This window comes from Ischnura elegans, chromosome 4 (assembly GCF_921293095.1).
Source record: "Ischnura elegans chromosome 4, ioIscEleg1.1, whole genome shotgun sequence".
Taxonomy (NCBI): domain Eukaryota; kingdom Metazoa; phylum Arthropoda; class Insecta; order Odonata; family Coenagrionidae; genus Ischnura; species Ischnura elegans.
The window spans coordinates 50060973-50600629 of record NC_060249.1 but is presented as its reverse complement, the minus strand read 5'-3'; the positions used below and the strand labels follow the sequence as shown (position 1 = coordinate 50600629).

The 539657-nt window shown below is 38.9% G+C and overlaps 6 protein-coding genes, 1 long non-coding RNA gene and 7 other non-coding genes across 20 annotated transcripts; 8 read left to right on the top strand and 6 right to left on the bottom strand.

The window, feature by feature from the left end:
• Positions 1–5695: 5695 nt before the first annotated feature.
• On the bottom strand, positions 5696–85885 carry LOC124157427 (NFX1-type zinc finger-containing protein 1-like). The gene is made up of 11 exons (XM_046532125.1): positions 85626–85885; positions 51105–53850; positions 46780–46863; positions 46432–46703; positions 43166–43309; positions 41625–42891; positions 34817–34976; positions 32368–32476; positions 24466–24689; positions 13058–13323; positions 5696–7897 (listed from the first exon to the last, which is right to left on the bottom strand). The coding sequence occupies exons 1-11, from the start codon at positions 85707–85709 to the stop codon at positions 7191–7193; spliced, it is 6063 nt and encodes a 2020-aa protein (XP_046388081.1). The 5' UTR covers positions 85710–85885; the 3' UTR covers positions 5696–7190.
• Positions 25967–28136, top strand: LOC124157430. Its single transcript, XM_046532131.1, has 2 exons — positions 25967–26222; positions 26357–28136. Exon 2 carries the CDS (start codon positions 26370–26372, stop codon positions 27228–27230), a length of 861 nt encoding a protein of 286 aa, XP_046388087.1. The 5' UTR covers positions 25967–26222; positions 26357–26369; the 3' UTR covers positions 27231–28136.
• An 11630-nt stretch (positions 85886–97515) lies between the features above and the next one.
• On the top strand, positions 97516–176632 carry LOC124157424 (NFX1-type zinc finger-containing protein 1-like). Of its 2 annotated transcripts, none has more exons than XM_046532122.1 (11): positions 97516–97756; positions 133854–136663; positions 137214–137297; positions 137372–137643; positions 145489–145632; positions 145931–146546; positions 149931–150090; positions 158035–158143; positions 161954–162177; positions 168938–169203; positions 174262–176632. In XM_046532122.1, the coding sequence occupies exons 2-11, from the start codon at positions 133864–133866 to the stop codon at positions 174921–174923; spliced, it is 5337 nt and encodes a 1778-aa protein (XP_046388078.1). In that variant the 5' UTR covers positions 97516–97756; positions 133854–133863; the 3' UTR covers positions 174924–176632. The 2 variants fall into 2 exon arrangements, with proteins under 2 accessions (XP_046388078.1, XP_046388079.1); XM_046532123.1 differs by lacking the exon at positions 97516–97756 and adding an exon at positions 133212–133253.
• Positions 176633–182389: 5757 nt separating this feature from the next.
• Positions 182390–250307, bottom strand: LOC124157423 (NFX1-type zinc finger-containing protein 1-like). Of its 2 annotated transcripts, none has more exons than XM_046532121.1 (11): positions 250151–250305; positions 233409–236654; positions 223809–223892; positions 222876–223147; positions 216437–216580; positions 211276–212542; positions 203820–203979; positions 202649–202760; positions 198310–198533; positions 194716–194981; positions 182390–185369 (listed from the first exon to the last, which is right to left on the bottom strand). In XM_046532121.1, the coding sequence occupies exons 2-11, from the start codon at positions 236614–236616 to the stop codon at positions 184675–184677; spliced, it is 6432 nt and encodes a 2143-aa protein (XP_046388077.1). In that variant the 5' UTR covers positions 236617–236654; positions 250151–250305; the 3' UTR covers positions 182390–184674. The 2 variants fall into 2 exon arrangements, with proteins under 2 accessions (XP_046388077.1, XP_046388076.1); XM_046532120.1 differs by lacking the exon at positions 182390–185369 and adding an exon at positions 187210–189564 and having other exon boundaries at positions 250151–250307.
• Positions 250308–251369: 1062 nt separating this feature from the next.
• LOC124157422 lies at positions 251370–294887 on the top strand. Of its 2 annotated transcripts, XR_006864593.1 has the most exons (12): positions 251370–253161; positions 257312–257401; positions 258476–258657; positions 264390–264585; positions 266622–266802; positions 268863–269102; positions 272467–272565; positions 279365–279457; positions 282413–282501; positions 285221–285556; positions 286005–286200; positions 290368–290452. XR_006864593.1 is itself a non-coding variant. In XM_046532119.1 (11 exons), exons 1-11 carry the CDS (start codon positions 251764–251766, stop codon positions 290644–290646), a joined length of 3183 nt encoding a protein of 1060 aa, XP_046388075.1. In that variant the 5' UTR covers positions 251371–251763; the 3' UTR covers positions 290647–294887. The 2 variants fall into 2 exon arrangements, 1 of the variants encoding a protein (XP_046388075.1); XM_046532119.1 differs by lacking the exon at positions 286005–286200 and having other exon boundaries at positions 251371–253161; positions 290368–294887.
• Positions 294888–296759: 1872 nt separating this feature from the next.
• Positions 296760–476388, bottom strand: LOC124157419 (protein rolling stone-like). Of its 4 annotated transcripts, none has more exons than XM_046532115.1 (6): positions 476007–476388; positions 309392–309500; positions 304240–304396; positions 303476–303670; positions 301125–301241; positions 296760–297860 (listed from the first exon to the last, which is right to left on the bottom strand). In XM_046532115.1, exons 1-6 carry the CDS (start codon positions 476090–476092, stop codon positions 297382–297384), a joined length of 1143 nt encoding a protein of 380 aa, XP_046388071.1. In that variant the 5' UTR covers positions 476093–476388; the 3' UTR covers positions 296760–297381. The 4 variants fall into 4 exon arrangements, with proteins under 4 accessions (XP_046388071.1, XP_046388072.1, XP_046388073.1 ...); XM_046532116.1 differs by having other exon boundaries at positions 303476–303667; positions 476007–476387; XM_046532117.1 differs by lacking the exon at positions 476007–476388 and adding an exon at positions 438245–438573.
• LOC124157421 lies at positions 348287–349724 on the top strand. Its single transcript, XR_006864591.1, has 3 exons — positions 348287–348549; positions 348638–348719; positions 349689–349724. It is a non-coding gene; the product is annotated as an uncharacterized LOC124157421 (long non-coding RNA).
• Positions 450200–450306, top strand: LOC124158298. The gene has a single exon (XR_006864766.1). It is a non-coding gene; the product is annotated as a U6 spliceosomal RNA (small nuclear RNA).
• A 4856-nt stretch (positions 476389–481244) lies between the features above and the next one.
• Trnav-cac lies at positions 481245–481317 on the bottom strand. The gene has a single exon. It is a non-coding gene; the product is annotated as a tRNA-Val (tRNA).
• A 5076-nt stretch (positions 481318–486393) lies between these two features.
• On the top strand, positions 486394–486466 carry Trnav-cac. Its single transcript has one exon. It is a non-coding gene; the product is annotated as a tRNA-Val (tRNA).
• A 1387-nt stretch (positions 486467–487853) lies between these two features.
• Positions 487854–487926, top strand: Trnav-cac. Its single transcript has one exon. It is a non-coding gene; the product is annotated as a tRNA-Val (tRNA).
• Positions 487927–494673: 6747 nt separating this feature from the next.
• On the bottom strand, positions 494674–494780 carry LOC124158297. Its single transcript, XR_006864765.1, has one exon. It is a non-coding gene; the product is annotated as a U6 spliceosomal RNA (small nuclear RNA).
• Positions 494781–506551: 11771 nt separating this feature from the next.
• Positions 506552–506658, top strand: LOC124158296. The gene has a single exon (XR_006864764.1). It is a non-coding gene; the product is annotated as a U6 spliceosomal RNA (small nuclear RNA).
• A 1954-nt stretch (positions 506659–508612) lies between these two features.
• Positions 508613–508719, bottom strand: LOC124158295. Its single transcript, XR_006864763.1, has one exon. It is a non-coding gene; the product is annotated as a U6 spliceosomal RNA (small nuclear RNA).
• Positions 508720–539657: the final 30938 nt, after the last annotated feature.

The following is a 539657-nucleotide window of genomic DNA, read 5'->3' as shown; positions in this document are numbered from 1 at the left end:
GGTACACTTCGAATTGGGTAGTTTTGTTCCTCATGCACTGAATATTAATGTGGGCAACACTTATACCATTGGCTATTTTCACTGTTTTTTGATTGGAAATATTTTCATTCAAAACTGGAGTATTGTACCATTCGTCATTTAGGTAGATGGGGGATTGTTCCGAACTTTCCGAAAAAAAAAACCTGTTTACTAGTACGTTTTCTGGCCAAAATTCAGGATTTTCAAGTTCATTTTTGAGCCTGTAATCGGCAGACACGCGAAATGAGGCATAAGAGTCCCCTCTTACCTGCAGCTTTTCTACCTCAACCTCTTTATCTGGAAGTTTATCGATAATAAATTTCCTTACAGCTTCCGCTGTGGTACCTACTTTAAAACGCCACACATGGAGATGTTTTCCTTGGGATGCCGGATATGGTGTTGTCGGTGCTTGCAGTTCCAATGATTGGTTTCAGTCTCGGCTTTCTCTTGTATGTGATGAGCGTGAAATCTTCATTCTTGGTTCCCAACATGATTCCATTTTTATTACTAGGGCTAGCATTCGCCAACTCCACTTCATTGCCTGACGCTTGTTTTAACTCTTCACCTTGTATGTCGGGCACAAGTGATTTCTTCGTCGAGGGATTTTGACGGTAGGTGTCCTTAAGAAGTGTTGAAGAAGACCCGTAATCGAAACGAACCATCTTAGTTTCCTTTTTTATAACTTCTGAACCACCTGATTGAGGTATTACGCACACTTTAGAGTACGCTTGATTTTGTATATTATCACTCACGTGCGAATTCTTACTCGCCGACTTTAAGGCAACGATTTCTTCATTCTGCTTCAACATTATGTCTATGCAGTTTGATAATTTCGCTTGGAGATCTGTAACAATCTGCATTATTTTTTCTTGCTTTTTTTCCATGTTTTTCATCGAGTCACATGTTGCGAACAAACACTTGTTGCACTGAAAATGTAACTGCGTGTTGTTAGCAATAGCAGTTATCAAGCTTTTTGTTAAGCCAACACAGCTGGCGTGAAAAAACAACTCGCAACCGAAGTCACACTTGATTTTTGGTTGACTATCAACAATTTTTTCGGAGCAAACTTCACAATTAGCCAACTCGGGCGCCATCTTGTATCATATAGAATGTCATCATAATCATTGCAGCCACCATAACATAATCTATTTCTCCCAACAAAACCTTGAAATATCCACAGTGAAGCTCATATGTGTCAGCATTTGCAAAGATTAGCATATTGTACAATTATTGTGGATATTTGTTTGCTTAGTAGTCAACAGTTAGCATTATTAATCATGGTGCATTTGCTCAAAATGTGTGATCACTTTTCAAACTTACATAATTCAATAGTGAAGTGAACTTAAGTATGTTTAAGCCTCCGAGACCACATAATTGTTTTACTTAGAATATTTGCATATACCTACTCCTTTCAGACCACATATGCATTACTTAAAATATTCTTTCTCATTTAATGCCGAGTTTTTGTTCAGTACTGTGATATTTCCATCACCTTGTAATGATGTCTTTAATAAATGCACCTTCATAAAAGAAATATGCCAGAGCTAGAGTCCAGTTCTTCAAGATGCCTTTTCCTCAATGCAGATATCTAATAGAATAAAATTGAATTGAAATCAATTAACCATCGAGTTGATTTTAATACTTTCAACGCTGAGGCTATTTTTTGTATGGCTTTTCCCTGACTGAACGCATTTTTTTTGGGTTTTTCAGTAATAATGTACCTAAGAAACAATTGTTCTTCAGGAATTAAAAAAAAAAATTTAATGCTAAAAATTTTAATTTTTTCAACGGACGTGAATTCACGTCCTCAGCCATACGCTTGAGGCCGCTCTGAGTTATGCAGGGTAGTATCAACGCCCCTTTACGACCATATATCTCTCCTAAGTTTTTAGCTACCCCTTTTGCTGGGAAAAATGCAAAGCCTTTCAAATATAGTAATACAATATGAAGTCTTATTTTTATTTAAAATTCCATAGTCATAATTTATCAATTTTGTAATTATTTTGCAAATGCTGATATTTTTCTGCTAAAAACGCGATCTGCTAAAACTACAACGGCTAAATAGCTATTTCCCGCACTCGTTCTTCTGTTCTGTGAAATAATAGAATGAAATATGTTGAATGCAATTTTGACATTTGAATCTAATATTTTTTTTAATTTCGTTACGAAATTTTGCAGAAAGACCTAACACAGTTTTTAGCAGGATTTATAAATGAAAAAAAACTTTTAAAACAAGTATAATTTATTTTTACATAGCGCTAAACATATAAATAATATACACAAAATGCAACCGCACAAATTCCAAATAAACACAAAATCCTTTTACAATACTATTTAAAAAATTTTAAACGTAAAAATAGAACAGAAATTACAACTTCATCAGACTGCAGAGCAAGAAAACATATTAATTATACACAAATAAAAAAATACAGTTTCCATCATTGAAATTATTATGTACAAATATTTACAATCGCATATTTTCATGGAAAGCCATGAAACATGTGTCGACGCAGAGGGGAGGGTGTCCCTCGCAAGCAGGGCAAAAGAAAGTTGTGTCTTTTCTTATCCCCTTCTTCTGGCATTCCCGGCACCTTCTTTGCACCGTTCTGTTCCTCTTGCTTTTTTCGTCAATTGGAAGGGTGTGAGGGAAATGCCTTGATAAGCCTACGCCTCTGGAAGGGACTGAAGGGGAAGGGCCTGAAGGGCGAGTGAAAGCAGGTGAAAGTAAAGATTTGATTACCGAAAGCTGAAAGTCATTAAATGAATATCTGGGATGTAATTTCTTATACAAATAATAGCTATTGAGGAGGAGAAGGTGGAAGATGTGAATGCCCAACTTCTTGTACCACTTGAGAGTTTTTCACTCAATTGGATAATAGGACATCATCTGATCAGTGCGATCAATGCCCCCCATTGCCTCGTTGTATCTTGCAATTGCCTCAGGTTTGGGTATGGTTCCCCCTCCCCTTCGGCAGGGGACATCGATCATTTCGCCGCTATACTGCGAACTGATCATCAGTACTTCTCTCTTGTCTTTCCACTTCATGACGCAGACACCGTCATCAGTGTAGGCATTCACAACTTCCCCCTTCTTTAATTTTTTTGAATTAATTTGGGGAGGATTACCCTTCCGGTTAGTTCTCAAAGTTCCGGTACAATAGGTCTTCCGCTCCAGTAGTTGGTGGGCCAAATTGACACTGTTGTAATAATTATCCATAAATAATGAATGGCTAGCATCAAGGTGACCCTCCATTAGCTTATTCACAACAGTGTCAGCTGCCTCCGGAGTTCCTCCGTGGAGGTTATTACTCCCGAAGCTGCCATTCTCCTCGACTTCGGTGGAGGAATGTCCTCCGGTGGAGGAATGTCCTCCGGTGGAGGAATGTCCTCCGGTGGAGGAATGTCCTCCGTAATATCCTGAGGATCAGGAGTACGCGGGGGACTGACTTGAGAAGTCGAGGGTTGAGGACTCTCCCCAAGGGTGGATTGCTCCACATCTCTTTTTCTTCCTCCTCAAGTTTTAACCATTCTGAAACATGATAAATGAAAGCATAGTATGATGGCATAATTTTATGGACTAAAAAAACATTTTGGATAATAATATAATTTTCCACTATTTATAAGATCTCGATTAAAAAAAGAAAGACCTGATTTTAGTAACATATTGGTTCAATGATGAATGAATAAATTAGCGAAAATAGCAAAATGATCTTTGTTTATTTATAAGAAAAACTATGGCGAGTTTGGTGTCGTTTTCCATCATTTTAAAAACACTTTCTAAAAATGGTATGTATAGCATTCATTAGAAAACATTTAGCTTGTATCGCTATGCTATTAAATGCCGAAGAGTAACTCTGATCTACTCCACTCCCATTGTCATAGGCCGGGGTAGGGTGTTTGCCTGCGGAGGATTATAAGGGTCGGACCTGCAGGTACCCGGAGACGAGCGGCCGTCCCGTTTCACACAGAGCATGGGCAGAGCTATTTACCGCCGGGAGATGACATGCATTCCGAAATATTCTCAGAGGGAATCCCCGAGCCAGTCGGTAGACCATTGAACTCTGCTTCATAATAAGAAAATATCCTCTGACGCCATCCTGCTTGAGGGTTCTTCCGCCCCAACACCCTCATCCCTAATGCTTTTCACGTGGCAATGAACCCTCTTTGTGTCTGCGAAACTTCCGAAAGCAGGGCCAATAAGGTCGCCCGGCACCCCGGCAATTGATCAAACAAAAGAATATACGGAGAGAGTGAAAGGTATCTGAAAAGAGTGAAATGTCGAAGACTACTAAACATATTGCTAGCGACCACTTCAACTCCAACTTTCAAAACATCCTTTCCTGAACAGCCAAATCTCTAACGGGAATGACAACACTTCCACGGATAATTATTTTTCTTGATTTCCTGATTATGCAGATACCAAGAACACAAAGTCATTGTCATTCGCAATGAAAAAAGATATTTTGTTACGCAGCAAGCAAGGACCGCAAAATTTTAACAAGAATACCAAAATGTTCTTTGATATCGTGTCTTTTTTTTATGTTTCCAGCATTATGATAGTGGTAATTAATCACAAATAACAGCAACAGCACTTTCAACCTGCAGTAATGAAGGCATTATATGCTTATACTTACTAGTAATAGGTACGAGATTACGAAGAAAAATTAACAATTTATGCATGAATTTGTAATGCACTGGTCCGAGGATTAAATATAAAAATTTAGGAGCGCATAAGTGTCATTTGAAAAATAAAATAAATGAAAATGTTACTTGAGCAAAAATAGAAAATAGCTACGTTTCGCAAAAAAATATTTCGAAGCAAAAAAAGTATAACATAATTACTCATTGACTCACCCAAATTGAAGGGAGACGAAGGAAACAAAGAAGATCAAAACACAGGATCGGGATATTTACAGCTCCTGAATTCTGCAATCGATTATTTGCTGCTGCAGTATCTTGTGTAGGGAGTAATAAGAAGAAATAATGAATACACGGTACATGGGTGTTTAAAATAAAAATATGATCTATGCACAATAAATGATAAAAAAATGCATTCAATGCTTCATCGCCATATTTCATCGCTAGTTAGTGAAGAATATTCGAAGAATATTTTGGATAACGACAATTTATCGCCGTAAAAGTCGAAAAAAAAAAATTAACTGAAAATTTTCATTTTCTTTTTACTTGAAAAACATAAACCTAGTTATCAAAATACATATCTATAACACATATATCAACACACAATTAGGTAAATAAAAGGCAAATCACGCATATTTACAACAGAAAATGAAATAGAACAAGGAAAAAAAATGTTTACGTACCTCCAAGCGAAAGCGTCTTCGACCGTAATATTCACCCCAGCAAGAAGAACTGACCTTCCCCAAGCGATGGTAGGAGTGTAACTGACGGCTGTGAGCCCGCAAAAGCCCCTACGAACGACTTGGACGCAGTGGTGCCGCTATTAAAGCCGCCGGGTATGGGACGTGAATTCACGTCGGGCCGCCATTAGCGAGGAATCGCTGGACATGAATTCACGTCCAGCCGTGCGGAAAGGGTTAATGAAGACCACCACTCAGTATGAAATGACTGCAGGTGAATCATAATAACGCTGAGTATACCATTCATATCAACTTTAATTTTAATATGTAATATAAGTGTACATGAACTAAAAATATACATTGCATGAACATATGTCTGGAGTACATAAATATAAAAGGGCTTGTAACAAACTTTTAAAGTAAAAATGCTGTATAAATACATATGTATTCCAGATGTATACTTAGAGCCATTTATGTACAGCTTTTACATTATTGTTGATTACAACACATTTAAAATATTTTTCTTTCAAGGAAAGATTTGCTTCAAAAACTTTTGAGAGCCACAATATAAAACAAATACCATAGTAATTTCAAAACTTACCATCACATACATATTAATACTTCAGTCTTCAGCCTATCTAACTCTTTAAGTCCTCTATGATTAAAAATGTCATTTAACATGAAACCAGTAGTTATGAGTGAACCTATAAGAGATTTATTATGTAAATCACACTATGAAGAGCTTGAAAATGTAGCTCGCACAGCCTCCAATGCTAACTACATAAACAGATTCATACCAAAAAGCTGTCATGATAACTTAGAACTCCAATGCCTTAATTGAGTTACTCTAACATGGGAATAATGAGTAGCCTAAAAAGGAGGAGAATGCCATTGCCATTCATAGAATCTATTTATGCCCAAAATGGTAAAAATAAAGTATGAGAGACTACAAATGACTCCGATGGCTCTTGAGTATGGATGAGTATTCACTGATCAAAATTTGCTAAAAACTAATGATCAAGTATGGACATAGGTTATTACTTAATTTATAATAAAGAATCATTTTATTTGAATAGGCATTTTCATTGGGGAATGTCATAATTATGCAATATCCATAAATCAATAATGGATAAATAAGCAGATAATAATTCAAAACATGCACTGGCTTATGAAAGAGTATACAAGGGAGCATACTAAAATAATAAATTGGCTTTGATTCCACAGCAGATCTCCTGAAAATAATTACACCCTTTTTCCATGCAATATTTATAAAAACAACACTCATTAAGAGCACACATATCGGGGCATTATGACTCCAACATTTAGCAAAGATATCTTTCCTGATAAATACTCAAAGAATTAAAAAAAATAACTAGGACAAGGCTACACTTCATATCTAGATAGCTTTAAAAGAACAGAATGAGGATGATCACATGAAGGATTTAAAATAACCTTCCCATGATTAACTTATATAGTATATGTATCAACAATAAGTATGGCAGCTTGATAAGAAATAGATACCTACTGTTATCAAGTATACAATATCAGTCATTCTAACCACATCAGCCATTTAACCATATCAGCCAAAAATTAAAGGAAAATGAGACCAACATTTAGAATATCCAAAAATAATAGCCACCAATTAAGGATACTTCCAATCCAACTTTTTAAAAGACAATTCAAATGATCGCATTAATCATATAATATTTACCATTATCATAGGAAACGAAATTTTAAAATTATCTATCAATAATTTGATAGTAATTATGCTTCATTTTTTGACAGCCATTAATGCCAATATCAACTGCAGTCAAAATGAAAATTTGTGTATGGATGACTACAGCAATAATTATTTCAAAGGTAAAGACTTGAAAAAAATTGGTGACTGCCTCCCAATATTTCAACATGGCATTGATTACAATTAGTTGCTTGTATGCCCTGATCTAATCCACAGACAGAAAAAATGTGACCATTTGGGCATTCATACCAACTACCCTCATGTAGATCAAACACAATATTCCTTAGTCCCACTGCGAAGATTGGGTGGAATTTTTTACCCAAGTTTAAAGACTCAAAAACTTGATTGAGTTGTCTTATCATTTCTAAATACTCTCCTTTGAAAAATGCACTAGGATTATCAACCCATTTCTGGCATTTTTCATATTCCTTTTCACACTCAACCGACTTCTGATGTTTTTCACCTGTGGAATTTTTCATAGTTTGCCTTCTACTGGTGGCCATACTGCTTTTCAAGACACATAACTTCATCAAAATAATAAAGCGCATAAATTCTCCCTCATAATCACTATGCTCCTGAGGAGTTATATTGTGAACATTTCCCAAAAGTATTTTAATCAGAGAGTTAGCAGAATCCACACATTGCTGCTCCATTTTGGAAGAATCCATCTTGCCCCTAAGTTCACGGAAATGATCAATAATAGACAATACAAATTCCATACGAGCTTCCAGGGAGTATGGAATGACAGCTCCACCATGCGACTTCTTATTTCTTTTTGTGAACTCACTCAACTTATCTACAAGTCGCCAGCTCTCCATGAAACCTGTAAATTATTCAAAGAAAAAAGAGTTGTCATGCACTTTCACAAAATCAAGGCGACATTAAAATAATTCTGTTATGTTTGAGAACAACATATACAATGTCCGATGACCGGAGGTGAACAATCTCACCCAAAAGTGTGTCACTTCCCATCATACCATGTAAAACGAGGGACAGGCACAAATGTGGTTTCACTAACTACTAATGGGCACAGGTACACAACAATTTCCAGTAAATATTTTACAGTAATAACTATAGAGACATGCAAAAGTCGCAAATGCGATAATACAAATTTTAGCACGAATTCCAGGGTTTTCCCACGAATATGCGAATTTCGTGTTTATAGCGATTTTCTCCAATTCATGGGCGATTTTTCACCAACTCAGACATAATTTTCATCATTATTTCCTTATGCCCATGCTTCTCCCAAGAAATTGCTTTTCGAGGCCTATATTTGAGCCGTAATTTTTTCACTGCATTGGCTGCTTTTCGACGTAACGAATTTCCGCAAGCACACACAGCGCCGTGACATCGAGAGAGATGTCTTGTTTGAAAGCGGTGCCAAGCCGAAAAAGGCTGCAGGCAAAAAGTCATCGCGTATAAAAGTAGCCTCAAGGTAGAACTCTTGTGTATTTCACGCCATAGACAGCACACCGATATGAAACATGACAACCTCTAAAGCAGCTGCTGTAAAATCAATACCTATGCAGATGGCTTAAAAGGCATCAACCAAACTTAGTTCTCTTATGGTATAAGACCTAAGCAGAAAAAAAGGTATTTGAAAAGACCTCAGTTTTTGATCCCCAAGAAGTTTCGACTACAGACATGAACCCCGTCTTAAAGACAAAAAATGGCCTCGAATCAAATAAGAAAGAGAAGTTGATCTTGGGGTTGAGACAATTACAAAAATTACTAAAAAATCAAAATTCCTGGGGTTCAGTGGATATAATTAACCCATTAGTGCATAGCATCCGATGCATCGGACGGGTGTATTTTATTTTTTTATGGGCTCCAGTTGACTTGCGCCACATTTTAATACTGTATTAAGTTCATCCTGTCTTCACCCCCCCCACCCCCCCCGCTAATATTTTAGTTGACTCATTGAATTTAATGACTCGAGAAGCGTTTATGTGAGACATGGACACGTCCAATATATCGGACGCTATGCACTAATGGGTTAAAGCAATCCAGGAGCTCAAATTGTCTGAGACATCGTTTGCATCTAAGTGCCTTTGAGCAATTTGGATCCCCTCCGCAAATGTGGACTCAAGAAAGATTTTTTTCCTCCTCTAGCACTGTTTACATATAAGAGAGCAAATCTACAAGAAGACAACTTGATCACAATAGCAATATTTCATTTAAAATAACAGACATTCAAAAGTAATTTCTCTCTCTTTGTAAGCTGAATATATGGATATTGTAATGGTTCAACATCGGTTGCCCGGATGAAAACCGCGAAAACCACCCATAAATGATAAACCTCCTTAAGTTGCCAGTCAGGACGATTTATCGAAAGATTTAATTTAGCATTACAATAAATGCGGGGGATTCCCGTTAGCAGATTGTTTCGTGGTGAAGAGATTCAAATTGTAGTAAGGAGCGTGACGACTCAGTGGCAGGTGAAGGTAGATAAATAGGTTTCGTAGGTATACCCAAAGAAATGCAAGGACCTTTTCATTCAGCATTCGCACAAATACCGTATAAGCGCATGTAAGAGGCGCACCTTTTTTCCCAGAAATTGCAGCCGAAAATGAGGGTGCGCCTCTTACACAAACTTCTTATCTTCCCCCCTCCCCTTTACCGGTTGCAAGTCCAAGGGGAACTTAGTGGCCTTGGTTTTCAGCGTGAGTCAGTCATCTGAAACCCTGGGTCAAAAACCAGCGGCACGCAGGGGAGTTTCTCCATTAGTGACGTGTTTTTAAAATGCTCCTGTTTGCTTTTCTTGTAAGCATCGCGCCGTCACGTCGGTACCCCAGAGGTGAATAAGGAAAAGATCGCGCGAGGTTTTTCGCTCCGGAGGGCGCGCTAAATTTACTGCCACGAGTGGGCATCCCGTGGCATTTATACTGCCTATAGTAATCGCTTATCAAATGTAGAGAAACGCATAGTTTTGAAGGACATACCTGGTTAATAGTCAATATCTGTCTTGCCGAGTAATTTCCATTACGCTTAGGACCTGATTTTTCAAAAATCATCTTCAGACACTAATATGAGTATTATTGCAATTGAAAATTATATTGATGTCAAAACCTGTGGTTTAAAAAATTCAAACGAGTATGTTCACTGTTGGACTAAATTGTGGATAGAAGAAATCGGAAATGCTTATAAGTGAAGAGCGCTGAAGGAGAGGTCGAGGGGAAGGAGGCACTCCCTCCGTCTTTGAAGCAACGAGGCTACGAGCGAAGGAGCAAGGGACGAACACGTCCGATCTTGCATGTGACGTCATTGCCTTCAAAGCGAAGGGGCGAAGGCGCAGCAATGTGATATACGCAGTTTGCGTTGCCTGAAGTTTCCAGTCCGTCTCATCTTGTTTGAATGCATTTATGCTACGCTTGTTCCTTCAGAAATTGTGCTGTTTGGATTATTTTGAATATTAGTAGCCTTGTTGTAACTATTAATATTTGTGTCAAACAATTAGAGCTTAAAAAACTTAAATTCTGTCAGATATGCGTCGCGTTAGATCTCTTTCTTTTTTTGAACCTGGTGCGTGTTATACAATTATTGAAAGCTATCGAGATATCTTCGGGCTCGGTAGATGACTCACCTAGCATGTGGCCTCCAGAAACTGGGAGATCGATCAAGGTCAGTTGGTGAGACGGGGTAGGGATGAAACACGTTTCCATTGTTCCCCTGTAAATTGATATTTTCCTTTTTCGTGTGGGGTCTCGGAAACTAAAAAAAACGGCCGAGGCATTGGCTGATGGAGGGCCAAGTGTGGCTCCGTTAAATCTACGACGTGGTTATTATCCTACGGCGCTGAGATTGCCCCGATTGTTGTCCAAGCTCTTGGGAAGGTTCATGCTATAAGCCTGTCGTGTTTTGACTTAAAGTTTTCCACGGCTGCAATTCTATTGCAATACTCCTGCGAGAGCATTTAAACAAAAATTTTCGTGAATAGGGCAAGCATCGTAGAGCAACGGCGTATGCGAAGAGAAGATCGGAACTCTCATGCCGCTCCCTCTCCCCTCCTACTCCCTCTCATGCCGCTATTACCGCCGCAGTTATCAAAATTTCCTTTTTCAATTAGTACTGAAAGAAGAAATTTCGATAACTGTCGAAATTCCAGGCATACATCTGCAACACCGCGCGATAGTATAAAAAAAATGCCGTGAAAGTTTTTTCTTCATAGCTTCGATGCTCAAAATAGGGGTGGGCCTCTTACACCTGTGTGCCTCTTACACACGCTTATACGGTATATTCAAAAATAAGAAACATCTTACATGAAATTTTTCAACCTGATGAGTGAAAATGATTGGGTTAGTGATGAATGGATGATATAATAAATGATTTATGCAATGGGCATTTGAAATAACCATGAAACAATTTTTTTTTAAATATCTAACAAAAGCCAAAATGTATGCCATTAAGCGGACTTATTTCAATTATTAGACTTCGTTACACTTTTTATATCTGGGAAGTAATAAAGTCTGTCCCAATTACACATTTAAGTTCCGTTGCTGACTAAGTCTGAGCATAATGAGAAAAATCACTGAGGCGTCGATGAATTGCACAAGGTGCCTTAACAGTGGCCTACTGCTGCATACGGGGACAAGTACTTGGACACAGGGGTGGTATCACTGGGGTCAGGGCAATATAACTTTACGTGACCTGGATGACCACCAGATGACTCCATTCCTTGGTGCCGTGGTTCAGGCTGGACGCAGGCTCGTCCATCTTTGTGCGGTCTCCTATTTTCTCGGAGACGGCAATTTGTGCGGCCTGGCTGCCCCTGGAACCTACATGGCGACCACCTTTGGATTTCGGAGTTGATCGTCCGAATTGGTTTCCCGTCGTACACCGCTCGCTGCCTTATGTCTTCTGCCTCGTAATTTCACTTTTCTCTTAGTGCAACCACTTTCTGGATATCGCACAGTCAGTAACATCATTAAGAATTCTCTCTTTTTCTTGCGGTGCATTCGGCTTATATACATCTCCGAGGGAAAAGAGGGGGTTCCGACGCACACGCATACACAAAAAAAATGACAATAGGGGGATACCTTGGGCATTCGTCATAGCTGACCTTCACTCACACCGACTCACTCACATTCACTCCACCTTGCATACTTGGGTATAAAGGGGGGGGGGATAGGAAACGGGTGAGGATGGTGAACGAGGGGGTGAAGGCCAGGGTTGGGACGGCCGCGACCGTCACAATATGCAAAGGATAAAATATGCAGGTGAATTCAGTCAATACTCCATGTATATTATTAATTAATTGTCCCCGGTCAATAGTATCCTAAATTTAGAGCAATGGGTGGGCCACTGAAAGCATGGCTCTCAATCAACATCAATTATTTTTCAGGGCAAAAAAACATCTCTTTTGTAAAAATATAACACCACTTTTGGCTATAAAATAACCCCTCCTTTAGCATGTCCCTGGTAATTACTCATACCATTTTGTTCACACCTCTCCAGAAATCTCATACATATCCAGGTAAAATTAATTTAAATTTAGTTCTCGTCACTTTAAATAAAATATTACGTTCTGTTTTCAGAGTTCAGGACTACTTGTTATAAGACAACAAGATGATGTAAGTTTTCCTAACCTACTCTAATGAAAGTCTGCTGTCTGACTGTGAATTGTCATTCTATGTTCATTCCGCCTGCTAATGAAATATCATTCAACTTTAAAATTACTGCTTTGATGTAACTTTGTTCACAGTGCATTTTTATTGTTATTTTCAAAACGTACTTATGTCTACATTGTTACATTTTGAATGCATTTAATTTTAAGATTAATTTTAAGATTAACTAGACAATGTATTCCTCTACAAATATTCAATGTACGACAAAGCTTAGACGTAAGATGGGACTTCGTAGTTCCAACCTCGCCCATCAAAGACCAAAAATATTATCATTTTCCATGTTTAAACAATAACAACATTGGTAATTTTATACATTTAAAACCTAATAATGAGGAATCATGAGAAAATTAAAAACTTACCCGATTCTAAGGGATACATCCTAAACTTGTCCAATAATTTCTCCACTTTCCTGCTGACTTGATGCAGATAACCAATCACCATGAACCTCAACTGATTCACACGGTTCAAACACAACTTGGCAGCATTTTTGTAGCGATAAGCTCGCAGAATGGGAACGTGACAAACTGGACATTGTAACAGTTTCACCTCATGTGCAGACTCCGTAAGGCTCTTCTCCAAAGAAGTTGACTCAAACACATGACCACAATCAGGCAACAAAACAAACCTGCAAGGAGAAGAGGGGAAAAGCATTGCATTCGACAGCCTCAGACATAACTTAGCTATCCATATCCATAAATATATATATTTATCCATAATGGTGTTATCACAGAAATGAATAAATCTACTACAGTGGAACCTCGATCCATCGTTTATCAGGGGGATGGATGAAAAAAACGATGAATATGGGAAAACGATCAATGCGAGAATGTTTGACCAGATTGCCTATGTCCCAGGAAATTCTGGGTTTTTGCGAACTATGATATTCATTAAAGGATTCAAACAAGATTTTGGCTGATTACAGGAATATTACTGCTTTGTCAAAACATGTAGGTCATATTGTTGATTTGACTTATGTCTCTGTCAAGTATCCTTAAGGAACACGTCACCTCGCTAAAAATGTTTGCATTGCACTCTGCATTTTCACTGCTATTATGGATTTCTGTCTGATAAAAAAATTCTTATCCATCAAATGCCATTTAAAGTACACGTATTTACGAGAGCAATGTGCATGTTATACCTAAAACAACCGCTTACGTCGACACAGTGATTGGTTGCAAGATGGATCAAAAAGGCCAAAAATAGTTTATTATTTGAAATGTTCCTTTCTAACAATTAAATTTTTATTATGATTAAGGCGATGTGTTAAGCGTTAACAATGTTGCATTAATCGTCAGTGGCACGCCCACCTGATCCTCAGCTTCATCCCACTCCTTGTTTTCACCAGGTATCTCGCTCAACCCCCACCCCCGCCGTCATGTGCTAGCGGACAACTCAAGGCGCTCTGCAATATTCACGTACTTCTAGCCCGGATTCTTTTCTTCATCTTCAATTATTTTCAGTCCATCATTTAAAGTTCTCACCTGTTTCTTCCAAGGGCCATGGTCCGAAGGCGAATAAAAATAAAACTATTAGACAAGAAACCTGACTTTATTGAACCCACACGGAAAACACTTTTAGATAACTCACGCTGGAAAGTACGGAACCACTCATACAAGGTGAAGTTTGGCACTAATGGTATCGCGTACAGCGTAAGCAGAGCTTACTGCAGAGGGTGAAGCATGACCATATGACTGTGCAATGAAATTTATTGTCCGATAGAGAAGGCAACTTACCCACTCATTTCTAACAGTAAGTAGTGTAGCTCTAGATGAGCAGATGAATTCAGATTGCTAGTAGGGAGAAACAAAATATCATGAGAAAACATCACTTTGTTAGCAACTCTGGCAAGTGAGACTTGTAGCATAATTCGTAAATTGTAACCTGAAGCTCTGAAAAAAAATGCTGCATTAACTGCTGAGAAGCTCACACTCAGTGCGAGGATATCAAGATTCCCCAGAAATCACCATCGTATTTTTCCAACTAGTTCCTTGCTTAAAAATGCTTAAATAACGTTAGAAATACATCGTGTTTGGTCTCGTTCTTTTCTGAAATAGGAGTACATTGCAAATATTCCAGCCTAATTAAAGTATAATACCAATTGCCAAAATTCAATGTTAGACACCTTTTGGGCTAATAGGTGATTCATAGGCAGAAAAAATTCAGTGGGCAAGAATCAGAGAGCGTGAAACATGATTCTATTGTTCTCGTGCAACTTGATATTTTTTTCAAAGCTAAGGTTTTTGTAATATGATCTCTGCGCAAGCTGGGACTGTTTTTGTTAAGGAGAAGAGGAAAGCTTCAGAGGGGGAAGGCTAGTGCCTAACAGAGGGGGATAGCGGATCTTGGGAAATGCGCTAATGTAATTATATCACGGCACTCAGCTTCTCCATAGAGAATTTCAATCTGCTGGGGGTGTCTGTCCTTATTAGCCACAATTAACACATTGTAAACACTTTGTCTCATTTTTGTCAAACGATGGATGCGGGAAAATTATGCGACGGGACTGCGATCTTCAAATGATCAATGCGGGAAAACGATACTTTGAGGAACGGTAGGTGCGGGAAAAAATTACATTGTCTTTATGGAACTTAAATTGGGACCAGGTACGGCAATTGATGAATGCGGGAAAACGATCAACGCGGGAACGAGAGATCGGGATTCCACTGTAGTTAGTAGAGATCTGTCACGTCGCATACACACGCTCATTTCTGGTATCTAGTGCTGTCTCACAATAGTGCCTTTTACTAGGAGCCGTATTAAACCCATTTAGAAAGAAAATTGCAACAAACTCTTTCAGTTCCTCAGGTGTTATATTTGGGTCATTAAAGTTACAGAATTGTACATACTTATTCAACTCTTATACTAAGCTCATGAGGACTCCTCCGTCAAAGAAAATTCAAAAATTGTGTTTGGGAATGCTTTGTGAAACAGTCAATTGGTAATCATGATTACAAGAAATCCTTTTGTGCCCCATCAATCTCTTCATCATCCAAAATGGTTCCGTTTTTTTGAGACCTTTTGGGTGCTTTACAACTCACCCTGGCTTCTCAGCCATTTTCTCTCAGCTCAGGTTTTGCCATGGGTTTTCAAGCTTGCATTCCCTTTTCCCTAAAATTTTCTCTTATTTGCTGAAAACCTTCTCGATTTCTAAGAAAAAGTTATCACAAGGTGCCACGTCCAGAAACCTCACTACTGCTGGATACATCATCAGATGGTGACGTAGCTGCTATAATGGCCGAGCTATGCTATGATCACCCGCTGCAAACTCTAGTGAGGTCCATACCATGTTAGGTACTTGCTACAGGTATTATGGCCACCAGATTTTGTCAGCTTATTGTCTCTCATTTATAACTACCGTATTTCCCGGCCGATAAGACGCACTTTTTTTTCTCCAAAATGTGCTGTAAAATTAGCCTGCGTCTTATGCGCCGATGGTATACGGATATCACGGGTATAACTTCGTCCTTTAATAAGCAACCGTTTTGACAGGATAAATAAATACCATTAAGTATTTTTTAGTGTATCAGGCATTGAAAATAGTTCAATTCATTAAAAATTTTGATAATAGCACTCTTTTGAGCAGGTTGTTAGAAATAAAGTTTTAATACGTCGATGTCTAACTCCCTTAAAAAAATTCCCGGATAAATAAGAAATGCATACAATGTAGCATGTTTAGTTTAATCTTGCAATGGGTGCTGCTGCAAAACTTACATACATTGAGCTAATGGAGATGTCATCTATATGCTAATACATTGTATCTCTCACGATAAATTCACGAGTCTACCGGCACCACCGGCACTCAACCTTAGGTAACAAAGTATGAGCTCGGTGTTCAGTCAGTTCAGTGCGTAATACGTATCTTTCTATTTAGTCTGGACATGTGCTTCTAAGCACAGAAACTTGGTAATTTCTGTATAAAAAGTCAAAATTTGAATAACCTAATGGGATCTAAAGAGAGAAGATTGTCGTACAGTATTGCATTTAAACTTGAAGTCGTGAAATATGCTTCGGAACACGGCAACCGGGCAGCTGCAAGGCGTTTCGGCGCACCTCCAACCGAGAAGATGATACGAGAATGGCGGAAGCAGAAGGTAGATTTAATGAATGCAAATAAGAGTAAGAAAACTACGTTCATGTTCTCCGAACTGGCCAAAGCTTGAGGAGCACGTTAAGACCTGGATAATAAATCACAGGAAGAACGGGATCACTGTTTCAACAAAAATGATTTTAATGGAAGCGAGAAAGTTGGCGATAGATATGTCTATTGCCGATTTTTCTGGGACAACGTCGTGGTGTGAAAGATTTATGAAGAGAAATGGTCTGTGTATGCGTACTAAAACCACAATTGCACAAAAACTGCCACCCAAATACGAAAGAAAAATTATCGAATTCCACAAATACGTACTTAACCTGAGAAAAATGAAGTGTTTTGAAATAGGACAGATAGGAAATATGGATGAGGTTCCCTTGACATTTGATGTGCCATCAAATAGAACTGTGGACGTTAAAGGTGCAAAGACGGTTACGATAAAGACTTCCGGCAACGAAAAAACACGCTATACTGTTGTCCTTGTGTGTTGTGCTGATGGTTCAAAACTCCCTCCTTTGTTGATCTTTAAACGAAAAACGCTGCCTAAGTGTACAATTCCACATGGAATTTATATTCATGTTCATCCTAAGGGATGGATGGATGGAGAGGGTATGAAACTGTGGTTGCAGAGGGTGTGGTCCCGGCGTCCAGGTGGACTTCTGAAGAAATCGTCTTTGTTAGTGTGCGATCAGTTTAAGGCCCATATAACGGAGTCCGCAAAAATTCTTGCTACAGAACTGAAGACGCATCTTGCTGTGATTCCTGGTGGATTGACTTCTCAACTGCAGCCTTTGGATGTTTCAATCAATAAACCATTCAAGTGATTTATGCGTGAAGAATGGATAAAGTGGATTGAGGCACCAACTCACGATTTCACACCGACCGGAAGAATGAAACGGCCGTCAATTTCTACCGTTTGTGAGTGGGTGAAAAAGTCCTGGCAGAAAGTAAAAACTAAGACTGTCGTAAAGTCTTTCAAAAAGTGTGGAATCAGCAATGCGCTGGATGGAAGTGAAGATGATATTTTGTATGAGGAAAGTGACGACTCACGAGAAAATATCTACGCAAATGATTTTAGCAGCAGTGATGAGGAATTTCTGGGGTTCTATGATGAACAAACTCTGATATTATTTAATAATTATATATTATTCATTAATAATATATAATTATTCATTAATAATTTTTAAATTTTTTAATATTAAAGTTCCGTTTTTATGTAAAATGTTATCATTAAAATTCTTTTTTTATTATCCAAGTATTTTAGTTTTTTTCGTAAATTCTAACCTGAAAAATCCAGGTGCGTCTTATGCGCCGGTGCGTCTTATAGGCCGGGAAATACGGTAATGATTATTGATGTTTAAAGGGCTATAAGCTCATGATAACCAATTCTTATTAGGTATATAAAAATATAGTACTGTAAGCAGTGCCGCTTGGGTTTGTCGCTGAACGGGGGACATGAGACCAGATGGTCATTAAGACGTCTCACTTTGCAGTCGTAAGCCACTTGAGATTGTTGCCTAGGAACATAGGACCGGATGGTCATCGCTTATCAGAGGTGCCTTCATGGGAGCCATGCTGCTGTCAGTGATTCGCAGGTGGTCACGTGGAGGATGGGACGGTGGACACCAGGGGCAGCAGGCAGTCAGCGCGGGATAGACTCGGTGCAAATAAGTCAGAAGGCAGGCGTTAGTGCGATGGATGAATTCAGGCCCGGCCTGAGACCCAGCTTACCGAGTCCTTAGAGCCACTCCTCGGCAATTAAACCTCACCCTCCCACTCATTTATGACCATCCTCACCGCAGGAATCTGTTGTGAAGTGGTTCTATTGGCAAAAGAGTTTTCAATGATATATATCATTGCATACTACAATTTTTTTATACTTTGAAATGAATCCTTCGTTTTGTTAAGTGGGAAAGCAATTTTTAAACAAAATTTTAGCATAAAAAATAACAGACTTCTGGACTTATAGCATTATTACGTTTTATTTACTAACTTTATAGTTATTAACACTATAAATCCAATTAAAATTCCAAAGTGCTTTAAAAAAAATGTAAGTAATTCTTTTAGAAGAGTAAATTATTGAAAATCAAATACAAGTCTTGGATAAAAAAAACACCGGTATGGCAATAAGTTGACCGTGGATTCGTGCTATGATGGTGTTAGAGGGTGTAGTCCAGTGCCCAGAATAAGGAATGAAATTTTAGCGTTAAAAATAATGCACTTCTGGCCTTATAGCGTTATTACGTTTTATTTACTAACTGGGTCCCTAACTGTGTTGAGCAGGGTCCTCTGATCCGAGGGGCAAAAATACCAGAGTAACTCCACCCCAAAAAAAGAGCTTCGTACAGAGAGGTTTAAAATTTTTTTAAACGAAAGAGTTGAGGAAAGACCCACAGCATTGGCTTCCTTGCAATCCAATACCGCTTTCCTATCCATAACTAATTTCTAAGGATGAGTTGGTTCTTAAATTTTTTTGGTTCTCCCCAATCAGTTCTCGGTTCTATATGCCCAGTTCCAAGGATGAATTGTTACTATCTGAATTAATGGAAAATTTAAATGAACAACCACAAGATGTGAATGAAAATAATTTCACTAAAGATGTAAATAAGCAAAAAAGCTCTGTAAAAAAAAAACATAAGATCCTCTCCATAATTTTATTTGTCAAGTAAAAAAGTTTAAACAACATGTTGTTAAAGAATGCATGATCGACCAGTATGTCACATTTCATCAGCCAGCCACTGGTCCTTTCTCCAGGTTTTGATTTAAAAAATTCAACATTATTACCCTGTCTGATTCCATTTATTCTTTTTTTTTGGCAAAAATATTGCCTGCAGTACTGAACAGGCATTCACTGAAAACAGTGGTGGCTGTTGTAGATTTTGAAGGGCCGCACAAAATATCCTAAGGGCACAGTTTACATAATATATAGCATCAGGATCGATAGTGAAACTCCCCCAACTTCTGACGATTTCATCTGTTAATTTGTTGTAACTTGTGAGCCAGTTGAAAATATATTCTGTACTCTGCAATGTAACTTAAATTGCTACTCAAATTGACAACTAATTCTACCTTTGCCTGCGCGGTGGAAACATCCACTGCGCAGGCCACGCTGTGCACACACCTATTCCAACCTTTCAGCCGAAACGATTTTCTGCCGCGTGCCTTGCCATTCAGAGAGAGTTGTCTTATCTGAAAGGCACCTGACTTTCACACGAACGGCAGCCGGTGGATTCGTCTGAAAGCGGTGTCAATTTGGCTTTGCGTGTATTTTATGCCTTAGATGGCGCATCGCTGGTCAGATTGAAATGGGTGCTATGCTGTCAATGGCACAATTCGACTCATTAGAAGACATCCATAGCTTCATAGACCTATGGTAAGTTGAAAGAACAGCGCCGTGCTTTGGACAGCAGCAGGCAAAAAGTCAGCTAGTTTGAAAGGAAACTATGCCTACGGAAAAGTTACAACATTGGCGAGAGCAACAAACTGACGAACCCTTAAATGCACATGTTAGCAAACAACTCTCAAAAGAAAAAAATGTGGATGCCATGCAATTGGAGAGTAATAATGCTTTTTTAACTTATTTTTCGTAACCTTTTTTTCACTTTTTGGCCTTGAATACACTGCAGACAATTTCAGCTTTGGACGCCAAATTCAAATCCTTGCCACCGTTCCGAGCCGGTTCCGACTTTACGCGACCGGTTCTTGATACCAGTTCCACAGGCCAAGAACCGGCACTACCGAGAACTAGGGACGGGAACCGACCCATCTATACTAACTTTAAAATCAAATTCTTTTCCTGCACCAAAATTTCTTCCATTTTGCTTACAAACAAAGTCACATTGACACATTCATTATTCAATTATCGCCCTCAGTTGCTGCCGATGGCCCAAAATAAATTTGGCAACGGTGCCCCCCACGAATTTGGAGTAGCAGGATTTCTGGATTTAGCATGTGGCAGAATCGGCCCAATGCGACACATTTCTGATGATATCTTATTTTTTCAGCTCAAATTGATTGCCACTAAGTTTTCTAGTTACAGCAAGACCATACTAGCATTCAACATTGTCCAAACAGCAAAATTTTCCAAGAAACAAGCATAGCATTAGACCCCTCAAACAAGTAGAAATATGAAATGGCTACTGCATATATTACGTTGCTATAATAGTAAAGAGCGTTCCACATTTAGTTGACAGCATGGGCTCTTATGGAGAATCGTTTCCCATGTCAATCTCCATAAGGCCGGGAGCGCGTTGTTGAAATTAACAGCACAAAAATTAATCATGTGCTATGCACTGATTAAAAATTGCATTCTAATGTAGAAAGAAATGCTGCATTCATTGGTGCAAATAGTTTTTCGATAAAAATTATAACAAAAGCTATATAAAATATTTCCTTAAATTTCCATTTGAAACGTGTATTTTTTTACTTTATCTTCTTCTTAAAATTTTTGCCTGGACCGTTGTTTGTATTGAATTGAATCTTCTGCACAAAATTCTTCATACTCTTTTCTCTTTGATGGTCTTCACCTATTTAACAATGGTTGAGTTAAAATATTGTTATGCTGACGTAACACCCTTTTGGACAAGAAAATTTTGATTTTTGCAAGGTAAAAAGTAGTCGCCTACTAACTTACGTTTCATATGCCATAGGTCCCCATATGCTGCATATCAAATTGGAAGAAAACTACAAAGTCATTTTTAGTGAAAAAATCATTAACTTACATCAATTCTGAAGGGAGCTACAAGGTTTTATCTTAAGAAAAAATATTACGGCGCCACTGGGCCGGGCTTATTGCTTTTTCTTGCGCGCAGGGGGAAAATTCTCGGGTGGAGAAGGAGCTTTTTGTCAATGCATACTATGAAATATATATCTACTCGTCTGATATCCTGAACAGATAATGCTCATATGTCGTAACAGCAGTGTTTTTATTTCAATACATTGATACACGAAAGCAAGCAAATTTTAACGGCTTGGAAATAAGACGCAAATTTTGTCTTGGGTGTTTCGGCCCCGCCGCAGAAGCCAAGAAAGAGAATATCTCATAATCTGTGCGAAACACTACCCCTTTCAGTGCATGCTTTTTACAAAATGGGGCTTGGGTTTTTCCTCAAGTTCCGTTCATAGGGTTCCATGAAACATCTGCACTAGAAGTGACCCTAGCGGAAGGGGCCGGGGGAAGAATTTAAGGAGGCGTTCAGTTTGTCATTGCATTTTTTTGAAGTGAACACGTGTTGTGTGGTATGCTGAATTTGGGAGCTGTGAAGTGTTTTTTACACTTATCTCTGCTGTGACGCGCCCAATCACCATGTCCGATACAAGGAAGAGGAGAAAAGGTGAGAAGTTCAGAAGCCGCGAAAGACAGTTGGTGCTCAAAATCTTCTTGTACTTCAGGAAATCTCACAGCATTAGTGAGGCCTGCCGAGAAACTTCGAAGGCTACTGGGTGCTCGGAGTCCACTGTTTACAGAGTGAAAAAGGAAAGCTCCCGTGGTCCATTGGTAATTCCTTCAAAAACTAAAGAAAGCCTTACAAAAATTCGAGAGCAGTGATTTTCGACGATTTTGTGAGATAGGGAATTAGAAGGAAGGTAAGTGAATTCTTCGTGAAACATATTCCTCTGACTTTAAAATCCATCTTAAACTTGGTATATATGGATAGTGATCTCCCAGATTACAAAAGGACTACACTATATCGTCTTTTTTTGGACATAGGCTTCGTATACAAATGAAGGGGGAAAAGAAGCATCCTTATTGATAGGGATGATATTATTTGTTGGCAGCACAATTATTTAAGGCAGCTAAAAAAATATCGTTGCTAACACAGTTGTGATAGTATTCACAGACAATTAATGTTCGACAAACAGTAAACATGACTTGGCGAAACAACCAAATACAAACTTCGCGTCAAGCTTTCCTGGCTGGACTAAGTACTGGGCTTAAGGCCTCCACTTCCCGAGGAGGACGATTTGCAATTATACATGCAGGGACGGGAGAAGGATTCATAAAAGGAGCATCTCATGTGTTTCTGTGCAAAAAGAACTCAATGGATGAGCATGACAAAGTGGATGGCGAGTGTTATGAGAGATGGTTTGAGCATTCACTTCTTGCAAACCTATCCGAAGGATCAATTATAGTGGTAGATAGAAATTAGAATCCTTGCCGATTACAAGCTGGAGGAAAGAGCTGAACATTAAGGAATGGTTGACTGGTAAAGAAATTAGCTTTGATGATGACAGCTTGAAAAGGGGTCTTTTATTTACAGTAAACCAAATACGGAAAAAATTTAAAAAATGTTTGAGAAATTTGAAAAATTTGAAACATAGTACTTATTGAGATTTGAAAGATTATTGCTATTCATAATTTATCTGCATCACAAATTGCATCATAACGCTGGCCAAACGATAGCCAATAAAATGAAGAAGAGAACTAAGCTTAAAAAACATGAGCACTAGCCCTAAAAGGTGCGTGTGTGGGAAATGCATTAAAGTACTTGTATTTACTCTTGCCAGTAAAATTCTTTACTTACCTCATCCTAAAATTTTGCTGAGTGAAAATAATTCCGGTGGTAGTGGATTTTACTGACATAATTACACATACATTTATTATTGTTTCGTTTTCATCGAGGTTATTGCGTTTTATCTCCTTGCATGAGTCGATAATGTTTGGATCCACATTGATATGAGAGAAAATTTCAAATAGATTATGGATGGTTTTTCAAGTTGGACGTTCCATGGTTAATCTTTGGAGTAAAGGAGAAGTAGTAATAAGAATCAGCTACTATTTATTCCTGACAGTCTATTCGATTTATCGATTTTATGATATAAAAACAGAACTTTAATATTGAAAAATTAATTAGCAAATATATCAGAGTTTATTCATCATAGAATCCCAGAAATTCCTCATCACTGCTGCTAAAATCATACGCGTAGATATTTTCTTGGGAGTCGTCACTTTCCTCATACAAAATGTCATCTTCACTTCCATCCAGCGCATTGCTGATTCCACACTTTTTGAAAGACTTTATGATAGTCTCACTTTTTACTTCCTGCCAGGACTTTTTCACCCACTCATAAAACTGTAGAAATTAACGGCAGTTTCATTCTTCCGGTCGATGTGAAATCGTGAGTTGGTGCCTCAATCCACTTTATCCATTCTTCACGCAAAAATCCCTTGAATGGTTTATTGATTGAAACATCCAAAGGCTGCAGTTGAGAAGTCAATCCACCAGGAATCACAGCAAGATGCGTCTTCAGTCCTGTAGCAAGGATTATTGCTGACTCCGTTATATGGGCCTTAAACTGATCGCACACTAACAATTAGGCGATTTCTTCAGAAGTCCACCTGGATGCCGGGACCACACCCTCTGCAACCACAGTTTCATACCCTCTCCATCCATCTATCTCTTAGGATGAACATGAATATAAATTCCATGTGGAATTGTACACTTAGGCAGCGTTTTTCGTTTAAAGATCAACAAAAGAGGGAGTTTTGAACCATCAGCACAACACGCAAGGACAACAGTATAGCATGTTTTTTCGTTACCTGAAGTCTTTATCGTAACTAAAAAATTTCTTAATTAACGCAGTCTTTCGTGCGATCCCAAACTCCTTTTTAAACTACACCATTTTGGCGATCTATTATGCATATAAATCATAAAAAAACACATGTACAGCCATTACCTAGAATTTTTATCTCCTGTTGCATTTAGAGAGGCCAAAGCATCTTCAACTTCTTTGGGATGGCAAACTCTGCATAGATTTGGACATCTTTCCCCACAAAATCCAATGCACTCATGTCCACAGCCTAATTTTCTAGTACATGGCTCGTTGCATGGAGGACGGTCACAGAAGTCTGAGCAGTTTTTCCTGCAAGTCTGATGCTCACAACGCCAGCCACATTTTTTCTAAAATATAAGAAAGTAATGGCCATATGTAAAACAAAGTAGGCACAGGCTTTCACCATAAACAACTTCACAAAATGGTACTTTTTACAGCAGCAGGGTGATTATTTTCGTAAGGAAAAAAATGAAATGGAATAAAGTGGAACTTGGTTAGTACGTTCCTCCTTAGTACGTTTCCCTCCTTAGTACGATGATTTCTCTCGGTCCCGGTACCATCAGAACAAAATACAGGCAAAAGTATTTGGTTAGTACGTTTGAAAAAATTGCTATTTCCTGGTTAGTACGCTTAATTGCTAGCCGTGACGCAACCCGCAATTCGTTCTCCAGTATCTTCTTAAGGGTCGTAAAGCTCCGAATTCATGATTTAATTTATTATTACTAGCCATTAACATTCTTGCATTCATTCCACACATCTTTCTTCGCCCGTGATTTATTCAAATGCATTTCTCAATTCTTATGACGTGATAAATAATCAAACATGGCCATTTATCAGGAATCAGTCTGACTATGCAAAACTGCAGCCAATGAGAAGCCCCAATTTTCCCCACCCCGAGCTCCTCACCTTCTGTTGCCTCTAGAGTGCCCACTGCGCACAAATTTCACGAGTGGGCAATTGTTGCTATTGCGCGAGTTATCATGATGAAGAAATGAGTCTTATCCAATTCCCACTTTATCTAAAGCAGTACTGCACGACGTCAATGCTACGGAGTACGTGCATATTTGACTACTGCTGCGGGAGCAGACGATGCTCTGGATCTCCACACGAAGCTTAGCTTAAAAATACTTGGTCTCGGCACGAAAGCAGACGACATTAAACAAATTTTTAAAGTAAATTTCAACTGTATAATATAAAATCTTCTTGTAATTACGTCGTATTCTAATAATCTTGCGTGTTATTATTCGATATATCGATCGATATGGCTTTATTCCAGAAGCGAATGTGTACGGCTGTTGCCTTAATTTAAGGTTAATATAATTTTGTCCAATTTTTATGATGTTTAAAAACAACCCGTTGACATACTCAGGGTTGTTGTTATATTCTCTGAGTATGCTGTGACAAAAAAGAAATGACTTAGCTTTACTTGTCCTCTTTCTATAAATACATATAGGATAAATCACGGGAGAAAGACGCCGTATTTCGTCTTCTGTCTTCGGGAAATCTATTAAACATTGTGATTTTTATTCACATGGTATTGTTTTTCAATGTAGCGCCCATTTTCTTTATTTTAAAGGTTAAAAGAGTTCAGGAAGGCGATCCTACGAGAACTACCGATAGTACCGTAAGTTGGGGCGAGTTCGGACACGCGGGGCGAGTCCGGACGATCGCGCCGGCTGATGCTTACATTGTATTTCCTTCCGACTTTCGCTTTGTAATACACTGTAATCATGGCTTTAAGACAAAGAAAGGTACAATGTATCATATTACGTATAAAAGCGATGGATCTGTCGCTTTTGGTCGCAGTTCATCCGATTAGTTTGCAGCGCAACATTAGAGTGAAAAATCTTACCGGCGAAAAGAAACATCTCTCCTCTTTGGTAAGTACTTCTGAATGTAATAATACTCAATTCCTCCAAAAGCTGTGCTATTTCTCATTAAGTGTGAAAAATTTCGTGTAAATATTTCGAATACTCTATTTATTAGAGCGCGTTATTTGATTTCATGCACCTAGCTCCGAGGGCAGAATGGTGAGAAATTACGCAAGGGTCGTTGGAGGCCGGCGCTCACACGGACACGACAACCAACAAATTGAGAAGGCTGTTGAGGCTGTGAAATCTGGAAGAATGAGTCTTCGGGGGGCCTGCAAGGAGTTTGGAGTGCCAAAATCCACAGTTCACGACATATTGAAGGATAAACACCCAAAGAAATCTGGAGGACAAACGGTTTTATCCGCCAAGGAAGAGGACCAGCTAGCGCAAGGGATTCTCAAATGTGCCGAGTGGGGCATTCCCTTGCGAGCAATAGACTTAAGGTTAGTCGTTCGGGAATACCTGAACAGGATGGGACGAAAAGAAAAAGTTTTTAAAGACAACTTTCCGGGAATGGAATGGGTTCGTGGTTTCTTGTCAAGACGGCGGGAACTCACCGTGCGTTTGGGAGAGAACATTAAGAGAGTCCGCGCAGCAGTGACAAGGGAAGTTCTGGAAAAATACTTTAATAATTTAGAGGTGGTTTTAAATGGTGTTCCTCCGGAAAATATTGTCAACTACGATGAGACTAATTTCAGTGACGATCCTGGAAAGTCCCGGGTGATTGTTAAGAGGGGGGAGAAACATCCGTCAGTGATTAAGGACACCAGCAAAACGAGTGTTTCTGTAATGATCGCCGCATCAGCGAGCGGGGAACTTTTACCCCCATACACGGTATATAAAGCCGTTCACTTGTATCCTACCTGGGTAGAAGGCGGCATTGAGGGATCGAGGTTCAATAGGAATATTAGTGGATGGTTTGACATCACAACCTTCGAAGACTGGTTCACCACGACGTGCGTGCCATTCTTCAAAAACAGGCAGGGGCCGAAAGTTATGATTGGTGGAAGTAATTAGGAAGTGTGAAGAAATGGGAATAGACTTTGTCATGCTTCCACCTAATTCGACCCATTTATGCCAGCCCCTCGATGTAGCTTTTTTTAGACCTCTCAAAATTGCATGGCGAAAATGTTTAGACCAGTGGAAGCGCAAAAATCGTGGCGTTCTCCCGAAAAGTGAGTTCCCCAGGTTATTAAAGTCTGCCTTTGAGTCCATGGGATCTTCATTGTCTCCCAATATTTGTGCAGGGTTTAGAGCCACGGGAATTTTTCCATTCGACAAAAGTCGAGTCATTAGTAAAGTCCCCTCTTTAAATCCAAAGGAAAATTCTGACGCAGCCTCCGATGCTTGGTCCAACGCATTTCTGGAGATGTTAGCATCATCCCGCGCAGAAACACCAGAGGGTAGAAAATCGCGGGGGAAGAAACTAAATGTTGAAGCAGGAAAAAGTGTGAGTGCTGAAATTAAAAATGAATCTGTTTGTGATGATGTGGTTGACATTTCCTCAGAGAAAAATCTGTCTGTTGATGAGGTTTTGGCATCGCATGTCAACAATGAAGTCGATTTTGAAATTCCCGGCTCTCTCACAGAAAATTCGTTCGTGTTATTAAAATTTGGGACCAATAAACGAGATAGGCTGTTTGTAGGGAAAGTGATTGAAGTCTGCTCCAACAAAAAAATCCGTGTGCAGTGCCTTCGAAAAAAAAATACAGCGAAGGAAACTTATTTCAGGTTTCCAGATGTTGCTGACGAGTGCATAGTGGGAAAATCGCAAATTGTTCGTCAGCTTGCTCCGCCAAGGGACTTGCGAAGGGGCCGCTTCGTTTTTAGTTCTTTAAGTGATGTTAATGATGTCGATTAATATGTCAAATTTTGTATCTGATTGTCATTAAAAATTCATTATTAAAACTGGTGAAAAATTGATATTATTGTAAATTTTTTCATTTCCGTTTTCATCGACAACCATTTCGAGGCCTCGGAATTTAACCTGAGCTATTCGGTCCGATTGAGAGTTTAACCTAAAGAAATTTCTTGTTTCAATGATACTTATTTCATACCAAAGAGTTAAATTAAAACTCCGTCTGTATTTTATGTATAAAATTGACGCGAAATGCCACCATATGTTAGTCCACATCTATCAATGCAACGCTCGCGAGATATGCGATTCGCTTTTCAATTTCAACAAATTTGCTGATAGTAAAATAAAAATAAAAGCTCATAGTTGACGTTTAACATCACCAAGATAAGTAGAAAGTAATATTTTTAATAAATTAACATGTTTTAAGAAAAATATTTCGTTCACAACAACATTAACGCTAACAACTCGCATGCGTCCGAACTCGCCCCAAAACGTGAGGCTTGTTCGAATGGTGTTATTGATCATTTTTCGAAGTTAAATCTAATACAATATCTTCTGATTCATTTGCTTAGTATTTTCAAAGGATTAAGGGTTTTAAATTTCGATTTTCACGCATTTTGACAAGTTTTTCGATGCGTAAATCGCATTTATATGTAAAAAAGTGTCCGAACTCGCCCCAACTTACGGTAATTGTTATTATAACGACTTTTCCACAGATTGCAATTACCCCGTCTACTATTTTTTACTTTCCTCGTTAGCACGTTTTCCTGGTTAGTACGTTCATTTTTTGTGGTCCCTTCAGAAACGTACTAAACAAGTTCCACTGTAATAAGATAATTTTGGTGTGAAAGAAATTACCCATTGGCTGATAATAATCTGATATACCACATGGCATACACCCGAATGTCACTTTTTAACCATAATGGGCCACAAGAGCTTTAAACAAGAAGAAACTTTCAAGATACCATTCTCAGACACACATCCTTGTATCCTCCTTTATTATACAATTGACTCTGAAGCTATTTTGCAGAGTGACGAAAGTACCAGATATTGAAGAGACAAGAAATTTCGACAATGTTTTTCTTTTGATTATTCCATGGATATGATGGAACCATGGGGTACAAGGTACATATATAGAAAGCTGACAATGACACATCGATATTTCCTTCAGTGGCACAGCGAGGGGGAGGTTTTGGGGGATAAACCCCCCCACCAAAGCTCAAGAGAATTTTTAAAGTTTAATCCATTTTACATAATTGGACTAATATTACTTATAGAATAATGTAAGGATTATAAAAATATCCCTCAGAAGGCCGTAAAACTTACCATTTTGAACCATTCATCTTAAATTTTTCCGGGGGAGGGCCTCTGCACCTCCCGCTTCCCCTGGTGGGTATTCCATACCCCCAACTCCCCCGTATTAGTTGTGCTTAAAACCCCCCATTGCCTCAATTCCTAGCTGAGCCCCTGATTTCCATGCCATGTCACACCACCATCAGACCAAAACAAATTGTGTCATGATCAGTACAATGCAATGGTCAAAACAGATTATTGACAAGGCGAGCTAACCCGACAAAAAACAAAAATTAGAAATTAACGCCAGAATGGCTACAACTACAGATCTATCTTCCAAGCTTTTAGAATTGTTAATGATAAGATCTATCGAACCCGAAAAAAATTTGGTCTCGCTACCTGATGATTTCACTACCACAAATACAGCCTATCTCTCTCACAAAAAAGGCAGTAGTGACAAGATAGGAAATATTCTAAAAAATTCAAAAGCATGGCCATCTTCAAACCTAAATCAAAATTAAAGCCTTGCTGAGAAACAAGAAAGATAAATCAAGCCCTGACAAATTGAAGGAGTTGACGAAAGCCTGTGCACAGCGTGTAGGAAAAATAATATAGGTGAAATGGGACGGAGTGTCTAAACAAGGTTAGAAGAGCACCAGTAGCCCCCTCAACTCTAACAACCTCCAAAATCGATGGTGCAAAAGCACACTCCTCTAGGACACCTTCTTGATTTTAAGAAAACCAGAATTCTTGCTGGGGTTAACAGATTTAAGCCTTGGCTGTTTGGATAATGACAGAAATCTGAAAACAAAAACAAATTTCAACTGGGATGGTGGCCTCCAACTGAGCAATAGGGTGGTTTCCCCTGTCTAAGTCTATGTCCCTAAGCAGTCCAGGAGGCAGGAACGTCCTCACCGCCGTGAGGAGGGAATCGCAAGTGAAAAAGTGAATTGCTTTTGTGCTGGTAGAAGTGATAAATGCTTGTAAGTTCAGAAGTTACTGTTGTAATTACTGTAGTAAGAAAGGCCATCTGGAGAAGGGTTGTATTTGTAAGGAGCAATCTATTAATTTGCCATCAAACGCTTTATGTTATGATAAAGCTAAGGCTGAATGACCAAAGCATGTGCAAAATAAGGGCACCAAATTTGCCAAAGATCGCCAGCACTATGTTGAGGAGGACAAAACTGATATGAAAGACGATGATGATTTTAACTTTAGTGGCACGTTTAGTTTGCAAAATATTAACATGTTCATCAATCAAGTACGATTCAAACCTATTAACGTTAATTTAAAGGTAGAAGGTCAAACCTTGATGTTTGAAGTGGACAGTGGAGCTTGTGTCTCAGTAATATCTCAGAAATGTTATCAGTCATATTTCAATCATATTACCTTGCAGCCTACTGATTTGCTTTTGAGTTCACATACTAATGAGAAAATCAAACCACTTGGTAAACTATATGTTAATGTGGAACATAATAATGAGCAAAAAACTCTTAATCTTTTGGTGATCAAAACAGGTTTTATAAGGGCTTAACAACTGATAAAAGATTTTCCTGTAAATAGAAAATAATGAATAACTGCAAGCGACCAGCTAGTGATGATACTAAGCATAACACAATTACTTTATCCTTGCAGCGGAAAGAAAAAAAATTACGCTGGGAAGAACCATACGTACGACCTCCATATCTATTGTTCTGCACTCTAATCACTACACCACGGCAGCTTATGCAGAAAGATGGTGTAGTTACTAATTTAAAGTTTAATTATGTAGAAAAACTTGTCTGGTATGTGAATAAAAAACTGAAGTTAATCAACTAGGTCTACACAATTTAACATTTATGAATTTTAATTTTTGGCTTGATCACCTGATGACTACAATATGTATGTTAGATATTCCTTCCGGCATTTTTATATTATTCCACGTCACTATTATTGTGAAATTGTGTGTTTTTCTTACGACCGTCGTTTCGCCATCAGTTCATAAATGTGACTGATTTTAAAATTATGGAGGTATGATGTTTTTCTCCTTATAATATAGAAGCGCCAAGAATAAAAGCATTTTTCTTATACATAAAGGTCTTAATAAACACTCTGAAATGATGGGATGATAACGGCATCTATGGAAGTGCTGAAAGTTTGACATCCATTATGTCATTACTCTGGATGTTTGTCGGCCTGGCCGTAAGAAACCCATAACAAGCTTACTTGAGAAGCGCCTTCCTTATTCCTTCCTCACCTTATCTCAATGACTTATAATGTGCCATCTGGGATACTGTATATGTATACTATGCCGTAAGACCCAAAAAAGTTTTATATTATTTCATCGACCATGAACCGCAAAAGCCTCGATGAAGAATTGAAAAAAATCCCTTTTACAGAGGTGAAGATATGTATTCTCAAAATATTTCCTGTTTTTTATTGATTTTGAGGCAATTGTATTTATGAGGGAATTGAGATACTATTAAATATAGAAATGATATTCTTTCCAGATTAACAAATAAAATAGATGCAAAACATTAACCTTACATCTCAATAAATAAGAATGGGAGAAAAACTAGGGCAAATGTTTCAACCATTGGTAGAATTCTACAATTCCAATAAGTCATTCACTTTTCATTAGGGGAACAATTGTGACTTTTTAATTTATGCTTTATAAGATAAATGCTTGAGGTTCACCATATGCAATTTTCTTAGGCATCCAAGCATCATTTTTTCAGGCTCAGTTCACTTCACCACCATTACCATCAGACTTACATTATGTGGAAATGACAACTTATGTTATTTCAGGACATCTTTCTGATTTTTAGAAATAAATAACAAAAAAAAACTAGCCCTTTCCACCTTCTCCCACCATAAATTTGCCCCTATGGTATGGGAATGACAGCGCTCAAGGCTAATCATTGATCTAACGACAATTATGCCACCAAATTTCACCCTCGTCTCATTAAGTGCAACATTATGCTCCTTTTGGCTTAAGCCACTAGCCCTTGATTCATAGCTTACCTTACAGGGTAAGCAATACCCACACTTCTCCTTACACTGAAAGTGTTCGCAGCGAAATTTGCATTTCTCTCTGCATGGAGGGCAAGGATTGGAGCAAGGAGCTGAGCACCTGGAAAATAAGATGCAAATACATTTCAATTTATTAACAAAGAACAGTGCACGGCCCACTTGTGAAGTATGACTGGCATTAGGCATGCGAAGTTTGAGTAGGTACATTTTAGTATAAGGGAGTAAATGCATTTTCTGATGCCAATCACTGTAATGTAAATAACTGCCTGAATAGAGGACATCATATCAATTGACATCGCCAAAGTTAACTTAATTCCACTTTTTCGGTTGGTTGCAAACAGAGGCAGTCTGAAATGATTGGGGTCCCTCAGCTTAACCCTTTCAAGACGGTAGAGTTCTCTCTTTAGCATGACTGCTGGACTGAGCCCCAAGAGACTCTTCGGTCCCCCCTGTATGGAGCATTTTTGTAGGACATTCATTAAGAAAGGTCTCGCAGATAATCACAACTCTCAGCTCCAACCTTTTTCAACCCTTTCTAGAGAGGACTCCACATAATCTTGGAACCTGAGGGTAGTTGGGCTCCCTCCTTTCCGGATTTAAGACCCTAACAGCGGCATTGGTTTGCGGTCAACTTATGATTTAATTGTACATATGAGCTACTTGGATAATTATTGCTTACACATTAATTGCATGCTTTGAATTGAATTTCTTGCTTTTTTTTAGCATTGTCAAATTTTGAACAAATCTCTACCGTCAATACAGGTATTAATGGATTTAATGCATCAATCATTTCAATTCCAATGATGTGGTCCTGAAAATTTTCTCATTGATTCCAAACCTTACGACAGACCTCCCACTATTTCTTCAAGATTCATTAGCAGAGGCAGACTTCCTGGCTAGAAAAGCTCTTTGTCTGTCACAGTTAGGGCAAACGTAGCACCGCTAGGAAAAAGCGCTTCTCTGGAATTGCATCCATCGTGACACCGTATTTCTCCAAATACAGTCCCCCGCTGAATATACAGTTTTGAGGCTTCATTTTTGGGATAAAATTTGCATTGAATATAAGCATTGCAGAAAAAAAATGCGTTTGATTACAATAATTATAATAATACCGAAAAACTTGTCCCTTATTATACACAAAGCAGCAATTTTAAATACTGCAAAATAGAACATTTTTAAAGTCAGAATAAAAAGATGACAGTGCTTTGTGTAACCTGTACCTCGCCTAAAACCAGCAAAAATGGTTTGGGAAAAATAATACTAATAATAAAGAGTAGAAGAGAAGCCTCATGAAAACCTTGACAAGAAGACCAAATCACCTTAAAAGCCATTTCTTAAGAAATTATGGGATGATGACAGCAAACCCAGTGAGAAATGGATCATCGAATCTACGTCGAATCTTCGTCGATTCGACGACTATAGATCGATATGTGGTCGATGTCAATTTTATTTGTTCAATTCACAATTTTTCCACATGTTATTCTCATTGGTCAGCGGCGTTAGCATGTTGATTAGCTGAGGGAGGGACACAGTGATGTTGTGACGAAGTCTTAAAATTAACAGTGAGACTATTAAACCATGTGTGATACAAATAATACAGCTAAAGTTTAATAATTAATATAATTAATTCCTACACATTAGTCTTAATCTCAGAGAACAATCTTTGATTCCTTTTCATTCTGTAACTTTACCGGAAGCGCATGGCGTTGAAGCTTGAAGGCAGTATCCAACAGACTCTACCGGTCTCTAGTAATCTTTGGATTCTGTCGCTCTGATAAGCTGGTTGAACCGTGGGAAACCTGTGTCGGTTGCTGTTGGTGTTTCATTTTGTGTCACTTCGATACCTTTAGCCTCGCGTCATAGATATCAACATCTCACATTTTTTCTGAGGGGTTTCTGATTATTATTGAAGATAAATATGAAGGACTTGAGATTACAATTCACCATAATAAATATGAAAGTCGATAGAAAACACGTCGATGGCGTCGAAGTCGAAAATACGTCGATTTTCGGACCATAAAGACATCGATCGATGTGTTGCCATCGACGTTTTATCGATGACTACTTCGACGTTGAATTGACGGCGATTTGATGACTCATTTCTCACTGGGAAACGTCGATTTACTATCTTAAGTTCTTAAACTACTTCCTTGGTATTAGAAATAATGAAAAAATACAGCAAAAGCTACTGGTAGCTCAGCAAATATTCCACACAGATATGAGTAGACAAAAAGAATGGTCATCCTCTGGATAAGTGAAACCAATACGTATTTCTCTTCTGCATCCCTGCTCTTTCTTTAATAAATATGGAAGAGACTTCTGTCTTTCTACCTGATATCTGTATATTTTACGGAAAATAATTGGGCATGCATCACAATGTACTACCACAGAAGGAGAATAGGAATTCTTTAGTCAACACACACACATAGCACTAACTCACTTGTGCCCACAAATAAGCTTTCTTTCACATTTCTCTTGGCAGGTGATGTGGATTCTTCCTTGCATGCACTGTGCACAGGTACCCTTGCATTTATGTCCACACATTAAGATTTTTACACAAGGCTCTTGGCACCTTAGCATAAGAGTATCTGGATCGGAACCTGTCAAGAGAAATACATTTGGGTATGAAGTATACAGAGTTATTCAACACTGGGAATAGGCTTTGAAATGCCCATTGCTTAGTTCCATGAGGACCAATTTTACCCATGTCAAGAAATTATACCTCTTACGATAAAGTATTCATATTTTTTCAAGCCATCTTGGACTTTTGGTAAATGTAGCATTCAAATCATTGCGCGCTACCACCGAAAGGCAGCACTGCCTGGAGGGAGACAGGTGGAGGACCCTTGGCCCCAGCAGGGTAACGGTACCCTGGGGATTTGGCAACCTTCTCCAAGAGTAGCGTCCCTGAACCGACGCGAGTGAGACCCGACAGCTGTAGCGCGGAATCGTGACTGAATCCGCGGCCATCACGATTCTCCGATTCTCTCAGTGCGTCTCAATTGTATTCATGACGCAATAAATGGAAACATTGTTCATTGCTACATCGGGCGTAGTTATTTTGCACGAAATAACCCTTAGAGACCCTAAAGTATGCAGCCTGACTGGGACTCGACCCAGAACCTCCTGGTTGCCGGCCAGGTGCTCTACCAGTTGAGCTACCGTGAGGCTTAGATTTACCATGATTTCGGCGGGGGTTTATGCACAGGAAACTCCCTTTGCTTTAGCCCCCAAGAGTAACCAATAGATGGCACTAGGGCAGCTCACCACTCACCAACAGAAGGAATGGACGAGGACACAAGGATGAAAGGAAAGATACACACTCACACGATAGCAGGAACGAGACAGGAACATACGTTTTGGGGCACGCTGAGCCTAAGTGAAATAAGCCAATATGACCGATACACTACTTCATTCATTCACACGGTACCTGAAGCGCTAACATACAAATAAATTCAGAGGTAAGGAAAGAAAGGGATAGGAACATAGGGAGTCCCCCCCCCCCCCCAGATCCGCCTAAACCTGTTAACCGTGTTAACCTATTCATTTCTTATAAATCATAGGTGGATTATAATTTGGTTTCTGGTAATTAGTAAGGCATTGTGTAAGTGTTTCATTAGAGCTTATGCAATAAGTTTTTTGCTAGTAAGTACGTATTTGGATTGCATAACGCAAGGACTTCAATGACATTAACTGTTTTAGATTGCTGTACATAGCATTAGTGAGACCTATTCTGGAGTATTGCTCCATTATCTGGAGTCCCTTTTATGTTAAATATGTACAAGTCATTGAGAAAATGCAACATAAGTTCCTAAGAATTATTGCCTATAAATTTCACCTAAATGGGATTAATGGTGACTGCAATGACCTAATGGAATTTATTAATTTAGCCTCCCTTCATCTGCGGAGAAAACAATTTGCCATTATTTTTCTATATTGTATATTAAATAATCATGTTAAATGTTCAACATTGCTTTCTCTTGTATCCCTCAGAGTTCCAATAGTTTCATCTCGAAGCACTTCACTGTTCACAATTCATTTTTTAAGACATAACTATTCTTTTTTCTTACCTCTTTTCCATGCAATGAGAGATTGCAATGCTAACAGTAACCTGGACTTTTTTGCTACTCCATTAAACACTTTTAAAAACATTGTTAAGTCTACAGTTAGGTAAATGTGTGATACTTTTATAATTATTGCTTTCTCCCCAAATTGAGTTTTGATTGCATCCTTTTATAAAGTAATGTACATCTTTTCTTTTTTATATCATTGTATTGGTTTATATTTTTTTTTATATTGTAACTTTGTACAAGGTTTCTATGCCCGTTAATAAAGCATATTATTATTATTATTATTATTCATGTTTACATTCTTAAAAAAATATTTTCTACATTCTTTTTATCTCGCATCGAGTCGTCCCTAAGACATATTTCTTTTGTATAATTATTATTATTTCCTTTCCACATATACTAGGGTTCCATTCAAAGATAATGTGGTGATATGTCATCATAACTTCAGTGTTGGCACCAAAGATCTGCTCTCGCCTCCCGAACGGGTGGCCCAGCGCCGGTAAATATTTTTACGGTTCTAACATGAAACTTCAAGATTGTTCTCTGGAATGTTAGTGTGTCGTCCTAGAGGATTCTGGAACTATATGAGTTGCCTATCTTGCCACTCACGTCTTGTACTAAGTATAGCCTTCTCTAAAGAGAGAAAGCAGAGGAAGAATGTGGACACGGAGCGGTGCAAAAGGATATTTGGGGAAATAAATACTCAACTACTGCATGAAACTAAGTGGGCAAGAGATACTCGTCGGAAAAGAAAGTGGATATGTGTGCTACGCCACTCACTTGGTCACCCATCAATACCTTTTGCTGGGGACATTATTTGCTCCGATATTTCAAAACATAACTCTGTGACCTTTCACCCCCATTATGACCTTCGGAGGTCAAAAAATAACAATACGGATAAATGAACTGCAAAAATGACTTGGGCACCCTTTAAAACCTATGGTTTGACACATTGGTTGTCATGATGGCCTGGCGGTTAACTCTATGACCTTTGACACCCATTATGACCTTCAGATGTCAAAAAATAACAATACGGATCCATGAACTGCAAAACTGACTAAGCACCCTTTAAAACCTATGGTTCAACATGTTGGTTGTCATGATGGCCCGACGTTTACCTCTATGACCTTTGACCTCCGTATTTATCTTGGAGGTCAATTAGTGGATAATACGGGTATTAGGAGAATACCATTGACTTCGGCACCCTTTAAAACCCAAGAATCGACACCTTTTATGGTATGTTATTCTTTTTGCCACCCTTATGACCTCGACTGTGACCTTACGGGGTCAATTTATTTACCACTAACGGGATAACGGTGAACGCAAACTGGACATTCAATTTTTAAGCAGAATGTTTTACCTCTCTACAGGTACATAAAATGTGAGGGATCGAAACTATTCTCTCTTATCCCCCTCCAATCAACTTTTGGGATGGAAACTTAACTATGAGTAGCGGAGTTTCGATTAATTTAGTTTCATTCCTGCGAATAAAATTTCGTCTCTGGTCGAAACTAAACTCCTTTGTGATTTTAATTTCGTGCAGGAACGAAAATAAACCCTGGCCTCGTATTTTCGTTTCCTTCCGGGTCGAAACGAAACCTTTTCGTTTCGTTTCACTTGCCATTCCTGGTTTTGACATATAGAATAGAATAGAGTAATTTATTAGTCCAAAAGACACTGTACAAAATAAAAGTATAGAGTAAGTGTATAGGACACGTCAAAAGAAAGAGTGAGGAAATCACAAAATCACATAAGATATTCTTTCACACTGTAAAAACACCTCGTGACAAGGAAGTTAAATAACTTTCTCGTTAACACATTGTATCTGTCCTCTTGACATCACATGCATATCATATTTTAGCCTAGTGTCGTAGGAATGGATTTCATTATTCTTTACAAAATCTGATATGTGCATTTTAACATAAATTACAGAGTGATAAACATAAATATAAGGTACTGTTAATAGATTTAATCTCGGAAACAGTGGTCTGCAGTGAGCTCTATAGTGTACTTTACAGATTGTTCTCACAAACTTTTTTTGGATGACAAAAACACTATTTAAATACGTTGTTGATCCCCACAAGACTATTCCATAAGATATACGTGGGTAAAATAGTCCGTAGTAAAGGGTTTTTAAAATTTCTAAGCTAACAGTGTGTTTCAAAATAGATACCAAATAAATTACAGAATTCAGTTTTTTACATAGATTAGTGGTATGCACATCCCACTTTAACACAGAATCAACATGCATCCCAAGGAATTTAACACTGTTTACGACATTGAGGTCAGCAAAGTTGGAGGCTAAGTCATTGACATCCAGTTCATTATTTAAAAATTGAAATTTAGTGATTTGTGACTTTCGATTGTTCGACATTAAATCATTGCAGTCACACCAGCTTGACATTTGATGTTTTACCAATTTACCCTAATCAAATAAATTAGCCAGATTTTTCTCAGACATTAAAATACTGATATCATCAGCGTACATTATGCACTTAGAGTCAACATTCATCATTATCTTTTTGGGTAATTCATTGACATACAGTAGAAATAATATAGGGCCCAGGACAGAGCCTTGAGGTACCCCTATGGTCACATCAAGTGAGGAAGAAAGGAATATTTGGCCATCTTTTCGATATACCACCCTCTGTTGTCGTTCGGCAAGATACGACTTAAGCCACTGTAGTGATAAGCCTCTGACCCCAAGATTATTGCACTTAAGAAGTAATTTAGTGTGATTTACAGTGTCAAAGGCTTAAGTTACTTAAGTCTAAAAATATTCCCATCACCTTACATTTTTTGTTAATTTCATCCATAATGTACTCAATGGCATTAAACAATGCTTGTTCAGTAGCCTTCCCTTTTCGAAAGCCATACTGATGAGTTGGCAACAAACTGACTCTCTCCAGGTAATCATAGTAAATCTCTCCAGGTAATAGTAAATTTTATCATAACATTTTAATGAAACCCAAATTTTAAGTGCCAAAATTAAGTAAAATGTATTTGTAGGCATGTCATTTTTCCAAAATTTTCCCAAATGGGAAGGGTGGGGGTGGAAGGTCGCCCTTCCCCATCCCCTCTCATTCCCCCCCAAAGCATATTCCTAGATACGTCAGTGAACGCACAGGTATACATACATCCTGAGGGACTTTTGACGCACTTTTACGTGAAATATACAGATATAATACAATCGTATTCCATCTTATACATATGAATTTAGTCATGTATTTTTTGTGTGTTATTGAAGTAATACAGATGTAATACAAATGCTGTGTTGTCTGGGACCAAGAGAACACTCTCCATCCCCACCACGGCCCCTACTTTTGCTTTCGCAGGCCCCCCCTTCCTCTCGCTGAGCGGATGAGACGTTCTAGTTCCCCTAACTCACCACTGGGGGTGCCCTCTGATGGGTCCTGTTTTTGTCATTATTATTTGATTCATTACTTTACAATGCATATTGCTAGCTTTTAAAAGTTGCAATGGACTTTTAACTTGGCTATAATTCTTTGTTGTGACTGTTTTTTGCCAAAAATAATATATTCAATTAATTAAAACATGTAAAACTTTATGTCAATTTAGATAAACTAGAAAGAAAAAAATGCAGTGACTGTTATATACAGTGGAACTTGGTTAGTACGTTCCTCCTTAGTACGTTTTCCCCCTTAGTACGGCGATTTCTCCCGGTCCCGGTACCATCCGAACAAAATACAGGTAAAAGTATTTGGTTAGTACGTTTGAAAAAAATGCGCTTTCCTGGTTAGTACGCGCAATTGCTTGCCGTGACGCAACCCGCAATTCGTTCTCTAGTATCTTCTTAAGGGTCGTAAACCTCCGAATTTATGTTTTTATATATTATTATTAGCCAATGAAATTCTTGCATTCATTCCACATCTTCCTTCGACCGTGATTTATCCTAACACATTTCTCAATTCTTGTGACGTGATGAATAATAAAATGTGGCCTTTTATCAGGAATGTCTGACTAACTAAACTGCAGCCAATGAGAAGCCCCGATTATCCCCACCCCGAGCTCCTCACCTTCTATTGCCTCTGGAGTGCCCACTGCATACAAATTTCGCGAGTGGGCAATTGTTGCTATTGCAAGAGTTATTATGATGAAGAAATGAGTCTTATCCAATTACCACTTTATCTAAAGCAGAACTGCACGTATTCCATAAACTCGACGTCAAGGCTATGGTGTACGTGCGTATTTACTTGACTACTGCTGCGGGAGCAGACGATGTTCTGGATCTCCACGTGAAGCTTAGCTTAAAAATACTTTATCTCGGCACAAAAGCAGACGACATTAGCAAAATTTTTAAAAGTAAATTTCAACTGTATAATATAAAATCTTCTTGTAATTACGTCGTAATCTAATAACCTTGCGTGTTATTAATCGATATATCGATCGATATGGTTTCATTCCAGAAGCGAATGTGTACGGCTGTAGCCGTAATTTAAGGTTAATATAATTTTGTCCAATTTTTATGATATTTGAAAACAACCAGTTGTCATACTCAGGGTTGATATTATATTCTCCGAGTACGCTTTGAGAAAGAAGAAATGACTTAGCTTTACTTGTCCTCTTCCTATAAATATATATAGGATAAATCACGGGAGATAGATGCCGTTTTCATGTAACTGTCTTCGGGAAATCTATGAAACATTGTGATTTTTAATCACATGGTATTGTTTTTCATTGTAGCGCACATTTTCTTGATTATAAAGGTAAAAAAAGTTCAGGAAGGCGATCCTACGAGAACTACCGATAGTAATTGTAATTATGATGACTTTTCCACAGATTGCAATTACCCCGAATGCTATTATTTACTTTCCTCGTTAGCACGTTTTCCTGGTTAGTACGTTCATTTTTTGTGGTCCCTTCGGAAACGTACTAAACAAGTTCTACTGTATTAGCGAAGGTTTCACATTGATAGTATTGTACTCATCACTCCAAATAGAAAAATTGTTTAACAGGGCAATCACCTTGGGCCTTAAGCCCTGAGCCATTTATGCCCTCTTTTTTAGAAGTGGACAACTTCTTGCTGCATACCAAAAATGAATGTGGTGGAACAGATTAGAATATTCACAGTTGTTCGCCTTCCAAGAGAGCCGAAAATCATTCTTACAAATAACTTCTAAGAACTATAATGTGCCCTTGGTATTCATTTTTCCTTACCTTTATCACTTTCTTGGCAGTAAAGCTGTACTTCATGTCCACAGCGTGCTTGGGCTTTTCTCGTGGACAAGTATACACAGCTCTTTACATCACATGGGATCCCACAACTACTAGAACAGTTATGGCCACAGCTCAGAACTTTCATGCATTTCTCTCTGCAGAGACTTCTCACAGGAACATCACAGCATTTAACCGTGATTTTGTGCTGACAGTCAGGTATTTCTTTCTCCACCTTCACAAGACAGCCACCACAAGGTTCCATACACTTTCTTCGGCATGCATGCCCACAATCCAGTTGCTTCTTGCATGGTTTGAGACATTCCACAGTTGATGGATCAGTCGAGCAATCCATGTCAAAGCGATGCTCACAATTAGGAAGTTTCTTCTTGACCTTCACTTTGCATGAGTCACACTTCTCAAAGCACTTCTTCTCACACATGTGCTCCCCCTGGCAGTTGACATTCTTCCGAGTACACGGCCTCAGGCATTTGTACTCCAAGTGTTGAGGATCACGCTTCAGATGGCATGTAAATGCACACGCGTGCCCACATGGTAGTCTAGTATCGCAAGGAAATGAGCACGGTGCTTCATTAATGTCCATTGAGCACAACTTCTCATTAGTGTGCTCACAGTCAGGTAGTTGGACAGAAACTCTCACAAGGCATTTATACTCCCTGGAATCCACGTGACAGGGCAGTTTTGTCACATGGCCACAAGGAAGTGTGCTTTCAACCGGGACCATACACTCTCCACACTTTTTCCAGCACTGCTTCTCACATCGGTGATCACGAAAGCACATGACTTGGTTACAGATTTCATAGCACTTGTATTTCCCATGGCTTTGTGGGTGGCAAACTTTTTTACAAGTATGACCACAATTCAATTTTTCATTACATTTCAATCTGCAGCCACCCGAAGGAATATCATCAAAATCTTCAGCTTTGCTGACCTCAGTCAATTGATCTGGATGCTTGAGACACTGCAATGTCAAATGGGTCCCAACAGCCTCTTTCTCTAACAGTACTTTCCTGATCTTTGACCACAGCCTGCTTTTATCTGCCAGCATATCCAAGTTTCCAATTATGTACAAACCTTTCTTCGCCCTGGATAGAGCAACACATGTTCTGTTTTCACTTGCTAAAAATCCTATTTTCCCTTCTTCATTATTTCTGACTAAGGACAATAGTATGATATCATTTTCTTCCCCTTGGAAGTTATCAACCACTGTTATTCTGACATCCTGAATGGCAACATATTTATCCCTCTCCTGCAAAGAGTGGCATCATTAAATTCAACATACTCGATAGAATAAAAATAGATATTACATACTTTTACATCCACCAATCACATTGATGGATGTCAATTGAGAGTACCGAAATAATAATAAATAGACTGAATGCTCATGCATAATGCTCAGAGCAGGGAAATACTCCCAGTGACGTATTACAGTAACAGAAAATACTTTACATAGTTATTTTCTCAGCAAGAATGCCAAAGCATAGCTCTGCAGTGCATGCTTGTAATGGAAAACTAAATATTACCTCAATTAGAAGAAACATTTGTCCAAGATAACCAGCAAGGATTGTTATCTGGCTAGCATCATAGCCTTGCAAAATGATGTGCTTGCAGAGAGCCACCAGGAACTTAGCTTCATGGACATTCCTTTTGCTAGAATCATCCATTGCCTAATGTAGAGAGAGGATAATATAACTTTAATGAGAGTACTATACATGAAGACTGCACTTTTAAGTGATACGAGCATGCACAAATACAAACGAGGCCACAGCCACCAACTGTTGCATATGACCAGTTTGAACATTACATACACCGATTCACACAAGGCAAAATGTGATTCATTGGTCAGACCAGTTTTACAAGAAAAATTTTTTATTTTCGTCGACTTTAGTTCACCAGTTAGGCTGCCAGATATGTGCAAACAGATGCAGTGTCATCCCTGATATTTCATTTCAGTTTCGATTCTGATGTCACAGGCTCCAATAAAAATATCATTTAATTCCAGGCAACAACATAACCACGTAAAAAATTATTACTCTGGGAAAGTATCGGTTAGCAAAAGCATGACTCATATCATCACTATGTAATTAAAATATAATAGCTTAATTTCTGAATCAAACTAATGTATATCTTTAACACTAGAATGACCAGGGTAAGCCGGATATCTATAAGACCGCCAGCGGTCAACTGACTGTTCGCCCTTTTCCTGCACTCTTTCATTCTTAAATTCAAATAAAAATGTGTCTCAATTGCATAGTTAAAAAATAATACGTCGTGTGTTTTGAAACATAAATAGCAAATTAAAACATGTTACTTGCAGCAGTTTTCTTGGTTAAAAACATATATCAGAGAAAAAAGAATAACGAAGACAAAACTAAAATGACACACTACAAATTCGTTCAAATTTTATAATTACGTTCACGGCATTCACACATGTATTTGGGACGCACACATCACTGTTAAAATGAAATAATTTTCCCAGAACATCGAAAACTTTAATTTTTGCACATGTAAATTTTTTTTAATGTGCGATTTTTCTGTGTCAGAAACCGTGGTGCAAAGAAGATGCAAAATGCTGGTATTGGCGCTTCTGAAGTCGCCTAGTGGAATCCAGGTGAAACTGTCGTCACCGAATGACAAACAAAGTGGTGAAAAACCCAAATGATCAACGAATTACGAACGTCACGGTAAACTACAAGACATTATAAGAGACAGCACTTAGATAAAGTGACAGAATTTGTGGAATGAGATGCATATTTGAATCTCAAGGAGATAGAAAAGAACGCTTTCGGAATGTGTCATTATATATTTCATTTTATCGATCCTCTGATACTAACATAGGAAGTGCAGATCGACCCAGAAATATATTCAAACACGATCGATGAGTGCATTGTAGAAAACATCTGTGGAACGAGCAGAACAGAGGAATATTGAAGGAAACCATCAGAAGAAGCGACGATCGCGGGAAAGCGAGACTGCTTGAAAGGGAACGAGTTAACAGGGAGGTTTGTTTGGTCTTATTCTTTTTTAAATTATACGCACATTACTAATATTTCAATCCCATTAAAGGTGTAATTACAATTGCCGAAAGTCATTGTTAGACACCTTTTTTGCTAATAGATGACTCATGCAGCGGTTGACCTCCAGAAATGTGGAACTTCCAAGCAGGTAGGCAGAAAAAGGTCAGTGGGGGAGAAAGAGGGAAGGGTGAAACAAGATTCTATTATTCTCCTGTAACTTGATATTTTCTTTTGAAGCTTTTGATTTCTATGGTCTTCATAATGCGAGCTGGGGCATTTTGTTTGATTTCAGAGGAGGAAAGCGTCGGAGGAGGTGTCGAGGGCTGATGGATGGAGGGGGTAGAGGATTTTGGGAATTGTGCTACCTAGTTACAATCCCACGGCACTGAGGTTCTCCTGGGGGAAGGAATCGGGGATTTTTGGATTTTTTCACACGATCATTTTCTGTTCCCCACATCGAACTCTTTTTCACTGCAGTTTAGCAAGATAAAAATACTATGAAAAGTGACAAAATTATTAATGTATTAGGGAACATGCTCTAGTCCACAAATTTGATGTAATTCATCAACTTGCCTAAAACAGTGCTGCATGCACTAAACGACTAGAGTCATCTACATTTTTCCGAGTCAACTACCAACGACATGCGTGCATCAGTGTATGACACGAAATTGAAAGCGTTCGAGGTATTCGAGACGGTACCTTTAGCATAACTATTCGAGATCTCGAACATTGAATACTTTCTAGAATTCCAGGTATTCGAGTAATTGCTGATACCATTCGCACATCTCTAAATAAAACAAAAAATTGAAAAATCATAAATTTACATAATACTTCTTTAACTAATGAAGTTTTTTCAATACGGTGGTTTCCTATCATTTTTTTATTGCCTAAATCGAAAGATTATTACTCCTGGAGTACGTATTTCACGCTTTTAAATTTTTAAATGATGATATCTATTTTTCGCGATTAAATAAAAAGTGAAAATTTTCAAGCGCGCAAAAACGCGACGCGTAAGTATGAATGCCGGGAAATCTCTCCACGAGACGTATTTCTGGTTCCCGCTGCCGCCCTGCGAGGTGACCTTGAGGCGAGGCTTAGCGCTGATACGAAGCAGGCTGCTAGCAGGTAGCCTAGTACCCTGCTGGCTGGTAGCGCTTGGCTTAAATAAGGATTATTAATAACTTATCAAACGAGGAAAACTTTCCGACCTTAGCCAGTTTTAATAAGTGATTGTTAAGACATGTTTCCCTGAGCTCTGCGCCTCATGCATGCATTGGTAACCTCAGACGATGTATAACTACTATCTTCTCCTATAGAAACTAGGTCCCTGTGACGTCACGTGGAGTGGCATCGCATAGGCGCCAATCTGGCCCTTTTCAAATGAGGATAAAAATGGACCATTGCCATTCGTCTAACCCGGTATTTCTAAAACAAAATAATTTGTATATTATGAATACACTAATGGTGGGTAACGAATCGCAATCAATGCCTTTCGTTTTCTTTGATGAAGGAAACCACCCTATAATGAAAAGTGTTAATATTAGTTTAAAACCCATTACCTGATACCCTGTTTTTTTTTTTTTTTTTTCCCCTTGGTTTTAACCCCCCATCTTCCCCCGAACGAAATACCTGGCTAAGCCACTGGCATGTAGCTTCTGGACTGGTCGCTTGGAGTTTCTAAGAGCCCCATATGATCCAATTTTAATAATTGCAGTGGTCCTTCAATTATTTCATCATTTGCTTCGAAAATAGTGAGGATAAGATTTTCTTACCTTTTCCTCCTGATGCGTATGAGTGATGAAAAATAAGTTCTTTTTGAGTCCAGCAATGTTGTCATACGCCAATACGGAGGGGTGATTTTCCAGAACTGGATACACGGCTGGAAATACCAAATCAGCGATGTCTGGTCTCATTCGATGCTGAATTCTCAGGGTGTCAAACCTGATTCCATTCATTAGAAGGCGCTCAAACAAAGATATTTCCAAATGATAATCCTTAGCAAGCCTATAGACAGCAGGTGATGGACGCAACTGCTTGTGATCACCTGAGGGAAACAGATTTTTCATTATCACCATTAAATCATCAGGCTTAAATAAATCTCAAGACTTAGGAGGTCTCACCAATTAATATAAGGTGTTCACACTGAGCAGACAGGCACACAACAACATGAGATTCCATGGCTTCTGCTGCTTCCTCCACAATCACTGCAAGTAAAACAACAAGATATACTCTTAAACTTAAGATACAAAGTAAGTTTCTGTAATAAGTACAAACTAATCAGCTAGTTCAATTTCTTTATTGTTGACTGTGATAGTTTAAAAATTTGAGGGACCCATATTTTTTCATTTTTCAATCCATGGTTTACTTGATGAGCTATTGACAGGAAAAAACTGATGGTCTTAATCATTTTGTAGGTGAATTGAAGATGTCACAGAATAAAAGATTATAGCAAGAAAATAAGGGAAGTGTTGTAATGCCTTCAGACGAGGAATTAATAACCCAAACTGCAAAATATTATGAAAAAAATATTTTAACATAAATTTAAAAAAACACTTTGAAATCGCCAAATTATTTTGAAAACATAATAGCTCTCGGCTTCAAAATTTTTTTTTCATTATTTGAAAATGATTTTAACATAAATCTCAAATACGTCAAAATCTTGAAGCACCTACATATTATCATTTAAAAATTGTTTTAAAATATGCTGCAACTATTTCAGCCTACTTATAAAATGAAAAATCATTATGCTAACATGTTTCATACACATTTCAACTTACGTACTGTAATGGTTCAAGCCCCATTACAGTGCATTTTTACTCGGCGCATTTCTTCCCTACCATTTTACCCGCTCTTTCCACAGAACTTTCCCAAACCCCCCCCCCAGACCACGGCCCGTGGAGGAAAGCGTGGAGGAAAGCGTGGATGAGTGAGTGGGGATGAATGTGTTTACGCCGATTTTTGTATGGTTGTGTGTGAGTGTGTGTGTGTGGGAGGAGGGGAACTCGGGTTTTTCCCGAGTGAATGGCGTGTTCCTCCTCCCTCTTTCATTGTGCGTTACCCCCACCCCCAAGTTGAGGGATAATAAAAGGTGGTGTGCGTAAGAGAAGCGAGGGAATTCTGAAGTGACTGTCGGGCGGAGCCCATGCCCGAATTTTGAGTGCGAGACACGGCAGAGGAGACGAGGGGCCCAAACAGATCATTTCAGACTGATTGATCTGAAAGAAGAATCCCCCCCTGTCCGAAGGAGCAAGGACCAGCTGAAGAGGATGCATTACCTCCGTTCCGGATGCAGCTTCCTCCAACAAGGGAGAAAGGAGTGCAGTAAATGGAACGAGAGTTTGTTGGATCCATCCTGGTCCAGACTCGGACAACGATAAAGTGAGATTGTAACTATTCCCCCCCCCAAAGCCCCCTCTTGTCTCCTGCCAAGTGTTAAGTCAAACAGTCACGGAACACACCCGTTACTCAGTGAAAGTGAAATTAATCACCAAGTAAAATTAACGTTCGCACCAAAATTTACATTCGTTGGGATGGACTTTCATTTACCTCCCCGGTAAAGAAATCATTGAAAGTGTATCATTATTTACGTGTTCACAACCGAACTATATTTTGTTGTTATCATTTGCTATTCTGATTTTCATCGCGAAACCAAGTTATATTGTTGTTTTTTTTATTTATCATTGATGTTTCATAAATTGCTCTCACCAATTCATACTTCATTAGTGTATAAGAGGGTTTTTTTTTTGTTTTTGTCATATGCAACCTTATTTGTTTGAATTATATTTTGTTTCGCTGAAAGTGTTGAGTAAGTGTTTTGTTTTAAATTCCTTCACGGGTCACCTCAAAGAAAAAGATCCCTCGCCCTTCCTTTCGCCCCGTCCGTTTTTCTTTCTGTAAATGCGTGTTGGACGAGTGCATCAGCGCCCGAATGTCACCCATCAGGTTGAATCGGGAACCCCCCACCCGCAATTATTTCCAAAGAAGGGGAATATTTTTAATTTATGTGAATTACACGAAGAGAGTGGCATAGTTTTGTCCCGTAGGTGCCATGCGGGAGGGATCCACGCAGATTTGTATATTTTTTTAAATTTTTGTGCGACGTCTCCCCCCGGTTCTATTTTGGTATCCAGGCGAGCCGGGGGTGGGATGCCACAGTACCGAAACAGTAAACACTAGGAAATGGGTGTCACCCTTGTAAATCAACACAAATACCTTAAAAGAAGTTGTAAAAACATGTGAATCAACAGCAATGAGTGCCACCGAAGGGTACTCTGCACAATACATAGCCACCCATGCTAATCTGATGGGATTTTAATTCCAGCATCTCAACCTCACCATGGACTTTTTTTGTTGCAATATACATAAGATAGTTGTTGTCTCGTGGTTAGGCGTTTTAAATTAAATTTTTTTAAATTTTACCTGGTGAAAATGTAATTTTTTTCATTGATCCTTAAATTGGGACAAAATACAGTTCGTGAAAGGTTCCCTAATAGTTTAGGAACACTTATGCAACTGGTTCTGAACACCAAGTTAAATGCTTCCTGTACAGCTAAGTGAACGCTTCATGAAAAACTGAACACCTCCTGAACAGATAGGAAACTCCTAATGAACAGGTTATTTGAACGGTTCGTAACACTTCAATGGGCCAAAATACAGTCCGAGAATGGTTCCCCAATAGCTCATGAACACTTCAGCAACAAGTTCAGAACACTTGGTGTCCACTTCTGGAACGGTTTGTGGTCAACGTATTTTCACCAGGACATCTACGAAGCCAAGCCTTTACTTTTATGGAATATTTCCCTGAACCTGACGATAGACGGCTCTCTGCAATGCTGTGTGCTGTGCCGTGAACAGCGGCCAGGAGAAAATCGTTTTGTCTGACAGCGGACTAATGCGTGCACACAGCAGTGCCCGCACAGTGGATGTATCTAAGGCACAGGCTTAGCCATAGCAACTCAGTTCATCCATGGTTTTACTGCACCAGCATGTTGACCAGTGTAGTGATGAGCTTATAACAACTGTGACAGTTAGCTACTAGGAATGTGAATAAATTGTCAATTCAAGTAATAATTCAAGCTACATTTTAGAATTTATCTTGAGCTGACTCACAAGTTACAACAGACTAACAGATGATGTCGTCTGAAGTTGGGGAAGGTCACTATTGATCCTGGTACTATGCTTATTATATATGCAGTATGTAAACTATGCTCCAAGCTGTACTGTACAAACAGCACAATTTTCAAAGAAACGAGCATAGCATTAACCCCTCAAACAAGTAGAGACGGACTGGAAATGCCAACTGCATATATCACGTAGCTTACCCAACTCCACTTTGAGCGGAACGATGTCACAAAATAGCAAGATCTGACATGTTCGTCCTTGAGTGCCTCATTTGTGGTCTCGTTGGTTGAAAGACGGAGAGATCGCACTCCTTCCCCTCCACCTCTCCTTTATGCGCTTCTGGAACCCACCCCTTCCTCTCGAGATCGCTTAGTGGTTTTCTCGTTCTGTTCCCGCACCTCGTCCCACATAAAGTCAATGTTGTTCTAAACAATGTCAAATATGTCACAGACTGTGCAGTTGTAATTTAATTCAATTATTTATTGATAAAAATCTATTTCATTGTGTGGAAACATTTTTATTGAGATAGGGAGAGCTCAACCTATGCCATATGCATGCACTGTGACGTGTAACTATCACAAGGAAGTGCAAAATCCACCTCACCACAACTGAAGCATTTGCGGGGGACACACAAGTTAGCATGAAATGAGAAAGTGACAAAATTCAGGGGAATTGTGTGTGAGGAAAATCTGAATACCCTCAAATAACTTGAAAGCTTATAAAAATGATTTTTAATCAATTAAAATATTAAAATGTGTATGAAAATCATAATCACATTTCTTTGATCACCTGTACCCCAAAGAAACTTGAATAATTATGTACTTTGTTTTATGGCAGGCAATTAAAAAATCATTTTGATCTGAAAATATCCAAAGATTCGACACCTGAAACCAAATATCCGATCCAAATCCGGATCCAAAATAATCCTGAATCCGCCCATCCCTACATATTATACATCCCTATATATTTCTGCCCAAAGCTCCCATGTGCTAGCTGGGAAGGGCAGTAGAAATTGTATGTGATTGTAAACAGTTAAATATAACTGTAATCAAAATGTAAACAATGAATACATCCTGAACAAAAATTTTACAAAAAAATTTCATTGGGATTGATAGGATGCATACCACTAAGCTCTTTAAGTGGACTATATGTTTTGGACAAAAGACAAATTATTCTTTTTCACAACCATTAACTGATTTAAATAAACCAGAAGTATATAGGTAGTCATAAAAGCTACATATTAATTTAATATAGCAAACAGATGGGATGTGATGCCAATAAATTATGGGTCAATTTACACCATATGCAGGATAAACTGTCTCACCTATCTTAGGACCAACTCTCTGCAACAGATTCTGATGTCTTGCAGCTGCAGTGGTAGTCATTCCAATAACATCACTCTTTGATATGACATACTCATTTTTTTTTTCCATTAATTCGAATTTCTGTTCATTCAGTCTATTAAAGTATCCACGAGATCTCACTAAATCGCTCTCATAATTCTGAACTAATTTCAATACCCAGTATCTATACAACATCCACCTATGGTCAGAGTGCAGGAAATTCAAATTCTGCAATTTGGTCAGTCTTTGAATTAAATCCATGTTTGGTTCAAAAGGCTCTGACAGCTTCCTTTTCATGTACCCTAATCTAGACACCCACGTAATAATTTCATTTCTAATGTCTTCCAGTTCATAGCCTTCAGCTCTGGATTCTTCAAATTTTAACTCATTTATAATATTCTTAATATCATACAGAGAGCATGAGTAAAACCCATTATGATTGATAGGCTTTATATCATTCAAGTCTATGCCAGACCTCATTGAATTTTGAAAATACAATCCAGCAAATAGCCACTCCTGAAATTGTAGGTCACCACGGCTACTAAAAGCAAAATTTGTAACCATGTAACTATCTGCAACATGATGTAAATGCGCAAGAGATATGATTCCTTCAATTTTCATACACATTTTTAGGCGTTTATTACATCCATTAATAGTCTTAGTGCATTCATTCATTTCTTTAATTACATCCCCAAGGCCAAATTCACGTAATCCTTTATTTTTCCTAACAACTCTCAAGTTATAATCATCCAGTTTCTCATTTTTGGATTGACTACCAATTCTAACTATATTTTTGGTGAATGATAAAATTCCTTCAAGAAACTGATCAAGAGCATGGTTTGTGTAACATACAACCAAAATTGGACCTCTCAGCCACTCACGAGAATTTTCTAGCAATACTTCAGCAATTTTGAGGCCAAGATAGGTCTTTCCTGTGCCTGGGGGACCCTGAATTACAGCACATTTCTTTGTCAAGGCTGACTGTAGCGCCTTATACTGTGACTCATTCAATTCCATCTTCTCCTTTGATGGCCATGAATCTTTATTTAAAACGTGAAATTCTATTCTTTTAGACCTGTAAATTGTGCCAGGGAGTCGCTCCAGGTAAGTCGGATAGTGTGCATCAGGAGACACATCAATCAAGTATTCCTTCAAGGGAAAGTTCTCTTCAGTAAAGTTCTGCAATGCTTTCAAAACATGTTGATATGCTTCAAAATACACTTCACTCTCTGCCATGATGAATTCTTTTTTGAATAATTCTCCTTCATTCACCTCTCCCACTAGCTCACACCGTAAAATTCCTTTCTCAAGGAGTTCTACCCGTCTGTCCACCACCAGCCCCAAAATTATCGAACCAAACAGGTCACTGCTGAAACATAGTAAGGCCCCAAATAGGAACCTTTTAGACCTAGACCAGTTGTGTCTACTTGACTTGGCTCGAGGATTGAAAAGTACTTCAGTGACCAAAGAGCCACCTTCAACAAATTGCTTCAAAAACCTCACACCCTGGTAGAATCTTACGTTCTCAATGCGCTTATACTTGCTAGATTCTGAAGACTGATGATCTATAAAGTTCATTATTCCTTCTCTCAATGGAATGAGGAAATCCTCCCTCATGAGATTGAATTGCACATCCAAGTAGTGCTCAACACTCTTGTATGGCCCATCAATCACCGCTGGACACAAATTAACTTTCATCTTCGATGAAAGATCTTGTGGCAGAGGGATGACACTCAACTCTCGAAAATCAATACCGGGCTGCCACTCCCTTTTCACCTTCTCCCTGCGTCTTTTTTGAGAGACTGACTCATGTAATTGATTAAGAGACTCCACATGATCCATGAGGCTTCTGTAATCCTCCTCTAGCTTGGGTGGCACGGGCAATTTCCTCATGAGCTTTAAATTTTGCAAGGCCATCACTGCCCTAGTGCAATGATCACTCAGAATTTCACTCGCTTTTGTTGGCATCATTTGAACAAAAGTGTTGTACAAAACGTAGAGGTTTTCAAAATAATTTGTTAACTCCTCAGCACTGAATGCCATGTTCTGGGCTATAATGTTGAATGAAAACGTTGAAAACTGTTCCAAAACACTGGAATGAATCGAATGAGCAAGAAGAGATGCCTGTAACTCCTTGTCATTTGATGTTGTGATTTTGGCAAGAATTTCTACCACCAGCATAATCATATTTGGTCCAAGTTCCCGCTTCAAAAGGGTAGTGAAATTCTTCGACCTGGCTTGCAAATGTGTCAATAATTTTGATGAATTCATGTTTAACTTTTCCTTCATGTCTGCTACCTGGAATCCTGGGATACCCTCATCATCAGGATGTAATTCCATCCCAGTTTTTCTTTCCGCTGGGGAATTATTATAGCATCCAGCTTGTTCACCTCGATTCTGTGTCCTTGGAGTGCCTGACCGGGCAATCCGGTATGAGTGAGAATCATTTCTTCTTACGATGGCAGAAACAGCTGCAGGCCTGAAATTGCCCCTACGTCTTTGATTAATTTCACTTGAAGAACTTGGCAAACGAAAACTTTGTTTTAACCCCTGTCGAAATTTTCTCATCTTGGCATTCTGCCCATCGCTCAATGTTGCACCACTTCTTTTTCTGCAGGCACCACAGTCTACTCTTTTCTCCGTTATCTTGGCTGCCCAATTCTTTTCTTGGCCAAACTCAATCTTTTTAAACAGCAGACCACTGTTGCTTGATGCCATTTTTTTAACCTGTGAAGAGAAAGTTCCACAATGGAATTAATTTTTAGCTACCAAATTGTGAACATATTTACATTGAGTATCACAAAATTAAACTAATATAAATATATAAGTATTGCTGTGTATCAAGAGTTTTCCATGTGCACACCTCATACAACTTCGGTTGTTGCTCAATATTTCCTGGCTGTTGCCTACTTGGTCACTTTATCAGAGGGAATCAAAGGAAATAAGAGGAAAGTGATCAGCAAGAGCCAAGGAAAAACTGATGTAGTAAGGGGTAGTAACCTGCAAAACAGTTATAATAATAATAATAATAATATAATAATATTTTTATTGGTTCCCAGAGACGTGTCTAAGCCACGTATGGAACAAGTCAAGTTAAAAATTAAAATCCTGGACTCAAGTAATTTTTACCATGAGCTCTAAGGATAGAATGGGTAACAGCAATACCTTCTGTATTAGGAGAAGCATTATTATGCATGGGATAAGATAGGAAATGAACAGCATCGCTATAGACACGTTGGTTAAAGTCAGCTTAAATGTTTCCAGATGAATCATTAATGTGGATTTAAAAAAGACTGCTTTCTCAGTTTGCTTCTAGGTGAATTTATAATTTTCCAAATTTCTCTAGATTTATTATCAGCAGAAATAGTCCTTCTGTTATTATAACGTTCTGCTGACTGTAACATTGGACATGATTGCTAAATATTCAGCCTTAGCCTTACAACTTCACAGGATATCACAAGATATTTAAGATTATGAGACGCAAGCCATATTTCAATAGTAAGCCAAGGTTTACACTCTCTCAACTTGGTCCTTTTTCTAATACTGTATGAGAAAAGAAACTTTGAAGTACGACAGAAAGAAACCATTAAAAATATTGAAACTTTAATTAAAAGAGGTCATATTAAACACATTGTACTATTCCTTCCATGATGATAACTATTTTACATTAGTTGATTATAGGGAGGTGCGAGCAAAAAATTTTCTACGTTCTTCCCTAAGTCTTATCAATCAATGTTTCAATCGATCAATCAGAATAAAGTAAAGGAGATATAGTTGTGCCATCCTCACAAAAAGTGAAATCACCTTTAATGTGTTAAAGTGATTTTTGGAAGGGTATTCCAATTTGTATTATTCTTTATTTTTTTTGTGTATGTGGCAACGCTGTCAAATAGGTTGCCGTTGTTATGGAAGGTGTCGCCATCTTATCGAGAATTTTCCTTAAAATAAATCCGCTTTAAAATAAATGTTCGGCAGTTAATCTGTGTGGTCGTCATTTTTCTCCAATGAGTTGAGTGAGTTGAGCAACATCTCAAATCTGTTAACAGGTCATGAGCCCAGCCATGACAAGTTCCAGTGCAAAACGGTGTTTTTAAAGGAAAGATTTGTGATGTTGGAAACGGTAACGAGGTAGAAGACGGTTGTTAGTGCCGGTGGCAGATGCTGCATTTTGAATGATATTGGTTCCCACGAACAAGGACTTTGTGTGCCGTATACAAAGTTAGAACTCAAATACATAATCACTTAGCTTGGCCGTTGCAAGTGAAAGCAGATTTTTCACTCAGGATGTATGGGAGGCTGCTGAAAGTTAAACCAGTGCGAAAGATGCTGTAGTATCTGATACGGTTAAGTTCAGCGTCATGCAAGATGTAACACAATTGCATTGTCCATATATTACAGAACTGTTGAGGATGAATTTCTCAGGGATATCACGGAATGCGCATTTGTGGAATAGGCATGGCATATTTTACATCAGCTGAGCAACTGTGAAGACTTTTGAAGAGTTTAGAAAGGAATAGTTTTATAGTTTTGAAAGAACTTACACACTGTGTCAAGAAAGAAGATGTGTATGTCCATTACAGAATATTTTTCCCAGGTACACACTCTTCAGAAGAGGGCAGCCATGGGACTGTTCGAGATGACAGACTATCAGGTAGCTAGTATAATTCTCGGTAATCCTACCAAAGTTACAAGAAGTCTTGGGAGATAGAGAGTTTAAACCTCACAGCAACCCTTTTGAAGTAAATGTTGCTGACTGTGGAAAAGAAATTCCGACTCCTAGTGGGACAGTGAACACCATGTAGCCCAGACTACCAACGAGAAAGGAAAGGCTCATCATGAAGGTAGGAAAAAAAGGAGTAATCTAACTGAAGATAAATTGGAAAATTCAGTTAAATCATCTACCAACCAACACCATTTTTGGTGTTTTGCCAGTGGAGAAGAAACCCAAATTTCAAGTAATTACCAAAAGAAGAAGGAAGCTGAGAAAGCATAAAACGCAGCAGGAAAAGAAAAATGCTACAGTATCAATTGTGACTAGCAGAGATGGGTAAAAAAAACCGAACTGCCAAAACGAACTGTTCACTGAAATGAACTGATTTGAAAATGAACATTCTCTAAAGGCCTGGTTATACTGTACATTAGAATGTACAAGATTCCGTACATTTTTCTGAATGGTTTCCTGAACAGATTCTTGTACATTCACATGGACAAGACCCACAAATAGGAGGTTACAGGGTACATTTTTTCGGACATTTTTAAATGGGCAAGAAATTATTTCAACTTCAAATATAAACCAATGGTGAACATGCACACTTTTTTAATAGCACTAGAATAAGAAGATTCCTATCTCAAATGTGCTCACCGAAATTTTCACGGATGAATAATGTTTTTAGCTGAGTTATAAGTCTTTAAAAAATAATCTTCATCAACTGCTTGAATACACGTGACGGAGCGTGCGCATGTTACATCACGGCACGGTATCCACTGATGACAGACTGAGGAAGTAGATAGAAAAACTGTCAATGCAGGGGCTCATACGCAAATTTGGCGAATATAATATCTGGCTCTGTTTTAACATCAAACTTCGGATTGTGAATATAGTAATTCTTGCTTAGCTACCTTGGTGGAGAAACTGAAGAACAAGGACGAGTATATGAGCTGGAAATTTAGCATGCAGCTCATTTTAACCAGAGAGAAGCTCTGGACCCACGCCACGACACTGCTGGCTGTGGATGCTGATGCCTCATCGAAGGAGAAGGACACTGATGTGTGGTCCTTAATATGCCTTCACATTGACAAATCCCTGTACCCACATATGCAGAACACGGTAACTGCCCACACAGCATATCATTGCCAAAGGGCATCTGCTGCACGTCCGGCGCATCCTCTCACTGTCCGAGGATTTTCAGGACAGCCAGAGGATTGCCGGCTGCCGTCCTTGCCACCCGTCTGCACACTGTCCTATCTCGGATGTCCAGTGGACGTCCAACTAGTGTCCCGTTGGTATTAAGGTTTTGAACAGTACACTGGCAAATTCATATGCAGCGATGAAATTGTATCATATACACCCAAATTTCCTAAAAACTCATGAATTAACATATGACACGTAGTAGTAGTCAGTTCGTATCTGGATACGCTGGATACTAAGATTCGTATCCGGTGTGGGACTATTTTCTTTCTCGGATGGTTCTATAGCCACTTAGAAAGTAGGCCCACGGAAGGATCGCCATTAGAGATTACGTTGTTAATGTTACGTCCATGAATATACATATGTTCATGGTTACGTCTCACCAAATTCCAGGGATTTTTGTGGCTAAGTTGGTGAAAATTAGAGTTTTTGTGAATAGTGAAGTTTTCGTTATTCTTCAATTTCATTCGGTGGGCTTCAGAAACTTTTTAGTGAGGCATTTTTGTTAAAAATGCCTCTCACGTGTGTGGTGCCGGGATGCGAAGGAAACTCCAGCAGGACTGGACATAAAGTTCGAGGTTTTAGCTTCCCTATAGATCGTGAGTTGAAGAAGAATGTATTTAGGCGATAAGATGACACAAATTCACCCCTACGAAAAACATTAAGGTCTGTACCCTTTCCCCCTGAAATTATTTGGATGTAATTTCTAGTTAGAAGTGGCTTCGGGATGTTGATGAACGACTCAGGACTGAAAGTGGTGATTTAAAATATTGTAGCACCAATTCATTTGAAAATTCTTGCATTTTAGTTGTCTTTTTCGTATTCTGTCGTTCAGTTAACGTGTGGTTGAAGGAGTTACTAGAAATAAGCAGCCAAGTTTATAGAATCGAATATTCTTTCATAGCTTGCCCTTTGATGTGTTATGCCGGGTCGGCTTTCATCATTTCAAATTATCTTATGCTGTAGTTTTAAATATAAAATTGTTAAGGTATAAAATTTTCTCCTATATTTACTAGCTGTGGCATTTTTTTAGTGTCCCCTCCCCCCAAATTTCTGGTACCCCCCCCCCCCCCCCCCCCAGAAATTCCTCCGAATTCCTCCGAACTTCCTCCAAACTTATCCGCAGAACTTCTCCCACTAAGGTTTTTCGCGCAAAGGATTTTTGCACAAAGGCCCTTCGGCTCAAAGACCTGGAGACTCGAAGTCTCGGAAACTCTTGTCTCCAAAACTCTGCCTCCGGAACTCTGCCTCCGGAACTCTGCCTCCGGAAACAGCCTCCAAAACAGACCCGAACCAGCCATACCTGCAGAGCAAGACTTACAAAGAGGAATACCTACTCCTTGGCTATCAAAGGGAAATGGGTGCCGAGGCTCCAGTTTGCAGCTTGGAGTGAGAAGTACTACCTTAGTCCTATCACAACTCTCTCTCCCTCCAACACCTCACCCCACTATGTCTCTCCCCTCCATGATCTCCAATCAAAATCCCACTGATGTCTCCAACCCAGAAGATTGAGGGGACGAGCCGGCCTGCATGCTGTTCCCTTCTACCCCGGGTGGGATGATTGATGCTTGGCGGGGTGGCCGGTCAACAGGGGCACCTACACGGCGATTTGCAGCTGATTTGAACATCGCCCCATTACCCCTCCACTCCTTGGCAAAATCCCTCCCCTCCACTCTGACATGTCGTGGAGTATGCAGGTCTCTTTTGCTCGGGCACCCGTGGTGGACGGATAGCTTGACTGACTAGGTGATTTTAGAAAAATTATACAGCTGGTACTTAGTTTTGGTAATGTTTCCTATGGGATCATTAGTTATCATCATTGTTTTCTGCAATAATTCTGATTTTGAATACTTCTACTTCAAATACATATTGATTGAAAGTAACTCGTAAATATTTTGACAATTGTTTCTTGAGTGCTGATTTCTTGTTTGTGGAGTCTTTCCCTGAAGCAGCTTGTGACCGATGATTGGAGTTCCCTATGTCTGGGCTTACGTGGACAATCTCCAAGATTCAACGACGTAACGCCACATTTTTGGTAGCAGAGCATGCGGTTCGATTTCCTGTCCTCTCGTCGATGTCTCCGAGTGCTGGAAAATGGTGACAATTCTCCACTTTGTCTCCACTTTTTGCAGTTTCTGGTTGTTTTTCCTCTTAAAAGTGAGTTCTTTTATGTTCTATTCGGTGCTTTTTGGTTCGTGTGGGATTACGTGACAGGTGGTTGCGATACTTCCTCGTGGTCATATGCCATTTGACATTTCTCCGGTTCCTATCACCTTTTCCTTGTACCAAGTTTCCAATGACATTTTCTTGTATTTTTCGTAATGTTCTTTATACATAGGTTGTTATTCTCGCAATATTTCTGGTCTAGTTCTATTGGAGTCTTCTAGTAATGAGAGATAGTTTTATTTCTCGTTCTCTCTCTTTCTTTTTCTCGTTCTCTTCCCTTCACTTTTCAAAATGTCTGGAGGTACTGACAACCCATACGATAAAACTTATTTAACCATGGGCGTGGATCGTAAGGCTAGGACTAAGGCTAATTTGTCCTAAGGAAGTGAAGTTACTAATAATGAACGGGAATCTACTTCAGAAGTGGTTCCACCTCGTCCAACACACGAGGAAAGAAGTGAGACACACGGCTCTCACGAAGTGTCTGCTTCTCAGACATTGCCAGTTTCTGAAGCGTTAATAATTGTCAGACAATTATTCAGTGATTTTCCGTCATTGGACTTTTCAACCCGACCATCTCAGATTTTCTTGAAATTTGCTAGGAAGTTTAAGCACATGAAATTGTACTCATACACAAAATTTTAGCCCTCAGCTATACACGAAATTCATATAGCAGGGTTGCAAACATGACAAAAAATATAAAAAATTTCCTTCGCATTCTCTAAAAAAATTAATCATTACTTAGCTGATAATTGAGTAAAATCTGCCTGTTGGTCAAGTTTTAAAGCTAAAGGAATGTAGTTTTGATAAAAAATGTTAGATTTCAAAATACAGATTTTTTTATTCCCAGCAGTTTTTCCCTGATAAAAATGAACTACACCATGGTGGTAAAGGAAGGGTAGTAGCCTTCATGGAGGGTAGTTACCCTTGCACAACCCATGCCCGACCCACCATTAAGGGTAAGGAAGGGTAGAAAATCCTTCGTCTACACTTCCTTGGAACTCCTTCCTTTGTTATCCGTCTACCCTTCCTCTACCCACCATTAAGGGTAAGGGAAGGGTAGGAATATCCTTCGTCTACCCTTCCTTGGGACTTAGCATTTATTGCTGAGGAAAGCATATCCTGAAAGTGTCTCCTCAGCTACTTTCACCTGCTAAAGAGTATTAGGTTCTGTACAAGAACGTAAGCAGTCTTTGAAAGCAAAGATAGACGGGCTGCACAACTAATCTTTAAAATCCGCCTAAGGAAAGCAATAATACACATATTCACAGACGTAGCCTAGGGTGGGGTCCGGACCCCCCGCCCCCCAAAAAATAAAAAACACAATCATTTTCCTCCATAAAAGAAAACAAAATATTGAAAAATAATGAATTTAAAAAATATTTCTTTAGCTATTGAAGTTTTTACGATTATGAAAAGTTTAAATTAGTTTAAAACCCATTACTTAGTATCCTGTTTTACAAAAATTTTCCCCCCTGGTTTTGGACCCCCTCCCGAAAAAAATTCCTGGCTATGCCACAGTACACAATAGTTTCTATAATTGTGTGAAAAAAGCTCAGTTAGAAGTTCTTTCATTCACATCTTTAGGATGTAACCTATTTGTGTGGCTGACAATGAGACATCGCGAGAGCGATGTTCGATATTTGAATGCCGATCTTATTTTCTGAAACGAAATAGGTATTGTAGGAAAAAGTCACAGCTTTCTTCCACATAGGCCCGGGTGCAAATCTCATCTGAAGATTTTGCAGTATAAGTTCCGTTGAGAAGCACCACCTCGCAAGTACCTCAATAGCCGTGGTTGTTAAGGGTGTTCTATCCTAATTCAAAAATCCAAATTTAACCGTCGCAGGATTTTAGTTGCGAAGTCGGCCGCTACGGCCAGTGGAATGGGAAGCCTCCTTGGGTGGAGGGGAGGAGTCGCTGATCGAAGGAAAAAAAAGGAAAGGAGGAGGGGTCGAGCTTCGCTCCGACCGAAAAAAACACCCGACGCTGTATCAAGTTTCACTGCGGAGGGGCGATATTGAGAGTGGTCAGGATTCGGAGGTTGATTTTTGCTCTCTGGCGGCATTAGTCCCACCTCAGCCACTCGGTTGCCGTTTCTTGGAAGAATCCAAATACGCACGCTCTCGACGAGGCTGGGAAGTGCGGCCGGCTTCTATGAAGAAAGGCGATTACTTGCATTGTTCTCTCCTTATTCGACTCTCCTCGAAGGGGAGAGCTGGTCAACGTTCATATCACAAAATTGTTAAGTGCTATTCAAAAAATCGTAAAAGACAATTACGCTAACCGAAATGCGCGTACTTCGTGAAACTTTTTTTTTAAGTACAACTTTACATTTTTACGTTATTCCTCAGTATGAATGAAATAGTAATCACCCACGTTCATTTGAAAACGTGTATTCAATACAGTTACTTTCCGAAACATGTTTATTCAGGGAGAACACTAATGAGACAAATGACAATTAATGAATGAACGAAAATTGATTTTCTATCATCTTTAATATTTATTGATTTATATGGTAGGAACATCATAAATTGCATATTGCATCAGACATCACATACAGCTTTAATAAGGCCAATAACCCTGAATAGATCGCATCGGGTCATATTGACTTTTTCTTCGATGTTTTTTTGATAAAATGATGCCGTTCGAACTAGAGTTTTTCTGGTCTCTAATTTCTTGTAATTCTAACTCTAAGTAACGTTTAATATTCAAAGTGTTCCCTAGTTTTGCTGCAACCGAAGTTTTGACCCGATGCGACCGAAAGTGTTACAATTTATTCTCGCTTCCGATCCATCGTGAAGACGATTAAAATTCATTCGCTCGCATTTGGCTTGATGAAATCGCCGATGACTCATCTTCCTGGAATACACCCATGTGCAAAAAGTGTGTGTGATGAATCATCAGCATTTCGCCTCTTTTTGCGCAGAATTATTAGTTATAATTGTGAAAATCACAAATCTCTACTTTAATTCTGTTTCTGGAAATTATGCAAGAGATCGTGATACTAGGCAGTTGAGTGAAGATGATTAACTAGCTCTTATTAGTCCCCTTTTTCTCTCAGGTGCGTATAAAATTTCCCGTGTTGATATTAGGGAGATTTGGAGCAAAGAAGTCTATCAAATTTTTTCCCGTACACTGGGCTATCGGATTTTTTTTCTACGGTGCATTAGTTTTTATGACCTTAGCACTAGACTAAAAAGTAAGAAAATTGACTAGTAAGCCGCAGTTACTGAGTTCATTAATAAAATATCCAAAAAAATTTGAATTTACAAATACACCATCAGAGTGCATCACGATCCTTGACCAACTTATACCATTTCGAGGCCGATGTCCTGTAACGCAGTATCTATCCAAAAGCAAAAGAAATATGGTATTGAAGTCATTGCTGTGGTGGATACTAGGAAAATTTACCTAAAAATTGAAATTTATATGGGCACGTAGCCAGATGCCCTTTCAAAGAATCCAATTCACCTCATGAAATTGCCAAACGCTTAGCAGAGCACATTAAATGCAGAGGAAGAAATATTACCAGTAACAATTGGTGTACCAGCATGCCTTCAACAGTAGAACATTATCAAAAAAAGATTGGCTACAGTAAGGACGATGAGTAAGAACAAAGCAGACGTTCCTCCTGAATTTCCCCCAAGAAAAAATAGAACCTTATATCATAGGCGAGGGGCAGGGGGGGCAGCTGCCCCCCCTCCAGAGGCAAAAATCGCATAAGTCTTTCACCAAAATCAGTACTGAATTAAAACGAAAGTATTCAACAAATTTTCTTTAAAACCACGAAAAATGATATGCATTAGTAGGTATAAGATATGTAAGTAAAATAAAAATATTTTTTCTAGGAAATGATATCATAATCTAATAATGTGCTGTTATAATTTTCTTAAAATATTTGTTTCATTCACCTTTTCCATGCTAAAATGTCACAACTTGGCTTGCGCCCCCTTCTAGACTATGGCTTGCCCCCCCCCCTAGTTATGACCCTGGGTATGCCCTTGTCTTACATCCTTCCCTTTTTGGCTTTACTCCCGACATTTCCGCATTGTAATACCTACGTTTCAATAAAATCCGTATAGTACTTACTTCTGCCATTATCCATGACGCAAGTATTACTGCCTCAAGTGGTAACAAAATGCTTCCTGACATTATATCATTTTACAAAACTATGAAGGGGGTGTGGATTCAAATGATCAGCTTTGCTCAAATTATAATTCCATCGAATTCACATGTAAAATGACCTCCTAAATCCGAATATGAACTCTGTTTTTCTCCATCACCCACCATTTTTGGGGGAACTCCCCCCCCTCCAATTTTTACCACTTTTCGGTCATTTGGAGAAATTAAAAGGATTATTTTAGCATTTAAATTTTTCCTAGGGGTTTTGAGGGGTACAAAATTCTGAAAAAATAATATTAATGGTAAAGATGTAGATTTGAGGGAAATTAGTCTCCGTAAATTTTGTAATAACGCATTAAAATGACCAATTTTGCCATTTTTCGCAAATTTTCACGTATTTTAAAACATTTCCAGCTTCTATTTCACATCATCCTCCCCGAAAGATAATAATACAAAGCAGCAAGAAACAGCAGTATTAATAAAAATATTTTGCTGTATAGCATAGCAACAATAATTAAAATATGTAGCAATAGCTCGGAAGATTCACTTTACTACTCTGGCCCTCGCAGTGCCTCTCCCGCTAAGGATTGGACGGCAATTCTCTTGATTTCGCAGCTAAAAAAAAAGAAATGTAATACTTTCTAGTTCCATGCAGAATATAAAACTGAGATTTTATATTTTCATTGGGTTAAAAAAGATGATTTTTAAAGTGTTTTTTTTAGTCATTAACGGAAACTAATCCCCCTAAATGTACATCCTTACCATTAATTATCATGTTTTAGAACTTTTATATTCTCAAAAGCCAAATAAGAAATATAAATTCTAAAATAATCCTTTTCATTCCTCCAAATTATTGCAAAATTGATGAAAATTATAGGGGGCCTTCCCCCAAAAAATGGTGGGTAATGGAGGAAAACGGATGTCATATTCGGATTCAGGGGTCATTTCATATAAGAATCAGCAGGAATGGTACCAGGGCTCGAGAAAAATTATTTTTTCCGTCCAGTGTTACAGTATCGGCCGAAGAACGAAAATGTGTCCCTTTCCATGGGATATTGTCTCCCTTTTCCGACGCAAAGCGACTGATACCCTTCCCGTATTAGGTTTAATTTCTTTGCGATTTCCCTCCACCTGTTGCAGTAGTTGCACAATAAATGATTTATGCACTCTATTACGGTATCAACTGCCCAGTACTGGGCAGTTGATACCGTAGGGTGGTACTTCAATCAATTTCTTCGTAACGCTGCTGTCGCCATCACCTACGAATGAAATGACAGTATTATAGTATCTTCCAGAACAATAACAATGAATTATTCCGTGCCTTATATTATCGTACCAATTATCCAATGATATTTTAATTCGCGCATCTTTATACCTGTTTCGAACCCTTCGACTAATATGTCAGCTTCCATTGCTGTCGAGGATTTGCTCCAATTTTTGTAGCATTGCTCTTTCACCTCCGATTTTGTATCGCTACTTCTCGCACAAATACAGCAGTATCTATTCCTCACTTCGATAAACAAGACCTTCTGAGTTCGAAAGCCGATAATACGGGCCTGTGAAATTAGAGAGAATTTTAATCGTAATGCTATCAAAATGTAGTTTAAAATAAAAAAATTACATCCAATATTGTCCTACAGAAGAATCTCTCTCTTATTCCAACAGTAGATATTAATGCCAATGTGTTGACAAAATTCATACTGCTACATTTGGGCAATAGTAAAAATTGTTGGACTAGTGTGCTTCTCAATATTTCTGCTCTTCTAGGTACCAAGGGATTATAGGTATGAGATCATAATTATTAGTCAACAATCCTAAGATTGATTTGACGCAGCTCTCCATTCGTCTCTCCTACCCGCTAGCCTCTTTATAGCGACATATGTCTTCCCTTTTGCATCCTTTATAACCTGTCCAATGTAACTCATTCGGGAGCGTCCCTTGCCATTCTTCCCTTCCACTTGTCCTTCTATGAATGTTTTCATCAGGCTATCAGGTCTCATAATGTGGACAAGTAAGTTGTCCCGTCTTCTGCTTAAGGTTTTTAGAAGTCTTATTTTTTATCCCACTTTTTTTGCACTCATTCATTATTTACACGTTCGATCAATTTTATATTCATCATTCTTCGGTAGCAACACATTTCGAATGCTTCCACTCTTTGACTTCTCTGCTGCTATCAACGTCTAAGCCTCACTTCCTTAGAGAATCATACTCCATATGCAGCATATGATGAATTGTTTCCTTACTTCTATGCTTGTATTCTCAGATGTAAGAAGATTCATCTTTTTGTAGTAAGCCCTCTTCGCCAGCGCTATTCTAGTATTTCTTTCTTGCTTCGTCCATCGTTGGTAATTCGGCTTCCCTGGTAAGAAAACGCTTTCACCTCTTCTAACTTTTGATTTCTTAGCTTAATGTTTGTCCTAGCCTCCTCTCTTTTGCTCCATACTAATATCTTAGTCTTCCTTTTGTTGATTTTCAACTGATATCTGGCCATATTCCTTTATATATTTGTCAAAGTCTTTAAAAATTCTTCTCTGTCTCGGCTATGACTGCTATGTCGTCAGCGAATCGTAGCATACTATTTTCTCTCCGTTAATATTGACACCCAAAGCCTTCTCCTTACAATCACCTAAAATTATAAGGTTTTCTTCACCTCTTACCTGTTTGATTACTGCTGTGATATCTTCATAGACGTCTTTAACTTCTTCACCCAAGTAGTCCGTCGTAGGTATGTTAACATGTACCACTACGGTATCTACCGGCTTAGTCTCAAGCTTTACCATAATTATCCTTTTATTTAGCGCGGAACCTTTTTCCATGAATATCGATCGTATGATCCTTATCTTTTACATAATTAACGGAAGGAGGAATATTTCTCGCAGTTTTTCAAAGTAAATTAGTAAAGGCATTAGAAATAATTTATCTCCTACGAAATTAAAGCGGGCCAAATGTTGGCAAAGTCGAATCCATTAGTTCGTAATCAGACATAGCTTAGTCCCAAGAAGATACATTGAATGAATTACACACAATTTGTACGTTGAAGATGTTGTTATAACATTGAAATCTAGGTCACATTAACTTTTCTTATAATCGTGGAAAATTGCAAGTGTTTCTTTCAATATGGAAAAATTCCGCTCCATCACGTTTGAATCTTCGGATTTTATTTGTAAGTTGAATTAAGTATATGTTTTGATGTAGAGCGTTTTGGAAATCATCAATCATTCTACCAAATAAAGTTGTTAAGCATGGAACGGCAACTAAATATTATCTACCGTGTAGTGGTTAGAGTTATTCGTAAAAGAGGATATTCCAGCGTCAAATGCAAAAGGTTTTGTGCTCTCACTCATACAAAGTACTACATTGAACAAGCAAATTTGTACGCAGTCACGCGCACGAGTGCATAGTTAAATACACTAGTGCATATTTAAATAAGTATGATAATCGACATGAAAAAATCATTTGACTAATCTGGGATTCGAACCCGGATATCCCCGATGGCCGGTTAAATATGCTACCACTTATACCACGAAGCAACCTTTTTCCTTGAATATGAAATTCACTGACTCTTCAATGACTCTTTTTACTTGTGTCTAAGATTCGCCTAGAAAAATTTACTTGGTAATGTAACGGACCGGCAATCGGGAGGATCTGGGTTTGAATCGCGGCTAACATAAGCGAAATGTTGCTGAAGTTTATTCGGGATTGCCACCGGTTAAGGTTCTCCATCTCTGCCGACGTTTCGATGGCCGAGTCGTCCATCGTCATCAGGGCATCGTCATCAAGCCCTGATGACGATGGACGACTCGGCCATCGAAACGTCGGCAGAGATGGAGAACCTTATCCGGTGGCAATCCCGAATAAACTTCAACAACAGCATACGCCGGGAAAACCTCAGATCTTTCTTCATAAGCGAAATGTTTTTTTCGTGGCAAATAACAGTCTTGGTATATATGTATTCTCATTCATAGTGGAGTAGAAGATCTAAAATTCCCTTCGAAATTAAAAAAATGGGAGACATATTAAGTACAAGACCTAACTTCAATGCAGGGTTCCATCCCGGAAGGGTCATACAGTGTACTCGAGGGGTAGAGAAAAATTGATCGGGTAATGCTCCTGAGAAATTTTAGTTTCTTCCCAAAGACTACAACCGCTATGCGGTGATGTTAGAATCATTCTAAACTGAAGAACTTTTAATGATATTACATTTAGTTGTCATAAATTTCTAGACGTCTTATTATGCCGAATAATTTCAACAGTTAAATATAATGAGTCTACCTGATCCTGCGCACTAGTATTTTACATGAAGTCTCGCATATTTATATCGCAATGTGGTCGTTTACTCTGGCACGAAATCTTAATTTTAGTTAATAACTCGGTCAATGGATGGGTAAAAATAACTAACTACCTCGTTCAGTCATTCTCACAAAAATTAGCATTGAAAAATCGCGGAAGTTGCCGCCCACTTCTGAGAAAAGTTGCATTCATCATCAGAGTTTCGGTTCATTACGACCTGTAGTGAGAACAATTCATTGAGAGAATCAATCGCTCAGAAGAGTGTAAGCAGCACGTGAAACAGGTTGTTGGTGAGAGATATAACGCGAAGTTAGTTTGCATAACTTCACTCGAGCGAAATAAATATCCCACATTCGAGTTTTATCCGTGTGTATTGTTTGTTTTCTCGTCACTCCTGCTACACAAGTAAAATTCTTGTCTTATACTTGTAAAACTGGTTTGCAGGTTCATTGGATCTCGTGCATCTAATTTTTGCATACAACAAGCATATTTACGCAAATAGTTAGATAGATAGTTAAAGATTAAATTCGGTCATCTAGACGTCGTCGCTGTATTACATCGACCAAACATCAACCCCTGCTTAGTGATACGGTGGTTCAAGTTCAAATTCTTTCTTTTGGGTGACTCATGTAATGATTAATAATAGTAATTTTAATAAATAAGAATATTTTTATAAGAAAATAACTTTTCGAAGTTTTCTCCCTCGGTTGCAAGTTATCGAGAAACATATATGTCGGAAATACGAGACAAATAAACCAACGTGATACTTTTCATATCGTGTTTTGATGACATAACGGTTACTTTTGAAAAAATTTAGACACGAAATGAAGATATGCACGTTATATTACCTACTCGGTGAAATATTTATTCTTGGTTAGCGTCAGCAAGAACTTAAAAGGCAATGGTGCAACCTAGAATCTAATTGATAATGTGCAGTATATTCTCTGTATTCATCTTATTTTCAATGCTTGGTTACAAAAAATTAATATACTATAGTCACAGCCAATAAATTATCGAGAGGTAGGTACTTACTTTAAAGCAGTTTCTCCTTCTGTAGGGTAAATAACATCTATTATTGCAGGTTTGTAATGACTAAAATGGTTAAAATAATTTGATAGTCTATTTCTTAGCTGCATCACGTTTTTACAGATTTTACGTGGATGAAAATGCGTGTCTAAAGATATACTAACTGTTAATAAAATAGCACACTTAAAAAGGATTTATACATTCACCATTATTCCTAGTACTTCTTTTCCACCTTCCCACAAAAGATATGCTTCCTCTTTGATTTCCTTTCACTTTCCATGCATGAGAACAGAAAACTTGAAAACTCGCGCTAGCCCCGTTTCAAACATGCCGCTCGCAACACAAGAACACAGGGCTTCGGATAATAACGAAAAAAACTGTTGGCCTGCTGGGGCCCGACCACGGGTCAGACGGGCAAGCTTAGGTCGAGGAAAGCATAGAGGAAAAAAAACAGATGTAGGGGACACAAGAGACGATGGAGGGGAGGTAGTGAGAGAGACTGCTGTGGGGTGAGAAGCTCTTTCACCGAGAGTGGGGGATCATACAGCAGCGCCATGGAAGAAAAGATCGTAAGCGCTTGACGTTGAGAAAACACGCTCGGGAAATTGAGCTATAGTGTGGTTATTACAAATATTACATTGATGAAACGTATCTTATTTCCAAGAAGAAGGATGAATGTTCTCATTTCCCGAAAAAAAAATTCAAATCGCGTTTTCTACGTGGTAGAATTACATCGAGAAAACAGGCGTTTTATTGTGTTTTTCAGCGCAAATAACTAATTAACAAATGCTTTTCAAATAATTTTTTTTCACTTGCCAATAACAATAATCTTAGCTTAAACCATATCCAAAACAAGTTCTCTCCAGAGTGTATAATAAGCGAGCAAATGGCGAGCAACCTGAAGTCTGCAGAGCCGTTTTTCGCGGAGGTATAGAACACCCTTAAGGAGCTACTTCTTCATCCTCCAATATGTAAGTTCTGGGTAAGGGTTCCCACTCTACCTGAATAATGAAATTCATGGTTTTTTCCAGGTTTTCACGGCCTTTTTTAATTCCAAGTACTTTTTTAATTCCTCGCCAAGAGATTGTTTTTTGTACACGTTGTTATTACGGCACAGTAACTAAATTTACCTTACCCAATCTTTCTTATTTTACGGAAAATATTTTATTAAAATTGCTTATAGAACATAATAAATCGAAAAACAATTACATACACCATATTTTCACGAATCTAAGACGAACACGATTCTAAGACTACCCTCCTTTTTTGGAACTCCAGCAGGGGAAAAAAATTTTTCCTGATAACGATAAGATTATAAAGTGAATGCGTTAAAACGATCAATGCTTTATTTTTTTGCTAGGTTGCCTATGTCCCAGGAGACGCAGGATTTTTGCGAGTAATTACGATATGCCTTGAAGGTTTCAAACAATATTTTAGATAATAACAGGAATAATAGTTCTTTATCGAGACACTTAGGTCATATCGTTGATTCGACTCATATCTCTTTCAAAATCCTGAAGGAAAACGCCACCTCGATAAAACAATGTTTGCTCTCCACTCGGCATTTACACTGCTATTAAAGATTTCTGTCTGATGTAATGAATATGGCTGCGCCATGAAATACCTAAAGATACCCATTCTTTTCTAATTAGCATAGCGCCAGATGAACAGATGAATTCGGATTGTTAGTAGGGAGAAACAAAAATTCTGAGAAGATATCCCTTCGTCAGTAACTCTAACAAGTGAGACTTATGGGCCATTTCATCTCAAATCAGGCAGATAGTGCAAAATCATGTCAGGTGACCATCACAGATTTCTCTGAAACTTATAGATGTGAAAGCAGTATCCTTATATAATGAATAATGATGCCTTTATCTCAGATCAGAACTGAACCGTCATAAAGTTACCGTCCTTTGAACATTGCGGTGTCAGGCTTCAAGAGTAAAAAATGAAAAATCACATAAATGCTGATTACTAAGGAACCATGGCCTGCAAAGCAGTTATTATAGTTTCATTTTGAAGAGAATTCATTTATGCACATTACGGCATAAATTTCAAGTCATTTAAAAGAATAATAAACAAATAGGACTTATTTAAACTAGGGATGGGTCGAATAGTAGATTTCTCGAATTCGAATATCGAATTCGAATATTAAATCATTGCTCGAATATTCGAATACCTCGAATTTCGAATACCTCGAATACTAAACGATGAATGTGAAAATGTTTGACTAGGTCGCCTATGCAGCAGGAAACCCAAGATTTTGGCGAGTAATTGTGATTGCCTTTAAAGGATTCAAACAGGAATTTAGCTGATTAATGGAATATTTTAATTTTATGTAAACAATAGGGTAGTTTCCTTCATTAAAGAAAACGAAAGGTATTGATTGTGATTCGTTACCCACCATTAGTGTATTCATAATATACAAATTATTTCGTTCTAGAAATACCGGTTTAGACTAATGGCAATGTTCAATTTTACCTCATTTGAAAAAGGCCAGATTGGCGCCTATGCGATGCCACTCCACGTGACATCACAGGGACCTAGTTTCTACACGAAAGGATCGGAGTTTTACATCGTCTGAGGTTACCAATGCATGCATGAGGCACAGAGCTCAGGGAAACATGTCTTAATAATCACACAGTCTGTTTGATAAGGTATTAATAATCCTTATTTAAGCCAAGCGCTACCAGCTAGCATGGTACTCGGCTACCTGCTAGCATCCTTCGTCGTAATAGCGCTCAGAGCTTCGCCCCAAGGTCACCTCACTTGCGGCAGCGGGAACCAGAACGACGTCACGCGGAGTTTTTCCCGGCATTCATACTTACCCGTCGCGTATTCGCGCGCTTGAAAATTTTCACTTTTAATTTAATCGCGAAAAATAGATATCGTCTTATAAAACTCTAAAAGCGTTAAATACGTACTTCAGGAGTATTAATATTTCGATTTAGGCAATAAAAAATAATAGGAAACCACCCTATTTGAGCATTACGCCTCCGTCGTATTTCTTCTTCTTCCCGGTATTTATTTTCTTGCGCAAAATGCTTAAATAAAGTCAGAAATATGTCGTGTTTGGTCTTATTCTTTTTTAAATTACGCGCACATTACTAATATTTCAATCCAATAAAGGTGTAATAACAATTGCCGAAAGTCATTGTTAGACACCTTTCGGGCTAGTAGATGACTCATGCAGCAGTTGACCTCGAGAAAGGGGGAAATTCGAAGCAGGTAGGTAGAAAAAGGTCAGTGGGTGAGAAAAGGGGGTGGGTGCGAGACACGTTTCTATTTTTCTCGCGTAACTTGATATTTTTTGAAGCTAAGGTTTTTGTAATACAATCCCTGCGCGAGCTGGGATCTTTTGTTTGATTTCGGAGAAGAGGAAATCGTCAAGAGTGGGTGAGGCGAATGCTGAATGGAGGGGGATAGCAGATCGTGGGAAATGCGCCAATGTCACTATCCCACGGCACTGAGTTCCTCCCTATGGTAGTTTCATCTCCTGGGGAAGATTCAAAATAAGTGCTTGTCATTATTAGCCACAAAGGACACACGGCAAACACCTCCTCTCATTTTATCATAAGATGGATGCGGGAAAATGGTCAGTGGGGAGAAAGAGGGAAGGGTGAAACACGATTCTATTATTTTCCGGTAACTTGATATTTTTTTCAAAGCTGAGGTCTTCGTAATATGATCCCTGCACGAGCCGGGACCTTTTTTTTGTTTTCGGGGAAGAGGAAATCGTCTGAGAAGGGGGGGGGGCGAACGCTGAATGGATGGGGATAGCGGATCGTGGGAAATGCGCCAATGTCGCTATCCCACGGAACTGAGGTTCTCCTGATAGGGGACACCTGGGATTTTCGGATTTTTTTCATCCGATCAATTTCGGTTCCCCACGTCGAACTCTTTTCACCGCTCAAACCCGTGAATTTGATGTATTTCGTCAGCTTGCCTAAAACGGCGCTGCACGCACTAGACGAGTTCTCATTTTTCCGAGTCAACTACCAACGACGTGCGAGCGACAGTGTATGACGCGAAATTCAAAGTATTCGAGGTATTCGAGACGGTACCTTTGGCATAACTATTCGAGATTTCGAATATCGAATACTTTCTATTATTCGAGGTATTCGAGTATTCGCGGATACTATTCGCACATCTCTAATTTAAACAATAAAAATTAGTCATCATTTAACAATTTATAACTAAAAAGGCCACCTTTTATTTTGGTGACTGGAAACGGTGAATGAGTCGCAATTTGCACAGAGTATTTTTCAATGGCACATCACATAAGTCTTCTACTTTGGACCATGTGGAACATTTTGATGAACCATGTGGATGCATAAACGAGACGCTAATGTCATTCTCTTCTAAACACATTGCAGTGATTTTAGAAATTCACCAGGTTTTTCGGAATGATCATTATTGGCTTAGCAACCGTCAACAATGAAAGTGGTGATCCCCGTCCCCGCCAACTGTGAGGATCGAGCAGTAATCCGATTTTTCCTTGCAAGGAAGTTACCGCCATTGGAGATTCATCAGCACATGACTGAACTTTATGGTGAACAGTGCATGTCCTTTCAGCTCGTCCGCGAATGTTGCAGGGCTTTTGCCGAGGGTTGCACGGAAGTTCACGATGAAGAACGGAGTGGAAGACCGCCGGTTTTGGATTGTCCAGATGATCAATAGTGAGCTGCTCAAAGATAGGAGGGTCACTGTCCGTGAACTTGTTGAACGCATTCCTGAAGCTTCCCACGGCACAAATGAATGAATTTTTGCTATAAGGAGTTATGGCAGTGGTAATAAGATTCACACAGCGTTAGTTCAACAAAATATATTCGGATATAAACGGATACAACTCAATGGTACATTAGGCACGAACACACAGAGAGAGACCACTAGCGTGCACCGGAAGTGCGCGCACACACAATCGACAATCATCCAATACAATCGATAGTATCGAACAATCGATAGTATCGAACAATCGATACAGGATCACAGCAGACAGACATAAAGAAACTATTGAGCATACCCTTCAACAATTTTAACGGAAACGTTGGGTTATTGCAAGATGTGTGCTTGCTGGGTCCCCCGTATGCTGACTGACGGACACATGCAGCAACACCTTGACTGTGCTCGCAAATTTCTTCAACAATTTTGGGGGGGGGGGGGTGTAGGAGTTGTTGGTCTCTATCGTCATCGGAGATGAAGCGTGGGTATTTCATTATATCCTCAAAACAAAACTCTTAGGTGGCAAACGCTTCAAGAGCGACGATGAAGTCCGAGCAGAGGTCGCACACTTCCTCAACGGGTTGGCGGGGGACTTCTTCAACTTAGTGATAAAAAAGCTGGACCATTGTCTTTAAAAGTGTGTCGAAAAAAATAGAGACTACGTTGAAAAATAATCAAAAGTGTAAGCTTTTCAACGATGTGAAAATTAATATAAATAAACAAATTTTTGTATTTGTAAAAAATATGGGAACCTTACTTTTGGTACAACTCTCGTAGAAATGCAAATTATTTCATTCGTCCTTTTTCAAATACAAGTCCATCCCAAGCTATCACTGAAATTAAAACGCTTGGACAAAATAACAGACTTCCGCCATTAAAATGGAAAATATCGGTCAATATGCCGTCATATAGTACGGACCAATTACTACACTTCGAATATTCGTGTGTAGAGAAATGCGTAGACTAAGAGTCTGCGCGTGCCTGACCATGAAACATGATTAACATATCGAATATGATCAGTCAATCGTAGTATTATTATCAAGATCGAGATATATTTAAGGTTTCATGGCGAAATTCACGGCTTTTTCCAGGTTTTTTCACGGTAGACGAATGGCTTATCACTTATGGCTTATTCATGGCTTATTCACGGTTTTAAGGTTTTCACGGTTGAGTGGAAACCCTGTGGGTTCAACACCATGTGAAGGTTAATTTTTTTCTGTCTTCTAATGTTAGAAATCACTGTTACAACTCATCCCCATTCGTTTAATTTAGTTGCCTAGCGATATTTTTAATTTTCATGATAATTTATGGATTTTTAGTTTTTATATTAGTCCTACCCTTCCTCTACCCTTCATTGAGGCTGGCCCAACCCTTCCCATACACTCCAGGAAGGATAGGGCCTATCCACCAATGTTCTAAAATACCCTTCGTCTACCCTTGCTGAAGGGAATAGGAAGGGTAGACCTATCCTTCCTCTACCCTTCATTGAGGCTGGCCCAACCCTTCCCCCACCTTTCCCCTAAACTCCAGGAAGGATAGGGCCTACCCACCAATGTTCTAAAATACCCTTCCTCTACACTTGCTTAAAGAGTACAGGAAGGGTAGATCTATCCTTCCCTTACCCTCATTGGAAGATAGACCTCCCCACAGTGGAGTGAGTTCATTTTTATCCGGGTTGCATTTTTTGTCATATTTACAACCCAGCTGTATGAATTTCGCGAACAATAGGGAAGTGCACTAGTGTTTCAAATGCACCAAACGCATTTCTTAAATTAGAGTTCAGAATAACATAATGCCGTAAAACCACAGTTTAAATCCTAATAGTGAATACTTTATTCGAGATGACCGTCTGAAATATGGAAAATTCAAAGGCCGCGAAAACGGGTGTCCATGTTGAATATTGGCCGTGACGTCACAACGCAGTAGCAGAAGGCAGCTTCTACGCCGTTTAGTTCTACCACTATTATTGCATAGAAAAATTACAGAATTTGAGGGTATCCGTTTTTTGCTGTCATAAAATATCTTCAGAATATATATGTGGCTGCTTCTCTTTTGAGTAAACGACTTCATCATTGCGTAATATATTAATATTCATTTACGTGTCAACTTCAAGTTTGGAAAGAGTAGTACGAATAGCACATTGAATCTTTAATAAATGCATGATGGCATTTATTTTTCGCTGGGTATATTTTGACACAATGCCGTTTATCATGCCAAAACTTTTTTTGTAAGAACCGAGTCAAACTAATAAACCTATTTCAGACGTTTGCTGCAAGACTTATTCGTTGCGTATGTATTCACGCCGGCCGGAACGTTCGCCCTTCGCAACTAGAATCATGGGATGTTAGCCTTATGTCCGAGCTGGCTGGTTGTTGCAATGGTTCGCTGTCCAGGATGGGTTCAAGAAAAGATAATCTTGGTTGGGAGAAGGAAAATTCCAACGATTTATAAATGGTATACCAAACTTTGATGTATTTATGGTTACTGAATTTTTGAATAAGGAGGACAGGTTCAACGCTCCATAGAAATGCGAGACGTTAAGGCTAACAAGGGGAGACCGCGTACCTTGCTGCATCTTTTTCAATTAGGGCGTTAGTTAGGCTGTAATTAATTAATTTTCATGCGTTACTTTTTACAAGTTACATATATAAATTTAAAATATCCTTAACTTCTCAATGGGTCGGTTGGGGTAGTGGTAGCGTGCACGATACATAGGATAGACCTCACCCGAAGGACCGTGGTCCAAGACTGCGTCATGGCATTATTTTTTGTTGTCTTCATTGTGATCATACGGCATCAAGTTTATCATTAATTATAATGACAGCAATCATTGACATAAGACAATTTTTTTATCATCATTATGGCGTTTAGGTATTTTAGCAGTGTCATTACAAACGCAGAGATACGATGACTACAAGGGTTGGTGTGCGCTAAAATGTTAATTTTTTCTTTGCTTATACTGACCAACTTCCACATTAAAATGAAAACCACTCTTGCAAGAGCACATACCATTAAAGGCTCGCGGCAAGCAACAATATGCGTACAGGCATAATTAATAAGAACACAAAGCGAATATAAAATGCCATATATCTCGAACACGTAATTCACATTACTCCAAAGGGAGTTTACTTACTCAGTACATACCTCAGTACCTTGTACTCAGTACCTACCAGTTTACCTCAGTAGCAGTGCTAAAAGAACCATTCTGAAATATAATTTCAACTAACAAATAGGATGAAATGAAAGTTGATAACCCTGGACCGGGCGCGCTGGCGTATAAAATACGTCAATCTTTGAAAACCAAAGATTTCGACATTGTACGTACATTCTGGGCTAGAATGGTCTCGTGTATTCTTACAATGTACTTTGACTGCCTATATTGCGAGTTTTCAAAGTTCGAGGTATTGTAGCTAATTTTTTGGATCAGCAAGATGAACCCGTCACCAGTGGAGTACAAATTACGCCGCGCGACCTGCCGTGTACCTTAATATCTGTATCACCTATAAATGTACTAATTTCAACAAATAAAGATTAACTTTAACAAAAATCGTTTGTTATCATATATGCACATATCATGGGCAAAGTACGCATTTTGCCCGGTCGTGTAAAAAAACAGTCGCGCCATAATTCTTTAACCAAACTACTTTCAGTTTATAAATTACGTAGGTCTACGCGGAAGATGCTATATTTTGACTCAACACACTTTCTGATGTGACTGAGGTACCTATTAAGTAAATTATTATAATATAAATATCAATTTGATCTTACAATACCTTCAAATGATCTTCAAAACAGAATATCATCGATAGGTAAGAGTCAGGAGCAGCCTTGAACCATTTATTCCGTATGGCTTGTGCTTAAGGCACGGGAATGAATATCTTCTCCAAGCTTTTGTTTCGACGTCGAGATGAAATTTGGAACAAAAAATCATTTATAATTCCATTTTGAATTCATGTTTTCGGTACTAGACGACATTTTCAGGAAGCAAACTCCACCGATTCCCGGAAACTCTCGCCGCGCTAAAGAAGGCGACGGAATTCAGCGATACTCCACTGGTGACTACTGCCTTGTGACGTCACATCTCAATCAAGATGGAGGCACTGTGTTTCAGCGCAACATGAAATTTTCCGACTTTCAAAACGTTTTAAAGTGCATACCCCAGATGCAGGAAATAAAAGTGACTATACTAATGTTTCTTTTTTAGGCTAAACTTTCAAATTCAGCAATAAAAAAAAATTAGTGCACTTCCCTATTGAGGGCTAAAATTTTGTGTGTGAGTACAATTTCATGTGATTTAACTTCCTACCAAACAAGAAAATCTGAGACAGTCGGGTTGGAAGCTGTGTTGATTTGACATGGAATATCCCGTACGTCAGATTGCGCGCAATGACGTGCTCCGAGTAAAACGACCTCTACATACGTATTAACCCATTTATGCCGAAGGCTTGAAAAATGCAAATTTTACCCTGATTATTACATATTGTCGATAAAAATACGTATGAAAACTATACCCGAACGAAAAAACAATGTATCTCTTGCCAATTATTAATTATGACATACTCATTGATAGCATGCAAAAAATTTGATTCCGACTTTTATTAACTCACTATTAAGAATGATACCCAGGTCAACACTTAACAAGCAAGGATACATTGTAGTTTTTACATTGAAAAGTCGGAAGATCCATTGGCTTCACATCGTTTATTTTAGGCAATTGCCAAGAATTTTGTAAAGCCAGCTCAAAGCAGAATAACCGGAGGGCTCGGGTACCACTTATTTCCACGGATTGATGCTTGATACTAGTTAATATTTTCATTAGCTCGGTCCACTCCTCCCATATACTGATTATAGACCTTGATTGAATTTGGCAGAGTAACGAGTATCTTTTTTTCTACTTTTGAGAATAACGAGTGACTGTTGCAAAGGATTGACACCGGCACCAGAAGATGCAACAGTTATAGCACTTTTATCATTTCATCTACAAACAATATCGCTTTTTCCATCAATTTGGTAATCGAATGTGCCCCAATCTTTTTTATTTAGGGTTGCATCACATAGTAAAAGAGGTTTGTCTACGCGATCTTTTCTTGCTAAGCTAGTTGCTTGGTGGCCCATTGAATGATTGAATTGGTTATCAAGGAGTGCAATGCTTGTAAATAAGTTGTCTAACACAAAATGGTATTTAACGGGATGCTGCGTTGTGAGTGCCTCAGTGAATTTCAAAACAATTGAAGCACCTACACCATATTATTGGTATTGAGCATTCGGGTTTTTTCCTTGATAAGGCTGAATCAGAAAATGTAGCCTAGACGCACCAGAATTTATACCCAAACCGAATAGGCTTACCCCGAATGAACTGTTTGCACCCGTCATGACCGAAATAGTGAATCATGGCCTCATCAAAGCTGAAGTATATTTCATTTGGCACAAATTTCATACATTTGTCATCCAGACGCTCAGTTAGAGGTCGCAGCTTGGAAAACTTGTCTGTGTGGATCAAGTTAGAATTGTCAGCAAAATGCAAATTTGAAAATATTGTTCCAAATCAATCACGTCTCATTGCACCACTAACTAGAGAATTATGCGAATCTGGTCTTTGCTCACAAAGCATAAGTCGTCTCGGAACAGAGACGTAACCACTCAGGAAAATTATTCCTAAAAAACATCGACAGTCAGTTCAAGGTTCACTTCAATATCCATAAAGAGCTCTAAATATTCTGTAGGGGTTTTCATTTTCGTGATTTGTTCTTCTGATACTCTAACTCCTACTGTCTAGGCAGTCAGATTGGCTTTCTTCCATTTGCGCACAACTTTGGTTACCTTTTTTCTTTGAGCAAGAAGAGGTTGAGGCAAAGTAGAAGCCGATGCACCGCCATTTTCAGTTGTATCACCATCCGGCATAAGAATAAGGTAAAAGTTTTCGTCAGAAGAACCATGAGTGAGATGAGCAGAAGCGTGCAGCAATGAACCGGGAAGATTATTAATTGTTCCACATCTAATTGCTGACTTTATTTAAAATTAAAGTGAATATTTCAGTGCGCCTGAATGCACGCATAATTGTAGTGGATTTGCCTAGTGTTCCAAAAATGGAACACTGTTAAGTAAAAGCTTATATAAATAAAACAAAATACGTTGTTTCAAAAATTTCTTCACTAAGCGCTGTAGGTTAACCATTACTGAACATGAAGGGAAAATTTACAACATTTGGGCGTAATGGCAAATAGTTATTAATATAACATTAGAGATGGTCACAGAAAAACTGCCTTGAAAAAAAAAGACCGATATTTCTCAACACACTGACTGCAATGGGTTGGTAAAATTGACTATATCTTTGCGCCTTATAATACAATATATCTTTATAAAGAGGTACAGAAAGAAAACCCGTGGCATATTTGTATATAATGAGTCGTAGTCATTAAATTAGAAAGTCACATCAGGTGTTCCAAAAATGGAACACTAGGCATAAATGGGTTAAGGCCGTTATACACGCGTCACGGAATTGCGCGGATAGGCACTGCGTAAATTTCTCTTCGTAGCGCGCAATTGCGCTAATGCATAAGCGAAATTAGACCACTGGCTATTTTCCCATCTCACTTCCTCGTATTCTCGTATGTTTTCTAGTAATTCACCGCTTTATTCGTCGCAATTTTGACTGCGCCTTCGTACACACGTCAGATTGAGCATGAGCAGACGCGCTCCGTGTGAAGGCCGTATTACACGGCACACGGAGTAGGGTAGTTTCCTTCATCAAAGAAAACGAAATGCATTGATTGCGATTCGTTACCCACCATTAGTGTATTCATTATATACAAATTATTTCGTTTTAGAAATACCGGTTTAGACGAATGGCAACGGTCCATTTTTATCCTCATTTGAAAAAGGCCAGATTGGTGCCCGAGCGATGCCACTCCACGTGACGTCACAGGGACCTAGTTTCTATACGAGTAGATAGGAGTTATACATTGAGATTACCAATGCATGCATGAGGCGCAGAGCTCAGGGAAACATGTCTTAATAGTCACTTATTAAAACTTGCTAAGGTCGGAAAGTTTTCTTCATTTGATAAGGTATTAATAATTCTTATTTAAGCCAAGCGCTACCAGAAAGCAGGGTACTCAGCTACCCGCTAGCATCCTGCGTCGTATCAGCGCTCAACTCGCCTCAAGGTCACCTCACAGGGCGGCAGCGGGAACCAGAAATACGTCACACGGAGAGATTTCCCGGCATTCATACTTACGCGTCGCGTTTTCGCGCGCTTGAAATTTTTCACTTTTCATTAAATCGCGAAAAATAGATATCGTAATTTAAAAATCTAAAAGCGTGAAATACGTACTCTAGAAGTAATAATCTTTCGATTTAGGCAATAAAAAAATAATAGGAAACCACCCTATTGCGTAATCTGACGTACGCGCGAAGGCGCAATCAAAATTGCGTCCTGTAAAGCGGTGAATTGCTAAAACACATGCGAGAATGCGTGGATGCGAGACGGCAAAATAGCCCATGTTCTAATTTCGTTCATGCATTCGCGCAATTCCACGCCATTTTAGAAATTAATGCAGCTCTAACCTGCGCAATTCCGTGCCCCGTGTGAAACGGCCTTAAAATAGCCTCCACACGAATTAGGCTGAGAGCCCATAAACGGCTTGAGTCCTTACACCCCCCACCTCAGGCTTACTGAGGCGGCTTGGCCATGGCAGCATGTGGACCTCGGGAACAACAGCGGGCCATGGAGTCGTCATTGATGTCACGAATACGAGTCAATGGATGCGCAATATAAAATGAAAGTTTAAACGAAAAGATTTGCAAATTGTGGAGCCTACTGTAGGTTTATATTCATGGGCGTACCGAGCGGGGATTATGGGCGGGCAACTGCCCTCAACCCCCTAGAAGCGAAAATAAATTTAGTGCAAAACAAAAGTTATGAACAAATTTTCCTTTTGAAGAAAAATGATATTAGTATTAGACATGGAACCAAAATAAAAATCATTATTTTTTCATGCAAATAATTGTAAAAACTAATAAATTGTTGTCGTAATTTCCTTAAAATTTTGGTTTCATTAACCTTTTCTGTGCAAAAAAAGTTACAACTTGAACGACCACAGCTAGTTTCCCTCCCTCCCCTAATTTTGATTCTGAGTACGCTCATGTTTATAATGCCGAAATTTATTTTTTTTTCTTTTTTTTATTCCGAAAATAACATATATGACACCCAACTTTGAAAGAAAAAATATTGCCGATTTTTTATCACTTCTAGGGCTGGTGTGAAACTTAAGGTTTACATGAACACTTGCCGAGTGCGAAAAGAATAGACCGAGCCAGAAGACGGCTTGTAAAACCCTTTCCCCTTTATCCACAGTCGAGATTGAAGGGATGAGTTGTGATAAGGTCGCTCCGTGCCCTGATTGGGCTGTTGGCTCCCGATGAACGCACTGGCTGTGACCTGGGGACGCTTCCATCCCAGCATCTCTGACAAGGAGCACGTCCCCAGATTGCGTATCACCCAGACGCCAAGAGCTTATCAGTTTTAATTAGGGAGGAGACAAGAACCGAGCGAGAAGAAAAGGAATAAGAATCAAACGCGGAATTAGTCGGCTGTCCGGTTCAAAGAAAAAAAATTAGCAATAAAGATACGTTCAAACTTGTATACTTCGGATACCTATATGACGAACAATTACCATTTTTCGTAATGTCAGCTATCGTGGACCGTCTGATAAACACAGGGTGTTTCAGAAGGAATCTGCGATAATCAGGAGGAAGTATGGGAAAAATTTCAATCATTTTTTTTGTCAATAAACATATCGATGGCTAAGTTCTAACAACACGTATCTCAAAAATAGCAACTATTCAGGAGAGCAAAAAAAAACAATTTTTTTCTTGTGCACTGAAATTAAAAACCAAAATTTCATAAGACTGAAAAAGAAGCATTCATTTGAAAACAAAGAGAAGTTTTTTGCTTGTATTGTATTTTTTTAATGTTAATACACTATGTTTAACATACCTGTTTTTAAACCGGCGGAATTCTAGATACGTGTTACTGAACTTAGCCATCGATATGTGGAGGCAACTCCTTAGTTACTAAGACAGTGGTTCCCAAAGTGGGAGTCGCGACCCCCAAGGGGGTCGTAGGCCGTTCGGAAAGGGGTCGCGAGATACTAATAATATGGTGAACAACGTACTTAAACTTGGACGACCATTTTTAGGGGCTAAAAAGAATGAGCTAAAATGGGTCGCGGAAAGAAAAAGTTTGGGAACCGCTGTACTAAGCTATAGCAACAGTAAATTTTTTTTGGATCCACTTTGCAGTTACCATGAAAACGGTTTTTTTTTTGCATCCACCCTTTTCGACAGTTCACAAATACACTAAACTTTTTAGCATTGACTAATTAAGGATCGGCGAAAATGTGCGATTACAATTATGTATCTGAAACCATTTATGTCAAATTAGGTGGTATTGTGCAATCCAACAGTCGATACTCGCTATGATCTCATTTAATTAAGCTCTCAGATTACTTGATTCAGAAAATTATAATCGCACATTTTCACCCAACCTAAGTAATTGCATGCCCTTGACAATACTGAGTAATGAATAAAATGTCGGAAAGGTTGGAAATTCAAGAAAAATTGTGTTTATGGTAACTGCAAAGTGCACTAAAAAAATGTTGCGTTGCCACACATGGGCGTGCCCCATACTCACGGTCCTATAAGGTATAGGACCATGTTATGTGTAAGTATTATGGTGTATGAGCAAGGGGGCGACAGAACTGCGATATATCGTATAGAAAACCTCTTTCGATTAGATTTTTCCGGAGCCCCAGTGGTCCAACGGCCTACCCAACATAGAGGCGCTGGTGTAGCCTGTTTTTCTGAGCAGTAATGAACTGGGGGCTGCCATATTGAATCTCGATGTAAACAAACGTGATATTGAGGCTTATTGATAGTCATTAGTGTTAACTGCAGACTTTATTTTATTGCTTACAGTGTCCCTTACGATTTTGGAATGTGCTCGATGAAGGATACAAGTCTCAATGATCTTGGTTATTGCTAAATTGCGTGGGTATGAAATGTATTTGGTGATGAAAATGTGAGTAATTCTGTTTCCTTCATTATTCCATTTTGATTTCAACCTGTGATTAGCTAACCTTTTCTCATGTTTTCAAAATTTTATGGTGTCTTGTATTCCTTATATTTCAGTATGTTTTTCATTGTACTTGCAGTTTTTCTAGTGTTCAAACTACTCATTTATCGCTAGTGCTATGCTTTCGTTTGTTTAATGCTAATCATTTTGTTGGTTATGTATGTAATTTGCTATTTCAACTCTGTCCTTTCAACTGTTTAATTGTCATTAATTGAGCATTATTCATTAAGTGTTCTACGATGTTTACATTTCTTAAAACTTTAATCTCTTTCATTTTGAAGTAAGAACTTAATTTCTACTACATTGGTATAAAATATTCTTCACTTTTCTCGTTTTCTACTTTTGGAATACTTTCTTTCGTATAAGTGATGGATATCAACTTATAAGAACCTTTCATTTTAAGACTCCTCTGCCAAGATATGTTGTATATCTTAATGGGTACTCATCATGAACAACTTCCTACGAAATAATGTCCTCATTTCATATTTAAATAATTATCTTCCATGAAATTATATCCAAACTTGCATGCTTATTTCTAGTGAAGTATTGTTATGGTCTAAGGTTTCAAGATTAGCATTATTTTCCCTGTACCAGAGCTATTGCAAGATACATCTACCTCAAGGAAAATTGGGTCACCCTCTTTGTCTGTGGAGTGTTTACTTAAGTAATGGAATCTTTCTCCTATTACGCAAAGGCTGCTCATCTCATGTTGTCATTGATATTTGATGCTTGTGCATCTCATGTGCTTGTAGAATGGTTAACTTCCTCAGATTTCATCTCTAGTATGTCATATTGAAATTGTTATTGTTGTATTTCTTTTGCCAGTTATTGTATCAATAAATACTAATGTCCACTGAAGTAAGTTTCCGAGATCATTATTCTTACCAACCACCAGATCGCCAGTTGACTTTGTACATTAATCTTGTATTATGGTTACTGCTTTAGTAACCTGGGGAAGTTCTTCAGGAAGATTTTCCTACATTCACTGCTTTTAAGTTTCTCGCAATTGCAGTATCATTATTAGGCCTGAATAGCACGCTCTATCGTGACGCGTAAAAAAAATTGAAACACGCGCCGAGATGTGCATTCAAACTTCGCGGCAGCATTGGACCACTGGCATAGATGGCACTGATGTATCAAAACCTATACGCATTATCCTTATGGGTATGTCGCCCCCTTGGTATGAGGACCATGCCCATGGGTGTAAAGCGTGTAAAGGGGCAGTACGTATGGGGGGCGTACGTACGCCATAAGTATGGGCGTTAAGGGGCAGCTGCCCCCCGCAGAAGCAAATGTAGTTCAAAACGAAATTTTCAACTATTTTTTCTATAAATCCTAAAATAAAGTGATGTTAACAAAAAACATGCATTAAAAAATAAAAATATTTTTCAGAGCAAATAATTTGAAAACTAATAAAGCACTGTTATAATTTCCTTAAAAGTTTGGTTTCGTTAACTTTTACGTGTTACAACTTGAACGACCACGGCTTGCCCCCCACCATTCTTGATCTACGTTACGCTCTTGTTGCCATAGCGCAGTAACTAAGGAGTAGCTACCTCATGTTTATAGACAAAATATGTCTCCCCTACCACCTCCTGAAAAATTTCATATTCCTCCTGAAACAAAATAAAATTCCGGAAACCATCGTTTATGATCAAGCCCAGTTCAGCCGTCACCATAAAACATTAAGGCATTGACCATTACCATAACGACCATTCACCATGCTTATCATAACAACCATTCGCTATGTTAACCAAGAAGAACCATGGAGACATGGTTTCATGGCGAAGAGAAGAAATTTTTCAGCCGCACGATGACATCAATCAAGTATGGCGTCATTTGAAAAATTATTTCAAACGGCGGTTATTATGCTAAATGTTGAAATTGAGGTTCTGACACACAAATATGGCTCACATAGTTTTAAAGATGTGTTCAAAAAACTTGGTCATTGATGCTGACTCTGCTGTCATTGAGGAGGAACGCGCAAAACCAGCGTGAAACCCTCTACAACTGACTAACCGCCATTTCGTCGATCACACGCTCCGCTAACAATTTAAGTCCCTATTTAACTCTAGCCGATGTAAAAATTCACTGATTTTATTGTCACGAAACGAAACTGCTGTTACTCACGATTGCGGCGGCGTTTCCTTCTTCGGCAGCGCTTTCGTCCGCTGTCGCCGCGGCTCCGCCAGAAGAATCATGGTCCTTCTCCATCGCACCGTCGATTGAATAGCAAGAATCACACCGACTTACACGGCAAAATACTTATCACTGGCAAATGGTCCCATCACTCACAACAGATAAACAAAATCCGATTACTCAGAGAGGTATTAGACGGTAAAAGACCTCCTGCGTTCCAGACGAACAGACGACCAACGATGTCTCCTGCGGTTGACTCACTCGAGCTGCGCTGAATGCAGGATGATGCAGGAAGACAACTGAAGAAAAAAACACTATCGTTCTGAATGAATCTTTAATTTTGAGCGACTCATTAGGATGAATCGTTCAAAATGACATACGAGAGTGATGAATCATGATTCTCTGGTGGTATCGTTCATTCGAACTACGAATCCGTGTCACAATTCCCATTAATCACGCAAAAAAAGAAATTAGTAAATCGGTGAAATGAGCGATTACTTGCAAAGACAGATCATGGAATGCGTGCTATTTTGCATGCATACAAAGAGATAATATTACATGAGGCCGACCAATAAGTAGCGTTTATCACTCATCATTCACCATAGAGACGGATCCAGAAAGGGGCTACGTCTACATAAAACCCTGTAAGCCACCTCTAGGGTGTTTGGCAGGGGGTGATCAATCACCAGCATGCTATAGGCTAGTGCGTGGTGGGGGTTATAGCATCCAGTGACGATGCCAGGGGGGGGGTTTCGGGGGGTCCGGACCCCCCCTCCCTCCAAAAAAATGATTAAAAAAATTCTTTCCTTCATAAAAAAATCAAAATATTGAGAAATCATGAATTAACACAAGATTTTTTTGCAAATTAAGCTTTATCGTTAATGGAAACTGTTGAAATTAGTTTAAAACCCTCTACTGAAGTAATGCTCTCTCTACTTAGTATCCTGTTTTTCAAAAAATTTCCACCCTGGTTAATTTGGACCCCTTCGATCGAAAGTCCTGACTAAGCCACTGATAGCATTCCCCTTGGATATCCAATTTACGCTAGATGAAATGGTAATTTTATTCGGACCCCTACAACTGCTGGGAGGTTACCCCCCAACCCCCAGGCCACCCTCCGAGCCGCCTCCCCCCCCATGTCCCTATTCTGAATCCGGCTCCACAACTCTCTGTAACTGTCAATACATATTACTCACAGACTGAAATATTTCGCATCAATTCAGATGAAAGTGTGATGAGCATGGGCGTACCCAGCGAGGGGCAAGGGGGGATTCACGTATTGTTGGCGGAGTTAAGGCGCAGATAGGAGACCTACGAAATCAGATTGGTCCCATTGTGACAAATAGCACGCAAAAGCTGCTAAGGTCAAGGTTCCATCTAGTGAGTAGAGGGGGAACTATGACAAGGGCCGCATCGGCCGAATTTCCTTATAAGCTGATTAGGTTTCAGCCTCAAGATGAAGAAGGGCCAACATTTAAATGGTTGGCAAAATTAAAATTACATCATTATCACTAGTATACAACAATCCTAGACAAATTATAAGTCGTAATATACGTACTGCGATTGGTTTGACGCAGCTCTCCGCTCTATTCTTCCATCAGCTAATCTTTTCACACCTGCTTATTCCTTCTCTATCATATCCTTCTTTGCCTGTTCCATACATTTTGTTCGAGGTCTCCCTTTTCCGTTCTTGCCACCCTTAAACCACTCCAAAAATATGAAAGTCAGTACCAGTGGCGCCGACTGCATGGGGCCTGAGGGGGCCCGAGCCCCCTCAAAATTCGTTATGGGTGTGAGGAAAAAATGTGTCAGGCTTGTCGATTTTCCCCGGAGTCTCCAGATATCGAGATTCGAGTTATCAGGGTTCTAATGTTGATCATATGACTCTTCTTAAATGCTTTAAAAAAACTTAAATCTCACTAATTATAAATATTTTTAATATATTATTTAATATAAATATTTCCAATATTTTTTGTGAGTCGGCATCCCTGGTCATTACCAATCATACATGTTCCATTTGACGTATTGATATCTATCACAGTGAGCATGTATGTTATTACCTCTTATGTGACAAGGATCAAAACTAGGGGTGGAGCAAGCCATGGTTGTTCAAGTTGTAGCACTTGTAGGTAAGATTTAAGTATGGAAAAGGTAAATGAAATAAACATTTTAAGGAAACTGTAAAAGTTAGTCTTTATTAGTTTATTAAAATTATTTGCTTTAAAAAATATTATTTTCTCAAAGAAATTTGCTATTTTTGCTTCTAAGGGGGGGGGGGGCAGTTGCCCCCTCCTGCCCCTCGCTGGGTACGCCCTTGCTATGTGATTTACGCATTTAAAAATGGGAAGTGAATTGGCCTAATTGTAAGTGGAATCAGGGGTGTAGCTGGGAATTAATGCTGGGGGGAACTATAAAAATACCCACCAGGATAAGCTGTATGCGTGAGATTAGTAAATTGCGGAATTTTAAGATAAATGGTTCAAAATGGTGAGTTTCACGGCTTTCTGAAGGATATTTTATCAATCCTAACACTATTCTATTAGTAATATCTATCCAATTAAGTAAAATGGATTAAACTTAAAAATTTCTCAGACCTCGGGAGGTGGGGGGGGGGGGGAGTTTATACCCCCAAATCCCCCCTCGCTGCGCCACTGAGTGGAATAGCCTAGGACTTCTTGTCATCTAAATGCGGCCCTGACTGTGACCCACTGTGACCGCCGTATTACTGGGGAGTAAAGCACACGACTGATAGCCCAAGGAAGGAAAAATGTTTAGGATAATGACCATCCCGCCATGCGCGCGCCCACATAAACGGCTTCCGATGCGCAGTTGGCCAACGGAGAGAAGATGATATGGCACGTAACAGTAATCTCCCCTCAACTCTGGGGCTTGGGTGGGCAGGGAGGCCAAGAATACTGAAACAAAGCATTTGCTTTCTCGACTTCGAGAGTATGGAGCGGCGTGGAGAGAGTATAGAAGACCCGTGAATGCTCATGAACAGTGGCGGATCCAGGAATAGGGAGGGCGGCCTGGGGGATGACCTCTCGGCAGTAGTGGGGGTCCGAACGAAATAGGATGGTTTCCTATTATTTTTTTATTGCCTAAATCGAAAGATTATTACTCCTGGAGTACGCATATAGATTTTTAAAGGACGATATCTATTTTTCGTGATGAAATGAAAAGTGAAAATTTTCAAGCGCGCGAAAACGCGACGGCTGAGTATGAATGCTGGGAAAAGCCCGTGTGACGTCATTTTGGTTCCGGCTTCCGCCGATTGAGGAGACCTTGGGGCGAGGATATGTGCTCCGCTGCGATGCAGGCTGCTAGCAGTTAGCTCTTGGCTTAAATAAGGATATTTAATACCTTATCAAAAGAAGGAAAGTTTCCGACCATAGGCAGTTTTAATAGGTGATTATTAAGAGATGTTTCCCTGATCTCTGTGCCTCATGCATGCATTGGTAATCTAAGATGATGTAGAACTCCTGACTACTCGTGTAGCATCTATGTCCCTGTGACGTCACGTGGAGTGATATGGCAAGGGCGCCAATCTGGCCTTTTTCAAATGAGGTTAAATAGAGTATGTGCACATTTTTGGGAAGTGGTCTTAAAAAAGAATTTACACCTCAATTAGGCTAAATTCCGAGTCTGAGAATAGAGAGGTACTTTTTAAGCGAGATATTAATTATTAAAATTTGCAAAATTAATGATGCGCTGAAACACCAGTCGGCCATATTCTCAAGGCTGTGACGTAATTTTGTTCGACGTGTTCTCAGGCATTCCTTGTTCTTTAGGGTGAGCCCCTCTACAGCGTATACTGAGTTTGGAAAGAAGCCATGGAATGGCTTATGAACTTGATTTAAAGTGTGTACATGCCATCATCTACATCTTTTAATTCATTTGTTTCTCGGTTACGCTGACGACAAGACTCTATCAACTTTTCTACCTCGAACTACCTAATCGTATTTCTTACTCCTCGGTTCTCGCATTTGCGTTCGTTTGCAGATTTATAGTGACATTAAAATTAAGAGACACTTAAACAGTGATGATCCTTGAAAATATTACGAGTTAATTCGTGAAAACTAAGTCACTAATAAGTAACCAACTTAGTAACTGTACCCGTACTGCTAACTAAAAAACGGAAAATTAATTTTCGATAAAAAGTGATAGTTTGGGTATTCAAAATGTTTGTAATTTAATTCCAGACACAGTGATGCTAATATTTTCCAAATCGGATGTGAAATAAGCTCATTATTACGTATCACAAGTCGGGACTACTTTTTGGAAATGCACCGCGCGCAGGGATTCCTCGCTTAATGGATAGTCATAACAAGACACTTGTACCTTGAAAACAAATAAACTTATGCTGTGAAGAAATATAAAATGAACCAATTATTAAATTGTGCTAACAAATGCTTTGAGAAGCATATTGAAACCGAATGAATGAAAAGTAATCGTCTGATCTAACTATCAAACATTTGATTTCCAGCCCGAGATATTTCCGTCATTCATCCGGACCAAGTTTTCAATAACCAATTTTTAGACATACCTCACAAATGCTATTCATACACCTCAGCCAAGCAAATGTACATCTGACTGACATATCTATGTTAGCGAACTGAAAATAACTTGTAGAAACATTGAGATAATCAGAACTCTGCTTTTGAATACATTAATTCTACGAAAGAACAAATACGTCGACTAAAAGTGCTTTTTTTTTTAAGAAATTAAGATCAGATTACTGCCTAAACTGGACCAAAATGTAACTTCAGTTATTTGTGCTTATGTTTAAAACCTTAAATAGCCCAGAAGAAGAAGAACCCAGCTCAGTAACGGCACTTTAATAATTAACTATGGATATTCATGCAGTCACCACGGGCCATAACTGAGCATGAAAAATTATTTTTCGCGAGTCAGTATGTTAAATAATAATAGAATAGAAAAAAGTTAAATAGATAAATTAAATTATGATCGGTATTTGAAATGACAATAATACAAATATCGATAGTTATCTACCTACCGGCACTTTTACTTCCGTAAACCTTCGAATCGTGCTAACAAACTTTTGGCCAATTACCTACTGTAAACAATCTTACTTAATTCACTTATGTTAGACCTAATTTCCGATGCGGTTTCCCGTCGATTGCTCTTTATTATGAATGAGACAAGACAACAAAAAAGCTCCAGTTCAACATTAAAACTTCGTGCTGAGGCATGTAGGTATAGTCCAACATAATCAGCACGGTCAATCATTGAAGCATCCACCTTCGGGATATTATTTGAAGAAACCCTCACGAAACCTGATTCCACGATAAGCACTTAAAAGTATTTCCCATTACACAGATCAGATCCACCAACTTTTTCCAATGCACACGTAGTTTATTGAATCATAAACACGATCATAACACGATAAACACCTTGCACGCTGATGAGATAGACCAGAATGACGTCACATACCGAGGAGCCAATAGATGAGCGTTTTCGTCTGCCTAATATCGTTGCGAAAACAATGCATATTAAATAGTAATTATTAAACAAACTAAGCAACAATTAATGCTGTTAATCGAAAGTAATGATATTTACGATACACTTTATCGAATAAACTGCATTTCAGTCGTATTCCTCCCGAGTGCACATACTCTATTGACCATTAACATTCGTGTAAACTGGGATTCGTAAAACCAAATAATTTTTACATGTGGATCGGATTTGTGGCTTTCTCTTAAAACATATTATATGTAATTTGTTTATGTAACATGTAAAACTGTGTAAACGCACCTTATCTTTGCATAAGTAATTACAATAGGGAACTTGCATATATTTCAGATATAATTAATTGCCCCAAAATTATATAAAAATATATGTTTGCATACCTCGGTGAAAGTTTTTTTTATTATTTTATGACGTGGTTTGCGATATTTAATGCATCAAAGTTCACGAGAATTTTCAAATGCAAGTGAGAAGCGAAAACGCCCGATGATTGGCTGGTAGAAAAGTGACGTCATAGTTCAGTACGAGGCACGGCGGCACGGCCATAGTATAGGTTGCATACTTGAATACATGCGACGGCGTGGTTATGATTCATTTATTGAAGTGCAGACGTATCGGAGTTGTTCATTGTGACTTCAGGGCTATTATTTGATCTATTTCTCCTCCATTGAAAGCGATAGATTGCGTAAAGATGAAGGCATATGGTTATTCTTAGGCTGATCCTAGCAAGCTTCCTGTTACTGATTCCATCATGATAACAGGGTATTTTAGTGAAACTGTAGACTTCGTCGATGCCAAGAAATGGAAAGGTAGCTGATGTGCATCTGAAATGTTTTTTTAGTTCATAGCAAAGTGAGACTTGCAAGTAATATTGGCGAAAGCGTATACTCATGTGAAATGTGTATTCTTTTGGCAGTCCGGTAGAGTCTTATGGTGAACTTATTTCCACCTCGAAGCTGTCGATGATACTTTCAACTTAAAAATACCTTGCCTGGAGGGCGACAGGAAGCTCTGAGGAAGCCAGACTATTAATGTTTCAATTTAGTAGCGATAATATAGACGAACTTCCAACACAATCTACCATCTTGTGACTAAAAACCCCGAAGCCACTTCCTATTCTGCAGAAAGAATCGGTCAATCGCACTTCGATCGATATAATAAACACAACGTCTTCAGGTGTTAATAAGTTACTTTTGAAATGAAATACTTCCTAAATTAGCATAAAAATGTGCATGTTTTCCAAACAGAGTCTTTAATACATTTTGGGAGCTTTTCTCACGATATATCCGAAACCTTCTCTAAAGGCGAGCTCATCGTCATTGCGATCGGTTGTCACTTAAAAATTCCGTATCGGAAATCCTATAGGGATGACTTTCGACGATGACCGTGATCACCTGCACTATCACTGGAACCCGTGGTGGAAATATCATCCCAATCCAATTTCTATTTGGTTTTAACTGAGGAAAGAGCAACATAGAACTGCACATTCTTTGGGCAACTTAGGGTTTGACTTTCCCTCAAACACCCCATTTCCCCTGTGGTGCACATCAGTCCTATCTCTATACGATGGCCTGACAACCTTTAAATGGATCCTTGATTTATCCTGACAACCAACTACATGGAAATTGCTGATCCACACATGTCTTCTTGTTATCTCCATAGTTTCCAAATCAAAGGCCGCGGAACATTCCTCTTGTGACTCAACTTTTTTTTTGAAAAGCAAGCAACGGCGTAGAATAAAATCAAAGAATGCTGCGATTCATTTTTTGTGACCACCTCTGGATTCCATTCTTTTTCAATCTACAACTTCCTTTATCTTTCGGGGTAAACTATGAGACAAGATAATGTTTAAATATTTTCATTAATTTATAACAAAATATAAGTTCGAAAAATACCCAAAAGCCATTTTATTAATCCGCACTGATGAGTGTAAATTAATGTGGAAGATGAATGCTGTAGACGTAGTAGTTTTCCTTAGGTTGAGTTGCAAAGTTCATGAAGTTGACAAAACGGCTAATTTTTCGGTGCGCGGAGTCATTTATTGCACTGACCGTGTCTACATTTTTCATTTTTTAGGTAACAAAATAAATCAGAATTTAGGATAAAATTTCCTTTAAAATGACGTATAGTTCATCATTATAGCATGTAGTGAAGCCAGGATATAAATTTGCAAAGTACAGCGGCACATCATTTTGACGCCGACAGTAGAAGAAAACGCAGTCTTCTTGGCTGGCACTCGAATGCATGAGGATCAACGTTGCTCTATATTTTCATATTTCCTCCCTTGATTTTAAACATCATGGAATTTCCATGTCCTTCCGTAACTGAAATTGAACAAGTGCCTTAATAATTTGAGTCCATCGTAACGATCGTAACCATCGAGAAACACCTATCTCGATTTTTGTTCGGAAGTTGAGTTTTTATTCTACGGCGGCCGAATTATCGAAAAATCTCAGTTTCAAGTTATTCAGTCAATGAAATATGGATATATTATTAATATTAAAGTTATCTTCGCTCACATAGCACACGGGTTTATCATTCCGTTTATTATACTCTTATTTTTCCGTAACGCTCATCCCGACAGACGGCATGCATCGAGGCTTTTCTTCTAATTTCCTCCGTGGGAATGCAGACGAAAATTTTTTCTGGGGTGTTATTGCACAGAGGAACAATGCACCACTTGTAATTTTTCCTTATTTCAGCCATGTTCTCCTTTAAACGCAACGTGGCTCTTCCAAACCTGCAGTTACTGGGCTTGGATCTTGGACTCGTACTGAACTATGACGTCACAGCCAAAGATTAGTGGGGGCGGTATTTTTTAGCCCGCGAAACTCGGGCGACTTTTGGGAGTCATTTTCTAGGGTATAAACTGAATTTTAAGCGGAAAAAAGTATATTGCTGTACTAAGTGTTTACTGTAGTATATCAGCAAACTGTTTATAAAAAGTATGCAATTTCCCTAATGTAACTTTTATTTTTTCATAAGATGGCATTATCTGATGTATGTTTATAGTCAGTTCAAATAATACTTTCTAAAATTTGCATGCGAAGTATTTTTCATTACGATAAAAGTAAAGGTAGCTCAAGATAAATTTGGTGCCCCCACCCCCTTGAGTTTTTTCTGAATCATCTAATGCGTCCAGCACGTAAACCCTTAAAATCGCTGACAATAAGCATGGAGCCAATAGAGTAGTTTCCTTTATCAAAGAAAATGGAATGCATCGATTGCGATTCGTTTCCCACCATTATTGTATTTATAAAATGCAAATTATTTGGTATTAGAAATTCCGGCTTAGACGAATGTTAATGATCAATTTTCACCGCATTCAAAAAGACCAGATTGGCGCCCATGCGATGCAATTCCACGTGATGTCACAGGGACCTAGTTTCTATACGAGTAGATAGGAGTTATACATCGTCTGAGGTTACCAATGCATGCATGAGGCACAGAGCTCAGGAAAACATGTCTTAATTATCACCTATTAAAACTGGCTGAGGTCGGAAAGTTTTCTTCGTTTGATAAGGTATTAACACAGAAGTGGTGGAGATGCCTAAATTATCCGGAACAGCTTCAGGACATTGATTCTCTATAATTAATCAAAAGAAATTTTATTATTAATTTGGTTAGGGAAACTGTCTCGAATAACTAGAAATCGGAAATTATGCGATTTTCATATTAACAGCGCCACTAATCACGAATATATTTTGGATACACGTAGCAATTAACCAATTTAAATTCTTGAATCATCTCCATTACTATCCAATGACAATGATTTTCATTTTACAATATAAGTAAATTTTACTTATTACTCTCCGACTAACGAAGTTATGTTTACTGATTCAAGGCGCACATGCGGTATGAAAACATAAATTTCAATTCAATATCGCTCATAATGAAGCATAAGGAAGTAATGAAATAAAAAGTGTCCTAAATAAGAGAAAATTAACAGGCACAAACACGTTCCACTACCTTTTCCAGTAAAAATAAGGGAAAGAATGGAAAAATAAATTATCCAACGACTTGAGTCACTATTAACATTAAGGTAGTAGAATATCAGTAAGAATAATTCTCTTACCTTCCTTTGTTGTTCCCAATGAAGGCACAACATCCGTAATATTTCTCGGTTTCGGAGGTTTCCTCTGAGATCCAACAAGAGGCATGGATCAAACAAGAGGCAGGTTGGGGACATTAAATTTCGTCGGCACCGCATGATTATGTAGTCTGTTCTTTAAAAAATTCAAGAACATGCAATCTTCAAAATGCACACTACATAATTTGCAATTCTTATATAAATAAGATGGACTTCTATCCTCCAAATCTTTCCGCCGTGACCGGATAACCCACTCCTTACTCCTGTGAAAAAACGTGGTCATAGTATGAAGTAGAACACTTCTCTCAATCAATATCACACCTATATGATGCATATAAAAACAATTATGGGAACATAAATAATATTAATATAATAAATAATTTCAAACTTACCGTGCAGGATCTTTCGGGAAACGGAAAAAAACTTAGGTCGCTTTTGGGCATTCCTGAGTTATTCTTGCAATTAATTGCAGAACACCAAGTGTATCCTCCTCGCCTTTCATTATCCGCCATCGCATTTAGTGCTCACCAAATAATGATATTTGCATGCGATTCGCCCTTTAAAACACGAATACGATCCGGGATTCCACGCCTTTACCCTTCAATCCATGCTAAAAGACCCGATGCTTGAGATCATTAACGCGCTTAGAACATGGCCGGAAGCGCATTTCGCGATTACAGCTTAGGGCGCCCTCTTTCCTCTCTGTATACTCTGTGGTATTAATAATCCTTATTTAAGCTAAGCTTTACCAGCTAGCATGGTACTCTGCTACCTGCTAGCATCCTGCGTCGTATCAGCGCTCAAAGCCTCGCCCCAAGGTCACCTCAGTTGCGGCAGCGGGAACCAGAACGACGTCACACGGACTTTTTCCCGGCATTCTTACTTACCCGTCGCGTTTTCGCGCGCTTGAAATTTTTCACTTTTCATTTAACAGCGAAAAATATATATCGTCATTTAAAAATCTAAAAGCGTGAAATACGTATTCCAGGAGTAATAATCTTTCGATTTAGGCAATGAAATACAAAAAGAAAACTACCCTATAGGCTATAGGCTCTGCAAGGGTGAAGGCCGGTCGAAAAGGAGTTTTTAATGTTTCGGGGTCTTGTCGGGTGCAGTCTCTCCACAAAGCAGTCGGACAATGGTCATTCCTGAGCAAGAGAAGAACCGAGAGGTACCGAGAACAGATAAAAGGGAAGGGGCCTCTTCTATTTCCGAAGGAGTGAGGGTTTTCTAATGCTCAAAGACGTCATGGCAAAATTAGCAGTGCCTGAACGCACTTTCCTCAACTCTGTCTCTTTTTTATACAAATTATCGTTTAGATTTTATTACTTTTTTCTTTCGGTTATGAATGTTTAAATTAGTAATTTTGAGGCACCAAAATTGATAAAAGTGTTATTTGACCATGTCGACTTTTAGTTAACCAGAGACGGAATGGCATTCCGGAACCAAAACGCCACTGACTTTCAGAGGAAACAATTTTCCGCCGGCCACCGTTCACGCACGGCATTGCGAGAGAGTCGTTTCGTCTGAAAGGGGCTACAATATTGTCTATATTTCACGCCGAAAATTACCATAGCCGGAACGCCGGCGTTCCGGCACCATGACACCACTGCATTGCTCCGATTGAAATGATTCATAATTGGCGTAATGATGGGTCATCTCTGGGATTGATCAATGAATGGGATCATTCAGATGACCGAGAGGATCATTTCCTCTCGGTCATCTGAATGTCGTCGTCGCGTCGGTCGTTCATGACCGTGGACGTTCTCCATGTTTTCCATCCATCGCGATAGTCAGTCGTTCATGATTCTTTCGTTTTTTAACGCGCGACGTGGGAATTGCCATTAAGACGAGAGCGATCGCCGGCTCATGATTGACAACAGGTTAGTGATTGCCCCCTCGGTTGTGTTTGTCTACGCCGTCGTGATTGCCTACGCGGCTGTGATTGCCTACTCGGTCGTGATTACCGTCCAGTTTCCACAATCATGACCCATTCCGTAGCCTACGCCCATTCATTCATGACCTGGCGATCATGACAGAGTCACTCAAAGGATTGGTGACCGTGATTGGGATCACGAGAATGACCGACTAAGCCCATCACCAAACTGGAGGCAGTTTCTTTTTCTTCCAAGGTCCACAAGGTCTATATTGTCTATTTCGTCTTTATACTGCTTGCCCTAACTACCGGCCAGAACCCATACCTCCTCGAGAAACAAAGCCTTCTTATCTGGCGATTTTCGCGCGCTCCCTTGAGTCATTGCGTCTTGTCGCAGAGAGGTGGCTCTGGTGGCCGGTTGTGGGATAAGCCGTGTGAAGTGGTCAAGGCAGGTCAGGTCTTCTGAGTATTTAAGTTCACCAATTAATAAGTTAACTTCCCCCCTCCATGCATCGTTGATATTGTGAAGAAACATTTGAAGTGGAGTGCGTCTCGAGTAATTGAAACATTGTCGTTCTGTTTCAATCACTTTGCGACTTGCCATCGGAGGAATCGGGGAATTAACCGGTGCGATGCAGCGACTGTGAAATTGATAACTCCACTGAGCAAGTAAGTGGCAGATATATATGAGCATTTATAAGTGAATGAAAGAAATTTTATTTCCGTAATACTTACAGAAGTTGAAGAGGTATGCTAAAATATTGATGAATGTTTCACTGATAATACAATGACTGTTATATGTACCGCAGACGACGTGGGCGGAGTTTAGATTTTCATTTTAGGGGAGCAATTCTGTCGGGGCTTTAGGGGCTAAGTAATACTCCCCGATAATTTTAACAAACCCAATTTAAACAAGTTCCCAGCGTGGGAACTGCGCATCACAAAGATTCCCATGTCTATGCGTCAGCTCTTTCCCCCTTCCCTCCCGAATTCTTCCACCGTTGTGGTCCCTGGAATGGAAAGAACACGCATCCCGGAAAATGTCAGCGTATGACCTGAAACATTTAGCGAACGAAATAAAGAATAGCGATAAAGAATGTCTACCGTTAGCATTTGCATTTACGTTACGCGTTCTTTTCACTGAAATTGTCCCCAACAGTTGCGTTTCGTATGGATGGCAGCTAGTATTAATAAAAAAAAGGAAAAGAACGTCAATAATTACTCATGCACAATTCCAGCAAGCATATAAAATAGTTGTCAGCATCGCCGCACTCCATTACCCGCTGCTACGTACACCATATATACATGAGTGAGGGGTAGTCGTAGGTTTGTGATTCCGAAAGGAATTATTTGTAATTTTTCTATGATTCGATAATACGTGATTTTTTAGCATGCACTCCGGAGTGAACTAATGCCGCGTTGTCACGTCTAGCGCTTCCCGGGAGCTGGCAGTGGACCGACGCGACCTCGTTTGGCAACATGGGATTAATAGAATTGATTAACATTCACAAATATCAATATTTTTTAGAGATGTGCGAATAGTATCCGCGAATACTCGAATACCTCGATTACTAGAAAGTATTCGATATTCGAGGTTTCGAATAGTTATGCGAAAATTACCGCCTCGAATACCTCGAATACTTTGAATTTCGCGTCATACACTGTCGCACGCACGTCGTTGGTAGTTGACTCGGAAAAATGTAGAGAACTGTAGTCGTTTAGTGCTCGCAGCGCCGTTTTACGCAAGTTGACGAATTACATCAAATTCGTGGATTTTAGCAGTGAAAAGAGTTCGACGAGGGGAGTCGAAAATGGTCGGGTGATAAAATCCGAAAATCCCCGATTCCCCCCACCAGGAGAACCTCAGTACCGTGGGATAGCATCCTTAGGGCATTTCCCACGATCCGTTATCCCCCTCCATTCAGCACTCGCCTCACCCACTCTGAGGCTTTCCTCTTCTCCGAAATCAAACAAAAGGTCCCAGCTCGCGCAGGGATCGCATTACGAAGACCACTGCTTCGAAAAAAATATCGAGTTACGAGAACAATAAAAACGTGTTTCACGCCCTCCCCCCTTTTCTCGCCCACTGACCTTTTTCTGGCTACCTGCTTCGAAGTTCCCCATTTCTGGAGGTCAACTGCAGTGTGAGTACCGTGGGATACTTATATTAGCGCATTTCCCAAGATCCGGTATCCCTCTCCACTCAGCACTAGCCCCCCCTCCGAGGCTTTCCTCTTCTTCGAAATAAAAAAAAGGTCACAGCTCGCGCAGGGATCATATTACGAAGACCTTAGCTTCGAAAAAATACCAAGTTACACGAGAACAATAGAAACGTGTTTCGGGCCCTCCCTTTTCTCCCCCACTGACCTTTTTTTTCCTACCAGCTTCGAAGTTCCCCATTTCTGTGGAGGTCAACCGCTGCATGAGTCATCTATTAGCACAAAAGGTGTCTAAGAATGACTTTCGTCAATTGATGTTACACCTTTATTGAATTGAAATATTAGTAATGTGCGCGTAATTTCAAAAAGAATAAGACCAAACACGACGTATTTCTGAGTTTATTTAAGCATTTTACGCAAAGAAATAAATGTCAAAATACGACGGAGACTTAGCATTCTGGCGAAACTCGATATGAGCAGCAGAGCTTCTCGGAAGTTGATGCGGTATTTTTTTCGAAAACATATATCAAGTTACAATTTATGAGTTATGCTATTAATCTCTATTGTCACTGTCGAAGGGATATTTTCTCAGGATATTGGGTTTTTCCCCGCTAGCAATTCAAATTCATCTGCTTATCTCGTGAGAACTTCCAACGATGGACTGAAAATAATTGATGAAAATCCGGTGGAGTAGCACCTGTATTTTGCAAAAAGGCCTCAGATTGTCAGCTAGCACTTGGCAGCAGGAGTGGGGGTAAAGCGATGTTAGTTGAATTAATTATATGCCCAATTGTTTCCATAAAATTAAAATATTCATTAATCAGCTAAATTCCTGTTCGAATCCTTTGAAGGAAATCAAAATTACTCCCCAAAATCTTGTGTTGCCTGCTGCATAGGCAACCGAGTCAAACATTCCAGCATTCATCATTTAGTATTCGAGGTATTCGAAATTCGAGGTATTCGAATATTCGAGCAATGATTTAATATTCGAATTCGAGAAATCTGCTATTCGATAAAAATATTAGAGATGGGTCGAATAGCAGATTTCACAAACTCGAATATCGAATTCGAATATTAAATCATTGCTCGAATATTGGAATACCTCGAATACTAGAATTGCACAAAGCATATTAAACGTACGATTTTTTCTTCTATTTCCCTTGATGGATGTATTAATAAAAAGTTGGAACCTCGATCTATTGTTCTCATGGGGGACGAAAAAAACGATGAATGCGGAAATGTTCGACTAGATTGCCTAATCAACAGGAAACCCAGGATTTTGACGCGTAATTGAGATTTCCTTTAAAGGATTCAAACAGGAATTTAGCTGATTAATGGAATATTTTAATTTCATGGAAACAATTTGGGCATATAGTTGATTCAACTAACATCTCTTTCAAATATTCTAAGGGGACACACCACCTCGCAAAAAAATGATTGCATGCCGTCTCGGCATTTACACTGCTACGATTGATTTCTGTATGATGTATACATTCTTATTTACGAAACGCCATTTCTGCGGCACGCCCATCTGATACTCGGCTTCATCCAACTCCCTATTTCCAGCAGGTATCTCGCTTTACCCCCACTCCTACTGTCAAGTGCTAGAGGACAATCCGAGGCGTCCATTATTTTCAGTCCATCTTAGAAAGTTCTCACGAGATAAGCAGATGAATTCGAATTGCTAGCACGGAGAAACCAAATATCCTGAGAAATTATCTCTTTGTCTATGACTCATCTATACCGCATCAACTTCCGAGAAGCTCAGCTGCCAGGATATCGATTTTCGCCAAAATATTAAGTCTCCGTCGTATTTCTTCGTCTTTCCGACATTTATTTTCTTGAATAAAATGCTTAAATAAAGTCAGAAATACGTCGTGTTTGGTCTTATTCTTTTTTAAATTACGCGCACATTACTAATATTTCAATCCAATGAAGGTGTAATAATAATTGCCGAAAGTCATTGTTAGACACCTTTCGGGCTAGTAGATGACTCATGCAGCAGTTGACCTCCAGCAAGGGGGAAATTCGAAGCAGGTAGGTAGAAAAAGGTCAGTGGGTGAGAAAAGGGGGTGGGCGCGAGACCAATTTTATTTTTCTCGCGTAACTTGATATTTTTTTCGAAGCTAATGCTTCGTAATACTATCCCTGCACGAGCTGTAACCTTATGTTTGCTTTCGAAGAAGGGTAAATACTCAGAGTGAGTGAGGCCAATGCTGAATGGAGGGGGATAGCGGATCGTGGGAAATGCGCCAATGTTACTGTCCCACGGCACTGAGTTTCTCCCTATGGTAGTTTCATATCCAGGGGAAGATTCAAACTAAGTGCCTGTCGTTATTAGCCATAAATGACGCATGGTAAACACCTCGTCTCATTTTTATCAAGCGATGGATGCGGGAAAATGGTCATTGGGGGAGAAAGAGGGAAGGGTGAAACGCGATTCTATTATTTTCCGATAACTTCATATTTTTTCGAAGCTAAGGTCTTCGTAATACGATACCTGCGCGAGCTGGGACCTTTTGGTTGATTTCGGAGAAGAGGCAATCGTCAGAGTGGCAGAGGCGAATGCTGAATGGAGGGGGATAGCGGATCGTGGGAAATACGCCAATGTTGCTATCCCACGGCCCACGGCACTGAGGTTCTCCTGATGGAGGACACCTGGGATTTTCGGATTTTTTCACCCGATCGATTTCGGTTCCCCACGTCGAAATCTTTTCACTGCTCTAAGCCGCGAATTTGATGTAGTTCGTCAACTTGCCTAAAACAGCGCTGCATGCACTAAAAGAACAGAGTTCTCTCCATTTTTCCGAGCCAACTACCAACGACGTGCGAGCGACAGTGTATGACGCGAAATTCAAAGTATTCGAGGTATTCGAGACGGTACCTTTGGCATAACTATTCGAGATCTCGAATATCGAATACTTTCTAGTATTCGAGGTATTCGAGTTTTCGCGGATACTATTCGCACATCTCTAATTTTTATAGATTACGTATCATAGAAAAATTACAAATAAATTATGCAGTGTTAATACTAGTCTTTTTTTCGAGTTAAACTGGAGGACTAGATAATGTTTTAAACTTTTTATTTATTTATAATTTCCCCGTAATCAGCACTTCAGGGCCTTTACAACGGAGTATAAACAATATACAACACAAACATCCATTCCCTGAATAGGACCACCTACCCAGGTGGGATTCGAACCCACGTCCTACGGTTTGGCGGGCGAGGATTTTACCCAACCGCCACCGAGGCCGGCAATTTTCGTTAATTATCAAATAAATATTCGTTCGAAAAATTTGCAAAAGCCATTTTAGTACTCTAAATCGATGTCTGCAACTTATTGTGGATGACGAATGCTGTAGACGTAGTAAATTTCCCTGGGTTGAGTTACAAAGTTCATGAACTTGATAAAACGGCTAATTTTACGGTGCGCGGAGTCATTTACGAAGTCACCGGCGTGTCTACAATTTTGAATTTTTCATAAAACAAAAAATCAATCAGAATTGAATAAAAATGTCGTACAAGTCTTCGCTGGTCTATCTGTGTTTCGCGAACAATATTCTCCTCAACAATATAATGAGCAGCCGTTTCATTGCCGAAAGAAATTAAATATTTTCCTCTGTAGGCTGAAACGTTTTCTTCTACGGTAACATGCCAAGCATTCACGAGCCATGGTTTGACGCATTTCCTGGACTAATGAGACTTCTAACTTTCCTTATTATAGAAAGTCCTGGCGGTGTTGTTACAAAGTTACAATTTTTGCACATTCCTAAGCATTTTATTATTTTTGGCACACATTTTGTGAATGCTCATACCTATGTTCAGCATTTTACTAGTGGCGTAATTATGGGGGACGTTGAGGGGATAGATCCTTCCCGAAAGCCTCAGAGAAATAAAAATACTATTTAAAACTATTGCCTAGTTTTGACGTAAAAAACTAAACTGCATCTGTTTAAAGCTAACTTTTTAGTGACAAAATGATATAAAATGTATTTCTTGTCATGACAATTTTCAAAAATTTTCCCTGACTGCAGAAAAGTTTCTCGGGTTTTCCACCGGTTGATGTCGTCCATGTCTCCCGACGTTTCGATCCGCGACTTGCTGATCATCCTCAGGGGATCTTCCGAATGCCGTTCTTCAAAAAATTTTCAGTATATATACACTCCATCCGAGTTCAGGTGTAACCTGATTGGTTCACGCTTGTTGAGGTTTTCCCGCCATTTTTGTCGTATATAATAGACTTCATTATTGGTCTCCAAGCAAGCAAGCAAGGCTGAAACGCTGAAATACGCAGAAACTGTGAATAAAAGTTAAAAAAAACAACTCCGTTGGTTATCGAGTGAAACTTCCTATTGCCGTTTAAGGAGACATTCGACCTATTACGTCCATTATAAGTAAAAAGACATATCCAGAAGCATAACAAAATGTAATTGCATGTAACATGTTGAACCCGCACTCTGGATACCATTTATTTTTCACACCAAAATTCGACATTCGGCAGGTGACATTCATGATCGCGTATATTTCGCATGTTATTCAAAAAAGACAAAAGACAAACGGAATTAGGGTGATATTTCGTGCAATATCGTTGCTGAAGGTGTACTTAACTCAAACGAAAAAACACAATTCCAAAGAAGATCTTACCAGTTTTATTGAAAGCTATTTGACGATGTCTAGTAAACTTTTTTGAAAAATCTCTCCAATGAAGGCTTTTTTTTTCTCTTGATGAAGGAGCCTATAGCAGGCAGTCTCTCTCCCAAATATATCACCTAGATTAGAGTCAACTACCAACAATTCCCTTCATTGTAAACGTTCGTATTGTTCGCATATACTGCCATTTGAAACAATTAAATGTTGGGATGCGCACTAAACATCGCGGGAATTTAAAAAAAAATACAGACCAACGTCCGTAGGTCCGAATTCAGCGTACGGAAGTCAAGTAAAAGGTGTCAATTTTGAACGTACGAAAATACGAATTGCACGAAAGTCGAGTGTACGAAAGTCGAGGACCGCCTGCATGTATGCATGCTTTCGCGGCACCAACTGTTGAACGTGGAGAAGAGAAATACGCTAAATTCCATTTGTAGTGGGCTCGATCGTTCACCATAACTTAATTTTTCCATTGCCGTAGATGTGGATAAATGGAAGAGATGGAATATTTTTAAATACAGATTTTATTCCTTTTTGACTGTATTTGTATTGTAGAAGTGGTGGAAGCTTCCGACTCTAATTGTGAGTCGACTATTTAGAGTACGTTTCGTGTTCCGACACGGAAATAACATAATTGAAAGTAGGCTTAGTAGGTACGTGTGAAAAAATGGGAAAACATGACGCCGCATTGCAGTAAAATAAAATTAAATCCGCGCACAAAAATGAAAATTTCAGTGAAATTCATGGAAATATCGAACAACATAACAGGCTTCTGTACAATAAATTGTACAAGTTATGAAAATATCCTGACACATGCGAGAATCGCTTGATCCTGTGAAAACAAATGACTATGTCAGTGCGCGTTCCCTAAAATTTCACGCTAATGTTCCGATTGACTCAAAAGTGACCAAACCCAATGCTTATTTTCGCTAGGAACCACGCTAGTTTTTATGTATGATCGCTGCCGATGGTGTATGGGTTCGCCGTGGCGAATCCAAGTTTGGACCAAGGGGGGGAAGGTCTACGGATAATTTATTGCCAATTTCTTTTTGTAATTTAAACCTGCTTGCAGAAAATAGGGGTATCGTATGAGGAAGGATCATTTTTATCTTCATCGCGGTGCGAGACGATAAGAATGAAAATATCAGCGACGCTAAGTAGGTAAATACCAGGCTATATGAATTCTCATGAAACCGCCGATAAACTATCGTGAATAAGATAGAAAGCCGCGGTTATCAGCGTTTCATACGAGTATTCCATGCAGCTGTGGTCTGAAGGTGGCGAAATCAAATTTTTAGATACTCTCCGTGGTAATCTTAATCTTTATTTATTCACTTGCAATTGTGATAAATCATTGATAAGGGAACATGTGGTTTAAGAAATTAGTTGCGAGGCTTGAGTCATTTTTATTTCATGAAAATGTTTTACATATACTCCTGAAAATGGGCTGTGGTCCATAAATAATGGGCTCTCTGCTCCATATAACGAAGACGTAGGGGTTAAAAATCGCCATATTTATACAGGTACCTATTTTAGTTGCCGTCAAAGCAAGCGAAAATTTTGGTTATTGCTGACCAATTGTTAAAAACGTTAAATCATGCCATCACATCTGCTTTTTGTGATTGTAAAAAACGAATGTTATATAATTCAAATGAATTAGTTGCGATACGGTGGGATAAATAGATGAAAGAATCATTATCGCAATAATATGATGACCGAATAGGGTGGTTTCCTATTATATTTTTATTGCCTAAATCGAAAGATTATTACTCCTGGAGTACGTATTCACGCTTTTAGATTTTTAAATGACGATATCTATTTTTGACGATTAAATGAAAAGTGAAAATTTTCAAGCGCGCGAAAACGCGACGCGTAAGTATGAATGCCGGGAAATCTCTCCGTACGACGTATTTCTGGTTCCCGCTGCCGCCCTGTGAGGTGACCTTGAGGCGAGGCTTAGCGCTGATACGACGCAGGCTGCTAGCGGGTAGCTGAGTACCATGCTGGCTGGTAGCGCTTGGCTTAAATAAGGATTATTAATACCTTATCAAACGAGGAAAACTTTCCGACCTCAGCCAGTTTTAATAAGTGATTATTAAGACATGTTTCCCTGAGCTCTGCGCCTCGCGCATGCATTGGTAACCTCAGACGATGTATAACTCATATCTTCTCCTATAGAAACTAGGTCCCTGTGACGTTACGTGGAGTGGCATCGCATTGGCGCCAATTCCCCCTCCCCCCTTTTCAAATGAGGATAAAAATGGACCATTGCCATTCGTCTAAACCGGTATTTCTAAAACGAAATTATTTGTATGTTATGAATACACTAATGGTGGGCAACGAATCGCAATCAATGCCTTTCGTTTTCTTGGATGAAGGAAACTACCCTATTATCCGCATCCTTTTTGCCATCATTTTGGTTTTAAACCTCTTTCGTCTATGGTGGCAAAAAAATTTCAATGACATAAAAGAAAAGTTTTATTTTTTGGATCACGCTGTGATGAACTGTGTTCGAATTACCATTCACGTCCATAGCAGACATGCACGCTCCGTTCAAGCGCCAATAAGGTGTAAATACATTTATTACACTTGCTGCTTTTCACGCCAGCTCCGATTATGAACACGGAAAAAAAAGTTTAGTCAGAACTATCGAATTCTGATGAAATTTATCAAACTTTTGGGTTCATATGGCACATTGAAAAATTCAGTAATTATTACCAAACCAGTTTGATAAATTCTATCAAACTTATTTGGCAATTGTTACCGAAATGGCTACAGCAGTTCGATAAAAACTATCAAAATCGAAAGGGTAATAAAACCGACGTAGCGTGCACGTGTGAAAGATTTTCAAACCAGAAAACACTATTATGATTGAAAATCATAAAATTAGGAGTTTGGCGTAAGTTTCTGCAAAAGAAATACAAAAAAAAGAGGAAAAATAACAAGCCTGCATGAAGCATTGAACGTGGGCCCCCCGCGTGGTAGCAACGGACTCTAACAACTAGTCTAAATCGGTTGCCATAATAAATGCTTATTTAAACGATCTAATATATTATTATTGCAAGTATTTAACCTTTGTTTTGATATGTGAATAAGGTGTGACTACAGTTTCCCTTTGTATGCTTAAGAGGAAAACTTGATGCATAAAATTGCATTAGGTAGCTACTCCATATGGATATCTAGTGCAGATGCGCAAGAAAACTTTATTTGCAGGCTTATTACATCGATATAGAAATGGCTTTAACGTGCTGGGTGATATCCTTAGCATGGATTGGGTCTAGTATCACGGCTTTTATCACATGTTATTAAACATGATCGCGAATGATTATACCTCAGGAATACCTCTAATTAAAGTTTTAATGTGTCGAAATACACAAACATCTCCTTACAGCTTTAATATCTATGATAATATGTTATTCAATCAATGTCTTTGATGCACCAGCTAACGGGTAGTATTGTAATTTAAAGCAGGAAAAAACAGAAAAATGAACGTAAACAAAATTAAAACGTTATCGCCATCACAAACAATGAAAACAAAATCATTTTACCCACCTATCTTTTATGCAAGGCCTGTTTAAGAATCTTTCAACTGCAAATGTGTTTTGGTATAAACATAAGAGGAACGATAGACCGTTCGATAGATTACGAAACACTTGGTAATTTCTATCAAACCAAATTTGCATAGCGATGTAGAGTTTGATAATTTTTACCAAACTAGCAATCACCTTCGTAAAATTAATCATAACTTCGATAAAAGTTATCAAACTCAGAATCGTATTGAATTAATTCGGTTATTTTTACGAAACTCTTCCGTACAATTGACCAAATTATGCAATACCAAAATGTTTGATGAAATATATCAAGAGCTCACGCTAGCGTTTGGTAAAATAAATCAAGTGCTTAATAATTTGCATCAAAGTTTAAGTATATTTAACAAAAATACTTCCTATCACACCAGTTCGATAGTTTTAATCAAATCTTTTTTTTCAGTGAAGGATCCTCAAGGAAAATTTTTTTAAAGATAAGAGGTTAATCGATGGGAGGATACTAGGTAAATCGAAAGGTTATTGTTATGGATCATGTACCTACTATGAAGTGAACATATGTTATAATTATGTTCCCTGTTGAATCTATGCCACACCATGTCAAACCAACGTCAAGGTTGATCGCTTGTTTCAAATTAACAATCTATTGCTTTTATTTAGTGGATGTATGAAAGTGCGTATGCAGGATTTATTTCTGGGGGGCACGGGTCTGACAGGCAAACGGTCTTCTCATATTTTAGATTGAAAACAACATTCAAAGTTACTGTACGAAATATTCTCATAATTTCAATATAAATAAAATTATTGAGGCTCCGTAGTACACAAATCAATACGATCGTTATAATAACAGTATCTTGTCGATTTTTGAAGCATCTAGGTGAGGGGACACGTGCCCCCGCGCCCCCCTCTAAATGCATTATTAACAACGCACATTTGTGGTGAACATATATACTGGGAATTCAATGTATTGTCACTCCATAAATATTCAGGTATACACCCTCATGTTAGAAATGTTTGCCCCATTCAATCAGCGACTGAATGAATGGGGCAGAAACCTCAAGAATCGTTTGATTAATGAGCTACAGCCAGTGGAGTAACCAGGAATTTCGTTCGGGGGGGGGGGGGGGGGGGTAAAAAAAATTTGGAAAAACAGGGTACTAAGTATCTATTTATAGGGTTTTAAACTAATTTTAACACTTTTCATAATCGAAAAAAACTCGTGCTATCTAATTTGGCTACATGATTAGGGTCAATTGCGGGATTAGCGAGGCAGGTAGCCTAGCCGTATCTTAGGGTGAACCGAGTGGGAGGGTATGCTTATCCCCCAAGTATCACGGGATCTAGGGCAGACAAAAAATATGTGGATAAATGACCGAACGCGTGTCGTAGCCAATTAATTATAGTGGATTACAACCTTTTCCCATTCATTTCCCATAGGACGGAAAATACATCTCCTGCCTCTTTCCAGTTGGAAACTTGTCCCTGTTGTGGGAGAGATAAACCGTTGAACCACGTCCTTCACCACACCAGCAAAACTTTCAAAGGGGTTGGGGTAAGTAAGAGTGGGATGGGTATTGCCTGGTCGAGGAGTGGGGGCAGGGTAAAGAGGTGTTGACGGCGGGAGGAAGAGGGGTGTGTAAGGGGCCTTCAGCCTTGCATGAGGCCGTGTTTTTACGACGCACCCAAGCTCAGCCAACAGGGAGGGTGGGAAATGCTAGGGGCGGGGGGTTTGGGATGCGTAAGTTTGATGTCAGGAGTATCAGCAAAAGGCGGTAGGGGAGAGTAAACAACGGTTTCGGAAAGAAAGATCTCTCGGAATGGGAAACGGGGAGGAGGGCTAAAAGAAAGTTCATGGTTAGGGTTGGAAGTGCCTCTACGTTACGAGTAGCCTGAAAAATAATTTGGTGGTAAATAGATACCAATACTTATTATATTTAACTTGTTTATTCTGGAAAATCTACGACGTATATGAAAAGATATTAGCTTTATTATTTAATAAAAAAATGTGATTTTTTCTTTTTGATTTTCTCAATCGTGGCGTCCAACTTGCATCAATGGGAACTAAATTGGGAGTTCCGATCGTTCTCAAGATCAAAATTTCTTAATGTATGGAGGGCTGCGTAAACTTCATTTTTATGTGGTGGAATTATTATGTCGTCACTTTCATCTTCGTAGTCACTGCTGTCATGACTGGTCACAGCCGTTGCCTCTTCTCAACTGTTTTTTGCTTGGACACTCGATAGGTACCGACTGAAGCCCTTCGCTCACTCTCCTAAGAATTTTGTTGAAGCCCATACCGTACGATTCAGCGTTTCCAGGAGGGAAGACAGCCAGACGCCGCTTCCCTCATGGATAGATAGCGAGGTGCTTGCGCGAAAACTTCATGCATAGAATCAACAAATCCCCGTTCAAATTGGCAATGGAGAAGCCATTTCGGCCTCAATATGGGCTCGTGTATAAACTATGATATCCTTACTACCTCTCCCCCCTTCTAGTCGTTGACAATCGCAGTATTTCACCCAACATTCCCTCCCTCCGAAATGTAACGTTGCATATAAAATAAAACTTTAGAATGAAAAATATGTCCTCGCTATCATATTTACAACTGTTGATTTGAAAAGTGTTGTCACGAGGTCGCCTAAAAACCCGCAAGAGCGTTGAAATTTGAGAAATTTTATGGACTTGCAACATTTTCTTGATATGATTCAATCACGTAGGGTTTAAGTAGGAGTGTAAGAAAAACCTTGCCTAACCTTCTTCACATATGAAACTACGAAGTATTGTCAACGCGATGTTTTCGATTAGGCACGTAAATTGGGGAATTGTGTCAGCCACGATATTTTAACTGAATTCCTACTTCCCCTCGATTCCTACCTTAAGTTTTTAGGTGAACTCTTTCCCTATACGGTTGTACTATCTATCATTTACGATTTCACACTTTGATGCACCACAATCGCGCCGGAAGCACTGATTTTTTGCTACTTTCGCCGGAATAACTATGTTTTGTTGACAATTTTTCGCCGTTGCTCGCATAAACGAATCCTATTTACTGCTGGGCACTGAGCCCGATGGTTGTAATTTCACATTTTATATTTTTGAAACTTCCTCTTTTCGAATAGCGCCGTGTATTTACAATAGGCTTTTCGCCGGGACCACAAATTCACTACGTATAATCGAAAATTTCGTAATATCATGCGTCGAATAATCGAGAGTTTACAAAAATGTACCCAAGGTCTACGGGTTAAACATGGTAAATGAAAAAATTTGTACTTATATGCAGCTTTACGAGCACCCCAATCAATTTCAATGACCAAGCTTCAGTTGAAAGGGGGTGCCAACCTTTACTTGACTTAAAAAGGACGATTACTATTCGAATTGATCGGTGTAGTTACAAAGCTATGTGAAAAGTGCAATGTTGTTTCATTTACCATGGTTAATTCAATACCTTGGTGGCATTTTTAAGGTTGCCTTAGATACTTTGTTTAAATTATTGTGTTAATTATCTCCTGGTATTTTCCCAGTTTCTATTTACTTAATGAATTTTATTACACCTTGGTATTACCGTGTATCTCCGAATATAGTCCCCCTCTGAATATAGTCCCCCCCCCTAATTTTGAGACCTCAGTTTTGGGAAAAAATTTAAAATGCAAAGGAAGGCAATTTTTCTGTGGTTAGCAAGTTAAGATACTAGAGTCGATAAAAACTATTTTTTTCTATGAAGATTAAGAAAAATTTGTTCACATATTTTCCATCATAACAAAATACCTATACCTAAAACATGTTGCGATTCATTGCATGTGTCAGTAATTTATAGTTCCTTAACCAGATGTAATGAAGAAATGAGAATATTTTTTATGTATCCAAGGCTATTGTATTTTTTTTAAACATTCACAAATTGTTAATATTTTTGATTTACAAATGACTACAAACAGTGTCAATATATAGGTAATCTTTCACTCAAAGCTATTAAACAGTATTGCATTTGGCCCTGAAACTTCCTTAGATCCAGTGTAACACACCCATCAAGTCATCACAAATCCAAGTGACTAGAAGAATTAAGGAAATCTAAATAAAAGTGTGATAAATAAATTATAAATATTATAAAAATATTGCCATCAAATGCCTGCTAAGTAAAATAATTAACCTACAGGACTTACAAATAGCAAAGTAATAAAGCCGATGTCCCACGGTCAAATTTTCGTCAAAATATTTGCATCAAAATTTGATGCAACTGACGCGCACCCTGTCCCACGGTCAAAATTTCATCCAACTGGCTTGGTCCTATCGTTTAAGGCCTTCGACAAAAAAGCATCGCGAAGCGCTGACACACAGGCCACGTAGGTTAAACTTGTTTATCGTCTGCAAGAGCATTTTTATTAATAAATATGTATATTATGGACACAAAAATAAACTTTGTTGTATTCCACACATTATGCATCAAAAAGCTAACCGATTTCCACCTTTTCAGGTCATTATCATTATCGTAAACCTCTAGATAAAGACCTGAAAAGATCGAAACCGGTTGAGTTTTTTCATTAGCACTGTATTGAATACTAAATGGTTTAGTTTTGAATTTATAATGTCACCATACCGCGAAGTGAATTCTTAAAACATTATTTCAAATGTATATATACGTTCGTGATCGTCTATTTCATCGCCTGTTGTGGTCCTAAAAGTAAAAATGAGCAGAAATTGGTCTCGATAGGCGATGGAAACTCTCAAATAGGGAATCCGTAATAATGAATTGATCTTTAATAAGAAGGATGCGATCTTTAGAATCGCAATACAAGGAGGGATGTTTTGGAAAGAATAAAAGATTTACTTAAGGTATCGAGGACGAATTCCACAGGTTAGCTTTGTGAAGGGCATACAATGCGAGCGAGCAGCTGGAGAAATGACTAATATGGACTGACGACTAACCTGTGTGACACTACAGCTGCCCGTTTCTATCTCTATGACTATAGGATAAGGACCTTATCTTAGCAACTGCTAGATTAGGAGAGAAAAATGTGATTTAAATGCACGTTTATAGCACTATTCATAACATCTTCTCAACCACAATGTCCATCATTTATTAATGACATTTTCGTCGCGGGAATAAACTGCCTCATGTTTGTATCCAGCCATTTTATTCTGCCCTCAACCTTGCTGATAAGGGACATGAAAATATCATCACTTATCGTCAATTAATATCGATAACATCGGGAAAATCGGCGACCAACTCCTTCTCCAACATGTTTAGCATGCTTATTCCAACGCTTTCATACCCCCTTTCCGGCCAAGGCCAAGTTCAGTATTCCTTCTGTTTTCTTTTTTCGCCTCTTTTATGTTCAATAGGCCTGTTTAGACAATTTCGCCTGCTAAAAAGGCAGAATATCCTTCACCTCCACAAGTTTCCACATCTGTTTACATAAATATCGTCTTTCGTTTGTGTTTGATCAAAATGGTGGGACACCCCCTGTCCAGTTGCATCAAAATATTTTCAAATTTTTTTTATGCAAATATTTTTATGCAAATTTGACCGTGGGACATCGGCTTAAAATTAAGAAATAAACTTTTTCCAACAAACATTAAAACTGAAAAAATATGACATCTCCTTAATTATTAAAATGGAATAAACTTTTTCATTTCTCAATCATCTTTTTCAAATGAATCACAACTTCCAGTCTCATCAGAGGAATCATTTTCTTCTCCTGGATTCCAATCCTCATCACTCTCCTCTGAATCTGATTTTTCCCAAGTAATATCGACATCTTCTGACCCATCAAGTAGGTTAGAAATGCAGCATTTTTTGAAACTCTTGATTATCACAGTTTCTTTGACTGAACTCCAGGCATTTAATATCCACTGCGCAACCATTTCCAGAGATGGACTCCTTAATTTTCCTCCCTGTGTATATTCTTTTTGCCCCATAACCATCCACTCATTATAATTTCTTTTAAATTCATCTTTGAATGGTTTGTTAACCGATACATCCAAAGGTTGTAGTTGGCTGGTTAAACCCCCTGGGATGACAACCATATCTGTTTTGCCTTTTGCTAGCTCTATCTTCACGCTTTCAGTTATGTGGCTCCTAAACGAGTCCAGAACCAGCATGGATGGGATATTTAGAAGGGCACCCGGCCTCTTCTTCCAAACAACTTCTATCCAATCCAGGACCAATTCTTGCGTCATCCATCCATTTTCTTGAACTCTCATATGCATTCCTGGGGGAAATTTTTCTTTTGGCATAGTTTTTCTTTTAAAAATGATGTATGGAGGTAGTTTTCTCCTGTCAGCAGTTATAGCAAGCATGCAAGTCACTCGATTCTTTTCGTGTCCCGAAGTTTTGACCAGCACTGATTTTGCTCCCTTCTCTTCCACTGTTGTTGAATTCGGCATGTCAATAAAAACTGGAGTTTCATCTGCAGTTCCCATTTGCCCCAATAAATGTCCTTGCCTTTGCCGCAGTTGGATGACATACCTTTGGTAGGCAATAATTTTCTCCTCATAGCAAACCGGAAGACGCTGTGCAAGTGATGTTCGTCGTCGTAGTGTGAAGCCATTACGCTTCATCATTCTTCTCAACTAGCCTGCACTTGCTCTGAACTTATCCCTCGGAATTCCGCTGTCCTGGGCAATTTTCAATGCCTCGTCGCGAATCATTGCATAAGTCACACAAAGAGCTTCTGCTCTGTATTTGCGCACGAATTTGACGATATTTTCATCTAGTTCTTGGAATCTGCCGCATCGAGGCCCCCGAAATGACTTCCGCGATGTATTAGCGCTTTGCAAGCGAGGTAACTGCGCTTTCCAAAGTCGCACCGACTTTCTTTCCACGCCAAATTTTTCAGCCGCCATGTGAATACTATGATTAACGGCGTATTCTGCAACGGCTATTTTTAAATTGGCATCAAAACTCCGTCTTTGATGGCTTCTTATCTGCCGCAGGGTTGATCCTCGTCTTTCTACTTGATCCATCGCACGTCACTGTTAAACGTAAAATTATATTTAATAAAGAAAATATCGCGGAAATAATATCGAAACATTATGCGACGTAATTTGCCGATCCTACTAACCCTGGCGAATTGAAGATATTCCTCAATAAATTTATCACACTTTCTATGCTGAGTCGCTCGATTTCGATCAACTGTAGTAGTGCCGGCGCTTCTAACTGTTGAACACATTGATTTAAAGCACGGTCTTAGAATATGAGAAGGTCTGGACTTCAGTAATTATGAACTAATTTATGGCAAAAATGAATATAAACACATCGACAGTGGTTACTAGTTAACAAGTTCATATGCACTTAACATCTTATAGCGAAAAATACCTAGAAATCGTTCTCATACGTGAGTATTAATCAAATGGAAGGCGTTGGATTTCAGCTTCGTCTGCTTCCATACCTTTGTAAAATCAGTTACAGCCATAACGAAAGATTGTCAGCAGTTAAAATCTTATGTAGTGAGGAAAGGTATTTTTAAGGAAATAATTATTTATAGCTATCTTGTGGTAAACGTTAATATAAGTTGTCATAGAAGCAACGTACGCACCAACGCCTCTGAGCCCATCGGCATGTTTCCGCGGCCTTATAAGAATATAGATGTTATTCCTTGCTTTCAAACACTATTTACAAATATAATATCAGAAACGCAAACGGCTTCTTATCAAGGCCGAAGTGATATACTTTTTATGAAGTGACGAATGCTAATGTTTTTACTCTCCTGAGTCTCGATCAAGTGATAATAATAAGGCAGGACACAGCAAACCTGAAACAATGATTCTATCCTAAGGACGTTCTACGGGTATAGAATACGCATATTTAAGCGTTGAACAGGGTGAATAATTTCCGGAAGTAGCATTATTACCGTTAAAGACTATATTATATAACGATGCTTGTCTACTCACAAAAGGAATAATTTGAGATTTAAGGAAGTTAAATACCACATGAAAGATAAGAACGAAAGAGATTTTGCAAATAATTTCCGAATAAACTTCCACGAAAACAGTGCAATGGATATAATCCGAGGGATTTGCGGATGTCTGATCACTTTCAGGTGCTGGCAAATCTGAAATATTATCCCTCGCCCAAAAATAAGATGAGTAGTACGACAGAAACCACAGGCTAATACGCGGTAAATGTTCTTTTCATGAGAGTTGCACGTACCATCGATAACAGCTGCATTAAAAGAAATCATCGAAAGAGGTATTAAGAATGAAAACGATTCACATTTTTCCAACTTATATAATGTACACACACATCAAATCTACATTTCCAGAATGATTACAAAATGCTATTGAAACTGAGATTATTTATACAATCAATGCAAGGTAATGTCATGAAAAATAAATTTTAAGTACTCACAATTTAACATTTCTATTAATTCTTTCTATTACTAATTTCTATTTCTAATTACTAATCATTCTAAGAGATTCAATTTAGTAGGAGAGAATGATGAATAGTTGATGAAAGCCGTCGCACATCTTGCATTTTCTCAGTGTTACTCCATTCCTCTACTGTGAATGACATTGACCACTGGAACAGCAGAACCTGTAATTTAAAATATGTATAAATTTTGGAGCTTTAGCACACCAAAAAAAGGAATCGTATAGCTATTTCATCGCTTCTCAGGGTCCTTGGGGACTCTAAAAAGCGAAATCCCCGAAGTCTTGTGGCCATAACCAGTGGTGCAACGCGGTACTATACACGTCCACGGCATTTTCCTTTTTTCAGTAAATCCGCGATATATATCCACGAAATATTAATGTAGAACAATAAGGAAATAATGCAGAAGACTAACATTTGAAAATAAATGAAAACTAAATCTTAATTAATTACAAAAATGACTATTTCCACTCACCTGTAGTATGTGCTCAACAATACGGAAATTAACTTACCCGCTAATTCTTGCCCTCCAGAATACGTGGCGCCGCCCCGGCAAACGTGCGGCAGGTTGAGGAAACGACTTCAATAAAAGACCATGGGTTCCCAATGGAGTGGGATAGGAAGTGTCATGGGGCTGATTTAAAGCCGTCGATCATTGCGCCCATAGAGTTTACATTACTAGAGTGTAGAGTATTTATGGGGCGTAGTCCAGTACAAGCTCCCAGTGCTCCGAAGCACTGGAAGCGAGTCTTTTCGTGGTCCAGTAGAAGCTACAAAAGCTCCCGTGGCGCTCTCGTACGTCACGCATGACGTCACTATATTCGCTTCTCTCTCGCTACAAACGCTCCCAAGAACCACCGGTAGGGCGAACCGGTTTTCAGCGCGAATTTGAACGGGAAGGAAGGCAAAAGAAAATGGTGTTCATAACAATTGTGGACCTGGCCGGCAATAATATGACCATTTGGAGTTGATGGAAGAAGTCGCTAAGATAGCCTGGATAGTAAATGCTAAAACCAAATGGTTAAAGAACTATTCGGGGGATATTACGGTGAGGCAAATGGCTGTAACTCAATGGTTTGCCACGGGCCAGATCGGGGAAGAAATTGAGCGGCAAGACCAAGATATCTTATAAAATTTGTTGTGATAATTAATTATATATAATATTATTTAATTATTAGTGGTTTAAGCTTGAGCTAGCGAGAAGGGGAGATAGAAAATGGCTATTCGAAATTAATAAGACATGTAATGAGTGAACTTTCCGGTCGAAGCATTCCGTCCGTTACATAAGAATTATGTTAATTTTGTAAGTTATATTGATCATTTGTTATTTAGATCAATTATTAGTTATTTGAACTTGATATTGCGTGAAATTGAGATAGAATATGACTTCTTAGGTTAGGGTACGTGAACTTCTAGTTAAAGCATTCCGTTTGTTGCTTTTTGGCGGCCAACCTAGGTTTTCTTCAAGCTTTCCCCATATGAAGATTGTATTCTCTGTTAAATGATGATATCTTCCTCTAATCTTCAAGTGAAGTTTAATCAATTATTGATGTTCGGTTGTATTTTACTTATGTAATTTTCTTAAGGTCAGGTTGACACGCATTGCATTTATGCTTAAAGCCGATGTCCCACGGTCAAATTTGCGTCTAAATATTTTGATCAAAATTTGATGCAACTGACGCGCACCCTGTCCCACGGTCAAAATTTTGTCCAACTGGCTTTTGGTCCTATCGTTTGTACAAATCACCGATTTGTACAAATGGATAGGACAGGTTCTAAATTTTCATCCAATTGGATGAAACCAACCAATCACAGGGCCTTTGACAAAAAAGCATCGCCAAGCGCTGACACACAGGCCAAATACGTTAAACTTATTTATCGTCTGCATGAGTATTTTAATTAATAATTATGTATATTATGGACACAAAAATAAACTTTGTTGTATTCCACACAGTATGCATTAAAAACCCAACCGGTTTCCACTTTTTCAGGTCGTTATCTTAATCGTAAACCTCTAGATAAGGACCTGAAAAGATCGAAACCGGTTGAGTTTTGCATTAGTATTGTACGGAATACTAAAAGGTTTAGTTTTAAATTTATAATATCACCATACCACGAAGTGAATTCACAAAATATTATTTCAAATATTCAGACGTTCGTGATCGTCTATTTCATCGCCTGCTGTGGCCCTAAAGGTAAATATGAGCAAATATTTGTCTCTGTGATAGGCGATGGAAGCTCTCAACTAGGAAATCCGTAATAATCAGTTGATCTTAAATAGAAAGGAAGCAATCTTTAGAATCGCAATACCAGGAGGGATGTTTTGGAAATAATAAAAGATTTACTTAAGGTATCGAGGCCGAATTTTACGCTTTATGGAAGGCATACAATGCGAGCGAGCAGCTGGAGAAATGACTAATATGAACTGACGATTGTACCTGTTAAACACTACAGCTGCCCGTTTCTATTACTATGATTATAGGATAAGGACCTTATTTTAGAAACTGCTAGATTAGGAGAGAAAAATGTGATTTAAATGCACGCTTACAGCACTATTCATAACATCTCCTCAACCACAATGTCCATCATTTATTAATAACATTTTCCTCGCGGGAATAAACTGCCTCACGTTTGTATCCTGGTGTTTTATTCTGCCCTCAACCTTGCTGATAAGGGACATGAAAATATCCTGACTTGTCGTCAATTATTATCGATAATAAACGGGAACATCGGCGACCAACTCCTTCTCCAACATGTTTAGCATGCTTATTCCAACGCTTTCATACCCCTTTTCCAGCCAAGGCCAAGTTCAGCATTCCTTCTGTTTTCTTTTTTTCCCATCTTTAATGTTCAAGAGGCCTGTTCAAACAATTTCGCCTGCTTAAAAAGAAAGAATCCTCCACCTCCACAAGTTTCCTAGTTTTTTACATAAATATCGTCTTTCGTTTGTTTTTGATCAAAATGAGATGCATCGTGGGACACCCCCAGTCCAGTTGTATCAAAATATTTGCATCAAAATTTTTGGACAAAAATTTTGATCAAAATATTTTGACGCAAATTTGACCGTGGGACATCGGCTTAAGGCTCGTTGTTGACGAGATTGGTTCAAGTGTAGGACTGCTTTTGAGACTGTCATACAATGTCATGAGTGCAATTGATAAATCGCATAAAGGACACTCCACTTAAGGCCTTTTTACACCAACATAAATCCGCACAAGTCTAAATGTATGAACGCGAGAAAGATCTCGAAATGTACCGTACCATGGCCAACTTTAAACGTATTAGAGTTGGCCATGACCGTACGGTTGCGTTGTTGCACGTTAAGTGGTTAACCACTCAACTTGTGCAAATGCATGATCGGCAAATTTAACCTATTTTAGCTAGGTTCAAACATTCGTACATGTTCCGTTTCGGTCCACAAAAATAATTCACGCAAACAGGCATTAACTTGTACGTGTATCGTTTAAACGCAGGCTTTTAGGTGAGTTAAGTTAATTAGGCTTATTTTTGGTTTCATTGAAATTTCTCTAATAAGGTATTTAATCGGTCTTATCTTCTTTTATATGCATCATATGATCTGCTCTTTATAGTTTAAGTTTATCACCTTGTTGTTAGAGGATTTGCAAACCAGTGGGTAAAATCTTCAGGACAAGCATCGGTCTGCTGTGGTGCCCGATCATGGTATCCAATGAAGATCTAATATTAAATAGGTTTCTTGTGGTGTACCCCATGGTCATATTCTTTTTGTCATTTATATTACTGACCTCTCCAACACGCTAAGTAAAGTACAAGGGGCTATAACATGGCCACCTATAATACAGGCCGGAACATGCAATTTGGCGACAGCGCTTTACGTGACGTCAGGGGTGCTACTCTGCACATCGCCTGGGGTGCGGTGGATCGGCCTCTCAGCTGTTGACGTTAATACGGTTGGACCTCCGTTCACCTTCCCTAAAGTTAAGCTAAAAATTACGGTAGGGTTGAGTTATTCGAGTAGTTATATTTCGTATTTTAACAGCTATTTATTAAAAGTAATCGTGAGAACTAATAACAAGCCAAGGGATACGAGAGATTATTCACGGAAATATATTTAAGTACTGCGATCGACGTCCCAGAAGTTCAGACCAAGAAGGAAATGCCGTTTAGTTTACTACTTAACCCATTGGTTGTTAATATGGAAGGACACCCTATAAAATTTATTGACTTAGAAATAAAGAGCGGCTTTTAAATAAACATCATTTCACCTCCCTGCATAACCTAAAAAATTAACATGTTAAAAAGTAATTCGTTATTTTCTAGCACCTTTCGTCGCGGTATTTCAGGAGAGAAAAATAATTTATGAAGGTCAACAACATTTATTTAAACTAAAAATCAGATATATACATTTTCCGGTAAACATTTCATATTGAAGAGGTCAAACAACCTCACAATGTCACAAGACATGGCCATAAAAGCATAAATATTACTCCAGAAAGTGGAATAAATAAAAGCTGCCACAGGTTCTTAATTTCAATTTCAGCTGGAAACAACCTCCATAGATCTTGCCATTTGAAGTTCACCGATGAACCGTCACCAGCAACAGCTATCAGTTTCACAGGCACCACATTACCTGATGGAAAAAAATGATCAGTACAAATGTTAGGGCTAATTAGAAAACTATGTGATATAAAAAAAAATAGTCTTAGCATTATATAAATTGGACAACGTTTAAAAAATATGAAGCCACAAGGAAGATAAATATATATTCAATCTAATATTTCTTAACAACAAGATCAGTATAATGAAATATTAACGACTTCCGAATTGGAAAAATATCTCAACAAATAACATTATACTAACATTTAACTCAATACTTATTAAAAGAAAATCAAATTTTACAAACGAGAAGAAATTATTGAATTAATCTCGATAATGGTAGCCACAACAGGTTCTTCATAATTGATTATATGGCCAAATTTTCAAGGTTCACTAACAAACGTTCACTCAAAAGGGAGTTTTAGCTGCAGAGAAAATTATTATATTGTTCTAAATACTACATACATATATGTAATTTCACTCAGCACTCATGGATTTTCCAATATACCTACTGTATTGGAAGGCGGCTAGACGTCAATTTACTAAGTATTTTCAATATGAAAACTTATATAGTCATTTCCTCAGAAGTTCTTTCATGTTCCACTAATTCATACAATATTCGTTCATTTCATCTTTAATTATTTCCACAGATTTTCATGCTTCACTGATCACAATAAGGAGTTTTACCTGCAAGAGAAAGATGGATTAGTTTAAAAATACCACGTATAGATATATCACTCAGTACCCTTGGATTTTCAATATACCTAGAATATTGTAAGGCGGATAATTATCAATTAAGGTGCCCTTATCGATAAGAGAACAAATATTGACATTTCATCAATGTTCTTTCATGTTCCACCGATTCATAAAATATTTGTTGATCTCATTTCCAAGATTTACATCTACTTATGTTCACAGGTTTTCATAGTTCACTGATCACAACAAGAAGTTCTACCTGCAAGGGAAAGATGAATTAGTTCAAAATACCACTTATATATTCCGTATCACTTAGTAGCAATTATTTTTCCAATGTACCTTCAGTAGTAGAAGGCGGCCAGATGTCAAATTAGCATGTATTTCGGAAATAATGATAAATATTATCATTTCATCAGCAGTCTTTTCCTGTTCCACTGATTCATACAATATTTCCTGATTTCATTTCTTAGAAGTACAACTCATCTACTTATTTTCACAGATTTTCATGGTTCACTGATCACAATAAGAAGTTTTAAGAAGAGGAGAGGGCCTGAAACACTGTGGGAGTAGCACCAGGGGACAACTTTAGGCGATCTAACTCGTAACTTTTCACTTCAACGTTCTTATTCATGTAAGTTACACGGTGTAGGATATCCTGCTCAGCAAAATGCTTGACGCAAACTATTGCGCTTGAAGAAAGATTCCAATCCTTCCGAGGGATATTCTTCAGCCACTTCTGTCAACTGCGTTCATCTTTGGTGAACTGGAACACAGTCACATACCCCTTGTTCTTGGTGGATAGGTAGTTGCTTCTGCAATATGGCACACGATAACGTTTGAGCACCTTAAATGAAAACAATGGAAAGTTGCATGAATAAAAATAGTTTCGCTGATTACAGAAAAAAAGGAGTGCATTCATGATTGGTTTGGAAAATATGAATGACATTAGTACCTAGAAACATTAATAGAGTTAATGAGTAGCCATTCTTCCTTCAATAATATACGACGTTATTATAGATACAGCTACACATAGTTATTCATAAGGCAACCAAATATAGCAATCACTGTTAACTCAAGAATAATAATATTATAAAAAACAACGCAGCATTTAAATACCCGACAAATACACTTCGTTTCATTTGTGTTCTCTTAATGTTCCTTCGTGGCCGGCCGCCAAGAGACGCAATGCTTTGGATGAAATACTGCTGAATATCCACTCACAATACACTGAGAATATCTTTTAACTATTTTACTTGCCGTAAGGCAAAACACAGTACAGAAAAATAATTCTTTTTCCCCATTTAAAACCAGTATTGTTGCACTCTCAATTCCCCTCCATTAATGGCCGGCCGGCATGTGATCACAATACTTTTGAAGTAATAAACGTGATTTTCCTCCTTCAGCTCCCAAAAAATATCTTTAAACTATTGTACGTACCTTTAGCCAATGGGATATCCACAAAATAAGTCCAGTTCTGCCTTTTTAACAAGAGATTTAATGCTTCTTAGGTCACACGGACACTCTTCACGCATAAGTCGCCATGCTCTTAAGCAAACACAATCGCACCCCGGCACAGCGTTGCCAAAATTCCATGTTCCGGCCTGTATTATAGGTGGCCATGGCTATAACAATCCCTAATTCAGACGATCTAATATCCGAGCAGACGATACTAGTAAAACAAACGACTAACAAATGCTACAATCGCTCCAGCCGTGATCCAGTAGGGTAGCCATGATTAATACATTACACAGGTTAGTTGTCTTGCTACCCGTAGTAATCCGAAAGCGCTGTGGTCCGACTCCCGCGTCTATTAGTTCCCCACTTTTGCCACTTGTCGCGACAAAAATATTCTCTGGGTTGCTTAGTCATTACATTCCAACGCAAGGCAACGGACGCTTGTGTGCAGAGCTCCGGAATTCATCAATTTGTGAGATTTTCTTTGGAAAATATTTGCAATTCTCGAACTTGTTATGTGTGGGGATGTACGACCGCTTACAAGAAGACGCAAAAAGTGAACACTTCGGTGGATATCTGGAAGAAAGCAGGTCCAAGGCTATGGCGTGGTGTGGCTTCGGTGAGTACCATTTTAGTTGGTAAGAGGGATTGATCAACTTTGGCCGATATTTTTAAATTGTCTGTTATTAGACGTTAATATACATATCTTGTGATGAGATAACAATTGGTTATCATTCGCCGTGGGAGGAAAGTGAGCACTGGGGAGGAAAATGTGCTGCTGTTACTTCCCGCCAGCAATGGCGGGAAGTGCCAGCTATATGCAAGTTGGCTAAAGACCATAGGCGGATCCAGGGGGGGGGCACGGGGGCACGTGCCCCCCCCAGACTCTTAAAAATATGCTAGATTTTTAATACGGTCCCATTATCTTTTCGTTCGTTTTGTATGACGAGGTATCCTTGTGCCCCCCCCTGAACAAAATCCTGGATACGGCCTTGCTTGTGCCCCCCCCAGAAAGAAATCCTGGATCCGCCCCTGCTAAAGACCTATGAAAAATTAGATCCAAAGTTTTTAGAATACGCATGTTTGCTGTTTATATCCGAATAAAATATTTTAAAGTCGGCCGGTAAGCAATTAATCGCCTTTTTTACACATCGTGGGGATATCGCGGGCGACTCCATTTTGGCGTCCTTATTGGCATTTATACATGAATGTTCTTCTCTGGACTGAAAGCTTTCTATTTGTCTTCTAAATAAGTGGGGTTTAAATCAGGGAAAATCGATGTAGTGTAATGACTTCAAGGCAGAATTGTTGATAATGTGAAGAGATCAATTTAATCTGCCATGTGCTTCTATTTAGATCATGCCTATATATCTCGCGGATTGATGCGCTGACGCAATGGCGGAATAGGAACCTCTTCGCAATGCCTACGAATTTATGTCCGCGCCAGTGAATGCGTTGTGAAAATAGGGCATCGTCGAATTAATTTGATATCTTTTCGTTTTATAAAGTGAGTTCTCTTTCCGTTTGAAACATAAAATCGCTCTTTCCGTTGATCAGAGATATGTTTGTATTTTTTATGATAGAGTTCTAAACTTTCACTGATTGGTAACTAGAAAATGTTCTAACATTTGTAATTAGTGTTAAACTATTTCTTATTGAGTGTTGTATTGTCGATCCGTGTTTCATCCTTTAAATCAGTTTTCTTACATCATCTGTTTTCTACCTTTTAGGTGGAGTATTGCCGTGGTTTTGCTGTTTCGATTGCAAGGATGCTGGGCCAGAAACGGCCGCTGGAGTAGTGCAATTGGTGGGAGCGAAGTTAAATTAGTGAAAGTGAAGTGCAATTAATACTATTCTGGAGCAGTCAGTGTTATCATAGTGCAATTAGGTTAGTGTAGTGCAAGTGATTTCAACGATACAAGGCTTGAATTTTTGTATCAACTGTTCTCAGTGTTGTTTCATTATTTATTTGCTGTGCTTAATCATCTTAAGTTTAAACTGTTTGTAAAAGGAAAGTTATTTTACGTGGTGTGTGACTCACAGTGAATAGCTATGGTTTGATATTGGACTAAAGAGATTTCTGTTTTACATTTGAAACTACATTTCTATGTAAGTTACAATTTTGGCAATAAATTTCTGTTTGATGTGATTGTGAACAATAATTGGGATATAATTATTTAAGTCTACATGACATCCGGTCCACGTTTCCCGTAACAGCTGCAAATTGCATGATTTCTAATGTGTGTTACAGTTAATGTGAGTGCCACCCCATCAGAGGCAAGTATTTGCAAATCCATGCACAGGTGAGTTTTGTGTTATAGTCATAATAAAATGCCAAATTTCAATTCTGTGAAGGACAACTGTTAGATAGGGTAGCGCTTCTTAGTCAATGGCATTCTTTATTCTTAATCTTGCACTGTGACATCCGTTGCAAATGCAATGAGCATTGTTAGATTAATTGCCATATCTTCAACGCTTTATGATGCATCACGTCCGAAATGTTGTTTGTGGTTGTGTTCGGTGCCTTTTTTTTCTCGTTCCTTTTGAAATCAAAAGAGTTCGGGGCTTAGTGGGTTTTGAGCTTTATCTGTACCAATCGCTCTTTCCGTTGATAAGAGAAATGTGTTTGTATTTTTTTAAGATCGATTTCTAAACTTTCACTGATCCCTCTCGTGCAAATACTTTCTAAAAGTCATACTTTATTTACGCTTAATTATTCTGTGGTTTTCTTCGCTGTGCCTTATGACAACTAAAGTCAATGTCATACTCCGATAACATTACCGATATACATCGCAATACTTAGAGTAGGGGAATCCAGAAGTTGCGATGTTCTGACATGTTAAGCAGGTAATTGTGCACTGTGAGAGGCGTCGTACATATTACGGAATACGTCGTCTACTGGTCATGGAGTTAGCGGGAAATTGACAAAAGGACGATTTGTTGTTCAGTGATTCGTTGAAATGTATTTATTAACGGGTAGTGGTCAAGTCGAAAAGTTAATTCGGTTTTCTGTCTGTCCTATTGCCCTTTAAAACTATACGTTTCCCCATGCAGCGACCCGTCTTTGCAGAATAGGCAACACTGCGACATTTGGCAACACTTCGTTAGCTCGGGACAGAGTCCTCTGGATTGTTGATAATACACTACAAAGTTGAGTCGTCGCATCCTACCATCTTTGTTCTCTGCACTTCTTGTTTACACATAGAAAGTGAATGTGGCTGGCAGTTGCTCGGCAAGATTTTCCGTTATTTGTAGTAGAAATACGGCACAATAGGTTGTAGTTCGGCTCCTAATTGCTCCATTAGCACCAAGGACGTGTTTAAAAATTTTAGTTTCCCTCAAAATACTGAGAGAAGAGCGAAATGGCTTCAAATATGCCGAAGGGACAAGTGACACCAAACAACGTCTTCCCGCCTACGTGAGGTAAGTTTTTCTACACTTAATGGTGCCTTTAATACTATTACCTTAAATTTTTAATAGTGTTGATCCACGTATTTCAATTATTAGGTTTGAACTGTGCATAAGTAGTAATTTAAAAAAAATATGCATTCCGGTTCAGATAATCCGGCGAGGTTCTTGACGAGTGTTTCTGTTCTTCTGTGTTTTCTATTCATCAATGGAATATGTGAAATTTTGTGGCTAAAATATAATATTTAGTCTGGGTTGCAGAGATGATTGATGTAGTTCTTTACTACGTACCAGAAAGTGTAACAATAACTGTTAGGGCTGCTAGTTTTGTATTCAATAAAAATATTTGTTTTTGTCAATGCCGGTATGAAGTAATCTTACGGTCATTTACAACAATAAAGGCAATTACGTTTTTGACTAGAATCTGCGCATCTGGATACATATTAGTGGACGAAACTCCACTTTTCATTGCTTTATTTGTGTGTAGTTTATGAGAAGAATGACTATTATATTTCGAAGTAGTGTGAATGCTTAATTTTAGGATGCAATTAAAATCTCGACGAGTCGCTTTTGCGACTAATCTTTTCCTTGACTCATTCCGAATTTTTAATTCCAGTTTAAGTCCAGTGAAGAGGATTACATTCCTAGGGCTGGTTAAAACGGAAAAATACATTAACACCGAACTTTTGTCGTGGCCCAGTGCTTATGCTGCTGTCTGCTCCTGTGTACTTGAAGTTTCAACATCTTTGGCCGAATATTTACTTGTGGTACGTATTCGGGCTTAGTAACTAATTGTAAAATATGGAAATATATAATTAATTAGGTTTTTCTGAAATGGCTTCAGTGATTATCAAAGAGGACGGTACTATTCATGCCTAATTATTGCGAGTTATTTAAAAAATATGGCTATGGAAAACTAGGAGTTTTTGATTATTTCTTCGTACATCATTTCAATTTCAATGCCTTGTTGTCAGTGTGTATATTATTCATATAAATTTTTCTAGAACTTATTGTTTTACTTATACATTTACTTTTATTTAGCCTGTGTGTTTAATTGTGCTTTTATAAATGTTTTATAAATAGTGATTGTCAAGAGTGGATTGGGAGCTTATTGTTAATGTGTAGATATAACTTATTCAAGACATGATGTGGTATTGTGTGAAAATAATATGGTTTTAATGATATTTTTGAGATATCATGATTTCTGTTGCAATAAAAACTTCTTTAAAATGCATTTCTTAGTGATACGTTGTGATAAACCTAGGATATTGTACTCCTAAATCCATTTATGGTGTTTATCCTAAGCCGTAGGGGGATTTTCTGCCATTTCCTTTTGCGTTGATTCTATATTCTAGTGATTAGTAATGTTTACCATTGGAATAAATTAATAAAATTGATTTGCATTATCACTTGCATGTTGCTGCTGCTGTTCATGCAGGTTCCAAGAGTGTCATTTGGCAAGGGAGCAACATAGGAAGAACTAGCACACGATGCTAAAATTACTGATTGGGTAAGTTCTACATTTTACAAGAAATACCCTGGCATTGAGCGTTCAACTACCCTTTCTCACCAGCATGCATGTATGAATAGGATACCACATTGCCATTTATTTGTTTCTTAAGGGTTGTCTGGTTGACCTCTCCACAAGTGTCTGTAGCTTTGAATATATTTGTTGAAGGTAATTCATTAGAGTTCCTAGAGGAAAATGGTGCACTGCAAAGTAAAAGTCAAAAACCTCATAATGAAAGTGGCATATAAATATTAGACGCATTGGTTCTCTTTGAGTTTGAACTTAACTTAATTGTATTATAAGCTTTTATTTTTTTATACATCACTGATTGGCTGAATTTTTATCATTTTAAGCTTGGCATCATTCTTTTCCAAAGATATTATGGCTTCATTCATATGGCTTACTTTCAGTTTTCTACTTCAGCATATGGTTAAAAAAATTTTGCAATAGGTCATTGCAACATGGTTGAATTTTTTAATCAATGATATTGTAAACCACATACTATGAAGCCACTGCTTTTAATCCTTCAGTCAAGTTTTAAAGTTCCAATTACGAAGTACCCCCTTATTTTTGAAGAGAAATTAGTATGTATGAAATGTTATTATGTTCATGAGATTAATGCTGAAATCAAATTACAAATAAGTGCAACAGTCGTTCTTAGAGAGGGGGAATTCAAGCACAAAACATGTTTAATCAAAGTAAATATTGCAAGTAATATGATTCCATACTCAAATCCAAGTTGATATTTGGCCTTACCAACAAGTTGTCTCTTCAGACTCCTTTGTCCTCCATAATGTCAACCTTTTCCCCAACTCATCCCATGTCCTCAACCACTGGGTCATTGCATCTTAGTCTTCCTGGTGGGTGCTTTCCCTCTGGTTGACCTCTCCATACTCCTCACTTCTTCTTACATGACCAAGCCATGCAATTCTCCTACTTCTGATCACAGTGACAATATCTTGTTTTATGAAGTTTCCTGCTCTATGTTTTTCAGTATTCTCCAAACCCCTTCGTCAAATGTTGGACCATATATCCTTCTCAATATTTAATTTCCAACAGTTATTTACTTCTTCTAGGGCTGCTTTGTTAGGGTCCTTACCTCAGCCTCGTATACGAGCACTTGCTGTATTATGATAGTATTCATTTTAATTTTTATCTTTCTTGAGTTGATATATATCTGGAGTTGGTATATTGAGAAGTTGAATGTACGATTATTTTGATAGGCTTCAGTTGCATCTATTAGCTTAATTTATCCCCGTTTGTATCTCTTCATCTATGTATTTAATTTTGGCAGTTAATGGTGACTACCAAACACCAGCAGAGAAATTTTAGGCTCTGCCACTCTTCCAATTTTCATATATTTAGTCTTATCTTCAATTAACTGTAATCCTACTTTTATTACCATTCTACTTGGGCTACTGATTTGAGGTTACTTTTACTATAGGCTATTAAGGCTACATCAGCAGCATGGGCCAATATATTTATTTTTCCTTCGATACTTGCCCTTCTTGGTATAGCTTAAGTTGCTTTCAAAACTTTTTCTAGTGCCAAGTCTCTTCTTCATAATTGAGAATGCTTCTTTTGATGGGTAAGTTTAGTTTTTTTGTGCATAACTGCACTGCAATTCTGAGATTCCTCTTTTTAAGTTAGTTTCTTTCCAGAAGTGTGGATTACTTAATCCTTATTGGCAAATTACTACATTATATGTTGTACTTAAAGGAATATATATTCCATGATGGTGTTAATGGAGAATGTAAATGTTGTTCATCTCATTGATTGGAGGGTACCATGAGCATTGACTTGAACTCTTCACTGAACAGTTTTCTGGGGTTGAAATCTGTTCTTCATAATTACTAGTGGTTCTTTTGATAGGCAAGTTTGGTCTTGCTGTGCATTAATTCACTACTATTCTGAGATTCCTCTTATACAGTCAATTTTTTTCCATAACTATTGACTGCTTAATCCTGGTCTGAATGTTATTATAATGGATGTAATACTAGAGGAAACTGTATGACACATTCCATGGTGGTGTTGATGGAGATAGATAAATGGTGTTCATCGTTATAATGAGGGTCATTAATTGGGGGGTACCTTCACCATTGACATGAATTCTTTGCTGAACAGTATTCTGGGGTTAAAATATGGGATATGTTTGAGAATGCCTATTAAATGTGAAATCTATCAACCTATTCCGCTGTTTGGAATGTTTTAAAATGTAAATATTTTTTAAAGGGGGAGAGCATAGGATGGTCGAGATTAGGCACTGGAGTAGTTTAATATGACTGTATGTATTCAATTAGATAATAATTTTAGATGATCTGATAAATGTTGAAATATTTGTGTGAAGGAGTAATGGCAATGAGGTAACTAAGAATATGCTTTGGGAAGGATAGGATGGCCTGGGGTAGCAACCACCCCCCTCCCCCTCAGACAACGAATCAGTCCAAGAAAATTTTTGAAGAATAACATTCCTGGAAATACATTTGAAATCATTTTGGCGCAAAAGATTTAACTTTTAGTCAATGCAGTTCAATATATAAAATAATTATAAATAATTTTTTTATTTCTCTGAGGCTTTTGGGAGGGATCTTTCACTTCCTCCCCCCATAGTTATGCCACTGAGTAACAGTGTTGTGGAATGTTAATGTCATATTATTCCTTTTTATAATTTTGTATGCTGACAGGAAGATTGCCATCTTGGTAATAATATTAATTTCCAGAAAGTTGTCTGCCAATTGAAATTGCACGTTTATTAATTTTCTATTGCTCAAACCATGAAAGATGATATAGAAACTTAAGTGATTGCATGTTTAATAAACATCCACACATTATAGAACTTTATCAGGACTGTTGATTGTGAGAATTTGTTGTATCACTAATTGTAAGATGCTGTTCATTAAAATTACTTATGAATTAATGCTTTTGGTGTAATAAAGCTCGAAATTTTATTTATATTTTTAATTACAGGTTCAGATATTCGAGTAGTCAATGTCATTGGTGGTAAAGGAACATAGCAACATTGAGAAGAATGCAAGATGTGTGGCAGCTGTTATCACCTATTCATCATTCTCTCCTACTAATTTGAATCCATTTTAATAGAAATGTTACATCATGTGCACTTCAGATTTATTTTTTATTTTGCAATGTGTAAATAATCTTAGTTTCAATGGAATTGTTAAATCATTCTGGAAACCTTAAAATGTAACATTTGTGGTGTGTGTACATTATATACTTTGGAAAAATGTGATTTTTTTCTTTTATATACCTCCTTTGATGACATCTTTTATGATCTGCAACTCTCGTGAAAAGTACATAAACTGCATGACAGCTTGTGACTTCTGTAGTTTTTCTTGTCTAATTTTCGGGTAGGATAATATTTCCGATTTTTCGGCATTAAAAATTGACCAGACTTGTCCTCAAATTCCTCGTATAATATGCATTGCGCTGTTTTCATGGAAGTTTACTCGGATATTACATGCGAAATCTCTTCCGATCTGAAGATAACAATTCTCTCTCAGCTGATATTGGACTTTTCAAAATCTGAAATTATTCCTTTGACGAGAACAAAACGCTATATATCTAGTAGCCCTGGGAGCAGTAGTATTAGTTTTGGAAATAATTTACCCTGTTACAGACAAATATGAGTTTTTCATATCTAGAAAAACGTCCAGTGAAAATAATCAAAACTTGGCTGAAGCGCGATTATTTGTTATTTTTCACGATTTAAAATTTACAAATTGATAGTAAAGTGTTCCCAGTACATCAAGATTGAATATATTATAATTTATAATTACCGAAAATGCGACAGGAATCGCGTATTTATGAAAAAAACTGGCATTATATCACTTTCCCCCATAAGACTCTATAGAGACGGAAGAACTAAAATGGCGGACGTCTCAATTCCCATAGTGGAAGTGTATGGAACGACTCGACCCTATGAGGTAGTAGTGTAGAGAACTGCCATCCAGAGGACTCTGGCTCGGGATGCTCATGGCAACACCTAGTGGCAGTCTCTTTAATCTCCTATATAATGTATTCTCCATGAGGGTAGCACTGGGAGCGATAGGAGCGAAAGTGGACCACGAATCTGTAGCGTCTGAAGCGGGAGCACTCGGGAGCATTGGGAGCGTGTACTGGATTACGCCCATGATTGCGCCTTTTCAGAAACAAATGCATCAACTATTGCGCATTCTTGTTCTGTGAAGGCGGTAAAGACCACAGATATATACAATAGATTGGCAGTGCCTATGTTTTCCTCACGGTGGCGCTGAAGCCGGCCGGCAGAGAAATTTTGCGCAAAAAGCCATCTTGTATTCACCGACCGTTATTCGTGTGCCATTAACGCCCGTGTATTTGAGAGGCTACTTTTCCTGCTTTTGGAGCTTTTTAAAAGAAGAATGGTGAACCACTGCGTGGTGAGGGGGTGCACTTTTAAGTACGCTACGAGGGAAAAATTTCCTGGGGGCGAAAATGTGTCTCTACACGCATAAGTAATAGATATAAGGAAAGCATGGTTTGCGTTCAGTGATGTCTCCGCTTCCATCTCACACAACATGAAAATATTTTCCAATGCCTTTTTTTGAACGTATCGCCACGAAATTTATATCACGTGGAGTGCAGGTTATGCTCTACCTTTTTAAATTTATTGTTGGCAAAATTCACATAGTTGTATAAATAGCATCATGAAACTGTGACACATCCTGTGAGGTCCTATAGCATAACTTTGGGTAAATCCGGAGTTTTAGAGACCGAGTATACTTATCAGGTACATGATCATTTTGTGGCTTCTACATAGAAAATGGTGTCTGTTATAATCACTTATCCCGGTGAGATAGAAATTCTCATTAAAAGTGTACCCCCTCATGATGTAAGATTTATATTATAGTCTGCTTCCCCTTCGAATATTATAACAACATGAAACTGATAATGGATCAAATCGTTGAGTTTTTTAAGCCAATAACTTCTTTTCAAGTTCGCAGTTGGGTGATCGTGAGGGGAAATCCAAAACACTGCCTATACAAAATGTAAATTATATTTCTGATGCTTAAGGATAGGAATTCAATCGCATTGACTCTTTACGACCTCAGAAAAGCATTTTACAGCACCAAGCAGCTTGTCTTGCTCAGAAAGTTAGATCGTAATGGGTTTAAATAGGTTGAATCAAATTTAATTAGGTAATATTTTTGGCCCGATTACTTATCTAAGGATTAATTATCTAAATCTAAGGGTGAAAAATACCATGTATTCACGATTGTAGGCTAGCTTCCTAGACTAGCAGACGACGTAGTTAACCATTTTCCCCATCTGCTACGCCCCTTCTATATTTGGGACACAATATTATTTTGCGAGATAACTCATACATTTGGATTCCAATTCCAGAATATTGAGTAGCAACCGAATTAGTATTAATCTTAGCTCAGCTTATATTACCAATTTCATAACTTCGTCACGGTCATGTTCCGCTCAAAGATTGGTTAATTTACCACGTAAGTGTCACGATCGGTCCCTTTCTTTTTAATTGGATACATCTTAAACGAAATTGACAACGTTTTCTATAGTTCATAGCCTTAATCAATGCGCCATTATCTTTCACAATGTAATTTTCCTCCAGTTCCTTACGTACGCAAACGCATAGGTCGGTGAAAGCAACATGGCCGCCAGCAGAAAGGCACGGCTTCACCCCACCCCCTCCCACTGCCAATCTATTGTATATATCTGTGGTAAAGACAGTGGTTGTAAACACGAACCGCACGGGCACATGGACGTATAGTAGCTACGGACGTAGTGAAATCGTCACGAAAGGTACACTTTATCTGTTTATTTTTCGCAATGATTTAAATTGTGTAACTATTAAAATGAGTTCTAAATCGCGGCGGGTACATATACTATTGATTCAATTATAGTGTTCGATTAATGTAATGATAGTGTGTTTAGTTTTGATTTTAATTATTCATTGTTTTGCGTCATTAAGTGATCAGTGCCGATTGAATTATTCTAACAATACTTTTCCAAGAAAAATTAACGGCTACCCGATCGATTCCGTGAAAACGCATATCCAATTTGCTATTTGAATCGGAAGAATCGTATCTCTACAACATTTATGGTAAAAATTGCCTTAATTTCCAGTAAAACGTGGCAGTATTTACTCACATCTCCGATTATAATCCTCATAAATATACTCAAATAGAAAGACTACGAGAACATTAGCCATTATGCCGTTATTTATAACTTGATGGTCACCTTTATTATGCTAAACTGGATTACACTCGAATATAGTCCCCCCCCCCCTTACTTTCACTCGGGCATTTTTGGAAAAAAAGGGGGGACTATATTCGGAGATATACGGTATATCTTCATTTCATGCACAAAAGGTAATGGGCTTTTCTTTTCTACTCTGCACAGATTGAACGGTATGGCTTCAAATCTTAGTGGCCTGCTGTTCAAGGAGATTGAGGAGGGCAGGCAGAAAGAGAAGGCAGGCAATGATAAAGAGGAAAAGGAAGCTAATTTGTCCTGGAGACATATGAGTGCAGATGATGCTCCTGGTGATGGTCAGCATTTTTCAACAACAAAATTTCAAAATGAGCTGAGACAAAGCCGTTATTTGAATGATAATAATGCTTCACCCTCAGACAATATGAGGGGTAGGAGCAATCTTAGATCCAATGGTAACCTATATTATGAACAAATGGATAGAAATCAGCAGAGTTCAGATGGTTGCGTCGAGTCAGGTGAGCTCAGTCCAAAAACAGATGGATGCAGAGGTATCAATGTTGGTACACAGCAATGGATGAAGATGGACATTGTATCTCATCCCATGGATGAATGTACTGCAGGATTCCAAGAAGAAGAAATGAGGAAAAAGTTAAAAATGGATCCATCAGAATTGTTAGTGTATTTGCAGACTAAATTAGAGGGTTTCACTACCCTTTTGAAGCGGAAACTTAGTCCAAATATGATCATGCTGGTGGTAGAAATTCTTGCCAAAATCACAACCGCCAGCAACAAGCAGTTACAGGCATCTCTTCTTGCTCACTCAATTCATTCCAGTGTTTTGGAACAGTTTTCTACGTTTTCATTCAATATTATAGCCCAGAACATGGAATTTAGTGCTGAGGAGTTTACAAATTATTTTGAAAACCTCTACATTTTGTACAACACTTTTGTTCAAATGATGCCAGCAAAAGCGAGTGAAATTCTGAGTGATCATTGCACTAGGGCTGTGATGGCCTTGCAAAATTTAAAGTTCATCAGGAAATTGCCGGTGGCACCCAAGCTAGAGGAGGATTACAGAAGCCTCATGGATCATGTGGAGTCTCTTAATGAATTACATGAGTCAGTCGCTCAAAAAAGACGCAGGGAGAAGGTGAAAAGGGAGTGGCAGCCCGGTATTAATTTTCGAGAGTTGAGTGTCATCCCTCTGCCACAAGATCTTTCATTGAAGATGAAAGTTGATTTGTGTCCAGCGGTGATTGATGGGCCTTACAAGAGTGTTGAGCACTACTTGGATGTGCAATTCAATCTCATGAGGGAGGATTTCATCATTCCATTGAGAGAAGGAATTATGAACTTTATAGATCATCAGTCTTCAAAATCTAACAAGTATAAGCGCATTGAGAATGTGAGATTCTATCGGGGTGTAAGGTTTTTGAACCATTCATTTGAAGGTAATTCTTTGGTCACTGAAGTACTTTTCAATCCTCGGGCCAAGTCAAGTAGACACAACTGGTCAAGGTCTAAAAGGTTCCTATTTGGGACCTTACTATGTTTCAGCAGTGACCTGTTTAGTTCGATAATTTTGGGGCTGGTCGTGGACAGACGGGTAGAACTCCTTGAGAAAGGAATTTTGCGGTGTGAGCTAGTGGGAGATGTGAACAAGGGAGAATTATTCGAAAAAGAGTTCATCATGGCAGAGAGTGAAGTGTATTTTGAAGCATATCAACATGTTTTGAAAGCATTGCAGAACTTTACTGAAGAGAACTTTCCCTTGAAGGAATACTTGATTGATGTGTCTCCTGATTCACACTATCCTACTTACCTGGAGCAACTCCCTGACACAATTTTCAGGTTGAATGGAATAGAATTTAAAGTTTTAAATAAAGATTCATGGCCATCAAAGGAGGAGATGGAATTGAATGAGTCGCAGTATAAGGCGCTACATTCAGCCTTGACAAAGAAGTGTGCTGTAATTCAGGGTCCCCCAGGCACAGGAAAGACCTACCTTGGCCTCAAAATTGCTGAAGTATTGCTAGAAAATACTCGTAAGTCGCAGAGAGGTCCAATTTTGGTTGTTTGTTACACAAACCATGCTCTTGATCAGTTTCTTGAAGGAATTTTATCATTCACCAGAAATATTGTTAGAATTGGTAGTCAATCCAAAAATGAGAAACTGAATGAATTTAACCTTAGAGTTGTAAGTAAAGAAAAGTGGCCCGATAAACTTCCTTTCACGGAAATATTGATTAAGATTAAGGAAATCACTCAGTACAATCTTTTCAGGGAAATATTGAGTGAGATTAAGGAATGCACTCGGTACATTGACCATTGCAGTCAGATTGTCAATAAGCTCATGAAAAATGCAGGGATCATATCTGTCAAGTATTTAGGCTATGCTGTGAAAAAAATAAGAGGTGCACCGTATTCAGCTTTCAGCAGCTGGAGGGATTCATCGCTTAAGGAGTGGCTGTTCGAAGGAATTTATGTTCAAAATTCAACTAACTTAGACCTGGATGACATAGAGCCCGTGACGAATGATGATGAAGATTTTCATTTGTGCACACCTTATGATATAAAGAAAATTATTACTCAATTGCAATATGAAGCATCTAAGGCTGAAGGCCATGAGTTGGACAGTATCAGAAATGAAATGATGATGTGGGCGAGTAGATTGCAGTTCTTGAAAGCCAAGTTGTCTGAGCCCTATAAACCTGATATGAATTTAATCCAAAGATTGATTCGTATTGTAAACATAGATTCCTTGGAACCTCAACATAGGTGGGCATTATACAGATACTGGGTGTCAGAATCAGTCAAGTTTTTTCAGGAGTTGGTGGAAAGAGCTCGTAGATACTTTCAAAAGTTGAACTGTAAGAAGTCAGAAATACTGCAAAAACTTCATTTGGATATTCTGTCAGGGAGCGATGTTATTGGGATGACCACCACTGGGGCTGCAAGACATCAAGGGCTTTTGCAGAAGGTGGGACCCAGGATAGGTGAGATGATTTCTGCTTTTTGTGAGTCGTCCTAATCAAACCTCTTAGTGCTAATCTTTTAAGCTTGTCTATTTATCTTGTCAGCAAGACCTAAACTGTTTTGCATTTTTTCTTAGTCTGTATTGTGACATTTTTAAATCATACCAAATTACAGTTTACTTTGCCTGCATAAATGATTTATTTTGTTTGAAGTCGTGTCCACCTCTTTTATTTCCATTATAACCCCTTGAGAAATGTATTTGTTTGGTTTTTTGCCGTTTAGCCTGCTATATAAAATCTCTTTCCTTCATGAATACATTTTTCAAGTCAGCTAAATCTTTTAATCTTTCTGCTAACATCATAATAATTCCTTCAAAGCTTAAAGTTTTATTATTTTTATCCTTATTTTGATACCTTGACTACTTATTCCTTTGTTTCCTATAATGGTTTAGGAAATACATTTGAAGAGGGCACTTCCAAACTCACTTCAGGCTGGTATTACTGCAGATTCCAGTTATTTTGGCCACTGGAAATGTTGTTCTTCCACCATTTTTTTCTCTTTATCTTACAGTCATTGTTGAAGAGGCTGCAGAGGTTATGGAGTCTCACATTCTTGCGTGCCTATCTTCTCAGTGTGAACATTTAATATTAATTGGTAAGGCCTCTAGAGATAGCTCTGGATTTATTTAATGATTTCACCTTGGTACATTGTAAAATTTTTTCTTTCAGGTGACCATAAGCAGTTGCGTCCCTCCCCTGCTGTCTACAGACTAGCCAAGGATTATCATTTGGAAGTATCTTTATTTGAGCGTCTTCTGATGAATGGAATCAGGTTTGACACCCTGAGAATTCAGCATCGAATGAGACCAGAAATCGCTGATTTGGTATTTCCGGCTGTCTATCCATTGCTGGAAAATCACCCCTCCGTATTGGCGTATAAAAAAATTGTTGGACTCAAAAAGAACTTATTCTTCATCACACACACAAATCCAGAGGAAACGGTGAGATTCTCTTTTATTTATTCTTTACAAAATAAAAAAAATAGTATAAGGAAAATGATAATTGACTGCTTTTATCATTGACAGTCTTTAATTAGCTGGTTAACCAAACTTTTTATTATTGATTGTTATAGAGCCTTTTATAGACGTTAAATATATCTTTATTTTTCCATTTATTATTTGTGGACTTCTCATCAAGCTATTCATCTCGAAAAGTGGATGGCCATAATCCTTTTGCTGATAATTTTATGACATCACCCAGACGGCACAGAACCCTCTGTATGGTCTTATCAGTAACAAAAAGACGGCAGATACGAAGTTTGATGTGTGCCTTTTGGGATCCAAAAATTCCTCTGTGCTTTAAATCACAAAGCTTTGCCTTGCATCCTTTGTCCTAGTGCAGTGGAACCTAGTTAACCCCTCAACGCCATCATGCGTACCCAGTACGTGCCCTTTAAATTTCGTATGCCGCCGTCAAGCGTAGCCAGTACTGTATCTCACAGTAGTGAGATACGGTCCTCATAAGCTCACTGCCTTCTCTCTGTCTTCTCCGTTTTCAAATATAAAAATTTTGTTTCGATTAGTTGTGAGATCTCTAGCAATCCATGCATTCCTTAAACACAATTACATGATGTATTTAAGTGATTTGGGGTTGAAAACTTCATAGCCGATTGGATATTTTCGATAGGATTACCCGTTTTGCCTACTTGAGAATTCATCACTGGGCCCATTTCTCTTTGTTCTATTGTTACCAAATCATTTCAGATAGGCACTCACGTGCTAATGTTTCAAACGTAAATTATTATTATTAAAATTATAAATTATTTAAAAAAACTTATTCAAACGACTTTACCTTTGTAATTCCGCTTTATGTGACATGATTTGAAGCAATCCAAGCATATGCCCTCTGCAGATTTTCACACCAGTACACGCTGTCCCTTCATTTCCCATACTAGGTGCAAACTGCTCACCTCCTTTGAGGCTTTGATTTCTTCATATCAGTAGGAATTGTCTAATGTATTTCTGTGAGTTTTGGTATTAAATTGCCCAAGGAGTGACAGCCATGTCCAAACAGCCCGTATGGAGTTGGATATTTCAAAAATATTACCTCGACCAATTGCACGCGAAATGATAACAGAGTCAATTTTTTATATGTGTTTTCCTGTGAAAAACATGATTTTAGGACTGTGGCATTCAATAGTCTCCTACAAAACTTCATACACCACTTGTTATGGCGTTTTCTTTTGATTAGATACAAATGCAATAACAGTTCCTTGAAATAACATGTTCTCCCCACCTATGAATTCCTTATAACCTAACACACAAACAGACTTCAGAGTCTCTTTTTTTGCCTTTCAGTTATTTTGCCTTTTCAACTATTGCACTTTTGTAGAATACCCAATTATAAATAAAAATAACCACACACAGGAAGTACACCCGATGAGAATTTCAACACACTGCCTGAAAGAACACCACACAGCATGAATGGCTCTAGGGGACTGAAGCACGTGGTTTCGTAGCTGCATCAAGAGACGAGAGAATATGTATCCCGAATGGGCCCTGATATACGCTGACTGTTTAGAAGGAATCTTATCTTCGTTGATTACTGTACTCAAAAGAAGAAAAAAATAAATGCAGAGCCAAGCACATGACCCCTTCGCTTAGGACTCTTAGGAATAGCACGGCTGACCAAACACACTTGGGGCTCGAGGTGATGACACACAAGGAGAAGATGGAGAGAAGGCAGTGAGCTTATGAGGACCGTATCTCAAGCTAAAGTAGCTGATCCTTCTTGATGTCTCACTAATAGAATAGGCAGCAGTTTTCATGATAGTACATTTGAAGGAAGGCGTTGATTTTTTAGATGGAATTCGTCAACTCGCTGGTTCAAAACGGAATTTCATCGAAACATTAAAAATAAACCTGAAGGCATACAGTCGCTATGAATATTTTATTGGAAAGAAAAAACATTTCTTCAAAATGTGGAGTAATTAGTATTAATTTAAAATACAATAACTAACGGAGAAAAAATATTAGATACAGAAGTTCAGGAAGCGTACTGGGTACGCATGACGGCATTGAGGGATTAAGTGACATCAGCTTAATATTTGCGTCATATTTTTTGTGAAATAATATCACGTTAATATCTTTTCTTATATCACCAATTGTAATTCAAATTGCTTGTATTCAAGTGTCAGGGATACACTCTGTGTATTACATATTTCAATGGCGTTGAGGGCGAAACACTCAAAATGGACCTTTTCTTCAAAACAACAGCAATTTTAGTCTTATCATTATGCAAGCTGAGTAGACTGTTTAGTGTAGGTAATGTAGGTATTACATTGAATGATAGAAAAAGTCTTCCAAGGCAGGATCATTCTACCACCTTCCACCGTTTTCGTCAGCAAAAACAAATGTGATACTTTATTTCACAATTCTGTCGCGTATTTGACACCAATGGAAGCATTTGAGGCATCGAATAACGGCGATACAGTTTTATCAGTTCTTTCTTGAATTTACAGTGGAAAACGCCCTAACAAAAGAATAATCACGTAAATGTACCAACAAGTACATAGAAAAATGGATTGGTCAGTCATGCAGTGGCATATTGATTGACAAAGAAATGCTGTGCATGATTTTTATTCAGTACGGCACTTATAAATTGTTAGAATAGTTGTCATTAAAATCAGGAAATTTCGTGATGCAAAGAACGTCACCTTTCGTCTGGATTTAAGCTCCCGTTTATCCCATAGAAATTTCTCTGTCGCAACACCAATCCTGTTGTTCCAGTATAAGTGTTCACAATAGGTATTTTGGCTATTATTTGTTCCACCTCCGGTAAAGCGACAATTCGCTATCTCAAGTGTTTATTTGAGCACGGTGGGGTCTTGTTTTATTGAGGTTGCACTGTATGTTAGAATTTTTGGGAAAGCAATAATTATTTTGCAAAAGCAAATAAGCGATATTTAAGGCACAGTGTTTCCGATGGATAAGCAAGCCTTGATGGTTACATTTAGTTTCCAAGGCGTGAGAGAGGCGAATTAATCTGAGGAAATGAATTTGGGGTTCTAATTGTTTTCCTATCTAATAGGAAAAATATGAAGCTGCCCAAGGGTGATTCCTTGAAGGAGACTTCATGGGTTAAGGAAAAAAGATGGTGGCACCGCCCCGATAGGAGCCCAACGATGCCTCCGGGGTAGAGATAGAGATGGAAGGGTGGGATAGGGAAAACCCTCGCCGCTATGAGAGCGACCAGGGCCCACTACTAGCGAAACCATACTTTATTGAGCCAACGTTTTTGTAAGATTTTAGTGAGTATATATAAGTAAAATCAATAGATCAAATCGCTGGATAGTAGGGGAAACAAGGGAGGAATGGGACAGTGGGGGATATGGGACAGTTCAAATTTCTCTCTCTTGATTTAAGTTTTTTAGCTCTTGATTTTCTTACATGCATGAAAAGCAGTAGCTGCATTTCCACCTAAAATGGCTCTTGCCTCACATCTCCGATTGTGAGTTAAGAAGAGAATATTGGTTTTCAGACCAATTTTGGAAACTTTCGTGAGATGCTTTAACTTAAAATTTCTGTTATTTTAATCACGACTTTCTCACGCTGGAGCGACTGATGGAAAGGCATGTGGTTTTGGTTTTTAACTGATAATTTTAATAACATTAAGTTGTTTTTTAAAACCTAATAACACATTTGTGTGCACGATTTGGACTGCTCGTCGCATAATATGCTCAGCAGTCCCTACCACCATGTCCGATATAGTCCACGAATTTCCACAGGAAAGAATGACGCCTCGGTAGCTTAACTGGCTAAAGCACTCGGCCGGAAATCGAGGGATCCGGGTTCGAATCCCGGTCAAGGCGAATGATTTTTTCTCTGTGGATTTTTCGCACTAATAACACATGTGAAATACAAAATACCCTTAAAGGGAGGTCTGGGATATTAGATATGTGGGAGGAATGGTAGTGTCCCACTCCTTCCAAGCGCTATTATTTTTGAAAGGTATATTATATAAGGCATTTTAATTTAATTATGCCTGTTAAGTTATCCTTAATGTTAATAGGGAACTTGCATATATTTCAGATATAATCAAGAGCCCCAAAATTATATAAAAATATATGTTTGCATACCGTGGTGAAAGTTTTTTTATTATTTTATGACGTGGTTTGCGATATTTAATTCATCAAAGTTCATAAGAATTTTAAAATACAAGTGAGAATCAAAAACGCCCGATGATTGGCTGGTAGAAAAGTGACGTCATTATTCAGTACGAGGAGGCATGGCCATGGTAGTGGTTGCATACTTGAATACAAGCAACGGCGTGGTTATGATTCAATTCTTGAGGTGCAGACGTTTCGGAGTTGTTCATTGTAACTGCAGGGCTATTATTTGATCGATTTCTCCTTCATTGAAAGCGATAGATTGCGTAAGGATGAAGGGATATGGTTATTCTTAGGCTGATCCTAGCAAGCTTCCTGTTACTGATTCCATCATGATACCGCAGGGTATTTTAGTGAAACTGTAGACTTCGTCGATGCCGAGAAATGGAAAGGTAGCTGATGTGCATCTGAAATGTTATTTTAGTTCATATCAAAGTGAGACTTGCAAGTAATATTGGCGAAAGCGTATACTCATGTGAAATGTGTATTCTTTTGGCAGTGAGGTCGAGAGTATTATGGTGAACTTATTTTCCACCTCGAAGCAGTCAATCATGCTTTCAACTTAAAACTACCTTGCCTGGAAGGCGATAGGAAGCTCTTTAACACTGGAATCTGATCAAGCCAGACTACTAATTTTCAATTTAGTAGCGATAATATGCACGAATTTCTAACACAATCCTGAAATCTACTCTTAAGACGAGCTCATCGTCATTGCGATCGTTGTCACTTAAAAATTCCGTATCGGAAATCCTAGAGGAATAAGCTTCACCTGCACTCTCACTATCACTGGAATCCGTGGTGAAAATATCATCCCAATCCAATTTCTATTTGGTTTTTTTACTGGGGAAAGAGCAACATATGAGAGAACTGCACATTCTTTGGGCAACTTTGGGTTTGACTTTCCCTCAAACACCCCATTTCCCCTGTGGTGCACATAAGTCCAACTTTATACGGTGGCCTGGCAACCTTTAAATGGATCCTTGCTTTATCCCTTTAGCCAAGATATAAATTTGCAAAGTACAGCGGCACATTATTTTGACGCCGATAGTAGGAGAAAATGCTGTCTTCTTGGGTGGCAGTCGAATGTATGAGGAACAACGTTGCTCTTTATTTTCATATTTCCTCCCTTGATTTTAAACATCATGCAATTTTATATGTCCTTCTGTAACTGGAATCGAACAAGTGCCATAAATAATTCGAGTCCATCGTACCCATCGAGAAACAAGTTTATCGAAGTTTTTATTCTACGGCGGTCGAATTATAGAAAAACCTCAGGTTCAAGTTATTCAGTCGATCAAATATGGAAATATTATTTATATTAGAGTTATCCTCGCACACAGAGCACACAGGTTTATCATTCCGTTTATTATACTCTTATTTTTCTGTAACGCTCATCCCGACCGACGGCATGCGTCGAGGCTTTTCTTCTCATTTCCTCCGTGGGAATGCTGACGAAAATTTTTTTTGGGGTGTTATTGCACAGAGGAACAATGCACCACTTGTAGTTTTTCCTTATTTCAGCCATGTTCTCTTTTAAACGCAACATGGCTCTTCCAAACCTGCAGCTACAACGTTACTGGGCTTGGATATTGGACTCATACTGAATTATGACGTCACAGCATAATATTAGTGGGGGTGGTATTTTTTAGCCCGCGAAACTTGGGAGGCTGTTGGAAGTCGTTTTCTAGTGTATAAACTGAATTTTAAGCGGAAAAAAGTATATTGCAGTACTAAGTATTTACTGTAGTATATCAGCACACTCTCTATAAAAAGTATGGAATTTCCCTATTGTGAAAAAATCCAGATATGGTACCAGTGCCAAATTGAACCAAAGGCAAAAGTGTTATAGAGGTAGCAAGAGTAAAGAAATCATCTAAATCTGTATTATCAAGACATGCAATGAAAGCATTTGCTTCCAATAATATTAGTGGGGGTGGTATTTTTTAGCCCGCGAAACTTGGGAGGCTGTTGGAAGTCGTTTTCTAGTGTATAAACTGAATTTTAAGCGGAAAAAAGTATATTGCAGTACTAAGTATTTACTGTAGTATATCAGCACACTCTCTATAAAAAGTATGGAATTTCCCTATTGTGAAAAAATCCAGATATGGTACCAGTGCCAAATTGAACCAAAGGCAAAAGTGTTATAGAGGTAGCAAGAGTAAAGAAATCATCTAAATCTGTATTATCAAGACATGCAATGAAAGCATTTGCTTCCAAGTGCAAGGACAGTGTAATTTTTCAAAGTAATCTGATATGTGGAATGGTTTTCCTCTTTTGCACTACATAGGAAAAGGTTTTAGTAATGAGGATGATGATGGATATAATGTAAAATTCATGTGAAAAAGAGGAGACAATAAAAAAAATTTACCCTTAACAAGAAGACATTAGTTTCATAGAGAAAAAAGATATTGTTCTGAAACTTAATTCTCCAATTTTGTTATAGGACACTGAAAGAGTGAAATCCTTGTTTAAATTTACTACTGATACCATAAATCGTATAAACCCAATGAGAAATGGGTGGTGGAGTCCACGTGGAACCCACGTGGAATCCACGTTGAGTGGTGGATATTTGGTGGTGGTGGATTATGAGTGGTTGGACCCACGTGGAATCCACGTGGATTTCAAGTGGATTTGTGGTGATTAGCATAAAATAGTAAACAGAATTTCTAATTTGTGGAACTTAACTCTCTGGTGTGACATTGCGTCATTTATCATCCTGAAACCACGCTAGTTAAGTGAAAATGTATCGCACATTCTATTTTTATATAATTCGTGGAAAGGCAGCCATGAGAGCACATGAAAAATCGTAGACACATATATAGAAGGTTTAGCTATAGAGTGGTTGAGGTTTTAATGGTTTTAGGACAGCACCTACTGCTGTTTTAATTTTTCCACCAAATTTCCACGTGGGTTCCACGTTGATTCCATGACCAAAAACACGTGGTATCCACGTTACATTTCCACGTGGGTTCCACGTGGATTCCACCACCCATTTCTCACTGGGAATATGATCAGAAATAACTGCAATATCTATTATGTACGCATTATGAATTAATCATTTATTTTTTCCTACCATTTTTGCACATATACATTAGCGTCCCATTCCTTTCACTTAAGCGTCCCATTCCTCCCGGAATAAGAGAGGACTGGGACAAATGTCATATGTTCAACAAATGCTAAATTCCACAGTACTCACCCATTCTAATTTCTGAGTAATTTTCTATGGAATTTAGAAGGATCAAGGCAACTAAGGATCACAAAAAATTGATTCAAGCTGCTAATATTTTCACATAAAATTTTATTCCAAAATATGTCCTAGTCCTCCCTGGCCTCCCCTAGACAATGACCAAAACGATACTATGCCCCACAGCACATGGACATCTTCAGGACGTCCAGTGACTGTCCGCCAAGTGACCTACGGACGTGCGTAGGCCGTCCGCATTCATGCCAGAGGATGTCCGCTGCACATCCACAGTAAGAAAGACTGCCTACGGACGTTCTGAAGGTGTCTGCAGCAGACACCTTCAGCACGTCCGTAGTATATTTTATATTTTTTTTATTTTTTGTATATTTTAGTATTGAATGCAAGATTTTTATTCCAATATGTACTCTTCATTTATATTCAGCATAAGGGAAAGTGCTTAGTGCTTGGTCTTAATTTTTTTCCCCTGTGAAATAGGCAATGGATGATTTGAGCAAAAAGAACACCCATGAAGCTGAGTTCCTGATTGCTCTTTGCAGATACATCATCATGCAAGGCTATCATCCCAGTCAGATTACAATCCTCACAAGTTACCTTGGACAAATGTACCTTCTTAATGAGGTAAGATCTTGTTACTTGTTTGAAGAAGATGAATGGCCATGCAGCTTTTTTAGGTAATGTTGAGAAATTGAGAGATGCTGTTTCAAACAATTCTGAACATAATATTTTGTTTATCAGTGAGAAGAATGCTAATCTTGCTCTAAATTATTGTGGTCATTGTGATTGGTACATTTGCTAGTCATTATGATTGAAAGTTGATGCTGAAAAGTATTTTCAGAGGAAAAGATAAAATAATATGACTTATAATTTTTTTCATTTACTTGATATTTTATACATTCAATTATTTATTTTTTTACAGGAAAGGGATAAACATTGTTCCATTAAAAATGTCAGAACCGCTGTTGTTGACAACTTCCAAGGGGAGGAAAATGATATTATCCTTTTGTCTTTAGTAAGAAATAACGAAGAAGGGAAAATAGGATTTTTAGCAAGTGAAAACAGAACATGTGTTGCTCTATCCAGGGCGAAGAAAGGTTTGTACATAATTGGAAACTTGGATATGCTCGCAGACAAAAGCAGCCTGTGGTCAAAGATTAGGGAAGTACTGTTAGAGAAAGAGGCTGTTGGGACCCATTTGACGTTACAGTGTCACAAGCATCCAGATAAACTGACTGAGGTCAGCAAAGCTGAAGATTTTGATGATATTCCTGAAGGTGGAGGCATGTTGAAATGTAACAAGGTGGTGGAGAAAAAACTACCTAACTGCGACCACAAAGTCGAAGTGAAATGGTGTGAAGTCATCGATAATAGAACTTGCACAGAGAAATGCATGAGAATCATGCGCTGTGGCCATAGCTGCCCAGGTGTCTGTGGAATCCCATGTGACGAAAAGAGCTGTGAAATATTGACCAATAGAACAGCCATAGCAAGCTGTGGGCATGAAGTAAGGCTTTTCTGTAAAGAAACTTCCCTGGGTAAGCAAAATTGTCATTGCATCATTTTCTTATCATCCATCATTCTCCTGTCAGTAATACCGTATATGTCTGAATATAGTCCCCCCTTTTCTTCCAAAAATGCCCATGGTAAAAGTAATGGGGGGGACAATATTCAAACACATTTTCTTAACTTTTCCCGAAACTGAAGCCTCAAAATTAAGGGGGGGGACTATAGTCAGAGAAATATGGTATATGGGTGAAATATGCTCACTTTTCAGCCATTGCACAACTTTTAATGCTTATGCCAGTCCTTCATTTTCATTTGGCTATAAAATTTATGCTAGTTCGTGACCTAAATGATTCAGTTGATTAATTAGTTATGGTATGGAAGTGACCATTTTCATCATTCAATTATTTTCATTTCAATTATCATCATTGTTGAGAGATGAAAGAATTGAAGAAGGACATCACTGTGTACAATATTTGACTGCTTATATTAGAGGTGACTATTTTGAGTAGTTTTTTACTCTACCCTACATTGTTGGATCCATAGGTGTAACAAAAAGGTCTACATCTTAATAAGCCATTTAACCCTTTCGAGACCGCGGAGTTTTCGTCTTAGCTTGACTGCTGTACCGAGCCCCAAGAGACTCTTCTTTCTCGTGGTACGGAGCATTTTTGGAGGGCATTCGTTAAGAAGGGTCTCGCTGAACCTTTTTCGACCCCTCCACGGTGGGACTCCGCATTATCTCGACTCCGAGAGTAGTTGTGCTCCCTCCTTTCCGGGTTTACGACCATACCTGCGGCATTGGTTCGCGGTCAACTTATGTATTGCTTATATGTATTTAGCAAATGGATAATTGTTGCTTGCACGTAAATTACAGACACAGAATATAATTCCTCATTTTTATCTGAGCATTGTCAAATTTTAAACGAAGTTCTAAGGCCATTATCAAAGCATTTAACGCAGCAACAATTTCCATGTTGATTTTTATACATAACTCGAGATATAAGTTAATATTTGTCGTAGAATTTCGTTTTAAAATTGTAAACGCTGCTCAAAAGACAAACAATTCAATTCTTAGTTTATATTTCTTGAGAAATGAACAAATAATTATTTCGAAAATTGACTCTATAAACAATTGTATGACCGCTGTCCCTTACCGCTGAGAGTGGTTATAAAAGACGAAGGGTCCGGGTACCTGCTCCCGGATTCGGAGGGTTAATCCTAAACCCCGAAGCGTTGGGTCCCGAGACAAAGGCGACATAAACCCACGACCGTCCTGAAAGGGGGAGAGCTAGAAAACGTATATATACGGGTTTCGTTTTCTTGACCGGGAAAATCTCACACGTACATATACGCCCGTGGTCTCCCGGGTCAGGAAACGTCCACACGTATATATACGTGTACGGTAGGGAAAAGGTTAATACCACACCATAGCCGCTCTCATTGGGCACGTCCGTTCCATTCCGAGTCCAACCAGAGAGAGGGGGAATCATCCCCCAAGCTATCCCATGCGTTACAAATAAAAACAAAACAATACCAATATTCCCCAATATAGCAGACAGAGCATCACTAAGGGGGCAATACAAATACAACAGAAACAACAAATACATTACATACATTATATTAATTCTTATGTTATTGTTTGCATACAAACTAGTTTTCTTTCAAGGTCGAGAACGCAGGGGTTGGGGGCCTTAAGGGATTCAAACCGCCCCCAAAAGGTTTCAAAGCTACAGTTAAACTGTGCTTCCCCACCCAAAATGCATCCTTTTATCCAAAACACCCCCAAAAATAATTCTGACTTCAGCCTTGTCTTTTATGCTGTGCTCTCTTTTATCCTTAATATATATTTTGGGGAGTTTATCTTTGCACCATTCCAAAATAGGCTTTGGTTAATTAACATAGATGAGTTATGTTTAATTGGAATTAAAAAATAAGAATTGGGAGTTTTAAAATATTTCTTAACCTATTGCATGATGAAATAATATTTAGATCTGTGAAATTCGCGATATCATTTTGCATTTTTTGCGATTTTAGGTGAATTTGCGAAAAAAACATATAATGGGTCATAATCTATAAAAGCCTAAGCCTTAGTTGTTTAACGCTGCTGATGTTCATTTGCTGTATCTCATTACGATTCCAAGGTAAATTGGCTTGTTTAGTCTCGCGCATAATGCATTTTTCCGCCAGAATTTGCCGTTTAATTTATCACAGCCTCTCTCTTCGATTCCCACGTAACAATCCTGAAATATATAGAATGCTGCACTTTCTCACCTGAAGAATGAGATATTTTGAATTAAAAAGTGCTGAAAGAAATTCAACACGGCCGTGGAAGAGCAGAAATACAAGCTCACGCACCTGGCATACGTCAATGGTGAGCAGTTATTTCCGTGACTTATTGCGACGCATTAGAGAGAGTTATTGGATAACTTGTTGCAGGAAAACCTTGAATGTGAGTCTAATATAACAATTCTGTTGACTTAAAGATGGCTGCTGGCTGGGAACGGGCCGCCGTACACAGCACGGCCCACAGCGTGGCAGAGAGTTGTCTCGTCTGAAAGCAGCCTGAATTTCAAGGCATCATGACGTAAACGGCGGCCGGCGAAAAGTCATTTCGTCAGAAAGGGGCCTCAATGTAGCACTGCCTGTATTTCACGCCATAGACGGTGCACTGCCGGGCCGGATTGAAATGGGTGCCGTGGTGACCATGGCGGCCATCAATGATGCTGTGCTGTCAACTGCACGATTTGATTCGTTTAAAGACATCCATAGACACCTTAGGTTATTTGAAAGTACGAAGCGCTAGCAGTTAGGGGAAGGGAAGGAAGGAACAGAAAGGATAGGAGGAGAGGGGGTTCTCCTTATTACCGGACAAATCTTTAGATATTTGGCTCTCCACACGACAGCTATCATTTGAACACACAGTCACTCAGTCAAATAAAGTATAGGAGCTTGTTGTTGCTACTATTGAAGCATTTTTAAAGGATTCTTTTGGTGTAGAGAAAATTGACAATCCAAAAATTCTGGAACGGCTCTCAAAGTCTACACATATAAGGTAGAGGGGATTTGCCATTTGTTGATCGTATTCGCCAAGACTACATACTTGAACCATTCATATACCTTGAACCAATATAACTTGAACCATTTCTTCCATTTAGTTTTATCAGTAATTTTGTACAATCGAAATTGTGTTAAATGTTATGCAAAATGCTTAATAGGAGTATAAGTATTCATGGAATGTGTACCATAAAATAATAAAATGCCTATAAACGTGGGAAAATTGTAGCATTATAATAACACCACCAAAATTTTCTATAACACTTAAATCATATGGTTTTAAAACAATTTTTTAGCAAAAAATAAAACCACTTTCACGGACCTCTAATAATATTGTACACACGCATTTCTTCTGGCAGATCCCCATCCAGTGGAGCTTATGCTGAGGTGCAAAGAGCTATGTGGAAAAATCTTAGAGTGTGGACATAAATGCAAAGGTACCTGTGTCCAGTGCATGCAAGGAAGAATCCACATAACCTGCCCTGAAAATTGTGAAAAGAAGCTTCTTTGTGGGCACAAGTGAGTGACTGCTATTTTTTAGAGCTGGCTAAGAATTCCCTGCCTTCTTTTGCTACATATTTTCATTTTTCTAAAATCTCAAATCATAAAAATTTTGTAATAGACCTTGAGGTTGTAAATATTTGAAAGTCCAAAGGTGGACTGAAAATAATTGAAGAAAATCCGGTGGAGAAGCGTGTGTATTTTGGAAAACGCCTCGGATTGTCTGCTAGCACTTGACAGTAGGAGTGGGGGTAAAGTGAGCTACCTGATGAGAATAAGAAGTTGGATGAAACCGAGTATCAGATGGGCGTGCCGCTGAAATGGCATTTGGTAGATAAGAATGTATGCATCAGACAGAAATTCATCGTAGCAGTGTAAATGCCGAGATGGCATGCAATCATTTTTCGCGAGGTAGTGTGTCCCCTTAGAATATTTGAAAGAGATGTTAGTTGAATCAACTAATTGCCCAATTGTTTCCATAAAATTAAAGTATTCCACTAATCAGCTAAATTCCTGTTTGAATCTTTTAAAAGAAATCAAAATTACTCCCCAATATCTTGTGTTACCTGCTGCATAGGCAACCGAGTCAAAAATTCCTACATTCATCGTTTAGTATTCGAGGTATTCGAAATTCGAATATTCGAGCAATGATTTAATATTCGAATTCGATGTTGGAGTTCAAGAAATCTGTTATTCGACCCATCTCTAATTTTTCCTATTTTCATTTCCAAACACAAGTGTAATAGTTTAGGACCTGAGCATGTAAAGATGTTTTTTTTTAAAAACAACTCAAAAGCCTATAGAAATGATTTTTAATTTATAAGAATATGAAAATCTAAAAAGCATTCCTTTGATTGTATGTTCCCAGAATAAACTTGAATAATCACTTTGTTTAATAGCAGGAATTTGAAAATGCATTTGGATCCAAAACTATCCGATCCGAAAGATCCTCTGAAAATCAAGGATCCGATCCGAGTCCGGATCCGAAAAAATCCTGGATCTGTCCATCCCTAAAAAAAATGCTTCGTCAGCAATAAATATGTCCTTAGAACTGATTTTCATAAGCCATTTAAGAGTGCTTCCCAGACTCATTGAGAGCTTTCTCTGCCAGTTCGTGATCATTTTAGCGGCGATAACATGGTTATACTCGTATTATTAATGCTCCATGTAAGGCCTGGTTTTGTAATCCACACATCCGTGCCTGTGTGATCATGGATACTGAAAAGTGGTTTGCAGGAATGCTTCAAAACCACTGCTAGATGTTGGAAACTACACTATCAGGCACCACGCCACGTAGTCGCGTCTAGCAACTTCTGCGCAACGTGTATCCAAGATCAAGGACTGCGGTCACACACTGCGAGGCTTGGATAACAGGAATACGGAACTCCCATGAATGCAGCTAGTGCGTGATCGCATCTGTTTTACGTAGGGGATTTGTAACGCAAATAATAATCCAGGTGTATTGTAGAATTAATGTTGTAATTCCAATGATTTTTCATCTGATTTTTCCAACAAAGATTAAGGAAAAATTGAGCAAGAGTGGAAATCATGCATGGATAATCCGCAACCCGTTTAAACCACAGCCGGATAATCGGTAGTCTGCTGTACTTACAGTGCGGCCGGCGAGAGTTGTCCGATGACAGATAAAAGGGAGGGGTGAAGAACCCTCCGCCAGCACGGTTTGCAGCCAATCGCTGTCCTCCAAACGCACCTCACACCCTCGCCTAGTCATACAACATTGTCTCATGCATTAATAACCACCGAAAAAAGCCTGAACCACCAAAACAAGCCCTTTCTTCGAACCACAAAACAATGGATTCTTCCATGGCCCGTATGGATTCTTCCTTTGGGTCCTTCACTAATGATCCCTTCCGGCTCCTTTCCTCACGGAACCCTTTTGTTTACAAGCAACATGGGTGTTTCCTTTGCTTACCTGGCAACCTTGCCCCCTACCCCTTCTAACTGTCATCGGACAACTCTCGGCGGCTGGACTGTAATTGTGTCCTCTGTCTTCTTCATGCAATGATCCATGGCCGTCGAAAACCTTTTTTGCCTCTTCCTCCAAAGAAAATCAACACTGCTTCACATCACGTTAGGACATCGCTACAATCATATGACAGAGACCGACCTGGAGAATAAAGCACTCAATTGAAATAACGTCTAGATCAATGGGAAAATGTTGACTTTCATTGCTTAAGTGCAAATATTTTTTATTTTTGAGAATTTATCCAAGATTGCGGCAAAGACAAAAATTTCTCCTAGTTTCGAGATGATATTGAAATAAAATTTGAAAATGGATCAAGATTTACTTACTACTGAGTCATATTCTAGATAATTAAGAGAGGCAAATTTTGGCTTTCATCTCCTAGTGCACACATTGTATCTGCCGTAGTCAAAAGAAGTTATCCAAAATGGCGGCAAGTGAAAAAAAAAATGCTTCTCAGAATCTATGCATTGCAATTCTGTAAAATATCTCAAACAGCTGTCAAAAGAATGCAAAAGTACATAGCTCTAGATTTCATATCTTTGAGCGTGAAAATATTGGGACATTGTGTAATTCTACGAAAATCCGCATTAACATTTTTTGCTATTCACCGCGAGCCGCGAGTTAGGGTCGGCGGAAACACACCAAAATGAAGGTTATGGTTACAATTAATAATGATGATTCCGATTAGCGTATTCAGTGGAAGTCTCTGATTGGCCCTCCAATGCTTCGAATATTAAATTATTCATATGAAAATAAAGATTTAACTGGAAAAATAGGTTATTGAGAGGTGAATTTCACTCAATCATGCCAAAATTTCTATTTGTTAATCGGGAGTTTTCGTAAAAGAGTTGGCATTTGGCCCGACCAATAGCATTTGTTCGTTAAACGGAGTTCTTTATTTAGCGGGTGTTTGTTAAGGTGAGGTTTTACTATATTACCAAGATGGTAAAATAGTAATCAACCATAGGTTAGCGAACGAGGACTCAGCACCGTGAGTAATCATCTGTAAAATAATTTGTAAAAGTAGAGTTACTGTGCTGATAGTGGAAATCCTATCATAATGAATCTTCAATGTCTCTTCTTCGTACTCTCCAAAATTCCTAATGATTCAAAATTTCACATTATATCAGGAAAACTTTGATGCACTTCTGAGCAATACCTGAAATTAATGGAAACTAATGGCTTAACTTAATGCGGGTTACCCTCATGGGCTATGTACTATGCGAGCACAATTAAAAAATGCCATTTTTTACACCAGATGCTTGGAATCTCTTGCCATTGTTTAAAAGCTCCTTTATAGGACTCCTACATCAAAAATAATATTCCGTTCCCAATTTTGTGAATCAGCACATGCATCCTCGCTAATGTGCTTCTTTTATCGTAGGCATATGAACCGCCCAGGGTTATTTTTTTTTGGAGGAACTGAAGATTTGTACATTAAGTAAAATATTTATATCATTGCAATCCCTCTCCAGAAAACCCTCTGACTACAGTATGGCCAGCAAGAGTTGTCAGATGACAGCCAAAAACGAGGGGTGGAGAACCCTCCAGCAGCACAGATTGCAGCCAATCACTGCCCCCAAAATGCACCTCACACCCTCGCCTAATCATACAATAGTTGTCGCACGGCCATCTTTAAACAGGCCGGAGTGACCGATGTGGCAACGTCGCGCGCCCGTCATCTAGGAGGCCTGCTGGATTGCTCTCACGTGCAACCAAGTCTATTGTTTCGACATAGAATATCGGCAAAAGAAATCGCTTTACGGCAAGGAAATCCACTAAAAAACTGCTCTTTTACTTACCACGGGATAATCGTGCATCCATTGCTGATTGTAAAGATGGAGCAGACAGGAATGATACAAATTAGTCATGTATAAATCAGATGATTTTATTGAAATATAGTCACAGAATTGAAAGCAAGCATAATTGTAGAGTATTTTATCATATTGGAAGTGTGTCTAGCGACATCCAACCTGTTATTCCTCACTTTAGTATAATTATTTAGAAATATATTTGTCAGAGCTCAAATAAATCTTGCAAAAAAATAACTGTTTGGTACATTGCACTGAAAACAGCTGCCTTCATAATTTCCTCTTAAAATGTAGCCTCATACAGTGAGTCCTCGTTTTACGTCACCCCGTTTAACGTCATTTCGCGATAACGTCACGAAAATTTTACGACCGTAATTCGTTTATCGTCCCTTCGCTTCGCGATAACGTCACGTATTTTAAATTTCGCGCGAGAAAAAAGGCGAAGTGGCAGGCGTTACAGGTTGTTTGTTTCGTGGGTGGTAATACGGTTAGTCTATTCAAAGTGTAAAACGGTGTGTATATTGTTAATTGCGATTACGGTTTCGGCAAATTTTAGCATCAGAGACATTTCCACGAAAATGTCCAAGAGAACAATGTTCAAAATAATTTTGGTTCCTGTTACTGCGACGATGTTTCAGCGATGATGATGCCCAGGCGACGCCCGCCCGCCTCAATTCGCAATTAAAAACCATCTCTTCGATTTCATAATCCCAGTTTGCCCGCCCTCGCTCATTTCCGCCATTTTGATTTCGCTCCTGACCGGTCCGAAAAGAAATTCTCGTAGCGAGGGTAGGGCCTATGGACCGGAGCACCGGATCCCCGGTCTGTAGCATTCATTGGACGGGCGAAGCCGAAAAGCAAATGCGGGAAGGTACAAAAATGGAGAAGGAATTACGTCACTGCTGCTATTGTCGTCGATGAAGACAGGAACTCGTATTTATGCCACAGTTTGGCATTCCCATCGTAAAAAATGCCCCAGAAAATACGCTAAAATTTTTTCGCATAGGAATTGTGAGGTCTAGGAACCGATATTCAATTTTTACATTGTTTTTATGGGATATTATGCTTCGATTAACGTCATTTCGTTTATCTTCACATTTTTCAGGAACGGTAGGTGACGTTAAACGAGGACTCACTGTACTTGGGTTCTGTTAGAGTCATCATAATGGCCAATGCATGAAGACCAACACTTATTACAGAAATACAAGGCGAAATAAGTCCGACATTGTCTAAGGTCGTTTTACACGGTACACGGAATTGTGCAGGTCAGAGCTGCATTAATTTCTAAAATGGCGTGGAATTGCTTGAATGCATGAATGAAATTAGAACATGGGCTATTTTGCCGTCTCGCGTCCACGCATTCTTGCATGTGTTCTAGCAATTCACCGCTTACACGACGCTATTTTGATTGCGCCTTCGCACGTACGTCAGATTGCGCAATTCTGTGTACCGTGTAAAATGGCCTATGCACATATATCACAGGTTAAGTGCTGCAATGCCTTCCTGATAGCATACCCACAAACGTAATTGGGTCCCGAATATTCCTCGGCAGTAGTTAATATTGGTTTGCTCATAATTTCCAGGAGGTCGAACTGATTGAGTATGAGCTCATCATCTTCCAACACTTCAACTTACAAATAAATAACTTACCTTCAACTACAGCTAAGATGATAGGTTAAAAAATGAATCTTCTAACGTCATCTCCTGCAAAAATAGGGTTTAGAGGAATAAAATTAACTTCAAACGAGTCACGTTGAGTATCTTCACCACGAGTCCACTGTTGTAGTTTGATAAACAAATAATGAACAGGCCTCCTCCGCGTTGTTGCCAAATATCATTCCTCCGGCCTGTTTAAAGACGACCGTGGTTGTCGCATGCGTATGAAGCTAAGAAACAAGCCTGAAAAACCAAAACAAGCCCTTCCTTCAAATCATCAAAACAAGGGATTGTTCCTTTGGGTCCTTCAAGGTTGTCGTCCCTTCCTTCCGGCTCCTTTCTTCACGGAAGCATTTTGTTTACAAGTAATGTGGGAATTACCGTTTATTGCCTGGCAACCTTACCCCATACGGCGAAGCAGGCCATTCTGGCTGTCATCAGACAATTCTCGGCAGCCGGACTATGTAGAGGGGTGAACTCAACGCACCCGATCCTTTCAGCATGATCCAAGACAGAGGGCTGATGGGGTCTCAGCATTCTGCAGAAGAGAGCGATTGAAAAACTTATATCATCCCGTCGACTGGATGCGTCCAATCACGTGACAACGGAGAGTTAGGGTGTGGGTAAGGGGTGGAGCTTACTCGCTTGTATTCAGTCCCAGCGGCATAGTAGTGTCAGGTGGTTTGCACGAGTGCATTATGTCTGGGAAATGTAAATATTTGGGTCTTAATACCAAAATTAAAATTATAGACAGTGCAAAAGTAGCTGGACTTTAAAAGACTGATATAGGGAGGCGGTTTGGTTTCTCGACATTTAAGTTGTTCACAATATTAAAGAAAGACAAAATAGGGAACGAAATAGGAACACCTAGAAGCCAAAAGAATTTGTGGCATGGGACCACAAATGGAATCTGAACAACTCAAGTGGTTTTGTCAACAGAGGTCTACAGGACTGCCCATAAACGGTTTGATGTTAAAGACAAAAGCTAACTTCATTTTCAGTGGGGAGAAATACTGTATAAGCGTGTGTAAGAGGCGCACACGTGTAAGAGGCGCACCCTTATTTTGAGCATCGAAGCTATGAAGAAAAAAAATTTTGCGGCATTTTTTTATCCTATCGTGCGGTGTTGCAGACTTAATGCCTGGAATTTGAAGTTATCGAAATTTCCTCTTTCAGTTCTATTTGAAAGAGGAAATTTTGATAACTGCGGCGGTACTAGCGGCATAAGAGGGAGTAGAAAGAGTTCCGATCCTCTCTTCGCATACGCCATTGCTCTACGTTGCTTGTCCTACTCACGAACAATTTTGTTTAAAAGCTCTCGTAGGAGTATTGCAATAGAATTGCAGCCGTGGAAAATTTTAAGGCAAAACACGACAGGCACATAACATGAACCTTCCCAAGAGATTGGACAACAATCGGGGTAATCTCAGCGCCATAGGATAATAACCACGTCGTAGATTTAAGGCCCCTTGCACACACACCGATTTTGGACGGCCGGTAAAATATCGGCCGTCCACATTCCAATAGTGAACAATGGGAGAGCATTGGAGCTTGCACACGTACCGAACACGCGACGGCACCGGCAAAATGCCGGTCAGCTGCCGGCCATTGTCACTGTGGATCGCCGTCGCCGGCTCAAAAACATAGCAACTTATCGTTTGACCGGTAAAAATCCGGCGTGTGTGCAAGCATCGCTTCGCCGGTAAAATATCGGCCGATATTTTACCGGCCGTCCAAATTCGGTGTGTACAAGGGGCCGTTTTTTTCCTTTCCGGGACTCACGCGCTTATACGGTATCTTCGACCACCAAATCATACCATATTTCAGTGAACCTTTTGGCAAAATTTCCAAGTGATTTACTGGTTAATTTTACTGATTTACATTTTAAAACTCGGCAAAACTGATATTGTTGGCATGATGTATTCGCAAAATTATCCATAAATATCCACCGCATACCAAGCATATTGAGACTAGTTACGCTGTTTTTACAGCTTTATTTGACAATCAAAAAATACAAGAACGGGAATCGAATCACCGAAACTGGGGAATTAATATTTTATGAAAATCACCAGTTTCTTTTTTTTTAATATGTTGATACTCAACTAGATTGTGCCTGATAATGATTCTTATGCTGTTTTACTTCATTAAATACTGCAGAAACAAAATAAAAACTATGAATACAAACGGTTATGGGACTTTGGTCGGTTTATTCACAACGAGCGCTCGGTTTTGCGAGTAATTTCCGAGGGATTATGAGCACTCGTAAAACCGGGCTTCTACTATTTGTGCTTTTCATGCCTAATTGAGCTAAATCCTTTAAATCATATACTAGGTATGTATTCACAAACATATCCAGTGTTGGTGAATTTCTTGATGCATAATCACACCTTGAATAGGCTAAGGGCAGTTACCTTTTGTTATATAAGTTACAGTCTGTTTACATGAGAATGCTAACTATCAATTGTTCCATGGTATTCAACTGAAAGTTATTCAAATTTTATTTTCCAGGTGTACAGCTCCTTGCTCCCAACCTTGCCCTCCCTGCAAAGAGCAATGCCATTTTCGTTGTGATCACTCTCAGTGTAAGAACAATTGTGGAAAATGCTCTCCCTGTCAGGTGGGTTATGAAATATAGGCTCATGCTGCTCTTGTGTTCTATTCAATCTTTTATGAAGAATTCATTCACTTCTATGCTCATTTTTTCTTGCTTCTATGCAATTTTGGTAGAAATATACGATCACTCTCAAACTGCTATTCCAAAATCTTAATTAATGTTAAGTACAATGTTGTCTTTGGCTTTTTTTGATATGCTTTATTCTTACTCCTGTGGCCATTGGAAACCAAGATGATCTTTGGCCCCACCATTCAAGGGCCTCTACACTCTACGATCTCTTGCCATATCCAGTTGGGTTCCCATCTTCCTCATATCTTTCTTAACTTCGACATTCTTGTGCATTCTTGGTCTTCCTGACAGTCTTGTACCTCCTGGTTTCCCTTTAACTACTTGTTTTGTCATTGTCTCTGCACATCTTCTTTGGACGTGGCCCAGCCATCTTAATCTCCTGCTTCTAATGTGATTCCCACGATGTTTGACCCTTTTTTTTTTTAATTCTCCATGTCTCTCCTTCTTTAACCCTTTTAGTGCGGCGTGCTGATATATCGGCTTTTACCGCTCGGCTGAAAAGTGCGGTGCGCCGATATATCGGCATTTACGTTATTGTTGTTAAAATTGAGGACATTGAAATAAAAAAAAACTTATATATCAGTGAACGTATAAAAATGTTGTGATTATTGTCCAATTTAATCTCATTAATTAAAAAAACCGCTTAAAGATATCTAAAAAATTAACTATACAATGTTTTATTTTCCTAGTTGCAACGTTTTATTAAAATACCCTCTGCATTTTTCGACTTTACCTCGGGAAGAAGGATAGCACTAAAAGGGTTAAAGGGACCAAATATTCTTTGCTCAACTTTGTTCTAAAATTTTATGAGCTTCTTTTGTGTTTGTTTTTGTAAAAGTCCACATTTCATGACCATATGTTGGTATCAACAGCACTATTGTTTTTATGTATCCTTTTTTTCTTTATGACAAGAGTTTATTTTTAAATAGGTTGATCTTCACCTTAGGTCACCCTAGGTCAGAATATAGATTTTGACGAATTTTGCACAATATCTTTAATAACTTTGATCGGAGTCTTGTTTTTGATTAAATTTTGTTAGAAATACAGTCGGATCCGGATTTAAGGTCTTCGCATTTAACGTTTTTCCGCATTTAGCGTTTATTTTTTTGGGTCCCGATTCATTCCCTATTAGGACAATGTAAAAATTATCCGTATTTAGTGTTTCCGCATTTTGCGTTTTTCCGCATTTATGGTCGTAAAAATTTGTCCCGCTCAAGATTTTTTTGCCCGATTTAACGTTTTTTCATGGCGGTTCATCCAAATCTTCGAATTTATGCTCATCAACAAGAACAGTCTCATGAAAGCTTACCAAGAGTCGATAGAATCTACCGGGGAACGCTTCTTCAACTGCTTTCTTCCGCGCTGCGACGCCTGCGACCTTCAACTCGCAAGCTGGGTGATTTGTCTTCTCGTAATGTTTCGCTCCCCTTCTGATCCAAACACCAGGCACTTTTTGTATCAGATCCGATCTAATGGAGCAAAGTCATCCTTTAATAACCTCGAACTACCTTATCCTTCACTTCTTGAACTTGACTTCGATGATACGTGACGACTGATGACACGAGTTATCCTCCGAGGGCCGCTACAATAATGGTTTTCTCGTTATGTTTTCAATTGATGGCTTGTGCCCTTTTCAACTCTTCTACCTACGGGCAGTCGATTATTAGCCCAATATTTTTTCAGTCGGCTACTTTCTCTTTTCAAAAGAGGAGGCCCAATATCAATTGCGCAGTTCACTAGAAGATTCTTTCTATAATCCATTCCAAGGTCAGTTTCCACGGAGGAACAGCGAAAGAACCGAGGAAGTGTTTCCCCTGTCGTGATCGTGAGTGATAGCATTCTTTCCCTACGGAACAACATTATTTTACATCGTAATTTAGATATCCCGGAGCCAATTTACCGACATGCGGCTGGTTGATATCGATGTCGATTCAAAAATATCTATCTGGTGCTAATTAATGTCAAAAGATAATGACAATCGGAGTTTTGACGAACTATCACGGTCCATTACTCAAAATAAATCGCTCATGCTGGAAAAAAATCACCGCATACTCACGGTAGAATAGATGAGCGCGGAAAAATACGAAAATCCGGCAGGTATCCCTTGATGGTTGACTTCGACATCATAACCCTGACGAAATTGCCAAACTCCAGAGGCACTGACAATTTTTCGGATGAAATCCAGTTCTGTTGAATATTAAACCTTTTCACTTAACAGAGTTTAGCTAATCGTCATTCAAGGTCCAACCAAATTTTATTAAAAGCTGCCGAGAAACAAGGCGAGTCGGAGTCAAGGTGATCAGCGCGCCGCGTAAGCAACTTCTCGCGGCTCCATTCGACCTGCATAAGGCCGCGGATATATGACAACGAATCTGGTGTTATCATCGAGTTGAATCACCATCGACTTGTACGCATACTAGAAATAAGATTCTACTTTTTTGGATGACCTCGAAATCCAAAATTTGCGCATAGGAGGCTTTTTAAAGGCTCATAAATCCCTTGTTTCGCCGAGGCAACAGAAAACGTTCAGTTGGCAAAATTCCAGAAAACCTCCGTTTTAGTAGATATTCGGTAGTTTATAATTCGAGATTAGCGATCATCTGCTGTCCCTTTATTTCACTCATCTTTAATGACGATTTTTTGAGTACCTACTTACACCTTTTCTTATTATATTAGAAATGCTATAGTCACCTACAGGTCACTTTTACAGAAAAAATTCTAAATTTCATCGAGATCACTGAATTATGCATAAAAATGGAATCACTAATGCGCACAGTAATGATCCGTGTGGGAATGCTTTTAAGTTGATGTTTATTAGAATTTTCTTAAAATATTTCATTAAAACAATTGTCATCCTCTCATTACTTATTTTTACTACCCATTTTTTTAGGCGATTCCTGAAAAGTATTATCCAACCTTCATAGGGCAGAGAACATTTCATTAAAGAATTTTTTGCTGCATTCAGCACCTTTTAGGTACTTGAAATAATATTTTTTATTCATAAAAAGCCATTCCAATCATTACAGACCCTAAAACCTGAAAAAAATGGCATGTCCTCATTTAGTGTTTGTCCGCATTTAGTGTTTTTTATTTTGTCCCCCCTGAAAAACCTTAAATCAGGATTCTACTGTATTTGTTCTGTAAACATTCCATTAAATTTACAAGATTGTGGAAAACTGATTCCATTGAAATAATTGCCTTTGAAAAATGTTATTTCTACTTATTTTTCCCAAAATTTTTATTGCTGCCTGATAGGGGCGCAGATAGGAATTGAGGCTAGGGGGGATTTTAGGCACAACTAATACTAGGGAGCTAGGGGGTATGCAATACCTACCAGGGGAAGCGGAAGATGCCGGGGGCCCTCCCTCAGAAAAAATTAAGATAAATGGTTCAAAATGGTGAGTTTTACGGCCTTCTTAGGGATATTTTTATAATTCTCACATTATTCTATAAGTAATATTAGTCCAATGAAGTGAAATGGATTAAACTTTTAAAATTCTCTGAGCTCTGGAGGGGGGTTTTACCCCCCAAAACCCGCCCTTGCTGTGCCACTGCTGTCTGGATATCTCTAGGGGGTCTCTTCCGCACTGGCTGGCAGCAAAAATCGTGAACTCCCACAGTCCAAGGGTTAACACTCAAATATGGTCCATTTATTCCAGCATCATTTTCAAGCTGACCTCCAAGCTATTCATTCATGCATTCGAGCTATTAGTTATGCATTCCATTAATATATCTCTGTTTTAGAAAAAATGTGGCTGGAGTTGTGAGCATCAAACTTGCAATAAAAACTGCTCCGACTTCTGTGACCGTCCTCCATGCAATGAGCCATGTACAAGAAAATTAGGCTGTGGACATGAATGCATTGGATTTTGTGGGGAAAGATGTCCAAATCTATGCCGAGTTTGCCATCCCAAAGAAGTGGAAGATGCTCTGGTCTCTCTAAATGCAACAGGAGATAAAAATTCAAGGTAATTTAGGGAATGGGTTAGCATGAAATAGTGATGTATGCATCTGTCGGGCTATTTCAGGTTTTGGTTGGTCCTCTTTTTGCCCCACGTGGGAAATAACTTTCATGTCCTTTGTGACAATACATTTCTTGGATCAAAGAATATGGTACGTGATTACAAACATTGAAGTAGCCATTTGTTTATGGGACTTCCAAATAAAAATTCCATCAAGTAACACAATTGAGAGCTGAATACCAGTGCTGCTCATAAACCCTGAGTTCATGTTTTCTGTAAGTAATCCTGGTTCCTTCTCACCTATCTACTTGAGTTACCATGTGTGAAGGAATTAATGAGCAGTTGCTTACTGCACTGTAAATAGCTGTGAAACGGTATGTAAGTGGTGGCCAAGATGTTTTTTGGTCATTTTTCTAGCTATGTCGTTAAAAAATTTTCTTCAACACCTTGCAATTAAAAGGATTATGCCAATCATACTTGTACCTTTTGAAAAAAAACAGGTAAGTAGGGCACTATAACACTTGGAGGATGTGAGTTTGGCACCACATACCTGGAAGGATAGTGTTAAGGCTTGAGGCATGGATAATAATTAAATATGAAATGCTCTCAAATTTCCTTTGGTTAGCTGCTTACTTTTATGTATGCCACTGGTGTCAGCACAGTGTACCTCGCATCATACACCACCCATATTCTCACAGAGCATGAATTTTGTTGGATGTATAATATTGTAAGCATCGCAAACAATTTGTATTTCATCATTGCACTTATGGTTTGCCATTTGTTTTTTTGTATATGTGCTGCCACCTATAGTAGAATAAAAAGTGTCAGTCGAGTGGTTGTTCTCACATAATGAAGTGTATTAGTTTGCATCCTATTTACCCTGTAGTTAATAGCCACTCAGGCAAAAAAATCTGTACGCTAAATAAGCTAAAGCTATACTCTAACTGCACTTAATATCTGGACTGGGAATGCAATTGAAACAATACAGCACAGTTGCCATAGTACAGTAAAGTACAGTTACCAAAGCACAGTCAGAGTGCAGTGGCCATAGCACGGTCAGAGTGCAGTGGCCATAGCACGGTCAGAGTGCAGTGGCCACAGCACAGTCAGAGTGCAGTGGCCATAGCACGGTCAGAGTGCAGTCGCCTCAGCACAGTCAGAGTGCAGTCACCACAGTACAGTCTAAGTGATTTCTTTGGGTCTTCTTCCGTTTTATACATGGCTCTATGAAAAATCACCAACATTCCAGCTGGCTTCATCAGATCCACTGAAGTAGCGATGCAGATTTGGCCAGACTGATATTTATGTCCAACCGAATCCTCTTTGACACTTCAATGAACACAAAGAAGCTGACTGGAAGTTTGACTAAATTTCATCCAAAGCCATGGATAAACTCTGAAGAAGACCCAAAAAACTAGCTGGAAAAGGGAATGATCTAAACCCTGTTTTGATATTGGATACAAATGACATGAAAGCCAATTCAGATATAAAATCATTTAATATAAAATGTAATATCTTACAATGAAATTCAATAATACATGGTGAATTTTACATGGTGTTTCATTTTACATAAATTCATGGTGTTACATTTCGCGGAGGTTTTCCGTAAAGTGGCCGAGTGGGACTTTAACGTATCATCCTCTGTTGGCCTACGGGCCTGCAGTGTCTCTCACCTGCCTACACCGTCTTTAGCTCACCGGTGCACTGTCGTGCGTGGAGTGAGGTAGTGTCCTTCAATCTGATACGCTATGGTGAGCAAAAACAAGTCACCAGCAATGGGGTCGGACGGGAGTCGATTCGCGGGTTCTGAGTAGTGAGGACGGAGGTCCACAGCAGCAAGTTCAACTCAAAAATCACTAAAATTTGAAAAATGATTTGTCGGCCTCCTAATAAACACAGAACGTTCGGAATAACACCAGGACCTTGACAATCCGATCCGGAACACAATTTTTGGGTTCTAAAGGGAGGTTATAAGGAGACACCAGTCGACAAAAACAAAGGACGATCGCCTTCACTACGAAAAACATCAAAAAATAACCCCAGATTTTCACTTTTCGAGATAAAAGGCACACAGAATAGTATAATTAGATAATATTGATATTCTACACTGGATATAAACACTTGGAAATGCACTGATAAGAAATAATAACGTATTATTGGAACACGATCGACAACTCGTCACATGTTCAAGCGTGAAACACAAAAATAACAAAAAATAAGGCATAGAATGTCACTGAAGGGGTGAAATATAAAGGAAAAGTAACTCCGAAACACTGATTAACCTCAATCAGGAGGGATTTTCAATAACACAGGGAATTATAACACAAAAACCAACTCGGTATAACTGAAAACTTAAGACACTCGTAATTGAAAGAAAAATGCACGTAGGGAAACGAAACTTTCACAGGAGCAGTAGAATGAATGGCACTAGAAGCACATAGAATCACAAGGTAGGCAAAGCCACCCCCTAAGATTGGTGGGACTTTGAAATTTCTCGGCAGCGGCTAGATTGAGGCAAACACTAAAAATGCCACAAAAAAAGCCAAAATTGGTTGGATCTTGAATATTTTCACAGTAGGGGACAGCGGGAACATTCACGGACGTTAATGACATAATCAGCGTCAGTTAATGATTTAGCCACTAAAACTGAGGTTATACGGGAGCGGCACATAGACACGTGTCCTGCTGTGGACCCCCGTCCTCACTCCACTAAATCTCTAAATGATGACTAGTTTAAGTCCAGCCCTGTCAGAGTGCAGTTTGAGCCATAGTACAGATCCAGTCCAGTTACCCAGCCCAGTAACAGTCCACTTTTAGCCACAGTACACTTCCAGTCATGTTTTCTAGCCCTGTCACAGTCCAGTTTGAGCTATAGTACAGTTCCAGTCCAGTTACCCAGCCCAGTCACAGTCCACTTTTTGCCACAGTACACTTCCAGTCATGTTTTCTAGCCCTGTCACAGTCCAGTTTGAGCTATAGTACAGTTCCAGTCATGTTACCCAGCCCAGTCACAGTGCAGTCTGAGCTCTAGCACAGTTCAAGCACAGTGATCCAGCACTGTTACAGTAGAGTTCTTCTCAAATTCTAGCTGCCATAGTACAGTCTAGTACAGAAGAGTGTACTGTGACTGTGCTAAACGCATAGTTTAGTCCAGTTACAGTGCAGATTTAGTGCAATCACAGCACAGATTTTTTTGCCTGAGCAGTGAAGGGCCATTGGAGAGTATTGATTCAGCAGAAAAATAACGACAAATTTAACCCTTTTGAGGCAATGGAATTCTCTCTTTAGCATGACTGCTCGACTGAGCCCCAAGAGACTATTCCATCTCCTCCGAACGGAGCAATTTTACAGGACATTCGTCAAGAAGGGTCTCGTGGATAATCATACACTTTTACCACCAACCTTTTTTGACCCTTCCTGGATGTGACTCCACATTATCTCGGACTCTGAGGGTAGTTGGTCTCCCTCCTTTCCGGGTTCATAACCCCACCAGGGGCATCGGTTCCTGGTCAACTTATGATTTGTCTATATGAATTAGCTACGTGGATAATTTTTGCTTGCATGTAAATTTTAGAATTCAAATTGGATTCCTCGGTATTTCGGTGAAATTTTGAACAAAGCTCTGCTGTCCAAATTAACAGATTTAACCCTCAAGAGTGCAGGAACATTTTTATATTTTTTGCACGCTGACTGTGGAATTTATCCTCAGTTTTCATTGCTACCTGGATATGTTGCACTTGGGCACTTTCTCTCACCATAAGGATCGCTAAGGGGCTTAACTCTACCAGACCAGCCCTCCTTCACTGGTAGGCAGCCAAAATCGTGAACTCCCGCAGCCCAAGGGTTAATGAATCAACAATTTCCATGTTGATGTTTGTACTGAAATTAAGATGTAAGTCAATATTTATGGTAGAATTTCATTTAAAAATTGTAAACAGTGTTCCAAAGACAAAGAATTCAATTTTTAGTTCATATTTATTGAGAAAAGAAGTAATGTTTATTTCATAGAATGACTGAATGAACAATTGTATATCTGCCATCCCTTAACGAGAGCAAGGAACCTGATATTTTCGGCATTTGTTCGCCTGCATAGGAAAATTTCTGATGGATTTTTTCGGCTTTCATCTCCCAGGTCAAGAATCGTACTGCTGAATATTTCTCATGTTAGTAGAAAAAGGGTTAAACTTGCTAACAAAATGAAGCAAACCTTTTCAAAGCTAAAGCTAATTGTTCTCTGGAGACTAAAAATGTTGTGATTGAGTCTCGAGAGCTGAGTCACAAGCGGAAATTGGAGTCAGACCACTTTCGGAGACAAAGTGAGATTAGTCTGAGTGACTTCAATCGTTGCCAGTGGACAAGCATATGTACTTTCCAATGCTTTTTGGAGTACTGAATTCAGAGTGTCAATTGTTTTGTGATTAAGGTGTTGGGGACAAAGATGCAGTGGTGTTGTCGGGATGTGTGATCCGGTGTGTTGTGTGGCCATATGGCTGGAGTTGTATACAGTGTAACCTCGATATAACGACACCCCACGGTGCACTTATAAACACTCGCTATATCGAATTGTCGCTTTACCGGAGGTGGAGCAAATAATAGCCAATATACCTGTTGCGAACAGATATACAGGAACAGGAGTGGTGCGGCGACAGATAAACATCTATCCGATAAACGTAAGCATAAATCCAGACGAAAGGCGATATTTTTTTGCATCACTATACCATTTTTCTGAACTGAAGGCGGCTGGGTGGAAAATAGAAAGTAGCCAATGGGAAGCGCTGCCCCTTCCACCTCTCCGTTCCCCTCCATCCCCTTCCCTTTTCCCCTACGCTCCCCTCCATCCGGCCGACACTCTCATAATACTCCTTTATTTTTATTTTCTTGCTTAGACGTGTTTGGTGTTTTTTTGGCCATGGTGACTGCCATCAAATGCTTTCTATTCACGCAACTCACGGACGTGCGGGTATGCTCCCGATTGCTTTCTGCCGCCCGAGGAACAAAAGAAGATGAAGCATTCGCGAATGCTAATGCCACAATATTATCACCAAAATTAACTACTTATTTATCAAACGGCAGTTTACCACATAAATTTGAGACTGAGCACTCCATTAACTTCATTTCTAACAGATCGCTAGCAATTACAGAGGTTAAGGAGTCTCGATGAAAGTTTTCCGGCGGTGAAACCCTCGCTATGGCGAGAGCCAACACCAAAAGGGTCTCATAAAAACGAATTTTTTAACACGCTTATTATAGGGTCAATTGACGGTGCGTCAATCTGTCGTTATAGCGGGGGTGTCACTATAGCCCGTACTCGCTTTAACGAGGTTCCACTGTAGTTAGAAATTAATTGGTAGAAAGTGCCACGTGTTATTGATCCTTCACCGTACTATGCCATAAATGCAACACTCTTGAGCAGTTACGCCAACTAAATGGGGCTTGAGGGGGCCAGAGCCCCCTTAACACATTGACTGGAGTCGAGTGGCTCCTGTCAAGCCACGCCGGTCATACTGACAGGCCTCCGAGCGACTGTTTCAAGTGGATTTCTGACCCTGGAGTGACCAGAATCTCTTGTTAACGTAAGGGCCATGATCATTGTGGCGTCAGAATATAAATATTTATTTTAAAGTGAAGTGCTAAATCACATTTAATGTTTTATGATCCGGGAATAGTTATCGGAATGAAAAACACTAATGGTGTCAGAGGACATATCTATTAAAAACATCATGGCGGTCAACGCGTTAAAAATTGGTTATGGTAGGTGAGGAAAAAATGTCAGGCTTTTCGATTTTCCCCGGAGTGTCTAGTTATCGAGATTTGAGTTTTCAGGGTTGATCATATGACTCTTCTTCTAAAGTGCTTAAAAAACTTTAAAACTCACAATTTATAAAGTTTCCTGGGGCAACACCTCAGGTATGGGTCTCCCAATATTTTTTATAAGTCGGCACTTCTGCTCTTGAGGCCATGTCTCATTATTCAAAACAATCTCGTTCTTCTCAGACTTGTCTTTTTCATTCAGTGGACACATTATTGAGATGATTCTCCGAGTCTCAAAGATCTCTCGGAGGCAGAGAATAGTCTTTGTCATATTGGACACAGTTCTGAGGTAAATCTCAAGACTTGCTCATCAGTGGACATCATTTGGATTAATCTCAAGATTTGGTCGTCAGCTTACGCAGTTTGAAATGGACAAATTCGGAAGAACTAAGCTTGATGGAGTGAAATTTTTCCATATTGAGAGAAACATGCAACTTGGTTGCTTGTTGAGATTCGCAATGAGGAACCAAATTGTACCTTGAAGATGTTGTAGTAGCATCAAAACCTTGCATCAGGAATAAAGTTTATAATCATGAAAAATGGTGTTTCTTTCAATATACTTTAAATTTTTTTTTCTATGAAATCATTTGAACAACTCCAAAAAACCTGCAGGCACAAACACAAAAAATTTTAAATTATTTATTTCATATTACAGAGAAAAAAACTATTTGGAGATAAAAATGCGTTTACACATTTTCAAATATGTATAGAACAAAAATATCAGTGTCATGTGGATGAAAGCAGAGCTTACTTTATGTCCACACCATCCTGCAGACTAGTTATTTTTCCCTCTGTTTGCATTTACTATTCCTAATGATTTATTTGAGGTCCATATGTATTTTTTAAATGTTTTTATCTTTATTTTGGTGGAGATGATCATTGTTTGCACCCTGGTCATGGGACTCGGTCGTTATAGGTGCTCATAATCAATGCTTTGTCTCTACTCCCCATGCAGGTTTATAATGTTGCCTGACTGTGGCCATGTGTTCGAGTCAACTTCATTGGAAAAGTCTCTCTGCATGACGGCTCATGTGGTGAAACTGCTTGCTTGTCCCTTGTGTCACGTGCCCATTCAGCGAGCTTATCGCTACAAAACTGCTGCCAAGAATCACTGGAATCGTGTAATGCAGGTGAAACAAATGGTGACTGGGAATCCACGGCAAGTCAGCAAAAAAGTGGAGAAGTTAGCGGTAAAACTGTGTAATCTTATGGATGTAGAAGGTAAGTCTTTCATTAACTTTTAAATAAGCTATGTGCTGTTGGATTTAAAAGTACAGTAAAAACCGCTAATAACGTGCCCCTCTAACTTGCGGTATTGAATATAATGTGGGTCTCTCCTTGTCCCCCAAAGTCATAAAATTGTGATTTTGTTGGTGTTGGTTGTTAACTGTTTGGCGAAATTTATCCAGACTTGCCAGCCGATATATAGCAATACCATGTTTAAGTGATGAATGCGGTCGGTAATTGTTGGGATTTCAACCGTAAATAATTTTCTCTGTTTACAATGTACGGAAGGCCGTTTATAGTCTCGTAAAATAGGAAGTTAAGAACACAGTTTGAGAACATCTGCTATAGAACAACTGCAGTGTAGCAGGGTGGGTTACAGACTGAATAGAACACAGCAGGTCACACAAGAACATACAGAAGCAGTGCTGCCAACCCTTGGAAGTGTTTTGGTTATGACATCTTTGCAGGTTTACAACACGACATCACCCCCTAACCAAAACACACTTCTGTCATCATGTCCCCAAATATTATTCCATCCTCAATTTTCATTATTAAGTGTAAGGATACCCTTGAAAATTTTCAATACCCAAGCAATGCTACTTCAACCTTGCACACCCCTATTTGAAATATTATCAAATAAATTTGAGGTAAAATTTAGTTTTTCAAGGACTTTTCCCCCAGAAGTTCATGCAATATTATGGGTTGCCGATTATGCTAGTCAAACTCCGTCTCCCTAGCCGTGGACCAGTTTTAACCAGATTTTACTGTATTGAGAAAAATTGATCTACATTACTTCTGCTTAGGGGGTGTAGGAAATCACTGATAATCAAGTTAACTTGATTTTGATTTAATTTTATGTCATCGGTTATTGATACTTCACCAAATTTAAAGGAGACTTCTGAAAATTTATGAATTACATCCAACACAAGAGGCATCTAGTGGTTATCTACGAGGTCTACGTAGGGGTTTATCCTTAATTCGCTTGGGTAGGAAGATGAGCTCAGGGGGTCTTGGCAAACAGAGATAGTTAGGGGTTTGGGTTCACTTGGAAGGCCTCCAATGGTATGGTATTTGGATGAGGCAAATGACAGCTTAGTTCATTTGCACTATGATGGAAGGATAGGTAAGGAAGGGTGGAGAGAAACCCAGCATCGACATTAGCCTTCTCTTATTGAAAGTTGCCAAGGGGACCACGGCTTAACGTCCCATCCAACGGACTGAGTGTTGCGCTTGAAATGTCTTTTACATTGCATTCAAGCAGGCATCAGGTCTCTGAAAATTCTCTGCCGCTATCGGGATTCGAACCTTAGTCCATGGGGTGGGAAGCCAACACTCTAGCCACCACACCAATCCGATCCCTCTGAAGGCCTCCAACAGGGAGGATTGGAGAGCAAGCAAATGGCGAGTTTTGGAATGGGGAGTTTGTAATTATTTTTATTTCAGCAAGATTTAGAGTACCATTTATGGGTAATACACACTATATTTCTCATCTTGATGTGGGTCCTAGCAAATTGCCATTGAAATCCTTGCAGTGCAATCTGCTGCAAAATTGTTATTTATTTATTTCATCGGATAATACCATTAACACTATTTTACAAAATTGAACTGATTAAGAAAGTAACAACAGCCTGAGAAAAAAAAACAAAAATCAAATGTATAACAAGTAATTATTACAAAAAAATATGCATGCAATAATTAAATGACTCAAGGCAAGTGTGGACCATCTCTGAAAACATCCCAACTTTTCTGCTGATTGAAGCTGGAGATTCATTAAAGAAATCCAAGTGTGTAGCAGCAGCGTCAAGCTGTGTGATTTGGTTGGGGAAAGAAGAGGAGAGTACATTTTTTTGAAAAAAAAGAGGAGATGATGATTTATTAATGACATTGGTACTATGGGCGCGATTTTAAATTCATTGCTCCACGTTTAAACACAGTGTTGACCGCTAGATGTCTTCTCTGATGGAGGTGGTTTGTAAACTGTCATTTTTGATTGTTATCCTACATCATCAAGAGTAATTGAAAGCAAGTCAACGTGATATTTTGCAAAATATGATGCAATTTTTTCATTACTTAGGTGAAGATTTGTCAGGATTACCAACAGTTTAAATCTCTACTCAGGGTGGAGAAAAATTGTCACAGAATTTAAACCTTAGATAGTATTAGGAACCAAAATTACCAATGATGTTTAGGTCAAATATGCACCCTTTTTATACTACAGGAACTTGTAGCCAAGCGCTCCAATAGGGTGGTTTCCTATTATTTTTTTTTTTTGCCTAAGTCGAAACATTATTACTCCTGGTGTATGTATTTCACGCTTTTAGATTTTTAAATGACGATATCTATTTTTTGCGATAAAATGAAAAGTGAAAATTTTCAAGCGCACGAAAACGCGACGGCTAAGTATGAATGCTGGGAAAAGCCCGTGTGACGTCATTCTGGTTCCCACTGCCGCAAGTGAGGTGACCTTGGGGCGAGGCTTTTTGCACTGATACAATGCAGGATGCTAGCAGGTAGCTGAGTACCCTGCTAGCAGGTAGCACTTGGCTTAAATAAGGAACATTATTCCCCTATCAAACGAAGGAAACTTTCCGACCTTAGGCAGTTTTATTAGGTGATTATTAAGACATGTTTCTCTGAGCTCTGTGCCTCATGCATGCATTGGTAATCTCAGACCAGGTAAAACTCCTATCTACTCCTATAGAAACTAGGTCCCTGTAACGTCACGTGGAGTGGCATCGCATGGGTGCCAATCTGGCCTTTTTCAAATGAGGATAAAATTGACCATTGCCATTCCTCTTAACTGGGAATTCGAAAACCAAATAATTTGTATATTTTGAAAACATTAATGGTGAGTAAGGAATTGCAATCAATGCCTTTCGTTTTCTTTGATGAAGGAAACTACCGTATTGGCTGCAAGTTTGCCTTGTTACATCAGGATCTCTGGCTGGCAATGCTTTCAAAGTGACGAGTTGTCCAGAGCATTTGCATTGTTAAAAGGGCAAACTCACGGCCAATTGGAGCGATTGGCAAAAAGATCCCTGTCAGCACAAAAGATAATTTTTACGGAAATTATTTTGGTAATTTGCGACAAATTTACCCCAGTAACCTCGCTATCCTTTCATTACCACCTAATTACTGAGGTGTAGAATTGCCAAAAGTGAAGTATAAAAAATATGTTGTGAGGCATTTGCTTAATTGTATGAGGTTGAGAAAAGTTTAAAGTAGAAAAATAAAGTTCAATATATCCACAGCGATGATATTTTTCAAATTATTTTCGATTTAATTTCGAAAATACAGTGGAACCCCGACCTATCGTTCCCGCATTGATCGTTTTCCCGCATTCATTGCTTTTTTTCATCCATACCCCTGAAAAACGATAGATCAAGGTTCCACTGTAGTTTCACATTACATGCACACTATTGATGAAAGGCTGTGGTCATTAACAAAAATTCAAGTATGTACTTAAAAATTACGTGATTATTTCCGTAAATACATAGAGAAGAGTACTTATTTTCATCGGATAATTATTTTCGATAAAATAATTTCATGAAAGATCGAATTCACATCTTGAAGGTTGGCTATTTTGGATCCTCAACTACGATTTGCGAATATTGGACCATAACCACTGTAACGTTGGCTACGATTGGAGAAATAAACAATGAAGGAGGAACATGAACACGACAGCAATTGCTTGCGACTTAAGTGCCGAAGTAACGTGCCTGGCAATTATAATTTCTTACTAATACTGGAGCATGAAGGAAACAAAACTAAATTACCTGATATAATTCTGAAAATAATAAAATATAATTCAGAGGAAAATTTAACCAGAGAGTTGCATCACTTTTTGTTGTGACGCCATGGTGAGACAACACTTTTTAATAACCTTAGGTGTAATAATACCTTTAAATTTCCAATTTAACTTGATATAGTGTAACTTGCCTAAGCATTCACCTGAGAGATACAACAGGAAAATATATTGTGTAAGTAGTACTAGAAGTGCAATTTTTCTTTGCTTATGTACATATTTTAGGTTAACTCTGGAAAAATTTAATTTTAGGTGCTTTTTAAATTAACTTCACACTAATAAGCACTAGATAATTTGGATAAAGTTTTTCATTTACCTCAGTAGGCTTTCAATTATATGTATTTTTCTCTCCTTCATCTTGAGGAAGTAAATGGAAGTATTTCCTGGTGTGGCAGAGAAAATAGTCCTTGAGCAATAGGGTGCCATGGGAGGCATTTAATGTAAACAATATAATTTACTGATGCTTTTCTTGCTGGAATAGGGTAGTTTCCTTCATCAAAGAAAACGATAGGCATTGATTGCGATTCGTTACCCACCATTAGTGTATTCATAATACACAAATTATTTGGTTTTTGAAATACCGGTTTAGACGAATGGCAAGGGTCAAATTTTATCCTCATTTGAAAAAGGCCAGATTGGCGCCCATGCGATTCCACTCCGCGTGACGTCACAGGGACCTAGTTTCTACACGAGAGGATAGGAGTTATACATCGTCTGAGGTTACCAATGCATGCATGAGGCACAGAGCTCAGGGAAACATGTCTTAATAATCACCTATTAAAACTGGCTAAGGTCGGAAAGTTTTCTTCGTTTGATAAGGTATTAATAAACCTTTTTTAAGCCAAGCGCTACCATTCAGCAAGGTACTCAGCTATCCGCTAGCATCCTGCGTCCTATCAGCGCTCAGAGCCTCGATCAAGGTCACTTCACAAGGAGAGAGGGGGAACCAGAAATGCGTCGCACGGACTTTCCTACTTACGCGTCGCGTTTTTGCGCGCTTGAAATTTTTCACTTTTCATTTAATCGCGAAAAATAGATATCGTCATTTAAAAATCTAAAAGCGCGAAATACGTACTCCAGGAGTAATAATCTTTCGATTTAGGCAATAAAAAAATAATAGGAAACCACCCTATTATTGATCAAAATCCATTAGTATTATTAGTATACCAGTTAGAAAATATGATAAATTTCAAGTATGCTACGAATCCATTAAATGACTTGCTTTATTTTTTAAAATTAATTTACAGACTTCCAGAAGAGTCGGAGTTTCATTGATAAATTGAAGCAGTTCTTGCGAAGCAATAAGAAGGCGCACTTTGGAGCTAGTATTCTATACTCCCTGGAAGCTCGCATTGAATTCGCACTGTCAGTCGTGGAGCACTATCGAGAACTCTGCACTGCAATAGTTGCTGGAGAATCCCTTCTAAAATGTAATGAGGAGGCTAACTCTTTGATTCACATATTTTTGGGAAGACTTAATAATGTAACTCCTCAAGAATATGGTGACTATCAGGGAGAATGTATGCGGTTTCACATTATGATGGAGCTACGTGCCCTGGAGGGCAGTGAAGAATTCAAGGCAGCTAAAGGAGGCCACTGGCAGCTGGAATATGAACAATGCTGTGAATTTGTTGCTGAATCATGTAGGTTTTCTGAAGATAAGTATTTGGAAATGCATAGGAAAATCAATGCATCTGGGTATCTACAGCTTCCCTCATCTGTAGTGAAACCAAGAGGTTTTGGATGTGATTTGCATATGGGTTGTTGGTATGAATGCCCTAATAATCACTTTTTTGCTGTTGGTGAATGTATAAGTCAGGACAAACAAACTGTTAGATGTGATCAGTGCAATGTTGCAATTATTGAAGGCTCCCACCGCCTTATCTCTGGGAATAATGTCTTAAGTTAATCATTTGCATGCACACCTATTAAAGTGCCTTGATGTTTCATCTTGTCGGTTGTTAATTTCAGTTGTTAGTGAGCTTTTCAAAAAGAGAAGTACATAGTTACTGTCTTTGCAATTAATATCTTATTCTCAATGCTGGTAATATAACTGCTCATAGGTGATTTTAAAAGTTTTAAAGATAGTTTTTCATTCTTATTTCAATCATAGGTATCATACATATTGATTTTTCCTACATTTTGATGAGGGAGAAGTTCGTTTTAGAATGGCTTTCTGAGCTTGATATCGAAGGTTACTCACTCACTACACAATGATTTAAGTTATTTCCAGGGATGAATGGATACCAGGAGTTTCCGAGACTTATTCCAATAATTTTTCTCATTTCCTAATACAATTACCAATACCTGCCCATAGTACTTTATTTTACGTATGATACCAGCTCTACTTGTTCTTTGGGGAACGGACTTGCTCAATCAATGAAGAAACCAGCACATTACCAAAACAACCATAATTATGAAAATATGTAAATTTCAGTTGTCAATCTCCCTACTACATCTGAATTTTTATTTTAAGATGAAAAAAAGTAGGTTGATGCACATAGTTTATCTTTATTGGGGATTGAAAGAATTAACACACTATTGTATGTCGAATGCAAATAACTAGCTGCATTTGCTACTGGTGCTGAGCTGGTCACCTCATTTAATTGGGTCAATTGACATCAATAAGTTAAAAAGTAAATGGAATCGTTATTAGATATGGTGTCAGCCAAATGGTTCTATAACAACAATGCAGATACCTACCACTTATATTGACAGAGCCTTCACATTGGTGCTGTTAATGTATCCCGACCAAAAAAAAAAAATATTTGGGCACTTATTGAAATCTGTGATAACTTTAGTTTTCCGAATTATTTCTTAATCCGTACCAGCTGATACTTCCTGTAAACTTTGCTCAGTTTTTTGTAGTGGAGGTTATCAGTATCACAAAAGCACTCTAATATTGGTTCGTTATATCCATAACCTACTGTATAATATAATGTATGCGTTCAATCAGCAATTAAAAGTGCTGCATGCATGATGTGGAATTAAAATGTATATGTACTTATGTTTTAAGCTCTTTCTTTATATGTTCTCTATACACTATTCAATTCCATGTTGGTGTTTTATCATGATTTTATGCCTGTTTACCCAACTCAGGACTTTTACTTTTATTTATATCTGACATTAATGTAATCTAGTATTAATGTATCTTTGTTGCATACCAAATTCTTGAATGAGATATGGTAAGAATTGGCTTCCCTTGAAGCAACATAAAAGTTCATAATTGGCCTCTATTTCCTTGTACTGCTCATCTAGATTTGGAATTCAATGCAGTATGAGTTATATTGAGTTCAACATTCTAATTTTAAGGTAAGCGGGTGATTAGTGAAGGTATACCAACTCCATTTTTATGTTAAATTTATGTATTTTTCTCATGTAACGAGAGGTAAAATTTAATAGAAACCCTTAGTATTGGTATCTGTATCTACCACATTTCAATTTTATTGAAGATATTACCTTATTTTTGGGGCTATTGCTTGTAATCTTTGACTCTTGAAGGAAAGGCAGATTTGGCATGCCCAATAAATTTTATTTTTTCTGTTCAGTACAATTTTAGTGGATACCCTTTTCACTGTACCACGTTTTAAAGTCAATAAAACTTTTTATTACATTTTAGTTGGTGAAGCTTTTATTTTTCCAAATCTGTCTGATTGTGTGATATTTTTTAAGCTGTGGACATTCAACTATGTTCCAGGTATCCCTGAAATAATAATTTTCATGCTCACCCATTAAAGTGCCTTGATGTTTCATTTTGTCAGTTGCTAATGGGCTTGTCTAAAAGAGAAGTACATACCATATATGAGGTCATTTAATCCTTTTACTGCCAGCCCATTTCAGGTGGTATGTACGAAGACTGTCAAGGCTATTTTCCGGAAATAGCAACATTTCAGATTTTAAAAAATTTTCAGCTACTTAATTTTATTTAATACATCTAGAATTTTTTCCCAATTCTTAAGATATATTTACATCTTATTGCCATAGATAGATTATGGGGGTTTAAATAAATTACAGTCGTTGAAAAGGCCACAATTACGAAAAAAAAGTGAAATAATATGGGCCAATAAATCGGCCGCTGGCAGTTTTCGCTCAACCAGCGAGGGCCGATATGTTGGCTTGATGGCAGTAAAAGGGATAAGATGCACCTTTTTCAAGAAATTCTCCATTCTCCCAATTCCGTGTGTTTACATGTCGAGTGCAATCATCTGTGCTAAACGCAATCTTGGTCTGTATGCTACCAACGATAGTATTCACGACCACTACACCAGGAACTCTAGCAATTTACATGTAAAGTTCATCAGAACCAGTAAAACCAGCCTTTCCCCCCTTAACATGGGCCTACTACTATACAACAAGCTTCCTAGAAACATTAAGAGCTTGGAAAAAATGTCTAGTTTTAAATTCAAGGAGAAGGAGTTCTTTTTGACACATTTATTTTATTCTATTGACGAATATTTAACTATGTAAATATGTTCTTTATGGGTAATGTTTATAATTATTTCCTTAAATGTCTTTTTTTTGTAATTAAACATTGACGTGCCATATATCATGGAACATGTATGTACCAATGATCTCCAGGCAAATAAATAATATTATTATTTTCCAAAATATTAGCTCAAAAAAATCACCTGCATCTTACATATGAAGGTTTTACCTCCATTGGTTAATGCTCAATACTGACTCCATTACATAAACATATTTTTTATTCAAATGAAGAATGTTGTTATTGTTATGCTCATTGATAATACGTGACTTTATTTACTACATCATATATAGCGATATGTGAAAATTGCATTTGCAATACTGATGTAATGACCATGAATAAATGTGACGTAGGTGCGATGACTGGACTTTTATGATATTTAAATCACAATTTTGCCTTTCCAATGGCAAAATTTATAAATTTAGTGACAAGCGCTGTTGAAATGCTCTGCAGACACTCACCGCTCATTGCCTGGGACTCAGACTACAAGAGGGTGCGGGCAAGCTACACTGCCACCACTAGCCCATTTTTGCACGCTGTGAACTAGTAAAAGGAAAGGAATTGGCGATTTCAACAGCCTATGCGACAGTCGCCGGAAGACAGAAACACTTTGCTCTCTTTCCATTTCTTCCTGGGTATGGTGGTTTTTCAAGCTATGACCTTGACTACGATTATTTAAACACTACCGAATATTGTTAGCGATCTATATCTAACAATAATGACATTTTCTTTTGCCTTTCTGCCATTTGCATTTGAAATTGAATCAGGTTCCTTCATGGAGTAATTTTGCAGAGATGGTGACGTCATAAAAAATCCACTCCTGGAAAGTACGTAGTAACATTTTACCCGATCCACGTCACATATGTGACGGTGCTGCCGGGTCAGAGGAGGGGTCAGTAGCTGCCACCGACAAAAATGCTGTTGGCACCCGCATCTGACTCAAACTCGTCGATCAGAGAATGCATCACCCTGTTCCTCCACCATCCGACTTGCGTTGTTGGCATTTACACAAGGCAGAGGTTGCTGTCTTACGATTCGAGAACAGCGTTGAGGCGCTGAGCGATAGTGGCAAAACTTGGGTGGAGCACGGCAGTGACCGAATGTGATAGTGACAATGTGGACACGGCACGGCTCCAATCGTTTTGGGTAGTAGCGCACAGCTGGAGACCATTCTGCACCACGTGAACCGGGACACAGTGATCGATTGGTTCTCACCTCAAATCCCACATAGCAGAAATACGTCTCGCATACGTCTCAAATATCGCATGTTACATCTCAGAGACATTCTGAGAGTTTCAGAGGCATCTCTGAGATGTCACTGCGTCCAAAAAATTGTCTCTGAGATGTCTCATGAAATGTCTCTGAGATGTCTCATGCAATTTTGTACAATGGTATGCTTAAAAACGTAGGCAAAAAATAATTAAATGCAAATTACAGTGGAACTTGGTGATAATGGCATCGGCTGTAACGTAAACTCAGGTTTAAATTCATATTTTAAACAGACCAGCCAAAGTTGAACATTTTATGTTGAATGAAAACCCGTTTATATCGTCAACAAATATTGCGATGCTTGGGTATAGCGTCAAAAATGTAGTGATTCTTAGGTTGCAATAGTGGTAGTGTGATTGTATTATGTCCCAAAGTTCTTAGAAACCATGAGTAGAAAATTTTATCAGGTTATAAAATATTTAATTGTGAATATCATTTTTTTTATTAATGTTTTTTATATTATACATATTCCAATGTACGAGTAGATTTCAATAAACAGTGTTGCATATAGCAGAACATTGCGATTTTACTTTGTCCTTTTACTCAGATTTAAGGCTATACATATATTTATATATTTTTTATAACGTCACTCGGATATAACGCTAAAAATCTTCCGGTCCCTTTGATGACGTTATAACCGAGTTCCACTGTATACAGTTATGGCCTACTTATCTCAGTATTTTTAGCGACAAATTTTTTATGGATGACCTTTTGAAAATAAGAAAAATGTCGTGAATTTAATAACCACAACTGCAGAATTGCACGGAAAAAAATATATGTGGAAGGCATTGATGGCATTTAAATAAGTTTTTTTTAAATTCCTGAATGTCTCACGATAACTCTCTGAGATATTGGAGACCATAGTGAGACGTCTCTGACAGGTTGTCAGCTAAATTCCTGTTCGAATCATTTAAAGGAAATCAAAATTACTCCCCAAAATCTTGTGTTGCCTGCTGCATAGGCAACCAAATTCCCCAGGTTCATTGCTATGTGGGATGTGGAGGATTTGCTGGAGACTTGAGTGAGTACCACCATGAGCCGCTGGCAGTGGTGCACCCAAGAATGTTGTTGGGGGGATAAAGAGGGTGGATCCAAAACCAGGGGGGCCTGGGGAAAATTTTTGAAAAACAGGGTACCATGCCAAGGGCTTTTAACTAATTTTAACACTTTTCACATTCAAAAAATCTTCATTTCTCAAAGAAATCTTTTGTAAATGCATGGTTTTACAATATTTTCTTTTATGATGAAGCGAAGTAATTGTGTTTTTATATTTTGGGGGAGGAGGACCCCCCCCCCCCTCGCTACTCCACTGAATGTTGGGCCTTACTGCTTCATAGATGGTTTGATGTATTTTCTTCGGCAGTTACTAGAGAGGTTCAGAGAGAACCCTGGTAGCTTCTGCGATGTTAAGCAAATATTTCCTGCCATCTGCCAAGAAAAAACTGAGTCTGGAAAAAGTCCACACAATCTGGGCACCAGTTAGCATCCCACATAGCAATGAACCTTTCAGAGACGTCTCACTATGGCCTTGAATATCGCAAATGTCTTGGAGATGTAATCGTGAGACGTTCAGGAATTTTTTTAAAAACATATTTAAACGCCATCAATGCCTTCCATACATATTTTTTGGTGCAATTATGCAGCTATGATTATTAAAATCACAACTTTTAATAGGTATGGGTTTCTTATTTTCAAAAGTTCATCCGTCAAAAATTTGTCACTAAAAATGATCGAGATAAGTAGGTCCTATGGGGTGAATTAATGTAAGGGACAAAGACATTTATGTAGTGTGACCAACTTTCTCATATTTCCTGGGATGTCCTGTATTTGATCCTATATTTTCCAAAAATTTCCAACTCCTATATTTTTATCTCTTTTAGCAAATTTCTTTCATACCCTTTCATCAAGCAAAATCATTCAGATTCAATCATTTAAATTTTGCATAGACATTCAAATGAAATCAATTCAGAGGCTTGAAAGCAGACACAAGTGATACAATGTCAAATTCTCGTTGTCAAGTACTTCATTTGGAATTGACCATTCAGCGAGTTTCAATCTCCTCATCTGTTCAACTAATAAACTTTCGCACATCCTTTCTTTCTTCCACATAAGTGTATTTGCTTTCCCCAGCCGGTGGTGCTTCAGAATCAGTGACTTCACTGTTACATCACCTATGAGTCACATAGGAGCAAGAATTCAAAATGCAGTAATGACTAGTGAGGTTGAAGCTGAAGTAATATTAAGTATAAAATGACATCAGGGTTCCCACTCTAACTACATTATAAAATACATGGTTTTTTCCAGGTTTTCAGGGTCTAAATTTCATAAAATTCACGGTTCATAGATAAGGCATTTTTGGCAGAAATATTGATATTGTAACTATCATGAGCCGCACTTTAACTAAAAATGTAACAAACGCAAAAGATGCCCTGAATGCAACTGCAGCAATGAAAGTGTTCTCTCTCATGACGTCACCTATCGATAGCAAAATTCGGGTCTGGCTTAAGGTTGTGAGTGGGAATATGGAGGGAGCAGGGTGGCAGGGAAGTGAAGAAGTGTCGGAATGATTTTTTTGCCAGGGTGAACGAACACTTCAGCGGCTACCAGTGTTCCAACCACAGACTTGAGGTCAATGCGTCATCATGGCACACGGGCCAATTATTGCACTTTCAATACACGTGTGCAGATAAATGAGTGGACAGTGTCTGCACTTGACTCAGCCTTCAAACATGATCGAAGTATCGATTTTTCTTTTGATCTGTCAATTGTAGTTCTTCTATCAAGTTTGAGAGATTTTAGGGTTTTATGATGAAATTCACTGCTATTTCCAGGTTTTTTCACGGTACACGAAATTCACGGTTTTAAGGTTTTCACGGTTGAGTGGGAACCCTGGACATTCTTTTTAATTTTTTTTTCACAAACACTGCATTGCTTTCTGTGAAATTTTGCCATGCTCTAAATATCCCATATTTTTGTTAAATAATGTAGACATCTGCCATAATTCCCTCAAAAATAGTTGGTCTGTCTTATTTATTCAGTGTGTAGCAGCATTGGCAACCAAGGATGGCCTCATGCACTCATCCCCAAACAATCTCCTCTCTCACACTATACATACTTGGATGGACCTACATATTCATCTATGCGCCGAAAAAACTCAAAAGGTTGCAGATCAACTATGCATCCACTTTGAGGAGGAATGCTGTGCTCTCGTTTCTATTAATGTAACTATCTCAAAATTTTACACCCAAAACTTGATGCATTTATCTGAATTTCAGAAGCCATGTGAAAATTTACATTCTCATATTCCTCCACGAAATTTAGACGTGGTACTTCACTCACTGCTGTAAGCCACTTCTGTTGAAAATCAGTTCAGTGGAGTATTGCCTCTATTCTAATCATATACATACATAAGTATACTGGTTGCCAACCAATTCAAAAAGTTTATTTTTCTAGATAACTTTTGCTTTATTTAAAGAACAATACATACTTTAAGGCATACATTGGTAAAAAAAAACTTGATTAACACTAGGAGGAGAGGAGTATTAAGATTACCTAGGAGAATGGCCATCGGTAATTTTAACCCATCAAGTTGTCTAGCTTCATGCTCATTTTTCATGTGAAGATGTCCAAAATCTTCAAATTTTTGTGATACAGTGTGTATTAGGCCGTAGAGGAAAATTTACTTGCTATCAATCATGCTTCTAGTGCAAACAAAATTTTCAGTTGAACCAAAGGGATTGAGGTAATTATTGCGGCTAAGACAACATGCAAGGCAGGTTAACCCCACATATTTAAGAATAACATCAAAATGGAATTGAAAGGTTACAAATCCATATGTATTCTGATGCGTTATTTGAAACATAAATAAACAGGCATAACATTCATTTGAAAACATTGCACGTGAAATTAAGAAATTTTCTCTTTATACTTCCGTAGTATGAGTAAGTATACTCAAAGTTGCTGAATTTCAGAAGAAATATGACAGAAAATTAGTCGTTAAATTTGATTTTGAACATGACATGAGGGCCAATGATGACCAATTCCTTCCTCCCAGCGTTAAGGAGCAATATAACTCAACTAGGTCAAGCAATACATGATCGGACACTGACAAGAAAACCACAGCCAAAGAATTAAGGTAAGTCACTTTCAAACCTCATTAGAGTACATTTTCTCATCAAGTCTTGTAAAAAATCACAATAAAATTTATTTTTTGCACATCTATCCTTCTCCATTTAAAAATACTTGGGCTTCATCAGAAAATATTTGATTAGACACATTACCCTTTTTTAAATTGCTGATCAGTTATGAAATGATTGCTCATATATACAATATAATGGGCCAAAATCCCAGCTAAGCCTGAGTTACCATTAATGGTATACAGAATAATTGCTTTACTTTCGATGGCATGGAGTCTTGGACAAAATTCCAACGAGGGAAATTCAAACAAGTCGCTTTATCTTCTTCTTTTTTCCAAGCAAGTCTAAGACTGAGTAAACACAGCTTCCTCAGCCCTAATGTGATTGATTTGACACCTGGCAGAAATTAAGTAATTTAAGAAATATTGATCTAGAAATCAGTTAATTCACAACATAATGGGGTATTCTTAGCAGGTGAGTAAAAATAAAAAAAAATAACACAATTACATAAGGATAACTGGATGTGCTATCATTCAGACACCACTGCAAATAGCACTAAAGAGAAGGAAAGCTGCATACGCTCCGACTCCACCTTGTATGGCGAAAAAAGAAAGACGGTGCAATGTTTTGTATTTCCCTTGCCAAAATTCAGCCTAAGAATAGCATTCCATCAGAAAGGACACTATTGTCTCATAGACCAATACTGATGGCAAAAACTTCGGTGGGGTTTCTCTCTTTCCCATCGCAGTACATGCTGTTTCAGGCAAAAGACATTAGTAAGTAAAATAAGCAAGCATTTTTTTACAATTTAAAATCACCAAATTTTTTTCTCGCATAAGGGCATATCAAATTAAAACATTCAGTAAAACAAATCACAATTTGAAAATGCAGGAATAAATGAAGCAGTGACACAAAGCAACTTCTATTGCTCGTGAGTAAGTCTATTTGGTGAATTATCAATTCCTTTTACAGTCCAAAATAACACACGAGCATAATACATAAATGCATTTCAACTAAAACTATGCAAAAAACTGACACTAAAGCTTTAATCAATAGTTGAAAGCCATTTGAAAAATTGAAGCAGTCAGTCTTTCCATCAATTATCACATTACCACATTTACATAAACACCACTAAGTCAAAGAAATTACAATTTTTCTTAGGATAAATGGAAATGATATATTAGGGTATAACAAATAACACATTTTAAATATAAAAAGGGTCAACTTTTCATATCCATTTTTAATATAACTTGTCTTCATGCATTTAACCTTAGCAAAGAACAAAAATCACCCACCTACAAAATATTGCTTGCTAACAGAGTTTGAATATTCAGCAATATGAGAGAATAATTTTTAGGGGCTGAAAAATAAGCAAATTGCAGTAATATCAAGGAGACCACCCAAGATGACATCGAAATCATTTTGATTACAGTCAAATAATAACGACATGATGACACCCTAATATTTTTCCATCAATTCTAAAAGATCAGATGACTTCAAAATCATTTTGATTACAGTAAAATTACAATGATGACTCCCTAATATGAGTCCATCTTCTAAACAGTCCATCTTCCCATTAACTCTAAAAGATCAATGGCTGGAAAAAAATTATGCAATCAATGCCACAAAAATGGTGAACCGAAACAACGACCTTAATCCACCCCTGAAAGAAATTTTTAAGGAATTTCAGCAAGTTTGAAATGATTTCCCAAAAAAATATGTCACCATTGACTTTTAAAAAGAATCCCATTTGGGATGTGATTTGACAGCTTTTATAATCCTTCTGGGAGACCAGCCACGCGTGTGTTGGTTGAGAGCAATTGGTGGCTACCGCCTCCAATTTCCGCTCCACAATCAGCACACCTGCCCAACTGCATCGCCTGACCACACTCACCAATAGAAAACACATGCCCATTGGGACACCTATACCAGTGACCCTGATGAAGACCTATGGCATTCACCACTTGACGCATCTCTGACTTGGAGAGGGCCACTCCACTTGCCAATGTAGCATTGACCTTCCCCAGTTTCTCAAGCACTTCCCCGTACCTATCCTTCCGAAATGCTTTGGCATCCTCTATTATAGCAATGCAATTCAAATACTCAATGTACCACCAGCCAGACTTGGTGGAGCTCTTGAACTGAGGTGTGTTCTCCAAGGCCCGCAAATTCATCAACAGATGAAAACGCATGCATTCGCCCTCGAAATCACTGTGCTCCTGCTCTGACAAGATTTCCATTCTTCCCAGCATTGTCCTGACGAGCTTGTTTGCAGTGCTTGCGCATTCACCAAGATCCTTCAATGGATTCAGCTTGCTCTTATGTTCATTAAAATGCTCAACTATGGTCAGAACGAATTCAGTGCGAGCCTCAAGGGAATTTAGAACAGCGGCACCATATTGAGCTTTCTTGCTCCTCCCGATGAGGTGCTGCAGTTCATCCAAGCAACTCTGACTCTTCTTAAAATCTGTAAGAATCAACAGAAGACTCCTTTGAGACCAGACAAACGGTCAGTCACACTGAGGCACCTCCAAAATTAACACATTGAGTGCCACGCTGTTTTATAGCGACTTCCCCATCAGGCTGCACGCGCAGGTATCGTCGTACAGCAATGCGAAGTGCAATACTGGCAAATTAGAATTCACTCGATGGAGATTTTTGAACGTATTGACCATGAGGGACAACCATTTTTATGTTTACCTTGTTTCAATAAAGTCCATTAAATTTTTCTGAAAAAATGTTCAATTTTCACCTTTAATATCACATTTTATACTGTCAATATACTGGTGACTGACATGACAATCAACCTGTTAAACCTGATATCCAAAAATCTTTTCATAATTTTCCAGACACTTGATTAATAGAATTTCATGCAATATACATCTTTAAGGGATGCAAAAATGTAGTTAACATATAGAGAAGTATATATAAGATACATATGGAAACATAGAATACAAATAGATGGTGAAACAGAGATGGAATATAAACCCAAACTAGCAGAAAAGCCATGGTTCAATTCCCATTCAAGGTGAAATGTTTTGCATGGGTTTACAGCCATCGTCTGATCTCAACATTGCTAAAAAAGTCTGTTTAAAGAGACCTCTGTTTAATGATGAATAATAATAATTTATTTGTCCAAGGGTCTACAAGACGATATAAGACACGTCAAAAAAAAGGGGGATGAGATTCATGCAAATTAGTAGATTAGAAATGTATAGATGAAATGCTATGTACATGCATATATTTTCACATTTACATATTTTCAAAAAATAAAAAAGAAGCACAAGATTGTGGAGTCCGTCAGGTATTCCGTAACAGAATAATAATTCTTATCAAGCAGGAATGCATTCAACTTCCTTTTAAAAGATGCCAATGACTCACATTGATTTCTTAAATGGTGCGGGAGTTGATTGTTTGTTATTTATTTGGAGTCCCATTTCTCTTGGACCTAATTTAGTTCTATTTGTCCTTACTGTATTATAGTGAAGGCTTTACCTATTTTTGGTTTCATAATTATGAAAACTGGAGTTAATATCAAACATGTCCAGATTTTTATGCTTAAAAATTAGCAGAGATAATCAATAGACACATGGTAATGGGAGGATCTTCAAAGTTTTAAAGATGGTGCTGGAGGGAGCATCATAAGGTTTTTTTTTAAATATAATTCTAATTGCCCTTTTTTGTATTGTAAATATTTTGGATGCGTGACATGATGAGCCCCAATAAATTATGTTACACGACATCAGGGAATAAAAAGCACCATTATATACAGTAAGTAAGATATCTACATTAACAGAGTTTTGGAGGTGGCGTAAAAAACATTCTTGCCAAGAATCATGATATATTTCAGAACTTGCAGGTTTGTTTGAGATTAATACTATGCTATAATGGAAAGCTTTGCTTCTTACATACCAGAATGAAAATTTGATGATATCAACATTATGCAGAAACGAAATTCAAGATGAAGGATCATCCTAGATTTTTACGAGTACAGTTTATCATTCAAATTTATTTTCATTTGGAATATCTGCAATGTAATCACAATTTTTTTGCATTTGCAAATTTACAAACACAAAAAAAACACCTTTGTTGCCATCCTTGATACACTGGGAGGGACTAATATCTACCAATGTGAACCTCAGTGAAATTGCCATGGAAAACAAGGAAACTGAATGGTGTAGTAATCTGCACAGAGGCCCAAAAAGCCAAAGGTTTTTTTTCCCATGGCAATTAATTTGAACTTCGCTGCGACTCACATGATATGTATACTACCTCTAATAGGTATGATGAAATAGATTACCACAAAGTTAAAAATAAGAGTAAATATTTTATTTTTCAATGCTATACATCTTTTTCTCTATGAAAAATCTCAGAAGCACACTCAGCACCACATTTTCTACATTTTCAGTACCACATAGTATAAAAATTGATAATACCACAGTCATTAGGTATACAATTCTTTGCTACTTCACCACCACGTACAGGCAGTAAATCAGACATTTCATGTTTATGGTGGCCACATAATTATCGAAAATGCAAAATTCCCTCACTTATCCAGAATAAATTTTTCGTAATTTTCCGGACTGAATATTATTCTGTATTCTACAAAGTATTAATCTTCACAGGATATAAAAGGCTTAATTAACAATTGATCTTCAAACAAATTACGTAAAAACAAAACATAAAAATAAATGTAACATGGGTGCAACTTGAATGGCATACTGGATATGGAATATTACAACAATATATCTACAAACATATAAGCAAAAGATAACATCAACATTTGAAATTCACCAACTTTCAACGACTTTCTAAGTTTTTGAGAAGAGCAGCAACCCTGAATAGGGTAGGTGATCCATAACCAAGCCAATAAAAGTTATATTCACAAGGAAACAATTTGAAAACAGGTCATGCAGGTTCTCATCTATCAACTGTATTTTTTCCTTATTTTTACTGTATTTTGGGTAGGACAAGCGTCTATTTTTTTACTTTATTTGCAGTTTTTTCTCCAGCACTTAAAATATACACGTTTTAAAACATGAAAACATTAAAAAGAATGAAAAATAAGGAATTACATTCCACAGGGCATTTAGATGAGCACTTGAAAAAGATTATTTTTTCAATGTCTGAACTAAGTGCAAAGAGTTTGGTACATACTTTGCTTACTGAGCCATCAACTTCAAACGTTTCGCTTAACTCCTACCAGCTGTTTTTTTTTCCTTAACCCTCATAGTGCCAGCTATCTTTTGGCTCTAGGCATATGTCTGAAGAGTGCTGCAGGCCAATCTATCGACCGGTTTTTTTTTCACACTCACACCTTTCATTTTTTGTGCTTCATCTAGCTTTTGCAACTGTTTTTTTTTTTTAGCATCTGTCAAACTTTAACTTACCTATAAGTATTAAGAGTACATGTAAAAAAATTAGCTTCAGAAAATCCATATCAGACTTTACTGGTCTTCCTTTTGTGTTCCTCACCAAAAAGTGAAAATTTACTCTGCAATGTGAGCGAAAGTTATATAATACAGATTCAAATATTCTGCACTGAATCCTAATGAAACAGTTGCCCAATAAAGAGAAAATAAAACTTAACGGAATAACAAACGAACTAACTCTGCATAAGCTTTAAAGATCAAGCCTACAAATTCCCCGAAAAAGGCTAGGTATTCTTCAGTATACCAGGCAAAATAGGCTAGCACTAAAATGGTTAATGGCAGGATAAGTTTCTTTTCTTCACATAAAGTTTTTTCTCTGGCACCTATAATACACATGTATTTCAAAATATGAAAACATTTATAAGAATTAAAAATAAGGATCATCCTTCAATAGGGAAGACAGATGAGCAATTAAAAGGGTCATTTTTTAAATGTCTGAGCAAACTGCACAGTGAGCCTCTTATTTTGCGCACTATGTCATTGATTACCAACATCAGAAACATTTTGTTAGTTTTATTTCGGTTTGGGATTACAACTCTTCCATTCCTCTTGGCATATGTTCAAAACGCCGGTTTCCCTCGTGAAGTTGGTAGCCTGTCCCACCAATCCTCGCCCCACATTCGGAGCATATCCCTTGGGAGACTGCTCCGCCACACTCGGTGATGACGAAAGGATGACCATTTGGGCACAAAACCCAGTGTCCCTGGTGTAGGTTCAATGCTGCAGTCACTTCCTTCATTTCTTCATCCGAAATACGGATGCCTCCATTATTGACTGCATTGTAAATGTCACAGAGCTCCCTGTATGCTGTCGGGTACTTAGACTTGTCAAACGCCTTCTTCTCATCAACCAATAATTTGTACTGTAGATAAGTTCGGAACAAATTTGGATGCTGGTAAGCAGCGAAACCTTGAGTGTTTTCCAAGACGTGGACCACCAGAATCAAATGGAACCTCTGACATTCTGCTTCAAAATCAGCTCGCTCCTGCCCGCTCAATATCTTCAATCTATCCAATATATGTCTTATAAGCTTCAGAGCTTTCTTCAAACATCTGGGAAAATCTTCCCCTTTGATCTTTGGTTTCAAATTATTTAGGCGCTCTACTATGGACAGAACAAAGTCTATTCGTGCTTCCAAAGAGTTGAGCACAAAAGCTCCAAGGCTCTGCTTCTTACTCATTCTCACAAGTTCTTGCAGTTCATCCAAGTTCTTCTTACACGGGAGGTATTCTGCAAATTTATGACGTCATCAGTGCCACGTATACACAGTCAAATTAATTATTACCACCAAGTTAGACCATTTTTGAACTTGCCAAATGCGTAGTTAACCTCAAAAGGAGATAGAGTACATTATACACGTAGATGAAAGTCAGTCCTCCGTTGTGATGGGAAAAAAAAATATTTTATTCAAACTGATGTTTTAGAACACCGAAAAAATATTTTTTTTTCTAACTATTACACATATTTTTCCTAAATGGAATTTTATTTTTATCTGGATAGGCATGTTATCTAATTATGTTAACATTATTCATGAGCACTAAAGCCTAAAACATATATCAACTTCTGATGTATTACCTTTTGCTAGGATAAGTTTTTAGTTTTTGAAAGAATTATAGAAATATATGGTGGCATTATTGCAGTAACCCTTCTGCGACTGTGCCTAGAAAACTTACATGAACGACTGCGAGGGAAATCTCAGGTACTCCATTTATAATTCATAAATTACATGTTGTATTCTAGTCTTTCTTGTAATTCAACACCATGGTTCTTTCTTTAATGATGTAATATCTTGTTTTGTATAATTTATAAATACATTGTAGGCTGCATTTAGGTTTTTACATTGATTTTGTGCAAAATGGCAGGAATCTTTCATATTTTGCTATTGTAACTGCACATTGACTAATATGCTATGAAAAACAAGTGCAAAAGTTGCCACTGTGCAGAATATTGGCGTTATTGAAGTTATTATATATAATAAAATTTATTGCATCCATTTTATCCCTGCACTCATATAACAAACAAGCTTTTTTTCTTTAGCCAACAGCCGTACGGGGTAACTCAGTTACCCCACCAATAAAATTTGAAGTTTTCAAAAACGATTTAAGAGTAAAAAATATCATTCCTCGCCAAAATGATGGCAAAGTGGTTGAGCTCAAATACAAAAAAATACCAAAGGGACAAAATTTAAAAAAATTATACAACATTAACATAATTAGGGGTAACTGAGTTACCCTGCACAGTCACGGAAGGGTTAAAGACGAGAAACTACACTATAGTCGAAGATGAAAGTCAGCACTCGAGAAGTAAGCATGGATAGTTCCCTCAGCTTCCCTTTCTAGGGTAAAATATAATTATCTAATGAATTTGATGACAATAAATTTTACCCATGTTTAGGAAGGTGAAGAGGAGATTTCAAACAGATTTTTATCCCACGAACAACATTGGACTGACTTCCAACCACTTGAAAAACCAGGGTGTAAAACAAAAAATAATGAAAAAATAAACAAGGACTACTTGGAAGTAGTATTGATGATAATTTTAGATCTGAGTGCTAGAGCCAGATAATGATAAATTTTTTGCAAAAATGAGAAGCCCTTCCTCCCCTCCACCAGCAGTAATTAATTGCCACTTTCAACAGAAGTTCAAAACTGTTTCAACAGACATTGCTGAAACCTTAAGTTCTATTCTCCTAGTGCAAAAAACATTATTTTTTCTAACTTTTCTCAAAACTTTACCTTGGTTTTACATATGGTTATAGCACTCAAATCTTCCACTGTATCACATCATACAAGGAGTAATAATGAGTTTGTATAAAATCGTTTCAGGCTTAATTTTGTGGAATAATGCTATATCCATGATTAAAACACAAATGGTAGTTTCCACACTATTTTATTTAACACTTAACGACCGACCATGGTTTCGACACTTTGTGTCATTTTCAAGGTCGACAAATGACACATATTGTCGAAACCATAGTCGGTTGTTATGTATTAAATAAAATAGTGTGGAAATAACCATTTGTGTTTTAATCATGGATTGAGTTTTGCACTTTATAGACATAAGGTAACAAATGTGAAGACAATTTTTTCAATGATATTTCAACTATCCTTGAAAAAAAAATATTTGAAACTGAAAGTGTAAATGATTTTAATTTTTCATGGTGAATAATATTCAGGTTGATTGAGTCTTCATGGCCGACGTTTCAGAAAATGCTATTTTCAAGGCGTGTTACTGTCTGAATGTCCGATTCACACTCACTTTTCACTATAGTCTATATACCATAGGGTGGTGCATGGGCCCACCGTGATTCTTTTATAACGGTGCATGGGCCTGAGTCAGACCCATAGTTTTTATGGTCGGTCATTTCCTACCCCCGGCGCTTGCGGACCGACTCAGGCTGGAAGGCCCGTGCACCACACTACGGTATACAGACTATAAGTGTGAAATTGGACATTCAGACAGTAACACACCTTGAAAATAGAAGAAAATTCGTTTTCCGAAAGGTCGGCCAACACAACTGAACTAACCTGGTGAAGAACCCAAGAAGAATTCCTGAATTGAAAGTGTGTTTAAGGCAGAATCAAGTTATGTCAAAATAGCCCAAGAAAAGTATGTCAATGGTACACAAAGAGTAAAGCATACCACCTGAAAAATACACCTCTCACGTAACATGAAATTTGCTTAACACAACACTGTTTGGTAACACACCTCCAGCTCCAAAGTAGTAAAGGAAAAATGCCAGCCAATATCGATTTTTCGAGGAATCGATTTTCAATCAAAATTAAAAGTTCGAATTTTCAACAAAAAGTCTAAATTTGCACCGAAAGATCGATTAATCGAAAACATCTTTTTTGAAATACAATTAGCATACAAAAATGTTTATTATACATTAGAAAAACACACACTTGAGATGCAGAAAACATCCCAAAACAACCAATAAGAATACATGCGTGAAGTACTCGTTAGTAAAGATTTACAAATGCACATACATTTAAGTTTTGGGATCGCGGCTTGGAACCATTCAGCTTCACTATATTTTTTAGTAGAATCAGCTCATTGCAATGGTTTCTTGATAATGGAGTGCATGCTTTCCATTTTTACCCACTTTTGACTTTAGTCTCACACTCAGGATGGATGGTGTTATCGTAGGCCGATAATGCCACAACTTAGATCAAAAGAAATTGTCAAGATTTATACAAGAATTGCCATGAGAAAAAAATCCCGGTCCAGGGGAATTTTTCCTCATGGCAATTCATTTATATTTCACCGCCGTTCACGCGGCAGGGTTAGAAATAATACAGTTGTCAAGATTGAAGTTGAAAAATGGAGTTTTGATCGAAATGCTAATATTAAGGATCAATTTCCATTTCCTCAATTTTTGGCATTTAATACTCGATTTTCGATTTTAATTTCAATCGATTTTTCCATTAGTACTCCTAAGGGACACCCATATTTTGGAAGAGGAGAAATAAGGGGAAAGAGGAGAGGCAAAATTTTAGAAAAGAAGTCGCTACAAAGGCTTCCACAGTGCAATGGTAATGAAGGCTGCAGATTGCGAAGTATTGCAGATTCCTCCTGAAACACCCCGAACACAAATTGAGGCACACTGCCAGTCCGGGACTGCCAATGAAGAATTTTATCCTGAACTCCTCGGCACAGTAACATGCAGAAAAAAAATGTGCATGTTAAATGCAATTCCATGCAGGCCAATGTGCTAATCACAACATAAGCACACACTGAGTGACAAACATGCACTATCCAACGATTTGATCGATGGGTTTTTCTTTTTCGTAGGAAAATCCTCCAAAATCATTGGCACATTAACGGCTGATGCCAGATTTCACTAATAGTGGGCCCTGGTCGCTTCTATAGTGGCGAGGGTATTCCCCGTCCCTCCCTTCATCCCCTATCCCTATCCCAGAAGCGTCGTCGGGCTCCTATCTTGGCAGCGCCTCTTTCCGTTTTCCTTCCTTTCCAAACCCCAGGGCCGGCCCTAGCAGGTGTGGGGCTAGGGGCGAACCTTCAGTGCGGGGCCCTTCAATTAAAATATTTAACTCTATACCCCATCTACAAACTCGAGCATTTTGAATCCCTACCACTCTCTGGCTAAGTATGTGACAAACGCAATTGCGCAATAAAAATTACTGCATTATTATTCCTTTTTCATAATATTATTTTTTGTCTAGCACAGACTTAACAATACAGTAATAGTTGAAATTGCATTTTTGAAAACTATCGTATATTTTAATTTTTTTCACGAACGTGGGGCCCCCCCAAAGCGCGGAGCCCGGGGCGGTCACCCGGCCCTAAGGCTGGCCCAGCCAACCCCCTCCCCGGGAGCGCGGGCTTATCACTTAAGTTACTGGGTTCCGGCCCCGGTGCTCAGAGGACCATCTAGCGATTTGATCGATGGATTTTTCTTCCTCATAGGGAAACCCACTAGCCTTAGAAAAGTGGAAAGAGACCTGGCGCTCTCTGACCGGGAATAAACTACGCGCAATCAAGCCGGTAATCTCAGCGTGGCCCACGTCTGTCAGGAGGAATTGCAGGGAGGAGGTCGCAATCGCACGATTGAGAATTGGGCACTGCGCTCTCACCCACTCGTACCTCTTCACTGGAAAGAGAATTCCACCCCTATGTGATGTTTGCGACTCTCCCATTACTGTGAGACATCTCCTGACAGAGTGTGAGAAATACCGTTCTGTGCGCCATTGGCTGAACATCGGAGGAGACCTAGGGCACATCCTAGGAGACGACCCTGATAGTGTCAGCCGAGTGATAAAGTTTTTAATAGAGACCGGGCTAATTAAGAGTGTTTAAATTCCAACCTTTTTATAATCTGACTACCCCTTTTATTTCAAAACTTTTATGAATGTTTAAATGTTTTTTTAATGTATCTTTTAAGATTTTGATTTTATAGTTTGTAAGTGGTGCAAATTACCTTAGTTGTCGAGGCACCCTAAAAACAAAATACTACTACTACTACTACTAGGAAAACCCACTAAAATCGCTGGCACATTAATGGCTTTGCCTGGTTTCGCTAATTAGTAGGGCCCCCTTCACTTCTATAGCGTTGAGGTGTCTTTCCCTCGTCCCATCCCATCCGCACCTTTCCTCTCCCAGAGGCGTCGTCGGGCTCCTATCGCGGTGGTGCCTTTTTCCTTTCTCCTTCCTTTCCTCCCCCTCCCCGGGTGTCTGGGCGTGTAAGCCACGGGCTTGGTTCCCGGCCCCGGTGTGTTGTATCCTCGAAGGGATCCCCTGAGCCCTCATTGGTTGCTCAGAGGACCCCCTTGGGTCCTGATCTAAGACAAACATGCACCATGCACTGAGGATAATTTTCAAGAATATCAGGGCTAGGATGAAGCAGTAGAGGAGACTTACCATCATAGTTAGTTAGGCTTCTTAATTTTTTGGCCGCATTAATGACCGTCTCTTTCACTTTCGATACATTTCCAAAGACTTTTCTCTTCACCTGCAGCACATGATTGAATCGCATCTTGGCACTGTTGGCATAGCGATATGCTTGCTGAATGGGTGTCTTACACATTGGACATTCCAGCATTTTCACTGTGCTGTCATTCATTGAAATCCATCGGTCAAGCCCAGTTACCTCAAAGACATGACCACAGTCAGGCAACACCACAAACCTGAAAAGATATTGCAGAAATGCAGATAGCACTCACATACAGAATTTTATTTAAATATATTTTATCCAAATTCTAGTCCTATCCTCATAGTCATATCCACATTTTACTCCCAATGATAACTAACATTACTGCACAATACAGTGAGTCCTCGTTCTACGTCACCCCATTTAACGTCATTTCGCGATAACGTCACGAAAATTTTGAGACCGTCACTCGTTTATCGCACCTTCGCTTCGCGATAACGTCAAGGCTTTCAAATTTTGCGCGAGAAAAAAACGCGAAGCGGCGGGCGTTGCAGGTTGTTCGTTTTGTGGGCGGTCTACAGTCAGTCTAAACGAAGTGTAAAACGTTGTGTTTATTGTTAATTGCAATTACGGTTTTAGTAAAAATTTCTGCAAAATGAATCCTTGCGTAGTTGCGTAAGGTTTTACTTCATATAATGGTTTTCAAGAACCTAAAAAGTGATTTAAAGGCATTTTTCCGTGTAGAACTCTGAACTTTTGTCGTCACTTTTTTCACCGTGTTCACAATAATTTTGGTTCCTGTAACTGCGACGATGTTTCAGCGATGATGATGCCCAGGCGACGCTCGCCCAGGCTACCACCATAGTGAATCCGAAAAGCAAATGCGGGAAGATACAAAAATGGAGAAGGATTTACGTCACTGCTGCTATTGTCGTCAATGAAGACAGGAACTCACATTCATGCGATAGTTTGGCATTCCCACTGTAAAAAATGCCCCAGATATGATACGCTAATATTTTTTTCGCGTAGGAATTGTGAGGTCTAGGAGCCGATATTCACTTTTAACATTGTTTTTTATGGGATATTATGCTTCGATTAGCGTCATTTCGTTTATCGTCACATTTTTCAGGAACGGTAAGTGACGTTAAACGAGGTCTCACTGTATGCTCAAAATTGCAATCATCATTGTACTGATGTAGTCCTAATTACAGCACACTCCAGATTCTCCGGGCTAATGATGGGGAGAGGTGGCACAAATAATCGGAAAACACGAATAATACGATCTTTCACTTAAATTACATGTATTTTTCATACTTCATGACAGTCAAACAATAAATTATTATTTACGTACATTATCTGTTATTTATGGTTGCCGGAATCATTCATAGCTATCTTTTTCCGACCGCAATCTTTTAAACAGCAAAATTGTGATTACACTCGTATTCATACTGCTCCGCGTAATACCCAGTTTCCGGAAACTGTGCATTCGTGTCTCCGAGATCACAGTTTCCGAAAATTGGTTTGCATGAGTACTTCAAAACTGCAGCGCGACGTCAGAAACTACTATGTCAGGCACCACGCTGCATAGTTGCATCTCGTGCAAGTTGCCTGGTATTCTACTGATGCAGGACGCGCTTCTGTGATAACTGAACACGATAGTGCACCATGATGTTTAGATGATGTGAATGCGGAGCTTCCATGTAGGTAATGGGCACGCGATCACCCCATCGCACAGCAGCGGTTATAGGAAACCAGGACTTAAGGCAATTTGTCTATGCAGACGAGTGCCTGGCTACAGTGGCGCAGCGAGGGGGGGTTTTGAGGGATAAAACCCCCCCCCCCCCCCAGAGCTCAGACAATTTTTTAAGTTTAATCTATTTTATTTATTTGGATTAATATTACTTATGGAATTGGGTAAGGATTTATAAAATATCCCTCAGAAGGCCATAAAACTCACCACTTTTAACCATTTATCTTAAATTTTTTCTGGCGGAGGGTCCTCGCACCTCCTGCTTACCCTGGCAGGTATGCCATACCCCCAGACCCCAGTATTAGTAGTGCCTGAAACCCACCCTAGCCTTGATTCCTAGCTGCACCCCTGCCTGGCTATGACTCATGCTGTTTCCATTTCCACTTCCCCTGCTTCCTTCACTTCTATCATTCCCTTCCTCTTCAGTTTGACCTTGACTAATCACAGCGAATTTGTGCCCGAGTGCAATAAAATCTCCGGTTCCTTTGGGCCATATTCAACTCAATCCGAGGCCACAGCAATAATTGTGCATTTGCGATATGAAATATACAATTATAGATCATAGAAAAATTTCTCTCACTTTGGGATTGGTTAGCCATTGAAGAATCTTCTAAAATTAATCAAGAGTTTTTTTTTCCATGGCTGATTGTCGTCTGCATGCTAGAGCAGACGTCCAAACTGACTTGAAACATTCCTTGTTAAAAAGTAAATAAAATGCATCATTCCCTTTTACAAAGAGGATTCAAATGGAAACAATAAGACTGTTGTAGTCTTGCATTTAAATGCATATATCCTGGAGCTTTTGCATCCGATTAATTTTTTACAAAGATCGCGGAAAACATCAAATAAGTGTAAAACTCATGCACAGATAAAGGCCGGGACACAATGTACGCTAACATGAGACGCGAGCCGTTAACGGGAATCGGTAAAAATATGGCGGAAGGGAAAGCTTATGGAAGGGACACAACCACCGTTTACGGAGAGTACCTAAACTCGAGAGATGGGCAACTTCCATCTCTTCCCGTGTCCCGTACACGGAAAGCCAATCACAGCGACACAGCATTGTTGGCGCCCATTGCTGAATACAGCAGTTGTTGTTGTCGTGCAACGCGAGCTGAAGAGAAGTCAGTTAAGGTAAGCCATTACTTAATTTAATTTACGTGCATACTATCCTCCTCGATTTCGAACATTCTTCAAAATTCTTCCTACACACAAACAAAAAGACTGAAGACCACAAACAAAACCACTGCGCGGGCGTTAGTCAATTTTCTTTCCGGCCACGGGAACGTCAATTGCGACCGCACGGTTGCGTTCCCCGTCTCGCGTTCTCCCGGATACCATCTCACGTTAGCGTTGATTGTGTCCCAGCATTAAGCCGCAACATGGATAAACCACAGCTGGATAATCAGGAGTCTATTGTATAACATCTGCGTGAGACTGGATTCACCCAGACTTAGATTTCTTCATCAAATACTAGGTAATTGGACAAATAGTTATCGTGAACATAGGCATAACTTATAATCATAGTTTGTAAGGTGTTTAAAGTTTATGCCAAATGGCTACTTCAGACAGAAAATACTTTTTATTCGTTGTTTTTTACATTGGAACACGGGAGATGAATTACAGTAAAAACAGAGTTAAAATCAAAATGAGATGATTGGGATCTCTGAATTTCGAGAAATGACCCTTGATACTAGGTACCAAAATTGTAACTTGAGTTCCACAATCACTTCCTTGAAAAATTTACTCCAACACCAACTGGTGCCTCAACTTATCTCATTTTGAACTTGTTTATAGTCCAAAGAGAAAAAGCGCAAACAGTTATAATACACACCTTGCATTCTCTTCATCCTCAGTTGCAAGAAAAATCATTATTTCTTCCACTTCCTCTTTATTACATTCCCGACATAAATCTGGGCACCTTTCTCCACAAAATCCAATGCAATCATGGCCGCATTTGAGTTTTTCCTTGCATGGTTCATTGCATGGTGGACGATCGCACATCTCTGAGCACTTTTTGTTGCACCTGAAATGCTCACACTGCCAGCCACATCTTTCCTGAGGGAAAATAATAATACAGTGGAACTTGGTTAGTACGTTCCTCCTTAGTACGACCATTTCTCTCGGTCCCGGTACCATCGGAACAAAATACAGGCAAAAGTATTTGGTTAGTACGTTTGAAAAAATTGTGCTTTCCTGGTTAGTACGATCAATTGCTAGCCGTGACGCAACCCGCAATTCGTTCTCCAGTATCTTCTTAAGGGTCGTAAAGCTCCGAATTCATGATTTAATTTATTATTAATAATAATAATAATAATAATGTTTATTTGTCCAGAGATCTAGAAGTACAAGGGGTACACTGATGTAGGACACGTCAGGTTAAAAAATATATATACAATAAATACAAATATACAATGATGCAGGATACGTCAAACTTTGTTTATGAATTCATCTACAGAATAATACATTATTAATTTCAAATATTTTAGTAGGTTGGTCTTAAAAGTAGTGACACTTAATGGTGCCTTAAGTTCAGGTGGCAATTTATTGTAGAATTGAAGGCCCATACAATTTGGACCAGCACTGGTATTCTTGGTGCGCACATACGAAACATGCAGCTGGTCAATTTGCCTGGTAGAATGATGGTAGACATCACGGTTCTTAATGTAATGAAATAGATTTCTTTTTGTGTAAGCAAGTAAATGAAAAATATACACACATGGTAGTGGTAATATGTCCAGTTTCTTGAACAAGGGACTAATGATGATGAATAGTTTTATTGGTCCACAAAGATACGTTTGTACATATCTAAGACCCGTCACAGAATAAAGTATAAATAATAAAATAGCTATAAGCTTACAACTGATTTTATGTTACCACCCGACTTCATGGTTGACTTGTAACAATTTATGTAATAATAATACTTTACTTGTAAGATAAAATAATTGGATGCAAAAAACATCATTTGTCCTTTGACAAGAATTCGCCTACAATGTAAACAATACACAGGGTGTTTCTAAATGAATATCGGTTAATATATAATCAGTTGTAAGCTTATAGCTATTTTATTATATATACTTTATCTGCTAGAAAGCGGTAGTAGCAAAGATGGCGACTAGTGAACAGAAAGCGTTTTGTGTTTTACAGATTGCAAAGACTGAATCTGCTCAGCATACGTTCCGCATTAAATTCGGTTGTGATCCTCTAAGTGACAATAACATCCGTAGATGGTATCATCAGTGGAAGATACAGGCTGCATTTGTAAAGGGAAGAGCACGGGATGACCAAGAGTTAGCAAAGAGACTGTTGAGCAAGTGAGGGAGTCCTTCACTCGTAGCCCTAAGAAATCAGTCCAGAAGGCTAGTTGTGAATTAAAAATTCCTGTGTCGACTGCTCGGAAAGTTTTAAGGAAACGCTTACAACTACGTCCTTACCGTTTACAGTTATTACAGGCTCTAAAGCCTACAGACCACGGATTACCTGCCAACTGCACAATGGAAATGTTGTTTAATGACGATGATGATTTTCTGGATCATGTTGTCTTCAGATTTGAATTGACTTTTCACCTCAGTAGACATGTAAACACTCATCATATGCGGATCTGGGGTTGCTGTGCAACATGCGTTGCACTGTAACTACACATTCAGTCTTTGCAAACTGTAAAACACAAAACGCTTTCCGTTCACTAGTCGCCATCTTTGCTACTACCGCTTTCTAGCGGATCGCGGCGGAAACATTTCACACACATGTGCATTGTTGCTAAAAAACAAAACTGATTGAGTAGCTCTTTCATTTGACATATCATTTATAACTGTAAGTGTAATGTAATAAATATTATAAAGCTTTAAAACCCCGATATTCATTTATAAACACCCTGTATAAACAATTATACAGAAAATATTTTTTCAATTTTAACAAAAAAACAAACAGTTCTTAGTTCACTTTCAATTCCTATTAGCAATCTATTAAACAATTTGGAATGCATAAATATTGGCCCTTTGCTACACAAAGCAAGATGATGTGGACTAATGTATGGTGTAGTTTATTTTGTGTATGATATTTATGGATATCCTGATTTGTCCAAAGGTTTAATTTGCTTTCAGAATTTTTAACAAGCAAAATAGCAAGGTACATGTGCACACAAGATAGGGGCATAAGTTGGAATTGCTTGAAAAGTCTTTGGAGATTAATTTTACAGAAGTCTGAAATTAACAATACCTCAATTACACCTGCTACAATTAGATTCCATTAGGGTTATCTTTTACAATTTACAGGGAGGTAGGTTTCTTTCTGATAATTGTGAATGTGTTTTAGAAGTGGCAAAAATTTTGGGGATGATCTTCTCGAAATGATGTGTAATGAGACCAATTTGTATTGAATGCAGAACGAAGGCAGATACAAGTCTTCGCAGAAAACTGGGAAGTGAAAAAATGTAACGGTGGGAGAGATGAAAGTTTTCCTAGCAATTATAATTTTGATGGGAAAAGTCAGGAAAGATTCAATCAAGGAATATTGGAGCACTGATGAATTTATCAATACACCCATTTTTAGTAATTTGCTCAGCAGGAACAGTTTTGAACAAATTTGGAATTATTGGCATTTCAGTGATAACGAATCATATTCTGAATCTTCCGATAGGCTACATAAAATTAGACCAATACAATCATATTTCTTAGAAAAATTTAAAACTGTGTATATGCCTAAACGTGATCTCTCCCTAGACGAAGGAGTAATACCTTGGAGGGGAAGACTGAGATTTAGAACATACAATCCAGGGAAATTGGTGAAGTATGGATTATTGGTGCGAATGGTGTGTGAGAGTGAAAGTGGTTATATTTGCAGCAGAGAAATATAGACAGCTGAAGGAAAAAAATTAGAGGAAACCATATTGACCCTTTTAGATCTGTATTTACACCGTTGGCATCATGTGTTCCAAGATAATTATTACAATAGCGTACAAATAGCTGAAAATCTTCTAGCAAAAATACTCGAGTTCGTGGAACCATCCGTGCCAACGAAACGGCTTCCCACTGAATTTAGGCATGAATTAAAAAGTATGAAGAAAGGTGACTACACATTCTGTAGACGGGGGGAAGTTCTGCTACTTGCGTGGAAGGACAAGAGGGAGGTGAGGATGATTTCCACAATCCATAACTCGAGTCTGGGCGAAGGAAAGCGAAACAGATGGACGGGACAGATACAGAAAAAACCGATTTGTATTTTGGAGTACAATAAGTACATGGGAGGAGTAGATAAAGCTGATATGTGCTTGGCTTACTTTTCAGTACTAAGAAAAACTATGAGGTGGACAAAAAAAGTGGTGTTGTGGTTGATCAACTATGCCCTATTTGATTCTTTTGTGGTATACAAAACATTGAACACTTCTACCCGTTTGACCTTCAAAAAATTTGTTTTGGAAGTAGCCAAGGGCTGGGCTAGATGTGAGGAGGGAAGAAGTGCGTCTTCCAGCGATGATGACACAGAGGGCGAGATAGGAAGGCCGACTCAGTGAGCGCCTTGGCAGGATAACCCAACAAGGCTAGCAGGGGGAATGATGAAACACACTCTAGAGAAGATAGTGGGGCATGGGAAGAAGAAATATCCATCGCGGATGTGTCGAGTTTGTTCTGCTAATAAACTTAGGAAGGAAACTCGGTATAACTGTGGATTCTGCAAGGTTCCCCAGCACAAAGGAGCATGTTTCACCAAATACCATACAAAAACGAAGTACTAACACCTCTGGTAAGTTAAACGCTTCAAATTTTATTAAAATACGTTAAAAAGTAAACCTTTTATGAGGGTTATCATGTATAAGTGTCATTTAAGTTAAAGCTCCTTTAAATGCCCGGTCCTGCCCGATGAGATTGGAAATACCCGGTCCGCAACGTGTTAAGAAAGGGAATGATCTTACATTAACTTTTCACCTCTCCAAGCTCCTGGAAAATTTGTAGAAAATTGCACTGACTAATAAGTTCTATCCAAAACTTCTCCAGAGACTTAAAAGGGTGTCCGACAGGTATGTAACCAGTGACCAGCAAAACTTGAGCATTTTTTTTCCTGCCATACATACACATGCTGCAGAGTGGAAATTTATGACTGTTGGGATGTGCTAAGTAAAAAAATAATGAAAACCGGTACATATGATTAAGAGGCATGCAGTGATTGTGACTTACTTGGCAAGGGACACATGGTCTCCCACACTGGTTCTTACACTTTGAATGCTCACAGAGAACAAAGCACTTTTCTTTGCAAGGTGGGCATGACTGTGAACAAGATACTCTACACCTGTTGAACAGAAAAATAATTTAAGTCAGAATAATGAAATCACTATGAATAGACAACCTATAACAGCAACAATCTAAAACCATTCACCAATCAATATTTTCCCAGCCAATGCGAAAGATGATATGAAGGTTGCCAATTAATGTAAGTCAATTTTTTAAACTTTCCTGTACCCCCCCCCCATTTAATTAGGATATGCAAAAACCCTGCTCGGCATAGAAAAATTTTCTAGTTATTTACAGTGAAAGAAAATGCAAAGCATTGCAAGTGGTTAATCACCATCTGTAGAGATGAGTTAATATGCTAAAATATTAATCTAGAAAACTGACTAATGACGAAAATAAATACCAGGAATTGTTCCTTGTTGTACAACAACATAGAAAAAGGGCGCCACATGCTAAGAAATCTACTTTAATCAAAACCTATAAATGATTTTGTCACCTGAACGGCAGGTATTTAATTGTCGTTTACTCATTTGGTTTTAAGAAGACCTATTTAATAATCCATTACCAAAAGATTTCTCAAAATAATGAAGGAGTACATATTTGGAAAAGTTTTACGAACAAGCACAAAACAAAGCTTTCAGGAGCAGCTACGTATTGAGCTTTGTTACGCGAGCATTGTTTTTTTTCCGGAAGATTCTCTTGATGGCATTAAACTCAGCCATATGTGGAACAGAATCTTCCAAAAGAAACAACAGTGACAATGTTTGCAGTATAATTTCAACTATGGTTCTCGTGCCCGCCACACCACAAAAGGGGAGAGTTCGCTTGCCACTCAAGGACAGGGATAAGAGTTCTTCCGATGTCAGTATCACCCTTCTCCCCCACTACTGCGGTGGAGTGGGGAGTGTTGACGAGTATATTAATTGACAACCTTTTTCGAATTTCTCATTCATCGCCTGATGATGTAACCTGCAGTGGCCGCGAAAGCTCGCTTGACAAAGCACAATACGCAGCTGCTCCCGACATCAATAAACCAAGTTAAGACAAGTTGTTGTGAACAAGGCTTCATTCCATTCACCACTTCATGCACACAAATGTAGAAAAGAGAACGTCTTACTCATGTCCACAAATGAGGTTTCGTCCACATTTTTCTTGGCATGGGAGGTGTATCCTGCCCTGCATACACTGCCCACACGTCCCCCTGCACCTGTGTGAGCACATCAGAATTTTCCCACACGGTTCTTTGCACCTCTTCATCAGGACTGCAGCCGTTGGAACTGGTAATTGTAAAACACAATTCACTATTGCAGTAAATGTCTCAATCGTTAAAGCAATGGGCAACCTTAACATATTTACAATAATGATGAGAAGGATGGAAGAACATTTAGGGGTAATAAGAAATGCATGAACAAAGTGAAGGCATTGGATAAGTCAATACACCCATGCCACGTATAGTGGAGGGGTACCTTTCTTTGGTGTCCTTGGGCTATACGAATTTGCATTATACGAGAGCGTTTTAACATTGGGAAGATAGGGATGCATTCCTGGTAACATAAATAGCAAATTTAAGTATACCTGGACTAGCCACGGTGATAACTTTACGGGAGTCACCCGCAATGCACAATTTGTGCGAAAAATCCACAGAGAAAAAATCATTTGCCTTGACCGGGATTTCCGGCCGAGTGCTTTAGCCAGTTAAGCTACCGAGGCGTCATTCTTCCCTGTGGAAATTTGTGGACTATACCGGACATGGTGGTAGGGACTGCTGAGCATATTATGCGATGAGCAGTCCAAATCGTGTCACGAGAGAACACCTCTATGTGTTCAAAGTTCGGGCTTTACTCTCCGGCTGTGGCGCCGTGCGCACGATTTGGACTGCTCGTCGCATAATATGCTCAGCAGTCCCTACCACCATGTCCGGTATAGTCCACAAATTTCCACAGGGAAGAATGACGCCTCGGTAGCTTAACTGGCTAAAGCACTCGGCCGGAAATCGAGGGATCCGGGTTCGAATCCCGGTCAAGGGAAATGATTTTTTCTCTGTGGATTTTTTGCACAAAACCTTATTTATACAAATGTTTACTGTTTAAAATATCATTAAAGATAGTAGGCACGCATTTAAAGACTTGTATTCATGCTAAAAAAATTCGTACATGCTTTTGAAATTCCCTTCTGTCGTGCAGGTGGGCTAACATCTGCTATCTCAAGGGTTTGTAATGCATTGCTGGCAGTTGACAATTTTTCAAACCAGTATAAAAAAAAGTAATAATAATAATAATAATATTTTATTGGTCACAGAAAAGATATGAATATACATATATAGGACCCGTCAGGAAAACATAAAAATCAAATCATAAATACAAAGTAACTCACAATATATATATATATATACATATGTTACATTAGTTGCGAGGCATCCTCAAAGAATTCATCAATTGAATAGTAGCAATGATCTAAAAGATATTTTTTTAATTTTGCTTTGAAAAGGCCAGGTCTGATTTCGTCTTTGATTGATTTAGGTAATTTATTATAAATTTTAATACTCATATTGATAGGCCCTCTACTGAAGAGAGAAAGATTTTGTTGCCTCACTGCGAGCTCATTTCTACTTCTTGTATGATAATCATGAATATCGTTATTCAAGGTAAGGCACAACTTTTGTTTAAATTCTCTAATTAACATCACAGCATAATAAATATATATACAAGGAAGGGGAAGGATCTGTAACCTTTTGAAAAGATTACGGCAGCTAGCTTGTTTTTTAGCTTTGCATAATATTCTTACCGACCATTTTTGTAGTTTAAAAAGACGGACTGACTTAGGGGAGTGACCCCAGGCTAAAATACCATATTTTAATCTACTATAAATATGTGCATAGTAAATTGATTTAGCTGTTTCTGTATTTGTGAGCTGAATCACCCGTCTAATTAAGTAGCAGCCTGAAGCCACCGAGGATGAAATGCAATTTATATGGGTATCCCAGTTTAGATTTTCATTGATGGAGATGCCTAGAAATTTGGTATCAGTAACCCGCTTAACAGTACAATCCGAAAATTTAATATAAGGGCTGTAATCAATTTTTTTTTGAGTAGGATGGAAAAATATAAAGGAAGACTTGGATTTATTTATAGCCACTTTGTTAGATGAACACCATGTTTCCATTTTGATGACAGCATTTTGAGTGGGAGCAACAATATTGCCATCATGTTTCAGTAGATGATTTGTATCATCAGCATACATTAAAATATTTCCTTTTAATTGTGAGGGTAGATCATTGATATATAACAAAAAAAGCAGGGGCCCAAGAATGGAGCCTTGAGGAACACCCCTCAATATCTCCTGGTGAGGTGAGGTATGTTTAACCATGTTATCGGTTATAATGGTTACTGCCTGGGTTCTTTTTTCAAGAAATGACCTGATTAGATTGTTTGCAATTCCTCTCATACCATATATATGGATTTTCCTCAAGAGAGTCTCATGGTCAACAGAATCAAAAGCCTTAGACAAATCATAAAAAATACCAACGGTATTGAGGTGATGATCAAGACCTTCAAGAACAGAGTCAATAAATTTATAAATGGCAAATTCTGCCGAAAGACCACCTATGAAACCAAACTGAGATTTGGATAAGATGTTGTTTTTTATCAGGAATGACATTATTCTTTTTGAAATGACACTTTCTAATATTTTAGAGAAAACTGAAAGTTTTGATATGGGTCGATAGTTTTCAATTGATTGAATATCACCCTTTTTGTGTAGAGGAGTTACAACTGCCATTTTTAGTTTGTCAGGGAAAATACCCGAGGAGAGAGAGGCATTGACCAAATGAGTGATAGGAGTAAGAAGATATCTTATGCAATTACCCTTTAGGAGGGAGCAGGGAACCCCATCCCACCCTGCTGAGTGTTTTGTATTAATTTTATTAATGATTGATTCTATTTCTTTCTCATTAGTAGGGTAAAGGTACATGTTATTTAGAACAGAGTTATTTTGAGGACAATTATCTGTATTGACTTGTAACATAGATGATGTTTTCAAGGGATTGAGAAAATGCGTATTGAAATTAACTGCAATCATGTCTGGGTCTGAAACAAGAATATCATTGTGTAAGATTTCTTTGGGTGATTTATTCTTTCTCAATTTTCCAGAGGTGTTATTTATTATATTCCAAGCTGTTTTTGATTTATTATCAGAAGAATAGATGGAATTGATATTACAAGTCCTTTTAGTAGTGGTGATTAAACTTGAGTAGTACTTTTTGAAAGCAATATATTGTTCCTTAATATCATTGTCATTGGTAGCTTTGTAAGCTGACCACAGAGCTTTTAGAATTTGTGAGTTTTGTATTACTTCAGGAGTAACCCAGGTTTTATTTTGCGGTCTATTTGAACTAGCTTTTACAAGAGGAAAGCAACCATTGAAGAGCGTAAGGAAAATATCCAGGAAATTATTAAATTTATCATTCACTGATTTTGCACTATATACAGGATCCCAAGTAGTAAGTTGCAGGTTATTGCAGAAATCTTCAATGTTTTCCAAGGTGAAAATTCTTTTTTTAGAGAAGAATGATTTGGTAGACGAGAGTGAGGATATTGGTACTTCTATGGTTGTAACTATGGCCTTATGATCAGAAAGATGGGACTCAATGGCTTGACCTATACAGAATTGTAGATTGCAGAATATATTATCTATAATAGAGGCAGACTGAACTGTTACTCTAGTGGGGACAAATATAGTTTGCTTAATATCATAAACTGAGAAAAGGTCCCACAAGCAAGTAGTCATATTGTTGACCTGATCAAAATTAACATTGAAATCTCCACAAATAATGATATAATTTAGTTTATGAAAGCATTTCTCCAAGAGCATACCCAAATTCTCTAAAAATAAAGAAAAATTTCCAGAAGGTGATCTATAGACTCCAACAACAAATAAATGATACTTTTCAATCACCAGGTCCAATACACAGCACTCAAAATCCATGTCACAACACAGGTCCAAAGCAATTTTAGAAATGGAGGCATTTAATCCATTTTTAATATACACCAACACACCACCACATTTCATGTTCACTCGGCAGTAAGAGGCAGCAATAAAATAGCCGTCAATGCCAGCACTTTGCACTTCGTCACACACCAACCAATGCTCTACTACACATACAATATCAGCATCTTGCTCTTTCAAAAATAACTCTAAGGTTTCATATTTGTTTCTTATACATTGAACATTCAAGGATAAGACTTTAACATGACGCACTAGTCAGGATTTTTGGACATCAGTAACAGTGACATCGTTTTCAGCACCTGTGTGCTTATTTATCGAATGATTTTTACCAAATTTAAATTCCTGAATCCCTGTATTCTCTGGCCATAAACTTAGATCATACAGTTTATTTGCAAGTTTGAGATCAACAGATATTTTGAATGATGCATACGGACCTTTAGCATTAAGAGGTTCCACTTCTACAGAAGACATAAGCTTAGCATCCAAATAATTTTTTAATGTGAGCGAGTCTGTCTCAGGAGCCAGCCGCCAAACATGAACGTAAGCTTTTCGAGGCAATGCTTTTATAGGGCAAGAAATATCACAACTGGCCGTGCCGTATAAGCGCGTTCGACGCCGTTGCTTCCGACTTATTACGTCAATGTAGCCGGCGTTTGAAGCGTCATGATCCACATGTTGACTCAGTTGGCTAGATGTACTTGTGAACTGCATACCTTGAGAACTCATACTCGGTGGATTGTTGTTGGAGGGTTGCACTGGTGCTTTCAATGTCGGCATTTCACGAGGGGCCCGCTCCGACGGTTCGCTCGAAGGTGCCGTACGAAGTTTATTAAAAGGCACCGGTTTATCCTCAGAAACACTTCTCGAGGGCACAGGAGCCTTCTTTATGGCATTTGCAAAGGTCACACATTTCGTTTGAGTCGGGATAGATTTTAAATCAGATTTCAAGGTCACCAATTCTTCCTTTAAAGACTGAATATCGGCCGCCATGCTAGAAACTTTGAAAGTCGAAGCACGGCAGGAAAAACACTTCCAAAATATTTCGCGGCACTCAAATAATGCCTTCAAAACTATGTCATTCAATCCCGTGCATTTATGGTGAAAGATATTCGGACATTGATCACAAACGATTACTTTATCCTTAAAATTTACGAAATCATTGCACGAGGCACACACTGGTCTTTTATCAACGGACGCCATCTTGAAAAAAAATAAAGTTATCATATCACCCGGCCCTTTTGTCGCTCATCAAAATGACAGGCAAATACTACTTTGAATGCCATTTCATAGCTAGCAGAGTTTGTGAATGATGAATCATTTTAATTTGAAGTCCTCCGAGGAACTAGCAGCTACTTGAAACAGTCTATAAATGCCTTGAAACCTGACCCAGGTTTTCATTCCCTGAAAATGAATGAATGAGACCGCATTCTTTTCCAATACAATATCATCTCGTCAACACAAAAAACTAGTTGTGGGGGAAAGGAGCAACTTTCAATCACAGCATGGAGTTCATCAGAAAATTTTGGGGTGATTCCGCTATCAACACTTGCAGATTCACCTGATATTGCCACACTGAAAATACCTGATTGCCGTTTAAAATTCTGGAACCAACCGGAGCTTTCACTAAATGTCACGGAGCGATTACCACCCTCGTCTTTTTGTACAGATTCACAATGAACTTTCCGTATGTCTTGACCGCTTGGTTGAAGTTGGTGCAGCTGAGGTCACAGATGTTTTAACTTCGTCTTTATTCAGAATAAGGCATCGTGAGTTGAAACTTCCGCGGAATGCCGCTTTGACACTCTGCATTTTCAAAGTAATTGACCTATTTCTATTTCTCTTCTAGGTTTATGGTTTTTCTAGATGACTTCTTGATTTTTTTACCCGCACTTCCTATTTTTTGCCATTTTTCTCTTAGTTTTTACTCTGCATGGCTCTATCGAAAACACCTTCTACTGCTGAACTGTATTCCTGAGACGCAGAGGGCCTATGACTACTCAGAGGGAATGAAGCCATTATGTTTGAGACTCCATAGCAGACCCTTTTATGTGTTGATGCTATTCATACGCAACTCGGCCACCACTCCATTTCTCCTCCGTGAATACCCATGACCTTGAAGGCTTTAGTGTAGACCCTCTACCTGGAAGTCAATTGCCCGATGACGGAAAATATTACATCTCAAACCGTATTGCTTAAAAAAAAAATTCATTTCCACTAGCTCCGCACTTAATTAATGATCTAAATTAACTATTGTCATTCTGTTAAGGAGACGAGATAAAATACTTTGGTAGGCCGGCTATCTGGACCCAATGACAAGTAATGCTTTTGGCCAGTGCACAGCAATGTATTACAATTAATGTATCAACAAAAAAGAAGAACTGAGGCAAGCAATGCTATTAATACATGTAAAATGATAGCAATTTCGTGTGCACTTGGCGCAAGTTCATGTTTTATCATGAGAGCATTAAAGTTTTTTGATTAGGCTACACTGCATTGCGGTTTCCCCGAGGAACGAATATGTGCTATATCGAAATTGCGCTTACCAAAATTGCACTGTGCGGGACATGCGTGTACGGAGTGGAGAGGAAGGGGAAAAGAAAGTAACTACAAAGGAACAAATGGCAAAATTTTGGAAACCGAATGTCTTTTGAAAAAAGTGACCTGCGAGATCATGTTATAACAACAATCCAAATACAAGTTTCCAGAGCATGTTTTGATTAATTTAGATCATTGGGAAACTTATGCACTAATTTTCCAAAGCATTATTTTCGATTCCATTCCAAAATTTTTATTCAATGACACCTTTCAACAGAACACATTGAACATGAGAGAACAGCTGGTAATTTGAGCTAGCAAAGAGCTGAATTGTGAGTTTTTGAAAGAATCCCTCCAAGCTTAAAGAAATGCCAACATATTAGCTGTACTATTCCGACATTATTTTCCAAGCATTAAAAGATGGTTATTTCTCTGGCCTGTTTACACATTTTTAATAGGGTGATAAATAGTAATACTATTATGAGGAGGTGATTTTTTTTAGAAGCATTTATCACAACCAATTTTAATCAGATCGGATATATGTTTTATCGGGCCCGAATTTTTACCTAATATGTATATGTATTTACAGCAATTTAAAAACAAAAATTTTAATTTGCTATGAAGAATTTTGTACGTCAAATATAATACTTTTGGCATAGATTAGCATGTTTTAATTATTTAATTGTTCTGCAGAAAATTATGACATTTTTAATACTGCACCTGGGAATTTGTTAAGTTTGAAGTTAATAAAATGTATTATACATCTTCAGTCTTTCCATTTTTACTGTATGGATCCATTACTTGATCTCCGTATACTTCAAAATATGTATACGAATACTATGTATTTCACTTACTAAATTCCAGAGTTCTCATTTTAATAGATGTTAATTAAATACTTGAATTTAAAATTTTAGAAAACACCTGATTCTGGACAGATAAATTTAGCCTGCTGAAGATAGAGCCAATATCCACCGGAATAATGCAAAACATCTTGAAAGAATTAAAGGTTTACATTTCCTAAGAAATCCACTTACCATCAGTGATTTCATGGCAGAAGAGTCGAATTTCATGTCCACATGCAGCACGTGAAGTTTCGCATGACAATGACTGACACTTCTTTTCATTGCATGGGTTTCCACATTTATCAGCACACTTGTGTCCACAACTGCGAGTTCTGGTGCATTTCTCCTTACAAAATCTCCTCTCAGGCGCTTGACTACACATCATTTTTACCGAATGACCACAATCTGGGATGATTTTCTCAACAATCACCTTGCATCCACCACACGGTTGCAAGCACTTCAGTGGGCAAACATGCCCACAGGCAAGCTTCTTCCGGCACGGTTTATGGCATGCAACCGTCAAAGGATCAGTTGCACACTGCATTTCAAAAACGTGGTCGCAGTTGGGGAGCTTCCTTTTCAATTTGACAGTGCACAGCCCGCATTCTTCAAAGCATTTCCTCTGGCACTGGTGTTCCTCTTTGCATTCCAGATTTTTCCGATCGCATGGCCTTAGGCATTTGTACTCCAAGTGATCTGGATCAACCTTGACATGGCACAGCTTAGTGCAAACGTGACCGCATGGAAGTCTACTATCACAAGGAAACAAGCACATGACTTTCGCTACATCTTCAAAGCACAACTTTTTGTTGGTGTGCATGCAATCTGGCAGTTTCACGCTCACTTCTGCTTTGCACACGTACTCCTCTGCATCCACGTGGCATGGAAAGCTGGCTCTATGACCACAGGGAAGAGTTCTCTTGACAGGAACCATACAGTCCCCACAATCCTGCCAACAAAACTTCTTGCACCGGTGATTCCTTTCGCACATGACTTTTTCGCAAACCTCATGGCACTTCTGGTTCAAATGGCCTTGAACGTGGCACATTTTCTTACAAATGTGCCCACAATTCAGCTTCTCACCACACATCAGAGTGCAGCCGCCCTCAGTGATACTGGTGAAGTCTTCCGCTTTGCTCACTTTCGTCAGTTGATCTGGATGCTTTAAGCACTGCAGCGTGAGATGAGACCCCAGGGCATCTTTCTCGAGGAGAACATCTCTCACCTTCGACCACAATTTGCTGTGCTTGGCCAACATGTTCATGTTACCCATTATGTAGAGGCCCTTTTTAGCTCTAGACAATGAGACACACACTCTATTTTCACTGGCCAAAAATCCTATTTTTTCCTCGGGGTTATTTCTCACCAAAGAAAGAAGTATAATGTCATTTTCTTCTCCTTGAAAATTGTCAACCACAGCTATTCTGACATCTTTTGTGATCGGATGGTTTTCCCTCTCCTGCAAGCAAAAATAATATTACATTAAATGGTATCATAAAACATAATTTTACACTAGAAGGATGGCAGGGGTCATAATTTGATTTTGACCCATTTTTACAAATCAAATTAATTTTTTTCCGTTTAAAATCCTTTTCTACTTTTAAAAACTTTCTTCCTTTTTTCGTTTCGACCAGAAATGTGAAAAATTGACATCAATATAACTTTTATATCTTTTGCCCACTTTTCACAATAGGTTATTCCTCTAACAGGGTTCCCACTCTAACTACATTATAAAATTCACGGTTTTTCCCAGGCTTTCACAGCCTAAATATCATCAAATTCATGGTTTGTAGATAGGGCATTTTAGGCAGAAATATTGATTGCATAACAATCATCGGCCGCACGTTAACTAAAAATGTAACAAACGCCACAGATACCTTGAATGCAAACGCAGCAATGACAGTGCTATCTCTCATGACGTCACCTATCGTCAGCAAAATTCATGTCCGGCTAAAAGGGCGTGAGTGGGAAAATGGAGAGAGCAGGGTGGCAGGGAAGTGAAGAAGTGCCTGATTTTTTGCCAGGGTTAACGTCTTCCAATCGCAAGCTTAAGGTCAATGTGCTGTGATGGCACACACGGACCAATTAATAGTTGCGCTTTCAAATACACCCGTGCAGAGAAATGCGTGGACAGTATCTGTACGTGACTCAGCCTTGAAGCATTATCGAAATGTCGATTTTTCTTTTAATCTGTCTACCGTATTTCTACAATCAAGTTTGAGAGATTTTTAAGGTTTTATGATGAAATTCACGGCTATTTCCAGGTTTTTTCACGGTATACGAAATTCACGGCTTATTCACGGTTATAAGGTTTCCACGGTTGAGTGGGAACCCTGTCTAAGGATAGCAAGTAGGGTGGATTGAAAAATCATCGTTTTTCAGAATCAGTCATAAGTTAAGCTCTAGGTTTGAGGTTGGTGGTCCTTATGACCCATAGAAAAATTTTAATCAATCGTATTTCTATCTTCAGGCTGCACTCCTGAATCAGAATTTCAGATTTTTCCAAAACAATACAAAATTTTCCCCCATATGAAGAAAACAATCAGCTTAGACATAATCATAATATCCTCATCTTTACAGATGACACTCTCTTAAATCTAGAACTGATGTCCTGGGTGCACTAAGTTCTGCTAGATAGTTTCAGTACATGAACTGTATACATGTATGTAGATAAGTGAAGAATGCCACGTAAGCAACAATCATGACCAAAAATTCTTACAATAGAAAGTTATTGGAAGAGGTGCTTCGATGAATGCATCAAAACCCAATTTTTCCAAGACACTAGCTAAGTTCCTAAAGTTTTCCCAAAAGAATGAAATTCAGTGAGAATTTCAGGTTTTCATAGTTAGTGGAAACCCTGTAATATGTTAGAATTCCACCGGATTATGCCTGAAACAACTCCAAAATTTTGAATTTACAACAAACCACCCATCACAAAATCCCCTTTGCCCTCCTGAACAGAACGGCCTGTCAGGTTCAAAATTCAGCTTCGGTAGCATAATTAGATAATATTTTCATTCCCTCAAATTGAAAGAGATCCAAATGCCAGCTGTAATTGAGTTCAAAACAAACTACACCCATGTCTCGTATAGCGCAATTTCGATTAGCGCAATTTCGATATAGCGCAAATTCGTTCCTCGGGGAAACATTGCAACGCAGTGTAGCCTAATCACATATCTTAAACGCTCTCGTGATAAAACGTGAACTTGCGCTAAGTACACACGAAATTTCTATCAATTTACGCATATTATTATTATTTCTTGCCTCAAATCTTCTTTTTTGTTCATATATTAATCGAAATTCATTGCTGTGCAATTGCCAAAAGTATTACTTGTCATTGGGTCCAGATAGCCAGCCTACCGAAGTAATTTATCTCGTCTCCTTAACAGAATGATAATAAATAATTTAGATCGTTAATTAAGCGTGGGGCTAGTGGAAATGAGTTTTTTTTTCAGCAATACGATTTGAGACGTATTTTTGCCGTCGTAGGTTACCGGGCGATTGACTTCCAGGTAGAGTGTCTACGCTAAAGCCTTCAAGGTCATCGGTATTCACGGGGGAGAAATGGAGCGGTGGCTGAGTTGCGCATGAATAGCATCGACACATAAAAGGGTCCGCTATAGAGTCTCAAACACAATGGCTTCGTTCCCTCCCCGCAGTCTTAGGCCTTCTGCGTCTCAGGAATACAGTTCAGCAGAAGAAGGTGATTTAGATAGAGCCATACAGAGTAAAAACCAAGAGAATATGGCAAAAAATAGGAATGCGTGTAGAAAAATCAAGAATTTATCAAGAAAAACCATAAACCTAGAAGAGGACTTGAGAGAGGTCAATTGCTTTGAAAATGGAGAGCGTCAAAGCGATATTGCGCAGAAGTTTAAACTCACGATGCCTTATTCTGAATAAAGACGAAGCTAAAATATCAGTGACCTCAGCCGCACCAACTTCAACCAAGCGGTCTACACATACGGAAAGTTCATGGTGAATCAGTACAAAAAGACGAGAGTGGTAATCGCTCCGAGACATTTAGTGAAAGCTCTGGTTGGTTCCAGAATTTAAACGGCAAGCAGGTATTTTCAGTGCGGCGATATCAGGTGAATCTGCAAGTGTTGATAGCGCAGCCACCACAACATTTTCTAATGAACTCCAAGCTGTTATTGAAAGTGGCTCCTTTCCCCCTCAACTAGTTTTTATTGTTGACGAGACGATATTCTTTTGGAAAAGAATGCATTCTCGTTCATTCATTTTCAGGGAAGGAAAACCTGGGTCAGGTTTCAAGGCATTTAAAGACTGTTTCACGTAGCTGCTAATGACTCGGAGGACTTTAAATTAAAATGATTTATCATTCATAAACTCCGCTGGCTATGAAATGGCATTTAAAGTAGCATTTTCCTGTCATTTCGATGAGCGACAAAAGGGCCTGGGTGACACAATAGTTGTTTTTAGACTAGTTTGAAAAATCGTCAACTGCCGGCAACGCATTACGATCCCCTGAGATAGCAGATGTTAGCCCACCCGCACGACAGGATGGAATTTCGAAAGCACGTAAGAATTTTTTTTAACGTGAATAAAAGTCTTTGAATGCGTGAATACTATCTTTAAAGATGTTTTAAACAATAAATATTTATAGAAATAACGTTTTCTAAGGCTTTTTATGGGAATATAGATGTTTTAGAAGAAATTCAATACCCAAGATCTATGCTACCAGGAACGCATCCCTATGTTCCCTATGTTAAAACGCTCTCGCATAAAGCAAATTCGTATAGCGCAAAGACCCCAAGGAACGCATCCCTTGCGCTATACGAGACATGGGTGTACACGCAATGGAAGAAGGGGCTGACTGAAGGTCAAGGCAATGGACATGACTCAGCTGAGCAAGTTTCTCAGATATACTAAGAGCAGAAGGTTAACTATACGATACCTCCACTGCACAGGTGCTCAACAATCACCCACCGAATCAAATCCGCTCATCTAGGAGTGCCAACAATACGAATGTGTTCAGCTGGCAGTAGCCGGAGCATAAACGCTCACTTCCAATTCTCCCAACTTCGGAAGTGAGCGTTTGTGCTTCGGCTGTTGCCAGCCGAGCGAATGCGTATTGTTGAGCTCCTAGATGAGCAGATTTGATTTGGTGGGCAAAAGTTGAATGATTTCGTGGTAGAGGTATCATAATGGGTTTTTTGAGGATGAATGGTGACCTGATTCATTGGCTGGGGATATCTGCCAGTTAATGAATTTCATGCTTAGTACTGTGCACAATTTAATTACAAATTTAATCAACCTATAAAATTATAAGAAGGAATTCAAAGAAAAAATTCTTTCAGGTGAAATGACGAAGGATTGATTGCATATTTACCTCACTGAGAAGGAACATCTGTCCTAAGTAAGTTGCCAATATTGTAATTTGGCTAGGCTCATAACCCTGTAGAATTAAGTGACGGCACAAGGCAATCAGAAATTGGGCTTCATGGGTGTTCCTCTTGCTCAAATCGTCCATTGCCTAAATTAATTATAAAAGAGAAAAACAATTTTAAAATCACAGGATGTCATCAATGTTACAATAGATGTTTACCAGAGTTTTCAGAGCAAAATGTTCAGTCATGAGCGGGAAACTTTTAAACGCAAAATCATCAAGAAACATAAACAGCACACACTGATGAAGAGATTAATATATATGTATTGGCTTTTACTTATAAGGGAGCCAGCATGTCACATGGGCAAATATACAGTTATTACTGTTTTTCTCCAAATACATATAATCCCCTCCCACCTAATTTTGAGGCTTCAGTTTCGGGAAAAAAAATTTAAAAATGCATTTGAATTTGAATGCATAAAAATGCGTCCCTCTTACTTTTACCATGGGCATTTTTGAAAAAAAGGGGGAGACTATATTCATATAAACACGGTACATATTAAAAAAAAAAAATAATTATGAATAGCCACTGAATTTTACTTTTAGAATAGTTGTTGACAAAAGTTTCCACCTGTTCTGAGTTGAAGCATTTAAAAAAACTGCCCAGCAATTTGTTACACATTCCATTAAGAAAATCATATGGTCTAAATTGAACAAAAAATGATAACTATGTTTCAACATTATAATATGATTTAATTATTGTGATAATCGTTGTGGTGGATGTTATTTAAATAAATCTATGTGGCAATCACACACATTCATTTGTATACAATTATGTTTCATTGATGTTTAAGGATTTATCACTTTTATAATCTGTAAATGTTAAAATTATATTGTTCCTGAGAAAAACGAATGTCATTAATGATGCATGAATCGACCCATATAAATCTGATGATACTAATCATCTGATCGCTTGTGACAGAGATTTGTCTGTTGTGGCCCAGTCCGAACTGAACAACATGGCTAAGTGGTGTACTCAGAACAGGGTGTCCCTTAATAGCAGTAAATCTTCATACATACTTTTCCATCCATATCAGAAGAAAATCCTGTCACATCCATTATTGAAATTAGATTGTGAGCCACTTATTTCCTCCTCTTCTCATAAATTTCTGGGTGCTTTTATTGACGAATCCCTTACGTGGGAAAAACACATTGATTTTGTGTGTTCTCGAGTGGCCTCAGGGTGTTACCTCTTAAGGAGAATCCTTCCAATCACCAACCTTAATGTGGCCTTATCTGTTTATTATGCATTTGTTTTTAGTAGTCTTAAATACAGTGTAGTTGCCTGGGGTCATGCTAGTTGTACCACTAGGCTATTCAAACTTCAAAAATGGGCTATCAGGATATGATGGGTGTTAATAAATCTACTAGTTGTAGGCAATTTTTCAAAAAGCTCAATATCTTGACTCTTCCTTGTATTTACATTCATTATGCTTCAATATACGTCAAAGGGAAGCACCTTACTTTGGATTTGGTTTTAAATAACGACGTGCACCTGTACAACACCAGGAGGAGCAAAGACTTTGAACTGTGTCACACAATCTTTAATTATATGCAAAAGGTCCTTCCTACGTTGGTTGCAAATTCTTCAACCACCTGCTTTCGAATATTAAAGGTGTTAACTGCCTCCTAGATTTTAAAGTAAAGTTGAAAAGGTATTTGATATCTAATGCCTTTTATTCTGTAAACGAATTTCTTTCAATGTAACGTGTTTCATTGTATTCTCTTCTTTATTTTATTTTGTTTATTTCTTTGACTTGTCCTATACATGTATAAGTGTCCTGGGATGATTAAAATTATTATTATTACTATTATCTCTTTAATCAGGATCTAATGACGACGTTCAACATGATGACATTCTTTAACTTTTATTATTTTCATTTGAAATAAGAGCAAGTTCCATGGTATTAAATATAGATGATGATTAAACACTATTACATAAATGAAAATATAATTTGCAAACATTACGTAAAAATAAAATAAATTGCAATAACCCTTCCAATAACTTACTCTAAGAAAGATACTTGCTATGGATAACATCTAGCTGAATCCCCATACAACAAAATTTTTCCTATTTTGAAGTCATTGGCCTAGTCCTGAACCCATCCAATTGACAATGCACGCAAAAAACCTCCCATAACAAACCTCTCTACTTACGAAAACTCCCTACAACAAAGACTGTGCTTGGGTCCAGAACATAGAAAGTTACTCTATATAACGAATTATTGAGAAAAATGTAATATTAAGCACTTACAGGCTATTTTTCTATCAATAATTATGTAATAAACAGGAAGTAGAACCGCAGCAGAGGATATGGCGTCTTAACCATAGGCCGAATTTCAAGGTGAAATAAACTATAATTAGGACTCTAAAACTAAATTTGCATTTGTGATGATTTAATTTGCCAAATTTGTGACTTTTCAACGCTATTTCTTACATAAGCGATTACTACACTGCAAATTATTAGCGAAAAGTGGAGGCGGATCCAGGGGGGGTCACGTGCCCCCCCCCCCCCCCCCCAGATGCTTAAAAAATATGCAAGATTTTTAATACGGTCCCATTATCATTGTGCTCATTTTGTATCACGAGGAATCCTTGTGCCCCCCCAGAATAAAATCCTGGATACGGCCTTGCTAGTGCCCCCCCCCTCCCCCCAGAAATAAATCCTGGATCCGCCCCTCGTCTTAACCATTCCACTCCAAGCTTCAAGGTGTTCACATCCAAGACCTACTGAGAATAGGGTTAACCCTTTCGAGACGGCGGAGTTTTCGTCTTAGCATGACTGCTGTACTGAGCCCCAAGAGACTCTTCTTTCCCGTGATACGGAGCATTTTTGGAGGGCATTCGTTAAGAAGGGTCTCGCTGAACGTTTTTCGACCCCTCCCCGCTGGAACTCCGCATTATCTCGGACTCCGAGAGTAGTTGTGCTCCCTCATTTCCGGGTTTACGACCATACCTGCGGCATTGGTTCGCAGTCAACTTATGTAGTGCTTATATATATTTAGCAAATGGATAATTGTTGCTTGCACGTAAATTGCAGACTTTGAATTGAATTCCTCATTTTTTTCGCCATTCGAAATTTTATAACAACAGCAGTGGTTAATATGGATAAGAAAAATGGTTAAGGTGGATAAGAAAAATATGTTACTGCCATGCTATGTATTAAAAAAGAAAATTATTCCGGAGAGATTCAAACTAGCGAAGACACACATATACCGTGGTAAATTACCTCCTTTATCACTAGGCCAATTCACTCACTGCTTCTAATGGTGTTTCATTTTTATCAGGATTTGGTGGAGGGGCTTGACAACGGGAAGCAAATCGATGGGGCTCTGGGGATGGGGGTCTAAAAAAATAAACGTGCTCGGCTTGGATGGTAGGGTCGTAAAATGGATAAATTCATTTACTGTAGGTAGATCACAACGTGTTAGAGTCGGCAATATTTTTTCCAATGAATTCACTGCCACTTCAGGGGTACCGCAAGGAAGTGTGCTAGGTCCTTTGCTATTTATTATCTAAGTAAATGATATTAGTGGGAATATAAAGAGCACAATTAGAATGTTTGCAGATGATAACATTATTTATAGAGTCATAGACAAAGTAGATGATTGTATCATCTTACAAAATGACATAAATAATTTGGATAAATGGTCTATAGAAAATAAAATGATCATCAATGCCAGCAAAACTAATCTTATTAGATTTCGGAAAGGTAGGAGTTGTGTACAAAATGATTACCATATTATGGGTGAGTTACTGTCAGAAACCAAATTTTGTAATTACCTAGGAGTGACATTAAGCTGGGATTTGCAATGGGGACCACATATCGAAAAAAAACTGCGACCAAAGCTTTCAGGGCGTTACATTTTTTGATGAGGACCCTTGGAAAAAGCTGTAAAAAAACAAAGGAATTCGGTATAAAACGTTTGTTAGGCCCATTCTAGAATACGGGGCATCAGTATGGGATCCTCATTTGAATCGGGAGATCAAGCAATTAGCAAAAGTTCAGCGATTAGCAGCTAGATTTGTTTTGGGAAATTTCAGAAGGAAGGCAAGCGTCACGGAAATGTTAAAAACGCTGGGATGGAATTCTTTAGAGTCAAGGAGGAAGAAAGCACGCTTGAAGTGTGTATTTAAAACTTACAGTGGTGATCCTGCGTGGAGGGAGCTAACGAAGCGGTTAAAAGGACCAAGTTATCTAGGGAGGAGGGATCATAATTATAAGATTAAGGCCCCAAGGCAGCTGACAGATAGGCTAAAATTTTCCTTCCTACATCAGGGGATAGAGGATTGGAATGGCTTACCGGAAGAAATTTTTTTTGAGCCATTTCCAACTCACGCCTCTATATTTATCAAAAGGATAGATAAAATTGAATTTTGAGGGCTTTGTAATTGTATATTTTTTAAATTTGGTGTTTCTTGTCTTTTTTTTCTTTGGTCTCAGTATATTATTATGTAAAAATGGATTTTGAGGGCAATGTAAATGTAGATATGTATTGTATTTTTGCTGATTTGGTGCTATGTATACGGGGACATGTATTGTGTAAAAATGGTTTTTTTTAGGGCTATTTAAAAATTTTGTGGTACTATGTATTTTGTTTCATGTATATTATTGTGTAATAACTTTATGTTACCACCCGACTTCATGGTCGACTTGTAACCAATTATTTAATAATAATAATTACGAGCTTTCCGAAATCATTCAAGGGAACAAACCAGTCTCCTAGTGTCACAAAAATAAAAAGGAATTTTAACACGCAGTGGGATTATTTTCTGTGATATTGCGGCAGACATTTTATATAAATGTTATGTTTGCTATCTCTCATCGAAAAACTCAGCTTTAATAGTAGGAAAACACACTTTGATGGATTGGATAATAGGGTGGTTTCCTTCATCAAAGAAAACGAAAGGCATTGATTGCGATTCGTTACCCACCATTAGTGTATTCATAATATACAAATTATTTTGTTTTAGAAATACCGGGTTAGACGAATGGCAATGGTCCATTTTTATCCTCATTTGAAAAGGGCCAGATTGGCGCCCATGCGATGCCACTCCACGTGACGTCACAGGGACCTAGTTTCTATACGAGAAGATAGGAGTTATACGTCGTCTGAGGTTACCATTGCATGCATGAGGCGCAGAGCTCAGGGAAACATGTCTTAACAATCACTTATTAAAACTGGCTAAGGTCGGAAAGTTTTCCTCGTTTGATAAGTTATTAATAATCCTTATTTAAGCCAAGCGCTACCAGCCAGCAGGGTACTAGGCTAGCCGCTAGCAGCCTGCGTCGTATCAGAGCTAAGCCTCGCCTCAAGGTCACCTCGCAGGGCGGGAGGGGGAACCAGAAATACGTCACGCGGAGAGACTTCCCGACATTCATACTTAAGCGTCGCGTTTTCGCGCGCTTGAAAATTTTCACTTTTCATTTAATCGCGAAAAATAGATATCGTCATTTAAAAATCTAAAAGCGTGAAATACGTACTCCAGGAGTAATAATCTTTCGATTTAGGCAATAAAAAAATAATAGGAAACCACCCTATTTACAAGAGAAAGTAAACTGAAGTTCTGGAGGTGGATTTGTTATATGGCATGAGCTGCACAATTTATGTGGCATTAAACATTGCACATATCCCACATACATTACCCTTTAATGATGTTGTAATAAAAATAGGTGGGAATGTTGTTCAAATTTCCCTCCTACAGGTACAAATGAAAATACCAAAACTAAATTTCCAAACTGCAGTAAAAGTGGTGCCACTTCATTCGTTGCAATACTTTTGAATCCGACTGTATATACAGAGGTACTTACCAAAGAGATGAATCATTTTTTTTACACCACTACGAAATTACACTCTACTTTTGCTCTGCAAATTAATTGAAGTGACTGCAACCAGAGGCAACAGGCCCACCACTATTACTCATGTGTAATAAGGTACATAGTAACTTTTTTGTCTCAAGTAATTATTACATTTTATAGGAAAGGGAAAGTTAGAAGAAAATACTAAGTATGTATCCACCATGTTCAAACTCATCCCAACTTAAGACCACAGGTATGACGTGCTTCACAGTGGTGACATGGCAAAATTAGCAGTGCACTCTACTTTACTTTTTTTACGAGTGAAATATTACCTTGTGTATTTTTTTTATCACAAGTTACATCTGCATACTTTAAAGTAAATTTTTATTTTGGTTAGGTTTAGGTTACGAATGTATATATGTAGTAGAAATTTTGAGGCACCAAAATTTATAAAAGTGTTATTTGATGATTGTCTTTTCTTAACCAGTGCCGGAACAGCATTCTGGCATGCTCCGCTACCATGACAAAACTGGACCGCTTCACAGAGATAAAAAAGGTTCTCATTAAAAATATTAAACTCACTGATTCTTCAGGATGACTGTGATTGATGAAGAATAGGTTCTTTTTGAGTCCAACAATGTTGTCATAAGCCAATACGGAGGGGTGATTTTCCAGAACTGGATACACGGCTGGAAATACCAAATCAGCGATGTCTGGTCTCATTCGATGCTGAATTTCCAGGGTGTCAAACCTGATTCCATTCATCAGAAGACGCTCAAACAGAGATATTTCCAAATGATAATCCTTAGCGAGCCTGTAGACTGCAGGGGATGGACGCAACTGCTTATGATCACCTACAGGAAAAAAATTTAGTAGCTGATGCAAACTTTCCACATGCTCTTTCGTTAGATGCCTAAAACTTATATTTTATTATATATTTAAAGTACAAAAGAAATTTTTACGTATTATTACTAGAAGCAACGACAGGGAATCATGCAGCCCCTTATTCAAGGAATTGAAAATGCTAACTTTACCTTCTATATATATTTATGAAGTATGTTCTTCAACATCAAGATTTATGCATCATGAATAAAATCGAGCATTGGCACAACATTAGGAGGAAACATTTGTTCAATATACCGATGTACCGGTTCAAAGCGGTGGAAAGCTCTCTATACCACATAGGAATAAAAATACACAACTCTTTGATGAGTAAATTAAGCTTTAGTAATGATTCATAGAAAAAATAAATGTTAACAAAAATAAACAGTATGTTATTGGAAAAATCTTACCACTCAGTGGCTGAGTTTTCAAATGACGGTTAATAACTTATGTAACACATATACTTTGTACATAATTTGCGTATGTAATGAAATGTGATGTATGGTTCAATTTGTAATACATTTTTGTTTTATTCTTTGTGACGAGACTCCAATTTAAAACAGCTGTAAACAATGCTATTAACTGTAAATGCCATTTGTCAATAAATTATTATTATTTGATTTGAACTCTTACCAATTAATATTAGGTGTTCACATTTTGAGGACAGGCATGCAATTATGTGAGATTCCATGGCTTCTGCAGCTTCTTCAACAATCACTGAAAGTACGAGACCAATTAGTTCGGAGTTATGTTAAACAATTTTAGCATTGAGAATTCTTAAAATTAACCTTTATCGTCCATACGGTCTCAAAATGAACCACCTAATTTTTTCCTTTATGACCTTGCAGTCCCTTTAGGGACCACTGAGACATACTTAGTTTAAATCAGCTTATAATGAGTTTCGTCGCAGAGATAGTGCAAATATTTTTTTAGGCTCCTGGAAAGCTAAGATCAGAAAATAGGTTACACATGCCATTTGACTTAAAACCATCCTTAAAGGTTAAAAGATTTACAGTCCAAGTTTGCCTGAACTGTGTCACATTTAAGGGTGCTCAACAGATCTTCATTCGGCCAGTCAAAAACTTTTATAGCACAAGGGTACTTAATGCATTAATTTGTACATGTAAATGGCAATAATTTGAGACCAAAATGATACTTTTATGTTCAATATTATCCACATACATTTAATTTTTCCTGCGCAACACTAAATTGGTTCCACTCATACCTAAATGGACGAAAACAAGCAGTCAAGGACCCTATTGGCAATACATCAGATTGAGCTAATCTTCACTGTGGAGTACCTCAAGGCTCAGTTCTTGGCCCTCTTTTATTTTCTCTCTACATCCAAGACCTCCTGAGCGGTATTGAACACTGTAAATACATTCTATATGCTGACGATTTGTAGATCTACTAGCATTGTCATAAGAATGAGTTGAATGATGCAATTGCGAAAGTAAATCAAGATGTTACAGCCATCAGCTCATGGGCTGTTGGTAACAACTTTGTTCTTAACTGTAACAAAACGAAATCAATTATACTTGGTACCTCAAATCTACTCAGAAATTTGGATGTAAACGTTATACCGAAGGTAACAGTTGGTGATACCGAAATACCATATTCAAATTGTGTTAAAAACCTGGGTGTCACGTTGATGTGTAAGGGTCATTCCACGTCAAATCACCCAGAAATTTTCAATATGACACCCACCGACTTGGATTTTAATGAAATTTTTGTCACTAGCTACTATCACCTATCTAATGACCCATGTAAAATATTTCCTCTCTCACTCTCATAGTTTGCAAGATATGAGGAGTCAAAGTTTGAGATGTTTGCTCAGAAGTGGCGCTAGTGGGAGTCAAATTCCAGAGTGCAGGGCACAGGGTAAAAATTCATAACTCAGAAACCACATAATATATTTGAATGAAATTTTGACCCCTTGTCTATCCAAGTGCATAGCTTCCATAGCAATGTCTTTTATTCCCCTTGCATTGTTATGTTAGCCAAAATGATGTCAACAGTTGTTAATTAACCGATTTTTTTAGCTCAAAAACATTACTTCATATTTTCAGAATTATCACCAAAAGGCAGAGCAGTTAACTCATCCAATTTTTTTTTAAATTGAAGGTTAATATGTGCTCCAATATACTGTGAAATAAAAATGGTGGTGTTTTGACTGCCACTATGAGTATTTCAGGTTTTACTTTTTTTTCTGCCCCCGTGAAAGGGATTTTGGACACGTACTGTAAGATAATAAGTATAAGTGTATCCATACCTTCATGAGGATGTATTTGAAATATTGGTCAGTAAATCTAAGACCAAACATGTAGTCTAGTGAATGTGGCTCTTGTTCATACAATATTTTTAAATAACAATACTTGGCTTGTGGCAGCTGAGGGGAAAAGAGTCCAAATGGCTCAGAAATGTGAAATGATGCTTTTTCCTGGAATTTACCCATTTTTCAAGTGTTTAGCATATGGAAAAATTGGTATCAACATACATTAGACTCTTACTGTGCATAAAGAGGATAAATGGAAATACTAATTTAAATAAAATTATTTAAATAATACACTTTAATGTGTTTAAGGCATCTCCCGAACATCTCTGGAGGCTCTCTCGGGCAACTAAACGCTTTACAATACCACCATTCCATCACATGGGGATTTTACATGGCTTGTAGCAAAGAATGTCCATGATGCCATTAAAGAGAAATCCTGGTAATGCTTGCAAAGATTGAGAAATTTTTTGCAGATCTTGTACCATCCTGCACAACCATCACTAAAGTAACTCAATTTTTTGACTGAAGTAAAATTTTCCTTCACAAAGCAAAATATTATTCTTTGGGTTTCATAAACAAAAGCTACATCATGCTCCAAATCATCTGACAAGATGCATAAACTGGAAATAATAAGCTGTTTAGTCAGGTGATCTCGAGTATAAATCACAACAGGGTGTACTGTACAACTATCACTTGTCCAGTGATACCCTTGTGCCTCATCTTGGATAATACCTCATCTTGGACATATGAGTAGTTCTCATTGAAGTAAAGGAGAACAACTGCTTCATGGGGTCCAAGATTTTCTTTCATTTGCTTAAGGTAGCTAGCCTGTACCTTCGTAATAAATGAATGGGGCACCAGTTTTTCCACTCTTTCAATTAAAGTTAATCGGTACACATCAAATGTCGCAGTGAAGCTCACCAGTTGAGATCTGTCACGGGAAACCCACTGACTGTATGAAACTTCATCTCCGGGGTCACATTCTTCAAACTTTTTCAGCAGTAAGCTTTTCAATTTTTCACGTGAAGGATATTGAGAGCAATGTCGCAGTATACAGTCCCTATTTTTTCTTGAGCACACTAAATAACCAATTAGGTCCTGGCTTGTTTCCTCTATATTACAGGCATTAAGCAGTAGGTTGACATTTTAATGAATTGTGCAAACACACACTGAATGCGTTCCAGGAGATCCTGCTACCACAAAACATTTTGGACCTAGGTTGCAGAATTTAGTAAAGCCAATATTAATTCTGGGGAAGTCAAATTTAAAAGTGGAATACAATTCCTTCAAGTTAGCAAGTAATAATCTCTTCTGAACATGTACAACATTTTTGGAGATACTAATGGAATCTTTCTTTCCAGGCATCATTCTGGAGTACTCATCACTTTTATAGAAAGTCCTAACTATTTGTAATGTTTTATATTTGCCTTCCCTTTTCTCAATTCAGGTGCAGCCAATTTTCCATTGTCTCTGAAAAGTTCTCTTGCTTGGCAGGCAGTGTACTCACTCACATGAAACTCTTCCATTACTTTCTTCCTGCTCAATGAAGTTGGTACCAATGATAACAGATGTACCTTTCCTTGATGAGTGCTTGATGTGTCAACTTTTTGTTTGATTAAGTCTACGAGCACATCCATATCATGTACTTTCTGAAGTAGTTCTTTTGGCAGTTTTGGGTCATCCTTTTCTGGAGATAATTCTTTATCAAGAACTCTTTTAACTTTCCTTTTAAAATTACTGCATGCTGACTCTACTTTCCTTTTAGCATAGGTTGACCTTCTGTGAGATGATATGCCATGAAATTTTAAAAGTGACTCCTCTCTATCTTGCAGCATTCTAGTCTGAGGTTTAAGGCGAGATGGAGTGGAAACGTGACATAATGAAAATGAAAAAGCAGGAGCAATTTCCACAATTTTACATTTATTAATACAACCGGTTTCACTTTTCAGCATCATCAGGTACAAAAATATCAAGTGCGCTGTGCTTAAATAGGAAGGTAGGAGGGGGTGGTGGCGGTAAGACGGGGGAAGGGGATGGAGGGAGGGTGTACAGTCACGGGGCTTGGGAAAACTGAGGATGGGGTTAGAGAGGAGTATGACAAATACACTAATTGTCCTTAATGTCTTCCTCCAAGGGGAAGGTGGGAAGGCCCCTGGTACCCTCTCCGCTGGGTTCCAACGCTCCAGTCGCTCGGTCCGGTCACCTACCCCTGGATGCCTCATGGTGTCGGCCGTCGAGGAGGATGAGGGGGGGGGGGGCGGGCAACCGCGTCCTGGGGGAAGGGGGGGAGGGGGAATGGCTAATGGAAGTCAATGGATAGGAGGGGTGAGCTGGTGTAGTACAGAAGTTCGTTGAGGAGGGGCTTATTACTCTTTTTCCTTATGTTAATTTCTATTTGTTCCAGGGCATCAAGTTTCCTTCCTTTGTCGGCTACGTGGAGAATCACAGGATCAAATTCACAATCATGGCCCGAACTTAACAGGTGTTTTGCTACCATGGATGTCTCATCACCGTTTTCTTTGCACTTCTTGTGTGGATTTCTGTGAAACAGGACGTGATTTCACCACGAGAATGAAAGAACACAAGAAGTGCAAAGAAAACGGTGATGAGACATCCATGGTAGCAAAACACCTGTTAAGTTCGGGCCATGATTGTGAATTTGATCCTGTGATTCTCCACGTAGCCGACAAAGGAAGGAAACTTGATGCCCTGGAACAAATAGAAATTAACATAAGGAAAAAGAGTAATAAGCCCCTCCTCAACGAACTTCTGTACTACACCAGCTCACCCCTCCTATCCATTGACTTCCATTAGCCATTCCCCCTCCCCCCCTTCCCCCAGGACGCGGTTGCCCACCCCCCCCCCCTCATCCTCCTCGGCGGCCGACACCATGAGGCATCCAGGGGTAGGTGACCGGACCGAGCGACTGGAGCGTTGGAACCCAGCGGAGAGGGTACCAGGGGCCTTCCCACCTTCCCCTTGGAGGAAGACATTAAGGACAATTAGTGTATTTGTCATACTCCTCTCTAACCCCATCCTCAGTTTTCCCAAGCCCCGTGACTGTACACCCTCCCTCCGTCCCCTTCCCCCGTCTTACCGCCACCACCCCCTCCTACCTTCCTATTTAAGCACAGCGCACTTGATATTTTTGTACCTGATGATGCTGAAAAGCGAAACCGGTCGTATTAATAAATTTAAAATTGTGGAAATTGCTCCTGCTTTTTCATTTTCATTGCAGCATTCTGTTAAGTAGTTCAGTTGATTTTTCTTGGGATACTGTTGTTTCAAAATTCAAAATACTATCATTGCTGTCACTATCTACTTCTTCAACATCAGAAAGCTCATTTCCAAACCTGGAGTGTTTCTGTACTTCCTTCCTACATGGCTGGCATATTTTCATTCCTGGCACTAATTTCCGAAGAGCTGGGATTTTACAGGCCTTTTCTGCAAATTCAAGATTTACATTTCTCAGTGATTTTGATATTTTCTTCTTGTGGCTCTTAAAAGGATCAAGACAATATATTTGGTAGGTTTTATACTTTTTCAAATAGTATATTCTGTGATGTTCGCAGACATTGGATAGGACTTCCCCAGGTACACCACTGGTGTATAGGTTTTTTTGAGGCAATCAGATGCAGTTACTTTTCCAATGCTGCACATTTAAAAAATTTGCTCATTTTGAAGCATAGTGGAGACACTAACCTTTTTTAATGTCGAAGTTCACAATGAGCAGCAGCAATGAGCAATGTTCCCCTAACTCATAGCACACACAATTAATGTACAGGTAAAAATACACTGATCGTACACACAGAATAAACTTGGACACCCATGGAGCATCTTCACACAAGAAGATTTGGCAGAAGACTAAATACCCTAGAATCCTGGTACCCTAGAATCTATTTTTATTTATCATGCCCTCACTATGATACATTGTAACATTTTATTCTTCCTAATGTAGAGGTTGCACTTAATTCTCTTATTCCTTGGGGAGATGGAATAACACTGAGAAGTGAGGCTGAATAGGTGGGATTGTATTACATTCTCAAGTTTGTCATGTAATACAATCATATGTGAGACAGGGGAGAAGGGCACATAATGTCAGTATTATCTCTCCCAGTGAAATAGAAATTTAATACTCCAGTTGCCATCAAGGAATGTGGATATTTGTGACAACCTGCTGCATATCTATAAGTAATACCATTTGCTCTGCCAGCTCTTCCATCACTAAGGGATTGGAAGACCGTACTTCTTCTGTGAAAGTGAGGCTAACTTTGTACAACTCCAGTTCAGCGGGACTCATTTAATCACTTTTTCACAGATCTTAACAAACTTGAACATTGCCTGTGCTTATGAAGACCACTGGTTTTTTGGATTAGTGATTTCTAAACACGAGGAAGAACATGATGTGAAAGTGAAATTTATGCACCCATATGGAAAATCCCCATGCGATGGAATTGGTGGTATTGTAAAGCGTTTAGTTGCCCGAGAGAGCCTCCAGAGATGTTCGGGAGATGCCTTAAACACATTAAAGTGTATTATTTAAATAATTTTATTTAAATTAGTATTTCCATTTATCCTCTTTATGCACAGTAAGAGTCTAATGTATGTTGATACCAATTTTTCCATATGCTAAACACTTGAAAAATGGGTAAATTCCAGGAAAAAGCATCATTTCACATTTCTGAGCCATTTGGACTCTTTTCCCCTCAGCTGCCACAAGCCAAGTATTGTTATTTAAAAATATTGTATGAACAAGAGCCACATTCACTAGACTACATGTTTGGTCTTAGATTTACTGACCAATATTTCAAATACATCCTCATGAAGGTATGGATACACTTATACTTATTATCTTACAGTACGTGTCCAAAATCCCTTTCACGGGGGCAGAAAAAAAAGTAAAACCTGAAATACTCATAGTGGCAGTCAAAACACCACCATTTTTATTTCACAGTATATTGGAGCACATATTAACCTTCAATTTAAAAAAAAAATTGGATGAGTTAACTGCTCTGCCTTTTGGTGATAATTCTGAAAATATGAAGTAATGTTTTTGAGCTAAAAAAATCGGTTAATTAACAACTGTTGACATCATTTTGGCTAACATAACAATGCAAGGGGAATAAAAGACATTGCTATGGAAGCTATGCACTTGGATAGACAAGGGGTCAAAATTTCATTCAAATATATTATGTGGTTTCTGAGTTATGAATTTTTACCCTGTGCCCTGCACTCTGGAATTTGACTCCCACGAGCACCACTTCTGAGCAAACATCTCAAACTTTGACTCCTCATATCTTGCCAACTATGAGAGTGAGAGAGGAAATATTTTACATGGGTCATTAGATAGGTGATAGTAGCTAGTGACAAAAATTTCATTAAAATCAGAGTCGGTGGGTGCCATGCCTGGGTGAACTGACATGGAATGACCCTCAACTTGTCTTGGCAGAATCATGTGCAAGCCGTGTGCAATAGGGTTAATGTGATCCTCTACCAGCTTAAAACCCAAAAAGACCTTCTGCCACCTCACACTCGCAAGCAGTTAGTGTCCTCGCTAATATTGCCTCATATCGATTATTGCTGTTTGGTCTATCAGGATCTAACTGAAGAGCACATATCTTTATCTTTAATATAAAAAAGGATGATCACATTTCCCCCTACTTCAACCATCTTGGTTGGTTGAAAGCAAAGCCAAGAGAAAGTACCTGCTTGGTATATACCTCTACTCTCTTTTCAATACTGACCAGCCAAGCTACCTTAAGCTATTTTTTTTCGGTCAGAGATAAAAAATCTCAAATCTTGACAAGAATGGCTCCAGACTTTCTCATCATCCCCGGACACAGAACCACCACCTATGAAAAATCATTTTCTGTAGTCGGAGCACGTCTGTGGAATAGCATTCCAAAGAATTTAAAAGATTCTATGTCTCGGTCTTCTTTCAAGCAAAGATTTCTTCAATTCATTAAAACCCTCAAAAATGTATGACCTCGTTTTTTTGTGTTCTTGTATTGTTTTTCATTGTAATGTGTCTGCCTACTCCTGTGGTTACCATTTATAAATATTTTTAGTTTGTATAGATGTGGGTTTGGTAGTATTAGTGATGGTGCTAAAAAAAAAAACACCTGCAAACTCTTGAATATTGTGAAATACATAATATATTGCAGTTGCAATACCATTAGCATGTTTAAAAATTTATGTCCATGCTATTGGAAAGTATTTACTGGTTTTCAAACTTGTTAAGTGATGTAAGTATCACGAAGATGGGACGTGACCTCTTTTCTAGTTTCCCCCTTTTTCCACCTCTCGCCACCCACCACCCATGTGCCGCTGCATTGGCGGTTTGCTCCTCGTCTTATCACCCTTCCTGTCACGCACCCCACTCCACCTCGACTTAGGCGTGAGATCCGTGCAGCGTCAGCAGAAGGCAGCCTCTTGGGTGGCCGCGAATGGGGAAATAGAGATAGCACGCAGAGAGGCGTGCTATGAGAACGGCGTTCGCAGTTGCGTCCACGAAGAGCACGAGAGTGTGTGTTTTGCGGCTGTAGAGTGCGGATGTGCCCAATAAACCTGCTTTGAGTAATGGAGTTTTTCCTTTTAACTAATACTGCCTTTCCCTGATGCTATCGATATACTGAACCTTACAGTATGCATTTATTTATTCGTCATTGAGATTTCAACTATTCATAATTAATGTTTTATAACATTAACCTCAGGTCTGTTTGAAATCGAATGCCATATTTGTAGGAGTAAATGATTTATCATTATTCATGTTCTACTTAGTTATTATTTAATTATTTTTTCATGTTCTACCCTAAATGTTGTGATGGGTATATGTGCATACTTAGGTTTTCTTGCTATGACTGTTTGAGTTAACTCAAGATTTCATTTCTTTGCCCTGATGTGTTAGTTCTGCTGAATTCCATTCGGAAATATCTGATATATTTTGTACAAGTTTATTTTATGATCTCTTTTGTATGTAACATTAATCTTATGTTCTTAATGGACAATTTGTCTAAGAACAATAAATATTATTATTATTATTATATCACTTCAAAAGAAGCAAATTTCATCAGCAATTGACATTTTATAACTATGCTAACTATTTATTTCTAAAAGACTTCTACAGTATACATTTCAAAACGTGTCACAAAAACAAAACACCCCATATATACTTATGATTTTTCATTATATTTTCCAGGGACAGCCATTTTTCAACCATTTTGCATTAACCAATTTGCATTTACCAATATTTAAAAAAGGGGTTGACCCAAAATTGCAATTCATCAAAAGAATTTGCCACATTATTGGGAAAGATAACTCAAACAAAAACAATATCCCCCCAATTCAGCCATTCAATTGTAGGTGTGAAAAAAAAGTTAAAGTTGATACCAACTTTTCATGGGTTGCTGATGCCTTTTGAGTTCTGTTCCATTTACTCATCAGTTTATCAATGAAAAGGGTTAAGGCTGTTGATTTTATGCCGTAAATAGCTCAACAAGTAGATCATGGACCAAAAAATGGAATGGAAAAAATACTAGTAAGTTTTACAGTATTTGCTGTCAACTGTGTGCACGTTTTACCCTAGGTTGAATGTGGCATTGCAGAGACTAGTAGAAGCTCACTCAAGAAAGAAGGTTTCTCTTCCTTTTCTCGAGTGAGCTGAGAAATCTTCTTTTTTTGATACACAAAGACATAAAAGGAACAAAAAAATCAGCATAGGGGGCTACAAAGATAGGTATAATAATGATTCCACTAACAAATGAAAAGAAAAAACAATGTATTTATACACCAATTTATTCTGGCGGTACAACTAGTTTCGATGCAGCTAATGACGACGCCGCAACTAGTTGTGCCGCAAGAATGAATTGGTGGATAAATACATTATTTTTCTATTTATTTGTTAGAATGAACTTCCACAAAGTTGAGCCTGAGGCTATAGTGATTATGATTCCACTTACCTATTTTTGCACCAAGTTTCTGTAGCATTGACTGATGCCTTGCAGCTCCAGTGGTTGTCATTCCCACAACATCACAATCCAATATAGTCTCCAGATACATGGCTTCCAATATCTCTGATTTCTGATTATGTAGGCCTTGATACATCTTCCTAGCTACCATTAGTTTTCCCTGATAATGATCAACAGCCTGAGACAACCAATGCCTATATAAAATCCATCTACGGTCAGGGTGCAATTCACTTACATTTTTCAAAGCTGATAATTCAGCAATTAATTTCTCATTATTTTCGAAGGGCTCTTCCAGTTTAGCTCGGAGGTAGTGAAATCTTCCCACATACATCATCATTATATTATTAATAGTATCTTGCTCATATACATCAGCTGCCAATACATCAATATTTAATTGTTCGATATAAGTCTTTATATTCTCAAGTGTAATTGCATAAAAACCTTCCATACCATGAGCAACTGGATCCAAGTCCTCCGTTGAAACATTGACATCAGTAATTTCATGATAAAATGCTCCAAAAAGCAGCCACTCGATCAGCAAAGAGTCTTTCAACTCACCATTGACGCTAAACCATGAAATTTGATGTTGTGCCATCCAATGCCATAATATTTTAAGGGAAAAAATTCCCACACCTTTCAAGCATTCTTTCAAGACTTCATTATTGTAATTCATTTCACGTGAAGAATTCTCAAGGTCTGCTTCAATTCCATGGAGCGCCATGCCTCGGATTCCTTTCTTCCGTCTCACAACCCTCATATTGTAATCATTAAGCTTCTCATTCTTCGACTGACCTCCGACTCTTACAATGTTGTCTGTAAACGACAGCATCCCCTCTAGGAATTGATCAAGAGCATGGTTTGTGAAGCAAACAACCAACATTGGGCCCTTGCGACCTCTTCTCCAATGTTCGGCATTTTTTAGCAAAATCCTTGCAATTATCAAGCCGAGGTAGGTCTTTCCTGTTCCTGGAGGCCCTTGAATCACAGCACACTTCTTGGTAAGGGCAGAATGTAAAGCTCGCCACTGTGACTCATTGACTTTCAGATGATTAAAGGGAGGCCAAAAATGTTCGTCAAGGACAGGGAACTCATAATCGTCAATTTCATACATTAAATATGGGTCATCAGCAAGGTAATTAGGAAGATGAAGTTCTTTGGTAACGTTTATCAAATAATCCTGAAGGGGAAAGTTTGTTTCATTGAAACTTTGAAGCACTTTCAAGACATGCACATATGCTTCAAAGTAAACCTCATTCTCAGCCATGATGAATTCTTTCTTGAACAAATCATCGTCTCTTACTTCTCCAAGGAGTTCACAACGTAAAATTCCCTTTTCAAGAAGCTCCACACGCCGCTCATACACTATCCCCAAAATGATTGACTTAAATGTGTCACTGGTGAAGCATAGAAGTCCACCATACATGAATCTCTTCGATCTTTTCCAGTTGGTCTTCTTAGGGTTTTTTCTGCTCATAAATTGAACTTCAGTGACTAAGGAATCACCATCCACAAACTGATTAATAAACCTAACTCCCCGGTAAAACCTCACATTTTCAATCCGCTTATGTTTCCTTTCTTTAGAAGCTTGCTGCTCGACAAAACTAGCAATTCCATCTCGCAAAGGAATCAGAAAGTCCTCCCGCATGAGATTGAACTGCACGTCCAAATAGTGCTCAACACTCTTGTATGGCCCATCAATCACTACTGGACATAAGTTCACTTCCACCTGGCAAATCAAGTCTTCTGGCAAAGGATAGACACTCAACTGGCGGAAATCAATACCAGGCTGCCATTCCCTTTTCGATTTGTCCTTGAATTTTCTTACATTCTTTTGAGTCGATGCACGCTCTTCTTTCAATGACTCCACAGATGCCATGAGTACTTTATAATCCTCATCCAATTTCCTTGGAATCGACACTTTCCTCAGAAGGCTCAAGCTTTGTAGGGCCATCACTGCTTTAGTTGAGTGATCGCTCAAAATTTCACTCGCTTTTGATGGCATAATATCGACCACATCTTGGTACAGAGTATAGAGGTTTTCAAAATATTTCATCACCTCATTTGAGCTATAGTTCATTTTGGCCACAATGTCAAAGGAATGAGCTGAGAATTGCTCCAAAATGCGGGGCTGAACTGAGTGAGCTAGCAAAGCAGCCAAATTTTCCCTCATAGTAGATGCTGACACCCTGGCAAACATTGCGGCAACCAGCATTATCATATCAGGCCGTAGTTGCTGCTTCAAAAGATGACAAAAATCTTGTTTATTGACATTCAAATGCAACAGTAGGTCGTCAGGATCTTTTTTCAGCAGTCCCTGAATATTAGTGTATCGAAATCCTTTAACGTCACCGCTCTCAGGCTGAGATTTAATGTCTTTCTTCAATGCCAATTTTTCCACCACCTCCTCGTCCACTGAAATTAACTCTTGAGGCTCAAAGGGATTCTGATTTGGAACATCATTACCTACATACCGCCCGTAGCCTCCTCGACCTCTCGGAACACTTCCACGACCTGTTGAACCTCTTCTTGGATTGTTATCTCGACCGTTTCCACGACCTCTTGGCACATTTTCAGTCGATTTTGGATCAATTCCAAAATCTCTCTGTTCCTTTCCACGTCCTCTCTGGTCATTTCCACGTCCCCTCTCGCCATTTCCACGTCCCCTCTCGCTATTCCCACGTCCCCTCTCACCGCTTCCACGTCCCCTCTCGCTATTCCCACGTCCCCTCTCACCGTTTCCACGTCCCCTCTCACCGTTTCCACGTCCCCTCTCACCGTTTCCACATCCCCTCTCACCGTTTCCACGTCCCCTCTCGCCATTTCCACGTCCCCTATGCTCGCTTCGATTATATCTTACTTCATTCTCATGACCTCTATGGCTACTTTGAGAGGTTTCTGAACTTTCACTCCCTCTCCTGCTACCAATCCTGTTCTCATCATCTCTCCAATTCCTTTCAAAGGTTCTCGACCCAATTTCTGAATCCGCCCTGCGATTTCCCCTGAACTCATCCCTGCCATGCTGATTACTTCTCGGGAATTGCTTAGGTATTGCACCTAGGCTACTGTCTTTATTTCTTTTATCAACAGGAATCTCCCTTGTACTTGACACATCTTTCACTTCAGAACTGGCACTTTCCACATGACTACTAGTGTTACTTCCACCACCTATTAATCCAAATAACTGATCAATGAGGCTCATTTTTTAATCATTCAGCATCATCACCTGCTGATGACAACCTGAGGAAAAAATGTGAATGGCATGATGTTAGTTCATCATAAATATGTAATTATCACAAAGCAATCTTTAACATATCACAAATGGGAACTTAAAACTACTCTTACTGTAATTACTCCATCTTCAAATCAAGTACACTACCCTCCCGATTATCGGGGCTAATGACAGGGAGGGGTGGCACAAATAATCGGAAAACACGGATAATCCAAACTTTTTTCTTTTAAGTTTCATAATCTTATGTAAATCAAAAAATCTATTATTACTTATGCACATTGTTTATTACATATTTTACATTGCTTTCCGAAATCGTTAAGACCTTTCTCTTCCCGACCACAATCTTTTCTGCGGTGTTAACATGATTGTACTTATATTCCTACTGCTACATGTAATACCTGGTTTCCGAAAACCATCTACCTGTGGCTGCGAGGTCACGGATTCAGAAAAGAGGTTTGCACGAATGCTTCGAATCGACTACGCAACGTCGAACCATACACTGACAGGCACCATGCCGAGTAGTCGCGTCTCCCACAAGTTTCCTGGGATAAAACTGCTGCGGGACGCGGATCTGCAATCACTGAGCCCGATCCCGCACTACGATACTTGGAAAAGAGGAGCACGGAACTCCCGTGAAGGCAACAGGTGAGCAATTATGCCATCGCGCAGCGGCAGTTATAGGAAACCAGGACTTAAAGCAAATTGTCTACGCAGGCGAGTGCCTGGCTATGACTCATGCTAACTCCACTTCTACTTCCCCTGCAGCTTTCACTTTTACTATTCCATTCCTCTCCAGCTTGGCCTTCACTGGTAATGTCATAAAAAGGCCCAAGTGCAACGAAATCTCCAGTTCCTTAGGGCCGTATTCAACCGCATGCAAGGCCAAAGCTATAATTGCGCATTTGTGATACGAAATATACAATTGAAGATCGTAAGTAATATTTCTCTGAATTTACGAATGATTAATCAATGTAGAATTTACGAAGAGCTTTTTTTCCCGCCACTGATAGTCATCTACAGTGCTAGATAGAGCAGACGTCCAATTAAACTTGAAACATTCCATGTCAGGGAGCAGATAAAATAATTCCACTTTAAAAAGAGGATTCGGATGGAAATAATTAGCCCGGTGTAGCATTGTATTTAAAAAATGCAAATATCTTGGTGCTTTTTCGTCCTATTTTATTTTTTTATAAAGATCGCAGAAAACTTCAAAGGGCTGTGAACTCACGCATGGATAATCCGCAACCCAGATAAACTGCAGCCGCATAATCGTGAGTCTGCTGTACGTGCAAGAATAAAAAGCAAGCCTCCTCCTACTAAAGAGTGTATCACATCACCATTGCACACAAAAAGCCAATGCTCATCTAAATACAGCATACAGAGATATCAAAAACACGGATCAGATATAAAGAAATCTTTTGAAATTTACATGTTAAAGTATATGAATGGTTGTTTATACTAAATTTCAAAGTTACAAATGCGGTCCCTGCACTCCGTCAAAACCAGCAACTGGCCCAAGCCATGTAACTACGTATGTAGTTAGGGGCGTACCCAGGATCATAACACGGGAGAGTGCGGGGGGGGGGGGGGGGGGGCAAGCTGCAACAGTAATAGAATAATAAAACGGGTACTGAACACTTTAACTACATAAAGTACATACATGGGTATGTTTAAATTTTATTAAAAAGGCTTATTTCCTGGAGAAACAAAATGGTATTATTTAAATTAGTAGGGTGGTCTCAAGACCTCCCCCTATAAAAAACCATCTCTATACGTCACGGCATTTGTCAGACACTGTCAGGATATGCAGAATAAGAACTAAGAGGGCACCAACATTCATCTCACTAAGGAACTTGCTTCTCTTCCAAAAGGCGTGAGTTAAAGGGCAGTTCCCTATTCTTAACCGTGTGATTACACATTATGAGTGTCCACCAAACAAAGCAGAAAAATTCATGCATAATCCCAGTTTCGCAGGGATATTTTACAAAATTTGTAAATATAACGTCATCATGTACTACGATAGCTAAGAATTTTAAAACACCCAAAATTACTTTTGTACTTTTAAATAATATTATATTTAAGTATTTACAAGGACAAGGAATGGGTTATTTAGCATACATTGAATGTAAAATTTAAATTTTATTCAATGCCAGCCAAGAAGCTGCTTTGAACTCATAAGTAGATGTTGATGTCAAGGGCGTAGCTAGGAATTAAGGCTTGGGGGGGATTTAGGTGTAACTAAGGTCTGTTCACTTTATCTTTGTGGGTGAGCTGGTGTGGCTTAACCGAGTTGGGGTGAGAGGAGGGAAATTTTATCTACACGTGACTTTCCCTCTTCCAATCAGCAGACAGTAGGCGTGGCCTAGCACTTCGGAATTTCAGTCGCTCTCAGACCTCCGTCGCGTCAACTTCGTGAATCTGCTAGCTGTGTTGACAAATCTCGCGCGTTCTCTTGGCACTCTTCGATTCTTCCATTTAAATCCAACTTATAACTTACTGTTCTTTATTCTTCCACTTCAATCCTTTTCCATCGCCTTTCCAGAAAATTTTTATTCACCTTTTGCATTCCCATCAGCACCGACTCACTCCCTCCACCTATTCCCTCTCAGTACTTTTCCGATCCCTTTCTTAACAAATCCTAACCCTTTTCCTCAACTCCGTATTTACTTTTGAGTATTACAACCTATATAGTTTTGTATACCTCTGATTTAAAAGATTAACATCCAAGCGTGTTTATTGAAGGTTCCGAAAGTGACTCCGAAAATTAAGACACTGACGGGAGGGAAGACGAGGAGGTTGATTTATTAGCCACAGCACTCCAGCAATAAGTACAAAATAAATTATGTAATAAAATACCCGTCGTGCTACTTTTCTCCATTCTTTTTGCATCCTCATCCTCACGGATTCCCTTGCAATCCCCGTTTATCAGAATGTTACGCTTATGTATGCCTTTCACCAGCGGTCTGGCATTTAGCGGACAATATCCTGGCTTCTGAGATGGGATTATCCTCAATCCCCTCTAAATAAGTAGCTATACATTGTATGCATTGTTTCGCCGCCGGACCCAAAATATCTGTGGCCACGTATGAGTCACACCTTTTCAGTGAAACACTAGGGCGCCTGTGTACATTTGGCAACGTTAAGGTTGCTCCTGCTCTCTCTCTCTCGGTACTACCCCTTCCCCTTCAGCGAGGCCCTCCGATAGTGTCCGGGATCTCACGAAAGCTGACCCGCAGAGATAAAATGAACAGATAATAATATCGGGGTGTGTGGGGGTATGGAATACTCACCAGGATAAGTAGTAGGTGCATAATAACTTGCTGAATTTTAAGATAAAAGGTCCAAAATGGTGAGTTTTAGGGCTTGGTGAGGAATATTTTATTTATCCTTACACTATTCTATCAGTAATATCAATAAAATAAAGTAAAATAGATTAAACTTAAAAATTTTTCTCAGCTCTGGGTGGGTTTTATCCCCCAAAACCCCCCCCTCTCGCTGCATCACTGGTTGATGTCACCTGGCATTCTATTTTTCGTGTTTCTGAATCTTACTTGAGGCAAGGCCATACTTCGATTCTGTCATCTTGTCTGACATTCCACGTTTTGATGCGGCTGTAAAATTTCTGCAAAGAAACTGCACTTAAAATTATGACAAACACATTGTAGGCCAGATAATAGGCGTTGTTGAACTTGGCACAAAATTTTACGTGAAATGAATTTGAAATGAAAGACTGAAATTCCCAGTTGGAGAATTAAATTCATTAATAATTCTTGCAAAATTCCAGGGACTTAAAGTTCACGCACAATTCCTGATTGCTGGATGCCCTAAATTACTACTTCTCCTCTTCGATTGTTCCTGATGGAGGAGGGCCATGCTGACGGTATCGCATTGATGCTGCTGAGTTTGTTATTATTCAGAGTCCTCAACCACTTCCCCCACAGTATGGTGGTTTCCTATAATTTTTTTATTGCCTAAATCGAAAGATTACTACTCCTGGAGAACAAATTTCACCTTTTTAGATTTTTAAATGATATCTATTTATTGCGATTAAATGAAAAGCGAAAATTTTCAAGCTCGTGAAATTGCGACGGCTAAGTATGAATGCTGGGAAAAGCCTGAGTGACATCATTCTGGTTCCCACTGCCGTAAAGTGAGGTGACCTTGAGGCAAGGATGTGTGCGCTGCTGCGATGCAGGCTGCTAGCAGGTAGCAGAGTACCCTGCTAGCAGGTAGTGCTTGGCTTAAATAAGGATTATTAATATCTTATCAAACGAAGGAAACTTTCCGACCATAGTCAGTTTCAATAGGTGATTATTGAGACATGTTTCCCAGAGCTCTGTGCCTCATCATCTCATGCATGTGTTGGTAATCTCAGACGATGGAAAATTCCTATCTACTCGTGTAGAAACTAGGTCCCAGTGACGTCACGTGGAGTGGCATCGCATGGGCGCCAATCCGGCCTTTTTCAAATGAGGTTAAAATTGGCCATTAACATTTGTCTAAACTAGGATTTCTAAAACCAAATAATTTGCATATCATGAATGGTGGGTAACAAAATGCAATCAATGCTTTTCGTTTTCCTTGATGAAGGAAACTACCCTGTTCAAGAAAAGCTTTCCTAAGGCCCGTTTCACATGGATGCGGACGGTCCACGCTCTGCGCTCAGATAAGGTTCCATTGTGGTTAATGGAAGCTTACACATGAGTGGGGACCGTCCGCGCGCAGAGGAGCCATCCGCATAGCCCCTCTGCCCCGCAGATCATCCTCACGCCTACGTGCCACAGAGACTGGTCAGTGCTTACACATGAACGCAGACGGCTGATGCGGACCAAGTAGACTTGTCAGTAGAATTAGAGCAAGCTTGGAGATAAGTGTGAGTGCATCTTTTTGCTATGGATAGTCTAATTTTGACACTCGGAAAATAATTGAAAAAAGTATATTCATCAGCACGTACATAGTTCAGTAATTATGATAATAATAATTTATTGACTGAAGGCAATGCAATTGCATAGTTTTGTCAAGTGGAATACATTTCATAAAGCATTAAAGCACAACAAATGATGGCAATAGAACACAATATGTACACAAATGACAATTAAAGATAAAGATCAGGAAAATATATAGATCAGTGGTAAAGGCATAATACATATAAATGATATGATTACCCTTACTCATTTAAGTTTTACCTTATATAGAGCATAAAATTCATCAATAGAATATAAAGGTTTTATATTAAAAATTTTTTGAGCTCAATTTTGAATTTATACAATAAATTGACCTCTAAAAATTTTTAATAAAAGAACATTTATTATCTATTGATGAATTTTATGCTTTCTGTAAGGTAAAACTTGAATGAGTATGGTCACTAAAGCGGCTTTTAATGTTCCCAATGGGAAATGTGGTCATGAAAGTGGCTTTTTTTGTGCCACTATAGGGTGCATCTAAAACCTCCTTTGACGGCCACTTTTCTTCCGTTTTTTTCTAACCTGGTATAGAGCAATTGTTTGAATTGCACTTACAATTAGCAGTACGACGTTCTTCTACCTCAGCAAGCTACACACAGCTGGCATTGGGCCAGACGCGGATGGATTTCGACCGCGCGATTTGTGAACAACGGCGACTGCTCTCAGTGTGCACGTAGTGCGGACCGACCATGTGTAACAGGCCTAAGCGAGGTTCTTTGGTGCTCGTAGTGAACTACCTTCGACACTACTCTTCGGAACATATAGCTAACTAATCCAAAGCATCCGCTTTCTCATTCCAAATCATGCCCTCATGCCCTGGGGCCCAGAGGAAGCAAACATATACTCCCTTTCTCATGAGGGTCAGCAGCATGGGGTGTATGCCCATGCTGCTGATCCGACACTGTGTCTGCTCAAAATTATCATATGAATCTCACATCATTCACCCAGTCAAGGTTCCATACTTATTATTTAGCCCTTTCTGTTCTTTAGAATGACTGGAACTCAAATTTCAGTCACCAGTGACCAATGTACCAAAGATATCACTAGCATGGATGACAGCATGCTGACACACAAGGTAAAATATACCCCTAGTTGCACCCATTATTGAAATTACACTCTCAAAACCAATAATAACTGCACGAAATGAGCGACCAAATGATACTGAATGATTGCAAGCTTGGAGTCTTCTAATCCTACAGCAATTTTCAAGTTGCCACACCCTGTAGTTTCATGCAGGAAGGAGACTCAAGATTGCCCTGATAGCAATGTGGTAATGCATTAGATAAGTAAGGAGTGCTAGCAGAAGCCCAGCACCAGGATTTTCAGCTCCACAATGAAACAGATGTACAAAATTTACCAAAAAATGAAGAATTATAAAGGATTTTATCTATTTGGTGCTTCACCCTGATTGATGTCAATTGCATTCGTATTGGTTGAGAGGAATTGGAGTCATAGCCTGCCCTAACCATTCACAGTTGCCACACCAGCCCACTTGTGTGATGGCGTGATTGTGCACCATTTACTCCATGAGAGTTCACTGTTCTGCTGGTTTACAAGCATAGCGGATGGAGCTGGGGCACATAGCACTCTGTGATCTCAGAACCGCATCTCACGGTAGTTGCCTCCTGGGCAACTTATACGTGATTAAACTGTGCGACAAGGTGCCAAAACGTTTAATTTTCCAATGTCGCACAGAGGCTTGACGCATCCTGTCAAACTACTTTCAAAGATCCGTGATCATGCCCCTACACATGAAGCAACCACCAATGAATGGTTCCCGGAAGACTGTGCTTAAGATCACGAAATTTACTCACTCCTAGAATACAAAATGAATATTTAACAATTTACTCTCACTTTCGATTTCCAAAACTAGAAATTTTAGAAGTCATTCACTCATTGGACCTTGGGGTACTGTTCGATTCACATTTAACTCTCACACGGTCACAGCGGGAACCAGAATGACGTCACACGGGAACCAGAATGACGTCACACAGGGTTTTCCCTGCATTCATACTTAGCCGTCGCGCTTATGTGCACTTGAAAATTTTCACTTTTCATTTAATCGCGAAAAATAGATACAGTCATTAAAAAATCTAAAAGCGCGAAATACGTACTCCAGGAGTAATCTTTCGATTTAGGCAATAAAAAAATAATAGGAAACCACCCTATTGTGTTAAGTCATCTTTAATTGCAATGAGAAAGTAAAAATTTATTTCATAACAATGAAGAATTGAGCAGATATAGTATTAATGTACTGTTTTTCTATACATCTTTCCAGTATTTCGTCACTACAAACTAGAGGGTATATATAATTTCTGCTACAATAATAGCTCTCTCTCCTCTTCTCTGATTTTCTAACTTCCCATCACCTTTCTCGCTGCATTCTTCCAGTAATGCACGCTAATCCTAGTGTAACTCATTTTCCACAATGTTTCAGCTGCTGACAACTCTGCCTCAATCAAGCCTACCCCTCTTGCCAGGAGTCAACCTCATTCCAAAGGAAGGATTGACATGATCTGGTGATTTTGCTGAAAATAAACTCATCGGACTCTGGTTTCCAACCAGGAGAGAGAGTTTGATGTCTGATGTTTCCGGATACATCACATTCTTTGCCTTGTACACAGAGTTAGGGAAAGGGGAGGGTTATGAATGGAAAGGTGCCAATGAGAAAAGAGTGTATGTCTGATCCAAACAGAGAGTGGGGTTTTAAAAATTACCAACACTTAGCATCACAGAGAAGGAAAGGTTATGTCAAGAAAGGAGAATGGACATGGAGCTTTTCATTTGATAGACATTGGGGATGTGCGAGTACTTGAAAATTTGATTCGAGTGAATTAGTTTCAGTTACAGAACTGTCGAGGCCAGTAAGTTGAGATTCTGCCGACAGGAGGTGCTATCATGAGACAATATCGTTTTTTAAGTTGATAAGTCATTCTAATGTCTTAGCCCAGGAGTTTCAGCTTTTGTCGTTGAAATAACTTTAAATAAAAATTCCCAAGGTTCCCAAATCTTTCAACTTTGATAAAAAAGTGCTTGTCCAGCTACATAAGTGTGTAACAAAAGACAACTTTCTGCAGGCAGCAATACATTAATGTGGACACGTCAAAACCTGCTGCCTGAACATGTGGAACGATTAGTATTTCTGCATGGGAATTTGAAAGGATGAAATATTACGATTATGAATATCAATTCATTTAAGTATATATCTTCTATATTATTTCTGCTGTATAGATACCTTTTTCTCAACTTATACGCAACCAAACTCTGCGAATGAGGTACCAAAATGCACAGAATTTATCAGAGAACATGCGACGGCATATCTTACTTCCTAAATATTGCTATTGTTTCCTAAAATTGGTTTTTAAATAATAAAAAAAAACTGTAAATATACCTGACGTTAACGGCGCACAAACTGATACATTTGTTCATTTGCAATAATATCTCGCATTCTTTAAATAACTTTTATCAAAATGTGGCTGATTCCACATTCAAGTCTCCTGTTGATACGTAAGTATGAGTCATCATGTGCGTTTAACAGAGGATAGTGTAATTATTTCTAATGTTGTGTTTAAAGAGGTCCTCTGACTTCAATTTCTGCATGAACATTCCAATTAAATTTGTACGTAAGACCCTGCCTTTTTTATCTACATTTTAAAATTAGAAACGCGCCTATCCCTCTGTGGACCTGCATTGAAAAGAACGGGGGAAGCCCGCTCGTATAACCTTTATTACAATTGCACAAATACCTTTACTGAGGGCTCTTCTGAGCAGTTTGGATACATATATTAATTGAATTGTCAACATATTACTGGAGGTAAATTAATTTCAGTTGTGCTTATGGAACTCTGCCTCACACATTAATTTTCATTCATCTCTTAACACATTGCGTACCGGGGTAAGCCAATGTTTAGAATATAACTTTACCCAATCAAACGTTATGATGCATCAATTCATTATGAATGATGAACAGCAACTGAAAATGTACTAACGAATACATATTGTACGCTTTAAAATTGTTTAGGTTGACGTGCCTAAATGACGAGAATCTTTGTCATCCGTCCGGAACGTTCGGGAAAAAAATGACGAGAATTCTCGCCATCCGTACGCAACGAGTTAATTGTGACATAATTACCATCAACGTTCCCCTTTATCGTTTCCTTTTTAGATCAAGCTAAGACTTCAGAAGAGAAAATTCACTAGGGGATTGGAAACATGAGAATATGTTGGAGCATGCATTGTTATATTGCTTAGTTCAGGAATTGCCACACTCAATTCGACTCGTCTCGATACTTGCGAGTAGTTTTCAACTGGACTCAAGATCAAAAAGTACCACTCACACATCCCTGATACACATACACATTATTTTTTTGGCGGAAAATAATTTCCAGATTTTCTATAAAGTCCAGTTTATGCACCTTCTGCTGAGTGTGAAGGACATTTGCTTGGATTAAGTCACTTTGGTGGTCATCTTTTACTCTTTTGGAAATCTGCTAATTATTTACATAACATTGGAGATTACATTAAAAAAAAACTACAAACGTACCTTTCTAAAATAATTTTACCCTGCAATAACGTTAATTATGTGACAATGTATCAATTAGCACTTGTGTATGCATAGGCATTCCCAGAATCAAAACTAGGGAGGGGGGAAAATAGCTTTGGTCATTTAAGTAGTAACTTTTTTCAAAGGTCAATGAAACCAAATTTTTAAGGAAATTATGACAGCAATTTATTATTTTTTGCTTAAAAAATACATAATGAATTTTATTTTGGTTCCATATCTTAAACTAATATCATTTTTCTTCAAAAGGAAAATTTGTTCATAACTTTTGTTTTGAACTAACTTTATTTTTGCTTCAAGGGTGGGGGGGGGGGGGGGGCAGCTGCCCCCTACTGGGTACTCCCATTGTATTTGTGCCCGTTAATATCTTTCACCTCCATTATGAAGTATCAAACCTGGTGGGAGATTGTTATCACTGCTCAAGTGTCTCTTGAAAATTGTGGCATTTTATTGTTTCCTGTTTGCGATGACTATGACGTCACACCAAAGGCTGAACGCTTTCTGATAGTATGTGGGAAACGCACAGAAGATGATAGGTATATAGGATAGGTTCCTGATCAACTCAGACTGAATCCGTTTCCGATGCCACTAATCTGATGAGACTTTGAAACACCTCCCAGATATCCTGACCCCTTATCTTATATTACTCCTCTTAGACATTTTTCTTGATCTTGAATTGGTTTACCAATGAATAATTTTGTAAAATTAATCAAGAGTTTTTTACCACCATTCATCGTCTTTTGCAGTGCTAGAGCAGAAGTCCAAGTGAACTTGAAACGTTCCTTGTCAGCAAGTGGATAAAATAATTCCATTCTATGAAGGAAACACTAACAAAAATATCAAGTCTGGTGTAGACTTGTATTAAAATGAAATAATTGTAATGCTTTTCCATCCGATTTTATTTTTTTATAAAGATTGCAGAAAACTTTACAGGACTGTGCATCTCATGCACGAATAAACCGCAACATGAATAATCAGCAGCTGCATAATCGGTAGTCTGCTGTATATAGAAGCTAGCCAATTTGATTCCTCCATTGCTTTGCAAAAAAACCTTTGACTGGAAGAATCAACCTAAACACAAGCCAAGGCTTTGCCACACACTTGCGCTGCCCCACCAAGGAAGTCATTACAACTACCTCTTGGAGGGACCACTGACGATCATTCATCTATCCTAGGTATGCAACTAAACTTGAACCCTCGTATACAGCTTTTCTTCCCCCGCACTGCAAAGAAGTGCTCGTCCTAGTGTGGTTAATGTACTAGGGTCTAGAGGATAGGGCAGGAGAGGAAATGGATGTTGCGTGACCATGGCTCGAAAATTACAGGTATAAATACATACGCATTTTTTGCCACAGTGGGTACTTTGCTCACATTATTTTTCAGGTACAAAACAGTGCATTTATGGTATATACACACAAGTCGGCTTATTCTTGAGCTCACCGAGATGAACCACAAATTACAGCAAAAATCAAAGAATCTTCCACACAACAAAATTAATTGTCCAATAATATTTTTTTTTACGTACCACCAACTACAAACTCTACATTACAATCATAGAGGTAATATAAAGTGTTGAAGAACTAGGGTAAGCACTCATTAGCATCATCATTATTTGAAACGAATTCTCCATAAAGAATTACTTTCGTTTGTTCTTCAGTCTATGAAGGGCATTCCGTACGTCATGAAGAAACAAGACCAAGACCCAACTTGCACAAAACAATGGATCCTAAGCAGCATCGAAAATATCAAAAGAATTTTTGCACATAATAAATTTCATCAACAAAAGAACACAGAGCAGGCAGAAAGCCATCAAAAAAAAAAAAAACCAAGGATCAGGGACGACAAAAACAGGCACATAAAAAAGTCCCAAATGTAATCCAAGCTCTCTCCTGACCCCAGGCTTCCGCTTTCACCTCGGTCACCATTCGGGTCCGACCCTCTACATGTGTAAGAGAAGGAAGAGCTTAGAGAGGCAAAGTGATGAAAGTTATTAGGACGCACCTATACATAATCCACAACCTCGTGAAATTGAGATGCTGACAGAGGGGCTTAATTTGGGAAACGTGAAATCTTTATGTACCTCGTCCGGTGGCAATATTGTTAACCCTTGGGCTGCAGGACTTCACAATTTTACCTGCCATCTAGTGCAGAAGAGACCCCTGATTCTCCATACCACAACCTCAAGTCATTTCTGACGTTAAGCTGTTTGTTTAAGGTTATTAGAAATCTAATGAACTACACTGCCTCAGTTGACTCTCTTGCCAGGTGTTAACTATGGAGAGACAGCCAGAAAACTCACCACATGGCTTCAGCATTGACATATCTTGACCTTAATGCCGATGAGAGAATTTTTTTAAATGGAAGAGTTCTGACCCATGACAACGCCCATCATCTCAGCGCTGATGCAGCCCAACTACTCCTGAGCAATTTCAATGGGACATTTTCAAACAGCCACTGTGCAATGTCGACATAGTGCCGTGTGACTTCCATCTTAATACTAAAATGAAGAAGTGGCTGGGAGGGAAGCGTTTTCAAACGGGCGATGAGCTTCAGGGCAAAGGTAAAAATCATAGGAAGTCATTGGCGGCAACATCCTATGAAGAAGGTAAAGTAAAGCTTGTCCATAGGCACAACCAAATCCTTGCTGAGGCAATTATGTCGAAAGGATACCACAAGTGTGCTCAACACTTATTAGCAATGAAATGATTTTTCATCATTCACTTCGTCTTCTATCCATGACCCATCAAAGGTCGAGAAAAATGGCCCTCATAATTGTAATTTCATTCTGTTTTTCTTTTCCTAATTAAACTTCCTGACGCTTGTCTAAAGCTATAATTTTTATAATAATTACAAATTAACTCATTTAATCATAAAATTGATTATACTGTATTTGTGTTCCTTATCATTAAGTCATCCTTAAAAACTAGATATAGCATCGTCATAAGTTTTTACTATTAATATTATAGGTATTTGAATCTAGGCCCATATTGACTACTACACACCTTTCATTAATAATAACGACCTACTGCATGTGGATAGTATTTTATTTTGTTAAAGAATACGCCTAAAACTGCTGTTTTTGAGAATATATAGATATATGATATAACATTGAAAATTCCAAATTTCCAAAATATGTGAACCCCGTCAGCTGGGGGAATTCCCCAGACTCTCCTTGGTCCAAACCTTGATCCGTACAGTACGGACCTTTGGCGAAAATTTCTCAGTACTAACTCTGAGCAACTATAGGGAAAACTGTGTATATTCTGTGCTTTTGGAACACTTGCAGGGTACAAATTAGGTATAGTTTGTGTATACTCTGAACAGTCGAAAGCTGCATACAAATGTAATGAAATCTGTGAACTTGCGGTACAGTATACAGTATAAGGTAGTTTTCATACACATTTTCACATTTTTTTACCACGGATGATGAAACCACAGCAACATGTGACATGATGCTCTTCCACAACCAAAATAAGTGACGAGAAAATTCCACTGAAATGTATACCGTAAATTTTACTAAACTGGATGCCCTGATTCCACTACTTTGAGAAGTATTTTCTTACGTTACCACCCAACATTTTACAGTATTTGACCACCTTAGCAACAATGACACGGTGCAAACGTCCATTTACGCTTGCCATGGGAAATGTGTAAAGCCATCAAATTCAACATTTCAGGACGGCCTTCATCAACCACCAGGAAATCCCTTTCGATATGTAAAATCGTTTCTTATCCCCGCGAATGAATGCACAACACAAAAAGACTGACAGTTAAGATACCTCACAATGCCTCCACGCGTAATTGCCACCCCAATTTCAAATAAATTTTATCAAATACAATAATTAAGGAAATCGTCATAGGGCATATGCCATTACTACGGTACTCTGGGCGGAGATGAAAATTTTCATTCCCCATATTTCATCGACTGATAATTTCTCGCGACTGCTGACTTATTGTTAGTAACATTAGGTTAAAGTACCTTATAAGAACATCTGCAATAAGCGCAACAACTTCCAATACAGCAGCGTGATTGCTGGCCCGTAGATGCCGTAAGAAATCCTAAGACACCCTACACTTCTAACCACCGGCAGCCACACAAAAACAAATGCGAAAAGTCGCGAAGTCGGATATGCGGAATAGCTGATATGACACGTGACTCATGTGACCACCCAGAAAGGGGGGGAGGAAGAAAACTGCAACAAAGCACTTCTCGGAGTTTGAAGAGGGGAGGACGGGAGGACGGGGAGGAGATTATGATGAGTACTCGATGGCGGGTTATGTATTCCGGGTAAAATTAGGAGATGATGGATGAATATGAGGAAAAAAAACTCGAATACGCTTTTTCTCCATGCTGATCGCAGATAAGGATCATGAGTCACTTTTCCTTAAAGCCCTTGGGTTTATTATGCATGCTATAAAAGCTATCTCATGGAAAAAGGCTATATCTTTTGATACCCTATCGGTCGTGACGATCTTTTGATATCCTATCGTTCGTAAAATCTATCCGTGGTCGTGACGCGCAGTCTACTAGCTGTTTCTCCAGCATATTCCGACCGTGTTCTCCAGTAAGGCAGTAAGCTTGAAATGACAAATTTATGTTGGCAACGCGCCGAATGAGATTAGTCTGTTGACAGTAACATGCAGTGTATGATGCTTTATGCTGGTTCGGATCCTTGAAATTATATACATATTAATAGTTTTCGCAATTAAAATGATACTTTGTCTCAATGATATAAACCAACTCATGTTCAACATGGTCCAACGAAATCGATTGATTCGGCTTTAATTTTGTGAAAATTCGTGATGAATGAATGAAACACAACCTTTGTAATTTTCACAGAAATTTCATTACTTTATGTACTCGAGAATGACACCCCAGCATCGAAACGCGTCGTACCATTTAAAAAGTTCTGTGAAAATTACAAAGATTGTGTTTTATTCATTCATGGTTCAATCACAATGATCTCTTTGCGCAGAAACCCGGTTTACATACTTTTGTGACTTTAAATTTGTACCGTGTAAAAACCGGCTTAACTTATTATAATTATCGTTCACCAATTTGATCATGAGATGATTATGCATAAAATGTTTGTGGCTTTTCGAACGATTGCGATACAAGCATGTTTTGGATATTAAATGTCTACCAGTTCGTGACCGTTGGGATCCTTGAAAACTTGAGCAGCCTCTATACTTTTCTGAAGTGGACTCAGATCACCCAGCGCGACAATGAAGGTGTGGAGAAATCTTGTACTAAATGTGTTAGAAGGCAAAAATGTATGCTATGTTTTTATGTTTATGTTTTAGTGAACTCATTAATTTATTTTCTCTTTGAGGCTTGCTCGTCGCTTTATAATTTACCAGGCTTTTCGATTCGGTGTGAAGAAATTGTGAAGCCTCGTACAAGTATGCTCTTATGGTGCTGTCATTTTGGTCAGAGTTGGTATTCACAATGTTTACTGTATTTTCTGTCCATAATGATTGTTATTGTGAAAGTACTGGAAAAGATTGGACTACTTATGAAGCTAAGAATCATTGCAGCTTGTGACAATTTTATGCTTAAGAGAAGCTTCCGGACTTAAGCATCAAATCAAAATGGATTTGCCGTCTACTGCATTCTGTCTTAGCTCGAACTCGGATATGGCTGTTAGTTTTGATGAATGGTTTAGACCCAAGGTCGAGTCTCTCTCAGGTATTGTTGATTTGGATTCTGTAATGATGAAGACTGGCAATATCGGCGGAAGTGGTAGTGTTGGTGGTGTTGATGTATTGGACCATGCAACACAAAATCTGTCTGAATTTGAAGGTTTCTTGCTGAATGATAGAGATCATAGACCCTCGACGAGCATGGTGGGAGCCGGCGAAAATTCAGAATCTCATCAGCTTGACGACTTGGACAATGCAGATATATTGTTGCAAGGAAAGGAACATGAGGTGGACAAGGACTGTTGTGATGCAGGTTCTAATAAATTGACGTTTCTTGACGAGCCGCTTGATCTTGCGCAGCATATTTTGATGATTAAAGAGGAGAAAATTATACCTGATGATTCTGAAGAAATTCCAGTTGAATCCCTTCGTAAAAAAGATTATAGTGATAAAAGTAGTTCGAAATCGTGTGATGAGGACTTATGCACTTTTAACATATTAAACTATCGAATTGACTCAAATATTTCATCACTTGAGGAGGCTGTGGTGAACACCGTAAGTGTTGCGACGTCGAAAGAAAATTGCGATGGGATTGTGGATAAATCTTCGCTGGTTTCGGCTGAGACAGGGAAAGCTACGAAGGCCAAAATCACCGTTCGTAGTGGCATATTTTCACCCAAACAATTAGTTCCCAAAGTAATCGTTCCGAGTGATGGGAGACTGGTTGCAGCGGATGAGGCCCCTGAAGATGCTCAAATTGTAATTCGCAATGTTGCAGGTGAACCACTGTTCCATGGTAAAATATCGGAGCTTCTTTCCGCCGCTGCCAATGTGAGTGGGGGCCCAGTTTCTTCTCTAGTCCAATCAGCTAGTGCAACTTCTAAAACTAGCACTTCGAAGGTGCCTGCAAGAGTGGGTGCACCGAGTAATGTGATGTCTGTGTTAGCTAACGGTGACAGCGCCCTTACCAAGACCCTTGATTGTGCCAGCGCTTCTGGAGATGGTATTGGAGTTTGCAGCAATGCAGTCAAGTTAGAAGTGGGTGATAACCCCCCGGAGGAGGCTGATTTAGAAATGGCTGAAGAGCAGGATGTTGAAGATGATTTTCCTGATCGCATCAGCAATAGTAAATCACTTAGACGTATTCCCGAAGATGGACCAGTCACGGAAGCCCTGGCAGAGTTAGGAATCACCACGGAAACAATACTCTGCACGCTATCAGGAATGTCTGGGAACAACGGAGGTAAAATGTGGGTTTGCCATGCTGAAGGTTGCCACAAGTCATTCCCTCGCCTGAGTATGTTAAAGATTCACATTCTTGGCCACTATGGAGTGAGGCCATACAAGGTAATTGATTTTGATTATTTGTTGGAGTTTCCAATAGTCTTGGTGGTTTGTTAGTTATGATAATTTCTCAGGAGCAGTGAAGGTCAAACCTTCTTTCTTCATGTTTTCATTTAGAATATTTGTTTGAATTTATGAATGGTGTTGTTCGCATTCGCTTAAGGGGCTAAGGCTTATTTGATTACTATTTTACCCTATATATAATCCTTCATGAGCCCTAGGGCCTAGCTATAGGGTATATACTTATATGGGATATTTTCAATGGGCAAAACATTTAAAAGTCACTGAGTTCCAGGAATTGGGAACGTTTATAACTTTTCCCAGGTCCTATTATTAGCAATTAACTCTTTTAGCTCGGTGGTTACTTTTTAATGTTTGCATCTCCTACTGCATGAGGTTTCATCAATTTCCAATGCATAGTAATTACACACCTGCTGATTTTAATAATGCAAAGCCATATTTGCTCTTGTTGGGTTTAGCCATTATTGGGTGCACTTGGGGATATAAGCGCTTAGAGCTCCAGGAAAGCATGGTAGCAGATCTATATGTAGCATATTCTAAACGTCCTTGAATGGAACAGTTGAAAGAGCTCTAAGTAAGTAAGTAGGGGCTTTTGAAACATCTAGCCAACCACCATTGGCCACCTTGAACCAATATTTGAACTTGAGTGAATCAGCAACGAGTCCTCAGGCAAGTGGCAGTGAAAAGGCTGCTCTGAGAAATAACCAAGTGCTAAAACTGAGCTGCTACATATAATGGTCGCATTCAGGGGAAATTCCACAGCTGCTATGGTAGCACTCTGTGCGTTTACTCTACCAGAATATGCCCATTGCCAATCCAACAGTAGTGTTGGCCTACTCTTTTCATATACAAGTGTCATCATGGTTTCCACCAATTTTCTTTAATGTCTGTCAGAATTTCCTTGACAGAAGCTTTGAAGCTGAGGTCATCTTCATTTGCCAAATGTTGGAAATCCCGCTTTATAAGGTTATCCCCCAATGCACTGAGTTTATAATGGCCAGTGGGGGTGCTGAAACGAGAGATCTCCATGCAAAAGTTGCCTCTTAAATTCTAATGAAATTGTTGTAGATAGCTTTTGAATATCAAAAAATGTTATGGAATCTAATAATAAGATATGTACCACTTATGGGTCAAAAAAGTTTCTCTATAAATGGAGCTGGGCCAAGTGCCAGTGGAGTTGTGCCTTTGGACAAAATTTGACTTTCTCTACTGCTGTATACAATTATAAGACATGACTGCAATGCAAATGAATGAGAGTGACATGGTAACAATTTATTTTTTTTACTTTTCAATTCATCATCATTAGTCAACAATCCCAGGATTGGTTTGACGCAGCTGTCCATTCCTCTCTCCTATCAGTTGGCCTTTTCATAGCAGATTCACTTTTCAATTATGGAATAGAATTCTGGATAATATGCCTCATCGAATTCTGTACTTCATCGCCCTGCAGTAAAAACATTGTAGCTACATGGAAATTCTTACATTCTTCTTGCTGTTTTAAATTTTTTACATAAAACCCTCAATGAGGGTAACAGCATCCTAGAAGATAGGCACTACAAATTATTTGATCTTCAACTGCGTGGTCTAAAACTGTGTAACAACAATAGATGTATTCAAATTTTGTCCGAGCAAATTAGTGTTGCCCTTAAATTTGTTGGTAGATTTTTCTTACCCATTGTACATATATTTGCATTTAATTGACATAGTCCATTAATTTAAAATTGCTCTAAAAAATTCCTGTCGTAAATGTGTACACCTTTTAACTTTACATAGTTTTGTTTTTTATTATATAATTATTAGCTAAATTATATTTATAATAAAAGGCGAGTAATATGCCTCAACTTTGGTGTATGTTGTCAAATTTACAGGAATGACTGGTAAATCCTGGGCATTCTGTTTGAAAAAATCCAATTCAGGTTTGCATATCTACAAAATAACCCTTTTACTGCCATTGGGCCGATATATCGGCCCTCGCTGGTTGTGCGAAAACTGCCTGGGGCCAATTTACCACCCCGAATTATTTCTCTTTTTTTCGTGATTGTGGCCTTTTCAACAGCTCTAATTTAGGCAAACCCCCATAATCTATCTATGGTTATAAGATATAAATATATTTTAAGAATTGGGAAAAAATCTAGACGTATTAAATAAAATTTAGTAGCTGAAACATTTTTAACTCTGAAATGTTGCTAATTCCAGAAAATAGCCTTGGCAGTCTTCCTGCATCCCACCTGAAATGGGCTGGCAGTAGAAGGGTTAAAATTAGGGAAGAGTCAGGAAAAGATATAAGAAGGGGGATGAGGAGGAGTTGATATTGGGCGACTGCATGTGTGATTGAGAGGGTTAAGGTATTGTGGAATAACATTTACAGGGTGTCCAGTGACCAGGAGAACCAAGAGAATTGGGAATTCTGCCTGAATTATTAATGCAATTTTTGCTACAACTTGGAATTTCAGAACCTTTTATTTCAAATTCATTACACTCAAAATTTTGTCAGTTCAGCACCCATTTTTTGTTATCTATTTTATGTACATATATATGCTTTAAGTACAGTGTATTGATTAAAATTTTAAATTGCACTTCATAAAAACATTTATTGATCTACATAACTGTTTAAATTATGACTAGTGTTTTGAGGTTGCAAGTGAGACATTCATGAATTAAGCGTGAAATTTCTATTACCAAGTATCAGACTTTAAATTAGGATGGTAAAATAATGCATAAATGTAAATATTATTCAGAATATTTGAAGTAATTTTGGGTGTTTTATAATTCTTATGTATCGCGGTAATCATAGTAAGATTAACCTGGAATTTAGTCAAATTTCCTTGGAAAACCTGAAATTATGCATGAATTTTTCTACTTTGATTGGCTGGACACCCTGATTTAGTCATTGAGTTGAACCATGCATAATAGCAATCGGAGTCCTTGCTGCTGATAAATTATGAGGTACTGCAAAGAGTATCTTGTATGATGTAGGGCACGATTTGGTGGAAGTTCTTAATATTATTAAAATAAGACATTGCAATATTTCCTCTAAGTTTTATTACTACAAAATGCGTTTCGTCGTCACAAACGACATTATCAAGTCACAAACAACACTTGATAATGTCTAACTAATAACTTCAGGCTTTACTTTGTGAAACCTCTCCATACTGGAAGTAAGGAAATAAAACTTTGTAAGGTTCACTGTTATTTAATTATGGGCACGACCCGGGTTTCGTAACTTGGTTCGTAACCTGACGATGTAACCAAGTTACGAAACCCGGGTCGTGCCCATAATTAAATAGCAGTGAAAGTTTTATTTCCTTACTTCCTTGATAATGTCGTTTGTGACGACGAAACGCGATGTGTAATAATTAAATTCAGTGGAAATATTGCAATGTCTTATTTTAATAATGCTGCAAAGAGGATGCGCACCTCCCTCTCGACTATTTTTTTTGGGACAGATTACTACATACTTACTTGCTTAAAACTCTAGCTATTACTATCTGGAAATATTCGGGGTAAGTAGAGTAGACCCTGTTTAACATTTTCCTGTCCCTCAAATATTAATAATCAACATGTTAGAAAATAATGAAAGGTGAAAATATCAAATATGAGATATCAAAATAAGTTCTGATAATCACAGGTGACCATGTTATTTGCTCACAATTCAGAATGTCTAATTTTCCCTATACATACTGACCAATGGGTGACTAGTACCTTTAGTGGGTGGTTACATGCCAGCCACAGTTTATTGATCATGATGATAGGATGTACCAAAGTATTCAAGGTTACACTTTCCCATTCAGTGAAAACAAATTTTTCAATGTTGACCTTATTTGTATGTTCTTCATTTGAATTCCTATAGATAGGAAGGATAGGATTGCTCAACTCTTTTTGAAAATTTTGTCCCTCAACTTTTTTGTACATTACATTTTTTGCTCATGTTCTTATATCTTTCTAATTTTTGTTTCTGACTGTGAAGTAAATAATTCCAATTCCCCTTTTACTATTCTTTTCATCGCTGTAATAAATACCAGAAGGGCCTGGAAACCTCGAAGGCTTTGATTGCTTTTCTTAGTTATTACTATAATTCAATGTGAATATTTGACTTCTCAAGATTTATTTATCCTAATTTATGACTTTTCAGTGTGACTATGATGGCTGCCATTGGTCCTTCTACACTTACTTTAAACTTAAGAGACACAGAGAAACCCACTTGAAGAAGAAAGACTATTTGGTGAGTACTTTAATTTTGTGATGCCTTTTTAACTATTTTGGACCAATTTTTATAAATTGATATTAGCTCTCTTTTTGCCGCACATACTGGAATTTTCATTGGCATGTAGTGAGTTTTCATTTCACCAGCTTAACAAAAAATGTATTTTAAAATAATTGATGAGTTTATAAAAGCCTCTTAATTACTCATATCAGACCTCTGAAGCATTATTGCTGAAAGGTATTGCATTCCACCAAGGCACTGAGGAAAGTTATGTACCCTCACCCATGGTGGTACATACTTCCACCTTAGATTACATTTTTTCCCGTGTCTCATGTTGCTGGATCCTCCTCCCTCCTGCTTCAATGTAAAAAAGCTGTCCAGCTTGCCTTCCCCTACTGCATAAGGTTGCACCTTTACCGGAAGGAAATTTTAGAACTGCCACTGTACAAATGTGCATTTGTGCAGCACATTCTTGCATTTGTTTTTAAATGTGCACTTAATAAGCTTCTTTTATTTTCCCCCTGAAATATTTTGAAGCAATGAAGGAAGAGGAAATGGCACTAATAATATGCTGAAAAGCTTTTCAAGAGTTTGCTGAATTTTTATGAATAACTGATAGATAAGGTTGTATGCTAGGTAGTATTTTGCATAATGTGCCTCTTTTAGGAACTGGTCCCTCTATACTCCAAGTGTGTGAAATTCACACAAGTGGCTTAGTCTCAAACATCACCTATCCAAACCTACCTTAAGTTTGAATCTCTGAGTGTAAAGGCCGTTTTACACGGGGCATGTCATTGCAAAGGTTAGTCCTGGAAACATGTTGACATTGTGAGAATGCGATCTTGGAATTAGAGCAGGGGCTATTTTGCCGTCTCACATCCACGCATTCTTGCATGTGTTCTAGCAAGTCACCGCTTTACACGATGCAATTTTGATTGTGCCTTCGCCCATAAGTCAGATTGTGCAATGATGTGCCTCTAGTAAAATGGCCTTAAGAGTAGGTAGGAGTCAGTGACATAATTTTTTTATTAGATGTTATGTAGGTAATTGAAAGCCGATGGAGTTAAACACTTTTTATTTGTCAATAAATAGTGCCCAGTTGAAGGCTGTGGACGAAGGTTCACCACCATCTACAATTTGCATACCCATGAGAAGCTTCATTGGCGGCCGGCAGAGATGGTGTGCCCTGTCAAGTCATGTGGTGCATGCTTTCAGACAAGGCGTCATCTGGAAGTACATCTGCGAGATCATGATGTCAACCATGCTCCCTACAGGTAAGTCGAAAGAGCCATCGGATGTGTCCTTTTATTTTGTGCCCTAGTGGGTTTCACTCAAAAATATTTAATGGTCTGAGGCTGCACAAAGTTTTATTCATGCGAATAAAATGATGCACTCAGCAAGTATGGTTGCACTAAGGATATTAGGTTATTACATGTAGGTGATCATTAGTGGAAATTTATAATGTTAAAGACATGGTGAATGAAACAACTTTGTATGATCCTCACAGCTTTATAAGTTCCCCAATCAGTTTCAACAACTGAAGACCAATTTTGCCAACAAGGATAACAAACTGTTATCTCAGTTTTTGAAAACTCAATTTAAATTATAATCTCAGAAATCTGAGGTAATCCCGTTTCACTGACGATGTTTTATCATAGTTTTTCAAAACATAGTTAACATGAATAAATTATTTGGCTGGTTGGTGTGTCATGTCTCTGAGATCATAAAAAATACAGTTAGCAATCTTATGATATGACCAGATATTAAAGCAATCCAAAATAGCAACTCATTCAAGCACAAATTAAAAACGCTTATATATCAAAATTCAATTTATTCACTAGATGTGTACTACGACTTGTGTAAAAAATATGCTAAAATAAGCTAAAATATGTACCACCTGTCTGTCATCTGTCTTTTATGTTTTTATCTCATGTGTTGTTTGTCCACTATATGACGTTTTCTATGTTACATTGTAACCAAACAGAAATAAAATTATTATTATTATTATTATGGTTTCTATAAATCTATAGCTTTCATCAGCCTAACTATGAGTGGACTGTGGAGAACATAGTGAGAAAATGGACAGCAGCAATGTAAATTGGAAGAGTTTCAAAAGCCCAAATATGAAATTTTCAAAAAAGGATTTATTTGCTGGTGAAATCTTCTCAGATTTTCCACTGGGTGAGTTCATTGTAGGCCGACATTTCGATGGCTGCCTCTGCCATCATCTTCAGAGCATCTTATTTAGGACTTTTTCATCTTGCTGACAACTATGTGAAGCTAGTAGATATTATATTAAAAAAGCATATGGGGTGACTACATTAGGCAAGAATGAGGAATGGAAGAAGATTCCTGCTCATTTTAGGTGAGGAACAAAGTACAAAGTAGGTGGTAGCAGATACGAGAGTGGATTGCATCAAAAATTGGAAGAATCTTTGTTTGATTGGCCGTTATTCAATGAATGAAAATTTGTTGATGATAATTATGCTGTTAAATTGGTATTTCATGAAGAGGACCAAGCAAGTAGATAAAGATAGACATAATGCATAAAAACTCTATAACAGTATACAAATAAAACCGGAGTTCGATCATCCACAACGGTCCGCCATGTTTAGTAGCTCCCTTAGACAAGCCCGGAGGGGGACTAAGAACCGGCTACTAAGATAGTAGCATACTAAGCTTAGTAGCCCTTAAAATGATCTATGAATATCATTTTGCTAGTATGCTACTACTTAGAATGCTACTTGGGCGTTAGTAGCTTACTAAGGAAACTATGAATACGGCCGAATGTATTTTGGAAAGACTACTCAGGATCATGTGCTCAAACAGTTTATATGCATAGAAAAGCTGAAGTTGAGAGATTCTAGGGAACTTTTGAGGCAGGATAAATTTGAAATGGAGACGTTTTTGAAATAACTTAATGTAGAAAGAAAATAACTATCAGTGTACTTCATTTGATTTATCGAAAATCTTGGTCTCCTTGCATTTTATGGCTTGGCAACATATCATAGAATTTTTTTTAATCATTATTAATTTTTTCAGTTTCTGTTTCACTTCTTGTGTCTAGCTCTCCCATCCTGCTGATTAGCATATTCTATTTAAATGAAGAAGAGAAAAAAATCCCTTTCTGCCCAAAAGTTTTCAGTTTCATCACCACCTGTAAGCACAAACAAAGCTCCTGACTCTTTTTCTCAAGCCTTGTTATCATAATACAATACAGTGAAATAGACACATTGGAAGTGCGACATATCAAGTACATACTGCATATTGTGAGAATCTTGTTATGGCGAGTGATAGTCTTAATACCACCAAACGGCCTATGTTTAACCCTTTCACTGCTGTGGACGTACCTAGTACGTCCGCACGGTAGACTGCGGTGGACGTACTTTTTCTTCCTCCCTGCCATGCGGTCAGCACTTTCGCCGAAGCACTTCGAAGGGACCCACTAATCCAGGACCCTTTCCTCGACGAACTCACCAACGCAGGGCCGTCTCATCGGCCCTACCAGCGGGGGCCCTACCTCCGGAAAAGTGACCGCTCTGACTACAATTTGAAAATCAATCAATCAATCCGATCGTCACAAAATAATTGTTTTCATCGCACACCTGCCAATCAAGCAATCAAGTACGTCTTTGAACCGTGTTTCTGCGATGAAAAATAACGATTTTGTTAACTTTAATATAATGGCAGTTTTCCAGTGGTCCGCAGCCACGTTTTGTTGCAAAGTTAACAAAATCGTTATTTTTCATCGCAGAAACACGGTTCAAAGACGTACTTGATTGCTTGATTGGCAGGAGTGCGATGAAAACAATAATTTTGTGATGATCGGATTGATTGATTGATTTTCAAATTTTAGTCAGAGCGGTCACTTTTCCGGAGGTAGGGCCCCCGCTGGTAGGGCCGATGAGACGGTCCTGCGAGGGTGAGTTCGTCGAGGATAGGGTCGCGGATTAGCGACCTTTCGGAGGGTGTACCACACCCATCCCGGAGGTACCTGTTCCATGGGCCAGGAAGAGCATTTTAACATTTTCGCCGCATGTGAGGAGAAGGTTTCCGGAGATTCAACAGCAGTGAAAGGGTTAACATGTAAAATAAATTCGATATTGCGAGGCCAAAAAGTTCCTTCCTCTGTATATGCTCGGTATTAGACACATCTCTCTTGAGGCTGATGAACCGTTGAACAAACATTAACTTCTTTGGAAGCTCATTTTACTGATTGCAGCATGTAATGAGAATCATATTTTATTGGGTTATTGGAAGTGTACCACCAAAAGGCATTTGACTTACTGTAAAAATAGAAATAGAGCGAAGCCTAGATGTCTCTGCCACAATATACACTCGGTGTTGCGAGGAATATCTCTTAGCAATGCATAAACATCAATCTAGAAAGTCATTGAGATCACTAATTTTACTGGTGATAGCAGAAAGAATAAATCCGAAAAGAGGTGCTTTAGGTTTATTTTGTCAGCTAATAAATGTCCAAGCATCACAGATTCTATGCAGAACTGAACTGAATGACTTCCCAGCTTACGGGCTCAGAGTCTTTGAAAGATCCATTGCATTGAAGCGAATGTAGCTTTGTGCGCGAAAAAGACTCAGTGAACTCAGCCGGGCTGCCTATCGTCAATGTTCAGATCTCGCCGAGGCTGAGCACCAGAGCTCTATGTTAATTGCTCCTGAGTGTTTGGGTGGTGCCATTGTGCTATGTGAGGATGAGAGAAGACTCGAGGCATTTGAGATGTGGGTGTGGCGAAGAATGGAGAAGGTGAAGTGGACGGAGAGGAGGAGGAACGACGACGTGCTGGACATGGTGGGTGAGGAGAGGCAGCTTTTAGATGAGATACGGAGGAGACAGAAGGTATGGATGGAGCGAGTACTTAGCGGGGATGGGATGTTGAAAACAGTGTTAGAGGGAAGAATGTTAGGTAAACGAGGGAGGGGAAGGAAAAGAATAGGATTTTTAGATAGAATGAAAGGTAGTAGGTCTTATTGTGCACTGAAGAGGGAAGTGCTTGATCTAAGGGGAGGCACCTGGAATTCTATTTAAACACTCCATGGAAACCTACCTTAATCGGTAGAATACTATAATAATAATTGTGCTATGCACTCACAGGACCGCATCCGGCTACTGCTGCCTCTCTTGCAACTTTGTTAAATGCAGTAGTTAGGTGCGGCATCTGGAGCATGGTTTCGGACATCACACAGCTATTTGATGCACTCACTTCACTTCCTTTTATGTGAGCAGATTTTCGAGCAAGAGTGAGTGAGATGGATACATTTGGTAAAAGCAAGTGTCATAAAGTTTCCTTTACTACTAAATAATTTAATGTGCAACTACCCCTCTCCTCATGGAAACATGTATAATCCTTATATGAAATATTTTTTATCGCTTGACTCACTCCCCTCCACCCTTCCCCCTTGATAAGGATGCTTTGCCTTTGAAATCAATTGAGGTACTTATAAAGCTGAGTGTGGAGTACGAAGTTATTTCATTACCCATGCATTACATTAAGGATTGAGATAGGGATTTTGACCCAGAAAGAAAATTTCAAAAAGTTTGCACTACAAGCTATGCTCAAAAAATGAAGATTTATGCTAGTTGTATTATCTTGAAAAATCAACTCATTATGATTTTATTTTGGAAATATTTTTATACTAAAATTTCCGAAAAAAATATGTATTAAGCAATTTTTGCAATCTATCATTTGTAAGGTAATACATAATGGTAAAAAATGGAAGTTTAAAAAAATTAAACCATTAATCTTCATTTTTTGTTTATAATAAAGTGCATGCTTATTTTGGATTATATTTCTAGGTCCAGAATCTCTACTGTAATCTGCCATACTCTTCCTGTTAACTACCATTCATTAAATCCTGGAAAAAATTTAGTGACAGTCCTTTCATATGAAGGCTTTTATTTTCTCCAGGAATATTTGTAGGTTTCCCTTTCATCAAAATCAGATAAATCTAATTTCCTTTCCTCTTCGCTTACACACCTTTCCTGATTCCTGGTATTCATTAAGGTGAAAAGAACAAGAGGTCCCTCTTTTCCTCTCTTTTGTTTTCCTGCTTCAAGCATTGTGGTGTAAAAATGTTTATTCATTTGCTGACCAGTATCAGGAGAACCCCCTGAGAAGTAGTATGACACCATTCCCTGTGGTGAATGTAGGCATTTTTTAGTGAATATAAAGACAGTTTATTGTCAACTGTAGAAAGCCATGAGAAGTAAAGTAAGTACCAATTTACAGGAAGAAATTGTGAGTTATGGAATTCGTAGCAATGCAGTGTGGAACCCTTTCCATATTTGGGTTTGAGATCCTCTTCAACTATCAGAAATTTAAATTATGATAAGTTTGAGGCATTGGAGTTCCTCAATTTTTATGTGCAGTCATGCCTTTTTTCACAATTTTATTTTTTTTAAGATTGCGTCATTACGGATTTAGAGATTCAGAAAAAGAGCAGAGAAAAAATTTCCATTGAACTCTATTAGCCACGATACATTGTCAATGTTACTCAAGGTCACTGGAATGATCCAGAAAATGAAATTCCATGTGTAAAATGAAAATTTAGGGGATTTTCTGTGATTCACATGATTATGCAAATGAATCTTTTACCAATGAGTCTCGGCTTCCGGGCGTTCCTCCCCGTTGAGTTTTCCATGGATGACGACAGGTTCTCCAGCCATCCTGCTGGCGTCTTCAGGTCAGAAGGATGGCTGGAGAAACTGTTGTCACCAATGGACAACTCAACACGGAGGAACGCCCGGCAGCCGAGAGTCATATGAAGAAACGCCGCGGAAACCTCAGGTCAAATTTGAATCTTTTACCATTTGCTAATTCTGCTTGAATATTAAAGTAGTATTGAATGCAAACAGATGTGTTCACAGCCTTATTTTCATAATTTAATTTGATGGGTTTAGAAAATAGATAATTTAAGTAAATATTGAATATACGTTCATGGATCTATTTATTTTCTAAAGATTTTAATGCTGTATACTTTTCCCCAGGTGTCCTTATGCCGATTGCGGCAAGCATTATTACTCAGCCAACTCCCTCCAGTCTCACATCAAGTCACATCAGCACAAGGAGGAAGAAGTTCGTTGCTCGTGGGAAGGATGTGGGAAACTATTCGACAAGCCTTGCCGCTTGCGTGCGCACATGCGAACTCACACCGGCGACAAGCCATATCCATGTCTCTTCCAGGTAAATGTTGTCAGCTTATTAGGTCTTGTACATTGTCTCGAAATAGGTTCTCAATAGTGATGGGTCGATTCCAACATTTTAGCGATTCGATCCCGATTCCAGTTCTGACATTTTTATTCCAACTCTGCCAATACCGATTCCGTCAATTCTTATGTCATTGGCTCCAAGGAAAATATCAATTTAATCCCTGACAAGAAGACAACCACGTAAAAAATTATTACTCTGTGAAAGAATATTTAAACAAAAGAATCACTCATATCATCGCTATGTAAATAAAATATAATTGCCTAATTTCAGAACCGAACTTGTGTATCTTGAATGTCACTACTGGACTATGGTATGGAAGAAGTGGTCATTACACTGATTCAAATGTGTTTTGTTTTTACTATTACGTGGCATGAAAATTCAAATGACTTTTAGAAGAATAGTCGTATTTAAATTTGTGGTTTGAAGTGGAATCGGAATCGATGATTCACCTTGAGAAAAGCTTATTTTTGATTCCAATTCTTGGCACAGAATTGAGGTATCGAAGATTCGAATTATGCAGAATATCAGCTCAATGCATCCTCTCAAAGCTGTATGCGAAGTAGTTTTCTGTTTTTTCTCATGTCCACTTCTATCCCATACTTTAGGCAAAACAGATAAAATAAATCTCCTTCAAGGCATTTATGAATGGCATTTAGATATGTAGTCAAGAGTTGCAAACTTAATTATTTTACTTGGCCAAGAGATAAATATATTTTCTTTTGCTAATGAAAACGTTGCCATTTCCACTATATTAGTGGATGAAAATTTAAAAAAATCCAAGTAATTTTCTAATTTTTTTCATGGGATAGGTGGTTGGCATCCTTGCTGCCAAGCTAGAGTGATGAAAATTAATTTAAATTAGTAAGATCTGTAATATTTTTGTTCAAAATGTTCAGATTTTTGCCATTAGTTTGAGGTTAATGTTTTTAATATATCCTGATACCCCGTTGAGCTGGATGGTGTACCATGCATCACCGCTTGAAGGACTACACCATAGGTTCAACTAAGGGATCTGCTTATTGTAAATCCAGTCGGATGGGGGTGTTTGACACTGATCCAAATTATTCCAATCAGTTTACATTACAAACCATTGATTATGATTGGATGGTTACACTGTCAGTATGGGCTCGTTTACCAATTTAGTTTATAATAGATATTGATTGAGTTTGAAGAGCAGAGACACCTTAATTTTTCTGTTTATCGATATATTACCAACTTCTTGAGCAGTTCTAGGCAACAAATTGATTGGCTTATGCTCCCACAGATAGTTCAATGACATGATGATATTCTGTTGAGGGTTTGACCTCCTTCCCACTACTCCTTGGCCTCATGCCTCATCTCAACGTGGTTAGCTGTTCCTCACTTTCTGGTGAGCGATTACTTCCCTTAATGAGCGATTCTACCTGCAAGAGTTGATGAAATGTAACTCTCATTTTGTCACCAACTCATTTCGTTATAAATTGTATGGGGAAATGGCTGAATGAGGAAAATTTTTTTTGCTTTTCACAGCTTATGTTTCCCTTCCAACCACTGAATTTTTCTTATAAATTGTAATTTCAGATCTGAGTGAACAACCTCTTTAATTGTTTTTCACATATTGCATTCTGATGATGAGATGAGCCCTCTTCGTGACTTGTTTCATTGAAAATTTTCAAGCACAAAAATCCTTTCCTGGATATAGACAGTTACTTATACCACTTATTTTAATGGAATACCACATAGTTAACCAAGAGTTAGTGAATTTTGTTTCACAAAAATCCTGTCGACAAAAACTTGGAATCTATCACTTGTTATGAAAACTGATCGAAATAATTTCTATCAGTATCAAGCGCACCACCACCAGATGGTCAGACGTCTGGAAATTAGTTAAAAACTTTTGGGCTATGTGGCTGCATCAATTCAAATTGACTCAATGATATAGCCCCAAAGTTTTTAACTAACATGATGAGTACACGTGACAGTGTAGCAAAGAATCACCCTGATACTATTCCCTCATTCCTTCTTTCCAGGGTTGCGGAGCTCGATTCTCCACTGCTAGTAAACTGAAGCGCCATCAGCACAAGCACACCAACAACCGCAGGTTTAAGTGTGGTGAAGAAGGGTGCATGAAGTCTTTCCTACGGTCTGAGCATTTGAAGGAACATCTTTTGAAGCATGCCGGTGTTGGCTCATTCCATTGCCCTGTTCAAAGTAAGTTCTTTTCAGGAATTATTTTCTTTGCAAAACTCAGTGCCCTCTGCAGTTGGATGGCCTGATAGCTATTGTCTTTAGAATATGTGCTATCTGAACCCACATTAGATAGCTAGTACAGTACAAGTCCTTTAAAATGAAAATCCCTGGAAAATCACTCCATATAACTCAAACTCGTTTTTGCCAATGTCTATTTAAGTTTGTTTTTTTGCTATTATTGCTACATAAATGGTTGGAAATTTGGTCTTCTATTCTCTGTCTTCTGTGGATCTGTAACAAAAGTTGGCATGCCACGTTTAAACCTAGGTTTTATATTAAATATTAATGTGGAACTACAAAATTTTCTTTACTTTTCACTGGAGATGGGTCGAATAGCAGATTTCTCGAACTCGAATATCGAATTCGAATATTAAATCATTGCACGAATATTTGAATACCTCGAATACTAAACGATGAATGCTGGAATGTTTGACTCGGTTGCCTATGCAGTAGGCAACACAAGATATTGGGGAGTAATTTTGATTTCCTTTAAAGGATTCGAACAGGAATTTAGCTGATTAATGGAATATTTTAATTTTATGGAAACAATTGGGCATATAATTAATTCAACTAACATCGCTTTACCCCCACTCCTGCTGCCAAGTGCTAGCTGACAATCTGAGGCATTTTGTAAAATACAAGCTCTTCTCCACCGTATTATCTTCAATTATTTTCAGTCCATCTTTGAGAGTTCTCACGAGATAAGGAGATGAATTGGAATTTCTATCAGGGAGAAACCAAATATCCTGAGAAAATATCCCTTTGTCTGGGACTGTAACAATAAAGATTTATAGCACCACTCATAAACTGTAACTTGATATATGTTTTCGGAAAAAAATACTGCATCAACTTCCGAGAAGCTCTGCCGCTCATATCGAGTCTCGCCAGAATGCCAAGTCTCCGTCCTATTTTGACATTTATTTCCTCACGTAAAATACTTAAAGTCAGAAATGCGTCGCGTTTGGTCTTGTTCTTTTTTAAAATATGTGCACATTACTAATATTTCAATCCAACAGAGGTGTAATATCAATTGCTGAAAGTCATTGTTAGACACCTTTTGGACTAATAGGTGATTCATCCAGCAGTTGACCTCCAGAAACTGGAAACTTAGAAGCAGGTAGGCTGAAAAAGGTCAGTGGGTGAGAGAAGGGGGGGTGGGGCGCGAAACATTTCTTTTGTTCTTGTGTAACTTGATATTTTTTTCGAAGCTAAGGTCTTCGTCATATGATCCCTGCGTGAGCTGGGACTTTTTTTTATTTCAGAGAAGAGGAAAGCATCAGAGTGGGTGAGGCGAGTGCTGAATGGAGGGGGATAGCAGATAATGGTAAATGCGCCAATGTTACTATTTCACGGCACTGAGTTTCTCCCTATGGTAGTTTCATCTCCAGGAAAAGATTCAAACTAAGTGCCTGTGCTTATTAGCCATAAATGACACGTGGTAAACATTTCGTCTCATTAGTAAGAAACCTGCGCGAGCTGGGGCCTTTTGTTTGATTTCGAAGAGGAGGAAAGCGTCGGAGGAGGGGCCGAGGGCTGATGGATGGAGGGGGAAGCGGATTTTGGGAATTGTGATACTTAGTTACTATCCCAAGACACTGAGGTTTTCCTGGTGGGGGAAACCGGGGATTTTCAGATTTTTTTTCTCCCGGATCAATTTAGGTTCCCCACGTTGAACTCTTTTCACCGCTCTAACCCGCGCATTTGATGTAGTTCGTCAAATTGCCTAAAACGGCGCTGCATACACTAAATGACTAGAGTTCTCTATATTTTTCCGAGTCAACTACAAACGACGTGCGTGTGACAGTGTACGACGCGAAATTCAAAGTATTCGAGACGGTACTTTTCGCATAACTATTCGAGATCTCGAATATTGAATACTTTCTAGTATTCGAGGTATTCGAGTATTCGCGGATACTATTTGCACATCTCTACTTTTTACTATAGGTGAATTTGACAGCTACATATGTGTGTGTTGTATACATGCTTTTTTATCTCTCTTTCTCTTTGCTTTTGTTCTTCAGACTGCAAGGTGAAATTCACTGCCAAAAGTAGCCTCTATGTTCACCTCAAAAAACATAAAGGCGGTGCAAACAACACCTCTGGTCAAAACAGCACCTCAGAGGTAACAAGCTCTCCCGTCCAGACGGCTGTGGCTGAGAAAGAGAGGCCATCCATGTGGCTGTGCCCTGTTGAGGGGTGCGGCCGAAAATACGTGAACAAGTCCAGCTTGCGGCAGCACCTTGTGAAGGCACACATTCTTGGTGAGTGATTCAGAATGTATAGAATTTGAGAATCCAAAATAAGTGTCGAACACGTAGCGGTCAAAAATCGAAGCTTTGAGAAGGTGATTTTGTGAATTTAACTGTTGAATGAAATGTTGTGGTTTTCATGATTTTGGGATGGTGTCTGGGAAGATTTTGGTTAGTTTTATTGGTATTTTAATGAGATGGCTTCCTAGAAATATGTTCTCATGAATTAATTAAGGCTGAAATAATTTTTTTTCCTCTAAAGTTATGTGTATGTAGTATTCGGTACGCATGCTCTTTTTGGGACTGTCTGTGGGCATAAACCACATATTTATACCTTCCCAAACTAGACTTGCTTGTAATGTTTCAAGAGATATAGCATTGAAGCTGACATCCTTAGCTAACCTGATCAAAAATTTAAGGAGCGTTTATATTGAATTTACTAATCTGTTGCTCATGCCCATCGGTAGATACTCCTGCAGACAAGCTATCAATAATAGCACTTTTAAATAATGACTTGATCCGAACTGTTTCATTTTATGCCTTCACAACCAAGTGCACCTAGGCAACATCAGTGCACTAGGGAACTTCAAAATGAAAAAATATGCCCTTCCTCGTTCGCGTCATAAAAATTGTTTCACTTCCTTTACGTCCTGACGCTAGTGAGAAATGAAAATAGTAGTTTGCCCATTTAAGTCGTAGAATGAGACCTTTTAGTCATCAAACTGAGACTTCCAATTACTACGGCTCGGACACTAAGCGCATTTCGCAATCCAAGTTGATGAGTGAGGATCATTTGCTCTTAGATTACTAAAATTTGTTTTTGTAGACCTCAATTATCAAGGCTATGTATTAATAAATTAACACCAGTTGTCAACATGTAATACATGTGGCTGTTACCACCAGATCATCTCTCCTACAATGATGGTGCTACCACCTTTCACCAATACATTCACAAAAACATTTTCAGGGTGGCCTCTAGATTATCTTATATTCTTTGTATCATTGCAGTCACCCCCTGATCTGATTTTGGTGGTATCCTTACATGTGGTCAAATAAAAAAAAACAGTATGAAATATTTGATAAGTTAGAATTTTCAACCTTAGTCGCAGTCCAAACAAGAAAAAAAAACATTTATACCAAGCTAGAGGCATGCAAAATTCCCATTGTTCCACGTAACAGAAGCTTTTCCATGTCAGCCCAAGAATTTTAGAGTTTCCGTTCTCTAAATAAATTGAATGGAATTGAGGGTTCCCAATGGTTAAGAGAACCTTGAAAAGCAGCGGAAGTTTGTGAGGTCAAGGAAGGGTGGATTCAAATAAAATAATAATTTGGAATTATCTTTTTCGGGTGTAGGTTATTAGATGTAAACCCTTAATGTGCGGGAATGTTTTTATACGTTTTGCATGATGACTCTGACATTTACCCAAAAATTTTATTGCTACCTGGATATCTTGCACTTGGGCACTTGCCCTCACCATAAGGATCGCTAAGGGGCTTAAACTCTACCAAACCAGCCCTCATGGCAGGGGGTGCCTCCTGCACAGGGGGTCTCTTCTGCACGGGCTTGCAGCTAAAATCATGTACTCCCGCAGGCCAAGGGTTAGGTTTGTTGGTTAAGGCAAAGGAGTCTTCATGGGTTTTGCCTATTTCTTACTCCCTGAATGATTCAGATGCAATAAATATTTTCATTTCCAGTAAAGCTCCATATGAGCACATAATTATTTCTTGAGGGTGAGGTTTGTTTTTGTAAAAGCTGTTGAGGTTGCCAGTCATTGAGAATGTTATGGAATGATCCACCATTTTACCCCTTAGTTTGACAGCTGTGTGTACTTGAAGGAGAGATATTGGAGGCGTATTTAGGTCACTACAGGGAGTGATTGCTCTCTCTTGAAATTCAAGCTCATAGATGTGTTGATAGTAATTTGAAAAAACTGCTTGCAAAAAACTTAACAAAAACTCTTTGATTAGTCATCATGACTCTTAAGGGTAGAGGCCCTTCAGACTTTGGGGATCGTCCACCCAACAACCAACTCAAGAAAATATTGCAGTGTGGCCTTTCACCCCTCTCAAGCAACTGTTATCCTAATCCCAGGTTTCAGGAAGGACTCAAAATGTTCTGAGAATGTCTAATTGTGAAAATTAATTGACTTATCCAATATTAAAACTATATCAATGCTCCCATACTTAAAGCAACTGGCCATGTCACTCATGGATTTTCAAAAGGAAACAAACTTATAATCTAAAAAGGGTGCTTACTCTTGGGAAAACAGCATCTGACGAATTATTTTCTTAATAAAATGTTGATTCTCACAGCTGAAAAATGAGTGCACATAGATAAAAGGTGTCAGTAGAATTCCTCTTCATGATGCTAAATGAATGAAAAAGCAGGAAATCATCCTTCAAGGAGGAAAAGAAAAATTATCATTATTGTCCCACAACTAATGTATCAATATTAATACTGTAATAATACTAATGTCCCACTCGTTTTTCGTAAAATAGCAGATGTTCTTACATAGATTTTCAGTAATTTTGGGCGTTTGGCACACACAATGTAAATTTAAAACCATCTCCATTCTTCTCCTAATTAATTCTGGAAAATTTGAAGAATAGACATCGTAAATTGGTGCCGTGAATTCGTTTTGATGAAATCACCACATCTAGGTATCTCAAGTCAAGTAATGAAAAAACATATTTTGCAGAAGAAAATGGCCAATTAGTTGACCAGCTCTCATGGGATTAGCACAAAGACAGCAGTGCTCTGCGATAGGTATTAAACCACTCAGACGTATCTTTGGCGATGCAACTTTAAAAAAATAGAAATTTTGGAAAAATCGTGAAAATCTTCCATTATTTTGATTTCCACATTATCAATCTTCTGATGTATTTTGGGAAAATTGACTGCTAACATGTTAGAATTCCACCAGAATGATCTGACAAACTCTCCCTGTATGTGATTACATCACCCAGTTGTGTAACTATGGGGGGATGAGGGGATGGATCCCATCTAAAGCCTCATAGGAATAAAAAGATATTTAAAACTATTTCCTAGTTTTAGCATATTACTATAACACAAAGTTAAATTTTGAGTGTCAAAATGGTGTAAAATGTATTTCCAGGTTTGTCATTTTACAACAATTTTTCCGGACACCCATTGCCTGGGAGAGGGGGGGGGGGTGGCCCCAGGTCCCTTTATCCCCCCCCCAAAGCATGCTCCTCTTTATGCCACAGACACCTGGCAATTTTCGAAACTTACTTCTGAAAAATTTTACGCAGTGGAATTATGCTTTGTTATTATATTTTTGTTGTATTGAAAGGATTAATGAAATACGTATGTTTTTGTTATGCATGTGTGCATTAAATCTGATCTGCTTTCCAGTTTTAGGAGATGGGCACCCAATGATGCTGATGACCAACTCGGTGGATGATTTGGGAGTCTCGACTGTGGCTGTTGAGGGGAATGGATCATCCTCTCATGGTAAGGACTGATAATTTTCATTAACTGTCAAAATCTGACAAATTAAGCTTAGCGTAACTATTTAATCGCTTGTGGCTAAGCTTTAAGCCACCGAGTGCTCCCGCCGGGTTGTGGATGTTGGATCGACCACTATACTAAATACTCTCATTATTACGAAGTTCAAGGGACCAAAAAACCAGGGGTTTGTAATAACGAACTTCGTAAGAGGAATCATCACAAAAAAAAACATACCTCCGCCTCGCCTCACCGGAATTTCTGGTTTTCTTTTCTACACTTGTCCCAGGCTTCTGGCTGTCTCCAGTGTGTTTCAATAAGTTTAATTTCTGGTTGGTTTTTTCTCAGTATATTATTGTGATGTTTCGTTTGGTGTGACTATTTAGGGGGAGGGGATATGATTTGGGAGGAATGCTGAGTTTGGAGTTCTGTGTTTTTTGGGTTGAGGTCGGTGTGTAATTCCAGAGGTTGATTATTTTGTCGTTTCCGGTATGACTGAGTGATTTCTTGAATGTTGATAAGTTTTCTTTTAATTCGTAAAGTATTGGTGTGACGTGCAGATCCTTTCGGATATCTCTATTTCTAATGAACCATGGATGAGCAACAATTTTCCTGATGAGGACGTTTTCGGTCTTCTGGATTTTGGTTGGATGTGATTTGGAAGCCATCAGCCAGACAGGTGATGCATATGACAGAAGCGGTTTGAGCGTGGTTGTATAAAGAGTGACTCTCGTTTGTAAAGATAGCTTTGACTTTTTCTGCAGCAGTGGGCCAAGAGTGGCTGCTGCAGCTTTGGCCTTTGCTAAGGAGCTGGTGATGTGTTGGTTCCATATTAATTTTTTGTCAAGGATGACTCCTAGAAATTTAGTAGATTCCTTTCTTTTTATTTCTTTATTTCCGTAGTAAATCGGGTTTCCGGTGCCTAAAAACGTACCTTGCCAAAATGCCTTGTCTCTTCAATCTCCTGTACTTATACTCACACTGCAAAATAGTTTCGGAATGTGATATACACAATTTAATCAAGCACACATTCAGTAAGTCTTCTGCATACTTGCAAGATGCATTCTGAGAGCTTGTTTGTAAGTTGATAAACCTATGCAACACATCATAAAGTGTGGTTATCCTGCAGAATGCAAAACTTCATTACAATTTTGCGTTAACTCGTGTTTGTGAGAAACTGAATTAGCTGTGCATGCGACGTGCTTGGAGGCGGAAAAAATGCACTGTCTGCCGGATGGAAGAATGGGCAAAACGGTGAACAGCAGTGGCATAGCTAGGAATTTCGTTCGGGGGGTCCAAAACCAGGGGGGAAAATTTTTGAAAAACTGGGCACTAAGTAATGAGTTTTAAACTAATTTTAACACTTTTCATAATCGAAAAAACTTAATTTGTTAAAGAAACATTTTGTTAATTCCGGATTTTTCAATATTTTGTTTTCTTTTATGAAGGACAATAATTGTGTTTTTATATTTTGGGGGGGTCTGGGCCCCCCCCTAGGCTACGCCACTGCTGAACAGATGCTGACTTTACAAAGGATTTAATTGACACTGTTCAGACTGTGCCCAAAGTGCAAGTTCCTTTGCGCCACACTGCATCACATCGGCCAACTCCAAAGGCGGCAAATTTGAAATTTTGGGCGTGCTTGAATTTTTCGAATGTTCGTATATCAGAAAGTTCATAAGTCGAATGTTAGTTAGAAGAGGACATATTGATCGTAATTTACGAGCGGTAATGAGTGGGTCACAATGATTCCACAGGAATGAAGCGTATGGTGTTGCGTGGATACTGAAGTATCTCCTACTGAAGCAAGAACAATAATGGACGCTCTTGGGCACAGGTGAACTTAAACGTAGTGCAATGATTATGATGTGGCATATTGTATATCCACCTTTAAAAACGCCGTTAGTTAGTGTATAAACGCCGTAGCTTATCCATGGAACTTCGTAATAAAGTTCACTTTATAACCCCCGGGACCAAAACTGAGGTTTGTAATTTCGTAATAAGGAAAATATTATAATAAGGTTTCTTTTACTACAGATTGGATTAGCCTTTTCCTGGGGACCAATGATTTGCTTCGTAAAAACAAGAACTTCGTAATATTGTTGTTCGTATTGATGAGAATCTACTGTATGTAGATTTGCTACAATTTGCTACAACAAAGTGGTTATGTACGTATGAAATTGTTTCTGGCTTGATTTGGTAGTAGTTTGATGTATCCATGATGAAAGAACACAAATGGTAATTTCCACACTTTTTAATTCAAATACATACTTAAATTAAGAAAGAAGAACTTTGTACTTTCACATTAATATTTAATCACGACCATGGTTTCAACGTTAGACGTCATCATCAGGTGAACTCTACAGAGGTCCATCACATCCTTTTATAACAGGCTAGGAGGGGGAGGGAGGAAGGTAATTAGGTTGAAAGGATTGGTTAACAGAGAAGAGGGAGGGGGGAAAAAAACCTTGGTCATGTGGTATGGAAGTTAGGGGGAGGAGGCACCCTTATGGGGGGCACGGCAAGTGGAGGGGGGGGGGGTTCAGGTGAGAGAGAGAGAGAGGCCGAAGAGTTCGTCATGTCATTAGCCCAGGAATTTAGGAGTGGGAGGCTTAAAAGAGGGGAATGGTAGTCATACAAAAATTCGTTTACAATGTTGTCATTGGAACGTACGTGCTGCAAAATTTCCATTTGTTCCAAAGCGTCTAATCTAGGTCCTTTAGGTTCATAATGAAGCACTTCAAACACAAAATCACTTTGATGATTGTTATCTAACAAATGTATAGCAAATTGTGAAGTAGTCTTTTTATTTCTCTGGCAGGCTTGATGTTCTTTTACCCGCTCTTGAAATTGTCGCCCCGTTTGCCCAACATACACCGCGTTGCATTCACATTTTAGTCTATACACCCCACTCCTTTCTTCTCTTGGGATGTGATCTTTGGTGAGGGAAAGAATGTTCCTGAGGTTGGATTTATTGTAAAACGCAACTTTAATTTTATCCTTGGGCACCTTTTTGTATATCTTCGGCCCAATGTCCTTTAAAAAAAGGATTCTACGCCACTTGGCCGTGGATTCTTGTCGCGTTCGGGATCCATAAATTTCTCCCACTGCTTGTTTTTTTAATTGTTTCCGATATAAGCTATCAATTAACTGTTCGTTGTATCCGTTATTTTTAGCAATTAGTTTAATTGTGTTTAATTCCTCATTGAACTTGGCAGGGGACATCGGAATATGCAGCAACCTATGTAACATGCTGTGAAAGGCTGATAACTTGTGGGAAAAACAATGTCTTGAACTGGAGTGGATCACTTGGTCCGTATAGGAGTTTTTCCGAAAGACTGAAAACTCGAGGTGATTGTTGACCTTAGTGACTTTAAGATCTAGGAAGTTGAGAGAGTTATTTTCTTCTATTTCGTAAGTGAAATTCAAATTGCGGTCCAAAGAATTCAAAAAAGATAGGAACATTTTTAGTTGTCTTATTGAGCCAGTCCAAATACAAAACACATCGTCCACATATCGATGCCAGGATAGCACATTTTTGGTCTGTGGATTATTGGGGGAAAACAGGTTCCTTTCGAAAAAGTCCATATATATGTCCGCCAGGAGAGGGGATAAAGGAGAGCCCATGGCCAATCCATTGGGCTGTTCATAAAATACACCGTTAAATTTGAAATAATTTTGAGACACACAAATCTTCAATAGATCACACAAGTCACTTATAATGGGAGCTGCCACACGTTTCTGGACGAGAATAGATTCTGCTATGTCTACGGCTTCTTTGGGTGGGACACAGGTGAAGAGATTGCACACATCAAAAGACACTAACAAGCACTTATTGGGGATATCAATTTTAGAGACGTGTTGGATGAAGTCAATGGCGTTAGTAACTCCATACTTAGGGGTAAACTTTGAGTGGTGTCTTAGTACACAGTTGAGTTTTTTCGCCAAGAGGTAGCTTGGAGCCATGACGTTGGAAACAACGGGTCTAATTGGACAATCACTCTTGTGAATTTTAGGAAGCCCAAAAAAACGTGGAGCTGAGGGGTTCATTTGGTGTAACCTATTCACTTCATTCCACTTAAATAACACTGAAACTGATTTTAAGGCTCTTTTGCACTCTATTTGGAACTTGGCAGTCGGATCTGTCGGCAATTCTTTGATCCCATTGTCTCGTATGAACTGTTCACATTTCTCTAAGTAATCTTCTTTATCCATAATCACAACTGCGTTCCCCTTGTCAGCTTTCTGAATAACTAGCTGTTCTGACCTAAGAGTACACTTAATCGAGTTAAGAGTTTCAAATTCTGGGTATCGTCTCTTCACCTTTGATTCATGAACTATAAACCTATTTAACTCCTGGGCAATGAAATGCTTCACATGCATGCCAGAAAGACAATATGCATGTGAAGCATTTCATTGCCCAGGAGTTAAATAGGTTTATAGTTCATGAATCAAAGGTGAAGAGACGATACCCAGAATTTGAAACTCTTAACTCGATTAAGTGTACTCTTAGGTCAGAACAGCTAGTTATTCAGAAAGCTGACAAGGGGAACGCAGTTGTGATTATGGATAAAGAAGATTACTTAGAGAAATGTGAACAGTTCATACGAGACAATGGGATCAAAGAATTGCCGACAGATCCGACTGCCAAGTTCCAAATAGAGTGCAAAAGAGCCTTAAAATCAGTTTCAGTGTTATTTAAGTGGAATGAAGTGAATAGGTTACACCAAATGAACCCCTCAGCTCCACGTTTTTTTGGGCTTCCTAAAATTCACAAGAGTGATTGTCCAATTAGACCCGTTGTTTCCAACGTCATGGCTCCAAGCTACCTCTTGGCGAAAAAACTCAACTGTGTACTAAGACACCACTCAAAGTTTACCCCTAAGTATGGAGTTACTAACGCCATTGACTTCATCCAACACGTCTCTAAAATTGATATCCCCAATAAGTGCTTGTTAGTGTCTTTTGATGTGTGCAATCTCTTCACCTGTGTCCCACCCAAAGAAGCCGTAGACATAGCAGAATCTATTCTCGTCCAGAAACGTGTGGCAGCTCCCATTATAAGTGACTTGTGTGATCTATTGAAGATTTGTGTGTCTCAAAATTATTTCAAATTTAACGGTGTATTTTATGAACAGCCCAATGGATTGGCCATGGGCTCTCCTTTATCCCCTCTCCTGGCGGACATATATATGGACTTTTTCGAAAGGAACCTGTTTTCCCCCAATAATCCACAGACCAAAAATGTGCTATCCTGGCATCGATATGTGGACGATGTGTTTTGTATTTGGACTGGCTCAATAAGACAACTAAAAATGTTCCTATCTTTTTTGAATTCTTTGGACCGCAATTTGAATTTCACTTACGAAATAGAAGAAAATAACTCTCTCAACTTCCTAGATCTTAAAGTCACTAAGGTCAACAATCACCTCGAGTTTTCAGTCTTTCGGAAAAACTCCTATACGGACCAAGTGATCCACTCCAGTTCAAGACATTGTTTTTCCCACAAGTTATCAGCCTTTCACAGCATGTTACATAGGTTGCTGCATATTCCGATGTCCCCTGCCAAGTTCAATGAGGAATTAAACACAATTAAACTAATTGCTAAAAATAACGGATACAACGAACAGTTAATTGATAGCTTATATCGGAAACAATTAAAAAAACAAGCAGTGGGAGAAATTTATGGATCCCGAACGCGACAAGAATCCACGGCCAAGTGGCGTAGAATCCTTTTTTTTAAAGGACATTGGGCCGAAGATATACAAAAAGGTGCCCAAGGATAAAATTAAAGTTGCGTTTTACAATAAATCCAACCTCAGGAACATTCTTTCCCTCACCAAAGATCACATCCCAAGAGAAGAAAGGAGTGGGGTGTATAGACTAAAATGTGAATGCAACGCGGTGTATGTTGGGCAAACGGGGCGACAATTTCAAGAGCGGGTAAAAGAACATCAAGCCTGCCAGAGAAATAAAAAGACTACTTCACAATTTGCTATACATTTGTTAGATAACAATCATCAAAGTGATTTTGTGTTTGAAGTGCTTCATTATGAACCTAAAGGACCTAGATTAGACGCTTTGGAACAAATGGAAATTTTGCAGCACGTACGTTCCAATGACAACATTGTAAACGAATTTTTGTATGACTACCATTCCCCTCTTTTAAGCCTCCCACTCCTAAATTCCTGGGCTAATGACATGACGAACTCTTCGGCCTCTCTCTCTCTCTCACCTGAACCCCCCCCCCCTCCACTTGCCGTGCCCCCCATAAGGGTGCCTCCTCCCCCTAACTTCCATACCACATGACCAAGGTTTTTTTCCCCCCTCCCTCTTCTCTGTTAACCAATCCTTTCAACCTAATTACCTTCCTCCCTCCCCCTCCTAGCCTGTTATAAAAGGATGTGATGGACCTCTGTAGAGTTCACCTGATGATGACGTCTAACGTTGAAACCATGGTCGTGATTAAATATTAATGTGAAAGTACAAAGTTCTTCTTTCTTAATTTAATTATGAATCGCTTTCACATAGTTACGCCTCAAACAATTAATTTTAATAAATACATACTTAACAACCGACCCAGGTTCCAACACATTGTGTCATTTTCAAGCCTTGATGTTGTTGATTGTTGACGTTTGGGGTTTTCAGTCCATAAACTGGTGACATTGCTATGCTATGTTATTAGTCATCAAAAATGTTATGAACCAATTCTTCATATTATGATACTCTTTTGTTGTCAGTACTTTTATGAGCCATGATGCTTTCTTCTAAATCTCATATATTTTATTTTCTCCTTCATTTCCAGATTTACGTAATTCTTATATTGTTATGGGGTTGCCAAATGGGCTTGAAGATGAAGTTGCTGTGATCACGGATACAAGTTTTGCAAACTCAACAGGTAATGTATGACTCGGTATTTATATCAATTATTCAAATCATTCAACTGCAATTACAGACTGAAGGTTGGTGCATGCAACTGCTTTTTATGTCACTGTTCTCTGTTCATTTATCTTTGCGTGTGAGCTGGGGCCGTATTCTGTATTTCGTCGGTACGGCACCGATTGGTTTCCCTTTCAAGCCCACTGACTGGACATCATTCCGTACCGACAACGGTTTCTGTACCGACGACGGCACTTTCAGCGATTCTGTATGGTCGTCGGTTTCTAACCAGTCGGAACGGTTCCCCCTCATTCCCAAACAGGGAAAATCCGAACATATCCGAAGTTGGAAGTCATCTAACGTGTCTCCAACAATGAAAGAAGGGTAAAAACAAGTGAAGACTCATTGGCACAGTTTGTTGTCGTCGTTTTAAATCTTTTTATTTGCAGAAATTACAACTTATTGTTAGATTAAGATAATCGATATTGGATAAGTTGTTAACAATGCTAATATAATGTGTGGTAGTAATACTGTACCTACAGAATCGAAGGAAACAATATTCGAACATCACATAGTTTGTATGTGATGGAGATTGTTGTTGATGGAAAGAATTATTGAAACTATCCTAGAAATAGTAGTTTCTTTTTTTACATATCGGTTCCGTATATTGCTATTTATTCATGATTTGGTAATATAGTTGTCATAAAGTAAGTTCCGTCTAAATGTTATCAACGGAAGGTTATGCCATTGGCACCGTAGCAGACGAAAATCACATACCATGGAACGTGAACGTAGGATTCAAAAGCAAATGTAAATGTTATATTAGAGGAACAAGTAAGGAAATTGTTATAAAAATATGGAGCTGGGTGTAATTAAAAGAAGTGTAATGACGAGGAAGTAAAGAAATTGTGATTGGGTGAAATACATATGTATAAGTTGCACATTCCAAGTTAGAGAAAATGATAATATAGTGGCAAACCTCATACTTATTAACAAATATCTTCTTTTATTTTCAAGGGAATCGATGGCTGACAATAAAATGAAATATAGTTGCCTATTACAAATGAAAGAAACTGATACCGTTACGGCAAACTTCATATTTAAATAAAAAGATCTTATTTCTATGTCGAGAGAAACGCCAAATGATGACTGTGTGAAATAATAGTTGCCTATTCAAAGTGAGATAAAGTAATAACATTGCGGCAAAACTCATATTTAATCAAAAATATCGTTTTTATGTCGAAGGAGCAAATAAATGATGATATAGTGAAAGAAATCCTATTACAAGCGAGTGAAAGTGGTAACATAAATGAGAGAAAGTCATTATATGTTAGCAAACCTCATGTTTATTAACCATTATCTTATATTTTTGTGTCAAGGTAATTAATATAGATGATGACACAGTGAATTATAGAGGCGTATTCGAAGGGGCAGAAAAAGATAACATCGCAGCAAACCTCATTATTTACTCGGTGGTGAGGTAAAAACAAAATAAAACGTACAATGCGCACAGGGGAGTTCATGAAACCCACAAGTCGGTGGCCGTATCGACACCTTTTTGCTGTCGGTACGGCTACCGACGATCTCCCGTCCTCTCGTCAGTGCCGCACCGATCGGGTTCGTACAGAATCGCACGACTTCTTACCGGGAGTCGGTGTGACGTCGCACCCGACGAATCGGTGCCGCACCGATCGGTTTGGAGTTACAGAATACGGCCCCTGGTGTGGCTCAAGCGAGTGGGGGTGAGGGAAGGGAAAGTTTCTCCGCACGTGAGTTTCCCTTTGCCAATCAGCGGACAATAGGCATGGCCTCAGTCAGTCGCTCTCAGACCTTCGTTGAGTTAACATCAAGAATTCGCCCGTGTAGCAATGTTGCCTAACTGGGATAATGAAATTTTTGATTTCTACATGTAAAGAACTATTCCATAGTGAATACAAGTAGAGTAGGTTTCTATGAATAGTGATCAAGATTTATAATTGCTGCAATTTCTTTGTATAATCCAGTAGGATTCATTTGCCTTCAAATATTTTTACTTCAATTAAAAAATCAAGGGGCTGACTTACCCCTCCTTTGGGTATTTTCCTTGAAAACTATATGGCATGTCTATTCATTCAGTTTGCAATGCAGGATTTATTTTGCTAATATTTTTCCATTGTCAATGGTTTAATGAACCTGGAGGTAATTGGTCGGCCTGGTACGAGGAAAGTACTTAATTAATATACATTATGTTGTTAAAATAACACCACTTTTGCAAAGAGTAACACCATATTTGGCCATAAAATTAGGCTTCACCTTTTGAATATTTCTAATCACAGGATATCTAATAACCATGTGGTTCTTGTGGGGATATACACTCTTGAGGCCAGGCACATAATTCAGTTACTTTTACGCCCACACCTCAAGAGAGGGAGAAGAGGAAAGGAAAAAGTAAGGAGGCACTGCCATGATTAAGGAGCCTCATGATTGCCAACGGGGTAGGGATAGGGAATGGTAGAATCAATCATCAATGCTGCCGGAAGCAATGGTAGGATCCATTGCCGTCATTAGGGCGACAGAAGCTGCCACTTGCGAAACCAGATTAACTGTTCCAAGAGAAATGGAAAATCATCATGGGAGAGTGATGCATTGATTTTTATCCAATTATACTCCAGGCGGAGCAAAGTGGGTGACGTGAAGCAAGAGAAGTGAATAGGGTTAGTGCATAAGACAGCCTGTCGCGGCAGTGTTTGTCCGTCAGCAGCTGTGGGATAGGAAATCCAATGAGAGGAGGGGTGGGAGAGGAGTAACCACTGATTGTCACCAGCTGATTGGGCAAGTGGTGGTGATGGGGAATAATAATATCATCAGAAGCCAAGTATTAGAGCAATTTTGTGGGGCATAATATATTACTATGTACCTGTTGGATAAAAAAATGGTCAATTTAACTGCTAAAAAATTTGTTTCTTAGAACTACCTGTCTAACTTCTAATTTCAGTTGCTCCGTTGACTGAACTACTTGCTACCAGATCAAATGGACAAGTTGACAGCACGTTGACTGCGTCACCCCAGCTTGATGAGAACCCAGTGAGTAAATCCTGTTCGACTCTTCAGTCAAACCTTTCTTGTAACTCCGGTGCTGAGTCATAGCTGTCTAATTTGATTTTCATGTTCAGTGAAATGTCTTTATAATGAAATCCTACGGACCGTCAAAATACGTTCGTTAAACTGAAATTTCATTGCATTCAAATGTGCAAAAAAAATCGCATGACACCCATACGAATGAAAGTGCATTAAAAAACACTTTATGAAACATTCAAAATACATATTTTGGCTAATACAATTGAAAATAACCAAAAATCATATTCATGTACTTACCAATCGTATCTTGGATGGTGCTTACTACGAGGTACAGGCTTGAAAACTTTTTATGTCCATTGCACATAAATGTTATTATTGACACTATTTACAAACTACTCCTTGGTGGAGAATGTCAAATTATAGACACTTTTTACATTCACTGTACACAAATCTATTTACACACCTCACTTCTCAAAAAAATCAGTCATTTTTTTAGCACACTGTGTTTTACCAATGATCGTTCACCAATGACTTCGTCGTACTGATTTTCAGCCAAAAAAATCTTTTCGTTAAACTGGTACCCTTTTACATTAAACAATATAGGAAATGTCAAGGAGATGGAAAATAATTTCGTTATTCTGAATATTTCGTTACATTGGCATTCATAATAACGACATTTCACTGTATTTTAAATTTTCGAAAGGATGTCACATCATCCAGTCATGCATCCAAGTGATAGTTATAGTATTTTTTTACCATTTTGTTAATTTTGGGTTTGTATGCAATCATGAATGTGTCAGTTATCTTATGCTTTAGAGCAGTGAAAAGTTGAGGATAGACACCGACTACAAGTTGCCTTCTTAGTTTTTCGTATGAAGATTTTCGCAGCTTCTTTTATCAATGTTGGTGGTGGTTAATTTAACTTTGATAACGCTCCCAGTAGGAGTGAAACGTTGAGTGAAAATGTTACCTACACAGCAATACCCGAGAACCACCACCAACATTGCCTTCTTTGCTTGAGAAGCTCTTTTTGTCAGAGCAATTAATGGGCATGAGACATCAATTTTCATTCTTCAAGTGTTTTATTCACAATCTCATCATGTTAAAAATTCCTGCATTTGGGATTTATTAATGTTACCTTTGCTACCAACAGTTGTTCCTCTATTCATTTAGGTTTGAAAGTTGGGGTAATTATATAATTTAGCGATCTTGTGAAATTTTAAGGTACATACATATATGCCTTGTTGACTGGAAACATTTAACCTTTTTGAAGACCCTGTTTAAAAAAGTATAAATTTGGGGAAATCGTTAAGTAGAGGAACCTTTTTCTTGTGAAGTAGTGTTTTGTACCTAATACATAATTAGTGATTTGTTGATTCGATTCCTCAATTCTAAGCCAAGAATCGGAAATGAAAATGACTATTTAAGAAGGTGAAAAATCAAATTGGTTTCCAGTAGTACTTCAAACCACAAATTTATATACAACCATGCTTCTAACAATCAATTGAATTTTCATACCATGTAGGAGGGTAGCCTTTTAAGTGTCGGGAATGAAGAAAACTACAAGAGGTGCAATAACACAATTTTTTAAATTGTTTTTCAAAGTACTCTCCACTATAGTCAAATCAATTTTGCATTCAATGGAACCAGTCATTATAACATTTATTCCATTCCAAAGTAGGGGTAGTCAAAATGGCTGTTTTGTGGGCATCAACCACTTCTTTAGACATCCGGAAGCATATTCTTGATTCTGGGGAATGTGAAAATATCATCGGAGCTGAAGTCCAGGCTGTATGGAGGATGATCAAGAATTCCAACGTTTTGCTGTTCCAAAAACAACTTTGTGACTCGAGCGGTGTGTGAGCTTGCATTGTCATGATGGAGCGTAATGCATTGATTTGGGTTATCTTTCCGAAGCTTGGTGATCACTTCCATCAAGCAAATGGTCATATACCATTGAGCATTAACTCTTCTTTGATTTTCAAGAGCAATTATTGCTAGATGCCCTGATTTGGCCAATAGGGTAGTTTCCTTCATCAAAGAAAACGAAAGTCATTGATTGCGATTCGTTACCCACCATTAGTGTATTCATAATATACAAATTATTTGGTTTTAGAAATACCGGTTTAGACGAATGTCAAGGGTCAGTTTTTATCCTCATTTGAAAAAGACCAGATTGGCGCCCATGTGATGCCACTCCACATGACGTCACAGGGACCTAGTTTCTATACGAGTAGATAGGAGTTTTACATCATCTGAGGTTACCAATGCATGCATGAGGCACAGAGCTCAGGGAAGCATGTCTTAATAGTCACCTATTAAAACTGGCTAAGGTCGGAAAGTTTTCTTTGTTTTCTTCATTAATAATCCTTATTTAAGCCAAGCGCTACCAGCTAGCATGGTACTCTGCTACCTGCTAGCATCCTGCGTTGTATCAGTGCTCAGAGCCTCGCCCCAAGGTCACCTCACTTGCGGCTGCGGGAACCAGAACGACGTCACACGGAGTTTTCCCGGCATTCATACTTACCCGTCGCATTTTCACTTTTCATTTAATTTAGAAAAATAGATATCGTCATTTAAAAATCTAAAAGCGTGAAATACGTACCCAGGAGTAATAATTTTTCGATTTAGGCAATAAAAAAATAATAGGAAACCACCCTATTATGCTATGATATGGGCATTGTGGTTTTTAATCATTCATCCTTATCCTTGTTTCCTTTTAAAGGTCATTTCCACCATTGCTCTGGGAGAGAAGGAAGATGTCCTGATTGACACCAGTGCTTTTGTGGATCAAGATGGCTCTGCCAGGACCAGCTACACTTTCAGCGACATTGTCCGGGAGAGGGAGACCCGACGTAAGCAGAACCAGCAAGGAGACGAAACAGACTGCACTGAGGTTACAAGTGATGCCAGTGGGGATGGGGAAAGTGGACAGTCAAGTTCTTCATCAAGGGATCCTGTGATGGACACTGTCGTTGAGTCTGGATCCGCAAGTATTCTTGGAGTGCCCTCCAAGGATATCGTTCTTCCTCGGGAGCCATCACCCTGTCTTCTCCTACAGGTTGGTCCCCAGAAATGTAGTTTGCTGAGCAATGATTAGTGTTAAGCCTTTGAAAATGCATCAGTTTAGGAGAGGATGATTTTAGGCCTCATGTGATGAAATTCATATTTTGTGTATATAATAACTTCTTCTCTGATTGGCAACACTGGTTTAAAAAGTAGTGATCATGTAGAGAGGGGAATGCCTAATAGGGGGTCGTTTTTTAAAGGAAATATTGGGAAAAGTTTCAGTTCTGACAGCTATTCTGGAAATTATAGTGCTAAAAACCCATTTTTTGGTGTCGGTTGTGTAAAGTAGTTTATCATTAATGTTGGCCTGAAAATATAATTATTTGCCCATGCATTAATTCTGTTCAAGCTACCCTTTCATTTTTATATAAAACTGTATTTTTCATTTATTTCCTCGTCAACATCAGTTCACTTGAAGGATTTTTGTGATATCTTTTCAGGTTGCATCTTTTAAGAAATGATAATTAAATATATGTCTTCAAGAATATCAAAACAAAAACCGTGGGAAGTAAAATTTGTATTATCAAGAGGAAGGATGAGTCGAAGCAACATATACTTGGATAAATAATGATTTAATGTTAATTGTAGTGGCAAAGGTTGTTCACAATTCATGAATTATAGATTGATTATGCATTGGTAATTTGTTTTAGATCTTAGTTATTATAAGATACACATTTTAAGTGAAGACATTTAATTTTAGCCTTTAGGTTTTAGAATGAAGAATATTAGGAAATTGAATAATATCAAATTCGAATGAAGTTTTGCAAAGAGTTGAACCAATTTTTTTTTTTAAATTGGCTTTTGGCTCTTGAAAATGGATGGAAGTAATAAATACCTGAGGTATTTCTAAGTTATAAATAATTATATTATAATAATTATATTCTAAATTCTAAGTTATGTGGTGATGTATTGGTTTAGTTCTGGTAAAGGCAGTCAGCCATGATGGTTGTCAGTGTATGTAGTGCCAAAATTGGTTGTCAGTGTATGTAGTGCCAAAATTGGTTGTCAGTGTATGTAGAGCAAAACGTAGTTGAGCTTCCAAGTTGATGTAAATACATGGTGTGCAGATTCAGAAGGAGCTGGGATTTGCGAGATGAACCATGTGGTTCACCTAAAAGGTGGCTTCACATGATCATATTTCAAATAATTAGAATTTCGCTCTGCCAGTTTTGATCTTAAGCGGTTTTTAACATACTCTATCCACTTAGTCTTTACTTCATTTGAACCCTCTGTCCCTTACGTATTTCGCTCAGAAGTTTACTTGCTGCGTATCTAGCTCTCCGCCATCTCTAACTCTCCCTCATTTTTTTTCTTCCTCTTCACTTTCTCCATTTGTTACTGAGTTTTGTTTTGTTGTCACAGCCTGAGTCAATTCATATATTAGTTTATTGATATGTTTAATGTTCATTTTTGTGCTGGAAGAAGCAATTCAGTTCTTTTTTCATATAGTTGAATGATAATGATTTTATTTTTATGTCTATTGTTAAAAAGTCCTACGACAATTTCCCTTATTTTTTTCCTGATTGTGTGATTGGCTTATTTCCTTATTAATTGTCTCGCAAGCCATTGTAAATTGATACTATGTTCCAAAGGTGTCCCTCCTAGAACAATAAATGAATTTATTATACGTAATTATTATTCTCTACTTTCACATCCCAAATGCCATCCATATTTTCTTGTTTTCCTCAGCATCCACATTTCTTCACCTTGAAGCACTACACTTCAGATCAGACTCTTCACTAGCCTTTTCTTTTAACTCCTAATTATAGCAATCCTCTCATCTACCCTTTCCTATTCGTGAACACCTCCTTGGTTAACGCAGTTCTTTTCCTGATTTCTGTACCGAATTTGGTATTTAGCTAAGAAATTAATCGATAAATTTGCTGACCACCCAGGGGGGCCAATGCTGAGAACACATTTTCTCCCAAAAAAAAGCAAGTTCCCCCTCTCTCCCACTGGCATGAATGAAGTTTGCATTTTAAAAGTCTCCCCCCCCCCCCCCACCCCCTCCAATTTTTTTTCCCATCTGAATCATTTACTTTCGCCCAAAATATTTTGCATGGTGCAACTTGCACCTAACATCACCGTGTGGGCAGCCCTCAAACCATCTGTCAAATGTGTGGGAAAATCCCATTTATGGTTTACCAGTTCATTTTTTTTTTTACTTTTTGTGAATTTTAAATATCCAATACTAAATTACCGAATAATGAATATGCTTTTTCCACCAATTTTAAATGCAAATGATATTTAAAATAGTAAACGCTGCACACTTTTCAAGTCGTTCTACATCAATGGGGCTCCTAAATCCTAATCAGCTGTCATTCATGATTACAGAAAACTTCCGCACATGGCGAGCACCGCTATTCTTTTGTTTTTTTTATTAAGTATATGCATCTTGAAGGTTATCTCATTAGTGATGCTTTACTATGTTTATTGCAAACCTTAAATTAAATATAGAATTAACAATTATTTTAAAATTAGTGAATGTATGTAGATAGTAAATTTCATCATATAACAGGGTGTCATGAAAGCTAATTTAGGGTGCATTTGAAAGCATGCATGCATTCTTCTTAATGTTGTTTTCGTGGAGTGATCAGCATTTTACCTATTTCAATGCTTACTTTCCATGATAGGTTTTCGTGAAAATATTATTAAGAAATTGAACCAACCTAAAGTGCAAACCTTCATTGTCAATGGATTTAAAGAGAATCATGGATGATCTTTTTTTTTTCATTACATAATTCTTAAATTTACGACGGCACTTTTTGCTAGTAACACCATTTTTAAGAGGGTTAAACAGTATTATGGCCGTCTCCCCTCCCATCTTGGACTTCCCTCTTAAATTTATTATTTTCTCGGTAAATTATTATAATATTGTACAAGTTACAAGTTGGCTATTTGCCAGGTGGTAACAGTTTATACAAAATAAAAAGAAAAACAAAAATATTGCAAATGAGAAATACATTACCAAAATGAAACTAGATAGTGAATATTGAAAATTCATTGATATTAATTTTCCAATATTAATCCTCTACACCTCTTCTTGAAAATCCTTACGTTGTTAGGGTAGGGCTTAAACAGTTCTGCAGGGAGTCTATTCCATTCCGTAATCGTCCTGTTGAGGTACGAGAATTTCTTTACGTTAGTCCTTTGCGGCCGGCATTTCATCTTGTATTGGTGATCATGCCTACCAATATAGCTGGGGTATTCAATCTTCTTCTGTAGTTCCCCCCATGCCTTTTCCCCTTTCAGTGTGCGGAAGAGTGCGCAAAGCCTATTTATTTTTCTTCTCCGTTCTAGTGTGTCCCATCCCAGTACTTTCAGCATTTTACCGACATTTTCAGTCTTTTTGTGTTTCCCCATGACGTACCTTGCTGTCTCTTCTCCTTGACGATTCTTGTCGGCCTCCGTGGCGACGGGGATAAGTCATCGGCTACCATACCAAAGGTCGTGGGTTCGAGTCCCGCCTGGATAAGTTGCCCCTACTGGGACATGGTTGTGTGTGATCGTCTGTTGATGATTGTTAAGACTCCTGATACATATAAAGGCCTCATTGTGCTGTTTTCGGGGGATTTTGAGATAAATAAATAAATCTATGCTTTACATTCAGTGGCGCCGACTCCATGGGTCCTGAGGGGGCCCAAGCCCCCCCAAAAAATCGTTGTGGGTGTGAGAAAAAAATGTGTCAGGCTTGTCGATTTTCCCCGGAGTGTTCGGATATCGAGATTCGAGTTATCAGGGTTCTAATGCTGATCATATGACTCTTCTAAAATGCTTAAAAAACTTAAAACTCACTTCTTATAAAATATCCCCAGGCAATATCCCCGGTTTGGGCCCCCCCTATATTTTTTGTAAGTCTGTTTACATTCAAAATTTGAATAGTTGTTAATTTGTGTGTAGTGAAGGCTATTCCAGTTCTCCACCGGGTAATCTCCTTCATGGCTGCTGACGTTTTGGGGTACGAGTCGTACTCCATCTTCAGGGCTGAATCACTCTGAGACTCAGCCCTAAGACTCTGAGACTCAGGACTCTATAGCCTTCACTACCAGCATACGCCGGGAAAGCATCCAATCTTTTTTGTGAATTTGTGTCATCGAATAGTGTAAATAGGTCATTGTTCAAGGTACAGTAGATTCCGGTTAATTGGGACATATCGGGACTTGTGCACTTTGGCCCAATTAAGCGGCTGCCCCAATTAGGCGAACTATCCTGTATATGGGCATAAACAAACGTTGAAATGATAGAAAGAAGGCTGAAGAATGTTTATAATGCAACGTAAGTTTATTAAACTATTAATTTGATTAATAAATCAGCGAGTTTAGCTAATTTATTATGATTTTTAAGAATTATAACAATGTAGTTATAAATATTTTTCACAGCCTCGGGCGACGCCGAATGAATGTCTTTTACTAAATCCTATTAAAGAAAAGTTCTATCCTCTTGCGGATAGTTTAACATCAAGAGCTTTCAAAATAGGGCAAGAATAGGAACATTTGTGAAAAATAAGAGTAAATTAAAGGAGGAAAATATAAAAAAATAGTATTCTGAAAACAAAAAAATATTAATTTCTTTGCCAGTATAGAGTCTATATCGCCGACTCATGGCCCAATAAAGCGGCATGCTGTCCCAATTAAGTGGAGAATACTCTGGGATATTCCTCTATTGGGTTCTGTTCTTCAAGATCTGCCCCAATTAAGCGGCTGCCCCTAGTAACCGGTGGACCCATTGAACGGAATCTACTGTATTTGGTGGTTCGGCTATTTGAACGTCCCATGCCTAATTTTTACTTGTCGGGAATTTCAGGATGATCTTCCGGGGACCCTCTTCCGAGTGAGCGAGTCGGTGGATGGAGTGGATGGCTCGGTGCCAAGAGAGAGTGTAATCAGTGTTGGCGATGTGGACCATCTAGACGTGTCGGTCGAGGAACAGAATGCTAGTCAGTTGGATCCGCACCAGGTGTTGGTGCCAGGGGTCCTGAGTGCCGCCGGTTTCCAAGTGCTGCTCCTCAGTCCCCCCATGGATTCCCCCAGGAGCCACGACTTCCCCCCCGAGTCGACCATTAACTTGAGGGACCTGGAGTAGGGAAGAAACGGTGTTGCCATAACTGCAGGGAGGAAGAGTCCTCTTTAGTTTCTCCGTCAGTTTTCACCGGACCAACAGTGCGTGTGCATTTTTGTGGGGAGTGATTCCTATCAACCACTGCCATCGAGAATGTGGGAAACTTTTGTGTCACACGGTGTGTATGTTACTCATATAGTGGAAGATCTTGTTATTTTCCACCGCCGGTTCATTGAAATATTTGTTGGATTTTTATATATATCGAATAGGTCCTATGGTTCTCGGTTGGTAATGAATGCATTGATTAAAATATATGTTCCATGGAATAAATAGAATGGTGTGAAAAACAAATCAGTCGGCATTTGAAATATTGGTTTGGTATTTTTCGTCTTTTCCTGGTATTGGTTGTCGCTTAAACTTTTGTTGTTGTAGACCCTCATAGCACTCACCTTTGATTTGATTTTAAAAAGTTTATGTTTAGTTTCAAAGTAAATTTATTGGAAAAAATTGTGTATTTGCTGCAGATATTCCTTTTGCATGTTTTTTTTGCTTATTTTGTGGCAGTTGGGTTTTACAATAGTTCTGGGGATGTCATAGATGTGACCATCTGAATTGCAGTGATTTTAATTCTGTCTTGTCAGTATAGTCATTCCTCTCTTACAGTTTTTAAAATTCAATGACTCTGTTACCTTTTAGAATTATATCGGAAATCCATTCAACTTTTTCATGAATATTTGATTTTAAACTCATTATTAATTTTTCATTAATACATACTTATATGGCAGAATGAGATCCAAGGGTGAAAATTACAGCATTTGCTTTTTCTTCTGAGATTGGATCAGAGCTGTACCACGTGAGAATAGAAGATGCTGTGTAGAAGAATAAAACTGTGATGCTGGGTAGCCAAAGTAACTTCTTTCTGTGAGATAAACCCTTAGGCAATCTCAATGTAAGTTCTTTTTTTAAAGGGCACTCATTTTTTCCCGCTGAGTCAAACTGTTTTCCATTAATGATGCTATTTCATGGACATTTTAAAATCATGAACCTGGCCTTAAGAAAATTATTTTATGGAAAAAATAATTTACCTGCAAGCTATTAATGAAGATACTGCTTTGGGTGACATATTAGCTGCAATGAATGTTTTCTTGATGTTTGTTTGGTTTCACCTATCTTCTCATGATGCATCAAAGTTGCCTTTCTGATTAAATACCTTCAGCAGAGCAATCCAGGCAATGTTGACCACAAGAAGTGCTACAAAATTCAATATTTGCAGCTTGAGGGTAGAATAATGATAACCCTCAGTTATTAGCGGTGGTAAAGCCTCCCTCTTTCAACTTATGTGATCGCATGATGCCAATTTATCTGATTATATCTTTAAGTATGTAATATTAAATTTTAAGGCACTTGAAATTTTCAATTTTGCTGGGAAACAATTTCCAGGAGGCATAATTCAGATTTTGTCGTAATGTTGCTTTAGTCTCTTTAAGTATGACTTATCGTGTTTATTTTTTTCCTAATTTCATCTGGTCACTTGTATTTTTTGATGTTCATTCTATTTAAGTCAACTGAGTTTTCTAATTCATGTAGAAATGCTTGTTATATGAATCCAAATATGGTTTCTTTTTGTTGCATAAGTTTTAAGAATGCCTTTAATTCACTTAGCCCAGTACTGAAATGACACTTTAGTTTTCATTTCAGTTTTTTTGAAAGCAAGTTACTATTTGTCGTATCCTTATGATTTCATGAGTAGCAAACAACGTAGTTTGCATTGAGGTTTTAATTGTTTGAACACTGTGCATGATTACACTTTTATGCAAATTGCCATAATATTCAAGATTGATTTTATCACTTGGAAACTAAATTTCATTATGGAGGAAACCTATTTAACTATTGGATGTTATTTGATAAAATATTCAATGGAAAAATTAATTTTTGCAACAGTTTATCTACCAAGAAGTTCAATCTTAAAAAATACATAATTGTTCAAAGTAAGTTATATGGAGGCTGTGTAAGAATTTTGAGTAGGAAATTTCAAATATTTAATATTTTGTTATTTATTTATCAGTTTTACTTATCAATGTGCTCTGACTCCTGCTTAATCTACTACTATTACTAATTGAATGGGAACTTTAAATAGCTAGGTACGTTTAGTTGTGAATTCATTATGACCTCACGGAATGATGTGAGCTGACATGGAGCTGTGGTGTTTTTTCCAAGGTATTTAATTGGATTTTTGGCAACCTTATTTCTGCGGATTATATTTTATCAATGGTAGGACAGATTCACTCTAATTATGACCAGCTTAGATGATTCTTGTGCAGTGGTACCTTACGTTGATGGAAGCCATACATGGAACAAGAGAACCCATATTTATTTATAAACATTGGGCCCAATTTAGCATTATGCTGCCTTTCATTAATGACATTTAGCATGCTTGTCAATATATTTTAACTCAAGATTGAGATAACTTTAAAGTGTTTCTAAAATTAATGGTAATTGTTTTTTTAAATTTTGCTTATACGTATTTAAATTAAAGCTCCGACTTTTTTCCATCCATTGGAGTGGAAATTTTGCTGCTTACATTCAAGTCAGACCATCCCTTGCACGTTTTCCTCAAAGTTTACATATTTTATGGGATGTATTCCTTTTCAAAGCTTTTTATCACATAAATTCATCCACCTTCATTTGACCATTTAAATCTTGGGATGCATATGAATCTTTTTCTCATCGTGAGTAGAATGGAGCTCTATTTACTGAAATCTAGTGAACAGCGCATAATTATTCAACTGTTCTTTTACCTTTTGGTTCTTGCTTGATTACTAAGGGCTAAGATTACGCATGCTAAAGTTTGTTACTCCTTTTAGTCCGTGGTGGACATCTATTATCTGAAATTGTCAGATTTTGTTGTTATTTTTTAAACTTTTATCAGTATTATCCTTTTCAATTAGAAGAATGGACAATAAGTAACCATTGTTCCATCCCACATTTAAACTTTTCTCAACCCTTTGAAGCAATTCCCAATCCTTATAAAACAAGGTTTGTTTTTGGCATTGCCCCGCAAGGGAAACAATGTGTAAACTGACTGAATGATTTTTACGCTCGAACATGTTCAATAAGCTTTGGTTTGGTTTTCTTTAATCGGTATACTTAAATTCACTTGATTCATGTTTACCGTTTGTGACTGTTTATCATTGTATATATTGTAAATGCTTTCTATTGGTTTTGAAATGTCAAATTCTCCCTTGTTTCTGTCCACATCACTTTAGAAACTTTCCACTGCTTTCCCTATGGTTAACTATTTTGTGGTGTAGTGAAGGTTCATCACATGAAGGAACGTTTTCCATCTTCAAATGTTTATCTCCACGAAACTGCTCTGTGACTTTGATTTGTGAAATTATTTTGTGGATTTATTTAGGTTTTCCACTGAAATAGAGTTGTGGACATTGACTAATTATTTTGGGAAGCTGTTTTCTCAAAGAGTATGTGCTGAGTGATTGATGTTAAGCTTTCCATCAATATCCTCATGATGCTGACTGCCATGCCATGCCAGTATTTGACTTACATTCATTGTAGACAATTGAAATATGGCTCCGAAATTGGCTAAACAACATGTTTCAGCATGAATGTTTCTTTTTTAAGCTCAAAGTATATATTGCCGTCACGTCAGTCTCTTGAGCTTGAAATTATGTGGTATCCATTATTTATTTCTGGGGTATATATTTATAAATGCTTATTGCTTAGGTTTTTGTTAAAGTACTGGGTCCCTTCAAAGTTTCTGCCTCAATACATATTTTAATAAGTTTAATTAACATAAGTTTAATGAAATATGTAATGCTTTCTGGAAGTTCCCTGCATATGCTCAGAAAAAACTACAGAGATAATGTTTCGTGCCCTGTACAGGTACCTGTGAATAAGGCACTACTGTTGAGTTGAATGTGTTCCAACAAATCTTCAGTAATCAGATATTAACAGTTTATCATTATCTTCTGACTCTAAAATATTCTTTTCCTGTCACTTGTGGATAGAATAGATAGAAAATATGTCACAGCCTGAAATTTCATGTCTTTTGACTGCAGGGTCATTCATCCATGCATAGAATTGCTCATTCTCACGTATGGTGCATTGTGTGTTTTGTAACACATAGCCATTTATTTTCATGATATTATAATGAATGTCAGGATATAAGGTGGGTTATAAAGTAGACCACTGCTGTATAAAATGTAAATATGTATTTTTGTTGTGAATTGGAGAAGAATTGTTGATTATTCACAGACTTTTATTGAAGTGGAAGTGATCTTTCTAAATCCTTTTTACTGAGCTAAGTCCATTGATGCATCTGTATGAATAGTTGATGGTACTGTGGAAATATGTATGTACATGGTAGGTATTTTCTTAACTCTTCAAGGTGCAAGAGTCATGCAGTTGACTTGGATACATATGTACTTATCTTCATAGCCTTAATTTTGTATTCCTTTAAAATGCCACCAGAAATCAGTTCATATTTTCCTTATTTTTTTGTCAAGATTCATTGTTTATCATGAAAAATCAATTCAAGTGATATTATTTCATTGTTTTCTTTATAATGCATATGAATAATGGAATGCTAAGCAACTTGAAAGTGGCAATGGAGATCTTGGCATGATATATTCACAATGAGTTGGCATTTAAAGGATTAACCCTTTCCCTACTAACGACGAAAATATGCGGCAGGACGTTTTTTGACTCGGGTGACAAAAGCCGCAAATTTTCATAGGAGATTTTTATTTGGAGGAGAACGAATGCCATCAATAAAAGTTTCCTTACTCTCCCGTTTTATGACAGTGGCGGGTTTGCGGAGTCTTAGTTTCGGGACCCAACAAAGCGGGACTTCCAAAAAGAGTGAAATCCGGGAGCAAGTCCCCGGACCCCTCGTCTTATATTACCTCTCTTTGTGTTAAGGGAGCACGGTCATTCAATTATTCATTCAGTCAGTTTTTGATGTACATATTTGTCCCTTTCTCAAAAACTATTTCATAAGAATTGAAATCTTTTTCTTATGAGCAGCATTTACAGTTTTTAAATGAAATTCCACAATATATTAACTTATATCTCAATTTCCGTATAAACATCAACATGGAAATTGTTGCTGGATTAAATGTGTTAATATTGACTGTAGAGATATGTTCAAAATTCGACAATTCTCAGAAAAAACAAGGTATTCAATTCAAAGTCTGCAATTTACGTTCAAGCAACAATTATCCATACGGCTAATTCACATAAACAAAGCATGACTGACAGCAAACCAATGCTGCTGGTAGGGTTATGAACCCCGAAAGGAGGGAGGCCAACTACCCTCGTAGTCCGAGATAATGCTGAATCCCTGCTAGGAAGGGTCGAAAAAGGTTGTCGCTGAGAGTGTGTGATTATCTGCAAGACCCTTCTTAACGAATGTCCTGCAAAAATGCTACGTACAAAAGGGATGGAAAAGTCTCTTGGGGCTCAGTCCAGCAGTCATGCTAAGCAAAGAACCACACCATCTCGAAAGCGTTAAGAACAGAAGAAAACAAGAGATTCCATCAGAAATGGAATCAAGTTGAGGCCATTCTGAAAAAAATATGTATGCACATAGTGATTTGTAACTTGACGTAATTCACATTTTGGAAGTGTCACCTACTAGTTTTGATATGACTTATTAAAGTCTGAGAATCAGACAATCAAGAGAGTTAGCCTGCATCGACCAAACAATTTTGGCCATGGCCATTTAAATATTAGGTCTGCAAGGGCATTAACTTGCTGAATCCTACAGTTAGCTATCTGTATTACCAAAGCATCGTAGCAGTGTCTCTGTGTGTGGGAGGTAGGCTTCAGCTACTCCAAAGATTTTCTGGGTGGCCTTGAATTGAGGCAGCAAATGCTGAGGCTGGGGACGACAATAGTAGTGTATGTGTGAACTGTTGGGAATTGTAATAGAGTTTGTATGCTTACTAGTGTTCGTCGACTTTTTTGTCAGATTTTTCTTCAGAAATGTTTGCTAAAAATGAGGAAATTCACGTGTCTCATCATAGAAAAGGAGTTCATCCAACTTCCCTTAAAATATTCAAAAAGGAATCAGATCAGGAAGCAAAAATAAGGGGGGATATAAAATACACCACTTGAACTAATTTTGCTGAACTGCTTTTAATAGCATTTAAATCTAATAAAATGCAAAGTTCTCAAATTGGAATGACTTACACCTTAAATAACGACTCGACACACGCACACACTCACACTGCGACTATTATTCATGATATGTTCAGGCTGAAATTGCTATGTAAAGAGATCCTACTCCAAGCACATGTATGGACAACAATATTACATTATACAGCAGAACTTTATAACAAGTAGCATCTCTTTAAAATGCAGCAAACAATATTTTAAAAATTCCTTACAATTATTCACATATTTGTTCCAATGCTCTTTACAAAACATGATAATGCTACGTTTGTGCCATTTAATGAGCTAAGTGCTTAGATTCCCACCTACAACATTAAAAACATCATATTTCAAGTACAACAAGTAATTCTAAAAAATTGGAATGAAATTCGTGCATGGAAAATAGACCATGCAGCGATATATGAGTTCTTTCATAATTAAATTTATCTTTTTTTGATCGATGAAGAAAAGCCACACAAAAAAACTCACATTTTGGAGAGCTTAATACATTTTAAAAATATCACAGAATGTTGTATTCTGGCTACAACTCCATTAACATGTACAAAATCACTGGAAATGTCCTCAACCTCACACAGGGTTTATTATCACTGATGAGATTGATCCTTTGGAGGCACTAAAGCCATTACTGTCAATCACATCGAAAGCGTGCTCCCCAATATTGGCACCTCTGTTATCTTCGCCTTCCGTAACGTAGAAATTTCCTGGTCGCTTCAGTCTTTGACCCAAACTACCCCTAAGTAAGCTCAGTCCATAGAGGGATGAGTGTATGATGAGAACCAAAATAAATGCTCCCAATAAAGTGGGTACCGCAAGTGTCCATGGCTTACTCCAATCAAGCTGAGGGTAGATTTTGGTGGACCTGTCTCTACTTGTTCCGCCAGCCAGGAAATATATAATGGTGAAGATGGAGTAAAAGATTGATAAGGTCACAGGGAAGTAGAAGTGATGAAGCCTGTAAGGATGTGCAATCAGTACCAAATCAGTCAACATGAGGGCAGAGTTGATACCGTGTACAAGAATTCCCACTGCTGTTGGTGGACCTTTTTCTGAAATGGAAATGCAAGAAAAATTACAATCAGAAGGAAAAAAATACTCTTGAATCAATTTTTTTTAATGAAACACCATTCACAGAAAGTTTAACCTGCCTTAATTTATAAAAGAGGCAGCTTATATCTAAATTTTTTAATTGAAAATGTACTTTTTAATGCAACTTCACTTCTTATACTATAACAAATGGGATTGTGGCAAGCATATTTTTCGATTTTTTGCAGTGCACATATTTGTTGTGTGACAGTTCTCCCAGCTTTTCTGCTGGCATCGTCTGGACCCCCCCTCCCAAAAATATAAAAACACAATTATTTTCCTTCATAAATGAAAACAAAATATTGAAAAATCATGAAAAGTGTCAAAATTAGTTTAAAATTAACACTCTTCTTAGTACCCTGTTTTTCAAAAATTTCCTCCCCTGGTTTCCCCCCAAATGAAATTCCTGACTACGCCACTGTTTCTGACACAACAATACTTTACTGGACTAATGCCACACTACTCTGAGGATGACTGCCATGATATCACACAACTGCAGAAACCTAAAACTACCTTGATTAGAATATTCCATCACTGCAAGCAACTCTGTTCAAAAGTTGTTTGTAATTTACCTCTGAAGAAAGGAGTGATTGCAAAAATGGTGCACCACCAGACTGTTTACAGCTTTCTAAGTCAACTCTGAGTACTTTCATACAGCCAATACCATTTATCAAGCATTGCATTGCTCTTGTGGATTAATTAGCAGCCTTTTAACACTTTTTTTCTGAATCACAGTCAGAATTAATAACAAAAAATATTTTGCTGAGTGCAATGATTGACATGCTCCGAGACTTTTGTAGGGATGGTGATAATTTTACGTTTCATGAATTAATTATCATCAAATCATGAATATAATATTTTAGTTTTTAAAAATTACTTTGGATTATTATTTTCTGAAACTTATTGTTTTGTCTTTTTGAAGCTCTAACACATGAATGGAAATTTTTGGAACAGGTGAAATCAATTTTTCATCAGGAAACGTCTCACAGTAGCAGTTGTAGTCAGCAGAAATCAGCCCGTGTTATGTCAACCTGACTCACACTCATTTAAAATTTTCTGCACAAAAAGTCCTCTGGGCACTGTGGCACGGATCTAGCTTCCCCAGTGTATTTCCACCTCTCTCAAAACCAGGGATAACAATCACATTTATGGTGTGCAGCAGACTGCCTCTACCCGTTTTTCCTCAACAAATATTTTCCGAGCAAATATGGTCCGTGAGACGCTGGGCACCTTTTCGGCACATTGAGGCTACCCAGGTCGGCGATTTTCAGTCGTCTTACTTCCTTGATGTTACAAATGACTCGCCAGCAATACACTCAAAAAAAGTGTTGATTCTGAACTCATGAAATTGTAAAATACGCAAAATATGTAGTATTATATAATAAATATTAAAGAAAGGAAAATATTATCTATTCTTGACTCATTTTACGCTGCTATGCTTCTTTCTGCTAGGTTCCAGATGGGTTCTAGTTACAGCCCCAAGTACTCGGAGATTTAAACAAGCGCGCCTTGCGCATTTACCGGAAACTACCACATTTCAACTTATTTTTAATGTAAAAATTAAGGATATTTATAAAAGTTTTCATAGAAATTCTGATGAGTAATTCTATATAAATTTTTAATGCTATTAGATCAAATATTACGTTAAATGAGATACCAATGTAATGAATGTAATCAAGCGTTAAAAAAGCTGCTGTCGAAGGCGCCCAACCCGCCATGTTCAATCGAGTTCAATCGGTTAGTGCGAAAATCCATTTGTTTCCGAGAAAGAGCAGCTGTGTCAGAGTAATAACGGAATTAGAACAGTATCCGTACTCTCATTTATTTTGGACTTCACTCGACGAAAAATAATTGATTGCCAGTGAAGTGCGATGGGCTTCGGTGCTGGCTGCGACTCATTTGACTCAAGGTTAGTTTCGTTTGCCCACCATTCTTTGTGATACAAGTACCAAACCGATTATGCCCTTATTTGACTTATCGTTCGGTGAGTTTATGTAAGTTCTTTGCTTGGATGCTGTGTTTACCTTCAAGTGAGTGTGCGAAGTTGTTGAGTAAGAGTAATCGCGTTCAGCCAATGGTACCGTGGTACCGTCGCTACCGTTGAGTGACGGGTCTCTTTGACCTTCCGCTCCCCTATTCACCTGTATGCTATACTTATGGTGTAAATATCACGGCATGTTAACTGAACGCAGTGTGCAAATCGTCTCAGGCGACTGATGTCAAAACTTGGTTTCCTTGATTAGCAATATTGGCATTACGTGAAAAGTGAACAAACTCATATATTCCAGAAATTTTCAGGCTTTAAAGCCGCTCAGTATTCCTGCGACCTATCATTCCATGCTGTTGATATTGAGAAGAAATGCCGTAATGTGGAACTCGAGTATTTATATCATTTACTTCCTGCCCTATGTAACTTGAGAAAGAAGTTCTCTTTGATATTTATCCAAAGAAGAAAATCTCTTTGATATTTATCCAAAAATCTCTTCAAATTTATTTGAGCCCACCAGCAACAACCTGTTCTGCGGAATATCGTATTTGGCTCTTGGAAGGGTTAAGAACAACGGATTCCTGCAGTGAGGAGGATCATAAATGAATGGGAGTGTTGGGCATTATTGCAGAGGAGTGGCCGGTAAGCTTAGGGTCTTGCTACGCTGGGTCACAGGCAGGGCCTAAATGCATCTGACCATTGCTACCTCAGCAGTCATTTCCCTTCCCACGTGCCAGGTATAGCCGACGTGCGGTCGTTTGCGCTGAAAAATCTGCAACAGCTGTAACTGACATTAGGTCTTCTGTGTATGAAAAATCTGGTCAGCTCCACCTGACATTCGGCACGAAAGGGTTAAGTTATATACACTTATTTTTAATAGATTTTGGTTGCAGTTTTGCTGCTAATTTTTTTTCAGAATTGCCTAAGTTTGATGCTGGGGCTGGGGAGAAAAAATTGTTGGGTCTATGGGCATAACAATACCTAAATACGGGGCTGACAATGACTGGCGTGGAGGTCAAATTGTAAATGAGTAGCTTATTTTATTTTAATATGAAATAATATATGCTTCACCTTAATGAGAGAGTGAAATGAAGTGTTAATACAATGAATAAATTAAGAGAACAGAATATTGACTGGCAATAAATAATCAGTCAGCATTTATTAATTACTGATGATAATCAAGTAACTCACAGTATTAGCGACTATTTTCAGGGAGGTTTGAAGTTTCTTCTTATCTTACCAGATTGATAAACAAGACCCCAGTAAAGGATAGTGATGGCCGGTGCGATGACACATGCAGTTGTGTGCAGGGCCCAGTAGCACTGATAAAGGACTGGCATTTCATTCATCTTTGAACCTGTGGAAAAATTTTTTGGAAATTTTTTTCAAATCAAAACTATTCGCTGAGTTTTTGCACATTTATTGAAATATTCTCTTAAGGAGACAATCATACTTTAGGTTGTTAATCATTTCTCATTGTCACCTTTATAATAGAATTCATACGTTCATTGAGTTAACCCTTTCCTGTGGACACCTATGAAAGGAAAATGTTTTGCGTGCTACAAGTATACATGAGAATATTTTAAACCTCTATGTCGAGAGCTCCTTTGTTGTGGAGGGGTTGCCTAGGTACTTGTCCCTCCAATTTGGCACCTAATTCATTGAGGGGGTGACCAGCCATTACCTAGCAGCCAATGGACCTTCAACCCTTTGTTAGCATGATTCCACAGTCAACTTATAGCTTAGGCAGTGATATTTAAGAATAAGTAATGTGTATGATTTTCAATAATTTACAATTACATAAGAATGACAAACATTTTTTAAACAATTGTTGAATTTTTAATAAAGATACTGTGTTGATAATGACAAAGTTTGTAAACACAAGGTACATACTAAGACTTTTACTCCAGAAGTCAGTTAAAAATAATGCTAAAATTACATTGAAAAATTGCATACGCACAGAAAAAATGAAGAATTCATTTCAAAATATAAAAAATTCTAGTTCGCTGCAAATTTTTCTTTGTAAAAGTCATTGACAATTCTACCTCTTCACCACAGATTCCTGCTGTTAGGAGGATCATAAATGAGTAGGAAAGACGAGCCCATTTGTGGAGGAGTGGCACTAAGGTCTCGCTATGCTGTGACACAGCTAGGACCTGAATACTTCCGACCATTGCTAACTCAGCAGTCACTTCTCTTCTCCTGTGTTGCTATAGCCGAGATTCCTTCATTTGTGTTGAAAAGTTCACGCTGGATATAGCCGACGTTAGGTCTTTTGCCTATGAAAATGATCGTCGGTTGTTGCATTCAACACAAAAGGGTAAACTAGTAGAATACTATGAATCAGTCTTATCAGTTGTGTACATTATTGATATCAAATGAAGCAGTAATGAAATTATTTGAAAGGTTGTTTCACCTACTCAGACTCCCTTGGAGTGTTACCTGAACATTCCAAACCTAACATGTCATTCAGGAGGTACTCCATAACTAACATAGAGCCATGATGAGAAAATTTTCAAAGGATAGAGATTTTAAAACTTCTTAAGTGGGAAAACTTACTATAAGTCAATGAAGGTAAATTTATGGCTCACTGGCTATTGTCATTTTAACTCCAAGCGACTCTTAATCTTACTGAGAAACTATGGCAACTAGCTACCAATCTATTTCAGAATTAAAATAATCATTAGATGAACTCTTAGATGGCAGGAACATTTTTATATGTTTTGCACAGTATATAACTTCTGAAAAAAAGTTTTTTTAATATTTTTAAGACATTTGGCCAGGTTAGAGGGGAAAAATATTTCTCGTTTCTCTCCTGCACAGGCTGGTAGTTAAAATCACATAATCCGACAGCCCAAGGGTTCAGTGATGCATTGTGGCAAGTGGGTTGCTATATCACAAGATCAAATCATCTCAACGAGAAAATTTAATTACTTTCTATCAATGGAACATTAATATAATCAACACTACACACTTTAAAGGTATTATACCGAATGAAAAATGAAATTTATGTAAAGATCTTCCAAGACGTCTTATGCAGGTAAAAGAAATATGTTATTCGGGCATTGCCAGTTAAGATTTATTTGCTAGGAAAATTAATTCAGCAGGACCTTTATATTAAGTGATAGATGCCGAACAAAAACCAATGGACATGAGGTAGAGATGACTTGCCATGCTTATTTTCCCACTCTAGCTGCTGCCAAACAGGGGGATGGACTTCTTTGTAAGTGAAGGGAGATTTCTGTTGTGTATCACTGAATGCTTCAGTGAAGAAACTCCTCGCTCTGTATTTTTTGCTGGTAACCCTTATGACGGATATTTACAATTTTAGCTGCCTTACGAAACAGATCAACATTGCAATATGAGATTTACTCACAAAAATCTTTCTATATATTGCATTTATTTAAAGTTTCTTATATTTTTTTATCATATGTGATTTTTCTGAAAGAAAGTTTATGATAAAAATTTACCTTGTAGTGAATGAAATGCTCTCAAAATTCAGAGGAACACACCACAGGAATTTTGGATTACTAATCAATCCTAATCAGTTGTTTTTTTGTAGAATTCATGATGAATTATGTGAAAACTCACCATCTTTTCTGGAAAATTTCTTCTGGAGTATAATGACTGCTCCCAGCACTGCTTGGACAGTGCAGGCTGTAATTCCCCAGTTTGTAAGATAAATGGGCCATTTTGCAACGTACGGAAATCCTGTATCCTCTACTGGCTCAGTTTTGTTTTTTTCCAAGAAAAATATTGGCTCTGATGAGGTCTCTGTATCGCCTGCTGGTGATGGTATTGTTGGATTAATCAAAAAAGGAGGAGAAAAAATGACTCATCAGGTCCACATTGGGGAATTAAGGAAAAGTGGATTTAATGCCAATGAATGATTATTTATATATTTATTAAGTGTTCAGGCTTCACTTGGTGAAACCACATCTATAGTGCGAAATAAATCACTTTGAAATGTAAAAACTTGATAATGACTATATATACTAGTAAAACCATCTAAACCCAGAGTCGGAACAAAAAAAGTTTTTGTGGAACATTACTAAGTGATTTATTTTGCATTATATGAATATTTAGTTTCAATAATTGATTTGAACCAGGTTTCTGGAAAAAAATGTTTCCATTATCGATGCCAGTCAACTTTAAGCCCAAATTTCATTTATTAAGTAGTTATGACAATTCTCTAGTGGAGTGGTTTGTGTGTTGTAAAAGGTATTTTTGAAGTTCTCATGGCATTTTAGGCTTTTGGAGTGAAAGTCTCTATCATATTTTTGTACAGACTTGTTTAAAAACTTTTAACTTGGAAACAACATGACGAGAAAATTTTGTTGATAGTCATACATTACCTGTAGCAGATATTTCATATCTTGACTTGGGGCTTTCAATACTGGTTCCTTTCTTTGGAATCTCACACATTGATGAGATTAGGATTCCCAGGAAAGTTGCTGCTAGGAGTAGCCTATACACAAGATATGGCAGACATATTCCTGCTCCTCTTTGCCACTGAAAGAGAGAAGAAATTATAATTTATTTTTCCTAGGTATCATTTTACATGAATATGAATTAATGTAATAAATTCCAAATGGCCACTTCTCTGGAGATCCTAGCAAGTCAAGGAATTTCATTGTGTCTAGGAAGCCATGGGATTTATGAGTAAATGGAATATCATATTTGCTGTTGACCCTTCTGCTTCTGTAAACATAAATCCATGAGTGCACCGGTGGCTACAGATAAAGTCTACAAGAATGTATGGACATCTCTTCTGACTATCTCTACCAGGTCCTTCTAATCTTTACGGCTCATATTCTTTCTTTCATGAATTGGACAATTGGCAATCCTCTCTTCATACCCTAACTTGACCCTCTCTCATTTAATATCAATTGCATTCCCTTTCCTTGTGGTAATAGCTGTCCTTCAGTTATCCTCTCAATGTGCTCGAGGGAGTACATGGGATAAATTACTGTCCGTTCTAAACTTGGTGGCCCCTGCATGAATCTCGGTCTATTTTACCTGTTGTGTGCAAGTCTATTTTTGAGATGTACCATTTCACAGGGTTGTAGGTTAAAATTTCCATTTTTGCTTGGGACTTGACTCCATTCAAGGTCTATGCTTGGTGCTTTGCCTCCGCTCCACAATTTCCCCACCACAGCCACTTTCTCCTCTACTCGCTGGAATTCTGAGCAGTAAGGGACCTCCAAGCTTTGACCTGGCTGTAGATGCATGGAAGAATTTTAACTATTGTGGGTAAATATCAACCGATTTCCTTGGTTTTGGGTACAATTTGAAAAGAAAATTACAATCAAACTTCATATCCGTATGATGCAACACTTTCCTGGCGAACAGAATAAATACACCTTTCTCAGGTTTCTGCACGGGTAAAAAATTCTTAGAGCATTCGACTTAGCTCTGGCAATCATAATTCTTTTCAGAGTTCGATCCTAAGAGCTGCTGAATGAATATCCGGTATCTCTGTTGACATTTTTACTTTGATGAGACGGGACGTTTTGGGTTCCATCTCGTCAAAATAAAATTGTCAACAGAGATACCGAATATTCGACCAGAAGCTCTTGGAATCGAACTCTGAAAAGAATTATGATTACCAGAGCTAAGGCCGTTTTCCAATTCGCAATTATTCACCCTTCGTGCACTTTTCGATCGTCAACTTACGGATGTGACGACAGCAAGGGTGGATCCAATCGGTTGAGGGCGCAAGGGAACGAAGGGTAAGTGAACTAGGGAACGCGGATGCTCCCTCGCTCCCTTCCCCTCGTAGGAAGCGGACGTCAAAATGGCGGCAATGGAAAACTCAGGAATCTTGAACTGGAGTTTTAAGTAATTTTGTGTTTATTATGTGAGCTCTTCTACGTTATATTATATCGGCATTGTGAATTCTTGCTCTTCGCATGCAAAAATATAAGTATAAAGGTGAAATTGATTCTTAAATCAACCACCAGATATTCTAGCACTACCCCGTGCGTCACATTTCGTTACTGCCAATAGTTCGCATTATTTCCGTTCACACTTTATGGCGCCAGTAGAGCATTAGTAAGGGAACAGGGTGCAAGGGAGAAAGGGATCAAGGGAATGAGTGCATACTACGTGGATTGGAAAACGGCCTAAGTCTACGCTGGTCCATGGTCCTCTGCGACAACAATTGGGGGACTCTACCAATCCTGCCCCTCCTGATGCTGGGTTTCAGTGGTTGCTTCAAATATTTAGGTATTCAGTAGCTTTGAGAATGGGTGGTGGGACAAAGCTGGAAATGTCAGCGCTCTTATAATTTCTATCCCACGCAGAAACCCGAGAAAAGTTTATTTATTCATGCACATAGTATTTGTTTTATAGATTTTGGCCGATGAAATAAGTTTTAAAAAATTATGAGAATTATATACACTAAGGATGACATTTGCCATTAAAGAATCATTCGGCTTAGCCGGGATTTGAACCAGGATCTCCCGATTGCTGGTCAGGTATGCTAGTGGTAACACCACCGAGCCACCTTCTTCCAAGACAAATCTCAGACTGGATTAAGCAAACATGGTGTTTACATCTCAAGTCCACACTGTGGCACAGGAAATGAATGTTGTGCTTATTTAGCCACTGTCGAAGAAATAAACCTTTTCTTGCTATTCTGTGTTGGACATTTTTCAGAGTACTGCATTAAACGAGTAACTTCGTACACAGTCACACGCACATAAATTGGTGGTGTAACTGGTAGTATACCTGACAGGCAATCGGGAGATCCAGGTTCGAATCCTGGCTAAGGCAAATGATTTTCCCATGGAGCATTCCATCCTTGGTTTATATAACTTTGCATTCGTGCACTTGACTGCATAAAAAGTTACTTGTTTTATACAGTGCGTAGAAAATTTTTGGAAGTTTCACTAATTTGTCCCATAGTGGTGGGGTCCTTTCTGTAGGCCCTCAGAGGGGTGTCACAAAAAAAAACGCACTACGAAAAAAGCACAAAGTTTATCCTTTTTGAGTTGCAAAAGGAATCCAACCACTATCTTCTTAGACAGAAGGAACACCAAGCTATTAACCCATCTATCTTCTTCTTAAACTCCCTATATGTGCATTTGTTATAATGTACTGCAGGCTTATCCTTATTAGTAGTAATAACTAAACCATGTAAAAATGCTAAATGTCAAAATACCAAGTAAACTAGTAACATTCTAAGACCGTGCTAGTAACTATGCATTTAACACTGCAACAGACCCCCGTTATTACGAAGTTCGAGGGACCTGAAATCGGAGGTTCGTAATATCGAAGTTCGTATGAACGTTTCTTTTAGGAATCATCGCAAAAAAGATAAACTTTGTCAAAATTTCTTGTCTCTTCAATATATTATACTTACAGTCGCACGTGCTGAATAGCTTGAGAGTCATATGTGTAATGTATTCAATTAAAATATGCGCAAATATATTAATACAATAGCATTCGTATGGTTTTATCAATTGAAGAATGCGGCATGATGCAATCGAGGGTTAATATCTTTCTAAATACAGTTAGTCCTCGTTATACGAAAAAGATGCGTTCCAAGACCTTGTTCTTGAGTTGATAAACCTATGCAAGGGCGTATGAAACGTGCGGTTATCCTGTAGAATGCAACAGTGCATTTAAATCGAAAAAAAAAATCGCACGTCGAGCCGAAAGAAATCGCTATCCGCGGGAAGAAAGAAAGGGTGAAACGCTGACAGTTCCTAACTTCACACCGGATTAAGCGATACTTTGTTCACACTATGCTCAAAGTGCGAGTTCCTCTATGCCACACCACATCGCATCGGCCAACTCCAAAGGCACCACGTTTGAAATTTCGGGCACGCTTGAATTTTTCTAATGTTCGTATCTCTTAAAGTGCGTGAGAAGAGGACATTAAGTAAGTCCAACTTACGAGCGGTAGTAAGTTGGTCATCACGATTCCATAGGAATGAAGCTTATTTTATGATGTTACGTGCATACTGAAGTAGCCTCTACTGAAGAAAGAATTATATGACGGTCTTGGGCTCAGCGAACGAGGAGAACATAAACGTAGCGTTGTGTATATCCTCCTAAATGCCGTTGCTTATTCGTGGAACTTCGTAATAAAGATCTTTTTGTAACCGCCGGGACCAGGACTGAATTTCGTAATTTCGTATTAACGTTTTTTTTACCATAGATTGGATTGGCCTTTACGCCAGGACCTACGATTTGCTTCGTAATAACGAGAACGTCATAATACCGTTGTTAGTGGTAACGAGAATCTACTGTAAGTTTAAAACACTGAAAAAGACAATTGCTGCTCATGAAGTGAGTTGGAGGACCACCAGAACAGTAATGACAAAGATAGGGTGGGTGAAGTGGTGCAGATGCACAAGAGGAGTATACCTGAGCTATTTATTGTATTAGATGTTGACACACCTGAAGGATGAGGTGAACTGTGGTGGATGGTCATGAGAAATGTACCTGAGCTTTTGTATTGCTTGATGACTCGCCTCCAAGCTGCTGAAAGTTTACATTCCCTGGTAACGTAACCCCTACCTCAAACTGTCACATTGGCCCTTGTGCACTTTCTTTGCACATATCTACAGTGGCGCCGACTCCATGGGGCCCGAAGGGGCAAGAGCCCCCTCAAAAATTCGTTATGGGTGTGAGGAAAAAATGTGTCTGGCTTGTCGATTTTCCTCGGAGTGTCCAGATATCGACATTCGAGTTATCAGGGTTCTAATGCTGATCATACGACTCTTCTAAAATGTTTAAAAAACTTAAAACTCACTACTTATAAAATTTCCCGTAGCAAGATCCCCGGTTTGGGCCGCCCAAATATTTTTTGTAAGTCGGCGTCCCTTCACGTGACATGTACATGTGCACTTTATTCACTGTGCGCTTTTTTCGCATAATCCTCAGGAAAAAGGTCGGGATTGAATTACAAGGGTCATATATCTGCTCTGCCCCTCCTGGCAGAATAAAAGACTATGACCTCCTCGGCAATTTCTTGCACAGAGAGGAAAGCTTGCGATGTAGCTACCGCAGCTGAATGGTAAAACGGTAATTTTCCCTCATCCTAATGGCAGGTAATGCATCAAAATTGTCAGTACCTGTTTAACTTAAATTTTTGTCCTAAATATTCTCTGTATTCTGGAAGATATCTGTTAGAATATCAATAGACACGAACTCATTAGTGATCTTCATTCATCCTCATTGAGGCTGCCAATTTTTCATCGCCAATAACTTGAGAAGTAGTTGACGGATTGAAAAATGGAGAAATGCATCTTTTTATTGATTCTATCGCTATAAACAATGACATAAAAGTGATGAATGAGCAAATTATCATCTGGTGGTCTGAAATAATGAAAAGTTGTTTTAGTTCTAATCCCAAATATCCTTGTGTGGTATGCTCTATGTTTTATAGAAAGATAGGGTTAGTATGGAATCAACCCTACAATATTTATTCCTTGTACTTAACGGCTAACACTTTATCAAGCTGCATAAACTAGTATTTAAGTGATCAATAATTACCTGACATTGTACAAATACTTCTGGATTCTCATGTTGCAACTTAAACAGATGAGGTTTGACTCTGCTTCGCCAGTTACCGACCAAATTTGCTGCTGGCCGCATAGGAGACCTGGAATCATAGAGATTTTATTTCAGTTTTTTCTTATATTTTTATACTATTTAAAACATACACTTAGAGCCATCCTCTGCTCATTAAACATTTGATGCACTCAGTTGCGTAGCCAAGGGGCAAACGCCCCCCAAACTCATTAATTTTAGCAGAAAATTTTAAACCGATAAAACAAGTTCATTCTATTCCACCAATATGTTCTAGCAAAACACCTTTCGGACAACCCATTAATTGTGTAATTTCATGTGCCAAAATAGTATAAAATGTGATTTCTAGGGATAAAAATGTTCACATTTTCCCAGAGGGAGGGTTCCACCCCCTGGCCCCCCCGGTTGTGCCCCCAACACATCGTCCCGCCTACGCCCCTGGATGCAATGCAAGGAATGTGTAAATGTAAGAGATTGAAAAGTCTTCAATAAAAATAACAAGAGAGAAAGAAAACCTAAATTGTTCTGGAGGCTGAGTGAAAATCACTTAAATGTAGGTTTACATTTGCTGATGATACCTGGAGAAAAATATATACTTTGCCGTTAAAAGTTCATTTGAAGCAGAAACCATTTTTCATTGAGATTCATTGAGTGGGTCATGGTTTGCATAGACGCGAATTTAATGACTATGATAAATACGCGGTTGTACTAGTTATATTCATCCTTTGATTTTCGGAGTTGGACAAAATAGATAATTCCCGTACATTTACAAGAGACCAGCTTTCAGTACGATGAATGGTTCACAATCGGCCGGATGGGCTTCGGGTTGTGACGTCACGCGCGAGTCCTCAGGCCTTCTCTCTAGGTGGTGTTGCCATAACCCCCTAGTGTCTCGGACGTACAAAATTCTCGCGAGACACTAAACTTTCTCACGAGGGAAAAATCTGTTCGATGATAATATTTTCCAAGTGTTATTGACATCAATGATGGAACTCATTGCTGTCACGAAAATAACTCCCCGAACGCTTCGACCGTTGGGTTATGTCCACATCCAAACGGTCCCATTTCATCCATTTGCCGCGGACTATCATAAGCGACGGCGGATTGCTCTGCAAGTGGTTTGTTTACGATTAAGGACCCAAAAAATTGATATATATGCTCATCTGGCTCTCTTGGTTGAGATTGGTCCCCAAGGACGCACGAAGTGTATTCGATTTAGAATCATTGGCATCACCACCGGTGGCTGGAGCACTGCAGATACCGACGGCCATTAATTCTATATTTAAATATACGATAAATGGAACTGAAGGAGGACGAATAAATGTCTTCCTTTTATTTTTAATACATGTTGCTCGAGTTTTTAACAATGCACCAACAGCTTACCAACCCAAAGAAAGAAAGGAATAAGGTAAATGCACGTCATTTCAGTTCAACTGACAAGGAGATTTCAACTCATGGGTTGGGTAGTTTCTGAATGAGATTATCGATAGAAAAAACTCGATATTATTATTACCATACAAATTGTTACAAGTTGGCTATTTTTCAGGTGGTAACAGGTAACTAATAATAATACATCACCAAGATGAAACTAAATAAATCAAATCAAAATTTAAGAGTAGGTAACATTAGAATAAGTTTTTCAAAATAAGTTTTTGTGCGCCCGCTCTTAAAAATCTTAAAGTTACGGGGAAAGGGCTGAAATAGTTCTTCAGGCAGTCTATCTTTAACCACAGAGGGTGTTCACGGTCTATTCCAGTCATTAATCAACCTGTTAAGATATGAAAACCTTTTTTTTACGTTGGTCCTTTGTGACCGACACTTGACCTTTTATTGGTGATCATTCCTATGATTGCATCGGTACCCGAACGTTTCAACAGACTTCGGCCTTGTGCACAAACAGTTAAAATGATTGAAACGGAATGATTTTGCGTAGCGAAAACATAGGGTAGATGCAAGGGTAGATAGAGTAGGGTAGATAAAACACCCTAAGTAATAGACGGAAAATGCGGAGCTGGTAGGTTGTGAAGAATGGGTTGTATACGGGAGGGTTAGTCATCCTATCCTTCCACGTTGTTTTCCATCTTCTCCGCACGTAGTTTACCATGCCTGTGACGATGTTTACGAGGACTTCACCGAGTTATTAAACTGCTTTCCTCGACGGGTAGCGGCATACTTCTCTCACGTTCATCTTCTTGCGACCCCCCTGTCCTATTTTTTTCACTTAAATCTTTGCGCTCTTCTCCGGGCCGAACCAGTGCCATACCCTCGGAAGAACGGAGACAAACAACTTTCCGAGACTGAATGAACGAATCAAAGAGTCAGTTCGGTCGGATTAGCGGTGATCGCAGGTCATCTTCCTGAGTGGTTCATTACGCTGATTTTTTTCAGTCTTGACTTCGAGGGATAGGTCGTGTGATTAACGGAAGAGTGGTATAGTTAGGTACAGTCAGAAGCCCATACTTGAGGCAGATTTTATGTTCTAGAATTTATAAAAATACTGTAGGAAATAACCGCAAACTGTAAATGTTAACCTAAACTCTGGAGACCCCTTGAATTTTGAAATTAAGGAATTGTTAACCCACCATTCTCTTTTTATTATTTTCTATGGTGTTGTCCTACCTTAGTCCCAAGGGATTCTTTCCCCTTACTTGGGACATCTTTGTTTTCTAATGCCCATAGGCGGATCTAGGGGGGCGGGGGGGGGGGGGAGGGTACTTGCCCTTCCCAGACCCTTAAAAAATATGCTAGATTTTTAATACGGTCCGCCATTATTTTTGCGTTCGTTTTGTATCACGAGGTATCCTTGAGCCCCCCAGAAAGAAATCCGGGATCCGCCCCTGCTAATGCATTTACCATGTTAAAACTGAAATACTCTAACTTGAGACACTGTAGTAGGTTTTTTATTTACATTTAACAGTAACAAAACTCACCTGAAAAAATACATGAACTTTAGATAACATGTAATTAAACAACACTACTCTTTGAAGAGAGTATGATTATGCAACAATAGATACCACTCTGAGCTCTCACAATGTTTACATAATGGTAGCCAGCCTAAAAAAGTAAAATGTTCCCTTTTGTCCCAAGTTAGATCCCTGTCCTAAGTATTGGCTACTGACTGTTGTATAAATGTATGAAAGACACCATTGAAGAATTAGAGTAGTAGTATATACAGTGTCGACAAGATGGACAGATTTTGCAGCTAGAGTGTATGACGACAGTAATGTGATTTTTAACAACTATCGGTTGCGAATCTATTAGAGGTGAGTGAAACTGTTCATTTTCATCCTGTTCGGACGGTAAAAAGAACAATTCTATGGATATGAATATCTGATCTTGACAAAAAGTCTGAGTATATGTAATTTATTGGATAGTTCACATCGTTACCGCCATCTGATTTAACGACGACGAACTTGTTGGAGTAAATTAGTGATTGTGCTGCAAATCAAAATATCTCCTCGTGAGCATTCCTACTGGCCCGAATGAGCCGCTCGAATGCGGTGCAGACAAACAGTGCACCGGTAGTTTTAGAAAACTGTTCATTTTCGAACCAGTTCATTCCACCTAAAAGTTCGTTTTAACAGTTCGGTTCTTCTTGACCCATCCCTAGGATCTATGGGAAGTGGGGTAAGAGCTAAGAGTGACATAGCCTCCCACCTCTAGGTCGAAGCTTGCGGGGCTCTAAAATCGAAAATTTTCGTCTTGAAGTACTGTAGGTAAAATTTTAAACACATTTAATGCAAAAATATTTCTCACACGTGCTCACCACGATTGGTTTGAAGTTATCTCGACTCTAAGACATTTGACGTCATCTGACGCCTCTTCGTTAACTCCGTCTACAACGTGCATGAATGGCGATGTTAAGATGATTCAAGCAAGAAATTCATTGCTGAGCATTTTCTGAGATTTATTTCTCGTCCCAACTCTTGGCTCCTAGCATGAACGTTGTTGAGGTCTGTTGAGCAGACGACGAAATTGGAACCCTTTAGCGATTTCGCGGTAAATGATAGAATCGTCTACAAATAAACGTCAGTTATCGCTAATCCAAAAGGTAAGGCCACTTAGAACAACGCGCGACATAATCCATTGACACTGCTTTTCGCTCATGAAGAACGGTAATGGACGATGGAATCAATAAGCGGCTAGGCGCAATAATCGGAAAATAGGGTATAACAATGAATGGAGGCGATTTTTCATGACAATACATCGGAAAGACATGGAGATGCGTCCTTTTTTATAAACGCTATGTCCCAATCCGTCCAGAACCCAACCCACTCCAGAAATATCCGATCCACTGACTCAATGTGGAAGCCGAAATGAGTATGATATTAATCGTATTTAAATTGTCCTCGCAGCACTGTCTTCCATGCCTACTATTGTTTAGAATCTTCTTCATCTATCTAAATGTATAAAGGAGGATGTATGTTTGTCTGTCCGTTATGCATTGCAATATGGCTGTACGGATTGCAACCAAAGGTAGTACGTAGGTGCATCTCATGCTCCTAAAGCTCGTAGTGCTACTTCGGGATTTGTCCGACGCGTCTTTTGCGTCATTTTCTCATTACCGTTTGCTGCGTCACGTCCTTCAACATCTGCGGTTGGACATCCTGCCGGGTAGGCACACCTCTTGACACGCTCAGAAGGGAAAACGTAACGCAAAGGATTCTACACTTAACATAACCTGGCACATGAACGATTTTCAATTGAAATAACACTATATTAATAGCTATAACATGTAAAACCAACGTATCTCCATTAAAATCGTCCTAAACAAGAGCTTTCTGCTCCTACCTACGTGTGGGAACAACAGCCGTCGCGTCGCCTCGCTTTGAAACAATTCCACTTGTGCTGCAGTTATTACAGGGTCGTAGAATTCAAGAATATTTAACCTCAAGTAACAGTAATAATTGTTTTGAATCCAAAAATTAGGTATCACCCCGTAACTAGTCAATAAAACAGTGTAAAGGTCTCATATACACTATTCCTCATAGCACTACTGCGTCATGACCATCGTTCCTCTGTTTCGAGCGTTCTGCGCCAGGTGGTGTCTCCTTTGGCTGGAATCGCGAATTAATCCTCTCGGTACCAACGGTACCAACCTTCTTGCTGGGGAACGCGTTCGCTCGACGTTTTTCTCGGTACTACCCTTCCCGAGCAACGCAGGGTAATAATTAGTGATGATTCCTAAATTTGGTGGCCCGTGAGCAAAAAGGAGCAAAATTATATTACCCAATACCCTAACCAAAGCGAGGCTTTAACTTTCAGCTCTATGCTCGCGAAATGTGTTGCTGATACAATGAAATTTTTGGTTTTCCGATGCGTACGAACAGGCAGCCAAATATCAGCTCAGGCAACTCACATGATACCCTAGCTGTCCCCGAGGAAAATTTTTAGCATACGTGCCTGGCTGAAGCCTTCCATCCAACATCCATCTAGTAGCCTGATTCCCCTGGACACTGCCCGGCTGGTGCCGTATTCCGCATGTCATTGACCGTCGCATTAACCGCTGCCCCGTCGTCTATCAGTCGGGTGCAGAGGTGTCGACCTCACGGAGCGGCTCTCGCTCTTCCTTGCCCCTCTCCCCTCCCTTCAACGAGGAAAGATATCACTAACGCACACAGGATACGCAGTCGGGAAGCGTGCGAAAAATAAAAGAAAGGGCCACCCCTGTGCTTTGAACTTACGTTTTCTCCGACCGATCCATTTCCCTTGAAGAGCGCGTGGGTAAATAGTCCACTTCGTCTCCTCCTTCGTCTCCATCTTCTTGTCCCTCTCTCATTGCAGAGCAATTGAAGATGCACCAATCTATTTGAAAACGGTGGGATATGTCGAGGAAGGTCAGTTTGAATCGATCTCGGCGGAACGGACACGAATTCGTTTGGTCACGCATGCGGTTATCGACTTGAAACTCGCGCGGAGACTGTCGGCATAATTATAAGTCAACTGTCGCCTCTGTTTGAACTATTGCCATGGCGAGGGTTTTGTTTACTTAATGGAAAGAACGGTAAGGAATTTAGCATGGATAGTGTTTGTAATCGAAAAAGGCTTCCAGCATTCGGGCTTCCAGCCGGGTGGTCTCCCTCCATTCTGTTTGTAATGCTTTTAAAAGCACCAGAATAAAACTGAAAGGGCGCCAAAGAGATCTTATTCACGGAAAATAATTTATCACTCGTATATCCGAAGATGGATTCGGGTATTGAAGACATCTGTTGCAAGGTAATTATATGAAAAAGCAGAAGATTATCATACATATCTCCTTTATGACCGTGAATATGAACATGTGTACCGTCTTGTGTATTTTGCATTTATAACTCTGTGTAAGCTGAGCCCTGGGGCGGGTTAGTAAGAGTCCACCAAGCCTCATTTTCCTCAGAATAAATAAAACAATGTAATAAAACAATTTATTAATTCTATTATAATAATAGGTGAAGTGAGATACCCTCATAATGGTTCTGAAGATGATGCAAAAATGTGGAAACTAGTTGTACTAAATTGTAGTATAATCAATAAAATGGCCATTGACGATAACTTTCAATCATTTTATATAAATACTGGTTCAGCATGTTCCACAACATATCGCCATGTACTGTTGAATCCATCAGTAGCTCATTTATATTGGCACTTATGTTGTTGATATTACGGTGAATATGAGGTGACAGTTGTTTTTCATCCAGTATTATATCAGAAATGGATATAACTAGCGATTTCTAGATTTCCTTTGGTATAAGTGGAAGAAGAGTGCATTTTAGGAATATGAGTATGTATATTTGGAAAAGAATCCACAATTTATACATGAATAAGTGTTTGAAAATGACAAAACTGACCATTTCTTTGAAAAATTTTCATGTTTCTCATTGGTTACTGATGAGGAATGGAGAGTGATTTATAATTATCTATGTGATTTACTACCGGGACTTTTGCAATGGACTCATTCACTCAGAACCGAAATCGAAAATCATTAAATGGATTATGTAGATGGTAGGGAAAGATGAGGCATAGCGAAAAAAAATATTCCCCATTCAACTCTTCTCTCGTTAGTGTAAAATAAGAACTCGCGAAATGTTCCGCCCAATTTTAATGAGTTGATGACGTCATTAAATGTGGCTCATTTATTTGTTCAGGGAGAATATTTCATAAAGGAAATGAATCACCAATGAGAGCGTTAACTGCGACGAACCACGCGTGGTCCTCCATGCACAAGGTCGGTGAGTAGCTGAGTAGCGAATAAACACTCGGCATGAGTGCGTGATGTCATCAGGTAATCTGCGAAATGGGGTGTTGAAAAATTTTTGACTGCCTTAACGAATTTCGAACTTCCGATGGCATATCCAATTCAAAGTAATGTAAATATTTAAATTGTATTAATGGAATGATGAAAATTAAATTTTTTATTAGTTATTCCTGAAGGGGCCTTATTTTAAATGAAATCTCCTTCATAAACGTTTCTTTATGAAATCATCCCGAATTTTAGAAATTTTTTTAACTTTAGAGCTAAGGCGGCAGTGGTTATCCGATTTTAGTTAGACAAATTGGAATATCAGTCGACAACTCTTCCGTACAGGGCGAATTTGATCGCGGAAAAAGTCATTTTTTCGACCCCCTGTATGCAAATCATGTGCATAGGGTAGAATGAATGTTAAGAAAAATCCTGGGCTTCCGGAAAGAATGCGAGATGCTTGGTTTGAGCGAGGTCTCTCGGGGGACGACGTGGTCAGCGCGCGTAATTGAAACTCGTTGAAGAAACGATATATTTCACGCGATTTTCGGAAGGGCGGTGGGTAGCTGGAAGGCCAAGAAAGAAGGGTCAAGAAGAAGGTCAGGACATGGTCATCTCCTACATCAAACGACCTACCCGTGATTCGCATCCCATTCGATCGGGGGCATTCCATCCCGAGGCGTTATATTATTCCCTGCGTTATCACTATGGGGACTCCTTAGAAAAAGTCCCGGTTCACACCACAGAATCTTCATTTACGACGCGTGTTCAGAAAATAACGGGGACTGTAGTTATTTGAAAAAGATGTTTATTTATTCGTCTACATTACACGTTTATGTTGTAGCCTTCAAAATAGTTCCCATTAGATATTATGCACCTGTGCAGCGCTTCCTAAATCCTCGGAACACTTCTCCAACTGGATCTCGCGAACCATTTATGAACAGTAAATTATAGTTTCTATCTATCTGTTCGTTGAAAATTAAATATCGGATTGGGAAAGTAACTGGCTACCAAAATCCGATGGCGGCGCTGCGATCATTAAAATGGGGGAGAATGACAGAAAATCAAAAATTTGTTTATGCAAACGAAAAAATAACAGAAGTGATACAGGAAATGTGGAAAAGGAGAGGAAGAACCATTACGCTAATTTTCCGCTGCGATCATTAAAAGGAAGGAGATTAATGGAAAATCAGAGCAAAAAAATTTTTTATGCTAACAAAAGAAGCAGAAGTGACATAGGAAAAAGTGGAAAAAGAGGAAGAATCGATACGCTAATTTTTCGTTAAATTCTTGATTTTTTTTTTGAATTTTTAGCTCTTGAATTTTTAGCCGGTTTTTATTTGTAAACCAGCTTATAAGCTTCCAGCCGAGGTTGTGAGACCCAGCGGAGCATCGGGATTAGATCATTAGTAAAAGTGGCAAAAAGAGGAAGAATAAATACGCCAATTTTTCGTGAAATTCTTGATTTAATTTTTAGCCGATTTTTATCTGTTAACGAGCTCATTAACTTACCACCAAGGTTGTGAGACCCCGCGGACTGCGGCGGACGCGAGCATCGGGAAGATCATCCGTAAAAGTGGAAAAAAGAGTAAAAATCAATACGCTAATTTTTCCTGAAATTCTTAATTTAATTTTTAGCCGATTTTCATCTCTTAACCATCTCATAAGCTTGTGGTTGTGAGACCCCGAGGACTGATGCAGTCGCGAGCATCGGGAAGTTCATGAGTTGTTGGCCACCGTTGCGTCGCCGATCTCGCGTTCACTTCTGCCACTGTCCTCAATGCATCTCCGTCCCCTCTTTCCCGCCACCTGCCCTCCCATCGAGGGCCAGCACTTCAATCGATTAAACGGACAAATATGGGCACTTGACCCCTCGATCACCTCCTCATTTTCCTTCTAGACTACTACTACTACTGTGTGAGAGAGAGAGAGAGAGAGACAATGGGGAGGAAAGAGTTAGAGGGAGTATGACTTCACTGGTGCGGCCAATGGACGACGCGAATGAGAGCGCATTGATTCCCGCGACCCAGTGTACATCCCGTAGCGGCGTCTTCGGTTCGGCCATGGCCTGTGCCCGGTGCTATTCCGGGATCGCCATTCCATTCTCTTCGTCGCCTCTCTCCGCCCCGCGTGACTCTTGCCCGGCGAAAGGCCGAAACCGCATTAAATCTCAGGTTCCTACGAAAGGCTTAGGAGTTAGGTCTGATGTGTATCTCACGTGAAAATTTTTTTATTAAAAATTTGTCCGAAAATTTCAAAATATGTTCTTCCAATTGTGCCACATCGGCTCACGCCCATAAAATAAAAATTCTTACCGTGCTACACTTTCTGGAAATTGCATTCGAAAAATCGTACGTTTCAAACACGCTTATAACGAATTTCCGGGGACATCATTCTATTTCGTTATAAACGGGATTTCGTTATATCCAAAATAAAGGATTTTTCCGTATGCATAACAGGATTGCCGGTTAATACTCTGAAAATCGTCTTTAATTAATCTACTGATCCGTAAAAATTAATCATCGTCCTTCTCTTTACGTCGAACGGCTGTATAGGGAAGGATTTTAATATAAACAGTTTTACCATGTGGTGATGGCCACTCGTGAGATCAACTCGTTCCGACCAGTCTTCTAAATTACGAATTTTGAGTACCAATATAGTAATACACGTTTAAACAAGCAATTTACTCCTTATTTCCAAAGAGAAATTGCATTTTTTACTTAGTCGCCATCTTGGATGCCTTCCTGAGTATCTCACTTTCTGCCCATTTTTCAGTTGGGCATCCGCCAATTTCTTATTAACAGGTGCGAAATGGGGGGTCATGGGCGGATGACCGAATGTGATACGAAATAGCTATCTACTTATAACTAAGGCCCTTTTTTAAATTAAGTTAAGACTAATAAAGGTTTCCCCCCTCTACATTTCACTGTGAATTGTTGCGTCGGAAGAAGACACTCCCGGAAAATCTCGTCACTCTTCTCAAGATCTATTCTCACCACTGAGGAAAGTGAGGTAGGCAAACATTTTAGGATCGTCTTCTGCGTTGCAGACTCAAGCTTCAAGTGGAGGGTCAACGTGCATCGTCATAATGGTTCAAATAACTTTCTATGCTAGTCATTATCATAAAGTCAATAGGCTTTCTTTGCAACATCATCTACTTTTCTTTCTAAGGAAGGCGCTGAGGTGACCAATGCCCATGTCTGAAAAATCCCCGCCACCGCCCGAATTTGATCCTGGAACCACGGGGTAAGCATCCAACACTCTAACCACATATGAAGCTCTCTAATTCTTTGTTTTTCCAACTGTTCATCGGTTTGGAGCTGGACTTAGTAGATTATTGAGGTGAAATTGAGTTAACCATATTGAGAAGTTCATTTTTCGACAGCCCAAAAAACGAGAACCCTAGTTTTGCCACTATAATTTGAGACTGTTTCCGGAATTTTTCATTCTATAAAAGTTCGGCTTGGTTTTTCCCGTGATATTTTCTGAAATTTAGTTCTAATCTCCAATCCTGGAACATTTAAAAGCGGTGATTACTGACGAGAGTGATGAGATACGGGTGAACCTTCTGCTCCCGGAAGTGACAATGCACTCCCCACCAGGGCCTCTTGCCTCCATCCATCGTAGCAGTAAATAATTGAGAACCAGACGTCTCGTACTGCTGAGGTTTCTTCGTCCAAGGCTACTACCCACTCGGGCGAACCCTACGGGATGTCCACTCTTACGGTTTAAAGTCCTAGAAATTCTCTGAGAAGAGATGTTTGCGTGACATGTCAAACATGGGAAACCCTTTCGGGTTGACTCTCTCTTATTTTTTTACCCGATTCCGCGGATTAGTTTCTTTGCTCATTTTTGCTGCCGTCTTCGCGAATAATTTGACATTGTGATCGGGGTACAGTAGGCGGGCCTGCGCGGACACTCCCCCTAGGGTCGGGAACCAAGTCCCAAACTTTACGGCCGCGCTTCTCAATAAACGGAGGAGAGAGGGAAGGGTATTCGTATTTTAATAACTCAACTGAATTTCATGACATTGTGTGCCGCAGTTAGCTGTTTTTTTTCTTCTGCAGATGAGTGATAGATATCGTCGTTTACGCATTAATAAATTCTAAAAGCGCCCCAGTGTGAGTAATTTTTTTGTAAGTGCCGAATAAATATTTAATCCTAATGTTTTCCGACGAAACCGCCTTAGTTGTGATCTTTAATTTCAATTTCTTCGAGTTAATTTAGGGTAGTTTGAGGGAAACTCGTTTTCACCCAAAATAGAGACACAGTTGGAACTTATTTTTAGTATTGTTTCCTTTTCGTCTCTCAGCAACACGCTGCAGCGTTTCATGATGAAGGTATTTCGCCTTTGGTTAGGTTAGGGTAAAGCTCACTACAGTATAACCTGTAGGCGTGGGAATTTTCATACTCTCAGCGAGTGGTCCTCTAATTCTTTCTGTAGGACTTAGCGCATTGCGAAGATTTTTTATCGTGTGTCCAAAAGTTTTCCTCCGAACTTTGAAGACAGGACTTTGATAAAAATTCAAGTGCTCCACACACCAGACTCCAGCGTACCCCACCTTTCCAAATTAAAGTAAAATTAATTCCCTTGATCAATCTTATTCTAAATGTCGACAGTCAGTAATTGTTGGAAGGCTACAATGAATAGTGTAATGGGATTGTTAATGAACAGTGATTTGTCCAGCCTCTTGAGTTGGAAAAATTTGAACTTTTTGACGGATACAGTTTTAGTAAAAATATTAACTAAAAGCAAATTGACATCTGGATCTAATGCGATGGAAATATGTATTACATCCCTGTACGGTTTGAAAGCATCAAATAAAATTATGGTAGTCCATCTAGACTCAGCGGAATAAAAGAGATTTCGTCGACATCTCAGACAGAGACCGTGCGAATTGCTAGCCAATTGTTCTTTAGGCTAAAAATTGATAGCAAAATTCCAAGTTTGGATGAAATTCATTTGGATGTAAAGCGTATAGTGGAACAAGATCGGGATTTTGGGCCTAAATGAACTTCCAATCTAAGTATGTACCATTATTGTAAAACCTTGCTCAATTTGGCGAAAAAACACATTTTTCAAAGAAATTTAGTCAAGCATTGGTTTTATGAAGTACAAAAACAACGATTGTTCTTCCGTTGGTGTGCCGAATTGATGGCGCATATTTTATATTGGATTTTCATTCCAGGCCCATCATATCTATCCACCATACCCAATCAAGTTTGAATTAATTTAAATACGTAAGTTAATAGCAATCTTATCACGTAACGGAATGCAAGCATGTAATTTTAAATTTCGTAGAGAACGTAGCTCTAGACCATTTTTGCGATGAATATCTAAATCGACAATGGATATCCTTGCCAATACCCAGCCCAGGATGGCAAACATTCTCGCACGTGTAGGCATGAATAAGATCCTTGGTAAATAGGAAGGAAACCCTCACTTTTGAAAAAAACTAGGGTACAGAAACCTTTTTCTACTTCCGAAATCATGCGCATCATTGGGTATACTCTTTTTCGTAAACTAAGTTTTTCATTTCCACCAGCCTCATGCATGAATGTTGCTGGCATATACATGTTGTGCGTGAGGAAAAAAGGGTATCTCTAATTTGAATTGTATATTGAAATGATATCAGAAAAAACTGAAATATAACGAAATAGACTAGAACAGTTCTGGTAATTTCCGGAAGAGGAATGAGGTTTGCAAGGTAATTAGGAATCATTATGTATTCGTGGATCATAAAGGCCAATGCTTATTGGAAATTATTGAATATTGGGATCGGATACCTATTTTTTCTGTCCATTTCCTCGGAGTTAAAAAAAGGTACTTACTTTTATCGATTTTTATACGATTTGACTGCTCTATAAATGATCCAGGGATGAATATTGTGTGGCAGAATAACAATATTATTATCTATGTACCACCTCGGTTTTTGAAATTTTAATCTTTGATTTTGATTGTTTACGAAATAGAAATATCCTCACTTCTTTTTTTCCATTTCCTTTTAATTTTCTCTTTGAGTCGTATTTGGCGAACAGTGGAAGTACAGAAACCTTTCAAGGAAAGGAGCGGTGATGGTAATTTACGTTATTTGTTAATCTATACCAGTTACCACCTGGATTCCCATCAATTTGCTCCGTCATTGATTGTGCCACGGAGCTTTCGTGGGGGCGAATACGAGTGTATGACTAAATTATAAGTAATTGATTTTTTGCCGCAATATAGATATCATAAAATTCTCATATTTTCGATTTTTTCCATGTCACCGTTGTGGACTACCCATTTTCCCATCAGGAAGCTTCAGATTCTTCATGGAGCCAACCGCGTGCGCTTGGTATTTCCGTGCCCAAGAGAACACTCGATGAGGTCACTCTTTCTACGAACGCCGTCGAAGTACCCCATTGGACGTCAAAAGTTGGAAGTTTTTTTTTCGAGTACCACCTCTCAACGCTGGGATTACCAAGGTGAGTCATAGCTTTAGTGCATCTACTAAGAAATAATTTACATTTTCATATTTATTGTACATATTTATGGAGGGTTAGTCAATCATTGAATTTGAATTTATGAGAATATCCAACGTTTCGATACTTAAAATACTCAGTTCTAATTGTGAAATACCGCAGGATTGTAATGAAATCTCAATTTGGCAAAATTAAAACGCTGATAGCACCTGCCTAAAAAAATTCGCAGAACCAGATAATGAGTTCATTAACTATTCATCTCACCTCATCCCTCATTTGTAATTCATCCATGTTACAATGGCGAGCTAAGATTTGCATAAAGAACCGTTTGATATGAAAATAATTAGTGTGCATGAAAACTTTGTAAGTTTCTCGGTAACTCCACGGTAAATTTCGAAATTTTCAATTTCCTGAAAAAATATCCTAGGAAGCCAAAAAAATTTATGCTACTCTCGAGAGAGCATGATTAAAAGGAGATGATTTGAAATTTCTACAAAATTCACACAGATTATCGGCGTGACCTCCTTAAAACGGTTGATATAACAAAGAACACGGCAGCACTCTGTGACGGCAGGCTAAGCATTGCGAATCGGCCCACGACCACCGAGAGAGATGGTCTCTCTCTGTGGTCGTGATCGGCCCCCGGGAAACGTTTCAAAGACTTTTGACCCAATAATAGGTCTTGGTGAGCGTTTGAGCAATGTGAAATATTTAGCTCATATTCACAACGATTTTGAAGTTATGCTCGAAAAAGTGATCTTCGATCTTGAAAAAATTTCCTTTTGTTTGTAAAAAATAAAATTGAAAGTTTGTATTGGTATGATGTCACCTGAGGAGTGATGGAATATTTGTCAGTTGTTATATCCATTTATTTCTCGTGACATAAAAAAAAGCTTTGAAAAAAATATTTCGCCAAATGATAGTCAAGGTTAAACAACAAATATTCTTGGAGATAATGGAAATATTTACAGCCTAATCGAATTAGTAGAGCATACTTAAAAACGGATAAAATTGAAATAAAAACCATAACAAAAACACGCTCAGTCCAAAAAAAGTATGAAGTGCAGAAAAATGTAAAAAATAAGCTTACCATGACTTGAAGAATAAATCGTTGGTACTGATTAGGAATTTTAGAAATGAGTATAGAGGAGCCTGATAGACGAGCGAGGATTGTCTCATAGTATTAATATCTAAACCTAATCAGAACCCACGAGTTATCATCTTTTTGGACTTACAAACGGGACAACAATTGATGTACTACAATTCGTGGGCTAAAGCATTATAACTATTTTAGACCCATTGAATTTGGACCACACAATGCAGATGAAGTGCGTACATCTGTCACATGTGTTAAAGAAAACATAAATAGAGAAGCTCATGGTTGATTAACAATGACAGATTACCGAGAAACGGTGTGAAATACGTAATGGCGCTCGGAAAATCCTCGAGTTTTTTTTTTTAATTTAACGATCTCATCTCCCGGTGTAAGAGACAAAATAGGGATTAACCTCACCTCCAAAATCCTTTTCATTTCCTCATTGTCCTCAGCGGCTTATTCGGTGTCGGGGCATTGGTTGAGTGCTACTTCGATCATTCATTGGTGTGGGCGTGTCCAGCCTCAAAAACAATGGAACGCCAGGGAGCGCAATTTTTAAAAAAATATTCTAAAGACTGAATGATCTCCCTTAATCAAAAAAGAAGGCATGATTATTATTTTTCATTTCTTTCTTCGCGTGGAATAAAGAAGCCATCGCTGATTAATGCACGCACCCACCTTTGTTTTTCTCCTGTTTTTTTCCCTGGGTTACGTAGGGTTTTCCTAGGGGAGGTACGATATCACGCCAGGATTTATGCGCATTTCTTTGTTTTTTCTTGCCGTTCCACGAATTCCCGGTATTCTTTCGTAATTCGTAAAAGGGGTTATATTATTTTTCTTGAACAAAATCTTGTATTCAGGAACCGTTCTCCGGTTTCCTGCCGGGTCAATGTCTCCATATTCTCTAACGTTTCGGCTCCCAAATCGGGCACCCTCTTCAGGGAAATAAATCATTCACTCGTTTCTCTGAAAACTGCGCTCGAGTCAGGAGCCGAAACGTTGAGGCCATGTTTCCATTGCCCTGAATGGAAGCATGAGAAAAGTTTTTAAATATAATTTTCTCCGGGAAGCATAAAGTCATATTTCAAAATATTCCAACTTTTCGATTTCTCATCCTATTAATTTTTTTATGAATCGTTAGGTTTACGACGATGGAAACTTGACTTTATTCACCGCTTATTTTGTAAGTAAAATATGTACTTATCGAATGATTTGCCGAGACATTTATGCTAAAATTAGGGTATAACTAACGTTTGTGATCCGTTTTCCTACTTTCTCCCGGAAGACTTGCGTTGAAGGCCTCCTCGAAATTTGCGGATGACTATCGCAATGGGTTTAAATGCAAATCATCTCAGACGCTTGGAGAATGAGGTCTGCGAGGGACGTGCTGATAGCTGATTGAAACGGCTCTTGAATGGGTTTCGAGTTCGTCAATTGCATTTGGAAAGCCTAGCGCCACGGTATATGTGTGGTTATTCCCGCGGTATTCGATAGCTACGAGACAGGGTTAATAGCTAGACCCAAGAACGATTTAACAACTCGTCTTCTAATCACCTCATGCTTGAGATCTGTAAATGTTGGACTTAGATTTTATTCATTTCGCAGTTTAGGCAAGGAATATTCTCTCTGAACGAAAAAATGAACCAGTACTCTGATGACGTCCCTAACTCATTTAAAGTGGGTTGGAATTTTCGCGTTTCATTGCTTTAAATTTACGCGAGCATTACTCAATGTGGAAGAAATTTTATTTTATTTTTTAAAATTACATTTATCACTACTCCTTCTGCTAAATTGTAATCAAATCGGCTCGGGGAACATTCATTAGCTCTGTAAATTTTGGGCCTAGCTTTCAGTTATTTCGTTGCTCAGTGAAGGACTCAAAATTTATCATTACTCTGACCGCTAAATTTTCTGGCTGCGTGTGGCTAAAGTTGGTTCCTACCGCCGAATCACTCCAACATGGTGTTTTTTGAAATGCAGTTTTTTCAAACAGTTCTTTTAGAGTGAAATACAATTTCCTAACCTCGTGGGAATCTGATCGTGTTTACTGCGCAAAAGGTCGCGGAATCAAGTATGTATCTGTTTCGGTGTTCATTCTTTTCACTGTTTGAGGCGTGGTCTACTGCATTTTCTCACGAATTCTATTGTCAGAAAGTATCAATAGGTCCTAAATCCGATAGTTCAAACAGAGATGAAACAATTACTGTCAACGTTGTTGGGGGCGGGGGGGGGGGGGGGGGCGACTTAATTGAGGATGAAGTCGAGCGTAATCAAATATTTGTGGAGAAGTTATATTAAGGGATATCTGGTTTGGGAGGCAAATGATTTGTTATGGAAAGTTTTCCAAGCATTATTCTCGCTACTCATCCTGAGGCATGAGTTTCCAATGAAAGCAAGAATGGGAAAAAGGTACGAATGTCAATAATTATGAACCGTAGGAAAGAACAAAGAGAAAGTGCAGAGAGAACGTAAGAAAGGCGAAGTCTGATGAAGCGAAGATGAAGAGCAGAGTCGTTGAAAACCAATCTTAGGTTCGACGCTTATTGCTCGCATGAGTGATTGGCCACATTTTTCATCTCAAACTCCTTTCATCATCGTTGTAAGCATCGGTTGAGATTGGTTACTTTCTCTTGGCGTTCTTGAGTGCACACACATGGGCACACTCGATTTGCTTTCCCTCCAGGTGAAAAGAGTCATGTCAAAGAATGTGCCTGATGTATTCGAGCACAACAATGTAACAATGGGGAGATGAGGGGATGCTATGAAGCCAGAACATGAAAAACATGCTATTAGAAATACTGGGAAAATTCATAAATCTGCATTAAGGAATGCATAAGTTAGTAAGATACAATACAATTCAACTAACCTATTTCTAACTCCTGAAGCTGTCGTAATACTCCCTTATTGGTCGTGGAAAAAACGACATTCAAAGGGCCGATTTTATAACGTCTGGTTATCGTTAACTGGAAAATGTGCTTTGAAAAAAAATACTGTCGAGTGTTGAAACCTTAACTTAAAAATGTTTGAAAGTTAAAGTAATGAGAAGAGGTCAAGAATAACAGTTAGTTAAACCGCTGATATCAAGTAGAAGACAAGAGTTAACTCCTATTTTTATGCTCCGGAAAAACTTAACCAGACATCATAAAACCGGCCCTTAATCTTAATGTGTTATACAGTCTATCTATCAGGTGTACACACGGGAAGGATTAGATGAAATGAGCATGGCAGATATTTTCCCCTGGTTGGGGAAGGAAAGCACTTAAAAAGAGAGAAAGGGGGATGTACCGCGGTCGAGAGCCGCGTAAATTTTCATACATCATCATCATCATCGTCGCCGCGGTCTTCGCTACTGTTTCTATCCTCATCATCCTCCCCTACTACACGAAACCGTACAAATCCCTCCACCCTAAAACTCGCATATAGATGAAAGAGAAAAAAGGGGATTGTGGTTCACCTGAAAGGAGAAGGGTGTAGAGCAAGCAGAATATAGCCCTTGAGCCGCTTTTTTGCACAGGGAAGTTGAGGGGGTTAAATGTTCGATTCAACCCCCCGCAACCCACGGGGACCATATCCAGCAACCTCGGTGTCGAGCTAGTGTGGTGGTTTCACGTGTAGCTGGGCCTTGAACATCAATGGGGTTATTCCGTTTTTTCCGAATAAAGATGACCACATTCGGAGAGCTGTTGCATCTTCGAATGAATCGTTCAATGAGCCATTCATTGCTCGCGGCAACAACTATGGATTGGAACAGCTCCTGTGGAGGGGAGTCCTTTAAACCTTTATCACGCAGAGCTGCACGTGGGAGGAATCGAATTTCAAGATTTCTCATTTTAAAAATGTGACAATATTCTACTCAATCATAACTATCGTGGCAGCTACATATTTCGCCATTTAACTGTACAAAGCAAACGTAAACGTAGTTTAGATCTTTCGTGAATAGAGCTGAAAAATTATACATTTTCGATGTTACTTGGAAGTAGCTTTAGATTATAACTGGTTTAGTGAGCCGTTACCAGCCACTCATGTATATATTATAAAATCAACTTCTGACCATTCTCTCACTCATACAAATATTTGGGGGGGACGAGACGAGATGCGACAAAAAATCATACAATCGACCCCCTCTAAAATCGTCTGAAACCCTAGAAAAAATTCTCGAAACACTACATTATATATATCAGGTAGACTGTGTAGAGGAGACCCAATTCTATTCCATTGAAGGGTGATTTCTGTTGCCACTTCGGTCGCATTTTATCGGTTTTCAAAAATGTCCGCGACGCGGTGATGAGTGCAATGCGATTCACTTTTTTCCAATTTTTATGAAATAAAACTATTGTCTCTGCAAAGAATAGCATTGAAAAGTCATGAATTTGATAGATCACATCATCATGTGTATGAATTTCAGTTAATAGGCCTAACTATACCTCATTTCGTCGTGAAACTCAGATCAATTTGTCCGTCAGCGACGCAAGTGGCGACTTTTGTAAACCCATTTAAATGCGCGGTGGGTGACAACGCTTTTAGAGACCGACTTGAGGATCCTCTTTTCTAATATTCGTGATATGTATGCTTGTTCAATGGACGATTTTTGATTTCGACGTTCATTGTGAATATTTATTCTTTCCAAGTCCTTCCCTACCTATGGGGAAAAACCTTCCGTACCCATTTTATCTAATCCTTCTCGTGCGGACACCGTGTTCCACGAGCTTGCATACTTGCAAAAGCGGCAGAGTCATGGGTCGTTTCTACAGCTAACATTGCCCACCATGCTTGTTCAGCCGTCGGTATTTGCCTCCGACCTTCATTGTAAATGAAAATAATCGACGGGTTCCAATGCTGATAACACTGGATTCGTTGCAATGGAATAGAGATACCACCGCATTGGGTGAATACAAGAAATTGCGTATCGGACCAGGCCGGTAGCTAGGGCCTAATTGACCTCATTACGACTGCCAAAATAAAATAATAAGGCTGTACTTGGACCTTTGTCAACATTTTCCTTTATCTCCAGCTTTAAAAATTTTCCTCCGAATTTTCGCGAAGAAAACATTGGTACATGAAGAGTCGCATATAGTCACGTATCCATGGGAGGAAACCACGTGGCCTTCAGCCCTCCCCCCCTCTAGTTAATAAAGAAGGGATGAAGAGTGTGTTGGGAATGGAATTCGAAATTGTAGGTAGAAGAAAAGATAACGATGGAGGGACGAATGTGTGAAGAATGATTTTGAGGGAGAAGGGTTTGACTTAAAAGGATGCCCAGGACGTGGAGGCGACTATTTAGGAAAAGCGACCCCTGACTGGAATTGCTGCACAGGAAGAAGAAAAAGTCACCGGCACGAATTCAATTGTTCCTATTCCACTTCAAGACGAATACAGTCAATTGTAATATTCCTTTGGAAATATTTCCGACATTTGACCTATAAAGTATTGTTACTACTGAAATGAAACTTCTCCTGAACTAATGAAGGTTTGTCTCAAAATTGGTCTTTTATGTAAGCAGATTACTCGAGCTAAAATATTTTCTTTTTAATCCGTTGCTCTCAAATTATTCCAAGTAAATTAAAGGATTTTCAAGCAAAATAATTTCTCGGGAAATTATTACTTTTTCAGGATTTGCATGGTTTTGGGGTGCGAATCCCGATTGATTCATCCTGTATTCCTTTGTGCCTTTGAGATAATTTTACACCAGGGAATGGTATGTAATTTTCCATGCTTTCCCGAGCTTTGTCAACTTTTTTGAAAATAAATTCTCTTCTATGATCACTTTTGTCTACTTTATGCTACTACTTTATTTATTGGTTGGTGAGGGTAGCGCTCTCTCCATTTTAAGATTACGCCAAAGTCTTGTGAATTCGCACACGGTAGGGGACGGGGTACATCCTTTCCCTAGGCAACTTCTTACGTCGTGGAATTTGTTGTAAAGATGCCCGAAAGCCTCACTCGGTATATATTTATTTACCAGAAATTCTGAAATTAATAAAGAAGACTTTTGACGTAGAACTTTCAACTAAGGGTTTAATGATAAAAAAGAAAAAAAAAACTGCACATTATCAAAAACACTGATATACTACGTAATATATTCGCTGACCTGACAGCCGCTATGGCAATTCAGTCGGGTAGAGGGAAGAACCCGGGACCCTTCGAATAGCTGCCCAAAACACTATTCACCGGGCTTCCACGCTCACACACTCCGGGGGCCTTATAATAGTTCAGTTTGGGACGACCTTTTCCCTCACCCATCCAAACCAACCTTCGTGTCGATTCGCTGAGTGGGGGTTATTCCATCCAACTCACCGCTGTTGGTTTTTTTATAAATACGTCAATAATCCACATCGTGATTTGTGGCGGGAAGTATCGTAAATCAATCTGCGTTACACATGCATTGTGGTCCGGTGATGTGAGTTAGTGATCTTCAGGGACTTTGATGAGAGGGTGGTCTACCCCCCTCAGGGAAAAATTCGTTGGAGGGAGGTGGGGATTACTTCCAGAGGGATTTTCACCCCTCCCTACAACCCCCTCCCCAGACTCAATAACCCCGGTGGATAGGGGGATGTGTGGCCTGTATTTTTCCGCGGGGGAGATTGGAGCTTGAAACAAAGGACTAACGGGAGCGTTTCGAAGCGTGTCACATTCATTTCCGATGATTGAGTGGTGTCGGCATCGTTGCGATTATGTTTCCGAGAGGAAACTCTTGCTTATCATTCCATCTATAGGTTCCCCCTCTCTCTCCACACTTACGTACGCTTCGCGATCGTCTTCTGATTTCATTTCAAGGGGTGCTCAACGGAATGATCATCCCTGCATTTCTCTTTTTCCTCCTAATATCCCGTGGACCACGCTGAATGGGGGATTTATTTTGTATCGGAAGCACATGCAATCGTATCCGACTACCCCAGGAAAAATATGTTTTCGATCCCATAAAAAGCTTTTAGGAGTAATTGGGATCGTTCCATTACACAGCAGAGATGGCCCGAAGGCCCGAGTTTCCAGGAATGGCTAATATTCGGTATGGGTTTTATTTTTTGAAACATTGACGTCCTCTGGCGACATCTCCCATTGTAATTGGAAATCGTACAACCAGTGGAAGTAATGGTGACATCAGGATCGGGAGAGATTTATTTTATCACTCTTCTCTTTTGCGTTCCCAATTTTTTTCCTGAGCCACGTGTACATCTCCCATCCTCCCTGTTGATATAATAAAATTTGGTCTTTGAGCACCGAACTGAAAACAATTGAATGCTCTACGCTGTGCACGGGATCAGCTGCAAAGCCTGGCCGAAGTTGACTCAAAGGAAATTAATACAGGAGTACGCATGCGCAAAAAACAGGTGGTCGAGAACAACATGTACCATGTGATATTGTTGATTTACGGGAGATTTGGAATTCCGTTTCCATGGTTACGAGTGATACACTGCGTGAATTAAGACCGTTGTATATAAAATATTATATATATATATATATATATATATATATATATATATATATATATATATAGATTTGCAATTAATGAACCCTACATCGGTGGAACCACAATAAGGATTGACAGAACTTTGAGGGAAGACGGTGTTACCACGAGATTTTAACTGTGTCAAAAAAATGGTGACATTTTACCCTCGGCAAAATCAGAATCCACCGGGATAGGTGTCATGGAGTCCAGATCCAAGGTGCCTAGATCATGCGGGAAACTGCGTCCCAAAAATTGGTGACGGTTCACCTACGGCTCAAGACAGAATCCACAAGGGGAATTTATGGGTATAATGGAATTTATAAGGTGCCTCGCTCATGCGGAAAGTCATACATTGGCGAGACTTGCGGTTCATTGAAAGTGCGCATGCAGGAACACCTGAGAGCCAAAGAACAACAAATTTCTACTGTTCCCCATTTCGGAGCACGCGTGGACCTAGGAGTAGAACGGTGTGAAATTTAACGAAGCTTAGGTAATGGTGAAAGAGAACATATGTTACTCCATAATAATACGATGGATACCATCAATGCGACCACTGGAGGAGATAACTCAAACGGGTCGGTGGCAGAGCAGCTGTAAGAACTGTCGGTAACGGGGTCCTATATAAAATTGTGAACAGGCATCTTCGACCTGAAGACGGTGGCAGTAGTGCCAGCGAAATTGTTGTCTTCGCCTCCGCAGCCGACGTGGTAACAACGGAAAATGAAGAAATTCATCGCACACAGCGGGAGTCTCCGTTCTCACATCACTACAGAGTACTAGAGATGAGAGTCCTGTGCCCGCGAGGCTATGGCGGCGCATAGAAAAACTCGCTTTCGCGCGCTAGGAGAACTCAGTCCGCCAGACCCACCTCCTCCCCCCCCCGCGAAAGGTCTTGGACCTTTGCTGGTTGAAATGTGTGGGCTAATTGCTGCCATAATGACTTTGGTGTCATATACACGCTTCTCCGCGATGTTCAAATTCCTCATTACTATCGATATTTTGACCCTCAAATGCCCCAAAAATTAGAGGGATAAAGGCAGATGGCAACACCGTAATACAATTAAAAAAATTAGTGTTTCAACAATTTTTCTTAGGGTTTGTTCCACGTATTTGTGAAACATAAACGTTGTTTCTAAATACGAATCTGGAGACAGGAAAAACGTCGTCATGGAGACCGAAAGAAAACACTCCGAAGGCTCAACGGGTACGTGGACGTGAGTTTCCTCAGCTCTTTCTAATCGCTAATCTCAATTCCGATTGGGCTTATACTGCTGGAGTTTGACTCCAGCTGCGGTTGCAATATTGCGGGAGATGGGAATGTCGTTCAAATCTCTATTCCAACACTAAAAAAAACTCCTTCTGGTACCGTAGAAAATACCGAAACTCAATTACCAAACCGCGGCGAAAGTGGAAACGCTCAATTTGTGAAGAAAATTTTAGAAACCAATGTACGTAATGGGTGTTATAGCATCAAAGTTTGAAAATATTTATAATTTTTCCCCTAAATAAAGCTGAAATTATAACAATCTGATGACAAGATACGCTCGTAATTTTGCGAATTGGCTTCGGAAGTTCATGACGAGCTTGACTCGTCATTTCGGCGGGGTTAATCATAATTTACATTTATTGGTGATGTCTTCTATGAATCGGCCTGTAATGTTATGATCGACAGTTTTTAGTGTAAGTATGGGCGTCCACTAACCTGAAAACCGGGAAATACTGGAATACTACTTAAGGAATGTCGATCTTTCAGGCGAATACAGGGAAAAACACTAGTGTCCCGGAATAATCATTCTTTTCAAAAGCCAGGGACTTAAGAACTTTATTCATTAAATTAGGAGCAAAATGTTAGTGAATGACAAGAATTGCGTATGCCCAACTCTATATTACCACTCTTTTGACTTTGGCAGCCTCCTCTGCCCCCAGGTACACATCAGCGACGGTAGGATCCTATTACGAAAGCCGAAAAAACTTAATATACAACTCTCACTCGGAAAGCCACCTGAAGCCTTCGATATTTCGCCACGAATAGCTTGAGAAGTTGCATGCGGATTGGGAAATCGATAATCACGGGTCTATATATCTTTAAAATTTTATCTAAATGGACATTAAAATAATATTCGTGGACAAGCCCATCACATTGGTTCTTTGAGGCCAGTACGACAAACCGATTCGCACATTGCCGCCTGGGAAACTTATATTTGATGATAACAAGTTTAGCGATATATTTTCTTTAGTAGCGTGTGTATATTCTATTAGGACGTTATATGATATGCGCAAATCCAAGGAATGATAGAAAATGTGGACTAAATAAACGTTTATCTTTCCCCAGCGAATACCATCTTCATAAATCGTAAATGATGAGATACTTGATATAGACCGCGTGGTGAAGATATCACCGAAGATAATCGAAATATTACGTTCGACCTATCTCGTTCGTTATTATCGCTTCGTCCCGATGTAACAGCTCAGGCATTGCTTATTTTCGCTCTCGCTAATTAGCGTGTAATGGATGCGTCCCCTATCGAAACGAAATTTTCTTGTTTACGGCAGATTTCATGGTCGGTATCCCTGAAGGGTGAATTAATGGGCGCCAGGACAATTACTAGCTACTGCGCTCAACTGTTTCAAAAGATTTTTCCAGAAGATTTGATGGGGAGCGTTGGCACTCACATTGAATTTGATCTACTGGTGTGGAGGAAAGATCATTATGTGAAATTACCCGCGCAAGATTTTACCCATAAATGGATTTGCTATGAATTCGCCGTGACGACGAATTTTCGATTAAAACTACAATTAGTCTCATCGTATGTTTCTATCAATGCAATGCATTTTATACCGTAAAATAGAGGCCTACAACCTGCGGACCATACTATGGATTTCTATTAACTTTAAAAGTCATTGCATCTGATGATTGAGATGGGTATTGCTTCTATCTGTAAGTTCATCAATTATTCACAAGATATATGGTGAGAAAAGAATTTTAATTACGTCCTAATACGTTTTGTGGATTTAGTCGCGGCCTCCAGGAAAGAAAAGGGTTGTTGACTCTCGTTGCTATGTTTTGCAGTTTTCTCCTGCTCTTGCTTGAGCGAGATTTACCTGTGATTTCGTTTGTGGTCGCTTTTGTCGAGGATTTTAAAAGTAATATGACATGTTGCTCGCCATCATATACGATTTTAAGGCCGAATTAATCATGGTGCCGACATATTTATACTAGATGCAGTATTTGCTCGTGATGATGGGTGTAGATTTCATTTGATTAGACACACATTGTTACGAATTTCCGAGGAGGAGATAACATCTGGGACCGGTAATGAGGACAGGTGGTTTGTCAGGAAATTGGTCGTCTCAGGGAATTACACGTGTATTTAATTACTTATTTGAAGTAAGTTATGAGACTCATCAAGCCGCGAAATCACCTCAATAATCACTAGACGGGCTCTAAATGAAGTCATTAGTTACATTTATTGCTTGATAGGGTGCGATGAGTTGAACAAATGATCTATGTGATGAATGTGTAGCGGTCGCTTGGAGGATTATCAAGTCGTTAAAAGGGCTTTCCCCCGATATAAAGAGAGTTAGAATAATATTATTGCCCATGGGTCAAAATATGCCCAGGGAATTGATTCAGCGTATACTATTGTCCACCACTAAGGAGGCATCACTAGAGACATGTTCGGGAATCAATTAAATCTCAAATATATGAGGAACTTGAACTGTCTAAATGATTGATGGGAGTATCGCAAGCTATGAAAGTGGCGATCCCTGGGACCGTTTCTTTCACTGTGGCCTGTAGTTTATGGTAAATAAAACGAATAAGATAAAAATATGAGGAAACGTTTATGAAAGAGATTTTTGGCTCCCATACATCTCTCCAATTTAACCTTCTAACTAGTATACTAAAATTACTATTCGCGAAAGCAATTTAACTTTAGTTATTGGCGTTAGTTACAACTTTTTAATAGAAAGAATTCGGTTAAACTCGGAATAGAAGAAATCGGAGTATTTGAATATCTGAAGCATTTGAAACGGAAAAGGTTTGGTAGAACATAAATGTGATCCATTACACTGGAGAACAGTAATTTTTTTGTCTTAGATCTGTGACTCGTTTTTGACTAACTTTTGGCATCTGAAATTGCCTCAGTTTAACCCTCTTTTTGCGTCATGCGTCATAAAAAATTGCAAATTAAGGGATGTAATGGGAAATGTTACCTTTCATGTTGTCCATAAAGGGAATTTTTAAGTAATTTATCAAAAGGTACAGTTTACCAATGCATGGGCGTACCCAGCAGAGGGCAGGGGGGGCGGAAGCGAAAATAAATTTAGTTTAAAACAAAAGTTTTGAAAAATTTTTCCTTATTTCATTATCATTATTTTTTCAAGCAAATAATTATAAAAACTAATGAATTGCTGTCATAACTTCCTTAAAATTTTGGTTACATTAACCTTTTCTGCGCAAAAAAATTACAACTTGAACGACCACAGCTAGTTTCCCCCCCCCCCCCCCCCCGAGTTTTGATTCTGGGTACGCCCATGTACCAATGCGCGTGCATTGACAAAGGTAGATAAATTTGACCAAAGAAATATCCGTGTATACAACCCGCACAACACCCAATCTCCCTCCAAGAAGCAAAAGTCTGGTTAGGTTCCTTCGTCTCACTATAGTGCCTAGCTATCTCCTGCGTAACTAGACTGCTATACACCTGTAGTTGGTCTCCTACGGCGGTAGTCACCCGGCAACAGCCGCATAAGGTTTATTTCAGCCAATTGGAGAGCAATGACGTCTCCTGTGATGGACGCTCAATCTAGCGGAGACCAGTCACAGTCGCGCGGGGCTCAGTGAAAAAACTTGGCATGGTGTAAGAAAACTAACCACTATTTTAAAAATCAGCATTAAAATTTTACCCTCAACCAGCTCAAAAATTAAAGTCAACGTAAATGTGTTAAAATTGTTCCTCAGTGTTATTACCGTATTTGCTCATGCAAGCCGCGCACCCCAAGTTTTGGGCCGGCTCGTGAGGAACACAAAAACTTCCTAACGCTGTTTGAGACGGTCTAATATATAGGAACTCGTGATTCGTCGCTAAATCAATAAATTTACGTTTCTATGATTAATAAGGTTAAATAATGTTAGAAATGTAATTCCTGCGAAGGTTTCCTAGTTTCAATGCTTAACCCTGTTGTATTTTGCATGTAACATGACATTAGCTTTCACTCAGTAGGTTTTCGCAGGTTTTTCACGCCCCCTTCTTGTGTAGGTGTTTTCCTGCAGTGGGTTTTTTCGCTGAAGGATATTACACCCTTATCCTCATGTTTTTTACCACAAACAGAAATCTTTTTTACACAAAATTTTCACATATAGTTTTTTACATTTTTTGACATTTCACAAGCAGTGTATATTGTATATTCTTTGTATTGTAAACGTTTGTCTACCATTTTTTAATATGTTTGCATTGACGTTATCGAGGGGTTAGGTGCGAGAGGGGACTTTTTAGTCTCAACCTCGCCCGAATAAAGACATTTTATTATTATTTTTATAACCATGAAGAAATAAACGATGAGGGAAAATGGAACGCGGCTAAGATTAAAATTTGGAGGATTCGTGTAATCCGCGCGCCCCCATTTTTTCACCGGCATTTCTGGAAAAAAAGGTACGCGGATTGTACGGGTAAATACGGTAATAAAGTTTTCATAAATACTTCACTAGCTAACTTTAAATTATTCCAATTTATCGAATCAAAATCATGCGTACAAATCATTCCGTACATTTTTCACTTCTTTTTCGAGGTGTCGGTATTTCATTTATCCCGATGGAAAGAATTAACTTGCCCAATTGCGTGGAATTAGTAATCGGAAGAACTAGCAACAAGTTGTGTGAACTGTGACGTACAAAAAATATCCGACTCGGGAAATCTCATCGAATCTCTCAGCTCGGGAGTCGATACTCGCTTAGAACCAAATAATCTTACCCATTTTTCAAAAGCTTTGTTTCCAAAAAGTTCCAAGTAAAAAATTCTAAGTTTATGTGTGGTAAAGATTTTCATGTGTTGTTAGAAGTATTGGCTCCGATGAATATTACATTCTTTAGAAACATATTTATCGTCTATATAACACGATTTTACCATAGCGAAATCAACGTATTCCCCTAGGAGTCTCTTGAAGGATGTAAAGCATGGGATGATATGTGAGTACAAGTAATGGAAAAGGCCTTAATTTATAATATCCGAAAACAATTAAACCTGATCGAGAAAAATAAAAACTAAGAATGTCGGTAGAGTAAAAAATTTAGTTTGATGAGACACTGCCGTGACTGTGCTTTGATTGTGATCAGGTAGTCATGGGAACCCCTTAGAGGAGGCCTCAGCCCATCTCGTATAAGCTTGATCTATGTCGCCACTTTGGGTGTACTTTACTCGGTTTTCAAAAATTTCAGCAGACAAGTTTATAATTTTACCACTATATTTCTCAATATAGACAACACAATATTGACAGCCGCAAGGAATAGTTGGAAAGTTATGAATAATTCAGATTAAATCATCTCGCGTATAAAATTCGGTCGAAAGTCCAAATTATAGCTTATTTAGAGGTGAAATTCCGATTTCCTGGCCCGTAATTGGTGACTTTTGAAAATCCATTTCACTGCACTGTGGATGACAACGCAGCTATGGGATGTCTGAAAGAATCCTCTGTTGCAATATTCGTGCCTTTAAGCGCTAGACATTACTCACATGTTTCCTCCACCGCTCCTGTGTCCTGGAAACCTGCGATATCAACCCCTGCCAGACACCCTCCGACGCACCCGCTCTTCGTCCGCGGCTGTCTCGAGCTCCTCCACCCGCCAAAGTCTCAATCCCTCCCTCGCGGTCCTCTTAGCGGATGTCTCTCCGTATCCTCACTTGGCTGCTAGGGTATCCGGCGGACTTTTGATCTTGCCTCCGTGCAACGCTCCCTGTGGCCACCCCTCCTCCCCTCTCCCACTCCCCATTGTTGTAATACGCAGGTGAAGACACGGGGGAGGGTGGCGGGGGGTGATAACAACGCGTCTGCGTACAGCGAGTGCGGGGAGTCGAAGGAAAGTGAGAAAAAGTACTCCCTTTTTTTCGCGAGTAAAACCGCGTTAAATGGTATTATGAGACGCGGAACGGAACATAAAACTGTCGTGTGGCCGTAAAAACATTGTACAAGGGACGTTGGTAGAAAAGATTTCTGTGTTTCTCGTTTCATATGCGATGTGTGTTCAGAAATTACAAGAATTTTAGTTTTCGAAAAAAATGTGTTTATTCGTCTATATTAATGCTGTTGCCATCAACATTTTCTGCATTAGATATTGTACATATGTGCCGTCACTTCTTCCAATTCTCTAAATACTTCTCAAACTCGATCTTTGAGTTAGCTTTCAGCTCTGTGAGCGATTCGCTTTTAATGCCATCTATGCTTGTAAAACGACGGCCCTTTAAGGCAAGGGCGTACCCAGGATCATAACAGGGGGGGGGGCAAGCCATGGTCTAGGGGAGGGGCAAACCAAGTTGTGGCATTAGTTTATGAGATTATTTCCTTGAAAAAAGTTATATTTAAGTTACATATCTTATACTAATACATATCATTTTTCGTGGGCTCAAAGAAAATTTGTCGAATGCTTTTGTTTCAATTTAGTACAGGTTTTGCTTAAAGGCTTTTGCGATTTTTGCTCCCAAGGGGGGCAGCTGCCCCTCTCTGGATACGACCACGCTTTAAGGTTATTTTTATTTTTTGAAATAGACAAAAGTCACTTGGAGCCAAGTCTGGGGAATATGGAAGATGGGGCATCGTTACAGTATTGTTTTTGGCCAAATATTCACGAAGAAGCAATGAAGTGTGAGGCAAAAATCTCCGAGCTCCTAAATAAATGTACCTTAGCGACTGCCAAGGACTAATGAAATAATGAATACAGATGAAAATTTTATCTTACGTAGTCGTAGTAGTAATTACGTAGTACATAGTAGTAATTTTATCCTCATTACTTTCAAAAGTGTTATTTTTTTATTATTTTGAAAGTGATCACTCGTTAAGGTCTGTCGACTGATTATGTTTTGCGCTTATGAAGATTGGTTTTGGACTAAATTCTAAAAACTGTGTTTCATTTAGTAAATTCGGAGATGATACTTTTTTTTAAATGAGAAACATATCATTCGTTTACCGTCGTTCAACGGTAGAAGTAATCACGAGAAGAAAATAAAAAATAGAATGCATGACATAGAGATTTAAAAATTCATTCTTTCCTCACACTGATTAAAAAAGCAACTGTATCTGTTAATAAAATTAATGTCGTCGCATAGAAGACGCATTGCCTTATTTATTTTTCCCATTGCTCTAACCTTACTAACCGTAGGCAAGTTTGGCTTTTGAATGAATGTGGAAGTATCTTTTCTTATTATGCGTAATATTTTTATGACCGCGTGGAGTGCATGTTGGACTCCCCTTGAATGATGCATGCTTGTGATTGATCACCCCACTGCCCAACACCCTGGAGATGGCTTGCAGGGTATTATGTAGATGTATATGTAGCCTTATGATGTACCTCCTTTCCCTTCATTTCAACGTACTTCCTGTCAATATTTTCACCGGTGTATTCATAGTATTCGGCGTGAATATGGCGGGACATAATGATAAATTCTTAAAAATGTCATGAAGCCGTTCTGAATGTCGTCGTGTGGTCGGTATGTCCTAAGTATTGCATTAATATTATATTCGTTAATCTATATTCACACATTAAATAAATATTTTCCACCATTAAACACCTGAAATCCACCATTCAATTTATTCTATTATTATATTTTGATTCTTCGTGAATTTGTTAAACTATGCACAAGGCACTTTAAATGAACGGTAGGATTTCGATGAAAATCTGAATGGTGTATTTTTCACTCATTTCTTTAACCCAATGTTAGTTTGAATATTCGAGAGGTGGAACGGACTGGTCACACAAGAGTTCTGGTATCTTTCCCTCAACTCATTTATTCGGTGCACATTCATGAGCACCAGCGTAATTTTATATGCTTTCTTTCATTGCCTTGTAGGAAAGAGGGGAAAACATGCCATAATGCCATAGTATCTTTTTGGAGACGCTTACTTTTAAGGTTTGAGTAAACCATTGAAATGTATTTACTTAGCAATAGTTCAGGGTATTGTGGGAGCTAGTATCAATTTGTATTTTTAAAAATATATAATTGAACTCAGTGCCTACTAGAATAGTAGAATATTTCTATTTCATTTTGTATACTCTCGCTTCATTTGTCAACAGCAATAAAATTTTCTATTGGATACATTAAATATTATTTTTAATTCAATAGGCTTCCAATCGTAGTAGTAATGGCTTAAAAAATACTGAATCCATGGGTAAAAGGGTGCATAGAAATATTTCAAAGGAGTACGGCGGGCATATATGAGCCCCTCCCCTGACTTTACACCCTCTATTGCCCCAGATTTCGAAACTTCCTCGACGTCTTCTCAAGAAAACCTCGAGTCTTCCTGCCAGATTTCCACCTTGAGTCCCTGGGGGTCTCCCGCTTTTATCCCGCATTCCTTTATCGTCCCACTCCGGGCGCACCCTGGGATCAACCCCACCGACTCTAACCCTGGGAGAGACACCCCTCGCATTCTTCCTTCCCGGCACTCAAAAGGGCAGGAGAGAAAAAAAACCTCCCCACATATTCACCACACGAGGTATTCCAAACTCTCTCTATCCTCCCGTCCCTCCACGGAATCAAAACCTCTCTCTCTCTCTCTCCTTTCTCTCCATTATCCCTCGCTCAGCCCACTGACACCTATATGTATATATATGTATAAACCGCCGGACCATCCCCTGAAAAAAGCACCCTGACACCCTTTACCGCATGGGGGTGGGGGTAAAATTTTTAAATAAAAATCCGCGGTAACGCCCCTTCATCCCTCCCATCTCTTTATTCCCACACTTCATCCCCCTTTACTCTGCACATTCCCCTGTCACCCATTCTCGCCCTCCCCCGAAACCCCGCCGCTTTTCACCCTTCAAGTAGGTGCCCTGGAAATCGCGGGAAACCCCTTCCCCACAAAAGCACTCACTTTATTCTCATTCCCCCTTCTGTAAGCCATCAAAACTCGTTCGAATGGCGCAAGGAGTTCGAATGGGGTTGGACTATCGAATGGAGAAACGCGAAGGGAGCGCGCGAGAACTAGAGAGGCATTGTATTGGGATATGATCGAGGACGTAGATCCTACAGGTACATAGGAGGTACCCGCTCAATTCCAAGCGCGTGCGCTTATCATAGAGGGCGCACGCTCCAGCGTTGACTCTTGGGTTAAGTACGAGCGAGTCGACTTTGTGAGGCAAATCTCGTGGAATATCCTCATGTAATGCTAGTATTTTGGTTCCGGAGGCTAAAAAGCTAAATAAATTTTGAAGTGGCGAGTACATTGTCGTTAAATGTTAAGGTGTATTAAATATTCCTTGATCCAAAACTTAGATAAATTTTCGTCCTGTGCGAGATTTTTAGTTCGTTCTCCGTTCGAATGGGATTAGGTTTTCGAATGGGGTTGGGCTATCGAATGGAGAAACGCGAATGGAGCGAGTGGGAAATAGAGGTACTCTATTGGGATATAATGCGGGCCCTCTGCCTGTGAACTAAGAGCAAGTCGAGTTCACGACGTCGATCACGCTTACTTCGCGGCATATCCCCAGGTAACGTTAGTATATTGGTTCCAAAGGTGTGTTTCCGGTCAAATTTTGAAGTGGCGAATCATTCATTTAGCTATATTGAATTTTCCAGGTACTAGTAGGTAGATCAAATTTTTTCCTTGAGCGAGGTCTTTTCAAAAATATGCAGCAACATAAGAGTGCCCTAGAAAATTACCTTTCTCACCTGGAGGAAGTGTTCGAGCACCGAGAAAAGAGTGCGCACTAGGTGTGAAAACTCATTTTATGTTTGACAGAGTATGGTGGAGTCTGGCGTCGAAAACGCAACTTTAGAAAAAGGGACTTTATTTTTATATGACCGAATTTGCTCTTAATTGCGAATGTCGTGTGACTGCAAAACGGGTTTTTGTAAAATTATGTACTCGACGTATTGATGAATTATCTTAATATTATGTTTTAAAACCTTGAATACGGATCATTTTCTTATTCCCGCAACATAAGAGTAATATGTTAAAAGAAACGGTATTTCTAAGTACGTATGTATTAATTGTACTGTTAAACCCCGTCGCTTATAAGTACTCGAAGCTGTGGATTCCAAAACAGCTCAAGTTCATCCAGAATACATGTGAAACAAAACACTGTATTACTCAAAGCTAACAAAGCTATCTCTTCTATTTTTCACCATGAAATTTGTTAATAAGTGCAATATCTAGCTAACGAAATATTCGAGTTCATGGCTTGAAATCCACAAGTTAGTTGATCGTGAATAGTTGATATTTTTGTCCAGTCATGCCTAAGTTAATTCGCTTTAAAGGTACCCTGGGATTCGCTGCAAAACTTCAACGATTTTTTTTGCACCTACGCCGATTCATATGGGTTCCCATATGCGCTCAGATATATTAATATTTATGTAGTCTTTCCATTCGCGTATGTATGCAGGGGATTTGAGGAGCCCACAATGGGGTGATTTTGGGCTAGGGGCGGAGGAAAAATATCTGGGTTGGGGGTGGGATGAAGTTTAAGTGGGGAAAGGGATATTTTTTTCAAAGAGGATTTAAGTCGGGCTTTCATAACCCCATATACTCCCCCATTTCTCTCCAAATCTCACCCTTTTTCACCCTAACACACGCCTCCACACGTGCTTAACTGGTGGAGAGGAGAGAAAGATGCCGTCAAATGGAGAAATTTTGAAACCAGTCCATCCCAAATAGGAAGTATATATCCATCGCTATCGGTCTGCGTAGAACGACGAATTCTGCATACGTTTAAGCTTGTATTGTTGATAACTCAAGAGTAAATATGTGCAAGAGTGCTGCGTAGTTACCAATAGCCGAGTCCAAAATTGCAATTCAAAGAATTCGGTAATATTATGGAATGGAAAATGCTAAAAAATGATTGATATTATCCTGATCTGAAACTCTGGGAGGAAAATCACATATGTCAAAGGAAAGTAAGGAACCGAAGGAAGTTAATACCATGCAAAATATGCAGTGTTATTAAAAATTTTTATGACTTCTAGTTAATACATCATTTTTGATTCATTCGAGGATCCAAGAAGCCTTGGGGGCCAAGCGCAATTTTTATAATTTCCGAGATAAGTGAAGACAGTAGTTGGTGGGGTGCTCAATATTTTTATGGCAAAATGGTACAAGTGAATCACTGATAAGCATATCGATGGCTAAGTTCTAACAATACGTATCTCAAATTAAAACAAAGTGTAATAACACTAAAAATAAAATACAAGCAAAGAAAAACTCTATAGTTGCAAATGAATATTTTTTTTCAGTTTTATGAACTTTTGGTTATTAATTTTAGTGTGCAAGTAAAAGAAATTAATCATTTTTTTGCATATATATATATATATATATATATATATATAAATGATTCAGTCTATCATTTGTATCCCTTGGCCCCAACATTATTGTGTACCCCATCAACCATTGTCTGTAGGTACTTATCTCCAAAATTATAAAAAATCGCACTTGCACGCTTGGCTTCTAAGGTCCTCAATTGATGATTGGATAGCGGTAGAAAGAGGATGTGCATCGGAAAATTATGCATTGAAAATGTTTTTCGTTATTTGCTATCCGAGTAAAGTAACTGTCGAAGGAGAAGTATACAAGAAGAGGGGCAAGCGAAGGTCGTGGGTGAAGTAGATCGAGCTGAACGTGACGGGTATCAAAGAGGAGAAGTATGTTAGTGTATAAATGTTGGCTGATGAGTGGTGATCTAAACTAATATCAAGATTGTTGACCAATGTAAATGGTAATAGTAAAGATAGAAATGCAGAGACATAACGAAGATAATATAACAGGCGAACCTAGTGTTTAAGAAGAAGGAGAGACAGGATAAAAGAAAGATCCTTCGACAGAATGACGTCAGAACAATAGCAAAGGTATGCATAATCAAAGAATCAAAACACACCAACAAATACAGGTATTTTTATTGGGTGGACAACCGGGTGAACAGCTCCATCTCCACCGTTTCTGCAACCACACTTCGTCCCATTGAGAAGAAGCACGAATTACAAGGAGGATCGGGTTAGTGTGGGGGCTAGAGAGCTGGCTTTCCATCCGGTCAGTCCGGGTTCAAATCCAGAGATTTTTTTCAGAGGCTGCCCGATCCCTACTTGAGTGCCTTGTAAAGGGCACTTCCAGTACAGCGCTCCGTCCGTCGAATGGGACGTTAAGCCGTTATCCCTTTAGCGCTTTTCGTTTTGAGTGAGATAGTGTTGACGGCTGGTTTCTCTCCACTCTTCCCTCCCTAACCTTTACACGTAGCGCAAATACTCTTAGCAGTCTGTCACTTCCTTCAAATACTATACCACTGTGGCGTAACTATGGGGGGGAGGGGGGTAAGGGGATGTATCCCCCCCGCAAAACCTCAGAGAATTAAAAAAAAATATTTAAAAATCTTGTCTGGATTTGATACGAGTGGGTTCAGTGGCGCCGACTCCATGGGGCCTGAGGGGGCCCAAGCCCCCCCAAAAATTCGTTACAGATGTGAGGAAAAATGTGTCAGGCTAGTCAATTTTCCCCGGAGTGTCCAGATATCGAGATTCGAGCGATCAGGGTTCTAATGTTGATCATATGACTCCTCTAAAATGCTTAAAAATCTTGAAATTCACTACTTATCAAATTTACCTGGGCAAGGTCCTCGGTTTGGGCCCCCCCAATATTTTTTGTAAGTCGGCACCCCTGAGTGGGTTGGAAGCCAAGGGATACCAGTGATTTCTCATTTGTATGCAGAGTTAGGTACAGAAATTAGGTATAGAAAACAAACGAGATAAATTAGATACTTGGCAGTACATTTGATTTTCCACTCGATGTCAGCACAGAACAGAGACTCACTCGTTTCCCTTGGCAACCAGGGTTTTGTGTATTTACTCTAACAATTAACTGTACCTTACTCTGTTGAGAAAAAAATCACTTGTACCCCTTGGCTTCCAACCCACTCATATATAATAACTGCATCTGCTTAAAGTTAAATTTTAAGTGCCAAAATGATGTAAAATGCTAAAAAATAAAATTTCAGGTGCGTTATTTTTCGAAAGGTGGCGGCGGGGATAAGTCCTAGTTCGCCTACCGTACCGAATGTCGCGGATTCGAGTCCCGCCTGGATAGGTTTTCCATTTCAGGACATGGGTGTGTGTGATCGTCTGTTGTTGATTGTTTAAACTCCCGATGTAAAGGCCGCATTGCGCTCTTTTCGGGGCTGATTGAGATAAAAAAAATAAAAAATAAAAGTATTAAGGAACTCCCCGTTTCCTGGGGGGTGCCCTCCCCCCCCAAAGCCACCTCATCCCCCCAAAGCATATTCCTAGTTACGCCACTGCCACACCATACATTGCCCTTTCAACGTGAATTGGTTTTATAGGAGTGTTCCCCCGGCCGAGGACATTACCATTATTGGCGATGTTATGCTGATTTAGTAGGCTCTGACCCTAAAATATTGCGGATCGAGATGAAATGAACCTGGCATCCGTTAATGCGGTCCGAAATATTTCCCACAGCCTCGCGCTCAGCAGGAAAATAATAATTGCCCTTCATCCTGCTCCGATTCCTTCCATCAGTTCTTTTTTTTTTTTAAGCCCCGTCATCTGTTTCTCCTTTCCGGACGATTTTGCTCCTGTGGCGGAAACAATGGAATGAAAGGGACGGGAAACGATTCACAAACCGCAAACATTACTCATCCGGTTGGAAAAAATCGCGGCTTCACTTCTCTCTTTCGCGCTCTCGTCTCTGGGATCCCAAATCCAACCCCTCACCCCCGTCAACCTCAACTAAGTGGGGGTCGTAATGTTTTTTTTCATCCGAAAGATAGGGCGGCGACATGCGTTTCGTTACTTTCCTTTCCTGTGAGGGTGGGGGGTGAAAGCACGCGATGATCTCGTTAAGAGAGTAGTAGTAATAAAAAAAGAAATCAACGTTTCGCAACGTCAGATATTTTCGTATCTTTTTTTTGGCATGCGATCTCGTGATCTGTGTATTTTTTCGGTTTCTTCGAACAATAGAGTGGCGGATTATAGGGGAATCACAGTGGTCATGACCCCTATCCCCAAATATTTATGAAATTTTTTTTATTTTTTAAATTAGTTTAATAGTTTTGCTGTGGGCTATTTATTTCGTTTATATTATTAAACTTCTTATGTGTATAAAATTATTCTATACCATCTGCTGTTAAGAATAAAAATTAAATTTTAGGCTCCAATTTGCGTTAAAAAATCGTTATTTTTAAATTTTGACATGGCATATTTTAAAATGGCATGCGATCTTGTGATCTGTGTATTTTTTCGGCTGCTCCGAACAGCACAGTGGTGGATTTAAGGGGGGTTCATGTACCGATCGTCTCCTTTTGTCCTCCAAACGCTCCCTCGGGAAGAAATCGTGGCCGATTTGAATACGTGAAAAAGTGGAAGATATTGATAAATGTCGCCTTTTTTATGATTTTTGAATGCAGTATAAATCTCTCTATATCCCCAAATCCCCAAATTTGTATAAAAAATTCGTAATTTTGTTATTGGTTTAATAGGTTTGTTGTAGGCTATTTATTTCGTCTCCATTATTTAACTTCATATATGTCTAAAATTGTTCAATTTCATCTGTTGTGAAGAATAAAAATTAAAGTTTAGGCTCCAATATGCGTAAAAAATGGGTAATTAAAAATTTTTACGCGGGAGAATGCCCCTCTCCCCCGGGGGGTACTCAAGACTCCAGGTCATGACCCCCCCCCCCCAAATTTGATGTTGAATCCGCCCCTGGAACAAAATACACGAACTGTTTTTATGCCCTTACTGAGCAAAACCTAACTCTATTGATTCTTTGATCTATATTAATGCTGTCTCCTTGGAAAATGAGTGGGAGGGTCTACCAGTTTGAAGATCGTTGGTCTTGCTACTAAATACATATTCTCGAATGACTAGCGCCGACACAAAAAATGCTTGGGATTTTCGTGAGGTACGTCAGGGATCAGTGGAGTGCCCCTCAATCGAGACCCAAGTTGTGCTGGTGGCAGGTGGATATTTTGCTATTTTGTTATATGCACTTTCACGAAAAATCGCGTTAAGAGTGTGTTGATATTCAAGTGAAAAATGAATAACTTTGCTCATATATGCGAAAAATAGTGAATGAAGAAAATTTTAAAATTTTGAATATTTAATGATCGGCTGTTTGAGCGGTGAGGAAGTTCAAAGAGCAGGAGGAGAGAGCAGCAGCCCTATGATGACCATAATGAGAATCTACCGTATATTGAGGTTTGATGGCCTGATGAAGACAAAACTATACCTCGTGGTTGCAAATATTGTACTGTAAATAATGAGAAAAATAATGATAAAATGATATGAAGATGTTGTTGAAAATTGAGTAAAATGAACCCAAAGTGACAACATAAATCAAGCTTATACGAGATGAACTGGGGGCTCCTCTACACTCAAAAAAAGGATTGGATGAGACATCCAGTTTTAATTGGATAAGTGAAGGTTGGATGCAGTATCCACTGTAACAGACACGGCAACCAACGCGATTAGGTGGTATATCTAATTAAATTGGACAATCATAACTTGGTTGTAGTGTCCAAGTGTTGGTCCCCACACCAATCTCGAAAATATCCCTCATCCAATAGTTGGATCCCACAGCCAACTCGATGGATAAGGCGACTATTATCGCTTCTGCGTCAGTCATCACTATAGCGACGGACTCCCAAACAGTTCTTATAATAAACAACTCGTAAGTGTTTGGCGTGCTTTGTGGTAAGTAAATAGCTTTTAAGTTTGCTCTTGCAAGTGAGAAAATATATAGCCATTCATTGCCAATTTTAATACTTTTTTTATATCTTAGAGCAATTTAATACGAGACGATGACCGAGCTAAGGATTTTCTTGATGCTTTGGACCTGAACCTTCTCGAGGAAAAATTTACCGGTAAGCTTGCCTATTGTGTTCCGTTATTATGCATAACTCTTATTTTATTTCACCGTTCAAGATTTTATCTTGTGGGTTGATATTATCCTTAGGTTGGATATTGTATTTTTCAACCCATACGTTTTCTCGAAAGTACTTCCGGTCAATTTTGATTACTACCATATGAATTATACATTTCGTTACTAAATAGATGAATGCATTATAACTTACTACATGTGTATTACAATATCACTTTTAATGAATGAAATGTTTGTATTCTCATTTAATCCATTGATGAAAAGTTTCAAGTAGTTTTCCATTAGATTTCAATTGGATTGGATTGCAATTTCATGCACACCGGATAACCTGAGTTCCACTGTACAAGTAGAAATATAGACACTTATGCACTAATTATGCGAAGGACTCTACCCTAAGTTTATATAATATAAAAGTGTAATATCAGACACTGGCTTCTTCCAGAGACCTCTTTATTAATTTCATATCAAAATTTCTTTTTCTCCTCTCCTTCCTTCCAGCTCATATTTAAATGGCTTCCCTCTCAACAATTCCCTCTCTCTTTTCAACAACTCATTGGCAACAATCCAAACATAAACATCAAATAAATAATAGAAATCAATACATTAACATAATATCAAACGTTACAATACGTATGAACTGCAATATAGAGCTGTGTATCACGAAATTTAGAACTCAAATCGAGGATATATAGACCTATATACTATGGCATCCATATTGCTAGGTGTAACATACCACAGAATTTTTAAAATCATTTTTCTCCTGATCTAGCTATTCTTGATGTTTACATGACAAGAAGTTACGGCTGATTTATGTACTGTATAAATAGCTTAAGTTATGAGTAGGAAGTAGCTTCCTTTTCATGCAAAGCGTTGGTAACTAATTGCAAAAGAGTATAACGAATAATCATAAAGGCAAGTTTAATTATGCAAACATTTTATATATTTATTCCAGTTCCTTAGTGGAAGATTGTGAGGTGTTGATGGACACTTATAGGAAAATTCCCCGTGAGTTTGTGTCAGCTTGCCTTGAGGTGCCTTGGGTGAAGAGGAAGTTCACACGTTACCGAAGTGGAAAATGTGTTGCAGTTGGTTTCGACGATTTCAGCCTTCCTGAATTTGGAAAAGTGGACAGAATAATTTCCAACTGAAAATGACTGAGTGTTTCGTCTACAAAGCTCTGTACACCTTGGATTTCGACAAATATTTGATGTTTACGAAGTTCTTGAAACCAGCATAGTAAACTACATCAATGTTGAAAACTTAATATCTTTTCAGCCTGTAATTTATGTGAGAATGCCGGACTATAGCAGCAAAATTGTATGCAGCCTTCAGATATTGTGTAACAAAATTTTTTAACTGAAAGTTTTTTTTTTTAAAGTTGCTTCATTTTTTAATAAATACGTTTCGTAAAAGATTACTGCTTTCTTATATCATTTAACCTATTTGCATTATTTATGGCATTCAATTCCACATGATAGTGATCCGAGGTGAGTAAGTCTTCAAGGTTACAAGTTGCAGTGAAAACTATGAACCCCAAAATTTACGGTAAATAAACATTTTATTAAAAAAATGTATTTTCTAACTCTAATGTTCATCGTAAGTGGTGGAAATAGTACGACGAAAGGATATTGTAATGTTACTTTCAAATGGTGACACTATTAATAATAATATCCGTTGAAATATAACCCATTAATTAAACGCTACGGCAACAATTTCGCAAGGTTGTGGCATCCAATATAGATGGACGTAAGACCCAACGACGCTGGCTTGTTGTATCCAACGAGTTGGTTGCCACAGCCATTTCTCGCCCAGCCATTTAAAATGGCTCCCTTATCCAACTAACTGGATGGGGCCATAGCAACCATTTAAATTGGATGTGGGATCCAACTATTGGATACAACAGCCAATTTTTTCTTTCAGTGTATGTAGTTCCCTTGGATGCAGGACCACCAACAAAGCAGACCCATGAACACGACAGAGCAGCGACTCGGGTGGAAAGTTTTCATTCCTTCACATCCTATTCTAAAGGATTTATACCTAGTCACGCCCGCTACTATTGCTCTTGTTCTTACATTCTGTGAAAAAGATTGAGGAAAATTGTTGAAATTTTCCGTAGGAAGTCAAGGGATGAAATTTCATTTCGTTATTTTGAGCGGGTGCGCGAAGAAGAAATGGGTTTCGACTTCGACGCGCCAGAGGCATTGCTGTTCCTCCCACGGGTGCAGCCAAATATCGGCAAATCGTGCTGGCCCGCCCGGGTGCAGTCAGACGCGACACTGCAATCAAATTTTGACTGTTTGACGCGGTGCGTGCAGGCGAATAATACCACCATCGGCCCTCCGCCGCCGTCTGGAGTTAATTTCGCTCACTACCGTGCATGACTATCCCCGAATGATGCACTCCGGCAGTCAATGTAAGGGTGGGCGATTGGTCGCTGGGGATGATTTCACGTCGATAGTCGTCACTCTGGAGTGTGCGAAACAGAATGAGCTAGAACGGGCGTTTTGCACGGTGATTATTATTATTGCTCTGAGCCGTGTCGTGCGCTCCGCTGGTCGTGTCATTGTCACGCGGCAGTATCTCACGCAGATTGGCCGCAACTAAAAGGCATTTAGAAATATGTTCTTTTTTTAACTATCTCCCCTTGTGTTTCGTCGTCATGAGGATGTGGAAAGTGCGGAATCCGTTGGAGCGCATGGCTTCTGGCTAGCAGGTGAATTTCTGTTTTCTTTTATTTTAAAGTAAAATTATCAAGTCTCTTGCTTTATTATCACAGGTGAAATCGTAAATTTTTTAAAATGAATGCAACAAATTTATATGATTTCACGTTCAACTTTTTATTGAAATCATTACGAAGGCCTCAGAAAATGCATAATGCCTGAAAACTAAATCCGAAACCCTATAATGTCCCACCGTTACCATCAATATATGCATTTGCACACACCTTGTCTTCTTGAAATTTGTTAAGAAGTTTATGTAGAACGGTGGTAATTTTGTGCAACTCATCTACCATCTACATCTTTGTTTAAAAATAAGTCTTTTAATAGGAAAATAAAAGTAATAATCAAATTATTAAATTAATAAAATTTAACTTTTTATTAAATAAAAATAACGCTTGGCCAATTCTCCGATTACAAAATGATGGGATCATTTCGGATGAGAAAGTAAAAGAAAGGTGCTATTTCGCAATCGTCCGACCGCACGTTGAATATGCAGCGAGCGTATGTGTTCCGGTGCAGAAAGACTTAATCCGCGAACTGAATAAAATACAAAGGAAGGCTGCGCGTTTCGTCAAAAACTGCTACGGGCGTGTAGACAGCGTTACCCAGATGTTAAGCGAATTAGGCTGGGAGCCACTGGAGACTTGGAGGTACTAACACCCACTGCCACACGCCTTTTAGGCGGCTTTCGGGGTATTATGTAGATGTAGATGAATAAGAGAAACACTTACTAAAGGAGGTTCCTTTACTCGCAACGAAAAAGTATCGCATATTCTGTAAATGAGCAGGTTTGGAGTACAACTTAAAGTATTTCATCGAACAAGGTAGGTTTCCATGGAGTATTTGAGAAGAATTCTGGGATCCTCCCTCCCCATCATCCAATTCCCTCTTCAAGTCACGATAAGGCATACTCCCTTTCATTTTATCTAAAAAAAACCTATCATTTCCTTCCTCTCCCTCGCTTACCTTGCATTCTACCCCCTAACACTGTTTTCAACTTCCCCTTCCCGCTAAGTACTCGCTCCATCCGCACCTTTTGTCCCCTCCGTATAAGTAACCGAAATTTATATTCGTGATGATTTGATCTGTCAAATTCATAACTTATTTATGCTATACCTCATGATTGTAAATATTATGTAATATTGATTATTGGGAATTGATAAATCGGTCTCACATAATCACCTCGCAGCGGACAGTTTTGAAAACCGATAATTATGCACCTACAGTGGCAAAAAAATCTTGCTTCAATGAAACGGACTGGGACCTCAAGTACGTAGTTCCCTTGGATGTGTGCCGCGGATTCATCTCGTGGATTCTAAAGACCCGCGTTAATTCTTATGGCGAGGGATTCTCCCTTCGCCCTGGAGCGAAGCATCGTCCGAGGCTGGACGGCTGGCGGCTGTCGTGGTGTGAACGATTAGAATTAAGTGGACGTGCCTGATTGGACGACGCGTGGGGTGCTCGGAGCGTGAAGCGAGGGATGATATTACGCCCGCGGCGGCGTCCGGCTCAGCCATCGCCTCTTCTTCATGTGGGGACGGGATACCGATCTGAATTACTGGGATGTTTGATGCGGAAGTGAGAGAGATTAATAGAAGGGAAAAACCGGCACGGTCGTCGCGTAAGCTTACGGCCTCCAGATGCGCATAAAAGGGGAGTTGACAGTTCTGCGGGGTTATTATGTTTTTTCGAATAACATTGACCATGAATCGTGGAAGCTTATTCGGGCATTCCACCGGGTCAGGTTCTCCAACTCCATCTCGGCCGACGTTTCGATGAACGACTTGTCCGTCGTCATCAGGGAATGTCGAAACTTGGAAATCGTCCTCCTTATATACGTATGACGGTAGTATTAACCGGGGAAGGAGTTACGTGAATTAGTTAGTTTATTGATGAAAGTACAACGCGTTTCAACCGTCAGGTATTTATCAAGTACAGTGGGGATTTTTTTGGTTCCGGAGCTGTATTTATTTAGACAGTTAAAAAGCTATATCTGGGATAGAGAAAGACGGACTTTAGGTTGGTGCAGTAAGTGGTCATAACAAAATGCGTAGTTGAGAACGTGAAGTGAAAAAAGTGGGAGTATTTCAGAGTATCGCATAATTATTATTTAAGGCATTGTAAATGAAAGAAAGATCATAAATATTCCTACGGGTGGATAGTGGGACCAATGATAAGACAGGCAGGTATCACGTCAATACGAAAACGGTTATTTCGTAACCGACATCTCATAAACGGAGAGTTCGTTACCACGAAAGTTCGTGAACGCGACAGTTAGTGTAAGGACGTTCCGTAACCGGGAGTGATAACTTCAACTAATGAAGGATATGAGAAATATAAATATTCAAACTACTAAGAGTGCAACAGTAGCTTAACTTGTGAATTTATGAAAATTTTCCATCGTTTGAGCATGGGATCAATACCAATTTTATATTTAAAAGTGTGTAAGTGAAATGTGGGTTGATGATGTTTTTGATCAGCTGAAGCCGAATATGCTGCTATTTTTGCTTAATTTTGACAGTTAATTTTATGCTATGAAAACATTTAATTTGTTACGATATAGTTATTTACGTGTTGACGCTATTTATTAGGCATTATTTCAGAGCGAGAAGAATTACGGTGGTGCGGAACGCGGTATCGAAAAACTGGGCTTTTACCCTTTTAGGTTTTGAGCCGAGTCGGTTCAAACACTCGAATCCCTAGGCCGTCGTCCTCGAACACGTCCAAGTGATCCCAACCGCACGTTGTGTGGGAGGAGGAAACGAGGGGGCGCACTACACGCAGGAAATGGACCGCGAAAGACTGTGAGATAGCTGAAGATAAAACCCTTATTCACTTCTTGGCTCGCGATCCCGGCACGAAATGTAATTTTCGCTCTTTGTGTGCACTTAACTCCAACCAAAGGACATGAAAGAAAATGTGGTGGTTGAACAAATTACACTGGGAAACAGCCATCTTATTTTCTTAGATCTGTGACGTGCTTTTTTTCTAACTTTTGGCCTCAGGCTGGGGCGGATCCAGGATTTTGTTCTGGGGGGGGGAGGCACAAGGATGCCTCGTAATACAAAACGAACGTAATGATAATGGGACTTTATTAAAAATCTTGCATATTTTTTAAGGATCTGGGGGGGGGGCACGTGCCCCCCCTAGATTCGCGTATGGCCTCAGGATAAATAAATAAAATTACCTCAGTTTTTATCTATCACGTCAATTTTTAGCCGGCGGCCGAGACTCGAAGACCCTTGCCGTGAAGTGAGGAATGAAATTGAGCGATTTTTGCACCTTAAACAATACTAATCTCAACTTTTTGAGTGCCAGTCTGTAATTCCGGAGGGCCTACAATAAAATTACGCCATTTTATTCGTTCGGTCATCTTGCGTAAAATGTCATCTCTTAACTTTTTAAGCTACGGGGTACCCTCTTTTTGTCTAATGCGTCGTAAAAAATTTGCTAATGAAGGAATTTAAAGGGAAACTTTACCTTGTATACTGTCCGTACGGAATGATTTAATTCATACAAAGGCACGGATGCGCGTGAATTGACGAAAAAATAATATCCTTGCAGGCAACCCGCACAAAACCAAATCTCCCCCCTAGAAGCAAATTTCGGGCTACGTGCCCGTGTCTAACTGAAGTATCTCCTGCATAAACACGGTTCCCACTCAACCGTGAAAACCTTAGAACCGTGAATTCCGTCTACCGTGAACGAACCTGGAAAAAGCCCTGAATTTCGTCATAAAACCTTAAAATCCTCTCAAACTTGATTGTAGAACTACGATAGAGAGTTCAAAAGAAAAATCGATCTGTCGATCATGTTTCAAGGCCAATAATTCGCAAACCACGCATTTGTCTGCGCACGTATATTCGAAGCGCAATTACTTATTGGTCCGTGTGCTATGACGACACATTGACATTGAGCCTGTGATTGGAAGACCGGTAACCAAAGTGCTCATTAATCCTTGAGAAAAATCAGACACCTCTTCACTCCCCTGCCACCCTCCATTTTCCCACTCACAACACATACAATTAGCCGGCTCTAAATTTTGCAATTTCGCTAACGATAGGTGACGTAAAAAGAGCACTTTCATTGCTGCGTTTGCATTGCCGGCGTTTATCGCGTTTGTAAAATTTTTAGTAAACGTGCGGCTGGTGATTTTTACGTGATCAATATTTATTTCTAAAGTACAAAAAAACAGGCCGTGAATTTGACGAAATGTAGACCGTGGAAAAAAATGTTATAATTCAGTTAGAGTGGTGACCCTGATAAATAGTTCGCTATGCACCTGTCACTAGTATCCTGCGGCGTCATCCACCGGACGCCAGTCTGACAAGGTTAATGTCAGCCAATTGGATAGCAATGATGCCTCCTATGATCGACACTCTATCTATCAAAGAGTGGTCACAAATTACTGAAGGAATGGTGGAAAAACTTGACGTGGTGGAAGAAAGATAAGTACATTTTTTTTAAAATAAGCAATCCTATTTTATCCTCAACAAGCACAACTAACTTTTGGCATCTGAAATTGCCTCAGTTTTTATCTATCACGTCAACTTTTTTAGCAAATAGGATACCCTCTTTTTGCCTCGTGCGTCATAAAAAATTGCAAATGAAGGGATGTAATAGGAAATCTTACCTTATATATTGTCTATATAGGGAGTTTGTGAGTAATCTATTAAAAGTTACAGTTTACCAATGCACGTGCATTGACGAATGTGGACAAATTTAACAATTTGGCGTAAGAAATATGGCTACGTTCCATCGTTTCTCTATAGTAGCTATCTCCTGCGTAACTAGACTGCTATACACCTATCGCTGGTCTCCTACGGCGGCAGTCACCGGGCAACAGCCGCATAAGGTTTCAGGCAATTGGAGAGCAGTGGTGCCTAGTGATGAGCGGAACTGTGATTCTCCAATCACTTCGTTACCTGTGACTGCTACTCATCAGTAACGGTGATTCTTAACTGTGATTGCAATCACCGAGGAGAATCACTCTTAAACGTCATCGGTGATTTGTGGGGCTGCTATTCCTGCTACTTTGTCCAATTCCAATGAATGAGTTTTCCGCAAAATAAGCGAATAAACTTATTAAAAATAGGAAAATTAGGCCAAATATTTTTTTGAGAGAAAATGTCTGAATCTTCGTTCATATTACGATAATTAAGTAAAGTTGATATGGTAAAGGAATTGATAATGGCCAATCATTAAAATCCCGTCGGCATTTTTTTTAACATATTATATATGCAAACCATCATTATTCAAACCGTTAGCTATATATTTCGTAAAGAATATCTTATTCATCATAAAAGATGAATAAGACATCATTTACTATACTGTTGGTAGCAGTGGTAGCAGACGAAGCTATATTCATCGTATCCACAGTCGCAGTGATTTCGAGCATTCGGTGATTTAGTCACCGACAGTGATCGCCTACTTCCCTTCCATCACAGGTAGCGATACATCGCTGATCACTAGGTAGCAGCCTATCACCAGCAGGGCTAACTTCACCGAATCGCAATCACAGTGATTTCGAGTATTCAATCACCGACGGTGATTGCTACTTTTCAGTAACGGTGATTCAATCACAGTTAGCGATATATCGCTCATCACTAGTGGTGCCTCCTGTGACTGACACTCAATCTAGCAGAGTGGTCATATTTACACAAGTAAAAGTGAAAAAACTTGACGCGGTGGAAGGAAAATAACAACATTTTTCAAATCAGTATGCCTATTTTACCCTCAGCCAGCTCAATAATTAAAGTCAACGGAAAATAAGTTTAAAATTGCTCCCTAGTGTTATTGGTTTCACCATGAGGAACCTGGCGAATCCTGCTATTAGGCCACACGCAATCGAATGCTGCTTCTGAAGTAAAAATCTAGGTGATCACATGAAAATGGAACTGTGCCTGGCTCTTAAAGCTTGATAGCTCATTTCTTTAGAAAAAATGGGTTGAATTTTAATTAACTGTGTCATTATTTTTTTTACTTCAATGGACAACAATTTTTACATCAGTTTTTAACATCAAGGGATGTAATCAGAGAAAAAACATTATGAATAAATATTTTAAATTAAATAAATTATGGCATTCTTCATATTTATGATTATATTTGAAGCGAATAATTTCTTCATATTTAAATTTGAAGATGAAAAATTATTTGTTTTAAAACGTTTACCCACGGCGACACCAAACTTAAAATAAGGAATATTTGTGATGATGTAAGGGATATTTTATTTTTTTAAATTTATTGGCAAAAGAAGGGAACGGTTACATAATGAACATGCGTGACTAAGCGAAATATATTGTGCAGATCACATAGAAACTGTGAGCGAAAGCGAGAGAATCATTTTCTCACAGCCTCCGATAAAATTTCCCTCATTATCTTGGTCGAAATCCCCTTTTGATGGAAAAATCAGAGGGATGTGCCCATATTTTGATGATGAGTTTAGTTGGGCAAACGGGGATTCCATTCCGTTATCATCATAAATCATCATTAGCCGTTCAGCGTGGTGATCGCTGAATTGAAACCATCAATTCTCCCCCGTCTGATGCTGATTCTTTTTGAGCCTCGGAGGCAATTCTTTCTCGCATTTATCTTAATTTTAGCCGGCGTACCCGTGCCATTATCATCTCTCTTTCATGATGCTCATGTACCCACTGTTCCTTGCTTGAAATCCCCGGGGAGCTCAACATCTCAGTTAATTTCCAACCAACAAACAATAAAAAAAATCGTATAACTACCAGAAAAAATAGGTCGTCCGTTGTAGCATTTCGCACATTTAGCAATCTCAGGACTTGGATTTTTGTGCACTTTTCCGCACATCTTGCTTCAGCATTTCAGTAATCTAGGAGACAGGACTCTGAAGGGTTGTTTATTTTATTTATTTTAGCATTAAATAATGACTATTCCTACAAATAATGAATAAAAGAATACAATAGAACAAGTTTCCTACAATTGTGTGCTTTGTTTCGGCTTACCTTAAATGTTAGGTTTGAAATAATTCGTTAAATATGGGGATGAATATATTAATTCAGAAAAAAGGTAGTTGCACATTTCAGCAATCATTTTAATGGCACCGGCGCCCATTTCGGCTCACAGAGCCACCATCTGGCGTGAGGCAAGACACAGTACATGAGAACATCACATTTATACATTTGATGAAGAGGTGAGGGAGGATTTGACAAGTACACGGACGGGTGTGTTGGGTTGGGTTGGGTGTTTACTGTGAGGAAAAAATAGACGACTCAAGGAATACGGAAAAATCCGGAGTAGGAGGAGGGCTCTAGTAAGAGCTGTAGAAGAACGATGCTAGGGCAAGAACCACAGGAAAGGGAAGGGCTAGGGGATGGAAAATACTAGAAAGGGCAGGGTTAAAGAGAAGCCGCATGTCATTTGAAATGGAGAGGTGGGAGTAAGTAGCGAGAGACAAGGAGGGCAGTGGCGGATACACATGGGGGGCGCCCCCCCCTTTGCGGGTCCGCCCGTATTGCCAGACATTGGAGAACCACAATTGTATCTATCATAAGATGGCATTGTCTTTTATATGTCTATAATCACTTAAATAAAAACTTTCTTAAACTTGTGTCTTGCATGTGTCTTGATTATTTTGTATTACGATAAAATTAAAGGTAACTCAACATATGTTTGCACCCCCCCTTGATTTTTTTCGCTACTGAAGGAGGGGGTGAAAAGATGTGCAATTACTTTTAATTTCAATATGGCGAAATGGACAGATATCAGCTGAAAATCAAGAAAAAGAAGACTAAGACATTAGTTTTCAGGAAAAGAGAGGAGGCTAAGACAAAGATTAACCTAGGAAAGCATAAACTTGAAGAGGTGAAAGAGTTTTCTTACCTGGGAAGCCGAATTACCAGCGATGGACGGAGCAAGAAAGAAATAGTAGTATAGCGCAGGGGAAGAGGGCTTTCTATAAAAAGGAGAATCTTCTTACAGCTGAGAATACAAGCATAGAAGTAAGGGAACAATTCATCAGATGCTACATATGGAGTATGTTTCTCTATGGAAGCGAGGCTTGGACGTTGACAGCAGCAGAGAAGTCAAGAGTGGAAGCATTCGAAATGTGGTGCTACCGAAGAATGATGAAGATAATATGGAGTGACTGTGTAAGTAACGAGGAAGTATTTAGAAGAGTGAGAGAAAAGAGAAGCCTCCTAAAAACCTTAAGCAGAAGAAGGGACAACTTAGTTGGCCATATTTTGAGGCACAATGGCTTGATAAAGACTATCGTTGAAGGACTAGTGGAAGGGAAGAAGGGCAAGGGACGGCACCGAATGAGTTACATAGGACAGGTTATAAAGGATGTAAAATAGAATAAATACGTTGTCATGAAAAGGTTAGCGGATAGGAGAGAGAAATGGAGAGCTGCGTCAAACCAATCTTAGGATTGGTGATTAATGATGACGATAGCGAACTTCCACCATATCACGCCTGAACGGGTTGAATTTATTCGGAACGAATCTGTTTGTTTATAAGTGTAAATAAAAAGTGACTTATATTAATGGAACATAATTTTTAGTATGAATAGAGATGCTGGTTCCTTGCCACATGATTAGAGTATAGTATATTTTTCATTGCTACATAAAATATGATATATTAAACGAATACGGAAGGTGACCTGAAAGTTCAAAATCTAAGGAGCATAAAATTCACTACCAATTAATTCTAATTTTTTGCCCCAACTACGGATGCTGGCACGTATTTATCCGGAATTATATAATAATATCTATCCGAATTAACTTTAAAAATAAGAATTAATTTTGATATTTTTTCCTTTTAGGGAAAAAAATGTAGTGTATATCATATAAATAAGAAAAGATTAGTAACCACGCCGACTAAACGAACGCTGGTCACAACAAATCATGGTCTGAATGAATCTCTGAATTCGAGACAAAAAAATCAGTGCTGTCTGCGCTGAAGAGGCTGACGTAATTTGCCAACATAGCCGATATATCGAGCATAGTGTTGCGAAGATAACATTGATGCAATAGGATGAATCGTCGATTGACTACGAAATATAAAGTAAAAAATGTCAAGGCAGATTTTTTTTTAGTTTTGAGGTGGTGTTTCGATATCTATGGGCTACGAAAAACAGCAATAAAGATTCGAGAAGTAATTAATTGTAGCTGAAATATCCGCTTATAGCTCACGGCGATTATTCAAAGGGTTCTCAATGACCATAAATTCGTGACTCCGGTAAAAAACACTATTCTCAGCAGGATAGAAAAGAAAAAGTGTAATACGTTGGTCACCTTGAATGCTCTAACAACTTGCAAGCCTAAAAACCACCATCACAGTAAATGATGAATTGTAGCTATGAATGGCGACTAAACGTATGACATATAGCATACATAAATTTGAATGCATAATGTATGTAATTTACGACGTTATAACAGCTCAATAACAAGAGAGCAAGAGAAAATACCCAAGAATGCTGATGATTTCTCAATGTGGTTTCCTAGGTAATTGTCTCCTAGCTCTACTTCCGAATTCGTCCGGTAGTTGGCGTCGCACTCGTCTGGATTCTCGAATAAGTAACTTGGCTATAAATTAAATTCAAGAATTCGGGGAGAGGAGTAATTCCATGTCGAAACAGCTTCCTTTTGAGCGGAACAACTGCTATCCGCTGCGAATCTCTTTTCCCGTGCTTAAAAAAATGCCTTCCCACCTTTCTCTTCCCTGATTGCACTCTTAGTACGTACTTCAAGAGTTTTCTCTTTCAATTACAATGCCCGAGATAGGGAAATAACTGCTTCGTTGCCCCGTAATTTAAGGAATACGGTTTCCTTTCACTCCCCCTAATAGTTTCAGTTGACCTATCCATGGGTTGATGATCGCTCCGGCCCTTTAAATAGAGAATGTATGCCGCTTCCTCATCGTGTGTAATCGTTCACTCCTTTCTTAACCACGAAAGGGCTAGTGAACCTCAGTGTAATCTGACATAGTGTATAATTTAATGAAAAGTTTGTTCTTCTATGTGATAGAACTTTTTTCTTCCACGTGAATTTATTAATTAACGTTATATGTTTCGACGTGGCACTTATTCATCTGGTGAATTCGAATAGGACTGATTTGAAGTTTTCAGGTTATCTCCTGTAATCTATAAATTTATTTAATTTAATTAGCATAGAAAAAAGTACCTTACTCCTTTATATAATATAAATTCAAGTTTCAGAGCCCTGAAGAGGAGTTCTTGACAGACAGAAGACAAACGTGAAAAGTCTTTTCACTTCATAAGGAATTACAAAGTTTTTTACTTTACATTACATTATGAAAAGTCGATTCCTTGAAGTCAACCCCGAGACAACGGAAAATAGTAAGTCTTAAGAAGAGCAGTATCGTTTTTATTCTTATCGTTTATGTCCACCTTAGGTGGACTGTGATTGAGATAGTTCTGAAGAATCAATTGTACAAACAATGAGAAAAACTAAATAACTTCAATTTTTCGTTAAAAATATCGTTGATTTACTATCATTATATATACTTGGAAAGCAAGTGGGATCCGGCGCAGAAAGATGCTAATCGTGAAAGAATTAACATGCAGAGGAAAGTAGCTCAATTCGTTAAATACTTCCCGGATGGAACGATGAGTATTACACAGCTTTTACGCGAAGTCGGCTGGCAGCCGCTAGAAATTTGGAAGGCTACTTTCAACGCTTAGATTGCTTGAAAAGTTAATAACAGATACATCTCAGATTAACTAGGACAACATCATATTAGAACCGCACTTTATTAGTAGATACGTGAAAAGCCATAAAATACGAGTGATATTTTTCCGAATGGATCGGTTTATGATTTTTTTCATCTCCAACAGTAAAGGGATTAAATAAATGCTAAGTCGAACTCAGGCAATCGCAACACACGCATAAATGTTTTTTCGTCATAATGTAACAAATTATCAACCACCTTTTTAACTTCATTATATTCTCTCTAAGGTCATTGTCAGTTAAAATAATAAATTTTCACTTCAGAATTACAGAGACATTTCAGTGAATGTATTTACTTAAATCGTTGCTTATTCCATATTTTTAAAATGTATAACTCATTAAATATGTGAATGTTCTTCACTTTAAATGATTTGAAAAAAAAACTTTTTATTTTATCTGACCAAAACTCCAGAGAACAAAACAACGTTTCTAGTGTATTCTCAACAGGCCGACGACTGCAGTCCTAACACCTCCTTCCACCACTCGCTAATTGAGGATTGCGAAGTAGTATGCCATAAAATGTTACGAAAACAAAGACCGGTGAAGCGGAATTGATATGTACTACTAATTGTAAGTATTACATATCACGAATATTACAATGAGGGATACTTCAATCGACCTCTAGACGTGCTATCACCGACAGCGCATTTGAATGGGTTTCCGTAAATCGCCACTCGCGTCGCTGAAGGGAAGAGCGATCCGATTTTAACGGATGAATGAGATGGAATTACGGCGGAGAACAGAAATTTATATTTTGCTCTCGAAGATTTTCGCGGCGTTGATCATATGATTGTCGCATTTTCTTCGGTTTATCATCGCGTCCGTTGTCTTTTGTTGACAGCAGCTTTGCCGACACTGCGCAGTCAGCTTATAAAGAAAGGGATTAAATGTTACGTCGAACTCAGGCAGTGAAATACATCGCAACACACACATAAATGTTTTTGCGTCATTATGTAATAAATTATCTACCACCTTTTTAATTTCATTATATTCTCTCTAAAGTCATTTTTAGTAAGAATAATAAATTTTCACTTTAGAATTACATTTTCGTGAGTGTACTGACATTGCAGTCAGCTTATTCAGGTTGAAGGTGACGAAACACGTGAAACTGCCGCCTTAAATGGGCCTTCTCATCCAGAGGTGCTGCTCTCTCATTATTCGATGGTTGGAGAACCCTTTTCCTTGCATTTCTTTGTTTCATCACCTTGGAGCTGAAGGCGGTGACTGCAATGTCAGCGGATACGTTGTCGACGAAAGCCAACGTCCGCGGTGAGAACCCGAGGAAAAGGGTGAAATTTATATTCTTCATTATATGATCCATCCAACCCATGTATTTCAAATTCCATTTCTCACGATTATAAATATTATTATACCACAAATATTGAGATTAAATGGATGGCTCTGCATTAGTCACGCTGTGGTAATTTTTGAAAACAGATTAAAATGCCCCAAAAATGGCACCAAAAATCAATCCTCATCTGGAAGGACTGGTTTCGTTCCGCGGTCTTCACCGTTTGTAACATTTATCGAGCACGCATTCATTCTCGGGTGCGCCCCTTCCTGCAGTTGGGAGTTCCTGGAATCTGGGAGTCATCGCCGCCTCGACTTCCAGAGACCCTTCGTGATTATATCCCGAAGAATCCGAGTGGAAAGGTTCCTTTATAGTGTTTCGTGACGGGTATGTGATCTGGTAGATTTCTAATCGATTTCTCTTGGTCGAGGAAGTTGATACGATGAATTCCGCTCGTTACCTGGAGACTGAACGTAAAACAATGTAATCGCCGTTGCCTTGCTCCTCGCGCAGGAGAATTTGAAGCCAAGCTGAAGCCAGTCCGGGAGTTACAAATATGGCAGACCCCCATGTATCTGATATGGGAAAATTCGAAAAATTCGATTGAAAAAATTAGTGCATGTCGGGGTGAAAAAACTCCATGTGGGATCAAAGTAATTTATAGAGGGTGTTTCCTGAGGAATCTGTAATACTTCAGGAGGTGGTATTGGTAGATAATTTTAAGCCTTTTTGTTTCCATAAAAATGGGGTCGCACCTCATTAGTTACTGAGCTATTGCAACCTAAACATTTTTGGATGGTTTTTATAGTTAGAATGAAAACTGTTTTCCTTGGGAATATTAAAATTGGACGAAAATGCGTGATTATAATTGCCTAAAACAATTAATATTTGCGCTTAATTGAACGAAAGCTTTGAGCCAGTATCAACAACAAAATTGCGAAATCTCACCCGTTATGGATGCTGGGGCATCGTTTTAGTATTGTTTTTGAAAAAAAAAATTCACGAATGTCAATGAAGAATGAGCCGAAAATCGCCGAGCTCGCAAAAAACGTCTAACCTCAGCGGCTGCCACAGACAAAGTAAACAATGAATACAGCAAAATATTTTATCATACTTCAGTGCCAACGTAATAAAAAATTGGCAATCGGACTCTCTCCAAACCCGCGTAATTTAAAAATTGTCAGTATTTTCTGAGCTTATATCGAAATTATTCAGGGCCGGATTTTCCTAAAGGCCAACTATGCTTCAGCCGAGGGCCTCAAGATCAAGGGGGGCCTACATTATAATTGTCGACAATATTAAATTGATACTATTCTAAAAGCAATGAACGCTATTATTTATTTTGATAAAGGTGCGTACCAATCACTACATGTTTAATTTATTATATTGGCATATATATCACAGCAGTTATCTATTTTATTATCCCTTATTTGACGTACAAGCTTAAAAATGGGAGGTGGAAGTGATTCATAAGTGGAATAGCCTTGGGCCTCTTTTCATCTAACTCCAGCCCTGCGTAACGTAGCCTTTTAACGGCAACATATTTACTTCTTATAGCTCCACGTGTCTCTTAGTATTTATAATACTAAACTGGGCCATTGAATTGAATCAATCCTCTCCCCTGATTCAGCCTTGTGAGAGAGGGGCTTGTTGCAGGAATTGGGTCTACAAGGTGCACGAGACGGACTCAAAGAAAGAGTGAGGTCGCGCAGCATCGCAATAAACCGAATCGAACCAATGAGACGACGAACCATTTTATATACGTTCGCGTCATCGACTCGTCCGTGATCCCTCGAGGGACGGGGGTGAAAATCGAACCCGTGACCTTCCGGGTTACGGGGCGAATGCGTTTTCGCCTGCCGCCTTTATAATTGAGCCGATCCGCGAGGGGATGGATGTAAGTTAACGCACGTTTGGGGAGGAAGCGGACGGATTCTCTCGCGTTGTGAATCGAGTCTACCAGGCGAAAAACTCTCCATACATATGTACTCTCGACCCGTGACCTCATCGAGTTGAGTTCAACGAGATCGCTTCCACTCGATCGCGTACGGAGAAACGTGTCTCGCGTGATTATCGTGCGAAAGGGACAAGACGCACTTCGCGCTTCGTCGTACGGGATTCGTTGAACTATAAGCTGAAGCGGGAAAAGAAAGAGGAAAGAAGGCTGCTGACCGATTGCTACGCCACCTTGGCTAATCCGTAAGGCACGGAATTGCGCAAGTTAGAGCTGCATTAATTTCTAAAATGGCGTGGAAATGCGCGAATGCATGAACGAAATTAGATCAGGGGCTATTTTGCTGTCTCGCATCCACGCATTTTCGCATGTATTGTACCAATTCACAGCTTTGAGGCCGTTTCACACGGGGCACGTTATTGCGCAATCTGACGCACGTGCGAAGGCACAATCAAAATTGCGTCGTGTAAAGCGGCGAATTGCTAGAACACATGCGAGAATGCGTGGATGCGAGACGGCAAAATAGCCCCTGATCTAATTTCGTTCATGCATTCGCGCATTTCCACGCCATTTTAGAAATAAATGCAGCTCTAACCTGCGCTGTTCCGTACCCCGTGTAAAACATCCTTCACGCTACTCGAACAATGCCGCATTTCTCGGAGGAATTCTGCACGTACCCTTGAGATGATTAAATGAACTCATCCCTCTTACTTTACAGATCGTGTCTTGTCTATAAACTTATTTTCTCATGAAGAAAACCTTACACTATCATCCTGAAAATTTTCAGGGTATGTTGAGGAAACCCTTTTAAATATTTACCGCGCTATCAACTTAATATAGATACTCGCTTTGCTCGCTGGGGGGGCTCTGCCGAAAAAGGCCCGCGGCCTGTTCTGGCCGCTGTTGGAGGTCTTACACTTTTTGTTTGCCACTTGTTACTTAAGGATCGTTTACTTTTAAGTTGCCTAGCTTAGGTATAAGCAATATTTCCACTTTCACGTAAAACGAGCGCATGGTACGTAGGCTACAATATGAAATTAATTATTTATAGAAGAGAAACGTTGTTCTGAGGGGTAAAAAAGTAAAATACATTTCTACGAGTCTGCCAGAGTCTCTAAATTATTCAATTCAAATACAAAAAACGTTGACACCATGTTCCACTGCAACACCCAATTCATACGTAATATCATAACATAACGACTTCACGTATTGCATTGAAAAACACGTTTATTAATTATTTTTCACATATCTCAACCAAACTCTTGATATATGATTAAGATGTGACAGATATTTCCCTTCGTAAATTTTAGAGAGAGATGAAACACACAATAGAATTACGTAGGAACTGAATATCAATATCTAGTGCAAATGCGCCAGATGGAGTTCCTTAGGATGAATTGGGGCTAGTATGACGAATTTTATCGAAATATTGTTTGTCATGATCGCGAATAAATTCCACTTCAGAAATACTTCTATTTAAATCTTTAATGGATCGGGATACACAAATGTCTCCTAACAGCTTTAAAATCAAACGCAATGCGCAATAAATCTGGTGAGTAGCAGATGACAGCCTTCGGTGAACAAGACATTGTCAATGTCAAGATTACGATAATGTTTACAGTTGAATAACTTAGTCACTCAAGGAAACGTGATTTTCGCTAGACAAATAATTGAATAAGAAATACCTTTAATTGCATTTATCCTCCATATTATATTAATCACTGCCTTTGATGCACCAGCTCACGGATAACATTGCACATTAAAAAGGACATTAACGGAAAAAAGAACGTAAACAAAAATGAAAAGTTATCGCCATCACAAAAATGAAAGTGAAATCATTTTTACCTACCTATATTTTATGGAAGTCTTTCTACTACAATCGTGTATCGCCAATAAGACACGGACTACAGTCAACAGCACGAATCATCTTTTTAAAATGGCATTATGTGCACTTGTTAACTATGAAATTAATAACAACCACACTTTCGATGTAATATACCAAAAACAATAAGTAATTTCCTACCTTACATTTATCCGCTTTTGATTTGAATTCGCTTTGATGTAAACAAATGTTTGTCCATGTGGATAGAAGACGTAAAGAAATAGACATTTTAAAAATTACTTTCTAAATTTCCTATCTTATCTTTATCAGTTTTTCGTTTTAATTCCTTTATCTTCTTTTCCAGTTTAGATTCTCTTGCTTGCATAAACAAAGGTGTTGCTATGATTATTTGTTTCTGTGATCGCCGCGTCACCATTGGATTTTGGTGGCCATTTTTGAACTAATTCCCATAGTCAATTTTAATTAAATAGACAGATAAATAATTGGAAATTTATTGTTTTCATAATTTTTCCTAGGGTTTCAAACAATTTTAGAGGGGGTCGTTATAAGACTTTTTGTCGTATCTCGTCTCGTTCACCCCAAACATTTGTATGAGTGAGTGGTCGTAAGTGGGCTTTATGGCATATAGAAGTGAGTGATCGTAAGTGGGCTTTATGGTATATAGAAGTGAGTGGTCGTAAGTGGGCTTTATGGTATATAGATACCGATTTACCGATAGACTAATTATTGACTAATTCGATTTTTTAATATTAAAATCAATTGCTTTAGCTGCGGCCTTTTCCGGTAACTCTTAAGTTCTTGCAATATTTGTTGAAGCGTATGACGCAACACCGTATCTCCCTCCGTTGTTGAGATAATAATTCTCCAAATAATGAAATTGCACCATTTGGACAAAATTAAAAGTGCTCCGATCGGTCTGAATATTGGTTTCTCAACTTATCACGTGGTCTAGATTCGAAAAATCGATTTTTTTTAACCCTCACATGCCTCCTAACAGTAAAGGTATAGAGGTAGTGGCCACAATTGAAATAATTATCCAGATATTTCGTGGTATATAGACCCTTTTCAATATTTACATCTCTATCAACTATGTATCATTACATCCATTTAGTGAAAGGCTAATATAATGATATTACAATTCATTGGTTTACCTGTCCATCATTTGACTAAATAAATAAATGTAATAACACATTTTTATTCTTTTTTTAAATTGCAGTTTCGTATAGCAACACGACTTCAATACATCATTTTTCATATTTTGTAATATTTACTACAAAGGCTTTGCTTTAATCCACACATGCCTCGATGTTTGTTTCCTTGCAGATCATTCTGATTGACCAAGTTTCAGGTCGTGTGCACAGATTTCTGCGACTTTCATTTTCAAATTTGTACTTCCGTTATGACGGTGAAGTGTCGCTAAGTTGAGCCTGAAGCCACCATAAACCATCGAGCAATCATAATGATGAAATTGTAAAATTCATGATGAAAAACATCAGTAAACTTGATATTTAGTGACCCTCGTTGGGGGAATTCAGTGATTTTTTCTAAGTGGCTTATTAGCGGTACTTAACTGCCGAATCACGGGTCGGCCAGTAGTAAACTAAGGGTGGAGTTAACTATTGTTTCATGATAAGTATTAACAGCTTCTACAAAATGACACCTCAGAAATTAATTGACGGAAAATTCAGGGGAGAGGTTAACGGTACTTATATGCACCGCGTATGTTCATATTCGCCGGCATTGCGATCGTCTTTCTAAACACATCTATTGGAGTCAGGCGTCTTCTCATTAGTCATGTACTTAGGAGTCCGGAGACTTCTCGTTGGTCCGTCTTCCCGGGCGTTTTTCATTTTCTCCATTTTTATGAAGATGGACGCACGCCGTACATATTCCGTAAACATCTCCACTGAATCTTCAGTTCACCGCGGAAGCTTACACAAGGATTGATTGACTGAAATTAAAATTTCTTATGTTTGCCTACGTAAAGTTTGGCGATCTTGTAAAGCTGTAATTATATTTCAATCGAACTCGATCTAGAACATTTGAATCAGTGGCACTTCTTCTTGAGCCTTTCTTTTACTGTTATCAGATTCAACAGGGAGCATATTTTCTGGTGTGGTTATTTTTCAATTGAACTCGATCTAGATAATTCATACCGGCGACACTTCTTCTAGAGCTTCTCTTTTCCTCTAATCAGAATAAACAACGAGCATACTCTCGTCTTGAGTATCATAATCATCATGGGATGACATAATAAGCACGATAGATATTGTTCGCGACTTCCTCATTTCTAATTGGATCGTCTTAGAGAATGTTTGCGGTCCCGTATTCATGATGACAGCTTTCTAGCATGACCCACACGTCCCTTCTATTACTAATTAAATGGCGCCTCTTTCAACGCTTTTTCTCCCGCTGTCTCTCACAAGCGCAGCCATTTATGGAGTGCCGAATGGCGAGCCGAGAAAGTTGCTGTCTCAGGGCTTTACACAATTTGCGTGTTGCGCGCATCGCGCCGTCACTTTTGCGGAAACAAATGCTTTCTCCGAGGCGAGAGTGCGTGGAGGAGAGAAAGTGTTGCGTGCATTGGCGCAAAGCATTTTTAGAGTCGAAAGATCTTAAGGTCCTCCGATGAGTTACAATGTAACCATGATGGTATATCATCGAGTTAGGGTTCAAGGGGTCGGAAACCTTTTGCGACGGAAGAGCCAAAAGTTATAATTTACAAAATTTCTCAGTTTTTAAAGAGCCACCAACATTTTTGTTTCAAAATCATGGTATTTGATGATGAATAATTTTATAAGTTTGATTTTTTTTATTAAAAATACACAGCTTTCAATGAAAAATAATGCTATTTCATATGAAAAGTTAAAACCTTACGCGAATGAATAATACAGGGTGTTTCAAAATGGACGTTACAACTTTGAAAATTCATATAAATTTTATTAAACAAGTTACAGAGCTGGTTTTGGTGTTATTTTAAAGGAAAAAACTTCAAGTTTTTTTTACCTTAAAATAAAGATGTTCTATGTGGCTTCCTTTGGTTATTCTGCAGACATCCCATCGGTAGTCGATTTCTTCCCAGACTCTCACTAGCATTTCAGGTGTAACTTGCTCAGCAGCAGCGTAAATTCTTGCTCTAAGTTCAGCTAGAGTGGCCGGCAAAGGAGGTACGTACACCATATCTTTTATGAAACCACAGAAGAAAAAATCGAGTGGTGTAAGGTCTGGGGAACGGGGGGACCATGCAATTGGCGCATCACGGCCAATCCATTGACCTGGGAAGCGGTAATTTAGAAAATCCCGGACGTCAGTCAGATAGTGTGGTGGTGCGCTATCTTGCATATAAGAAAACATTTCTTTCTCGGTCATCCTCATCAATCTGTGGTATTAAAAATTGTTGCCATAATACAGTTGTAAAATCCTTTTTGAAACACCCTGTATTTGCGCATGGAACTGGAAGGACACAATTTGTCATCGACAGAGCCGCATGTGGCTCGGTTTTCGATCCCTGGATAAGGCAGCTAGTAGAGATTTATTTTATCGTCAACGTCTACATGACGGAATTACCTTCAAATGGAGCGAAATTCCTTAGACGCTCTAACGTATTTTGGGATGGACTAATGAAATAGGCCACGATAGTTTGTTTGAGGGAGGGTTATTTGAATCGGGAATTGAGACGAATTAACGATGGGAGGAACTCTTACAGGCGTCGCTAGGTAGAAAAATGTTGTGTTTGATTTGATTATATTTCGTGTAGATGATCGCATTTCTGCTCCCGTCTTCGCGTCATAACGATCTACAGAGCTTCGGTTCCTTGTATCAACGGGACTGAATAGAGGAGGCCCAATCTCGTCCCATATAAGGCTGATGTTGCCACTTCGGTCGCATGTTAATCGTTTTTCAAAAATGTCCGCGGCGCGTTGGTGAGGTCAACGCAATCCTCTTTTTTTCCAATTTGTTGCAGCTCAATGTTTTTAATAGTGAGGAATAGTCGAGTTGAAGAGTTATTAATTCCATAAATCATATAATCATGTGCATTAATTTCGGTTAAAACCCCTAATTATACTATATGTACCCCCCTTCTGCTTACATGACCAAGCCACATTATTCCCCTACTACTCACAGCCAAAATATCTGGTCTTATTTACAGATTCCTGAGCTTTCTGTTTCACGGTATATTTCCATGCCCCTTCCTCAAATGTTGCCCTATTGTACGATGTATATTTATTTTATATTGACCATAGTTGGGAAAACCAATGTACGAGTTTAAAAATGGATTATTTGTGCGTAAATTTATGCATAAATTTATTTTTCATAATTTTACATGCGTCCTGCAGAGTTTTGATGTATTCTCGTGACGATATGGTGACCATTTTTCAACTATCAGACCAAGCATTGCGCTAATTTTTGAAAGCTAAAAATGTGCTCGCATGTAACATTTAGTCAATTAATATCCGATTCCTTGCTAGGAAAGGTATGATCTATAAATATTTATTGTGGACAGCAAACATCTTACTAAATTTGGAGCGCAACAGGCGAAGTGTATGCAGGGAATAGAATGGGCTGAGAACAATTTTTACTATTGTCACATTTTCGCGTGCTAGGTGATTATTTTCTGACGCGTTCTCAAGAAATTCAAGTTGCTTACATTAGCAGAAATCGTCCGCCGTGATCAAGGTCCGCAAATGCTGAAAGCAGCGCGAAAAGCGAAAAGCATTTGGACTCGCAAATGAAATTTTGATGGCCTTGCGAACGACTTGAGGAAAAACGAAACCTGTTTTCCCACTTAACCTCGCCGTTCTTCATCTGCGAAAGGAATACGATGACGATGGGCTTTCATGCGGAGTGTGTATGCGTAAAAAAAACCCATGCTGGGCGCTGTTTCATCCCAAGGGGATTGTTATGGCCAAAAAAATACCCTCTTAAGTAGTTGGCCTTGGCCAACATATGAAAAATTTCCACGGTCGCCCACAATGCTTCGGACGACCTTGATCGTAATATGTCCCGCGGCCAATTTTTTTGCGAGATGAACGGAGTACAAATGGTTATGGTCTAATGCGATCTATTTCGAAAATGCGGTGAAAGAACTGCGCTACTGTGTCGTATCTGGGAAGATATTGTGCCACAGATGTGACACTCGAGTTGTATAAATGCCCCTGGGCGTTGATTTGTGGGCTGTGAAAACGTCTTTCACGCAGCGGACTGTTATATAAGATGTTTGCATCTTGAACATTGATGCTTAGGGAACAATAGCTAGCTCGAATCTCATCCTGAACACAGCAGTTTTACCCTGCTTCAACTACGAAAAACAAAATTAAGATAAAGGTGGTAGTCAAGTCCTGTGGTACCCGAGAGCCGATCTTAAGACCCGCAGAGATCATACGATGGGCACCGAAAACAGGATGTACAATCGCAGAATTTGTAAGACGTGACGTAACACAAGATAGTGAAAAAATGACGCAAAGGACGCTTCGAACGCAACCAGAAGTAACACTACGTTCTTTGGGTGCATGAGATGCACCTATGTACTGATTGCGGTCGCAATTCGTGTGGCTGTATGGAAACGTATAGCAGACATACAAACAAATATATTCTTTTATGTATATAAGAAGATAGTATCGACACGCGTCCATTCTCTTGTTCCTGTCGGTCTCTTTGGCTTTACACACGTCGCCATGTCTTTCCTCGCGGGCTATTCCGAGGACGTGTCAGCGGAGTCATTCGATTCATCCATTTGACCTTCATCGCCATCGATTGTAGAACACCATCACTCGTTCATCCGTGGCCCGTCTCATGCGAACGTGCGGCTTTTTGAGGGAACAAATACTTACGCGTGAATAAAAATAAAATAAAAAAGGTTAAAAAAACACGCTTTTCCCAAAAACTGAATAAAATTAACAAAAGAGTTAAGAAAATAAGCTCTTCATCACTCGGAGGATAAAGTGTGGGTGCTAATTATTAACCTATCTGTTTATTATAAATGAGAGTGGAATAGCCTGATACGTGAGTAAAGATTAACACGCCGGAAAGCCGGTGCCAATGTTAGTGTCTCCGTTTCCTTTCATTTTTATGTTATAAACCTGGGAAGCGGAACTGCCACACTTTTAGTAAATTCAATCGTGTCAGGCGAAACATGATGGAACTCATTCATGATGTATCAGAAAGGAAAGACAATGGCAGGTTCCACAAATTATGAATTACTGCGACCGGTTTCGATTACGTCGTACCATCATCAGGCCTCAGGTTTCAGGCCCGGTTTCATCATCGCCTTATGATGATACTATATAATCGAAACCGGTTGCAGTAATTAATAAATTGTAGAACCTGCCATTTTCTTTTCTTTCTGATACAGCACTTTTACTAGTTTTCACTATCATTTCGATAAATTGAGATTTTTTTATTTCCCTTGACCCCCATGTTTTATGTTCATTCAGTAGAGGTCTTGAAGAATTTTAAATGCAAATTTCTCCTAACGTTTCGGCATATTTATACACCTTCACAAGGGCTTTTTTTGCAGATACTTATATGGATTTGTTTGAACAATTTTTTCAAATTTGAACAAATTCAAAACATTGCGAAAAAATCCCTGATAAAAGTGTATAAATATACCGAAACGTTGGAAAAAATTTCCAATTTAAATTCTTCAAGACCTATACTCCAAGATACTGAATCAACACTATCGTTTCGTTCAAAATGACATCGCCACGCAACGCCGAAATTTCGTTGTTTTTTTAAAATCACTGTTCCCAGCCAATTGGCTGTCTGCAGTGGAAATCAAAATTTTTCATTTCGGCTATAGTTGTTATGGATTATTCACAGTGTGGTAGGAGAATATTTATGGGGAAGGGATGTGATGAGGGAGGGAGGGCGTCTTTGGGGGTTTTGTGCCTGTCGGAAAGCAAAGGGGTGTAATTCCAAAGATTTATGAGCGAGTCGTTTTCCGTAGCATCCAGAGATTTTTCCAATTGTAATAACTGAGATTTTAATTCATTGGGAATTGGAGTTATTTTAAGGTCTTTCCTGATGAACCACGGGACCCCAGCAATTTTCCGGATTAGCTTATTTTCAGTGGTTTGAATTTTGTTGAGATGCATTTTCGCCGGTTAAAAATGACATCTCCGAAACTAACACAGTTCTCTTGATTCAAAATGTGTTGTTCTTATTGTAGCTCATTCCGTTATCGAAACTTCATACGAACAATGAAGAATTTTATCTGGTACTATCCCTGCATTGGAATCCCCTGGTTTCCTGTATCCTCTCCTTATCGAACAGCTCCCATTCCACTTAATGTCGGCGAGAAGTTTTACAGTCGTAGGGTTGCTTCCTAAAACTTGGGACGCAATCGATTTTTCCCCTTCCGGAAGAAGACCGCGTGACCGAAATAGCCTGGCGTTACGTCTGGAATCGAACTGGGAGCCGTCTATCCCCCACCTTATGCGGAGTTACATCGTGGGAAAGTTCATGGTATGGTATTTGGAGGAGGCGACCGACAGCTGAGGTCATTTGCACAATGAGGGATGGGTAGGTGAGGAAGGTCGGATAGAAACCCGGCGTCAGCAAGCCCGTTCTTAACGAAAGGCGCCAAGAGGACCACGGCTTAGCGTCCCATCCGACGGACGGAGTGTTGTCCCTAAAATGTCCTCCACACAACATTAAGGCAGGGATCGGGTGACCTCTGAAAATTCTCTATCACCTCCGGGATCTGAACCCAAGTCCGCCGGGTGGGAAGCCAACACTCTAGCCACCACGCCAACCCAATCCCCGGGAAAGTTAATTATTCACTCAGTGATTCAACCCGAAGGTTAGATTGGTTAGGTGAGGATAGAGGTCACCCCGGACTAGGCCACAGGCATTTGAATTTCACACGTTCAGGTTAGGAGGGGCAGTGTCTTTTCCTGGGCCACTTCTCACTTCGAGTATATTCGTTTGGGCGAGTCCAAAGGCTTCACCCGGGATTTGAAACCAGGACCCCACAATCAGCAGACAAATCAGTTCTTAATTTCTAAAACTTTTGGTACCGGAACGCATACTAACACATTTAATCCATAGGTACGATTTTCAAATATGAACCCCGTCCTATAACTTCCGATTTTTTAAAATTGTAGTATAAGTTACAATGAGAAATCATTTTTTGTACCAAATACCGCAGAAAACGATGAATTTTTTTGACACGACCCAATTTTCCCTGATAGGTGCCGCAATACCGTTGAGCACTGATCGCTGACAATGAGCCTAATGTACCCACTATGCTACCATGTTCCTCAAAGTTCATTATATTTGATTATAAAACAGAACTGCTCCTTATAGGATGAACTTATTTATTCTCTCATGACTTGATTTCATGCTCCAAATGAGGCACCGAATTGTTTCCTTTCTGTTTATTACTGACGTTCTCTTCTTATTATTATGAGAGACGTTCTTCAGTCCGAGTTAATTTGCATGGAATATTTAGCGATCCACCCCACTTGTTAACGATCCCGAATTTGAACTTACCTCTCATTTCCAAGTAAGGCCCATTCGCTTTCATTCTATCTATACATACTATTCTCTTCCTCCTCCACCATTGCTCAAGCCTGAATCGCAAGATCATTTATTTCATCCCTAATAATGATAGCTCTGGCGATAGCTTTTAAGGGACCTAAAGAGTGATCGCTCGACCTATCATTTTCTAAATCAAGCGGACATTCCTACCAGTGGCGAAGCGAGGGGGGAGGGGGTTGAGGGATAACCCCCCCCCCCCCAGAGCTCAGAAATTAAATAAAAAATATAATCCGTTTTACTTAATTGGAATGATATCACTTATAGAATTGTGTAAACATTAATGAAATATCGCTCAGAAAGCCGTAAAATTCACCATTTTGAACCATTTATCGCAATTTATTAATCTCGCACCTCTCGCTTACCATGGCGGGTACTCCATACCCCCCCCCACTATTAGTTAAAGCTAAAGCCCGCCCCCCCCAGCCTTAATTCCCCGCTAGGCCCCCAATTCCCACCGCTCCTCTTTCCATCGTTTTTTTCCGGCAATTTTCGTATTTGCAATCTCCATTCAATTAAAAGCCAAGCGTGGTGTTACAATTGCTTTTAGCTGTCTTGCGTTCTGATTTACTGAAGGACGGTGCCATTGATGGTTTCAGCGACGGAAAAGGGACGTGGCGAGGGATGGAAATAGCAATCGGATTTCCATCCCTCGCCGAAAAATGATCGCGTGATTTTTCATAATTTTTTCCGCCATCATTGGAGCGATCCTTAGAGCTGTCCCTCGCAACGAATGGAAAAGAAAATATCATGAGATTCAGGCTCTACCTAACATTATTCCCTTTTAACTATGTTTTTAACACCTCCTCCACGATCACAATCAGCACTCGCTCCCTCCAAACTGTGTATCCTCTGTACCTCGTCTGGAAGTTTTTCTCCTAGCCCACCATGTGTAGAACTTCCTCGTTCCTCCTACTCTCCGTCCACTTTTCCTTCCGCATACTCCTCCATAATGCCTGCAGTCTTTTTCCGTCCTCCTTCCTCTGCGCCTGCGTTACTGCTCGGCAAAGACACACTCCTAGTACACACACGGAACTAGTCCTTTTGTCCTGTTATTATCGTCAACATTCATCTATCATTAAGTTGGTTGGACGCGGTTCACCACTGAATCTCCTGTTGTCTAACTTGTAACGCCTACATTATTCGTCTTCTCTTCATCCTTCAATACCTGATCCTTGTATCTAACCTATGAACGATAATTGTTATTTAAAGCGTATTGTATCAAGATGTGGCCGATAAAATTATCCCGTGATCTACACAAGGTTTCCAAAAGACTTCTTCTCTGTCCTAATCTTTTTCGGCACTATTACTGTTAAGCCGAACATATTTTGGTATTAATTTTGGCGCCAAGATGTTTTTATCGCACTCCTTTGCCTGCCATTTGCTGGAAGGAACTTTTCGTTTGTTTTTTGTTTTTTTTTGTCTGTTGTTGGTGATGACCAGGGAGTGCATATTGTTGCAGACGCTCATGTGCCTTTGTCGAGTCAACTTGTATACAATTAAATCGCATTTAAAATACAGTCCACTAAATTTCTTTGAAGTTGATTTTTTCTCGGTGTCAGCTTACTCCTTCATCGCGAAAACAATAAGGTGGTTTCCTATTATTTATTTATTGCCTAAATCGAAAGATTAATACTCCTGGAGCACGCATTTCACGCTTTTAGATTTTCAAATGACGATACCTATTTTTCGCGATTAAATGAAAAGTGGAAAATTTCAATCGCGCGAAAACGAGACTGCTAAGTATGAATGCTGGGAAAAGCCCGTGTGAGGTCAGTCTGGTTCCCGCTGCCGCAAGTGAGGTGACCTTGGGGCGAGGATATGTGCGATGCAGGCTGCTAGAAGGTAGCAGAGTACCCTGCTAGCAGGTAGCGCTTGGCTTAAATAAGGATTATTAATACCTTATCAAACGAAGAAAACTTTCCGACCTTAGCCAGTTTTAATAGGTGGTTGTTAAGAGACGTTTCCCTGAAGTCTGTGCCTCATGCATGCATTGGTAATCTCAGACGATGTATAACTCCTATCTACTCGTATAGAAACTAGGTCCCTGTGACGTCACGTAGAGTGGCATCGCATGGGCGCCAATCTGGCCTTTTTCAAATGCAGTTAAAATTGACCATTGCCATTCGTCTAAAATGGGATTTATAAAACCAAATAATTTGTACATTATGAATACACTAATCGTGGGTAACGATTCGCAATCAATGCCTTTCGTTTTCTTTGATGAAGGAAACTACCCTATTGTAATATAATTATTTACATTATAACTTAACCCCCTTGATGACTTGTATGCGGGAGGGATATATTGGCGTACCCCGCCAACCATCCCACCTCACAGTCCAAAGGTGCAGTAAGGGGAGAGTTTTGAAGAGAAGGGGAGGAGGGGGCCTCTTACCACTCCTTGCCCCACATACCACCCCACGAGGGATTCCCTAGGATCACCTCACCGACTCCTGGCCAATAACGTGGCAGGACACGTCCCTCTCCCCGTCTCCCCACATCGGCCCACATTTCCGGTCGCGTTTGAGTCGGAACAAAAAAATATTAATCCATAGAAACGGACTGGCGCGCGGGCGGCTTCGTTCAAAGTCCTCTGATAAACCAAGCGCTTATTCGGATTGGAAGAAAACGGAGAAAATGAGGTTAAGGAGAATGGTTTGCGACTGCGCGATACGAGGCAATATTTTTTGTGTATATTAACAATAAGAGTTCTGCCACCATGGAGGAAATCCATCAACATTAAAAAGCAAAATAGTGCCACACAATGAATGGTTGAATCAATTTTTATATCATTAATTTTTCACTGTTTCCAACAAATTTTGCCGGCAGCAGAGCCGTCGTTGTGTAATTAAAGTGATTTGACTTCAATTAACAACATTTACTAGCTAACGGCTCAAAAAGTCGTCTAGAGATGATGCGAAGTTTTATTTTTAGTAAAAAAATAATAAGTAAATAAATTTCATGCATAAAAATACAATGTTTTTGTCGCATTAAAGGATAAAAAGTTCAAAAGATCATCATATTGCTAGATAAAATACGTATACGAAATATGCCTACTATGTAATACAGACATAAGAATGCAAACAAACTTCGTTTTCACATAAGTTGCAGCTTAAAACTCGTTTCCTTCCTGATAAAGCATTACATCTTGTCAGGAGAATCCATTTTATCGAAATGAAATTTACATTCATTGTTTTGATTTTAGTTACTGATATAAAAGTTACAATTTTCGGCAGTTTATTTTTCCGAGATAAAAGGTCAACTGTTAAAAATGTTAAATTATGTTAACAACGGTTGAAAGATGTTCCCTCTATATTTTTAGGTTGTTTTTATCATTATCACGATCCTTTTCTAATTGCATATCACATTTCAATCTTTTACCAAAACGACGAAAACATATGTACACTTGCAGTATTAAAAAAATCGTATGATTTGACAATTATTAACATAAGCGGATTTGCAAATGAAATTTCCAGAAAGTATAACACGGAAATTCTATATTTTTGGCCTTCAATCGGTGAGTTTAATCTCATAGGAGAGCATATTTGGGAAATTTTTATGGAATTGACATTTACTTTTATTTACAGTATTTTTCGGAATAACTTCCGTAATTGCTTTGCGGTGTTAATGTTCGTATCAGGTGATTTATTCGCCTAGGGGATCGTATCTACCGTTGTCCGCACTTATCTTTCGGATGCAGCGGCAGTCGACAATGGTGATTGATTTCCGCGGAGGGCATTCGAGGTGTTCCCAAGGTTATTTCCCCTAGTAATTAGAGGGAAGTGAATTCAATTACTAGGGTCATGGAAAACAATCTGTTCTCTTAATTGATTCGGGACATCGCTTGATTGATTACAATGGTCTCTGGGATGAAGTTATTCTTGGAAAACAAAACTATTAGCTATGGGATGATCATCGTCATTAGAGATAAATTATCAGACGAATGCTGAAAACCGTGAAAGAGGATAGGCCTGCGGCCGAGCTGAGAGACAAAATTGAATGCGGATCAGAGGACACGCCGTGGGTTATCAATTTCATGACCCTTAAAAAAAGGCTTTAAGTCTGAAATATAATGCAACAATGTCACGTAACGTGTTTTTCCGCGTATCATGTACGAGCACTCGGAATCATCTTACTATTAAGGTTATTTCATCTTATCACAAAATTCCGATATTGTTACTGTAAATGATTGTTCGTTCACATTCTCTGAACGAATGCTCTCTTTCAGTTCATCATTTGACCTACTTTTGGTCAGGACTCTCCTTTTTATACTTGAGTGTCATGATTGAGTACTCGAAAACATTTAACTCTTACTTTTATTTCATCTTCCCACAAAATTCCGTTATTGCGACTATAAGAGATTGTTTTTTTTCATATTCTCTGATTGCATTGAACCACTAAATCCAATTTCAATTGAGAGTGTGCTGCAGTTTCTGCTAGTTTTTCAGAAGAACGCTAGACAGCGTCCTATCCGCGTTAATTATTTTATAAACGCCCCAGACTCATAGCACCTTTCTTTTACTTTTTCATTCGAAAATCTTCCCGCAATACGCTTGACGAATGCTAATGTCTTCAGGGCTATACCGCAAATATTCCTTATATGTATTTCCCACGAGGTTATAGTGACTCCCAGGTACTTCAGTTCGTCTGTCGCCTTACTGTTAATACCACCCACAGCATAAACATTGGTATAGTTGGACGAAGTCTGCCAAAAATGTACCGAAATGCATTTACTCGGATTAAGTTCGAGTCTCCAGTCTTGGCTTTACAAATGAACGTTGTTTAAATCCGAAGATAGAGTTTCACAGTCGGAGTGATCCGTAATTTCGCGATAGATGTCAGCGTCGTCAGCAAATAAACGTGTTTTACCGCTAAGTCGGGAGCAAAGTGTCCTATATGTAAAGCGTACATTATGCATGCAGTGCATGTTAGTGGAAGCAAACTTTTATTATATTATCGCTAAGTCGGGAGCAAAGCATCATATATGTAAAGCGTACATCATGCGTAGTGCATGTTAGTGGAAGAAAATTTTCATCCGCTGGTGGATCTTGGTGACGGTTCCCTCTGGTGGATGGACCATCTGCCGAACACCCCTGTAGGTGGCTTGCAGGGTAATGCGTATTTAACTCTGCAAATCTACAGGCCACGTGGTTTTGGGATCGCCCGTCGGTGGACATTTAGAAGTCCACGGTCACCCACTGCAGCGGTCGAGACACTTGGGCGCCCGGCGAAGGGGAGGAGGGATTGGGGGGGGGGGGGTGGTGCTTTCAGCTCGGACCACGTCCCCAGCGTTGGGGTGGGAGGGTGAATGGGGATTGGAGGTGGAGGGAGGAGGAGGTTGGCAGCAGTAGCAGCAGCTAGCACCGTCCCTTGGAAAGTCAATACAATAATTGCTCTCTCTTTCCCGGGACCCCGAATGGAATCGTATCGTTCACGGAAATAGCAGTCGCGAGAAGGGGTTTTTCCATTTATAAACTCGCCGACCTTCATGTCGGCACAATGCCACTCCCGGATCGGATTTAAACCTAAATGGATCCTTGCCTCACCTCTTTTATCATTTGATTTTTCCTGCCCAAGGTGCAAAGCTGGGTTTACCCGACGAAGTAGACTGCTATAGCATCATGGCAAGCATGAATAACAAAAGAAGTGGCAATCACGGAGGAGAAATAATATCGTATCTTACTCTTTATGAGAAAATATATTTAATTTTTTTGGCTCAAGAACGATGTGTCTTTTCTTTTATAAACAAGGCGCGTCCCAAAAGTGCGATTGCGCTTCGTTATGGTATATGTGGATAATCAAAAGAAGTGGTAGTCACGATAGGCGGATTTAGGGGGTGCACGGGGGCACGTGCCCCCCACCCCCCAGACGCTTAAAAAATAGACAAGATTTTTTAATACGGTTATCATTACGTTAGATTTATTTTGTGTACCACGGGGCCTCAGTCATTTAATTTAATATAAATTACTTTTTTATCAAAGTAAAGAGAATATTTTGTACAGTAATTGTTGTACTTTGTTTTTAATATCAAATATGAGAAGACCTGTCAGGCCCATGTGCCCCTACAAGAAAAAATCCTGGATCCGCCCCTGGCAGTCGCGAAAGAGCCATACATTTGAAATAATATGCAATAAAAATTAGGTGATACTGTGGGAAGCTCGGTGTTAGGTCGTTTAGGAGATGCGTGAATAATAACAGGTTGGGGTCGTAGGTCGTGGGGTATTGGTAGGTCGTGGGCGGAGTAGTGTTCAGTGGCCGGGTAAAGAACCCAGGACCCTGACTTGAAATCCATCGGTTCCCATCCAGGGTCCTGGATTTATTCCCCGGCCACTACATCATAAGGATTAGGAGTTTATTTTAATTTTAGTACTTACTGATAAAAATATGAAATTCGAAAAGTCGAGTCCATCTGCGTTCAAAGCCATCGAGTCCTGCATTATAAGCTGAGCTGCCTCAACTTCGCTAATAAATCGAATCAATACCTCAATCGATCCGTGTTCTCCTCTCAGTGTTTTCCAGTCACTGTCCACACGTACGAATCGAGCCAAACGACCGATTGCTATACCAGTCAACTCTGACGTGTGAACCCAGTTTAATTGGGGGTAGCGTAAGAGGGGAGTATTTGACCACTGATCTCTCGGGTTGAAACCGTGATAGAAGATTTCGGACATCCCCACAAAAATATCCTCGAATTAGGCTGAATGAACTGCCCTCTCCTACCCTGGTGGACAACGACTGAAAGCGACGCAACTTACAATTAGTGGTTTTATGTTGAGAAAATGTCATCCAAATTCAATGTTCCTAATAGTGGAGAATATTACATTGCCTATCAATATCCTGCAAACTGTCGAAAGCCTCTTAATAGCGATTTCATTATCGTTACTTAGCCTGAACTTTGGATGGTACCTAAATTCGTTTTACTTTATTAGTCCATTATTGTTAATGTCAAATATCATTGCGATTGAGGGGCACGAACAAGTTTTTCGGGGCGTGATGGTGGAGGTCACTTGACTTCCTGCAAACCAACCGTAAAGCGATAGGCGGAGCCCAGCCTCCGGGAAATTTAGTCGCTTTCAGACCTTCGTGGTGCACGCTTCGTGAGTTAGTTAGCTGTGTTGCCAAGTGGGAAGAGGGTTTTTGACACAGTCTTTCGTTTCCATTCACCGACAAAGTCTCTTGAGAAATATGGCAACACCGGCGTCTCTCTCTCTCTCCCCATCCCTTATGTCCCACCTCCTGCCGCGACGCCGCTCGAAACATTCCGAGCTTGCACGACTGGGCCAGTCGCAATGATATTTGAAAAGAATCATAGTAATTACACTACCTACTTCATAAGTCCGGGTCGTAAGCCAAATTTTCAGATGAAGTTTTTGTGAACGGGGCGTAATGGTTGGAACGACTTTAAGATTCTTATCATGTCGGCTAGTAATGGTAACCTTCAGAGGCGGTAAGACTTGGAACTTCGTATATTCATTGTATATTTGTACGTTGTATATTGGTATATTCATTTTGAAAATGATAGAAATTTCTTTCGATTGTATACTATTTTTTTATTATCTAAAAAGATTTCAGTGAGCTGAAGTCTTGAAATTGGCGCACTGAATCAGGGATTGGTTATAAAAATGGTGTGCGTTGTTAAGAATCGATGCTCATTTTTTATAATATGAATTATCGTTATTCGATAGTTGCAAACTTCAACCATCAAGTTAAAATTTTTTTTTGTGGGATACCAGCGTATTTTGAATTTCGTGTCTTTCCGATTGTGGTCACAGACTGCCTAAAAATATTCTCCTTTCGATTACTCAGGAACCGAGAAAAATTCATCGATTGAGCAGAGATACTATAAAACATTCCGCCATCGATTGTAAGTCGATGGACGTGGGGAATTCAAGTCATTTCATTGAAGATTGTTAACTTCATAATGTAAAAATTATGATAGAATATTTATGCTAAGTATAATATCTATGATAAATCATTTATTATTTCATTTACTATAAGTAAGTGAATTCCCAGATATAATTGCGGGTGATGTCAAACTTTCTCCAATCTATATAATAAATTCTGTTTGAAATCGAAATCCTTTGATGCAAAAAAATATCTGGAAAATCATCAAATAATTTTCTGATTGTTTTAAGAAATTTTCCAGAACTCATGAACTAAATTCCGTCGATCACTTATAAATGACATTAATGAAAATAAAAATCCAATAACTTGGTCGAATAAGTACTACCATCTTGTTCCTATACTGAATGTTTTCACAAGAATTGGGGCAGAAAGAAATTCTGGAAAACCTTGGAATGCAAAAAAATCGCTACCTCTCTATTGTTTTGGAATATCAATGAAAATAAACAAAAATCTGTAAAAATATTACTTGCTGCAAAATTAGATTATTTTTCCTCGCCGTGTTACGAATATATTCGATACTTAAACATCACATTATGTGCTCACTGTTCAGATGGATAGCCTTTACTGATAAAATTCATTCCCGAGGGGTATTTTAAATTTTTCAATTGCTGTATTTAATTTTCAATTAAAGTTTCTAATTTTTTAGATAAGGATAACTCTAACCTGCTCATAACTTAATTACTTTGCTTATGTTAAGATGAATTTTCGGTAATTATACATATTATCGAACAGAAAAATGTTGAAAATAAGCTCATAAGTGCGCTGAAGCGCGGAGAAATCGGGTAGCCAGGAATGTCGTTCGGGGGGAGGGGGTTCCAAAACCAGTAGGGAAACTTTTTGAAAAACATGGTACAAATTAGAGGGTTTTAAACAAATTTTTACACTTCTCATAACCGAAAAAACTTCATTTTTCAAAGAAATATTTTGTAAATTCACGAGTTTTCAATATGTTGTTATATTTTCTGACGAAAAGCAATTATGTTTTTATTTTTCGAGGGGGGGGGGGGTTCAGGACGCCCGGACATCCCCCTCCTAGCTACGACACTGACGTGGACATGTCAGTTTTATACATTAGAGTGGTCACAGTGATTATTTTCTTCACATTGCAATTGTATTTAATTGTTGTTTGAACTGTTAACCTACACATTTTTCCTGCTAAAAAAATCATTCAGTTCATATGTCTTTTTCGATATGTTATACGCCTCGCGAGGGTATTTCATTTTTTCCAAGTGCTCCATCTCTTGCATGCGCGAGGACCATAGGATTGCGTCATATTTATGGGTGTACGATGTTCGGCAGATGTGATTTTAACTGCCAATTCAGGGCAATAAAACGCATACGGAACCAGTGTGAGAGGCGGGATTCTCACGTTTCGAAGATATGTCACGCACCCCGCGTGGGTCATTATGCCATGACGTAATTGCCGCGCACGCTCTATATTTGTGTTTTGTTTTTTTTATTCGATCACTGAGAGCAACTTGACTACGATTTTCATTACAAAAACCAATATTTTTCCTATGAAAAGCATGTTCGGCTTTCAGTTAATAGGGTTGATTTGATTTATTTAAAACTGAATTTCCTCCGTATTTCCTAGGGGATTAATTAAAATTATTCAAATTAAATTAAATTAAAATTATCTACATTGAAGTAAATAAGATAAAATTCAATTTTAAATTACTTAAATTAAATTTCTTAAATAAAAGAGAAAATTAATTTTTGAATTATTTAAATTATTACTATTTAAATTACTCAGTCTTTGATTTACTATCCTTTATGTAATGCTTTATGTAATGTAATCCTTTATTCTCTTTTTAATTATTGTGTTTAAGGTCTGTATTTTTATATTATCTGAATTATTTAAATTTTTACCTCTTGTAGCCTCCGCACAAATTTTGAATACTTTTTGATTTGTAGTTTCCTTTGGACTGTTCTATTAATACGATTCAAAATAAATGGGATTAAATCCTTACTGACGAGTTGAAAAAGTTAGGAATATGTTCCACAGTCGCCACCATGACCATTTTTCAAAGTTGTATTTTATTTACGTAAGAGCTACATTGTTAAATTAATTTAAACAAGATCCGATAACAAACTGAATATGATGCATCATGGGAAAACCTCATGACCTCAGTTCAAGGAAATAGGCTTAATTGCTGAATACGAATGACCCAACGAAGTAATCACAAGGCATTTGGATGAGGGATGTGAACATAATGACGGAATTGGCAAGTTACTGAGTAGTTGATGTGGAGATGCGATGGTAGTTGTTATTTCAACCAAGTTATTTGCTTTATATGTTCACCATTTCATCAAAAGTGATAGATGAAATTCAGTTCACGGGTTGAAAAATCAGTCCAAAGTTCCCATTTGGGAAGAAATCTATAAAATTCATGAAAATTATATTTCGTATATGTGATTAATTTTATACTTTTTATGTAAAAAATTATGGAAGTACTTTTTTAAGGTGAATCGCATGACTTGTGTATACATTGGTCCTTAATCATACCTTTTCAAAATTGGTTACTTTAATCACCTCTGTTGTGAGTATGCGGTTTATTCGATATTTTTCTCAACACTCGCTCTCCAGTAACAAATACTCATTAATTCAAAGGATAATTATATATTACGTTGTTAAACTTAGGTATGAAGGTTTCTCAGGCTTCGTGGCTCATTAATTAGCCTAAAAGAATTTCACTCGAATGATATGACGAATATTTGACCTTACACATAGAGATCTGAGCGAGAGGTTATGTAATTCACTATGGCTAAAAATAGAATTCGTGATGAATCTATGATAATATCTGCGAGAGAAAATTTCTTTCAAAACCTATAAAAATTTATTATTTTAGATTTGCCGCGCCACGACTTGGTGCATAAAGAAACCGTTGACCGTGGTTTTAACTTTCTTTGTCGTCAACAGGTGTCCTTAACTGTGGTGTCGCAAAGGTGAATATAGGATTAATTGTCGCATAGTAATCAGAGAAATTGCTTCATTGGGTCATAAATGATATGCTGTGAGCCTTTGGCATATGTTGTGGCGTTTATTAGCTAATTTCGGGAAGATCGGTGCTTGAAATTTGAATCTAAGTTGTGGAACTCGCACTCGGATAGTGTATGAACAGTCTTGAAGAGAACCCGTATAGTTACGAGAAAAGGAGTACCACGCTGTCCTCTCCTGCATCTCATATTGAATTGAGGTCCGTCACGCATTGGAGCTTAAATGCGATCGCAGCGCTACCCCTTTCTCGTGTGAAAGACCGCAGGAGTGTGATAGGATTCTGCTTTAGTACTTGATCCGATTTGGGCAGTCAGCCCGTGTCCCAAATTTCTTAATGAGCTAGTTTATTTTTAGGAATTCTTTATTCTAGTCCTGTTAACGTGGAGGAATCAGTTTATTGGACTTAGAACTCCAGTAGTAGATGGAGCTTTAGCGATGAATTGAATGGTGATGGAATTGGAAAGATTTATGCAGTATCGCAAATTTTTCAGCTCTGACTTGTCCTGAAATCTGAAATAACAAATTCATCTCATACAAATGGTGCTCTATGTTATAATTGGCAGACAAGGAGTCGATTGTTGAAAAATCCCACTAAATTGAAAACAATCGAACGCTGGTTGCTATGTACCGCCTGCGGGAGCAGTCGAAAGCCCGGCTAAAACCCGTTCCGACCCTCCAACCATGACAAACTCCCATGCTTTTCAAGTAGGGAAAATATTTGCTGAAATAAATTTGAAATGGAAGAAATGTAACTTGGTTTCCTAATAATTGATCATCCACGTCGCAACCTCATCGGAAATGTATCAGCTAGGAAAAAAATTCAAATTTGAGCGATTTTCGAAGTATTTTAATGGAGCGTAACTCATTAAGTTACCTCTCATTATGACGGGATGCGCAATTTCGTGTCTTCACTTGGGGAGGGGGTTTCAGTATTAAATTTTTTTAGTGTTCGGTGAAATATCTAAAAACCTTTGTTCCCGTTGTAGTCCCTACCGTTAGCGGAATATTTGTGTAGTTACCTCGAGAACGAGAGCTTGAAGTGTATTTCATCAGCGTGTATAGCGTGCGTTAGGAATAACTACATTCGTTTGTGTTGTTTCCAAATAGGTTACCTATTTGAATGCTTAGAGTCTAAAAGTGATGAAGATACAACAAGTTTGTGCATTATGCAGGAACAAAGGTCAGCATTTTCTTAACGCAATGTAATAAGGTTTGTCAACATAATTTTAACATAAATACCAACCATAAGTAGAGGTATCCTATCAAATGAATGGCATGATGATTATTCAGAAACAAACGATCACGCCGTTGTAACGAAAATTTGATGAGGCATCACAAATATAGTCCTTCGTAAGCTAATGACTTCAGGTGCCCAGGACAGCGAGCGGAAGGTGTGGGTGGGGTAAGGTATAGGGGGGGGGGGGTCGTATCGTATCGTTTCCTTAATTATGTGCTTGTATGTACGGCTACTACAAGATTCTTCTTTCTGTGGAATGTATTGGAGAACTGGAGGACTTTTCTCTTGTCGGAATTTAAGTTTTCATGCTTCTCCAATAATTTTAGAAATCAAGTTTCCTCTTTTATGATTAAAAAACTTAAATATGTATTTTATCATAGAAAATTGTGGCGTAGCGAGAGGGGGAGGGGTTAGGGGAAAAAACCCCCACCCCCAGAGCTCAGAGAAATTTTTATGTTTAATCCATTTTACTTAATTGGATTGATATTACTAATAGAATAGTGTAAGGAAAGCCGTAAAATCTCATAAAGTCGAGAAATCTCAAATGTAGATCCTCAGAAAGCCGTAAAACTCACCATTTTGAACTATTTATCTTAACATTCCGCAATTTATTAATCTCGCTCCTTTCGCTTATCCTGGTGGGTATTCCACACCCCCGAACACCCCGGTATTAGTTACACCCAACCCCCCTCCCCCCCAAGCCTTAATTCCTAGCTGCGCCCTAGGTGGGGATAGTGAACTCACAGGAGGAAATAAGGAAAAATGGCTTCTAGACGTAAGCATGGAATGGGTAGTAGAGAATAGTGAAAGAGAATCGTGGAGAATTCAACTCGTAGAGGAGTGTTTAGAGGGTAAATGGCCCGTTCCTCTGCCAGCTCGGTCAAGTAATGACAAGGCATGCCTCCATAACCAGGGGAAACTCATCATCATAAGTCAACAATCCTAAGATTGATTTGACGCAGTTCTCCATTCCGCTCTCCTACCTGCTACCCTTTTCATAGTGAAGTATTTATTTTCGTTTACATCCTGTGCAACTCATTCGGGGCAGTCCTTTGCCTTTATATTATCATAATCATATTGCCTTCATATATCTTCATAAGTCTATCATACCTCGCAATGCGGCTGATTAGTTACCTTTAACTCATATTTTCTGAAAAAAAAACAATTCAATTTCGAAATCTGGGCCGTAATAAAAAAAGGGAGAGGTACAAAATCTCCCTCCATAATCAAACTCTTCCTACGCTTAAATTTAACCGTATTCCGTTTGTCCTTCTACGATAATTCTAATCAGACCACCATGCCTCATAATGTGCCTATGCTCTCCTTAAGGTTTTTAGAAGACTTCTATTTTCTCCCACTCTTCTTAGCACTTCCTCATTACTTACACGGTCGATCCATTTTATCTTCATCATTCTTCGGTAGCGCCACATTTCGAATGCTTCCACTCTTGACTTCTTAGCACCTGTCAATGTCCAAGCCTCACTCCATATGTAATATCTGATGAATGGTTTCCTTAATTATGTGCTTGTATGTACGGCTACTACAAGATTCTTCTTTTTGTAGAATGCCTTGGAGAACTGGAGTAATATTTTATAGTCGGAATTTAAGTATTCATGCTTCGCCAATAATTTAATAAATCAAGTTGACTCTTTTTTTATTAAAACCTTAAATATGTATTTTATCTAGGAAATTGCTATTAAATCTAAAACCGGAATCGTAGTAAAGATTTTCATTTAACAATTGCCTTTGCCAACAATGAACTGAATGATTAAAATACTACCTATTACGTCGAAAGATCGTAAGTATTGATCAAAACATTACTTGAAATTGATTGACTTTGAGGGTGAGAAGGAATGCCTCCTCTGCTCACGCGTTGGTCGCCTAGATATGAGGAAAAAATATGAGGGATTGGTTATCGATCGATCCTATTCAATGTTTTTCCGCGGAGAATTCAGGTACGGAGCTGCAAGGTGTCATCACTAAAGTACTTCCTGTTCGAGACGCAAATCACCGATGAAGGTGCTGACGTAAATTGCCAATGTGGCCATCGCATCTACGATGGCGTTGTGATGATAACATTAGTGTAATCGTTGAGCCACTGGGAAAAATGAAGCATAAGATGTCGCGGAAGATTTTTCTTCATTTTAAGGGGGTATTTCAATGCCTACATGGGGGCAACGAAAAATGGAAATTAATATTCAGGAAGTAATGAATTATAAATGAAATATCTTCTACTAGCTCACGGCGAGTAATCATAGGGTTCCGAATGACCGTAAATGCGAGACTGCGATAAAAACTCTATTATAAACTGGATGGAGAAGAAAAGGGCATAACGTTGGTCATCTTAAACGATTAAACCAGTGGCGTAGCCAGGAATTTGGTTCGGGGGGGGGGGGGGTCCAAAACCAGGGGATAATTCTTTAAAAATAGGGTACCAAGTAGAGGATTTTAAACTAATTTCAACACTTATCACTATCGAAAAACCTTTATTTTTCAAAGATATCTTTTGCAAATCGTGATTTTTCAAATATTTTGTTTTCTTGCACGAAGCAAAGTGAACGTGTCTTTATATTTCGGGGGAGGGTGGCCCGGATCCCCTGTACCCCCCCCCCCCTCGCTACGCTACTGATTTAAACCTACTAACCACCGGCACAGTAAATGATGAACAGTAGCAAGGAATGGCAACTAAAAGACAGTACAACTAAATATGAAAGCATAACATAATATACGACTTTATGATAGCTTAATACTAAAAAATAACAACGTAAATCAGAAAATACCCAACAATGCTAAGTTTTTGTCAATGTGGTTTCCGAAGGTAATTGCTTGCTATCCTCGAAGTGGTACTTACGAATTCGTCCGGTAGGTGGAGTCTCACTTGCAGTGGCGCCGACTCCATGGGGCCTGAGGGGGCCCGAGCCCCCCCAAAAATTCGTAATGGGTGTGAGGAAAAAGTGTGTCAGGCTTTTGGATTTTCCCCGGAGTGTCCAGATCGAGATTAGAGTTATCAGGGTTCTAATGTTGATCATATGACTCTTCTAAAATGCTTAAAAAGTTAAAACTCACTACTTATAAAATTTCCCGGGGCAAGATCTAAGCAAAGTTTGGGCCCCCCCAATATTTTTTATAAGTCGGCACCCCTGCTCACTTGTCTGGATTCTCGAGTATCCTAAACCTGCTTACCACCCTATCCTCTCTATCAGTCCAATTACCCTTATTTTTCTCATGGGGGAATTTCGAGGATGAAATCTCGTAGATTTAGATGCGGATGTGAATTTGGCGAATGATCCAATTGCGTCATTGGTTTATCCCCCGAAAAAAACTCTAGCGGCCTCTTTGATGACGCTGATCTATATTATCTATCCAATCTTCAATCAGGTGAACAATGGATACGTTGCTAAGGCATACAAAACTCTCCAGTAGTAATGAGGAGTTGGCGTGGACCAATAGCGTCACACGCCTCGCTGGTCGCGTTCGTAATTCGAAACACCAGCCCAAAACCACGTCACGAATGGGCTCTTCGGGTGAAAATGTAATACGCATGACGTCAGAGATTTTATTTGATTTTGGGACTAACTTCCACCTAACGGTAAAACCTTGTAAAGGGACATATCTGTGAGCACGTATGACCGAAGTATCTCATTACCCTGCGTCGGCTCAATTGGTATTTTTTAAACCATAAATTGTCATAGATTTCGATGCTGACTTAAAATTGGTAGAAGATCCATTTGCGTCATAAGTTTTTCCAAAAAAAAAAAATCCAGCCCCCAATCTGATGCCTTTAATACCTTGGAATTAGACTCTTCGATCATCGGTTGATATCACAAAGGTCATCATCCTATGTATGTCTATATAGATCCTTTTTCGACTGGCTAAAGATTTATGGTCGTGCTATCACGCAATACCTAATCTTCAAGGCAATGGAAACGCCCACTCAGTGTCTGATTCAAAATAGCAAATCATGAAAAGAATTGGGTAGATGGAAGAGAAAGATAAGTTATGACGTAAAAAATCTTCCCTATGAAGCAATTCTCTCGTAAATTTAAAATAAGATAAACTGGAAAAAGATTCAAAAAAGCTCACTTTTTCCATAAACAGTATAGATTTCACCGAAAAGAAAAAAATAAGCTTTTCACAATTCGGAGAACAAAGCGTGGGTGGTGGTTAGATTTATTTGAAATGAGCGTGGAAGAGCCTGATAGGGAAGTAAGTACTGTATTTGCACGCATTATTAGTAGTATCTAAACCTTATATCAGTACCCACGCCCAATTCTCCGATAAATGAAAAGCCTATTTTAAACGTATGTAGGGTATTTTATACCGATTTTAAAATGGGTGTTTTTAAATCTTTTTTATTTCTACTCCCTTATTGTTAGTGGTGAATTATATAATCATAATTGTGAAGGACCAAAAGAGAATATTGAAGATAATCGATACAGATGGTTTAAACTATTATTGTAATACTGACCATATATCACTGTGTAGGTACTAAATACAATACGTATTAACAATACAACAATACGTATTAACTGTGAATAAAATGCGGAATTGGCTCATTGTTATGGAGAAATATTTCTAAAAGAAGCACCATATTCAATGTAATGATACAGATTCTATGAATAAACGTAATAGTCCTTGGTTGAAAACGTGTTTTTACAATACCATGTATGGTATTGGTTGATGAAGTATGATGTACCTCATACCTTAATTTGTATGCCAAAGAGTCAATGTAATCTAAAATATTTGGCCGAAATTTAAAGGAAAGTGAAGGGATGGTTAATTAGTGAAACTCGAAACTTGTAATTTCTGAAATTAATCTGAAATGTACTTATTGTATTAAATAATCATATTTTGGTTTCAATTTTTCTGAAACTTTTTGTGCCATGTTATTGTATTTTTGTTTATGAAGTTTTGCCTTGAAATTTAATGTAAATGCTATGCTTTCAATGTGCCACTATGTAGGGTAAATGGGACCTCGTGACGAGCCATATGGCTTAGAAGGACCAAGTTGTTTATGCTAATAAAGGCAATCTCTATGTATAAAAAATCGATTCCTACGACATCTTTTAGTGTCAAAAGTTCTAAAAGAAACTAACGTCATCTGTTGATAAAATTTCCAACTATTTTTCTAGATGGATATTTTATTAATTAATGGGAGCTCAATGGGAAATATGTCAAATGTCTGATTACTGTCATCAGAAGAAAGTATAGGAGCAAAATTTTAAGCCGATCAAGATTAAACATTTGTATAGGGCTCGAGAATTGCCAACAAAAATCCGAATTACACGTCAATCCTTTTGGGTTGGCCACCCAAAATTTAGCTGCCAATATCCATGCTCCCTAATAACCAACGATTTGGGACAAAGCTTCAAATCTAGCGCTCGAGGTCCTGCCCAAGGTGGCCGATTGCGCAATTTCTTGGATTCGTTCGGAGAAGAGGTTTCATCATTCTATTGTCATTGAGAAATACACTGAGGACTGCATAGAGTGAAATGATACTGTACTTGGAAGAGTGCATTTCTATTTTAAAGTTTTTATGTAATAATCGATGAGATTGTTTTTTTTAGTTTTTTTTTCGGAAAAGATATCCAGGCCTCGCGTGCAATGACGCTAATTAATTTTCTAGGAATGGAATGTTGCTGCATCCGCTAGAGGGAGATAGGTACAATCCCACTCCTCGGAGAAAATCCGCGCATTATTGATAAGGCGTGGGAATTACCAGGCCCATGTATTTACAATGCAACTTGACGTTGGCGCATGCTAGGTATTTCCCATTGTCCGCAGCAACTTGCGTAAACATTCCCGCGTGCGTTTGTTTTTTTTATCTTCTTTTCGGAAGCGATAAGCCTCTAATGATCGGTTTAATACTTCGGAACTACGTAGCACTAGAGTCAATGCCCCCCAGTCGTACTACGGATCGATAAACGCTTTTAGTCTTTACACGAGGAGTCGGCAGTCATAGGGTTTTTTGTACTCCTAAGTCTTTATGTGTTCCAGAGTCAAGGGCGAATTTATCGTAGTAGTTGTATGAAAGCGCAAGCTGCTTGTATTACCTGAGCGAGGTGTTATATAGGCACGAGGTGTATTCAGACAATAACGGGATTATAGTAGAAGACTTAGTGTGTACTTTTAATATTATTTATTTCCTTCGCCTTGACCGGGATTCGAACCCGGATCCCTCGATTTCCGGCCGAGTGCTTTAGCCAGTTAAGCTACCGAGACGCCTCGGTAGCTTAACTGGCTAAAGCACTCGGCCGGAAATCGAGGGATCCGGGTTCGAATCCCGGTCAAGGCGAATGATTTTTCCTCTGTGGATTTTTCGCACTATTTGTGCATTGCGGGTGACTCCGTAAAAAGTTATCACCGTGGATAGTCCCGGTATACTTTCATAAGTCCAGAGCGAACACCTCTAGTGTTCAAAGTTCGGGCTTTGCTCTCCGGCTGTGGCGCCATGCGCACGACCTGGACTGCTAGTCGCATCATATGCTCAGACGCCTCGGTAGCTTAACTGGCTAAAGCACTCGGCCGGAAATCGAGGGATCCGGGTTCGAATCCCGGTCAAGGCGAATGATTTTTCCTCTGTGGATTTTTCGCACTATTTGTGCATTGCGGGTGACTCCGTAAAAAGTTACTCACCGTGGATAGTCCCGGTATACTTTCATAAAACATTATTTATTTATTTGTTTCCACTACCCCATAAACAGTACATTTACGGTACTTACAATGGAGAATTAACAATGAAGGACATTCACACACGTCCATGCCCTGGATAAGGGTAACTTACCCAGGCGGGACTCGAACCCGCGACCTTCGGTTTGACAGTCGAGGGCTTTACCCTGCCGCCGCCGAGGCCGGCATAAATTGTAATAATAACATAACTTGCATCATAATAATAATATTTATTTTACATTTATAATAATATTTTGTTTATTGAAAAAAAAACAAAATGTTATTATAAGTTAAGTTATAGAAAGTTTTTTTGCAGGTTAAAACGTAATAAGACAGTCGACGGCATCTTTGATCGAAATCTAATTTAATTTGATCCCGATTGGAAGGATACCCATTTTTGGGTCTTGCGGGAGGGGTTCAGAACCCAAAATCCCTTTGACTGAAGCACTTTATGTAGGCCATATTGTACCTGTAAACATTTATTTTTTACTTGGTCTGTTTTATTAATAGTTCCTAGTAGAGGAAAAAAACACTTAGATCAGTAAAACTCTATTCAAGGATTACGAAAATTCAGTTGACTTGCTATTTTCTTGCTCCCAATATCAAAGATACTTTAAAGGCATCGACATTTTATTACTCTATATTCAACGAGTTTTCATCACTTAGAAATTAAACGTTATCAGAGAGCTGTTAAACGGTGATGGCTGTGGAAATTACGGAGGAGTTCTCGTCAATGAAGACGACAGTGATCGATACCCTGGCGCTGCACGAGTCTATTGATTTTCTTTTAAGGAAATGTTTTACCAACTTCTTTCTAACGCGTCAAGGCCTGTAATTAAAACTTTACCACTGCGGTAACCTGTTGTCATAGGCAAGAATGCTCTTCATAACCCAAAACAGATGGCGTACCTACTCGGTGGGCAATAAGAATTTTGAAACACCTCCCCTTGCTTTGCATAATGCAAGAGTAGGGCATTAAAGCCACTGACTAATTGTAAACAAGAGCTATTTTCGGCCTCTGCGCACATGACCACGGCTGAAGTGGCAGTACCCCATGTCACGTGATCTCGATCGGACCTGATTTATCTGATTACCACATGGAGAGAAAAACTTTGTTGAAGTTACCTTCCCTATGCTGTTACAGCAAAATTCGTTTGTCAGCATAGATTTGCAAACAGGTGACTACGGTGACCAAGCATTGCAGACGGACCAATTACTTACACATAAAAGATACATCTCATTGAGATAAATTATCAGTAACGGAAAAATGCTATACATCCACTGTTATGGAAGAGATAAACATTCACTTTACCTTGACGATGACTTTTCTGCAATAATATTTGTTTTATAATAGCAAAATAATGGCTTGCGTTAAAAAGGCATTTGTATGACTTACTAAGTCCACGAGCACAATCAGCACAAGTTTCAGATCACTATACATAAAGTTGTTCAGCGTTTTCATGATAACTGCCAAGTGCACCAAACAAAATTTTTGCGTTGCCACAGCTCAGTAACTAAGGAGTTGCGACCCCATGTTTATGGACAAGAATGCTTTAAATTGTCTCCCCTATCCTGAAGTATTGCAGATCTCTCGTGAACCACCCTATATAAAGTATAATGTTCGTGGTATTTCATGTCAGTGGATATCGTACGATGCGATGCGGATCATACGTCTTTGTCTTGAGGTGTCTTTTTCACTCATTTGGAACTCGTCACACACGTGTAACGATGTTTGAAACAGATGGCCTGTAGGTCAGCGGAAAAACATGGCTGTCTCGCCGCACCTGAGCTCAAGCTTGCCTCGTGTCTACCAACTCGCACCTTAGGATCGCGTTTTCAGTTACACGAAGCCATTCAGATATTTTGCTTCGTCATAAACCTTATCGCCCACATGCTAAAGACAACTCCAGCATTTTAAGCATGCGAGCTAAGGCCTTGGAAACTCTTTAGTTTCTCATGATGGTACAGTGGCTACGCCATAGAAAATTACTTCCTACTTTTGGCTAGGTATTGATTTAAAAGTCATGCTTTCTCAGTTGAGAAATTTCGATATTTATAAAAAAATCAGAGTATATAAGTTATGTATTCGTCAATTATCTACAGTTCTTTTTAATTTTACAAATTTTTAATTATTTTAGCCTAATTTAGCACAATATCAATTCAACTCGCGCATATTGGCTACCATGACTGCATTAATGGCTAAAAATGGTATTGGTGAATTGATCGTTTTATTTATTAATTTTTAACGTTGCTATTATACTCTGACTCACCTCATAAGGGTTCTGTCAAAACGTCTGTTATATTGTTTCTTGTAAACATATATTTATTGTCACATTCATACGAAAGTATTTCTAAAAAGGGCTCAGTGAACTTGCAGATTGTTAGCAATTTAAAACACTTATATAACCACAACATTTTTTAAATGGCTGTCGGCAGAGTTCTTTTAGCAGGGTTCAGTTCAATGATAAATCTTGTAACGCTGAGAAAATGCTTTCAATAATATGAACTTAATGGGGCAATGGGGAACATGCACAATTTTTTTAAAGTACTGGAATAAGAAGGCCTCTACCTCAAATGTACTCGTCGAAAATTTCGCGTATGAATAATGCTTTTTAGCTGAGTTATGAGTCTTTAAAAATTGATCTTCATCGGCTGCTTGAAAACACGACGTCATCGGAGCGTGACGTCACGGAACGGTATCCACTGATGACAGACTGAGGAAGTGGATAGAAAATCGACCTACGAGGGCTCAAATGCAAATTTGGCGATAATAATTGCAATTTTTACTTTAAATATCTTGCATTCAAGCCTCTTAACACTCTACTCTCTAAGCGAAGTGAATGGTGTACCGTGCGATGACGTCAGAAGGCGTTTCAAGTCACGTGACTTCAAGCGATATTCGAGCATTTTTAATTGGCATTTATTGACGTTTTTGGAGTACCAGGAGAGTGTTGGCTTATATATTTGGACTCGTGAGAAAATTTTCTATTCAATGAGACCAACTAGAATGGTGAACAAATTTCATGCATGTTCCCCATTGTCGCTGACTATAATATTGTTCTTAGTTTCTCTTTCCTTAGCAACCGCAAACACTTCTATCCTTACTGCGTGTGCGTTCAAAAGAAACAGGTGGAACAGAAAAGAAACAGAAAAGGACAGGTGTAAGGGATGAAGGGCAAGGAACGGCCCCGAAGGAATTACATATGACATGTAATTAAGGATGGAAAAGAGAATAAATACGTAGCTATGAAAAGGTTAGTGGATAGGAGAGAGGAATGGAGAGCTGCGTCAAACCAATCTCATGATTGGAAATAAAGAATAAAACTTTTTAAGGTTCACTATTATATTCATATGGGCACGACCCGGGTTTCGCAACGTAGTTACATCTTGTTAACTAATGATGATGATGATGCCGGAAGATGATACAGTGCATCGAATCCGGTCTCAAGTGAGTAAATTATTGTGGAACAAACAAAATTTTATTCTCTCCTGATTCCCAAACATATCTGTCAATATCATGACTTTCGATCGTTTGGCGACGATCGTCCATATAAAATCGCCCCAACCGTAAACGTTCGAAAACCGTGGTCTCAGTCGAGAGTGAACGAATATCTAACGGTCGAAAGTTAGCTACAAGTGACGCAATCGGCCCCCCTAATTCTTGAGACCCGACCAGTTTTCTTCGTGACGCAATTACGTTCTTGAAGACGGGCGGCTGAACTGGGGTCAGACCTATTTCCTAGGCGGCATCGCCGAGGAGGTAACGGTTTGAGAAATCACTTTCGCTGATCCCCGCCTCAATTCGACCTTCCACGATGTGGGTGAACGAATCGCCGTGCCTTGAAAAAGTTTTTTCCTTTTTTTGTGCTTTTATTTATTACTTGGTTTCATTTGGCTGTTCCTTTAAAAGTTTCTCCTATTACTGTGTTTACAGGGTGGGCACTGTTCCGTTGAATTGTCTATTCTAATAATTCTGAACTTATGTGCTAATCGTGAAAATGTCGTAGTTGAATGGAACGAGGGCATCGGTTTTTGACTGATCACAAATATTTACTATTACAATCGGAAAGATTACTATTTATAAAAATGGAAACAAGCATTTTTTGCAAGTCCTATTATGTAAGGCTACCAGATGGTCATAATGTTTTTCCAGCCAAGAAAATTAAGTGAAGCTGACGTCAGTACCTCAATATTTTCAGAGAATGTGATGCAAAAATTCGACACACTTCGGAGTTGAAATACCATGCCCAAGAATCGTCTGCCACTTTTTTGCCATTTTAATCTTAGTTGCATGTGCTAAGGCCAATCATACCTCTAGTTCGATATTATTATATAATCAGAGTGCTGTCGAAAAGGTTTTGTAGGAAGTAGTCTTCCCTGTCACGGAAAGGTCAGAGGATGGGGTGGTGAATCACGTGGGATCAGTGATTTTTTTATCAAACTCAGTCACATGCTTTGATGCTGAAAATTGTTCTTTCCTTACCTTACTTTTTTGATTTTACACCACAAAAACGTAACAACATTGGGCTGACCAACGTCGGATGAGCGTCATGACAACAGCGCCTATCTTTATCCGCATTCTCCTATTTGCATGAACATTTATCGGGTCTTCCACCGGGTGACTTGCTCCATCTTAGTCGACATTTCGATAACCGACTCGATAACGATCGTCAGGACTTCCGTATGCCGTTCTGACGTTACCGTCTTCTATACGCTACGTCTGTAATCAAGTACATCTTGAGTTGTCTTGTCCCCTGATTCCAGGAGGAGGGTCTATAAGGCGGAAACGTCAGTAGAACAGCATACGGAAGTCGTGACGGATTGCCGAGTCTGTAATGGAAATTTCGTCGAAGATGGAATTACTCACCCGAATTTTTGGTTGAGTGTATTGCCGCGGGGCAATTTCCGTATTTTTGGTTTATTTTAAGTAAGAGGGACAATATAAACATTTTCTTACATGAAAATTTTGAAATATTTTTAGATATAGCATACGTAACTGCGGTATTCATTTCATTTTCTGCACCTCGGAAATTGAAATCTACCTTTCGGCCATTTGAATAATCAAATAATGGGTAAAATTTAACTCTAAAAAACTATGTGTAATGGGAATGTGTCGTTCTCTCTATAAAAACACAATGAAGTGCGCCATTTAAATATTTTTCCCGTGACGGGAAGAAGAAGACGACTGTTTCGCCGTTTTCATATTTTTTCGCGTGTTCTTCCTCACTATTTCGACCGTAGAAGCTAAATCTTTATGTTTAAGCAATGTTGAATGAATCATTGCTGTAGTCGAATAAACAATGAATAAAATTATATATAACACGATCCTATGGAGCTACGATATAATTTAATACGAATGCTTAAAGTTCAGCGCTCTACCTTTTTTGCGCCATTAGTAGTCTCCACACCAACGCGAACGGTTCAGAATTTGTTTTTCCTCCGCACGATAAGGGACTTGAATGAATGCTATATGCAATTTCGTTTAAGCATTTCCTTTTTAGGTGTAAAAAGCTGCTGTCCTAACACCCCCTACCCCCTGGAAATACTCTGATTCTTACGCTTGAAAAGGTTTAGCTTCTAAATCAAAACTGATAGTGGACTCGGCTATTTTCTTTTCTCTCTTCCTCAGCACGAATATAATCTGATTGCGAGGATTGCGTTTAGGTCAGGCGAATGCATAAATATTATCTCTCCGCTGCGGGCCCAAGTGCCTAGAGAGAGTGACCCGGTGCTGGGAGAAATTTTTTCGTGCTTTATCTGAAGATTTTAGGGTGAGGTGGAGGAGTTAAAAAAAAAGAAAAAAAGGCCATTTTTTTCTAAACTCGTCGCTGAGGCGGAAACCAGGTGAACAACTTTTTATAGTGATAGACTCATAAATTCTCTTAGCTGGGCTGTTAGCGAGATGTGTATTATGTAAACTGGTGAAAATTCGTCGTTGAATCTCGGCAATTCTTCAGTCCTCACGAATGTAACGACAACTGTCGGCGTCAAAATGATGTGGCGCTGTACTTTTCAAATTTATATCTGAACTTCAGTGCATGCCACAATAATAAATAATACGTCATTTTAAAGAAAACTTCATTCTCAATTCTGAATTATTTTTTGTTTTATGAAAATTTAAAAATCAAGACACGGAAAAAATCAAAGATTAAAGAAATTAGTAGGATACAATACAAGTCAACTAATCTATTTGTGAGTCCTAACACTGCCGTTATAGTATCTTAACGTTCGTGGAAAAATCGACATTATGAATCTTTCTGTTCTACAGTCTCTCTCTTATTTTATTTTTATGATCTGATCTACCGTAATATGTTGCCGTTCGCAAGATATGGCTAACTTCGTCGGAAAATACACTGCTCTTGAATTTGAATAATAGGTTTAGTCTATTTTTTCAGTACCTGCATGTCAAACGATTGTGTTGGAGTAGAATACTTATATGCTAAACAAATACCATATGGATATATGTACACAGTAAACAGTTTCATACAGGGAATGAAGATAGTGGAACCAAACATTCACTAGTATCATTCACCTCGTGATTTCTCATGGCATATCCCCTGCTTTTCTCTATTTCTTTGCACCCACGGTGAATCATCCATTGTCAATCGTCCATCATCTAAACATCCCAAATGTTCTGGTATCGTTATCCCTCTTCCCTCATATCATACCGGAACCTGTCACACTGGTACAAATATGCAGTTCTAGGGATATATTAAACTAGCTGACCCGGCGAACTTCGTACCGCCTAACAATCAATGAACTTACAGTTTACTTACACCATTTATAAATCAAGAGCGGTTGTATCGTTTTTAATCATGTTAATTTATTATAATAAAATAAGGATACAAATTCAATAAAACTACGCAAATGAGTACCAAAATTGCTTGTCAGAAAGACATTTTCTTTATTGAATCTACATAGGGTGGATCGGAGCACGTTTACGCGGATTTTTTTCAACAAATTTTCTTACGTTTTAGCTTAAGATATTTTGGGCATTGTGGTTTAATAAAGTAGTTCATGAAATAAAAATTATACGCATTCAGTTGTTGGCTATTTGCGTTATTTGCTGTAAAAAAAATGTTTTTAGGTCCAAGTCTGTTGCATACACTTGGCCCATTCAGGGGGGAGGTTGACACAACCCCAGACCCACGCTTGACTGATGCTCAAAATCGTGCAAGAAAAGCCCCTATGAGGCAGCATTCGCATTAAATGACTTAAGACGCGCCAGTTTTAGTATCTCTGTTTGGAAAAAATGCACTGCGTAAACGTACTGCATGCGTAAACGCACCACGGTGAGCCCTACACACTCGGGTTTAATGCCTTGCGTCAAGCACCTTCTGATAAACAACAGTTTTTGTTTTGTTATCAGGCGCAAGATGAAGCGGATGAAGCTAAATAAATATAGTGAAGCAAAGCAGTGACGCAGCGAGGGGAGGTTTTGGGAGATAAACTCCCCCCCCCCCCCCAAGAGCTTAGAGAATGTTTTAATGAAAGATTTTGTTATTAATATTAGGGGGACGGATGACAAACAAACAAAACATATTTAACTATTCACACAGCCGCAAAACCCACTATTTTGAACCATTTATCTTAAAAAATGTCTGAGGGAAGTGCCCCCACACTTCCCGCTTACCTTAGCGAGTTTTCTATACCCTACAGACCCGTGGTATTAGCTGCGCCCAAAACCCCCTATCCTAGCTACGCACTTGAAGCGAAGGAAGAAATACAGAGGATGGTTTATCGACTCGTAAACATAGCACGTTAAATTGACCATGAGAAAATCATGGGTTTTCATTAGTACATGAGCACAAACAACACAAAAACTGAAACACTGACCATGCGATTTGTTAATCGTTATCACGAATGCAACACGAATTGGAAATTGAATACTTTTAAGCTCAAAAGGGCATATGAGTTGAGATCATGGAATCTACGGAATAAGGACTTCCTCACCTTTGAATTTTCCTTTGAGTAAAGTTGCGTGAATCACATTCATTACCAATTATTTTAATCGCCAAACACGTTCCGCTGGATAGTTATGGTTGGTTTAGGCTTCGAAAGATCATGAGCACAGAAACTACATTTTTATGAAAATCGTGCCTTGGTAAGCCAGGTACGTCCAAGGACTTAAAATATTCAGATAGATAGTTGGTGATTTCGTCTTCGTTTGTTACACATTTAAAAGATTCGAATTCATGCAGAGTACGAACTATTTGAATTTACCTCGTTTTAGTCATCCACATCTTCGTTCTTGCTCGCTAAATCAACCATCTTTGATTCTTTTGGCGATCAATCATATTCTGAAACTCTTTGTTGATGAGCTCACCTCTCGCTGAAACTAATTTGCAATCATTCCAAGGAAATGAGTTAAAACGGTTAAAACTACTCGATTCCTCGACAGGAACACGGACATTACCGTTTGTCAACAATTGCTTGGAGATTTGTTTACAAACACGGTAGTGAAGTGTCAACTCGAGCTGGGCCACGGCTGGGCTTACAATCAGCTCGAATTAAATTTAAAAAATGTAATTTCAATTTAATTAATATTTTGAATATATTTAGTAATTAAAATGTTATATTGTTACTAAATTCAGTTATTAAAGTGGTAAAAACAAAACAAATTATTTAATTTGTAGTTTTGACCGACTTATCAATTGTTGTGTTACTATAACTCCTAAAAGTATGTCCATAGGAAAGAGATGAATTTTTTTTGTGAAATTATCCTTTTTTTAATGGCCTATATGTTAACCCCGCCTGAGACGAATCCAAAGAACCAAATCTCATTGAAATCGGTGCAGCCGTTCTCGAGTTATAAGTGTTCTAACTAACACGATTTTCGACTTTCTTTTATATATAAAGATTATTAACCTTAGAGTGCCGGGGAGCGCCATCGCGCTCCTCTTATCTCTCGCAAAAAGTGCCAGGAGCGCGATAGCGCTCCTCCTGCTAAGTCTCTCATAATTGCTGATAGTTCACTTATAATTCAATAGTCAGTATTCATTTTATTTTAATATGAACTATTTTCTTTTAATTATAAAAAATAGCTCATATTACCAAAAACTCGTCAAATAATACATTAAAAAGGTGAAACCACATATAATCAAGTTTTTGAATATATACCTTTAGTTGTTTTTGGATATAATTTTTTTCCTAACCTACTGCAAAATCATGATGTTTAAATCAGTGAGATTCGCGGATGACGAGGCGCTGATTAGCCAGTCAGCAAGGGGGCTCCAGGCCCTAGTGGATGCGTTATACGAACGTTGCGAGGAGTTTGGGATGAGGATTAATCACAAGAAAACTAAGGTAATGCGGTTTTGTAAAGCATCACGAGCGAGGAATCTGAGACTCAAGATAAAGGTGGGTGGTGAAAAACTTGAGCAGGTTGAGCAATTCAACTATTTAGTCAGTACGTTAGAGGAAAACGGATACAGTAGTAAGGACATCAGGAAGAGAATAGCATTAGCGAAGGAGGCGTTCATGAACAGGAAGGAGCTTCTGAGAGGATCGTTGTGTAAGAGTTTAAAGAAAAGGTTAGTGAAGAGTTTGATTTGGAGTGTAGCTCTCTACGGTGCGGAAACGTTGACTCTGAGGAAAGAAGACGAGAGAAGATTGGAGGCGTTCGAGATGTGGGTATGGAGAAGAATGGAGAGGGTGAAATGGACGGAGAGGAAAAGGAACGACGAAGTGCTGGATATGGTGGGTGGGGAGAGGCAGCTTTTAGATGAGATAGGCAGGAGACAGAAGGTATGGATGTAGTTAGTGCTTAGCGGTGAAGGGATGTTGAAAATGGTGTTGGAGGGTAGAATGTTGGGGAAACGAGGGAGGGGAAGGAAAAGAATAGGATTTTTAGATAGATTGAAAGAGAGTAGGCCTTACAGTGAATTAAAGAAGGCAGTGCTGGAAGGAAAGGGAGGCTCCCAGATCACCTCTTTAGTACTCCATGGAAACCTACCTTAATCGGTAGAATACTATAATAATAACTGCAAAATCAATCAAAAAATGCTCGGCACTTTTAGCATAGTACCTGGAAAACTGGTTGTCACTCAAAGGGTTTATAATATGAATTTTCATATATTGCGAATGAGTGAATTTTTTAAATATACTCTGTGATACAATGATATACTGTGTGATACAATGTTTTCAGTATCTTTTTCACAGGTACAAATTTAGTGGCAAGTTAACAAAAGAGAAACTAGCATTTTGAATTTTTAAAAACATTTTTACAACCCTATGTTTCATTTTTATTTCAAAACTACATCCGTTTTCATTTCAAGCCCTGATGTAGGATAAAAATATAAACTGAAAATTTGGCAACAAATAGCATTTTAATTGCTTCAACACAAGACGTACACACCAATAAACTCATTTACTAATATTTATAATCTGAGGATTTTACGTGCTAAATATTCATAACATAGATGGTAAAAGAATCTTGTGCTTTCCAAGATAAAAAGTTACAAGTACTGGGTACGAATATGTTGATGATATTGAGTACGTTTTGGAAATCCTCCGTGTATGAGTTAAGTTTCGGAGTGTCAGAACTTGTCGTCGATGGTGCATAGGCCTGCGGATGACTCGTGCTCTTATTATCAGCGGTAATCTATCGGTCGGTGTAAGTTTGATTAAGGTGTGGAAAATTACAAAAATTTTGGATTCTTCCGTTATCATGATTGAAAAAATTGCACAACATTAAACCTGAGGCTATTTTTTAACAATAGTTATTTTATCGGACCGTTGCCCTGAAGTCTAGACGATGTTCCATCTGTCACTACTCAGCAGCGCCGTCGAAGACCATCGAAATATTTTTCCTTATTCTCCCTTATTTCGATATCCATTGCCTTCGATAATCGAACATCAATACCCTAATCTGACTACTGAACGGGCGTACACAGTCCGTGAATATCACTTGGAATATGCGGGAGAAACTCGTACTCAAATAAACCTGACGTTTTTTCATGCAATGGTTTTTAAATGAGTAGAATACATCAACTTGGCGAGGGCGGATACATTAAGAATCTTTCCAGTGTACTGGGGAAGCAGATAATGACTGACGGCAGAAAAACCAGAAATATAGGTATCCTACGACTAACTGTTGAAGTGAGTCGGATGCGGTTAAAAAAAATAAACCTGACCCGATGGGAAGGCCGACCGAGATTCCCACGTCATTCAATGTATACCGGAAAAATCTGGACCACTAGAGTTGGATATAATTCTTGGATACTATTCCACCAAAAAAGGCAGCACAAGTGAGGTTCACGTACCGAAATAGATATTCTCAAGAGTATCCAAAAACAAAAGACAAAGCAATAGTAAGGACAGAAATAAAGGAGGCAGGATTAGTGAGATGTGTTTTAGGTGTTATCTTTTATCCTGCCATTAAATTGAACGCCATGGTTACGAAAACTTTGAGAAAAGTTTCCATCACAACTCATTTCAAATGGAAATAATTATTGATTTGCCTTTCAAATTAAAGTAATTTAGGGAAAATATAACAATGTGTGACTAATATTTTCATCAGGAGGACCGATTTAATATATTATTTGGGAATGAAACTGACGAAGTAGGGAATTAAACTGACAAATACATGCATATACTAGCGATGACGAAATTTATGTAATTACCATAAAAATTTTAAATATGCTCCTCTAATTGGTCTCCGTCATCTGAATGACGACCAAAAATAATATATTCTTTCCGTACTATATTGTACGCACGCAAAAATTTAAATTCTTCATTTTTAAAAGGTATCACATCGATTTTGACATAATGATATTAAAAATGTTGATTAATGCTATAATGAATATGCTCTCGGAGCCAAAAATTGACGTTATATTCTTTTTGCGTCGATAAAAAACGCTAACAATAAGCCATGGCTTAACTAATTTAATCAAAATTAGATTTCAGAAAACTATTAATTAGTTTTATTCGCGTATTAATCCTCTTGCCCACAAAATATATACTAGTTCTGTCCGCATGCACTTTCTACTATTTACACAGAGCATGTGCGTTACAATATAACCTGTGAAATGGAAAACTTATGCACCAACCGCAAGAACAAATTTTGCCATTCATTAAAGAAGTTCTAAATTTAGATATCACGCGAGATAGAGTTGAAAAAATAGGAAAATTCCTCTTCTAAAATATCAAGTATGACCAATTTCCACAGCCGAGCATCGTCATGGGATGACGATGCTGTGTTAAGTGAGCCAAAAGTGTTGAAATTTAATTGAAAAGGGGTTCACTGTGAGAGTTTCTGAACAGAAAAGATTGGCTACATTTGGTGGATGTGCTCACCTGATTAAGAGGTTACATGCGAAACCGGCACATAAAAAAATTTAGAAGTGGAAGTTGCCAATATTTATAAGTGCAGACATGAACTTTGTTCTTAGACGTAGTTATTTTGATAAATATTGCGGGAAAAGAAAAAAAATAATTTCTGGCAGTACATAAGCGTCGGTTAATTTAACGTTGGCCAAACACTTATGGCTGCATTAAATTTTTGGAAAAGTTTCCAGTCCAAGCGACTATATCTATGTGAATTGTAGGCTTGCACCATAAACTGAATTGCCACGCACCAAATGTTTTCTCGTACGAAAGCAATAATAGTGCAAGAAAATACGGAGCATAAACATTGTGAATCATAAGTATTATTAATTAAAAATCAAATAAAGATTTAGGTGGGGTAAACTCAGTAAAACCCTCAAGAAAGAGAACTCGCTGATCCCTGATTAGGGAGGGTGGTGTGAGGAAGGAGGAGGACCGCTCAGCGTGAAATGTGGAGACAAGCTTCTGCCAGCGTTTCTTCTCCCTTTTTTTAATAACCATGTAAATATCTATACGTCGGATTGTGCCTGTTGACGGTCTGATCTTAGGTCCGGTAAGTATAGACGTACTCTCGTTGTTGCTTTTGGGTTCCTATTGTTTATCTAAACGCGAAAATAAAATTTGAAAATGTGATGCTTTTCTCTTGTTACCTGTAAAGAAAGCAGGGACGCGTGTGTGCCCAAGACATCTGCGAAAACTTGTTCGCGCGTGCGTGTTTGTGTGTTCATTTGTCAGTTTTCAATTTTGTTTCTCTTCTCCTTTTCCAGAACATTTTTTATTTATTAGAACTGCAAGAGTTTTTTTTCTATAACCATTCCCATTTCTTGCCCAAGAAACGGTATGGCCTTGGGGCATTATTTCCCTCAACTTCTACGCGGCCGTAAAAACGTTCGTTAATTGATAATAGATAAAGAAAACAGGAGATTTCAACTCACTCGCTCTTTATCCTCGCATGCAGGTCTTCGGAAACGTATCCCCCTCTCGGGTCCTTGGTGTTTTCTCGCTGTGCCAACGTCTTGAACGGGTGCTATGAGATGTGTGATCCTGACTTCTTCTTTACCTCGTCCACCTCCGGAATGGAGAGCGGGGATTCTACTTCCTAAGTGGTAAGTGCGTGCCCTTTTCTTTCCGTCTTCACGCCTTCTTCGGTTTCCAACAGTTAATTTTCTCTTCCTTATGGAGACCGATAGGTTTTTTTTCTTGAACTCCAAACTTATACGCGTGATCACGACACAACTCCTCTTTGTCTCTCAAACAGGCGTGTTGAAACTGAGATTAAATATTTTAAAGGATAGCAATCTCACTAAATGTCAATTATAATTTCATATCCTGTTGCTCGTTTATGTTTCCTCTCTCGAGTATTGGCAGAGTGTAGCAGATGGGATGTAGTGGATGTCAGCTGGTAATACCGGTCTGAGTTCGCGTCGCGTCCGGCCGTATTTTTTGGTTCCTTTCCGTGGGACTGACTTGAAGCCTCCCGGGCACTAGTGAAGGTTCCGGTCGCGCTGGTGTCGGCACAATGCTTCGTCTGGGTTAGGTCCCTCGACCCGTGATTTCACCATTCGCAGCGATTGACTCGAGGGCTCTCGGCGGCAATAGAAGGCTTCGGTCTCACTATTGTCAACAGAAAGAGCGGTCTCCTATTGTCGGGGCCTTTTCCGGCGAATAACTCGATGGTACCTGCTGGCGGAGGTAGGTTTGGGTCACGTTGTCGTTGGAATTCTGTGTGCGCTGTTAATCCGGCCCTTTTCCCGGTTACTGACACGACGGATTCCGGCGACAGGTGAATGCTCAGTCCGCTCCTTTGTTGGCAGAAATACCGGTCTATGCGCATCTATTGTCGACTCCTTATTGTTACGGTGTGTAACTCGAAGGCTCCCTCGTTGGAATTCTCTCTCGTTATTGCTGGCTGAGAGTTAGCGCGTCTTCTGCCGGCACCTTTTTCGGCTGGTAACTCGATGGCTACTGCAGTAGAACTCGAAGAATCCGGTAGTAATACAGTTGGAAAATAGAACGCGCTATACGCGCCAGTACTGTTCACCTTTCCCGACCAATAACTCGATGTCCACGAAGGAGAACTCAAAGGCTCCGGTCGTTATTCCGTTGGTAGAAAGCACGGCCTGTATTCACCAGTTTTCTTCACTTTTCCCGACCAATAACTCGATGGCTGCAAAGACAGAACTCGAAGGCTCCTGTCGTGTTATCGTCGGCACAAAGCGCGGTTAGTTAGCGCGGCTGTCGTGGACACCTTTACCGGCGACTGACTCGACGACTCCCCCGGGCAGAAGAAGGCTCCGATCGGCAGAAATCGTGCGGACTCGGATCACTGCGGGACTCCTCTCGTTAAGTATCTCTCGGGTCGCGAACAACCTTGCCTCGGCCACCGAGCGCGCGCTCTCGTGTTGGGGCGAGTTCCAGGGGGACACTGAACGTGGAAGTCTGCGAGCCGACTTGAACGGACTGCTACCCCCCCCCCCCTTCTCCTACACTCTCTCCCCACCCATGAAGACCCCCTCGTCGGGGGAATCGGCGGGCGAAGGCGGCGGAACGTGTGACAGGGAGCGCGGATCCGTCGTGGAGGGGAAAGTGGAGTTAGAAGGGGTATGGGTAGTGGTGGTGGTGGGGATGTTGAGGGGATTTTCCAGTCTTGTTATGTGACCGCCACCCCTCTCTTCAGCCAATCACGATACAAAGCAGTCCACACGTAATCCTCCCTCCCCCCGACTATTAGCGTTCACTTCCACTGTGAGGATTTTTATTACGCCCAGTCTTCAGAGAGGAATTGTTACCACTAGGACGTCCATTAAGTACGGGAGGTGATTTTGGCGACTTTTGGACCTCCCCTTATTCCCCCTCTGAGAGATTTGTTTCAACCCTCTCCCTCTAAACTCACGTGAGATTGTTCAAAATGCGTATCTTCAACGTAAATACGTTTATCTATGCTTCATTGCGTTGGATTTATTAGGAAAAAAACAATGTGCTAAATTATTTAAAATAAAGAAACACGTTTCACTCAATTCAATCCAGTTTTCTCACAATTTTACACTGTTTCTCGAAGAAAAAAATTACGTGATACTTGCCAGGACTTCTCTTCTCCCCTACGTGAGGTTGGGTGAGAATCGGCTTGATCCCCTCCCCCCCAAAATGCCTCACGTAATTAATAGATGCCCCTTTAACTGTAAGCAATGGAATATGCACTGAAGACCTGAGTGCCAGTAAAAGAGAATGACCAATTAAAAAAATATGAGATTTTCACAAACAAACATAGCTCTCCCATTTACTCTCAGAAGTTGTTATTTTCAACACTAATTGTTGGTTCCAAATAAGTTCAGCGGGCATTGATCAAATCATACTTTTCGAATGTGTAAATAGCGTAATCGCATTTGCAACGTCGTAATTTTCCACGATTGTTTAATCATAGCGACCTAGATCTCAACAGCCGATTACTGTTATCGCAGCCTTGATCATGGAAATACCTTGCTGAAATAAAAGAAGTGCGGAAACTTACGATGTTTTTTAAGTGACCATGCGTGATGAAGTTTTTTATTGTTACTTGTCGCTATGACGTTTTTCTCTCCCTTTTTCTGCCAGTAAATCGACTACTCGGCCTTCCGCTGGCATGGCTGAAACATTTTTCCGGTAGTTCCAGCTGCGGGTTTTCGCTTCCTCCTCGTCAAGAAAAGTTTTCTCATCCGTCATTTATTCACGAATTGAATAGATGAGTGCCATAAACAGCTATTAACCGAAGGTGATTTCAAGAAATATGAGAAGGAAATAATGTTTTTTTTTACTCAGAAAGTGGGAAGTAAGATTTCTACAATACCTGCTGAACTTATTACAAACCTATTGTTGAAAATAACAATTTCCGAAGCAAGGCGTACCCAGGATCAAAACCAGAGAGGGGGCAAGCCATGGTTGTTCAAGTTGTAGGTAAGATTTAAGCATGGAAAAGGTGAATTAAATCAACATTTTTAGGAAACTAACTGCTCTTTATAAGTTTTTAAAATTATTTGCTTGAAAAAATATTATTTTCCTTAAATATTTTGCTTCTAGAGGGGGCGGGGTAGCTGCCCGCTCCTGTCCCTCGCTGGGTACGCCCATGGTCCGAAGGTAAATGGGAGGAGGGGTTTCATGTGTTTGCGGGAGTCTCATATTTGCAAAAATTGGTCAATATCTTGTCCTTGCCTTCAGGTATTCAATTATTCGTGTACCTCTTCATCTTACGGGTTGTCACCGCGTTGGTTTTCCAGAGGTTGACGACGGTTTCGCCGGGAATCCACCAGGTGTCTTAAGGTCGATGTGTGAGGTTGGTTGTCAAAGGTTGACGACAGTTTCGCTGTTGATTCCGCCAGGCGTCTTTAGGACGCCCTTCGACCTTAAAACGACAGGTGGAATCCCGGTGAAAATGTTGTTAACCTCTGACAACTAACACGACGAAAAATCGGAGTTTGGAGAGATCCACGAATCCAGAACGCCACGAAAAACTAAGAGCCAAGTCAATACATTATGTCGTGTAGAAGATTTTCTGCATTTCTTTAGGTCGTCGCTGCGGTGTTGTGATCTCTATATGGCTGGGAATAATACGGCTGCATAACCTTTTTCTTCAAATCAACATTCAATCTAGTCAACATATGATACAAGCTAGAGGTGGGCGCCACCGCGTCGCCGACAACGAGAATTACGAGGTCTTCAATTCTGCGAAAAATGCATTATGAACATCATGAATGTATTCATAGGAAATTCTATGGCTAAAAAACGCATCTCTTTCAGCATCTCAAATACGCTGCATCTTTGAGAAACAAGTGAAGATTGAAATTCCCGTGGCCCATTTCCGTGGCAAGTTGTAATTGCTCATTATCTGCTACCCACTGAGCTCCCTAGTTTAATCTTTTGTATTTGTAATATATGAAAATATAATTTCGATTCCCTATGCATCATATTGATGAGTCCTTGGCCAGTATCTCTTCTTTACAGCCATCGTAAGGCCACCATCATATAGACTTCGTAAGACCACTCGTAATATAGAAGAAATGGTCTAGAAAAATTACAAACATATAAGCCCGAAGTGGCGTAGCGAGGTGGGGGGTTTAGGGGATAACACCCCCCCCCCCCAGAGCTCAGAGAAATTTTTGAGTTTAATCCATTTTACTTAATTGGATTGATGTTACTAATATAATAGTGTAAAGATTAATATAATATCCCTCAGAAAGCCGTAAAAATCACCATTTTGAACCATTTTTTTTAAATTCAGCAATTTATTAATATCGCACATACCGCCCATCGTGGTAGGTATTCCATACCCCTACACACCCCTGTATTAGTTGCACCAAACCCCCCCCCCACAGTCATAATTCCTTACTGCGCCCCTGAACCCGAAATCCATGTAAATGTGTGCCTCTATCTCCCCTACCGCTGTTTATATGACGTACCGCTACGTAATCTGTTCCATCTTTCCCCTCCCCTCCATTCCTCCACTCTTCGATAAATTATACCCCCACTCCACCTCATCCCCCCTCCTTCCCTCCCCTCGTTCCGTCTTACTCTACCTCTCCTCCCCTCTAAGTTTTCACTCGCAAGTTGTCAGTCTCCGCGTAGTCTGAGTTCTGGTAAGGTCGTGGTCGGCCGTTCTGCAGTGAAACCGGGCGACCTTGCCGCACCCCTGCGTCCACAGGAATGACGGCCGTTGAATACGATTATTTACCAGCAGTGGTGATAAACAAAGAAATCGCATTGCCTACTAACTTTATTTAACAGTTCTATGAAAGTGTTTCGATTGCTTATAATCATCATCAGGTACTTGATGGTTGACTGTACTTGACGAAAAAAGTTGACTTGATTCTTCCGTGATGGTGAGATTACTAAAGAAAGTAATCGGGCTCAATTACAGTTACTTCGAGTAAAATTTAATTGATTTCAGGTATCGATTACTTTTCTACTGATCGATACATGCAGATTGCGATTACACTACATCTGAAACTTTTCCCGGAAATACCACTGCATTATTTTACATGTACACACTACATTTTTCTGCCATATAAGTGTGGGTGCGAACACTGGGAACTACGTTTTTTATCCCTCAAAAATATCTGAGCATCGTATCACGCTGTGGGAAATAATACCGACTAAAATTATTTATTTTTGATACGTAAACGAAGTAAGTAGAGGTAAAGATTCAGAAAAAAAGATTATAGGATGGACAATGAAGTCTCTGTTGCAGTTTTAATTATAAGTAAATTTATTTATTTATTTCACACACCACCGAAAACAACACTCTTCGGCCTTTACATCGGGGTTGATAACATTTAATAATCACAAGCATCCATGCCCTGGGAAAGGGTAACTTACCCAGGCGGGACTCGAACGAGTTCCATCCAAGAAATTTAAATCCAGCTTTTGATCGAAATTTCGGAAATGTATTTTACCTCGTCAGGGCTTGAAATGAAACTGGATACAATGTCGAGATGTAAACAAAATGAGGGTTTGTTATAATGTTATACCCTAATTTATAGTGTTAGCAAAAAAGAAAAGAAAACTACACTCCAAGGAACACTCTGGATTACACGATAATATTTTTCGTCCCTCTTAGTGCTCACTCGAGCGATCGCTTTTAGGGGCCGAAATAGTGATCGCTCGGTCTATAATTTTTATTTTACCTCGTTTTATTATACTCGCTTTCTTGTTTGTCCTTCCGGGAAAAATCTTGCTACTCCAATTGCGAGCACTTCCTGATTCACTAGAGCGCTGAAATTTTCAGGATAGCTCAGAAATGGATGACAATGCAATGTTATTACACTTTTACCACGATTGGAAGAGCAACTTGAGTAATAAATATTCAGAAGTAAAAATTAAATGTGGAGTTCTAACAATGACCACTTAAATCCAATCGAGGCGCTGCTATCACAGTAAGTGCAATAAAATATCTGTTTGTAAAGCGTAAAGTACCTACATGCGTATATTTTTTCTGTTGCTATCTTTAACATAGGTCAGCGATTTACCATTCCTTTTATGACTTAATCTGAAAATTGTACATTGCTACGGGGAATTTTCGACTTCGCATCACGGAAATCTATAGCCTGAATCATAAAAGCCTAAAATGTGATATCATTCAAATTTGGGAGTGCCGCTAAGTATGTTTTACATATCGGCGTAGACTGCTTTTGGCTGCAGCAGCAGTTACATTGGACAACAATCATCGGCGACGAAATAAACAACGGTGTCGTAAAGAATGGGCGAGAGAATGGTTAAAAAGAAGAGATGCTGGCGAAGGAATCATCAATATGATGCACGGGGAATTAAGATTATATGTTCCTAGATTACAAATATATAAGATTAAACTAGGGAACTCAGTGGATCACAGATAATGAGTGATTACAACTCTCCACGGAAATTTCAATCTTCACTTGTTTCTCAAAGATGCGGCGTATTTTAGATGCTGAATGAGATTCGTTTTTTGACCATAAAATTAATTTCCTAGGAATACATTTATGATGTTCAAAATGCATTTTTTGCAGAATTGAAGACGCTACGTCATATAGGAACCTCCTGAGAATGAACAAACACTTGTACCCGGAGCTTCTGGCATAAGTTTCACCTATAATAGAGAAGAATAATATAGTGATACGGCAATGCATTTCTACTGATAAAAGATTAAGAATTAAGGGTCAATGATGTCTCAAAGTTTGCGGCTTCCTAATTTTCGATAGCTAAAATAAGTCCGCAAGGCCACAAATGCTCTCAAGATATCTTATGGGAAATTAATCGTAATTATAGTGTAAGGTTTTTTAAGTACCTAAATTAATCACAAGGGGTTCACTGTTATCTAAATATGGATGCAGGGGAAGGAAATGGATTATGTGACATTCATGGGCTAGATTGAGGGGTTTGTCCCTTGACTTATCTAAGTTAAGCATATATAGGTGTGTGCCACTATGATATAACGGCTCGTTGCCGTTGGAATGTGTTCACAGAATAAAAAGAGATTTTGTTATTAATTGGTTCAAATCGTAATATTTAGTTAAATAATAGCAAATTAAACAAAATATCGATGCAATCTTGAATAAAAAAAATATTCCTTAAAAATCCCGTAAATTTTTTCCAAATGACCCACTAAGTATAGAGAATTAATGTGTGTCAATCTACGTTCTCTCAAAGCACTTGTTAATTATTTGAGCCATCACTTGGATTAATGTGCTTCCAAAGTGGTTATATATGATCTTAAGATTCCGAGGTGGGGACAGTTGATAAGATGGACGCCGCGCGATGATTTTGAGCGACGGTTTCATTGACGGTAAAATCGACGTGCCGTGTGATGAAACAAGTGATAGCCGTCTCATTACTGAAGCGAACGCGAAAAACAATCGCGTGCGACGACCGTTTTCGAGTGATCACTCGAAAATGACGAAAAAAATGATCGTGTGATTCGAAAAGGGATATGTAACCCTCATATGCGTCAAAATGTCTTGCGTCGATACGAAGTTTCTCCACAATCATCTCTCTGTCACGCAACAGATCTAAACTGTCGGACACTTCCTCCAAAACACCTCTCCTCTCGCGATCCGAAATATGGGTCGTTTAAAAAGTTCGGTGCGTAGATTTCACCGCGCCAAAATGTTTGTTATTTTTTTCCGGGAACAGCGCAAGAGCAATCTTTCCGATGCCTGGGATGATATGGCGTCGGGTCAACGAGCTGGAAACCTTCGAGAAGGCCGAATTAGGCACGCGGTCTCGCCATATTTTATTCATTCGAATCGTGATTTCGAAATTTCACGCTCCTATTAAAGGTAACTTAACGCATTAATTGGCCAATTGAATATTATGATCATATTATTTCCTCATGAAAATCACCCATACTCACTCACGGAGGGCTTCTATTCGTTTGTCACACGAAGATTATGCACCATCGACAATCCATCCTTAACTACTGGGATCTTTTTCCAATACAAAGTGCGGCTGTAATTTTTGGATGGCTTGTTATGTGCTTGCCGGCTGTTCATGTGCTCCAAGAACTGGTCAAGGTTGTCCCTCCCGTGTGGCCACACTATGAAGGTATCGTCAACGTACCGGTAGAAATACTTCGGGCGTAGCGGAGGCCTTAAACTCAGGGTATTATGTAGATGTAGATGTAGGTTCACTGATTGCTATGGAAAATATTGGTTCGTACCGATCACAGCATGATTCATTTAAAATATTGATATGTATCACAGTAATGATGTATTTTATTGTCTCCCATGTAATTTATAAATTTAAAAATGTGAGGTGTAGGGGCCTCGTAAGTAGAATAGCCCAGGGCTTCATTTAATTTAAATTCGGCCCCGACCACTTGGAATAAAATTTCATGAATTTCCATGTTCCATTATCGTCTACTCCTGGGTGATGACATTTGCCTTTTGAACATTAGGGCACCAAATGAATTGAGGGTGAGAATGGAGTGCAAATGCTAGCCAAGTACGAAAAAATAAATCCTTAATGGCTATTACCTTATAAGCCATGGCGGAAATACGGAGAACAGCCACATAATTGATCAGCTTTAAAAGAGACGTCTACCGGCTGCTCAGTAATTCATGGAGCAGCTTTCGAATTGGATCCAACGGAGGCAGTAATGTTTTGAAAATTACCCCAGAAGAAGTCGCATGGCCAAAAAGAAAAAAAGTAATTACATATTACCCGAGGCCCAACTTGGCGGGCTTCATCCCGACCTGTGCTTCGGTGCAAGAATCGTCAGCGCTCACGAGTTCTTTCGCGGCTCACAGTAGTTCAGAACGCTGAGAAGTACTGCGTTGTAACCTATCGAAACCAAAGTGGAGTGATCACAGGTTTTTTGAGGTTGTTGATTACGAATTTGACTTCGGAACGATAAAAAAATCATTTTTTCGTACAGTAAAATACTGAAATTGTGTTTTGGTATTTCAGATATATTATTAATATATGATATTCACCTGGAAAATTTAACCAGTTTAGAAGATTTGTTTATTGATTGAACGATTTATTACTTTGTGATAGCCTTCTATTGTGGAAAAATGTGCACTTAATAAGATATAGGTTAATATTAATACGTGTATTATTTTTATTTTCCTATTATAATTTCCGTTTCAAATAGTTATTGTGATTATGCATTAATGAAAGGTTTTAATAATAATAATATAATAATAATAATAATTTGTCTTTATTATACAAGCGAATTTAGGACATAGTTGTCCTCTCTTACAATTAACTTGTTAGACATTCACAAACATCCATGCCCTGGATGGTAGTCAAGCCACCCAGGCGGGATTCGAACCCGCGACCTCTAGGTTGGCAGTCGGGGACTTTACCCCGGCGCCACCGAAGCCGTTTTATTATGATCTGGGAAAACCATATAAGCAAAAAAATATAATTACAGAAAACATTCTGCTAAAATATAGTAATTATGAAATGAGCATTACATAAACACAAGAGTTATCTAATAGGAAGATAAAAAAATCAAATTAATCAGCACAAATATTCTTACATCTCATAACAGCAGGGCTAATGTAATAAATATTCGTAACAATATCTCCTCAAAAGATTTCGTGGTGGAGGAGCATATTATTGAGGCGGATAATGAATTCAAAAACTTGGATGCTATAATCGGGAAGGAATTTAGCCACTGGTTGGTGGAATATTTCACCATTAAATCGGATGCAGCGGTAAGGACATCAGGCAGAGAATTAGGTTAGCAAAGGAGGCGTTCAGGAACAGAAAAACTTATGAGAGGATCGTTATGTAAGAGTTTAAAGTAAAGATTAGTATGGAGAGTTTGATTTGGTGTGTAGCTCTCTAAGGTGCGGAAACGTGGACACTACGGGAGGAGGACGAGAGAAGATTGGATGCATTCGAGAGGTGGCAATGGGGAAGAATGGAGAAGGTGAAGTGGGTAGAGAGGAGAAGGAGCGATGAAGTACTGGGCAGGGTGGGTGAGGAGAGGTAGCTTCTAGATGAGTCACCGAGTAAACAGAAAGTATGGATGGAGCGAGTATTGAGCGTAGAGGGGATGTTGAAAGCAGTATTATAGGGGAGAATGTTGAGTAAACGAGAGAGAGACGAAGGAATGGAACAGGGTATTTAGATAGAATCAAAGGAAATAGACCTTACTATGAATCGAAGGCGGAAGTACATGAAGGAAGGGGAGGCTGCCGGAATGCTTCCTCAGTACTCCTTGGCATCCGACAAATCGGTAGAATACTTCAGTGATATGAGAGAGAGTATGGACTATGATGATAAAACTAGTTTCGTTGCTGCGAAGATAGGGTGATTAATACCAGGATTTACCCTGCTACCCCGTGGATATTCCCCGAGTGTATTTTTGCTACCAGGCGTGGAACATGCCGGATCAGTGGCGTAGCCCGGGGGGGGAGGTTTCCTTGTTTTTCGTTGGGGGAGGGGGGGTCTAAAACCAAGAGGGAAAATTTTTGAAAAACAGGGTATGTAATGGATTTGAAACTAATTTGAACACTTTTCATAATCGAGAAAACTTCATTTGTTGAAGAAATATTTTATAAATTCACGATGTTTCAATATTTTGTTTTATTTTATGAAGGAAAATGATTACGTTTTTTATATTTCGGGGGGGAGGGTCCGAACCACCCGGACCCCCCCTGGCTACGCCAATGTACCGGATACCAGAATGGAAACTGTATGAATGTTGTTTAATAATCAAGACATAGGTAGCAACGCAAAGATAATACCTAAAGACTGGATCAAAATGAAAGTCCGATGATTCGATGCGGTGATTTTATAAAACTGCTTTCTTTCCTCTTGTTGCAACTTTCGTTTTCACGTAAATTGCACCAATGTTGAAATCGGCCGGTGAAAATGCTACGCGAGGTAAGGAGGTCAGCGAAAAGAAGAAATTCAAAAGAGGACTTCGGAAAAGGTAAACGGTAAACGATCTTGTGCAGCACTACTTTCTGCATCACTATGCCTATCTCACGCAAGATTAAAGAAAAACACCAGCCTGCGCACTTGATCATCTGATAAGGGTATCGACGCAAATTTCGATGCCACCTTAAAGTTCATTGGACAGCGACGACGCTAATGATCCTCTTTGGAAAATTGAGACAGCAAACTTTAATATTTTTAATGGTCTAATAATGCTGATGGTACGGACTGTAAGCTCAAAATTAAAGTCCTCTCGATAGAGCATCAAATTGTCATCGATTGATTCCCTCGTAAAATTCTCTGTCCATGCCGTAACATGACCTTTATATTCACTATCTTGTAATCTATTCAGTGCATCAATCTTATCGTAGTGGCAATTGGACCTAAACCAATGGCCGACTTGATAACAGTGTCGTAACTGGTGCCTTAGGTGGTCTTGAGGAAAGGAGTGGAGACCCAACAACTTAAAAATAACTTTATTATTAAAATAAGACATTGTAATGTTTCCTCTTAGTTATTTTATTACACAACGCGTTTCGTCGTAACAAACAACAAGTGTAACAATTCTTAAAGAGTTCCTCCTTATATATATCTTGGTGCTTGAAGGGAGGATGTAAGGTGGAGGATGGGTTTTTGGGTGACGAGAAGAGAGGATATTGAAGGCTGTGGGGGAGAAGGATCGTTTTCATCTACATCAACATAATACCCCGCAAGCCGCCTAAAAGGAGTATGGCAGGGGGTGTTAGGACACCAGCCGTTTACAGCTATAAAAAAATGAAGGGCTCTGACGAGGTTTGGACTAGCGTTTATTAAAGTCCTTTATGGTTCGGGGGAAAAACGAATTCCCATATCTATCCGTTCGGCAAAACATCTCTCTTAATTTATCGCTTCTATCGGACCTGGAAATATAGTGTGGCTCTAATATTATGTTCTCTGTGTCTCTCTTAAAGATATCCATTCTCAATTGTTCAAGCAATCTAACAATAAGCCTAGCGCGCAGCCTCCGAGTCTCCAGCGGCTCCCAGCCTAAATCGCTTAACATCTGGGTAACGCTCTTTGTACGCCCGGAGCAGTTTTTGACGAAACGCGCAGCCATCCTTTGTATTTTATTCAGTTCGCGGATGAAGTCTTTCTGCACCGGATACCATACGCTCGCTGCATATTCAAGGTGCGGTCGGACGAGAGCGAAATAGCACCTTTCTTGTACTTTCTCATCCGAAAATCTTCCCACAATACGCTTGACGAATCCTAATTTCTTCAGGGCTATGCCGCAAATATTCTGAATGTGTGTTCCCCACATGAGGTTCGAGGTTATCGTAACTCCCAGGTACTTCACTTCGTCTGTTGCCTTTATGTTAATGCCATCCACTGCATAAAGATGGTTAGAGTTGGACGAATTCCGCAAGAAATGTACTGCCATGCATTTGCTCAGATTAAGTTCGAGTCCCCACTCTTGGCTCCACAAATGAACGTTATTTAAGTCAGATGATAGAATTTCATAGTCAGAGTGATCACTAATTTCGCGATAGATGACAGCATCGTTAGCAAATAAACGTATTTTACTGCTGATGCGGGAGCAAAGATCATTAATGTATATAATGAACAACAAGGGGGCCGATTACGCTTCCTTGTAGAACACCTGATGTAACTTTTACAACATCGGAGCTAATTCCGTCAAAAACAACTTTTTGTTTACGGTTTTTAGGGTCTCGAAGAGGAGCAGGGTGGGGGGGGGGGAGGAAGGAAAGGTTCCAGGATGGGTGAGGGTACCACGCACACCTTCACTGTCTTCTTTCGCGTTGTGGTCATCCGGATGGAGTCCTCGTCCAGATGATCTTCTTCTCCTGGGTAGTTGACCCCGTGTCCTTCTATTGCTCTTCTATGGTGTGAATGGGGGGAAGGGGAGGTGGGGTTGTGTAGAAAGGGTTTGTACAAAATTTAAAAAACTTTGGACACTAACGAATTTCTTCGGGGTCAACTGGGACGGTTGGAAATCTAGGGTCGAAACTCAGATGTGTCGAGAAAGGGGGGGCCGGCTGAGAATGGCCATCATCATCATCATTATCCCCAGTCAACAATCCTAAGATTGGTTTGACGCAGCTCTCCACTCAATTCTCCTATCAGCTGATCTTTTCACACCTACGTATTTCTTCTCTTTCACAACATTCTTTTCCTGTTCCATTTATTCTGTACGAGGTCTTCGTTTTCCGTTCGTACCATCCACCTGTCCTTCGACGATTGTCTTTATCAGGCCATCGTGTCTCAAGATATGGCCTATAAGGTTGTTCCGTCTTCTCATTAAGGTTTTCATGAGGCTTCTCTTCTCTCCTACTCTTCATAGGACTCCTCATTACTAACTCGGTCGATCCATTTTATCCTCATAATTCCTCTGTAGCACCACATTTCGAAGGCCTATATCCTTGATTTATCCGCTGCTGTCATTGTCCGTGCCTCACTCCCATATAGGAGCATCCTCCAAATGTAGTTCCTTCAAAATTGTTTCCTTACTTCCATATTTATGTTTCCCGCTGTTAGTAGGTCTCTCTTTTGGTGGAATGCTCTCTTCGCTTGGGTTATCCTGCTGATACTTTCTTTCTTGCTACTCCCGTCGCTAGTGATCCTGCTTCCCTAATAACAGAATTCATATAGTGTTTGCTTCTCTATTTTAATGTTAGTCTTGGCTATTTCTCTTCTGCTGCATACTTATATATTCGCTTTCTTTGTGTTTATTTTCAGTTGATATTTACCGATTACGCAACCCAAATTAAGCAGAATATTTTAGAAATACTTCTCTGTTTCTGCTATGATGGATATGTCATCGGCAAATCTTAACATGCTAATTTTTCTTCATGAATATTCACTACCTAGTCCTTTTTTATTTCATAGATTGATTTCTCGATGTAAACGTTGAAAATTACGGGTGACAAAGCACAGCCTTGTCTCACTCCTTTACTAATTTTTGCTTCTTCAAAGCCGGGCGTTGATTTTATCAGGGTTACATTTTTTTTTATAAACTGTGGATGATTCTTCTGCCATTGTAAAGAACCCCAATTTCTTTTAGGATTCCATGCATTGCGCTCCAACCCACGTTGACAAATGCCTTCTCTAAGTCCGCGAACGCAACGAACGTTGGCTTGTTCTTTTCCATTCTCTTCTCCATGAGCAGTCTAAGGGCCAATATTGCTTCCCTTTTACTTTGCTTTTTTTCTGAATCCATTTTGGTCATCATACATATACTCTTCGTTCTATACTCCTATAGATGATCCTTGTCAGTATCTTCAACTCTTTTCCTCTTAGAATTTGGAATTATAATATTCCCCTTGAAATCCTTTGGTATCTCACCTGTCGAATACATTTCACTATTGATTTTGCACAGCTGGTACGAAAAATGACCTGTACCTAATATGTACGTATAGAATTGCAAATTTATACTTTTCACGTGGGATAAAATTATTGAAAGTTTTCATGAAAAGTTTTTTTTTTTGCATGCATGTTTTCGAGCTGAAGGAGTAACCAAAAACAAAGAAAAAATAACAACTACACGAAAATCTTTGGAGTGTACAGTAAATGCAACTTAAATGCACTAAAGTAATGCGGCAAGAGTGCCGTAGAATCAGGGCTGTAGAAAGATACCGCATTATTACAACTGAAACACCCGCACTGGTTGAGTGTTGTTGTCCCAGCCTTAACCGTTGCGGGAAGATAAAACACTCTCTACCAACATTTTATAATAACAATGATAATATATTTATTGCTCCTAAAAATGTTAACATTTGAAAATATCGTTGATGCAAAGCCAATTTTGGAGATTTAAGTGACCCCATACTATTGCCTGTTGGTGTGAAACCCAGGAATCAATCGTAGTTCTGTGTATATTTTTGAGTAATAAAATGCCATCCATATGATCGTTTGATACGTAAGTATTGTACAGTAAAGATGCTCTGAAGAAAAATCAATGGAATTGAAATAAAATTAACAAAAAAGATATATGGTTTGAAAATACCTCTATGAGATGTCCCCAATATTATTTTTATACTTAACTTGAGCGTATGATTGCTATTGTTATGACACTAAGTTTGGAAAATCGGGTGGAGATGGAAGGCCATTACGGTTTTTAAATTTGACGACGCGGTCCACAAACTGAAGCCTGAATGAATTTCAACTATCAATTCCGTGATATTTTTCTCGAATTGTATGACTCCTCATTTGAGAATATTTGACCGTGAGAGCATGGCGAGAATATAAAAAAATCATGCTGGAAGAGATAAGTTTTCAGCGGCCGCTGGTTTGTGCGGCCGCTATTCATCCTGAAAAATAAGTAGGCAGTTAGTAACTTTCCTAGAGGAGTTTTTCCTTCTCCGCCTCTCGAGAAAGAGAGGCGGAGGTTTAATGAAACACCTTCGAGATGTTTCTAGCCAGCTCTGGTGCAATAGCCCTCCTCAAAAGGTCTTCCTGCCGAAATTCGCCTCCAGCAGTCACGCTTCGTCCGAAAAAAAAACTTCCGTCTTTGTTGAGGGAGGTTTCGCCGCAGCTGAATGAGTCAAAAGAAATATTTTTCGAATATTTTGTTTAAATGGATATTGATTTTAACAGTTGTCATCAATATTTATGATGAAAACGATTATCTTCAATCAGTTTTTTGGGGTGTAGGTCTTGTGTCGAAAAATATTAAAATTTTACTTTCGGCAACGTTTCGGTTTATTTTTAAACCTTCATTAGGTCTTGAAAATGGAAATGGAATCAATTATTAGATATAAACGATATATAAGGCAGTGGTGTAACCAGGAATTTCGTTCGGGGGGGGGGGGGGGGTCCAAAACCAGGGGCGAAATTTTTTGAAAAACAGGGAACTAAGTAGAGGGGTTTAAACTAATTTTAACACTTTTCACAATCGAAAAAAAAACTTCATTTGTCAGAGAAATATTTTATAAATTCACGATGATTCAATAATTTGTTTTCTTTTATGAAGAAAAATAATTGTGTATTCATATTTCGGGGGGCGGGGGGGGGGGGGGTCCGGAGCCCCCGGACCCCCCTGGCTAAGCCACCGATATAAGGATATAACAATGTTTTTAAAATTATGTTTAGTATAATACAGGACCAGAACTAGCAATGGGAGTTGTATCACTCTCATTACTATCTTTTCACTCCATGTTTATGGACGTGGCTAAGTGTGTTGCGTTCGTAATCCGGTTATTTTTTTCCTTCATATCAAAAAAATTTAATCTAATGAAACGAACTAAAATTTCAAAATGAAAACATGATATCTCTCTTCCCGATTGCGGATTCCTATACGCATCAACGCACTTTGTTACATCGTGCGAATATTCGATTTATATTGCCTATACTCATATTTCAAGAGCCATTATGAAGCGCTTATGCCTTGTGAAATGCGTAATTGAATTTAATGGCTTTATAAGGGCGAAGGAAATATGCTGATTATTTTGTCCATTCCGCACACTTTTTTTGATACAACATCGACCTATCTTGACGCTCCCCCATCCTTTTAGAGAAGAATTAGGAATATTTAAACTTGAAATAAGGTAACGTAATAAGATAATTTTACTAACAACTTAAAATACTTGTATTTATATTATTTCGATTTTCCAGTGTTAAATCTTACATAAGAATCAGGACGTTATTTTCTCTTGAAAATACCACGGGAGTGTTGGAAATTTCCAGGTTGTACCAAATATGAATCTCTGACTGCAGAAAGGCATCATGTCCAAGTTGTACGATTTATGTTTCTTTTATTTAAGTTGTGGCTATATGCAAGACTGAACATTTTCTACTCAAAATGAAACATGGCATTCTTATAACACCGAACAAATGTTTCCATAACATATGCTCGGCGATTCATATCGTGTTTGGAAAAGACTTAAGTATCAAACTTTTCATTTTTTGATGAGAAAATTACACTAACAAGGGGAGAACACGAACCTTGATCCGCCTTTTTCAATTCCGTATTTTTTATGGCCTTAGGAATAGTGAACACATCCCTGAACTAGTAGTGGTTCCGTTGAATGGGCCTTAGGTTGAAGTATGAAGATGTGAGCCGTGCCTCACTCTACGGTGGAGCAGCTTGGCGGGTGGTGTAATCCTCCGCCAAAGAAAATGGCCACCTACCGTTCACTGTACTGTAGGTGTTGCTGTGGTGGTGTTGCTGTGTGTGGTGGTGTTCTGGATAGTTACTCGTGCTTTTTCCAACGCTTTTCACGAAAACTTCTCAGCGCTTTCAACGGAAGTATTTCATTAAAGTGGTTCAAGAAGGCTTCGAGCTGTTGCGTTTTAAAAGCATTGGATAAAACGAATAGAAGGAAAATTACTTGCTTTATTTAATGTCAGATCAGAAACTTCATTTGGTTCACTGGAGTTCTTTCTATGATTGTTTTTTCCTAGAGTTATCATTTACACTCCGGCATTTTAATTAGCAGCATTTTTCTATAATTACTTCAATTACCAGTTCGTTGGAGGGCAATTCGTGATATTTGCGCGATCGCTATTTTTCTCAGTGATGGCAGAGCAGTAGGAAAGAAAAGGATAAAAAGGTAATGCTGACCGCGACTCCTCCGTTGGCCCTTCACGCCCGTCGTCCCTTCGGGCTCCTTCTTCACGGAACCCTTTTGTTTACATGTGAGGTGGGCGTTTACCTTTCTGACCTGGCAAGATTGCCCCCTACCCCTTCTAGCTGTCAACGGACAACTCTCGGCGGCCGAACTGTACCCCCGAGCCTCAAAGTACGTTTCAGACGTAGGTGAAAACAACGACCGCCTCTAATCCTAGTCGGGTTACCCGTCTTCCTGAGGCCGCTACTATTCTTGCGTGGTGGAGGCAGGCCAGTGAAGTCATGAATGGGGATAGTGTGAGCTCCTGGCCGAAGGCTTTCATATGTCCGCCTGAATTGTAGCGCCATTGTCACCGCCTTCCCTTTACACCCTCCTTGGCATTTATCAGATCCACGCCGTGTCTTCAAGAGTCAGTGGGTCGGACGACATTCTTCGCTATTGAAAAGGGTCTTCCGACTTAGGGTCGGCCATTCTGTCTCTCTCGTGTTGTATTAGGCTCGTGAGTGCTCTCTATTGGCCGACTTGACGAGTCGCCAGACGTGTGTGTTTTGTCATTTCATCGCATGTCGCTCTCGTGTTCGGCGAGAGCGATCTTAGCGTCGTCCATTGTGATTTCCCGTGATGCATTGTGTCGTTTCGCGGACGTCTCACTTCCGCCTTCGAACCAATCACCGTGGAAAACGGGGTGGCGTGATTATTATTATTAACACTGAGTGGCCTTTTCTATCGGAGTCTTCCGTATTAAGAGTACAAATAAAAGACGACTTGGCGTGGTCAAGATAGTTTAATAGAAAAATATACAAGGGCTTTCAGTGAGGGCCGGTTTAATGCAAAATACTTTCCTGGGCAAACTGCTGTTGTGTCGCCCTCCCACCTGGGGATTTGGGATGGAATACCCCCCAATTAAACGGTGTGTCCGGGGGACCTCCCACGGGAATTTTTTCTTTAAACTTTAAAATAGTCGGTTTTGAGGTATTGAAGAAGTATATGTACCATCACCTGTTTTTTGCATACATTATATTGTACAGTCGAATTCAAAAGTATTTCAACGAATGAAGCGGCGCCACTTTCGCCGCAGGTTGGAAACTGGGTTTCGGTATATTCTATTGTACCAGTGGGAGGGAAATTTGAACAAAATTCCCACCTCCAGCAATATTTTTCAATACAACATCATTAAAGGGTAATGTTTGCGGGATATTTGCAATGTTTAATATAACATAAATTGTGCAGTTCATGCTATATAATAAATCCACCCCCAGAACTTCAATTTACTTTCTCTCGTAAATTATCCGATCCGTCGAAGTACATTTTCCTACATCGTTGCAGTACTTTTGAATCCGACTGTACGTTTTTCTTTGGAAAGAGTTATCAGAAATTATCTGTCGGTGTTAAATGAAGATTTTAATCCAAGTAGTTTAACATAGACTTATATTTTACCAAAGCAAACTTAACAATGGGGACAGTAATTTATGTTGAATTTATGCATAAGTTATAACTATGAAACTTAAAATGAAAGTTTACGACCTTTTTTTCCGCAAAGTCTGTGATTAAATTGCTCATGTCATTTTTTTTTGCTGTTTGGGCCTTAAGTCACCCTCCTTGCTGCGTCGCCAGGGCAGTCCCCCGGGTTTCCCGGCCCTTAAGCCGGCCCTGCTTTCAGTGATTTTATTAAATACAAGCCTCAATGGTCCCTTGCCTCTTTATACTTGCAATATGTTTCGCGCTCATGCACGCAGTGCGCCATTGATGTCGCTAATGGCGCAAGTCGCTGAAATACTCTCCAACACGAGAGAATGTATACTGTTGTAAATCATCCTCAAATTCGGGTCACCCCACCCAGTGGCGCGTTGGCCTTGTTTCTTCCCTCCCCATCCCTCTCTCTCTCTCTGCAGTAATTTCAATTGTTACGTTTCTTGCGCCTCTCTTTTGAACTTGAACTTATTATTGCGTCATCGGATTGCAGAGTTGCCAAGTTTATCCCTCCATTGCATCACGAGTCGCGCTAACGCGATTAAGTGAAAGATATATTTCTCGTTTCCTCCCTTTGAGATGCGAGATGAAAGTTAATGTAATTGATGGACTCAAATCTGGGCGGCTAAACAAGGTTGACGATGCAAAGCAATCGATCACAGAGCGAATGCTTTTTTTATTCCGGCGTAAAGTATCGATGAAGGATTCCAAATGGGTCAGGGGCACTAACTTCACGGTTTCGTGGAGTATAATTTAATTTCGTGTACTTTTCGTGCGAGTTAGCGTAATCGGCGCGACCCCTACATCTACTAAAAATTACGGATTTGGAAGCGTCTTTACATTTAATATATTGCATTAGGAATTTATAGGACCCTGTGATGAAAAATGCCTCGTAATGACGTATCATTTCCTAAGACAATATTAAAAATGGAAAGCACTCCAACTTCTAACTAGTGAGAAAGCATATGTCGATGACAAGTATCGAAAAGTTTTAGGTTGCGGTAGTAGGTATTCACCCTTGAATGAGTAAATGTATGAAAAGTACTCAGCACTCTTGTGATTATTCGTTAAAAATACAGTATTGCCAAAGACGATAGAAATCAAGAAACACCGGAATTCACGTTGTGTTCACTGCAGGTCACTGCCCGCAAAAGCATTGTAGTGCAAGCGTTACGCAGTACCACCAAAATTACTTGCCAAACATGAAGCTCTCATTAACATGCTATGATTTATTTGAAAGTATGTTCTACCAAATAAATAATCACAAAAAATGCTCGTTAAATGGGTGAAACACGATTTAATTTTTTTTAAATCGAAGTGTCTGCAACAAATATTCCGTTTTTTTTTCGCTTTTCCGTTTCCGCTACCTATGAAAACACTTTTTTTTTCTAACGCCTACTGGTCTGCAAAACAAACTTTTCGTATCACGTCCGTAAATATACACATATTTATGAATGCTCTCAAAAAATATATCGCCGATATTGATAGCGCATAAATACATATTATTACTGTCCTAGATGCCAAATAAATCGAAACATCTGCAGCAAACATTCGTTTTTTTCGCTTTTCCGTTTCCACTACCTCTGAATAATTTTCTATTTTCAAACGCCTACGCCAGTGTATTTATTGGACTCACAGAACTACCTGCTGTTGACAGTGGAAGAATCGCACGCGATGGAATTCTGAAGTTCGTTCTCTGCAACTCACCTGCGAAAATAAAAAAAAATAAATGAGATGCCATTAGATATGCTCCCTAAATTTTTTGAAATCATTACCCTTTGCTTGCGTGATGCCTACCTAAGTGAATTACCTAACGCCTCAATATCGCATAATTTGAAATTATAAAAAATATCATGAAGATAATGAAAATACCAGGGTTCCCACTCAACCGTGAATAAGCCGTGAATTTCGTCTACCGTGAAAAAACCTGGAAAAAGCCGTGACTTTCGTCATAAAACCTTAGCAATCTCTCAAACTTGGTTGTAGATCTACGATAAACAGATTAAAAGAAAAAAAAAGGATATTTCGATCATGTTTCAAGGCCGAGTCACGTGCAGATTCTGTCCACGCATTTACTTGCACACGTGTATTCGAAAGCGCAATTATTAATTGGTCCGTGTGTGCCATGACAGCACATTGACCTTAAGCCTGCGATTGGAAGAAGTTAACCCTAGCAAAAAATCAGGCACGTCTTGACTTCCCTGCCACCCTGCTCTCTCCATTTTCCCACTCACACCCTTTAGCCGGACATGAATTTTGCTAACGATAGTTGACGTCATAAGAGATAGCACTGCCATTGTTACGTTTGCATTCAAGGCATCTGTTGCGTTTGTTTCATTTTTAGTTAACGTGCGGCCGATGATTGTTACGTGATCAATATTTCTGCCTAAATTGCCTTATCTACAAACCGTGAATTTTATGACATTTAGACCGTGAAAACCTGAAAAAAACCGTGAATTTTATAATGTAGTTAGATTAGTTAATGGGAACCCTGAATACACATATTCCTTAATGCTTACATATTTCTTTATGAACAAATAAATCAACCATGTGAAGTTGGATCTATACGGCAAACCAACTTTCTGTATATCCTGAAATCAATTTGCTTGCGTGATGGTCATACTTGCAATGCACTTGTCGGCAGAAATAGATTTCTGGCACGGTGGGAAAAAATCCCGAGAGAAGTTTACCCACCAATTACTGATTTATCCGTGGACCGTGGCAAAGCTACTCCGTGACGTGCGATAATTCGTTCACTATACACGTCTCTAGTTTTTTTTGCAAAAAGAGGCTACGCAATTAGTTACATCCCTCGACTGGCTGGTCCAGAGCGCGGCAGTATTTAATTCGATTTACATGCCTCTACGCCCTTGGGTCTAGACAGCCGTCCTAGTCGTAAATCTCTTCGGATAGAACGTGTTACCATTGTAGAATACAATCGATAACCAATCCATTTCGTTTGCTTTTAAGCGAAATGGGAGCTTGGTCTCCAACTGATCGTTTATTCCTCAAGAGGAACGGTAAATTGTATTAGCTAGGGTAGGGCTGATGGATTTTCAATGGGTTCGATCACCGATTTTATTTTATAACCTATTTATTTTATTGTCTAGTTTCTTCGAGTTCTTCAAGTATTCTAGTGCTTCCCTGATATTATTTTTGTATCATACTTGTATGCCTATTTAATTACCGCTATACGTATGTACAGTGGCGGATGCAGGTTTTTTTTCTGGGGAGGGGAGGGGGGGCAAAAGGGTCTTAAGGGCAAACGACCTTCTCATAATTTAGATTTAAAAAAAGATACAGCAATTACCAAATATTTTATTTATTTGAATATGAAATTAAATGATTGAGGCTCCGTAATAGACAAAACAAAGCGAACGTGATGATAACCGCATACATTTTTTTCTATTTTTTAAGCGTCTTGGGGTGGCACGTGCCCCCCCTCCCCCTAAATCCGCCTATGTGTAGGTATTTATGTTTTTGCAGTGACAGAAATGACCGATGATGATGTATGACAGAAATGGTGTATTCACCTAGTGAACTTCTTGGCTAGCCATTTATTGTAAATTGTTTTTGCTCCAATGGTGAATCAGAAGTTGATTGGTAGAGCGATCTCTCTTTTGGTACGTGATAACCTATCTTGTGCGCAATCATTCTGAGAGACGGGAAAAATTATCGTTTGGTTCAAGCTTTAGTCTCTTATTACAAACTTACGAGGAAATGGCTGATTTTTCGAAATATTGATTTTTCGTCGCAACCAACGTTTCTCTTCCATCTGCCTAATTAGTTTAGTTAATTCCGAGTTCACAGCCTCATTGATAGCTTCACGAGCTGTTCGGTGAAATAGGCGCCTTCCCGTTGGAACAGCTACTGAATATTCTTAATTACAAGTTGTTGTAGTCATGAAAATGTAAATACTTGCATCTTATTGTCATAATCACCTTATAAGCATTGGCTGGTGGTAAGATATCCCCCGATGTTTTCACGCTGTAGTTAACACTGCAAACCACATTTGCAATGTATTAGAATATCCAGGCTGTGATACAATTGACCTTTCAGTCGCTGATTTAGATAAGTCGTTAATCAATAATACCTAATAATATTTTTCCTTTGCCTTGATAATTATTATTACTGAGTCGGTGAAGGAAAGAGTTGTAAACATGGAATTAAAACTGCGAAAATGATATTAATAATTCGTATTTCACATTTTGTTCATATGAATAAAAATACAAATGTAAAAATATTTCTTAAGTGACAAAAGTTAAGAAAATGTTTTGTGCGTTCACTATTATTTCTGAAGTTATTAAATAAAATCATACCAGAGAAGAAATTTCGGGTGCGAATATTAAGTTACCTATTCTAAACGTAATTCTACTTTATTGCACTAATACTCGAATGAGAAGAATGTTAGTGCAATATAAATTTCCAGCCAGTCAAGCCAATTTCATTGCGTTGTGTTAACTTTAACTTAGGACATAAAAGCCAATTCAACAAGTAATTTAGTGTTTTTTTTGCGATACTGACGACGGATTTTACCTTCTTCTTCAAAAAGTGGAAATATTTCTAATTTGCCTGTGTGCTTCAAACGAATCCTTCAATTGGAGAGAGGCATTGTAGACAGATGAAACATGTATCCAGTGGCTACCTTATACCTTTCAGTGAAGTTCGATGTGTATACCTTATGATTCCGAGAAATATTATAGCTAAGAAATTAGAGTTAAAATTAATAATAATAATAATAATTATTATTATTATAATGATTCGCGCGATGAAAATTATTGATTATTGTAAAGCCAGCTCCTAGGCCCGGGAAAAGGAAAAAGGCAACCTACCCTGATTGTATGGAATTCATCTTCCCTTTGCCTTAGTCCTGAGTGAGCTCTACCCCCACTCATTTAAACCAACCTTCGGGTTGTATCACTAGGCTAGCGAGCGGTATTTGCTTAGGTTTTAAACATGCATTTTTCCCATTGCATACCTTCCTCAAGTACTTTTCTGACATTCAATTCACAGCTCTAATGCTTCTTCAATATATGAACACGGCAAATCATAACCAGGGTACCAGGCAGCATGGTGACGTGCATTTCCCATTTTTACGCGCCGAGAAAGCTACCTTTGGTTTTAGACCCATGAGCTTAAAGCTATATAAAAAGCTCTCAAAGGAGCTAAGAGTTCCTATGAATATGATGGCATTCAAAAACAAGATTGAAGGCATTTTATTATCAAATGTGGCGATTCGATTGATGAATACTTATCCTCGTTCTTTCTCATGTATCTACTTACATTTTTTTCCTGAAATGATTTACATCCATTCACCTTAACTTTAGGTTGCGTTATTATATATCTAGTAATTAAACTGAGTAAATTCTTGACATGCCATATACAATGCATGTTTAATACTTGTCGTCTGGCAAATCAGGTATAACGTCGGTATTTGCGTAAAGAATGGCAGCATCTTCTGGGGCTTTCAACCGTGCTCGTTGTTTATAGTGACACTATGAACAGCATATTTCGTGATTTTCGCGAACGTGATTTATAAAAAAATCCGAATCATTAATTTTGCAGCGTAAAGAATCTTCAGTTTAAAACTTTTTACTTTACCGACTCGATTATAATCGACTGACGATTATTATCGATTGATGACTTCTCTTTGTAATCTATTTCAAAGTCAACTTTATTATTATAAACGAATAACATAATACGTGACTATTTATAGTGACACTGTAGTCACTATTAACAAGGAATACGTTTGGAAACCCCAGAAGATGCTGCCGCTCAATATAAATAGCGGAATAAACCCGGAAACTAATCCTCAATTTAATCACCGCGGAAGCCTCCGTAATGATATTGAATGATATTGTTAAAGCCGAGGAGCTTCGTTAATTGAATGAATTAACTTCGGTATCTATGGAAAAAGGCATTTTTTATTCTTGCCAATTCCGTGGTTTCCACTCGCTGTAAATCGTTGAAACTCGGCGCGTCGAGGTCTGAATTAAATTACCATTTGCGGCGTGGGCGAGTAATTGCGAGGGCTCGAAGCAAGTGGCCCCCCCGTCATGCTGTGTTGTGCATGGGGTGATGCCAGCGCGACCGATGGGACGAGCGGCAAACGGTCCCCAGTCCAGTCACGCGCTTAAGCGGGAGGGCGCACTCCAGGTCCTTGGCAATCGTCCAATTTCATGCATTGCGTCCAGTTTCCTAAAGGGTTCGTGCAAGGATATATCGTTCACCCACTCTTGCTAGCTTTTTTGGGAACACAAGTCAGAAATAAATCGTTCGAGGAGAGTAGTAATCGATTATTTTCTTCAAATCAATAGAGAAATTTTATTGATTTACGATTTCCATCGATTGAAGGATATATCGTTTAGTGACTTTTGCTCTTTTCTTTTTGGGAGCAAAAGTTAGAAACAAATCGTTCGAGGAGAGTGATCGATTATTTTCTTCAAATCGATAGAGAAAGTTTATCGATTGACGATTCCCATCGCATGTAGGATGTATCGTTCACTGACTTTTGCTCTTTTCTTTTGGGCTTAGCGAGTCAGAAATAAATCGTTCGAGGAGAGTGATCGATTATTTTCTTCAAATCGATAGAGAAATTTTATCGATTGACGATTCCCATCGATTGTAGGATGGATCGTTCACAGACTTTGCTCTTTTTTTTGGGCTCAGCGAGTCGGAAATAAATCGTTCGAGGAGAGATATCGATTATTTTCTTAAAAATTTATAGAGAAATCTTAACGATAGACGTCTTCTTCTTTTGATTGAAGGATTTATCACTCACTAAATCTTGCTCTTTTCTTTGTGGGGAAAACATGTCATAAATAAATCGTTCGAGGAGTGTGATCGACCATTTTCTTAAAAATCAATAAAGAAATTTTTTCGATTGACTCTTATCGATTGAAGGATATATCGTTACTAACTCTTGCTGTTTTTGTTTTGGGAGCATGAGAAATCAGTAACAGAAGTGAGGAATCAATTGATTCGGCTTTTATTTTGTGAAAATACAAAACCTGGTAACTTTTCACTTCAAAATTATTTATTGGTACGACCCGTTTCGACGCTGAGGCTTCATTCTCAAGTGCTTAGGTACTCGCAAGTACTTGAGAATGACGCCTCTGCGTCTAAACGCGTCGTACCAATAAATAATTTTCCAGTGAAAAGTTACCAGGGTTGTGTATTTTAATTTCAACAGAAGTGAGTATCAGAAATACGAGGTATGTTCAGAAAATAACATGAAGTTTAAAATTTTGCGGGTATGTCCGATTGTCAATTTTTTTTTATTATGCTGGTATACATGACCCTAAAGTCAGTGGCGGCTCGTGAGTCAAATGCTAGGGGGGGCGCACTCCACCGGGGGGTCATAATTTTTTAATATTTCGTGTATTTTATTAAGTTTTTACGGCTATCTAGGAATTAAATTCTGTGATGCCATACGTTCCGTTTTTTTCAACAAAAATACCTAGTTTTCCTAATAAAGCTTGATTAATAAATACTAAATACAGTAGACTCTCGGTCATACGGATCGGCTTAGTCCGGACTCTCGATGATACTGATCAATGATCTTGAAGACTAAAAATATATTTGCTGCGATATTTTGCAAATACAAACGAAAATACGTAACTTTAGGTTTTAGCGCCTACATTCTTCGTGCGGATATGCCCGCAATACACTTATGGTGTTCGTTTTTCAATCATAATGCGTTATTTGTCAAATCTATTCAACATTTGCAATGATTTAGGTAGCAATGACACTTGTAACACCTGAGGAGGGAGGAGAGTGTCACTGACTTCCACTAGGCAACAAACACTACTAGAATGCGCGCGCTTTGCTATTGCAGATGTAAACTTTGATGGCGGTGTTCGCGTTGCTTCTTGAATAAAGTATGATTTAAAATCAACAATTAAACATTTCTCACACATTTTAAACAAAATATGAAATACTCACAGGCCTTTCGTTATATTGCAAAAGTCCATCCTTCTTTCATTCTGTCCAGCAAAGTGATCAATTACACGTTCGTTGAAATCAGCGCTGGACAACAATTTCTTTCTGATTAAACACATGGCAAGGGCACTAGTCTATAAATAAACAAGGGACGACACAAAATAGGCCGACGAAAAATACGAACAAAAAGAACAAGGTGCCTGGACACAGAATTGGGACAATTTTTCCCTATATTTCCCTTAAAAAAACGAGCACTGTTGATTAATTCAAAATTGTCTTCTTGAATGTACACACAGCACTAAGAAACTTCTTAATCGGCAATTAAGCACAGTTAACCCCTCAAAAATGATGTCTGAACTCATTTCACTCCGTTCTTTCCGAGAGTCTTGCCGTTACTATAAGGAAGACTCAAGGGAGTTAGAAGTCGTGGTCCACTAATGCTGATTCAGCTGAGGGACGAATTTAAGGTCAGCAAAGGCATTCAAGCAAACAAAGGACGTCACGGACCATCTCCTTGAGTCTAAGATTCATATGTGGTAAACACACGAGACGCCAACGGGTCGCATTTGGAATAACCGTGTCTTCGAAATCATTGCCATGATATAATAGAAAATAAGTTCTAGATCGTAAAAGAAGACGACTCGACTGAGCCACAGATGGGAGCTGTAAGGATTTCCGCATTGATATGAACTCTTCGAGGCCACATAAATCAGACCCAAGTGGGCATTTTCCGTCAGACAGCTACCGCTCTGCCGCGGAGGAATTAGGTGAACATGAACTAATACAACAAGGACGGCTAGAAAAATGATGAACCTACACACAAAAGGTGCATTGTACGCGGCACTTCATGACATTAATTGAATGACTCTATTTAAAGTCGCGCTTAACGATTTAAATTATATTTAATCCTTCACCCTTTCACGCACGCAACTATTTCTTAAATTATAAATCAGTGGGGAATGTTAGCTGATTTTTCCTAATACTGCAGGTCTTTTGATAAATTTATCTGAAAAATAGGTACCGCATTTCTAATCATCGGGAAGATATGAATACATTGTTAAGGCCTAAATATTATAATATTAGTTTCCCCAAGGTTCTTGAAATTCGTAATCATAACAGAACTGTGTCAAATACTAGAGAATAGTTTTCCTTCGTCAATACGGCCTTTAACTGGTTGGATTTTATGTGTTCCGGAATTCAAACACCAAAAAACGCAAGCATAATGGGAAAATTTATTTACTGTAGCAATACCTACCAGTAATTAAAAATTAAAATCGTATAACTACACCCAGTACAGTGACCATTCTGATTCCGTACGCCCCTTTTCTGTGGCAGCACCAAGTAGACGCCAGATTATACGCCCGCCGGCCTGCGCAGCGATGTCAGCTCACTCGTCGCTCTGCGCATTTTCGGACGACGTCCCAAGACTTCCATAGGACACAACGTTAGACGCGTCATAGCACCAGCGGCCCCCACCACTACCACTCTCCATATAACTGCATGGGGATGGATTTGGACGTTCTGGCCAGCGCCCCACGGCTACAAATACGAACTTCTCGCGCTATTTCTTTTCGTGTTTTTCCAACACTTTCGATGTATGGGACTGAAAAAACGCTTTGATTAATCAGATGTATAATTATAAATTAATGGATATTTATTTTTTTTACTTTTTCAAATATTTGGGAGGGGCGGCGTCCGAGAGTCCTTATGGGCAAACCGCCACTGCCTAAAGTATGATACAATTTTCAGATAAACTCTTTTTTTACCTTGTCTGTGGAAGCAATTCGTGTTGGCGATTTTCGGCAAAGACTTCATCTCTTGTTCGTGAATTTTTGGCCGAAAACAATACTATAACAATGCCCCAGCCCCTATATTCGCCAGATATGGCTCCGTGGGGCTTTTTCCCATTTCCAAAAATAAAGTGAACCTTAAAGGGCCTTCGTTTTACTTGCATAGATGACATTAAAAGCTAATCGCTGAAAGAGCTGAAGGCTCCCAAAGAACAAGTTTGATAAGTTTTACGAGGATTGTAACAAGGGATAGCACAAGTGCATAATGTCTAATGGGGACTATTTTGAAGATGGTAACATTTATACAGGCGAATAAATAAATAAATAAATAAATAAATAAATAAAAATAAAATAAATTCCCGTTATCTTCTGAATATCACGGGAGAGTAATTCATTATTTTCTTAAAAATCGTAAAGAAAATATTATGGGTTGACAATTTTTTATCGATGATGTCTACTTACATTGAAATAAATAATGTAATGCTGATACCCCCTCCCAAGTGAAAGCAATTCATTTCGCATCTTGCTATCTTGATAATAGCGCCCATTTTAACAAAAAATTCATTCCTTTCATCTTTTCCCACCTAGAAAATATTTTTGCGGCTTACTTAGTGAGTTAAGCAGTTACTGTACACCTAAAAATGTTTTATATGTCTGTTTGTCATCGAATTTTAAAATGAAACGGAACAGAGACCTGACATTTATGAAAATTCGGTGAACAAAGGTCAAATTTTTCTTTCAAGTCGAAATTGGAAGACTCAAACGCTGAGGATACCTAAAATGGAATATCAGGTAGACCAATACAAGAGAATGCGCCTCAAAGAGAATTCATGTACTTGTGGTTTCGTTACATTTTTCCGTGTTCAACTTTCAGTGGAGGAATTTGACAGCCTCGTACCGTCTCTGACTGCAATGGAAACACCATTTTGTTGCTCATGTCGATGTCACAAAATATATTACAATCGAAGGGAAGAAAGAGCCTCATTGGGTAAAGTCCTCGCGGGAGCTTTGGCCTCCAATATTAATAGCAGAGGATTATTCAGTTGACCTTGTGATACGTAACAACCCACCGCGCTTACATCAGTCGCCACTCACGTCCCTGGCGACAGAGCGATCCTAATTAAACAGGGAAATAAGCTATATTTTCTCTCATTATATATAATCTCATTTCGATTATAATATTACTATTATTATAGGAAAATTATGAATTCTAAGAGACTAGTAATGGTGTGGATGACTGGTAATGGCGTGGCTGTCAGTTGTGCTATCTGCCTTGTCGATCATCATATTGTAATAAAAATGTGAGGTATCCCAGCGGTATCGTAAATACAGATTATTCCGCTTTAACACTTAACATATTATTGGCGTAATATTACGTCTCGTGAAATCATTCTGTTTTTGCTACGGGCGTAATATTACACCATCCGTCATTTAAAACATTCTTAGTTTGCCATTTTTTCTAATAAAGTGGTATTAACTTCTAAATAAACAAATAAAAAAAAAACAAAATCAAAATTCAATCTTAAAAATGATAAAAACCTTTCACAGAAGTATTTTTTCGAAGGAGAGTTCCTCTGAGTGAACAGTGGCATTCGAAGGTTTATTAAATCTTTTCATGTGGCTAGTTTGAATTATATTTTTACCGTGGTAGATGAAGCGCGCTCCGTGGTCCTGAAGATCTTCCGTCAGGTAACTTGATCCGCAGTCCAATCCTGGCTACCATTTGCAGCCAAAGTCACTTAAAGGGGTGCATCAAAGCCGAGGTGTCCGTCCAAGTTACGGTACAAAGGATCGACTTTCACATTCAGTATCCGCTCTGATCATCATTGTCACGATTACAATGAAATCACTGGTCATTGACTAATTCCGTTTGCAGTCAGAAAACGGTAGAAAAACTTCGTAAAATTTCCACACTTTCAGGTGAATAAAACAGGGAACTTTGCTTTGTCAGAATCCGACACCACATATCGGTTCACTCTGTCCCAACGCAACGACTATGTACTGCATATTCGTTGATTCTTCTTGAACGTTGTGCTATTGTTGAAGTAACTCACCATATTTTTCGGAGAAAATACAGAGAAAATATTCCTTTAAAATAGATCATAACAAAAAGCAATACTCCACAGCTTTGACGTGTGTACTTCATGCGAACTGGTTGTACGATATCTTGTAGATTATAACTTGCTAGTGCCCCAAGCTGCTGAAGCATCTGCAGGATGTTCCACTGCTGTGTATTCTTATCTGCTTCATGATGTTGTCCTGGATGCTGGTTAAAACTTCCACTAAGCACAATTTTACCACTCCTGGGTTAGTTTTTGTTTCATAACTGTCACCATTATTTTCGCAGTTATTTCTGATAAACTGGATAGCTGCTGCCTAGCTGAGGGCGCACTTATGAAAGTTAGGTTGGTTGGCCCGTGAGAGACGAATTCTTAGGCATAACGAGGGAACCCTTGCCTCACATACTATCACTAAGAAGGCTGTCTGAAAGTAATATAGTGTAAAAGATAGTTTAAAGGTATATTTTAAAATTGAAACTGACTCCGCTCATTTGTGAAATAATTTGCTCACCAGATAATCTCAAGAAGTTGTCCTTTCCGCGTACTAACGAACTGACGAACCCCTAAAAGCTGTCACAACAAAGTAAATCATGTTTTCACTTCCCTTCCTTCCAATCTCTCCAAGGGTCCTTACAACTGCCTTAATATCCAGTAGATCCTTGTGAGCTAGGTCATTTGGATGGGAATTCAGTTTAAACAATATCCTTTTACGTCAGGAGTAGTTCCTGGGCCATCTTGATGGGCTACGTAGCCTTTTTGGTTTTCACTGCTAAGTCATTCACGACGGAGAAGATCAGGGTCTGGTCACTGTGATCTTATATCAGCAGTGAACAATGGTCATCTTGTCCTTTTAGTTTAGCTGACGGAGCAGTGTCCAGTGGCTTTTCGCTGTGCGCGATTGGAACTTCTAGGGTTGTAATCGGTCACGGCCATCCTCTTCGAAATCTATGTTATCCTTCAAGAGTATTCCACGAAGAATTAAGGACAAAATATGATGCCAGTGAAAAAGCATTCATCATATCAGGCATTTGGGACCAGGCTGGTTTGTGGTTGTAGGAAGTAAGTATTCCTCGTACACTGGAAACGATCACGTCCGGAAGGGCAGAGACTGCTTGATTACCCTTGCTCGACGACGAACAGTTTTCTGACTGAAGCCGATAGTCATCTTTTTTTCTTTCGAGGCCATGGTCAAGTTGGAATTTTTTCAGGACCAGGATGTTCACACCTAGGAAGGGAAAACGAATTTAACGCGTCCAATATTTGATGATGACTACGGACTATGCGTCATTGCACAAGACTGATAGGATTCACGTCAAACTAGACGCAGTACACTCCAATTCTTACATGGAGACCTTAGGGTAGGATTCTTGGAAGGTGATGATGCCTGATAAGATTAGGGTATGGTTATAATGATGCCCCATCTGCGATGAACACTCCTCTGGTCATACTGCTGGTTTCAGGCCTGACAGTTCAAGCCTTCATCCCGGCGTAAAAACTCAACTACTCCAATTCTTGAAGGTGACTGCAAAATATGCATCAGGCCTAATGAGTTTTAACTGACTTTAACTCTCCCTGATATCAATATGCACTCCTTAATTTTTATTTGTAGCCTGGGCCGGGATGATTGGTAACTATTCCTTCTCAATCCATCTTCGAAGACCAAGGTAATTTTCTGGCAAGGGTAGTGACTATCCCACCATGGTATTGGAAAATTGTTAACTTGTGTCCAATTTTCAAGGTGATAGCAGCATGCCTACAAACTACAATGGCAGGTGCTTCGAACTCACTTTGAAATAATAATGGAAGGTCCAGCTGGGCTAAACTGGAGATCAGCGATTGTTGTGATGGATTTACCAAATGAAGCGGTCCCTCACCCTGAAAAATTCGCGTCTTTTGTCGTTTCACTGGATGGCTGGTTGAAGGTCCAGCGCAGCTAAAACGGGTGACTAGCGAAGGCCATCTGCACTGTGCTTGCACTTCCCGCTGACTCTATGCATCCGCCCGTGTGCTCACTAACTGTTCGTTCTCCCTCTCTCTCTCTCTCTGCCTATTGTGTCGTCATCGACCTTCTCCTCCCTTTCCTCCCACAACGACTACCCCACGTGCAGTCGTCTTCATCACGCCTTTACTAACCCCTTCCCCAAGCAGACTTATATCCATCTATCCATCCATCCTTTAATGCCCGTGGCTAGGCAAATCCGTCCACGGTCGTGCTGAAGGTTGCTGGGATACGCACCACTTGTGCGATCCATCTTTATCCTTGATAATCTCCATTGTATCGTAGTGAGTTTTATTTCTAGCCCCTACTTTCCTTAAATGATATATATGGCTTTTCTGGTGAACGATTCGGGAATATTCTTCTCGATTGAAATGAAAGGTAACAGCACTTTTCTAAAATAATTGTAATAACACATATTGTACCAGATAGTGGCGCTGAGAGCCGAGACGCGTCGTCGTCATTAAAGTTGATCAATGAAATCCAATAAATCGGGAGGAACATATGTCAATTTCAGCATTTTATTTTGAAAGAATAATCTCCAAAGATACTGGAATATTGAATTCAAAATCTAATAAAGTCTCATCATTTTAGAAGTGATTTTAATTGGTGTAATCAAAAACCAAAGAATTTTTCAGCAATTTAGAAGTGTTTGATTCAGAAAAAAATCTCTCCAAGTACTGGCGTATGGAATTCAAAATCAAAGAGACTTGATTGCGACTACTCGAAATTTATATATTTTATTGTGCGGTACACATTGTGTCGCGCAGAACGTTAATGCACTGCTTTGGTCGTAGATGGAGCGGTATTTGTTGCTCCTGTCAAGTAATGAGTTCAGAGTAGTAAGCTCCGTATTTCAATTTGGTGGTTTTCTATTTTATTTAATTTGCTAAATCGAAAGATTATTACTCCTGGAGAACGTGTTTCACGCTTTTAGATTTTTAATTGACGATATCTAATTTTCGCGATTAAATGAATGGTGTAAAATTTCAAGCGCGCGAAAACGCGACGGCTAAGTATAAATGCTAGGAAAATCGCGTGTGACGTCATTATAATTCCGGCTGAGGGTGTGTGAGGCCACCTTGGTACGAGGCTATGAGCGCCACTGCGATGCAGGCTGCTAGCATGTAGCAGAGGACCCTGCTAGCAGGTTACGCTTGGCTTAATAAGGATTATTAATACCCTATCAAACGAAGGATACTTTCCGACCTTAGGCATTTTAATAGGTGATCATTAAGAGATGTTTCCCTGAGCTCCGTGCCTCATGCATGCATTGGTAATCTCAGACGATGCAAAAATCCTGACTACTCATATAGCATCTAGGTCCATGTGACGTCACGTCGAGGGGCATCCCATCGTCGCCAATGTGGCCTTTTTCAAATGAGGTTAAAATTGACCATTAACATTCGTCTAAACTGAGATTCCTAAAACCAAATAATTAACGCATCGCAATCAATGCCTTTCGTTTTCTTTGATGATGGAAACTACCCTATTGCTGAATGCGAGGCTAATCGGAAAGCTTTCCCGCATCGCCAGTTACGGGGAAACTGTCGTGTTGACCTCAGGCGCATGAGGAGTTCCAGCGGAAGTGAAAGGTCACTGCCAATATAGAACTGCGTCCTTTATTTTTTTTCTTTTTAAAAAACCTTCCGCATGCTTTGCGGTGATGGCTGGCTACGCATCGCAAATAAAAACACATGTCCCGCCATTCTGGCCGGTCGCAACAGACTCACGAACTCACCCGCCACTTCGCTTCCACTAATGCCGTGAATTGCGTCCGTCCTGGAAGCTTCCTCCCCGCGACGAATCGGGGAAAAGTTTGACTCGTGCATGGACGTATGTTTTTGGGGAATTTTTGCTTGGGTCGCCATGGGACCACCCAACCTCCTTGGGGACCAGTGGGGTACCCTAAATTCAAGAGAGGATGCTCCTCCTTTTATTTAAAAAAATCAAGCCTCTTCTGAACTTAAATTGGGCCTAATTTTATTCGTTACTCAACAATGATCGTAGAATTCTGCGCGGTGTGTATGAAAACGAGCAGCTATGATAAACTCTGGGCCTAAATGGGTGCTCTCTTAAAATTAAAAAAGGTGATTTTTTTCAACATGTCTAGATAACTAAGTTAAAGTTATTAACGTATGCAAAATATGACTTCACAATTCTCAATATTCTTGTTGCTACAGAGCTTCAAAGTTCGCAAAAATTGCTAAATTCTTTCGCGCTACAAAAACGCCCTGTGACGTCAGAATGCGAGTAAACAGATTCGCTCCATGGCAATAACAAAACAGTAACGACAATAACCAACATCAACGATTATACTAAATCATTACTTGAAGGGTGTGTCAAAAACAGTTGTGTATAGTTTAAAAGTTTTTACGGTACTTGTTCTGCGCAAAGGGTGACTCCGACTTCGTAAAGACGCATTCTTTCTGGGACATTCTCAAGGTAGATTAGTTCATGGTCGCTTATTTCTTCTCCAGTAATGAAGATATCTCAGCGCGGAGTTGAGAAGCCGCGAAAATGAAATGCAACATAAATTAAATCAACAATTTCCTTCGCTAGTAATCTAAAGCTTGGTTTGTATTTCATTTAACTACTGTCATTTACTCATTGCTTTTAATGTATACTTGGTGCAATACTGGATTATGTGAAGTTAACGTTTTGGAGGAATACAACGGATCATATTTTACGCCGATATATTTAGTATTTCTAAGGTCTGGAAGAGAGACATACGGTGTTTCAGCAGTTTGTTAGGTTCAACTGTTAATAAATTTGAGCGTTAGCACTATTGGGGCTATGGTGAAACCAGAATATAAGGTGAGAACAATAATCTTCTACTGTGAAAATCGCCGTAGATGAGGAGGATGAAAAAGTAATAAGCGCTATTTGTCAAGACTGCTGCATATTCCAGTATGCATATATTCTTTAAACCTGTCAATTACTCAGCATAAATATTTCACATGACTGATGATGAAATGAACATATAACTGTATGAAAAAAATAAATTGTACTGAGATATATATAGGCTTTTGTAAAACTGGTACTAGAAGTCTACTGGCACCATGTAAATGTATTGTTTACTGGACTCGGACGTCACGCTCAGCCAACATGGCGATGGGTCGTTTGGAGCGAAAGATTACTATATGATTTTCAAAGTGAAATTTTACGAATATTACGCAGGTTAAAGAAGAACCGCTTTCACTGTACTTATCAGCGTGAAGGATATTTTTTGTCGCATAATCATCCATTTTCAGTGGAATTCCCCATTGTACAGAATGAAGAATAGAATAAGGAACGACAAAGGGTGTGGTAGCTTAGAAGCGGTGACTCGCTCGAAATGAGTTCTTGACTTCAACAACTGGGTTATATTTCAACGACTGGGTTGAGCCTGAATCATACGATCATTTATTACATCACTCAGAATGATAGCTCCAGGGATAGGTTTTGAGGAATATAAAGAGTGATCGCTCGACTCATCATTTTTCTGAATGACACGGTTATTCGCACCGTCCCACAGTGGGCTGAAATCGAAAAAAGCTGGACAAAAATGATTATTATCACTTTTAAATTTGGAAAAACCTATTATATTTTCAAATCAATTAATCGGTGACCATAATACTGAAATAATTTTATTTCTAAGTATTTTTTTAAGTGGGAGACGTCTGTCAATTTGATATAAAATGATCTCAAAAGATTTTCCCAAATTTTTTTGAAAAATTGACTGAAGCTTTTGCTACTGTGGCGTTATGTTTCAAAATGCCTAAATTTAAATCGTTCCATAGTGAAAATCAACATTTTTTAGAATCCGTTATAGTGAAAATTTTAATTATGATGATAATTTTTATTACTTTTGATCAAACAATTAAAATGTCCTACTTTTCACGTGTTTCAAACATAGTGTAGAGGAAAGCTTTATTTTTTCAGTGCTTCACAAAGTGTTTTGTACCACGTTATAAAACAGTGCCAACTTTAGTTCTCAAATTAAAAATCCCGCCCCAATCTCCCACCCCGCTTCTCCTATCAAGTATCTTATGTGCGTCCCTTTTTCCATCGTCTAATTACGTCACTTTTCGTATTTACATCGGTCATTCAATTTGAAAGAATCATTTTACAGCTGAGAATATAAGCATAGAAGGATTCCCTACCTTTTTCCCGAATCGTTTTTTCCGACGACCTTTTTCCCGAATTTTTTTTCCGAATCCATTTTTCCCGAAAGCTTTTTTCGCGAAACCCTTTTCTCCGAGACATTTTTTACCGAACACCTTATTTCCCGATTGTATAAAAAACAAACTATTTATCGTAAAATTCAACAAGTGGGACTCCAAGTCCCTTACAATGACCCAACAGATAGAACCCTCAAAACGACAGTTCATATGATGGCAGCTTTAGCGTTTGTTCCAGTTGAAGACGTTGAAACAACTTTCGAGCTTCTAAGAAAGTACGCGGATAAAAATATTCCCAGACTGGAGCCAATTATGAAATATTTTCAAGAAACATACGTTATTGGTGTAAAAGCTGTTGGCAGACGACACGCGACATGCACGAGAGGCTGAAATCGGTTGTAGAAGAATATGAAGATTACAAGAACGATAGGAATTTTCTTGAATTTCTTAGAGCTATCGCGCACAATATAGTTTTATAAAAAAATGATGTATCTTGTGTATGAATATATTTGGTTGTGAAAAATATGAACTCATTTTTATACAATCGGGAAATAATGTGATCGGTAAAAAATGTTTCGGAGAAAAGGGTTTCGGGGAAAAAGCTTTCGGGAAAGAGGACGCGTTACGATTCGGGAAAAAATTCTTTCGGGAAAAAGGTCGTCGGAAAAAACGATTCGGGAAAACGGTCGGGTACCGCATAGAAGTAAGGAAACAGTTCATCAAATGCTACATATGGAGTATGTTTTTCTACGGATGTGAGGCTTGGACGTTGACAGCAGCAGAGAAGTCAAGAGTGGAAGCATTCGAAATGTGGTGCTACCGAAGAATGATGAAGATAAAATGGATTGACCGTGTGAGTAACGAGGAAGTGCTAGGGAGAATGGGAGAAAAGAGAAGTCTTTTAAAACCCTTAAGCAGAAGAAGGGAAAACTTAGTTGGCCACATTATGAGACATGATGGCCTGATGAAGACTATCGTAGAAGGACAGGTGGAAGGGAAGAGGGACGGCACCGAATGAGTTACATAGGGCAGACAGGTTATAAAGGATGTAAATGAGAAGAAATACGTCGCTATAAAAATATTAGTGGGTAGGAGAGAGGAATGGAGAGCTGCGTCAAACCAATGTAAGGATTGCACTATTATAATCCATTTTCGGGTGTACGTCTGCGTGCTTAATATTTGTCTCAACGTTTCATTCCACTTACTGGGAACGTCGTCAGGAGAATGAAAATATAAACATCTATTGTCCCGTTGGAAAAAATGGTCCATTGTTGTCAAGGTATTTAAAAAAGTAAATAAAAATAAAATAAAAGCCAACTTCTTTAAAACATCTACTATAAAAAAGAAAGATGAAAAGTGGAATATTGTTATTAAATAATTAAGCCATGTGTGGAAGAGATATATTTCGAAAATTTAATAACAATATTCCACTTTTCATCTTCCTTTTTTATAGTACATATTTTAAAGAAGTTGGCTTTTATTTTATTTTTATTTACTTTTTTAAATACCTTGACAGCAATGGACCAGTTTTTCCCACGGTACGATAGATGTTTATATTTTCATTCTCCTGACGACGTTCCCAGTATGTGGAATGAAACGTTGAGACAAATATTAAGCACGCAGACGTACACCCGAAAATGGATTATAATAGTGCATCTAATCGCTGCGAAAACCTTAAAACTAAAACAATCTAAGGATTGTTGACCAATGATGATAATAAACAATTAAAAGGTTTGGTACTTTTTCGCACAATTATTTTAAGACTACCGGTTACGTCGCAGAGGCGACATCTTCAGGCACAGAAAACGTTATTTTTAAATAGTTATTTTGTTATTTATTTGGTTGCTATTATGCGTTGGTAGGGGAGGGTTGCGTTGGGGTTGGAGCGTTACTCAAGTTTAGGGGAATTTCCAAGAAGGGGGTTGGTTGACAAAAATATTACTTTGGTTTTTAAATTACTTTGGTTGACAAAAATATTACAACGCGTTCAGTTCCTACGCTTTAAAAAAGAGAAAGCAGCAATTATGATATACTTTCGTGAGAGGATTTCCTTTGTATTTGTGAACGGATGATATAAACCCCCCGCCACACGTTTTTTTTTTGCACCGGCTTGCGGGGTTGAATGTGGATGTGGGAATGCGCGAAAGAAGAAGTGTTCATTGTACCTGTTCGCGCCATAGGGAGTCCTATGCTTTAATCGCCACTCGCTTGATTTGTTGTTTGTTGGGCGTCCGTGTGGGCGAGAGTTTAATTTTTTAAAGGTGGTTATTCGTTCGTGGTTCGTCGTGTCATGGTTATTGGCCGTGAACGGCAATTGTGAATGTGTCGTCAAGTTGGAAGGACCTCTAGTCGACGCTGCCTGAGGAAGCCATCGATGGGAGCCCGACACTCAGGTGAGTGGTGATTTGGGTGGTGTGGGACTCCCAGCACATAAAAAAAAAATACGGTCCACTTTTTTAACACTCTCGTGTCGTGTCGCGTACAGTACTCTTTAACCTCCAAGTGATGGAAAGCTTATTTTTTTTTTTACTTTTTTAGTGCATTTTATTCTATTTTCGGAAAAAAATTGTGTTTTTTCTTTTTTTTTTATATTTATTTTCTACTTTTTCTTCATAAATCATATTATCGATTAAACCAGAGCTTTGTTAGGGATGTATGCCGTAAATTTTATAACTAACGCCATCTATTGAGAAAGGTCAAACTAATTTTGCGTATGGAAATTTACTTAACCAATTATGGCAAAATGGAACGCCACTGCATATGTCTGATCATTTAATATTTCATTTTCATCAGAAGCACAAAAGTGTCCAAGATTTCAAGCCGATCAGACGATGGCAAGTGGATTAAAAATCAATTACAAGATTCCATTGTCGAAACAAACGAAGAATGAACTACGTGCTCTTTTAGCCGAGGCCATTCATGGATTGAGTTTCGTCGGCTACGCTCCCGTCGGTTTAATTACGTACTCCCGTCACAACAGCAGAGAGCGGCTCGACCACATCGCCCTCATCCACTGCTTCCCCTCCTTCGAGTCTACTCCGACTTACGAACGACCTTGACTCTGACCTAGCTGCCTCTATTTCCTTATTTTTTCCCACCCCTTAATCCCCCCTCCCTACCATTCTCTTCTCCTTACCGCTGAGTCATTAACGCCAAGGAGATATCATCTAATGGTGAGTTACGTACCGGGGTTCCACTACGCGATTACGCCTGACGGTTACGCCTCATAATGAATGTAAATAAGGGTGATTTTCATTTCGTGGGCTGTCTACATCTACATAATACTCTGCGAGCCACCTCTAGGGTGTTTGGCAGGGGGGTGGTCAATCACCAACATGCAGCATGCAATTGGACTCCCACATGCACGCCACACGGTCCAAAAAACGTCACGTATTCTAACAAATTATAATACCATATGCTGTTAGAAATAAAAATAAAATTAAGAAACAAGCATTAAGTTGTACATAGGTTAGTGGGCTGCACTACAAGTCACCTAATTTATTTCTGAGTTTTATCGCTGCCGTAATAATCTCTTATTTATCATGGAAAAAAAGACATTCTGAATCTGTCTGTTTTACAGTCTCTCTAATTTTATTTATATGATCTGATCTTCCGAAGTATATTGGCGACCGTAAGATATGGCTAACTTCGTTCGTTCGACCGTAAGATATGGCTACATCGCGGTGTGGTGAAGTTTCAGCGGAGAGGCTTACTGGATATGTACCGTGTGCGTCCGTCTGCGTACACGTCAGTTTCGCCGGCAATGCAGCTGACTTCTTTAGGTCGACGAAGTGGAGAGAGATGTGATCTCATTACAGTAGAACCTGGATAATTCGAACTTCTTCAATTCGAAGCATTCTCTAACCCCAATACAGGGTTTCCACTCAACCTTGAAATCCTTAAAACCGCGAACAAGCCGTGAATTTCGTATACCGTGAAAAAAACTGGAAATAGCCGTGAATTTCGTCCTGAAGCCTTAAAAATCTCTCAATCTTGATTTAACGATCGTAGAACCACGATTGACAGAATAAAAGAAAAACAAGCGTGCTGCGCCCGCTCCCAGCGGGCTTCCCCCGCTCTTTTCAATGCAGGTCCACAGAGGGATAGGCGCGTTTCTAATTTTAAAATGTAGATAAAAAAGGCAGGGTCTTATGTACAAATTTAATTGGAATGTTCATGTAGAAATTGAGGTCAGAGGACCTCTTTAAACACAACATTGGAAGCAATTACACTATCCTCTGTTAAACGCACATGTTGACTCATACTTACGTATCAACAGGAGACTTGAATGTGGAATCAGCCGCATTTTGATAAAAGTTATTTAAAGAATGCAAGATATTGTTGCTAATGAACAAATGTATCAGTTTGTGCGCAGTTAACGTCAGGAATATTTACCTGTTTTTTTTTTTAAATTAATTATTTAAAAACCAATTTTAGGAAACAATAGCAATATTTAGGAAGTAAGATATGCCGTCGCATGTTCTCTGATAAATTCTGTGAATTTTGGTACCTCATTTGTAGAGTTTGGTTGCGTGTAAGTTGAGAAAAAGGTATCTATACAGTAGAAATAATATAGAAGATTGATATTTCGATCATATCTCAAGGTCAATCACGCGCAGACATGGACACGGATTTATCTGGACACGTATATTTGAAGCGCAATTATTGATCCGTGTGTCATGATGGAACATTGACCTTAAGCCCGTACCAAAGCCGGAAGACTGGTAATAAAAGTGGCATTAACAATTGCGAAACGTTTCGAGCGGCGACTTGCTGATAATCCCAAGGGGATCTTCCGAATGCCGATCTTAGGAAGATCCCCTGAGGATGATCAGCAAGTCGCTGATCGAAACTTCGGGAGATATAGGCAACATCAACCGGTGGAAAACCCGAGAAACTCCCCTGCACCTGATACGCCGGGAAAACCTACTTTAACCTACTTTTTCTAGTAAGATCATACAGAATCTACCTGTCTTCCAGCCCCACACAAGGCTGGAAGCCAGGTAGATTGTATTTGGCAGGCCAGGTAGATTAGGATTGGGTTGGGCTCGCGACCCCTCCCTGCAATCGGTCAGCGCGGGGTGGTGGTACCTTTTTCACGGCATCTTCAAGGAGGGTTTGAAATGGACGACTATTCCTTTAAGCCACTTGCAAATGGTGAAAGGTTTAATGATCTTTACTCCGTTTTTTTTGCGTAAAGTTATTTTCCTCGCATATAAAGGTAATCTTCTTTATTTAAGGCTCAAAACTGTCAAAAATAAAACAGCAAATAGTCCTATTTACATTGAGAATATTCGTATTCGAAAAGTTACCATTCAATGACACTTAAGGCCAGCACTTAAGGTGGTATATATAGAGTTGATTCCACTCCACTTCAATGTACTCGCTTCGGCGGTACATATACTAAAATTGGAACGATACAGAGAAGATTAGCATGGCCCCTGCGCAAGGATGACACGCAAAATCGTGAAGCGTTCCACATTTTTTTATGTGATATCTTGAAAAATATTCGACCCATTTTTTTTAAGATTGATAACTGTTGATGTAACGCGTGCACTAAACATGTCGCCCAATCAGTGAACAGCTGTGAACAATTGCAGCGAAAAAGGCGTGTAAAATGAGTGCTCCTCCATTTAATTTTCCTTGCATCTCGGATAATTAGCAGATACTGCATTGCCGACTGCTGTCAAACTAATAAATACTTCGAATAATTAACTCTTGGTATGATGGTCTCAATTGCAACACAAACGGCAAACTCCATTTGAAATATTAGGTGATCGATTTAGGTTTACGTTACGTGTTACTATCGCTAGGCTAGTGCTTCAAAAATGATCGGGTAACTAAGGCTTTGCGCGCCTAATAAGACGTATCTCACTTGTTATACCGGTCGTAGTTAGCATTTTCTTCGTCACGATACACTCATATAAAACTAGCCCTATCGTCGTGAAATTTTGAGGACACTGACTTCTTGTTAAGGCACATTTTTAGGGCCTAGAGTAGGTTCTTGTGTCTCCGGAGGCCTGTACCGAAAAATAAAACTTTTACGTTTGAGGAACTACAGATGAAATATTTTTTTAATCCGGGGCGCAAGAAAAATTTTTAAAAGCGTCCAATTAGGAAATATAAAAAAATATGGCATATATTTTTAAAGGTATGGGACGCCACGAGAAAAACTGGTCCAGAGGATGAGATGTGCTAACTTACGTCATCTGTTGCGACAACTGCAATACCTCCCACCACTCGGAGCCGAATATACCAATATCATTAATATTAGAAGTGTGGACTTAAATCATCTAGCCGAGGGAAAGCGCCTCGAACTCTATCCCCAAAACTTTATGCCATCTGTAACGCTCTGACGACTCTGCGCCACTTTGCGGAGAAAAGGGGAACCAATGTTTAAAAATTGCTATGTTAAATCTCTGTTAGCTAAAGCGTTTTTATGAATAAATTTATAGGTGTAATGCAGTGTTTTTGATCGATGGAGTTTATCGCGTTTGGGATCGCTAGATAGCGCTCGCAATGAAAAGAGGGACATAGCCAGTGATTGCCTAACGGTGAAAGTGGCCGAAAATTCAAATGCGAAGGCGCGGAACCTCTTCCCGCGGAGAGTTTGGGTGAGGGAATGGGCAGAGGTCTGGTGGAATATTTTCCGATACTCGATCCTATCAAATATTTTACTCTTATTGTCACTGGTATTGGAAGGAGGTCACGTGGAAGCCAAGGAACTGTAGAACGGATAGATTCAGAATGTCGTTTTTCCACGATCACTAAGAAACTGTTACTGCAGCGTTAAAACTTGTAGTTTAGCCTTCTAGTTATGTATTCCTTAGAGCATATTTGTGTATTTTCTTAGCATTTACAACAGCATATGTTGTGTGTTCTAGCTTTATTGGCATATTGCCTTCATGAGTATTTGGCAAGTTTTGCCTTAGCATGAAAGTATAATTTATTAGTATGCGTAACATATTTATGTCAGTGTGGATGCGGGAATCCAATTGCATGCTGCATGCTGGTGATTATCACCCCCTGTCAAACACCCTAGAGGTAGCTCGCCGGATAATATGCCGATTTAGATGAAGGAAGAAGGGATTTTAACGTATTGTATCTCGATAATAGAATGTTCTGATTTTAACTGGAAATTAAAGGAAATTTATTTCTGCGTGTTCTCCATATCAATATAAATTCATCCATTCAAAGAATATTTACATATTTTATGAGATATACTAATGGGAGACTTGAATGGAGAGCTGCGTCAAACCAATCTTACAATTGTAGAAAAATGATGATAGTGAATTTTAGTGCCAGTTACATTTGTATTAACTAGCAGAAGAAGTCAACATTACGGGAAACACATCAGAATTAAGCAGTCATTGATTACTTTTCCGTTAGCTTCTTGTGCAAAATCGAGAAAATTTTTGCTTTTGTGGTCGAAAATTGCTTTCTCACCGTATGTTAAGGCCGTTTTACAAGGGGCACATGATTGCGCGGTTAAAAGTGCATTAATATAGTATTATGCGAGCCATTATGCGAATTAGAGAATGAAATTACAACAGGGATTATTTTGCTATATCGCACCCATGCATTCTCGCATGCGTTCTAGCATTTCACTGCTTTATACAACGCAATTTTGACTGCGCCTTCGTATACGCGTCAGATTGTGCAAGCACGTGCCCCGTGAAAAACGACATTCACCAAAACAAATTTCTTCGGGTAAATCCAGCCTAAGATGAGATTATTTTCGCAATTATAGTCTTTATCAAAATAGGAATCGCTGCCTCTTCTTTTTGACGTTGTGAGCTGGCGAGAAATATCAAATTGTTGGCAAGTTGAGTGAGATTATCATGCAACCAGTGTCAAATCTCTATAGATATGTTTGATAATTTTTTAATGACACGCAGAACTATAGTGCGTGTACGCAATTGTTAACTCCCCGTGTCGTAACTGATCTCTATCTCGACAAGCCAAACGTGGTTGACGCAATGCTGTTCCTTCGACGAAAACCTTATTAAGATTCAGCTGACATTAGTTTCGGAACATGTTACGAAATACCCGCCAAGATGGAAACGTCCCATGTGGTTTCATGGTGGATGGTTTTGGGTGAAAGGTTCTCGATGGATTTTGATTATAAAACGCGCTTCTCACTTTTTAAATACTGCTGGACTTAATTGGACAACTCTTTACGAAATTGCTTGACGATTTGTTAATATTACCACTGATTTTAAGGAATTTGTTTCCGTAATGGTGAGGCATATGTGCTTATCGCTGGTTTTTGCTCTTAAGACAATTACGCCATGCCTTAGATTGAAGTCTAAATTTTGAGGCGAAAAAGAAAACATGTACCAACTTGCACTGCACTTTTATTCGCGGTAAAGCCTGTATGCGTCGTACACCTCCAAGAGCAGCCTCGAAAAGGCCTTTGCCAGGAGGTGTTCAGCCAGAAACCGATGAGAAGCCGCGCGAGAACCGGGCGATTTCATTTTGATTTACCTTGAAAAGAAGAAGGGGTGATAGTTGGTGCATGATTTTTCTTTTCTATCTAGTAATTTATACTACAGAGTAACTCCTGGCGTAAATACCTTAGGAGCGACAGTAAATACTTTTATATTGCCATTAGGGAAAAATTAACGAAAAGCAGTGACATGATCAACAAATCATTGAAACTTTTAATAAAACTTTGTCCACAACATTCCGGGTCTTTTTCTAAATCGAAAAATAGTAATACAAATATCTTTAGAAGTATCAAATTCCTTGCGATATTTCATTTTCTGTGGAACTAATTTTGAAATATTTCGAGAAAATTGCGCGCTCCCCATATCATGCATTTCTGGCGGAGCTAGGAATGCAAGATATTCTATTCCTCATTCTATTTGATTTTAGTTTTCCTCCGCGTCAATTCGTCTTCGTGACGGCAGTTTCGTCGGTATTGTAGCAGACGTCTCCAGGTTTGAAGTGTCGGAGGAAACTTTTTTCCCGTTTTAGTCTAGGTCTAGGTTTTGGCCTGGTGCGTCTTGATTGGTCAGTTGGTGGAAGAATCTCTTCCAAACGTTAGAGAGCGAATAGCTGTCCTCCCTGCTGAATGTAGATGTTTTGGCAATAGGGTGGTTTCCTATTATTTATTTATTGCCTAAATCGAAAGATTATTACTCCTGGAGTACGAATTTCACGCTTTTAGATTTTTTAAATGACGATATCTATTTTTCGCGATTAAATGAAAAGTGAAAATTTTCTAGCGCGCGAAAACGCGACGCGTAAGTATGAATGTCGGGAAATCTTTCCGTGTGACGTATTTCTGGTTCCCGCTGCCGCCTTGTGAGGTGACCTTGAGGCGAGGCTTAGCGCTGATACGACGCAGGCTGCTAGCGGGTAGCTGAGTACCCTGCTGGCTGGTAGCGCTTGGCTTAAATAAGGATTATTAATAACTTATCAAATGAAGAAAACTTTCCGACCTTAGCCAGTTTTAATAAGTGATTATTAAGACATGTTTCCCTGGGCTCTGCGCCTCATGCATGCATTGGTAACCTCAGACGACGTATAACTCCTATCTTCTCGTATAGAAACTAGGTCCCTGTAACGTTACGTGGAGTGGCATCGCATGGGCGCCAATCTGGCCCTTTTCAAATGAGGATAAAAATTGCCATTCGTGTAAACCGGTATTTCTAAAACGAAATAATTTGTGTATTATGAATACACTAATGGTGGGTAACGAATCGAAATCAATGACTTTCGTTTAATTTGATGAAGGAAACTACCCTATTTTTGATCGACGCGGAGGACAACCCGGAGAACTAGCTGCGCCTTCTGCACCACTCCCTCCATCAACATACATGCATTCCTATTGAGCCTTGGCGGGCTGCATATCTAGAACAAATTCTTCGAAAAAAAATAGCTGCAGTTTTTCATGAATTGGACTTTCTAAAATGTGGATCGAGGGGACTACTAAGAGAAGGCCCAATGCCATCCCATAAAACTCTGATTTTGCCACTTCGGTCACACTCTAATAGGTTTTCAAAAGTGTCCGCGACGCGGTGATGAGTGCAATGTGACACTCTTTTTTTCTACATTTTAACGGTTTAATGTTTTCCATTGCGAGAAATAGCATTGAAAAGTTATGGATGTGATATATCGCATCTTCTATTATATAATTTTCGGTTAATTTCCCTAATTATATCTTATTTCCCCGTGAAACTCGGATCATTTTGTTCTTTAGCGACACGAGTGGCGACTTCTGTAAACCCATTTGAAGGCGCGGTGGGTGACGACACATTAAAGAGGCCGACTTGTGGATCCTCTTTTGTAATTTTCGTGATGCGGATATTCCATTCCCAGTTCGAAATAAAAAACTCAGACTACTGATTTATTTGAAGATTTGTGTTCAGCGTGAGGGTAAGGTATCAGGTTCAAATCGTCGTAAGGGGAACGGAGGATGCGATAGTTACAGCGAGCCCGTAACCTTGAGAGGAGAGAAAAAAAAATTATTTCACTGCCCACCACTCATCACTTAAGGAGGGAACTTATGTTTTCTTTATTAAAAAAATATGTTTTCCTCCATGAAAAAAGCACATTTAAGACCTTGAAAGAGGGGGAATTTAACGAATAACAACATAAGACGATCACAAACACTCAATAATTTCCAATCTTATCAGAAGGAGCATTGCACTACTGTTTCTTCGAATGTGTTAACTTCTAAGAGGTGTATGAAATTTAAACCTGAATATCGTTTAACTGTATTTTGTAAAAGCAATTTGACCCCAGATACTGCTTCCATTGGTGTGTTTGGTGATGTACAATTTTATGTTAAAGGTTAATAAATAATGTATTACATCATTTCATTCTTTCATTTCCATGCGCATAGCGTGTTGTCTTTTGTTATTGCGCCCAGCGCCATCTTGGATTCTCTGGAATTTTTTTGTCCGTACGCTCACTAGAATAACTTATGAACCATGGATAGGGGCAACTTACCATGGCGGGACTCGAACCCGCGACCTTCTGTTTGCCAAATTTGAGTATACCGGGACTAGCCACGGTGATAACTTTTACGGAGTCACCCGTGATACAAAAATGTGCGAAAAATCCACGCAGGAAAAAAATTAACCGCCTCTACCGGGATTCTAACCCGGATCCCCGTATTACCGGTCGATTGCTCTAGCCAGTTAAGCTACCAAGGCGTCATTCTCCCTTGTGTGAATCGGAAATCGGGGGATCCGCATTCGAATTCCGGTCACGGCGGATGACTTTTTTCTCTGTGGATTTTTCGCACTTATGTTTGCCGGGTGAGGAATTTACCCCACCGTCATCGAACGCGACACATTACATTTTTTCGAAGGCGACACATATTGCATCTGACTTTTACGCCACATTGCCTCAGAAAGGCGTTGATGCACGAAAATTCGTTTCATTGCGAATAGATTAATATTTCGCTTTATTTTTTCCCGCCCATCTCCCAAGTGTTTTTTTTAAGAAACCATGCTGGATGCAGTCTTTACCAGGGACTAGTTGATTTGAGTTATTTATCTCTCTTATGTCCTTTACTTCCACAGAAATGAAATTTAAATAGCGCTTTCCTTGTATAAAAAAAATTCAACCGATTCAAGCGTGATCATTTGAAGTTCGACATATTTACGATATATAAAAGGTAGTTGCACTTTTATCTAAATGCTTTTCTTCTCATTAAAAAAATCTCAAAGTATAATTTTTATGCAATATTCACGTTCGCCTGCCTGTTCCTGAAAATTAAATTTTTGATCGCAGCAGACAAAAATATTATTTCGTGCAAGACGACATTTATTTTTAGAAATCATTAAAAAAAACTACTTAATTTTTGACGCAAATCTGCAGTTATCGTTTCCGAAAACACAGTCGGAAGTGGGCTTTTAGGTGGAGGTAAAATAAAAGAAGTTTGCTTGCGCACAGAGGAGGTTTTTTTTCTCTGCCTGAGCATTTAAAGAGTACTGTCGGGGAGTCATTCAGTAGATCCGAAATGAGAGCGGTTGAACGGTGTGGAGAACAGTTCTCTGAAAAATTCATGAGACCGCAACTTTCTAAAGAAAAAACTTACGGAAAAAATCCACGCTCCCGTCCCTATTCAGTTCCGGAGTGAGAATAAATTAAGGAGGAGTTAGCTAACAGTTGCGGTGGATGCGCTCCAGTGATCCTCTTCCGCGTTTGCGGAACTGACACCCGTCGCGTAATCTGATGATGCGATTGGAGCCTTGTGATCGAAACGCGTCAACGGGGAATACCAGTGAATGGATAAAACAAAAGAGATGCAGTATATTCTTCACGATACAGGGTGTTTCGGGAGGAACCTGCAATACTTAAGGAGGTGATAGAGAAGACTATTTTAAGCATTTTTGTCCATAAGCATGGGGCCGCAACTCCTTAGTCACTGAGCTATGGCAACGTAAACATTTTTTTTGAATGCACTTACCATGTCGATACCTCCGCTGCAAAGAAGCACAACAATCCCCCACCGAATCAAATCCGCTCATCTAGCAGCCCAACAATGCGAATCCGCTCAGCTGGCAGTGTCCGGAGCATAAACGCTCATCTCCTATTCTCCAAGCTTGGAGGTGAGCGATTATTTTCCGGACACTGCCAGCTTTGCGGATTCGTATTGTTGGGCTACCAGATGAGCGGATTTGATTTGGTGTGCGATTGTTGAGCGTTTTTGCAGTGGAGGTATCGATGTAATTGGTTTATTTTGAATGCTTTCCATTCATGCGACTCACGCGCCGAATTGTGTCGACTCACGGAAACTCGTAAATTCCTGCGCGTTATCGTTTGTTTACTTGTGTCACAACAATCGGCGACACTCATAGAATGGAACACGAAAACCGTGGCACAAGTCGACTTGTGTCGACGTGTGTCCATGAATGGAAAGAACCCATTAGGTTTACAGCCTTTTCGACATTTTATTTAATACTCTGGATTTTAATGACTTTAAATATTTAAGTATGAAAGGAAATGTGCGTTTATAATTGTTAGAAAAAATTAAACTTTGAGCTTAATTTAAAGAGAGCTTTGAGCGAATATCAACAATGCGATTGTGCAATATCAGCCATTTTTCGTTTGCGTATGGTTCAAATGGTCTCCTCTACCACGTCCTGCAGTATTGCATCTTCCTCCGGAAACACCCTGTATTTAATAACCGACCCAGGTTTCACCTGCTCCGTGGGCATTATCAAGGTGTAAATAACAGGTTGTAAGCTCTTAAATACACGTAAAATATGTGTTAAACACAGCTCACTCTTGATTACACTCGATTTTAATAGACTAGCTAAACATATAAATCAGCAATAACGAATGAGTTATGCACTACTTCACTAGTTTTGCCACTTTCGTGTGAAGTAATGTTATCATTCTCCAAGTCGTTTGATAGATATGAAATATGGCTATCATTGGTGCGGTGCTTCATCGGTGTTGTAATACTGCTTAAGCATGGTGTATAAGCTATTAATAGGATGATGCTTGTCAGGTAGTGGTTTCATTTACGAAGATTCTGTACGATTTATGCAGACTTTCGTGAATAAAATACCACAAAAACCCTACTCAAATACGAAAAGATATTATGGAAGATATTATATTGTGGTTTGTGTAGGAGGTTTTGATTCACAGATTTAGGTCTACGGAGGGGTAATTCATTTGACAATAAAAGAGTTATGGTATTTTGTTTTATGGGCGGGGAAATATCTTTCAAATGGTGCACTCTTAGTTTAAATAACTCGGGAGTGCATTTGATTTAAAAACCTCGGTTGTTATAAACTAATAATGTTATATTTGGACATATTTGACCGAGTGAGCGTTAGGGAAGTCCTAAGAAGAGCAAAGGAAAAGATTAGCCTTCATCATCATCATTAGTCAACAATCATAAGATTCGTTTGACGCAGCTCTCTTTTCCTCTCTCTTTTCCGCTAGCCTTTTCATAGCGACGTATTTCTTCTCTTATACATCCTTTGTAACCCTTTGCCCTATGTAACTCATTCGGGGTCGTCCCTTGCCCTTCTTCCCTTCCACCTGTCTTTCTACGATTGTTTTCATAAGGCCATCATGTCCCTCAATGTGGCCAACTAAGTTGTCCCGTCTTCTGCGTAAGGTATTTAGAAGACTTCTCTTTTCTCCGACTCTTCTTAGCATTTCCTCGTTACTCACACGGTCAATCCATTTTATCTTCATCATTCTTAGGCAGCACCACATTTCGAATGCTTCCACCCTTGACTTCTCTGCAGCTGTCAACGTCCGAGGCTAACTTCCATAGATAAATATGCTCCATATGTAGCATCTGATGAATTCTTTCCTTACTTCTATGCTTGTATTCTCAGCTGTAAGAATATTTTTCTTTTTGTAGAAAGCCCTCTTCGCTTGCGCTAATCTACTATTTCTTTTTTGCTTCGTCCATTAGGCTTCCTAGGTAAGAAAACTCTTACGCATTTTCAAGCATATGCTTCCCTTGGTTAATATTTGTCTTAGCCTCCTCTCTTTTGCTGCATATTAATATCCAAGTCTTCTTTTTGTTGTTTTTCTGCTGCTAGCCATTGTCCTTTCCATAGTTGCCAAAGTCTTCTTCAAATCCTTCTCTGTCTCGGCTATGACTGCTCTGTCGTCTGCAAATCGCAGCGTAGTAATTTTGTCTCCGTGGATATTAACATCCAAAATCCTTCTCCTTAATTCCATTGATGGTCTTATCGATGTAAAAGTTAAAAACTATGGCGGAAAGTGCACACCCTTGAGAGTAGCCTTAGGAAAAACCTCGATTAGAAGGCGTAAAAACTTAATCGGTCATATCTTGAGGCATGATGGTCTGATGAAGGCAAGTGTCGTGGAACAAAGATCTTGAATAAAATATGCGGGGCAGGCAAATGAGGACGTGAAAGTGAGTAAATACGTGGGTATAAATAAATTAGCCGAAAGAAGATCTGAGTGGTGAGCTGCGTTAAACCAATCTTAGGAATATTATCGGTTCGAAAAGTCAACGTTTTCATTTTAATTTCAATTATTTCATCGGAATTCCATCGCATCTTAAGGCCTGTATAAACGGTACATTCACATGCACGAGTTAGTGTATGTTTGCGAGAATGATATTTGTGGACCGGAACGGAACATGTACGAATGCATAAATCAAATAAGAATAGATTCCATTTTCTGTTCATGCATTCGCACAAGTTGGGTGGTTACATGGTACATATTGGCGTTCATTCATTTAGAAATTCTTGTACTTGCTAATTTACCGTGCATACAGGCCTCCAGGACATTTGAGCTGTGTTGATTGTGATTGTACACGTTTAAATATTATAAACCGGTGCTATCTAAGCAACCATTTTCACAGAATCGTACCGTAGCAATGTCAGGAGGGATAAGAATTGCGAATTGTTTTTACTACACAAAAGCTGTTTTCCCGGTGACCGTCTTCGCAAGACTTTCCGCTGTTCCGTTTCTCCTTATATTCTGGCGGACGAATGAGAAGAACTTGTGCTTCCATTTGACCTCAGTCGTTGACACAGTAGAGGAACTTCTCGTAATCCTTATCGAGAGATTTTGTAATGACGAGATGTTTGTAAACATTCTTCCTCAGCTGTGTCATAACGATATGGGGCAGTGTGCAACATTGTTCTCTCTTCATCTGAAGGAAGCGTATTCGAGATAATTTCAATGGTTATCATCGCGGAATCATCTGCGTCATTAGCGTTGCTGATTAATGATCTATCTGGCCTCCGGAAAAATTATATGTTTCAATACGTCGAATGGGTGAGGAATCATGGGTATTTCCTTTTAATTCAAATGAGGAAATGTAACCTACGATGATCTAAAGTATTCTGCGTTAGATAATCAGTATCGATTCCATGCGAAGGCTATATCCACATCTGCGTAATACCCATCAAGCCACCTGCAGAGTTGTTCGGCAGGGGATGATCAATCGCCAACATGCACTAGAGGATTAAAACTTACTTCAACGAACCTGCACTGCACAACACGAACCCTACAAATGGCATATTTTCTATGCGATTAATCTTTAGCCTACTTATGAATGCAATCTGCCTGAGAGGCTAGAATATTCAAAACATGCTGTTAGAAAGTAATCATAGCAAAATTGCATTGAGGAATACATAGAGCAATGCAAGTATGCTACACTGCAAGCCAATTAATCTATTTCTAAGTCCTGACGCTGCCGTTATAATATCTTATCGATCGCAGAAAAAACGACATCGTAAATCTGTCTGCTCTACAGTCAATCTCTCTTACTTTCTTTTTTGTGATCTTATCTACCGCACTATGTTGGCGTTCGTAAGATGTGGGTAAATTCGTCGTAAAAGAAACTGCTCTTTAATTTACATACTAGGTTTAGTCTATATTTCAATTACAATTTTCACGCTTTCGCGGTGAGTCGTTTCCGATGGCTTCCGGGCTTTCACCGCGTCGTTTGATACATAGTGACTAACGTATCGCCGGCAATCCCTCCCATGCATCTTCATATCAGATGTTAAGGCCGTTTTACACAGGGAACGGAATTGCACAGTTTAGAACTGCATTAATTTCTTAAATAGTGTGGAATTGCGCGAATGCATGAACGAAATTAGAAAATTAGGGCTATTTTGCCATCTCACGTCCACGCATCCTCGCTTGTGTTCTAGCATTTCACCGCTTTACACGACGCAATTTGGACTGCGCCTTTCTACTCACGTTAGATTGTGCAAGTACTTACGTTCCCCGTGTAAAACGGCCTTTAAAGGAGTTGCAGGTACTGGTGGTGTTGGTGGTGAAACTGTCGTCATTTGATAGCAAACAATGCGCCGGAGCTCGAAAAACATGTTCGCAATCCTCAAAATATTCAGAAATACTGGAAGCTAAGAACTGTTTCGTATTCCTAGGATTCAATTTAAGTACTTAAGATATCACCGACCAGTTGTTTAGTATGATTCAGAAGCGTGGGTGGTGCAAAAGCAGAATAAAAAAAGCTCATAGTTTTCGAAAACAAAATTTTAAGATGCATTCATTCATGGTCCCATAAAAAACGAGGGAATATGGAGGGTCCGAACCTACAAAGAGCTACGAGGAGTTTATAAAGACTCAATCATAGTAGCACAGATGAAAAGTAGAAGACTACGCTTGGCAGGCCATGTAATCAGAAGAGAAGAGAACACTATTGGAAAAGCAGTATCAGATGGTATACCAAGGGAAAAGCGACCTCCGGGACGGCCACGTCTACGCTGGAAAGATCAGATCACGTATGTTACGAAAGAGGATCCTCAAATCTGCCTCCTAAGGTGTTGTCAACCACCGCGCATTTAAACTAGTTTACAATAGTCGCCACTCGCGTCGCTGACGGACAAATTGATCCGAGTTTCACGGGGAAATGAGGCATAATTAGCGGTTTTAACCGAAACTTATGTACATGATGATGAGATGTATAAAATTCATGACTTTTCAATGCTCTTTCTCGCAATTGCAAACATTTTAATGGAAAATATTGGATAAAAATGGATCGCATTGCACTCATCACCGCGCCGCGGACATTTTTGAAAACCGATTAAAATGCGACCAAAGTGGCAACAGAAATCAACCTTCTTTGGAATGGAATTGGGACTCTTCTATGCAAAGAGAATAAGGGTACAGGGCGAACCCTTCGAGGATTCAACGCACCGGAGCCGGGAACCAAGCCCGTGGCTTACACGACCGATCACCCGGGGAGGGGCTAGAGTGGAAGGGAAAAGGAAAGAGGCGCCGCCGCGATAGGAGCCCGTCGACGCCTCTGGGAAAGGAAAGGGACGGAAGGGACGGGACGAGGGAAAAACACCTCAACGCTACAGAAGCGAAGATTACTAATACTATTAGCGAAACCAAGCATAAGCAATTAATGTGCCAGCGATTTTAGTGGGTTTTCCTAAGAGGAAGAAAAATCCAACGATCAAATCGTTAGATACTCTTCTATGCATTCCCCTTGGATCGCATTGAAAAAGACATAAGAAGAATGTGGCTGGATTCAAGACACAGAGAGATGCCGTGCCATTGTGGGCGAGGCCAAACACCTCCTAAGGTTTGAGTGGCCTATTAGATAAGGTATCACCGAAAAATACGATCCTTCAGGAACGAACGGCAGACAAATGTTGTGAGAACTCGCAGAGTGTCATGGAAAGACCTCAGGCTTATTATCTGGCTGCAGGAATATTACGCCGAGCGAAAGCGAGTTATCATGCTGAGTATTACGTCAAATATCTGGTCGTAAGTAATGACTCAAGTACTCACAGACGTTGTTTTTTGATGTCGTAATTTTGATATAGTGTGTTTACTTCGTGATGGCTGCATCATCAGTCGACTATTCTCGGATTCGTTTGATGCCGCGCTCTCCTCTCAATTTTCCTTTCAAATAATAGTATTAACGGCAATTGCGAAAACTACCTTATGAGAGGGCTTGCTTCCCGAAGGTTGGGCCAACATTCAAACTACAATATTTCGGAATAATACTCATATGGAGATACTCATAAGAGAGATAGACCGTAGAACAGACAGATTCAGAATGTCTTTTTTCCACGATCAATAAGAGATTATAACGGCAGCGTTGGAACTTATGAGTAGATTAGATGACTTATAGTGTAGCTTATGTAAAACTTGTTAACTTATGTAACGTATAAACTAATGTAAAAGTGTTAGACTTATGTAAAACTTGATGCATGTTTTTGAATTTTATTATTTTTTTCTAACAGCATATGATAGTATAATTTGTTAGTATGCGTGACGTTTTTTCGACCGTGTGGTGTGCATGTGGGAGTCCAATTGCATGATGCATGTTGGTGATTGATCACCCCCTGCCAAACACCATAGAGGTGGCTCTCTCAGGGTATTTTATATATGTAGGTGATATATTGCTGTAGAAAAAATGGAAAATACTGAACTTGATGCTTCGACCTCTGATAGTTTATTTGTAAAGTCTAAAATCAAATGAAATGCAATAAAAATTAAATTAATTTAAAATCACTGCTATCAAACAATAAATTTCAATCAGCCAACTGAAAGCAGTGCAGATTTTCCGCAGAACGCTATTTTACCTAGGAGAATATAAAGGGTGGAGAAAAAGTTTGTCACCAAATGTTAACCCTGGATAGGTGATGCCTGTAGGAACTAAAAATGCTATAAAGTTTATGAAAGAAAACGCACAATTTTTAAACTACAGAAACTTTGTGCCAAGGGTTAAAATTTCGTGACGCAGTTTTCTCCATTCTGTATACTAGGAAGGATTCGTAATTGGGTCTTTTTTGCGCGTTGTCGGATATGATTGATTTCCCCGGTATATGGATGGGATTTGTGGTGTGAAAATTTCCGGTTGTATGAGACCATTAAGAGGACAAAATATCGGAAGACGTACGGATTCAAATACATATTTTCTGAGCTGACCGAAATCAAACGCCAATGAGCTTTGCGTTGATTCTTTCCGCTCGTGTACAATGCAAGACCTTGTCCTTTGAATGCGAACATTACTCCTTTAGCAACATCCTGTGTTGAAATCTTTACGAACGTTTTTTCCCCCACGTAGCGCGGACAGGTTCTTATCGTTGATCCTATCGCGCTATTGCTAAAGAACCAATCGCAAAAATTATGCATGCTCAGTCATCGCGAAACCCGGTCCCATAATGAAGCCCATTAAAAATGACTCTTGCATCAGAGCATTTGTGTAATCGTGTATGTAAATGGTTAAATTGGTGGACGGCTACCGGAAACCGAGACAAATCGACGCAATCAAGAATCTCCCCATCGCGTTGTATGCTCAACCGACGTAGTTTTAGTTTAACGCCGTACTATATCCATCGTTCGTGAAATGAGATCGTAAAATACTACGGGGTCACCATTACTCGGGATATTTCGTGAGGTAAACACATACGCAAAGTATGCGGGAAAGCCAACCGCAAACTGGATTTTGTTGAATAATTCTCGTAAAACACCAAAGATAGGTGAAAAAGACAAGCTACATCACTCCACTAAGGCCTGGATTGGATATTGCTGCTAGCGTGTGGGACACTAATGCATTAGGACTGATATAGCTAGCTGAAATCAGTGGAGTACAGTGCAGGGCGGCCAGATTCGTGACGAGTTGTTAGGATAAAAAGTACAGCGTTTCCAATACGTTACGCGAGTTAGGATTGGATGCTTTACAATAGCACAGAGAAAATTATAGGCTGAATTTAATCTGTAAATTAAGAGAATTCTTCCAGGCGACGTGAAATATATCTTTAGTTTAACATCGTAGTATAATAGACGTGATGACGAGTAGAAAATAGTGGAAATAGACTGAAAATCAGAGAGATTTAAAATGTCATTCTTTCCTCGCGCTATTAAGGATAGCAACCATGTCTCGATTAATAAAATTAATAGCATCACTCTCTAGGACAACTCATTACATATTTTTATTTTTCCACTGTTGTAATATTGTATGGATTTGCTACAGAAATTACTAACCGTTGGAAAGAAATCACTAACTAATTACTAACCGTAAAAGTTAAGCCATTTCAAGAATGTGGACGTATGTTTTGTTATTATGCTAAATAGTTTTACGACCTTGAGGTGTACGGGTGGGCACTGCCGGATCCAGGATAGGATCAAGGGGGGGGGGGCGATTCTACGATTACCATTCTATTGTACTTTGAATACCCAAGTGTAAATTGAATACCCCAGGGGGGAGGGGCTATAGCCCCTTTCTGGATCTACCTCTGGATTGTAATATACCAATAGTATGTAAGATAGGCCCTAATTTTAGAGCTAATCTGTATTTCAATTCGTTAAAGAAGTTCAATATGTACGAAAATATAATTAAACTCTTCTGTGCAAAGTGGTAACTCCCTAATACTTCGATTTTACCAAGTGTGTGTTTCGACCTAATGAGGAATGCTTTAGCCCCCCCCCGTAGATCCGCCACTGCTTGTGGGGGTCCTCTTGTATGTCGTTGTTTCATCACCCCCTGCCAAACACCTTAGAGGTGTTTCACAGGGTATTATGTGGATGTAGATTCAAATTTATTTGGATTAATATATATTATTCATCACAACTTTTCTTTGGTCAATCTTACCATTAAAGTTTTTGTTCGAGAATATTAAGGTAATGGCCTCACGGAATGTGAAAGTTACCAAAAAATGAAAGATATCAAAATTCTACTTTAGTGATAGCGGTGAAAGTTACGCATTAAAATTTATTTGATTCTATGTGAAACTTTTCAGAATGTTTCCAAATATGCAAGTATATTTTCTTCATCACCTTCTGTCATTTGGTTGCGTCTTTTTTTTCAAACAATTCTAGAATGTGTGGTTAATTCAATCCTGCTGTTCAAACGGCGCGGCTCCAGGAGCCGCTTGACTTAGACGTTACTGACATCTCATGACCTCTTAAGATGGAAATGACTCTCAGACCGTAGATTGAAGACTAGGCGAAACATACTGCGTAAATTCAAGAACAGTTTCCGGCGTAGTTAACCATATAATACGAATACCTTGCTGACCCGGCGATCTTCGTACCTCCTTACAATCAATGAACTGTTTACATGCACAAAACATAAATCAAGAATGACTGTACACATTTTAATCATATTTGACTTGTAATCATTGTTCACCTCCCGCCTTTCTATGTCTAAACGATCTTTTCTATTCAGACTTCCTTCTTCCATTAACTCCTATGCCAAATGTGTTCCAAATTTTGATCCTTTTTTCATCCCTCACCCAACTTGCACCATCACTATCGTAATTTTCCCCCTATTCCTCACACCACCCGATGAAATTTACTATTCTTTGCTATTTATTTGTAAATACTGTTGAAAATGTTTTGTTCATTATTGGTACGTTGCTTAATATTATGAAATCTTTTCTCCTGTTATTGTAGTCCTCTGTAATTGGCCTCGTACTTTTTTTGGATTAAATAAATAAATAATATAAAATAAATTGACTGTCAACAAAAATGTTTGTTAATTGTCTGTGATTTTTTTACAAACGCGGTAGTGACGGTGACAAGTCCAGTTGGTCTTGCCTCGAATTTATTTCTCAACTAATAAACGATTTTTATTTCTCCTGGTGAATACTATTGATGAATTCATCTCGGTTTTATAGAGTAACATGGCCTTGAAGATGGGAGACAAGTCGTCTCTCGAAACGTCGGCTTATGCGAAAGAATTAACCTGGCTGAGAACCCGAGAAGAATGCATCAATATTTCTCAACTCTTAATACGAAACTCAATCATTAAATTGGTAAAGACAAATTATATAGTTAGTAAGTTTGACCGATGTAAAATTTGTTTCAAGTTATCAACTCCTAAGAATCATATACTTAAGATCAAGAAAAATATTTTTGCATGAGATTTTACGATATTTTAATGGTTATTCTGCTATTCGGTGATGAGACAAATTAAAAAAAAGCAAATATAATCAAAATCGGTACGGCCGTTCTTGCGTTGTAAATGGTGTAACTAACACGATTTACGATTTTTTCGTAGATGTATAGATGTCATAGGATATGTGGACTTCATTGATTTTCATCGCTATTCTTCGCGCATGCAGATACTCAATCAAGAACCCTCAATCAGACAGAAACGTTGGGAACAAATGGATCGCACTGCACTTATAGCGCCTCGCTGCGGCCTTTTTTGAAAACCTAACAAAAAGCAACCAAAGTGGCAGCATAAAGCGAGCTTCTGGGGGACAGAGTGGGGCCTTTTATGTGTATGAATCAACTTTCCAAACGTGGACCGTTCCACATAAATGGGGCCCTCCTGGTTTTACTCTGAAAAATAAATTTCCGCTTGCTGTACAGTAGGGCGGATCGGAAAAATCGATGTTTTTCAAATCCATCTGGCCCAATGAAAAAAAGTTGTGGGACCGATCAAAAATAAGGCCTGAAAAATTTGAGACCCCTAGGTGAACCCCTGACCCTCGCTCAAATGCAATTTAGGGGGGGAAGGTCGAAATTCGAAAAATATAGTATTTTATGGTCATTTCCTATAGATTTTGCCGAGTTACAGTCCTTTAGGACAAATATTTCATGCATTTTGACGTATCTGCCACCGTTTAGCCACAAAATGCCTAATTTGAGTCCGCGTCCGCGAAGAAAATATTCCAACGCCCACGCAGCGTCGCGGATACAAGAGCCGCAGGCCGATCCCCTCCCCTCCCCGCTCGCTTCTACCCCTCCCACGCCTCCAATACAGCAAAATTCATCCCGCGTATGCTGCTAGGAGGTCGTTTATCTTTGATAATATAAATCGGAAGATGGTAGAAGGTAATAAAGGAAGCTTAGTGAGACGACTTGTCCCTTATTAGGCGCCTCATCGGGGTTAAACAAATCGATGTTACCAACTTTTAGAGAAGTGATGAAATATTTTTAGATCCGAGAACGTAGGAAAGGAGCCTACGGTCCATGAAAAGGCCTCTCGAGTGGCTATAAAGGTGTGCGAACTTTGCATATGCGCTTCAATTTCGGCATTGTCCGGCAGATGTGGCAAAATGGATTTTGGGCGAAAGCCGCTCGCGTCCCCTCCCCGCAAGCTTCTCGCACGCGCCAAATGCACCAAAATTCACACCAAGTGCGTCTTACTTCGTTAGTCTAAATATTTAATGTTTCAGTATCGTCTGTGGAGGAACAATCACGAAAGAATTTTTCAATTACCTGCTTTCCAATCTGTATTTCTAATGTCAGTGTCATTCCTCGTCTTTCGCTGTTGTCAACAAAGTTTTGTGAATTTCTTCACGAATCTCTCGTCCGTATCTATAATAAAAAGAAATATTTAATTTCAAATTTGAAAGTTCATCAATAGATTTTTGAAAATCCACAACACTAAGGTCAGATGTAGCCGGAGGTACTGTGGTCTCTCTCCAATATGTCATCAGCGAGTAGTCCTTAAAGTTGATATTAAAATCCAGCACTTAAAAAAATCTCGGATCGGCCGCCAAACGCATACTTGCAACAACGCAAATTCGGTCCTTAGATTGCCCTCCCAATGTTTATGTCGCAAATCTAAGTCAACTTATTGTAATTAGCAAATAGACCTCTGTAAGGGATGAAATATGATTTGATGCTTTCCCGGCGAATGATGTGGGTAAACTATTCTCGGAATTCAACGAAATTTATCCCTGATGATGAGCCCCGAGTCGGTGCTTGAAATGTTGGCCATTATGGAAAAATTAACCCGGTGGGAATCCCGAGAAGAGTTTACTCACATAGCAAGGGATGTTGGAATTATGCTTGAAGCATAGGGATGATGCCTCCTTTTTGGGCGGTATTCACCATCGCATTCAAATCCTTTTTATTTTTGTGTATCTAATTTTCACTCGGAAAGGAATCGAGAATCAAAGATTTTATAACTTTTGCTAATCCTCCGACGGGGGAGGCAAATCCAAAAATGGGACCCTGTTTCTTCAACTAACATCACACATTCCCCTCTAAACTTGGATTGATAAGTGCTCTTGCCTTTTTTCATCAGACAAAGGTATAGTCTTTCACTCCATAAAAATGTAGCCCTTTGATGACACCCTTTGATGACACCCTTTGATACCTCTCTTTTCGTATTCACAATAATTAGCATCTTTTTCTGTCTACGTAAGTAATTCTTGCAAAGTACCTTGGATATTTCTTACGAAGTTATGATTTTTGCGTCAACTAAGGTTGCGGGGACGATCATTGCTGTTTCTTGGTTCTTGAATATACCTCTATCACATTTGGCAGACGCATTTTCCACGCAGAAGTTCCAGTTTGAGTTTAGTCCTGAATGTTTATTTGATGAGGAACGTAGAGATAAAAATCGGATGATTTCTCTTCAGTTTAATTTTCTTCGGATGAATTGATGAAGAAAATTTTTGATACTATTTTCCCATACAAGAATTGACGATGTCGACTCAACGCTCTCCGACGATTCTCTTTTTTTTCCTCAGTTGTCGAGTTTCTTTAGGACTCAATCCAGCAGCCATCATCTTTAGTTTCGTCCGCTGGTCTCTCAACATACTTCTTCATTCGGGGGAACATTATGCTCCTTCTTGCACTTACACGCAAAAATATGGCATAATTTCAAATGTTCTTTCAAAAGTGCTTGAGTTTTGTACTTAAGCAAAAACCCTACTTTTGGCCTATTCGCATTTTCCGTAAGTTTTAGTACTTCCTGTTGTACCGCTAAATCCATTTAGTAAACACATAATGGAAGGGAAGCGTCACCATAGTTCGCACACATTTATAGCCACTCGAGAGGCCTTTTCATGGACCGTAGGCTCCTTTCCTACGTTCTCGGATCTAAAAATATTTCATCACTTCTCTAAAAGTTGGTAACATCGATTTGTTTAACCCCGATGAGGCGCCTAATAAGGGACAAGTCGTCTCACTAAGCTTCCTTTATTACCTTCTACCATCTTCCGATTTATATTATCAAAGATAAACGACCTCCTAGCAGCATACGCGGGATGAATTTTGCTGTATTGGAGGCGTGGGAGGGGTAGAAGCGAGCGGGGAGGGGAGGGGATCGGCCTGCGGCTCTTGTATCCGCGACGCTGCGTGGGCGTTGGAATATTTTCTTCGCGGACGCGGACTCAAATTAGGCATTTTGTGGCTAAACGGTGGCAGATACGTCAAAATGCATGAAATATTTGTCCTAAAGGGCTGTAACTCGGCAAAATCTATAGGAAATGACCATAAAATACTATATTTTTCGAATTTCGACCTTCCCCCCCTAAATTGCATTTGAGCGAGGGTCAGGGGTTAAGGTACAGGTCTCAAATTTTTCAGGCCTTATTTTTGATCGGTCCCACAACTTTTTTTCATTGGGCCAGATGGATTTGAAAAACATCGATTTTTCCGATCCGCCCTACTGTACAGCCATCAGACCATCATATAATATCGGCGTTAATGTTGGTGTTCAACAAAGTTAACCAAATCTTAAGAACGCCAATGTACCACGGTAGATCAGCCCATGAAAATAACGTAAGAGAGATAGACTGTAGAACAGATAGATTTAGAACGTCGCGACGTTTTTCCAGAGACTAAAACGGCAGTTTTAGGATGTAGAAATAGATTATTTGACTGGCACAAAAGTCACATTTTGTCAAGTCTAAAGTTAAATGTGTCTCTATATTTTTAGTAACTGCCATGAATGAAAGTTATCTTTAATAAGGCTTATGCTTCGATAGCTGTGTGTGTTCAGACGCGATTACTTGTGGACAGCGACCTGACACAAGGGTAGAAATTTAAAGTAACCCTCGAGTAACTCTAAATACACGGGCAGTTTACAATCTTAAAAATATTTTGTTCGCAAAAGCAGTGTCACACAGTTATAAGATAAAAATAAGTGGTAGTTTCCAGTCAAAAATGTTGAAGACAAGTGCATAAAAAATGTGGAACGAATTAAGTAGGTTTGTCACTTGTCACTCTCCCTACTCCGTTACAGTATTCGTACATGTACCACGAACCAACAACCACTGGTACATTTGTTAAGACCGTGAATCAGCTCTATATATACTTGCTTATACGCTAGACTTTTGTGTAATTGAGTTGTAACATGTGGAATTCGAAAATTCTCAGTATAAATCACACTAATTTACATTTCCTCTATGTCAGTGTTGACCTTTAAAATGGTAGGTGAACATTTGTATGCAAGGGGAACAAGTTCGCCGTGCATTTGCCAAAATCCTAACGACCTTACTACAACCCGAGCATGGAGCAATGCGTGACATCTAGCGTAACATTTGAAAACCTATGCGTAGTATTACTCTTTGTGTGCGTATCATAGCTCTTTGTATCGTATAAGAAGCCCACGTGTGCCGTTCCTCTCTTTCACCTATCCTTAAACGGCAGGCAGTGATTCTTCCGGGTTTCCTTCCGCGTTTATCCGTTTTAGTGGACAATATTTCGCCAACTTTCCTGCTGATTTCCTCAGGTCCATTGAAGTGAGGAAGGACTCAAGGAAGAATCGCTGCCTACCATCATAATCTCCGCGGAAGCCACCTTGAATATCCTTCAACTGTTCTAAAATCCAGACAAGTGAGACGCCAACTACCAGACGAATTCGGAAGTAGAACTCCGAGGTTACCAAGAAATTACATTAGGAAACCACTTTGACAAATACTTGGCATTCTAGGGCATTTTCTGACTTCTATTGTTCATTTTTTAGTATTACGCTATTATAACGTGGCGTCATAAGTAGTATACAGGGTGTCCCATTTATCTTGACCACCCGAAATAACTTTTTGTCCAGATGCAAATTCAAAAAAGTGTCAAGCAAACATCATGAAAACATAACTTGACTAGTGTGAATTTTACTATGTTTTCATTTGTTCACCGTCAACGTCAGCAAGTGGAGTACTTCCATTACCCGCGTACCTGCACCAAGCGCTAGAGAGTCAGTCATTTTTCATAACACTGTGTTTATGTTAATGATCCACTGCGCTACTACTACGAAATGAATTGCCGAATAAAAAATATAGGGTGGCATTTAAAAAAGACTTAACGCTATTCATATCTTTGTAAATAACAAATCTACAAGGAAGGCAATCATGCTGATTAATGTCCCCCTGACGGCTAATGAACATTTGCTTGACACTTTTTGAATTTGCATCTGGAAAAAAAGTTATTTCGGGTGGTCAAGGTAAATGGGACACCCTGTATATAAATGTGAATGCATATTACGTATAATATATGTATAATATGCATTCATATTTATTTACAATGCCTTTTAGTTGCCATTAACTGCTATAATTCATTATTTGCTGTGACGGTGTTTTGTAGGTTTTGGGCGTGTAAGGTAACCAACGATTTTACACCTTTTTTCCTTATTATACGTACTCCTGGAGTAACAATCTATTTATATATAATATGGTGTAATAATCTATGCATAATATATGTATAATATGCATTCATAATTATAAACAATGCCTCTTAGTTGCCGTTAACTGCTATAATTCATTATTTGCTGTGACGGTGTTTTGTAGGTTTTGGGCGTGTAAGGTAACCAACGATTTTACGCCTTTTTTTTCCTTATTATACGTACTCCTGGAGTAACAATCTTTCGATTTAGGCAATTAAAAAAATTGCAAACCATCCTATTTGGTTGTAGAAGACGAGACGTCTTGTGAGATTTTGACCGCGCTCTTGAAAAAAATGTTAAATTGATGACAATATTATGATTTGTTGCCGCTTGCCAACATTTTCGTTTATTTTTTTACACGATTTAGGGAAACATAATGTCTGATGTTTATTTTTTCAGGTAGCCCTTCATGACTCTTCCATTAATGACGTATTTCACTACTTTACTTTAATCGTCTTGCAACCCACCACTGCGTAATTACAGCACTCAAAACTGAAGTGAGTGAGTGTTATCAGCGTCACACAGTTAGATTTTAGAATATACTTCGTCTGAGACGATCATGTTTTTACACTGTTTGAAAATTATTTTTGACTGCTGGTGTGAATTTAACAATACTTCAGGGAAGAATCTCTGTGTACAATATCGTGACCCTTGGTCCGTATAAGAATGCTGGATTCAGTGTAATTGAGTGGTAACGAATGGCATTCGGAATTCTCAGCATTAGTCACACTATTTTCGATTTCCTCTTTGACAATTTTGATCCTAAAGTAAGGAGGAGTACATTAATGTTTCGTCACTTTTGAGAAGCTGATCCCCATGGCCAGCGCGAGTGACAACGTTTTTGCTGAGCATATTTCCCGCCTTCCGTGCGTTGAAAGGGCCAGTTTGACTTACCCTCATCGTCCACTTAAGTCCTACCGAGGTATTCTTCACTAGTCATAAATTCTTCGCGGTTCCTGGTACAAGAACACAAGGCGAAGCTTAAGGTCCTAGCTATACGACTCTCACCCTGATGGTAGTCTGATATGAGATAGGTAGTGTTAGTAGTCTGGCTTGAAATCAAAAATACCGAGACGTTGCAACGCGCGTATAAGGAAGAAACGAAAATCGGAATTTACGTATGAAAGAGGATCCTTACCGGTTGCAACGCGTTGGCTTCAAAATAACCTAGTAGGTTATGCTTTTAATGTCAATGAAATCAATCACGCATCAATTCTCTATTTATAAGTATTTTAGACACCCTTTAACTACTCTCTGTTAGGAGCATTCATTATTCCTTGAGCATTTTCTTGGGATATATATTACCCTACAGTTTTCTACTTGTCTCATTACCCGAGAAATTAAAAATATTAATGTGCGATAAATAATTATCTTTATTTCGGCATGAGATCAGATCTATTCCAGTAGTTACTAACATTTTTCTTAGCAAATATTTCAATAAAAATGCTTACTGTATTCCAGGTGTCAGCAAGTAATTACTCACATCCTTATGTTCATCGAACCAATCCAATGATCAATTGAAAATTTTAATGCAAAAATTATCTCCTCTGATATGTATCAATTGCCTTTCCGGTAGTTAACCGATAGCTTACCTCATAAAAAATAAAAATGCTTCTTTATTTTATTTTCCATATGCAGGATGGGAGTAAATGGTGAAATTTAAAATGCGGAACCTCATTCTATTGCGAATACACTTCAACTCAGTTAGTAAAAGCTATTTCACATGATAAAATTGAGAAATGACTGAACGCGAGCACGGATGGTGACCGTGTGGCTAACGATAATAATATCGGCGCACATATCCTCGCGCAATGGGTTACTCGCCCGAAAACCTTAAATTCTTTCTAATTGTTAGCTGTGGAATTCGGTTTACGGGGCCATCCTCCATCCCTCTGAAATGGTGCCAGGGGATCTTGGCGAGGGTAAAATAGTCAAGTTGCGCGATTTGCACAACCCGATCAAGTCAAATCAACCCCCAGTAGACACGGAACGCGTAAAGGGGTGTCCATAATTTACGTGAATTGATTTTGACGATTTGTGGACCCCCCTTTCTCCCTTGGTGAGATATCGAGAGATTTGGCTCGACCACCTCCCTCTAATCTCACGTGAGATTGTTCAAAATGCGTATTTTCAGTGTAAACACGTTAATTTATGATTAATTGCGTTGGATTTGTTATTAATGTAACTTAAATTATTCTTCTTAATTATACACGATGCTGTTGTCTCTTTTAACTTATTTATTCAACTGCTCTGGTAACTAGTCAACAACTTTTTCTTACCCTTGACAACCGTTTGCTTATTTATAAACTTCAACATTAATGTTGTTGATTTAAATTAACATTTCGTGAAAATAATTACTATTAACTTCAACAGTTATTGGTTGTTTAATTATTTTCATTTAAGATTAGTTAAGACCGTAATTTTAAACAGTCTATTTCGGGAAAAAATCACGTGATACTTGCGAGGAACTTAATTTAAAGTGACACTTTGTTATGGGTAGAGATCTCTCGGCTTTCCAACCGGGTGAAATTAATGAGGTCCGACGCTTCGAGGATTGTCAAGTGTATGACACTTTCTGTAAGGCCGAGAAACGATTCATTCATAGTGGAGGAAACATTAATTCATCATTCCTTTATGAAGAGAAACGCGACGAATATCGGACATGATGGATTCCCTCACCCTGATGGAAGTCCGAGAAATCTTACACAGTTAATTCACCGTAAAAGCTTCAGATTTGATTAAGTAAGTTTCCGCAGTGGCGAGGTTCCAATGTCTCTATTCTTCCGTTGCCACCGCGTCGGTTCTTGGTTTAAGACGACAAATTCTCTTCGACCTGAAGACGCTGGCAGTAGTGCCAGCGAAACTGTTGTCTTAAACCAACACCCGACGCGGTACTACCGGAAGAATGGATGGTTACCCTGAAGAATATTGAATGATTTAGATTTTTGAACATTTTCCGTCCCCCAGAGAGGTAACTTCAGCGATATGTTCTCAGGGACGGTCGACGGTCGAATTACACGGTCATTCCCACGGTCCCTTTTTCCATCATTTAATTCTGTCACTTTCCTGATTAAAAAATACCATTCAATTAAAATCGGAGGGTGATCATTCAGTTGTTAGCCGCTGTGCGTTCTGATTGGCTGAAGGACGGTACCAACGATGATTTCAGGGACGGAAAAAGGGACGTGCCGAGTGATGGAAAAAGAGATGGGATTCCTATCCCTGGAGCCATCGCGGAAAATGATAGCGTGGAACGGTCATTTTTCCACCATCATTGGAGAGATCGCTTGAGCTGTCCCTCGAGAGGGATGGAAAAAATTAATGTGCGATTCAGGATTTAGACACTTTGGTGTGCCTTCGTGTGGGCGTAAATAAAATTACCTCCATTGAAGAAGAGGAATCAGCTGGTAGGACCACTTTCCACTCGGAATAGACCTCTCTTCTATTTGCATCTTCGAGACTTGCATGTTGACTCGCTGCTTGCTGTCTGGCTGGCTGCACGAATAACCTTTTAACTCCAAATGACCACCACTGCACAGCTTAAAACAGTCTTCCACAAACTAATCCTTTCAAGAATTTAGATACGCCATGCACGCAGCAACTACTGTTCACTCACGTAGCTGGCGCTACACTGTTCACTGTTGTATCCTCGAAAAATACGTCGGAAGCACTGGGAAGACAAATCGGGATCTGAAACTCGACTGTCGGCGTCCGCTATCCGCGAATCGTCGATGCAGACTGACCGCGAAAAAGCTTGTGGGCAAATATTTCCTCCGTTCCGGCTAGGCGGAGTAATGGGAAAAAAAGCAAATGAAGGAATCCATCGGCTTTCTTTTTCCGGTGTCGGAATAATTGAGGTGGATAGGTTGCGGTGGGGTTGGGGGGTTTGGAAATTGCGTATGCGTGATTGGGTGTGAAAGGAACGCGCCATCGAATGGTTCCAATATAATGTCGTAGGGTCGAAGTGGTGCGTTTGAATTATTCACGTTTCATGCGTCGCAGGCGATTGGCTATCGGTGGGTCGTATGAGAAGAGGTGGAATGAATTGTGTTTTCTGCTAAGGTCAGAGAGGATTACCTACGTTCAGGTCGTTTGTTTATTGCTTTTTTTCCCCATGCCAACCGCTCTTGAGTGTAACAATGCGCCGTTGTTCACGTGCTTCGAAATTATCGTTTGTTCATTGTTCTCGCGTCATTTTTCAGTGCTTTGATGTTCTCTCACGCGTGCTCGCACATTGGCATCTGGCAAGGGCGTAACGTTTTGAGGTGTTAGATTTGATGGGCGTACTGCAAATCTCGGAAAAATGTTATGGATCCGTATCTTAACTGCCTCCTGCGTTTCGTGGAAATATTGTTCGAGGTTGATGTTGAACAAACGTGTTTTGTTTTACGTGGATGTGTGAACTGGAAACAGTTATGGCTGAAAATATTGTATACTTAAACCACGAATATTACAAAAGAGGACACTGTAGTCGACCTCTAAACGTGTTGTCACCCACCGCGCATTCAAATGGGTTTGCAAAAGTCGCCACTCGCGTCGCTTACGGACAAAGTGATCCGAGTTTCACGGGGAAATATGGTAAAATTAGGGGTGTTAACCGAAATTTATATACACGATGATGTGATCTATCAAATTCATACCCTTTCAATTACAAGCATTATTCTGTAAAATATTGGAAAAAAAGTCGATCGCATCACCGCGCCGCGGATATTTTTGAAAACCGATTTAAACGCGACCGAAGTGGCAACAGAAAGCAGCCTTGTCTGGGATGGAATTGGGCCTCCTCTATGCAGTCCCCTTGGTGTAGGAAAAATACTGGGTGTTTAATGAGAAATCTGCAATACTTCAGGAGGTAGGGGACACAATTTTTAGCATTTTTTTCGTCAATAAACATGTCGCCACTCTTTCGTTACTGAGCTATTGAGACGCGAACATTTTTTGAATGCACTTTGCAGTTACCTCGGAAATGGTTTTTCTTGATTATCCAGCCTTTTCGATATTTTATGTAATACTGTGGATTTTTAAGGAAATTAAATAATTAAGGTTGGACGAAAATATGCGATTATTATTACATGAAACTATTCATCTCGCAGTGGGGTAGATTGCGCAATCTTTCTCGCTCAAAGCTCTCGTTTTATCAAGCTCAATGATTTTTATGGTTCGTGGAAGCTTTTAGCGGGTTATTAGAGCTTTAGATTATTTTTTTCTGTATTTCCGTGGAGTAACAGTTTTAATGGGAAATATTCTCCGCAAATATGACATAACCGTAAAGCCTGAATCACACGATCATTTTTTTTTCGTCGCGAAAGTAATCACTATCGCGATCACTTTTCCCGTCGCGAAAAGCGATCGCTTTAGTGATAATTTTTCTGAATCACACGGTCACTCCCACCGTCGCTTTTCGCATCATTTCCGATATCACAGCTCGATGCCATAGGACCCGCATCACGAAAATATATATAGCGTGTTTGTTTATCTATGTCGTTCCCACGATTGCCAAACGTTGCGCTGCAATCGCTCCATACGGGCATGCGTTCCGATTGGCTGATATGGGGTTTTAGTGACGGTTTTAGCGACGGAAAAAGCGACCGGACTAGTGATGAAAAATGGGAATTGGAATCGTCATCGCGATCGCGAACGCGAAAAACAATTGCCGGCGACGATCATTTCGCCTAGTGATCGCGATAGTGATCACTTTCGCGACGAAAAAAAATGATCGTGTGATTCAGGCTTAATTAAGCCACACATAAAACTTAAAAATTGCCTTACAAGTGTTGAGGATAAAACGTCGTTCCAGGTAGAAGGAGTGTACGAGATACCTTGCCAGGATTGCCCAAAGAAATACACCGGCGAATTTGGACGGTCAGTAAAAACCATAATGGAAGAACACAATCGTGGAATTTTAATGGGACAACCATTTAAATCGGCGGTGGTGGAACATGCAACCTCAAGGCACGCGATAACTTTCAAAATACCAAAGTAACGGCCAAGGGGAATAATTTCGAACACCGGCTAATCAGCGAGGCGTTGGAAATTAAGAAATGAGACCAAAACTGCAATGGGGCGTGTGACCTATAAATAAGCCACACGTGGATTCCCGCTTTTAAGTTATATAACAGGGTTCCCACTCAACCGTGAAAACCTCAAAACCGTGAATAAGCCGTGAACTTCGTATTCCGAGAAAAAAACTGGAAATAGCCGTGAATTTCATCATAAGACCTTAGAAATCTCTCAAACTTGATTGTAGAACTACGATAGACTGAATTAAAGAAAAATCGATATTTCCATCATGTTTCAAGGCCGAGTCACGTGCAGATACTGTCCACGCATTAACCTGCACACTAGGGCGGATCGGAAAAATCGATTTTTTTCAAATCCATCTGGCCCATTGAAAAAACGTTTTGGGACCGATCAAAAATAAGGCCTGAATAATTTTAGACCTGTAGGTGAACCCCTGACCCTCGCTCAAATGCAATTTAGGGGGGGGAAGGTCGAAATTCGAAAAATATAGTATTTTATGGTCATTTCATATAGATTTCATATAGATCATTTAGTCACACACATAATGGAAGGGAAGGGTCACCATAGTTCGCACACCTTTATAGCCACTCAAGAGGCCTTTTCATGGACCGTAGGCTCCTTTCCTGCGTTCTCGGATCTAAAAATATTTCATCACTTCTCTAAAAGTTGGTACAATCGATTTGTTTAGCCCCGACGAGGCGCCAAATGAGGGACAAGTCGTCTCACTAAGCTTCCTTTATTACCTTCTACCATCTTCCGATTTATATAATCAAAGATAAATGACCTCCTAGCAGTATACGCGGGATGCATTTTGCTGTATTGGAGGCGTGGGAGGGGTAGAAGTGAGCGGGGAGGGGAGGGGATCGGCCTGCGGCTCTTGTATCCGCGACATGCTGCATGCTGGTGATTGATCACCCCCTGCCAAACACCCTAGAGGTGGCTCGCAGGGTATTATGTAGATGTAGATGTAGACGCTGCGTGGGCGTTGGAATATTTTCTCCGCGGGCGCGGTCTCAAATTAGGCATTTTGTGGCTAAACGGTGGCAGATACGTCAAAATGCACAAAAGTTTTGCCCTAGAAGTGCAGTAACTCGGCAAAATCAATAGGAAATGACAATAAAATACTATATTTTTCGAATTTCGACCTTCCCCCCCTAAATTGCATTTGAGCGAAGGTCAGGGGTTCACCTACAGGTCTAAAATTTTTCAGGCCTTATTTTTGATCGGTCCCACAACTTTTTTTCAATGGGCCAGATGGATTTGAAAAAAATCGATTTTTCCGATCCGCCCTACTGCACACGTGTATTCGAAAGCGCAACTATTAATTGGTCCGTGTGCCATGACAGCACATTGACCATAAGCCTGCGTTCGGCAGACATTAACCCTGACAAAAAATCAGGCACTTCTTCACTTCCCTGCCACCCTGCTCTCTCCATTTTCCCAACCACACCCTTTAGCCGGACATGAATTTTGCTAACGATAGGTGACGTCATAAGAGATAGCACTGTCATTGTTGCGTTTGTATTCAAGGCAACTGTTGTGTTTGTTACATTTGTAGTTAACGTGCGGCCGATGATTGTTGCGTGATCAATATTTCTGCCTAAAATGCATTATCTACAAACCGCGAATTTGATGACATTTAGACCGTGAAAACCTGAAAAACCGTGAATTTTATAATGTAGTTAGAGTGGGAACCCTGTATAAAAATAAAGTGACAACTCATTCATCCCTTCCTCTTTCAATCTCATTCCCTCCATGAATCCTTGTAAATGAAATATGATTTGATGCTTTCCCGGCGAATAATGTTATGTTATGTATTATTGTATGCAGCGTTAATATTATTTTTTGTGATGTTACGTATAATTCCTTTGCAAACTGTTGAGCGAGATTCAGAATTTTATTTCCTGCCTGGGTGGCGGCGTGTTAAAGCATCATATAAATTCCGTGGTATTATTGTACAGTGGCTTCACAGTTTTTCTATTCGGAGATCCAATTAGTGTACTACACCACCTCTGTCGCAGCCGGGATATTGACCGATAAGATATTATTCTTTTTTTTTTTGTATTGAAAAGGTAAAATTATAAAGTTACCCTATTTGCAATTACTGTGCTTCCTCCAGTCGAGATGAGCATAATTTTGCTTATCATCTTGGCCAGAGAGGTTAGTATTTGAGTAAAATTTGATTATCAGTGCCAGAATAAATGAGAAAAAAACTGACTCAATTTGGCACAGGAAATCACCTAGCTTCCATGTGGTAGAAGGAACGCCGAATACCACATTACATTTCACCTCATTGCAAGTGGAACACGCCCTATCATTTACAGACATTCATTGCATTGAATAATATTCGGGTAATTTTCGATATTGGAGCCGATGCCAATACCAGCTAAGTCAATAATTATACGGTGGGAAACCCGAATAGCCTGCAATACGCTGTACCACAGGAAAACACGAGAAAATTCGTCACATTCACAGTCACTTACATTTGAGAAATATAACACCTCAAAAAGTCTATAATTCTTCGCTGCGACGTAAAATTTACCCGTTGGGCAGATTGAATTTGACGAAAACATCAAAACAGTTGTGAAAAAATATTGATGTTTCCGCCCGGGATCGAACCGGGGACCTTGCGCGTGTGAGGCGCACGTGATAACCACTACACTACGGAAACCACATTTACATAGGGAGGCCAGACGAGAATTTAACCGTCTTCTACTCGGGGAAAATTGAGATCGCCCGTTCCGCAACCTTACGCGATGCTACTGATACGGAAGGAATTTCGTCGTTGGTTGAAAAGTCAAGCGTTTTACTAACTGCAAGGCACATAGCCAGGGGAATGGGGTGTCGCATATGAAAATTTTCACATCATACTAATACCCCGTTTACGCGGGGGCAGATTTAGGGGTGGTGACTTGAGTCATGACCCCCCAAAATTATAATTTTTTTGTTTATATTAATTTTTATATATTGTAAAGGAGTAGAGTGTGTGTATATGCAAATCCATCGTTACAAATCCCAAACGTGAGAAAAGTTCGAGTAGGATTTATCGTAGAGCTTCGCACTTCCTACTGTAAAAACGCCCCTCTTTATTCTGGGGCTATTCCATACCCCCGGAACCGGAGTCATAATCCCCCACCCCAAATTTAGATGCTGAATCCGCCCCTGCCCCGTTAACACGACCTCGGTCGTGTTAACGGGGCAGGTTTACATAGGTTAGTAGGCTACGCTACAAGTCATGCAATCTATTTACGAGTTCTATTGCTGCCGTTATAATCTCTTATTGATGGTGGAAAAAATGACATTCGGAATCTGTCTGTTCTGCAATCTATCTCTCTTATTTTATTTATATGATCTGATCTTCCGTAGTACGTTGGCGTCCGCAAGATATGGTTAACTTCGTCAAAAAAGACACTGCTCTTGAATTTATCTAAAAGGTTTAGTCTATTTTTCAATCTACGGTCCGACAGAGATCTACAAGGTGTTTCAGGAGTAATCTGTACTACTATAAAAGGTGGTAGGAATTTCAAGCATTTTTTGTCTGTAACCATGGGGTCGCCACTCCTTGGTGACTGAGTTTTGGTAACGCAAACATTTTTTGGATTCCACTTTGCATTTACCGTGAAAACTGATTTTCTTGGGTACCCAGATATGTCGACATTTTATTTATCACGAAACTGTACGATTATATTTCCCAGGAACAATTAAACTTTGAGCTTAATTAAACGAGAACTTTGAGCGAGTACCAACAGTGCGATTGCGCAATGTTACCCACTTTGAGATTGATTGTTACAAACAATTATATTCGCACATTTTCGTCCAACCTTGATTTTTTAATCCAGAGTATTGAATAGAATTTAACTGAAATTTAACTTTTAAAAAATATCTCAGTAACTAAGGACTTGCGACCCAGTGTTTATGGACAAAAAATACCTAATATTGTCTCCCGACAACCCCCTAAAGTATTTCAGATTCCTCCTGTAATAGCTGTATAAACACCAGGATATCTATTGCGTAGCAACGAAAATTTTTCCTGAGATTTCCACGTTTTCCAGGGTGCTATCAAGCTATTAAAGTAAGCATATTACTCATGGGGCAGAAATAACCGCCCTCGATACATTTTTAAACCAAATACAAAAAAAATTAAATTAAAAATTAAAACTTAAATGTTCTGATAATGACAGTGAAATACCACACATACGATCTGCCGTGATCTAGAATTGAGTAGTGGTTCGCAAGCAGTCTCATTCCCTTCCACGGCTCCAATTAATAACACTCTATGAATCCGAAGTTCTTAAATAAATTTTAATAGGCTAGCTACTACTAGTGCCCTGGGAGAAGGAAGTGTACGGACTCAGGCTCGAAATTCCATCATCATCATCACTGGTCAACAATCCTAGGATTGGTTTGACGCAGCTCTCCACTCAGTTCTCCTATCAGCTAATCTTTTCACTCCTACGTATTTCTTCTCTTTCACATCTCTCTTTACTTGTTCCATATATTTTGTTCGAGGTCTTCCTTTTCCATTCTTGCCTTCCACCTGTCCTTCGACGATTGTCTTCATCAGGCCATCATGTCTCAAGATGTGACCTATAAGGTTGTTCCGTCTTCTTATTAAGGTTTTCATGAGGCTTCTCTTCTCTCCTACCCTTCTTAGGACTTAGAAATTCCATAGCTCTTCCTATTGTAGATGTCTTTTAAGTTACTCATATACGGCTAGCTGTTGATGATGTTTTTCGGGTCATTCCCGCGTACTTATTGTGTTTGTTGCCCGACGTTTTCTGTTCATTGCTGGTTACCTTTTCTGCGGGAATAAGGATAGTTTTTCCGTGGACAGCATTTTTAAGGGATGTGGGTAAACTCTTCTCGGGTTTCCTACCGGATTAAATTATCCATATTAGCCAACGTTTTGAGCTCCGACTCGGGGATCATCTTCAGGGCTGCTCAATGTCATTTTAATTGTTTATGGTTGCTAAAACAAAACGCATTCAATAGGCCTGATTTGAGCCCCGAGTTGGAGCTTTAAACGTTGGATAACATGGATAATTAACCCGTTGGGAATTCCGAGAAGAGTTTACCCACATCATACGCTGGGAAAGCATAAAATGATATTTCACAATAACAATCACGTCGCATGGCAATCATCGGCAATAACGGTTGGGTAAAAATTTTGGTATCTACCGGGGTTCATGGCAATCATGAGCAATAATGGTTCGGTGATAATTTTTTTTATCGATCAGGATACATGGCAATAATGGTTGGGTTATTATAACAAAAATACGTTGCATGGCAATAATGAACAGCATTGGGTGGTTGAGAATATTATTAAAATCAGCTTTTCATTACATGAATAACAACGAAATTTTCGGCTCGGCTCGGTCAAATGTTTAGTGGTTTCCAAAAGTTTCTTAACAAATTGAGCGGCGCCACTTCTGCTCCTCATAAGAAATTGAGCTTCACTTATTGCTATTATTGTCCTTGTAAATGTTTGTTTGTAAATGGATGTTGTTCTCGAAGGTAAGAGCGTAGAATATACCGTGTTATTGCATATTTATCTTTCTTTCGTTGAATTATTTAGTTGATAATGATTTTTTCGTGAGCTCCAATGACTTTCTAGCTCCCAGAGTTCCTGTCGGTTTGTATTTTGCGAATTTTAAGCCTTACACTGCATGGAACAATGCGTGTTTAATAATTACGATTATTGTTTCAATTTAACCTCATGTGCATGGGTGCCATTTGTAAATTTAAGTTTATTATTACTTCTGTGCGTGAAATAGTGCATTGCGGTGTTTTCTAAAGTAGATATTTGAGGTTAGTGTGCACTACTTCGCTCGATTTCTTATTGCATTTTCGTCAGGTTGATGACATTTTCTGTATTGTGAAGTGATCGTGCCAAACATCGAATTTGGGGGGGGGGGGGGAGTCATGGTCCCTGTGCACCCCGTCCCGAATGCCCCACTGCCTGAAATAGTATTGGTATACTGGGGCCGTATTCTGTATTTCGTCGGTGCCGCACCGGTCGGTTTCCCTTTGAAGCCCACCGACTGGACATCAAACCGTACCGACAACGGATTCCGCACCGACGACGACACTTTCAGCGATTCTGTAAGGTCGTCGGTTTCAAACCAGTCGGTACGGTTCCCCTTCCTTCCCAAACAGGGAAAATCCGAATATATCCGAAGTTTGACGTGTCTCCACCAATGAAAGAAGGGTAAAAACAAGTGAAGACTCATTGGCACAGTTTGTTGTCGTCATTCTCAATCTTTTTATTTGCGGAAATTACGACTTATTGCTAGATTAAGATAAACGATATTGGATAAGTTGTTGACAATGCTTATATAATGTGTGGTAGTAATGCTGTACCTACAGAATCGAAGGAAACAATATTACAACATCACAATAAAGTTTGTATGTGATGGAGATTGTTGTTGCTGGAATGAATTATTGAAACTATCCTTGAGATCGTAGTTTCTTTTTTTTAATATTGGTTCCGTATAATGCTATTTATTCATGATTTGGTAATATAGTTGTCATTAAGTAAGTTCCGCATAAATGTTATCAACGGAATGTTATGCCATTGGCACCGTAGCAGACGAAAATAGCATACTATGGAACGTGAACGTAGGATTCAAAAGCAAATGTAAATGTCATATTAGAGGAACAAGTTAGGAAATTGTTATAAAAATATGGAGCTGGGTGCAATTAAAAGAAGTGTAATGACGAGGAAGTAAATAAATTGTGATTGGGTGAAATACATATGTATAAGTTGCGCATTCCAAGTGAGAGAAAATGATAATATTGCGGTAAACCTCATACTTATTAACAAATATCTTCTTTTATCGTCAAGGGAATCAATGGTTGACGATGAAATGAAATATAGTTGCCCGTTACAAATGAAAGAAACTGATACCGTGGTGGCAAACTTCATACTTAAATAAAAAGATCTTATTTCTATGCCGAGAGAAACGCCAAATTGATGATTGAGTGAAATAACAGTCGCCTATTCAGAGTGATATAAAGTGATAGCATTGCGGCAAAACTCATATTTAATCAAAAATATCTTTTTTATGTCAAAGGAGCAAATAAATGATGATAGAGAGAAATAAAGCCTATTACAAGCGAGTGAAAGTGGTAACATAAATGAGAGAAAGTCATTATATGTTAGCAAACCTCATTTTTATTAACCATTATCTTATATTTCTGTCAAGGTAATTAATATAGATGATGACACAGTGAATTATAGAGGCGTATTCGAAGGGGCAGAAAAAGATAACATTGCAGAAAACCTCATTATTTACTCGGTGGTGAGATAAAAACAAAATAAAACGTACAATGCGCACCCACGATTCATGAAACCCACTAGTCGGTGGCCGTACCGACACCTTTTTGCTGTCGGTACGGCTACCGACGATCTCCCGTCCTCTCGTCGGTGCCGCACCGACCGGGTTCGTACAGAATCGCACGACTTCTTACCGGGAGTCGGTGTGACGTCGCACCCGACGAATCGGTGCCGCACCGATCGGTTTGGAGTTAAAGAATACGGCCCCTGAGTAGATTGTCACATGCGACCCAACTCCTTGCCCTTGGCTACGTTTTAGTTTAATCATAAAACGTTTGTATATATAGCTAACTCCGAAATTCTTTACGTACAGGTCGCCATCGTGTAAGATTGTGTCATTTAGAACGGGCGAGCTTAATTTACCCGAGCAGTAAACGGACAAATCCTCGTCTTCCCTATTCCATGGATGTGGTTTTCGTAGTGTAGTGGTTATCACGTGCGCCTCACACGCGCAAGGTCCCCGGTTCGATCCCGGGCGGAAACATTAACATTTTTCACTCCTGTTTTGATGATAATCATCAAGTTCAATTTCAAAGGTAAATTTTATGTCATTGCTAATAAAAATGTATTTTTCACGTAGTTTAACAGTACCAGACTGCGAAAGAGAAAATGACAGTAAACGCTAAATAGTGATTCGTGTTTTCTCGTGGTACAGCGTCTGAGTGGGCTTTTCTGGTTGCCCACCGTATAATCGTTGACATCGTTGCTATTGCCATTGGATGCCATAATTGTTGATATCACGGCTATTGCCATTGGCAGCAAGGTCAACAATTACCCCTAGGAAAAACCCGAGTAGCATAACAGGACAATGACTTTCTGTAAATAATAGTAAATTTGCTAGTTGAAATGATGTGAAACCACGTGATATTCGGCGAAACGTTTCCTCTACCACGCAGAAGGAAGGTGATTTCCTGTGCTAATTTAACGGAAATCAGTGGCTTATATTTAGCTCTATCCAAATTTACTTGATGTTTCTTCAACGATTGAGGCTGTGTGAACGGGGTAGGGGCGGATTGAGCGTCAAATTTGGGGGTTGGGGGTGCCATGCCTTGGTTCCGGGGAGTATGGAATATCCCCTAGAAGAGAGGGGCGTTTTTACAGTAGGGAATGCTACCCCCTGAAATTAATACAACTCAAATTTCCCTCATGTTTGGGATTTGTAACGATGCATTTGAATGTACACTCCCTTTATTAGCTTAAGGTTGGAAGGCGATATTTGGTGGCACTTGTTGACAGGAAACATAATAAAGATACACTTTTGTATGTTCCACAAGAGTTTTTAATACCGACCCAGGTTTCGGCAGTACACACTTGCATTATCAAGGTGAATATACAAAAATTTGCGAGCTTATATATACCTTAGGGAGAAGGGGGGTTAAGGCAGGGAGGAGGTGGTGATGGTGGTGGGGGAAAAGCTAACGAGGAATAGTTTCCTCAAGGTCAGTGGGTTTACTTGCCGAGTCCAGCAGGACTTATGAAACCTGGGTCGGTATTAAAAACTCTTGTGGAACATACAAAAGTGTATCTTCATTATGTTTCCACTCCCTTTACTTCCTTACGAGGATACAGAAACTAACGAAAAGTCGATAGAATTTGGGGGTGGGGGGAGTCATGGTCCCTGTGCACCCCGTCCCTAATTCCCCACTGCCTGAACTAGTATTGGTATACTGTGTAGATTGTCACATGCGACCCAACTCCTTGCCCTTGGCTACGTTTTAGTTTAATCATAAAACGTTTGTATATATAGCTAACTCTGAAATTCTTTACGTACAAGTCGCCATCGTGTAAGATTGTGTCATTAAGAACGGGCGAGCATAATTTCCCCGAGCAGTAAACGGACAAATCCTCGTCTTCCCTAATCAATTGATGTAGTTTCCGTAGTGTAGAGGTTATCACGTGCGCCTCACACGCGCAAGGTCCCCGGTTCGATCCCGGGCGGAAACATCAATATTTTTTCACTACTGTTTTGATTTTTATCGTCAAATTCAATCTGCCCAACGGGTAAATTTTACGTCGCAGCGAAGAATTATAGCCTTTTTCAGGTGTATTATTTCTCAACTGTAAGTGACTGTGAATGTGACGAATTTTCTCGTGTTTTCCTGTGGTACAGCGTATTGCAGGCTATTCGGGTTTCCCACCGTATAATTATTGGCAAAGCTGGTATTGGCATCGGCTGCAATATCAAAAATCACCCGAATGTTATTCCAATGCAATGAATGTCTGTAAATGGTAGGGCGTGTTCCACTTGCAATGAGGTGAAATAACGTGGTATTCGGTGTTCCTTCTACCACATGGAAGCTAGGTGATTTCCTGTGCCAAATTGAGTCAGTTTTTTTTCTCATTTATTCTGACTCTGATAATCAAAGTTACTCAAATACAAACTTCTCTGGCCAAGATGGTAAGCAAATTTATGCTCATCTCGACTGGAGGAAGCACAGTAGTTGCAAATAGGGTAACTTTATAATTTTACCTTTGCAATACCAAAAAAAGAATTATATCTTATCGGTAAATATCCCGGCTGCGACAGAGGTGGTGTATTACACTAATCGGATCTCCAAATGGAAAAACTGTGAAAGGTACACCGGTCATACGAGACAGATGCATGTACCCATGCACAAAACACCCTTTCATAATGACCCGAAGATATCTATCCGTTTTAAATGGTGCTGATGTAGATGTACGATAAAATAAAATTTTTGCATCCCCATATTTTTATTGCGGTCCACGATTGAGGATGTGTTGTATATTTTTACGTTCGAGCGTAAAGATTCGGTTCTTGTGGTGTACATCTATCTACATCTACGTAATACCCTGTGAGCTAGGTCAATGGGGTTTGGCATGGGCTGAGTATAAACCAACATGCAGCATGAAATACGCCACGTCCAACTAACCGTTCAATAAATAGGCCATAACATTTTGCAGAAGGCGGTGTGAGCTCCTACCGATCATGCATTGCTCCGTGCAAGTTCATTACAAGCATGCATGAAATGTAAATTATCAACTGGATAAGTATCTGTGTAGGTGCATTAAACTAGTTAAATGCCGAAAAGGAAAATAAGATGTATTTAACAGTGTTTGGCGAGATGTTGTGGAACATATTGCAGTTATAAAGGAACAATTGAATGGTTTGCGGCGTAACTTCGTGACATTGTCTCATATTAGAATGAAAAAACTTTGTAAATTTCACATTAATTTTATTAACACTGTGTTAATAAATTTAATGTGAAATTTATAAAGTTTTTTCATTCTAATATGTTATAAATGAAAGTGAAAAAACTTTGTGAATGTCCCCAGTATTTATTCAAGTACGACGCGTTTCAGCGATTCATCGCTATCATCACGTGCAAATGCATGGTTTACGTCAAGAAGTCTTATATATGTACATGGGGGTATGGTTATGAGTTGGTGGAAGTGGGAGAGGGGTTGGGGGGGTAAAGAACGGGGGAATGGAGCGGGTAGGCGGTTGGGATACGTAAGGAATTGGGGTTCGGTTGAAGGTTTTAGCGGGGGCAGGGCTAACAGCGGAGAATGACTAAGGAACTCAATTTCGTTCATGAGAAAAATGAGGACCAAAAAACCGAAACCAGAAATGGGAAAATAAGAAAAAAATACATGCGTTTGGTCGACATCGCGAGTGCAGCAGTTCTACATCTACATAATACCCTGCGAGCCACCTCTAGGGTGTTTGGCAGGGGGTGATCAAATCACCAGCATGCAGCATGCAATTGTTTCCCACATGCACACCACACGGTTCAAAAAACGTACGCACATCAACAAACCGGACTGCCACACTCATGCAAAGGCAACACTTGCGAACTAGGTACTCATTAAGGTTATCTGCCAATAAAGGTAGAACACCCATAACTTGGTGTTAGAAATAATAATAAAATTCAGAAACATGCGTTAAGGTATACAAAAGTTAGTAGGCTACACTACAAGTAATCTAATCTATTTTTGAGTTCTATCGCTGCCGTTATCATCTCTTATTGATCATTCAGAATCTGCCTGTTCTACAGTCTATCTCTCTTATTTTATTCATATGATATGATCTACCGTAGTACGTTGGCGTTCGTAAGATATAGCTGATTCCATCAGAAAATGCACTGCTCTTAATATTATCTATTACGTTTAGTCTATTTTCAGTCTACGGTCTGACAGTGATTTCCATCCGAGTTGTTTTAAGAAGTCAGTAACACTAACAAGACTATCGTAACGAATTTTCACATACCTGGCAGCTCTTCTTTGCACGCGTTGTAACTGTGTTTTTAAGCATATTTCATGAGGGTCCCAAACACTGGCAGCGTATTCTAAATGAGGTCTAACCGAGGGGGAAGTAGTTAATTTCTCTCACTTTGTCGTTGCAATTTCTTAATATTCTTTAAAAACAAATCCAATTTACGATTAGCTAGAGCTGTTTTTTCCCGAATATATTTATTCCACTTTAAATTATTAGTGAGTATAAGTTCCAGATATTTCACGGATTCAACAGTCTCCAATTGGGTACCCCGAATGATGTAGTTATGTTGTGGGGAGTTATTTTGTCCTAGAAATTCATTACTACGCATGTTTAAAAAAATTAATTCTAACTGCCAAGCATCGCACCACGCTTGGATAGCAGCAAGGTCGTTCGTTAGTGCCAATTAATTACATTGAAGGCACATCTGTTATGATCCTTGGTAATCCTAGGAAACAACGATGTCTTAAATCTCTCAGTTTTACAGTATACTCTATTTTCTCTTGTGTAGATTAATTCTTCGATATCGATTGGAAGAGCGACTTCGTAACTTTACGTTGAAACGTTTTCGGGTTCTCGATCGTGAGTAGCGTGGAGCAGATGGAATGATTCGTACAAACCATATGACTTAAATTAAAAGTGATATAATCTTTCCAAAATCATCTTCTTTGTTGCTTGTCACCTTTCCTTCCAGTTGACCCCGTAGACTATAGGCAGAACACTCGAACATATCATTCTTAGCAATATAATGATTATCCTGGACAGTCCTAACTTCCTCTATGGCTGTCGGCACGGCTATGACTGAAGAAAGAGTGTGAGCTATTGCTATAGCTCACACTCTGTCTTCACGACGACCTCAAATCGGGTGAGTCGAAAAGTTGACGCATCATTTCTAGATTTTAAGGAAACTTTTACCTCAGTACCTTAACGCATTACCTCGCAGAAAGCTTTTATACAAATTACAGTCATGTGGGTTAATGAAACAGTAGTAAAATTGATACGTGACTTTGTGAGTGATCATAAGTAAAAATTAGTTCTTTACTGACTGAGATCTGATGTAGCTTAAGTGACATCATGTATCCCGCAAGGGAGCATAATCAGCCCCATTTTGTTCATTATATACATTAATTACCCATGCTATCGAATTAGCATTAAAATATGTTTATTTGATGACGACGCTGTTTTCTATCGCAAAATTAGTTATCTCTCTGACTTTGAAATTCCATCATCGAATTTAAACAACGTTCATGTGTGGAACCGTGAGTGGGGACTAGAATTTATTCTGAGGAAATACACGGCGATACATTCATTGCATAGGTCGTCCAACTATCCCAATACTGTGGACGGTGTTAACTTAAAGGCGGCAGATGAAGTGAAGTATCCGGGAGTTACGATAACTACGCATCTATCGTGGGTAACACAAGAGTGCGTTTATTTATGAAGCTATTACGGGTGGGTGAGTCATACCATTATTACGAACAGCTTATTTCTCCAGTTGACCTATGCCCACTTGAGCAACTGAGTCCTCTTGGGTTTAAAGCCTTCTGAAAACCTTTTAGATAAATTCAAGAGCAGTGTCTTCTCTGACTAAGTTAATAATATCTTGTTGAATGATTTATACATAGACTTTGCGTGACTTTGCGTTTATTAATTAAACAGTCATCGACGTGACACAAGCGAGAGAAGAAACAGTTAAACTTCAAGAACACCAACTTATTTACTGGTTACCAACCAGACCGCACCGACAATTAACAATCGATAGTATCGATCAAAGGTATCGCTACACCCAGTATCACAAATACATAGGAAATACATACATCACCAAATTTATGCATTCATATTTTCCAACATATCTTACGAACGCCAACGTACTACGGTAGATCAGATCATGTAAATAAAATTAGAGAGAGAGAGACTGTAGAACAGGCAGATTCAGAATGTCTTTTTTCCACGATCAATAAGAGATTATGACGGCGGCGTTAGAACTCACAAATAGATTAGATGACTTGTAGTGTAGCCTGCTAACTTATGTATACTATATGGCACGTTTCTCAATGTTATCTTTACTGATAACAGCATGTGGTAGTAAAATTTCTAAGTATGTTTAACGTTTTTGGACCGTGTGGTTTGCATGTGGGAATCCAATTGCATGCTGCATGCTGGTGATTGGTCACCCTCTGCCAAACACCCTTGAGGTGGCTCGCGGGGTATTATGTAGATTTAGATGAAACACGAAAGAAATGTCGATCGAGAAATTGGGAACGCGTTGCGGTAGGATGAGGGAGAAAAACACGCTCACACCGCGAAGTGGAATATCTGGTTGATGTTTGACGGGTTGAATGTATTTTTTTTTTAATTTTGGGAAAGCGGCTTCCTCATTCATGCATTCAATTAATTATTTAATTGCATTAATTTTACGTTGGGTATGGGTTTCGACCGGTTATCAAACTCTTATGTCACAATGTTTCGATTGGAAGTCACCGAATTCGATCTACCGCGGACATTTTCATTAATAATCTTCTCAAATCGTCGCTGCGTGATGTAATAATGGAGGATAGCTCATATTTAGGATACATATGGAGCATTTTTCTCTATGGAAGCGATGCTTGAACGTTGACAACAGCAGAGATGTCAAAAGTGGAATCATTCGAAATGTGGTGCTGCTCAAGAATGATGAAGATCAAATGGATCAACCGTGTAAGTAATGAGGAAGTGCTAAGAAGAGTGGGAGAAAAGAGAAGTACTCTAAAAAATTTTTGTTCAAGTTACCAATATGGTAGAGTTTCGCCAGATTAAGCTTGCATATGTAACTCTCCATAAAAATGCATTGACACAATGCTTTAGATTTTTAAAGGCATGACGACCAGGAGTGTCTTTTCTGAGCATTTCATTTTTGCAGTTTTGAGAGTGGCTTCTGGTCTGGAAAAAATGCTCCGGTTTCCACTTTGTGATCCGTCACAGTTTCGTCGTCATAGTGCGGCGCTTTTGATTGCGTCGTCGATGGTGGTTCGAAGACACGCTCCGAGAGGAATGCTACACTTTTATGGCCTCGGCAGTGAAAGTCCTCCCGTCCACTCTCCCAGCCGCTTTTTTCGCGAGGAAAAAGATGTTAGCGGCGCCGAAGGTCTGTGCCCTACTCTTACAAGTGCGGCAATTTTTCCAACAGCGTATCCGCTGTCGTAGAAATTTTGGGTAACTCAGCGAACTCTTCTGGAAAAACTCAGGGAAAACTCCTGGAATTCGGAAAGTCTCCTGGAAATCGCAGGATAAGGGATGGGAAAGTTGTGAAGCCTCCCTCTCAGAATGGTTGGCTTGCAACAATGATGGCAACCAAGTTGCTTTAGGAGAAGTTGAAAGGCATGAACTTCAAACGGCTTTCATCGAGAGACCTCAATCTGTACCCAACGAGAACCTCTTTAATGTGATTACGGCAAAACTGTGGGATCAACAACTGTTCTAATGCGGAACAGGTCATGGCATGGCCCTTCTAATATTCTCTTAATCGTTCCAATTTTAGTATATGTGCCACTGAAGCGATGACATTGGTTAATTGTGGAATCAACTCTCTAGTAAGATCAGATAAAACTAAGCGGCAGATTCCAGTCAAAAACTAAAAAGTAGCCTACAAAAAGTGTGGAACGCGTCATGATTATGCGTTTCATCTTCAATCAATATTGCCAATATCACTAAAATCGTGTAGAATCTCACCACTACACTTATTCCAGCGCGAGAACGAAAAGTAAGTTAGTGTATCTTTCATAGTTATATGTTTTGAAAATGCAAGATTAACACCATATTTCAGCGCTTAGTTCTATTTTATAGGTGTTAGTCGTGTCCTTGTCAGTATTCGCTAGAAGTAAATTTTTCTTAGCATATATAGCTTGGGATAAAGTTGAATTGTAAGTAAATTTCATCTACATCTACATAATACCCTGCGAGCCACCTCTAGGGTGTTTGGCAGGGGGTGATCAATCATCAGGGGATGATCATTTGTGTCCATATTTTTAGTGACTATCATTGATGAAAGTTATTACTGATGAACTTGTATGCTTCGAAAGATCTGTAGAACAGACAGATTCCGAATGTAATTCTTTCCACGATCAATAAGAGATTATAACGGCAGCGATAGAACTCATAAATAGATTGCATGACTTGTAGTGTAGCCTACTAACCTATGTAAAACTTAATGCATGCTTCTTAATTGTATTATTATTTCTAACAGCATATAGTAGTATAATTTGTTAGTACACGGGACGTTTTTTGGACGGTGTGGTGTGCTTGTGGGAGTCCAATTGCATGCTGCATGCTGGTGATTTATCACCCCCTGCCAAACACCCTAGCGGTGGCTCGCAGGGTATAATGTACATGTAGATTTGTGATATAGACACGGCTACTTGTGGACAACTTTCAGACTCACGAGCATCATTTAATTTTGCATTAAAATTTGCAAAAGCGCAAAAAATGTGGAACGCTTCACGATTTTGCGTGTCATCCTTGCGCAGGGGCCATGCTAATCTTCTCTGTATCGTTCCAATTTTAGTATATGTACCGCCGAAGCGAGTACATTGAGACGGAGCGGATTCAGCTCTATATATACCACCTTAAGTTCTGGGCTTAAGTGCCATTGAGTGGTAATATTTGGCATTGAATTTTTCTAATCATGAATAACACTATTTGCGATTTCCTCTTTTACAGTTTTGAGACTCAAATGCGGAAGAGTACATTTATGTGCTAGGAAAATATGTTTGTTTTGCATTCTCTGAAATATAGTTAATTATATCTATTCCAATAAGAGGCGACGCCTGTTCAACACTTCCTCTAGATGCCGTGAAAAGGGTACCCCATCCCCGGGCTAACCGATTGCAGGGAAGGAACGTGAGCCCAGCCCAACCCCTGATCTACCTGTATTCCAAATACGACTACTGCACGCTTACACACATTTAAATATATATCGCAATAATATAATTCTATCCTATGAGTAATATTTTCCCCGGCATGCTTATGTTTAAGGCTGGATAGCACCCCGAAAACAAATAAATTCCCTTGGGAAACCTGGAATTATCAGGGAATTAATAGTATATGTAAGTTGAGTACAACCCGTTAAATCATAAACTTTGTAATTGTTTCCCACGGAGTGAAAAACTGTACCTCACTGTGACGCGAATTATTGGTTGCTAGCGTGCACCACAAAGGCAAATGAACTCGATTTTTTGCGCGAATATTTTCTTTATTTGTTGCTTCCATTATACATATGCAATTAAGCTTGAGTTATTTCGGCATTTTATAGATTCCGCGGAAATCGAAGTGAATGTAATTTTCGTGAAAGCCTCCATACACGTCCATGTTACTTTCCTCTAACGGCTTCGGGTAAACAGGGACTTCATTTGGAATAATATTTGGAACATGCAGTTATTAATCACATCAATGACAATGAATCTAATACTGATAAGTGTTTATTCATAACGTGTTGGTTATAAACATGTACTTACATGTAAGAATATTAATTTCGTCTTGAGGAATGACTTTTATTTTACAGGTAATATTTAGGGAAATTGAAGAGATAATAAGGGGATGTCCACACCATGCTTAATTTTGAGCCACCTGTAAAAAAATGATGAATAATGAACTTAGAAAAATGTGGTTTCATTTCAATGAAAATTTATTTGATGCAATCTACCAAGCCCAGAAAAATTTGTTAATTGAAATCAAGAAATAATTTCTGAAAAAAATTCAACTCTAAATTAGATGATACAAGTAAAATATTTCCATTTCATTTGACGATTTTCATAAGAATTACGTTTTATCCCACACTTATTAGCTTCCTAGTTAAATTTCCGTAGTCGCAGAACGACGGGTATTCAAGTCTGCATCAACGTAATACCCTGCGAGTCATCTTCAGGGTATTTGGGAGGGGGTGAATTTAACCAACATGCAGCATGCAGATGTCTTTGGTAGCATTCAATGGTGTCAGGCTCAACTTTGTGGAAGTTAAAGTTCACAAATGAAAAAACGACTTCGTTTTCTTCCACTAATTTATTTTCACGGTACGACATGTTTCGACCTTGAGCGGTCATTTACGAGTACAAAGATTTGTCAAAAGTCGGGTAAATTTATACCAGGAAGGGACTTGGGGAGGTTGGAGGAAGAAGAGGGTGTTAGGAGGGGGGGGGGGAGTAATGGGTGGCGGTTATGGTGAGGGATGGGAAAACCACTGCGAGGACAGTGTTGATGACTATATGCAAAAGGGTCATTGGTAAAGGATTAGGGTGGATGTGGGTTATCAACCAACCTCCAACCTCCCCAAGTCCCTTCCTGGTATAAATTTACCCGACTTTTGACAAATCTTTGTACTCGTAAATGACCGCTCAAGGTCGAAACATGTCGTACCGTGAAAATAAATTAGTGGAAGAAAACGAAGTCGTTTTTTCATTTGTGTCTTTGGTAGCTATCGAAAATAAATGGCCATAACATATGAGCATGGCAGCAGGCGGTGTGAGCTCTCGCCCAGCACGCGTTTCTCAATGCAAGTTGACATTAACCATGCATAAATTACAAATTACTTAGTGGATAAATATCCATGCAGCTAATGATGCATTGATATTGATAAATGGAGATGTCACATTTTCCACAATTTATTAACCGAGTACGACATGTGTTTCGATTTAAAATTTTAGGTTTTCCCGGCGTATATTTTGATGAAAAATTTCTCGGGATTCCCACCGGGTGTGGTATTGGGTTAATTCTCCCAACGTTTCAATGGCTGAGTCTGCCATCGTCTTCAGGGGTTTACTCTTAATGCCACGATTCATGATTAAGACTAAACCCCTGAAGACGATGGCAAAGTCAGCCATTGAAACCTTGGGAGAATAAACCCAATACCACACCCGGTGGGAATCCCGAGAAATTTTTCATCAATGTGTTTCGATTGTTATACAATACTGACTCTTAGTATCTGAGGATTATTTTATAACAATCGAAACATGTGTCATACTCGGTTAACAAATTGTGAACAATAAGATATCTCCGTTTATCATTATCATAGTCATGTTCCACGACATCTCTCCTAAGAAAGTTGACTCTAATGATGTAATGTCTGTTTTTTTCCAGCACACAACCGCAGTGAAGATTTCTCATCTACATCTACATAATACCCTGCCAGCCACATCTAGGGTGTTTGGCAGGGGGTGATCAATCACCAGCATGCATTTGGACTCCCACATGCACACCACACCGTCCAAAAAACGTCCCGTATACTAACAAACTATACTACTATATGTCGTTAGAAATAATAATTGAATTAAGAAACATGCATTAATTTTTACATAGGTTAGTAGGCTACACTACAAGTCATGATATCTATTTACGAGTTCTATTGCTGCCGTTATAATCTCTTATTGATCGCAGAAAAAAAGACATCCTGAATCTGTCTGTTCTACAGTCTCTCTCTTATTTTATTTATATGATCTTATCTTCCGTAGTATGTTGGTGTCCGTAAGATATGGCCAACTTCGTTAGAAAAGACACTGCTCTTGAATTTATGTGACAGGTGTAGTCTATTTTTCAATCTACGGTCTGACAGAGGTTTCTGTATATCCATGCAGCTACATAAAAATAGTTAGATCCCAAAAAGGAAGAAAAGGACCTCCAAAACGAAATTAGAAGAGAGGTAGAAGAGAAAAAACATTGATCACAAATTAGCAGGGATATGTGAATATAGCGCCCCAATTTTTTTTAAAGACTATCGTAAAAGAAAATAAATCTTTTTCCATCCCTAACGTAACCACGAACCGGTTTCGCCGCGTTTCCGCAACCTCGGCCTTGCGCGTCGCTTAACTGTGTGGTAATAGCATAAAGGTTGACCGCCGTGCATGTGGGAAGAAAACGGGTTTCGAATTCCTCTTCCATCAGTTATCATTTGCCCCTCTCAATTTATTTTAACATTTCCCGTCCCTGACGTCTGGCAGCCCCGTTCAGACCGCTCACCTCGCGGCCGAAAACCGGATTGTGAGTGGATTCACGTGACGTAGGCGGTCCTCACGAAAGTGTTTCGTCGCTAGTAAAAGTGGGTCAAGAGTCATGCGGGAAGCAATACGTCACATGCTCATTAAAAACGAAAGCGTTTGGTATGGTCAGGCAAACGAACCAATTGAGGTATTCGCGGTGGATGATATGTAGATTCTATTTGGTTTAAGATCTTAGATTTTCACTGCGCGCCTAAATTTAAGCAATTATTACATAAAAAATATCATAAATACCTATTGATTTAGTGGTATTCTTGTAGTTTTAGGAATATTTGCCAGCCAATGCCCATATTTGCGAAGAAAGTCCTTCTCACAGCGGTGAGATGCCACCGTATCAGGTCCGTATCAAGTGAAAAAAGGATTCACGGGGTTTTCCGCCGGGTAATTGGCTCAGTATCTACCGACGCACAGTGGTTCAAAATCGAAAAAAGGTGGTCGAAATTATTACCGCTCTTATTCGTAGTCACTGTTGTATTATGAAGAAGCAATTTAGAAGAATTTTGTCCGCTGAATACGAATTTGAAGTTATTTTTGTTGTATCTTCGATATTATTGTTTTTAAATGGCCTATTATTTAAACAATTAAATATTAAAAATAGATATTGTATTCAATTATTCATTCAAGATGAAGATTGATACGCATCAAATAAATCGAGGTATTTTTTCATATCTGTGACTGTTATTTGTTAAATTTAATATTATTTATAAATTATATAAACAATTAAAGTTGACCGTTTTTAAAGCAACGGTAATTTGTGTTCGTATACAATTTTTATCTGTTCAGCCTAAGTTAAATTTTTTATGCATAATCTACGATACTTTAATTTTTCTAATGAATTTGCTTAACAATTCAAAATAAATACAATATGGTCAATGCCCTCAAGGCGTAGATGAAATTCGCATCAGTGACCTTCAAGTTGTTTGGTGAGCTAAGTACAAGGATTGAAAGCAAATATTTAGGCATTCTAACTTTTTCTCTTAATATTTTTTTCCAGTTTAATTAAATTACTGAATATTGTGACTAAGGCTATGGGATATCACATAAATAAGGATATTTATGTTCGTCCCTTTTATCCCTTCCATCGATCACGTAGTTCGACTAATTTCCGACTGAACTCAATATTACTCAAAGCGAAAAATTCACGAAGGATATCTCTAAATAACTCGCACACACTCAAACTTTGTCCTCACTCATGAATTTGTGACTATAGCAAATGCGTTGTTAACGCATTAGGCGTGACTTTAAATGCCCGTGGTCCTTCTCTCAGCGAATGCGATGCACTGTCTGAGTCCTCTGAATGCCATGCCTCGAGCGTGCGCGGGCGAGACATATCTGTCTGCTTTCTTTCTGTGCTTCTTAATTGCCTTTGTTTGTATGCTCGTATTTTTCGAATATTTTTCCAGCTGATGCCAGGATACTTGCTCTGAGCAGCGTCTGACGGACGCTCATGTAAGATATTCTTCCACTCACGCCCCGATTTATGTACTTTCTTAGCGATTGTGCGTTCTGTGTTGGGGGCGCTGAATGCTTTTCTCTGTGCATCATTATCATCTGCTTTTCTGGCTCATCGTTTCCTTTCTCTTTCATCGTGGCAATGATAGAGAAGGCATGGACCGTCCAGGCATTGCCACTCATTTGTTCTCGGCACCTCGAAGACCTGCCAGGATCTTATATCTTAATTACGAGGTTTGACTCTTAGGGTTAGGATTTTTTCAAGCCTACGTTCCTTTGGTGGTTTTATTTTTTTCGGCCTTGGGTCCCTTCCGTATCTGAATTCCTCCTTAGTTGACCATTCCATATTGGTAGGTGGTATGCGGCGACATTGAGGGTAGTCAGAGAGAAAAATATTCCTAGCACACTTTAAACACTTTAGCTTCCACTTTAGCAAACTTAAAGGACAAAGATGAGATCAGGTAAACCTCGTTGAAGAGCAAGAAAACTGCGGCCGGGCGCTACCCTTTTTTTTTTTTTTTGCAATAATAATCATTATCGACCGTGCGGCGGCTTCCAGTGAATTAGCGTGCTATGAAATACATTTGAAGAGTCCCCTTTCCCAACGGGTGACGACGAAAGGGTATTCTGGGTATTGTGAAAGTTAAAAATCCATAAATTCTTGAAACATATGTTGCACAGGCCATAAGTTCGATTATATTCGTCACTATTCGCGATTCCAGCCCGGAAGACGCCAACTACCGGCGAAAAATGTAAGCAGCGCGGTGGTGATAGCGGTCATGAACATGCATGTTCATGATAGCGGTGAGAGTGGACTCTTTACGTGTAATTCATATGCCGAATATAGGCTGCGTAGTGCCTTATAGTAATCCCTGATGGATTCTTTCCTGACAATCATCCCTCTTTAATAGATCTTTCGCTTATCTTGCATTTCTGTGATACCTCCAAAACTGTATATTCTATGTAACTCTTAACTACAACGTAGGTAACTGAATTTTCTGTTCTCACAGTTCAGCCTCTCACGTCTTCGAACTTCGCTAGCAGTCATTTCCATTATTTCTTCTCGGAAATTAACTGCAATAACCTCTTAATAAGTCTCAAGTATTTATAGTTTAATTCCTTTCATTCCACCTTCTTTATTTTACTGTCGCCGTACATTTCATATGTATCCTATATTTCATTCAAGAGGAAAATGATCGGCAAGGTGATTGTCTCTCGGCGTCATGGACGCGTTTTTTGGTGGAAATTCTTCTTCAAGAAATATTATTTAGGGAGAATGTGTCGTCAACGCTAGACGTAGGTATAGTTCCTGTTGGCGCTAAGATGAAGAGAGAGGATCGCGATCCAAAACACGTTCATTGTATTTTGATATCCTAATTGGAGACATGGTGCAGTGAGCCGTCGCAAACTCAGTGTTAACTTCACCTCATAAAATCAAAGATTCCTTATAGTTTTCAGCACTTAATCAAGCAGGATCATTAAATTATCTACATTAAGGTTAATATCTCCATCTGGAGTATGATACATACAGATGACAACAACATTTAAATAAATAAACTTAACAATCGAAATATCAAAAAGATTGTGCATGGGAATCACATTTTTACGGCTAATTGATTGAAAAAAAACACTATTTCTAACTGATGCAAACTTTCTTCCATTTTAATCCCAGTTCTGCAGAAGTAGCTTCCCACAGAATAACCAAGTGATATTACTATAGTATATTACTATCAACTATAGTTGACTCTCCTTTAGGGCATTCATATTATATTCTTTGGAGCTCCTCAGAGTATATTATATTTGAAGTAGAAATCATTTATATAAGTACTTAGTTGAAATATTTTCCATTTGTTACTCTCCCTACTATGTGAGCAAAATAATAAACCACCACCTTTGATGATAATAATGTATCTTATTGTAACCATACGTCATGTACCATTTGGTTCACTATGCTTCTTATATATGCTCCTATTGCCTAGAAGAAGCTTCTCAGTATCAATAGGTACTCATATAGCTCTGATAGTTGTTCTGTAGATATGGTGACTGAATAAGCCAATGCAATCATTTCTCCCAATTGCACCTTCTCCTTCATCACTCCCTCCACTTATAGCTTATTTTACCTCTCCACCTAGAGATTTTTTGGTTTTTCTCCAGTAATTAATAAATGAACATCCAGTTGGCATGCTTAAGAACAGACCCGACCTAATGGTATCATGCAGTTCCTGTACTTGTGAGTAACTATTCCAGCCCGCTAAATTATTTCTTACTTCCTACTCACTGACCCCTTTCCCTTAAAAAAATACTCAAAATAGACTCAACCTAAACGATTTTACTCTCAAATGTTGACTAAGCAATTTTGACTTGATGCTTCCTATCATTGGTGGTGAATACAAGTTTCAAGTGGGGATGGCAATAAAATATTTATAGAGAGTTTACTGTTAGATAGGGTTCTGAGAAGCACAGAATTTTTCTGATTATTGGTGGGCAATCCTTATCCCTAATTCCTACAACTGCTTCACAGAGGAAAAGCCCTCTTTTAAAATGATGTACTGAAATTGGTAAATTAGAATGCAACAAACCCCAACTGTACTTATAATACATTCCTAATTATAAAACTTAATGGCACCCCTAAAAAGCCTATTTGGACATTGAGTATTTTAGAAATTAATTATGTACAATAACAACTACCCATGCACTGGAGAGGATAACCATCTCAGGCAGTTCGTGAACCCATGACCTTCAGCTTGCAAAGCGAGGCCTTTGCCCCACCACAACAAGGCCAGCATTATTGAGTTTAATTTACAAATACCCCTCGATGACTATCACTTGGTGTGACTGGACTCTTATAAAGTGATGGTGGAGTGGATATATTAAATAAAGTTAAGGTGCAACATGTAGACAATAAACTAGATTGACTCAGGATCAACTGTGTGAACACAACTTATTCTAACATTAAAAGAATACAAAAAAGTTTTTCTTTTCATCTACGATACAGTTGCAATTGCTAATTTGGACTAAATTCTTCTCCATACTGCAACACTTTGTTTACAAGTACTTACCTTAACACCTACTTTTTTACCACTCCACTCCAATGTACTTTTCATTATCACAGCCCACTTACTACTTTCTGTCAATGTCCTCGACTCTTTCCCCCATTATTCATCAAAATTAGCTAAGAACAAGTAACTAGGTAAAATAGATTCCATGAGCTAAGGTACCAGCAATACCACAGAAAGTTAGGATGGCCTTAAGAAAAATTGAAGAAAATTTTATGCTGATTCTATTTTTTATTATACTTTTTGGACATTTTGAAAACACGATACAAGAAAGAGGTAGGTAGAGAGTACCAAGGTTATGAAGTTTATATGAGTGTTGACTATTACTTGTTATGGGTTTTCCACTCAGATCAGGGATGTAAACTTGGGAGAAAAGAAAAACATTTGTGGTACACTACATAGAGAAGTGGCAGGTGGATAACATAAAAGACTTTGAAGTCAATATAAAATAGGTTCAGTTAGCAAGCTGGTTCATAAATACAAAGCCATTGAAGTCAACAACAGTGAGGACATTACAATCATAGTTCAATCATGGGCCTAATCATCAAACAAGTGATTTGTTAGGAGGAACAATGATAAAATGTTTATGAAGTAAGGTTCAGTTGGCATGCAGGTTCACAAATACAAATCCATTGAAGTCAACAACAGCGAGGAAATTAAAATCACAGTTCAATCATAGGCCTAATCATCAAACAAGAGATTTCTTAGGAAGAGCAATGACAAAATGTTTATGAAGTAAGGTTCAGTTGTTATGCAGGTTCATAAATACAAGGCCATTGAAGTCAACAACAGAGAGGAAATTAATATCAAGTTCAATCATGGGCCTAGTCGTCACTCTAGTGATTTCTTAGGATGAGAAATGAAAAATGTTTATGAAATAAGGTTCAGATAGAAAGCAGGTTCATAAAAACAAAGCCATTTAAGTCAACAAAAGTGAGGACATTTAAATCACAGTTCAATCATGGGCCCAATCGTAACACAAGTGATTTGTTAGAGAGAGCAATGATAAAATGTTTATGAAGTAATGTTTAGTTAGCATGCAGTTTCATAATTACAAAGCCATTGTAGTAAAAATAAGTGAGGACATTAATAGCACAGTTAAACTATGGTTATAATAAGAGGAAGTTTTATGGAGAAACCTGTTTCAAAAAAGAAATCTGAAGGGAATGTATGGGAACGGAGTTCCTATTTCAGGGTTCGATAAGACCACCGAATAACATTGAGAAACGCTTAATTTCTCCTCATCGTCGTTTTCCTCGGTGGGACCATCGCCTTGTTAGTGTTTTCCATGACGCTTTACAAGTTGAAAATTACGATAAAGCTCTAAAATGAAGTTAATAATGAACCAGCGGAATAGATAAATCTGCACCAATGTAATGGAGAGCGGTTCAAAAAACGATATATATTGAATGAAAAAGAGCACTACATACGGAAAATCCTCTGTACTGTGACGTGCAAATACGATACTTAATAAATCGATAGATATTAAGGATAAATATAGCAGAAGATGGAGCAAAATAGCCATATAAAGCTCGTTGCGATCTAATCTAGCAACATAATTTATCACCAGTGTGTCCGCCATCTTGGAAAATTACATCACCGACGCTAGCGCCGCTAGTGGTGATTTGAGTCGCCAATTGCTGTTCTAAAGATTATTTCTGATGAATGTCGAGCCTCACTAAATATCATACGCTGGGGCTACTGGAAAGCCCTAAACGCACTAAAGGAATGAAAAATCTATTATAAATAGATCCCGTATTGCAAACCGAGTAGCACTATAACATGAAATAAACCTGGCACCTTTCCTCGGAAAACTTCTCGTGCTAGCAATACCGCCACCGGGCGGCGCGCCGCCCGGTCGGCCTGGCGGCTGTCGCCGCAGCGCATTGCACCGTTCAACATAAAACCATCTTGAGGCCAAAGTAGCAAATAGTAGCAAGATTTTTCTTTTGATATAGAATCTATAGACTATATACTTTCAATTCGCGTCAAAATTTCCGGGGGGCTCGGAGGTGCCCAAAACGATTTTGCTATTTATATTTAAAAATTCAAGTAAAAATAGCATAAAGTTTAAACATTTTTATTTCCAATTATAAAACTATGGAAATATAAGAAATCACTAGTAGTTGTACACGAAGGTACCAATTTATGCTCTGTATTTTTTTTAAGTTCATAAATTGTCTGAAACCTTCTTTATATGAAGGTGAACTTCTCTAAAAATGAGTGATTTTACGCGTCAGGCGTTTTTATCCCGGATGACTCATGTTTGACCATTTATACAAACTACAATGAGCCACAAAATAGTCGTAGTACTAGCCAGTATCATAGATCAGATAGTGTAGAATACGAATAGTACCTTCAAAAATTCCTCCAAAAAAGTTGAAAAAATGACTTTCGACCAGCTTTTTCCGATTTTGAACCACTGTGCGACGTTTCGAGGGACGACTTGCGATTTATCCCCAGGGGATCATTTGAAGAATTGGGGAAGATTCAGATCCCTTGAGAATGAAGAGGAAGTCGTCAAAACGTCGGGAGACATGCAGCAAATTACCCGGTGGAATACCCGAGAAACCTTTCTTCTCTTCTTTGTTTTGGTTACCGGGATAATGGCTCCATCTGAAATAATACGAATATGATTCGAGTATAATATGGGTCCATAATACCTGCGATAGATGAACTCTAGGATAGCTTGACTCGGAATAGATAAAATATTTTCTGCATTCATAGTTAATAACTTATTATATTTATTGATACTAATTGACTTCATGCATTTTTTTGCATACTCATGCATGAATAACTTATTACGCTAACTTTTTGTTTTTATTATAGTACTGTAATCCAATACTCTATAGTAGCTTTATTGGTAGAAAACCGTAAAGAGTAGTTGGCAAGTTTTACCTTTGAATGAACGTTGTGGTATAATTTTTTTGCATGCCTAACGTTTTTTAGACCGTATGTTGTGTATGTGGGAATCCTATTACATAAGGGCGCAGTCGTACCCAGGATCAAAACTAGGGGGGAGGGTAAGCCGTAGTAGTTCAAGTTGTAAAATTTTAACATGAATAAGGTGAATGAATCCAACATTTTAAGAAAATTAAAACAGCGCTTTATTAGTTTTTGAAAATATTTGCTCGAAAAAAAAATATTTTAGTTACTTGTCTTATACTAATATAATTTTTCGTGGGTTTAAAGAAAATTTGTTGAAAACTTTCCTTTCAATCCAGTCCTGATTTTCCTAAAAAGTTATGCGATATTTGCTTCTAGGGGGGGCCGCCGCCCCCTCCTGACCCCCGCTGGGTACTCCTATGCTATTTACATGCTGCCTTTTCGACGGCAAAATTTCGTACATATTGTGCCGAGCGCAGTTTAAATGTTCCGCCGACACTCAAAGCTTAAAGGATGTGAGCGACTGGCCAGCTGCTAGTTGGCTGGGACTCCCCAGGTACTCGGGTAAATGAGGGTTGGGTTGGGCTCGCGACCCTTTCCCGGCAACCGGTCAGCCCGGAGTGGTGGCACCCTTTGCACGGCATTTACAAGGAGGGTGGAAATGCGACGACTATTCATTTAAGCCACTTATAAATGGTGAAAGATATGACGATCTTTATTCCGGCGGATGTACTGCGAAAATATTTTTATGTCGAAAGTAAATGTACTCCTCAGTATTTAAACCTTAAAACTGTAAAAAAGAAAATCGCAAATTAATTATTGAAGACGATAATATTCCGTTGCCAAATATTACCACTCACTGACACTTAAGCCCAACTTTTAAGGTGGTATATATATAGGTGATTCCACCCATATTCGATGTACTCGCTTCGGCGGTACATATACTAAAATTGGAACGATACAGAGAAGATTAGCATGGCCCCTGCGCAAGGATGACACGCAAAATCGTGAAGCGTTCCACATTTTTTGTAGGCTATTTTTTAATAATTTGACGGAAAGATGCCACAATTCATCTGATCTCCATCTTCGATTCTTTTTTCACACTTTCTTTTTCCACATTTTTTGTAGGCTATTTTTTTCATTTTTTTACTTTTTTTTTAAATTTTTTGACTTTTGAGTTTGACTTTGACAGCCACCTGATAAACACAAACTTCATCACACGAGTAAGGTACCAAAAAAATCGAGGTTTAATAAACTGCCAAATGTTTCAATGAATATCAAATGATAATCAATACTTAAAGAAACCGTTGTAATACAAAGTTATGGGAAGGGAGCTTATTTAAAAACTTGTATAATGCCACTGGCGGACGGGTAGAGGTAGTCAGATACAGACCTTTATTTTACCCTTCTTGCTCGCTCGGGACAAAACAGCATTTTTACTTATGTGCAGCAATATGAGCTGAAGTTCTATGGTACACGTTGGCATTATTATGAGGTTACCGCTAAGGTTAGACATGTCTCAATGCGCTTGGCAATTTTCGGCTCATACTTCCCTTCTACATCTACGAGGTACCGTGCAAGCCACCACTATGTAGGGTGAGTTTTAAGGGATGACGCTATACCAGGCGTGCAGCTCTCATCCTACAGCCTTTATACAAATATAGCCTTCATCAGAAACTTACCGCACTATTCACCAGCGCACAAGGCAGAGGTTGCGAAAACGCGGCGTAACCGGTTAGTCGTTGAAAGATGGAAAAAAAGATTCATTTTCTTATAGCTTGCCGTAAAAAAGAAAAAAATAGACTTGTTCAATTCATATATCATCGTAAACGTGTGATCAATGCTTGTTCGTGAATGTTTGTCCAAAAATATATTTCAAAACCTAAACCATTTCCTAAAAAAGATTCCCCTGTGCGTCTTTTTCCAATATGAAAGAAAACCTTAACATTATGTCGTTTTACAAGCATTCATCATCTTGTGCTGTTCCGCCCGTCGGCAGGTCCCCCGCGCCATTGCTGTCTCCATTCCCTCCTGTCTCCGGCCATCTCCTTCAAGTCTCCATAACTTCCAATTTTTATGTTGTCAATGAACTTCAGCCTTCTACTTCCCTTCTTCTGTTCCATTCCACCTATCCCTCCAAAGCTACTTTCAAAATTCCACTCCCTCCATCAAATTTCCCAGCCAGTTACCCTTCCTTTGATTTATTTTGTCCATCAACGTTCTTTTCTCATCTATCCCATTTAACACCTGCTCATTTCTATTAACAAGCATTATAATATCATAATAATGTCATTAAAGGGGTATTCCGGAAAGAGCTAAAGACTATGCCAAATATCGTGTTTGAGCAGTGCTTCGAGCTTTGGAAGAAGTAGTGGCACACGATCATAGCATCGAATGGGGATTATTTTGATGGCGAAAAAGTTAATGGGGACGAATATATTAATATGTATTTATTTTTTCAAAAAACTAAAATTCCCTTTATTTTCTGAACAAACCTCGTATGAACAGTTAGCATCTTCGGCTATCCAGGAATAGATTAAAAATTGTTGCTACAATCGAGAAATCTGACACAATCTCCAGGAGGGTTTTGTGGGGAAATTTCTTGATGTTTGTTGTCTATCGCTGCCGTGTGGTCACGCTGCCGCCGCCAGACTTTCAATCTTTGAACTAAATCTGCCGCTATTTTTCCAAAATACACATATCATCATAATTTCGTTCCAATATTTGTTTGGACGAATATAAAGGAGACTCATATGTTTTCCATTTTTCTCTTTCATCCTTGTGGGAAGCAAATTGTTTTTGGGACGAATGTTTAAATTTTTTATTCACGACGGCCTCTTGCTACCATCTCCATTGGAAATTTATGACTTTCCTTTTTTTTAATCTTTCGTGAGCGAATTTCAACCTGGGTCGAATTGACGAATGCTATTTTATCTTTTCCAGCGACATCTTTCCGTCAAATTATTAAAAAATAGCCTACAAAAAATGTGGAACGCTTCACGATTTTGCGTGTCATCCTTGCGCAGGGGCCATGCTAATCTTCTCTGTATCGTTCCAATTTTAGTATATGTACCGCCGAAGCGAGTACATCGAATAAGGGTGGAATCACCTATATATATACCACCTTAAAAGTTGGGCTTAAGTGTCAGTGAGTGGTAATATTTGGCAACGGAATATTATCGTCTTCAATAATTAATTTGCGATTTTCTTTTTTACAGTTTTAAGGTTTAAATACTGAGGAGTACATTTACTTTCGACATAAAAATATTTTCGCAGTACATCCGCCGGAATAAAGATCGTCATATCTTTCACCATTTATAAGTGGCTTAAATGAATAGTCGTCGCATTTCCACCCTCCTTGTAAATGCCGTGCAAAGGGTGCCACCACTCCGGGCTGACCGGTTGCCGGGAAAGGGTCGCGAGCCCAACCCAACCCTCATTTACCCGAGTACCTGGGGAGTCCCAGCCAACTAGCAGCTGGCCAGTCGCTCACATCCTTTAAGCTTTGAGTGTCGGCGGAACATTTAAACTGCGCTCGGCACAATATGTACGAAATTTTGCCGTCGAAAAGGCAGCATGTAAATAGCATAGGAGTACCCAGCGGGGGTCAGGAGGGGGCGGCGGCCCCCCCTAGAAGCAAATATCGCATAACTTTTTAGGAAAATCAGGACTGGATTGAAAGGAAAGTTTTCAACAAATTTTCTTTAAACCCACGAAAAATTATCTATCCCCCTCACTCCTCCCCCATAGTTATGGCACTGAGTGGTTCCATGTAATTTCGCCACCTATTTTATCTAAACTTTGCTCCAAACCGCTTTTGATTTCTGTAGCTTTCAAATATTTTCAAGCTAGAGCTTCGGCTGCATCACGTTCCGGTTAAGGTTAACCGGACATTATAAAACCGCAACGAACCGCTTTCGCGCTTCTCCCGCCTCTCGAGAGAAGTTCCCGAAAAACCGAAGCGCTTTTCGTGCAACTCAATTTTATTTTAATGCTAAATATTTTGCTTACATTATTACTGAACTCATATTTTGTAAAAAGAGATCGTCAAATACTTTATTAAAAAGGTGAAATTACATACAATGAAGTTTCCCTGCGTTTTGAACACAAAATTTCACTTGCCTTTGAGACAATTGTTTTCTTAAACTACTGTGAAATCAGCAATAACTCATCCCTGCAAATTTAATATGAAACCTAAAAAATCAATTGACACTCGGGTATAAATTATACTAAATAATATAAATAATTACTATATACATTCTCATAAAATTTCAAGATGGTCAGTTGGTGCAAACTAGCCCCAGTGCGGCCAGCTGAAGAAGATGAAGAATGGAAAAAATAATTTTATTTACAAATACATCCAAAAGGTGTGATTAAACGAGTGATTATTCCCGATAAAAAAGGCTTGAAGAGGGGGAGTGATTCAAGTGATTCCTCTTAATCCAAGTGTACGTAAACGTATTGCATTATTTTTGGTTGAAAAATGTCATCAAATGGTTGAATATTCAATGCAAGTTTACCCGTCGTCATGGAGTCTTTGTTTTAATGACAGCGTACATAGGTAGCGCCGGGCATGACAATTCGCGAAAATAAAACAAAAGACTTTCGGTCACGCTTGAACTGAGGCGTGCATCGCTATGCGTGAGAGACGCGATGAAAATAGGCGATTTCCTCGTTTATTCATTCTGCGTGCGGGACCCATTTGGATTGCGTGAATGGGATTAATGCGTGATGTGGTCAGAACCCTCGTCCGGTTGAAAACAAAAAATGCGCTCGGAAATGGATTTGCCACTCTACACAGAATTGCCGTTGATCGGTCTGAATGGGAATGAATCTCTCATGAAACCGTTTAAAATTTTTTTCCCCCGCTCTCTCTTCGAGTGATCTGTCGTTGACAGCCGTAAGTGAGATTGAAAAAAATATGGCGTAGAGCCATTCAGGAAAACATTAATCGAAAAAAAACAATTGCTGTCGGAAATCCGTCCAAATCTCGTAGGCTCCATTTCCGTGGCGGTCAAACCCATTTCTGCGGTTTCCTTCGTTGGTCCATCCGCCCAGTGTTGAATAGCAATGGGGCAATTCGTCGCAACGCTTGAAAATTATTAGCAGCTGTTGTTCATCTATTTTTGTATGTTAACTCTGGGTAATACTAAATTAATTATTAAAATATTAAATATGTAGAGTATACTCAAGCAAACATTGAGTTTTACCGATAACGCCGTAATAAACGCCATGAAAAATCTCGATTTATCTCGAAAAATGTCGATAGAACCCAGTCGATACGTATTTTAAATAATTTAATTTATTTAAATAATTTATTATACTTTTTATTCGAAAGGTAAGTAATGCGCGCTAATTTAATTCGCCGACTAATTTAATTAATGACTAATATTTGTATCCATCTGTTGATGCCTGAGAATGAAACAATCTTGCGTCGAGCCATCGAGAAACAAATCAATTGAGAAAAAAACAAATGCTGTCGGAAATCCGTCGAAAGCTCTTAGTCTCCATTTCGTAGCGGTTAAATCCATTTCCGTGGTTTTCTTAATTGGTCCATCCGCCCTGCGCGGAGTATAAATACAGTAATTCGTCGCAACGGCAGAAAAGTTGTAGCAGTTCTCAATTTTTGTGTGGCAAGGTTAAGTATAGAATGAGAGATCGTGATGATTAGACGGGCGCTTTTCGCTGAGGTTGCTAGTTTCCCCTGAAATAAATGCTCTGTAAGTAGTAAAACACCTATCCAAATATTTTATTCAATTCTGGATTGAAACAGTTGCTTTTCATATAAATTATTTCAAAATAAATGTTTTCTGTCATAGACGGCATCCATCGAGTTAAAAAAATCACAATTAGAGTTCAAATAATGTGGATGAATCAGTACTTACATTTGTAAGTAAACACTTTCTCCAGGTAATTGGGTCGGCCTTACTCTTTCTTCATGTAACAAACGTGATTTGACCTCAGATACAACATTCACTTGCTAAATACGCAAAATTAGTCCGGTTAAGAGCACATGGTATATTTTTTTGCGATACATATGGTGTAATAAACATTATATCACATATTCTCCAGAATGCCAGGATTAATTTGTGTTTGTTGTTGTCTTATCGTTGGACGATAATGGTTATTAGCGTGTGTAAAAATACTGATAAACTAATGGAAATTTCGGTAACATTGCACAGATTGCCTATAAATCAATAATGTCATTTCATTCCACAAGTTAAGCCTAGTGTTGGGCTATGCATTGAGGCATTTGGGTTCATAAGGGATAAGTACGAGGTAACTTCGCAGATTTCGATCGAACGTCGTAGGATGGAAGCAGTAGAGCCAAAAAATGCAAAATTATTTCACTTTGTGCACTTAAATATTCTGCATATATACAATGGTACACAGAAGAATTGATGATAAGAAAATGTAGTTGAATTGCTGACATTTTAAATCAAGTTTTGGTATTCGATTGATTTTTTAAAAATTCATTCAATTTTTTTATTAATTAGTCAAAAAAATTGAGTCAATTTATGGTTTATATATTAAATTCTAAACTTCCATCTATTTAGTTTTTCGATTTCTTAAAAAAAGTGGCCCTTCGAAGTTTTCTTGAGGGTATTTCATATCGTCTCGCCGTACATAAGCTCAATTTTAAGGGTGTATTCTTCATAATTCATTTATTGCCAACGGAGCCTGAATTAACTAAACAGTATACTTATATTAAGAAATATAACATGATGGCAAAATACATCCGTTACCTATAGGTAGAACACGTAAAAATAAGTAAAAATCTTTACTCAACAAGAAATAAATAATTATCAGAGTTACAATTAATGTAACGAAACTAAAATATTTAAGTGGTATTAGTACATATGCACCCAATCGATATCAAGCCAATAATATAAGAATTTCACCCTAGAACTTGACAGTACTAATTCCGAAAAAGTTAACTTGTGATGCTGCGTCTCCAACAAAACGAAAAAGGTATTGAGAAGCCACTGTTATTAACATAGAAGACAGGTTGGTATTTTATTTATTTATTATCTCCATTACCCCCGAAAATAGCACAGTGGGGCCTTAACATCGGGAGTTTAAACAATCTACAAAAGATGATCATCCCACATAGCAACGAACCTCTCAGATACGTCTCACTATGGTCTCGCATATCGCGTATGTCTCAGAGATGTCCCGGAGAAGTAATCGTGAGGCGTTCAGGAATTTAAAAAAAATGTATTTAAACGCCATCAATGCCTTCCATATATATATTTTTCGGTACAATTCTGCAGTTTTTATCATTAAAATCACGACATTTAATATAGGTTTCTTATTTTCAAAAGGTTATCCATCACAAAATTTGTCGCTAAAAATGATCGAGTAAAGTAGGCTATAGCTGTATAATTTGCATTTAATTATTTTTTTGCCTAAATTTAAAGCATACCATAGTATTAAGTCTCATAAGACATCTCAGAGACTTATCTGAGACGTCCCATGAGATATCTCAGACACCATTTTTTTGGACGTAGTTACATCTCAGAGAAGTCTCAGAGATGCCTCTGAAGTTCTCAGAATGTCTCTGAGATGTAACATGCGATATTCGAGACGTCTCAGAGACGTATCCGAGAGGTATTTCTGCTATATGTGCACACACACCTATGCCCTAGAAGTGGCAACCTATTCAGTCGGGACTCGAACCTAGGAGTATGTGGTAGGCGAGGACTTATCCCCGCCGCCACCGTCGGTGAAAAATCTTTCTGGTGAATATTGTCCTGGAACATGTTCCTGAAGGTATTTTGATTGATGCCAACCTTTTCTCAGGAGATCAGGGTAGCCTATAATGCAATTCACTGTTTTAAATAATGACATATTCCTATCTTGTGTCCATATGCAATGCCAAGAATATTCAAAGCATCCACTCCGGTTCTCCTTCTCATTCACATCTGACCTCCCTCTTCATGGGCGGAGTTTTTGGGGGGGCAAGGGGAGCCTTGTCCCCCAACTCTAATGGGAATTTGTCCGCTAAAATTACCAAACCTGTACATACAAGTAAAATATGAACAAAAAACTGAAAATTTTAAATAAATTTCCGTATTAAATAAAACTTGAAAAGCGGGAATCGGGTTGGTGTGGTGGCTAGAGTGTTGGCTTCCCACCCCGTGGGATCGGGTTCAAATCCCGGTGGTGGCAGAGATTTTCCAGAGACTGTCCGATCCCTGCTTGAGTGTTGTGTTGTATTGTGTGTAGGACATTTCAAGCGCAAGACATTGTCCGTCGGATGGGACGTTAACCCGTGGTCCCCTTGGCGCCTTTCGTTAAGAAAAGGCTAATGTTTACGCCGTGTATCTCTCCACCCTTCCTCTCCTACCCTCTCCTCAGTGAGAAAATGACCTCAGCTTTCGGCCGCCTCCTCGATATACCATCACCGAAAAAATTCACGTTAATAATACGCCGGTAAAGAACATGGTCTTTCTTCTGTAGCTTCAGCCAACTTTTCCTTCCAAAACCTCATTATTTCTTTAAAAATACAATTTCTTTCCTCGTTTCATTCCTTCAAAATCTTTTATTAATGGCTTCCCTCACAACAATGCCCTCTCATCCCACAACAACCCCTTGGCAACCTTCCATCCCTATTCATTATGCATAAACATCAAATTCAACATAAAACTCAAACCAACAACAGTATTAATTGAACATAAACATAGACATCAAACGTTGCACTTCATCCTCCCTTTTTATTCCGCCAATAATAAGGAGCAGGCTAATGCCGACGCCGGGTTTCTCTCCATTCTTTGCTCCATGCCTTTCCCTCATGGCGCAAATTACCTCAGATGCTATGGTATAGCATAGAACTTAAAAAGCTGTTTTCAGAGGCTAATTTAAACAAATTTTCAAGTTACACTTAGGGTCAATGGAATACCCCCTGTTTCACTTTGGGGGGGGGGGGTGTTCCGTAGCCCCTTAACTCCCGGCATACTTGCTTCCCCCGCAATCTAAAACTCTAAACTTTGCCCGCATTTCCCTCCTTAATATTTAGAAAACGTCGCGCAACGCATCCGCCGCGGCGCGCCACAACGTGGGAAAGTGGAAGTAACTAATTTCGAACACGCTCAGGTGTGTCGCTGCCCACGCACATCATTTGCGGGCGCGACTCGACCCGCGCTCTGCAGGAGAAAATATGAATCACCTCGAGCACGGTTCTACACTCCCGCGTATCCTTATCCTGCTTTCGGGATTTTGAAAATTTCGAAAATGAGAAAACTATATTTTAATGGGATTTCCGCGATCGTTGTCCGGTATTTAATTCAAAATGTCATTAAAATCCCATGAGAATTTGTTTTTTTTAGTTCCGTGACGTCCGATTGATTCGAAAGAGTTCGTAAGCGTAAAATTAAACATTTTTATCATTAAACGTTTAGAAATACAGAGTTGTTATCGGATATTAAATTCAGGGTACTTAAAACATTAGGGACCAATGGGATCTGTGATATATTTTTAAATCGCTCGTTTGATATTATTGTGTTCTCGCGCAGAAATTACTTACAAATGGATGATGGTTGGATCTTATAGATGATAATGTTTTATTTATTTGATATAGATAGATTGATTCGGTGGTAAATAGTATAATAATTCCTTCATCGACGGTTCAATTATTGGAAATACTTGAAAAAAATCTGTCAATATTGTATCTGACGGATCTATGGTATATTCCCGCCAACCTCGGAATTTGAACTTGAGTCCGCCGTTTGGGGAGACAACTGTAGGAACCGCATTAGTCTGATTCTTAGGGTAGATGTAATTCTTTTGTTAGGGGCGGTGAATGAGAAAATCACTTAGTTTTGATGGACGAGGAGAGCGTGGTAGCTTAATGGATGGAGCACTTTGCTGCCAAATGGTTGTGGGTTCAATACCTGGATGAAGCCTTTATGCGCTCCACTCAAAAATCCCCGAAGAGGGAAAGCCCAGGGATAGGAATAGGGTGGCTTTCTTTTATTTTTTTATTGCCTAAATCGAAAGATTATTACTCCTGGAGTACGCATTTCACACTTTTAGAATTTTAGATGACAACATCTATTTTTCGCGATTAAATGAAAAGAGAAAATTTTCAAGCGCGCGAAAACGCGCCAGCTAAGTATGAATGCCGGGAAAAGACATTGTGACGTCATTCTGGTTCCCGCTGCCGCAAAATGAGGTAACCTTGGAGCGAGGACACGTGCGCCGCTAGGCGCAGGCTTCTGATGCAGGCTGCTAGCAGGTAGCAGAGTACCCTGCTAGCAGGTAGCGCTTGGCTTAATTATGGATTATTAATACCTTATCAAACCCTATATTACCCACCGGATGAGGTGGCCAAGTAAGATAAACTGCGACCCTACTCTGAATCTATGGAGTTCCTATCCGCATGGCTAAGTCTATTGCATTCTCTAAGTCAGTGCCCTGGTGCTACCTAGCTACCCTATTCTATCCAAACCAAATCAACCCTCGGGTTGTATCACCGAATGAGTGGGTGAACCATTAATTCTCCTCGAATCCCATACATACATAAGATATATATTAAATATATTTGGCGGAAGGAAATGTATATGGTGGAAATAAACAAAGCGCGAGAATTTCACTTAAAATTATTTTGTGGTTCGACCCGGGTTCCAATGATCGTTATCATCTTCAGATGTAATTACGGAGTTCCAATCCAATATGCACGTATATGCTCAAACGTTCGTGAAGGCCGAAGGAGGTGGAACCTTTGAATGTATATACAGGTTTAGAACTCTTTAATTTTACCAGAAGATGATTTTAAGTATTGATACGCTGATCGTGTTATAATTAAAATTTTAAAATCGCAATTCGCAAGTTCTTTTTTGTTTCCATCTTGGGAATCCGTGACACAAATACCCCTTAAACCGTATTATATTTATTAATCAGCATTAACTCAGTGTGATTTGAGATTTTTTTGCCTGTTGCCTTGGTCTGAAAAGACTTTCCACGTAATTTGGGCGTTAGAGAGCGTTATTAAGAAGGACTAGAGGGGACTTCTTAGTCTCAACCTCGCCCGAATAAAGGCATTTTATTATTATTATTAGATAATGAGATCAAACACAGGATTCATTTATTATCGCTGAATCACGTGGAATATTTTGCGGATCGATTTCTGCCCATGATGGAGGCGTAGATAAACCTTTAGAAATCCACCACCCACCCCCGAGGCTCATGGGTAGCTCTTTTGTTTGTTGTGACTGCGATATCGGTTACCTCGGCTACGCCGCTGACGAAAGCAGCAGTTGTTCGTTCTATTTTTTTCTTATCAGCGAGTTGATAGGAAGTTGAGATCGTTTGGACGTTAAGCTTTATAGTGGACAAGGGTTTAATGATGTCCTAGGGCGACTTAAAAACTCCCAGACGAATATTTTGTGCACATTTTGTTGAAAAGAAATTTGCATGCAAATGAAGGTATCCACGTGTCACCACTAGATCGCGTCCAAACTTCTCTGTGCGATATAAAATGAAATTTAAAGGGATAAGTGCTTTAGCTCAAGTATCCAACGGACATTACGGTACCACCACTGCACAAACTCTCAACAATCGCCCACCGTATCTAAAGCCTGAATCACACGATCATTTTTTTTCGTCGCGAAAGTGATCAATATCGCGATCACTAGAGTGATCACTCGCAAAATGATCGTCGCCGGCAATTGTTTTTCGCGATCGCGATGAGGATTCCCATCGCTATTTTTCATCACTCGTCCGGTCACTTTTTCCGTCACTGAAACCGTTCCTAAAACCCCATATCAGCCAATCAGAACGCATTCCCGTATGATTGCAGCGCAGCGATTGTCAATTGTGGGAACAACATTGATAAACAAACACGCTATATATTTTCGTGATGCGGGACCTATGACAACGAGCTGCGATATCGGAAATGATGCGAAAAGTGACGGCGGGAGTGACCGTGTGATTCAGAAAAATGAGCACTAGAGCGATCGCTTTTCGCGACGGGAAAAGTGATCGCGATAGTGATCACTTTCGCGACGAAAAAAATGATCGTGTGATTCAGGCTTAACCCGCTCATCTAGTATTACAAGAGCTACTACATGAGTGGATTTAATTCGGTGGGCGATTGTTGAACGTTTGGGCAGTGGTGGTATCGATTAGTTTACGAGATATTATCAATGAAAATTACAAGTTAATTGCCTTTTTATGCAACCCGCGGCATGAAAACGTCACAATAAAGGGAAATTATGTGTAGGAAATTATTAATTTTATTGAAGAAACTTCTTCACTCTTACATTGTCCGAGGAAACTCGCGGAAGTGGGGAAAATGCCGTTATACTGCGGTATTGCTGAATCGTGAGTTGCATATGTTAGGGGGTTTTACTTGTATTTTCTGTCGATAATATCTCCAAAAATTAGACCTATTAGACGCTTGTAAAAAAACACGTATCTCTTAAATTTTAATTTTCTATCTCTCTGCGAGTCGCAGGTAAGCCTAAAGCCACCTAGTGAGCCCACCGGGTAGCTGTTAATGGGCCAACCTCTATATCTAGCGGTTAGCTGCGATATTAGCGAGTGCACTGGTCGAATAAGCAGTCGAGGACAAAAAGAAACGGTGATAGGAGGAGGTATTGGCCTTTACTTGAGTACGCTAGACCATTTAAATTATACCGGAACTTGTGAAGATGCCGTACCTAGGCGACTAGAGGCCACCAACTATTATGCCTCTCATCACCCCGGGGAAGAGGACGGCATCTCTTCTTCAAATGTGTGAATGTGGAGACCATATTGGCAGGTACAGTAACGCCACAGAGTAAGTATATACTTTTGAATGAAATTTTAATGAAATTTGAATGAAAGGAAAAAATTTCAACATGTGGCGGATATTGTGCCACACTGGCACAATATCCGCCACATGTTGAATATCAAAGATTTCCACCGACTTACACCGGAAACTGCATCTTTTATAAAAATGAGGCTTATTGGGTGGGAGGGATGCGTCCTCTTTACCAAAGTAGTTACAGCTCTGAGTGAATCGCAGCGTCGAGAAGGTACAAACACACAAGTCGCGAGAACACTTTGCCATACATTTGTGTAAGGTACATCTAATTGGTTCACTCTGTAAATCATGCCTGTCTCCTCAAAATTAGGACCTCCCATTTCAAATCACTTTCATCTATAAATCTCATTCTCTACTTCCCCTAACCCAATTTCCTAGGACATTCTTATCTCTCACATTCTTCAAACTTGGTTTTCAGCTATCCCCCACTGAGTATTCTCTCTATCCCGACTAGGCATATGGCCAGAAATTTGATATAGGGATTGTTTGGGAGAAACACCGTCTTGATTACAGGCCTGTGTGCAGGATTGTGACGTCACATACTATAGGCTGATTAGCAGTATGGCTATTATTCCCATTACATATTTGAATTTTAGTTTTCTTTAATGGTTTAACTATACATTTATTTCCTGTTCTTAAATTAGAATAAATTTCCCCTAGTGGTTCTATGAAAGTAACAATTATAAAAATAAGATAGAAACTACTAAAATGTTCTAAATTCGTCGCATTTGTCGCGTGAAGGGATTGCTTCCTGAAAGGCGACGGACCCAACCTTCGAAGTCGTGAAAATGGATTAACATCGACCCAAGAGACCGAGGAACACAGCGCCTCTCCCTTTGCGAAGGTTACGGGGGAGATGAAAACATATTAGACCGTTGGAGTATTGCCCAAGTGCGTCGAACAATGGCGATTCTAGCCAGGAATGACGTCAATTGGTTAGTGAAGAAAAATCACCATCATTTTTTGAAGTTGTCTGCCAAAATACGGAACAGTATGTTTTTGGTAGGTGCGAGAACGTAATTATTGCATGAATCATTAATTATTATTACTTATTAACATTGAATATATAATATATAATTATATGCCTGTATAATTTTGTTGACACCATTAAGAATACGTTGATAGTGTTTGGGATGCTCAAGAAATAGGCTTTAAAACAGAGTTAGATCGTGTACAGAAAAGAGCTGCCGGGTACATAAAAATCTAAATTTGCTAAATTTGAAAAAAAAAAGAATGCGTAGTAATGGAATTCTGAAAAAAATAACTCCCGGCAACACAGCTATTTCATCCAGGGTAACCAATTAGAGACTGTAGAATAGTAATATATCTCGGGGTGAGACTCGATAACGATCTGCCGTGGATGAAAGATATTCGGGAAATAATAGGTCAAGCTTATCGTAAATTGGGATTTGTGAAAAGAATACTAGGAAAGTGCGACGACAAAGTGAGAGAAATAAGCTACTTCTCCCTCGTTAGACCCCATTTGAAATACGCTGCTAGTGTTTGGAATCCGCATGAAATAAGGTTAAAAATGAAGTAAGAACGCGTATCGAGAAGATCAGCCAGGTACGCGAAAAGCCGTTATGATAGTTATTTAAGTGTTAGTGATCTCTTTGAACAACTTGGATGGGAATCATTGTCGGACCGATTATTGAAATATTGCGACAGCGCGTTTTGCCTGTTCTAGCATTATGTGCAGATTGCCTTCGTTAGTAGGATATAGTAGATTATGTATCTTATGTACCTACCGTGCATCTTGCGTAGTGCATGCTGGTGGAAGTAAATTTTAATCCTCCGGTGCATGTTGATGATGGTTTAATCCCTGATGGTTTAACTCAGCATTTCAGCGCTCTTGATATCAGGCCGATGTTGGATTCGCCGCAGATGCATTTTATCTGGTAGATTATTCCAAAAAAGTCTTTTTGGAAGCGGTCTTTCGAATTGAATAGAATATTCGCCGTTTTGGTGACGTGTTTGTTGAACCTAGTCGTGACGTCATCTTTCCGGTGGACAGGGGCGCAGCTCTGAATTAAGGGTAGGGGGGGTTTTAGGCGCATTTGATACTGGATGGCTGAGAGTGTGGAATACCCTCCAGGGTAAACGGGAGGTGCGGGGACCCTCCCCCAGACGTTTTTTCAGATAAATGGTTCAAAATGGCGAGTTTTACGGGTTTCTGAGGGATAATGTACTAATCCTTACACTATTTAATATGTACTATTAATCCAATTAAGTGAAATGGAATGGACTTAAAAATTTTCAGAGCACTTTTATCCCCCAAAACCCCCCCTCGCTGCGCCACTGCCGTTGGAGGGCTCTTACGATTTTTTCGTGGTTCCGGCGGCGTAAGTTCGTGGCACTTTCTCTCGTCTTCTTTTCCGTAGAAAGGCTCTCATCGTCGGATCTTTCCAGAGCCAGTAGATTCTTTTGTTCCACCTTGTCGATGGTTAAGGTAGTTATATCGCCTCGGTAAGAGTAAAGGTACGTTTCCACGAATGCGTCTGGCGCGTTCACGTGCAAAGAGACGCGTCATTCTCCGCGAGAACTGTTCTCATGAAAGCAACCGTTGCGTAGGCGAACTTACGCGTAGGAGGTTCCCGCCCGCTATCTGCTGCAGAGAAACGGCAATAAAACAAATGAAACCTGATGACCGTGACTGATTCCACGGTAGCAGTGTTCAAATTAACTTTTGTGGATGATCTTATCCGAATAAGTATAATTCTTCCATTTTCTCTGGTAGTCCATTACTCTCATCCACACGTCATATTGCAGTAGGTACAAGGTATGATATTTGTCCCGTAGAGACTTCCTTCTGGCCGACACGTCTTTCACTGCGAAACACAATGATGTTACTAATCAAGCTTCAGAATTTGTAACCTTTGAGAATCATCAAAAATTAAAGTTCTCCCTGCTTTCCATTCCATCAGATACTCATATCTTCCTCCAAACTTTATATTTGAGATTTCTAATTCGGTACATGTAGTCTCTAAAATTGTATACGCAAGTATATTTCTCCCTAATTTCGGATAAAATAAATTTATCAACTGAACTAACAGACTTACGTAAGCGGCCATGTTGGCGAATTTCACGCGTTTCGTGCATCGAAAGTTGAGAATATTTCAACTTCGGGTGACACTTGAACTCACGCGAAGGATTCCCGGCTTCTGATTGGCTGAAGATCCCGTTTTCGAGTTTCTTCGCCTGAAACGCGTCCATGGAAACGTACCTTAACAAGAATTCGATGAAACTTTGGTCACATATTCTTTGAAAGACTCACTTTCAATGATCCAAAGAAAAAGGCATTCCCATGTGCCGTTTCTGAAATATTTAGCGGTAAAATTGGGAGAAATACATATTTTTCGAGCTAGAGAAGCTGTTTGTAACTAGACGTTGTTGAGACGGCATACATTTGAAGCAAAATGTTGTAACGAATCTAAATGTGTACGGGGAAGTATAAATATATAATGAAATAAGAAATATATTTGAAAAAACTGGCTGAAACAGGCAAGGTGGCCGCCGGTTTCCCTGGTACCAACATTGCAAAATGAAAACCACCACACCGACTTCGCCTAAATTACGCGAATATATTGTTTTCTGGATTTTATTATCATAATTCAGGGTCTTACTTAATCTTTGTTTATAAATAAATGTATTTATTTAGGATTTACCACTTAAATTGTGAATACGTATTAAGCCAATGTGCGTCGTCGACAGTTCAGAGTGCAAGCGTTGGAAGCAGTGTTGAAACTAGTCAAGTTGACTACTGTAAATACCTTTTAAAAATTCATTTTGACGTTTGAATGGTGCTGAGGTGCAAATTTTGCACTAAAATTTCTTTCATAATTATGTTCTCTTTAGGTTAACCTTTTTGGCGACTCTTTTGCTAAAATAATAAATAGCTCGAGTACATCATTACAATTGACTTCAGCCGATGCCGGTATAACTATATTAAGGATGTCACAACCTTAATAGTGTGTGTGGCCTTCGAATAAAATTTAATGTCGCATTAAAAAGTCTTCACTATCTATTTTTTTAAGTGAATTATCTTTTACTGGGCCACATTAGAGTAAAAATAATGCAGTGCATGGGACGTTGGCTTATAGCCAGACATTCCTCCTTATTACGTCAACGTGGTTCTTTGCGTCATCGCCTCGACCTTGGAAACTTCTGACCTGTATAATTACTAGGCTTTGCCGCAGAAAAAACTACTCAATTTTCCCCTCGAGAGAAGTATGGGAGTTATTCCGGACTAGAATTTTCTTTTTCCTCCTTTATATAAAACAATAATATATTTGGGTCTTTCGCCTTCATGAAAGTTGTAAGTACTGCATGCCTATGAAGGGTCTGTTTTGAAATTTCGTCCTAGAGCCCTCCCGTTCCAATCCGCACATTTCTTTTACGATAGCCTTGTATTGTCTTAGCCATGTAAATTCTAGGCATATATTATTCCAATCTTTTTTCACCTTATTTCGTTTCGTATTTCGTACTTCTTTTTTATTGAAACGCATATTATCCATGTTTATTAATCGGTGTCATTCTTCTTTTCTTCACTTTCTCTATGTAGACCTGTCTCTCCATCGTATTGTCTTATTGCCATGTAAATTCGCGTCATACATTATTCCAGTCTTTTTTTCCCCTATTTATTTTCCTAGTTCTTCATTCTATTTAAACGAATATCCTCCACGTGAAGCATTCCGTCTCATCTATCTTTCAGTTCCTTTCTCTTTCATTGTCCACACCTCTTAAGTTTCCTCTTTTATCCAGCCCACCCAGTTTTACTCCAGGGAATTTATCTTGTGTCCTCCCTGAAGGGTCGAGGGAGGATTGGAGAAAGGTTTTAAGAAATAGGAGGTAGTGGAAGGGAGTATTTTGAAGAGGAAATAAATATCGATTTCTAAGATGCGTGTAACATGGCAGTCCAAAAGAGCTCGGACAATTCCTTTCGCTGAAAGGGAATATGGATATTATAGAATTTTTTAATTCGTGACGCGACTCCAGAGGCATACACTTTCTCAGATATATCGAAAGGGTCTAACTATTTCCTGTGCCCTGGAATATTCAAGACTATATTGAAGTTTTAAAGAACTATTATTCAGGAAGAAGAGAAAATAAGACAGGGCTATTTTTTTTCGCCACGCAGTACTCCTTTAAAAATTATGGCGTCATCTTGAAATTTTCATCGGACATAAATTATTCCCCGGACAACGCTTGCCTACTTCTCAAATTCTGCTTTTTTCAGCTCAATTTTCTCAATCTTAAAAATGCAAACGATTGAGGTACGGATTGGTTCCGTATTTTCCTATTATCTCAAACTATTAATTTTGTCGCTTGAATATGTTGCGTTTTGTTTAAGCTTTCTCCTCAAATTTTCTTTATTTCGATTTTGAAACTAAAACATTGTCAACAGAAATCTCCCGATGACTTTTCGACAGCAGACTATTTATCATAGATTTCATATTTGCTTACCCCCTACGCCTGCACTGCATGCTTAAGATAGAATAAAATGCAGAAAACTTAATTTTTAACGTTATTTCCTAGGTTTCTTGAGCCTAAAGTAGGTATCTAAGACTTGGAGATAACGTTGCGTGCCAGAATGCTTAAATATATTTGAGAATTGAGGCGGTTAAATTTGAGAATATAGATATACATTTTTTTACAATACTATTAATAAAATATGGAGGGCTGCAGTATACGAGTCTCAGTATTGCGATGAAAATATTGCTTTGAACATTTGTTTTTTACAGAATTGATCAACATAAGTTAAAAATATCGAAATAACTGAAGCAAATAAATCGTATTTAGCCTTGAGAAGAAAAAAATGTCGCAAATAACCGTACAAAATGCATAATTCCAATACCTCCGATGTTACGCTTAAAATAATTTACCCCACGATTGTGAAGAAGTTAGTAAAAGATTTGATCCAATGATATCATATCACAAAATGTTTCCAATAACCATTACATCACCTTATCATCGTTAGTGTCAGCTATATCTCACAAGAATATGCCCCACCGGAAATCTAAGGAAAAGTGTTCTTAGTTTCTCTATTGTTGTATTGTGATATTACCCGCTATTAAATTTGGGATAACAACGTACGGCACACTATACACTTGATTCTCGTGGCCCCAAAGACTGATTTAGTGATCCGTGATTTTTTAAGTCGCTTCAAGTCTTTAGAATGCCAGTGGACTCTCGTTGTGTCGAAATTTCTCCGACAGTCTTTCTCTCCTTGTTTTATTTTCGCTCTCCGGTGCTTGCGGACTAAAATTAGTTCATTTAATGACCTCACCGCAGAAACGCATGTGCCCTTGATTCTTTCCTCTTTCTGGGAGGAGAGCCAGGAAACAGAGAAATAAATGAATTGGCGAATTCTATTCGACCGGAGAAATTGTCTCGGTTGTGAATTCCATGGAAACTGAAAAGTGTAAATTATAAATTTATTCAAGCTCAAGCTTATGGGGTCGTTGAAGCCATCATGAACCACGTGTTAAGTAGAAAAATATGTGGCGGCTCTCAAAATATTTAATGGGCTCGCTCAGCAATTTTGTTGTCGTTCATTGTATTAGTGCTTGAAAAAAAAGAGAGTATTAATTTACCATTTTTCAATCCGTTGCCTTCTTAACGAGGTATTCGCGGGGGAAATCGAAACCTTTCGCTTATAAGTTGATGACGTCACGCGCTCTAGAAACCGCTTCTGAGGAAATCCTACTTCTCGCGTGGTCCTTTGGTTCTTTGTTGCTTACAATATTGTGAAAGCTTCCTTATCTCAATGAGCAGTTATCTCTGAACGAGCTAGTTGACCAAAAATATAATGACGTCAAAAACTAATGATAAGTTGGGGCATTTAGTATTATTTAAATTTAAACTTGCGTAAGAATGAGGTAGATATTTATGTCGTCGTAACTTAATTTTCCCCTCCGTTGACAGAATGTTTTTGAATTGTTATGTCACGCCTCATCGTTGACTTTGTATTCATTTCGACATCAAACAATAGCAGCATAAACATTTCAGTAGGCTTGGTGATGTCAGAGGAAATATTTTTCTCTTTCAATATTGGTTTTAAAAATATCTTATTTCAATGGCTTGTATTATATTCGGTGCCGAGATTGTTTTCTCGTCATCAGAAATGATTCATAGCCCAACTCCTACGATTCCGACTACTTTTTTGTGATCGATTCTACATTTTAGCTCGTACATTTTCACATCTTGCAACAGTCAAGCACATTTTCTCCAGTTATCCGAAAAGAATTTTTATACGTTTGGTGAACCTTTTGTGAGCCTGTCCTAATGGTCACATGGAGGATATATTTTCACATGGTCCGCGAAGGAATACCAATCACGGATGAACCTCAAATACAGTTCGACAATTAGAGTTCCCCATTTCCATTGTGGGTTCAAATGACAGTCTCTTGCATTTGATGATTACAGAAATTGCTTCTGGTATTGATCTGACTAATTTACGGTCAGTAATCCGAGAATGTTGCTATACTTAGTGGTTAGCCTTCGCCCAATACAATTTTAGATTTTTTAAATTGGTTTTATCGCATTAATTTGAAAAAAAAGAATGCATATTTTTTCGTAATGATTCAAATGAGGAAAAAAAATAAACATCTCCCTCTTTGGCTTAATTGATGCGCGAATTATTAGCAAATTAACTAATGTATACTTGGCTTCAGTTGCTGAAACGTTCGCCATGCTGTTGCTTGTCTTTTCTTGCTTGCATGCTTGCTATTCCAACATTGTTTTATTACGTGATATAGAGTACGCATTGAGGATGCAACTACATATATTATATTCATACTTCTCCCTCATTGCCTGAATTGGCACGCTGATCAGTAACTTCAGCCTCACAAGGGCATATTCATAGCTGACAAAATTTTTCGCCATCTTTGATACTTGCTTTTGCATGCTTATATTACCATGAATATCTCCCATTCCTTGTTAACACCAATACGGTACTAATAGGCTTAACCTGACTTACCCACAACCTGATATTTCGCAGGCGGATTCATTTCGATATGGTCCGCGAAGGAACGCCAATCACGGATAAACCTCAAATATATTTCCATCGTGGGTTTGGATTGCAGAAATTACTTCTGGTATTGATCTGAATAATTTACGGTCAATAATCACAGAAGGTCGCCATATTTGTAATTAGCCTTCGCCCAATGCAATTTCAGATTTTTTAATTGGTTTTTCAGCATTAATTTAAAAAGGAATGCATCCTATTTCGTAATGATTCGAATGAGGAAATAAATAAACATCTCCCTCTTAGGCTTAATTGATACGCGACTCATTAGCGAATTAACTAACGTATAATTGGCTTTAATGGATTGAATTGGTAGACCAAACTGGTGATCAGTATTCCAGCATGGGGAGAATACATCCGAAATAACTCTTCTTAAAGTGGTAGGGTCTTGAAGGTCTGTCAGTCAATAGAGCATACCAAGACATTGATCTCTTCACGATCATCGAAATGTGATCCTGAAATTTTAATTTATCATCAAAGATCACTCCTAGGTCGCAGTGGGAGGTTACAGAAGGGAATGGCTTATTAACAAACTTTGTTGTCTTATGATGATGACATGTCTTCCATCGTGCTCCTTCTGCTCCTCATCCTGCCTTTTTATCCCCGCAGTGCGTATTTCTAATGTTTCCTTTTTCTTTAGGCACGCGCACTTCCCAGGACGTGTCCCATCCACCGTCTTGTGTCGCATGGGTAGCAGGGGAAGGGGAGTGAGTGATAGTGGGGGTGGGGGAGGCCAGGAGACGAGGGGGGGGGGGGCTATATCCACGATCCGCTCCCTCTCTTGAGCCGGATTTACACTGGTGGTACAGTGGAACTCGGATAATTCGAACGTCAAGGGACGAATTGAAAACTTCGAACTATCAAAAAATTCGAACAAAAGAAGTCCTTAATAAATAGGTCCAAAACAAAAACATTCATAATTCCAATCAAATTCTTTATTAAATTGACACTCTTGAAATATAAATACTTCGATTAACGCCTATTACGCCAATTTATGGCCCCGCTTTCGCCACAGACTGCTTTTAACGAAATTTTATTCCGTTCTTTGAAACCATCCAGCCACAAATTGCTAGCTTTGAAAACTTCCGTTCCCAATTCTTTAGCAAATTGCTCGGCCTTGGCTCTCATTAGTGGACCTCTCAAAGGAATGTTTTTGTCCCTGGCCAACTTAAACAATTTTTTTGCTTAAAAGCTGGCACGCATTATGTCCGACACAAACCTTTTGACAAGATTGTTAGTAAAGCATATTTTCCCATAGATTCACAATTATTTTGAGTCGCAGATTATAATTTATACCTTAGTTTGACACACCAAAAATTGGAATTATTCAAAATAAAATTCGAATTATCCACGATATTTTAGCATTGTTTTAAATACAAAATGCTGGGGACTGAGAGAAATATTCGAATCAAAAATATTTCGTATTAAATAAGTTTGAATTATCCGTGTTCTATTGTATTTTTCATCAGCTTCTACTCGTATAATGGGGGAAAAGGTACTACAAGTATTATTGGGGGAAAAAGTACCGCGACGAAAGTTTGTGTCGCCACTGTGGGTCTTGAAAAATTGGTTTCCTCTCCCAAGGCGAGATGCCGGTATTCTGCCGTCGAGCTGCGCGACGAAAATAGATAATTACGCGAATTTCTATATTCCTGAATTGGATGTAAAAATTACATGCTTTCAGAGAGGAAAATAATCGTCTTGGTGGCCGATAGTGGCGGCACCTACTTTGTTTTGACACTTATCCCCCTTTATAAATGCATACTTCCCCGTAAGCTGCCTCAATATGGGTATGGCAGGAGATGTTAGCATATATTCCGTAAATTTATAGTATGCAGAGTATATATAATTAAGAAAAAAAATTTGCCTGGGCAATGTTATTCGATCTTAAAATTTACAGATGTTGCTTTAGGGAAAATCGATTTCTTGAACCTATTTGTCGGGGAAAGCATTTCTATGTTATTTTATTATATCTGTTGAACCTTGAAATATTGAATGGATCTAATATGAATTTTCCACGTTTCACTTTGAAATATAACTGTCAGTTATTGCTCTAGTATACTAGAAATCCAATCGCGTGGGTTCCGAGTCTCTAGCGACTCCAAACCTAGTCCTTTCAAAAGCAGCGTAACGCTAGCTGTTTTATCGCGGTAATTTATGACTATTACCGCCGCTTTTTTTTTAATTTTTAACTCAAGTGGGCCTTACATCATGCATGCAGAAAAATCCGGCGTCCTCTTTACGCAGCTGTTAACGAAAGGCGCCACGGGGGAAATGGTATACTGTCCCATTTGACGGACAAAAGTACTTGTGGCGTCCTCCACATAACACCCTGAAAAATCTCCATCTCTACTCCGCTAGAATTTGAACTCGTGTCCACCGGATGAGAGGCTACCTTTCTCATCCTTTATTCTTATCGTGTAAGCATTTTTATTGCTTTTGAATCGATTTTTCTGAATGAATTATAATCTTAGTAAATAAAATTAGTTTAATTTTTCCGCGCACCTTTGAATTTTCATAAAACAAAAAAATCAGAATTGAATATAAAATTTCCTTTAAAATGACGTCTTATTTATTATTATGGGTTGCACTGAAATCTAGATATAAATTTGCAAAGTACAGCGACACATCATTTTGACGCCGACAGTAGTTAAAATTAATAATTATCAGTGTCCTTATCAACAGGTTTTTAGAAATTGTATAAACGTGGAGAATTGTAGATATTTTTTCTATTTATGCAATTACATATACAAGGTGCCGTGCAAGCCACTACCCGGGTGTGTATGGCACGGGGTGATTATTCCACGCCAGTCGTGCAGAACTCTCTCTAGCCTTGCATAACAGGCTAGCGCTCACTTGCCGCACCCAGGCCAGGCATACAGGACAGCGGTTTGCGTTCAGAATAGGAACTAGTACACGAAAATACTATGCCAATATTTTAATTATTGATTGCCATTACTGTCTGCGTCAAAATGATGTGCCGCTGTACTTTCCGATTTTATATCGACTTAGGTGCACGCCATAATATTGAACAAGCCGTCATTTTAAAGGAAATTTCATTCTCAATTCTAAATTATTTTCAATTTGACGAAAACTTCAAAAAATCAAGGCACGCGAGTGTAATAAATGACTCCATCATCATCACTGGTCAACAATACTAGGATTGGTTTGACGCAGCTCTCCACTCAGTTCTCCTATCAGCTAATCTTTTCACACCTACGTATTTCTTCTGTTTCACATCTCTCTTTACTTGTTCCATATATTTTGTTCGAGGTCTTCCTTTTGCATTCTTGCCTTCCACTTGTCCTTCGACGATTGTCTTCATCAGGCCATCATGTCTGAAGATGTGGCCTATAAGGTTGTTCCGTCTTCTTATTAAGGTTTTCATGAGGCTTCTCTTCTCTCCTACCCTTCTTAGGACTTCCTCGTTACTAACTCGGTCGATCCATTTGATTTTCATCATTCTTCTGTAGCACCACATTTCAAAGGCCTCTATCCTTGCTTTCTCCGCTGCGGTCATTGTCCATGCCTCACTTCCGTATGGGAGCATACTCCAGATGTAGGTTCTTATGAATTGTTTCTTTACTTCCATATTTAAGTTTCCCGCTGTAAGCAGGTCTCTCTTTTGGTGGAATGCTCTCTTCGCCTGGGCTATTCTGCTGATAATTTCTTTCTTGCTTCTCCCGTCACTAGTTATCTTGCTTCCCAAATAACAGAATTCATCCACCTCTATCAGTTTTTGCCTACCTATTTTAATGTTGGTCTTGACTTCTTCTCTTCTGCTGCATACTATGATCTTGGTTTTCTTCGTGCTTATTTTCAGTTGATATCTACTCATTACCTTACCCATATTAACCAGAATATTTTTCAAATCCTTCTATGTTTCTGCTATAACGGCTATGCCATCGGCAAATCTTAGCATGCTATTTTTTTCTCCATGGATATTCACTCCCAATTCCTTTTCTTTGATTTCATTAATGGCTTTTTCAATGTAAACGTTGAAAATTACGGGTGACAATGTACAGCCTTGTCGCACTCCTTTCCTAATTCTTGCTTCTTCTCAGCTGGGCCCTGATTTTATCACGGCTACTTGGTTTCTGTATAAACTGTGGATGATTCTTCTGTCATTATAAAGAAAAATGACTCCGCGCACCATAAAATTAGTTTAATTTTTCCGCGCACCTTTGAATTTTCAAAATACAAAAAAATCAGAATTGAAAATAAAATTTCCTTCAAAATGACGTCTTATTCATTATTATGGGTTGCACTGAACTCTACATATAAATTTGCAAAGTACAGCGACACATCATTTTGACGCCGACAGTGGTTAAAATTAATAATTTAGCCATTAATTATGACTATTAGTTAGTGATAGAAAACGAAAACTTTATCGTAGTAACTAATTCATAAATGAGTTATAACATGCCAAGAAATGCATATAGATCCATTGACAATTACAGTAAGTTATTAATAAAGTATGCATAGCCTATTTTGCCTAATCCGAGTAAAGCTATCCTAGAGTTAAACAATCGCAGGTATTATGGTCTCTAATGGTGCGCGGAAAAACGAAGTCTTAAATCTTTCGATTCTGCTGGTTTCTATGTGGTCTATGATAAATATTGTGAATACGTTTTATATAATATTTTCATAAACCCATCACCTATAGTCGCCATACTAAATCCATTCCCCCCAGAACTCTCCATTTTCTTTAAGAATTCCGCGGTCCTTTTGTGAAAGAGAATATTTCAGAGGAATAAAATATGACACGCATTTCTTTGCGTAGCGGAGTCACTCCTCAAGGATGCCGTGAGTGAATTTTTTGTGCGGAGAGAGAAAAGCGGGAATGGAGGGACTTGAGTGAGTGCACGAAGGGTTGCAGATATCCCTGGAGGGCGTGCTTGTAAGGGATTGCCGCGGGGAACCGTTAAAAAATTCCCTTTGTGTAGGACCCACGAACGAGGTGGAATTGTTAACGTTGCCTTTAGGGAGGCATCTTCCCTTACTCTCGTAGGATAAATCTTTTTTCGGCTGGTTGGCGATAAAAAAAAAATCTGTGCGAAAAAAATGTTGCGTTTCATTTGTTTCCAGCATATTTATCTTAGCGCCCTTTTTTTTTCTAAAGCATCCTTCTCCAGACGTTGCTTACTGTCCCAAGATATCGACCGCTCCTAGCAGCAAATTATATGGTTGACAACTAAGTTCCCCCCGTTTTCTTTAATTTTTAAATGTATATTTTTTTCACAAAATCATCAATAAATGTACTTTCCTTTGTTATTTATAACTTTTTTAAATTAACTTTTTTAATAAAAATGAACAACTGATTAAACTATAATGCATTCTCATTTGTAGTTTACAACTCCTTTTCCAACGTTCAACAGGGCCCCACCGTATGCACAATATCATTTTATGTTGATGAAGATCTTGCTTCACGCGCCAGGTCGCTTCATGGATAAGTCATTCCCTGCGCTTCTTCATACAGATGTACAATAACCATTTTTCGTCGCTAGTAACGATACGGTAAAGAAATAGTTCCTTGTGTCCGTCAGTTGAACGGGGGCAAACAAGCGGAGATTGTGACTCATTGATTATTGCCGTTTTCACTAAAAGGATGGATGTGTCGAAAAAACTTATTTTTTCAACTTAACTTTCCATTTTAATGACCTGAAATATAACAGAAATTTATATTAAAGAAAATACAAAACATAGATTTCGGTAGGTAAAAATATTCTCCTTCGAATGACTTAAAACATTGGGCCAAAAAAACTAAGTGATATGCAAAATGCGAAAAATTAACAGAGAAAAATTCATTCACCTTCACAGGGATTCGAGCCTGGATCCCTCGACTTCTGGTCGTGTGCTTTAGCCTTTAAAACTACCGAGAGTTCATTATTGCTTGTGGATATTTGTGGACACTACCGGACAAGATGATATGGATTCCTGAGCATGTGAGGCCACAAGCAGTCCGAATCGTGCGCACAGCGCCACTCGGGGGATCCGTGTTCGAATCTCGGTCAAGGCGAATGATTTTTTTCTCTGTGAGGATTTTTCGCACAATCTGTGCATTGCGGGTGACTCCGTAAAGATATCACCGTGGCTAGACCCGGTATTCTTTAATTAGTCGAGAGCGACCACCTCTATGTGGTCAAAGTTCGGCCTTTGCTCTCCGGCTGTGACGCTGTGTGCACGATTTATACTGCTAGCGGCGTCATATGCGCAGCAGTCCATACCACCTTGTCCGGTTGTTTCCACAAATATCCACAAAGACGAATGACGCCTCGTTAGCTTAAATGGCTAAAGCACTTTACCAAAAATCGGGGAATCCGGATTCGAATTCCGGTGAAGGCGAATGATTTATTTCTCTGCGTATTTTTCGCACAATTTGTGCATTTCGGGTGACCCCCATAAAGTTATCACCGTGGCTATTCCCGGTATGCTTAAATTAGGCATGTAGAATGTTACAATGAAATAAAAAGAGGCAGGTACTTAGTTAGCCAACTTAATGGTATCACAAAAAATATCATTCCATTCAGCCGAATTTTGATTTTAGTCCAGAAAATCTTATGTACTGAGCCACATAATCGTGTCCGAAATTTCGAACATAAAATCGTATGTAAGAGTAACAGTCCTCAAAGCAGTTCGTCGAAAAATCAGTCTGTATCTCGATCAATTATTTAATTTTAGTTTTAGGAATTCGATTTCCGTCAATTTTTTAAAAGTATGTTTGATTTATGAAAGAGAAACATTTTCAGGATAATTTCAGAAAATTCAGTTTTTCTGTTTCAACCCCCTACCATATGGAACGGGGAGATATGGTATTTTTGGCATTATTTTTCGGATTTTGGTTAGAAATTATAATTCAATAAATAGGATACATAAAATTGAGTTCTCAAAACGAAAATTGAATCCTTGGCCGGGGTATGGCCTTATTGAATTGAATTCCGAAGTTCAATTTTGTGGACGAAATTTCAGATAAGAATTTTACTCAACGATTTTGTGGACTAGGAATTCAAGATAAGCTTGATTGGAATGATTTTTCGGGATACTATTACACTTTGCGGATGTGAGCGATCGATATGTGATGACGGTATGCAGGATAGAATTTCAGCGCAGAGTCAGAGTAAGTACGGCGCGGCGTGTGGATTGGTGGCACAGCAATGTGAAATTGCTGGCAATGAAGGAAAAAGATTGAAGAATGGAAATTAAAGTAATATTCCGTTTTTTTTGCCTTCCCTACTTCTCGAAGCTATTTGCGGCGAAAATTCGACGGCCTCAACCCTTTCGCGCACGAGTTGATGACGTCACGAAATCTTGCCGACGGTTGTACATGTTTGAGAAGAGGCACAAATTATTGAAGAAGAGGTACTCTGCTGGAAAAAATAAATACTGGAAATAGAAATGCTTCTCTGTTGGAACTTGAAATGTAATAATTCTTCGTTAAAACTTTCGTGGTTACTTGTCATTATAGTTTTTAAAAATCTTTTTGGGCTACATCCCCGCGTCAATTTTTGGGTGGACCCAACTTTTTCCCACCGTAACTGGTCGCTTTTGAAGGGAATCCCGTTTATTGGTGATTTTGGCTAATCCGTTTGAGAGGCTGAGGTTTGGTCCCTGCACTGAAAATCTCCCCTTTCCCGCACACAAACACAGTGATTAATATATGCTAGATTTTGGAACGGCCATTTGATTTTTTTCACTCTGTATTGACATTAGTATATGGTTTATGACTTCTCGTTAATTTCTCGTTCTAGTGAGGGGATTGAACAAGAGGTACTAATGCATCTCAGTGCTGGAGCTAAGAATGTAAGTACCCATGATCCTTCGTTAAAAATTTCGTGGCTACGCGTCATGATAGTTATAGAAAATATTTTTGGGCCATGTCGCTGAGTCAATTTTCTGGTGGACCCAACGTTGCCCGACCGATGCTGGTCTCTTTTCAAGGAAATCTGAATGCTCATTTCCGTTTGAATCCCCAATTTTCATCATTTTTCGTCTTCATTGGTCCAATTATTGTTTTTTTTTGTATTGTTTTTCGTCGAGTTAATTTTTTTAACCTGAGAATGTTTCCTCAAAAAAATCCCTCTCCTGTTGCTGAATATTTAGAGGCAAACTAACCTCATAAGTCGAGGCAACCAATTAAAACGCGACTTATGAAGTAACTTCGTCTCGTGACGCTTGTTTTACCATACCTATCTCTCTCTCTCTAGCACTCGGCTTTTTTTTTGTTTCGCTGAAAAGCCTCGGGTCTCCCGGCGCATAAGACCTCCCCCTCCCGAATGTGTATAATTCCCTCGCATTTCCATGCCTCTTTATAATTCTCCCTTCTTGCCGTCCCCGCTCCCTCGAGAACTGTACCGAGTGCTGGACCAAGTAGGGTGGGTCACGGGGACACGTGCGTGGTTGACCTCAATCCCGACTTCGAGGCACGACAGAGGAGGGGAGCTTTTTGTTTCATTTCGGTGACACGAGTCATTCGCTTCAGTTCATTCCGATGAATCTTTCTTTTATAAATCGCTCAAAATTTACGGAGTCCATGGAGTTGAAAGTAGTGCATTACCTAAGGCCGTACATATTCGGGATGTCAATGAGGTGAAATACAGAAAAACCGCTTATGACCATCTTTCCTTTTCGTTATAAACGTGATTTCGTTATATCCGTAATGAAGGATTTTTCCCAGTACATCACTGCAGGATTGATTTCAAAAAATACAAAAAATCGCCTTTATTTAAGCTACAGATCTGTAAAAATTAACCATAACATGAAGCGGCTGTAAAGGGAAGGATTTTAAGATCAACAGTAGAACTATTGGGTGATGGCAACGCAAAAGAACTATTGATGATGAGGTAATTAACGGTTAAGTAGCGAAGATGGATGTAATGTCTTTATGGAAGAGGAAATAACTCCACAAGGTACACAAGAATACTTCGTGACGGCGGAAATTTCGCAACATTCATACTCGTTACGTGCGAGGAAATTAATATCATAGGAAGGTCCAGTGTTCCGGAAACTCACCTCGCTATAGGGAGGATTTCGTTACATTCGTGATCGTTATAAGAGAGTTTTACTGTATAACCAATTTAAATTGAAAACCTGGCAGATTTGCCAAGGGGACCAATTTCCCCGCGAGTTCCAACTACACAATAAACTCAGGTTCACGATACTTTCGCTAACGCCAGTGACCCACTCGCACTTATAAAATAAGAAGAAAAAAAAAAACAAATGAAATGAATAAATACACACGATCTTCGGATATTTGCGCTAAGGAACAAAATTCCGCGTGGGAAACAAGTACGCACACACATAAGTTCTTTAAACTGTTTAACGGCCATAGAGCGTTCATTTATTTAAGCCGTGTCCCAATTGGCCATTTGGCTATGCCAAGTCCAGGATTTAGCCATGACGCCATCTTGGAAGGATGTCCCAACTCGTTAGCTAGCATAAGGGAGGGAATTTAGGCAGCTAACGCGGCCGCCAGATTTAGGCATCGAGGAGTGCATCCTTCTCCCCACTTTTCCCATGATTCAAAGCGTGCAAAGCGTCTTCAGGAAGAAATCAGAGAAAGGGCATCATGGCTGTCAACAAGGGATAGTACTTGTTTGCAAGTAGTGTTGATATTTTGAGACTTGTTCGAATAATTATTAATTTTTATTTTGTTTATAATAATGAAATTGCGTAAATAGAAGTGTAAGAATTACGGAGAAATTAGTTAAAGAGAAGGTGGCGTTAATTTTAATGCTAATTAATGTTTATATGCTTCTTATATATGTATATGTTATTTTATAACTTTTTATACCGATCACATGTTATCTTTTGCTACCCTTAACTTTTTTAACGTGTTAAATAATGCTTATTGATGTTTATATACTTCTAATATATACTTAATAATGTAACACTATGTCTAAATTCTTATTTATGTAATACTTTTTTGTACATTAGGTTAACACCCGTAAGAATAAGCAATTATTATTATATGTTATATATTGGACAAAGTCCCGGAATTGGAATCGGAATAAGTAACAAAAATTGAAATCTATAGTGATTTTAAGATGATACCGAAACCTGATTTATATACGTAAACCATACTTTAAATAGATTTTGAAAATAATTCCCAAGTCAGACGGTAACCGTTTGAATAGACTTAATAGACCTGTTCTTAATAATACAAAACTAGAAATTAAATTGCTAAAATATAAGAAATTCGAAAAAGTACTTGGTTGAGAGACGATTGAAATATTACAAACCAATGAAAAGGAATATACGCTAACATTTCGCCTCAAACTTAAAACCTCTTTAACAAAACCATACGGAACTAAAAATACGAATTTGAAAGTATACCCCTACTTTACTATTACAAAAACAAAAAGGTTGTCTAAGATACTAAAATTATGATAAAATACTCTTCTCCGACATCTAATACTCAAAATCACTTGACACATCACATTTTAACAATTTTGGGTGGGTTTCGTTCATCATTTGTTCAAATCATTCCGAATATTTCTTGTTTTGCACTGGCCTAGTGCCCAGTAGATTGCAGCACCTGCGTAAGGATGTCCCATAGATCTTTATAAAAGATCTATGGGATGTCCCAATCTTTATAAAAGATCTATGGGATGTCCCAATGCATGCTCCCTTGTGGTTGGCTGCCCAGAATCTGGCTGGCTAAATACATGATGCCTAATGGCTAACGAGTTGGGACACGGCATTATGCATCTACATACTACCCCGCAAGCCACCTAAGAGGCATATGGCAGGGGGTGTGAGGACACCAACCGTTTACGCATAAAAAGGAAATGCGAAATTACGATTAGCATTTATTTAAGTCCTTTATGGTTCGGGGAAAAAAACGAAATCCCAGATGTATCCATTCTGCTAAATATCTCTCTTAATTTATCGCTTCTGTCGGGCCTGGAAATAAAGTGGGACTCCAATATTATGTTCTCCGTGTCGCTCTTAAAGATGTCTATTCTCAATTGTTCAAGCAATCTAAGCCTAACGCGCAGCCTCCGAGTCTCCAACGGCTCCCAGCCTAATTCGCTTAACATCTGGGTAACACTGTCTGTACGCCCGTAGCAGTTTTTGACGAAACGCGCAGCCTTCCTTTGTATTTTATTCAGTTCGCGGATTAAGTCTTTCTGAACCGGATCCCATACGCTCGCTGCATATTCAAGGTGCGGTCGGACGAGGGCGAAATAGCACCTTTCTTTTACTTTCTCATCCGAAAATCTTCCCACAATACGCTTGACGAATCCTAATTTCTTCAGGGCTATGCCGAAAATATTCTTTATATGTGTTCCTCACGTGAGGTTCGAGGTTATCGTAGCTAACGCGCAGCCTCCCGAATCTACAGCGGCTCCCAGCCTAATTCGCTTTACATCTGGGTAACGATGTCTTTACGCCCGGAGAATGGAGTAATGAATTATTGGGTGAACAAGCGTTAAATGTTTGGATCTTAACGTTTCCTCTTCATTGCTGGATACCTCATCATGTATGAATGTCAATTGCCTTTATCGTACATCTTTTTGTAATATCAATGTAAATGAGTAGACTTTCCTGGCGTAGGTGAGCGCTAAATATTTCTCGGGCTTTCGCTCAGGTTCAAAACTAATGTCGGTTTAAAACTAAAGGTTTCGAAGAGAGCGTTGCTCACCGTCGCCAGGGCAGTTTGATGCAGGGGTCGAACACTATATATCGTTAAGATATGATACAATCGTTAATATATGATTTCACAGGGGTTTAGCCTGATGTGATTGGTAACTGGGCAATTGTATGCAAGCCCGGTGCATTTCCGTGGAGTAGTATTTACTCCTCTTCTCCACACGTTACCTATCCACGTCAATCTTCTGCCTTTTACTAGTACTATTTAATATATATATATAATATTTTAGCTTCCGTACCTCGTCGTTCGTTTTTTAAAATCCATATTCGTTTATGGGATCACATTTGCACTTAAAATTTTATTGTCGAGAACTACCAAATATATTTTGTGCAGTTTCGTACCTTATTGCCCACATTTCTGACTAATTTGATTCAGTACGAGCAATAGAAAACGAAGAACATGATTCGGTTCATGACAATAATTCGTTCACTGTAAACGATTCATACTCATGAACTAATGAACGATTCACTCATGAACGACTCAGCACTAGATGAAAGCGAACAAGTAACCAAAATATTCTCTCTATGTTCTATCTCGCACTCCCTATCTCTCTCTCTCTTTCTTTCCATCCAATTTTTTCTCCCGAGAAATCTCCTTCTGCCACTGCGGATGCCGTAGTTTCGTTGTTTTTTTTTTCGCAGTCTCTCTCGTGCCCTCGCGAAATCTCCGCAAACGCGGCGTTAATTATTTTTTCGCCCATACTGCGACTAAATGCGGTTGATTGTGCAAATCTTTTCTTTTTTGTTTTCTACGTTTACCCTTCTCCAAGGAGATTAGCCTTCAGAGTTGGTGAAGGACATCGTCGCCTTGGTTACTGCGTTATGTTTCAAATAACTGACCGCTCTCGTTTTCTATCCTTAGATGAAGTATGTTTCTCAGTCCTTGCAAGTTAGTTATCTGTGCGTATCCATTATCACCTATCGTCGATAGGAATATGTAGTTGTTTCACGTTTAATATAGTGGAATTCTTGAGTGTTAGTGAAATAAAATTTAGTGGCAATTATCCACAAATACTTGGATTTAACTTTGTCGCCTGTATAAAAAGATGTTGTGCTCCAGTAGACAGTATAAAAAACTATTTAAATCGTTGGGGAAGTAAAATTTAAGTATTTTTGGAATCCTATCCGTAAATTTCAGTATGCTAAACCTATTCCGTAAAAAACAGCCCGCTGAAAAAAACCTAGAAACTAGCTCATGTCAATTTGAGTTCATTAGAATTTATCGTAAGGGATGTTACTATGCGTAACAGGATTCCACGTCGAAAAATCTATGCAATTCTTGATGAAACATTCGGCGCACCAGGCTATCTACTTATGGTATGGTATGGTATTTGGAGGAGGCGACGTATAGCTGAGGCCATATGCACCATGAGGGAAGAGTAGGTAAGGAAGGGTGGAGAGAAACCCGGCGTCGGTATTAGCCTGCTCATAACGAAAGGCGCCAAAAGGATCACGGCTTAACGTCCCATCCGACGGACGGAGTGCTGCGCTTGAAATGTCCTCCACTTAACATTCAAGCAGGGATCAGGTAGTCTCTGAA

Excerpts from the sequence above, each read along its gene's own strand:
- LOC124157430 (XM_046532131.1), top strand. The coding sequence starts at position 26,370 with ATGGTGAGAAATTACGCAAGGGTCGTTGGAGGCCGGCGCTCACACGGA.
- LOC124157427 (XM_046532125.1), bottom strand. The coding sequence starts at position 85,709 with ATGGAGAAGGACCATGATTCTTCTGGCGGAGCCGCGGCGACAGCGGAC. Across the intron at positions 42,892-43,165 it reads AAATGTTTCTTCTAATTGAG|GAGAGGGATAAATATGTTGC; the intron begins GTAATATTTAGT and ends CACTCTTTGCAG. Across the intron at positions 13,324-24,465 it reads ACAGGAGATAAAAATTCTAG|GTTTGTTTTGTTGCCTGATT; the intron begins GTAATGGCTGTA and ends TTCTCCTTGCAG.
- LOC124157424 (XM_046532122.1), top strand. The coding sequence starts at position 133,864 with ATGGCTTCAAATCTTAGTGGCCTGCTGTTCAAGGAGATTGAGGAGGGC. Across the intron at positions 146,547-149,930 it reads CTGTAAAGAAACTTCCCTGG|ATCCCCATCCAGTGGAGCTT; the intron begins GTAAGCAAAATT and ends TTCTTCTGGCAG. Across the intron at positions 169,204-174,261 it reads TAATCTTATGGATGTAGAAG|ACTTCCAGAAGAGTCGGAGT; the intron begins GTAAGTCTTTCA and ends ATTAATTTACAG.
- LOC124157423 (XM_046532120.1), bottom strand. The coding sequence starts at position 236,616 with ATGAGCCTCATTGATCAGTTATTTGGATTAATAGGTGGTGGAAGTAAC. Across the intron at positions 212,543-216,436 it reads AGATGTTCCTTCTCAGTGAG|GAGAGGGAAAACCATCCGAT; the intron begins GTAAATATGCAA and ends TTTTGCTTGCAG. Across the intron at positions 189,565-194,715 it reads AAGCCTAACTAACTATGATG|AATACCTCCCGTGTAAGAAG; the intron begins GTAAGTCTCCTC and ends ATAAATTTGCAG.
- LOC124157422 (XM_046532119.1), top strand. The coding sequence starts at position 251,764 with ATGGATTTGCCGTCTACTGCATTCTGTCTTAGCTCGAACTCGGATATG. Across the intron at positions 258,658-264,389 it reads GTCAACCATGCTCCCTACAG|GTGTCCTTATGCCGATTGCG; the intron begins GTAAGTCGAAAG and ends ACTTTTCCCCAG. Across the intron at positions 264,586-266,621 it reads CATATCCATGTCTCTTCCAG|GGTTGCGGAGCTCGATTCTC; the intron begins GTAAATGTTGTC and ends CCTTCTTTCCAG.
- LOC124157419 (XM_046532115.1), bottom strand. The coding sequence starts at position 476,092 with ATGCAAGTCTCGAAGATGCAAATAGAAGAGAGGTCTATTCCGAGTGGA. Across the intron at positions 304,397-309,391 it reads AAGTATTTGTACAATGTCAG|TGGCAAAGAGGAGCAGGAAT; the intron begins GTAATTATTGAT and ends TCTCTCTTTCAG. Across the intron at positions 301,242-303,475 it reads GAAATTTTCCAGAAAAGATG|GTTCAAAGATGAATGAAATG; the intron begins GTGAGTTTTCAC and ends ATTTTTCCACAG.